This window comes from Bos indicus, chromosome 8 (genome assembly GCF_029378745.1).
Source record: "Bos indicus isolate NIAB-ARS_2022 breed Sahiwal x Tharparkar chromosome 8, NIAB-ARS_B.indTharparkar_mat_pri_1.0, whole genome shotgun sequence".
Classification (NCBI taxonomy): domain Eukaryota; kingdom Metazoa; phylum Chordata; class Mammalia; order Artiodactyla; family Bovidae; genus Bos; species Bos indicus.
Window position 1 is genome coordinate 59,208,768 of NC_091767.1, and position 482,043 is coordinate 59,690,810.

General features: G+C 42.5%; 10 protein-coding genes across 36 annotated transcripts; 4 read left to right on the forward strand and 6 right to left on the reverse strand.

The window, feature by feature from the left end:
- Positions 1 to 2,730: 2,730 nt before the first annotated feature.
- SPATA31G1 (SPATA31 subfamily G member 1) lies at positions 2,731 to 6,969 on the forward strand. Its single transcript, XM_070794714.1, has 2 exons — positions 2,731 to 2,990; positions 3,377 to 6,969. Exons 1-2 carry the CDS (start codon positions 2,760 to 2,762, stop codon positions 6,836 to 6,838), a joined length of 3,693 nt encoding a protein of 1,230 aa, XP_070650815.1. The 5' UTR covers positions 2,731 to 2,759; the 3' UTR covers positions 6,839 to 6,969.
- Positions 6,970 to 10,541: 3,572 nt separating this feature from the next.
- Positions 10,542 to 25,276, reverse strand: VCP (valosin containing protein). Its single transcript, XM_019966123.2, has 17 exons — positions 24,988 to 25,276; positions 21,106 to 21,217; positions 20,748 to 20,920; positions 19,524 to 19,666; positions 18,822 to 18,952; positions 18,013 to 18,144; positions 16,603 to 16,705; positions 15,848 to 15,981; positions 15,634 to 15,769; positions 15,139 to 15,251; positions 14,555 to 14,719; positions 14,342 to 14,464; positions 13,882 to 14,094; positions 13,377 to 13,685; positions 12,947 to 13,102; positions 11,360 to 11,514; positions 10,542 to 11,208 (listed from the first exon to the last, which is right to left on the reverse strand). The coding sequence occupies exons 1-17, from the start codon at positions 25,002 to 25,004 to the stop codon at positions 11,103 to 11,105; spliced, it is 2,421 nt and encodes an 806-aa protein (XP_019821682.1). The 5' UTR covers positions 25,005 to 25,276; the 3' UTR covers positions 10,542 to 11,102.
- Positions 25,277 to 26,498: 1,222 nt separating this feature from the next.
- On the reverse strand, positions 26,499 to 33,783 carry FANCG (FA complementation group G). 9 transcript variants are annotated; one of them, XR_002181277.2, is made up of 14 exons: positions 31,866 to 33,783; positions 31,586 to 31,676; positions 30,984 to 31,115; positions 30,560 to 30,762; positions 29,925 to 30,060; positions 29,616 to 29,746; positions 29,373 to 29,519; positions 29,095 to 29,246; positions 28,657 to 28,723; positions 28,095 to 28,384; positions 27,896 to 27,942; positions 27,573 to 27,728; positions 26,993 to 27,084; positions 26,499 to 26,864 (listed from the first exon to the last, which is right to left on the reverse strand). XR_002181277.2 is itself a non-coding variant. In XM_019966126.2 (14 exons), the coding sequence occupies exons 1-14, from the start codon at positions 31,959 to 31,961 to the stop codon at positions 26,768 to 26,770; spliced, it is 1,833 nt and encodes a 610-aa protein (XP_019821685.2). In that variant the 5' UTR covers positions 31,962 to 33,783; the 3' UTR covers positions 26,499 to 26,767. The 9 variants fall into 9 exon arrangements, 6 of the variants coding, with proteins under 6 accessions (XP_019821685.2, XP_019821683.2, XP_019821684.2 ...); XR_002181276.2 differs by having other exon boundaries at positions 26,993 to 27,116; positions 27,573 to 27,736; XM_019966126.2 differs by having other exon boundaries at positions 26,993 to 27,116; positions 29,652 to 29,746.
- A 153-nt stretch (positions 33,784 to 33,936) lies between these two features.
- Positions 33,937 to 41,636, reverse strand: PIGO (phosphatidylinositol glycan anchor biosynthesis class O). Of its 3 annotated transcripts, none has more exons than XM_070794716.1 (11): positions 41,591 to 41,636; positions 40,059 to 40,599; positions 39,344 to 39,487; positions 39,032 to 39,155; positions 38,562 to 38,721; positions 38,054 to 38,233; positions 36,281 to 37,805; positions 35,539 to 35,742; positions 35,114 to 35,328; positions 34,438 to 34,508; positions 33,937 to 34,285 (listed from the first exon to the last, which is right to left on the reverse strand). In XM_070794716.1, the coding sequence occupies exons 2-11, from the start codon at positions 40,567 to 40,569 to the stop codon at positions 34,024 to 34,026; spliced, it is 3,396 nt and encodes a 1,131-aa protein (XP_070650817.1). In that variant the 5' UTR covers positions 40,570 to 40,599; positions 41,591 to 41,636; the 3' UTR covers positions 33,937 to 34,023. The 3 variants fall into 3 exon arrangements, with proteins under 3 accessions (XP_070650817.1, XP_070650816.1, XP_070650818.1); XM_070794715.1 differs by having other exon boundaries at positions 41,082 to 41,616; XM_070794717.1 differs by having other exon boundaries at positions 40,534 to 40,599; positions 41,082 to 41,615.
- A 5,203-nt stretch (positions 41,637 to 46,839) lies between these two features.
- On the reverse strand, positions 46,840 to 50,110 carry STOML2 (stomatin like 2). The gene is made up of 10 exons (XM_019966128.2): positions 49,957 to 50,110; positions 49,580 to 49,717; positions 49,012 to 49,111; positions 48,836 to 48,894; positions 48,652 to 48,753; positions 48,375 to 48,509; positions 48,081 to 48,225; positions 47,881 to 47,960; positions 47,523 to 47,651; positions 46,840 to 47,120 (listed from the first exon to the last, which is right to left on the reverse strand). Exons 1-10 carry the CDS (start codon positions 49,999 to 50,001, stop codon positions 46,983 to 46,985), a joined length of 1,071 nt encoding a protein of 356 aa, XP_019821687.1. The 5' UTR covers positions 50,002 to 50,110; the 3' UTR covers positions 46,840 to 46,982.
- A 934-nt stretch (positions 50,111 to 51,044) lies between these two features.
- On the reverse strand, positions 51,045 to 62,986 carry ATOSB (atos homolog B). 5 transcript variants are annotated; one of them, XR_011568095.1, is made up of 10 exons: positions 62,404 to 62,530; positions 54,973 to 55,116; positions 53,757 to 54,726; positions 53,558 to 53,616; positions 53,282 to 53,387; positions 53,003 to 53,161; positions 52,638 to 52,706; positions 52,379 to 52,554; positions 51,803 to 52,239; positions 51,045 to 51,652 (listed from the first exon to the last, which is right to left on the reverse strand). XR_011568095.1 is itself a non-coding variant. In XM_019966133.2 (9 exons), exons 3-9 carry the CDS (start codon positions 54,648 to 54,650, stop codon positions 52,086 to 52,088), a joined length of 1,617 nt encoding a protein of 538 aa, XP_019821692.2. In that variant the 5' UTR covers positions 54,651 to 54,726; positions 54,973 to 55,116; positions 62,878 to 62,986; the 3' UTR covers positions 51,045 to 52,085. The 5 variants fall into 5 exon arrangements, 4 of the variants coding, with proteins under 4 accessions (XP_019821692.2, XP_019821689.2, XP_019821690.2 ...); XM_019966133.2 differs by lacking the exon at positions 62,404 to 62,530 and adding an exon at positions 62,878 to 62,986 and having other exon boundaries at positions 51,045 to 52,239; XM_019966130.2 differs by having other exon boundaries at positions 51,045 to 52,239.
- A 12,792-nt stretch (positions 62,987 to 75,778) lies between these two features.
- Positions 75,779 to 288,439, forward strand: UNC13B (unc-13 homolog B). Of its 5 annotated transcripts, XM_019966134.2 has the most exons (41): positions 75,779 to 76,113; positions 118,756 to 118,785; positions 121,612 to 121,711; positions 129,156 to 129,273; positions 130,342 to 130,465; positions 136,061 to 136,134; positions 150,833 to 150,890; positions 185,895 to 186,129; positions 201,262 to 201,576; positions 203,816 to 203,906; positions 247,543 to 247,629; positions 249,917 to 249,963; positions 252,576 to 252,654; positions 254,345 to 254,419; positions 254,902 to 255,121; positions 257,539 to 257,766; positions 258,376 to 258,517; positions 260,439 to 260,608; positions 261,055 to 261,170; positions 261,514 to 261,677; positions 264,112 to 264,262; positions 265,644 to 265,712; positions 267,096 to 267,185; positions 267,530 to 267,658; positions 273,911 to 274,038; positions 274,677 to 274,762; positions 279,813 to 279,939; positions 280,073 to 280,169; positions 280,403 to 280,546; positions 280,854 to 280,931; positions 281,395 to 281,472; positions 281,714 to 281,802; positions 282,037 to 282,189; positions 282,311 to 282,434; positions 282,543 to 282,599; positions 282,792 to 282,872; positions 283,806 to 283,953; positions 285,410 to 285,466; positions 286,272 to 286,364; positions 286,545 to 286,704; positions 286,870 to 288,439. In XM_019966134.2, exons 1-41 carry the CDS (start codon positions 76,092 to 76,094, stop codon positions 287,153 to 287,155), a joined length of 4,920 nt encoding a protein of 1,639 aa, XP_019821693.1. In that variant the 5' UTR covers positions 75,779 to 76,091; the 3' UTR covers positions 287,156 to 288,439. The 5 variants fall into 5 exon arrangements, with proteins under 5 accessions (XP_019821693.1, XP_019821694.1, XP_019821695.1 ...); XM_019966135.2 differs by lacking the exon at positions 285,410 to 285,466 and having other exon boundaries at positions 75,780 to 76,113; XM_019966136.2 differs by lacking the exon at positions 247,543 to 247,629 and having other exon boundaries at positions 75,780 to 76,113.
- Positions 288,440 to 288,651: 212 nt separating this feature from the next.
- LOC109563001 (phospholipid-transporting ATPase FetA-like) lies at positions 288,652 to 400,477 on the forward strand. Its single transcript, XM_070794723.1, has 29 exons — positions 288,652 to 288,739; positions 297,525 to 297,568; positions 325,979 to 326,056; positions 334,344 to 334,402; positions 340,119 to 340,232; positions 341,064 to 341,162; positions 342,759 to 342,820; positions 345,772 to 345,844; positions 346,185 to 346,255; positions 347,481 to 347,563; positions 348,500 to 348,658; positions 349,891 to 349,979; positions 364,035 to 364,231; positions 367,370 to 367,578; positions 372,004 to 372,047; positions 381,085 to 381,250; positions 382,986 to 383,174; positions 383,878 to 383,993; positions 389,042 to 389,206; positions 391,624 to 391,735; positions 392,129 to 392,234; positions 392,608 to 392,755; positions 393,275 to 393,458; positions 395,065 to 395,288; positions 396,519 to 396,602; positions 397,912 to 398,157; positions 398,328 to 398,466; positions 399,263 to 399,393; positions 399,489 to 400,477. Exons 3-29 carry the CDS (start codon positions 326,014 to 326,016, stop codon positions 399,678 to 399,680), a joined length of 3,504 nt encoding a protein of 1,167 aa, XP_070650824.1. The 5' UTR covers positions 288,652 to 288,739; positions 297,525 to 297,568; positions 325,979 to 326,013; the 3' UTR covers positions 399,681 to 400,477.
- Positions 400,478 to 413,552: 13,075 nt separating this feature from the next.
- Positions 413,553 to 475,435, forward strand: RUSC2 (RUN and SH3 domain containing 2). Of its 8 annotated transcripts, XM_070794724.1 has the most exons (13): positions 413,553 to 413,848; positions 439,704 to 439,853; positions 462,363 to 464,459; positions 469,323 to 469,985; positions 470,200 to 470,385; positions 470,547 to 470,687; positions 471,806 to 471,882; positions 472,091 to 472,265; positions 472,350 to 472,455; positions 473,128 to 473,174; positions 473,620 to 474,421; positions 474,515 to 474,652; positions 474,736 to 475,435. In XM_070794724.1, the coding sequence occupies exons 3-13, from the start codon at positions 462,431 to 462,433 to the stop codon at positions 474,935 to 474,937; spliced, it is 4,566 nt and encodes a 1,521-aa protein (XP_070650825.1). In that variant the 5' UTR covers positions 413,553 to 413,848; positions 439,704 to 439,853; positions 462,363 to 462,430; the 3' UTR covers positions 474,938 to 475,435. The 8 variants fall into 8 exon arrangements, with proteins under 8 accessions (XP_070650825.1, XP_019821699.2, XP_019821705.2 ...); XM_019966140.2 differs by lacking the exon at positions 439,704 to 439,853; XM_019966146.2 differs by lacking the exon at positions 439,704 to 439,853 and having other exon boundaries at positions 413,557 to 413,848; positions 463,136 to 464,459.
- On the reverse strand, positions 475,370 to 477,512 carry CIMIP2B (ciliary microtubule inner protein 2B). 2 transcript variants are annotated; one of them, XM_019966149.2, is made up of 6 exons: positions 477,356 to 477,512; positions 476,736 to 476,971; positions 476,455 to 476,660; positions 476,202 to 476,253; positions 475,928 to 476,125; positions 475,370 to 475,631 (listed from the first exon to the last, which is right to left on the reverse strand). In XM_019966149.2, exons 1-6 carry the CDS (start codon positions 477,409 to 477,411, stop codon positions 475,543 to 475,545), a joined length of 837 nt encoding a protein of 278 aa, XP_019821708.2. In that variant the 5' UTR covers positions 477,412 to 477,512; the 3' UTR covers positions 475,370 to 475,542. The 2 variants fall into 2 exon arrangements, with proteins under 2 accessions (XP_019821708.2, XP_019821709.2); XM_019966150.2 differs by having other exon boundaries at positions 476,748 to 476,971; positions 477,356 to 477,509.
- Positions 477,513 to 482,043: the final 4,531 nt, after the last annotated feature.

A 482,043-nucleotide genomic window follows, 5' to 3' on the forward strand; every position in this document is an offset into this window, starting at 1 on the left:
ACTATATTCCAAGTTTTACACAACAAAACAAACAGCATTAATATGAAACCAGAACTGTGATTTGGTCACAGATTGTCCTGGGATTATAAGCAGGAACTCGAACTGAAATCTTTGAAGTCTCACCCACTGAGTGGATGTGCCGCCTGGGACCCTTTCCCATTTGGGAATCCAGATGTACTGTGATATAGGAGTTTCCAATGCTGATTAAGTCTGGATGTTGGTCAAAACCCAATTTGGTGATGTATTCTCTGCTCTTTCTATTTCTCTTTTCTTTTAATGTTAGTATGTTGAAAGCTAGATAATTCTCTAATAAATATCTGTATTATTTATTAGTATATAACAAGTGACTTATTTTGTTAACAAATCCTTTGAACCTGAGATGAAAGTGAAAACTTTCTGCAAAACAACTCCTCATTCCACTCCATCCCACTGGTAACCAAGTCTAATCAATTATAACTTTGGAATTTTACTTGACTGTCATTTTCCACTCCCACCATCACTGCCTTGGTTCAGGCCTCATCTTTTGCCCAAACTAAAGCAAAGTTTCCCTAGCCAATCTCTTGCTTTCAATCTCTTTGCCCTCACTATAGCCAGAGTATTCTTTCCAAGACACAGACTTGATCTTGTCTCTTCCCTGCTCAAAATTTCTCAGTTATTTCCCATCACCTTCAGGATAAAGCTCCAACTTCTTAGTCTGGTATTCAGGGCCCTTTGTGATCTCGTCTGTCCTACTGCTTCCCTTATCCCCACCTAATACAACACATGCACTGAAACACCTTGTTTCCCTAATGGGACATGCTTTCTCTGCCCCACCACTTTTACACAGGCTGTTTCCACTGCTTGAATTGTCCTCTTGCTTCCTACACTCTCCTTTTCTTGACTCTTCAAACCAAGCACTGATCTCTTCTGGGAAGCACCCTCTGACAAGCCATCCCCTTCCCCAAGCTGGTTAGATGTCCTCCACCTCCTTAGTACCCTGTGCATATCTCTATTTAACTTCTATTATTTGACTATTTCCCTCACTGAAATGGGAACTACTTTAGCACAGAGACCCTATCATCTGCCTCCTCAAGACTGAGCACAATACCTGATCCACAGGGAGCACTTAATAAATATATGTGGATTGAGCAAATGAATAAATCTAGGCCAAATCATGGTACCAGTGGAGAACGTTTTCTTGCCCAAGATCACATGGCCAAACAGTGACAGAGCTAGAAAATCCATCTCCTCAACTTCAACTCACGGTCTTTCTACCAGACTAAGCTGGCAGCTGATGGGGCAGGGTGAGAAGAGAGGCACGGAAATGTATTGCAAAGGCAGATATTGAAGCTTGATCCAAAAAAGAGGAGTTGAAATGGAACAGAGTGGTGATTTTAGGGGAAAGAGGAACAAAAGAAAAAAAAAAAAAAAAGATCAAGCACATTTGATTTACTGTCATCCTTAACATGAATGCTTGCAAAAAAGATCTCAGGCAACCTAAAGACATGAGATATAAAAGAGGAAACAGACTCTACCTATTAAAGATGGAATGAGGCTTATATTAATAATTAGGAACTTTAAAAGTGATGAAAGATGACTTCTCTTGTTCCCAGTGGTTAAGAATCTACTTGCCAATGTAGGGGACACAGCTTTGATCCCTGGTCTGGGAAAATTCCACATGCTGCAGGGCAACTAAGCCCGTGTGCCACAACTACTGACACCTGTGCACCCTAGAGCCTGTGCTCCTCAACAAGAAAAGCCACAGCAATGAGAAGCCCACTCACCGCAACTAGAGAAAGCCTGCAGACAGCCAAAAATAAATACAAATTTTTAAAAATAAAAGTGATGGAAGACATTTTCACATATTGAGGTATGGGGAAGTCATTCTGGCTTATAAATGATTTGACTTGAACTTTATACTAGCTACAAGCCTGTCTTGTAGTCTATCAAACATACATTGTACATCTGATTTAATCATTGAAGAAAAGGGTGCATTGTCCAGAAGTAAAGAATATCTGTTTTGAAGTTAGAGATAAACGCCTCCCTTCGTGGGAGGCCAATGCCAGTACTCCTTTGACGATAAGGTTCCCTTCCCAGGTACCAAGGCCATACTGACTTGCTGTGTACCAAGTAATCTTTTTTGAAACATGGAAGAAATGTACCCCTGTTATGTTTGATGTCTTTTATTCTGACAAGATATAAAGCTGTGCTGGAAACCAGGCTTCTTGGGAGCAGTTCCTCAAAGCTATGAGAGGCTGTCTCCCGGGTTACAGTCTTTAGCTTGACTCAAATAAAACTGTTCTCTATTCTAATCTTACTTTAGATTGGTTATTGATCATTTATGGCAACAAAAGAAAATTTTAACACAGCATATACTATGTACTACTCTAAGCATATAAATGTTTTCTTCATTTAATCTTCAAAACAACTCTATGTGCTAAGTAATAATATTATCCCCATTTTACAGGTGAGAGAATTTAGGCACTGAGTCTTTTGAGACTTCACAGGTAAGAAGTGGCAGAGCTAGGATTTAAATAAGGCAGCTTGATGCTAGAATCCATGTCCTCATCCACAATGCCTGAAGGTAATTCTGATCTTAGGAATCAAGACAAAAGGGGATCACTCAGGTTTCACTGAATGAAGTTTGAGTTGTCTAGTGGGGGCAATGTTTTGGCCCTAAATTCAGACAGACTGTTGTTAGGTATGTGGGGGATGGGAGTTCTTTGTTCTGTGATGCAGTGATGACCTCAGGAGGGTAAACTGCCACTAGGCTGAGGAAAATGGAATGGCTGCCAGAGGACCTGCGTGGGTCTGAGGGGGTCGCGGGGCTTCTCTGGAACCAGCTGACCTATGCCCTAGCCTGCAGACACTGTGGCAGCAGCTGCCTCCAGAGTCCAGGGAATCTGATAACACTGTTTTTGTTCATGGTTTGGCAGATCCAGAGGTGGTGGCAGCTTGGGACATGGCAGCAGCTTCAGCCCTGGTACTCTGGGGACAAGATGCGAGGCAAGGTGAATGACACAGCAGTGCAGCTGGGTTAAACGATTCACCACATGAGTTCAGGGGAGGAGTCATAGACATCAATGTGGGCCCAAAGAAGTGACCACATAAGCCTTAAGTGTGAGGCCGGGTGAGTTTTACCATTAACACAACATTTGAAGCCAGGTAAGTGCTCACTGACCCTAGATGTTGAGTTATGTAAGGAAATGCTGGTCTTCAAATGTGGCTGGGTAATGGCCATTAACACCAGATGGGTAAGGGACTGTTGTCCCCAGACGTGGGCCCCAGTGAGTGACTGTCCACTCTGGGTGTAGACCAGAGACTGAGGCCTTCATGATACACACTCTGTGTCTCTGGAAAGCCTTCACACCTGACTGTATCTTTCTCCCCTCCCCAGGGCCTACCACTTCTGTATCGTGTGGCTTTCCTTGATCACCTGTGGAAGCAGAAGTCAGAGGAGGAAGAGGAGGCATTTCTGGATCCACTGAAGACATGTTCTCTTCCTAAAGAAGCTCCTATTGGAGAGCAAGTCACTACAGCCCCATCTCAGCCATCTTGTAATTCTGAAGGCCTCCATAAGGCCCCAGGGACACTAGAGCAAGGACTCACACAGGCCCCAAACCCTCCCCGATCCTTTCCCACCTTTCAGATCTTGACCAACCTGCCTGTGAGGCACACGACAACATCAGGGAGCCGCCCACAGGAGAGAAAAAGCCAGTTCTTCTGGGGTCTGCCCTCTCTGCATAGTGAGTCCTTGGAGGCCATCTTCCTGAGCTCAGGTGGCCTTTCTCCCTTGAAGCTATCTGTTAGTCCTTCTGTCTTCTTTAACAAGCTTGCCTTCCTGCCTAGATCCCCAGTATTGCTGCTTCCCTGGTATGGCTTCCCAACCCCACTTCCCACTCAGGAAGCCCATACTACAGAGGATCTGGAAAGGATGGCCTCTGATCCTCAACAACTTCCCTCTCCATCTTCCCCTCCTGTCCCATCACTTCCCCTTCATCTTAACCCCTTTCCCATGGACCGTAAGACAGTCCTATCTGGCACTGAAGCAAATACACAGTGGCTTACGCGGCAGAGAGAGATCCCTTGGGTCTCCGGGGATCAAGCTCTGCACCAACAGCCTAACTTTCAAAGAACCAGACCCTCCAAGCTCTTCTATTCATCTGAGGTCTGGTGGAAGGTGCCATGTGATCCTAGTCTCCAACAACACTTTCCAGACTCACTCTCTGCCTCCCTAGCAGAGAATCCCTCTAGTCTCCTGGGAGCCCTAACTAGGTCTGAGGCCCCATGGCAGACCATGGGGCAAAAGGAGGACCCCAAAATCCCTGAGCCAGCAATGCCAGCTACCAGCCTAACCCAAGCTTCTCTGCCAGAATGCCAGGGAGTCAGCCCTCTTGGAGGCCCTTCTGGATCTGAGGCCCTCTGGGAAACCATGAGGCAAAGAGAGAAGCCTCAGATCCCTGAGCCTGCCATCTTGGTCCCTTGCCAATCCGTAGCCCCCTTGATAGAGCCTCAAGGAACTAACACCCTGGGAGTTCCACCTGCAGATAAGACTCAATGGGGAACCACAGGACATAAAGAGAGTACTCAAGCCTTTCAGCCCCCAATGCCAGCCCCCTGCCAGCCTCTAGACCCTCTGTCAGAAGCCCAGGAAATCAGCCCTGAAGGAGGACCTTCTGCAACCAAGGATTTCTGGGGATCCTTGGGACACAGAGCTAACCCTATGGCCTCTGGGTCTCTAGTGTCAGCCCTCTGCCCTTCCCCACATCCCCTGCCAGAACTCCTGGGAGGCAGACTCTTGGGAGAGTCATCTGGATATGAGCCCCAGTGGAGATACAGAGAAAATTCAACAAAATCTTGGGCCTCGGAGCCTCCAGCCTTTGACCTTGACCCAGGGCTCCATGGAACCAGATCTACTTGTGTTCCTTCAGAATCTGAGACTCCAAGGAAGGGCATGGAGAGTAAAGAAAATCTCTGTGTCTCTGCAGACCCAGTTTCACCTCCCAGCTTCCCCTCAGCTTCTCTGGAGTCCATAGGCACAGGTGTCCAGGCAGTCTTGTCTGACTCCAACACTTTGAGGGGGGCCATAAGGCAGAGAGAGAACCTCTGGACTTCAGAGTCCCCAGCCCCTGGCCACAGCCTCTCTCTTGCTCCTGTTCTAGAACACCACAGAATCAGTCCTGTGGGAGGCCTCACTGGGTCAGAAACTGCATGGAAGGACACTGATCACTCCAGGAATTCCTGGGCTTCTGAATCCCCATCTCTGGCCTTCAGCACACCCCCAGTTCTTGTACTGGATTCCCTCAGAGCTAGCCCTATGGGAGTCCCATTTGAATCTGAAGCTAGATGTGGGGACCTAGGAGGGAGAAAGGACTCCCGGACCTCAGAGCTCCCGGACTGCAGCTTACCCCAAGACCCACATGGAGCCAACTCCTTGGGAGTCCAGCCTGACTCTAAGCCTATTTGGGGGGATGTGGAGCAGAAAGAAATCTGTTGGGTTCCTGCGTCCCCAGTGTGGAGCCCCAGCCCACTCCCAAACTCTGTGTCCAAGTGTCACACGAGTGAGCCTATTGGAGACAAACCTGACTATAAGCCTGAGGAGGAAACAGTGAAACATACAGAGAACTGCAGGACCACTGAACTCCCAGCTGCAACTCCCAGGTTCTCTGCTCTTCTACCAGATCCACACATTGACCTTGAGTTTGTGAGAAGGAATATGCAACATCTCAGAGGGATCATCCAGGACCCCAACCCTCCAGCAGTGGATCACCTACAGCCAATACCCTGGCCTCCTGCCCAAGCTCAAGCTCTGAAGATTGAGTCCAACCAACCTGGCCTACCCAAGGGAGGGCTGTTAACAGGGGCTAACACAAAGACTCCATCCTCCCAGGGTGAGGCTATCCCAAAGGTACCCACCTACTCTGGGATCCGGCCCTGGCACTGGAGTAAGGAGCTGGAACTCAGGCTGGAGAAACTACAGCAGAGCCCTGCTTCCAGATCTCCAAGTCAGTCATTCAGCAGCTCCCTTATCCTGAGCTCCACAACTCAAGCCACCCGGAAACTCTCTTCTTGCCCACCACAGCAGACTCATCCCCCAAGTCTGTGGCCGCACTCTTCAAGCTGTCATCCCCCTAAAGCTCAGAGCACAGTGACTCAGCCTGTCCAGGTCCCCTACTGTTATCACTCCCACTTCTCTTTCCAACCTCAGACACAAAAGTCTGGCAGGGCAGAACAAGGGTCTCGGAAAGAGCAAAGAAAGCAAGCAAAGACAGTGTACCAGATCTCACCCCAAGAGTCATGTGTTCACATGGAGGCTGGTGAGAACTGCCTGGGCCAGGAAGAGCCCTCAAACCCTGTGGTTCTAGCCTCAGGCAGGAGACAAGACAAAGCTTCAGCCCTATCTTCAGCCAAAAAGAGAGCCAGCCCCAGGAAACCCAAAGGAGGAGACTATGGAGAAGCAGATGCAAGTTTGGGGTCATTCACAGTTACAGAGGAAAGCCACCCAGCTCAGGCCAGATTAGCAGAGAACCTTGTCAGTAGACTTTCACGAGGATCTCAGCAGAGCAACCAGTGCTCTCCACACACTGCTTTCTACCCCCAGCCTCACTCCAAGTATTTAAGTTCCCAAGGTCAGAGAGGGGCAAGGCTGGGAACTCCTGACATTCTGTCCCCTAGGCACTGTAAGCCCTGCCCTTGGGCATGGAAGCATCTTTCCTCCTCACCTCCCGCTCCCCTTACCAGCAGTCTCCAAAGGATATTAGCCAAGTTTCTGGGTACCCATGGATCCATGCCCACCAAATCCATCAGCAGAGGAAAGCCTGGTAGTACTGGCACCCAATATAAGTATCCCAAGAAATGAAGCCCAACCAGTTGGGAGGCGGGGAGACAAAGGAAATGCTAATAAACTAGCTGAACTAGAAAAGTCCCACTCACGTCTTTTTTTGGAGTCTTGGGTACTGGGAATGTCAATTCCCTATGCTGCTGCAGCTGTTACATCCTCAGGATCAGGGTCCCACATGTAGAGAGCTTGGGATTCTATAGGCTTAACTTTCTTTTCTAGCTATTCACATATGATCAACCTGGAGTCCTCTACAGGGTGAGACTGTTAAGGCCAGGAAAGCACAGCCCAGTGTTGCCCTTGAGAAAAACTCTCCATGAAGTCAACAGAAGAAAAATAAACACAGGAGCACAACTGATCTGAGGCTAGGCAGCTGTTATTGGTCCTAGGCATGATCGCCTTCTTTACTTGATCCACAAATCTATCTATCTTTCTAGCCAGTTCTTGTCAGCCCTCTGCTCTCTTTCTCAGGTTTAGCTCATGCATCCCAAGGTCACAAAAGTTTATCCCTTTTCTATCATATCGTATACCCATTTTTTGATTGCAGTTTGTAATACTGTTATTACTTTTCTACTGCTGCCATAACAAATTACCACAACACAAAGTTCGTTAAGTCTGATATATGTCTCACAGGGCTAAAATCAAGAGGTTGGTAGGGCCATATTTCTTTGTGGGCACTGGGTAGGGTTCATTCCTTGTCTTTCCCAGCTTCTAGAGGCTGCCCTCATTTCTCAGCTATTGGCCCTCCTCCTCCATCTTCAAAGCTAGCAAAAGAAAGTTAACTTTTCCTATTATGTCACTTTTTCTTCCCTCTCCCACTTTTAAGGATACTTTTAATTAAATTGGGCCCATCCTGACAATCCAAGATACTTTTCCCATCTTAGAGTCAGTTGCTTAGCAACCTTAATGCCATTTGCAACTTTCTTTGGCCATATAGCATAACATTCATAGGTGCCAAGGATTAGGATGTGGACATTGGGGGTGGGGGGCACGCCGGGTCCAGAATGGCATTATCCTGCCTATCACAGATATTCATTCAACCTGTTACATTTGCTGCAAATATTTTCTCCCAATTTATGTAGCTTATTTTCTAATTTTAAGGTGATTTTTACCATGCCAGAGTTTAAATCTACCATTTTTCTTTATGGCTTCTAAAACACTTTATTCTAGCACTTTCATGGACGTATACTTGTTTACTTGTTTACTTATGGCTGTGCCTTGCATGTGCAATTTTAGTTCCCCAACTAGAGATCAAACCTGTGCCCTCCTCAGGGGAAAGGGTGCAATCCTAATCACTGGACCACCAAGGAATTTCCACAGATGTACATTTAGATTATTAATGTAACTTTTGAGTAGGGAATGGAGGGAATCTGATTCCCCCAGCCCTGCAAAAAGATGTCCAATTTTATCAACAGCATTAAAAAATTTTCTTCACCCCATCCCATTAGGTGCTGTATTTCAAAACACGGGTCATTTTTAAACCATCTCTAGGCTTCAGGTCTGCATATCTAACCACTTACTGGTATTGTTGCATATTCAACTTGTCTAAAACCTACTCTTTTTCCCTTTAATCTTTTCTTTCAATGCGTGCGTTCCTATTGAAGGGTGTACGTCCACCCCAATACAAAGCCAGACGCCTGCCATCCTTGATTCCTCCTTTATCCTCAAAAAAAAAGATGACTATCTTGCAATTTTTTGGGGGTGGGGGGGGTGGGGCATGTTGCAGATCTTAGTTCCTCAATCAGGGATCAAACCCAGGCCCACAGCAGTAAACGCACCAAAGCCTAACCACTGGGCCACCAGGAAATTCCCCAAGTTTTTTTTTTTTAAGTGATTTATCAGGAAATCCCTGGTGGTCCCGTGGATAGGCCTCAGTGCTTTCACTGTGGGAGCCCAGGTTTGATCCCTGGTCATGGAACTGAGTGGAGAAGGCAATGGCACCCCACTCCAGTACTCTTGCTTGGAAAATCCCATGGATAGAGGAGCCTGGTAGGCTGCAGTCCATGGGGTCACTTAGAGTCGGACACAACTGAGTAGCTTCACTTCCACGCGTTGGAGAAGGAAATGGCAACCCACGCCAGTGTTCTTGCCTGGAGAATCCCAGGGACGGGGGAGCCTGGTGGGCTGCTGTCCATGGGGTCGCAGAGAAGTTCCATCTTTGCTTTTGCCTCTGTGGTAAACTGTTGGTCCTCTATGATCTAATTTGATGCCATATTCTTGATTAGAAACCCATCTTCTAATCATAGAACTTGATCTGCTATAAGACTCATTCCAATTTCTTCCTGAGAAACTTGTGGGGAAAAAGAGGGACTTGCTTTACAGTTCACCTACTGGTTTATACAGAATTCTGCAGGTGCATGTTGACAATAAACCATCCCTCACACTGCCTTCTACAGTTTACGAAGCACCATCAATCATTTTATCAGACTTGATAAAGAAATCTTGAGACCCCAGAAGAGCTAAGTGCCTGTTTGATGCTACACTGCTATGAGCACACATGTCAGAAGCAAAACCAGGCCTCTCACAAGTCTGCTCTTGTTTTTTCCTAAAGAGTCTATAGAGTTCCAACCACCTTCCCTATAGGTATACTGTGTGTTATAAGTGAGTACAAAACAATCATTCTAACATAAATTTCTGTAACGTATTATTAGTACCCTTCACGTATTTTGTGGGATCTTGCCATCCGCGCTCTTCCCACAGCTTGATGCAGAGGTATCAAATGTCTTTTCTCCAGAAGACCCTGCCTTTGGTCTCACTGAGGTTAGGCTGCCACAGGGATGAGATGGTGCAACAATGTAAGAGTAAGAAGACTGAAAGCTGAGCCATCAGGATACCTAAATGGTGTGAAAACCAAAGGAGGAGCGAAGACAACATCTGGTAGAGAAAAGTGTTACGGTTAACAGGGAGAGTCAATGCAAATCACAAAAGTGTAAGAATATCTATTTCATAGCACATGAGTTCAAGATGCCCCAATTTAATCAGTCTACGTAACTATCTTGAGTCCTTGCAGATTACCTACCTATAAACGTCAAACTGGAGGCTGGTGTAAATACTAGAATGACTAGCTTGATTCAGCAGGTTATTTTCTCTGCATCATACTCCTCTTCAGTAAGGCATCATGATACCGATCCCAGAAATACTAAGTGATTACGCTGGTACATGTTGAACAAAGAAGACACACTATACCTAGACAAAACTATGCAAGCAATCATCTGAAAAACTAGGAGCAGGGGAGGATGTTTAGTTTAGAAAGAAACACATCCAAAACTAGAATTTTATATTAGAAAAAAAGCTATGTTTTTATAATACAAATTACATAAAGGTGGACATAATTGTAAGTGATCCTCAACCAGAACATGAATATATGAAAATTTCTAGATGCATCAAGAGAACATCCATCTCCAGAGACTATACCCCAACCCAGCCTTGGTCAGGAAAAGGGGACTCTACAGGCCTAGTCTCACCATCCCCATCAAATATAGGTAGAGGATGCCACATTCACCACTTCTGAAGTTCCATCAGGCTGCACCCTGCCCTCCACTGCAGTCCTATCCAGTGAAACCACAGACACTGGGCAAGGTAGCAGTACACCAATGTTAATCAGGAGGGGAAGAGGGTGCAACCTCACTTCTAGTATTTCACATTTGGAAGAGTGCCTTGGCAGTGAGGAGCAGCCCAAGGCCCTTCCCAGGAAAGAAGCAGGCACAGGGGCCAGGACTCAGGCTCCATTTTGACCCAACGTTTATTGTCCTTTTACAATATGTCGTTTTTGGTTTAGAAACTGCTTGTGATTAGTTTTCCAACATTAACTCAAAAGCATGTAAAATAAAAATCAACCTACTCTCTATATAAACACCCAGCAACTGCAGCCCTTCACCCTCCTGCCCAGGTTGGGTAGGGGAAAGGGAGGGCTTGGGCAGCATTGAGTGAAGTGCAGATGCTTTGCTGTGGGGACTGGTGATAATGCCTTTGTTCACACCCACAGAGGTTCCTCCTGCACTGCTCTAAACTACAGCAGAAATGGTATAGGCCCCAGGCCCAATTCCTTGTTGGTAATTCACTCTCTGCCTCCCAAATGAAAATCGCTTTTATTTTATCGCTTTTGTATTAAATTTTTTTTTTTGCAACAGTAACCCCCTGTCCAGAGTCTGACTGTAGCTGAACTGTTCAGACTGAGGAATGGAGCAGGCTGTGGGCGCACGCCTGGTCCCTCCTGGGCGAGCGCCCCCACCCTCAGGGAACAAGGTCCAGCCAGGCCAGCTCACTGCTTTCTGGCCACCACCACTTAGCCATACAGGTCATCATCATTATCTTCTGTGTACACACTGCCACCTGTGCCACCGCCACTGCCCTGACTGGGGCCAGCTCCACCCTGGTTTCCTGAAGGGAATCTGTATTAAGAGCAGAGGCAAAAAAGAGGGTTAGGATAGGGCTTGTGTATGATTTTCACAATTACCCCTTCTAGCATCCTTAGGGCTCCCACTACCTTGGTTGTATAGTTCCCCAAGATGACTTAAAAATAGCCCACTGAAACCTAGTTACCTGAAGCTGCCAAAGCCTCGACTCTGCTGAAGGGTCTGAGCAAACATTTCATACTTCCGGATGTCATTATCACTGACAGAACGGCGGGCAAAGCGCATAGCTTCCTCAAAGTGATCTCGGCGGATCTCAGGCACTGGATCATCCTCTTCTACTTCCTGTAGGATGGGTAAACACAGACCACCAGGGCTGGTTAAGGCTCTGCCTGGATTCCTTCCTTAGCCTTCCTGACCCCATTATTGCAGCAGCAGATTGGGCCTCTGCTATCCAACTTGAATATGCTGCCAGGCCAATATTCCTAAAACTGAGTCACTGCCTTGCTTAAAAACCTGCCAATGTATTCTGGAAATGGTAAAACTGTAGGGACAGATTTCACTACCAAGAGCTTATGATGGGAATAAAAAGCTGATTAAAGTGACATGAGAGGGATTTCCCTGGCAGTCCAGGAGTTGACACTCTGAGCATCCAGTGCAGGGGGCATGGGTTTGATCTCTGATCGGGAAACTAAGAATCCACACGTTGCAGCCAAAGAAAGGGGAAAAGGTGGCATAAGGGAACTTTTTGGGATGACAGAAATTTGTCCATCTCAACTGTGGTAGCAGTTACAGAACTTAAAACATACTTGTTAAAAAGCATGGAAACAGTATACTAAAAATAGTGAATTTTACAAAATGTAAATTATACCCCATAAGCCTTTATTTTCAAAAAGAAAATGTCAATGGCTCTCAGTGCTTATCACAACTGAATTACACCTTACCAACAGGCCTCACTTCCAGTAACACACAACCTCTTTAATGTATCCAGGTTCTCCCAATTCCTGCAGTTCTATTCCTCAACCAATCTACTTGGGTGACTTACTTCTTCTACCCAACCTCGATTCTCTTTATAGCCCAGGCTCACACCCTATCTCTTCTACTAAGAAGCCACTCAACTGTTGTGACTTTGGATCACTGTAGTTTATAAGCTTTTATAAGAGGGAAAGAAACATCACCAATGGTAAAGAAAGCCAATTACTTATTTGCTCATTAAGTCAGTTTCCAACACTGTGCCCTGATACAGAAGGAAACAAGTGAGAGAACAAGAGTCCCCATCTTTATTGAGCTTATAACACATACATATCAAATTCTCCATTTGAATTACACTTACACTTTTCTTACACTTTTGTGATTTGCATTGACTCTCCCTGTTAACCGTGACACTCTTCTCTACCAGATGTTGTCTTCGCTCCTCCTTTGGTTTTCACACCATTTAGGTATCCTGATGGCTCAGCTTTCAGTCTTCTTCCTCTTACATTGTTGCACCATCTCATCCCTGTGGCAGCCTAACCCCCTGAATTAGGGGGTCCATGAAACACCAGGAATAGGTCCATAGATCCTAGCTTCTCAGCCCTGCTCTATTTGTTTCTATGCTCATTTCTTCTCAGCCTTTGTAATTCCTGATTGACATGGTTATCTACTTAGCATTTTCTCTTCCATGGCATGCTAAACATCTGATAGATGAACTTTCCAAAACCTTACACTCTAGGGCACTGTGGAGACTGTCCCCTGGCTCCCTACGATGGGCACATCTGGGTTAAGGATGCAGACTCACCATTGCTGACGGGTTGGTTTGCCGCTCCCGTTCTCGCCTAATTTCACTCTCGATCGATTCACGAATGGCCAACTTGCAAGCACGTTGGCAAATCTCGGTCAAGTCAGCTCCAGAGAAGCCATTAGTCATTTTAGCCAGGAACTCTAAATCCACATCCTAAAAGAAGCAACAGAGCTACCTTAGCTTTTAGCCTCTTTTCCCCTGAGATACACTGATCTTTGAGCCACCAAAGCACTTCCAATTCCACTTTGTTCCATCTCTGCCACCAGTTTTATTCCTTATTCTAGATCATCTTAATACCCTCAAATTTTCCATCCTTCCTTTTCAACCATAACCCCAGGAATCCCCAATGGAACCTTGTCCAGGAACCAAGGAGCATTCCGCACAGCCTGCAGATTCATGACCCTGTGACCCAAGACCTTGCACCTGCCTTGGCAACTGGGGACTTGCGCAGGTTGGCCTTGAGAATGGCAACACGGGACTTCTCATCGGGAAGCGGGATATAGATGAGCTGATCAAGGCGGCCAGGTCGCAGGATGGCAGGATCAATGATGTCAGGTCGGTTGGTAGCGCCAATGATAAATACATTTTTCTTTGTGGACATGCCATCCATTTCTGTCAGGATCTGGTTGATGACTCGGTCGGCAGCCCCACCACCATCTCCAATGTTGCCACCACGGGCCTTGGCAATCGAATCCAGCTCATCAAAGAACAGTACACAGGGGGCAGCTTGGCGTGCCTGTGAGAGGGACAGATGGACTTGAGCATTAGCACAACTGGGTCCCTCAGACCTGAGAAAAAATGGAAAATAAAGTGACCTTCACTGCCCTAACTGAGCTGCCAGAATGGGATGGTCTTAATCTCCCAAAGAACAGCCTCTACCCCTAACTTGTTCTCAAGCAAGTGAATTGATAGCCCAGGCACTTGTAGCTCACCTTGTCGAAGATTTCCCTCACGTTGGCCTCAGACTCTCCAAACCACATGGTGAGCAGCTCAGGACCCTTGATGGAGATGAAGTTGGCCTGGCACTCATTAGCAATGGCTTTGGCCAGCAAGGTTTTCCCACAGCCAGGAGGTCCATAGAACAGTACTCCCTTGGAGGGTGTCATGCCAAACTTGAGGAATTTGTCTGGGTGCTCCACAGGATACTAGGAGGAAAAAGAAAGACGATTTGGGGATATCTCCCCCAGTTTGAGAGAAACTCAACCTAACAGAAGCATCCTCCCACACCATCTCATGGTGTAAGGCGACAGGCTTCTTGGTGCTTCCAACCTCAGAACAGCAGGTTCCTGAATCATGCTCATAATTTCTGCAATCAATATGCCAACACCCCAATACCACCAGCTCAATGACAATGTGCTGAGACAGTGACCCACCCTGGACCAAGCATCCTACCTGGACCAGCTCCTGAAGCTCACGTTTGACATCCTCCAAGCCCCCAATGTCCTCCCAGGTCACTTGTGGCACCTCTACCACAGTTTCCCGCAGTGCTGATGGGTTGCTCTGGCTCAGGGCCCACTAAAAAGGGAAGAAAAATTGGGGATGAGAATTGCCAGGAAAGAGTTCAAAGTGCATGTGCATGTACCTGAAAGGGAGAGCGGCCCTTACTCGGAAGTCATCCATAGTAACTGCCAGGGAGTTCATGACCTCAGCATCAATGGTCTCGTCTTCTAGGTCAATGAGGTCCATCTTCTTACGGATGGCTTGCAGAGCAGCCTCAGAGCACAGGGCTGCTAAGTCAGCTCCCACATGCCCATGAGTCTCATTGGCTACCTGCAGAGAGAAGATCTACTTACTCTCCTGTCTCTGAGAATGAGACCTAGCTTAGATGTCTCTATTCTGCCTTAGATAACAGAACCCTGCCCTCTTCCTCTGACTCCTATCTCTGGGTCCTCCATTTCCCTAAACACATACCAGCAGCCCTTTCATTAGCTGGACTTTAAGTATTCAAGCCTGCACTTGGGGCCTAGAAATAAAGCTGCCCCCAATATTCTGGTTCACCCTAATTCACTGTAAACCAAGAAAAATGCCAACCCTAGTTTCCTGGATTCAATCTCAGATCACTTCCCTTTCCCTGCCCAGGAATTAAAATCAATCGCCTCCCATCTGAAGCTTCTGTCCCTAGTCAGTTCCCTTCAACTGTATGGAAACAAGACATCTGAACTTTTGGCCAGCCCTCATCAACATGCCACCTGTTCAAGGTCCACATCATCTGCCAGCTTCATGTTCTTGGTGTGGATCTGAAGAATTTCCAAGCGTCCTGTAGCGTCAGGGATTCCAATATCCACCTCTCTGTCAAAGCGACCTGTGATATGATGCATAGACAGGGATCATTTCTGGTGCATAGGGAAGAAGGGCCCAGGCCTAAGGCGTCCAACCATTACACTGTGACCAGGAAATGTCTGGTGTTAGCACTGAAAGCCCCATATCTTGGGAAATCCCTCAGTCTCAGGCAAACCAGGATGGGTGGTTACCCTGGACATGACAAGGAATAAGGGAAAGAAAGGACCTTACTCTTTACCTAACTGCAAAGGGCTTCATGAAATCCTCAAAAAAAAAAAAAAAGAAATCCTCAGGATTAGGTGACTTAGATGAAGGACAGATATGGGATCAACAGGATTAAGCCCACTGGAGACATAATCTCCACGTGAGCAAAGACAGCAAAAAGAGTTATTTGGGGTCCTTACCAAATCGCCGTAGGGCTGGGTCAATGCTGTTGGGTCTGTTGGTTGCTGCCATAACAATGACATGTGCTCTCTGCTTTAGGCCATCCATGAGGGTCAACAACTGTGATACAATACGCCGCTCCACCTCCCCATGGGTCTGTCAGGACAAAATGTCCGGTCAGAAGTGAAGTCAGGACCTTTTAAAACCCTACTATCCCCTTGGTTAAGTTCCTACTTTCTCTCTTTTGGGAGCAATGGCATCCAATTCATCAATGAAAATAATAGCAGGAGCATTCTTCTCAGCCTCTTCAAAGGCTTTACGAAGGTTGCTCTCAGACTCACCGGCCAACTTGCTCATGATCTCAGGACCTGAAAGCAAGTAGAATGCATGAAGTGACAAAAATACATCCTTCCTCAATCTCAAAAAGTATTCAGATATCTTGTCTGTCTAGCTCAGAGACAGGTCCTGGGTGAGAATGTGGTAACATCTGCCTACTTTCTCACAGCCCCTACCAACAATTATCCCAGGGTGGCCACCAAGCCAGGATAAAAGGAAGTCAAGGGGCTCAATACACTTATCTCAGTTGAGCTGAAAGGTATGAAGATGGTGACAGCAGATGCTGTGGGACCTCTGACCAGAGCAGAAGGAGCACCGGTTGGACCTCTACCAGTGAAATATCATTCTCAAAGAGATAGTTGATCTCAGCCAGTCTTTCCCCAAACCCTCTCAAATAAGTAAGCACTCCTCTTTAATGTCTTCAGCCTGTTAACGCTCTTTCTCAAGGTAGGATAAATCAAGGGACACCAGAATAGCATACCCTCCTGTTGCTCTTTATCTGTCTGCAATGGACTTTAGAATACAAACACTGAAGTATACATGAGGCTATGTATACAAATAAGCATGTCCATGATTTCTCCTGCTCATGAGACTGGGTCATGCTTAGCTCAGAGTGGAGTCCAACCAAACACAAAGTGAACCAAGTCTCCTACCATTGATCAAAAAGAAGAAGGCGCCAGTCTCATTTGCCACAGCTCGAGCAATCAAGGTCTTCCCAGTCCCAGGAGGTCCATAGAGCAGGATTCCCCGAGGAGGCTGAGGACCAGTAGAGGGTTGATTAGGTTCAGACTCTCATCTTCTCCAAACCCCAGGTACCCTAAAATGGCCTAAGAAGGACTCTATTTAAACAGGATGAGAATTAGAGCTCAACTCGGAATGAGCCCTCAAACAGCAGTTGCTAGGAAGACACTTTACTTCAGACCATACTCACTCCTCTTTGCAGCAGAGATAATAATGCCAGAAAGCTGACAATACTTATGAAAAAATAGGAGACAGAGAGCAGAGAAACCACACTAAGAAACTCTTAGTGTGAGTGAGTCTGAAGATCTTGGATCTAGGAAAAGTAAGAGGGCATTAGGCCAAGGGCATGACTTTAGACAGGTAAGAGCCAAGGACTAGCTCAACCATTGAAGACTGTTGGCCAGAGGCTCACTCACTGCTATAATCACAACCCTCCAGGATTTATTATCATGTGGGAATGCCTTCCCCTACCAACAGCCACAAGTTTTCCTCTTTGAAGTTGTCTTTTCTCTGGCTTCATCCACTGGAAGGATATGGAAAAGTACCCCCAGAAAAGATAAATTTATTTACACAACGTATATTAGGGAAAGGGATAGATAGAAACTTCATCTTCAGGGTGTCCTATGATACAGGAACAATTGAGATGTTACATTTTAGACCAGCAGTTCTCAAATATTCTGGACTCAGGATCCTTAACACTGCAAATTTCCTTTACTGCTATTGGGCAACACTTGGCTTCCCTGGTGGCTCAGAGGATAAAGCGTCTGCCTGCAATGCAGGAGACCAGGGTTCGATCCCTGGGTTGGGAAGATCCCCTGGAAAAGGAAATGGCAACCCACTGCAGTACTCTTGCCTAGAGAATCCCATGGACAGAGGAGCCTGGCAGGCTACAGTTCACGGGGTCGCAAAGAGTTGGACATGACTGAGCGACTTCACACACACACATTCTAGACAAGCTGGCAACTATGGTGAGACTTTAAATAATAAATATTTAAAACAGACTATTTATGTATTTATTGGGTTCATTAGATCCATTTATAGGGCCCATTAGATAAGAATGGTCTTTACATTTTGAAGGCTGTAATTAAGAAAAAAAAATTCAACAGAGAACTTAAATGGCCTACTCTGTTCTAGACCATTAGTAGCTTTAACGAATTTAGAGTGTTTTATAAACCTGAATATAGTACTTCCTCTCGAATCCAAGGCAATGATGAAACACAGATATGAAAACATATCTGAAAACAGATATGAAACACAGATAGACAGTGAGTTGTTGTTAATCACCACAAGTATTCTGGGCTAACAGAGCCCAAAATACTCACCTTCACACCAATGGCCTTAAAGAGGGCAGGATGTCTCAAGGGCAACTCCACCATCTCCTTTATCTGAGCTAATTGTTTCCTGCAGCCACCAATGTCATCGTAGCCCACTTCATTCAAGGACTCTTCCTCATCCTGAAGATGGAAGAGAAAAAGAAAAGAAGGTAAGAATGCTGCGATCAGCAGAAGGTGAGTTTCTCTGAAGGTGGTATAGAGAATCTGCTGTATGAGAAGATTCTCCTCTAAGGGGATCATGCCTCAAAGAACAATTCAAAAAACCCCAGGGCAAGAATTTCTTTATTTATATGGCCATGCTGCGCAGCTTGTGGGATCTTAGTTCCCCAAAAGGGATCAAACCTGCACCCTAAGCAGTAAGAGTGCAGAGTCCTAATGACTGGACTGCCAGGGAATTTCCAATCTTTGCTTTTACTTTATATTTGTTTATTTATTCCATGGCAAAGATTTCTAGCATAGCCTTTCCTCATTACATTGTCCTTAGTCTTATTGCAGTGGGTTCCCCTAAGACCTGAAGCTAGAAAGTGTGGGAAATGGGCAGGGGTCTGGATGTCATCATTAGCATCACTTCTTCAAAAATCATTTCAACCACTTGACTCATTAGGCTCAATCTAGATTTTAAAGATTATTGATATCAGATACTTCTAAAAAATACCTAGGTCCAGAAATGAATAGCCATGCTTTCCACCTCTGGGAAGTAGCTTAACCATCAAGCCTGAGGATTCTTTGGAACTACCACACTACTGCCCTGCTGAGCACTCACAAAGTGGGATACTGGGATCAGGAAGAGAACTCACCTCTCGTTTGATTGGCTCCCCTTCACAGTGGATCACTGTGTCTGGTGCAACAATGCAATAAGGACTGGGATCTGTCTCCACTACTTTGAACTCTACAGCACGCATCCCACCCCGGACAAGGAAAATGTCTCCTGTGAGAGCAATCAGCACAAGAGCAGTCAGAGGTTATCTATCACCAGACCAAGCTAAGAATTCCCCATCAGAACCTGGGATCTAGAATGCCAAGTTCACTAGATACTGTCCTTTCTCCTTCCCATCCAGCATCATTAAGCATCAGGCAAAAAGAGAAAACGAAATTGTGAAAAGTCTCTCTGCCCCTCAAAAGACAGTGAATAAAACCTGATGTGCCAGGAAGAAGCCCATAAGATTTTTGACTTCTGAGGTATAGATAACCCAAGCTTGCACAACCACCACCACCAGCAGAACTGTGCTAAGTATTAAATACACTGTGGACTGTGATACACCCCAAATTGCCCACCTCTTCCTTCAGAGATACAAGAGAAGATAGCTTACTGTACTAGAACAAGCAGTGGGAATGGGAAAAAGGGGAAGTGCAAGGAAGCAGGGAAGGAGAGAGTACACATGTGCGGAATGTGTATGTATGCATACATGTATGAGAATAGACAAAGATGGACCAAGGTTTACTTTTGGGTATCCCTACAACAATAGCCCTTGAGTTCAGTCCTTAGAATTATTTCTCACCTTTCCGGATGGGTCGATAAGCTTCCAGGAAGTATGGCTTAAGGTAAACCTCAAAGAGATTGCCAGTGATGCCTTCCACTGTGTCATCGATGGGTAGTACATGGATGCGTTTGCCGTACTTCACATCAGGGCATGGCTGGATACTGAGAATGACAAGCAGACTCCACATTACCAACCACACTGCAGCCCCAGGCTCTGGGTATCCAAAAGGGCCTGGCACAGAGAGCTGATGGCGAGCCAAAGAGAAAAGGCAGGGATGGCTTTAGGTGAAGAGAGGCAAGAGGGTAGGGTGGGAGTGAAGGCAAAGCAACAGCCAAGCAGAACAGGTCATACGCAGGGTAGAGTGACAGAAGGGGGAGCCTCTAGAAGAAGCTGCTGGGATTGCCCACTCCCAATCAATGAGGCAAAAGAAAGACCCACACATCTGGAATCCCCACGAAGACACAAGAGGGAAGGTCTTCAATGAGACATATCCAAGGATAACCCATTCTGGTTACTACTGGTAACCCAACATTACAAAAGGGGACCTTAGTCTGACAAGTGTCAGGGTCAGAGAAATACAAGTGAAAAAATCATCTTGGTCAGATGGTCAGAGCACCTTGAGAAAGTGACTAAGCACTTTCAGGAAGAAGGCTCCATAAAACCTAGAATCCCCCCAAAAGAATCAGAAACCTGAGATGTTCCTGGCCAGGTGACAAGATGGTTGGGTAGCAGTGGCCAGTGATGACTTCAAGATGGAGAAACCTCTTGCCTAAAGTCTAATCACTCAGACTGGAACTATCCAAGGCCTGGCTCAAACTATGCCTCTCACCTCGATTAGCTTGGATCTTTATACAAACCTGCTACGAGTCCACCTTCCATGCCCATACTCCCATCTCATTCTAGCCCCGACAAAAGCCATCAATGCAAGGCTATAAGCTTATTTGGCAGATACAGCCCTCAAATGGCATCCTAAACCAAGGTCTATGGTGTGACCCCTGGTAGAAAAAAATAAAGGTACCAAGAAAGTCAAGAAATGCCAACCTGTCCCAAGGGTCATGAAGAGGCAGATTTTGAAGTCCCAGAGGCAGACCCAAAACCTAAAGACAACCTAGAAACCTAAGTCTTCCCATGGCCTGCAAGCTCCCAGTATCTGCAGTTGCCAAGGCCTTTATGGGGGTACTGCCTGTAAAGCAGGCAGTCTCTGGCCTCCCATCCCTGAGGGGCCAAGAACTCCACACACACCTGATAACATCCCCCAGGTGTACGCGAAGGTTATTCCGAACAACTCTATTCATTCGAATCTTCTCATCAGAACATGTGTCATCAGAAAGCACAATGCACACAGCTTCCCGCCTCTTCTTTCCTTTCAGCAACACTGTGTCACCTCGGAACAACTGCAGTTCATCCATCTTGGGCTGAGGAAAGAAGGTTAAGGCCTTTGGGTCACTGGGCCAGGGGATAAGCAGCAGCCCTGGAGGTTGGGATTCCCAGTAAACCCCATTCTATCTGTGGTCACTGCAAGAAAAATGAGAAAAGAAACCTGGGAAAAGCCCTCAGGTTAAGTGCAATAAGCAAAGATTGGACTGTGGACCCAACTTACCTGGGACAAGGATACCACACTGTTGTCCTCATTGATGGCTTCATCAACAATTAACCGATTGGGACGGTTTTTCTGTTTAAGAATGGCTGTTGATAAATCATCGCCTTTTGAACTAGAAAGAGAAAAAGAAGTCAGTTCCAAAACAAATTCCAGGAACGTCCCCACCAGTCTCTAAAACTCATACTTGGGAAAGAAATAGTACATTGATGAAGTTGTCCCCACACAGAGCTCAAATAAAGAGAAAGTAAGCCAAGATCAAGAATGCTTATCAAGTACATATTACAATTCCTGTTTCAGCAACTCTTGGTATTCCGAGTACTGGTATCCCAGCTGTAAGACCCCAGGTGATCTTGCCTAGGGTCAGGAAACTAAGAAAACAAAATAAAAGTGGAGGCTGAGCAGTAATTAGAGAAATGGAAATAGTCTTAGACAGTACAGAATAGTGATTAAGAGAAGGGGCTCTGCAGTCAGACCTGTTGGGTCTGAATTCCAACCCTGCCACTTAGCTGTGATCTTGGGCAAGTGATTTGACCTCTCTGGAGGCTGATATAAAATGGGGACTACAGTAGCACTCATCACAGAGGATTACTATCTTAAAATAGTGAGATGTTGAATGCAAAATGGACTGTCTTAAGTGATATATGAATGTCTGGCATATGGTATCTGACGTTTAGTATGATTAGCATTGCAGAACACAGCGCAAGCTCTTTCTTTGCTGACCTTCCTACAGTAAGTAAGACAACCTCCCATGGGGCTTGGAGAGGCCCCAAGCCCCACAAAGTAAGCCTGGAAACTATGAAGAAGAATCATTAGAATTACCCTTTCTACTGGCTAAACCTGCTGAACGCCAGAGCATTCTGTACACCACAGGAATGCAAAGCATAAAGACCATTATATTTGAAAAAAGCGAACACAAAACACTATCAGATCTGGAATCTTCACCAGAGAGAAGCTCAAGCTCAAATGGAGTTTCAAGGTTATCTCTGCAAAGACACACAACTCCATGGAGTTGGTTCAAAGTTAAAACCAAGAAATGCTGAGACATGGGACAAATCCAAATCCCTCTTGTCTAAATCAAGGTTGCCTGAGTCTGAACTCAGTTTAAACTACCTAAATAAACTATCTAAATAAACTACCTAAACCACTTCCCAACACCAATTTCTCTGCGGGCTCTCCCTTTAAAGAGAAGGTCTTACCTTCTCTTAGTAAGGCTCAGGAAAACATGGGCATTAACCCAAATAAGGAGGCCAGACAATGGAAAACACCAGGGAATAAATAAAAAGAAACATTTCCCATGGATTATTTCTTCACTCAACAAATTAACAAGGGGTGTGTCTGTGTGTGTGTGTGAGCTTCCTGGCACTAGGGGTCAGAATCTGTCTGCTGATGCAGGAGACTCGGGTTTGATCTCTGGGTCAGGAAGATCCCCTGGAGGAGGACATGGCCACGTACTCTTCAGTATTCTTGCCTGAAGAATTCCATGGACAGAGGAGTTTGGCAGACTATGGTCCATAGGGTTGCACAGAGTTGGACATGATTGAAACAATTTAGCATGCACGCATATATTATGTTTTTCCCTGGTGGCTCAGATGATAAAGAACCTACCTGCAATGTGGGAGACCTGGGTTTGATCCCTGGGTTGGGAAGATCCCCTGGAGAAGGGACTGGCTACCCACTCCAGTATTCTTGCCTGGAGAATTCCATAAATACACCAGGCACTGTTCTAGGATCTGGGAATTATCAGCCAACAAAAGACAAAATAGTATTCCTACTGGAAATATCTTCACAATTTGCAAGAAAAAAAGATGTCTGTATTCTAGAATAACAGCTAGGAAGTTAACAGGATTTTTTTTACATCTTTTGGTCCTAATACATTCAAAAGTAATATTACACAAATCCCACTCATCTAAAAATGTTGTAAGTTTTCTGCTGACCCTCTCACATAGCCTGGATCTTTATTCATTCCCTTTAATTTCCAAGAGTGGAGTTTTCTTAGCTTAAATTTGCCTCCCCCAACCCAAAAATCCCCTGGAGAAGGAAATGGCAACCCAATCCAGTATTCTTGCCTGGAGAATTCTACGGACAGAGGAGCCTGGTGGGCTACAGTCCATGGGGTCACAAACAGTCGGACACAACTGAGTGACTAACTTTTTAACCCAAAGGTGGTGATCACAATGCTGCAGAGGCATACTCTTCCAATGCTGATAAACATCCTGGAAAGCAACCATGGTCAATATGAGAGGGCAATTTAAATCCATCAATTCTCCCTCTCTCCTATGCATCAAAGTATCCTTCAAGGGCTGCCCATCTTCCTGTCTGATGTATAGGACTAGGGCTAGACAAAAATAAAGTATCAGGAGCCTCTAGCCATCACTTTGTATTTTAACCCCAAAGCTGCATTCTAGGAAAATCTCCATTCGGCCTACATTCCTGACCCTGGCACTGGAGAAGAGTGGGATGCTCTTAAAAGACCTTTAATTCCACATCTATCTACTGAGATCAAAGGAAGTAATCTCTACATGATGGAATTCAGTTTGATCCCCGGCCAACAGTCCTGAAGAACTGTTTTGGGGGACATCCTCCTGGTCTTCGGCATGATTCAGGCCCTTTTCAGAACCCCAACGGGCCACAGGAGACTTGGACAGAGTTCAGGTTAAGAGTCATCAAAATGACATAGAGATCAGAAACTCTTATGATGCCAGGTTTCAAGAATTCTGGATTTTTACTTTCAGTCTTGGCAACTAAAGACTAAGAGACTACTTTAATTATTAAGTAGTTCTTTTAAATAGGCACCTGAGTAATACTTCATCTCAATTCAGAAACTTGAAAAAAGGGAACACGTCTCAAAAAAAAAAAAAAACCCCACCTAAACTCTCAAGTCAGTAAAGTGATTTGCATAGAAGGGTTTCCACAGGATGGCAGTGTCTCCCCTTATACTCCTAGTATCTAAAGCCCTTGATTCTAAAATGGGCAGAGGTGGTCAGGTTTTATCTGATGCTTTCCTGAGCAGAGGGCCCAGGATTTCTCAACACTGCTGCTTAGGGAAAGGAATGTGTGAGTTTAAGGGAACTCTAACCTTCACACCACAAAGACTGAAATCTAGAAAGGCCGACAAAAAACGACCTGAGATTTGAATTTTATCAAGAACCTAAAGAATCCCATTTCACAACATCAAGGAAAACTGACGAAAGCCTTCTCGTATGAATAACAGGCCTCAAGTATTATTAATATGAAGGCGGCCAGAACCGAACGGCTGGGCCCGCCCTCTCCTCAACAGCCTCTCACCACTCAGGTCTTTAACTACTGGCCACGCCAACTCAGCTCTAAAAGGGCTTTCGTGAGCTTCCCTGAGCTCCCAGGCCTTTCCCAGCTCCGGCCTCCGCCTCGGTCTCCGGGCTAAGGCCTTCACGTGGCTCAAAGTCCACGCCCACCGGGCCCAGTTAGGGCGTTGGGCCCGCCGCGGGGCCTGCGCTCTCCTGGGACCAAAGGCCCAAAGCGGGTGGCAGATCAGATCGCAGGTGGGCGCCGCAAGGCCCCGGGGCTCTGCGCCGTCAGTGTGAGCCCGCAGAACTCACTAGGTCGGGACGGCCCTTCCAAAGGAGCCAATCAGGCCGGCCCGGGCCTGCATGACACAGCACGATCTGGCCCAGGCCCCGACCCAGGCCCAACGCAAGCCCCGCCTAGGGGGCGCGCGGGTGCGCAGCTGGGCCCGGTGGGGTCCGCGGCTCCTCATTCGCCCCCTTCCTCTTCTTCCCTCTCCCTCGTTCCCTGTCTCCACCTCCAAGACGCGCCCACAGCCAGGCCCGGCTGGGCCTACCCAGGGCGGTGGGTCTCCCGGTGCGCGCACCCACAAGGGGCGGACGGGCGCGCGCACACACTCACTCAGCTCCGGAGGCCATGGCGCGCGCTTCTCCCAGCCGGCGGCTGTGGCGGACCGCGGGTAACGGCTCTGAGGGGTGGCAGGCGACCGACTGGGCCGGGACTCGGCTCTCCCGGAGGGGGGGCGAGTGGCGGCGACAAACCCGCAGGCCTCCCTCTCGTTTCCTCCCAGCGGCACTAGGGCGGTGGACGAGCGGGCGGGCGACGCTAGCGCCTGATCCGCGAGGGGGGTAGCGGCGGCGACGACTCAAACGACGGCTGCAGACGCTTCGCTAAGACTGAGCGGAGAAGAGCCGAATCATCGGAAGGAGAGGTGCTCTCACCCCAGCCAATCAGCGTCTGCCCTGGCGACTCCCGCCCGCCTCTCCGTGCCTCTCCCCAGCAACCCGCGGACCGGAGCCAATCAGGAAATTCGTTTGTGGCCTGGCTCCCGCCTCAGGGGCGCAACACGCCTAGTAACGCCACGTCAATTGGCCGCAACGCTTCGCTTCCTCGACGGATTGGGATTTCCGACCAATCAACGAAAAGAACAGGGCCAGATCGACTGGCGAAAGGAGAGCCTTTATCCCTGGGAGGCAGACTCTCCCACTTGGCTCCAGTTCATTGGCTCCTGAGTTTACCCTACTAGAAAAACCTGGCACAATGGATTGAACCCTTATATTAGCCTAGTCCAGTTGTATTGATAAACTACACACCCGTCTTCTACCAAAACCTGAGTATTCACTCTAACCCCTCTCCTTGCTCCTTCAGGACGCCGGCTCCAGCCACCTTTATTCTAGACTCTAACACCCTCTTAATCCACTCTACCCTATCGTCATTACACTCTTTGGTAATCGTAATCCCATAGGCTTTACAGTTTCTCGGGACTTGGAGATACATGCTTCCTTTCCACTGGCTATTAATATTCATGGCTAAAGGAGGGAGTAGACTCAAGTCCAGAAAGGAGTCAAAAGGCAGCTACAGAACACACAGCAGATTCAACAGAGCTCAAGGCAGCAAGAAAATTGTACACTGAGTACAATTTTGAGTCTTGGAAGTCCTTGGGCCCAAAATGCCAGGTTGTTGCTGTTAAACTGCTAAGTAGTGTCCGACTCTGCAACCCCACAGACTGCAGTGCGCCAGTCTTTCCTGTCTTTTACTATCTCCCAGAGTTTGCTCAAGTTCATGTCCAGATCACCAGGTAGCCCTAACTATTCAGTCTGCAGCTTTGGGGGTCCGTTGACTGCATTCACCCTTCACCCCCTATTGACACAGACATATTTGACTCAAACAGTGGAAATCCAAATTTGGGATTAGGGTGGGGGTGGGAAATTCTTTCCTCTAAGAATTTTTGCTTTCAGGTAACAAGGATTAAAGGTACTGCTTCTTGAGTAAGGATTCCCTTAGCCCTTTCTCGAGGCTCATAAGGTAGATGATGTTGGGAGAGGGTATCATGGACATCCAGCACTCAATTGAATCAGAAAGCTAAGCTGTGAGCCTTCCCACCCAAGTATATGTAGTAGGCAGACAACAGATAGATACGAAATTTTACTCAACACATGAAAAGGGAAACAGGATATGAGCAAGTCAATGCCTTGTTGGTGGAAGCAGGACTTCTCTGGAATCAGAATAGCAGTAACCAGACCAAATTTTACAGGACTACCATCAACCTCTCCAATGCCAGACATATACTGGAATGATCAGCTCCAGCCACATTTCCCAAGGATGGGATGGCAGAAAGCCCTTCCCACAGATGGCCCACTGAGGCCCCAGTTCTGGTTCTTTGAAACATGGCAGCTACAGGTCACGAGTCTCCAGATGTCTGAAATTCCTCACAAAGGGTTTCACGGTCAGGGGGACGGATCCAGCCCAAACAGGTTTCTAAGTACAGGGGGAGGGACCTGAAAGCAAAAAGGGTGATGTTTAAGGGAGGATAGGCAGAAGACTGAATAGCCATTCACTCCCTTGATTCACCACCACCCCCAATAGGCCTAAGGACTCTAGAAGCCAGCTGCCCCCTTAACCTCACCATGCAGTATTCTCCTGTGGCAACTCAGTTTGGGCCTCCAGCCTCCGCCAGAGAGCAGTGGCCTCATCCCTCCGATCCAGCCTCCTCAGAGTCTGAAGCAGGTGATAGGAAGCATCTTGATTACCTGTAGCCCCAGCCCAGAGCACAGGGCCTTAGAACTTGACACAGACTTAACATCATTTTATAAAAGGGGAAACTAAGGCCTAGAGCAGTGATGTGTTTTGCCTACATGGAGTCAGGGATACATCATTGCCAATAATGCCTAATCCTGGGTACTTCCTGCCCAGGACAAAGGGCTCAGCTGACCCTGCTCCTGCCCAACATACTCTCAGCACAGGTACGGTCTTTGTGTCTAAAGACATTAGGAAGCCTAGAGAACTCCCGGGAGGCCTTCACACATGCCTGTATGTCTTGCATATGTCTGCACAACTGTTATGTATCCCTACATATATACAGGCACAACCCCATTCACCCCTCCAATCAAAGAACATCACTCTTACACTAATCCCCAAGTACCTCCCCCATGGCCCTCTCTGTCCTTACACATCTGTGCATAGCTCATGCCTGCATATGTACATACCTGGGCACATCTGCACACTGAGAAGGAAGTCCTGTAGGGCTTTGGTATCCTGGCCAAGGGCCACCCATTCCAGTCCACGACTAATGAGGGCAGCTGTCTGAAGCTGTTGTAGTGCCATATCTGACGTACACCCCTGCTCACAGCTGGAAGCAGGCCCTGGGGACCTCTCCAAAAATCAAGACATTTGTTTCCAGCCAGACCGTCCCCAAAACCTCAATGCCGTATCTCTTGTGTTTGGAGTCCCTTTCTCTTAAATCTCTTGGTGGGCTAGGACACATGGAAATGAAACCACCACCACCACAGAAAAACTAAGTCTAGCTCACCTTGTTCTTTATCCTTAGGTGTGGCCCGGAAGAGCAGCTCAAGACACCTGAAGTGGGATAGAGAGCAGGGGTAAAGAAGAGTTAACCTCAGAAACTCTGGGGTGAGTAGATTAAGAATAGAGCTTACCAACTCAGGTCCCAGTTACAAAATTATCCCTCCACATTTACCCTAGGGTCCTGGTTGGCTTCCTGAACTCACCGGCTATATTCACTAATTGCCTCCTTTTGGGCCCCCAGTTGCACCCAAGCTTGGCCCTGAAGCAGATGGGTAGCAGAGACCCAGTGTGAGCAGTGTGGTGACTCTTTGGTTCTTCTTCTGGCATCTTCCCACAGCCGAGGCCTCTTGGGAAGCAGAAATGATGTACGGCTAAGCAGCTCCTCACATACGGTCAAAGCATCCTGGGCTCGGCCTGCCTGGATCAACGCTGCTGCTGCCTCCAAAAACAACTCAGGTACACAGGGCCCTGGAGGGCAAGGTGGTGGGGAGAACTGCGGTGGGAAGAGAATGCAATGCAGTGTCTTGAGGAGACGTGAACCACTACCTCCAAGGCTCTAGTATCATCACCAGGCTCTAGTACCATGCAGGGACCATCCACTGCTTGCTGCCCTGGATCTCCCTTGCTCTGGGAACCTTCCCAGTCTGGTCTCCCAGAATGGACAAAAAAAAGAGCAGAGGAAAGGTCAGAAAAAAGCACTCCTGCTCTACTCCAAAGGAAACTCCAACTCTCCCACCCCACTACATAGAAACGTGGCATACCCACCTTTGGCTCTGAGCCATCCAGCAACAGGGCGAGCAGGTCCAGGTAATGTTCTGCAGCGTCTGCTGCCCTGAAGAGTCATAACCCACGAGCCTCACTTTAGGCCATAGCAGGGCCCTCCAAAAGCTCTTAGCTAAGGGCCCTGGGGTGAGGGAAGGGTGAGGTGTGGGACTCCAACATTGGCTCAGTATGGATCTACACTATTTACAGACTGGATCTGGGAGAAGACTTTATAGAGTTTTCAAGATACAGGAGGTTAGTGACGGGGAAAAGAGTCCTCAGCTCAGGTCCAGCAGCAAGGCAGGAAGCTGATAGTGGGGACCCGTGTCCCACTCCTGATTTATTTATCCTCTCAACTTGCAAGAACAGAAGCAGAGTCACACCACAGGGGTGCCATCAGAAGTGGGAAGGGGAGTTCAGGTGAGCAAGATGGAACCTCACCTTCCTGTCTGTAGGCATCGGCTTGCTAGCAGGTACTTGGCCTGGCTCTGTGTGCCACAGTGAAGGGGTGAGGCTGGGTCAGGTTGTGGGAGTAATAACTCTACCTCAATGAGAAGCTGACGGGCTTCAGGGATACGAGTGATACTCAAAGCCTAACAAAAAGAAGAAAGTTTCTATAATCTCCGGGAACTATATATCCTTCTACTTAAACCTTGACTAGTCACACAAGCACAAGCATCTCAGCATTACCTGCATCTTCGCCTGGCATAGTTCCTTACCTCAACCAGCAGCTCCAGACTCTCAATCTCCGCTGCTATGTTCCCCAGTTGCTGATATAGCCTGGAGGCCTCCAGAAGCGGGGGACCCCAGGTCGATCCCTCTTTCAGGGCTGCAACCAAGTAGAGCAGAGCTCTCTGTGGACTGCCCTAGGGGGCAGAAAGGACACAAAGGACACAAGCCTCAGCTACCCTCACAAAGTAGAAAACTGTGGTTTCTCCAACTCATGCTAGGACGGTCTTTACCATCTTACGAAGACAGGTCCCCAGGGCTGTGTATACCTGGACCAACAGAGACCGTGGGCACAGACCTGAGGCCGCTTCATGCAGGCTGCTCAGTGCCTTGGGCAAGCTCCCTGTGATCAGCTCCTGGAGGCCTGTGGGCAAGCAGGCTGTGAGCTTAGAGAGGCCAACAGGGCAAGTGGGCCTGATGGGGAAGAAGAGCACAGAGAAGTTCCACCAAGCTGAATGGTACAGGACAGAAAAGACATGAGCCCAGAGGACTTCTTAAGACAGGAAGTGGAGAGGAAGGGACAAGTCAGATTGTTAACTGGCCTTGACGATAGGCAAATGCTGTCAGAAGGACATCCCTCAAGCCTCGGGCATCCTGCAGGGTCAGCGGAGCATCTGACTCCTCAGCTGGGGGTCTCCAAGTTTTCAGAAGCAGCAGCATATCTTCAGAGGCTCTGCTCTGGGGAAGAAGGATGATGAGAGGTTCCAGGCTTTTAACTACCCCCTCTCTATCTCAGTCTGCCCCGAATGGACTTTAAACTCAAGGATCCTCTTGATTCTTGTTCCCTCATTTCTAAGAGATTAATAGCTGAGGGGAAAGGATACAGGTAGGAATAAAAACCTGGGGCAGTGATAATCTTAATGAGCCTTCTCACTCAGGATAAGTCCACAAGAACACAGAGCAGGGACCATGTTTGGGTTACTGACACAAAGACTGAAGCAGGGAAGTGACTTCAGCAAGGTCACAAGAGCCCTAATTCTACCCAAGATAATCAAGCTCCCAAGAAAATGCCTCCAATGAGGAACAAATCAGAGCAAGGTCACTTAAGAGTCCTGAGAGAACCGGGGTCTTCTGAACACCAACCCAGCAGCCTTTCCAGCACATAATAATGATACTGCAGCTAGGAAGGGTGGGAGGAGGAAAGAGACCCTTAGATCCAGATCACTATCTGAATTACCTGGCTAACAGTCAGGGTCTGCAGCAGCAAGGTCAGGTCCCCAAGACGGTTAGTGGTCAGCCAGAGGGCAGCCTGCAGGCCGGCAAGGTGGTGAAGGGCAGGGAGCAGCTCCGGCAGAAGGGAGGAAACACGGAGGGTGGAGTCCCACAGCCCCCAGAGCCCATGTTCCAGCCTGGCTTCCAGCTGCCCCTGCGTCTCCAGCACTGTAGAGTATACACACACATAGAGCTGAGGTGCAACCTCATCTCTAGCTTTCCTTCTCTGCAGGAGCCCAAAGGTCACAAAGGAGCTCCTGGTCTGAGGAATACATGGAGGATCAGGGCATCTCTGGGAGGTGACAGATTATGTTGTTCCTATCCCCCTGCAAGAACTTAAGCCCAGAATGAGGCTGGCAGGGGCACGGAAGGCAATCTCTGGCCCTTACCTCTCTCTAGGCCCTGCTGGATATCCTGTGCCAGGTCCTCAGTGAAACCCTGTGCCAGGTTTGCCCTCAGGGTGATAAAGTTGCAGATGACAGTCAGTTCCAAAGGCAGAACAGAAACAGTCGCAGGTAGCCCTGGAGCCACAAATGCTGATCTCACAGACCACTCTCAGGTGAAAGAGATCACTCCACCCCAACCAAAATGTCCTCAATAAAGAACCCATTCTGGTACTCTGGTAGATTATAGAACGGCCACAATGTTTTCCAAATAGGCCATCTTGGAAACTGTTTCCTCAAATGCTTCCGTGTGTGTGTGTGTGTGTGTGTGTGTGTAATGGAACAGCCAGAATGTTTTCCAAATAGACCGTCTTGGAAATCACTTCTTCACACGCTTCTGTGTGCCGATGTATGTATGTGTGTGTGTGCCTAAGGAAGAGAGAGATTCACCTGTACAATTGTACAATGATGATTCCATTCCAGTCCTGTCTGTGTCTTAAACAGGACTTACCCCCTGAGTAATCGCTTCAATTCTAGACATGCAGAACAGGAACTGGTCTCTGGATGTGGAGGGCAGGAGTGACTATCCTGGGGAGGGCCCTACTTACCCCGCAGACTACAGAGGAGTCCCCTGAGCCCTTCCAGTGCATCCTGAGCCAACTGCTGTCGCCTCATAGGCAGACTTGAGTCCTGAGCAACCTGTCAAATTTAGGATGGGGTAATAGTACTTTCCTTGCAGCTGTGGCAAGGGGTTTCATTCTCCAGCCATTTCTGGTTCTTTAGGGGAGGTCAAGCTCAGCCCCTACCCACTGGCCAGAGTAAATCCACTGCATACCCTTTTCCTGGTATCTGGGGGTTGCAAAGCAAGGGTCCCAGCAACAGCGTTACCTTGGCCTGTCGAACTAGCTGGTCATTCTTTTCCCTCCACAGGTCCAGGCAGCTGACGTGTGAGGCTGAAGAGCCCAGAGGAGTCTGGTGAGCCATGATAGCCAAGGCTGGGGCCAGACACCTGAAGGGGGCTGCTGAAGGGTAAGCCTTAAGCCCCCACTGAGCAAGGAAGAAAGGGTTCGTGCACTTCTGCCCCCGGCCAAGAATCCTTTGCTGTTCGCGGGGTTCCAATCAGGACGGCCTACCGTTTCCGGGAGAAACGAACTCTCCCCTGCTTGGCGGGGATTCCACCTCCGCCTTTTCTACCCGCGCTTCTGGTTGGCCCAGTTGGCAAAATGCTAGGCGGCGGTTGGTCGTCTTCCAGGGTTACTTACTCTTCGCGGGAAATTGGAAGAAGAAACAAGAGGCCAGACCAGAAAGGGAGGCAGAGACGGGCCAGAGATCGGAGGCGTGTCTGGCTGGGGAGGCCGTAGGGCTCGCCGTCCCGCTGTTCAGCCATCGAGGTTGCCAAAGCCTTGGGAAGTTGACCTCAACACCCGGAACCCGCGGCGAAGTCCTTCCCTCTCAGCTAAAGGCCCCCATCGGCCGGGAACTTCCCCCGCCGCGGCAGGCTGACCCGCCCTATGCATGCTGGGAGTTGTAGTACCAGTGGGAGCCGCCAGGAAAACTCCAGCTCCAGAAGTCTCTTCAAAAAGAACTGACCAGGACTTCCTGGTGGTCCAGTGGTTGAGATCCCCATTGCAGGGATCACGGTTCGATTCCTGACGTTGGAGGACCCCACATGCCTCGGGGCAACTAAGCCCAGGAGCCACAACTACTGATTCTGCCAGCTGCAACAAGAGAAGTCACCCAAGGAGAAGCCAGCCCACCACAAGGAAGAGTAGTAGCCCCTGCTCCTGTCAACTAGAGAAATTTTAGGTGCAGCACCAAAGACCTAGCATAGCCATAAGTTAAATAAATAAATAAATAAATAAGAACTGACTGGAGACGGAGACCCTTGGTAATCAGCACATCCTATCACCATGAAGCACCAACGTGCTCACCAGTCTGTTCAACCGCATGCAGTCCGACTAGCTGGCAGTGCAGCCCCATGCTTGTGCACCCTGCACTGCTCAAATGTACCTGCCCAATCCTTTCAACAAATGGAGGGAACAGAACTGGAGCTCCATATGCAAAGAAGAAACAAACTGCAACCCTTGCCATCTACAAAGTCAACTCAAAATGGATAAACTGGACTCGATTAAAATTAAAACCTCTCTGCCACAAAGACACCATCAAAGATGTAAGTCAAACCATTATGCTGTACACCTTAAACAGTGATGTCAATTATATCTCAATAAAACTGGGGGGAAAAATTCAGAGATGATTTCTCAATAGAAAATAAATACAAGAAAATTCAAAGAAAAGTCACAAAGTGGGAGAAATTATTTGCAAATCATATACCTCATCTCTTCAAGTGGTCACATCTCTTCCTGTTCTGGGCACCCTCAAACTTCAAACCCCAGTCCTGACCCTTCTCCTCAGAAACTGCTTCCCATTACTTTGGTGGACATTTCCATGAGGATTTCATGCCAGCACTTCAACACAACATAGAGGGGCACTGGAGACATCTTAGGATCTTCAGATTCATACGGTTTTGGCCCCAAGTCAGGAATAATCAACAGGACAAGGTGTGTTAGATGGGCAAGTAGGTCTGATCCAGGGAGGCCTCCACAGGAGAGAAGGGCAGAGTGTTCTGAAGTAAGAATACACGTCGAGGAGGAGACACAGCACTACTGGGGCTTCAGATAGTGAGTCGGTGCCCCATGATGCGGCTCTGTTATCAGCCAAAGCAAAAGAATTTAGTAAAATACGTCCCATGGCAAAGGGAAATGGCAGGTGGAATAACAGTAGGGATTTGCAAAGAGTTGGGAGAAGTGAATTCAGACAACTCCAACCACTTCTCAAAGGGTCTTAAATGCAGCCAGGTCTGCGTAAGACAGCTGATCCCATCTGTGCCTGAATAAGGGAGACAGAACTTCTTCATATCCCCTACAGGACAGTCAGGGCTTCCCCATACCTCAGACACATATATTTACATTATTATTTTATTCCACTTTGGAGACAGCCCCTCAGTCGCTCAGATGTATCCAATGCAGGAGTTAGGAATTAGGCTCTACTATGATCTTGAATTATAAAATAATGAAGTCCCAGATGCCAGTAGGTCCTGGCTGCATGGTGGTAAGAGGTGTGGCTGAGCCTTTCTTGCAGATAATCCAGCACCCGTACAGACCAGGCTAGATTGTTCTCCAGCTTTCTGTTGGGTCAGAACTAACTGCCTGAACCAGGAGCTCACAGCACCATCTACTCGCATCACCAAAGCTATGCCTAGACAAAGTCCCACGCTGCTCACAATGAAGCCCATGGCCTCAAAAATGAACCTGCAAAGAAAAGTAGAGAATCTCAAAGGACACAAACAGTAGATCTAGAGTCTTTTCCCCACTGAGGCAAAACCTTGTCCATTCTGGATGTTCACTGTTTAATCCAAAGTTCACCCTCCCCACAACAACATTTCTCAAGCAAATCCACTCACTTGGGGGCAAACACCTTCCAGACCAAGAGATGCCTGCGGAGGATGGAGGCTGCCAAGACACAGGCCAGAATCTGAGGGAAGAGAGGAGGGGTCAAGTTATTTGGGAAGGGGAGAAGGAAGTGGGTCAAGTAGAGAGTTGCTGTAGACCCCTGTGAAGAATGGAAGGGGAAGGAAAGCAGTACCTGTCAGTGGAAAGAACTCTGGGCTAAGAGTTAGGAAACCTAATTCTTTTCTTGGCCCTACTACGACTTGCAGTGTGACCGTGGACAAGCACTATTCATCTGTGTCTCTTAACACTCAGGCTCGGCTTCTCAGGGTGGAGGGAATGTCAGAGCCATACACTCTGCCTCTGAAGGAAAGGAAGATTAATTATCACAGCTTGGGAAAGAATCCTGACCATCACCTCAGCTTTTCCAGTCTGTCCAATGGAGTAATCCCCATATGCAACCATCAAGTCCAGATCTAGCCTGTAGAGAGGAAACAATCCAAGACTAGGATGGAGACCCAGGTTCAAGTCTCAGTATTGCCATTTGAGGTCACTGGCCTTTGGGAAATTACTTCACTTATCTAAGCTTCAATCAAGGCTCTCTCCTAGGGTTTTGGCAAAGTGTGAAAGAAGGTGATGTCCACGCATGTGAAAAGATCACTAACTCCATGATCTGTCCCTTGCACCCACCTGAATACCAAGGACAAAGAGGTACTTGAGGCCCAGCTGCAGCAGTGCTGCACTGAAGTGGTGAGGTGCATCCCGGAGCCGCATTTCCATCCGTGGCTCCTGCTCCTCCTCAGGCCTGACTCTGGCCTCAGCTTCATTTCCTGGGGGCTGCCGCCTCTTCTGGGATCCTTGATTCTCACACAGAAAGGGCCAGAGCAGGAGCAACGGGCAACCTACTGCCTCAGAGAAAGGCAGGGCTAGAATCAAGGGAAGACCCATGGACCAGGTCACCCTGTCCCCCAAGTACTCTAGCTGGCTCAGCCTCCAATCAGCACAGGCCAAGGGGTGCCAAAGATCTAACAAAATGATCTTTCCCTACTCAAATGCAGGGGCTTCCTTTCCTTCCACAAAGCCACAGTGGAAGCAAAGGAGGAATGAGGAAGTACCTGCAAAGAGAATATGGGAGGCAAAGGTGTTGGCTCCCACCAGGAAAGCAGACAGCCAGGTAAAGTCACGACTCTCTGAGACTCCCACGAAGGCTGCATGCCATTGGATAGCTGAAAAGACAGGCTGGTGGCCGGTGGTATAGAAGGTCTGTGTGGCCATGAGGGCCCATGCAAAAACTGCATGCCATGGCACAGTAAAAGGACCTGGGGGAACAGATATGCCTCTTTACAGTCATGTCCCACTCCCTACCCCACAGCCCACTGCCCCGAGGTCACACACAACTACAACCTCAGTGCTAAGTCTCCTACATACACACATCCCCAACACCCCAACCTTCTAATAATCAACACTCTGTTATTCTAATTCCCTCCCTGGCACAAAGCCCCCTGCTCTAATCTGTGGTCAACTTCCTTCTCTCATATACACACAGTTCACTATCTCTTATCACTGGAAAATCCGGAAATGCACTCATGAGGGTGCAGCATTTCCATAAAAACTGAGTCTTAGAGTACTGTGTGTCTATCTCCTCCATGAATTCTGCTGGCCCTGAAAGTCAATGTGAGGGTTCAGTTGGCTACAGTAGATAAGGGAGAAGACATCAGGAAGACCCTCTTGACTGGGAGGTGTGAGACCCTGTATCAAGGTGAAGATCCTGAGGAGCAACACCTCCCTAAAGATAAGAGGGGCCGAACTTACATCCCTACTGTCCGTGGATGAATCAGGACTGAGACATGTATTTACCAGGGGTGGTGATGGGTATCCCGGCAGCAAGCAGATGCAGGAGAAGGAAGCTCTGCAGAAACAGAAGCAGGAACACAAGGCTAATGCGCTCTGCATGCAATAGCAGAAGTGGGAAGGCCAAGAGGGTAAGGGCCATAACCACAGCAGCTGAGTAGACGCTCCCCAACTGATAGGCAGCCACCGTCAGCAGACCCTGAGATTTGGTCCTCTCTAGCCGGCCCCGGAACTCCTCTTGTATGTGTCGGTAGATTTGAGGAACCACATAATCCAAGTCAGCCTGAGAAGTGGGGGGACCTGAGAAGGGAGTGAGGACAGTCCTGGTCCTTGGAGCACCTGTTGTGGCCTTCACCAGCACTGTCACAGGCCTCCAGAGCAGCAGCATGAGCCCTGAAGCGGCCAACCCTGCCACAGCCCGAGGCAACATAACTGATGCCCCAGAGACCAGGGCCCGGAGACGCGGGGGTGCTTCATCTGCCCCTGATGCCAATGCCCAGTAGGCAGCAGTGCCCAGTCCCATTAGGGGCAGACCCCAGCGCACAAAGAGCACAGGGGGCTCAGGGCTCTTGAGATTACCATAGCAGTGAAGCCACAGCCGCACAGAGGCTAACAGGGCCACCAGTGCCCCGACACAAGCTCCATACCACAAATTCTTGGTTCGACCATCCACTGTGGATCGCAAGGGACTCAGCAAGGGAGAGGAGCTACAAACAGGTGTCTCTTCATGGCAGCGATAAAAAAGTCCAGCTAGCCTTATACATAAAAGCAACCCAACTCCAAGTCCCACGGCATGCATGGCACTGTATTGCGGGGGACCTGCTGGAGTCAAAAAGCCAAGGCGAGGTATCGAGAGTAGCTTAGGTGGCAGCAGCTTGCCCTCCCAGTGAAGTCGGGCAACCAGGAGCAAGATGAGTGAGATCAAAAGGAAGGGGGCAACCCTGGCTTCGGTTATAATATAGCTATCAGAGAAGAAACCAGCAAAGCGAATGAGCAGGAGTAATAGGACTGGCCCGGGCATGGGAAGGAGAGAGGCCAGGGGCCTTTTCGATCCCCAGCTTGCCCAAGCTTTCCACAGAAAAGGCAGGAGTGAGCCCACTGCAGCCATGGCCCCTAGAACCATGGAATCCAGCTTCAGCCCAGTAGATGCCAGGAGTCCAGCACACACCATGGCGCCACTCAGACCCGAGGCTGTGGGTTTTAGGAGAGGGCCGAAATAGAAGGCTGGGGATGTTGCCCACTGGGATACCAGTAGGCAAAGAAAGCAGGTAGCAGCCAGAAGAGCAGCACCCCCTGCCATGCGGACCAGAGAAAAACGAGCCCAAGACTCAATGCACATGGCCCGAACTCCCCGCAGGAACTGCTGCAGCTCAGGAATCACAGTTTGGAGCACTGCCTCAGCCCCCTGGGGGCTCTGCAGAAGTCGCTGGTAGTCAGCAGAAGCCTTGGAGAAGAGCTTCTGCAATCGATGCAGCTCCTGAACTTGAAGGTCCTGAGCAGTGGCTGAGTAGGTGTGAAGAAATCGGGACACCTGGCAAAAAAGATCAGAGGCCAAGGGGAGAAGCTCAGAGACATAAATTGGGACGCGGGCAAAGATAGGTACTACCAAAGAGGGTACCTGGAAATCAGGATCCCAAAATCTCTCTAGGACAGAGGGAGAGGGAGGATATGGCTATGGAATGTGTGATTAAGACTGAACAAGGGATAATCAAGTGGGTCATTATGATTCTCCCATGCCCAACTTAACTCTGTCACCTGGAAGCCCAGCCCATTACTTACCTGCTGGGCATTGAGATGCAGAGCTGAGGCTTGGGCCAGAGCGGAGAAGCGAGGCTGGGAGTCTTCGATCTCTGAGAACACCTCAGCTATCACCTCCCCGATGTTTCCAAATGGGATGGGCAGGCCCAGCAGCAGGGCCAGCGTAGGTACAAGGCTGATTTGAGGAATTATCTCTGGCTCCTAGAGAACAGGGACGGGGTCAACGGGTTCACCAAAGAGGACTTCCTGGCCCAGTGGTTAAGACTCTGTGATTCTACTGCAGGGAGAATAGGTTCAATCCTTGGTCAATAAACTAAGATTCCTCATGCCATGTAGAGCAGCCGAAAAAAAAAAGAGGTAAGATCAGTGTTTGGAGTGGAAGACATAGGGGACTTAGGCAGGAAACAAGAGTGAAGGATACCCAAGGTCATGAATTTGGGGGATTAAAATGGAGAGATCCACAAGAATGCTATGATCATGATGCAAGTTGAATAGCAGGAAACCACACAAAACCACACAGAGGCCTTACCTCTGCAGGAGCGCTGGGGAAGAGAGCTCTGGGACTATATAGAAAAAGTGCAGCTGAGGTTTCCAGCTCACTCTCTCCTCCATGGTTCCCACTGATGGTCATCCCATGGTCCCCAGTCACCACCAGCAGTGTGTCGTTCTTCAGACGTTTCACAAGTCCCCTGGGGGGATCAAGAAATGTGTCAGGAGGTAGGGAGAGATAAATATTTTTTTCAGGGGCCCATTTACCCCCAGCCATAACTCCATTAGTGGGGCCTAGACATCTGGCAAAAAGACACTTCTTTAGCACCAACCCTACTGCCCGAAACCACACACTGAGTTACTCAAAATGGATGAGACCACTAGTGTCAGAGAAAAGCCTAAAGACAGAATTCAACCAAGAAAGGGACCCCAAATAAGGATTTTTTTCTTTTGGGACCACATATCATCTCAGACACAAACCCATTCCCCCAGCCAAAATCCCACACTCACTGGATCATTTTATCCATTTGAGTAAGTTTCTTAGCCATTTCAGGATGGTAAGGGTCATGCTTGTGGCCACAGTGATCCACACCCAGGAAGTGAGTAATCAGCACGTCCCATTCGTCACTGTCCACTGTGAAGGAGAGAACCTGAGCACATGGGATTGAGGCTCACTCTTCAACCCCAGCCAGGCTCTGATGTTCCTACGTCCAAGGACACAGGCCCAGGCCACTGCATCCATGGTAGGTTCAGAATATGTAACTGACACAGCCCTCCCCACCGCCCAGTCTTGGTCAGGCCTGCCTTGGACCCCATGCTCACTGGTTGGATAGAGGTGTTTCATGATGCCATTGTCCACTGTCTCTAGGTCTCTGACATTGAAGGATGGGAAGAATAAAGCTTGGGAGAAAACTCCAGGGAAAAGATCATTCCAGGTTTCATCTCCCATGAAGACCACACGTCTTCCTGCAGGGACATAGGAGTCAGGGGAGGAGGAAGAGGAGAGGCCTTTTAAAGATCTATCAGAATTCCCAACCGTGCACTCTAAGGCACAGCTGTTCATTCAACAACTCTATCCTTTGAGGCCTACCACTTTCTACCAGGAAGCTTTCCCTAACAACAATACTCCACCCAGATCTCTTACTACTTGTTCCTATAAAAGGCTCTGCTAGTCCTCAGACCCTGGCTCTATCTTGGCTGCTCTGTTTTTCCTGGGTGCATCTTGCTTTTTCCCAGTCAATGAGTGGACAGAGCCTGGATTCTCTTTCTCCTCCACACTTTGTGAGGATACCAGACCCACAACTCTTCATCTCTCCCATGCCCCTTGACCAAGAGCTCCCCAAAAGTAAAATCAATACCCCGTGCAGATTAGAAACTCCAGGACACAGCCTGCACCCGTGCTCCCTGCAGGCAGGGCTGTGGTCTCTTTCTCCTTCCTGTACTAGCTAGTCAAACATGCAGCTAGGCACCCAAAGTTCTGATTCTCTGACTTCTAAAGAAATTTGCCAAGGTACTCCTGGACTCCAAGAGGACTAACCTGTACTGGAAAGCTGCTTAATGAGATTATCTTCCACTATGGCGCTGCTGGCAAAATTACTGCCAGCATCAACAAAGGTAGGCAGTGAGCCGGTGGTTAAGGCCTTGAGGCGCTGCATGGTGGTGGTCGGGGGGTCAGCCTTGGCTTGGTAGAGCCTGGCATGGTGGGGCTGACTTTCCAGGAGTCTCTGCAAGAAGCCCATTTTACCCAGGAAAGGCAGGGAGACAGGAGGCTCCCCAGAAACAGGTGAGCGCTGGGGCTGGGCAAAGTCAAATCGCAGAGCATCTATCACCACCAACACGAGCCGAGAGAATCGGGAAGCCATCCAGCAGGCCCCGGGTTCCCCTCGGCCCCCCCATGGCAGGGCTCCAGGGCCTGGGGGCTCTTGACAGCTGCTATGGTTGGTGAGCTCCCAACGGGTGAGCAGGAAGCCACTGGTGAAGAGAGCAATGCCGGCGTAGAAGAGGAAGCTCACCCAGGCCAGGAAAAGCAGCACTGAGATCTTCTGCATCTTGGTAGTGGCAGGAGAGGGAATTCATAACTGTGAGGCAAAGAACCAGTAGATATTCTAGTCTCTCAGTACAAAGACCTGTTAGAATCACTTCCTCTTGGAAGCTCTCCTGAAGATAAAGAGTCCCATAGCCAACCCAATGTAGTGTTCCTCTCCATCAGTTATATGAGAGTTTCTGAAAGTGAGGTGTGCAGACTACCAGCATCAACCTGGAGTGGGTGTTTTAAAAGTGCTGACTTTCAGACTTCCTTGATGGTCCAGTGCTTAAGAATCCACGTGTCAACACAGGGGCCACGGGTGGTATCCCTGGTCGGGGGAGATTCCACATACCCGTGCACCACAACTCCTGAGCCTGAACTCTAGAGCCCAGTGCTCCCTAACGAGAGAAGCCACCACAATGAGAGCAGGCACTGCAAGGAAGAGCAGCCCCTACTCACTCCAAGGAAAGAAAGCCCACGCAAAGCAAGGAAGACCCAGGGCAGCCAAAAGTAAAATTAAGTAAAAAACGTCACCCGAGATCCCCGGAATCAGGATCTTTGAGGGTGGAGCATAAGAATTTGTATATGTACTTCAGGAGATCTTAATGACGGAAAACACAATCCAGGGGAAAACTTATTCCAAGTGGTAGACTGCTTTCCGACAGCCCGCTTCTCCTCTCTGCTCGCCAATTTCAACACCCCTGGGGTGGCCAAGGCTCACAGCCACAGGGGAATCCAGGCCAGGCTGACGGCGCCGCCTGGCGGGGAATTAGGAGTCGTACTCCGCTTCCGGACACCCAGGATAGCCAGACGAAAAGCGCGACCCGGCTCAGCAGGGCAGAAGCGCGAGGTCTTAAGGCGGTTGGGCCTCGCTGGGACCCAGACGTCCAGATGACTTTGCCTCCTCCGATGGCTGTCCGGCCTCCAGCTGGACACCTTGACCGGGTATGGGCCCGCCAGACTTCGAGCTCTGAGTGGGGTAGACGGGTCCCTAATTTTTGGGAAAAGCAAGAGTAAGGGTGTTTGGGGAGCCCCTGCCTCACCTTGAATGGCGCCCGGAAGTGCAGCGACGGCGCCTGCGGCCCGGCACCACAGAGGTGCATGCGACGGATAGAGCGACCCGCAGGGGTCTTCGTCGCCATCTGCTGGCGCCTCCGAGGAAGTTCGGCAAGGAACGCCGGGCTGGCCTGAGGAGTTTAATGGGAGATTATAGTAATTTAGAATCCGGGGCAAGGCATTAAGCTACAAGAGTTGAGGGAACCACTGTCCATTCTTGGTTAAGACTAAGATCTAGGCTTCTGAAGCCAAACTTAGCTTGAAACCTAGCTCTGCCACTGATTATCATTATTGGACATTATCTCGTCTGTAAAATAGGGATAATATTTATTTCTCCTTTTTTGCCAAGCTGACTCCAAACGATAGCTTTTATTATTCATCCTTCCCAAGTTTTTCACTGAATCTTACAACTCATTAATAAAAAGACAATCAATTCAAAATTGAGCAAAGGATATGAATAGACATTTCTCCAAAGAAGATACATGAATGACCAATTAACACATTAGAAGATGCTCAATATTATTAGCCATCAGCAAAATGTTGGACATATAACTTCAAACCCAGGAGGATAGCTATAACCAGTATTGGTATGGATGTGAAGAAAGTTCAATTCAGTTCAATTCAGTTCAGTTGCTCAGTCGTATCCAACTCTTTGCAACCCCGTGAACCGCAGCACGCCAGGCCTCCCTGTCCATCACCAACTCCTGGAGTTTACCCGAACTCATGTCCATTGAGTTGGTGATGCCATCTAACCATCTCATCCTCTGTTGTCCCCTTCTCTTCCTGCCTTCAATCTTTGCCAGCATCAGGGTCTTTTCAAATGAGTCAGCTCTTCGCATCAGGTGGCCAAAATATTGGAGTTTCAGCTTCAACATCAGTCCTTCCAATGAACACCCAGGACTGATTTCCTTTAGGATGAACTGGTTGGATCTCCTTGCAGTCCAAGAGACTCTTGGGAGTCTTCTCCAACACCACAGTTCAAAAGCATCAATTCTTCGGGGCTCAGTTTTCTTTATAGTCCAACTCTCACATCCATATGACTACTGGAAAAACCATAGCCTTGGCTAGATGGATCTTTGTTGACAAAGTAATATCTCTGCTTTTTAATATGCTGTCTAGGTTGGTCATAACTTTCCTTCCAAGGAGTAAGCGTCTTTTAATTTCATGGCTGCAGTCACCATCTGGAGTGATTTTGGAGCCCCCCAAAATAAAATCAGCCACTGTTCTCACTGTTTCCCCATCTATTTGCCATGAAGTGATGGGACCACATGCCATGATCTTCGTTTTCTGAATGTTGAGCTTTAAGCCAACTTTTTCACTCTCCACTTTCACTTTCATCAAGAGGCGCTTTAGTTCCTCTTCACTTTCTGCCATAAGGGTGGTGTCATCTGTATATCTGAGGTTATTGATATTTCTCCGAGCAATCTTGATTCCAGCTTGTGCTTCTTCCACCCCAGTGTTTCTCATGATGTACTCTGCATAGAAGTTAAATAAGCAGGGTGACAATATACAGCCTTGACGTACTCCTTTTCCTACTTGGAAGCAGTCTGTTATTTCATGTCCAGTTCTAACTGTTGCTTCCTGACCTCCATACAGGTTCCTCAAGAGGGAGGTCAGGTGGTCTGGTATGCCCATCTCTTTCAGAATTTTCCACAGTTTATTGTGATCCACATAGTCAAAGGCTTTTGCATAGTCAATAAAGCAGAAACAGATGTTTTCTGGAACTCTGTTGTTTTTTCGATGATCCAGCGGATGTTGGCAATTTGATCTCTGGTTCCTCTGCCTTTTCTAAATCCAGGTTGAACATCTGGAAGTTCACAGTTCATGTATTGCTGAAGCCTGCCTTGGAGAATTTTGAGCATTACTTTACTAGCATGTGAGATGAGTGCAATTGTGCGGTAGTTTGAGCATTCTTTGGCACTGCCTTTCTTTGGGATTGGAATGAAAACTGACCTTTTCCAGTCCTGTGGCCACTGCTGAGTTTTCCAAATTTGCTGGCATATTGAGTGCAGCACTTTCACAGCATCATCTTTTAGGATTTGAAATAATTCAACTGGAATTCCATCACCTCTACTAGCTTTGTTCATAGTGATACTTCCTAAGGCCCACTTGACTTCACATTCCAGGATGTCTGGTTCTAGGTGAGTGATCACACCGTTGTGATTATCTGGGTCGTGAAGATCTTTTTTGTACAGTTTTTCTGTGTTTTCTTGCCACTTCTTCTTAATATCTTCTGCTTCTGTTAGGTCCATACCATTTCTGTCCTTTATTGAGCCCATCTTTGCATGAAATGTTCCCTTGGTATCTCTAATTTTCTTGAAGAGATTTCTAGTCTTTCCTATTCTATTATTTTTCTCTATTTCTTTGCATTGATTGCTGAGGAAGGCTTTCTTATCTCTTGTTGTTATTCTTTGGAACTCTGCATTCAAATGGGTATATCTTTTCTTTCTCCTTTACTTTTCACAGCTATTTGTAAGGCCTCCTCAGACAGTCATTTTGCTTTTTTGCATTTCTTTTTCTTGGGGATGGTCTTGATCCCTGTCTCCTGTACAATGTCACAAACCTCCGTCCATAGTTCATCAGGCACTCTATCAACAGATCTAGTCCCTTAAATCTATTTCTCACTTCCACTGTATAATCATAAGGGATTTGATTTAGGTCATACTGTCATGTATGGATGTGAGAGTTGGACTGTGAAGAAAGCTGAGTGCCAAAGAATTGATGCTTTTGAACTGTGGTGTTGGAGAAGACTCTTGAGAGTCCCTTGGACTGCAAGGAGATCCAACCAGTCCATTTTGAAGGAGATCAGCCCTAGGATTTCTTTGGAAGGAATGATGCTAAAGCTGAAACTCCAGTACTTTGGCCACCTCATGTGAAGAGTTGACTCATTGGAAAAGACTCTGATGCTGGGAGGGATTGGGGGCAAGAGGAGAAGGGGACGACAGAGGATGAGATGGCTGGATGGCATCACTGACTCGATGGACGTGAGTCTGAGTTAACTCCGGGAGTTGGTGATGGACAGGGAGGCCTGGCGTGCTGCGATTCATGGGGTCGCAAAGAGTCGGACACGACTGAGCAACTGAACTGAACTGAACTGAACTGAATGGTCCAACTGCAGCTGGAATTGTAAAATGGTACATCAGCTTTTGAAAAGTTTGGCAGTTCTTCAGAAGGTTAAACAGACTTACCATATAACCCAACAATTCCACTTGTAGGTATATACCCAAGGGAAAGGAAAAACATGTGGCCACACAAAAATGTGCACATGAAGGTTCACAGTAGCCTTATCATAATAAGCCAAAAGGTGAAAACATCCCAAATGGCCTTCACTGATGAATGGATGAACAAAATATGTTATATCTATACAACAGAATATTGTTTGCCAATTAAAAAAGAAAGATAAAGTATTACAAGTGGTTACATGCTGCTACATGAACGAACCTTAAAAACATGCTAAGTAGGAAAAAACCTATCACAAACTAGCACGTACTTTTCCCATTTATAAGAATACATAAAGCTACAGACACAGAAAGTAAATTAGTGGTTGTCTAGGGCCCAGGGGAGAGAGGAATGACTGCTGATGGGCACCGGGTTTTGTGGCAGGGTGGGAATGGGAGAGCAGTGATGAAAATGTTCGACTGTGACAGTTGCACGACATATGAACATATTACACATTATTGAATTCACACTTGAAGCAGGTGAATTGCAGTGTATGTGAATTATCTCAGAAAAACTACCATTTAAAACAAAACAGAAAACCTCTCCAGTGGTTTCTCATCTCAGAGTTGAGCCCAAATGATTTTAGTGGCCCTAGCAATCTACACACCCTCTCCCCACCTCCTTATCTGATTCATCTAGCTGCCCTTTATTTCCCGAACTGTGTCCCATCCACTGCAGCTCCTAGCTCTTCCCAGTAAGGCAGCCACTCTCTGCCTTAGGTGTGTCTGCAATCTCCTGTTAGCTTTACTCCCAGATGGCCAGGTGTCTCTTCCCCTCATCTCCATGTCTAAGCTTAAATGCACCATCAGTGAGGCTTCCTGCAACACGCTACTTAATGTTACAGCCCCATCAAGCTCACCATCTCCCTTCCTTTAATTTCCTCTGTAGCACAACTCATCAGCATCTTATTAACGATTTGTCCCCTCCAAATAGAATGTAAGTTCATTGAGAGTAGGAAATTTTATTACTGTATCCTCTATTCCTGGCGTATAGTTGGGATTCAATAAGCAGTTATTAAATGGATAAATAAATTCTAATTCAGAAATATTTTGAAATATCCCTCTGCCTTCATCCCCAAAGCCCCTTCTCTGTTAACCCTCTAGGACCACTGAGGCAGCCCTCTTACTGTCCTTCCAGCCTCCCATCTCTTTCAGATCCCCTGACCACATAGCAGCAGGGCGGCTCTATCTAAACACTGATTACCTTAATCGTCTTAAAATTCTTCATGGGAAGGGGAAAAAACCCTTCACGCCTATGCATCAGCCTCCCCTCGATAAAGTCCAAGCTTTCAGGACCCTATCTCCCTGAGATTTGGCCTTTGCCACACAGTCACATCCCTTAATACCCCACCCTTCAGCCAGAAGTTCTAACTTCTTTGGAGCCATGGATCTTTGCATATCTTAGTCCCAAACCATCATCTGATGAGTCCATCAGTTTTTCCAGCCTGAGCCCAGTGGCAGGGTTAGTAACCTTGCTGCCCAGAGTGACATGCTCCTCCCCACAGGATCCCTCAGCCAGAACTTTCCTCCACCTCAGCACGCATCACTTTGTACCTCAGTCTGCTTCCTGTGAAAACAGGGATGACTGGGTTTGGGTTCTTTTGTAACCTATGTCTAACATTGAGCTTGGCACATGGTAGACATGATTCAATGTCTTTGAATGAATGAATGAGTGTCCTCAGTCCCCGAGGACCCGATGAGCATTAGGCAGCACTACTCTACAAGGGCAGTCCTCTTTCCCTTTAATAAAACCCCAATACTTGCTCAAATTCACAGCCCCACACTTAGCAAGAGGGGGGACTACTCTCCCCAGCTGGCAGTTTGGTAGACATATGGCTTAATCCTTCCACTATATCCCACAGCTTCTCCTGAAGACAGGCAGGATGACTGACACGAGGTTCATTCTTATTCACGGAGGAATCGGTTCCCAAGACCTGACAGGACTGGAGGTTGGCAGAAGTCATCCAAGGAAAACACTGGTGACTTTCCCAACTTCATTCCCCAAGCAAAGAGGACAGTTTCAGTTTGCCATTGGCCAGTTTATTACATGATTAAAGTTCAAATAAAAAAATAATAACCAAAATCTTGGCAGGGAGGCTAGAACCAGAGTCTGGCAGTGCTGCTTCCCTGTCCCCCACCTCCCTGCCCAAGCCCAGCTCCATTAACTCAGCTTGACTCGATCAAGTTCCTCATCCAGACTCGCATCTGTGCTCCGGACATCTCTGCTGCTCCTGCTGGAGACTGAGTCCTGGGCTTCCGGTATCGGGGCTTTGGTGAGGGCCCCATACACACCCATGGCCTAAGGAGAGGGTCAGAGAGACAGCCATCAGGACACATGGCAGGAGGCACAGCCCAACACACCAATGGCTCAAAGGAAGAAGGGAGAGCTGGGGCCAGTAAACTTGTTTTCCCTTTCTCTCTCTTAAGCCTCAGTCTTAAAAGTTTTGGAGTCTATTCTAGGAATGTTACACACTCCCAGCGCGGGGTCACCCTCAAAATGCTAATACAGGTATCTGCAAAAAAAAGGATGTCTCAAGGGGTTTCCTTCCATCAGGGATGAGTGGAGTGTTTCATTCAGGGGACGAAGAGAGGTGTAGGTCTCAGGGCACTCTAAAAGTCTCTATGGTGGAAGTGACGATGGTGGCGGGACAGTCTTGGTCTCTGGCACTGGTGCTGTGCTGGGTCCTCAGGGCACTCTAACCTGAGCCACCATACTGGTAACGTCGCCGGGGTTGGAGGGCAGCAGGATGGTGTTGGAGTCCTTGGCCAGTTTAGAGAACGCGCTGACGTACTGCTCGGCCACAGTCAGTGAAGCTGCTGCATCTCCATTCTGTGGCCACAAGGAGATTAAAAATCAGAGATCACAGACTTGGAGGGGAAGGAAGGAAGAAAGTAGAGAGAAATCAGGTTCCTAGAAAGAGGACATGCAAATCACAATACAAGAGATCACAGAATGCGGCTCAATGGAACCGAAAAAAGCAAGAATTTCCCCCAGGGTAGAAGAGAGAACCCCTTCTATTGCCAAATCCCATCCCTACTCCCACCCAGGAGCCTCTCACATGTTGTGTCAGAGCTGCAGCCAAGATTCGAATAGCTTCAGCTTTAGCCTTGGCCTTGGCCAGAACTGCACTGGCCTCTCCTGAAAGAAAAGAAGAGACAGACCTTGATCTATGAGGTCAGGGTACCCCAAAGCTTCTGTCCTTACCAACCTTCAAAGACCCACACCCTGTTCATCCCTCAGCCTCTACCCTCTGCTGACCTGCTGCCTGATTTATTTGTTCAGCCTTCTCTGCCTCGGAGGCCAGGATCTGTGCCTGCTTCTTTCCCTCTGCCACATTGATGGCTGACTCTCGAGTCCCCTCAGACTCTAGAACTGTGGCCCGTTTCCGCCGCTCTGCCTCCACCTAGAAGCCCCAAGCAACGAGAAACCAGAGTAAAAGAAAGACCTGACACCGATCTGCAGTTGGACCCATTTCAGTAAGGAAGAGGGTCCAGGTTTCCCATGCAACTGGAGTCTCCTGAAGTAGTCTTCCCCACTCCCCCCGTTCTCCACCTGCATCTGCATGGACTCCTTCACCCGGGGTGGTACATGGATATCCTTGATCTCATAACGGAGGCAGCGGATGCCCCAGCAGTCGGCAGCCTGGTTGATGGCATCCACGATGCTAGCATTGAGGGACTCCCGCTCCTGGAGGACGAGAGGTGGAAGTTCCATGGCCTCAACTCACCTATCAGGAGGCTAGGTGAAGAAGGTCCAGAGACTGATCCCAGAAAGGACTGAGTGCCAGGTATGAGTCCTCAAACCCTAACTCTGGCTCAGATCCCCTTACCCGGAAGACTTTGTCCAGAGAGAGTTTGCCGAGCTCTGATCTCATGGTTGTCTGAGCTAGCTGGGTGACAGCATACTCAGGGTCTTCCACACCATAGCTTGCCTGAAAGGGGCATGGAGACTGTAAGTGGCTTGGGGCAGGATTTTAGGAAGGAGAGCAACTCAGGAGCTGCAAAGGTAGATACCTTGTAGGGGTCCATGATTCGGAGGTAAAGGACTCCATCAATTTGCAGCGTTACATTGTCTGTAGGTGCGGGAGCAGGAGAGAAAGAAGGTCAGGCCCCTGGGTTCCAATGAGCTCTTTCTCCTGCCACCATGGCCTAACGGCCTCAGAGAACCCGTGTCACCCCGCACCCCTCACCAAGTGTCACAGCAGACTGCTCAGGCACGTTGATGACAATTTCCTTGAGACTCTGCACATATCGGATCCGGTCTAACACAGGGATGAGGATATTCAAGCCCTGGGAAGAAGAGTCATAGGTCTTCAGAAGGACGTGGGACTGTAGGGTTGGAATCTAAGCTAGGCCTGGAGTGGGTAGGCAATCAATATAGATTCTGCCCAGAAAACAGAAGACTTGGGATGACACTGATAGATAGGAAGGTAAGGGTAGAAATGCCAGGCTGGATCTTCGAATGGAAGGGAAAATTAAGGGAACAGGAGCCAGCAGAGTAGCCTTCTCCATGCAGACAGGTGGAACTGAGAGGGTAAACAGAAGAGATTCCCAACATGGGGCCTGTGGGATGCTAGGGCAATAGGAAAAGGTGGTAAGATGGGTATGACGGTCAACAGTCTGGGCCCTGCCGGGTTTGGTCTAGGGTGTTAGAAGCCAAAGGCGAAGGCAGGCCCCACCAAGGTCTCACCCCATCCCCCCATGTCGTGAGGGAATTGGGATTCAGGCTGGCCCGTGGTGGGCAGAAGAGGTTCTCACAGGCTCCAGGATCCGGTGGAATCGGCCCATTCGCTCCACCACCCAGGCCTCCTGCTGTGGCACAAACAGGACCACGGTGTTTCGGGGCAATCCAGAGGAGGCGCGGCGCGGAGCGCGGGCAGAAGCCTGGACGGAGCCCTGAAAGGAAGAAGGGGATTTGCAGAGGCCCAGCCAGCCAGGCAGCCCGCCCCTTTCGGCGCCCGTCCGGGAGTCAAGTTCCTAAACCACAACCCTAAAGGGTTCTCGGAGAGGGACTCATGTGAGTACCATAACCTCCGACCTCAGTTCTCTCCCCAAACTTAGAATCTGGCCCATTCCCAGTTGAAGACCCAGGTGATTTCTGGCCTGATCCTTAGAAAAGGATGCCTCGCACTCACCTTCAGCAAAAGGGCCCCAGTCCCCCGCGCCGCGCGCGCCAGCATTTCCCACGGCCACAGGGACCTCCGGAACCAACGAGACGCGTAGCAGAGCGGTCGCTCTAGATGTCCGGACCTGAGCCTTTCCTCCCGTATTTCCACTCCCCCGGATGTACTTCCGGTCTTCCTCTTTCCCCTCCCCCTCCCATACTCAGCCAATCAGCATTACTTGGCAGAAGCGTGAGTCAAGTTGCTCCCGGTGAGACCCAGATCTTCCAGAGAGCGCCCAAGGCCGAAGGTTCTTGTTCTCTCTGAACAAGCCCAAGCTTCCCAACACAGTGACTAACTGGAGGCTATTTCCCACGTGTAGGTGGCCCAGATAAGCCTCCCAGAGTTCTTTACCCCCACTGGAGACTCAGTTTACCCTTCTGAGCGTATAATCGCCCCATCTGTCACCATAGCGACCAGGCGACTGGCGCTGCCTCAGAGCCAAGGTTGCCATGGTGACATTCTCTGGTAGTCCTGCTGTGTCGTACCCAGCCCTCCCACTGGGGACTGACCCCATTCCAGTTGCCATGGTGATTGGGCCTAACAGTGATTGGACTGAGATTTCTCTCCCATCTTTTCCCAAGGCACCATAGCTTTTCTACCTCTACCCCGTCAGGGTCTATTAGGCCAGGTTCCTTTACACACCATGGTGCAGCACACAGCCCCAAAATTCAGCATTCACCCTGCACACATTTCTGATGCTCTGGCACATAGGACTTGCCTAGTCATCCTCATTTTACATATCAGAGTGCTGAAACTCAGAGGAGCTAAAATCATCAATAGAACCTGTATAAGAATCCAGATCTACATTTGAAGTTCAGCTTTCATGGCAGAACCTTCCCCATCACGCCACCCCATTATATTAAAAGAGCTAGACCAGACCCTAAGAATCATGGGGGTCTCCCCTAAACCTCCTGGCCTCACACCTTTTCCCTGGGAAAGGGCAGAGTCCCAGCTCCAGTTAGGTCCTCCCATCCCCATTCCCATGCTGTCCCCAACAGAATAAGTAAGGCTTAGTTCAAGTTTCCAAACAAGAGTTTATTCTTTTTTTTTTCTTAAAAAAAAAAAAAAAAAAAAGTACCAGGTGCGATTTTTTTCCTGGGTTGTTTTTTTTTTCAAGTTTCAGCAAATGTTTGTTCCCCTCAGCCCAGCCCCAGGCATCAGAGCTAAGGCTGGGTCAGAGTCTAGACTGGGGAATAGGGTAGTTGGTAACTACATGACTGAGTTTGAGGGGTGCCCCTCACCCCAACTGAGGTAGGTGGGTCAGAATCTGGCCAGGAAGGAGGAGGCACCCTAGTCCTTGGCCCTGACTCTGTACCCTGAACACCTTCCTCAGTCAGGACCCCAAAGCAAAGAGACACAGGCAGAAGAAGGAGAGGGACAACCGGAGTCTGGAGTCCTAGATGTGTGCACAACTGCATGCACACACTCTCTCTCACATACATACCACACACACAACACACACACACACAAACATACACACACACAAGTTGGCTTTCAGGAGGGGTGAGGTCAGGGAAGTGAAAGGCATTGGGATGGACAGGGGAAGCTGAGCCTTTGGCTGGTGACTCAGTTCTTCTGGGATAACTTCTCTGCTCTCAGCTGAGGGAGAATACTTCTCCCACAGCCCCCACATCAGCCTCTTCAACTCCTGAGGTTGGAGCAATATCTGAGAGTGGGAAAGGAGGGGGGGCAATGCCAATTATCAGGTTTGGGAGGTTACCAAGGCAATCCAATTTGAATAAATTATAAATTAAAAATAAATAAAATAATAAATGGCCCCTGCCCAGGACAGGGAGGCAATGCTGGCATGACTTGCCTGGGAACTTAGGACAACCTTGGGGTAGCTCCAGTTCCTCCCCACCGTCGCAGCCAGCCTGGGAAATCCCAAGGGTGGGGCCGACACGTGGAGGACCCAGAACAGGGCAGAGTGTGGTAAGGTCAGAAGCTTTAAACACCCAAACGGTCAATTTGGGCATGAGCATGTCGAGGGCTTTAATTCAAGCCTGAAGGTCTCTCGCCACCTCTCCAGGTATTCACTCTGTCCAAGATGGAGCAGGATGGGCAGGTCCTTGGCCCAGAGGGGTTCAGGGCATTGACAGTCAGGGCAAAGGTGAGTAACGTGGATTGTGAGGGGCCTCGGTCACAGCCTGCAGTTCGTAGGGGAGCCCTGTGTCCAGTTCCAGGCTCCGGCGGGAAAAAAGCAGGCGGATGTCGCCATGCAGGCTTAAGCGGCCTGAGCGGGAGCTCCGGAACCTGGGGGAGGACAGGGTGATCAAAGTAAGACTCCAGACTGATAAGAAGCGAGGGGAGATCCTATTCAGGAAGGACATACCTGGGTTGTGGAAAAGATACCTAGGCCTCCTGCCCAGTGGCCCCGGGGCCCTGTCCTCACCTGAGGTGCAATAAGTAGCAGAGGAGGCGGCGGGTGGGGCCAGCATTCCCCTCCTCACCCACAGGCACCAAAAAGAGGCGGTGGCGCAGGAAGGTCATATGGGCAGCAGGCATGTCCGAAAAGTCAAAGGTCACGAGGAACATCTTCACCACAGTCTGGTTGGGGTTAAATAAGGTCTGGGGACAGCACAGGCAAGGTTGGTAGGGTCGAGGGGATGATTTCCACTCCCCACTCCCAGTCCCCCTCGGGGAAAACTCACCACTTGGATGGTGCCCACCTTGGGCACGCTGTAACCCTTCCTCCCCAGGGGACTCAGGTCCACGACGCCCTGGGAAGGCCAAGGAGTTATCAGTCAAGTAGGGTGTGGGAGATCCCAGACCACTCATCCATCTCCACCATCTCTCATTCTGGGACTTGGCCCCTGCCCCATACAAGAGCTCTCTCCCACTAGGCCCTGACTCTTAGGTAAAAACATCTCAAGAATCCCTCCAGAGGAGTTCAACCACTGCTCTCCACCTGAGTGCCTTTTCCCAATAAAGTCTTTTGCATTGTTAATTGAAAAAAAAAAAAGAATACCTCCTGCTTCTAACCCCTCATGCCCTTTGGGTTGAGGTCAGGTCATACCAGGAAGGGAGCCGGGGCATTTTGTTCAGAAACATCAAAGAAGGTGACAGTGACGGGCAGCGTGACATGCTGAGGGCAGTAGGATCCACTAGCTCCAATCTCTGCTGTGAAGCCCTCAATGCGGCCGGACGGTGCGAAGCGTCCTCGCAGCAATGATTCCTGGGGTTAGGGTAGGGAAACATGTGAGAAAGATGCTATCTGTTTTCCTTATCTATCCAAGCCACATGCTACCATCCCTTCCTGCAAGACCCACCAATCAAGGAATCCAAAGGGAACTACCTCAAAGTTGCCCAACAGGGTACGGCTGACAGCAGGGGTAGGAACAGGGGAGGCACTGGGAGGGCTCAGCAGGCCTGGTCCCTTCCGGAGGCTTCGAAGGGAGCTCCTGGTAGGGGAGAGGACGCACGAGTGGGCTGGTTGACTTGAGATGTTCTGGGATGTTTGCTATTGTCCTTTGGCCCCACCTAAGGCCCCTTCCCTGAGGTCCCCTTGCCTGGGGTTGGAAAGAGAATTACAGACTTCTGCCCCATTTTCAGGGAGAAGCAGGGCACTTACAGCTTCAGGCGACGGGCACCTTTCAGCCTCCGCCCCATGGGATTACAGTCTGTTGGGTCCTGTGGAGAGGAAAGATTAGGTAAGGACACTAGATAGAAGCCAGGCTCATCACAAGCTCTCATAGGAACATACCTCAAGCCATCACCTTTCCTCACACAGATATCCACGTAAGAGCAGACTACTTCCTCTCCTGGCTTACCAGCACAGGCTCCTTGGGCCCAGGCAGCAGGTGGCTCCAGAAGGGTGTGGCTTTGGCATCAGAACTGTTGGCAGCAGGAGGGTGGCCCAGGGTTCCCCGGCGCCTCCGAGGGGCTGGCCCCTCATCCTCAGAGCTGACATCCAGGGCTTCTCCAGCAGGAAGCAGCCTTCGCTTGGTGGGGCAGGGGCCTGGAGGTCCGGGGCCAGGGGGTGTGTGCTCGGGGCTGCACCCATTGGCAGTGCCAGGGGACTCCCTAGGCCAGGGGCTGCCCCCATTGCCCACCCCAGACACTAGGCTCTTACCCCCTATTTGTGCAAGACTGTGCAAATCAGTGTCAAGTGTGTGCAGCTGGCCTGGAGGGGCTGGCCCCAGGGACGACCCCAGGGACCCCTGTCCCCTTGGATCTGGGGAAGCCCAGTCTCTGGTGTGCAAAGTACTGCAGGAAGCATTTGATGGGGGCAAGGGGGAACTTCGGGCCCCCGAAGTCCAAGGTGAGGTGGAGCTACCTCCTTGTTCCACAACACAGAGGCCGTGATGGCAGAAATGTTGGCTGGCCACGCCCAGTTTCAGCCCCAGTCCCTCTGGGCCCAAGAGCCCCACAGTAGGTGGCTCTTCAGGGGACAGTCCCTCTCTGGCCCCTAGTCCGGGGCCTCTCTTCAGCTCCCTGGGACCCTCGGTAGGTGGGGCTGGCCATTTCAGGGCCCTAGGAGGCTCAGAGGCACCAGCTGGAGGGGAAAAGATGGATACCTGGTAGACCCCGGGGGATGTCGCCCCCCCCGCTGGGCTGTAGCCCATGAGCAGGCCACCCTGGCGGGCCCCCTGCCTGACTGCAGGCTGCGAAGGGCCAGCCTCTGGCTCTGAGGATGGAGACGTCTCCGCCTGCACGTGGCGCATGAAGCCCCGCCTTCGGTCAGGGGGGACCCCCCCCACAGCCTTTATGCTGGGCTTGGGCTGGGGGGCCTGGGGACATCTGTGCAAGAGAAGAGAAGAAAAGATGGTGAGAGGAATCCATGAATCGTCTCCCTCCCAGATGAAATTCAGATCCTCCCCTGGACTGGAGAGGTGACCTTGTGAGGTTCCAGGGGGGTGAAGATAACTAAATGCCCCAGATGGATTGATGGAATACAGAGGACACGCTCAAGGCTGCTGAACAGGTGACCCATTTCGCTCAGGTTTCTAACTGAATCTGTTCCCCCTCCCTCTCTCTGGCACTCACCCCGATGAAGAGGCCTTAAGCCTAGCTGTGTGTTCTCTCTTCCTGGCTGATGTCTTGCTCTCCTAGCTTGCAGTCTGGTCCATGCCTGCTGCACTGGCAAGGTGACTGCCACCATTCCGTGCAGCTCCTAGGCTCAGCTGGACCCTGAGGAAAGAAAAATGGGATAAGCCTGGCATAAGCCAGGATCTCTGGAGCCAGTGGGAGGGCTGCGCTCACAGAGTATACCCCAGGACATCCTCCTCCAGTTTATAGAGGACATACTCCTTCACAGTACCCCTGCAGAGACGGAAGCAGTAGTCTTGGGATCCAGGGCCCAGAGGGCAGAACTGGGTTGTACAAAGAGTCACAGAGTGGCAGGTCTTAGCTCATTGTAATAGGATGTGACAAGTAAGTTGAGGGAGGAAAACTACTTGTCAGGGCCACCAGCTGGGGGACTCCTGCCCTAAATGAGATGGGGGATGAGAAACCCCAAGATCCAAAAGACCATGACAACTGAAAGGTGGCCAAGGCAAGAATTCAACTCTCCTAGTCAAGGCCACTGAGTTACCCAACTCCTTCCCATCTACCTATCTCTAAAGGAACAAATGCCACTCCATAATTCTCAGGGCAGAGGTCTTATAAAAATATCCCCCCCCAATCAGGGCTCCTTGGAAGTACAAACCTCAGGCTAGCTCAAAGTGGGTCTTTCAGAGTTAAACTCCCAATTGTCCCCAGCAGTCTGTCCCTTTAACAGGAAGCAACAAATCTAACCAAAAACAAGTCTAGAGGGGGCAGGGTGTGGAGGAAGCACTGCTAGAAGACACTCTCCAGGGCCTGCCCCTCCCCCAGGCTCTGCAAACTAGAGATAAGGCAGTGACAGCCAGACAGCTGGAGTGCCTCGCTACTCCTCCCCAACACATCCAACACCCCAAAACTCAAACCACTGCTTTTCTGCCTGGGTACAAGATGGTCTTCACTAACTCGTCCACCCTCAGGAGCCCATATTGGGTGAGGGGATGTCAAATCAAAGGCTCTCTTCCTTCACGGGAGAAAACACTGCACGCAGGATCAAACTTATGCTTTGGTCAGTCGCCTTTGCTGACTGCTATCCACAAAACACTTTCCTTTTCAGGGGGGAATGTCCCCCTATGCCTATCCAAGTCTTACCCTTCCTCCTTGGCTAGGCCAAATGCCATCCTCTCCATAAAACTTCCTCTGGCTGTCCTGGACCATAAATATTTGTCTCTTCTGAGACTTCACTTACGGCAGTGTCACTGTCTCCTGTAATCCTGCGACAGTTTTGCTTGCTCTTGTAGGTAAGACTGACTATGGGGTTCTTGAAGATAGGTTTTACTTGAATCCTCTGCCTGACTCCAGGCATGGGGTAGGCACATAGCAGGGCTCAGAAAAGTAGAATACAAGCCCCAGAGATCTGGGCAGCGGAGAGTGCAGAGAAGAACTCCCAACATGAGAGAAGCAGGGAGATTAATTGTATGAGGAGAATCAGTGACAACAGAAACGGGGGCGGGAGGCAGGGAAAAAGGGAAGCTTTGCATCTAGGGACTGAAAAGCTTTCCTACACCAAGTTCCCATCACTGCACCCTACACTATCCTGTTTCACCAAGTTCTCATTAGAACTAGAAGCCCTAAGAAAATTCTGGTTCCCTGTGGTGGGTGGGGTGTCTGGAAAGGGCAGGATGCCAATGGCAGCATTGTCAGAGGGTACAACCTGTACTCAACTCTTCCCTCCTTGCCTCTACCCACCCTGTACAGATTCAGGAAAGGCCTTTTCCTTAGCACTCCCACCCCTAGGTCATCCCAGTTGACCTCTTCAGCCCTTGCCCTGGGGAAGCATCATGATGACAAGATGCCCTACTTGACCCCAGCATGACTGGCATCTGCTCATTACCCCAGAGCCCTCTCAGTTCCTGCCCTGTCAATGAAAAGCTCTAAGACTCACTTCTCTGCCACCCAGCCAGTCTGGCTCTAGTCCATGGCTTCAAGCTGACTCATGGGGCAGGACATGGGGAGGGGGAGGGGCAGGATAGGCCAAATCTCACTCTGGGAAGGGGTGGGCAGCAGCTGGCATCAAACAGCTGTGCCAAGCTGTGGCTGGCAAGGACTACAGCTCCCAACATGCCAAGGGAGCAAGGCCAGAAAAAACAACAAGTCCCATAATACCATGGGGTCTGTACCTTCAGACACCTGCTAGGCCTGAGAGGTGGGATAGGTGGGTGTTGAGCTCCCAGACTTACCTTCCCTTTCCCTTCAGTATTAAAGATATCCATTTCTACCCTGATCAAGGAAGGTGGCAAGAAGAATTCTTCATGTGCTTTCCACATTCACCCAGTTCAGAAAGAACTGCTACCAGCTGCTCTACATTTTGTCCCCCAGGCGTCTGCACAAACTAGGGAGGCCATTCCCAAGGACCACTACTGTGGGTAGGTAGGTTACCCTGTGCTATTTCACCAAACACCTTGCCTCTGGCCTAGAGCCCTCCACCCTTCCTGGAGAGGAAGCAAATCTTAGCACCTCCTCCAAAATGAGCCCAGGAGACTCACCCCAGCACCCGGGCTCTAGGACTCCTTGTTCTGACCGATCCCCCACCTCCTATTTAGCCTCCCAGGTCCTGCCTCACCTTTCTCCTCCTCACAACCTGGGACAGGCCCCATTCCCTACTGGAGCTTCGGAGATTTGCTATTTCCCCCTACCACAAACTCACCCCGTTCCCAAATTGGCTCCGCCGCGGCGCCGCTGCTCCGGGCCCTTCCGTCCAGTCCCAGTCCCTCCCCTCGAATGCCCGGTCCTCCCCGCCTCGGGCCCCCAACCCAGACAAAGGGTGGCTCAGGCTGAGTCCCGCTCTGCTAGGTTCTTCTCTGTCAGTTTCGTGTGCAACACTAGCGGGCCCTGGCGCCCGCAGCCCCCAAGCCGCTGCCGCGCCCCTCCCCGCGACTGTCCCTCCCCGTGGCCGCCCCGGCTCCGCGAAGCCGACTCCGCTGCCCCTCTGACTCACAGGCCATTTCCTACCAGCTGATGGGGCAGCCCGCCCCGCCCAGCTCCCCTCACACCCCCGCTGCCGCCTTAGAGGCCGCCACGCCCCCCTCAAGCTACGCCCCCATCTCAGCGACCATACTCATTGGCCTAAAGGAGGCCAGCCTCCACACGACCTCACGTGTGAGGCACGCCCCCTTCAAAAGATGCCTGTCCATTGGCCCATAAGGGGGCAGGCCTACCTAGGGTTGCCCCGCCCTTTTTAACCCCACAACTGCCTCTCAGCCTCTCTCAGCCCTGCCTTTTAACCCTTTCAAAGACGTCGGCCTCCCACTTCTCACCGCGCCCTTCCTCTTCAGAGGAAGGTTAATAGGACGGCCTAGGGCGTTCATAGACAAAGTTCGACAATCCCCAAAGTCAGCTTGCTCTTCCAACACTAGATTCCAAATATACCCACTCCCATCATCTCTCTGTGCCTTGCAAACCAGAGACCACAGGGCTGTTGAAGCTCAGGAAGCTTCCTTCGTGCCAGGATAAAAGGGTCTTGAAGTGGGATCTCATCTCCTTCCATTGAGAAATGGCATTCTTCCTTCTTTTTCTCTATATTGATGTTGTTTTGCCTACATTAGAGGGCTTCAAGGGCTCCTGAGATAGGGATACATTTTAATTCAGGAACCTAGACATCATTATGTCTTTAAACTTTCATTTTGAGATCAAACTGCTTCAGTCTTTCTGCCAGCACTCTTTCTATTCATAAGCCCTTGTTCAAGGAGGCAGAGCACCCAGGAAAGTGGGATCAGAAGGCTTCTGCCCAGAGTAGGGGGAAATATGCCCAACTCTTGTGACAGAGCTCACCCCCATGACTCACAACTCCCTCGAAACTCCCCACCCTCCTCCTGAGTCACTGGGCCCCAAGCCCAGCTTAGACCCAACCAAATTAAGTGGCAGCAGAACCAGCATTCCTAATTCTTATTCTCTTATTACTGTAGCTCGCTAGGCTCCTCTGTCCATTGGATTCTCCAGGCAAGAATACTGGCGTGGATTGCCATGCTCTCCTCCAGGGTATCTTCCTGACCCAGGGATCGAACCTGCATCTCTTACGTCTTTCCTGCATCAGCAGGCAGGTTCTTTACCACTAGCGCCACCTGGCAAGCCCTATTCTTTAAATGACCAGGATGGAAACCTTTGCAAGGATTAGACATTAAGACACTTTTTAGAGGGGCTGATCTATGGGCAAGCTAAGAAAAGAAACAGTCTTGTCTACTTTTCCCTCTGCACTTGTGAAGTCAGACAATTTGGAACTTAAGAGGTTGCTAAGACTGGGGTCTTCCATAGAAAAAAGAGGCAAACACCAGAGCCAAAAAAGGGAAGACCCAAACTGAGGCCCTGGAGAACTGGCATCAGGCAGGGCATGCTCCCTGGCCGTACCTTTGGAAGAGCGAAGTGAATTCTTTTGTAGTTCAGAAGGCACCAAAGCCCCAAGGTCCTTGTTTCTACCTTGCCTGTAGTGCAGGCCCTAAGGGCCCTGAAGTTGTCACTGGACAGTAGAATGAGGCTCTCCTCCCCTACTTCCTCCCTGTGCCCTAGACTTAGGAAGGACAAACCTGTAACAATTCCTCTAGCTTCCTTTCTCTTCACCTCAGACCAGGGGGGAAACCATGAAAAAGAAGTTGCCATGGACTGACTTCCTTGCTGGTTCCCTAATGCTAAGGAACAGGATTTAGGGAATTTTCAACACCCTGAACAAAGCTGCAGAGTACCAATCTAAGAGCCTACCTTAGTAAAAGCTTACTGGGAAGACAGGTAGACATACAACACTGTAGGAAAGAAATAATCCCTTGGTGACCCCACCTTGTTTTAACTAACTGCCAAGACCATAGGCCCAGACCTTAGTCATCTGCAGAAGCCTAGGGACAGTAGTTCAGGGGGAAGGATCAAAGACATTCTAGGCCTCATTGTGCTCTGGGAGAGCAAGCAGCGTTGTACAATCAAGAGGCTTTACCTAGCTGCCCTAAATTCTTACTCTGCTTTATTATTTTCATAGCAGTTATCACCAGCTGGCACTTCTCTTCAGCTCTTTCCCCCTCCCTCTCTTTTCTCTCCCCCTGCAGCCACACACACATTTCTTTCTCCCTGGGTTAGGATACAAGCTCCATGAGAGCTGCAACTCTGTTGTATTCATGCTAGTCCTCCCAGAATCAGTATCAGCGCCTGGCACATAATAGGTGCTCAATAAATGTTGGCTCAAAGAAACATTGACCCCTGGGCTGAGTGAAGAGTATTCAGAAGCTGCTACTGCTGCTAAGTCGCTTCAGTCGTGTCCAACTCTGTGCGACCCCATAGAGGGCAGCCCACCAGGCTCCGCCGTCCCTGGGATTCTCCAGGCAAGAACACTGGAGTGGGTTGCCATTTTCTTCTCCAATGCATGGAAGTGAAAAGTGAAAGTGAAGTCGCTCAGTCGTGTCCGACTCTTAGCGACCCCATGGACTGCAGCCTACCAGGCTCCTCCGTCTATGGGATTTTCCAGGCAAGAGTACTGGAGTGGGGTGCCATCAGAAGACCTGGGTCCTAATGCCTGGTCTTTCACTATGAGACCTGGAGAAAATATCAGTCTCTTCTTTCTTAATTTCCAAATCTGTAAAATGAGTTTGTATAAACAATTACCACTGAGGCCTCTAGAACTCTGACCTTATACTGCTATCATCCTAATGGCTATTGTTCACTCTTAACCATTTTCTGAGGATGGGTCCAAGCATCTGGATGCTCTGCTGCTTGTATGGAAGCAGAAAGTCTATATACTCCAGCCCCTGCATAGCAAACCAATGCCCTTTCTCTTCAAGCCCCACCCACTCAAACAAATGCCTCAATCTTGAGGAAACTGGAGTGAGTCCACCCTAAGCCCGCCTCTCTGAGAGACAATCTGGGAAGCTGTGTTGCCATAGTAATCAGCTCCTCCTCAAAAGGCTTCAGCCTGCCCTTCTTTACCCCACCCTACCCCTCGGCTTTGTCTGGCTTAGGCACCCCCTCCCTCCCCAGCCAGTCTCTCAGCCAGAGGAGACTGGCTTGGGGCCCCTTTCAGCAACACTGTCACTCTCATTCAGCCACTGTGTGGAAAGCAGGCTTTCTCACCCTCTTGCAGCCTGCCCAGGGGCAAAAAGAACTCTGGCACTACATCAAGTCGCCTCAGGGAATCAGAGACTAGGCCCTAGTCTGGTTCAGATAGTCAGATTCCAAGCCAGGAGGGTGGGGAGCCATTCCCTGTCCCTCCCCCAGTGGAGACTGGAACCTCCCTTCCCAGTTCAGCCAACAATACTGGCTCACCTCTCAAAGCATGCTTCGCAGACCCTCAGCATTTCTCACCATTCCCCTCTCCCACAGAAGCCCAGAATTTTTGAGGGAATTAGGGTTCCCTACCCAGGAAAAGGAAAAGTGTGCAGAAATCAGTTTGTGGCAAGTGGTAAAAATGTATCTACCACTCACTTGGGGAGCTGCAGGGAGAGACCTTGGTAGTAGTGAGGGTGAGGTCTGGGCCTTGCTGCTGGTTACCTAGGTCTCTGGCCAATGAGTACAAAGTCTGGGGCAGGGCACAGCTCCTAGACAGGCAAGGACCAGGCCAGGCCCCAGGCGAGGAAGGAAGTGGGAAATGAGCACACCCAGAGCTTAAGGGCAGGGCAAAGTGGGGGAGGAGGGGAAAGGCAGGGACTAAGGCAAGCTTCTAAGAGGAACAGGAACTACAGAACCTAAGGGGGGAAGGGTCTCCAGGGACACCAGCTAAGGGAAAAATATCCCAGTCTCATCCAGACAGATACAGTCACACAAGCTCTAGTAGCAAGTGGGGCCTGCATACTCTCTGAGTGCTCAGGCCTGAAGGTGGAGTTAGGAGCTGAGGAGCCAGGAACACTGCAGACTGGCTTCTTCATCCCAGTAATCCCATCACCCTCATCCCTGAGACACAGTACAAAAACCTTTTCCTGGAATCTCTACAAAGCCTCCAGACTTTGTCAAGGCACTAAGGGTTCTTCCCTCCTCAGCTGGGGCCTGCAACCCCTTCCCCTCACATAGTGCCCACAGCCCCCATACCTTCTTCCTCCACACAGTCCCTCCCACACTCTGGACCACTAGCCCGTCTCCATCACACAGCGCCCCCTCCACTTTCCCCTAAAGCGCTTTCATATCCCCTCCCCCTCAAGTATCATCTCCAACCCTTCACTTCACCTCACCCCTTCACATTGTACTTCCCAGCCTCACAAAGCACTCCCGCCCTTCCCCCACAAGGGGTACCGGAGAATGCACCTCTTAGCCCAAACATTGAGCCCCTCCCTCCTCCCCCAGCTGTTTTACTCCATCCCCACCCCAGCATTTCTCCAGATCTTTTCCTTCCCTGACGTGATCCTCCCGCCTCATGTTTACCCAAGCGCACCCCCGTACTAGTCCATTCTTCCACGCTCACCCGCCCCACACCTGTAGTTCCGTGAGTCCCGTTGCAACTGGGGAGGTAGTGGATTGGAGCAGTTACATAGCTGCCCTAGCTGCAGCCTCGGCCTGCAAACCTCGCCCCTTTGGTCCGAGCCCCGCCCCCGCAACGACACGACCCACCCTCTCCGTTGTCCCACCTCCCACCTTCCCCTGGCTCGTCCCCTTTCCTAGTTTCTTTAATTCCTGGGGCTCCTCCCCTGTAATTCAGATCCTGCCCCTTTCTGGCTCCGCCCCTTCTCGTCTTCTTGGCGTCTCCACATTGAACCTCTGCTGGTCTTTCGTCCCACCCCGGTCCCCGCTCCACCCTTGATCCCCGCCCCCTTCTGGTCTTTGCCTTTCACTAGGATCCGCCCCCTCGGATTCCAGGCTGGCAGAACCTGTGCCAGGCTCGCTTCCACTGCTAGCCCCCTCCCATCTCGGAGCCTCTCCTCCCCCCACCCCTTCTCTGGCTGGCCTCACCCCGGCGCTCGCGCTGCAGCCCGGAACCGCTGGTTTTGATTGGCGGCGGTGGCCCCAGTGGATGGCGGAGGAGTCAAAGTGATGGCTGCAGGTCGCCTGAGGGCCCACCCCGGACACGTGCGGCTTCTGTGATGACAGGTCTAAAGGGGCGGGGCCTCATCCCGCAGTGTGCAGCCTGGGCTGACCAGATCCGGCCGGAGATGGGGAGCCAGAACCTGCGCCAAAGCGCTAGCTTGTGGGCGCCCGAACCTGGTTGGAGCCCTCCCAGGCTTTCGAGCTGGTGTGAGCTGCCTGCGGAACTTGAGCCTCTTAGTGAAGGCGTCTGGGTTAGCGCGCGTATTTGCCCTAATAGGGGAGGTCTGTAGGGTTTGCAAAGTAGTGCAAAGAACTTCAGAATTCTGTGAAAATGCGGGAATCTGGTTGGCGGGGGTCTCAAGTCTGTGAGGAGGAGCAGTTTCTGTAGCCTACGGTGTGCAGGAGACAGGCAGTAAGAGTTAGGTCTGTAGCTGTGGAGGTAGGTCAGCGAGAAGTTTGTGAATTTTATGAGCCAAAGTAGAGCCTTTGCTTTGTATAAGTGTCGACTGAACTATGTGACTGTTACACACGTTCTGTAATTTCATTAGCGCCTGAGTGTTCAACTTCCCGGGAGCCCCACGAGTTCCCAAGATATGTCCAGGGGAGGGCGATGCTTACGAGCTACCGGTAGATGGCAGCCCAGGTCCCTTGCAGAGCTGAGTGGCTCTGAGCTCAGAGCCTAGTAAGCTTCTCGATGGAGCCGGAGGTATTGATGGCTGTGTGATGGACTGGACCTGGTAAAGTTATCTCGAAGTCTCAGATTCTTTAGATCTCTGTGACCTCTTTCTGTGAGTAGTTAACAAGCGGCTTTACTAAACACCAATGGTGCGCTAGGCAAAATGAAAAAAGAAAAAGAAAAAAATGTTCTGCTCTTACGGAACTACTCAGATTGTCTAATACTTCTATAATGCTCAGTTCAGTCTCTCAGTCGTGTCCAACTCTTTGCGACCGCATGAATCGCAGCACTCCAGGCCTCCCTGTCCATCACCAACTCCTGGAGTTCACCCAAACTCATGTGCATGAGTCGATGATGCCATCCAGCCATCTCATCCTCTGTCGTCCCCTTATAGAGGGTAAAATTGGAAGGGTTTGTGTAGTGGAAAAAGCTCAAATTTGAAGTTATTTGGTTTGGTAAGGACTCTAGACTAGCTGTATTGGGCAAATTACTTGATTACTAGCTAAATTTGGGTAAATTACTAGATTTAAAAAAACTTTTAAAAAAGGTTTTTATTATCAGGATCATTTTAAAAGTCTTTATTGAATTTGTTATAATATTATTTTTGTTTTATGTTTTTGATGTTTTGGTGGGAGGCATTGGAATCTTAGCTCCCCACCAGGGATCCAACCCACACCCCTTGCATTCAAAGGCTAACGGCAACCACTGGACCACCAGGAAAATCCCTAAAAATAAACTTTTAATTTTAGAATAATTTTAGATTTACAGAAAGTTTGTGAAGATAGTATAGAAAGTTTCTGTGTACCCCACACTCAATTCTCCACTTTGTTCTCCACAATTGTTTAATAACATCTTACATTAGTATGGTACGTATGCTATAATTAATTAACCAATATTGATATATTATATATATCAATACATGTAAATAAGTATTTAAGATACATCCTAAAGGAGATCAGTCCTGTGTGTTCATTGGAAGGACTGATGTTGAAGCTGAAACTCCAATACTTTGGGCACCTGATGTGAAGAGCTGACTCATTTGAAAAGACCCTGATGCTGGGAAAGATTGAGGGCAGGAGGAGAAGGGGACGACAGAGGATGAGGTGGTTGGATGGCATCACCGACTCAATGGACATGCTGCTGCTACTGCTGCTGCTAAGTCACTTCAGTCGTGTCCGACTCTGTGTGACCCCATAGACGGCAGCCCACCAAGCTCCCCCGTCCCTGGGATTCTCCAGGCAAGAACACTGGAGTGGGTTGCCATTTCCTTCTCCAATGCATGAAAGTGAAAAGTGAAAGTGAAGTCGCTCAGTTGTGTCCGACTCCCAGCGACCCCATGGACTGCAGCCCACCAGGCCCCTCCATCCATGGGATCTTCCAGGCAAGAGCACTGGAGTGGGTTGCCATTGCCTTCTCCGCAGTGGACATGAGTTTGGGTAAACTCCGGGAGTTGGTGATGGACAGGGATGCCTGGCATGCTGCAGTCCATGGGGTTACAAAGAGTCTGACACAACTGAGTGACTGAACTGAACTGATACACTATCATTAAAGTCCATACTTTATTCTGATTCCCTTAGTTTCTACCTAATGTCCCATCCAGGATAACACATTAGGTTTAGTTTTCATGTCTCCTTAAACTCCTCTTGGCGTTGATATTTTCTCAGACTTCCTTGTTCTTGATGATCTGAACAATTTTATAGACAATTTTATTGATCAGATATTTCAGATGTTTTGTAGAATGTCTTTCATCTGCAATTTGTTTGATGTTTTTCTGATGAGGAATCTCTTGCAAATCCATTTTCCCATTCTGTAGCTTGCCTGTTTATTCTCTTAGTGGAGTCTTTCAATGTGCAGAGGTTCTTTAACCTGTCCAGTTTACATCTTTTTGTTTATATTCAATGGTTTTTATGCTCTATTTAAAAAGTCTTTGTCTACTTGGAAATGAATATATTATCTTAGGTTATTGTCTAGAAACTTTATTATTTTACCTCTTATTTAATCATCTGGAATAGATTTTGTGTGTAGTGTGAAGCAGATGTCAAGATTCATTTTTCCCTCAGTTATTCAGTTGAACCAGAAACTTTTACAAAAACTATTATAGTACAATTTCCAAAAAGTTAAGAGCAAGATTCTTACAAGAAGATAGAATGAACATATGTCAAAGATAAGCAGGTAAAGCATGTGTAATGAGCAATTGAGGAAATTAGGGGTTATATTAGTCAGAGTTCTGGGTGTGTATATATGTAGAGATACAAATGGAGAGGTTTTATTATAAGGAGTTGGCTCACAGTACTGCGGAGGCTGACAAGTCCCAAGCTGTCAAGCTAGAGACCTAGGATAGCTGATGGTGTAGTTCCAGTTCCAGTCCAAAGGCCTGAGAACCAAGAAAGCTGCCAATATAGTTACAGTCTGAAAGCTGGCAGCCTGAAGACCCAGGCAAAACTGATTTTTCAGTTTGAGTCCACTGGTAGGAAAAAAGACTAATGTCTCAGCTCAGAGGAAATCAGTCAGAGAGAAATTCTCTTCTTCAGTCCTTTTGTCTATTCAGGTCTTCCACTGATTAGGTGAGGACCCTCCCCTGCCCCACCACATTAGGGAGAGCAATCTGCTTTACTCAGTTAAAGTGGAAGTTGCTTAGTCCTGTCTGACTCTTTGGGACCCCATGGACTATACAGTCCATGGAATTCTCCAGGCCAAAATACTGGAGTGGGTAGTCTTTTCCCTTCTCCAGGGGACTTCCCAACCCAGGTATCCAACCCAGGTCTCCGGCATTGCAGGCAGATTCTTTACCAGCTCAGCCACAAGGGAAGCCCTTCCCGAGTAAAGGAAGCTTTACTCAGTGTACCTATTCATATGTTAATTTCATTCAGAACCATCCTTATAGACATATCCAGAATAATGTTTGACCAAATATTTGGTACCCTGTGGCCCAGTTAAGCTGACACATAAAATTAACCATCCTGGGTATTCACAGGCATTTGAAAAAAGAATGCTAAAATGAGATTTTAGGTTAGATATAAAAGTAGTTAATGTCTACAGAATAGTAACACCATAACGTTTTCTAATAATCAAATCCTTTGCATCATCACCAGACAAAAATCTATTCGTTAACATACGACTTCACAGAGTTAGCCTTTATTTTTGTTTGTTTATTTATTTGGGGGGTGATTTCTTTTTTAAAAATTTATTATTGGAGCTTTACAATGTTGTGCTTCTGCTGTACAACAAAGTGAATCAGCTGTATCTATACTTATGTCTCCTTCCTTTTGAGCCTCCCTCCCACCCCGCCTCCCCTCCCGCCCCTCTTGGGCATCACAGAGCACCAAACTCAGCTCCCTGTGCTATATAACAGCTTCCCACTAGCTACCTATTTTATACATGGTGGTACACAGAGTTCAGAGAAGGCAATGGCACCCCACTCCAGTACTCTTGCCTGGAAAATCCCATGGACGGAGGAGCCTGGTGGGCTGCAGTCCATGGGGTCGCTAGGAGTCGGACATGACCGAGCGACTTCACTTTCACTTTTCACTTTCATGCACTGGAGAAGGAAATGGCAACCCACTCCAATGTTCTTGCCTGGAGAATCCCAGGGACGGGGAGCCTGGTGGGCTGCCGTTTATGGGGCCGCACAGAGTCGGACATGACTGAAGTGACTTAGCATAGCATAGCATACACAGAGTTAGCCTTTAATTAATAATAGATAATGAGTAAAGCAAAAGTTTGTTGCCTGGGTAATCTTTGGCTGCCCCTGCTGTCTTTTCTTTGCAGCATTTCCAAGTTTTGGATGATTTTTATTAACAAAACAACCCTTTCCCCCTTTTCTATGCAATGTCTGTTTTTCATAAAACACATGTTCATAATATATGATGTGTTCCTGTCCCTCCTTGCACCATTGTCGCGCTGTCTTAATTACTGTGTTGATATGTGGTGGTGCATATCCTCCAACTTTAAGATCATAAGATTATATTGACTATTCTCAGCCCATTCCATTTCTATATAAATTTTAGGATCAGCTGACCAGTTTTCATAGACACACATACACATGCCTATCTTCTAGGATTTTTACTAGGATTGCATTAAATGTACAGATAAAACAGGTTTTTTGTAATTCTTTGTTGTTCCAAATAATATCAACATTCCCTTATTTAGTAAGAGTTGCATCCGGTCCCATCACTTCATGGGAAATAGATGGGGACACAGTGGAAGCAGTGTCAGACTTTATTTTTGGGGGCTCCAAAATCACTGCAGATGGTGACTGCAGCCCTGAAATTAAAAGACGCTTACTCCTTGGAAGGAAAGTTATGACCAACCTAGATAGCATATTCAAAAGCAGAGACATTACTTTGCCAACAAAGGTTCGTCTAGTCAAGGCTATGGTTTTTCCTGTGGTCATGTATGGATGTGAGAGTTGGACTGTGAAGAAGGCTGAGCGCCGAAGAATTGATGCTTTTGAACTGTGGTGTTGGAGAAGACTCTTGAGAGTCCCTTGGACTGCAAGGAGATCCAACCAGTCCATTCTGAAGGAGATCAGCCCTGGGATTTCTTTGGAAGGAATGATGCTAAAGCTGAAACTCCAGTACTTTGGCCACCTCATGCGAAGAGTTGACTCATTGGAAAAGACTCTGATGCTGGAAGGGATTGGGGGCAGGAGGAGAAGGGGACGACAGAGGATGAGATGGCTGGATGGCATCACTGACTCGATGGATGTGAGTCTGAGTGAACTCCGGGAGTTGGTGATGGACAGGGAGGCCTGGCGTGCTGCGATTCATGGGGTCGCAAAGAGTTGGACACGACTGAGTGACTGAACTGAACTGAACTGTGAAACTTTACAAGAATCTTCTCACTTTAGGACCAACGGAAAAATAATAATTTGGTGACTCTAAGCACACTGATCTTTTAAAACAGAAGAAGGAGATTTTATTTTGCCAAGTAGACTTTCTGGGTCAAGAAGTAGAATATATATTTTAAGGCATTCCAGTGGTTTTAAATTTTCACATACTGAGTTTGAGTAACAGAGTGATATTCAAGTAGAGAAACCTCGTGGGTTATTAGACATATAGAGGAGAGCAGTCTGAACCAAAGATAAAGATTTGGAACCTACTGACATATATAGATAGCTGTGGGCAAGGTTTAGAGTTTGAGGAGGAGGAAAAACAAAGGAGACTTGAAAAACATGGAGACTTGAGGTTCTACTTCACATCTGTATTACATAGTTTGAAGAAGAAAATGAGTCAGAAATAGTAAATTAAGGAGGAAGAGGGCTCTAGATCTTATGTATGCGTGTGTGGTGGACATGCCAGCAGGTCTTGGTTTGTGCCAGAGAGCTCCTCATGGTGCTTATGACCACTGGGCAGGTCTTAGTCAGTCCTGAGTTCCTTCTCCCCACCACCTGCCCCTTCCAACTCCACTCGCCCCCATGCACTTACTCCCTCTCTCCCCAGCATTACTAAAATCTTTGTGTGTTTTGGCTCTTGGAATTGGTAACTGTTCTCTTTTTGACAGATGGGGTTGATTATCTCCAGAGGATGAGTTTGCCCATCTGTTCAGGTTCATAAAGATGTGAATTGAATTTCGACTTTCTTTTAGGATTTTTTCCTACCATACCCTGTGTGCTTGGCAGCATTATGCCGTGTGGATCAGCCTTCAGCCCCTGACAGCCATTCCTTCTCCTTCTGTCCACACAGCTAGGCCCTGGGAGCCCTTGGCTCAAAAGACAGATGCTTTGGGAATTCTCTGGCAGTCCAGTGGTTAGGACTGTGTCGTTCCACTGCAGGAAGCCTGGTCTGGGACCTAAGATCCCTGCAGCTGCACATGTGGGAAAAAAAAAAAAAGATGTTTTGTATAGTGTATTTGCAGCTTGTTCCTTTAGCAACAAATTGTATAAACTTTTGTCTATGCACAGGGCCTATTCAAATAGCCTTTCTGCTTTTATAGATAAAATCTCAGTGATGAAACAAACTTTCCTTATTTCAGTTGAAACTGAGATGGTAGTTGGAATTACCCTTCCCTTTGAGATTAAATAAAATTGCATCTAGCCCTTTACTCCATATTCAGTGGGAAGTCTAGTGCCATCCTGGAGCCTTCTGTGAATTCCAGGAGTGGGGAGGACGTTGACTTCTCATGACCATTCTGGGCCTAGGGTCCCTGGCCCTTGCTGAATTTGTAATTCACTAGGTGTTTCACCTCCCTCGGCTGGTCTTTCTTTTATTTTTTTCTAACCTAGACAGAATTCTTTTTCTCCCCCAAACCCCTTATGGGAAGCATTTGTGAATGGCAGGCTTTACTGAAGCTTTGGGGGTGATGTAAGGAATAGAAAGATATCTACCTAAATAATTTAAAATTGAATATTTGAACCTCCCAGTTCCTTAAATATTCTTAAAAGACCTTCAGCCATCTAAGGATTTTTTTTTTTACCCTCTCTCATATTCCCCTGCACATCTCTCTATTCACAATGCTTTATTAAGCCAAACCATTTTTCTATATCCATCTCTTCTGGGAGTTTATATTTGCATATCAAAAGTCTTATTGTTATAGAAGACAAAATCCTTAAAGAAAACCTTAGGCCCTCTGACCCTAATCCTGAAGGAATGTGTTCTTTTTTGGTAATGAAAATACATTAATAGATCATTGGAGCATTATTCTTTGTTTTAAAGCAAGTTACTTTAAGTTCTGTGTTCCTCCTTTCTCAGAAATAGGTCATATATTCTAATAACAAAAAAGAACATTTAATATTTACAAATTGTTGGAAGTCCTCTGTTTTGAGATAATGCTGATTTGATTTTTATCTTTCTGTTAAAGAATAGTTTCCCAAATGAAGTATGAGAATTGTTAAGTGTATGTTACTAAGGAGACCCCGGTTTTGCCTCAGGAGAGACTGTAAAAGGCCTGACAACAGTTGACATCTGCCTTGCTGTCCTATGCCCCCGAGTTGTAGTAGAGACCGCTAGTCTGCAGGGCCCAGGCTACGAGCATACTCTTCTAGAGGTCATTTGCCTCCAAACTGCAGAAAACATCAATTTAGGATTCAAAATGGTTTGGACAATTAATGAATCCTTTAGTGTTCCCTGGAACTTCCACTGCTCCCTGGTATTTCCACTGCAAAGAAATGTTTGATTGTAGTAGCTTAAGAAATAAGTCCAAGAAAAGAAAATTGCATCTCTTCACTTTTTAAAATTTATTTGGCTGCATTGGGTCTTAGTTGTGGCAAATGGACTCTCTAGTTGTGGTGCATGGGCTTAGTTGCCCTGTGGCATGTGGAATCTTAGTTCCCTGACCAGGGATCAAATCTGCGTCCCCGAATTGCAAGGTGAATTCTTAACCACTGGACCCTCAGGGAAGTCCCTCTGGTTCTCTCTAATCACCTTTTGGTGAGAACATTTGCTTGGAGAGTTGAGAACTTTGAAAGTATTAAGGATAAATCAAAATTATTTTCTCCATTTATTAAGGGCAAAGGGACTGTTTACCCTCCCCCCAGTTCTTAAAGTGTTTTATTGGAGACGTGGTAAATCTGAGTCCTTATTCAAACCTTGGGAATAAAGATAAGTCTCTCTAGGGATAAAGTCTAGTCCCCAGTCTTTACAATATAGAGGTATCTCCTATGTTGTGAACTAAATGAACTTTAGATATTCAAACAAGGGTCTCTTTGGAGATGCACAGGAGATTAGGATGTGCAGCCTTTTGTCTCTTGAGATATTGTTCTTTCTTCTGCTTTGCTGTATAAATTAATGAGATTTTATCCTAATTTTGCAGTCATTTTCAGGTTATCTTTTATTGAAGGAAAATGGAGAACAAGAGAATGGTCATGTTCCAGGTCTTGGGCGAGTTCTTGGGATTGGCCACCAAGTGAGGGTCCTTGATGTTGCTCAGGAAAGAATTTAGGAGTGAGCCTAAATGGTAAAGTGAAAGTGGATTTATTTAGAGAGATATACATTCCGTAGGCAGAATGTAGTCCTTCTCAGAAGGTGACAGGGCCCAGGGCTGTGGGAGTGGTTAATTTTTATGGGCCAGGTAATTTCATGAGCTAATGAGTGGGAGGATTATGCCAACTATTATTGCCTCATTTTCTTTATCAACAAAATAGGGATTAAAATAGTTATATTTTTATTGACTGAAATCTGTATATCTAGCCTGGATTGCTTTCTCAGGGTCAATTACATATTACATGCTGTCTAATGTGACTATCTGAAGGTTATCCCAGCACATCTCAAACTTAATATACATGTCCAAGGGACACATCTTTGTCCTAAAAACTACATTAACCATAGCATCATCTTTTTAGCCAGTCTGACTTTATTTATTTATTTTTTAATTTATTTGGCTGCACCATTCAGTTTGTGGAATCTTAGTTCCCCAACCAGGGATTGAACCTGGGACCTTGCAGTGAAAGCACAGAGTCCTAACTACTGGACTGCCAGGGAATTCCCTAATCTGAATTTAAAACTCTCTCCTTTGCCCTCTCACCCAGTTGTTGGCTATGAAAGAAAGGATCTTCTCTACTACATTCGTAGTCATTGTGTGCCTAGTTCCATCACTTTTGGCTCCTTAACACTGATGGAAGGGTTAGGGGGATTGTCTCTTTCCTTCCCCCTAGTTTACTGCCCTAGTTTAGTTCCCCCTCATCTCCCATAGATCTTTCCTATCACTTATAAACTATTTAAGGATAAGAACTGTGATTACTATGTTACTTTTGTATTGTCTCTCTATGCCTGACTTAAAAAGTATTTAATGAATATTTCTCAAATTAAGTTATTTATCTATTAATTATTTGATTTATTCATGGTTGCACCATGTGGCATGTGGGATTTTTCGTTGCAGCGCATCAACTAGTTGTAGCACATGGGCTCAGTAGTTGCAGCATGAAAGCTTCCAGAATGTGCAGGCTTCAACAGTTGTGGCACACGGGCTTAGCTGCTCTGCACCATGTGGGATCTTAGTTCCCGGACCAGAGAATGAACCCCTGTATCCCGCATTTCAAGGTGAATTCTTTTTTTTAATTTTAATTGGAAGAAAACTGCACAGTGTGCAGGGTGCGTTCTTAACCACTGGACCACAAGGGAAGTCTCAGGAAGGGTAAACTTTTAATAGTCTTGGAGGATGGATGACTTAAGGATGATCATAAAGTTGGTAGAGGGCTCCCCTGGAACAGGGTTTGTACTCTGCTCCTTCTGCCTGAGAGTTTCCAAAAAGACAGCAGCAATGCCAGCCCTTGGTATTTGGCTTTACTGTCTTGAGATTTTTGGGTTTCCATTATTACCTATTTTCTTTGATCCTTCCCTCCTTCCTCCTCATTTCCTGGATCTCAAAAAGTCTTAGTGCTGAGCTACCTGCCAGCTAAATCTAAGTGTCAAATCCATGCAAACGCTGAAGAACTTTCAAGTACTGTGTTGGAAAAATTAATGTAAACAGTGGGACAAGAAGGTTCTGGCTTTTTATCCCTGTTTGAGTTGCTTCTGAAGATACCCTAAGCTTTCTTATGAGCATAATTGTTCCTAGTCAAGTGCCTAGAGAGCAGAGGACCTTAGTGCTTTCTTCCTCTGAACTTTTAACTGGGAAACTGGGATCCCTCAGCATCTGCAACACAACCTTCAGACACTGACTGTTGCTCTGCTTAGTGTCTTTTCACCTCCCAGCTGCATTCCCCCATCATGTTCACAACCTAAATAGTAACAAACATGTATTGGGCATGTAGTATGCACCAAGTATTTATTTATTTATTTATTTTTGCCCATGCTGCGAGCGGGCTTTCTTTAGTTGGGATGTGTGGGCTTCTCATTGTGGCGGCTTCTCTTGTTGTGGAGCACGTGCTCTAATGTGCATGGGCTTCAGTAGTTGCAGTGTGTGGGTTCAGTATTTGCAGCTCGTGGGCTCTAGAGCACAGGCTCAGTAGTTGTGGAGTATGGGCTTAATTCTTCAGAGGCACATGAGGTCTTCCTGGATCCGGGATTGAACCCGTGTCTCCTGCTTTGGCAGGCGAATTCCTTACCATCGAGCCACCAGGGAAGCCCTAATTTAAAAGCATTTTGTCATTTAAACCTCAAAACCCTCTTATGAAGTAGATACTATCATTATTTCCTGGGAAACTGAAGTCATGTAGCTTGCCCTAGGTCACAAGTACCAGAGCTAGGATTCAAATCAAGTTATGGTAGGCAGATTTCTAAGATGGCCCCCAAATGATCCTACCTCCTGGTGGTATTTATGTCCTTGTGGAATTCCGTTTTCCTGAGTGTGACTGCTTCTGATGAAAAAAATAAGGAGATATCACTCTATTCTTAGATTAGAAAAGATTGTGACTTCCATCTTGCTATTAGACTTTATTGCCTTCTTGGTTTGCATGCTTTGAGGAAGCTACCTGCCATTTTGGAGAGGTCCACATGACAAGGAACTGAGACCAGCCAATGCCAATAAGGAGCTGAGGCTCTCTGTTCAAGTGCTCAGGAGAAATTGAGACCTGCCAACAATTATATGAGTGAGCTTGGAAGTGAATCCTTTTGCAGTCCAGCTGGAACTTTGCTTGCAGTCTGTAAGAAACCTTGAACCAGAGGATCTGATTAAGCCATACCCAGATTTCTGACCCACAGAAATTGTGAGATAATATTGAATTTTTTTAATTGATAAAAGATTTTTTAAATGTTATTGTTCAGTGTTACAGAGTACATATTAGTATATCACTCCCAGTTTGCTGATGGGAAATATGCTTGTGTAGACTTTTGAAGTCAACTTGGTGTATATACTGATAGCACTAAAATATTTTTGTTTTTTTAAATAAAAAAATTTTAATTGAAATATAGTTGATTTACATTGTGTTAATGATTTGTACAGCAAAGTGAGTCAGTTATACATACTGTATCTTCTTTTTTAATATTCTTTTCCATTATGGTTTATCATAGGATATTGATAGTACAGTAATTATTATAGTAATAATATTGTTCTCTGTGCTGTACAGTAACTGTGAGATAATAAATGCAGTTTTAAGCTACTAAGTTTTGGGGTAATTTGTTACATGATAATAGGTACTATACCAGGTGAATATGATTGGCTTCAAATTTTCATGCTCTTCATGATTTTATTAGGTTGTTTCCCACTACTCTATACTGTTTCCAAGTGCAGAGTGACTTTCCATCCTTTGTTAGATGGCCTCTGCATCCCCTAGGAGAATCTCTGGTTCCATAAGAGTTTTTTTGTGTGTGTTTTGTTTTGTGTTTTGTTTTGTTTTATTTGTTTTTATTTGGTCTCTATTCTTAGTTCCAGAGTCCAGAAGTTCAACACCTTTTTAGTCCCTTGCTCTTGAGGTTAGGACAGCTGGACTAAAGAGCTAGATATTTCAACATCCAGAAGTCCAGAGAATGCCCGTCAGGCATCTTTGTTGACTAGGCTTGTGGAGTTGCTTTGCTCAAAATCTTTCTTTGGATATTTCTCTAAATTTGGACAAACCCTGGATAAATCAAGTCTTCCCCTTTCCTTCTCCAGGCTCCTACTTACAGCTAGCTAGGTTTGCTTTTGGAGGGCAAAGACCCTGTTAGATTAATATAGACCCTCTCTGGGTCTGACAGGCAGAATCCAGCTGTGCCAACGGCTTGCAAACACAGAAACTTGAGCAGGGCTAATGAAGAATTGGAGCTTCCCAGGTGACGCATTGTAGAGAATCCGCCTGCCAGTACAGGCGATGAGGGTTCAATCCCTGGATGGAGAAGATTCCCTGGAAGAGGAAATGGCAACCCACTCCGGTATTCTTACCTAGGAAATCTCATGGACAGAGGAGCCTGGTAAGCTACAGTCCTTGGGGTCGCAAAAGAGTCGGACACGACTTAGCGACTAACCAGCAAATTAGTTTCAGTGTGGTACTTTCTTGTTAATATTACAGAGGGATAGATTCTTTAAGGAAGTCGGACAGAAATTCTCAATGAAAAGAATCTGTTCCTGCGTAGAAGCCCCGCCCACATGAAAGGGGCACAAAGCTGCAATTCCCGCCTCACACAGGTGCCGGGGAAGCCCGCCCCTCTCGGCCGTAAGCCTCGTTAGTGGGCGGAGCAGCCTTCATTCTTTTACTGAGGAAAGCGGAAAAGGACCCCGCCTCCTACGTGCCCTTCGGGGGCGGGGCGGCGGACTGGGCGTGAGTTGATTGGCTGGGAGGCGGGGCGCCACGGCTTGGCTCTATCCCGGCGCTCGCTCGGATCCCGGGTGGAGTGAGGGAGGGAGTCCCGATCGCCCTTACCTCCCAGCGATGGCGCCGTGGTGCCGCGCCCAGTCCCCCGCCTGCCGGCCGGTAGTCCCCACTATCGGGAGCCCGCTCAGACGGTGAAAATTGGAGCGGGTCAGACGGAGCGGCGGGACGCTGCCTGCTACGGGGACCATGAGGAGCGGGGAGACCCGTGGGGTCGATAGCGGGAACTGCCGCGGCACCTGCTAAGAGGAGAGAGGGAGCGGCGGCGGGGCGGGGGCGCGGCGGATCGCCGGCGGCTCGGCCATGTCGCTGCTCTGCGTGCGCGGTGAGTGCGCGGACTGAGGTGGAGGGACCGAGGTCGCTCAGGGATCTCCACGAGCTTCCAGTGGGCGTCGGGTTACCACCTTTTTCAAACTTCACGCCCCGCCCGTGTCTCGGGAAACCATTATGTTAACTCCTTTATGAACATCTTGAAGAGTTCTTTCCACTCTCTCTTGTTTTTCTTCACGCTCCTGTGAGGGACTGTTACCTCTCCGTTCCGGTGGCCATGTGACAGTGTTGTTGGCTGGCAGGCCCAGATCCTATTAAATAACATCCAGAGCTGTCCTCTAGTGAGAGTGGACGAGCTAGGGACCACGGATAGCGGGCGTCAGTTCAGAGCGGGCAGCCTCTATTCTTTTCCTTCTCGCCGCACCGTAAAACCTCAGTCGGCTTAGTAGCAGGTTCTTTCTAATCGTGCTTTGAAGGAGTACAGCTGTCGTATCCCTTCTTCCAATGTATTTATTGGCGTTCCACCCCCCTGTTGCTTGTCTTTGTCCCCTGCTCCTCCTGTGTAGTCCGGGCTAACTGTATGCTCATTCGACTTGAAAAGGTTGTGTCGGCTTCTCTTCTTTCAGAGCAGAGCATAAGAAGTATGATTTACTTACTTATATTTACTTCTCTCACACTAACTAAAGGTGAAGTCCTTTATTGCTTTTCCACTGAGGACGCTTGACCCACCTGAGAAGATATTTTAATTCAAGAGCTTTGGGGTTTATGAGGAGGCAAGGTGTGTCGACTAAGCTTCATGAGGGTAGAGGCTGTTAATGGTTTTTGTGTTCTAGGTGCCTGATATAGTAGAAGCTCAGGGCTGGTTTTGAATGAGTGCAGGGACTGTGATTTTAGAGATTACCAGATCAGAAAAAGCAGGGTTTGGATTACGTATTGAATTTGATCTTGGGAAATTCAAGTTACAGCCTATCATATCCGTGTTGAACAAGGTGGGATAAGGTGGCTCGGTTGTGAGTGAGGGAATTTATCTATGAGAACCTTTTCCCAGCACCTTTCATTGGATCGAGTTCATGTTTCTTTTGATTCTGTGGATTAGAAGCATTGTTGGTTGTGATCTCTGTTAAGTGTTTCCCCCAGCTTTTGGCAAATGAAACTGCTTTCCTCTGTTCTCTCTCACTGTTTTGTTAAATCTGTATTAACCCAAAATGGATTTGATTATTTCCAGGGATTATGAGACACACAGAAATTTTCTTCTTTCATGGTTGATTTTTCATTAATGAGAATTTTGCTTTGCTTTTAGTAAGACATTTTCTCTCAGCAGCTGGGAATCTATTTATTCCTTTAGATCCCTGCTGTTGAGTAGCAGGATTTGGGAGAGGTTGGGGTTTGCAGTGTCCCTTGGACAGTTTTAATTCTCTACTGCCACACTGTATTACAGAACTATCCCTTATGAAAGATTCTTCAGCCAGGAGCACTATTAAACCAGAAATTCCTCTTTAATTGAATTGATGCTTCAGAGAAGGAGCTGTTGCTTTCAATTTGTTCTAATATCAGGTGACTTTCATTTTCAAGGAATTCTGTTTAGCTAACTATGCTCTTTCTCTCTATAATCGAAAAGAACCTGAAAAATAATGCACAATATACGTTAAAACTGAATCACTTTGCTGTATACATGTAACTAATACAACACTGTGAATTAACCATACCTCAATTTAGAAAAAAAAATTCAAACAGTATTTAATCTGATGTTGAATTTGACAAACTGATATTGATTTAGTCATTCCAAATATCTCAATCAAGAAATCAATTTTTTGGTTTAACCCTTTAATCATGCCTTATCCCCTGCAGGTTAGGGGCTCTCAGTAGTATGACTCTAGCCCTCCTTTTGGCCCTATGTTCTTGCCTGTCCTTATGCAGATACTTTGCTCTAGCACTAGCTTTGTTCATTCGCACCATGGCAGTGTTCTGTGTTTTCTGCTTATCGAAAATGTATTCTTCCTTTCCCAGCTTATAGTCTACTTTTGTTGTTGAAAATGTCCTCAGTTCATCAGTCCACAGTGATCTTTCTCTTTTAATGCGTTAAATTCCTTAAAACATAAATTACTCAGGATCTGAACAGTGCCGCTGATTTGGCGATGAATTGTATACCGCCTAGCAACTAGTCTTGCTCTGTGTTCATGGTGACCCAGACTAAGGAGATAAAAGCACTGGTCAGATCAGTTCTGGAATTCTGTGTTCAATTAGGGTAGTTGATTCTAAGAGGCAAACTGAGAAACTAGTTTGTTCAAAGGGGAATAATTAGAATATCGAAGGGTGTAGAAACCATTTGAGGAATTTGATCCTTCTTGCAGAAGGATCATAATAGTAAATGAAAATTGTCTAAACTGTTGCTCAGACAGAACTAGGACAAGTCAGCCAGTGTTGAAAATGATAGGAGACATTTTAGCTTTTAACATAAGAAAGAACTTAAACAGAGTTGTTAACAAATGGAATGGACTATTTATGAGAATTTTTTGACATAGGATACTTAAGCAGAGATTGAATGAGTGGTAAAAGGAATTTCAACATCGAGTGGGATATTAGACTTGAATTTTGAAAAAAAAATTCTTTTATATAATTCACTTAGTCTTTCTTCAAGTATCTGGCACAGCTTTCCTCACAATACTGGTATCTTTTGCTTCCGTAGGAGCCAGTACCACCTAAGCAACTCCAGTAAACTAAATCAAGGATTTTCTTTAACTTTTGATGTCTTGGTGTTCATGACTGTTTTCTCCAAATAAATAAGCACTTTGAGAACTGAGTCTTTCCATATTTCTTTGTAATTGCTATAGTGCTTATAACTGAGCTCTGGATTTTTCTCCCTAATTTGAACTAAAAGTGACCACACTTGTTAAAAAATCTAAAACAAAAAAGTTTTGGGGGTATAAGAAGCAATATATGCTGCTGCTGCTGCTGCTGCTGCTGCTAAGTCACTTCAGTCGTGTCCGACTCTGTGCCACCCCATAGATGGCAACCCACCAGGCTCCCCCGTTCCTGGGATTCTCCAGGCAAAAACACCGGAGTGGGTTGCCATTTTCTTCTCCAGTGCAAGAAAGTGAAAAGTGAAAGTGAAGTCGCTCAATTGTGTCCAACTCTTAGCGACCCCGTGGACTAACATACTGTTAATCACAGAAAATTGAGAAAATACAGAAAAGTGTAAAAAGGAAAATAAAAATCATCATGGTCCTATCACCTGCTCAGCATCGTTAAGGTTTTTGTTCTTTGCTTTCATTGTTTTGTCTTTATTATAGAGGTGATATATATGTATGATAAGAAATTCAGTTTTAGGATGTGACGTGAAAGGACAAAGTTCTCCTGTCTTTATTCCCTATTCTTACTCCCCAGAGGTAACTACTGTGTACTCTTTCTTGTCCATCTTGGAAATTTTCATTACATTTAAGTATATAGATTCTACAATTAGAGGTATATTTAACTTTTTAAAAAGCTTAATGATTTATTTTCCTATCAGCTTTCGTGAGTTTAAATTGTTCCTTTTAATGGCTGTGGAGTACTGTTTCATTTTATGAGCATATGTAATTTAACCAGTTTCATATTGATGAACAATCAGAATTTTTTTTACTATTATAAATTTTGCCTTTATAAACAATATAATTTATAATTTTGCTGTAATAAACAATGCCACAATGAACATTGCTATAGATAGTTTTGTTATGTTTGGAGATCACCAGTCAGCTTTCCATCTGTCTTTTCTGTGTGATTTGCTCATTGCTGTTTTCTTGGCATAATAATTACACTCACCTGGAGGGATCTCTCATATCAGCAGTCCTCTGTGAGAAGCAGATCCTTTACCAGTGGGTAAAACTTTATGTTTACCAAAATCCTGAAGACCTCAGCTCTCTTAAGTTTGACCTGTGATTTTCACGTACTTGTTTATCTTCTTTGATTATTTAAAAATTTATTTTCTATGTGTTAGTCGCTCAGTTGTGTCCCAACTCTTTGGGACCCTATGGTCTGAAGCCCACCAGGCTCCTTTGTCCATGGAATTCTCCAGGCAAGAATACTGGAGTGGGTTGTCATTACCTTCTCCAGGGTATGTTCCCAACCCAGGGATCGAACCTGAGTCTCCTGCACTGCAGGCAGATTCTTTACTGTCTGAGCCACCAGGGATGCTGAATATTTATTACTTGTGTTTTTAAGACAGAACAAATCAATATCTCTAGTAATGAGAACTATATCAAATCGATGTATGTTGTGATTTGCCCTTAGAAAAACTTATATTTTATAAGCACATACAGTCATCTAACTAACTGAACAGATACTACTGGGAAACTCTTAGAAGGTAGACTCTGATGGACACTCAGGACACCTGTTGATTGTGGGTTAATTCTAGCCTGGGAAGACTCCAGTGATATATTTTGATTTATTATCACTCTGAAAAGTAGGAATAATAATGATTTTAGAGTTTTCAGGAATAAGAACAGGTTGATCAAGGGTTTCTTCTCATCTCATTTCTGCAACATTGTCATCTGCCTCAGCTAACTCCTTGCTGCTGGGTTTTCATCGCATCAGGTAGTTTAAGTAGTTTCTGCCCTCATGAGCAGAGTTGCTGCTGGGTTCCTTTTTGCTTAGCTATGACATCAGGAAGTTGATTATGCCTTATTTGAGCCAGGCAGCAGGGAAGGGGAAAAGGACCAATTTCCTCTGCCAAAGAGAGTTATCACAATTGTGTTCTTCCTTATAATCAGTACATTCTGTAATTTTTTTAGTTTTTAGAGGTTAGGTTTCTAGAAGTTGCACTCTTTAGACCAGCAGGCTGAGTGTTGATCCTGTTTTACCAGTGCAAGGTATTTCAGACTTTGCTATGTGACTTTGTTTAAAGTTTGGGATGTGTATCATTGGTAAATATTTGTAGAGTACCTTCTCTATGCCTGTTTATGATACATATACATAGATAAGAGTCCAAGCAATCTACATAGGTCTTAAAATGTTAATATCTCCTTTATTAGATAAACTCAGAATCCATTAGGATTAATAAGTCTGAGTTGGGATAAGTAGAATAAGTTAAGTTCCTGCTAGAGTAGGGAAATACTGCACTATTTTTTCTAACTTTTAAATAAAGCACTATTCTTTAAGTTGGGGTATTTTATACATACATTATAGTGGACTGTCTTTAATAAAGTTCAGAAAAGAGTCAATATTTATATATTAAAAATTTTTTGATTTATATGTATATTAAAGTAAACAAGTCTTTAAGTGTATGACTCACTGAATTATCACAAAGTGAACACACTCAAATGATCACCACCTTGTTCAAGATATAGAATACTACTAACACCCCAGAAGCCCACGTACTCTTCCTTTCAGTCAGTGCTTCCTCCCATTTTCCCCAAAGATAATGTTATACTATTCCAATGCTACAGAATAGTTTAGTATTTTTTTTTTAATTATTAAACTTCATTTATTTATTTTTAAAATAAACTTTATTTTTTAAGAGCAGTTTTAGGCTCACAGCAAAATATATAGTTTGCCTGTTTTTGAGCTTTTAAGAATTGATATATTATTGACATATTGGACTTCTTATAAATGGGATTATACAATATTTTTGGGGGGGATGCTTCTGCTTAATCTTACGCTTGTCAGATGCTTCCACTTGATGCATTTTGCAGTAGTTTATTTGTATTGCTGTATAGTAGCTCAGTGTATGAATATGCCACAGTTTATTTACCTTTGCTGGACATCTTTTTTTCCATCTTGGACTGTGATTTTATAATGCCACTCCAAATGTTTTTGTATTTTGTGTCTTTTGGTCTACCTTCGTATGTATTTCTGATGGGTGTGTGTATATATATGTGGGATCAAAACACTGGTTATGTTCAACTGTAGTTGATAATGTAAAACAGTCTTCTAAGATCTACCAATTTACCTTCCTAGTAACTGTATTTCTGATATTCATCAAAACATAAAAAAAAAAGGAATTTGGCCAGGTTATCAAACCACTTCATAGGAATTAATACATACTTATTGCATGTTAATCCTATAGGCTTGGTAATGTTTTGTGTGTTTTTTTTTTTTTAATGACCTGACCATTATGCTCAAATTGATGCCTCACATTTAAGACTGAAATCTGTGGCTTTCATTTTTTGAAAGAAATATTGAATTCTTGTTTATCATGCTGAACAAAGATAATAGCTTAGCCCTGAACTTAGGGGCATTACATACTTTTAAAAAGGAATATCATTTTTCTAAAGACAGAAGTTACCTATTTTTATTTTTGCAACTTTTTTGTAAGTCTGAAATTATTTTTAGATGAAAAGTTTTAAAAGAAATTACTGACATGAGAAAATGCATGTGAACATGGAGCTCAATGAAAAATGAAAAAGGGGATGAGGAGAAAGGTCAAACGGTAGGTAACTCTTGGGGGGAAAAGGCTGAAAAGATACATATCAAAATATTAACAGTGAGAAGCTCGTAATGGCCAGAGATGGGGACTTTGCAACATCAATAACGATAAAACCCACAACGTTGAAGTACATCAGCTATGTTTATATCTATGACTTCGTCATACTGAAAATAACAGCAACTAATTGGTCACTGTTGGGGGACCACATATTTTGATAAGATTTGAACTGTTAGAAAAGGGTGGTGAGATCCATAGCTTATTTACTGTTGTATAGAATACTTAGGTGTAGCTGCTCCTGATGAGGAAGATCAGGCAACCAGCTTTGTATTTCCTGCTTTGTTGTGATCTTTCTGTGATTACTGAGAAAGAAAAGAAAAATGTAGGCATTGGTAGAATTTTGTGTTCAGCCTTATAAAGGAAATTGTCTCATTCTTCTATTTGTCTTCTTCAGTAAAAATGAATTCTCAGGTGTAATCTCCAAAAGCAACTATTTGAGAGAGGCCCTGACATCAAAGGAAAAAGTCATCAGGGCTTCTTTTTTTGTGTGTGCCAGTGAACCTCATAGTGATAAAATATGTGGTCAAAATATGACACGAGAAATTTCGTGCTAGGGTGTATGTATACAAATTGTTTCCTCCTAAGCAATTATATAAAATAGGAAAAATAAATTATTAATTACTAGAAAGCACATATTTCCCAAAAGAAAAATCTTCTTTTTTTCTTTCTATTACTTCTTTCTATGCATTTAGTTCTTAGTACTTTTTTGGGACTGGAGAACAGATAGGCCTGTGGACTGTGTTAAGCTATTAATTTTCTCTTGCAGCTGTTTGCCTTAATAATTTTCATAGTGTTTTACAATGAGTGATATTGAGAAGAGGCTAGAGGGCTGTGAATGAGGAAGATTCTCCTAGCAACTAAGGGACTGGACAGTGGGGAGGTAATTGCTTTTATGTGTGATTCAGAGTGGGACAGAGATGATTCAAAGGGCTAGCTCACTGATGTTTCTGTTAGTTATGAGCCGAATTTGTAGAGCCTTTATCTGCAAATGGATACAGAAAATCTGCTTGCCAAGGAGAGGGTGGTGAATGATACAGATATAAATCTCTGTCTACCTCATTTCAGCCATCCACACCCATGATCACATCCTACAGTATATCACTCCTTGGAATGGTGCTCTGCTTTTATAATTTTAAACTTCATCATCTGACTATCTGATGATGCTCTCCAGTCTATCTTTCTTACTTTTACTCTTACTATGCTTTACTAGTGTGATATGGGGTAGATATGAAAAGTTTGGGTTTTAGGCAGATCTGAGTCAGACTTAATTTTTCTGGGCTCCAAAATCACTACAGATGGTGACTGCAGCCATGAAATTAAAAGACGTTTACTCCTTGGAAGGAAAGTTATGACCAACCTAGATAGCATATTCAAAAGCAGAGACATTACTTTGCCAACAAAGGTCCGTCTAGTCAGGGCTATGGTTTTTCCAGTGGTCATATATGGATGTGAGAGTTGGACTGTGAAGAAGGCTGAGCACCGAAGAATTGATGCTTTGGAACTGTGGTGTTGGAGAAGACTCTTGAGAGTCCCTTGGACTGCAAGGAGATCCAACCAGTCCATTCTGAAGGAGATCAGCCCTGGGATTTCTTTGGAAGGAATGATGCTAAAGCTGAAACTCCAGTACTTTGGCCACCTCATGTGAAAAGTTGACTCATTGGAAAAGACTCTGATGCTGGGAGGGATTGGGGGCAGGAGGAGAAGGGAACGACAGAGGATGAGATGGCTGGATGGCATCACTGACTCGATGGACGTGAGTCTGGGTGAACTCCAGGAGTTGGTGATGGACAGGGAGGCCTGGTGTACTGCAATTCATGGGGTCGCAAAGAGTCGGACACGACTGAGCGACTGATCTGAGTTAGTGAATATATCAGCTCCACCACTTATATGTTGTATGTCCTTACATGTTACTTAACCTTAATTTCTACATCTTTAAAGTTTATACATCTATTCAAACTATTTATGAAGCCCCTATTAAAGGTAGATACACAAGTAAAGAATATGATTTCAGGAACTTCCCCATCCATCAGCAGATTAAAGTTTTACTGAGCATAGCCCTGCCCACCAGAGCAAGACCCAGTTTTTCCACCACCAGTCTCTCCCATCAGGAAGCTTATACAAGCCTCTTAGCCTTCTCCATCAGAGGGAAGAAATAAGAAGCAAGAAGAACCACAGTCCCACAATGGCTAGAACCAAAAATCACACCACAGAAAGTTAACCAGGATGAAAAAGTAGAGGGTTTTTGTTCCAGATGAAGGGACAAGATAAAACCCCAGGGAAACAACCAAATGAAGTGGAGATAGACAACCTTCCAAAAAAATTCATAATGCTAGTGAAGATGATTCAGAATCTTGGATAAAGAATGAAGGCAAAGATTGAGAAGATGCAATAAATGTTTACCAAAGACCTAGAAGGATTAAAGAACAAACAAACAGAGATGAACAATACATTAGAAGGAATCAATAGCAGAATAACTGATGCAGAAGAACAGATAAGTCACCTGGAGGACAGAATGGTGGAAATAACTGCTGCATAGCAGACTATATAAAAAAAGAATGAAAAAAAAATGAAGACAACCTAAGAGACCTCTGGGACAACATTAAATACACCTACATTCACATTATAGGAGTCCCAGAAGGAAGAGAGAGAGAGAGGATCCAAGAAAATATTTGAAGAAATAATAGCTGAAAACTTACCATGAAAACATGGCAAAGAATCTGCCTGCAACGCAGAGACCTGTGTTCAATCCCTGGGTTGGGAAGATCCCCTGGAGAAGGAAATGGCCACCCACTCCAGTATTCTTGCCTGGAGAATTCCATGGACAGAGGAGCTTGGCAGACTACAGTTCATGGGGTTGCAATGAGTTGGACATGACTGAGCAACAAACATGTATGTATACCTAACATGGGAAGGGAAATAGTCAACCAAGTCCAGGAAGCATGGAGCCCCAGGCAGGATAAACCAAAGGAGGAACACTGATACACATAGTAATCAAAATGACGAAAATTAAAGATAAAATATTAAAAGCAACAAGGGAAAAACGACAAATAACACCCAAGGGAACTACTATAAGGTTATCAGCTGATTTGTCAACAGAAACTACAAGCCAGAAGGGAATGGCATGATATATTTAAAGTGATGAAAGGGAATAACCTACAGCAAAGAATAGTCTACCCAGCAAGACTCTCATTCAGATTTGATGGAGAAATCAAAAGCTTTCCAGACAAGCAAAAGCTGAGAGAGTTCACCACCACCAAACCAGCTTTACAACAAATTTTAAAGGAACTTTTTTAGGCAGGAGACACAAGAGAGGGGAAAAACCTACACAAAAATAAACCAAAAACAATTAAGAAAATAGTAATAGGATCATACATATTGATAATTACCTTAACTGTAAATGGATTAAATGCACCAAACAAAAGACATAGACTGCCTGGGCAGATTGAGAACATGTGCATGTATGCACTTCCACTTATCACATCACTCTGCTTGACCCCTCAAATTGTATGTAATTATTTTATATTGTTAGGTTAATCATGTTTCCATTATGGTTTGCAACTATAATTGTCTTCTATTTTTTGTCTGGCTATTGATTGTGAAAACATAAGCATCTTTTACTATTGTGATTATGTTTTTAATACTGATTATTTAATAAATAATTACTTTTTAATAAATATTTTAAATTTAATAATTTCATAGCAATTATTTAATACCATTACATCATGATTGGTCAACAGAAAATCATAGAATTCTATATTACTAAGACTACCATTTAATAGAAAAGCAGTTTTTAAAATCCAGATGCATAATAGAATTATTGTGTAATTTTTTGAAAAATGCAAATCCCCAGGTATTGCTCTTCTTCTCCAAAGCTCCAGATGTATTTCTAATGAGCACCCATGTTTAAAAACAACTGGACTGTATGATAATCTTTTATCTACTTTGTTTCATTTTTTTATTTCATATTTAGTGCTCCCCATATCATTTAGTTTATGTTTTCCAATTTCTCTGCCTCTTTTTTTTTGTTGTTGTACTTTCTCAAGCCTTTAACAAGCATTGTAGAAAAGCTTATGTATACATATATATAGTATGTATAATATAATACATATATTTTAGAAAATTTATGAATTTTTGCCTAGCTAAAAAAATTTATGACATCTTGATTCCACTTGTTTGACTTACTATAATAGAATGCTAAATTTCAAATTTATATTCACTCAAGACTTTGATATCAGATCAGAACAGTCTCTCAGTCATGTCCAACTCTTTGCAACCCCATGAATCGTAGCACACCAGGCCTCCCTGTCCATCACCAACTCCTGGAGTTCACCCAGACTCACGTCCATCGAGTCAGTGATGCCATCCAGCCATCTCATCCTCTGTCGTCCCCTTCTCCTCCTGCCCCCAATCCCTCCCAGCATCAGAGTCTTTTCCAATGAGTCAACTCTTCGCATGAGGTGGCCAAAGTACTGGAGTTTCAGCTTCAGCATCATTCCTTCCAAAGAAATCCCAGGGCTGATCTCCTTCAGAATGGACTGGTTGGATCTCCTTGCAGTCCAAGGGACTCTCAAGAGTCTTCTCCAACACCACTGTTCAAAAGCATCAATTCTTCGGTGCTCAGCCTTCTTCAAAGTCCAACTCTCACATCCATATATGACCACTGGAAAAACCATAGCCCTGACTAGACGGACCTTTGTTGGCAAAGTAATGTCTCTGCTTTTGAATATGCTATCTAGGTTGGTCATAACTTTCCTTCCAAGGAGTAAGCGTCTTTTAATTTCATGGCTGCAGTCACCATCTGCAGTGATTTTGGAGCCCCAAAAATAAAGTCTGACACTGTTTCCACTGTTTCCCCATCTATTTCCCATGAAGTGATGGGACCACATGCCATGATCTTCGTTTTCTGAATGTTGAGCTTTAAGCCAACTTTTTCACTCTCCACTTTCACTTTCATCAAGAGGCTTTTGAGTTCCTCTTCACTTTCTGCCATAAGGGTGGTGTCATCTGCATCTCTGAGGTTATTGATATTTCTCCTGGCAATCTTGATTCCAGCTTGTGTTTCTTCCAGTCCAGCGTTTCTCATGATGTACTCTGCATAGAAGTTAAATAAGCAGGGTGACAATATACAGCCTTGACGAACTCCTTTTCCTATTTGGAACCAGTCTGTTGTTCCGTGTCCAGTTCTAACTGTTGCTTCCTGACCTGCATACAAATTCTCAAGAGGCAGATCAGGTGTTCTGGTATTCCCATCTCTTTCAGAATTTTCCACAGTTTATTGTGATCCACACAGTCAAAGGCTTTGGCATAGTCAATAAAGCAGAAACAGATGTTTTTCTGGAACTCTCTTGCTTTTTCGATGATCCAGTGGATGTTGGCAATTTGATCTCTGGTTCCTCTGCCTTTTCTAAAACCAGCTTGAACATCAGGAAGTTCATGGTTCACATATTGCTGAAGCCTGGCTTGGAGAATTTTGATCATTACTTTACTAGCGTGTGAGATGAGTGCAATTGTGCGGTAGTTTGAGCATTCTTTGGCATTGCCTTTCTTTGGGATTGGAATGAAAACTGACCTTTTCCAGTCCTGTGGCCACTGCTGAGTTTTCCAAATTTGCTGGCATATTGAGTGCAGCACTTTCACAGCATCATCTTTCAGGATTTGGAATAGCTCAACTGGAATTCCATCACCTCCAACTAGCTTTGTTCGTAGTGATGCTTTCTAAGGCCCACTTGACTTCACATTCCAGGATGTCTGGCTCTAGGTCAGTGGTCAACACCATCGTGATTATCTAGAGAAGTAGGATATAGTAGACCTGAAAAGCACTCTGAACCAATTCAACATAATTAAAATTTATACAATTTTCACACAACAGTAGGATACAAATTCTATTCAAGTTCCCACAGACTATAAACTAGGAGACACTGGAACATATCCAGGGACATAAAAAAAGGTGCAAAAATGTCATGGTCTAAACATATTGAAATCATACAGAGTCTGTTCTCTTGTCACTGTGGAATTACAGTAGAATCAATATCAAAAGATATTTGAAAATAATCCACATATTTTTAAGTGCAATGTGACATTTACCAAGAGATATCTTCAACTTAGCCATTGAAAGCCTAAGTAAAATTAGACTGAAAAAAAAACCACAGGAGTGACTGCAGAGAAGAAAGCATTTAAATGAGAAGTTAATATCATAATGAGAAATTAATATTAAAGATACTTTAAACAAAATCCCACAGATTTGGAAATTAAATGTCCACTTTTACATGAGGGGTATATCTAAGAAGCCATAACAAGGAAAATTAGAAAATATTTGTAATAGAACAAAAATGAAAACAGAATTTACCAGAATTTGTTGCAGCTGCTCAATGCAGTGAAATACAATGTGGAGACTTAAATAAGGTACGAAAACAAATAATAGACACTAGCATAAAGTTTTGTGAAATTTGAACAAAATCTGACTTTAGTTAATAATACTGTATCACTTGTTAATTTCTTGGTTTTGTTTTTTTTTTTTTTTTTAACAACATAGTATTTCTTTATATTCTCAGAATTGGATTAGAAGTTTCATACCTCATTCAATTTTCTTTTTTTAAAATCGCTAAGATAATAAATTTTCTAGACTTTTAGCAGTAATATTAAATGCCAAAATACATGGAACTATATCAAAGTCTTCTGTGTATTTCTGCCATCTCTTCTTAATATCTTCTGCTTCTGTTAGGTCCATACCATTTCTGTCCTTTATCAAGCTCATCTTTGCATGAAATGTTCTTTTGGTATCTCTGATTTTCTTGAAGAGATCCCAAAATTTTATGCTAGCAATTAGCTCAATTTTATTGAGCAATTAGCTACAGGTGAGGCATTGAACTAGTCATCCTGGGTATATAAAAATGAGTAAGAAATGGGCCTTGCCCTCAAGAAACTGAGAGCCAAGATGGGGAAACAGCTATATGTACAACTAAATATGTTTCTGGGTACAGTTTGGTAATTTCTAGAATAGAAGTAGAAAATAAAATGGGTGCAGAAATGGGGTGTTTGATTCTCACTAAGAGACAGGAAAGGCCTCAACTAGGAGAGCGAGAGGAAGAAGGTAAAGGTGGAGTCAGGTTTTTCTTCTTTTTTTTTTAATTTGTAGAAACATTTTAAATATTTGAACTTGTTGGTTTGTAACAGTATTTGTAGGACAGTCCACTAGTTGATTGATTGAAGTGTAGGTGACTTACAAAGTTTCAGGTGCAAGTTTTTCTTTAAGGTGTTATTAATGTGGATCAGAAACAAAGAATAATAGCTTCTGAGGAGTTGATTCTGATTTTGAACCCGTTAAATCTGAGGTGCTGCCAATCTGTCCACATGTCACAGATGGAAACATGTCTTGGGAGAGCAGGGTTAGAGATGTAGATTTGGTGCATTGCTTGTGAATCTTTTGAATAGAAGAGTGGTGGCAGGGTAAATGTTTGCTCAGCAGCATCTTATATTTCATATAATATTATATTTCATCAACTATAAAATCTTTTGCCAGAGATTGCAAGAAGCATCATTTTATGTATCATTAAGAAAAAATACTATTGATTGAGCTATGATGCATCATTGATTATAAAATGGATTTTTTCTGAGTTGTTAAAATATAAGAAAATGTCCCACCATCTTAGAATCAGTGAAATATTAAAACTAACATTTAATGAGCCCTTACTTTTGGCCAAACTCTCTTACTAATAAGCATATAAGGATTAATAATTTAATTCTCATGATAACCTTGTTAGTTTATTATTCTCATTTTACAGACGAGGGCAGTGCGCCCACAGAAATTAGTACTTTTATGTACTGTGTAGCTGAATTTAGATTTTTCTGCCTAACTGTAAACTACAAGGAGATCAAACCAGGCAATCCTAAAGGAAATCAACCCTGAATATTCATTGGAAGGACTGATGCTGATGATGAAGCTCCAGTACTCTGGCCACCTGAAGTAAAGAGCTGACTCACAGGAAAAGACCCTGATGCTGGGAAAGACTGAGGGCAGGAGGAGAAGGGGGCACCATAGGATGAGATGGTTGGATAGCATCACTGACTTGATGGACATGAGTTTGAGCAAACTGCAGGAGATAGTGAAGGACAGGGAAGCCTGGTGTGCTGCAGTCCATGGGATCACAAGAGTCGGGCACAAATGAGCAACTGAACAACAAGAACTATAAACTATAAAATACAAAATTAATATATAGGATAGTGCTTTGGAACAAAAAAGTCTTATTTTATAGATGTTTAGGGGAAAATGGTTTTGTGCATTGTTGCCTGTGAATCAGTCTCACTATAGCAGTGGTTTGTTTCCTTAGGATGTATTCAGGGGCAACATTATAGCAGGTGTTTGTTGACTGCTATAAAACACCTGCTGTAATATATATATAGACACTCTGTATGTAGAGAGTTCATTATGGCTCTCATTTAATAGAGTTTACAACTTAAATTCCCGTTTCCCCCTTGGGAGGAAATGTGGTATAATGGAAAATCCAGGATTTTGGATTCAGGAGAACTGTTTTGAGTCTCACTGCATGCGTGCTAAGTCGCTTCAGTTGTGTCCGACTCTTTGCGACCCCATGGACTGTAGCCTGCCAGGCTCCTCTGTCCATGGGATTCTCCAGGCAAGAGTACTGGAGTGGGTTGCCATTTCCTTCTTTATTGAGTCTCACTAGATAGTGACTAAAGTTTCATCTCTCAGTTTCTTCACTCAGTCATCTTTTGTCAAATGGGAAAGATAATACCTGTGCCAGTCTCAGCTGGAGTGAGGGTCAAATTGACAGTAAATATGAAAGTACTCTGCAGTTAAAAAAGAAACAGATAATGCAGAGTGGTACATATAACTGTTTTGAAAATTTAGGAGCTGGAAGCTATTCATAAAGTCTGACCTAAGATATATCTGGGAATTCATTGGTCTTCCACTGAAATACAGCCACTTTTCATGTAAAATGAGATAGATAATTACTATCTTGGGATATTGTATGCCAAGTCAACTTAAGACATAAAATTGTAGACTTTCTTTCCTGGCTAGGTCAGGCAAAGTGCTGAGCTGCTGTTCTTAGGCAGTTGATACTTGAAAGTTTTAACATCTACTAGTCTTGAATATAGGAGAAGGAAATGGCAACCCACTCCAGTACTCTTGCCTGGAAAATCCCATGGACGGAGGAGCCTGGTAGGCTACAGTCCATGGGGTCGTGAAGAGTCGGACACGACTGAGTGACTTCACTTTCACTTTTATGCATTGGAGAAGGAAATGGCAACCCACTCCAGCGTTCTTGCCTGGAGAATCCCAGGAACAGGGGAGCCTGGTGGGCTTCCGTCTATGGGGTCGCACAGAGTCAAACATGACTGAAGTGACTTAGCAGCAGCAGCAGCAGTCTTGAATATATCTGATTAAGAAAACTATCATGTTGGTATATGCATGCATTTAGTATATGTATTTTTGTCGTGGATTCAACAGGAGTTTATTCAAGAGACTAAAGTTCACTGTTTGTCTTGTGCTGTCTATGAAGTTAACCTAATATGCCTTACTGTTTTCATCTAAAGCACAATACAGCCTTAACCCATATAAGGCATTATTGTATACACTATATTATGTTGCTTACAAAGATAAACAGATGTGGTCTATTCTTCAACTAGTTTGCAATCTAACAGAGAAGACATATATGAGAGAATATAACTGTGTTACAGAACAGAGTATGATAAGTGACATTATAGATTTCATCTGGGTGATAGTAGGGAAAGCTTTGACAATTACTTTTCCTCAGTTTAAGAGCAATATATGCTCACTTTAAAAATTTGGGGAAGTACATCAAGAGAAAAATTAAAATTATAATTCTACTGTCTCTGTAGTGTGTGTGTATGTGTATATAAACTTTTTTCTTTTACATAAAATTGCATCATACTTTATATACAACTTATCCTGATTTTTTTGCTAGTGGAATATTACCATTTAGAATAGAATTTGACAAAACCTTTCTGGGTTTATATCTTTAATTTTTGGAAACTGGAAAGGATCTTGTAGAATGTTTAAGAGGTGCCAATGTAATGATCCATTTGAAATTATGATGGCAGCTTATAAGCTATTTGAAAGTATATATGAAAAAACAAGCAAAATAGACAAGGAAGGGAATATATTACTGTGTTAATAATGCTGATCTGCTTACAGTTAAGAGATCACTGTGTGTGCTGAATGCTCATTTGTCTCTGACTCTGTGACCCTATGGACTACTCCTCTGCCCATGGGATTATCCAGGCAAGAATACTGGAGTGCGATGTTGTTTCCTACTCCAAGGGATCTTCCTGACTCGGGGATCGAACTTGTGTCTCTTGTGTCGCCTGCATTGCCAGGCAGGTTCTTTACCATTGAGGAAGCCCAAGCGATCACTGTAATGAAATCATAATAAATCACTGACATGAAATTATACCAATATTTGATAATTGAGGATTGGTTGCCAAACATGTCTTTGTGATGTCAGTAGCTATTGCTTTCCTTGGAATGGTCTGACCATTTCTAGCAGAAGTCTGATCTAACGTCACTTACAGCCTCTATTTTCCTTTCAGGATGTTAACTGCTGTTTAATGATCTGTAAATGCTATTTACGTAATGTCTAGAAAACTTGCTGTCTACCTTTCTTGAGATCTAGGTTTGTACTTTTTGTTGCAACTGGTGAAGGGACTTAAGTTACTAAAAACTACACCACACACGTGCAGACATGCCCGTGCACACACATATATTAATGATAAATTCTAGCTTGTAGCTACTTTGAGATATCTTCAACAGGACCACAGACTCTTTCATATAATAAGTAATGCTCAGTAAACATTTGCTTTGATTTAATGTGTTTATGTATCAGTTGCATATCAGCAATTAATAACCTATGGGCTTCCCTGTGGGATATTTAATGTATTTTTAATAAAGACTAAGCAGTAGTTGTGATTTACATGCAAGATAAGAGATTTATTACAGTAGTTTTAGGTATTGAAGTTAAAAACATTAAACTGAATGAAGCAAATAATGTTCTTATTTTTCTTTCCATTCTACTGTAGTCTGAATGAGCTGCCTAATGAAGGAATTAGGTGGATAGATGGCCAGACTGACCTTGTGCTATGTGTGTATAACTAAGCTGGAATTGTTTCTGATAAATAGTAACCATAGAAATCTGGTTGTATATTAATGTAAACTATTCCAACTGAGGTTTGTTTATTTAGAAAACATTGAAAAAGATACACTTGAGCACTTGCACATGCTCAGTTATAACCTGGACTGTATTTACTTTAGAATTAGTCATCAGCTTTGTTAAAGTTTGACGTAAGTAAGTTGTTTGTCTTTTGGTTTGAGAAGGAGCTCATAGGTAGTATATTTTTGATTCCTTGAAAAATTAAGTCTTTTTTTTTCCAAGGACAGGGTAGCATATTTATACTTCATCGGTACTTAAGTTATGATAAATAGCATAGTAAAGTGGAGGATTAGCACTGATATTTGACTATTTCAGAAATGTAATCCTTGAATGAAATCATATGTATATGACTGTTTTGCAACTTTTTTAGTCACATCACCATATTTTTACAGAATTTATTTTTTTGTGCTTTTGTTCATGTGAGCATAAACTGAAGCATTAGCTATTTCAGTTGGTGTGGATTTAGTACAAATAGTGTATTGCAAGGAGAAAGCTGTGGATTGCAAGAAGTGTGGCTTTTGAAACTGGGTTTGAATTTCAGATTTCACTGTTTATTTAAATGTGAGACCTTGGATAAGTTACTTAAACTCTCTGTTTTATTAATATGTAAAGTAGAAAGTTGTACACCCTACTGTAGTGTTTTTTCCAAACTGTAGGCACAATTAGTCTTGAAACCAGCTAGAAAAGTATTATTTCGTGAGACTTTTGTTTCATAGCTTCAATTCTTTGGCCACCTGATGTGAAGAGCCAACTCATTGGAAAAGACCCTGATGCTGGAAAAGATTGAGGGTAGGAGGAGAAGGGGACAACAAGGGATGAGATGATTGAATGGACATGAGTTTAAGCCAACTCCAGGAGATCATGAAGTACAAGGAACCCTGGCATGCTGCAGTTCATGGGATTGCAGAGTCGGTCAGAATTTAGCAACTGCTACTGCTAAGTCACTTCAGTCGTGTCCGACTCTGTGCAATCCCATAGACAGCAGCCCACCAGGCTCCCCCGTCTCTGGGATTCTCCAGGCAAGAACACTGGAGTGGGTTGCCATTTCTTCTCCAATGCATGACAGTGAAAAGTGTAAGTGAAGTCACTCAGTTGTGTCCGACTCTTAATGACCCCATGGACTGCAGCCTAACAGGCTCCTCCATCCATGGGATTTTCCAGGCAAGAATACTGGAGTGGGGTGCCATTGCCTTCTGAACATACATATATACAAATGGATGTAAGCAGATGGGAACTTTGTTGCAATGTAAGACATGTTTCTTATTATAGGCTGGGTTAAAAAAATTTTGAAAAACATTTTTCTATAATGTTGTTAGGATTAAGTGCCTACCATAGCTCCTGTTTTACAGACAGGCATTGAAAGAAAGATGGCATTGGAGAAATTAATATGGAATATTTTGGCTTCGTTGGATTTTGTTGTATTTATTCAAATTTGGTCTTTATTCCAAGAGCTATGAAATTGAAAGCTAGTTTGTTACTTCAAAATTGTTATTGAGTATGGACAATTATTTCTTATTTAGTAAATTATTTGACACATGAAGTTTTTTGATAAGTATTGTTTTGGGAACTTACGTGAACTGTGATGCTGGAGAAGACTCTTGAGAGTCCCTCAGACAGCAAGAAGATCAAACCAGTCAATCCTAAAGGAAATCAACCCTGAATATTCATTGAAAAGACTGATGCTGACAATGAAGCTCCAATACTTTGGCCACCTGATGCAAAGAGCTTACTTGTTGGAAAAGATCTTGATACTGGGAGATGGGGGCGACATAGGATGAGATGGTTGGATAGTGTCATTGACTCAATGGACATGAGTTTGAGCAAACTCTGGGAAATACTGAAGGACAGGGAAGCCTGGCGTGCTACAATCCGTGGGGTCGAAAAGAGTCAGACGCAACTTAGCGACTGAGTAATAACAATGCAGTAGGTGAAAGTGTACATTTCTATGACCACTTAGAGTGCAATCTGGCAATACCTAGCAAAGTTGAGACACATATACTTTATAATCTGGTGAATTCCAGTCCATGCACTTGGTCAAAGGAGACATGCAGGAGAATGTTCATTGCGGCATTATTTGCAATGGCAAGAATTTGGAAAGAACCTGGAAGTCTCACAGTAGAAGTCTGGATAAATAAATTGTGATATGTTCATGAAATAGAATGCTAAACTAAGTTACATGAATAAATTAAGCTTCACTTATCAATAATGATAAATCTCAAACCAAAAAGTGTAGGAAAGCAAGTTTACAGATTCATTCAATATAATGCCATATATTTAACATTTAGAAACATCCAAACAGCACTGTGTATTATTTATGGACACAAATACAAGTAGTAAAAAGTTTTTTGGACTGGAATGACACATTATTACTGTCAGGATAATGGATACTTAAAGGAAGGGAAGGAATAGGATTAAGTAGGTATTTTAATGTTATCTGTAATGTTTTATTAAATCTTGAAAAAAAAGATCTGAAGCAAATATAGCAAAATGTTGAGGTCTAGTCAGTCTAGCTGTTATGTATAGGTGTGGTCATAATTTGTTTCTGTATGAGTTCGTCAAGGCTGTATATTGTCACCCTGTTTATTTAACTTCTATGCAGAGTACATCATGAGAAACGCTGGACTGGAAGAAACACAAGCTGGAATCAAGATTGCCGGGAGAAATATCAATAACCTCAGATATGCAGATGACACCACCCTTATGGCAGAAAGTGAAGAGGAACTCAAAAGCCTCTTGATGAAAGTGAAAGTGGAGAGTGAAAAAGTTGGCTTAAAGCTCAACATTCAGAAAACAAAGATCATGGCATCCAGTCCCACCACTTCATGGGAAATAGATGGGGAAACAGTGGAAACAGTGTCAAACTTTATTTTTCTGGGCTCCAAAATCACTACAGATGGTGACTGCAGCCATGAAATTAAAAGACGCTTACTCCTTGGAAGGAAAGTTATGACCAACCTAGATAGCATATTTAAAAGCAGAGACATTACTTTGCCAACAAAGGTCCATCTAGTCAAGGCTATGGTTTTTCCAGTGGTCATATATGGATGTGAGAGTTGGACTGTGACGAAGGCTGAGTGCTGAAGAATTGATGCTTTGGAACTGTGGTGTTGGAGAAGACTCTTGAGAGTCCCTTGGACTGCAAGGAGATCCAACCAGTCCATTCTGAAGGAGATCAGCCCTGGGATTTCTTTGGAAGGAATGATGCTAAAGCTGAAACTCCAGTACTTTGGCCACCTCATGCGAAGAGTTGACTCATTGGAAAAGACTCTGATGCTGGGAGGGATTGGGGGCAGGAGGAGAAGGGGACGACAGAGGATGAGATGGCTGGATGGCATCACTGACTCGATGGATGTGAGTCTGAGTGAACTCCGGGAGTTGGTGATGGACAGGGAGGCCTGGTGTGCTGCGATTCATGGGGTCGCAAAAAGTTGAAGACGACTGAGCGACTGATCTGATCTGATCTGATGTTTAAAATATTTAAATAATAACATATGTTTCTTTATAAAATTTAATATATAATTCATGGTATATATTAAATACTCAATGGTATCTATTAAAAAAATAGCACATTGTTTTGAGGTCCAGAGAACAATAAATCTTTTAGAAATTAGGGCCTAACCTACTTAGATGATTTTCCAGGATTTCTAGTAAAATGAAAATTTAGTTAGGTGTAGACATAGGTTTAAAAAAGCATAAGGTAGAATTATTGAGTGTTTCTATAATGCCGAGCTAGACATTTTTCTTTGTAAGCATGAATCTGTGCATAACCTTACTATGCATGTTATTTGCCCATTGTAATCTAGGATGAATCACAGTATTTGTGAGTACCCTTGAGAGGCTCCTGTGGTCTCTCAGATGGACTTTGTTGTAATTATGCTTCAGTGTGTCTTAGCTTGGTTCCTGCCCTTATTGTGTTACACATGTCCTCTGCTGAATCATCATGAGCAATTTCTTGAGGAAATTGCTTGAGGATCCTGGTTAACCAGTTTTAGAACTTATTCAAAGATCTGTCGTGCCAAGCATTGTGAGCCTGCTTCCTGGTCCTCAGCATGTGCTAATGCAGTGATATTAGCTAGAACTTTTTGTGATGAAGAAGATGTTCCATGTTGGTGCTCTTCAGCATGGTGACCACCAGTCACCACGTAGCTACTGAGGTTTTGATTGTGGCTGGTGCAACCTAGGACTGACTCTTTAAGTTTATTTAATTTTGATTACTTTAAATGATCACGTATAGCTGCAGGCTATCATATTGGACAGTTCATCTCTAGTCTTTTGAAAAAATGCTAGGTTTGATTACTAGCACTGAATTTCCTGAGCCAGTTTTCCTGGATGTAAAAGGGGACTAATATTTCTTGTCCTAACCATCTCTGGGGATCCTAGAGAGAAGTTAAAGAATATATGAGACCATGTAGAGGAAAGATCAGTCATATGGGATGTTATGTGCAGTTGACCCTTGAACAACACAGGTTTGAACTGCTGGGGTTCACTATTTGTGGACTTTTTTTCAGTAGTGAATACAGTTGTACTACATGATTCACAGTTTTTTTTTATTTTTTGTCACACAGCATGCAGGATCTTAGTTCCCTGACCAGAAATGGAACCCATGCCCCCTGCAGTGGAAGCACAGAGTCTTAAGTGCTGGACTGCCAGGGAAGTCCCCACAGTTTAAATCCTTGGATACCAAAGCACTTGTAGAGACTGCAGACAGAACAATTGCGTATAGGGAGCGATCTTGATTGTGCAGAGGGTCAGGGCCACTAACCCTGGTGTTGTTCAATGGTCAGCTATATTAGGAGCCATAAAACTGCTGCTTATTTGACTGCGGTTCCACTTCTAGGGCTTTATCGTAGGAAAATACATTAAAAAAAAATTTATTTAGCCATGCCAGGTCTTAGTTGCAGCATGCAGGATCTTTAGTTGCAGCTTGTGAACTCTGTTGCAACATGTGGGATCTAGTTCCCTAACCAGGGATTGAACCCAGGCCCCCTGCACTGGGAGCCTGGAGTCTTAGCCACTGGACCACAAGGGAAGTCCCCAGGAAAATACATTTTTTATACATTCCTGATTATCTTTAAGGATAGTCATCAGAGATTTTTACAGTTTTATTAGTTTGCTAGGGCTGCTGTAAAAACGTACTACAAACAAGGTGGCCTAAACACCTTGTGAGTAGTAGATATCAACATGGTTCCTGCTTTCATGGAAGGCATAGACTAAATGGGTGGGGAGATGACAGGTGATCAGAAATAAATATGTAAATGCAAATCATCATAAATACTATAAAGAAAAAGAATTGGGAGTAAATAAGAGTTTTATTTTTGCAATGAATGGTTGAAGAAGGCCTCTCTGAAGTGTGGACATTTCAACTAAAACCTGAAAGATGAGAAGGAGCTATCTATAATCAGTAGACTGTTGGGGTAGGTGGAAGAAGAGCCTTTCCAATAGAGGAAATGGTCCTATTGGAAGGTCCTGTGGGTGAAAAGAGATTATAATATTCGAGGAACTGAAAGAAGGCCCAATGATAGGGTACAACAGAAGAGAATAAAGCTGCATAAGTTGAAAAGTAAGCAGGGCCAGATCAGGCAAAAGTTTGATTGCCAATGGGCAGCCATTGAAGGATCTAATTTACATTAAAAAAAATTGTAAGGTAGAGAGTACTCTAGTAGTATAGTGGTTAGGATTCTGGGCTTCACTGCTGTGGATGAAGTTCAATCCCTGGTCTGGGTCAAGAGGCGTGGCCCCCCAAAAAAATCATGGGCTAGAGTGGGTGTAGAATACTTTAAAGAGGACAGGATTAAAAACTGGAAGCTAATTAGTAGTCTACTGCAATAGACCAGGTGATACGAGGATGGCTTAGGCTAATGGAAATGGAGATCCGGAATAGTGGATTGATTTGAGCACTGTTAAGTAGGTAAGATTGACAGGACTTGATTGGAAATGGAGGGTGACAGAGAAGGGATCCTTGAGGGTTGGTTCACAAATTTCTGTCTTGAGCAAGTGGATGATGGCAGTACTGTTTACTGAGGTACCAAAGATTTGGTGAAAGAACAGCCTTGGTGGGAGGATTAGTCAAGAGTTCACTTGCAGAAATATTAGGTTTGAGAAACCTGGAAGACTGGTCTGCAGGTGGGCATTGGGAAATTGTAACCACAAAGATGGTACTTTTAAACCATGGGAGTAGATGATAATCATTTAGTGAGTGAATGTAAAAGCAAAACAGGGTATGAGAGCAAGCTCAAGGGAACTCCAACAATCTGAGGTTTTGGTAGAAATGATGACAAAGGAGACTGAAAAGGGGCCACCTCATATGCAGACACAAATCCACAGATGCCATGAAAGTCAAGATGAATCTGTTTCAAAGAGTGAGGAGTTAATGTACAGTAGAGTCAGATGAGAATTGGAAAGTGTCCATTGGGTTTGGTGGCATGGAGGTGACAGGCCTTGTCGAGAGCAGTTTCAGTGGAGTGGTAAGAGTAGAAGCCAGATTAGAATAGTTAAGAAGCAATGGGAGGTGGGGAAGCAGAGATAAATGTGTGTTAACAATTCTCTTATAGCACTTGTTCCCTGTTTGGATAATATGGCTGCTTCCCTGCTAGACTCAGTTCTTTAAGGGCAGTGGTGATGTTATAGTTACTTTTCTGACCTCTCTTAAGACCTCCTCTTATACATAATTGACCCTCAATAAAATGTTGAGTGAATAAAAACCTTGTAGTTTCCACAACATACTATCCATTTTACTTTATAGTTTTAATCTTACACTTTTGAATCTATGTATTATAAACATTTCTTTTGTAATGTATAAATAAATATTTATAATATATGGATCAATATGATTTTGATCCTTCATGGCCTCTTCTAGTGTACATTTTTGGTTATTAAGAAAAATTTTTCATGTCCTATAGATTTTTTTTGGAGCATGCTCTTTTTCTTTTTTCATGAAACAGTTAATGGTTTTAAAAAAAGTGTATACTTGCTATGTTCAGTTTATTCTACATTATTGTACATTTGTGTAAAGCTGCTTCTTAGCCATCATTTCTAAAACTTGAAAGGGTAGGAAATGAAGGTGTTTTTATATTGTCATACCTATAAATGTTCTATATCTTTCTAAGAATCTTGTCTAATTTTTTTTCTTGTATAGCCTCCATGATAACACTTAGCAGGCATCTTTATCAACACAGTTATTCCTTTTCCACAGTCACTATTTTCTCTAAGCTGAATTTAAATTTTGAGCTTATGCTAGTTATTCCTCCATTGTACGTATATTCTTCTAAGTTTTCCCCACTTTACTCTTTTCCTTTCAGTATTCCTTTGCTTTGAACATTTCTGTGCTCTCCCTTTATATACTTTTCACTGTATTTAGGGATGTTAAGAGAGCCACATCCAGCAGATTATTCAGGTTAATTATTGTTGTTCAGTTCATGTCCAACTCTGTGACCCCAGGGACTGCAGCACACCAGGCTCCTCTGTCCTCCACTGTCTCCTGGAGTTTGCTTAAGTTCATGTCCATTGAGTCGGTGATGCTATTTAACCATCTCATCCCAGTAGCATGTTGAACACCTACCGACCTGAGGCTTCATCTTCCGGTGTCATATCTTTTTGCCTTTTCATACAGTTCATGGAGTTCTCTCGACAAGAATACTGGAGTGAGTTGCCATTGTCTCCTCCAGGGGACCACAGTTTGTCGGAATTCTTCACTGTAACCTGTGTGTCTTGGGTGGCTTTGCACAGCAAGGCTCATAGCTTCATTGAGTTCTGCAAGCCCCTTTGCAACGGCAAGGCTGTGATTCATGATGGGGATTCAGGTTAATACACGCTCTTTGTTCTTAGCCAGGGCTTCTGTCCTGATTCTGTATCTACTTTCTGCTTTCCTTCTTCAGGGAGCAAAGTAGGGAACTGAGGAAGTCTCAGCAGCTGGTTTTTATTTTGCACCTTTAAATCCTAGAGCAGATCCAGGTGTAATAAGCTACCTTGATTCCTTTTTTCTGGCGTTAGCAATGCTTATTTCCCTGGGACCACAGGGACTTCCTAAGAAAGAGGCATTATCAGTGCTATCTTGAAAGAGTACAGAGAGAATTACTATTTTCCAGTCTCATAATTTTGAAGTTCCTTCAGTCTGCCTTCTTAGAAAAGCAGCACCAACCGTCAAGTTGTGGGGATGAGTTAGATCCATGAAAATAAGAAGTGAAAGCTAAGGAGCTCAATTATAGTTTGGGAAATTGTGTTTAAGATGAGCCGAGGCAAACATTTGGGGGCTGAGCTGAGAATATCAGGTCTTTTGCTGGTTTTGATTTTTTTTTTTTTGGATGTTGACTACTGTAACCCTTCAAGGTCCTGGATGCAAATTACACTGTTAATTTGATCTTAAAATTGGAGATGTCATTCAGCTTTGATAAAGTCAAACAGAACCTGAGGCATTGACAGCACATTGGCTGGTGCAGCCATTCCAATACTAGATTGAGATTGAGACCCTTGAGGGTAGAGAGGATATCTATCTCTGTGTTACTTGGCAAAGTGCCTGACAGTAGTCCCTCAATAAATATGGAAGGAATGAACCTGAAATGTAAAAACATCTGTGTACCAGAGACTACTGATATTCACCTACTCTGCCTTGGCTTTGGAAACTAATTCTTAATCCTTCACATACTTTATTTTCTCAGATCTTTTTCACCATCTCTGCGTTGTAGTCCATGGGGTCACAAAAAGTCGGACACGATTTAGTGACTAAACAGCAACAGCAACCTGCACTACTTGGTGCAAACACCATCGTCTCTCGTCTGTATATTTTTGAGATTAGTTGTTTGTTGGTTGCTTCATTTGCTATTATTTTCTCCCATTCTGAAGGCTGTCTTTTCACCTTGCTAATAGTTTCCTTTGATGTGCAGAAGCTTTTAAGGTTAATTAGGTCCCATTTGTTTATTTTTGCTTTTATTTCCAATATTCTGGGAGGTGGGTCATAGAGGATCCTGCTGTGAATAATGTCAGAGAGTGTTTTGCCTATGTTCTCCTCTAGGAGTTTTATAGTTTCTGGTCTTACGTTGAGATCTTTAATCCATTTTGAGTTTATTTTTGTGTATGGCATTAGAAAGTGTTCTAGTTTCATTCTTTTACAAGTGGTTGACCAGATTTCCCAGCACCACTTGTTAAAGAGATTGTCTTTAATCCATTGTATATTCTTGCCTCCTTTGTCAAAGATAAGGTGTCCATATGTGTGTGGATTTATCTCTGGGCTTTCTATTTTGTTCCATTGATCTATAGTTCTGTCTTTGTGCCAGTACCATACTGTCTTGATAACTGTGGCTTTGTAGTAGAGCCTGAAGTCAAGTAGGTTGATTCCTCCAGTTCCATTCTTCTTTCTCTCTCTCGTCTGGACCATTGCAGTAGCTATCCAATACACGCGTTTTCTCAGCCGTTTGTGCTCCCCTGAGGTACATTCTCCAAACAGTAATCAGAGTTGTCTTCTAAAAATGTAAATCAGATCATGTCACCCTCTACCCTGATCTTCCAATGGCTTTCCATTGTATATCTGTTGCTTTTTAAGTTTGTTTCATTCCTGAGTTAGGAGAGCTGACATTCTGATAACAAGAAATTCTTTTATACAATATTTCTATTCCCCCCTTCCCAATACACACACACACACACACACACATATACACAGAGGACATCATTAGCAGCAGTCAGAAAAGCTTCAAAAGAGAGGTACAAATACATTTTAAAAACCCAGATCCAATTAAAACATCCATGTAAAGTCAGTAAACCTTTCCAACCCTCTCATCCTCAGTAAAGCCCTCTAGTATATACCTGTCGCATAATGGTGCCACCTACTGAACCGTTCCTAAGCTTCTTCCATTCAAAATGGAGGAAGCTAACAAGGATACCTTCTGGAAAAACACCTGTACTCTCCAGACCAGGAGAATGGCAACCTACCATGGTGATAAAGAATATAGATAGGTCTTTAAGTTGAACTGACTGAGTTTGAGCCCCTGCGCTTTTACTTACTGGCTATGTAACCTGAGCAAATTGGTTAAACCTCTCCAAAACACAGTTTCCTTATGTGTAACATGAAAATAATACCACTGCTTATCTCACAGAGTTTCTGTGGGGATGAAGCCAGCATTTAAGGGATTAAGTGGCACTGTATTTTCAAAAAATGTTAGTTGTACTTATTGTTTTCACTGATCTCACTGTCATCACTATAATCCTATTCTATTCCAATGTCTTGTATTTATCTCCATTGTAGCATTTGTGTTGTAACTTTCTATTTCTACATCTACTTTCCCATAGACTTTAAGAGACCCATTTTTATTATTTATTTATTAAAAAAAGTTATTTTTAGTTGGCTGTGTCAGGTCTTTGTTGTGGCTTGCAGGAGCTTCGATTTTCATTGTGGCATGTGGGATCTTTAGTTGCAGCATGCAGACTCTTAGTTGTGGCATGTGGGATCTAGTTCCCTGACCAGGGATCAAACCCAGACCCCCTGCATTGGTAGCGTGGAGTCCTAGCCACTGGACCACCAGGAAAGTCCCAACAGACCCGTTTTTAAATTTATATTCCACTTATATATAAAGGAGATCAGCCCTGGGGTTTCTTTGGAAGGAATATGCTAAAGCTGAAACTCCAGTACTTTGGCCTCCTCATGCGAACAGTTGACTCATTGGAAAAGACTCTGATGCTGGGAGGGATTGGGGGAAGGAGGAGAAGGGGACGACAGAGGATGAGATGGCTGGATGGCATCATCGACTCGGTGGATGTGAGTTTGAGTGCACTCCGGGAGATGGTGATGGACAGGGAGGCCTGGCGTGCTGCGATTCATGGGGTTGCAAAGAGTCGGACACGACTGAGTGACTGAACTGAACTGAACTATGTATACTAGTGGCAGATGTACTTGATGCACAATGTACATTTGGGTTAATCTGAATAAAGACTAATGTTTGAGAGCCTCTAAATTAGTGGGCCTTTGTACAGAAAACACAGGCTTACAAAGTCTGGGTAAAACATAAGCAACTTTTAATATTGCCTCCTAAGATCTAGTGGAGTAAAAGGGGATGATTCCTTTGCCATCTATGAAAATGGAGGGTTTTGTTTTGTTCTGTTATATATGTCAACCTCAAAGAAGGATGGGTAGAAGTCTTCTGACAGCTTTTGGGTCCCCAAAGAACCTCAGTGCTTCAACCATTAGTTCTATTGTCTCTAACTGTCCCAGAGAAATGGCCATTGATCCTTCTGTTTTATGGGGCCAAGTAGATGTGGCCTTTACCCTTCTTTTTTTTTTTTTTGGACCATGCTGTGTGGCATGTGGAGTTTCCCAACCAGGGATTGAATTCATGCACCCTGCATTCGAAGTGAGGAGTCTTAACCACTGGACCACCAGTGGAAGTCCCTGGAGTTTACTCTTTAATATGTTTATGCATCCAAGGATTGGGCACAGATAACCCATTACTCCTAAAAATATGTAAGTAAAAGCCAATACCATGTTTATATTTTAGGTGTAGCACTGGCATCTAAACTCAAAACTGCCTTATTACAATTACATTGCATCAATCAATTTTATATTATAAGGCTCATATTTTCTAATTATGTGAAAGAATTGGTAGTTACCAAACTGGTTACCAAAGAAAGTCTTATTGCAAAGAAGTACTTATGGTATTTGTTTGGCGGAGGGGAGTGTATGTTTCAAAAAAGGAATTGTCTTATGAGCTAAAAAAGAATTTTGGCCTTAAAGAGTTTTTGCCCATTATAGGAGTTAAGATTTTGGTGTGAATAATTCCCAAGGGGAGATAGAAAGCAAGAGGTGCATATAAACTGCCGTAAAAATTTGGAGCAAGGATGCTATTTTAGACTAACAGTATGTTGGAAAAAACTTGGGAAATTTAGTAAGAGATAATATTAGTGTTTGGTGTTGAAGAATGACTATTTAAACATGTGAAAATGAAATGTATTGTGAATATCCTTATTAAGGACAAGAGTCATATGTTTATTAACATATTTTCTTTTTTGCACAATTTACTTTCTTCCATTTTTTGATAACTGTATTAACAGTCATCATCATAGCTAACATTTATTGACTGCCTACTATGTGCCAGAATCTGTTCTAAGTGTTTTACTTTTATTAACTTAATCCTCATATATGTGTTATCTGTATTTTAACTTTTTTTTGCTTTGCTCTTTCCTGCCAGACATTGCTTCTTTTTAAAAAAAAATTTTGATCAAAATTCTATGCATGTATAGTTTAAAGGGTCAGGCAGTAAAGTACTATACATTTTGTTAGGACAAACAGCAGTCTCCCTTCCTTCCCACTAGAAGTTTCTTTAAGAAGACCTTATTTTTTAAGGTTTTTAAAATTAAAAAAAAATTTTTTTGGCCATGTTTTGCAGCATGCAGGATTTTAGTTTTCCGACCAAGGTTTGAACCCAGGCCTTCACTCTTGCCATTTTCTGTCCCCACTCTTTAGCTTCCAACCATAATCAAACTACCAGAGATCCCTCAAATGCACTATTTTTTCCCTCACTTCTGAAGATGCATACAGAATATGAAGATAAGTCAAATTTTAGCTTAGCCTTGTGAAAACCAGCCAAGCCACACAACTAGGTTTCCTGGGAAGAACAGGAATCAGTTCCTCAAGAGAATAGAGTTCACTTGGGAAACTAAAAGATTCAGGATGCATGCAGTCATAATAAACAGGCCATCTTGTTACCACTCGAACCTCAGAAATTTCTCAGTGTGGAATGGAGACATAATAATTGTTTGGTTTTTCTCTTTACTTTTTTTTTTTTTTCTACTTTTGTTCTCACTTTTCTCAGATTTGTCTGTGTGATTCACATTTCTCTCCCCTAAGTGAGATGCTGATTGATTTGGTCAGTCACTATCCCTTATGCTTACTTCTAGCATAGTTTTTCTTTCACAACATCTCTTGAACAGCTGTGTAGTCTACCGATTGACTGCCTTTGGAACTGATGGTCACTCTTGGTTTAATTAAAGAGGGACAGGTTGATGAAGTCATGTTGTAGATGTAGGTAATTAAATACATGAAGAACTGCACTGAGTTGCTTTCCTTTGCTCAGGGTCAGTGATACAGTGTTTGTTTTAGCAAGGCACCTAGAGCAGGATGGACTCCTTTTCATAGGTGAATGCCACATAGCTAGGTATAGAATCCTTGGATTGCCATTTTTTGGGTCATTTTGTCTTGAGAAGAATGTCAATAGATGGTGCTTTTCACTAAAATATTTTTAAGTACTGATCCCTTCTTTTTTTTGTTTATTAATCTTATCTGATACCCTTGATCTCTTTCTTCATCTGAAGAAAACTTTCTTCTGTATTTGAATATTACTTCTGTTCCATTTGTTCCTATATCATTTTTTAGGAACTCGAGTTATTCATGTGTTAGAGCTCTGCTACTGTCTGTCCCTCCTTTCCCCTCACCTCTTAAAATTTTATTAATCTTTCGTTTTTTTTTCTTTTTCATTCTTAGAGAATTTCTTAAATTTCTTCTTTAAATCCTCATTTCAGTTTCTTCAATGTCGAAAGGCCTTTTCTCTTTATATGTCTAATGAATTTTTCGTAATTTCCCTCTTTCTTTTCTTTCAGTTTTAATTTTTATTATTACTTTATTCTTTTTCTTTTTCTGGCTACAGCACGGCTTATAGGATTTCAGTTCCTCAACTAGGCATCAAACATAAGCCATGGCAGTGAAAGCCTGGAACCCTAACCACTAGGCAACCAGGGAATTCCCGATAATTTTTCTTATGTTTGCCTTAATATTCTTATCTCACTGAGCTTCTTCTTTTTTTTTTTTTTAATCTGCCTTTAGGAGACTTCCTTATTATTTTAGTCTTTCATTTTGCTTTTGTGACTCTATGTTTTAAATACTTAGAAGCTGTGAAATACTGCCTAATTTTTTTTTTGCAATACGTAATTTTAAGTGTTACTTTTGAGTGCTGTTTTCTTATTTTTCTTGTTTTAGAGTCATTTCATGGTCTTCTTAAAAACAGTTAAAAATTTGTCTCCACCCAAGAATAATAAGATATTCATTCATATGTAGCTTTTTTACCCTCCAGAAACAGGGTATTTCCTAAATGACCTCATTCTCCATTTCCTGTTAGAAGCCTCCACTTAGATTTTCACATAGGGCCCTGATTGCCAGTTAAGTGAGCCAGCAACCTCAGGAAATGAGGAGTAGCCTTGGCTGGAAATCATCCTATTAGGGGACATTTCTCATTGTGTAGAGTTTTTATTTGTATTTGGCAAAGCTTTTATGTTAGGTTCAGATCTGGTATGGCCACGCTGCTGCTTTGTATCAGAATAGTCCTGTCTTCTCCTAAAGAATGGGTCTGCTTGTTCGCTACCTTTGTTGCACTGGAAAATGGTCTGCCACTTGATAGTTGATCATAAAGGAGAGGGAAGGAAAAGGACATCTTGCTAACCAGTCAGAATGCCTGAGTCAACTCCTGTGTTCAGTTGTTTGACAGCTGTCACAGTTGGTGCATCTTTATATCCAGTTCAGTTCAGTTCAGTCACTCAGTCGTGTCCGACTCTTTGCGACCCCATGAACCACAGCACGCCAGGCCTCCCTGTCCATCACCAACTCTCGGAGTCTACCTGAACCCATGTCCGTTGAGTCAGTGATGCCATCCAACCATCTGATCCTCTGTTGTCCCCTTCTCCTCCTGCCCTCAATCTTTTCCAGCATCAGGGTCTTTTCTAATGAGTCAGTTCTTCACATCAGGTGGCCAAAGTATTGGAGTTTCAGCTTCAACATCAATCCTTCTGATCAACACCCAGGACTGATCTCCTTTAGGATGGACTGGTTGGATGTCCTTGCAGTCCAAGGGACTCTCAAGAGTCTTCTCCAACACCACAGTTCAAAAGCATCAATTCTTCGGCACTCAGCTTTCTTTATAGTCCAAATCTTACATCCATACATGACTACTGGAAAAACCATAGCCTTGACTGGACGGACCTTTGTTGACAAAGTAATATCTCTGCTTTTTAATATGCTGTCTAGGTTGGTCATAACTTTCCTTCCAAGGAGTAAGTGTCTTTTAATTTCATGGCTGCAGTCACCATCTGCAGTGATTTTGGAGCCCAGAAAAATAAAGTCAGCCACTGTTTCCACTGTTTCCCCATCTATTTGCCATGAAATGATGGGACCAGATGCCATGATCTTAGTTTTCTGAATGTTGAGCTTTAAGCCAACTTTTTCACTCTCTTCTTTTTCTTTCATCAAGAGGCTCTTTAGTTCTTCACTTTCTGCCATAAGGATGGTTTCATCTGCATATCTGAGGTTACTGATATTTCTCCCAGCAGTCTTGATTCTAGCTTGTGTTTCTTCCAGTCCACCGTTTCTCATGATGTACTCTGCATATAAGTTAAATAAGCAGGGTGACAATACACAGCCTTGACATACTGCTTTTCCTATTTGGAACCAGTCTGTTGTTCCATGTCCAGCTGTAAACATATACACCATAATAATTGCAACTATATTAAAAATACGTATTATACCAGATTGAAAACAGAACAGTAGGATTATATGATTCCTGTCTTTTAAAATGTTAAAGAAAGAAAGAAAGTGAAGTTGCTCAGTCATGTCCGACTCTTTGTGACCTCATGGACTGTAGCCTACCAGGCTCCTCTGTCCATGGGATTTTCCAGGCAATAGTACTGGAGTGGATTGCCATTTCCTTCTCCAGGGGATCTTCCCGACCCAGGGATCGAACCCGAGTCTCCCTCATTGTAGACAGGCACTTTACCATCTGAGCCACCAGGGATGTTTAAAATGTTAACTTTTTAGCAAAAAGGAAATGGTGGTTATCATATTTGACAAGTGACACTTCTTTAATGCTAGATTCTAAAACAGAAGGTTGCAAACAGGGGAACTAGTGCCACAAGGCTTTGGGAATTATTTCATCAGAAGGACAAAGTAGAACAAGGCAGGTTAGCCATTCCCAGTGCCTGAGGAACCAGGTCACTGGGTGTAGAGTCAGTGTGAATAGGATTATTTCCTATAATCTCAAAGGTGCCAGTTGTAGATTTGATTCTTCAGTAAGGTCAGAGAAACTCAGGAACTGAAGTTCTAGTGTTTTTAAGCATTAGGCATAGTGCAAATAAAAAGAGAAATAATCTCTTGTTTTTACTTTTAATTGTAAGCATCCTGGAGCCAAATGCTCTGCCTGTGCATTCTCTCTGTCTTTTTTTAAAAAAAATTATTATTTATTTATTTGGCTCTACCAGGTCTTAGTTGCAGCATTTGAACTCTTGGTTTCGGCATGTGGGATCCAATTCCCTGACCAGGGATCGAACCCAGACCCCTGCATTGGGAGCACAGAGTCCTAGCCACTGGACCACAAGGAAAGCCACTGAGTTTTCTGTTTAACTCTGACTTCCAGAGTTTTCATATTGGCGGAGTCTTAAAGAGCTTGTGTTCAATTATGATTATCTCTTTTTTGCACGTTTTCTTTTTTGCTTTTCATACCTGTTAGTGTTGCGGTATTAGATGATAAGGAGGGATTGTGCACTGTAGTTGGAGCTCCTCTCAGCTTTGACTCTGAAAAAACTACCTTGAAATTAACTTCATATGTAGACAGATGACAAGTTTGTTGATCAGTCTGTTATGTTTTAACATCACTTTCAAATGATGTGACCAACAAGGCCTTAATTTCCAAAATATAAAATGGGTAATACAACTTAGTTTAAAAAAAACAACAAAAGCAATCAACCAACAACACAATAAAAACAGGCAGAAGACCTAAAGAGGCATTTCTCCAAAGAAAACAGGCACATGAAAAGATGCTCAACATCACTAATTATTAAAGAAATGCAAATTAAAACTACAATGAGGTATCACCTCACACTGGTCAGAATGGCCATCATTAAAAAGTCTACAAATAGCAAATGCTGGAGAGGGTGTGTAGAGAAGGAAACCTTCCTGCACTGTTGGTGGCAATGTAAATTGGTGCAGTCGCTATGGAAAACAGTATGGAAATGGCAGCCCCCTCTAGTATTCTTGCTTGGGAAATCCCATGAACAGAGGAGCCTGGCTAGTTACAGTCCATGGGATCTCAAAGAGTTGGACATGACTGAGCTCACACACACACACACAATAGCCTGTCATGAAAAAGAATATGAAAATATATATAACCTAATTACTTCACTGTACGCCAGAAACTAACACAACATTGTAAATCAACTATACTTCAATCAAAAAAAAAAAGAGTACCTGGGGTAGGAGTTAACTTTACTACTTTTAAAGTCATCCACTGAGTTTTTAAATTTTGGTTACTATAGTTTTTAGTTCTAAAACTGACACTTGTTTCTTCTTTATATCTTTCATTTCCTTGCCAAGTTCAATTCAGTCGCTCATTTGTGTCTGACTCTCTGCCACCCCATGGACTATAGCACACCAGGCCTCCCTGTCCATTGCCAACTCCCAGAGTTTACTCAAACTCATGTCCATTGAGTTGGTGATGCCATCCAACCATCTGATCCTCTGTTGTTCCCTTCTCCTTCCACCTTCAATCTTTCCCAGCATCAGGGTCTTTTTAAATGAGTCAGTTCTTCACATCAGGTGGCCAAAGTATTGGAGTCTCAGCTTCAGCATCAGTCCTTCCAATGAATATTCAGGACTGATTTCCTTTAGGATGGACTGGTTGGATCTCCTTGCTGTCCAAGGGACTCTCAAGAGTCTTCTGCAACACCAGAATTCAAAAGCATCAAATCTTTGGCGCTTAGTTTTCTTTATAGTCCAGCTCTCACATCCATACATGACTATTGGAAAAACCATAGCTTTGACTAGATGGACCTTTGCTGGCAAAGTAATGTCTCTGCTTTTTAATATGCTGTCTAGGTTGGTCATAACTTTTCTTCCAAGGAGCAAGCATCTTTTAATTTCATGGCTGCAGTCACCATCTGCAGTGATTTTGGAGCCCAAGAAAATAAAGTCTGTCACTTTATTTTATAAACTCTTTGCCAGGAGTTTCCAGCTTTTCATTTATTTAGTTCAATTACAAATATGTTCGTAATTATTCATTGAAGTATCTTTATGATGGCTGTTTTAAAATCCTCATCAGATAATTTCAACCCTCGTGTCATCTCAGTTTTAGCACCTGATTTTATTTATTAATGTATTTTTAAAAAATTGGTTTGCTTAAAACTGCAGGTACATTTTGGAGAAAAGAATTGGTCAGAACAGCTAAAGAAGCCTGGAAAGCAGAGAACTCATTTTGTTTCATTTAGTATGTTGGCTCCTAATCTTTTCTTGTTTGCAGTGAAGTCAACCCCCACCCCAGGTGCTCTTTTTTTTTTTAACTGAAGTATCAGGAACATTATAACATTATAGAGTATTTGATATTTAAGTGTGCACATATATTTTTATTACAAATAAAAAATAAAATGGATATCAAATTTAGTATAGTATTCTAAGGTTAAAGTAGTGACAGCTGAAACAGTCTTTGTTACTCTCTAGGCATTAATATAAAAATTCAGAATAAATTAGTAAAACTAGGCCTTCAGAATTCTGAGGATTTTATTTTTCAAGTAACACCAAGCACAATTTGATGTTTCTTTAAAAGTGAATTTCCATGCTGTTGTTTTTGCCGAAATCTAGTGCATGTAACTTGATCATCAGAACATTGTAATTTATGAAAATAGTTAATTTTTAAATGGTAATTGGAATATTTTATGTCTCAGTGTCCTTCCACATCATTTCTTTTATCTCCTCTTAACCTCATTTTGCAGAAACTAGATTGACAAAAATCTTCATTTTCTAGAACAAATGTAGCTTTCATTTCTATCTGAAAACCTTGAGGCCTAAGATAGTTATGCTTTTTGTCTAAGGGTCTATATAATGAACCGGAGAAGGCAATGGCACCCCACTCCAGTACTCTTGCCTGGAAAATCTCATGGACGGAGGAGCCTGGTAGGCTGCAGTCCATGGGGTCGCTATGAGCCGGACACGACTAAGTGACTTCACTTTCACTTTTCACTTTCACGCATTGGAGAAGTAAATGGCAACCCATTCTAGTGTTCTTGCCTGGAGAATCCCAGGGACGGGGGAGCCTGGTGGGCTGCTGTCTGTGGGGTCGCACAGAGTCGGACACGACTGAAGCAACTTAGCAGCAGCAGCTGCAGCTCTTCTACTGGAATCCTAACTTTTCTGCAACTTTCTCTAACCAGCCATGCATCTCTGTTTCAGCCCCTCAAGATTCAGGTTGGGAACGTGATTGCTATACCTTGATCTGTTGTCTTTGACTTCTTTTTTCCCTGCCCCGCTTCTTTTTAATTTTTTTTATTTATTTATTCCCTCCCTCCGCCCCCCACCTTTGACTTTTGCCGTGAGTTGTAAAGTTCTGCTTCCCTCCTCTTTCAGGATTTCTTCAGAAGAGGGAGAGTATTTTGATACTAGGGAGCCCAGAGGACAAATAGCCACCTCGTACATTTAATGCAGTATTTGTTTTTTGTTTAACACCATTTTGTGCATAGTTGTTTCAATCTATAATTCCCTGATGACATATGATGTTGAACATCTTTTCATAGGATTACTTGCCATGGGTGTATCTTTTTTGGTGAGGTATCTGTTAAGGTCTTTTGCCCATTTTAAAATGAGATTGTGTGTTTTCTTACTTAGTTTTGAGTTTTTTTATATATTTTGAATAACAGTCCTTTATCATATGTGTCTTTTGCAAAATACACGTCTATAGCTTGTTTTCTCATTCTCTTGACACATTGTCTTTCACAGAGCAGTTTTTGATTTTAGTGAAGTCCAGCTTATCAGTTATTTCTTTCATAAATTATTCCTCTTATAACTAAAAAATCCATCACATGCCCTAGATTTATCTAGATTTTTTTCTCCTATGTTATTTTCTAGGAGTTTTATGTTTTACTTTGTGTCTGTGATCTGTTTTGAATTAACTCTCGTGAAGGTCTTTGTCTAGATTCATTTTTTATATGTTAATATCCATTTGTCCTAGCCCCATTTATTGAAAAAACTATCATTGCTCTGTTTTATTGCCTTTGCTCCTTTGTTTAAAGATTGGTTGATTACATTTTCATGAGCTTATTTCTAGCTCTCTATTCTGTTCCATTGATTTGTCTCTTCTTTTCTTAATACTATATTGTCTTGAATACTATTAACTTTATAAAAAGTCAGTGTTGGGTAGTGTCAGTCCTCCAAATTTGTTCTTTTGCTTTGATATTAAGTTGGCTATTCTGAGTCTTTTTCCTCTCCATATAAACTTTAGAATCAGTTTATCTGTATCCACAAAGTAACTTGCTGGAATTTTGATTAGGATTCATTTCAAGTTAAGTTTTACATATGGCATGAAGTAAGGATAATATGTGTTATTTATATCACGTATATTATATTTATATTATATTATTTATAATATTTATATTATTTATAAATATATGTGATATATGATATATGTTATATATCATGTGATATATAACATATATCATATATCACACATATATTATATATGTGATATATATTTATATTATATAAATATATGTGATATAAATATTATATTATTTATATAATATATAAATATAATATATTTATATTACATTTATAATATGTGTTATTTATAAATTATTTACTGTAATTTATATCATTACACACTATATTTTATGCTATTCTTGGATATATTTCTATTTTATTCCATTGGTCTGTGTCTATTTTCCTTGTACTGCCACACTGTCTTGATTACTGTAGCTTTTACAGTAAGTTGTGAATTAAATGAAATTGAAGAATAAGAGAAATTGACACAAGACTAAAAGGGAGAGTCCAGTGGGAGACATACTTTGAATGAAAAGGAATAGATTTTGGCACTAATAAAATAGAGAAGGCCTCGTAAAAGGTGCTGGATTACCCATCTGTTGGAAAAAGCAAGGCTTGCATGTCAGCTAAGGTGAAGCTTTTAGTTGTAATGCAGAACAAGGATAATGGCAGATCTGTACTCTGAGTTTCCTAAGTAGCATTGTGTCTTAAGATTTCCTTATCTTTTTTCCCCCCTGTGGCATTTAGGCTTAATCTTCTTTGACAGAAAGATAGTTGATGCTTTCTGGAGTTTAGCAGTTTTCCTGCTTGTGTGGTCTTTGATCTTTCCTAAGAGCTGGTAGGCTACAGTCCCAGCATGGGATTCTGTCTTAGGCAGTTCTCCACTGATGTTTTGGAAACCAAGCTCTGTGTGATCATTTAGACTGGAACACTCCCTCTCTCTCTCTTTTTTAAAAGACAGTTTATTTTATTGAAGTATAGTTGACTTAACAATGCTGTGTTAATTTCTGAAGTACAGTAAAGTGATTCAGTTATACATACATATACAATCTTTTTCATACTCTTTTCCCTTATGGTTTATCACAGGATATTGAATATAGTTTCCTGTGCTCTACAATAAGACATTGTTGTTTATCCATTCTCTATATATAATTGTTTGCTTCTGCTAATCCCAAACTTCTAATTCATCCCATCACCACCACCTCCCCCCTTGGCACCCACAGATCTGATCTCTATGTCTGTAAGTCTCTGTTTCATAGGTAAGTTCATTAGTGTCATATTTTGCTGCTGCTGCTAAGTCACTTCAGTCGTGTCTGACCCTGGGTGACCCCGTAGATGGCAGCCCACCAGGCTTCCCCATCCCTGGGATTCTCCAGGCAAGAACACTGGAGTGGGCTGCCACTTCCTTCTCTAATGCATGAAAGTGAAAAGTGAAAGTGAAGTTGCTCAGTCGTGTCTGACTCTTAGCGACCCCATGGACTGCAGCCTTCCAGGCTTCTCCGTCCATGAGATTTTCCAGGTAAGAGTACTGGAGTGGGGTGCCATTGCCTTCTCCAAGTGTCATATTTTAGATTCCATGTATAAGTGGTATCATATGGTATTTGTCTTTCTCTTTCTGACTTCACTTAGTGTGACAATCTCAAACTCCATCCTTGTTGCTGCATATGGCATTATTTCATTCTTTTTATGGCTGAGTAATATTTCACTGTATGTATTGAACCACATCTTTACCCATCATCTGTTGATGGACATTTAGGGTATTTCCCTGTCTTTGGTATTGTAAATAGTGCTGCTATGAGGATATGAGTGCATGTATCTTTTTTAAAAATTAATTTTTATTGGAGTATAGTCGCCTTACAATGTTGTGTTAATTTCTGTTGTATAGCAAAATAAACCAGCTCTTGCATGTATCTTTTGAATTATAGTTCTTCAAATATATGCCGAGGAGTAGAATTGCAGGATCATATGGCAACTCTGTTTTTAGATTTTTAAGGAACCCCCACACTGTTCTCCATAGTGACTACACCTGTTTACACTCCCACCAACAACGTAGAAGAGTTCCTGTTTCTCTGCACTTCTCCAGCATTTGTTGTTTGTAGACTTTTTAGTGAGGGCCATTCTGATACTTTATTTTAGTTCTGATTTACATTCCTCTCTAATAATTAGTGATGTTGAGCATCTTTTCATGTGCTTGTTGGCCATCTCATTGTCTCCTTTGGAGAAATCTCTCTTTAGAAAGTCTTCTGCCCATTTTTTGATTGTGGTGTTTGTTTTTTGTTATTGAGTTGTATGAACTCTGTATATTTTGGTAATTAAACCCTTGTTGGTCATAAAATTGCAAGTATTTTCTCGCATTCTGTAGGGTGTCTTTTTGTTTATGATTTCTTTTGCTGTACAAAAGCTAATAAGTTTGATTGCATCCCATTTGTTTATTTTTTGCTTTTACTTCTGTTGCCTTAGGAGACTGACCTAAGAAAACATTGGTATGATTCATGTCAGAGAATGTTTTGCCTGTGTTCTCTTCTAGGAGTTTTATGGTATCAAACTTATATTTAAGTCTTTAAACTACTTTGAGTTTATTTTTGTGTAGAGTGAGGCAGTGTTCTAATGTCATTGATTTACATGCAGCTGTCCAACTTTCCCAACACCAGTTGCCAAAGAAACTCTTTTCTCCATTGTATATTCTTGTCTCCTTTGCCTGTAGGTATGTGGGTTTATTTTCTGGGCTCTCTATTCCACTTATCCACACGTCTGTTTTTGTGGCAATACCACACCGTTTTGATTGTAGCTTTGTAGTATTGTCTGAAGTCTGGGAGGATTATGCCTCCTACATTGTTCTTTTTCTCAGAATTGCTTTGGCAATTCTTCGTCTTTTATAATTCCATATAAATTTTAGGATTATTTGTTCTAGTTCTGTGGAAAAAGCCATGGGTAATTTGATAGGGATTCCATTAAACCTGAAGATTGCTTTAAGGTAGTATGGCCATATTAACAATATTGATTCTTCCAATCCAAGAGCATAAGGTATCTTTCCATTTCTGTAAATCATCTTCAGTTTCCTTTGTAAGTGTTTTATACTTCTCTACCTATAAGCCTTTCCTCTCCTTGGTGAAGTTTACTCTTTTTTTTTTTTTTTTTTACTTTTTACCTATACAATATTGTATTGGTTTTGCCATATATCAACATGAATCCGCCACAGGTATACACGTGTTCCCCATCCTGAACCCTCCTCCCTCCTCCGTCCCCGTACCATCCCTCTGGGTCATCCCAGTGCACCAGCCCTAAGCATCCAGTATCTTAAGTTTTGTTTTTAAAAAATATTTATTTATTTGGCTGCACTGGGTCTTAGTTTTGGCATATGAACTCTTAATTGCAGCGTATGGGATCTAGTTCATTGACCAGGGATCAAAGCTGGCCCCCTGGCCCCCCTGCATTGGGAGCATGGAGTCTTTAGCCACTGGACCACCAGGGAAGTACCTTAAGTATTTTTTTTTTTTTTGGATGTGATTTTAAAAGGGATTGTGTTTTTACTTTCCCTGTCTGATATTTCATTGTTAGTGAAAAGAAATGCAGCCAGTTTCTGTATGTTAATCTTCTATCCTGGGTTTTTGTGTTGAGCCTTAAGGGTTTTTGATATATAGTATCATGTTATCTGCATATAATGACAGTTTTACCTCTTCTCTTCTAGTTTGGATAGCTTTTATTTGAACAGGAATTCTTTTGATATCTGCTTATTCCCAGAAAAAAGTTACTTTTCACTCTTGTTTAAAACTTGTCCCAGATTTAGCCTATTAGCTCTTATTTTGGCATGAATGGAATGGAGGAGTTCCTATGATGGGTTTTAAATAAAGAATATGAATAATTTAAATCTTAGAAAGTTCATCTGACATGAATTTGGGTGCCTGCCGTAGGAATAATTTAGTTCTCTTGACCTCTTTGTCAGAGGCTGTAAGAGATGTCTTCTTGGCCTTGCCCCGTCCCCACTGGCTGGGGTGCTCTAGGTGCTGCGAGGAGACACTCTGCACCCCTGCGAACATGGCACTCCGAGGGGTGCCTGAGCGTGCGGGCCACAGTCGGCACCGAACGCGCCCTGCTCGCCGTGGCCCTGGGGACTTCGAGCAGGCGCTGCGCACCGGTCCCACTCAGCTGTTGGGTCTGGAAATTCACAGAATAATAACACGAATGGGTAACAACAGAAAACGGTGTTGTAACAGTGGGAATCAGCAATTTTGCACAGGAGGCTTTGGGAGATGTTTACTGTAGTCTGCCTGAAGTTGGGACAAAATTGACAAACAAGAAGAGTTTGGTGCTTTGGAAAGTGTGAAAGCTGCTAGTGAACTCTATTCTCCTCTATCAGGAGAAGTAACTGAAGTTAATAAAGCTCTAGCAGAAAATCCAGGACTTGTCAACAAATCTTGTTATCAAGATAGTTGGCTGATGAAGATGACATTCAGTAACCCATCAGAACTAGATGAACTAATGAGTGAAGAAGCATATAAGAAATACATAAAATCTATTGAGGAGTGAAAATGGAACCCCTAAATAAACTAGTTTGAAACAAAACAAAAAGATGTTTTCTTGGAGTATAAATTAGATTGGATGACTTTTAAGGACCCTTCTGGCATTCAAGTTTTGATTAGAAGTCTCAGCTTTTTTTCTCTAATGACTTAGACTTAAAAATCTAGTCCTAACTCTAATCTTGGCACATACTAATTTACTAAAGAAATGCTGGTTAAATAAATTAATTTGCAGGAATTCTTCATGGTGTCCTCTTTTTTTCTCTTGCAGTTAAAAGAGCCAAATTCCAGGGTTCACCAGGTAAGGCCAGCCTTTAATTCTTTTTTTTTTTTTTTTTCAGCCTTTAATTCTTACGTACTTCTCCCCATACTTGCTATGATTTAAAAACATTCTTTCAAAAAAACGTAAATGTCATTTGATTCATTGGTTAAATTAGTTAAACGCACTAAGTTCATTAAATTAATTAAAAAGTCAGTATGGAAAGATGTTGGTCAAGGGGGTGCAAAGTTATACCAAATGAATAATTTCTGAAAATCTGATGTACAATAATGTGTCTGTGTTTAACAAATATTATATACTTCAAATTGCTAAGAGGGTAGATCTCAAGTGTTCTCAACTCTCACACAAACAGAGGAAATGGTAATTATAAGGTGGTGAGGAATGTGAATATTCTTGATTATGGTGATTATTTCACTTTGTATACATATACAAAATCATTAGATTGTACACCTTAAATATATACAATTTTAAATTGCCAGTTATACCTCAAAAAGTTGAAGAAAAAAAACTATGCTTTTATAAAACATCAAAGAAATCTCTGTCAATCTAGTGAAAAGTTAGTCTCCTTACATATTGGCCAACTTAGTTCTACTTCTCAGAAGTAACTGTTTTGAGGTTTTTATACACCTTTTCAGACTTTTTCTGTGTATGTGCATGTATACACTAATGAATCAGCTACACATGTGGCTTTTTTTCCAACAACACATCATAAAAGTTTTTTCTTGTGTACATGTGTGTATATATACATCTGCTTTTTTTTCCAACAACACATCATAAAAGTTTTTTCTTGTGTATGTGTGTGTATACATATATCTGGTTCTTTCTTTCAAAATGTTGTACACAGACTGTTATATTTAAAACAGATAACCAACAAGAAACTATTGTAAAAAAAAAGTATACAGAATGTTGTTGTACCCTAGGTCCCTGATTGAATATTCAGGTCATTTCAATTTTTTTGCCATAAGCAATACATCTTCTTAATGCATTTATTATTGCCTGCTTTTGAAAATGTATCTGTATGCTGGAATCCAAAAGTAGAGAATTGCTGGGCCAAAAGTATGTATTTTAAACAAATTTAGTAGCTGCTGCCAAAGTGTGCCTCTGAAAGGTTTGCTAGCTTTTAATCAGGCCAAAAGTATATGAGTGTTTATTTTCCCAAATCCTTACCAACATTAAATAGCATGAAATTTTTTAATCTTTTCTCATGTGAAGGTGAAAAGGGTATCTCCTTATTTTAATACACATTTTCTTAACTGAATATCAAGTTAGTTACAAAGACTTACTCTGATTACTGCTGGGGCCAGAAGGAGAGTACTGTGGATTATGGGGGGAAAGAACATACTGGGAACCCAAGAAAAATCTGAAAGACCAAACCTGGATGCAACAGAAACTAAAGGAGTTTCTGAGCCTACTGCTCTCTCCAGTGGCTGCAGGTTAGGACTTCTCTTTCTGAAAAGCTTTTTTGCTCTCCTTTCTCTTCAAGCAGGTTTTTTATGCTTACCTGCCTTGCATATACCCCATAATAGCTACTCCAATGGAATTTATGTGCCTCTCCTTTGAGCTTCTTCAATCATTTGTCACTATTTCTCTGTTTTCTCTATTGAAAATATTTTGCGAGGGAATCATATTGGTCTCAGCTTCTGGTTAGCTCATTAATTGACTGGCTGCTTTTGGGTGGCATCTCCTTTTGGTCTGGCCAGCTATATGGTTGAATATGGGGAATGGAGTACAAAATCCTATGCTAGAAAACAGCTCATTGGTATACTGCATTGCTACTACCAAATATGGATGGGAATTCCCTCACGTGGGTGGGCTTGTATCCTCATATACCTTTGATATAACTGTAGTTATAATTATGGGTATAAAACGCCATAGTTTTTTATGATGCTTAAGAGAAAGATTTGCCTTCTAATAGAAGTACATGACAGTGCCCATTTTCTTACACCTCCAACATTGATAGTTGCTTTAAGTGATCTTTGACAATTTGGTGAGTCAAAAATGATAGTCTTTTTTTTTTTTCATTTTATAAAGTTATTATTAACTTATTACATAGAAAAGTGAACTCTCAATTCGGTGTCTCTAATCATGGCTGATACAAAGGAAGTAACAAAATGTGCTGTGTTAGGTCAGATTTCTGAGTTTTGAGATCCAGGCCACCTACCTTTGTTTGGTACTCAATTTATACTCTCAGGTTAGAGAATTTCATTTTCTCTAATCTGTAATAATATTTCTTTTTATGTAAGTTGTGCTCTAGGCCAAGGTGAATAGATTGAGCTTGAAATCCATTTCCTTTATGAGGGTTTTTCCTCTGTGTTTGTCACTGTAAACAACTAGAGGTAACTGTTTCCTCTTCTGTCTTCTTTTAGCACTTTTTCTCTGTGGTACTTACAATCTTTATATGTTAATTTGCATAATGTCTTTTCTGTAAGATCAATTAGATTATTATTTTTTCAAACTTCAAGTGGGCTATAAAGTCAACCTATGTGGTTATGATTAATATTTTAATTTAATTAGAATAGAAAATACCAAGGTATCACATCTTGCATTTCATAAAGCTTTCGTTTTTGTTTATATGTGTGTGCATGTGTGTCTGTTGGAAAAGGATAAAGTAGAGTCCTTAAATTTGAAAAACACTATTATAGCTTATGCTTTTGAGAATAGTATGTGTTTTATAATTTTTTTGTACCTCTGTGTTTAAAATGATACTATATTGTAGAATATATAATTTCAGTTTTTCCTTACATGTAATACTATAATTTGGACATTATTTAATTCCAAGGACTTTGTGAGATTGGATAACCATCTGAGCACTAAGTATTATATCTTTGTTTTGCCTTTTTTTCAAAGACAAATTTAACACATATGTGACCCTGAAAGTGCAAAATGTGAAGAGTACAACTGTAGCAGTTCGTGGCGATCAACCTTCCTGGGAACAAGATTTTATGTTGTAAGTACTTTGCAGTAGCAGCATGCCTACAATATTTGATAATATTTCCAAGTTAATCACATTGGATTAAACAAGTAGAGGCTAAAGATTTTGTGTATATATAAGATTTATAAAACATATTAAATATTCAAAAACATTTTAATAGCATGTTAAGTATTCTTTTTTTTATTTATTTATTTTTCATTTAATTTTAGATTTTTTTTTTCTAATTTTATTTTATTTTTAAACTTTACATAATTGTATTAGTTTTGCCAAATATCAAAATGAATCCGCCACAGGTATACATGTGTTCCCTATCCTGAACCAGTGAGGTATGTAGTAGGTACACACACCTACTACAGTAAAGTGATCTGCAGTTTTGTTCCCTCCCAGATTTATAATATATTTTCAGAAATGAATTATGAATTCGAGTAAACTCTCAGTTTATGTGGGTGAAAATATACCTAGTCAGATCTACCTACTAGTCAGAATTAGCTGCAGTACAACATACTTAGTGTGATATTAAACCTAACTTAATGTTTTTTCAGTTCTCAGAAGACTCCTTGAAGGAATGTGGTTATGCATGTGAGGCCTGTGTTTGCATTTCTAAGTCACCTGCTTTTTTAAAATACTCTATTTAAACTGCTGTCTTTATTTTTTTTTAATTTATTTTTTAATTGGAGGAAAATTGCTTTACAATCTTTTGTTGGTTCTGGCTGTACAATAACACAAATCAGCCATAATACACACATATCTCCTCCATTTGGAGCCTCCCCGCTTAAGTCACCTGCTTTTGAAGATAAGGACATGTGCTTTTAATCCTTTTTGTTTTATGGAGTAAAATATTTTACCTTCATCTAATTAATAATAAAAATGAGTAAATGTTAGTTGAATTGCTTGCATATGACACAGAATTTAGTATATTATGATTGTGACTTTAAAAACTTGCTATTTCCTTTTTTCCTCTTAAATTTAAGCAATTTTTTTTTCTGATCTAGGAAAGGAAAGTAAAATATAGGCTATCATTTCTGAAAGACTGAGCCAATCACTTAGCTTCTCTGAGTGTCAATTTCCTTATCTATAAAGGTCTACTCTCTCACAAGGTTATACTTATTTTGGGGGAAGGTGGGCACAAGTTGGTCAAAAAGAAAATGTATTAAAATTTCTGTGAAATTTGTGATTGAAGTGAAATTGTGAGTTTTATAGTGCATCTGAGACATAGGATGACTCTCTTTATGGGGGAATATTCTAATCCTCTAGGCTTTTAATATGTTGCTGCTTATAGTACCACTTAGGAAACTTTATTATAGTACTTAAAGGTTAAGATTATGAGGGTTTGGGCTAAGACAGTAACAGAAGGATAGATGGAAGATATTAAGGAGGTAGAACCAAGACTTGTCGTGGATGACTGGATAAGTGGCGTGATACTCAATAGGACAGGACATACTGTATCAGTTACTAACAAGCTTATATTTGAAGTTCTTACAGGACAGGTAGGAAGAACATTACAAAAGATAGAAACTTGAACCTGCTACTCATGGAGGAAGCCTAGGTTGGAGAAATATTTTGGTTAGTTGAAGCCATAGGCGTAGATGAGAAAGCTTAGGGAGAATGTGTAGGGTGAGAAAAGGGCCTAGGGTAGGGCCTGGAGAGCACCAGTATTTAAAGAGGGGACAAAGGGGACTAAGGAGAGAACAGAGAAGAGGAAGGAGAAACAAGATAGTGGTGTCCTGGAAGCTGAAGAACTGGGGCTTCCAGAAAAGCTAGTAGTGTCAGATTTCTTACTGGTTGCCTCTCTCTCAAGATTATAAATCTCATTTATTCCCTCTCTGTTGTATTGACATCAGAGTGAGATCATGTGTTTCTTTCTTCACTCATGCAAAGTCAGCTATAAACAGTGTTTTCAAGTCTCTTCCTTGTTTGCCATACCACAGTTCTGGCTGTGGTATATAAACCTAGCGATCCTTCTTTCTTTTGACTTCCCTATGGCTGTCGTAATCACTAAAATTATAACTGTTCCCAGCATGTGAAACATAACAATCATCTGCAGTCTCTCATCAGCATAGTAGCATTATTCTTGTTTATTTTCCGATTTCCCATAGCACTTCCTCTTTCAGCCCTACTGTGATATGTGTGACTTTTTCTTCTGTCTCCCACCTTGAGATACTGTGTGAATTTTCTCCCCTCTCCTTTACATGGGTTTTATTAGCTATGTTACCCACCTTTCTGCGCCTATTCCTTACTCCTCCTATCCTGCTCTTCTGTCACTGGCAACTCCATTGCTGGTCACTTGTCTCCCTTTCTCCTTTTCTTTTTTTCTCCCTGATATATTATATGATAGTATCTAATGTTCATTTTGGTGTTTTTCATTTATCTTTAGTATTTATCTTATTTCCAGGAGTAGACTGTTCATTCCTTAAGGGCAAGGAGGGCATCTTCACTTATTATGAATTTGCCTAGCCCAGGATCCTGTATACATATATGTACATACACTGTCAATTGAGTATTGTAGAGAGAAGAAGCTTCCCCACAGCACTGGGGATGAGGCAAAACAGAGCTCTCAGACTTCTCTTAGTTGAGCCATCTGAGCAGATGTAGATAAGAGGCTTCTTATAGAAGATATCTTTGTTTGGGCCTTATTCCCCAGAGTTCCCTGAAGAATAGATTTTCTTTTTCATCTGCTCCAAGTCAAGCTGTAAAGACCTCTGGCTATTTTTTTTTTTAGCTGTTGGCTTGAGATGGGGTTTCCCTGGTGGCTCAGATGGTAAAGAATCTGCCTGCAATGCAGGAGACACGGGTTCGATCCCTGGATCAGGAAGATCCCCTGGAGAAGGGAATGGCTAACCACTCCAATATTCTTGCCTGGGAAATCCCATGGACAGGAGAGCCTGGTGGGCTATAGTCCATGGGGTAGCAAAAAGTCAGACACAACTGAGTGACTGACACCAACTTTTCACACACTTGAGATGCTATTTAGGACTTTCTTTGAGGATATTATATATATCCCTAAGTAATTTTTCTTTTTTATATTCAAAAGATTTGGGATTGTTACATTTATTTTCCAAGGCTGATCAGTTAATTAGGCTGAATGAAATGGTGTGCAAAAGCTACCTTTCCCCAGGGTGAATGCCCTAACATAGTAACTGGGTATAGTCACCTACTTTATGGTTTTGAATAGCTCTCCAGATAGCTTGGAAGTTTCTCAAGAGAGGAACTGGGTCCTGTATTGTGTGTCTTTCCCAAAGTACCAATCCATATGTATTGTATATGCTCAGGGAAATTACATTAAATGAAAAAATTGAACTCAGTTCTTTTCTATTCTGTTGTATTTACATAAAAGGGGCAAATTTTCTCTGCTTTACTTGTCTTCAACATGCTTGATATGAATTTTACAGCTATAATGCCACATCCCAAACTAGTGAATCTAAGAATATGTATCTTAATACTACAACAGGGAAGCCAAGCTCTCTCTCAAGCACAGACTCAAAACTTCATGTGATTAATAGCTGTTGTTTTTCTAAGAATTCCATTGTGCTTTTCCTGCTGGAATTGGCCTTTTCTCATCTTTCTTACATTTCCCCGCAAGTAAATTTGTGCTTCCATAGGAGCTTTCTAGAGAATGTTTTTTAGCGTTAACATAAGGGTTTGCTTGTTTCATCCTAAGTCCATAATTATTTTTGAGTTAGCCCTTCCTAACTGATATTCTTCCATATATGACTCTTGCTTCTGCTTAGTTGTTGTCTGGCTCTTTCTAGTTTCTTTTCAAATATTTTTTCCTAGTTATTATTATAGGAAAATCATTGTGTTTATTATTATCTTGTGATCATTTCATTTATAAGTAACAGTGCCTGCTTTAACTGATAATGACTACTGAGTTCTGCAGGGACTGAGTGGTGTGAACTAGCACACTATAGCGTCCCTCACTTGCCTCACCCCATGTTCCCAACAAGATTAGATGTTCTCAGGGGCCCTTTTACTTTTTCTTCGACTCCCGTTCATATATCTGGTAAAGAAGCCTCGCTTTTTCCTCAAAGATTCCTGTCAGTTCAGTTCAGTTCAGTCACTCAGTCGTATCCGACTCTTTGCGACCCCATGGACTGCAGCAAGCCAGGCCTCCCTGTCCATCACCAACTCCCGGAGTTTACTCAAATTCATATCCATTGAGTCGGTGATGCAATCCAACCATCTCATCCTCTGTCGTCCCCTTCTCCCACCTTCAGTCTTTCTCAGCATCAGGGTCTTTTCCAATGAGTCATTTCTTCATATCAGGTGGCCAAAGTATTGGAGTTTCAGCTTCAGCATCAGTCCTTCCAATGAATATTCAGGACTGATTTCCTTTAGGAGGGACTGGTTGGATCTCCTTGCAGCCCAAAGAACTCTCAAGAGTCTTTTCCATCGTTACAGTTCAAAAGGATCAATTCTTCAGCGCTCAGCTTTCTTTATAGTCCAACTCTCACATCCATACATGACTACTGGAAAAACCATAGCTTTGCCTAGACGGACCTTTTTTGGCAAAGTAATGTCTCTGCTTTTTAATATGCTGTCAAGGTTGGTCATAAATTTTCTACCAAGGAGTAAGCGTCTTTTAATTTCATGGCCGCAGTCACCATCTGCAGTGATTTTGGAGCCCCCCAAAATAAAGTCTGTCACTGTTTCCATTGTTTCCCCATCTATGTGCCATGAAGTGATGGGACCAGAGGCCATGATCTTAGTTTTCTGAATGTTGAGTTTTAAGCAAACTTTTCCACTCTGCTCTTTCACTTTCATCAAGAGGCTCTTTAGTTTTTCTTCTCTTTCAGCCATAAGAATGGTGTCATCTGCATATCTGAGGTTATTGATATTTCCCCCAGCAATCTTGATTCCAGTTTATGCTTCATCCAGCCCAGCATTTCTCATGATGTACTCTGCATATAAGTTAAATAAGCAGGGTGACAATATGCCACCTTGATGTACTCCTTTCCCTATTTGGAAGCAGTCTGTTGTTCCATGTCCAGTTCTAACTGTTGCTTCCTGACTGTCATACAAATTTCTCAAGAGGCAGGTCAAGTGGTCTGGTATTCCCATCTCTTGAAGAATTTCCCTCAGTTTGTTGTGATCCACACAGTCAAAGGCTTTGGCATAGTCAATAAAGCAGAAACAGATGTTTTTCTGGAACTCTCTAGCTTTTTCGATGATCCAGCGGATGTTGGCAATTTGATCTCTGGTTCCTCTGCCTTTTCTAAATCCAGCTTGGACATCTGGAAGTTCATGGTTCACATGCTGTTGAAGCCTGGCTTGGAGAATTTTGAGTATTACTTTACTAGCATGTGAGATGAGTGCAATTGTGCGGTAGTTTGAGCATTCTTTGGCATTGCCTTTCTTTGGGATTGGAATGAAAACTGACCTTTTCCAGTCCTGTGGCCACTGCTGAGTTTTTCAAATTTGCTGACATATTGAGTGCAGCACTTTCACAGCATTATCTTTTAGGATTTGAAATAGCTCAACTGGAATGCCATCATGTCCACTAGCTTTGTTTGTAGTGATGCTTCCTCAGGCCCACTTGACTTTGCATTCCAGGATGTCTGGCCCTAGGTGAGTGATCACACCATCGTGATTATCTGGGTCATGAAGATCTATTTTGTATTTTTTGTTCTTCTGTGTATTCTTGACCCCTCTTCTTAATATCTTCTGCTTCTGTTAGGTCCCTACCATTTCTGTCCTTTATTGTGCCCATCTTTGCATGAAATGTTCTGTTGGTATCTCTGATTTTCTTGAAGAGATCTCTGGTCTTTCCCATTCTATTGTTTTCCTCTATTTCTTTGCACTGATTGCTGAGGAAAGGCTTTCTTATCTCTCCTTGCTATTCTTTGGAACTCTGTGTTCAAATGGGTATTTGCTTTTTGCTTCTCTTCTTTTCACGGCTATTTGTAGGGCCTCCTCAGACAGCCATTTTGCTTTTTTGCATTTCTTTTTCTTGGGGATGGTCTTGATCCCTGTCTCTTGTACAATGTCACGAACCTCCATCCGTAGTTCATCAGGCACTCTGTCTATCAGATCTAATCCCTTGAATCTATTTCTCACTTCTACTGTATAATCGTAAGGGATTTGATTTAGGTCATACCTGAATGGTCTAGTGGTTTTCCCTACTTTCTTCAATTTAAGTCTGAGTTTGGCAATAAAAAGTTCATGATCTGAGCCACAGTCAGCTCCCGGTCTTGTTTTTGCTGACTTTATAGAGCTTCTCCATCTTTGGTTGCAAAGAATATAATCAATCTGATTTCGATATTGACCATCTGGTGATCTCCATGTGTAGAGTCTTCTCTTGTGTTGTTGAAAGAGGGTGTTTGCTGTGACCAGTGTGTACTCTTGGCAAAACTCTGTTAGCTTTTGCCCTGCTTCATTCTGTACTCCAAGGCCAAATTTGCCTGTTACTCCAGCTGTTTCTTGACTTCTTACTTTTGCATTCCAGTCCCCTATAATGAAAAGGACATCTTTTTTGGGTGTTAGTTCTAGAAGGTCTTGTAGGTCTTCATAGAACTATTCAACTTCAGCTTCTTCAGAATTACTGGTCAGGTCACAGACTTGGATTACTGTGATATTGAATGGTTTTCCTTGGAAACAAACAGAGATCATTCTGTTATTTTTGAGATTACATCCAAGTCCTGCATTTCAGACTTTTTTGTTGACTATGATGGCCACTCCATTTCTTCTAAGGGATTCTTGCCCACAGTAGTAGATATAATGGTCATGAGTTAAATTCACCTATTCCAGTCCATTTTAGTTTGCTGATTCCTAAAGTGTTGATGTTCATTCTTGACACTTCCTGTTTGACCACTTCCAGTTTGCCTTGTTCATGGACCTAACATTCTAGGTTCCTTATTATAAAGAGCAATATCCAGGTTCATCGGGCTTTGCTTCTATCACCAGTCACATCCACAACTGGGTGTGGTTTTTGGTTTGGATCCATCTCTTCATTCTTTCTGGAGTTATTTCTTTACTGATCTCCAGTAGCATATTGGGCACCTACCAACTGGGCAAGTCCATCTTTCAGTGTCCAGTCTTTTTGCCTTTTCATACTGTTCATGAGGTTCTCAAGGCAAGAATACTGAAGTGGTTTGCCATTCCCTTCTCCAGTGGACCACATTTTGTCCACAGGTATAACTTGGGGGCAGTGCTAGTATTATAGTAAAACATATGAAATTATTGCTTAAGTTCAGAGACTGTATGCAGACACTGCTGGCAGTAATGCTCTCATTCTTCTTGTGAAACTGTGTTAGTCTACCCATGATTGTAGCTCCAAGGGAGAAGAGACAGATTGACAGAGGAAACTTTCTGTGCATACCTACGTATGTGTCCAGGGACATAGAGAGTGGTTGAAACATCTGGGACATTTTGATTTTTTCCTGATGAGGTTTAGCAAAACAGATATCGCTATTTCTTTTATATTACCTGGTTTTCTAAAAAAGGGCTTTCTCCTTTCCTTTAGTGAGATTAGTCGCCTGGACCTGGGTCTCAGTGTGGAAGTATGGAACAAAGGACTGATCTGGGACACCATGGTGGGGACTGTGTGGATTGCACTGAAGACGATTCGTCAGTCGGATGAGGTCAGTCAGTGCATTGCCCCTTTGGAGGTATGGCTCTAGCCCTTGCTTCTCCTCACCCTAGCTCCATTCAGCTAATGTTCATCCATATATTTCAGATTTTTCTGTCCCGTTTCTAACCAGAGGACATAATACCTGCTAATTCCTAATGTCACCCAGAGGTACAGGAGATTTTATTTAAGTCTGGCCTTCCCTCTGCCCTGTGACTGAACTCAGGGATGCCAGAGTACCTTTTTAGCCTTGTCAGGTAGTTCGCCCCTCTGTGTACTCTGTGCATGGTGGTGGGGATGTGTGTGGGATCGGCAGGGTGAAGGAGGGGAGTGCAAGGGAAGGGGAAAAGGAGAGAGAGAGTGTGTGTGTGTTTATGTGAGAGTGAGAGAGCGAGAGATTGGTCAAATCTAGGAAAACTGTGGCTTCTGAATTTCCTCGAAGACACTGTTCTGAGAAGAGTCCCATCAAACTTTGTTAGCCAGCTCTTTGAGTCACCAATCCTAGGGACCTGATTTCAGTCTTCCTTCTTCTACTTATAGCCCTAATAGAGTTAAAGGAACTACAAGTTTGGCAATTGGTATTCACACTTGACTTCATACAGTGTTTTCAACACTGAATTTCTGCCGTACTTTACCAGATGAGAATGTAACTCAGTATCATTTCCTACGTCACTGACTTTGAATATTTTCACTGTGGCCCCAGTTCAGGTCAACTTAACTAGTGATGTTACTGGCTCTTTAGCGATTAGAAGTAGTAATGCATTAAGTGATATAGTCATTAAGAATAGTACACATTAAATATTGATCCATGGGGATGCCTTGTTTTTGAGTTTAGTGCTCTGGAAATTCTATCCTTGGTGGGCTGGCAGAAAGCTGAGTACAGTGAAAACTGCCTTCCCACCAGAGAGAGGGGACAGAAGCAGAGGCAGGGTGGTGAGACTCTGGTGTGTTTGCCTCATTAGGATATGTGAGTGGCTCTCAGAAGCTCTCTGACAGGGAAAATGAGAGAAAAACACTTGGGCCTTTAAATGAGAGGGAGTTCTGAAAGAGTGAAGTTTAATCTTAGATCTCTGTTTTCTAGGAAGGGCCTGGGGAATGGTCCACGTTGGAGGCAGAGACATTAATGAAAGATGATGAAATCTGTGGAACTAAAAACCCAACTCCCCATAAAATTTTGCTTGATACAAGATTTGAGTTGCCTTTTGGTGAGTCTGATTTTAAAAACCATTTAATGCTTTTTACATTTAATGCTGTTTGAAGTTGTTTCTAGTTGTTTTATTGCTGTGTCTTTTGTCAGCCCTTCTCCCTTCAGGGCATTCTGTTTTCCGTTCTCTTCCCTCTAACACCGAGCTTGGGTATGTGCAAAGTAAAGTCTAGAATGGTGCTCATTAAAGAGTCCACTCTAAAAGCATTCTTTTCAAGTCATTTAGTTTCTTATTAACCATTTCTTATGATGACTTATGAAATACTTGTCAGATAATGTCAGTGACTTATTCTTTTGATAATATTTTCACATTTATTGTCTTGAAGTTAATATATACCCTATGATTTGTCAATTTAAACATTTAAGTAGTACTAATAGAATAGTAATTTAAAAAAATCACACAAAAATACATATTCATTGTAAAAATTTAGATAGTATGGGAATGTATATGGATAGAAAGTTAAGTCTCTCTTCCTGCTTCCTTTGATCTCTTTTGCATTCCCCAGAAATAAATTTCTTGTGTCTTGGTCTAGGCACAAGAAATTTCTTCTCTAGAAATTTCTTTTTACAAATTTCAGTCATACTTTATGTACTATTTATGGTGATAGTGTTGTATAAAGCATATTATCTTGGACATCATTTCATGTTCTACTTATCTATCTTGCTGATCTCAATAGTTTCTTTATATCATAAATTAAGCAGTCCTTTTTCTTTTGCAATCATTTACTGATTGACATGTAGGTTGTTTCCAGTTTTTTTTTTTTTTAATATATATGCTGCTATAATGAACAGCTTTATCTGTACCCATTTATGAGTCTAAGAGAAATTCCTTAGAGTAGAATTTAAGGAATAGATAAAAAGATATGTTCATTGTTACTTTTCATAGTACTGCCAAGTTGCTTGTGTTAAAAAAAAAAAAGGATTGTGCCAGTTTATATTCCTACCAACTATGTCTCAAGTGTCTTTTTTCTGCACATCTTTGCCAACATTTTGTAACTTCCCAATTTTTAAACATTGGTATCTTGTTTAATTTAATTTTAACTTTTTTCAGTTTTAATTTTGACTGTTTACTTATATTCATGTATACTCTTGTTGTTGCAGATATCAATCTGTTTTTATCTTGTACCTTCTGATGATTTGAGCAAAAATGGCATGATTTTCCAGTAAGCTCAGAAATAATAAACTCAGAACAACTATTACTTTACAAAAAACAGAAAGGAAGACTTTCTTGCGTATCTGTAGGCCTAGTTTCAGGTGAAGAGAAAAATAGTTGGAGTTCTTGCTTATAGCTTAGTTGCTTGTATTCTTAGTGATGTGTTCTTAGCTGTACCTAGTCTGGAATGAAGTTTGTCTTGTTGAATTTGGAGCAGGGTGGGTGGGGAAGGATCTTGGTTCAACTACACCACTTAAAGTTGTAGTTGATTTTCTTGAATATATGTTTCTTCTTCTGTTTGCTCTTAGGACCATTTCTAGAGACTTTCAGTTCAGTTCAGTTGCTCAGTCGTGTCTGACTTTTTGTGACCCCATGGACTGCAGCATGCCAGGCCTCCCTGTCCTCCAACTTTTTCACTCTCCTCTTTAACTTTCATCAAGAGGCTCTTTAGTTCCTCTTCACTTTCTGCCATAAGGGTGGTATCATCTGCATATCTGAGGTTATTGATATTTCTCCCTGCACTTGATTGCAGCTTGTGCTTTATCCAGTCCACATTTCGCATGATGTACTCTGCATATAAGTTAAATAAGCAGGGTGACAATGACATACTCCTTTCCCAATTTGGAACCAGTCCATTATTCCATGTCCAGTTCTAACTGTTGCTTCTTGACCTACATACAGATTTCTCAGGAAGCAAGTAAAGTATTCCCATCTCTTGAAGAATTTTCCACAGTTTGTTGTGATCCACACAGTCAAAGGCTTTAGTGTCGTCAATGAAGCAGATGTGTTTCTGGAATTCTCTTGCTTTTTCTATGATTCACCAGATGTTCTCAATTTGATTCCTAGTTCCTCTGCCTTTTCTAAATCCAGCTTGAAGATATGAAAGTTCTCAGTTCACATACTGTGAAGCCTATCTTCAAGAATTTTGAGCATTACTTTGCTAGCATGTACTGCTGCTGCTGCTAAGTTGCTCAGTCGTATCCGACTCTGTGCGATCGCCATAGATGGCAGCCCACGAGGCTCCCCCATCCCTGGAATTCTCCAGGCAAGAACACTGGAGTGGGTTGCCACTTCCTTCTCCAATGCATGAAAGTGAAAAGTGAAAGTGAAGTCGCTCAGTCGTGTCCGACTCTTAGTGACCCCATGGACTGCAGCCCACCAGGCTCCTCTGTCCATGGGATTTTCCAGGCAAGAGTGCTGGAGTGGGGTGCCATGCTAGCATGTGAGATGAGTGCAATTGTGTGGTAGTTTGAACATTCTTTGGCATTGCCTTTCTTTGGGATTGGAATGAAAACTGACCTTTTCCAGTCCTGTGGCCACTCTTATGTTTTCCAAATATGCTGGCATATTGAGTGTAGCACTTTCACAGCATCGTCTTTTAGGACTTGAAATAGCTCAGCTGGAATTCCATCGCCTCCAGTAGCTTTGTTTCTAATAATGCTATCTAAGGCCCACTTGACTTCACACTTCAGGATGTCTGTTCTAGGTGAGTGATCACACCATCGTGGTTATCTGGGTCGTTAAGATCTTTTTTTTGTATAGTTCTTTTGTGTATTCCTGACTTCCCTGGTGGCTCAGATGGTAAAGCATCTGCCTACAGTGCGGGAGGCCCGGGTTCAATCCTTGGGTCGGGAAGATCCCCTGGAGAAGGAAATGGCAACCCACTCCAGTATTCTTGCCTGGAAAATCCCATGGACGGAAGAGCCTGGTAGGCTACAGTCCACGGGGTCGCAAAGAGTCAGACACGACTGAGCGACTTTCTTTCTGTGTATTCTTGCCACCTCTTCTTAATATCTTCTACTTCTAGAGACTTTAAATGGTATTTTTAAAAAGTATGTTCAGTTCCTCTAGGAAATAGATCTGTGGAGCTCCTCACACTGTCATGCTAGAAATCGGTCAGTCCACTTCTCATTGCATTTTAAGCAAGCATTCCTCTTTCAAAACTGCATCATTATATTGTGTCATAGGGAGAAATATACATTTCTTTCTAGATTTTGTTTCATGAGAGCACTTGGATAGTTTATTTTGGTATCTATAGTATTTGCTTGGCACATAATAGGTGCCTAATAAATTGTTTTGAATAAACATTAAGGTAGAATCTCAGATAAGTGTCTTTGTGAGTTAATGTAAGTGTGCTAATAAGGATTTGTCTCTATGATAACCATGTTTGGGATATAATTTTTAAAAACTTTAAGGGTCCTTCTTAAGGAAGAATTTGGCTTGTAGCATGCCATATTTCAGCAAAGGAATTTTCCTTTGGATAATTCAGAAACCTATGAAATATTCTATTAAATTTTATACCATCATCTTTTAAACATGCTTTTAATTTTTAAAATCATGTTGTAAGTTCAGAAAATACAGGTGTACAAAAAGACAAAGATTTCTTACAATCTCATTTACTAGATATTTTTTTTACATATTATGTTTTTTCAATATACATATACAGTTTTTCCTATAAAATGGCATTGTATATTATTTTGAGCTGTTTTATATACTAATTACATAATTATAATATTAATGTTATATAAAATGTGTTTCAGTGGTTCATTTGCTTTTAGTGTATGAATGCACAATAATAGTAAAAATAGCATTTGTTGATCAGTAACTGTGTGCCTGTGGGTGTATCCTAAGCATTTACATATGTTATCTCATTTAATCTTCACTTTAGTCTTTTGAGGTAGACGCAACTATTAGTTCCATTTTAGAGATGAGGAAACAGAGGCACAAAGTATTTAAATCTTTTGCCCGAGATCATTTGGGTAGTTAAGTGGTAAAGTTAATTTTGAGATGATTTGGCTCCAGAGCCTGGGCTTTTAATTTAAACTAATATATATTTAACCACTCCTCTTGTTGGGTACTTTGATTGTTCTAAGTTTGTACTGTTAAATAGTACTTCAATAACCATCCTTGTAGCTCTGTATTTTTTCTTCTTAAAACTATTTTGAGCAGTGAGGCAGTAATACATGCACCATGGTTTAAAAACTACCCAGTAAAAATTAGATCTCCCTCACAAATCAGTTACCTTTCTTCGTTATAGGCTACCACAGTTAATACTTGTGGATCTTTCCAGGCTCAGTCTTTGAATCTATAAGCATATATTTAAATCCCATCTCCTTTTGAAAACACACATAGTACATATTCTAACACATCCGCTGTCCTTTGCTGTTTTCTACTTAACAGTGTATGTATCTTGGTGAATTGTTCTACATCAGAACATTGTTCTACATTGTTCTACATCAGAACCTGCAGCACAGCAGCTCTGCCTCCCCTCTCACTTCCTTTTAACACATGCAGAGTACACTATTTTATGGATGGGGAGTGCTGAACAAATTAGGTAGTAAATTACTCGAAGGTTTTATTGTAAGACTTTGAAATAGTGTCACCAATTGCTGAAGAGTAAGTAGTTTGAGGGGAAGGAGGTGAAATTTTGCCTAGGAAGGACAAAGGAGAAAGGGCTGTATTTGATTCCTTCTTGTGGACTGCTAGAAAGTGTACCTGTTTAAATGTCACCAAAGCTGACCTGATCCATATTTTGTCTCAGACTGGTTTCTCTTTTGTGCTGAATATATGGATATTTGATGTTTTTTAAAAGATGTTTCATTTTTTGGAAGTTGTTATATTCAATCTTAAATATATAGAAAAAGGCTATGTATTTCATTTTTATTTGCTCTTCTTTTGTTGTGGTAGAATACACATAACATAAAATTAAGTACCTCAGCCATTTAAAATATACAGTTCAGCCGTGTGAATACATTCATAACGTTGTGCAGCTGTCACCACTATTCATAGCCATAGCTCTTTTCATCTTGCAAAACTAGAGCCTCTCTACCCATTAAACAATACCTCCCCATTCTCCTCTGCCCCTAGCTCCTGGCAACTGCCATTCTTCTTTCTGTCTCTGATTTTGACTACTCTAAGTACCTTGTATAAGTGGACTCATACAGCATTTGGCTTTTTTGTGTATAACTGGTTTATTTCACTTAGCCTAGTATCCTCAAGGTTTACCTATGTTGTAGCATATATCAGAATTTCCTTCCTTTTTAAGACTGAATAATATTTCCTAGTCTGTGTATATCACATTTTGCTTATCCTTTCATTGATGGATACTTGGGTTGCTTCCACATTTTAACTATTGTGAATAATGTTGCTATGAACATTTATATTTCTGCCAAAAAACTGGGATTTTTAGTAGCGACTATGTTGAATCTATAATTGCTCTGGGACTTATTGACATCTGAATGATTTTAAGTCTTCTGATCCGATGGGAATAATGATATATTATTTTAGTTTTTGTAAAGATTCAAGATAATGTTCATGGCAAGAACATGTAAAATTAGTCCATCACTACCACCCTTCTAACTTAGATCATTTAATTAAGTATTATCTTAATTATGTGATTAAATTATTAACCTAGTAATGTGGCTTCTTCTTTTTTTGTGATAGATATCCCAGAAGAGGAAGCTAGATATTGGACCTACAGATTGGAGCAAATGAATGCCTTGGGACCTGACAATGAGGTAGGACCTGTTTTTACAATGTGAAAGTGGAAGTCGCTCAGTCGTGTCCGACTCTTTGTGACCCCATGGACTCTACAGTCCACAGAATTCTCCAGGCCAGAATACCAGAGTGGGTAGCCTATCCCTTCTCCAGCGTATCTTCCTGACCCAGCAATCGAACCAGGGTCTCCTGCATTGCAGGCAGATTCTTTACCAGCTGAGCCACCAGGGAAGCCCAAGAATACTGGAGTGGGTAGCCTTTCCCTTCTCTAGGGCATCTTCCCGACCTAGCAATCAAACCAGAGTCTCCTGCATTACAGATGGATTCTTTACCAGCTGAGCCACCAGGGAAACTTACAACGTGAAGAGTGTCTGTATAGGACACTTTAAGGGAGTGATTCAGGAACATGCTAAAGAATGAAAGAATTTAAACTGTATTAAAGAAAAAAAGGTAGCTAGAAGATTGCCTGTTATTGGAAAGATCTATCCATTTTTTCTTTTCTTCCTACTGCCCCCCAGAAGTGGCTGAATTGGCACTAGTCTGACTTTAGACTGTTGGGGAGCAACTTTATACTAGGGAATCTGTCTTCTTGCAACAGAGATGGGCAGAAGGCTTTTTTCCACCTCATTCCTAGATTTTTGGATATGTATCCTTATTTATGTGCTGTTGTTTAGACTACTGCATTGCTTAGTTCCTAACTTATTTCCAGAGATGAGGTTGGTGCACAGAATAGAACACAGTCAGCTCAGTCTGGGCCATTAGGAATGGGGAATGTTTTTGTTGGTGGTAGTAGAGGGAAAAGGTAAGTTTTTTACTTAGGACATGCTGGGCTATTAGAGCATTTGTCTGATTAGACAGAGGTAGAATTTGGAGTTGTTGTTGTTGAGTCTCTAAGTCAATTCCAACTCTGAGACCCCATGCATTGTAGTATGCCAGGCTTCCCTGTCCTTCACCATCTCCCGGAGCCTGCTCAAACTCATGTCCATTGAGTCAGTGATGCCATGCAACTATCTCATCCTCTGTTGCCCCCTTCTCCTCCTGCCTTCAATCTTTACCAGCATCAGGGTCTTTTCCAATGAGTCAGTTCTTCACATCAGGTGGCCAAAGTATTGGCACTTCAGCTTCAGCACCAGTCCTTCCAATGAATATTCAGGGTTGATTTCCTTTAGAATTTGGAGTGCGAGGGTATATTTTTGTGGAAATGACTGGTAAGCAACCTCCTGACAGAATCTGAAGCTCAAGGTTGGATGAGGTCAGGCATAGAATTTGGATTTATTAACATATTTGTAGCAGTTGAAGTCATAAGAATAGAAGCACAGACTCAGGTAAAGTAGGTAGAAAGAGTATTGAAGAATAGAGACAAAACTTTGGGAAACATCAAAGATAGAATCTTGAGAAACAAAGAAGTCTGAGGAAGAGCTGCCTAAAAGAGAGTGCGTGCTAAGTCACTTCAGTAGTCTGACACTTTGCGACTCTATGGACCACGGCCCACCAGGCTCCTCTGTCCAAGGGATTTTCCAGGCAAGAGTACTGGAGTGAGATGCCATGCCTCCTCTGGAGAACCAGAAAAGGTTTTCAGAACAAAGAAAAAGAGTTTTAAGGCAGAAATTCTTGACAGTGTGAAGTGATTTGATGAGTATGTTGGTTTCCCAGGGCTGCCAAAACAAAGTAACACATACTGGGTGACTTACAATGACAGAAATATATTCTCTCATGCAGTTCTGGAGGCTGAAATTCTGACATCAGTTTTGGTGGGATCAATTTCTTCTGGAGGCTTTGGGAAGAAGCTGTTCCATGCTTCTCTTCTAGTTTCTGGTGCTTCCCAGCAGCCTTTGCTGTTCCTTTGCTTGTCAGACACATTATTTCAGTCTCTGTCTCCATTTTTACATGCCTTCCTGTGTTGTCTGCCTGGCCTCACAAAATGTTCTCTCTTTTTGTGTCTATATTCAAATTTCCTTTCATTTTTGGGGGATACCAGTCATTGGATTAACTCGATTACATCTGCAGGGAATCTATTTCCAAATAAGGTTGCATTTGTAAGTACTGAGGCTTAGGAGTTCACAACGTATCTTTCTTTCTTTTTTAAAAATATTTATTTGATTGTGCCAAGTCTTAGTTGCTACATGTGGGATCTAGTTCCCTGACCAGGGATCGAACTCAGGGCCCTGCTGGGAGTGTGGAGTCTTAGCCACTGGACCACCAGGGACGTCCCCACAACATACCTTTTTGAAGGACACAATTCAACTCACAATGAGTTAACTCAAAGATGAAGAAGTGGGACAAGTATGAACTACTCTTTTCAGGGTTTTTCCTTACCTTATCTAAATCCTTAGTAGGCTTTCTGTTATTAAAGCTGCATAACTTTTCTCATATCCAAGCCAGCACCCTAACTTTTCTTCATTGAAAGCTTCAGTCTGCCTTCTCCCCTTGTAAATGCCAAAATCCACTCTATCCTTGTATTCACCTTACCCTTTGTATTTCTCTTTTCCCAAACCCTGCCTGTGGAGTGCTATACAGTTTTTCAAACTTTGATCTTTGTTTCCCTAGTAAAGACATGCATTGCATTTTTTATTTTACAGGCTTTACTTTATGTAGAATCAGATGAAGGGGTTAAAACAAAACAAAACAAAGAAACCCCAAAATGTAGCATATACAATTGTAGAATTTTCCAAGTTCTAGAAATGATGGTTCTTGGTCTATAGTTTCAACTCTTGAGTTTTTTGCTTTCTGTTTCTATTCTAACATATGGCACTCACTGAGTTTATTTTCTTCATCTGTTCCTAGGCCTCCCTGTTTTTTTTTCCAGTTTTTATTGAGATACAGTTCACATAGCATATAGCTCCCACATTTAATAGCTTTTAGTATATTCGGAGTTGTACATTTATCACAATTTTAGAGCATTTTCATTGCCCTGTAAGAAGCCCTGTGCCCTTAGCTATTATACTCTAATCCTGGGAGTATCCTTCTCAGACCTGGGTAACCGCTAATCTACTTTCTGTCTGTGTACATTGGCTTATAATAGATATTCATATAAATGGAATTATACGATATATGGTCCTTTGTGCCTGTCTTCCTTTACTTGACATATTTTCAAAGTTTCTTCTATCTTGTGGCATTTAACAGTACTCTGTTCTCTTCCATTGCCAAATAGTGTTCCCCTCTATGGCTATGCACTACTATGTTTTATTTATCCATTTGTCAGTTCCATCTTTCTATTAATATGGATAATGCTTCTGTGAACATTCAGGTGTAAGTTTTTGTTTGGACATACCTGGGAAAAGAATTTCTGGAAAAGATGGTAACTTATAGTTAACAGTTTTAGAAACATCCAGATTGTTTTACAAAGTAGCTATACCAGTTTACATTCCCACCAGGGCTTTATAAGGGGACTAATTTCTTCATATCTTTGCCAACATTTATCTGTCTTTTTGAACAGCCCTTCTAGTGATTAAAAGTGGTGTCTCATTGTGATTGTTAGTTTGTTTAAAGGCTGTTTTTATTATCAAAAGTTTTGAACATGCAAAATATATAGAAATAACTCTTCCCTCTTTTGATGGAGTATTTTAAAATAGATCCCAGACATCATCTTCTCTCACCCACAAATACCTAAGTGTGGCAGTATACATCTTTAACTTAAAAAATAATTGCAGTGCTTTTAACACATTGAATTTAACCATAATTTCTTACTAGTCTGAGTTCAGTTTTCCATTAGATATATTCACAGTAGATATATTCAGTTCAGGATCCAGGCAAATTGTATGTATTTGGTTATTATGTTTCTTAAACCATTTTTATTCTAGAATTGGTTTCCTCTTCTCTCATTTGTTTTATAGAATTCCACACATTCTGGATTTGACTGATTATGTCCCCGAGATCTTATTTACCATGTTTCTCTATCCCTCTTATTTTTTTAAACTGAAAAACTGTATCTGGTAGTTTGAGGATTAGATGGAGATTTAGACTGACGTTGTTTTTGGTTTGTTTTGAAGGCAGATTGTGTCTTGCCTCAGTGGATTCCACTTGGTGTCAGTCTATTTCATCTGTTATAAAGTGATCCCACCAGCCTTTTACCTAATGGTTTTAGCAACAAATAATAATGATTATTTTATTAGGGTTGCACAGTGATGTTTTTCTAATTATATCACCTCTTCAACATTTACTAGCTATGATTTGTCTATATAACAGAACTTTCTCTCACCTGCTACTTGGTTCACTTGAAATAAAGTCTGTGTAAGAAAAACATTCCCTTTAGCAGTTTTCAAATTAATGAGCTGTTGCATAAGCAGCTTCTCAAGATGACCTGTGCATTGTTTTCCTTTTTCTAATGGCATATCATTATCAATTTATGAATTTTTATATTTTGTGTTTCAACCCATTTCAGTCTTTGATCTTTTTGATACTAAACTTGTCTCATCTTTGATTAGTGGAAGCTTCTTCTTTTCTTTTTTGTATATTTATCATGAAAAAGTTTTAAACAAAAATATAAAAGTTAAAGGACTAGTAAAATGAAACCTGTACACTTATCTCCAAGATTCAGTGATTATCAAAATTTGGTCAAACTCACTGAAAAATCACTTTAAAAACACAATGTTGAATCTTATATTTTTCCCCCTGTGGTGTGCAACAGTTCCCATACACAGCAGCCTCTTGGGTCAAGACTGGCCTTGGCATCTACTACTTGAGCTTAAATGTGTCACTGTTTATTACTTTTTCTACTCATGGAAAATTAGGTTTTCAATATTATAAATGCATGCTTCAGTAAACATCTCTGAGCCTGTTTCTCTATGCTTATGTGAGGGACAGTCTCTGGGTATACACCTGGAAATAGAATAGCTCTGTTGTGGCATGTGCTCTATGCAACATTATTAGATGTTGCTAAATTGTTTGCTAAAGTAATTGTGCCAATTTATATTCTAGTTTTCCCGCTTCTCTATATTTTTTACTAACACTTGTTATTGTCAGATTTAAAATTTTTGCTAATCTAATGGGTTTAGAGCTTTATCATTTAAATTTGCATTTCTCTGTCTTAACTTTTAAAAAATATATATTTATCTATTTTAAGTAGAACAAAGGTGAATATTTTTAATGATAAAAGGCACAATTCACAAAGAAGATAGACATCATAAACCATTAGACACCTTAACAACAAAGAAACATACATAAAGCAAAAATCAGAAGAAATAGAAAAGAAAAAATATATAATCATAGTAAGACATATTTACATTTCTCTGAGAATATTTTATCAAGTGCAGAAAAAATAAGAATAGGAGCATCTTGAATGATGCCATTAATAATTTAAATATAATAGATTTATATTTAATTAATTTATATTAACCATATCCTACAAAAATACATTTAAAATTTTGTATCTCATAGGTTGTTATTAGATGTCCATAGGACATTTAGAAAAACTGTCAAAAAGATAAACATTACAAAATTTCAAAAAGTAGAATTCTTTCTGTGTGTGTGTGATTCAGTTATACATACACACATATTTTTGAAATTGTTTTCCATTATAAGTTATTATAAGATACTGATTATAGTTCCTGTGCTATACAGTAAACTTTTGTTGCTTGTTGCATGTTTATTTTTTTTAATTAGAAATCTAGCATTCTATTCCTACAAGTGGAATCAAAATGTCATACATTTTTTACTTAGGCAAAAATTCATGTTTTCTAAAATATATATATTATACATATTACATATATGTATACAAAAGCTTTTCTACTATGCTTGATAAAGGCTTGAGAAAGAACATCAAAAAAAAAGTGAAGAGATGGAGAAATTGGAGAAAATAAACTAAATGAAATGGAAGCACTGAATATAAAATAGAAAATGTGAAACAAACTAGGTAAAAGTAAAAGATCCTCATTAAGTCCATTGTTTTTAAACATGGCTGCTCATTAGAAACATATCTGGAGCTCTGGCCAAAAAAAAAAAAAAAAAAAGCAGTACCTAGACATTTGTATTTTTCATAAAATTCTAAGATAATGCTGATATGCATATGAAATTTAAGAAGTGATTACAGATTTTTGTGTTAAGCAGTTATTTTAGTGATATAGAATTCTATAATTTTTCTGTTGACCAATCATGGTACAATGGTATTAAGTGGGTACACCAGCTACAGAAGTACAGATAACCAAGAATGTACTTCGGAACAAGGATCTCAGAGCAACTTACGGTGTTGCCTGCTCTGCACCTCCACAAAAACCCAACTCTGACACACGCAGGACAGACAATATAACAATTTCACTTTGAAATGGTTCTTTAGAAAATGACAAGAATTGGCAGTTCAAACCCTTTAGAGTGAGATGTGGCAGGTCTTTCAAGTGCCATGGCACTGCTTTAGAAGGCCAGCGTGGGCATCTGAAGGTCAGACAGAGTAAGAACCGACTAGGGCGAGGGGAAGAGGTTTGATTTTCAGTGTACAGAGAGAACAGATGGTCCAAGTGGATACTTTCAGTTCAGGCTCAGTATGGGTCCCGCAGGAATCCATCAGATAAATAGTTTATCAACTGGAAGGCTGAAAAACGCCAGCCTGTCACCTGTGTCACTGATTCCAACCGGGAGACCCTGTTGCAACAGGAGTCAGGCATGACGCAGTAAGCGTAAGAGGGAGACGCCTGAAAGAAGACTGGAGTCCACTGTCGGATCAGTTCTGACCCTTCCACATCACTGGATGTTCTGGGTCCCTCTGCTTTCACGTGTGAACTAAGGAACGCTTTCCTTCATCTCAATGTTCCACTTTGAAAATAACCAACCCTTCCCCCACCCCCAACATCATTCTCCATAAATTCTTTTTCCAAAGTTACATAGTTACATAATCCCATTGGTATTAAGTTACATAATCACAATAGTAAAAGATATTTTCAGTTTTAACAATCAATAGCCAGAAAAAAAAGATAATTACAGTTGCAAGCCATAATGGAAACATGATTAACCTAACAATGTAAGATAATTACATACAATTTGGGGGGTCAAGCAGAGTGATGTGGTAAGTGGAAGTGCAAACATGTGCATGTTTTCTTCTGCTCAGCCTGTCTGTGTCTTTTGGTTAGTGCATTTAATCCATTTACATTTAAGGTAATTATTGATGTGTATGATCCTATTACAGTTTTCTTAGTTTTTTAAAAAATGTTTTGAGGTTTGTTTTCTGTAGGTAAGGCTTTTCCTTCTCTTGTTTTCTGACTAGAGAAAACATTTGTTGTAAAGCTGGTTTGGTGGTGCTGAATTTTATTAACTTGCTTGTCTGGAAAGCTTTTGATTTCTCTGTCAAATCTGAACGAGAGTCTTGCTGGCTCGAGTATTCTTGGTTGTAGTTTCTTCCTTTTCATCACTTTAAATATATCATGCCATTCCCTTCTGGCTTGTAGAATTTCTGTTGAGAGATCAGCTGATAGCCTGATGAGAATTCCCTTGTTTGTTATTTGTTGTTTTTCCCTTGTTGTTTTTAGTATTTTATCTCTGTCTTTAATTGTTGTCAGTTTGATTACTATGTGTCTTGGTGTGCTCCTCGTTGGGTTTATCCTGACTGGGACTCTCTATATTTCCTGGACTTTGTTGATTATTTCCTTTCCCATGTTAGGGAAGTTTTCAACTATTATCTCTCTCCAAATATTTTCTCGGGTCCTTTCTCTCTCTCTTCTCCTTCTGGGACATCTATAATGTGAATGCTGGTGCATTAAATGTTGTCCCAGAGGTCTCCTAGTCTGTCTTCATTTCTTTTCATTCTTTTTTTCTATATTCTGTTCTGTGGCAGTGATTTCCACCATTTTGTCCTCCAGATCATTTGTCCGTGCTTCTGCCTCAGTTATTCTGCTATGGATTCCTTCTAATGTATTGTTTTGTTTTTTTTTTAATGTATTGTTTATCTCTGCTTGTTTATTCTTTAGTTCTTCTAGGTCTTTGGTAAACATTTCTTGCATCTTCTCAATCTTTGCCTCAATTCTTTTTCCAAGATCTTGAATCATACTCACTATCATTATTCTGAATTCTTTTTTTGGAAGGTTGCCAATCTCCACTTCATTTAGTTGTTTTCTGGTGTTTTATCTTGTCCTTTCATCTGGGACGTAACTTTCTGCTTTTTCATGCTGATTAACTTTCTGTGGTATGGTTTGATTGTGGTTCTTCTTCCTTCTGCCTACCCTCTGATGGAGGAAGCTAATCTATAAGCTTCCTGATGGGAGAGACTGGTGGTGGGAAAAACTAGTTCTTGCTCTGGTGGGCAGGTCCTTACTCCATAAAGCTTTAATCTAATTATCTGCTGATGGGTGGGGTTGCTCTTTTTCCCTATTAATTTTTTGGCCTCAGCCCTCATGTCTATGGGTTTCCCTCATAGCTCAGATGGTAACGAATCTGCCTGCAGTGCAGGAGACCCAGGTTCAATCCCTGGGTCAGGAAGATCCCCTGGAGAAGGAAATGGCAACCCACTCCAGTATCCTTGCCTGGAAAATCCCATGGACAGAGGAACCTGGTGGGCTTCAGTCCATGGGGTCACAAAGAGTCGGGCACGACTGAGCAACTAACACACAAACACACTCATGTTTATGGACTCTGTGGTTGGGTTAATGGTGACCTTCAAGAGGGTTTATACCAAAGGGGACCTTCCCAAACAGCTGCTGCCAGTTACCCAATCCCTTGGTGAGCCCCTGGCAACCCACTCCTCCACAGGAGACCCTCCAGCACTAGCAGGTAGTTTTGGTTCAGTTTCCTATGGAGTCACTGCTCCTTTCCCCTGAGTCTTGGTGTGTTCAAGGTTTTGTTTGTGCCCTTTAAGATTGGAGCTTCTGTTTTCCCGGTCCTGTGGAAGTCTTATGATCAAATCCCACTGGCCTTCAAGGTCAGATTCCCTGGGGATTCCCAGTCCCTTTGTTGGGTCCCCAGGCTGGGGAGCCTGATATGGGGTTCCAAACCTTTACAACAGTGGGAGAACTTCTTTGGTGTTATTGTTCTCCAGCTTGTGGATCACTCACCAAATGGGTATGGGATTTGATTTTATCATGATTGTGCCCCTTCTTCTGTCTTGCTGCAGCTTCTTCTTTGTCTTTGAATGTGGGCTATCTTTTTCTGGTAGGTTCCAGTGGCCTCCTTTCCGTGGTTATTCAACAACTAGTTGGATTTTGGTGCTTTTGCAGGAGGAGACGAGCACAAGTCTTTTCTATTCTGCCATCTTGAACCAGAAGTCACATTTGTCTGTTTATTGGTGACATTTGTCACCAATTTAGTCATTTGTTCACCAAATAACTTTTTGAGCACTGTGTACCAGGCACTATTGTACATGCTTCATATACATCAGAAGTTAAAACAAAGACCAGTGTCCTCTTCGATCAACTAGGAGGAGACGGACAATAAGCAGGAAGTGTAATAAATATAGTTAAGCTTCAGAAGATCAGAAATGCTGTAGGAGAAAAACCCATTTTCTCCATACAGGGTTCTTTTCTTTTAAATTATTTATTTATTTATTTTTGTCTGTTCTGGGTCTTCATTGCTTAGAAGCGGCTACTCTCTAGTTGTGGCGTGTGGGCTTCTTATTGCAGTGGCTTCTCTTGCAGAGCACAGGCTGTAGGTGAATGGGCTCAAAAGTTGCAGCTCCTGGGCTCTTGAGCACAGGCTCACTAGTTGGGATGCTAGGGCTTAGTTCCTCTATGGCTTGTGGGATCTTCCCAGATCAGTGTCTCCTGCATTGTCAGGCAGATTCTTTACCACAGAGCCACCAGGGAAGCCCCTCAATGAAGTTTTATGCTTCTTTTGCTAGGTTTATTCCTAGTAATTGTGAATGATATATTTAAAAATTACAGTTTCTAGTAGTTTATCGCTATCTATATAAGGCACTGCTGTTCAATTTTATTTTTAGCATTCATCTTATTTACCAACTCGTTATTCTACTAGTTTAGAAATTCCTTTGGGTGTTTTAGTTTTTGTATTTTTGAATAGTAAGTTTTTTTCTTTCTCATCCTTATGTCTTATTTTTTAAGTGAAATTTTTTGCACATTTATTTTTATTAGCAGAATTTATTTTTTACAGCACTTGTACATTTACAAAAATATTAAGCAGTTGGTACAGAAGGTTTCCATATCACCTTTTATCTTCCCTCTCCCTCTAGTTTTCCTTATTAGTAACATCTTACATTAGTATGGTACATTTATTACAATTCAATTCAGTTCAGTTCAGTCACTCAGTCATGTCAAACTTTTTGCGACCCAATGGGCCACAGCATGCCAGGCCTCCCTGTCCATCACCAACTCCCGCAGTTTACCCAAACTCATGTCCACTAAGTCGGTGATGCCATCCAACCATCTCATCGTCTGTTGTCCCCTTCTCCTCCCGCCTTCAATCTTTCTCAGCATCAGGGTCTTTTCAAATGAGTCAGCTCTTTGCATCAGGTGGCCAAAGTTTTGGAGTTTCAGCTTCAACATCAGCCCTTCCAATGACCACTCAGGACTGATCTCCTTTAGGATGGACTGGTTAGATCTCTTTGCAGTCCAAGGGACTTTCTAGAGTCTTCTCCAACACCACAGTTCAAAAGCATCAATTCTTAAGCACTCAGCTTTCTTTATAGTCCAACTCTCACATCCATACATGACTACTGGAAAAACCATAGCCTTGACTAGACGGACCTTTGTTGGCAAAGTAATGTCTCTGCTTTTGAATATGCTATCTAGGTTGGTCATAACTTTCCTTCCAAGGAGTAAGTGTCTTTTAATTTCATGGCTGCAATCACCATCTGTAGTGATTTCAGAGCCCAAAAAAGTAAAGTCAGCCACTGTTTCCATGATTTCCCCATCTGTTTGCCATGAAGTAATGGGACTGGATGCCATGATCTTAGTTTTCTGAATGTTGAGCTTTAAGCCTACTTTTTCACTTTCCTCTTTCACTTTCATCAAGAGGCTCTTTAGATCTTCTTTGCTTTCTGCCATAAGGGTGGTGTCATCTACATATCAGAGGTTATTGATATTTCTCCCGGCAATCTTGATTCCAGCTTGTGCTTCCTCCAGCTCAGCATTTCTCATGATGTACTCTGCATATAAGTTAAATAAGCAGGGTGACAATATACAGCCTTGACGTACTTCTTTTCCTATTTGGAACCAGTCTGTTGTTCCATGTCCAGTTCTAACTGTTGCTTCCTGACCTGCATACAGGTTTCTCAAGAGGCAGGTCAGGTGGTCTGGTATTCCCATCTCTTTCAGAATTTCCCGCAGTTTATTGTGATCCACACAGTCAAAGGCTTTGGCATAGTTAATAAAGCAGAAATAGATGTTTTTCTGGAACTCTCTAGCTTTTTCGATGATCCAGCGGATGTTGGCAATTTGATACCTGGTTCATCTGCCTTTTCTAAAACCAGCTTGAACATCTGAAAGTTCACGGTTCATGTATTGCTGAAGCCTGGCTTGGAGAATTTTGAGCGTTACTTTACTAGCATGTGAGATGAGTGCAATTGTGTGGTAGTTTGAGCATTCTTTGGCATTGCCTTTCTTTGGGATTGGAATGAAAACTGACCTTTTCCAGTCCTGTGGCCACTCCTGAGTTTTCCAAATTTGCTGGCATACTGAGTGCAGCATTTTCACAGCATCATCTTTTAGGATTTGAAATAGCTCAACTGGAATTCCATCACCTCCACTAGCTTTGTTAGTGGGCCCTTATTGGTATGTTATTATTAACTAAAAGTTAATATTTTATATTTTATTAACTAAAAATCCTTAGTTTTTGAAAAAAATTTTAAGATTTTTCTCTCATGTTGTTTTTCAGTACCATTATTCCATTCAGAACACTGTATTACATTTAAGTGTCATGTCTCCTTAGCCTACTCTTGACTGTGATATTTTTTCAGACATTTCTTGTTTTTGATGACCTCTTATTTTAAAAATGTCATTGTGTAAAACATCTTGTGTAATTTTTAATAGAGAAAGTGGGGAAGCCTTGTCTTTTTCCTGACTGTGAAGAGAATGCTTCATGAGTCTTGAAGTATGATATTTGCTATAGATTTTGATGGATACCCTTTATCAGATTAAAGAAAATCTTATTTTCCTTCTGATTTTCCGAGGTATTTTATCATGAAAAAGTAAGGGATTTAATCAAGATTTTTTTCTGCATTGGTAGATCATATAGTTTTTCTCCTTTAATCTCTTCATGTGGTGATATTGAACTATCCTTTAAAGTCCTTTTGGTCATGATACATTATTTATATGTCAACATTCTTACATATACATACATATTCACATGGAAATGTGAATATATGATGAATAACCAACATATGATTTGGTTTGGTAATCTAGGATTTTTGCATCCATTTTCATAAATGAGATTGGCCTTTAATTTTCCTTACTTATAATACTTACATTTTCTATAAGATAAATACTATAGTTTTTTTTTTCCTCAGATCTCTTAATATCATTAATTAGATTGTAGGTGTTCTTTGCCAACAAAGGTCCGTCTAGTCAAGGCTATGGTTTTTCCAGTGGTCAGGTATGGATGCGAGAGTTGGACTGTGATGAAAGCTGAGCGCTGAAGAATTGATGCTTTTTAACTGTAGTGTTGGAGAAGACTCTTGAGAGTCCCTTGGACTGCAAGGAGATCCAACCAGTCCATCCTAAAGGAGATCAGTCCTGGGTGTTCTTTGGAAGGAATGATGCTAAAGCTGAAACTCCAGTACTTTGGCCACCTCGTGTGAAGAGTTGACTCATTGGAAAAGACTCTGATGCTGGGAGGGATTGGGGGCAGGAGGAAAAGGGGACGACAGAGGATGAGATGGGTGGATGGCATCACTGACTCGATGGACGTGAGTTTGAGTGAACTCCGGGAGATGGTGATGGACAGGGAGGCCTGGCGTGCTGTGATTCATGGGGTCGCAAAGAGTCGGACATGACTGAGCGACTGAACTGAACTAACTGAGGTCGTCTTTAGTTTTCTGCTGGACCATAAAGAGATTCATTAAACATGTCTTCTGGAAATATCTGCTTCATCTATTTAGTCTGAATTCTTCTTCTAGTTTAATGCTTAAAGTTTTATGATTTCCTCACTGTTATGCCTGTGTACTATCTGTAAAAATCATTATTATTTATACTAGTGGGCTTCCCTGGTGGCTCAGTTGGTAAAGCGTCTGCCTGCAATTCAGGAGACCCGGGCTCGATTCCTGGGTCAGGAAGATCCCCTGGAGAAGGAAATGGCAATCCACTCCAGCACTCTTGCCTGGAAAATCCCATGGACGGAGGAGCCTGATAGGCTACAGTCCATGGGGTTGCAAAGAGTCGGACACGACTGACTTATACTAGTTTATATAATTTATATAAACTAGTTATTTATACTAGTTATTATAATCAAGTCCCTTTATTACTTTGGAGTGGGTTGCTTGGCCTTTAGGAAGTTTTGAACTTTTTTATGATTGACAGTTTTACTAATACTATATATATTGTTTGAACTGTGCTTGACTTCTGCTCCTTACTGTAATGGAGGTAGTAATAGCATTGTCTGCCTCTGGTATTCATATTGTAGTTTGTTGCTTGTAAAGTACTTTTTATAGAAGAGTATGTTTATATACGAAAAGTGTTTTGTATTTTGTATCCAATCACTTTACATGCCCTTCACCACTAACATTCATGTGTAAGCCACTAATCAACTTTCATCTGAATAATTACAATAACTAGTCTTATTTCCCTACAGTTCTTCTCTCACAGCAGCCAAAATGATTTTAAAGCGTAATCAAGTCATATCCCTCTGGTGTTTAAAACTTCACACAGCTTCTCAACAGACTAGAGTAACATCTAAACTCCTTACTGTGATTTCTATTCCCCCAGTGCCTGGAACAAGGCCTTAGACGTAATAGGCACTCAAGAAATATCTGTTGAATGGATGACGCCTTCAGTGTTCGAGAAGCTCTGTCTTGCTCAGAATCTACAGTTTATTAATAAATGGCAGAGTCAGGATGAAAACTCACATTTCCAACTTACCTTTATAAATTGCTGAACCAAATTGCTATATTTTTCCAGTCCTCCAATGGGCTTTGAACCAAACCCATTTTGCCTTCCAGACTCTCTGTATCTGTGTTAATTTGTTTATGCTTTTTTGTTTTGCCTTTCTAAATCTTGCCCATCTTCAATACATGAACTTAATTTGGCTTCCTTTTACAGAACTTTCTTTGTATGGCTTCAGTGGTCTGTTTTTTTGGTGGTGATAGTGGTGAGTTGTGTTGGGGAGGTTAGAGTATAACTGGGAAGGAGACTCTAGTAAATACCAGATGTTGTATTGCATACTTACGTAAGTGATTTCACTTCCCACAGGATCTTGTGAGGGAAGAACCACTTTTTTTTTTCTTTTTAAAGATGGAGAAAACTCAAGTCTCAGAGAGGTTTTCAGTTCCATCACCCAGATGGGAAATCTATACTTTATCTGAGTTTTCTAAGTCCTCTAAATCTTCTAAGACTAAAGCCTTCCACCACTGCCTGGCAGAGCTAGAATGGTGCCCAGCTGACCTTGATCAGAGCCGACTTTCTGCTCTCCTGGTTTAGCTTGTCACACTGGGCCAATGCCATATCTGATAGTCTGGCCTGTATGTCAGGATCACACAGGAAAATCAACAGCAGGATGATCTGTTTCTGTTTGATAAGAAATCTGACTCCAGTCAAATGCTAAACCTTTTTATAGGTAGCTATGTTTTTTTCCCCCGCTTCCTCTTTACTTGGGCCTCTTACTGTGTTTTGTTTTTTTTCTCCTTTCTTCCTCTAGTATTCTAGTCAAGAAGAAAGCCAGAGGAAGCAATTGCCTACTGCTGCCGCCCAGTGTTGTAAGTGAGAAACTTGTCTCTGAATCTCTTCTTAATCACAGCTTTCTGTCAGTTCTCCAAATGTGGCTTATTTTGAGTTGGGGAGGTTGGAGAGAGATGGTGTGTATAAACAGAAGATATTCCAGAAATACACCTTATTCAGGCTCATCCTCCCAATGGCTATCTCCCCGTTAGCTTTAAGAAGAGATCTTTTGGTTTTGTGTGGCTGTAGGTAGGGCAGTGAGGCTTTTTTTTCCTCTGTTTACCAGCTTTTACCCCTAGAGGAATGATTTTTACTGTTCTGTCTCCATTTATCTGTTATTGTCCTTTAAGAGTTTCCACCTCTGGAAACTCTAGTTTAGGTCTTTCCTCTGCTCCCATTGTATCCTATATATATATAGCCATCATATGTTATAATCTATATATATTTATTTGATAAGAATGCAAAATTCTTAAAGGCCAAAATTTGTATTCCTAGCATCTGGCTCAACACCTGGTAACATAATATATGTGTGTGGGCTAAGTTGCTTCATTTGTGTATGACTCTCTGTGACCCCATGGACTGTAGCCCACCAGACTCCTCTGTCCATGGAATTCTCCAGGCAAGAATACTGGAGTGGGTTGCCATTTCCTCCTCTGGGGGATCTTGCCTACCCAGGGATCAAACCCATGTCTCTTGTATTTCCTACATTGCTGGGCGGGTTCTTTACCCACTAGTGCCACCTGGGAGGAACTCAGGTAAGCCTCAGTAAAGGAGATCAGTAAGCCTCAGTAAAGTTTGATAAATGATTAACTGAGTGAGAGAACTTGTTATTTCCTTTGAGGTTAACTTATCCAGACCACACAAATTCCTTTTTGAAATGAGCTGTACATTGTTGGTATATTGGTATCTTTTCAGTTTCTCTCAGAATAGCTTGAGCAGACACCAAAGGACTGACTCGAAATTAGTTCCCTTTCACTTTTTCAACTCTGGGGGTTGGCTGTGCCTATGTTTTGTTTCGTTTGTGTTGCTGTAGTGTTTGTGAATCACTGCCAAAATCTTTTCAATGGCAGGTTGATAGTCCTGGTAATAGTGGTAGTAGTTATTGTAGTAATGCTACTAATAATAATAACCATAGCAGCTAACATATTTTGAGGTTTGATAGTATGCCAGATGCTGCTGTAAGAGCTGAAATGTAGTAACTTATTTAATCTTCACAGTAACCCTAAGACATAGATTTTACTGTTTTCCTCGTTTTTAAGATGAGGAAACTGAGATTGAGTTATTTGCCACAGATCACATAGTAAGTGGTGAAGTAAATACTCAGATACAAACAGTCTGACTCTATAGCCCATGCATTAAACCACCATGTTATACCACTTCATACTGTTTCTGAGAAGAAGAACCTCTATCCATGGTTTATAAATCCATTGGTTGTCTTCTATTGGCTACTTACTTTCCTGATAAAAGAGAGACCACTGGCAGAGGTCAGTACTTTTTCTTTATTTAAATAACACCTATTTTACATATGATTTGTTACTTTCATTTTTCCCATTTGGGAACTAGTATTTATCAAGCATTTAGAGTCATGGGAGACAAGAATCTGAATTGAACACCAAGTTGTGAATTAAAGTCTCTAAGTCATTTCCAAAACTCATTGTAATGAGATAATTTTGAGTTTTTAATCTTTTAAGTCTTTTTCCAAGATGGCTAATGCAAGTGAAATGGAATAATTGAGCTTTCTCTTCCATTCCTTCTTGGTTCCATTTGATGAAATGCAGTTCAAGTGATTAAAGAGCAAATGCTTAGAGGGCAGGAGGAAATAAGAGAATGTAAATAATCAGCATTTATGAATTCTCTTACTTTTTAAATATGTTTACCAGCTAATTTGTTTTATGTGAAGTGAAGTGAAAAGTCGCTCAGTGGTGTCCAACTCTTTGCAACCCCGTGGACTGTAGCCTGCCAGGCTCCTCTGTCCATGGAATTCTTCAGGCCAGAATACCGGAGTGGGTATCTGTTCCCTTCTCCAGGGGATCTTTCCAATCCAGGGATTGATCCTAGGTCTCCTGCATTGCAGGTGGATTCTTTACTGTCTGAGCCACCAGGGAAGCCCAATTTGTTTTATACGCATAGCCTATCCCTGTCTTTTGACTACTCTCTAATATATTTTTATTTGGAAAAACTTTAAACTTATAGGAAAGTTGAGAAAACAGTACATTGAATACCGAGTTACCTTTTACTAGATTCAGTGATTAACATTTTGCCAAATTTGCTTCTCTTTCTCCCTACTGATGTTTCCCATTTCTGTCTGTATATGCACATACATAAAAATATACATGTGTGTTTTCTGGAATCATTTGAATATAAGCATCAGACTTTATGACACATCAGCATGTGTCTCCTAAGAGAACACTTTGCATAACCAAAATACCATTATTAGAATCAAGAGATTTAACATTGATTATATATATTAATAATATATGATATATAGTTAATATTAAGAATTCCCCAGTTGTCCCCCAAGTGTTTTCATAGACCTGCCTTGCACCAGCATGTAATTTAATCAAGAATTGCACATTTTTACTCAGTTGTCCTGAATCTTTAATCTCCTTTAATAAAAAACTTGCCTTTTTAGTCATTTATGACACTGGCTTTTTTTCAGTTAGAAAAATATTTTTATTCTAATTATAATATCTACTGCAAATGGCAGTATATACTAGTATAGGTTTGTGGGAAGCCATTTGATAATATGTACCAAGAGGCTTTAAAAATCCATAACCTTTGACTCAGCAGCTGAATTTCTTGAAATTTGTCCTAAATAATCAAGAAACTGATGAGGATTTGTATAGAAAGATATTCATTTCAAAATATTTAAATAGCAAAATTTGAAAATGACTTAATAAGCAACAGTAAATATAATAGTCATAAGATTTGAATATTATGCTTTGAATAATAGGGAAATTTTCATGAAACTAAATTAAAATATACAAAACTCTTACTCTCTGTATGTGCATATGCATATACATCAGTTCAGTTCAGTTCAGTCGCTCAGTCGTGTCCGACTCTTTGCAACCCCATGAATCACAGCACGCCAGGCTTCCCTGTCCATCACCAACTCCTGGAGTTTACTCAAACACATGTCCATCGAGTTGGTGATGCCATCCAGCCATCTCATCCTCTGTCGTCCCCTTCTCCTCCTGCCCCCAATCCCTCCCAGCATCAGGGTCTTTTCCAGTGACTCAACTCTTCGCATGAGGTGGCCAAAGTACTGGAGTTTCAGCTTCAACATCAGTCCTTCCAATGAACACCCAGGACTGATCTCCTTTAGGATGGACTGGTTGGATCTCCTTGCAGTCCAAGGGACTCTCAAGAGTCTTCTCCAACACCACAGTTCAAAAGCATCAATTCTTCGGTGCTCAGCCTTCTTCACAGTCCAACTCTCACATCCATACATGACCACTGGACTGGAAAAACCATAGCCTTGACTAGACGTACCTTTGTTGGCAAAGTAATATCTCTGCTTTTGAATATGCTATCTAGGTTGGTCATAACTTTCCTTCCAAGGAGTAAGCGTCTTTTAATTTCATGGCTGCAGTCACCATCTGCAGTGATTTTGGAGCCAGAAAAATAAAGTCTGATGCTGTTTCCACGGTTTCCCCATCTATTTCCCATGAAGTGATGGGACCGGATGCCATGATCTTAGTTTTCTGAATGTTGAGCTTTAAGCCAACTTTTTCACTCATAGGTATATGTGTGTGTGTGTATGTATAATTTAAGAGTTTTTCCTATATACCCCAAATTGCATACCCCTAAAATTCATATGTTGAAGCCCTGGCCCCTTATGTGACTGTATTTGGAGATAGAGCCTGTGAGCAGATGAGAAAGATTAATTGAAAATGTAAGAATGAGGCTCTAATTTGTTAGGGCTGATAACCTTAGAGATTTCTAAGGGGAATGGAGCAAGAAGGTGGCCATCTACAGGCCAGGAAGAGAACTTTCATCAGGAACCAAATCAGCTGGCACCTTGAGCTTGGGCTTCCTAGACTTTAAACCTGTGGGATACAAATTTCTGTTGTTTAGACCACCTAGACTGTGGTATTTTGTTACGGCAGCTGAGCAGACTAGTATAGGTTTTGGTGCTGAGAGTCGGGGTGCTGCAGTAACAAATACCTAAAAATGTGACAGCAGCTTTGGAAGTTTGGGTAATGGATATAAAGACTGGAAGAATTTTGAGGTGCAAACAAGGTTGTTGTGCAGGGACTGTTGGGAGAAATGGATATTAAAGGATGTTCTGGAGAAGTGTCAGATAGAAATGAGGGATGGTTTATTGGAAACTGGAGGAAAGGTGATCCTTGTGGCAATGAACTTAGCTGAATTGTTTGAGGGTTTTGTGAAAGGTACAATTTATAAGTGATCAAATTGGGTGTTTAGCAGAGGTGATTTCTAAACTAAATAATGAAGATATGCCTTGGGTCTTCCTTATTGCTAATAGTAAAATGCCAGAAGAGAGGGTTGAATTGAAGATGAAATTGTTAAATAAAAAGGAACTTGAATTTGGAGATTTGGCAATTCTTAGCCTATCCTTAGCCTATATTTTGTGAAAAATGAAAAATCTTGTTCTGAAGAAAATACTAAAGAGATCATGGTATGACTCATGGACTTAACCAGCCATCAGCAGAAGCCAGGAATAGAGATGGAATTATACCAGCAGAGACATTGCCAATTTCAACGAAAGGGGACAGAGAAAGAGGGATGGAATGAAGGAAGGCTGTTGGATTTCTTGAATTCTTCAAGACTCAATCATAGAGTATTTGACTGTAAACATGTGCTGTTCTTGAGGAAAGGCAAAAGTGACCCGGAAGGTGATTTGGAGAATATCAGGGCTGCCACTCTCAGCACAGGCCCAGGGGACAGAGATGTTTCCTTCTGTTTCAGAGGGTGATCACCACTGAGAGCTATGGGGCCAGGGCCCTTCTGCAGAGCTGTGGGAGTGACAGTGTCACTCCAGTGGAGGACGGGTCATGGAACCAAAGAGAATTATTCTCTAGCCTCATGATCTAATGGAATTTGCCTTGCTAGGTTTTGGACTAGCTTGAGACCTGTCACTTCTTTCCTATCTCTTCCTGGTGGAGTGAGGTTATCCTTCTGTCTCATCATTGTAATTTGGAAGCACATACTTGGTTTCACAGGTTCACAGCTAGAGAGGAATTTTGCCTCAGGATGAATCATAACTGAATTCTCACTCATATCTAATTTAGTTGGTATTTAAATGAGTTTTTGGACTTTAGAATTGATGCTGGAATGAATGAATGCATTTTGCATGTTTTAAGGATGTGAATTTTGGGGGACCAGAGGCAGAATGCTAGAGCTGAATTTTGTCCCCCTGAAATTCATATATTGAGGCCCCAACTCCCAATGTGTTTGTATTGAGAGAGTCATTTATGACTTTAAATGAAGTCATAAAGATGGAGCCCTGATCTGATAAGTCTGTTACCTATTTAAAAAGAAGAGACAACTGTGCTCTCTGCCATCTGAGAATACATGGCAAGAAGGTGGCCATTTATAAGCTGGGAAGAGAGTTCTCACTGAACTCTGCCAGAATGCTGATCTCTAACTTTTCAGCCTCCAGAGACTGAGAAAATACATTTCTTTTGTTAAGCTACCTAGTCTATAGTATTTTGTTATGGCAGTCTGAGCAGACTAATATACTTATTATAAATGTATCTGTACAGTTAGGGGGAGAATACCTAGAGAAACACTAAAATACTAACCAAACTTTTCTTTGATACATGGGGACTTTTTAAATCCCTTTTCGCATTTCTTTCATTTTCTAAATATTTAACAATGTACTAATTTTAATAGTTAAAAGTTATTAACAAGAGGAATGGAATAACTGGATCCTTGTTCTAGAGGTTGGTTTACTGCTGTCTCTCTGAGTGATTTTGAAAGTCTTTCCATTGTCTATTTCAATTTCTTGATGTATAAAATGGGAGTGTTGGTCTAAATAACCTCTAGAACTCTTAGCTGTAATATCGTGTGACTGTACCTTCCTAGTCCTGAGAGTTCTTCATGTGGATGGTCCCTCTTCTGTTTTTTTTGCTAGGGTCAGTTCTCTGCAGTCACTGTGACATGTCCACAAAATATTTTCAGAAATCACTGGGCTACTACTCTAAAGAAACCCTTTTTCTTATCTTTGATATGAAAGTTCCTCTGGCCCCAATTATGTCTTTAAAAATTGAGATTCTTTAAAAATTTTGGGGTGAACTATATTCTTTTTCCAATGTTTTCTTTCCAGACTTTTCTGATGGTGAGTTTAACATTCAGTAATAACACTTTGCATTCACTTTTATCTTAGGATATGTCATTCTCCTTTGGTAACTGTGATATATGTAGATATGTCATAGGGCGATTATTACATTATGTCCACATATCTTTTATCCCTTGTGTTATTGTCAGTTCTTGTTCCCATTACTTCAGGGAAAGATATGGAAGGCAAGAACTGAAGAAATGGTGTTCCTGACTTTAGTAACTGAAAGCCTAGGATTTGAGGGCAATGTTCAAAATGTTTTGAATAAATACTATGGGAGGAAGTAGAGATTCACCTTAATCTCCCTTTTCCTGAATAAGAGAAGCCTTGCTTGACTTGAGTGAGAGAGAAAGAAGGTGACCAGAGTAGACATCTTGGGACCTTATGTCTACTTTCTGGGTGGTACTAGTGAACAGTAGGTCCCTGGAAAGGGAATGGCTGGGTGCTGTGTCTAGGCCAGTGGATGCTCACTGAGACTGCTATGTTCCAACAAGTTGTGCATGCTGCAGAAGGAATCCTGGGCTCTCTGAAAGTAGCAGGTGAGACTCTGGTTCCAATGAAGCCACTTGAGCAGGATTAAAAGAAATCTCAAATGTTTTCTGTGTGCTGGAGGTGACCTGGGATATTTCAGTGAATGCTGTTACACAAAGACATACCTATGCATGAACAGTCATGTCACTCCAGTGTCTTATTCTCATACTGTCAGTATTTGGAGCAGTCTTCCCGGACAGGTAAGACTTACACTGAGATTCTCAAGATATTTGAGTTTTCTAAGAACAATAACATCTGTCCTCCTCGAAGAGGTCTTGAGCCTCTTTTTGTTGGTGGTTGTTGCCTGTCGGATTGCTACTGCTTGATTCTTTCTGCTCTCTTGGGTAGGTGAATGCCTGCTCTCTCATTGGGGTCCATTTGTGACCCTCCAGAAGTTACCTCATTGTACCCTTCAGGGTCCAGTTCCTGGATGTGAGAGATTGCTTTGGTTCAGCCTCTTTCTTACACTACTGACTTCTTCCAACAGTAGATGTACTTAGTTTGCTGCTGCTGGGATCCTACCAAATAGAGACTTTTTGAATGGGGAGAGTAACAGGACAGCTCAGGCCCAGGCACCACTAGCAGTAAAGAATCTGCCTGCCAATGCAGGAGACATAAGAGATGTGGGTTTGATCCCTGCGTTGAGAAGATCCCTTGGAGGAGGGCATGGCAACCCACTCCAGTATTCTTACCTGGAGAATTGCATGCTTAGAGGAGTCTGGTGGGCTACAGTCCATGTGGTTGCAAAGAGTTGGACATGACTAAGCAACTTAGCATGCACGCAGGCCCAACCATATTCCACAAAATTCATTTGACTCTTGGGGAGCTCACTTGTTCTTGATCTGAGAAACCAAGGCAATTTCCTTCTATTCTCTGTCTCCCAGCTCTGCTTCCTCTTTTCAGTCCTCTTGTCTACAGGGTTCAGATCAGCAGTTCTTCTACCCACGTAGACCTGTCTGGCTTCCCTTCTGCAAGCACCCCCAGTCTTTGTGAATCTTAGAACTTCTCCTCACTTGAATTCAGAGAGGAGAAACAGGAGAAGGGACAGTGTAGCCTCTCTTCACCAACAATTGCTCTCTCCAAAAGTTGTTTATTTCCATATCAACATAGCCATTCTGCTGGACAGCTGACAAGGATCCAGTTAAAGTTTCTTTCAGAATTCCCTAAAATTTGGATTGATCTGATTGTTTCTTCATAATCACTTCTGGTTACTACAGAGCTGATGTGAGTTTGTCCCTTTATTTGTGATGCTTATGTTAATTATTAGGTCAGTTAAGTTCAGTTCAGTCGCTCAGTCGTGTCCAGTTCTTTGTGACACCGTGGACCACAGCACGCCAGGCCTCCCTCTCCATCACCAGCTCCTGCAGTTTACCCAAACTCATGTCCACTGAGTCAGTGATGCCATCTAATCATCTCATCCTCTGTTGTCCCCTTCTCTCCCGCCCTCAATCTTTCCCAGCATCCGGGTCTTTTCAAATGAGTCAGCTCTTCGCATCAGGTGGCCAAAGTATTGGAGTTTCAGCTTTAGCATCAGTCCTACCATTGAACACCTAGGACTGATCTCCTTTAGGATGGATCTCCTTGCAGTCCAAGGGACTCTCAAGAGCCTTCTCCAACACCACAGTTCAAAAGCATCAATTTTTCAGTGCTCAGCTTTCTTTATAGTCCACCTCTCACATCCATACATGACTACTGGAAAAAACAGAATTACTAGTTCAAATGATGTTCTCTAGATTTCTCCACTGCTAAGGTATTTTTTTCCCTTTTGTAATTAATAAGTAAAATATTGGGGGTAGGTAGGTAGTACTTTGAGACTGTGTGTATTTAACCTATTTCTTGTAACCTTTCATCCATTAATTTTAGAATCCATTATGATTATGGCCTAAATTTATTATTACATTGGTGTTGCAAAATGTTGGTTTCCTAATTCTATCATTCCTTTACATTGAGTAACTGCCAGTGTTCTGTAAAGCTTTCCCTCCTCGCTTACCCTCCTTTTTTATGACTATCACTATGGACTTACGAATTCACTTCTGTCATTCTCTTTGCTCAAATTCTCCCAAATTTGGCCCGTCCCAGTCCCCTTAACTCAGATCTTGTGTCCTTTTGATGTGACCCCATTATTTATTTATTTATTTATTTAACCATTTCCTTCCTTTCCTGATATAAGCTGTTCCAGGCTCTTCTTGTCCTTTTCTGCTTCTGTAATAGAATAAGTCATTTCTTCAGTGAGCCCTGGCTTCTTTTAGTGGGGGATCGTATTTAGAAATCAAGGTATTCAAACTTCAGTCTTCAGTAAAGATGTTTATACCTATGTCTTGTCAAGGAGTGCAGTAGCACACTGTGTTGCCACACCAAGTGACAGTACTAAGTTCTGCAGCTTTCTGCTGTATTCAGTTTTTACATGTCTGCTTTGCCCACCCACTGTGTTATCAATGACAGTATCACTGGCTGCAACTGAGAAATGAATCAAAAGTGAATCAGCATCTGGCAAGGACTTGGTGAGATGAGTACTCACATATTCTGTCAGGGTGTGTAAATTAGTACAACCTTTCTAACTCAGTAATTTCACTTCTAGGAACCATTCAGGGAAAATAACTTGAGATGCAAAGAAACACTTATGAATAGATTTTAGTTACAATGGGGAAACATTTCAAAATTACTGGAAGAACGGGTAATTGTGGCAAGTTCCATATAATGGAATAATATGTTTGTAAGTAATTTTTTAAAATGCAGGGAACATTTATGTGAATAAGTTTTTAGAAAAGCAGGATCCTAAACTGACGAAGTAGTAGGATCCCAGCTATCTGAAATACAAATTACTCATAAGCATAGGGACAAAACCTAGGAAATAGTTTTAATAGTGTCTCTCAGTGGTAGAATTGTGGGTAATTTTTTTCTTTATCCTTCTTTATACTTTCTAAATTTTCTCCAAATGCATTTATTTCATGATAATTTAAAAGCTAATAAATATTTATTAGAAAATGATCCCAGGCCTTACACTATAGAGGTAGGCCATTGTAGATTTATTTTTTTACTTTGTATTTGAGACTTAATTGAATGATGGTTGTTGGTTGATGGTTGAATGATGATGGTTGTTGGAATTGGCAATGTTTAGCTAAACAATACTAGTGGTTCCTTGATTGAGAATTTTAAGTAGCTCTTAAAGTTGTCTCTTCTGTTGGTTACATCCCTGAGGTCTCTTGTAATAAATTACTATGGTTGAAATAAATTTGGGGATCTGTTTTTTTATATGTAATATGACCTCTAAGCAAGCTTGAAACTTTGAGATACAGCCCACCATTGATGTTTCAAAGAGATTTTCTCTGATTGTCTATGAAAGGTTTGTTTCACTGCTTTTGTTACAGTGTTACGTATAAATAGTACCTTATCAGATCCTATACTGAAATCTCCTGAGTATGAATCAGTCTTTTAAATTAGCAAAATAGGGCATAACTCAACATATTGTTTAAAATTTTTCTTAAAGAATGAGTCAGTTCAGAGCAGTTGGGTGTTAGTCACATGCATGAAAAACAGTGACCAACATTCAGAGGCATCATCAGGAATACAATTTGCCTACCAACTTATGATATCTTATTTGATCACACTGACTTCAAAAGGGTTTCTTTTACCAACATGCCCAGAAGTGACGTGTTTACATAAAAATGTCTTTCCTTTTTTTCCCTTTTCAACCATTAGTGTTATATTTCCTGGTGACCCATCATGCTGATGTTACTGATCCTTAAGAAGCATGAGGTATTAGTGCTTCCCACTACGCTTAAACCATCAGGCTTGATGTACTATATCCCTTGTCTGCAGCACACTCAAATATTCCTCTTATATTGTATGATTCTTGGTCTTCATCTAAAACTGTCCAGTGCCATGCTGTGATTTGTCTTATTTTTAATATTCTACCTGTTTGGGGAGGCAGGGAAATAGGCTATTATATATGTGTAACCAGATATTCCTCACCTGGAAGATTAGATTACTGCCTATTACTGTATAGATGATGGTATAATTCCCCTGCAAGATTCAGCCAAACACAGAAGTCTGGGCAGATACTGCCAATTCTGTTATTAGTTCCATTTCTCTAGCTACCACAAGCAAGACTAGATTTACACTTGTACTAATGAACTTACTTACAAAATAGAACTATTAATACAGTCGTGGATGTAGAAAACAAGCTTATGGTTACCAGGGGATATGAGGGGCAGGGACAAATTTGGAATTGACACGTACACACTACTATATAAAAAGTAGACAGCTGATAAGAACCGGCTGTGTAGTACAGGGAACTCTACTCAGTACTTTATAATGACCTATATCAGCAATATGTGAACCATGAACTTCCTGATGTTCAAGCTGGTTTTAGAAAAGGCAGAGGAACCAGAGATCAAATTGCCAATATCTGTTGGATCATAGAAAAAGCAAGAGAGTTCCAGAAAAACATCTATTTCTGCTTTATTGACTATGCCAAAGCCTTTGACTGTGTGGATCACAATACACTGGAAAATTCTGAAAGAGATGGGAATACCAGACCACCTGACCTGCCTCTTGAGAAACCTGTATGTAGGTCAGGAAACCACAGTTAGAACTGGACATGGAACAACAGACTGGTTCCAAATAGGAAGAGGAGTACGTCAAGGCTGTATATTGTCACCCTGCTTATTTTAACTTCTATGCAGAGTACATCATGAGAAACGCTGGACTGGAAGAAACACAAGCTGGAATCAAGATTGCCGGGAGAAATATCAATAACCTCAGATGTGCAGATGACACCACCCTTATGGCAGAAAGTGAAGAGGAACTCAAAAGCCTCTTGATGAAAGTGAAAGTGGAGAGTGAAAAAGTTGGCTTAAAGCTCAACATTCAGAAAACGAAGATCATGGCATCTGGTCCCATCAGGTCATGGGAAATAGATGGGGAAACAGTGGAAACAGTGTCAGACTTTATTTTTCTGGGCTCCAAAATCACTGCAGATTGTGACTGCAGCCATGAAATTAAAAGACGCTTACTCCTTGGCCTTTCATAAAAGGAGGCTGCCAGAGATCCTGTCCGCCTAGGTTTAAGGAAGCCCTCAAGACCTGTGCGTCAGGCGCGCTAAAGCGCAGGCGGCTGCGACGGGCGCGCTAAGTGCGGCCAAGAGGAGCCACCCCACGTCCGAGGTCAGGGGCAGAAGCTGGGAGGACCCCATGCCCGAAGGACTGCGGCCAAGAGGAGTTACCCCACGTCCAAGGTCAGGGGCAGCGGCCGAGAGTACCAGGTTGCGACGGCGCAGGAACCGCGGAGAGGAGCTACCCCGAGTCCGAGGTCAAGGGGGGCGGCCGAGAGGAGATACCCAGCGTCCGAGGTCAGGGGTGGCGAGGAGAGGAGTTACCAGCGTCCGAAGTCAGACGCGGCGGGCGGGAGGAGCTACCCCACGCCCCCACGCCCGAGGCCAAGGGCGGCGGCCGGGAGGACCAACCCCACATCCAAGGAGCTGTGGCTGCACGGGCGCAGGAGGGCCTAGAGGAGCTATCCCACGTTGAAGGTCAGGAAGGGCGGCGGCGGTGAGGAGATACCCCTCGTCCAAGGTAAGGAGCAATGGCTGCGCTTTGCTGGAGCAGTCGTGAAGAGATACCCCACGCCCAAGGTAAGAGAAACCCAAGTAAGACGGTAGGTGTTGCAGGAGGGCATCAGAGGGCAAACACACTGAAACCATACTCACAGAAAACTAGTCAATCTAATCACACTAGGACCACAGCCTTGTCTAACTCAATGAAACTAAGCCATGCTCGTGGGGCCACCCAAGACGGGTGGGTCATGGTGGAGAGATCTGACAGAATGTGGTCCACTGGAGAAGGGAATGGCAAACCACTCCAGTATTCTTGCCTTGAGAACCCCATGAACAGTATGAAAAGGCAAAATGATAGGATACTGAAAGAGAAACTCCCCAGGTCAGTAGGTGCCCAATATGCTACCGGAGATCAGTGGAGAAATAACTCCAGAAAGAATGAAGGGATGGAGCCAAAGCAAGAAGAATACCCAGCTGTGGATGTGACTGATGATAGAAGCAAGGTCTGATGCTGTAAAGAGCAATATTGAATAGGAACCTGGAATGTCAGGTCCATGAATCAAGGCAAATTGGAAGTGGTCAAACAAGAGATGGCAAGAGTGAATGTCGACATTCTAGGAATCAGCGAACTGAAATGGACTGGAACGGGTGAATTTAACTCAGATGACCATTATATCTACTACTGCGGGCAGGAATCCCTCAGAAGAAATTGAGTGGCCATCATGGTCAACAAAAGAGTCCGAAATGCAGTACTTGGATGCAGTCTCAAAAACGACAGAATATAGATCAATGGAACAAAATAGAAAGCCCAGAGATAAATCCACGCACATATGGACACCTTATCTTTGACAAAGGAGGCAAGAATATACAATGGATTAAAGACAATCTCTTTAACAAGTGGTGCTGGGAAATCTGGTCAACCACTTGTAAAAGAATGAAACTAGAACACTTTCTAACACCACACACAAAAATAAACTCAAAATGGATTAAAGATCTCAACGTAAGACCAGAAACTATAAAACTCCTAGAGGAGAACATAGGCAAAACACTCTCCAACATACATCACAGCAGGATCCTCTATGACCCACCTCCCAGAATATTGGAAATAAAAGCAAAAATAAACAAATGGGACCTAATTACCCTTAAAAGCTTCTGCACATCAAAGGAAACTATTAGCAAGGTGAAAAGACAGCCTTCAGAATGGGAGAAAATAATAGCAAATGAAGCAACTGACAAACAACTAATCTCAAAAATATACAAGCAACTCCTACAGCTCAACTCCAGAAAAATAAATGACCCAATCAAAAAATGGGCCAAAGAACTAAATAGACATTTCTCCAAAGAAGACATACAGATGGCTAACAAGCACATGAAAAGATGCTCAACATCACTCATTATCAGAGAAATGCAAATCAAAACCACTATGAGGTGCCATTTCACACCAGTCAGAATGGCTGTGATCCAAAAATCTACAAATAATAAATGCTGGAGAGGGTGTGGAGAAAAGGGAACCCTCTTACACTGTTGGTGGGAATGCAAACTAGTATAGCCACTATGGAGAACAGTGTGGAGATTGCTTAAAAAACTGGAAATAGAACTGCCTTATGATCCAGCAATCCCACTGCTGGGCATACACACTGAGGAAACCAGAAGGGAAAGAGACACGTGTACCCCAATGTTCATCGCAGCACTGTTTATAATAGCCAGGACATGGAAGCAACCTAGATGTCCATCAGCGGATGAATGGATAAGAAAGCTGTGGTACATATACACAATGGAGTATTACTCAGCCATTAAAAAGAATACATTTGAATCAGTTCTAATGAGGTGGATGAAACTGGAGCCTATTATACAGAGTGAAGTAAGCCAGAAGGAAAAACACGAATGCAATATACTAACGCATATATATGGAATTTAGAAAGATGGTAACAATAACCCTGTGTACGAGACAGCAAAAGAGACACTGATGTATAGAACAGTCTTATGGACTCTGTGGGAGAGGGAGAGGGTGGGAAGATTTGGGAGAATGGCATTGAAACATGTAAAATATCATGTATGAAACGAGATGCTAGTCCAGGTTTGATATACGATACTGGATGCTTGGGGCTAGTGCACTGGGACGACCCAGAGGGATGGTATGGGGAGGGAGGAGGGAGGAGGGTTCAGGATGGGGAACACATGTATACCTGTGGTGGATTCATTTTGATATATGGCAAAACTAATACAATTATGTAAAGTTTAAAAATAAAATAAAACTAAAAAAAAAAAAAAAAGACAGAATGATCTCTGTTCGTTTCCAAGGACAACCATTCAATATCACAGTAATCCAAGTCTATGCCCCAACCAGTAACGCTGAAGAAGCTGAAGTTGAACGGTTCTATGAAGACTTACAAGACCTTTTAGAACTAACACCCAAAAAAGATGTCCTTTTCATTATAGGGGACTGGAATGCAAAAGTAGGAAGTCAAGAAACACCTGGGGTAACAGGCAAATTTGGCCTTGGAATACAGAATGAAGCAGGGCAAAGACTAATAGAGTTTTGCCAAGAAAATGCACTGGTCATAGCAAACACCCTCTTCCAACAACACAAGAGAAGACTGTACACATGGACATCACCAGATGGTCAACACCGAAATCAGATTGATTATATTTTTTGCAGCCAAAGATGGAGAAGCTCTATACAGTCAGCAAAAACAAGACCAGGAGCTGACTGTGGCTCAGACCATGAACTCCTTATTGCCAAATTCAGACTTAAATTGAAGAAAGTAGGGAAAACCACTAGACCATTCAGGTATGACCTAAATCAAATCCCTTATGATTATACAGTGGAAGTGAGAAATAGATTTAAGGGACTAGATCTGATAGATAGAGTGCCTGATGAACTATGGAATGAGGTTCGTGACATTGTACAGGAGACAGGGATCAAGACCATCCCCATGGAAAAGAAATGCAAAAAAGCAAATTGGCTGTTTGGGGAGGCCTTACAAATAGCTGTGAAAAGAAGAGAAGCGGAAAGCAAAGGAGAAAATGAAAGATACAAACATCTGAATGCAGAGTTCCAAAGAATAGCAAGAAGAGATAAGAAGGCCTTCCTCAGCAACCAATGCAAAAAAATAGAGGAAAACAACAGAATGGGAAAGACTAGGGATCTCTTCAAGAAAATCAGAGATACCAAGGGAACATTTCATGCAAAGATGGGCTCGATAAAGGACAGAAATGGTATGGACTTAACAGAAGCAGAAGATATTAAGAAGAGGTGGCAAGAATACACAGAAGAACTGTACAAAAAAGATCTTCACGACTCAGATAATCACGATGGTGTGATCACTGACCTAGAGCCAGACATCCTGGAATGTGAAGTCAAGTGGGCCTTAGAAAGCATCACTACGAACAAAGCTAGTGGAGGTGATGGAATTCCAGTTGAGCTATTCCAAATCCTGAAAGATGATGCTGTGAAAGTGCTGCACTCAATATGCCAGCAAATTTGGAAAACTCAGCAGTGGCCACAGGACTGGAAAAGGTCAGTTTTCATTCCAATCCCAAAGGCAATGCCAAAGAACGCTCAAACTACCGCACAATTGCACTCATCTCACACACTAGTAAAGTAACGCTCAAAATTCTCCAAGCCAGGCTTCAGCAATATGTGAACTGTGAACTTCCTGATGTTCAAGCTGGCTTTAGAAAAGGCAGAAGAACCAGAGATCAAATTGCCAACATCCATTGGATCATGGAAAAAGCGAGAGAGTTCCAGAAAAGCATCAATTTCTGCTTTATTGACTATGCCAAAGCCTTTGACTGTGTGGATCACAATAAACTGTGGAAAATTCTGAAAGAGATGGGAATACCAGACCACCTGACCTGCCTCTTGAGAAACCTGTATGCAGGTCAGGAAGCAACAGTTAGAACTGGACATGGAACAACAGACTGGTTCCAAATAGGAAAAAGAGTTCGTCAAGGCTGTATACTGTCACCCTGTTTATTTAACTTCTATGCAGAGTACATCATGAGAAACGCTGGGCTGGAAGAAACACAAGCTGGAATCAAGATTGCCGGGAGAAATATCAATAACCTCAGATGTGCAGATGACACCACCCTTATGGCAGAAAGTGAAGAGGAACTCAAAAGCCTCTTGATGAAAGTGAAAGTGGAGAGTGAAAAAGTTGGCTTAAATCTCAACATTCAGAAAACGAAGATCATGGCATCCAGTCCCATCAGGTCATGGGAAATAGATGGGGAAACAGTGGAAACAGTGTCAGACTTTATTTTTCTGGGCTCCAAAATCACTGCAGATTGTGACTGCAGCCATGAAATTAAAAGACGCTTACTCCTTGGAAGGAAAGTTATGACCAACCTAGATAGCATATTCAAAAGCAGAGACATTACTTTGCCAACAAAGGTTCATCTAGAAAAGGCTATGGTTTTTCCTGTGGTCATGTATGGATGTGAGAGTTGGACTGTGAAGAAGGCTGAGTGTCAAAGAATTGATGCCTTTGAACTGTGATGTTGGAGAAGACTCTTGAGAGTCCCTTGGACTGCAAGGAGATCCAACCAGTCCATTCTGAAGGAAATCAGCCCTGGGATTTCTTTGGAAGGAATGATGCTGAAGCTGAAACTCCAGTACTTTGGCCACCTCATGCGAAGAGTTGACTCATTGGAAAAGACCCTGATGCTGGGAGGGATTGGGGGCAGGAGGAGAAGGGGACGACAGAGGATGAGATGGCTGGATGACATCTCTGACTCGATGGACGTGAGTCTGAGTGAACTCCGGGAGTTGGTGATGGACAGCGAGGCCTGGCGTGCTGCGATTCATGGAGTTGCAAAGAGTCGGACACAACTGAGCAACTGAACTGAACTGAACTGATATGGGAAAAGAGTCTGAAAAAAAAAGAGTGGATATATGTATATGTATAACTGATTCACTTTGCTGTACAGCTCAAACTAATATTTCATTGTAAATCAACTTATACTAAAAAAAAATTGGTGGCTATAACTAAAGATGTATTTCTGTGAACAATGGAAGCAGAAAAGTGAAAGTGTTAGTGTGCAGTGGTGTCCGATTCCTTGGGACCCCATGGTCTGTAGCCTGCCAGGCTCCTCTGTCCATGGGATTTTCCAGGCAAGAATACTGGAGTGTGTAGCAGTTCCCTTCTTCAGGGGATCTTCCCAATCTAGGGATCGAACCCTGGTCTCCTGCTTTGCAGGCAGTTTCTTTTCTGTCTGAACCACCAGGGAAGCCTGAGAGGAAGCTTATGTCGCTGATTAGAGGCCATTAGCATGTGTGCTCAGTCGTGTCTAACTCTTTGCAACCCTTTGCACTGTAGCCTGCCAGGCTCCTCTGTCCATGGGGTTTTCCAGGCAAGAATACTGGAGTGGGTTGCCATTTCCTCCACCAGGGGTCTTCCTGACCCAGGGATCTTCTGTGTCTCCTGCATTGCAGGTGGATTCTTTACCCTCTGAGCCATCACTTACTCTCACTTATTTATCAAGGACTACATGCCCTGCAGGAAAGCAGGACTGCATTCGCACCTGGCCTCTATTCTGCAGATTCTCCCACCTCATCAGTTTCCCCTTACCCCCTTCTTATTTCTCAGATCCCAGGAAACAGAAGTCTAGCTCATATCCATTCTTTGCCATTTTTCTTCCACTATCTACCACTTTATCTGAGGAATAGTGATACCTTGGAAATAGAGAGGGAAATATTAAGGAGGCAAAGAAGCAAATGGTTAAGAATGACATGTAGTTTGTTCAGGAAGACTTTCCAGAAGAGATGAATTTAGAGATGACTTTTGAAGAAGCTAATTGGAATGTAGTGATGTATCCTACTAAGATATTCATAGTAGGATAAACGAAAATTATGAAGGGGGAATTCAAAACATAGCCCACTGTATTCCCTCAGTCGTAGCTAAGGAACCTCTTACTGGCTGGCATATCATCTGTTCTCGGTAGTGGGAGTAGAGGATCAGTCCATAGCTGCTGGTACGTCTAGTTCAGGACTAGGACTCTCAGACAGGAAAATATGCTAGTTACAGACTCCTAGAGTGTAGGGAGTCTTATTTTAGTAGTAGGGCAGCACAGTGGGCCTAGGACTTCTTTCAGTAAGAGTGGGTGATGAGTTTTACATTGTACATGTGATATTGGTGGAAGCAGTTGATACTGATGCTAATTACAGGTGTTGGCAAACTAACAAAGAAAAGAGAGAGACTATAACAATATGATTTGGCTGATAGAAATAATGTTAATTGCAGCCTTCTGACTCGCTTATTTATTTCTAAACTGCCATCTTCCAGAAAAAATTTGATGTGGCTAATTGCAGTCATTACATTAACTTATTATCATTTCTGTTCAATTGCTATGTTAGACAATTATGCAGGTTAAAAATTTCAGGTTAGTGTATCAAAGTTTTATTTGATTAAAACATTTAAGTGCCTAATCTGGGCATAAATTAGCTGTTACATATTAATTGCATAACTGTTATTCCCATAAAAGCATGGTCATCTTATGGCTTTTTATTATAGATTTTATTGGTAAAAGTGGTAAGCAATGAATTTGATTGATAAAACATGATTGACAGAATTATGGTAGATATCAACAATTGATAGAATTGTTCATTACACTAACAGTTATTGGGCACCTCTTCCTCATGGGAAGAATCATGCTAGGCACCAGAGGGTATAGAAATGGAAAGTCCTTGATCTTAGTGAACTCAAGTCCAGAGAGGAGGAAACAGGTAACTAGTACCATGTGATATGTAAATGATAGGGGAGTATAGAGAAAGAAAACTTAATCCAAATTTGGGATGGTTAGGAATATCTTCCTAGAGGAAATATCTAAATTGAAAAAAAAAGTTTAAGATCAACCAAAGTCCATATGTTTCATTATGGTTCACTCTTTGGGTTGTATATTCGATGGGATTATTCCTTTTTTTCCTTCCAGTTTTATTAAGATATAATTGACATACAGTACTGTGTAAGTTTAAGGTGTACAGTGTAATGATTTGATTTACATACATCATGATATGATCACAATAAGTTTGGTGAATATCATTTTGTATAAATACAAAATTAAAAAAAAGTTTTTTGTGAGGAGAACTCAGGATTTACTGTTAACCACTTTCATATATGACATACAGTAGTGTTGCTCTTGCCTGGAAAATCCCATGGGCGGAGGAGCCTGGTGGGCTGCAGTCCATGGGGTCGCTAAGAGTTGGACACAATTGAGCGACTTCACTTTCACTTTTCACTTTCATGCATTTGAGAAGGACATGGCAACCCACTCCAGTGTTCTTGCCTGGAGAATCCCAGGGACAGTGGAGCCTGGTGGGCTGCTGTCTGTGGGGTCGTACAGAGTTGGACACGACTGAAGCGACTTAGTAGTAGTAGTAGTAGTAGTAGCGGTGGTGTTAATTACGGAGAAGGCAATGGCAGTCCATTCCAATACTCTTGCCTGGAAACTCCCATGGATGGAGGAGCCTGGTAGGCTTCAGTCCATGGGGTCGTGAAGAGTCAGACACGACTGAGGGACTTCCTTTTCACTTTTCACTTTCATGCATTGGAGAAGGAAATGGAAACCCACTTCAGCATTCTTGCCTGGAGAACCCAAGGACGGAGGAGCCTGGTAGGCTGCCGTCTATGGGGTCGTACAGAGTTGGACACGACTGAAGCGACTTAGCTGCAGCAGCAGCAGTGTTAATTATATTTTTCATGTTGTGCATTACATTGCTGCATATTGTATGGGTTTTGACAAATATGTAATGACACATATACCCTCATAGTATCATGCAGAATAATTTCACTTCCCTACTATTCTCCTGTGTTGTAGCTATCCATTCCCCACACCCCACAAAACTCCAAAATAAACTGAGTTTTGGAAGATGAGTAGGAGTCAGTCAAGGAAAGGAGGAAAGAGTTTATGGTATTAGGATACCAAGATGAAAAAGCATCACTTAAAATCCACTTGCCAATGCAGGGGACACAGGTTCGATCCCTAGTCCAGGAAGATCCCACATGCCATGGTGTAGATGAGCGCCTGTGCCACAACTACTGAGCCCACACTCTGCAACCAGAGAAGCCTTCACAGTTGAGAAGCCCTCACACTGCTCTGAAGACCCAGCACAGCCTAAATAAATAAATAAAACATACTCACAGTTAAGAAAAAGCATCCCTTAAGTATACTATATTCTGAATGGCTTGAAGGCAGGAGATAGAGTAAGGAAGGGGTCAGAGAAGAGGCCAGAGAGGCACAGAATGCTCATGTCAGGAAGAGTTTGAATGCCACAGCAAGCTGTTTATATTTTTATCTTGAAGACAATGGGGAGCTTTTAAAGACTTAATTCAGGAGAATGAAACAATCAGATGGTGGTGGTGGTTGTGGTGTGAGCATTTTGTTTGATGCAGTAAAAAAAGAACCTAATTGTGAAATATAAATAAAATAAGGTTTTGTTTTATGAGGTTATATATATATATATGTTATATATATAAATAAATGTATTTTTATGTTATATTCTACAATTACAATTTTTATATGTTATAATTTAATTGTAGAATATAACATATAAAACATACATTTATTTAGATATATGCTGTGCTTAGTCACTCAGTCATGTCACACTCTTTGTGACCCATGGACTGTAGCCTGCCAGGCTCCTCTGTCCATTGGGATTCTCCAGGCAAGAATACTGGAGTGGGTTGCCATACCCTCCTCCAGGGGATCTTCCCAACCCAGGGATCGAACCCAAGTCTCCCACATTGCAGGTGGATTCTTTACCATCAGAGCCACCAGGGAAGTCCATGAATACTGGATTGGGTAGCCTATCCCTTCTCCAGGCAAACTTCCCAACCCAGGGATCAAACCGGGGTCTCCTACATTGTAGGTGGATTCTTTACCATCTGAGCTACCAGGGAAGCCCCTTACAGTCCATGGAATTCTCCAGGCCAGAATACTGGAGTGGGTAGCCTTTCTCTTCTCCAGGGGATCTTCCCAACCCAGGGATTGAACCCAGGTCTCCTGCATTGCAGGTGGATTCTTTACCAGCTGAGCCACCAGGAAACCCCATTTACATATATAACATATAACATATATAACACATACTTCATAAAACAAAAAGTTTATTTTATTATTTTGACTTTATGATCGTAACTTCCTCAATTCTGTGAATGTGCACATGGATCTCCCCTCCCCTATTATATATTCTTTTATGGACCTCTGTGTATTTACCTTGCCTTCATAACTTACTCGGAACTGTGATTATTTGCTTAATATTTATTTTTATCTCTAGGTCATAAATTTCATGAGTAGGGAAAATGCTTATCTGTGTATCCCCAGTACCTTTGCTCAATATATATTAGTTGAATTAATGTATTTCTATTAAGTGGAATTACTGAGTTAAGGAATATGCACATTCGAAATTTTGTTAGATACTGCCAGATTATATGCTGGAAAGATTGTACCTGTTTATAAACCCTGTTGTTTATACTCCTTTTCTCACATCCAGCCATACTGCCCTTTCACCCTCCCCTCTCCTGTCTGCTTGTATCCCTCAATCCTTTTTTTCTACAGACATTTTTCGGCACGTTCTAGGTTCTCTTCTAGGTGCTTAGGACATATCAGGAAGCAAAACAAAGATCCTGGGTGGCAGGAGATAGACAATAAACATACTCAATAAGGAAAAAAGAGTAGTTGGTGAAAAGCAATTGGGAATGCTAGAACTGAAATGGAATTATAATTTTAAATAAGGTGGTTAAGTATATAAGCCACAGTGAAATGACTTTTGAGTAAAGACTTGGAGGAAGTGAGAGAAGTAGCAGTTGGCTCTCTGGGAAAAGTGTGATGGGCAACAGCTGGTTCAAAGGCTAGTTGAGTGCTGGAAAGAGGTAGGAAGAGATCTGCTGGTGCTGCTAATACTGTTTCTTGATCTGTGTGGTGGTTACTTGAGTGTGTTCACATGTTCACTGAGCACTACACTTGACATTTGTGTACTTTTGTGCATTTTATTCCCCAGTAGTTTTCATATTAACCATGAATGAATGGATGTTGAATGTTTCAAAATGCGTTAATTGGGACTCCCTGGTAGTCCAGTCATTACCTTCCAATGCAGGGGCAGTGGATTTGATCCCTGGTTGGGGAGCTAAAGCCCGATATGCCCTGGGGCCAAAAAACCAAAACATAAAACAGAAGCAGTATTGTAACAAATTCAGTACAAACTTAAAAAATGGTCCACATCAAAATAACCTTTAAAAAAAAAAAAACTTAAACAAACCAAAAATACCTTAGTAGTTGTTGTTTAATCAGTAAGTCACATCTGACTCTTGTTGACCCCGTGAACTATAGCCCGCCAAACTCCTCTGTCATTTCCCAGGCAAGAATACTGGAGTGGGTTACCATTTCCTTTTACAGGGAATCTTCCTGACCCAGGAAATGAACCTATGTCTCGTTGTCTCCTGCATTGCCGGAGGATTCTTTACCATTGAGCCACCTGGGAAGCCCTTAATAATACCTATCCAGTTATTCAGGGGTATTTTCCTTTGACTTACAAACAGCAATGAATGTCCTCATCAATTTCTATTAATCATCTTGCCTTTCTTTAACATTCTCTACTTGATTATGGTAAAAAACATTCTTTTTTTTAAAAAAAGTATTCTTTTAATATAATGCTATGTTTGATTTGCTTATATTTTATTTTGGATTTTTATATCTATATTCACAAGGAAGTTTGGTCAATAGTTTCCTTTTGTTATTCCCCTATGTTAGGTTCAAAGTATTCAATACATTTCTTAATTATAGGTTCTTTACTGTTTTTTCATGAAAAGAGAAGCTCTATAGTATTCATCTAGTCTACTGTCTCAAGAGAGGAATTTCTCATGTTTGACTTCATTGTTCTTTGTGAGCTACCTAGTAATTACTACAATTTAGTAATTGATAGGTGAGTCCTGTCTTTGCTGTTCTAGACAGATGGCTGTTCACTTGAAGCCTAGGGCTCAAATCTCTTGTCATTTCATTGTCATGGAAAAATTGACCAGCACTGGACTATTCATTGGTGATGTAGTAGTTGTCTGGAGGTGTTTTGTTGGATAATTATAGACCTTATTTTCTTTCATGTATTTCTGATTCCTTATGCTTTCCACTAGAAACAGGATGAAGTAGGCAGAAGAAGAAGCTTGTGAGTATGTTGTTGTAGCATAGTCAACAGAAATAAGTGCAGAAGCTTTGCCTTCTGGAAAGAGGGTTCATTTTTAATTATTAACGGGACCAGTTATTTGGTCCTGGACTTGGTAGAATTTTTTCAGTTACCTGTATGATCACAGTGGTCTTCAAGCCCAAGGGAGAGCTTATCTGGCTGCTTCCTCCATCCTTCAGCACAGGAGCAGTGTGCTGGAGTTCTCAGTCTGGAGACTGGTGTTTTTCATATAGGAGATTCTGTAGCTGTTTTTCAAATTGTAATTCAAGAATCACTTGGCATTAGAGTCCAAGTTGCTTATTGAAAAGGCAGTTACAACAGCCAATGCAGGTTCCCATGCTACTCCAGGCATTTTAAATCAGAATTTAAGGGAATATGGTCTAGGAATCTGCATTTTAAACAAGAGTCTCAAGTAATTCTTAAAATTTAAAGACACTGCTTTCTAAGATTAAGAAGAACTTGCTTTTATTCACTTGTTATCTCCTTCAGTACAGGATTTCTGTGCTGAGCATTGGGAGGAATATAAGGGAATATAAGATTGGATCTTGCTTTCAAGAACTTAAACCTAGGCTAGAGATGGGATTCATTGGACTAAGGCAAGCAGTAAAATACATCACATTCTAAAGCAAGTGTTTTTTAAAAAATCAACTTTGTTGAGATATAATGTACATGCAAAAGAGTCACCCATTTGAAGTGTAGAGTTTGATTGCTTTTGACAGATGTATATACCAGTGAAACTACCACCACAATCAAAATACAGAACATTTCCATATCTTTAAACATTTCCTTATGCTCTTTGCAGTTCATCCTTCTCCCCACCCCTGGCTCCAGGCAACCACTGATAGGCTTTTTTATCACTATAGATTAAATTTTATTTCCTAGAGTTTTATGTGAAATGGAAACATATAACACGTAGTCTGTTGTGTCTAGCTTCCTTCACTCAGCCGAAGAATTTGAGATTGTTCCATTTTGTCCAGTGTATCAGTAATTTGTTTCTTTTTATTGAGTAGTCTTCTATTACATGAGTATACACATTTTATTTATCCATTCAGTTGTTGATAGACATTTGGATTGTTTCCAGTTATTATGATTAATATGAACATCCGCATGATCATGTGTTTTCGTTTCTCTTGTTAAATACCTAGGAGTGGAACGGCTGGATCATATGGGTTGGTGTATGTTTAACTTTTTAAGAGATAAACAGATGGCTTTTATTTTGATTGTCAACAGAGACACTGTACTGAAGTCATTGAGCATTGTTCAAAGAGAGTTGTTTAAGTGGAACTTAAGGATGGGTTCCAACTATATACGGGAGGATAGGGAATATTTACTGAATAATTACCATTTGTCTAGCTCATGGTAGTTAAATGCTACATATGTGACTTTCAATATTTATGCAAATCTGAGAAGTAGTATTACTCTTCACTCTTTATGAATGACAAATAGAAGTATAGAGAAGTTAACCAGCCTAAGATTACACAGCTAGTAAGCAATGGCTTTGAACGTAGGTTTATTTGATTCCAAAGCTCAAACCATTTCCATTATACCAACAAGGAGTAGAAGTGAAGGATATTCCAGATTCAGAAGTCAGGGGATGGGTCAGGGAAATTGGACTCATTACTTTTTCTATCTCCTGAGTACAGCAAGCATAGGAGCTGCGACAATCTGTTTGCCAGTAACAAAAACTTTTGTTTGAGGGGGGACTGGTTAGCAATGGGGTTTCATGTTTATTTGATACCAGAGCCAGGACGATAAATATGCTTATTTATAAAGACTTGTGTATTTTTGAAAGGATAATGAAGTGATTAGAAGCTAGATTTAGGAAAATTAGTCTAGTTTCAGTCTGCTGAATAGATTGAATGGAACAGAGATTAGAAGGTCTTGCTGCCGTGCTGTGCTTAGTCGCTCAGTCCTGCCTGACTCTTTGTGACCCCATGGACTATAGCCCGCCAGGCTCCTCTGTCCATGGGGATTCTCCAGGCAAGAATACTGGAATGGATGGTCATGCCCTTCCCCAAGGGATCTTCTCAACCCAGGGATTGAACCCAGGTCTCCCGCATTGCAGGCAGATTCTTTACCATCTGAGACACCAGGAAAGCCCTTAGAAGGTCTTCAGTTCAGTTCAGTCGCTCAGTTGCGTCCGACTCTTTGCGACCCCATGAACTGCAGCACTCCAGGCCTCCCTGTCCATCACCAACTGCCGCAGTTTACCCACACTCATGTCCACTGAGTCTGTGATGCCATCTAACCATCTCATTCTCTGTCGTCCCCTTCTCCTCCTGCCTTCAATCTTTCCCAACATCAGGGTCTTTTCAAATGAGTCAGCCCTTTGCATCAGGTGGCCAAAATATTGGAGTTTCAGCTTCAACCTCAGTCCTTCCAGTGAACACCCAGGACTGATTTCCTTTAGGATGGACTGGTTGGATCTCCTTGCAGTCCAAGGGACTTCTCCAACACCACAGTTCAAAAGCATCAATTCTGCGCTCAGCTTTCTTTATAGTCCAACTCTCATATCCATACATGACTATTGGAAAAACCATAGCCTTGACTAGATGGACCTTAGTTCAATCAAAATCTGTAATAATTCAAGCATGAGATAACAAGTTCTTCGCTAAGAAGAGTGAAACCTATCAGAAAGGGACAATTGGAAGGAGACTTCAATGAACTTAATTACTAAGCTTGTTGGCAGATTGGACATGGGAGATAAAAGTAGAAAGGAATTTTAGGAATAGTTTTGAAGTGTTGGCTTTGTGTAGTGTCCAGAGTTCTGTGGTTTTGGACTTGATGTATATACTTGTTTGCTAATATATCTGAAGAGAGCTCATAACATTTTAAATAAACTGTCACTGACAGTGGAGGCTCTAGTTTTATAGTCTGCCTTACTCTTACAGCATCAGGTGACACTGAGCTAGAGGGTAATTGGTTATTCATTTGTCAAGTATGTGAACTTGAAGACATTCGAAGCTCTAGGGAATAGGAAACATTAGCCTGCTCATTAAAATTGTCAGTTTGATACTCATTCGATGTGTGAATGCCCAACATGAGAATGTTACTGATTTTCTAATAAGCTCTTAGCATACTTGAAGGTTTTTCTGTAACATGTTTGGCCAGTGTCTCTTCTCGCTTTGCTTCCTCTCTAATGTCCTGTGATAAGTGGTACCCTCAACCTTGCTCATATTGCACGTTTTACGCATGAATTGTGGAATCTCTTGATGTCTCTTTATTCCACTACTTGTGCTTCCATTTGCTTCTGAACAATCTATACTGTAGCTTTCACTCATTAAAATTTCTGTCATTAAAATTAGAGTGACTTTTTTGTTTCTAAATTCAGTAGCACATTCTCAGTTTTATTTTGATCACTCTATAGCACTGCTACTTGTTAACCACTCACTCCTTTCTTGAAAACTTGTTTTCCTGACTTCAGGGACCTCATTGTCGTGGTTTTCTTCCTTTCCAGCTTCTTTGCAGGCTCCTTTGTGGACTCTTCCTTTTTTAAAAATTCAGATTTATTAATGTATAATTCACATATAATAAAATTCTCCCTTTTAGTGTACAATCTTATGAGTTTTTTCAAACACATACAGTTTTGTAACCATAACCACAGTCAAGGTATAGAGCAGTTCCATCAACCCTAAAAATTCCTGTAAACCCCTTTATAGTCAGCCTCTCCCATTCTTGGCCCGTGACAATCACTAATCTGTTTTCTGTCTCTATAGTTTTGCCTTTTCCAGAAAGTCATTTAAGTGGAATTATATAGTGTGTAGCTTTGGGTCTGGCTTGTTTCACATATTGTATGCATTTGGAATTCATTTATGCGTGTCATTAGTTTATTCCTTTTTATTCCTGAGTAGTAGTCTGCTGTATGGATGTACTGTAGTTTATTTATTCATCAGTTGAAGGACACTTGTTTCTAGTTTTTAGTGAATATGAATTAAGCAGCTGTAAACATTTGTATATAGGATTTTGTATGAACATGTTTTTATTTTTCTCAGGTAAATATGTAGAAGGAGTATTTCTGGGTTGCATGGTGTGTATGTAACTTCATAAGAAATGCCCAGATTATTTTCCAGGGTGGCCTACCACTTGACATTCTTGCCAGCCACATGTGAGAGTTCTAGTTGCTCCACAGCCTCACCAACACTGTATTGTCAGTTCTTTTTTTTTTTTTTTAATGTTTTTTTAAAAATGTGTCTATTCCATAGATTCTCTCTTCCCCTATATGCAGTTTTTTTCTCGTCCTATCCTCTCTACCTCATTGTTTTATTTACTTATATTTTATCTATTCAGTTGCAAATATTTGTGGAGCTTCTGCTTTGTGTCAGACACTGTTTAGGCACTATAGATATAGCAAGAGACAGAGAAGAAAAGTTCCTGTAACTCATGGGATCTTGTGCTCTGAAAACATCTAAGTCTTTTGTTCCATATCTCTTTTCTCACATATCCAGCTATCTTCCATTCCTACTCATTTGAGATGTCTCATAGATACTACGGAGCTGATAAATGTATCTAACACTGAATTCATCATCTTTCAACCTTCCTCTAGTTTGTATTTCCTTTAATGAATGATATCATATCCACCCAGTAACTCAAGATAAAAACCTGGGCAATATTATTTAGGCTTTATTTTCTCCACTTTCCACATTCAGTTACCTATTAAACCCTATTGACTTTACCTCCAGCATATCTTATAAATATATCTACTTCTCTCCACTCCTTCTGCTATTTCCCTATTTCAAGCTTTTGTCAGGTCAGTGCAATAGCCTGCTTACCAGCCTCCCTGTCTACCTGCTGTACCAACCTGTGGCCACACTGTACCACCATTCTCTTTCTAAAATGAGAAATCTGATCCTGTCTCTCCCCTGCTCAAAAGCTGTGATAGCTCTCTATTAACCTCCAAATAATTCCAAACTCATAACATTACTAAATTTTTAAACATACATGTATTAATACTCAAGACTCACTTTGTTCAGGTTCTTTCATAACCCTGCAGAGTCTCATTCAGACATGCTAGAACTATCCTCAGTTTACTGATGGGCCTTTGTATGTATAATTTTGGTTTCCTGGAACACTTCAGTCCTCCTTTTCTTGGTTCTTATGCCTAGTATAGCAGAGACATTGCTTTACCAGCAAAGGTCCATATAGTCAAAGACACGGTTTTTCCAGTAGTCACGTATGGGTGTGTGTGTTGGACCATAATGAAGGCTGAACACTGAAGAATCAATGCTTTTGAACTGTGATGTTGGAGAAGACTTTTGAGAGTCCCTTGGACTGAAAGATCAAATCAATCCTAAAGGAAATCAATCCTGAATATCTATTGGAAGGACTCATGAAGCTCTAATACTTTGGCCACCTGATGTGAAGAAATGACTTATTGGAAAAGACCCTGATGCTGGGAAAGATTGAAGGCAGGAGGAGAAGGGGATGACAGAGAATGAGTTAGTTGGATGGCATCACTGACTCAATGGACGTGAGTTCATGAGTTTGAGCAAGCTCTGGGAGATGGTGAAGGACAGGGAAGCCTGGCCTGCTGCAGTCCATGGGGTTGCAAAGAGTCGGACATGACTGAGAGACTGAACAACAATGCCTAGGAAGATCTAATTCTCCACAGTAATAGTTCTGTTGGCTAGTGTGATGTTTTAGTGGTTTTGAGGGGTGGGAAGGAAACTTGGCTTAATTAAACTAGTGTTGTTTCTCTTACAGTGGTACCAGGCTGAAATGAGAATAGGGAACTGGATAGTCAGAGAACATAACTGTTATTTCCACGGTTTAGAGATGGACCCAGTAGATGGGATTGGGTCATTTGTTGGATTTATTCACATAAGAAATATTTATTGAGCACTTACTATGTACTGCTGCTGACCATTTAAGAATGAGGCTGTGCAATGCAAGAGAGCCTTCTGTGAGCCCAGAGTTTCAGTGAGAAGCAGCCTGAAGCAATCTAAGTTGATAGGCATATTTGAAAGTTCCATGTGATCATTTTTCAGTTTTCTTTTGAAAAGAAACACAGTACTTATCCTGTTGCAGTTGCCTGGGAGAATTTTTACCCCCACTTCATGGTTAGAAAGTTAAATTATTAAAATTTTTTAAATCACACACTAAACTGAGAAGAGACATAGGTGGTAGGAAGAAGGTAGGTACGTAAGAAGAAAATTGACCCTCAGTGTATAAACAGCCTGTGTCACATGCATAGTCTCATTTCCTCAGGATTGGGAATTAATTCAGGTAGTGAATCCAGCCTGTGTTGGCATCATTCACTGCTTCCAGAATTTTGAGTCTTATGGCAAGCAGTTAAGGTAGCTGCACCCTCAGAACTCTGGGGACTTTTAAACCTAGACGTCATCAATCCCTTAGTGGACATTACAACTGTTGAAGTGTGCTGATCTTCCTGCTATCTATTAACATTTGTTAGGAACCTGTAAAGCAAGCAAAAACCTGGCATCATGGCAAAACAACAAGAAATGTGAATTGCTTACCATTTTCCAGGGACCTGTGCTAAGTACCCTACTTACATTTTCTCTTGTAATCCTTATAGAAACCAATGAGACTCATATTATTATTGTTCTCATATTACAGATGAGGAAGCATCTATAATAACTTTTTCAAGATATACTAGTACATGGAAGAGCCAGAAGAATTTAACTTTGATTTCAATATCCATATTCTTAACTATGAAGCCAACTTGTTCCTTGTTTCTTGGGATTGAGGCCCATTTTTAGTGATTTCTTTGTTGGATTTGAGTTGCCTCAAATTCAGCTTGGATGTGGGATAGGATTTACATTTAATTAATATTGAATTTTTTAATCTTGAAAAATGTGTAGGAAATGTTTTCAGTTTTCTTTGGTTGAAGCTTCTGTGTTTTAATGGACTCTTTTAAAAATTTATAGGAAATTCAGAAAAAAGTGGCTATATCTGAGTGCCCTGCAAGCTACAGAGTTTTGTTACATATTAGAAGACTAGAGATTAATACCATCCTTTGGGTTTTTAATTTTCAATAGAGAGCAGAAAAATTAGATGTCATTGCTTCCAAATAAGGGAATTGCTGTCTTTCCCACAGTAACCAGGTCTGAGTTTCTTGTGGATTTATTGTAGTAGGCTCAGGTTTGGTGAATATTGAGATAAGGAAGGGTTTCTTAGAAGCAGGTCAAATTTTTCTCATTTTGAATATGGAAGGATATAGTAAGTCCTCAGTGATGATGTTCTGAGAGACACCTAGGCCAGAAGGAGATTTAAAAGAGTATGTACAGAAGCAGTAGTTTTTTGTTCACTAGATAGTGAGTTACAGAGAGCAACAGTACTTTGCAGATTTGTCTTATGCTCAATAGAAGGCAAATGCTCTCTATATGTTATGAAAAATAAATGGAATACAAGTAGGGTAGACTCAAGTCAGTATATACTAATTGGTGAGATGGAAAATAATCTTTGAATTCATCCTAAAATTGTCTCTGTCACTCTTCTTTTTTGTTACCACTTGTGATTTTCTTAGGTCACTGGACCTATTTGGGCTGGGGAGACCAACAGAGTATGTAAGAATTTGAATACCTTATAATTTTCTTAATTTTACCCTTTAACATACTCCCTCTGACTGAGGCTGGATATTCATGCATATAAGCATATATAATGCCATTCCCTCCTCTTCCCCTTCTTGAAGCCCAGGAGAGAATTTGCTGCAGTGGAAAGTTGTATCCTTTCAGGCTGATTTCCTGAAGACTTTGTGTCTGTGCATGTGCATGCATGTGTGTGTATGTGTGCGTGTGAGTGTGAGAGACACAGAGAGAGATGGAGAAATTTCAGAGTTTCAATTATAATCCTGACAGAGTCTCCTGATTTATCTTCTCCAGAGACAAGTGCCATCAGCCCCTCCTTTGGCCTTTTAGCTAAGGGACACAATGACTAGCAGGAGAAATTTCATTCTAGGAGAGGTCATTGGTTTTGTGATGTGAACAAGAGGCTGGTTTGACTTTCCTTGAAGCAGTCTAGCTAGGCTAGAGGCCACCTTTGTTCTTGAGCTTAGACAGTGGGCTCTCTCTAAGAACTTAAGAGAGTTCTTTCTAGCAAGAGTCACAGCCCTAGGCTGGCATTACTGGCTGTGTTACCTGGGCTGATGGGAGGTGGACAGGTTGATTGAGTTTCAGTGATTAGGTATCCAGTAGTTGCTAAGAGGGGCCAAATTTTGTTCTGTCACTATAATTTCTCATGGAGTGTGTACTTCCTATGATTTGAATCCTGAGTATTTGCACCAGGAAACTATGCAAACACAGCCTAAGAGAGCTCGGATTATTAAGGTTTTCGAGTAGAAAGAAGTAACCTGTGAAAAAAAAGAAGTTTGAATTTTCATTCCTTCTCTGATAAAGTTTTGCCTGTATTCTGGATTTAAAGATGGAGACTCAGTCCAGGAGCACCACATACTGGAGAACCTCACTGTTCAATACATCATTCAGTTTTGTTTGAGTGCCTACTGTCTGCCTGAGGCTCATCTCTGTCCCAGCCTACTCTTCCATGTTTATTTCTGTCATTTCCCTTTCATGTCCTTTTATGTACTTGCTAAATGAGCTATAAAATGTTTCATAAAAATATATACATAGCCTTTAAAAATATATATGGCCAAAAATATATATGACCTTTTATATATATATATATATATCCTTTCCCATCATTGGACCTTTACTCATGCCATTGCTTTTCTCCAGATTCTAGAAGGCATTTCCCCTCACCCACATCTTCACCTATTAAAAACCCTCCAGTCTTTCAGAGTCATAACTTCCTTAATGATTTCCCTGTTCATTTTAACAGGAAGTGATCCAATCTGCAACTCATATAGCATTTGGTTTATACTGTTCTCATGATAGATACTTCCTTGTATCTGTATCCATATTTTCTCTCTCCTATTAGACTGACTCTGTACTCCAAATCTTCTGTGTTGTTTAGCCTTGCAGCTGGTGGACACTCAATAAATATTTGAATGAGTAAAATTTCCCAGCCTTTTAATTTCAAAGGGCTTTTCAACTTTTGCCCTCAGACTAGCTCACAAGTCCTCCATAAGCTGAATAACCAAACCTGTTCTCAGTGTCTCTTTCTCAGGGAAACCAGAAGTTTTCTGTTCTAGATGAAAAGGTTCTGTGCGGTAGCAGAAAGTACGATGCTTTCACTCAAGTCTTTTCTGTAATTTCCTTTTTCAGTTTCTAATCAGCTTTGGTGGTGCCAGGATGTTTCCTTTCTAAGGAAATTGGGGATGGTATAGGGGGAGAAAAGCTGGCTTTTGCCCTTGACCAACCTTTATTCTGCTCCTATTCTTTGTCTCACCTCACGTCCTTGTATTTCCTTTCTCCAGTCTCCTCCTATTTTTCATACCCACTTTCTCCTGCTCCCGGCTTCTTCTTTATTTGCCCTTTATTCCTTCAGCACAGAAATGTGTCAGCCTTTAGGGGTGTTTTGGAATACCCCTCCCCTTAGCTTAGCAAAATAAAGCCGATCATTATTAAGGAATCATAGGTCAGGAGTCATAGGTCAGATGCAGCGAGGAAGGGTTTCTGCATGTAGTTTCTGGCTCAGGATACTGGGCTCCTAACTCTGGCTGAGCTACCCTCTCCTGGACTCATAGTCAACAGGATTGTCTATTACTGCTGCTGCTTTGGAGACTCCCATCTTGAGTCTCTGGATGATATACTAATAGCACAGTCTCCTGCTGGAGTTTAAGTAGACTTTTGGCTCCTTGGTTGCCTCTGCCCCCTCATCTGTATGCATGAATAATCCAGCACTGACTTCTTCACATTTACTCCTTCTGTGAATTCAGAAAGAATACATCTGAATGGCATACTGGTTTTTGTCCCTTGATCCTTTCTAGTCGTCAGCACAACAGATGCATCAAGGTCTAAAACCAGTACCTCCAAAGTCTCTTTTCCCTAATGTGTAATCAGAGTGCTTTGTAAACAGAGTGTTTTCTCTCCCCGTGTTTGACTGGTATTGTTCCTGACCATTTGAAGATTATCCTTTTTCATACTGATTTTTCCCCCCTGAAGTTCTGCTCACTTCCCTGTTCCTTTCTTTTGTTCATGTGTTACCTTAAACTTAAGTGGGCAAAGCTCATAAGATCTTATTACCCCTACTCCCAGCTGTAACCCCGAGCGATGTCTGAAACCCACATGTTCATGTTCCCTTTTAGTGGGATTATCTACCAAGTTGTCTGACGTAGAAGCCAAGGGGCCATTTCCCTGTTACCTTCCATTTGTCCCCAGCTTTTATCATTTCTGTCTGTTTTTTTTTCCTCTAGTTCATTAACTCTCTTCTGTTTCCACTGTGTGGATATATGTTCTTATCTCCTACATGAGCTATTGTAAAAGCCTCATTTTATGGTCATTAGGAGGCTTCTGCTGCCCACATTACTACCAAGATTTTTTTTTAATTACTAAGATGAGTCCATCATCTGCTTAAAGTATCTACATTTTGGGATGGTGAATGTTCCTTTTCCTTATTGTGAGCCAAATAGAAACTTGGCAGGAAAGAACATATGGGACCTTATTAATTATACACATATGGGTATCATGTCAGAAATGGCTTCTGTGGAAAATAAACTACAAAACACTGTTAGGTTGAACTCCCTTTCCAAGCACAGTGTTGCATATTTTTATTTTTGCTTGGAGCAAGATTTGTAACTCTGGTCATTTTAGCTAACACCAAGAAAAAAATGGTGACCAGTCAGGTGCTAACTGGAAAAGCAGAAATAAGTCTATGAAATTGTAGTCACTGCTATTAGATAAATTAGCTGCTTTGTCAGTAAGACCCCATTGGCAGTGAATGTGTTTTCCTCTTCTTCTGAGGAAATGGGATGAAGGCTTGGGATGGGAATTCTGAGCCCAGGGTATGGGTGCTCAATAGAAATTATTAGAAAAACCCAGTGTTGCAGCGAGACAGTAAGACTGCTGCTGTTCTCGGCTGCATACAGAACTTGACTTCTAAGTCTTGACTTTGACCTTCTTGATTTCCTGTACCAGTTTTCAATGGTGGACCTGCTTATTTGACTCACTAATGTATTTTTAAAGTCTGAAAACATCATGCTAACTTTAAACAAAAATTTCGCTTTTCTAAGAGATGAAGAAACTGTTTCTTCCCCTTTTGCCCCATTTTGATAATAGTGGAGCACCAGAATCTATTTAAGACATTTAAAAGTAGGTTTTCATTAGGGTTACAATAGCTTAGAGAAACAGAATTCCAGAAAATTCTGCATTGGGAAAATGCCACTTGGAACTCCTCTGAGAATCAGCACTAAAATTAAACCAACTGTCTTATCTTGTTAGAGAAGGAGAGAGACTTGTGGGTATTGAGACAGTTTTTTGCATGACTTTAAGGTCACTACGCTCATGGGCAGCTCAGCTTGCTCTTGTTCTCAAGGCTCGGGCTTTTGGCTCCCTATGTTGGAAGCAGAAAAGAATTCTAGAGAACTGAATAAAGCTGGGGTATTTTGATTGACTGTGCTTATTCCACAGCTTTTGAAGATCCTGACAGTGCCGTGGATGACCGAGATAGTGATTATCGCAGTGAGACCAGCAATAGCATCCCGCCTCCTTACCATACAACTGCCCAGCCCAACGCTTCTGTGCACCAGTTCCCAGTGCCTGTGCGATTGCCACAGCAGCTGCTGCTTCAGGGCAGTTCCCGGGACTCTTGCAATGACTCTGTGCAAAGTTATGACCTTGAGTATCCAGAGCGGCGGGCCCTCAGGTGGGTGTTGGGAACAAAATGCTTTCTTTTCCTAGGCAGGTCCCAGGATGCAACTGACATCAAAGATTTGGGTACCTGAGGTGATAGGGGAAATATAGCAGTATGGTGGACCAACCTACAGCCATTTTATGTAGAATCTCAGTCTTTTTTTCCCCCTCTTCTTTATAAAGTTCACATTTATGCATGGGATGGTGGCTTAGTCATTAAGTTGTGTTGGACTCTTGCAACCCCATGGATTGTAGCCCACCAGCCTCCTCTGTCCATGGGATTTCCCAGGCAAGAATACTGGAGTGAGTTGCTATTTCCTTCTCTAGGGGATCTTCTGGACCCAGGAATCGAACCCAGGTCTCCCACATTGCAGGCAGGTTCTTTACCGATTGAGCCACCAAGGAAGCCCACATTTATGTATGTCCATCAGTAAGAGTTTTTCTTTATTATCAGTAGGTGGGGACAGACACACTTGGGGTAGATGGCTGAAAAAAACCTGCTCACCTCTCTGCCCAGCCCAGTGACTTTGATATACCTTTCATTAAGATTAAAAAAAAAAAAACCCCACAGATATTAAATGTTTGGGTAATTCATCCTACCTAAATATTTCCCTGGGAATGTCAGAAGAAAACCAATATAATCGCACTATAGCAGATTCGGTACTTTTGCTGGAACTTAAAAAAAAGCTTTTTATTAATTTCTTAAATACATAAAACATTTAATGTAAAAGTATGTTGCTGCTGTAAGCTGCTAAGTCTCTTCAGTCGTGTCCGACTCTGTGTGACCCCATAGACGGCAACCTAAGTATGTTAAGGTACAATATAATACACAGCAAAGAATTACCCACCCACACCTGTTTGTCTTCCTCTATTGCCTCCTCTTCCTGCCTCCTAGTTCTCTACCACCCTTGTTTCTTATGCACACTTCCACAGACCATTGTCATATGCTTAAAAGCATAAAAGCAAATACATACATATATGCTCCCTGCTGCTACTGCTAAGTCACTTCAGTTGTGTCTGACTCTGTGCGACCCCATAGACAGCAGCCTACCAGGCTTCCCCATCCCTGGGATTCTCCAGGCAAGAACACTGGAGTGGGTTGCCATTTCCTTCTCCAATGTATGAAAGTGAAAAGTGAAAGTGAAGTCGCTCAGTTGTGTCCAACTCTCAGCGACCCCATGGACTGCAGCCTTCCAGGCTCCTCCTTCCATGGGATTTTCCAGGCAAGAGTACTGGTGTGGGGTGCCATTGCCTTCTCTGTATATGCTCCCTACTCTTCCCCAAACTTAAAAAAAAAATCATACTTAAAATTTAGAGAAATAATATATACTTCTCATATATTCACATAGCCTAGATTCATTAGGTGTATTAACATTCTGTCATGTTTACTTTGTCTCATTCTCTGTAATATATATTCATATACACATACATTTTTTTGCTTTTTTGGCCATGCCTTAGAACTTATGGGATCTTAGCTCCCCAATCAGGGATTGAACCCATGTGCTTGGTAGTAAAAGCATGGAGTCCTAACCACTGGACTGCCAGGGAAGTACCACACATGCGTTTTCTTTTTTCCTGAACCATTTGAAAGTAAGTTGAAGATACCAAGTTACTTTACCAGGAGGTACTTCAGCGTATAACTCCCAAGAAAAAGGACTTTCTTTTATATAACCATAATATTATGATCACACTCAAAGAAATTTAAAGATACAATATTATTTAGCATCTAGACCATATTTAAATTTTTTCAGTTGTCCCAATAATGTTCTTTATGCTGCTGCTGCTGCTAAGTTGCTTTAGTCATGTCCGATATTGTGTGATCCCATAGACAGCAGCCCACCAGACTCCTCTGTCCCTGGGATTCTCCAGGCAAGAATACTGGAGTGGGTTGCCATTTCCTTCTCCAATGCGTGAAAGTGAAATCGCTCAGTCGTCTCTGACTCTTAGCGACCCCATGGACTGTAGCCTACCAGGCTCCTCCGTCCACGGGATTTCCCAGGCAAGAGTACCGGAGTGGGTTGCTATTTCCTTCTCCTATATATATATATATATATTTTTTTTTTTTTTTTTTCTTTTTGATGCAGGATCCAGTTAAAGAGTATGGTGCCTTACATGTGATTTCCCTGTTTCTGTAGTCTCCTATAATCTCACAAAATTCCCTTACTTTTTTATTTTTAATCTTTTGAGACACTAACATTTTTTGAAGAGTCCAAACCAATTTTGAGAATGCCTCTTAATTTAGTTTGGTCTGATTGTTTTTCCGGTTTATAATCAGGTTAAATATGTTTGACAAAAACACTGCATAGACGTTTCCTTCACAGTGCATCAGCAGTCACATTTTACATTGTCTTGTTATTGTTGACATTTAATTTGATTTCTGGGTTAATCTGGTATATATACCAGATTTCTCTAAAGTTACCTTTCTTCTTTGTAATTGTGGATCTCTGGGATGACACCTGAGGTTGTGAATATATTCTGTTTCTTAAACAACTGTTTATATATTGATTTTAGCATCCATTGATAATTGTTTCCTGAATCAATATTTCACTGGTTGGAGGTTAGTTTTTTGAAAAACCACTCCAATTTAGCTCATAATTTTGGTTGCTAAAATTGACTATATTATAGGATGATCTGAGAGTTTTCCCCACCGTATCAAACTGGTGAGTAAATATTCTGAACCTCAGATGGTTATATACCTGCTAGACAACATCCTAACTCTGTTTACTGTCATCTCTGAGAGTATTTTCAGTAAAATTTTATCATGTAGAATTCTTACTGTTCACAATTTAATTCTGAAAAGAAGTGTGGCAGGAATCCTACTGAAGTTGGTCCCTACTTCTTGCTGGTTTATTAACTGCTTATTTTATTCATTTGGTTTTGGTTATTTATATTTTCTTTAAGAAAAAAAACATAATAGCAAAAAAAAAATTGTTTTGGCTCTCTTTCCCCTCTGTATTTACAAGCGTTGAGTGTGCAGGCCAGCAATAATAATGGCACATCAACTTGAATTATGACTGCAGTTGTCAGAAGAATATGTAGTTTACCTGATCATCACCTTGTTATCACTGCTGTAGTAACACTTGGAAGAGCGTTAGTGTTGTACTTTAAGTTGTAATTTTTTTTTCCTAAAATTTTTCTTTAATTGATCACACATAAATTTGATTAGTTTTCTGTATCAGTATATGAAATGAGATTAAAGAGTAAATGTTTTAGCATCTCCAGCAAAGAAGACGTTAACATGATTTTTAAGTAAACTTGTATTACCGACATTTTTAACAAATTTTTGACTTGATTTTTCTTTAAAAATTTTTTGAAGAAATTGTATCACTAGTTTGGTTTTTAAACTTCTATTACTGTAAATACTAAGTTCTTGGAAATAGTCTAAGACCTTAAGTTAGGGCTTTTAAGGAAGAATTTAAAATCCTTGATTGAACCAACAGTTTGTAGTACCTTCCAGTAAACTAGAAATGTACAAATAAGTAGTTTCTATTACCACAGCCATGGCTATTGACTGATTTACGTTGCAATGATAAAGACTTCTTCTAGGATGGAGTGAGTTAGTTTGACTTTTTGAGAATATCTGAGAATAATGAAACTGCGTATTTTATGTGTGTTTGTATATATATATATATATACACACACACACACACATATATATGTATGTATAAATTGGTTTCCCTCACTCAAGCAAATAATGGGAATAACCAGAATAATGGGAAATGTATGTATATTATATAAAAATGCATAATTGGAGGTTTGACAATGGTGTTGGACTTTGTGAGTTATTAAGCATATCTCTAGTGTTGAGGGGTATCAAAAGAATATCCGTCTCACTCTTGATGGCTCTTTAGAGGCTAAGTGACACTTTGATGTTGTTTCTGTTTCCTAAATAAATGCTATCAGATGTTAGATCTATAGAAGAACACACTGAGCTGACAGACTCCTAGTCTGCAGGCCTTCTCTACACCCCCACCTTGGTACACAGGAAATAGGCAGTCTTTAACTTCAGTGAAAGAAAGGTCGGCTGTCTTCTGTATTCACTGACTGAAGTTGAATGTGTAGCTTCTGATTCTGTAATCAGTATGCAAAATATGTTCATTTCACTGTGATCCTCAATGCATGTAGCCTTTAGGTTTCACAAATGACAAATTATGATACTTTAAATAATTTTCTCTTTTTGGTACTATGACAAGGTTTGACTTATAGTAGTCAAAAATTTTTATTATATTTTCTACATATTTTTCTTTTTAAAAATAGTATGTTTGACCATATTCTTGGCTATACTGCCTAAAATACAACCTTCAGCAAGTTAACAGCTTGGTGGCTTCTCAGACCCAAATTCATCAGGAAATTTAGATTTCTTGATATCCCTTGATATATGTTCATGGGCTATGTAACAGTTCTAAACTTTGGCATTATAAATACATTCTAAATATTGATGGAACATATTCTTATTATTTGCTTCTTTATTTCTTAGAAAACAATAAGTAGTTAACGGTAGCAAGTGAAGTATTTTAAAGTTGTTATAGGTAGTCTTTCTCTGATGTGGAAAAAACTTTTTGACTATGTTGTTATAATGCTGAATTAAGAATGTATGGATTTCCTTATATCTTTTCAGTCTGAATGGTTTTTATCAGACAGATAATTTTACTAATTTTAGTTTTCTCATTGAATATGCACTAAATCTTACAATTTTTTTTTTCTTTTCCCTGTTTCTCCTTTTTTTTTTTCCTGCCTTACTATTCCTCCATTTTTCTCTTTACATCAGACAAGGCTTTCAGGCTCAAAATGACAAAATTAGAATTATTCCATCTTTCTCTGATGTTGACTATGAAGAGCAAGAATGTATATATGAGGAGGTAGAGGGGGAAATGTCTCAAGAGTTTCTAGAAGACAGTAACATAAACTTAAAGGAAGCAGAGGTAAAAGAAGTGAGAACTCTTTTGAAAACTGATAAATATTACAACCAACAAATACAACCAAAGTACAAGAATTCAAAAAAGGCACCATCTCAAAGCCAAGAGACAGAATTCTCTGCTGCCTTTAATTATGACCTTAAGTTTGAAACGCCTGCTTTCTCCAGATATCCTCAGAAATATGATACAATAGATAGGAGAAGGAAAAAAACACCCTTGTATAGTCATTTTGAAGACAGTGAAAGAAGACAATATGATGATAAATCAGGGACTAAGACTAACTTTAAAAGTATATATCCTAACACTGGAAATTGTGACTTTTGCCACATTGAAAAGAAGGAACAAAACTACACAGTTTTGCATCCCTACAAAAATGGATTTGTGGTTAAGAGTGGCAAGTGGGCCGCTAACTTAGAAAATCATGATTTTGATCTTCCTGGTTGTTTTAAGAACTATGAAAAGTCATCTGACTTAAACCAGCATGTTACTAATTTCACTCCATTAGATATTCTTGAAGATTCTACCAGCAGTACTTCTGATGAACTTCTGGGTTCTCCTGTTTCTGATAAGCAGGAAGGTTTACTCTCACCAACATGTCATCCATCCAATCTCCATCATATTGGAGGTTTTCCAGAAGAATATTATAGAGCAAATCCTTCATTCCCATCCCAAAGGATGAATTGTGATACAGACACACTTAGAGATCTGTCTGGGTGCCCCACGGAAGAGATGACCCTTTCCTGTGTTGAGGAACCCAAGGAGGACTATGTTGATACAATGGATGAGCTTCAGTGTTTGGTAGAAACAGTGTCAGAATATTTAGCAGAAAAGGAAGAGGAGATTAATAAATTTGGTTCCCTTTCAGAAACTAAAAAAACACTTAAACATAATAGTACTATTAATAATGCAGAAAAGAAAATGCCTGAGGATCAAATACCATCTTCAAACCTTGTCAAGAACGAGAAGGACAAGGCCATCTCTTTCCCTGAGCTGAATGGAGTTAAATGTGCTGTTGGATCTTTATTTAGTTCACTCTCAGAAAAGGTGGATTCAGGCACAAAGCATCTGACAACCTCTGTGGAAAAACTGGTTCATTTAGTTCCAGAGAAAACAGAAACTCTCAATCAAACAGGGGTGAGTAATTCGCCATCTAGACCCAGAGCCAGGTCAGTATCAGAGAAGGATCCTTCTGTACAATCTCCGTCTCCGATACCTTCTCAAACAGTTGACAATAAGGACTTTTGCAAAGTGGACAAAACTTTTGAAAGTGAGCACAAGAACAGTACAACTGGAAATCTAAACTTTCAGGATGCAACAGAAACTGGTGGAAGGGACTCGGCTCCACAGAGTCAGAGTTCTGTTATAAAGTCTGTTTTCAGCATGCTAAATCCATTAAAGCTTTTTTCGGAAAAGGATGAAACCAAAAACGATGATGACCAGAGCAAGTCAACAAGAAAGGAAAACTTTGTTGTATGTGATTTGGGGTCAAATCAAAGGGACGATACCCTTGGCAATGACAGTAGCATTGTCACTTTAAATAGGAGTGATGGAGAAACTCCCCACCACCAAATGCCCGTAAGTGAGGATTTGTTGTCTTCTAACTCAGCCTTTGAACCTTCTAACTTAGCTCTTTCTGCAAGTAAGAAAGATGATGTTGCGAATCTATTGGAAAGAGAACCCTGTACAGATCTGTCTGTGTCACCAAAGCAACCAAAAATATGTGTCAAGGATACTTTGGAACATCCTTGTGTAGCTGGGAGTAGAACTGCAAATAAAGAGGCATCTTCAGAGCCATTAGAGGGAAAGAAAATTACTGGTGATGATTTCCTGGAGCCACTCAATAAATATTTTAACCAGTTTTTGCTCACTTCCCCTGAGACCTGTTCAAAGGAGACTTTGTCAGACTCTATGAAAATTCACCAGTTGGAAGAAGATGGATGGGAAAGGGACCCTAAGAAAGATGGATGTTCCTTTTCCTTTAATGGAAAATTACATATTCCATTTCTCAAAGTTCTTAGTCATTCTGAAAAGCAGCAGGATTTAAAAGAGAAAGGAAGCATGTTCCCTTTGTTTAAATTTTCTTTCACTGACAGCCATAAAACTGTCAATGACCAGAGTTTTCATGGCTCAGCAGTAAGCACTGATGAGGAGGTCCAAAGAAACTGCCATGCAAATACCAAACTTCGTTCAATAAAATCTAATTCAGTTCCAGATATTTATAGTAATCTAAGGAAATTTGGTGATATAAAGACATCTAATGAGAGTGACCAAATAAATACTTCTGAAGATGCCACACTTACTAAAATAAAGTGTGATTTGGCTCCAAATATTAATAGTAATCTTGGGAAATTTGGGAGTATAGAGGAATTAAACTCAAGTGAGCACACAGCAGTAGAGAACTGTGAGAGAGATACCTTAAACATTCCTGGAGATGTGTCCAAAGAACATATACCTTCAGATTCTTTAGAAGAAAGTAAGGCTCTTACACAAGTGACATCCTTAACAGTGCCAGACTCTTCATTAGCATTTAGTTCTACCACTTTAAAACCCACCTCGGTTAATGAAATGAGTGATGACAAACTTGTAGACAAAGCTTCTGAGAAAAGAACCCAAGGAGGACTCTTTTCTAGCCTGTTTAACAGGTTTTCTTCTTTAGAAAACTTGTCTAATCAACAAGAATTAAATGTGAAAAAAGATGACTCTCCTCACAGGAATAATACCCCAAGCCTATTCTCTGGAATTTTTAACTTGATATCCGGTAGCAGTATGACTGATTCTAAACCAGATGCAGCAAAGTCCATGTCTTTAGGTGACCTAAAAGGTTTGAATGGAACTAAATGTTTATCCTCGGATGAGATCCCTGTTACTTCATGTGTGACTTCTGAAAACCAGAGGAATCGTGAAAAACAAGAAACTTCTGGCTTTATAAAAAGATGCTTGACTTTACCTAAAGAAGACATTCCATTATCTGATGCTGGGGTTGACAATCATTGCCCTCCTACGTGGAAAAACCAGCAAAGTGAAAAGAATTGCCCCTCTTCTGCCAACAGTGTACTTCACTGCACTCCAGTTGCACAGCAGGACCTATCAGAGAAATCTTTGCCTATGAGGCAAATACCACATCATGTTCTTGAGGCAAAACTACATGAAAATTCTAACAAGTCAACTTCACCTATACTAAATACTAATATTCTTAGTCATTCAAACCACTATCAGTCTTTTGAAGACATGGACAGTCCTTTCTCTTATGACTGGGATTCTGATATAAACGATTTCTCAAAAAATTCCAGAAAAATTCAGCCAGTATATTATGTGTTGAATCAAAATACATTTCCATCAACCGATGTTTTCTTGTGGCCTGACTCAGAAAACTCAGCAATAAATTTTTGCCAAAAAGATCAAAATGCAAATATCTCGGAGGGGAGAACAAATCCAAACAGTGTCATTTGGTGTGACTTACCATATGAATCATTCAACCAGTTAGCATTTAATGAAGATTACTTATTAAGAGGTGATATGTGGGCAGCTAACTCATTATATGGAAGTTCTTGTTATTTTCCAATTAATGAGACTAAGAATTCACTAGAAGAATTACCCATTGACTTAAGTTGTTCTTCAGGTTATGAGAAGAGTACACGCCCCATAGTTGATCTAGATTCATCAAGAATGGATGAAAACTTTATTTTTTCAAGTGTTGGTTATGAATATCAGGAGTGGTTGTCATGTCTTGAAAATGGAATGTGGTGGCCATCAGAGGATGGTGATTATGGATATTTTATGTTCCATGATGGCCAATATATCTACTTTTTCCTTACTGATTCTACTGGGCAGTATGCATATTTATTTATACCTGATTTGTCTTATGAAGAGTATTTGAATTGTGACCTACAAAATGTGACAAATGATCTGTCAAGTATTATGTTGGATGATTGTACTGTTTCTGCTTACAGTTTTAAAGTACTTGACAAGGAAGATGAATTACTGTGGTATGTTGAAGAGGAACCAAATGATGACCCACTTGATTTATCTGTAGTTTTGCCAAGAAGTGAGGGACCAGTGTATCTAAACTTAGGAACCTTTTCACAAGTACTTGAGTCAGATTATGACCAAAGGAATCAACTATTAGATTTTTCAGGCTATAATCCTCAAAAGTCTGAAGGAAATTTTGTAGCTTTTAAAGAAAGGCCATGTGGTTCTGAAGACTTTGAATGTATATTGGATCTCAGAAATCAGCCCCAAACTATTGGTAATCATGTCTTAAATAAAAATGAAATTATAAAGGGAGATAAACATCAGCCTCTCTCTAAGGATTCATCAGTTAACCTTTCCAGTTTCCACTGGATCCAGTCTTCTTCTGAAGAAGCTTCCTCTTCAGAAGATAAGACTAACACATTTCCTGAAAATAAGACTAACATCCCACAGCAAACAGAAGAGATGTCATCATTGAACAAAGTGACTTCGTTATTTTCTGCTTTGGGTGCTTCAATTGGAAATACTTTGAATTTTGATAAGAGTGAAGCCTTAAAGTCATCAGCCACAGAGAAAAGAGATCAGCAGTCAAACTTAGCAGAGGTAACAAATGACAGTCTTCAGTTATTAATCTCAAGTAAGCAACTAGAGAGTAACTCTCAAAATGAGAAAGAAAGTCTTCTCAAGAAGGATTCAGAGAGACAAATAGTATCCAGTGTTCAGCAACTAAAATTTACTAAAAATATGAAGAAAGAATCCCCTTTAAATAAAAGCATGCCTGTGAAAAAGCAAAGTTTGTTAAAACCTGTTTTTCAGGTAAGCCAAGCAACTCCTGAGGATAATTCAGATATAGAAGATGACAAGATGATTACAACTGACTCTGTTTCAGTTTCCTGTGTATCACAGTTTAGTAGGGATGAACACAAGAACTATAAGCCTCCCCAGGACCAATCTTCCAAAGAGTCTGAGAGAACTTTATTTAAAAGCGCGCTGAAACTCTTTGGCCGGGAAGAAGACCCTTCAGTAAGTGCAACAGCAAATGAGAAGCAGTCATCTGGATTTCTGAACCTGTTTAAAACCCAAGTAAATAAAGAAGGATCACCAAGTTTAGAAAAGAATAATGATAAAAATAGAAAGATATCATCTCAGGAAAAGAATGAATCTCCTGGTGTTTCAAATTTTTTTGGTACTCTAGGGGATTTCTTTAAAAGCAGTGTGTCTCCTATACAAACAATGGAAAATGTGGCTGTTTCTTCAGTGACTAATATGGAAGAGGTCAAGTCTAGTCCTAATGCCACACATCTAGCTAGACAGGATGTTGGGAACTTTCCTGTTGCACCAGTTTCCTCTAAAGGGAAAGTTCGAGTTAGAGGTCTGAACAAGCAGACTACCATTGATGACAGTGAGCTAAAGGAACCAGCAATTAAGGAGATCAAGGGTGATCATTTGACTGAAGAAGAGGTACCCTCCAGAGACCACCTAACCTACAAGTCACCAAATTCATCTTTCTCAACAGGTTTCAAAGACTGTTCCAAAGATTCTTCAGTAGAAGCCAGTGGTATGTCTATAGTGACAGAAGTCCCAAGAAGTGATAAAATATCTTTAGATATTCTGAGCAGAAGAAATTCAAATGAACAAGATCATTTTTCTGACAAAGACCACAGTTTTTCAACTGCCACATCTCCCTCCCAACCAGAATTGCCAACAAGAAAAAATATATTTTCTTTCCTGACTGGATCTGAAAAATCTGGGAACAGAGCCTCTGCTGCTCTACCCAGAACCAAATCTCAAGCAGAAGGGCTATTCACACTTCCTTCCTTTTTCCCCACTGCTAACTCAGGCAGCAAGAAGGATGCCTCTCCTAAAAGCTCTTTCAGTTTCTTCAGCTTGTCTTTTTTGGATGAAAAGCAGCAGAGTCCTGGGAAAAAACAGAGCCTTTCAACTACTGCTCCAGTGACTTCCCAGCCCTGTAAGAAGCCAAGTGTTTTTGTGGACATGAGTGGTACAATAACTAAAGAAGGTTCTAATGGCAATGGAGATAGCATGGTCCAGGAAGTAGTTCATGAACAGCAAATGGCTTCTTGTGTTTCCATTAGCAACACCACTGAGATTATCTCCCTTGCAGATGAGCTCAATGTAGAGGAGAATGATCCAGGAAAACTAGGTTCCAGTAATGGACCAAGGACATCTTCAGATTTCCAGATAAATCAGTCACAAAAAGACATTGTTCCTCATTCACCAGGATTTCAGGCACAGACTGAAACACTGCTCATTGGTCCAGAGACCCTTGAGATATCTACCCACAAAGAAGCTTTTATACAAGAAGCATCCATGAATGACTCACTGCCCGGTTCTTTTTCCCATGATAGCCATTTGGTTGAAAAGCTCAACAATTTAAACACTTGTACTAACTCCCACCAAAATGAAAGATTTACTAGTGATCCATTGAATTTGCCATTAGAAAAGGCCCCTGATGAGGTCTTAACAAAGATCCTGGAGCCAACTTCTTCCTCTGTGGATCCAGGAGATACATGGCACCTCCAGAGTCAAGGTGAGGATAAAGAGGAAGACAAATCAGTGTTGGACTCTTCAGTAGAAATGCTTTCGGGGTTTGTGACCAAAGTGAAATCTTTCTCTGGGTCCTTAATTGAACCTCCCAAAACATTCTCCGGACTTTTCTCTTCTCCTAAACCTCCAAAGAAAAATTCTTTTTTCTCTCTTTCTTCTGGTATATCATCTCAGCCTCTCAAAGGTGAGTTATTTGGAATTTTTAAAAGTCCCAAACCAGAGACATGCAAACAAGAATCATCTGTTCCAGCTACTGCATTGCTTCAAAATGGTAGTCTCAGAGATACTGTAGGGTCAGTACCTCCAGAAAATTTGTGTAAAGAAGTTACCTTGGGAGCACTCAATTCAGAATCTATGGTCAGTGACTGTGGAATGACTGTGGTTAGTGCAGAGTCAGACTTGGAGACCTTGACAGATGATCCTAAACTAACAACTGAAATGGAAAACAAGAATATTCCAGACAATATTCCAGAACCCCAACATTCTGAAATAATTGAGGGTGCATCTTCTGTCTCAGGGGATGATACTGGGCAAGGAGTATTGTCTCTGAGCGATGAAGGAGACATGGGGATGCTGCAGGCTACAGACACAGAGGCATCATTGGAAGCAGAGCATATCCCATTGCCAATACAGTTGCATCCAGATCCTACCTGGATTGCCAAAGAGCTTCCTCCTCCAGTTCAGCCACCTCTTCCTCTTGAGCCAGAGCCAGATATGCAATCCATCTCTGCAAACCAAGACTTCTTAGAGCTACAGGCAGCCAGTTCACTAGAAACAGCGCTGTTCAGTGAGGCAAGTGTCAGCCAGAGTGCCACACCGGAAACCCAAGGGTACATTTCTCACCCTCCACTGGAGGAACCTGTGCTTTGTGCCAAAGAACATTGTGAGATACTTGATGCCCAGAAAGACTCACCTGCAGTCCCCCAGGAAGCGGAGCAGCCAATCCCAAACATGACCAGTTGGCCAAAGCTCCATTTCCCATCTTCTGCTGCTGACTACGGGAAATCACTGAGCTCCTTCTTTTCCTCTCCCTCCTCCACTGGCAGTAGAGCAGCAGAGACTGGTTTAATGTCCAGTTTTAAGAAGCTGTCAACTCTCTTTGAGGGAGGTAGTGAGGGGAAGGGGAGTAGTGTAGTAGCAAGCGATTCAAAACTAAGGTTTGGAAAGAAGCTGGATCTTTCATTTCCATGGCTGAAAGAGAACAAAGGGGACTCTGAACAAATGCCTGCAGAATCCTCCTCTCCAGCTTTGGTTATAAGCAGTGATCAGGACCTTAAATCTGGTGAGACTGACAAAACTTTGGAGTCTTCTCAAAGGTCTGGGGCCTTTGCTGAGCCAGCTAAGGTCTTGACTCAGCCCTCTGGGACCTCTGAGCAGCTGGAGGCTGGGCCAAGTATATGTACTCAGGAGCTCTCAAGGCCTGGAGAAGTGAAAAACCAGCAAGAAATCCCAGCATCTGGAGAAGACAAGGATACCAAAGATATCTGTCCTTCAGAGAGTCATGAGGAAGAACACTGCACTGTCTCTGAGCTACTTCAACCAGAAACACATGAAGAGGAGGCAGAGCCTGCTAGCACTAGCTGTGTTTCAAATGTACAGCAGCCAGTTACTCTGCTGGACATCAAGGAACCAAAGACCAGCAAAAGGCCTGTTCTCAACTAAAGCATCATAAATGATTTTAAGGAATTGACCATTTATGATGCAATGACTTAGTGGTAGCTTAACCATAGCCTGCTTTTTATCCTCCTTGTGTCTTTCCCAGCACCTGAGCTTCATGTTAGGCATTAAGTAACAAGAAATAATATGTGGATATTGTCATCTCTTCTCTCTACCAAATATAATTCACTTATTGGAACAATGCGCTTCCTGGTTAAAGGAAAGGCTAAATTCTAGGATTTACTTACTCTGGCTTGCTCTGCCTTGAATAATGTAGAAGGGAGAAGGGAGGGCAAGAAGAGGCAGCAAGTCATTGAGTGGCATATATTATTAATAATTACAGCCATGTGATAGGCTTGAATGCTTCCTTGGGCTTTGAACACCTATATCTATAATAGCTGGGAGAGTTCTACTTTGCTTTGCTTTTCCAAGTCTTCTAAGATGCTTTCTCCAGTGGCAGTGAAATTACTAAGTAGAATATAAAATGCAAAGGATGGCTTGGATTAATCTATACTGTATATCCTATTCCATATGGATTTGCATAGCTTCTTCCAGTTTCTGAGTTTTATCATCCGTGAGACTGGTGTTTTTTAGGTGTTTTTGGTAGAGTCTCCCAGGAGCTCAGGGCTATCATTTGCTGTGGAGCATTGTGCTCTATGGCGGAGCATTGTACAGGGTCCACCTGCAAAGCGTACTATTATTTCCCCTAAGAAGATGTACCATACAGGACAGTTTAAGAGTGCTGCCTTGAGCACTGGCCCAAAACAGTCCAAAGAAGTTGGTCAAACACTTTGGAGATTGTGTGTTAGGAACTACTCAGCACAGTGGCCTGGTACCTCTCCTACTGCTATGGAATGAAAAATCAGAAATCAGCCTGGAAACACCAGATGATTGGGAGGAACCGGAGGGAAAATAACACTGGAGAACAATAAACATTAGCCCTTAGTTAAAGCTTGACTCTTTGGCAAGGGAATTCCTTGTCTATTGTCCCCACAGAATTAAAATGAAGGGCCCCTGACTTGGGATGGAACTATCCAAATGGGGCTAGGATAGGTCATGTAGATCATCCCCAAGTCCCTCTATTTTGAATAGGACTGAGTCTTTAAAATTTAGTATATGGCTCAAGGGAGTAACTTATGAATGCTATTCTTCCTGTATAGTCACGATTCACTGCCATTTTCTCTATGCCTCTTATACCAGGAGAAAAATTTCCTTTCCAGGTATGGGAATTCAGGTGGTTGAGAGAGGGGATTGTGCTGGTCTCTCTTCAGGAACAAAAATGCATTAATGTGGCCCTGACTCAGATCTTGGAGTTGGACTGTGTCCATTTTGTCCAAAACTGAGCCATGACCTGAGAGGAACTCAGTTATAGATGGCTCTGGGATACTTCCTATGCTGCCAGGGATACCACGGTAACATTCATGTCAATGAGACCATTCTCCCTGAGGAATTTCTTTGTCCTAGCCTCTATTTGGCTTCCATTACCTTGTGCAGGTGGTTGAGGGACAATTGAAGGAACATATTCACTTTCCTTTGCACATTCTGAGGAACAGACCTTTATATTTCCAATTGGAGAGGAAGAAAAGAGTTCTCAATTTAATAGGTAACAGAAAAAGGGAGTAGAGTTCATCTATCCGTTTTACTTTGTGAAAATTAGAAAACTTTGATTACAGCCACTGGACAGGTTGTTTTTAAGAAGTTCGAGCAGAGAATTTTAGGCATAAACAGACTATTTGAATAATTCTTAATGCTTACAAAATAGCAGATTAAGATAAAAAATTCTTCAAAGTCAGTTGCAGGGTTGGGGCTAAGTGCTATTGGAGAACCCAGCATGCTGTGTTGTTTTTCCTTGTTGTGATTTTGCTGAATAGAGCCTAGTTCTTCTAGAATGTGAACTTTGCTCCTCTCTTCCCAGGAACCTCCTGTTTGTGATCCTTGCCACTAATAGAATCATTATTTCCTGGATTCATTCATTATTTTGTTCCAGTGTTTACTTTGTATTTATTTACTAATCTGTCCTCCTCTCATTCTCACAGCCCCACCAGCAGTAGTAGGTATGGCTCCTCCTGTAACGTGAGTCAAGGAAGCTCTCAGTTAAGTGAACTGGACCAGTGTCATGAACAAGATGATGACCGTCGGGAGAGGGACTCCATTCATTCCTGCCACAGCTCCAGCAGCCTCTCCAGGGATGGCCAAGTGGGTTTTGGAGAACAAGAGAAAGCCTTGGAGGTGACAGGTGAAGAGGAGAAGAGGGGAGTGTGTGAACCCAAGGAGATGAAAGAAGATGCCATAGCCCATCCACCCCCAGATATGGTGCTACACAAAGACCTTGTCCGAAGCCCCCAGGAGAGGTAGGTCATGGCTACCTTGAGGAGCTCATATGGTTTCCTCAGTACCTGCCCTGTGGTACTGCTGACAGAATGCAATTGCTCTGTTTGTTTCCCTGCAGCTGGGTATGGTTGTGATCAGGATACTGAGGCTTATCTCTGCACTGCTTCCATTGTTTTCTGGTGTAATTACCAAAGTATTTCAAGGAACTCTGAAGAACATTGTAGCTGCAGTGTACCAGGCCTTCTGGAGTCTGTAGTTCTTGGCTTACTAGTTGACCCCATGTATGACAACCTCTGAGTCTGGAACTGACCTGAGCCCTGAAGATTATTTCATTCAGAGGAGCTGCTTCAAATAAAACAGGCTTCCTAGCCTATTAATGTTTAAATTTTTTTGGTGAACATTGTTTTTCTTTTTTTTTTTTTTCTCTTGACTAATCTGGGAGGCAGTTAAAGAACTGATCTAGAAGCCAGATCTAAATCACCTTTCTGTCTCCCTGGGGCCTAGCAGTACATCTGGCAGTTGGTACCCAGAAGAAGGAAAATTTTAAACTTGTCCTTTTAACAGTCACATAATGAAGCTTAGTACTGAGTTTGAGTATTGTTATTGTTGAGCTAAATTGGTCAGTAAGTTGCTGATAGGTTGGGACAAAGCAGGGTTTCTCAGTCTTGGCACTATTAACGTTTTTAGCCAGATAATTCTTTCTTCGTTTTTTTGTTTTGTTTTGTTTTTGATATTTTAGCTACATTGTGCAGCATGTGGTGTGGTTCCCTGACCAGGGGTTGAATTCAGGCCTCCACAGTGAAAGCACCGAGTCTTAACCACTAGGCCATCAGGGGACTCCCCGAGCCAGATTATCGTTTGTTATGGGGAGCTATTGTACGCCTTGTAGAATGTTTAGTGGCATCCCTGGCCTCTGCACACTACATGTCTGCACACTACATGTTTTCACACCAGCAGCTCTTGGTGTGAAAACCAGACATGTCTCCAGATATTATTGCCAGAGTTCTCCTGAGGGGCAAAACTGTCCTTAGTTGAAAACCACTGGAGTAGAGTGACAAGAGCTAGGTGTGACTTAAATTCTCAAATTTCAAGGTCATGGGAAGATCAGAGCACTGAACACTGATTATATGGTAAAAGTTAGAAAACAGTTGATGCCTCTACTGTACCACTCGAAGGTAGAAAATTATTTTCTGTTTGTTTTCCTGATTTTTAGTTGTCTCTGGTGGCTCATCTAGTAGACAAGACATCAGAGACTGAGTTCTGGACCAGCTTTTTTTTTTAACTTGACTGACAACTCACTGAAAGATAGCTCTTTGTAGACTTTGGACTTTAAAGATGTTATTGTCTGGGTAGAGTTCTTGGTCAAGCAGCAGAAGTGCCCGTCCTTCTCTCATGGCTTTGTCATCCCAGATCCTAGCTGTGCAAGTGACATCCAGGCTGGTTTCAGAAGTGCCCACAGATGTTTTAAAACAGCTGATGCAGTTAAGTGGCATCAGTGCCTAGCATATATTTTGTGTGTCTGTATGGTGGTTTCTTGTTTACTGCCTTGGCGATAGATGCCAGTGAGCGAGGGGAGAAGCATCATCACCAAGAATGAACCACTATTCCACAGGTAAAACCTAGATGATTATTTGTTTAATATAGGCTAGTGTTTCTGCCTCGGAGCTCCTTTGTTATGTGTGTTGTTCCTTGCACTTAGGATGTTCCTGAGGCAGCTCAAGGAACAAGATCACAGCAGGAGGAGGGCTCTGCCTTTTTTCTTAGTGCTTTGATGTAGACTAGGAATTGATAGGCCTTCCAAAACACTTAGTGGAGTAGAAAGGGTTTGCAGAAACACAGTTCTGCCCCCAGGATGCTATGTAGAGCCCCCAGGGGAGAGTGGCCATCCTGAGAGGCGGGAAAGAGGTCTACTCCACGCCCCTCTGCACCGTTTCCTTGTTAGCCACTGACTTAGGGCCCTTGTCACTGCTTTTGGTATCCTGACCCCTAACTGTTCCAGTGAGCTGCCTCATCAGGTGAGTGGAAAAAGGGAAAGAAAGAGAGGGAACAGATGAAAAGCTAAAAGCAATTGTCATTTTAGAGAAGAATTTTTTTCATGTTGGATGTTCAGGATATGCTGTTTTAGTGGCTTGAATCACTAGACAAGTATAGGCATGAATGCAAACCTTTTAATTTTAGGTATTTGGCAGTTTTGACTTGAGCACTGTCATCCTGTGACCTGGGCTTATTTTTAACGAACATTCTTTTCTCTGTTACAAGTTTTCCTGAGGAGACTGCATCTTCGCCATTTACCCAAGCCAGAGCGCACTGGATCCGAGCAGTTACCAAGGTTCGACTCCAGCTGCATGAGGTAGGAAGTCTGTTGTTCCGGTTCTAGCTGGGACAGTTTTTGCTTTGAAATTGGGAGACATATGGTGCTGAAGAAGCAGCCAGTGATTAGTCATATTATAGTGTGCCTCTGGGAATGCATGACAAGTAAGCTAGAGCCTTAAGAGATGGGGAGGTAGCTGTTGACTTCCTTCTACCCTAAATAATGGAACTCAAATAGACCTGGTGGGTCTGTTATTAAATGCTGTTTTGGTACTACTATCACCGGAGAGGCTATTTCGAGTTTAGGATAGGAGACTGTTTCAGGGCCTGTTAGGGTTAGTTGTTATTTCCTTTGGCCAGCCAGTTCAAGTGCCACTGGCTGACTTTTACCGGGTTGGAAATTTTACTCAGAAATTTCTGTGGGCTCCCCTCATTTAAGGTCTAAAACATCAACACATTAATATCTAAACTAATGTAAAAAAATAAAAATAGAAATATTTTTCATTTTCAATGTTCCAAGTTTGGAGTATCTTTATTTGTGTTTCAGTAGTCAGTCTTCAGGCAGAAAGGTGGTTTTTAAATGATGACAAGTGGCTGTCAGTACTATAATACCTGGCAGCTGTTAAAAATGAAAGCATGCTTACCTGTGTAAACACACTTTAAAAGTAATTTATTTTGAAATAACCTAAAACTTAAGAGAAAAGTTGACGAACGGTAGTGTAAAGAACTCCCATATCCTGCTCACCAAAGTGCCCCAGTTATTGACATTTTGTATTATTTTTGCTTTATCACCCTGCATCCATAATGATTAATCTTTTGCTGAACCATTTGAGAGAAAGGGAGAGGCATGATGTTTTCCTTTTTGTATTTTACAAAAAGGCAAGGCTGCTCTCCACTGTAACCAAGAAATCCACAATGACAACACTGTCATCAAAACCCCATGCAAATTTTGCTAACTGTCCCAACAATGTCTCTTCTCTGGTCCAGGATACAACTCAGGCTAACATGTTGCATTTAGTAATCTTGTCTCTTAATCTCCTTTAATCTGAAACAGTTCCTCTTGTTTTTGAAGGATACTATAGGCCTTTCACTTTGTATTCTTCACTTTGGGTCTGTCTAGTGTTTCCTCATGTCCAGACTCAGGCCATACTTCCTTGGCAGGGATTACACAAAAATGGTATATTGGACTCTTTTTAGTGAATTGCATCAGAAAGTACATGTTGTCAGCCTGTCCTACCCCTTGTAATATTGACCTTAATCACCTAGTTAAGGTTGTATCAATTAGATTTCTCCACTGTTAGGCACCATTTTTTCATGGCAATTCCTAAGTGTTTTGTGGTTCCATACTCTGAGACGATGCCAGTATCTCGTTCTCATCAAATCTCCATGTACAGGCTAAGGATCCATGTATGACTTTTGTCTGAATCTACCACCACAAACGCTGGTTGCCAAATGATAACTTTCTATTTCCATTATCCTTTCTACATTCGTTAGTTGGCATACTACTATAAGGAAGAGATTTCTCTTTTTTTTCCATCAGTTTTTTATTACTAATTTTTCAAAAGTAAGGGTCTTATAATTATAATAAAGGAAAATAAATAATCTCCATATAGAAGAAGAGTTCTGAATGAGAAAAACAAGAATGTATTGGAGCAATTTGTTAAGGCCTTTTAAGAGGCAATTCAGAGTCTCTCAAGAATAGCTAAAGCAGTTGCCAAAGCTTGGAATCATCTAGAGAAAAGCATGGTTTATTTAAGAGTAACCAAGAATGACTGCAATTTAATGAATATTGAAACAGTAGTAAATATATTCTTAACACAGGTCATGTAACTGAAAGCTGATTAGATGTGGCCAAGAGGAGGAAGGGAAGCCAAAGTTTAAAGAAGGATCTGATAACAGCTGAAGATAGAGGCAGAAGTACACCATTTATACTTAAGATGAGATTTGCTGGCAGATTGATTGAGGTTGTGAGACAGTAAGAAGTTAAGTATGGCACCAGGGACTTTCTTTCTGAGTAATTGGAAGTTCCACCTATCTGCCCTAAGATAATAATTTTTTGTTAGTTTCTTATTATTATAGAATTTCCCTATGCTGGTGTAAGTATTAATTATATTCTAATCCCCCATTTTTTCTTTACCAAAAAAAAAAAAAATGGTATATTATACACACAGGGAATATCTTGTTTTTTCACTTGGAGATTCTTCCATATTAGCTCTAGGAGAACTTTTTTCTTTTTAAGTGGTTGCATAATATTTCATTGTATGAATGAACTACAGTATTTAATTTGTCTTCTGTTGATGTTCATTTGGTTCTTTGGGGCCATTTGCTGTAACAAACCATATTGCAAATGATTACCTTTTACATACATCATTTTTTGTGTGTTCAAATATATCTGAGGGGATATGTGTTTATAATTTCAATAAATATTGCTCTCCATTTATCAGTGTCTTAAAACAACAAAGGTTTATTTTGCTCATGCTTCTTATCATCCTGTATGTTGAGAAGTTCTACTTTGTTATCTTCTGTGCAATCCAGGGTAAGTGATCAGCCAGCTTCTAGAACATTGCCGATATTGGTGGTGGAGGGAAAGAAAAGATAACAAATGAAAGAGAACATAGCAGATTACTCTTTGGCCCAGAAGATACAGCATGTCACTTTTGCTTACATTTCTATGGCTTAACCAAATTATATAATCATATATAACTTCAAGCAAATGGTATACCTTGAAATAGATAGATTGGGATATTTGTGAAAAACTTTAATAACTATCCCAAAGTATATCTGCCTTCCACCAACTTAAACTCTTACTAGTAATGTCATGACATATTGGGAATAAAAAAACCAGATCCTTTGCAGAAAGAATTTGAATAGCAATGATATAGACTACATTCCTTTCCAGTGTTGCTTCTTTCCATACTCTGTTTAGTCAACATTTCCAATATATAAAATCTTTTGTTCAAAGTACTTACTGTTTCCATGCATGGAATAAATACTCTTTCTCCTTCTCTGTGTCTCTAACTATTCATCCACATCTTTTATATCCAGTCAGGTGTCAGTTTTTGGGTAAAACTTCCAGACTCTGTGCATAGAGTAGACTCCCACCTGTATCTTTGGTTTCGCCTTTTGCAGTTTTGGTTACCTGTAGTTAACCACAGTCCAAAAATAATAAATGGAAAGTTCCAGAAATAATAATAAAGTTTTAAATTGAATGCTTTTCTGAGTAGTGTGATGAAATCTCATGCTGTCCCACTCCTTCTCATTCTGGATGTGAATCATCCCTTTGTTCAACATATCCCACCCATTAAACACTTAGTAGCTGTCTCAGCTCCAATTGACTGTCATGAGATGGCAGTCTTTGTCATCAGATAACCATTATTTTACTTAATAATGGCTCCAGAGTGTAAGAGTAGTGATGCTAGCAATTCATTATTTTTTTCACTTTTCTCTTTTATTTTTTTATTAGTTTTTTATTAGAGTACAGTTGATTTGCAGTGTTGTATTAGTTTCTGCTGTGTAGCACAGTGAATCAGCCATACATGTACAATATACCTATTCTCTAGACTTCATTCCCATATGGGTCATTACAGAGCACCAAATAGAGTTCTATTAGTTATTCTTATATAAAAGTAGTGTGTGTGCATGTGTCTGGCAATTCATATATACCACTGAAAAGCAGTAAAGTGCTTCCTTTAAGAGAAATGGTTGAAAGTTCTTGATTTTTAAAAGGCAGGAGGGATAGTTAAGAGTTTGGGATGGGCATATACACACTTTTGTATTTAAAATGGATAATCAACAAGGACCTACTGTACAGCACATGGAGCTCTGCTCAATGTTCTGTGACAGCCTGGATGGAAGGGGAGTTTGGAGGAGAATGGATACTTGTATATGTATGGCTGAGTCCCTTCACTGTTTTATCACCTGAAACTATCACAACAGTGTTAATTGGCTGTACTCTAATACAGAAGAAAAAGTTTTTTAAAAAGTAAATTTAAAATAAGGAAAGAAAAAATGATACACTGAGGTGGCTAAGATCTATAGTTAGGATGAATCTTCTAACCATGAAATTGGTAAGAAGGAAAAAGAAATTCACGCTAGTTTTGCTGTCACACCTCAAACTGCAAAAGTTGTGGTCATAGTGTGTGATAAATGCTTAGTAAAATTAGAAAAAGCACTAGGTTTTTACAGTTTTAGAGAGAGCAAGAGAGACCACATTCACATAAATTTTATTACAGTATACAGTTGACCTTTGAACAATACGGATTTGAACTGCATGGGTCCATTTATATGTGGGTTTTTAAAAATAAACACTGTAGATCTATGCAGTCTCTGATTGGTTGAATCTGCAGATGCACAACCTTGAATCCCAAAGGCCAACTATGGGACTTGAGCATCCTTGGATTTTGATATTCATGGCAGGTCCTGGAACCAATTTTCTGTGGATACTGAGAGATAACTATATTGTTATAATTGTTCTATCATTAATTATTACTGTTAATTTATATATACATACAGGCATCCACTGGGGTCTTGGAACATAGCCCCAGAATAAGGAGAGACTACCATACTTTGGCTAAATTTGCGTTTAATGGAGTTACTTGTTTACTGTTCCATCTATCCTGTGTACTTGTAAGATCTTTGAATGCCAGGGCTATGCTTTTTATTGCTGCTGTTCTAGAGCTCAATATAGAACCTGGCAGAGTGTTTAGCCAGTCTTTTATGGATGCTTAAGTCATCAGAAAAGCCCATTAGCATTTCCACAGAAATCTCCCTATACTTCTTTATCTTCTCGTAATTCTTTAAAAAGAAAGTTTCCCAAGGCCCAGCACCTAAAGCCAATAACAGCAAAATACTAACTATTGAAGTTAGCTATGTTATATAATTTATATATACATTAATATAAAGTTAACAGAGTTTATATTACTATGTGTGAATTTAGAATTTTTCTCCCTTAGGCATTGTCTTGTGAGCTTTATTCTGAGTTATTAAGTATTTTTCAAAAGCATGTTTTAATGATTATTGGTAGATTACAGTATTCCATCATGTAGATGTTCCTTAATAGTTCCTCTTATTTCTTTACTGTTATAAATAAAGCTATGATGAATATCATTATACATAAGTTTCTTTTCATTTCTGATTATTTAACTTAGCTTTCTGAAAGTAGTCAGATAAATTGCTGAGTTTAAAAGTGCATGCGTTTTAAAGGTTTATGATAAGCTTCTACCTGTGTTTTCAGAAAAGTTTTTCCAATTTATACTTTCAGTAATTGAATGTCTTGCACCAAGATTGAGTATTACTGTTTTAGAAATTTTTAGTCAATTTGGCAGAAGAAGAATGGTATCTCTTTGTTTTAATTGGCATTTTTGGATTACAATGGCACCCCACTCCACTACTCCTGCCTGGAAAATCCCATGGACGGAGGAGCCTGGTGGGCTACAGTCCACGGGGTCGCTAAGAGTCAGACACGACTGAGCGACTTCACTTTCACTTTTCATTTTCATGCATTGGAGAAGGAAATGGCAACCCACTCCAGTGTTCTTGCCTGGAGAACCCCAGGGACAGCAGAGCCTGGTGGGCTGCCGTCTGTGGGGTCGTACAGAGTTGGACACGACTGAAGCGACTTAGCAGCAGCAGCAGCAGCATAGGTTTGTAGATCTTTTACACTTCTTTAACTTATAGTGCATTCAATAGACTTTGAGAAAGTGCCATATGGACCTAGCTACCCTTATGCCATTCCTGTAAGACTGTCAGCAACTTAAGGGAAGAGGTCATATAGGTCATCTCTGTATCTGGGCTGGCTGAGTACCTGGCTATATGTGCTTAATGAGTGTTTGACATTGCTAATGCTGTTGAGGCAGTAATGTTGGTAATGTGGGTGGAATGGATGTGATTCTGTACCTTATTTGGCTTAGCTGCAGAAAAATCTGGGGGAGGAGGTGAGACTTTTTAGCTCTAGAAACAGAGACTGCGGTGGCAGCAGGTGGGTGGGTGTTCCAGGTGGAAGGGACAGTGAAGGAGATGGCATGGAGGTAGGCCATGAGGAAGACTTGACAGAAGTTCTTAGGTTGCTAAAGAAAGCTGATGGAGGAGAGTCAGTGGCAGAGATGGAACTGAGCAAATAGATTAGAAGGCTCGTGTTTAAATGGGGCCATCCCAAGAGGTCCAAGATTGTAGCTGGTTAGCTTGAGGGATGAATCAACATTTTCTCAAGAAAGATCATGAAGACAGAACAAACTGACTCTCTCCTGCAAAGTTCTCTTCTGACTGTGACTCTCCCCCCAGCAAAGAGACATGCACCTTGTGCGGCTGTTGAAGCCCCAAAAAATTAATTCCTCTTCAGAAAATAGTGAGGTTCAAGGGAGGGCCTTTGAGGACCCCATGTCTTAGGCTTAGTTGCACAAGAGAAGCACTTTTTCTGTAATTTTAAACTCCAGGAATTTTGCTCTGGTCATGTCTGCCTATCTTAACTTTTATTACCTCAGCTTTTTGCCCTCATGGAGACCACAGTGATCCTTCCTTTTCCTCAAAATCTCTCAGCCTTCTCCCTAACGATTTCTATTGTAACACTGAAAAAAAAATAAAACAAAAAACTAAAGAATGACTTGAATAAGTAATAAATATAAAAATGTAAAGTTATATGAAAAAGATATGTATAAAGTAAAGTTTGCCTCCTGCTTCAGACTTCCAGGCCATCTCCCCCATCTCTTTGTTACCTGTGTCTTTTGAATCAGTCTGGAGGTAAACTGCATTTATAAGCATGTGTCTATGTGTATTGCATACATTGTCCTTCACTTTTTATTCATTTATTGTTGCATCTTGAAGATTTTTCCCTATCATAAAGAGCTACTGCATTTCAAAAATAGCTGCATAGTATTTTTTTTCTGTGGATGTATTACAATTTGTGTACTCTCTTCTCTATTGATGGATCTCAATTAGATGGTTGTTTCTGATATTTTGCTACTTCCGCAATGTTCCAATACAAATCCTGTAGTAAACCCCAATACTTTTGGATCTCTCTTAACTATAGCTTTTAGCACCCCACTTCAGACTTTCGGTAAGCCCTACCTAAGAATAGGCCCTACTGCCGCTTCACAGATTAGAGAGACCTCTCTTAGACAAGAGCCCTCCAGGCCCTGTCTGTCCTTTGGAAAACTGTGGAGTCCTTACCTGATATCTGATATCAGTACAGATACATTCTTTACTGGCTTAAACCTATCAGTTCATTAAAGCCCTTTTATGTGGAGACTATGCCTTTTTGAAAATGACCCATGTATTACTGGATCAGGAATGAGGTTTGGTTTTCTCTGGCATTCTTTGCCACTTCAAGGCCATTACTAGATCCTTGCATAAACTGTTCTCACACCTGCCTTCCTTGTTGAAATTAGACCTCAACTTTTGCATACCTCCACATTCAGTCATTGAAAACGTTAGTGTGTACATCACAGTTTTCCTTCTAATCTCAATTACTTTCCATAGTCCTTGTCATCATCATTATCATAGTAATCATTATTGAAGACTATTATTTTAAGTGCTTTCCGAGCATTATCCAAGTGAATCCCTATAATAATTCTACAAATTAGGCTTATGTGATTAGGCCTATTTTGTAGATTAAGAAACAGGTTTAGAAAGAAACTTGTCCAGGATCACCTGTGTGGTAAGAGTTAGAACCAGATTTGAATCCAGACCTATTTAACTCCAGAGCCTTCTTAATACTAGTATCTACCACCGTCATCTTAGAACCCTGTTTTCCAAAGTGTGTTTCATAGGACTCCGTTTTCTAGAAATGTTAGTAGATTCTTTATCATTTGATAAAGAGTTTTATGGTCAAAGACATTTGGAAAACACTGAGTTCCAATAGAGTGCAACATAAACAGATGGCTTTATCACAGGACTTCTCAGAAACTTGAATATATTTAGGTTTGTTGTGATTCTTCAAGAGGGGAAAAAATACAGAGCATTAAACTTTTTAAACTATGAAACTCTGATTTGAAAAAGCATCCTGTAGGAGTTATTTTCCAAGGCATACACTTGAGGAAAGTTTTTCCCAGATTATTTCATTGTCAGCTCATTAAAACTGTGTTTGTGAAGGTCCATTGCTACCTTATCCTGTGGTTGTTTTCAAGTCTTTATCTTATTGGACTCACTGCAGTATTTGATGTGCCTGCACACTCCTTCTTGTTTTTACATCTAAGAAACCATCTCTAGTATTCATCTTCTCTGATGTCTCTTCAATCTCCCTTTTCTGAATTTCCTCTCTGCTCACTTCTTAAATGTCTGTGAGGAAATTGGCAATATCACCGGAGCCTTTGAAGCAGTAAGATGTTGTTTGCTTTTACAGGGTGTGGAAGAAACTTGCCCAGTTTGTTAGTAATAGAAGCATGCCCTTGAGGTACTAGGTCTTGCTACAGCCTGATAGTCTCAGCACCTCCTGTTCTGTTATTTTAATATACAAATCTAGCTCAGTCTTTGGAATTTAACTGTTTTGGTAAAAACTAGGCAGAGGGAAGTTCCAGAGATGAAGCTGAATGGGTAATAGTAATGATATCCTTAAGAAATTAAGCTGTTGCATATTCCTTTATACACAGAGAAAAGGCCTCTACCTCTTCTTCTCCCATCTGCACTGAACTGAGCAGAAATATCCAGAAAGGACTCAAATGGTCCTTCTGCTCATGTACTCCATGTCAGGTAGGCAGCAGGCCAGAGCAGGGATGAAAGCTGAGATTGGCTTAATTCTTTTTCTCTAAAGCCAACAACTAGAATGTTCCTTCTACTCTAGTCCAAAGACTCTTGACATGAGAAAGGAAAACAGCAGGGTGCCTGGATTTTGGTTCTAGATTGTAGCCTTTATTCCCCTGCCTTTAAATTCCTAATGAGTTTTCATTTTAAATTCCTAAAAGCTCTGATTTTACCTTTTCTACCTGTTATGGGCTGAATTGCCCTCCGCTCCCTGGTTCCTATGTTGAAGTTGTAATACCCAGCGTCTTAGAATGTGATTGTATTCAGTGATAGGGCCTTTGAAGAGGTAATTACAATAAACAGGTACTTTGGATAGGCCCTGCTGAAATCTGACTATATCCTTGTGAGGAGAGATTAGGATACACACATACATGGAAGGAAGGTCTTGTGAAGACAGAGAGAAGATGGCCGTCTACATAAGCCGAGGAGAGAGGCCTCAGAGGGAACCAGCCTAGCTGCCACATTGATCTTGGACCCCCAGCCTCCAGAACTGTAAGAATCAATTTCTGTTCCTTAAGCCACCCAGTCTGTAGTAGTATGTTATAGCAGCCCTAGCAGACAAAAACTTGGGCAGAAGGGGGAAGAAGATGGCTCAGAAGCATCAGTGTTTCTCAGCTGAGAATCTTTTATTTCCCAAGGTCTAGTTGGTGGGAAATATGCTCTCTAGGCTGCTGTATGCAGACCCATGCATGATATCCAGTGCCTTTTGTATTTGTTTACTCTTATCCCTATTACTAATAAAATTTAGGCCTCAACTAGAAATACAAAGAACTAGGTCCTTGCAGTAGCTTAGTCTCAAAATCTGAGAGAACTTGAACAAAGTAAAATTAGGAATAATAACTGTCCCCTCTCCATAGTTTTGGTGAGATCATAGAAAAATGCATTTTTGAGGGCAGAGCTTTATACACAATTGCCTAAGTCATCAGTGGGGTTCTGATTACTGAAGTGTTGACAGGGCTTTCTCATGACCTCCCTAGCCTAGGCCTTAGTGACCCGCCAAAGGTGTTGGGGAGCACAGCTGGAGGCTTTGCTGCCAAATGGGAACCCGGTGAAGCTGCTTCCGATGGTTGAAATGGCATAGAGCCAGTCCCGAGGATTTCAGGCTCTTACAGGGCTCTAGACTACAGATGGCGTGGTGTTCCTGGGATAACTTGCTATGCGGATCTCTCAGATGAGGCTGTCTATATATGGTGCTTCTCTGGGACCTGCAAGGAAAAACATCTGTGGAGTGCTTTACCCTGAGGAGCCTGGGAGAGCAGGCCAAAGGCTACCCTGGGCACTGTGGAAATACTTTGCTGTTTTTGTGTACTTGTCAGGGGAAATGCTTAACCTTTCTCTGAAATATTCTGGACCCATTTATGTCCTGAAACTGGGTGGTTATCAGTGATTGTTCTTCTGTAAACCTTAGATCTCATTCTAAACTGTGAGTGAACCTTGAGAATTATAAGACGTCACATCTGGGACTGGGATTTGGGACGCCTTGTTTCAAAAGGTGGAGTTTGGCTCTGGTTTCTGAGGAGTATGTTGGAACATTTCTGAGGAATGCTGTCATATCATTAGCCCACCTAGAGTCAGAGGAGGGTGTCAGGTTCTGGCAGCAGGCCTTCACTCCTGCTGGTGGTATTTTCTGGACATAGTGTTAGCAAAGAGAAGTACTTTGTAAATGTATATGGAAGGAATAAGAAAGCAGCCCTTTCTGCTTTCTTCTGCTTTCACTCTTGCTGCTTATGTGACTATACAGCGATTGGGAGCATTTGATCCTGTCTGGGAAGGAATTCTTGCTCTGTAAGAGAGAATTCATCTGCAAAAGTTATTTAAAAGGAAGCAGCTAATATAGTTATTCCTTTTAAAAAAATCAAGCCAGCTAATAAGTGGGTACAACTAGGTACTGTTGGGGCTATTTGTAAGATATTTTCTTTTTAAAAGAATTAAAAAAAAAATGTTTGCCTGCTCTGGGTCTTCCGTTGCAGCACACAGGCTCAGTAGTTGGGGCATGTGGGCTTAGTTGTCCCGCAGCATGTGGATTCTCAACCACTATACCGCCAGAGAAGTTCCCAGCATTTTCTTATTATTTAGGAGCTTGTAGGCCAGAGAGTAGATAGAAATATCCATCATTAACTTAAATATTAAACACTTTTTTTGGTCAGATACTTCAGTCTCTATTCTCATTTTACTCTGTGGCATTCCCTAGTAACTTTTGAAACTCCTTACTTGTAGCTTCCTATTTTCATGGGTTCTTCTGGTTCTTTGGTGCCTTGCTTGCCTCCTTTCCTGTCTGTCTCTGTCTCTTCTTTCTATACTCTCCTCCTCAGGCATCTTTTTTAATCTCAAATCTGCATCTCCTCAGCCTCTAATCCAGTCATTGATTGATATACACTAATTGAACTGCTCTATGGCCAGTACTGTGCTTGATCCTGGCTTCCATGCCGGGCAGCCAGTAGACTCCCAACAAGCCTTTCAAGCAGATGATTCCCAAATATATACTTCTCACCCTCCCTTTTTTCCTTAGGTTCTATCCTTCATATCTAGTTATCTGCTACTGTGTTACCACAATATCTCAATGTTTGAAGCTTCCGTTTTGGGCCTGTTCCTCTTCCTTTGTTCTCTGTTTGTATTAACATCACCATCATTTTGCTAGTTCACCCACTCAAAATTATGGTGTCATTCTTCCTTCTCTTTTACCTCCTACATTAGCTCATTTGCCAGATCTTGCTCTTTTTTCTCTGTAATATCTTTTATCAGTCCCCTCTCTGTTCCTCTCTGCATTCATGTTCTCTTTACTGCTTAGACTATGGTAATAGTCTTCCAGTTGTTTTCTTGCTTTTATTTATTTTTCTTGGAATCTGTTGTGTATTCCACTATCAGACTTATCTTTCTGAAAAAGAGCATTAGTCATGGCTACTGCTTGTGCTCAGGGTTCAACTTAAATGTCACATCCTTTGAAGCCTTCCTGAAAGTCCCCATTTAGAATTAGATACACATTTTTCTCTCTTTCTATAGCATTTTATATATAGTCGATTTTGGTGTTTATCATACTGTCCTGGAATTGTTTGACCTCAAGATTATATATTTCTTGAAAGAGTAGCTACTATGTGACTCCTTTTGTATTAAATTCAGAAACAGGCAAAAGTAACCTGTGGTGTCAGATTTCAGGATAGTGATTATTTTGGCGTAAGGGGGTAGGTAGTAACTAGATACAAGTGTAGTGGGGCTTCTGAAATTCTGATGATGTTCTGTCCTTGATCTGAATTCTGTTTACATTGGTGTACTTTTGATTTGTGTACTTTTTTGTATGTATGCTACAATTCAATAAAAAGTTTAAATAAAAGCTAGGTGAAAAGAGCATGGCAATACAAAATAGCGACTGTGTCTGTTAAACTTTATATCCCTGATGCCTGGCATCCAGCAAGTCTTAACAGATATATGTGACTGAGTGAATGAGTAAATGAATGAATGAAAATTTTTTTTCTTAAAAAACATTAGTTTTTCTTTCCATTGGTAGTTAAATTATAATTTCAACTTTTTAGCTTGACATCCATGACCACCATAAATTGGTCCAACCTACTTTGCTAACCTTTGTTAATCCAGAGCACATATCATACAGTTGGAAGAAATTGAGCCTTGGAATTAGCAAGAGCCTGAATTTGAGGTATGGCTCCACCACTTACCGACTATGTAACCTTAGGCAAGTCACCCCGTCTCTTATAAACTTAGTTTTCTCATTTCCGAATTGGATACTGTTTGCCTCCGTTAATAAATATGGATTAAATAAGATAATACATGTAGGGTAGGAACTGGCATGTTGTTAACATTTAGTATATGTTACTTTTCCTTCCTTTCCAACATCACACCTTTTTGATGTGATGTCCTTTTTGTCCTTTTCATATCTTTGTTTATCCTATATCCTCTGCCTTGAATGCCTTTTCTTCTCTTCAGTTTTGCCTCTTTCACAGAGCCTTCCCTGATTCTCATCCAAACCAACACCTTGAAAGGTAGAAATATTTACTCTAACAAATTCTCATACATTTCACCTGTGTCTTTTATTATACATATTAGTCCCTCACATTAACCTTTAGACATTGCCAAAGGCTGCCCTCTCATTCCAGGCCCAAAGAATAGACACTCCAGTTGTAATGCTGGAGGCAGGAGCTCTTCAGTTGGAAATAAATTGGGGCATGAGAAGGCAGGTGAAAAAAACTGATTTGGGCCTTTGATTTTTTTTTTTTTTTTTTTTTTAGTACTTCCTCCTGCACAGGGAGAAATTCAGATGTCTAGTCAAGGATATGGACCCAGGAGCAAAGAGTCAAGTTGCAGACTGCTTGACTTGTCATTGGAATTGTTCTTCTATTCAAGATGTCTTTATGGTGCAGCCTGATATAAGTTAGAAGGCCTAGCAAGAGTTTGAGTCAGAAGTCTTAGGAATTGAGTGAATTTTCATGTGGAGTGGGCTTCCCTGGTGGCTCAGATGGTAAAAATCTGCCTACAATGCAGGAGACCTGGGTTCCATCCCTGGGTTGGGAAGATCCCCTGGAGGAGGCAGTAGCTACACACTCCAGTATTCACCTGGAGTGTCTTCTCTGTTTAATATGCCTTGAGGGCCTAGTACATGTAGGTTAAAAAAAAAAAAAAAAAAAAAGAGTTCAGGGATTCAGAGATCCTATTCCTGGCCACTTATTTTCTTGTTACTTCTGCTTTCTACTGGCATTTTCCTTGTATATCTGGAAGCTTAACTCCTTTCCTAGATCGTACTTGAGGTCAGGAACGAATTATCCCTATAACTTTTGATTCCTTAGGCACTCAGCAAAGTTTTGTGGGAAGATTGCTTAAAAGTATGAAGTGGTATTGCAAGACCATAGGTAATTAGTCCAAAAGGAATGAAAAGGTTTATAACAAAATAATTGCCATAAGACTATAAAGTAAGGAGTAATCCCTTTGAGTTAAGGTGGTCAGAGAAGTCTTGTCAGAGGAATTCCTAGAGAGGGCTACATCAACAGTTGTTATTAAATATCAAGAAATAGCCAAGAAATAAAATAATGAGCTTAGAAGGATAGAAACCAAGGGATAACTTGCTTCCTTAAGCAAGTCATTAAGGAGATCCATGACTCCTTGTAAGTGGCAAGTTGTGTTCTTTCCATAAACAAGGCAGCTGAGATTTACCACCATTCCAAAGCAAGCATATCCTGAAGTACAGTCAAATATATAAAATAAGACATCTTCAAGCCAAAGGGAAGAGGTGAGTTGTAGCAAATAATCTTTGCCAATTCTGTGGGTGTCTACTTTCCTTTGCTGGTTGTCATCTTCAGGCATGCTAGGGAAATGTGTTTATTTGGTCCACACCTAAGGACATTCAGACATAAATAGCCAAAGATGACAAATTAGGAAGGGCATTCTAGATGAAAACCAACACCCTAGAGCATTTCTTATGACAGGTGAGACAAAAGCTGTTGACTGGTTTCTACCCAGAATGCTCTTCCTTCTTGGCTTTGGCCATATCTGTCCCTTGAAGTCCTTTTCTTATTTCTGACAGTTCCATCTTTGTTTCCCTTTCAGCATTTCTTTTTCTCTGCTTGCCCCTTAAAACTTGATTTCCAGGGTTCTGTTTCCCATCTCATGCTCTTCTGTCGATAATCTCACCCATACACTAATGAACCCCAGATTTCTTTATCTACTTCAGTCCTCTTTCATGAATTCCACACTCATGACATGGTGCCTGTGATATTGTCACCAGAAATTTCATAGGTACCTGATGCAGCATGTTTAAACTGTACTCATTGTTTTTTCTTTCTCCTTGACCTCCTTTCATGTATGTGCGTTATCAGCAAATGGCACTATCAGTCTTCCAAGCACAAGCGCTAACACTCCTCAGAATATGGGTATGTGTAGCAGTGCTCCATATCATAATATTTCCTCTGTTAGGTTATGAACTCCCTAAGGGCAAGGATTATATCTTTTCATCATGCCTGGTATTATACCCAGGTACCTAGTAATTATTCATTCTATTATTTATTTATTTTGGTGAAATTGTATTCAGTTCAGTTCAATTGCTCAGTTGTGTCTGACTCTTTGCGACCCCTAATGCTCAGAGATACTGTACTAGTCTGTTAGGGCTGCCATAACAAAGGATCACAGACTGGGTGGCTTACACAACAAAAATTTATTGTCTCACAGTTCTGGAGGCTAGAAGTCCAAAATCAAGGTGTAAAGCGGGGTTAGCTCCTTCTGAGTACTGTAAGGGAAGGATCTATTCCAGTCTTCTTCCTTGGTCTGTAGGTAGTCGTCTTCTCCCTGTGTCTCTTCATACTGTTTTTTCTTTATATCTTTATGTCCAGACTTCTTTTTTTATAAAGATACCAGTCATGTTGGATAGAGCTTAACTTAAGGACCTTACTTTAACTTGATTACATCTCTAAAGACGCTGTCTCCAGACAAGGTGGCACACTGAGGTACTGAGGATGAGGACTTCAACACATGGATTTTGAAAAACACAGTTCAACCCATAACAAGATACCAAAGTAGTTTTTGCTGTTTTGTCTTGTTTTCTGACAAGCACTTGTAAGGTTTTTTAGCATCCTCAGCATACTGGTTTTTACTCTCTGCTAGCACTCTAGACAGTGTCGTATGGAAAGAACAAAGGACGGGATGGCACATTCAGTGAGTGTAAGGAGTTTGGTTTGACCAAACTTAGGGAATTGGGGTACTTTAGATTCCTCTAGACATGGACAGGTCAAGAAAGAACTTTGATAATATGCCAAGGAGCGAGCATGGACTTTTTCCTGAGAGCAGTCACAGAAGGATTTTAAGAAAATGAGTGACAAAAATCTATCCATTTTAGAACTATCCCTCTAACAAATTGTCAGGAATGGATTAGGAGTAAGGAGGGGTGAAAGGGAGGTGGCTTTGGAGGAAGAGAGACTAGGGAGGATGGATATTTTAAAGCAACTTGAGTGAGAGATAATGAAGCATAGACTATGGGTTGTAGAAAAAGGGATGATTTTATAGGTAGGAAGGTAAATTGATTAGACTTTGTGACATAGGAGGGGATAAAGGATTTTGCAAGAGGATTCTGTCATTGAATAGAGAATTAGAATATAGGGATTCTAAAGATCTTGTGTCTGAGGAGAGAGGTTATTTCTGGGTGTGATGTATGGGTGAGCTGTCAGCATAGGGTTCCAATGCCTGTACCACCAACAGGGTTTCCCTTGGGCATTCCCTGCTTTCAGGCTAAATCCAGTGCTTTCTCACTTCTGCTTTACCTAGTTGAGTACTTCCCTTTCTTCTGTGTGTGTGTGTGTTAGTCGCTCAGTCATGTCCAACACTTTATGACCCCGTGGACCCACCAGGCTCCTCCATTCATGGAATTCTCCAGGCAAGAAGAGTGGGGACCCCCCCCCCACTTCTCTAGGGGGTCTTCCTGACCCAGGGACCAAACCTGGCTCTCTTAACTTGCAGGCAGATTGTTTACTGTCTGAGCCACCAGGGAAGCCCTTTCTCCCCCTAGTAATCTGTCAGAGATCCCCAGCTAATAATATAGGTATCCCTTAAGTTTTCTCTTCCTTCTTTGAACATTAGCTAGTTTTCTATAACTCAATGCCTCAAACCAAATATATTTAAATATATAGAAAATCGTACAGGGAAAACCCCTCCTTTTTGGGAGTCCCTTCATTGAGTCCCAAGACACTTGAGATTTGTTTGTTGGCTAGGCACATATTTTGAAGAGCTTATAGAAACAGGAGCCTACACTAAGAGAATTTTCCAGAATTGGGTTCACTCAGGTAGATCTCAGAACAAGCCACAAAGAATTGAAGGGGATATTTGATCAATATTAGCCAGTCAGAACATAGTGCTAGAGGTTTACTTCCCCCTGAAATTTTGAATTTTGGGTTCCCACTAGAGAATTCTCAGCATATGGACCCTTGGCTCCTTTGGGATACAGAGACTAAGGCAGGACCAGTTCACTTTGTGGACTAGACCAGGAAATATATAATCAGATATATAGGTCAGCACCAGCCTTAGTCCTAAGGAGCCCTCATCTGGGAACTGTGACTTTAACTAAGTTTATTTAAGAGGGCGGTGGACATGTACACAGCTTTGCTGTGTATATTTTGTGTATATTTTTGATCATTAGTTCCAGGAGTGAAAATAGGACCACATGCTTCAGAAGTCTAGACTGGAAACCTGTTTAGCTGGACAGTCCTGAAGAGTTTATCAGCTTTTAAAAATTTTGCTAATCAGAGCTTGACCTGATTATAGAACTGAAATTTGTCAGCAGTTTGTGACTCCTTAGGCCTGCCTTGCAGCTTGTCAAGTCTGATTTAGACTGTGCAGCAACTATGTCTTAGCACATCAGTGAAGTGAGTGTGTCCCTGCCAGGCTGCTCACTCCTTTAGCGGGCATGTTCCTGTGGGAAGAAGGAGAACCACCTCCCGTCACCCATCATTCTTTGCTGCATGTAATTTCTGAGTAGTTTATAGAGGACAGGGGAAAAAGAGACTGTGCCACCAGAACAGAGTGTTTTCCTCATGAAACAGATCCAGGTTGTCTGACCATATACCAGCCTCTTCATGTTGCTCCTGGCTTTACTTAGTTGTAGAGAAAGAAGCATCACAAGCTTATTCCTGCATAAGTCAGGCTTGGGTCAACCTATCCTTTGCGCCTTGTGGATGTGATTGTTGACACTGGAAGAAAAGGTGGGCATGTGTTGCTTCTGACCCAGCCACTCTGGTAGTGACATCTGAAAAGGCAGGCTGGGTTTGGAGCAGACACATTCTTTGCTTCCTAGCCTATTGTATTTAGCCCCAAGGAGACATAGATTGGTTTGTATGAGAGGAGAGAACTGCGATTGGTGAGCCCCTCCTCCGGTCTTTGTGTGGCAAATCTCAGATGCATTAGCTGAAGATGAGTTTTGTGCACCAGGTGGTCTTCTGACTAACCCACCCATTTGGTTCGCCTTTAGAGCTCCTGCAGCTCTGAACCTTCCCACAACTCTGCGTGAGTGTCGGTGTCTCATGTTGAATTTCCATCTTGACTCATCTGTCTCTAGGCGAAGATCCCTGCAAAGATTTAAATTGGGAACCAGACCTTGAGAATGTCTGTTCAGAGCATTTCACAGCTTCTGGATAAATGCATTTTCCTTCTTAACCCAATCTGTTTTCCTAATTCTGTCCAGCTGGTTCTTAAACAGCCCTGCTTTGAGGAAGCTGCCCAGCTAAGGTGGGTGCTTGTACTAACTCTTACCTCTACGAGGTACTCCTATCCTTTTCGGCCTGCCCAGGATTCCCAAGAAAAAGATCCACGGTGAGAAGGGAGCTGCAGTTTGCTCACATGGCTCAGGAAACAGAAATTATGTCTATCCCAAAAGGGGCTTCCCAGGTGGCTCAATGGTAAAGAATCTGCCTGCCAGTGTAGTAGACACAGGAGATGTGGATTCAATCCCTGGGTCGGGAAGATCCCCTGGAGGAGAAAATGGCAACCCACTCCAGTATTCTTGCCTGGAGAATCTCATGGACAGAGAAGCCTGGCGGGCTACAGTCCAAAGGGTTGCAAAGAGTCGGACACAGTTGAGCAACTGGGCACACAAAAGACTAGTTCATTGAGGAGGTCTGATTGTCCTTTGGTCACATAATGTCTGGCACTCTCTGGGCTCTGTTGAACAGTGACAAAAGGAGCACTGCTTTTTTACTGAGTTTACAGTGACTGCTGTTTACCACTTTCTCGCTTATGCCCCTTGTTTCTTTTGCTGAACCTTGAGAAGGAGGAAAAATACAAAAGTAGTTTCTGGACAGAGCCAGATGAGTGCTCTCCTGAAGACTAGAACTAGAGATAGCAGATTTGTTACACCTCATGTCCTAAACACATTTTCTCTTGTCTGAGCCTTTGTTTTTCTGGAAAACTCAGACTGCTTCGATGATGAGCTGAATGTGTTTGCATAGGCATATGGACAAGACAGATGCATCAGCCTCAGTTACAGCCTCTGGAGGTCCTAGCCCCTGGTGGATGCACTAGGAAGAAGTAGGTTCTATGGGTGGTGTCCTACCTCTGAGGGTCTTTCTCAGTCTTGAGAGTTTGATCTTCTCTTGAGTGTAGGAAACTCAGACCCAAACCTGGTCACGACAGCCACTGCTCTGACCTCTTTAGGAGTGGCTATGGATCTGGGGGAGGGAATTCCAATTTCATCAGTCTTCGCTATATTTCTTGTGTTAATAAACCCTTTACCTCTTTCTTCTGGCTGAAAAATGAGGAGCTCCACAGTAAATTTGCCAAGACTTCCACTGAAATTTGACAGTTTTCAAGGTTTTTTTTTTTCCTTTCTGTATTTAGATGTGGTTATGGTTGCACTGTCAGCCCTTATCTCTTCTGTCATCCAGCCAGCTCCCAACTGGGTTAGGAGGTATTTGCTTTGCTGTCAGTGTTGGCTGCATAATGAGGTGGATGGTTAAGAAATGGGTTGTGTAGTGTCTCTGTAAATCTAATTTTTTTTCCTTGGTTGAGGGGGAAGCAGTATTATTGGAAGAAGGCAGTAGGGAGGCAAATGTTGGCTCTAGCTTCAACGCTTTCTCCTCAGGATCTTGGATAAGCCGAGGAAATCATTCTTAATTTAAAAGCTTGTTTTATCTACCGTATAGGGCTGCTGTTCTGTAATGACAGATTCCAAGGTGGCCCCCATAGACTGCCTGCTTCCTGGCCAGCAGGGCCTCATTTTGTTGTGCATGGTCATGAGGAATGTTGCAGGGCAGCAGAAGTAGGAAGGTTTGAGAGCCTGGTGTGGGCATGATGGGTGAATCCAATCTGCCCACCTGCTGTTAACCTGAGGAGGAGGGGATTATTTTATTAGATTAGGCCCAGAGGAGGTAGAATAGGAATGGCTTCACTGGATTGTTACTGGCTGACTAGAGCACTATTTTGAGAAGAATTCTGAGATTCTCTGGGCTCAAACAGTGTTTTTCCTGTCCTGTGGTTGCAGAATAGAAAGAGGTATCATGTGTTTCACATTTTTGTCATTAATGCTCCAGGGCTTCAAGGGTCCCTGGATTATGCTTGGCATTGTGTTGCAGTGAACAACTTGAGTGTTCTTTGAAGATAAGGATAATTTCCTGATGAAATTTAACTGGAATTTCCTGATAATTCCACTAGAGTTGTTGAATTATTTGGAATTAGGGCCATGTGAGAACCACCTGACTAGCACGTCTCCAGGGAGGTGAGGCTGCCACTGGCAAAGGTCCAGGAAATTTGGGACTATGAGACCAGGGTCCTAAACCTTATGCACTTTAGATCAACATGATATTACTTTAGGTTTATTGTTCAGTCACTCAGTTGTGTCCAACTCTCTGCGACCCCATGGACTGCAGCACACCAAGCCTCCCTGTTCTTCACCATCTCCTGGAACTTGCTCAAACTCATGTCCATTGAGTCAGTGATGCCATCCAACCATCTCATCCTCTGTCACCCCCTTCTCCTCCTGCCTTCAGTCTTTCCCAATATCAGGGTCTTTTCCACTTTAGGTTAGTTAGTTTCTAATTTAGGTGAGTTAGTTCCTGATTCTAGATTCCAGAACAATCTGTGGTCCTGACTTCTGCAGTATAGAGGGCCTTCCTCAGCCCACCCTGTTTCTCTACTTCTGTCTAATCATTGCCTTGGCATAGCCTAAGGGAGTTCTTGTTTTCTGGTTGGTTCTTTTGCTGTGGCTGTTCAGGAAGAACTAGACTAGGTACCTACTTTGAGAACGTGGTGGTGTTTGGTGTTAACTGCCCTTGGGACTTTACTTGTTCTCCAGCTTTGCCAAATGCAGACGCAGATTATATACATAGAAAACCAAAACCAAAAGGCAACCAAACAAAAACCTAGAGCTTATCTCAGTAGAAGGGACGACTCCTTTTGTATTATGCTCTGTTTTTGCTGTGTTCTGTCTTCCCTCTGAGGCTAGGAGCTCCTCCGAGCACAGGGCTCCTCCGAGCATAGGGCTCCGTCTTCTGTCTCTCTGTATCCTCTAGCCCAGACATGAGCGAGGTGGATAGGCAGAGGAAAAGAAAGGAGGGGGAGAAGAGGTGGGAGGAAGAAATGGGGGAGGGGAGAGAGTAACATCTATATTTAGGGAGAGGGAGAGACACTCACGGAGGGTGTGTGAGTGAGCTTGCTGGTGAGGTCTGTGTGTGCGTGAGTGTGCTGGGAAAGGGGGTGTGTGCGCCGGGAATGTGTGAGGAGGGCTGGTGCCCTATGGGAGGTTGCAGGCAGGAAGCAGCTGGAGAGGAGGAGGAGCAGCAGCAGGAGCAGTAGCTGCCCTGCTTTCTGTCTCTGTCTCAGAGCCCGGAATCGATTGAGTTAGAATTCCACGTCCAGTCAAAGTTTGGCTGCTATAACCTTCAGCGGGCTGGTCATCAGTATCCCCCCTCAGCAGAGAGGTGTGGACCAGATTGGATTCCTAGATTTGCAGCCAGCAAGACTCCTGCCCAGCCCATCACTGAGGGAATTTCTCTACCGGGTATTGTTCCTATCTTCAACTTTGCACCAAGGAGCCAGCCAGCTGGGTGCAGCCGGGAATAATTGCTCCTCAGCTCTCTGTTTGTTGGGTGGGCAAGCAGCTGTACTGTGGCTTACAAAGTTCATCCTGTGGCTTCTCTGTCAAACCAAGGAGTGCTTCTGAATGGATTTCCTTTTAGAGACAGCACTTGCATTCTAAAACTTGAGAATTTGTGGTTCTTATGTGTTTTTTTGTTCCCCCCTTTTCATTTCTTTAACTCTTATTTTGATTGCAGCAGCAAGGTAAGTGGTGTTGAGTGTATGACTGACTCTGAATGAGAAGCAGGGACAAAAGCAAAGCATTTGTGGGTGGAATATGGAGCAGCTACATTAATTACATAACTGCATGAGCCAACTTGCTGGTGGGGGTCATTATAAGGAGTGAAAAACAGCATACTCAGCACTGAAGGTAGAGTCTTCACGTGCACGTGTTTATATGCTGATAACCTGACCATCCATTCCTCCTTGAAACTCTCCTGTATGTATATAAATACCATCCCCCTTTCGTATATGTACATACCTGTATACAAAGAATCTGTATCTCTCTCTTGATATGTTCATATGTTTATAAATAACCTGTCCGTTCCTCTCTTGTGTGTTACATATATATATATAGACAACTCATTCATTCATCTTACATAAATATACACAAGCTATCTTTCCTTTCATGTGCATTCGTATATATGTTCTTTTATCTCATACATGTATGCATATACCTACATAACCTTCCTATTCTTGCATATGCCTATGTATATTCAGAAACTTTTCCATTTTTCCAACGTGTGAGAGTGTGTTTAAATGTCTATACTGTGCTTCTGTCTAATGTGAGTATTAATTCATCCTCGTGTTTTTACTCTATATATACAAAAGTCATCTTGAGTTTTCTCTGATTTAAATGTGGACACACATGGGTAACAGATAATATGTCCACTTGTATCATGCTTGTAAGATGAAAAAAGCACTAACTTTTGTAGATTGAGGACCCTGTTAAATCCCAGCTGTACTCAGTGACCTTGGTCAAGTCATTTAAACCCTCTGAACTTTATTTTCCTCATTTATGAAATCAGAATAGTAATTCTTACCTCTTACCTCACAGAATTGTTGTGACGATAAAATGGGAACCTTGTAAACTGTAAAATTTTAAACAATTTTACTACTGCCGTGTTTCCCTCTAGTGTGAGTTGTGTAGGATTGCATACCTTTGACCCAGCTGCATTGAGACTATGCTCTTGTCTGTGAGAAGTCTGTAAGTCTTCCCTGCGAAGGTGTAGCTTCTGTTGAAGTTACCATATTTTTCTTGTAAGTTTGCCCATAGTGTTGGACCTAGGCTACACGGAGTTGCATGGTCTCTAGAAAGAGTCGGGTTGAGAGAGAAAAGGTCTCATTCCCTGCAGGTTTGGGCCTTTGTTCTTTGTAGCCTTGGGGAGGATCGAGCCCGTCACCAAATGAGCTAGGATCCGAGTGAGCAGGTTAAAGGGAGAGTGAAAGAACATTCTACTGCCCCTGAGATGACAGTCTCTTCTTGGCAGTGAGCATCCACTGCCAGGTTTTAAAGGTTCTCCAGAGTGTCCCTCGCCCTAACCTTCTAAAACTATGCTATTCAATGTAGTAGCCACCAGCCACATGTGGTTGCTGAGTGCTTGAAGAGTGGCTAGTTTAAACTGAGATGTGCTGTAAGTGGAAGATACATACCAGAGTTCAAGGACTCAGTATGAAAAACAGAATGCCTATATATGATGATATTTTTAGATTGATTTTGTATTGAAAGAATAATATCTTGGGTAATGGGGAAAATAAAATACATTAAAATTAATTTTACTTATTTCTTTTAATTTGTGCAGCTACTAGAAATGTTTAAAATTATATATGTGGCTCACATTCTATTTCTGTCGAACAGTGTGGTTCTAGACCCACCATCAGCACAAGGATGAAGGCAGCTCTTCCAGCTAGAGGGCAAGTGGCAGCCCTGTGACGGCATCCCTGGGGAAGATACACAGGGTCTCTTTCTGCCAGTCTTGTATTCTGGAAAGATACCAGCTAACTAACAGTCTGGCAGAGGCTGGTGCTGCCAGTACTCTGTTTATTTGTCCTGAGTGAGTCCCCCTGCCTCCAAATTGTGAGCAAGTATATTTGGGGAGAAGTTTCCAGCTTAGTTTTACCATGGAAGGGGATTGTAAGCCATCAATCTATAAGAAAATCTAGAACTCAAAGGCAGTATGTTTTTATGGGAACAGAAATGGACTAGAAAGCAGAATACTTGGATTCTAAATCATCTCTGCCATCACTTACTTATTCCTTCCGTGGCACTGAGCTCTCACTGTGTGCTGGGCTATATGCTTGGCATAGTAATGCCCTGTGCTAGGCATTAGGAATTAAAACACAAACAAGGCCCGGTTTTCTATATAATGGAGTTCACACTCACTTAAGCAAGAGCCTCCCACTTAAGTGTCTGCCAGAGTAAAATAGATGAACAACAAGGGTGTCATTCTAGGTCAAGTATTACAAACTTGGGTAATTGGGCTTCTGAGAAGCCTGTATATTCACTGTTCTGCCTAAAGACTTTGAAATTTCAAATTTAGAAAAATGTATGATAGCCAAACAAAACTAGCCTGTAGGCTAGATCACAATGTGGTCTGATTCCAGGCCTTGATAAACTCTAAAGAACTCTTCCAACTCTAGCATTTTTTGATTTTGTGTCCTGGATCCATTTATTTAATGGCAAGATTTATTTTGTTTTAGTTTGAGCATCATATATGCCAGGCACTGTGTACTAAGGCTGCAGCAATGAACAAAACAGAGTCTTTGCTCACATTCTAGGTTGGGGAGAAAGACAGATGGTAAGCAGACAAATATATGATCTATCAGGTGGTAGTATCAATAAGTTCTGTGAAGACACTAGAGCAGAGTGAAAGGATGAAGAATGTGGGGGTGCAGGGGGTGGATAGGAGAGTGTTCAGGGGCTAGATTCCTACTCACATGCCATCTTCAGTTTACTCACAAGAGTCCTAGGTAGTAAAGAAAAAGAGAACATGGAGAGTGCTTAAGAAAAAAGTTGTTCTGGTACCTGTTAGAAATGGTAAGACAGACTGTATTCAGGGGGGCTATTATTCTGCAGTATTGTAAGAGGAGAAAGATTGAGCCCAACTCTAAACACAAGTGAGAATTTTTAGCCAAGTAACAGGGTGAGGGTCAGTGGATGGAAAATGACTAAGAGGAAGCATCAGGGGAAGAGAGGCATCTGGGTAAATGGACTTGACAGGGTTTTTGCTGGAATCAGGCCAGGGTGAGGGATAAGGAATTTGGTTTGATATCAAAGGTGGGGAATTTTCACTAAACTGACCCAGTGAAATGTTTGCTAAAATTGGACTAAACAGAGTCCAAGGACAGGGGCCTAGTCACAAAGAGGACTCCAAGGAGGCTGACTCAAGTTTGGGCAAAGAGTCTTTGTCAAGAGCATCCGAGTCTAGGTACATATGTATTTGTTTTATGGTTTGTTAGACTCTTCAGTATAATAAACCCTTGTACTGCTGGCAGGGCACCCTGGGAAGGACACAGAATACCCAGCTCTCCTGGCTGCTATTCAGTCTTCATTCTGGGGTTTTGATATACCAGCCCTCAGAAGGCAGCATCCTTTTCCATGCTACTGTACACCCGCTGAGGGTCTGTCTCCCTTCTTGGATACAGCGCTTGAAGTTTTCTTTCCTTTACCATGTTCGGCTTCTGGCCAATAAATGGAGGGCCTCCTGAGGCCGGTGAGCAGGGGTGGCAACTACAGTACAGGGACCTCTGTTGTTGTTGTTCAGTTGCATTGGACTCTTTGCAGCCCTGTGGACTGCAGTGTGCCAGGTTTCCCTGTCCTTCACTATCTCCCAGAATTTGTTCAAACTCAGGGACCTTGCTACACATTTGAGGAGCATCCTTCATTCCCTTTGGCTAATCTCAGCCTTTATACCTGTGACTCTGATCATTGTGTCTGACAGGATTCTCTGTGAGCATTGATAATTTCTCAAAGATTAACATCATAAGAGTACCCCTATCTGCCTTGGTCCTAGAAATTCATTTCCCACCATATTAGCCATACAGCATTATTGGTAAATAGCTCAGGAATGATCTGACTCTGTGGGTGATATGGGGGAGGTAGGTAGGAGACGCAGAGCCCTTGGCTTTCTGCCTTCTGTGTTTGTTTCACACAGAATGAGAGGCTGCTTGATATATGTGCAAAGAGCCCTGGCCTATTCCCAGAGTTCTCCCCTTTGTTTCCTCCAAGCCAAGATTTGGGTCAGAAGCAATTTTACAAGGAATACTCACATTCCTAATGACATTTATTTGATAAGGCAGAGAGAGATGAAAGAACCAGGCATTTCAGAAAGCCGAGAGCTTTTTTCTTCTTGACTGTTTGTGGCAGGCTGGTGCTGATGCGGTGTGATATAAGGGATCTCCTCCCTGACATCGTTCTCAGCTTTCCATCACTGAAACTTTGTTCCTTTTGATTAATTCATCTTGTTTTGGTATGTTCCCTTTTCAAAAGCAGGTATTCCTTGAAAGGGCCGCCTTATTCTTCCCAGCCTTAGGCATTCCTTAGGAAAAGACTGCAGAAAGATATGGTCATTTTCAAGGGTATATGTATGAAGTTTGGAGAGTTGACTTGAGTGGATAGGCCAAGTGGATAGGGCAGCATGACAGCACTGTGTACCTTGAAGGAAACTAGAGGGCTGGCTTTCAGCTGGTTGGGCCCCAAGGCCTCCTTATGCCTTTCCAGTTCAAGTATTACTTCTTCTCGGTGGCCTTTCCTGTCCTGCTTTTGCTGGACTTCCCATCAACTTCCCATTCCCCACCCTGGAATTAGGTGCTTGGTTTTCTATTACAACTTCTGTTATACATGTATCACTATGTGATAGTTTATATGCCTAACTCTGTTTCCAAACTTTAATATATTAGAGAGCAGGAACTGTGTCTTATATTCCTAGCACGTAGCTTAGTGCCTGGCACATTGATTGAATTGATTTAGAGATCAACTGTTTTACTCACGCTTTGGCCCCGGTTATCCCATTCCTGTGGACAGAAGTAGCAAAGAAAGGCTGAAGAAGGAGGGGGCCTTGAGCTGGACATCCTGGCTCTTCTGGTTGCCCTTTCAGCCCATCCTGTCTCCTGGTATCCTATGGCATTCTGAGCAGAGTGACTGGTTAATCCTCTGGGCATCACAGTGAGCTCTGTCCCCTGTTTCCAAACCTAAATAGGTGGATGACTGAGTGGCTTTGGCGCCTTTACAGAACCCACGTCCCTAGGAGGTGATTTCTTAAGTTCAGAATTCATCTGGGAGCTGCGGCTACCAATTCAGAAGATTTAGAGGGTTTTGTTTGTTTAGTATGAACACAAGCATCTTTGTTTGAGCCCAGGAGGAGCTGTTCTGGGAGCTCTAGCTGGAAATTTCCTGTTTGTTTCTGATGTATTAAATAGGAAAGCAGGCAGCTCTGCCTTTAGACCTTCAGAATGCCGCAGGAAAAGGCTCTGGATGGCAGCGGCTGTGCCATTGGTCCCCTGTGTGGCTGGCCAGCCAGTGGTGTAGGCACTGTACTCTTGGACCTGGCGAGACTGTCCAGGAAGTTATGCCAGGCCCACCTGGAATACTGATCTGATGGGTAGAAGCAGATAGGCCCAAAGTTAACCTGGCCTGCACTGAAGCAATAGCAGGACAGTCAGCTTCCGTGTTGTTCCTGGAAAACTGCCTCCTCTAGACCAGAGTGGGGCCAGCCGTGGAGGGCCTGGCAGTGTGTTCTGAGCCTCGTCAGCATTAGAAAGGAAGGCTCGGCCCCTGCAGCTGTTCTTCCCCTTCCTGGTGCTTTCAGGTTGCCTGAGGGAGGGCGGCAAGCATCCTGTCACCTGAATGAAATGTTGGGAGTGAATATTTTGCTCTTCCCTTTCCTTACCTTAAAAAGAAAACTTCTAGAAGAAAGACTGACAAAAAGGGACACTGTAATGGTTGTCATCCAGGCCTTGCTGCAGACCGTTAGAAGACACTGAGAAGGCTAGGGGTCTGGGGCTGGGATAGAAGTCATGGTTCGCTCAAATCATACCATTTAGGCAGCTGCACACTAGGCTTAGACACTGGTCTCCCTGCTTGTTTGTCTCAGGGTCTTGCCATGTCAGTAATAATAACTGTACTCCGGTGCTGTGCAGTTTACCAGTGGTCTCTCATTTTATAACATCTCTGTGATGACCTCCCCCACTTTACAGATGAGGAAACTAAGGCACAGAGAGGAGAAGTGTTTAATCCAAGGTCACTGGTGAAGCAAGACTCAAACTTAAGGTCTAGGGATTCTCAGCCTAGTACCACTTGCTCGTGGCTTATACACAGAGCTTCCATCTTGGTTTAGTAAACGGTCTTTCTCCTTTGAGAAGAGCTTGAAAGGCAAATTGCCAGCTCTAGTCTATCAGGCTGGGGACATGGTTTAAAGCTAATACTGGGCACCAAGACCAAATCAGGGCACCCAGACCTTGCACCTTACGGAGAAAAGAGGGGTGGCTTTGGAAATGTAGATTTTCTTCTTTCGGAAGGAGAGAAGTAAGAATTTGAGTCATTCCTGGAATTGGGGGCTTTGATGTCTAGGCAACTGGATCTCCAAACCCGAGACTCAGCAGTTCAGATTGTGCATGTATTGTCTGTCTGTCTGAGTATCTGACTCTCACACACACACATACACACACACACAGACTAGGTTGAGTTGACCACATTACGGGTATGGCTGATCCTCACCCCTTGAAACATTGAAGTAAAGCAGTAATGCTTAAAAAGCAGTAATTAGGCCTCTCCGATGCCTCACAGGATGGTTAAGAGTTCTTAAATGAAGAATTCCTTGATGAAGTAAGAGTTTTTACATGAGCTAGCAAGAAGGGAAGAATGAAAAGGAAATTAATCTAGTCTCTTGATTCTTGGCCTAGTTATTTCCAGTAAAAGAGGTCAGCTTCATCTTTATTTCAAGTCTTGGGACTAGTTCTTCTGGTTCTTCTTAGCCTGGAGAAGTCCAGTGCTTTTAATTTTCAGACCCACAGACTATAGTTGGTGGTCTTCCCCACAAATGATTGCTATGGGAGCAGTCAGCTTGTGTTCTTCGCAGACAGTTTTCACTTTTTAGGGTTAACTTGAGTTAGGAGGAGGCAGGGGTGTTAGAAGATATAGAAATCTAGGTCAAATCTAGAAAATAGAGAAACCATCTCCAGTTGAAGAACAGGAAGGGTAGCGTGTCTCCCACCAACCTATTTGACCCACCCCCAGCTGACCCAGCAGAGCCAGAGAGTACTGGCAGTCCCATGCACTCCCGGCCTCTCTGCTTCACCCTTTGTCCTTTCCACTCTGCTCCTTCCCTACATTCTGCATTTTTCCAGTAAAAAGGGAATGGATTCCCACCCCACGCCCCACCCCCCAGAAGGTAACAATCATCTCTATAAGTTACAGTCACTGGTAGCTTAGTATTTAGGGGCGAGACTGGTGGCAGGTCTTTTTTCACCTTTTTGGAGAACAGCAGAGCACCCTGGAACCCTCTCCAATGTAACCAGCTCCCTGCCTGCCACATGTATTGTTTTCTCCAGGCCATTCAGAGGGTTAGAGCAGCGCTCTGTTACTCCAGCAGTAGACAGCTAGGAAATCACTTTCTTGTCATGGTCCTCTCTCCAAGTGCAGAGTTGCTATCACTAAGCAGAGGGAAAACACTTTGTGCTATAAGCACAGGCAGGAGCAAACCTTTAAGTAGCTGAGTCTTCACCAGAACAACAAACTGGAGGGAAAAAAAAGAAACATTCCATGTCTTGTCTGTTACTGTGTGTGTGATTTGAGGTTTGGTGGTTAAACATCTGTGTGTTCGTTGCTGAGCCTCATGTTGAATTTGTAAAGGTTCAGTCTCTGTCGAGTTCATCCCACCTGTTTCCCAGGTGTCTGTTTCAGTCCTGATCCCTTTGGCATCAGCCCTTGCTCACAACACAAGGGCTTGATCTGATTTTACATCAAAACTCTGATGGGAAGCCAAGGAGAGAGAAGTGACTGCCTGTAACCTTTAAGGCTAGCCTTGGGAGGCAGGTCACTGTTGACTCCTAGAGTCTTAGAAGGTAATGTTCTTATTCCTGCTTGATTCATAGTACCATGCTGCCTTCTGATCCAAGCACACTGTTTTCCTTTTTCACTAGCTGCAGGGTAAGAGTCAAACCAGGATCCAGGGACATGTGCCAGGTTTGAGACCACACATGGGACTGTTCCAGGCATCACTGTGGGCCAAGCCCCAGGCATCAGCCATCAATAATTGCTAAAAATAGACGGAAAAGAGCAGGTCAGGATATTGCCTTCTAACACAATCTCTATTAACCATTCTGACCAGAAACAAGAGGAACAAGCTTGAAAATCCCTCAGACCCTGAGGGAGAAAATGAAGCGATTGTTGCAAGAATCAGAGGAAGAAATCATGGTCACCTTGGGATCCTCCTCCAGGCTTTCCCCAGATAAAGCTAAGGCAGAGACTCTGTGTGGCATCAAGAGCAAGTCCTCAGGCCCTGCTGGAACCTTGCCAGAGGACAGCTTCCTGCCCCCTCACTGTGGGCCTGTAGCCTCCGCCATTGGTGGGGATACAGATGGGGGTCTGGCCCAGCATTGCAGCTTTGGGCAGCAGGCCAGCAGCCAGCTTCCTCTGGGCTCCACAGCCTGTGTTTCAGGGTCTGCCTCTCAGGACCTCTCATCTGCCAGCATTACCAGAAGCTGTCCAGAGCCCTCAGAGAGGGATCAAGCCAAGCCCCTTTTGTCCAGAGGCCTTGGCCAAGGCTGTCGCCATGAACAGCAAGAACCTTTGGGGGATGTAGTGGACTATATCATCAGAGAACTGCAGGGCATCAGCCGTCTCCAAACTGAGATTGCTGAGTTGCGGCAGCACTTGAGCCAAGTCCGAGGTTCGGTGGATGAGGTCTCTAGCTGTGTAGACTCAGTTCTGAGTGAAATAGAAGGCTTACATGTGGGCAGCAGTTCCCTGGCCAAAGGGTGTGTGGGGGGAAAGGCCCAGGAACCCCATGTGGACAGACCCAGCGAGGAAGCCATTCTGTATCTGTATGGACTTCCTGAGCAAGATGGGGAAAATACCATGGAGCTGGCTCACAACTTCCTGGCCAAGCACATGTGTGTTAATGGCATGCAGTGCAATAGGTTCATTAAAGAGGCTTACCGAGCTGGCAGAGCCCCAGCTCCCAGGCCTACTGTTGTGAAGCTTGCCCATCTAGAGCATAGGGACCTCATATTGCAGAAATCCATCCTCTTGCAGAGTTTAGGGGTCCGGATCACCACCAGAGAAGAGCCAAGCCAGCCACCATGCTCTAAGAATCCCCCAAAGGAGTCTCTCTCATCTTTGGAACAACAACTCCAGCATCGTAATTTGAATTCTTTACACCTGGATCAGCCAGTTTTTCAGGTGGAAACGGGGGACAGAGGACCAATAACAGGAGCACATCAAATGAGGGCTCAGAATCAACATAGAGAACCCCAGACCCCTGAACAGCAAGGCCTTTGCTTCCCACCCAAGAATGATTTGGCAAAGCCAAGTAATGAGTCTAAGCAAGGGGGTGAAGTCAGAGGAACATTAGGAAACCCCCAGGTTCTCAGGGGCTCCTGCAGTGAATTGACAGGAAGAGAGGCTTCTTTATCCACCCTCCATCAATGTGAGGAACCTTCCCTAGTGTTAATCTCGAAAGAGGAGGATTCTGGGAAATCCCAGGTTTTCAAACAGTGTAACCAAGGACTTGAAGTATATAAAACAGCAAAAACAGAAAACAACTGCAGCGACAAAAGTGAGACTGGCAGTTGCCTATCACTGTCTGGGTTGCTGAAGACAGAGGACAAACTCCTGGCCTGTGAACCTGGGTTGGATATTCTGAGCGCAAAGCAGCTAGAGGACCTCTTAACAGATAAGTCCAGAAGGTTTGCAACTCTGAGCTGTGACAGCCTGATGGAGGAAATCAGCATTGGGCCCGAGACTTTCAATGACATGGTTCATATTGACTTGAATGAGGAGGAGGAACATTCTGCTCAGGTCCTCAAAGATGTCTTGGAAAAGTCCTCTCGCCTGGGTGGCTCGCAGGAGGATGAAGATGTAGAGATCAAGTTTTACACGAGTAAACTGGGCCGAGCAATTGACCACTTTCGTTCAGCTTTGCAGGGAGTGTTTCAGAAGCTGGAGAACAGTGGGTCCATCACCCCTGAGGACCTTGAAAGCATTGAGAGTGGCTCCCAGTCCGAGAACAGTGATAGACTTCTTGGCACAGTGAGTTCAGGGGGTGCTCAGGATTTCTCACTGGGGAGCCCTGGGAGTCAGGGGAGTGAGAGCATACTCAGCGTGGTGTCTGGTGGAGTGGGCATCTCTGCCCAGGGAGACCAGACCTCTCAGGATCCCAGCAACTCCTCTCTGGCTTCCAGTAACTTGCCTCTTGCATATTCATCGCCAGGGTTTGCTCTGGCTCCGTGTCTGGGAAGTGAAACTTGTTCCAGGCCTGAATCTCCCAAACAGGGCAGACTAAGCCTAGAGCAAGTGTGCACAGAGACCATCTACCTCAACAGATGCATCAGCAATTTTAAAGATGTTCTAAGAGAGAAAAGACTGAGGCAGAAAAAACTTATACACGAGCTAGTACAGAAGACAGACCATCTCTCAGTAGAAGACACGCACCCAGGTATTTCAAGTCTCTGGTGAATGGGTTTGCAGCTGGCTGGGTGTGACATGCATCAGGCCAGCATGAGATCCAGCTTGGTGGTGAGCTTCACAAGGTGATGGGGGAGGTTCACATCTTCAATCAGTCTCAATTACTGGGGTATAGATTTGTAAGTTGATCTTGTGGGAATTAGAGTGACAATTGAAAAGCAACAGAAAAAGAGTTCTTGTCCATAGGGAGCTCCCAGTTTATTGGCAGGAGCTTTAGAAAGTACCTTTTCAAAAGAGGAAGAGCATTTGAGCAAAAATAGTTTATAGCTGCAGAACTTTAGGCTATCCTGGTGTAAAGTAGGTGTGGGGTAGGAGGCAGGAATGGGGGAAAGAGGTATGTTTCTCATAGGAGCTAAGATGCTGATGCAATCCTGTGTTGCATTTTAAAATTATTCTCCATGAGCTTCTTGCTGAGATAAGATTGCCATTTCTCCAACAGCTGATGGGGCTTTTCCACCTTGTGGGCCACTGTGGGAATTTCCCTTATCCTGACCTGTCTCCTTCCCAGTACTGGAGTTGACAGTACAGAACCTTAGTTCTAACTCGGAGCTGTCCAAAAACTTCTTGCAGCGCTGACCCTGCCCAAGAGCCCGACTCTGCTCCCCACTGGTCATATTCCCTTTCTTCCATCTCCAGTTAAAGGCTGCTTACCTAACATTTAGACAATGGAATGGGTTTTGGCTACAAGAATTGAGAAAAGTCTTTTCTGGGCAGCATGGAGATGACATGTAGCTTTAAAATTACCTCTCCCAATCAAAATTATAATAAATTTATCCAAAGAGCATATGCTTTATTCATCTAATTTTAAATGTAAATGAGGTTGTCCTCTTATGCATATAACCTGATTAATCTTTCTAAGGCAAGATTAAAATTATGAAACATATTGTGTTGGCAAAGATGTGAGAGAACAGGTACTCATCCATTGCTGGTGGCATGGGAGTGGAAATTGGTATAACCTCTGAGGAAGGCAGTTGGCAGCATTCATCAGAATTATGTATGCCCTTTGAGACCCAGCACTACTTCCAAGAATATATCCTGCAGGCACATTTTCACGTGTAGAAGGGACATATGTTCAAGGCTATTTATGAGGTATTGTTTTTAATAGTGAAGATTGAAAACAACCTAAACGTTCTTAAGAAAGCCTGGTTAAATAACTTACTGGTGCATCCAAACAATGAAATACAGTACCATGCAGCTATAAAAAGAAAGAGGTACCTCTTTGCTGAAATGGGAAGATATATTGACATATTTCAGAAAACAAGGTGCAGAGCAGTATGTGTAAGATGCTTTGTTGTTGTTTAGGTGCTAAGTCATGTCAGACTCTTTTGCAACCCCATGAACTATAGCCCATCAGGCTCCTCTGTCCATGGGATTCTCCAGGCAAGAATAATGGAGTGGATTGCCATTTCCTACTCCAGGGGAATCCCTGACTCAGGAATCAAGCCCGTGTCTTCTGCATTGGCAGGCGGATTTTTTTTTTTTTTAAACCACTGAGCCACTAGGGAAGCCCATACATTTGTATAAAAAGGAGAGATGAAGACTACATACACAAATGCATAGTTTTTGTTTGTATATATGTATAGAATATTTAACAAAGGAGTTCCCTAGTGACCTAGTGGTTAGGATTCTGGGCTTTCATTGCTGTCACCCAGGATCAGTCCCTGGCCAGGGAACTGAGATCTTGCAAGCCACGTGGCATGGCCAAACAACAACAACAACAACAACCCAGCTAACCAACCAAACAAAAAACCACTAAGATACATAAGAAACTGGTATAGGATTGCCCATGGGAAAAGGTATTAGGTAAAAAACTAGTGAAATGAGATTCTTTTTTACTGTATACACTTTAAAAAATAATTTTTAGAATTTGAATCATGAATATATCATCATAAAATTAAAATCATATTCCTTTCCAATATCCCTAGAGCTGCTCTTTATACCCTATCAAAAAGTCTCAATTCCTTCACTTGGCATTCAAGGCCACTACACCTGGTCTCTAGTTTACATTTCCAGGCTTATCTTCTGTTGTCCCACGGTCCTCCACCTGGAAGGAATCTTCAGTCTCACAAATTCACCTTGTACTTTGTTTTCAGCATATCACATATACATGCTTACTTCTAGCTTGAGGTGTTATGTTTGCCACATCAACCTAGGAAAATTTACTCAGTTCTTCAACATACAGCCGAAGTTTCACTTGCTCCAGGAAGCTTTCTATAATTCCTCAGATACAAAGGGTTTTGGTCTCTCTTTAACTTTGCAGCCCCTTTTCTTTCTTCCTGGGCACTTAGAAATTTTTATATTGGATTGGCTAAAAAGGTCATTCAGGTTTTTTCCATAAGATGTTACAGAAAAATCCAAATGAACTTTTTGGCCAACCCAATATTGTAGTAACAGTAGAAACAACTCATATCAAAGCAGTACTTCCTTACTAACTCTTTTAACTGTAGTGGGAGTCAATGTTAGCCTGAGTATCCAGAACTCTGGGGCTCAGTTCTTCAAGTTGCAATGTTTCTCTTCTGGGCTGACATCCTAGTGGACCATGCAGGAACTTGTGACAGCAGCAGAAATAATGAGAAGAAACTATTGTGAAACACCAGTAAGAGATCAAGCCAGAATTCTGGGTGCTTTCCAAGATCCACTCTGGTCTATGGGCTACAGACGGGGTGGTAAAGAGGCTATCGGGCAGTGGCAGCATCCCTTCAGTGCTAGATCCAGCCTGACTCCAGCACCATTCCTTAAAGCACAAGGAATAGAGCAAGGTAAATAAGCACGCAGGCAGGCCTCTGGCCAACACTTTCTGGCTGTAGAGTCCACAAGAGGAGTCACGCTAACCTGGTAAACTGATTCAATACAGTAGTGACTGCTACCACAAGAAAGATTTGAAAAAGCTTTCTTCACTGCTCTGCTTGAGACCTTTTCCAGTCTGAGCTTACTCAGAACAATGTTTTCAAAACTGACCAATGTTGTAGCATGTATGGGTGCTTCATTTCTTTTTGTGGCTGAATAATATTCCATTATATGGAAATAGCACATTTTTGTTCATACATTCATCAGTTGATGGACATTTTGTTGTGCGCTTTTTTTTACCACATTTTTGGCTATTATGAATAATGTTGCTGTTTTTTTGTGGACATATATTCTGATTCTCTTGTGTATATACCTAGAAATGGAACACTGGGTCATATGGTAACTGTGTTTCACATTTTTTTTGGAACTTCTAGACTATTTACCAATGTGGTTGCAGCGTTTTGCATTTCTGCCAGCAGTGTATGCAAGTTCAAATTTCTCCACATCCTAGCCATTGTATTTTTACTAGAGCCGTCCTAGTGAGTGTGACTGGTATCTTCTAGCTTTGATTTTCATTTCCCTAGTGGTTAATGAGGGAGAAGGCAATGGCACCCCACTCCAGTACTGTTGCCTGGAAAATCCCATAGATGGAGGAGCCTGGTAGGCTGCAGTCCATGGGGTTGCTAAGAGTCAGACACTACTGAGCAACTTCACTTTCACTTTCCACTTTCATGCATTGGAGAAGGAAATGGCAACCCACTCCAGTGTTCTTGCCTGGAAAATCCCATGGACGGAGAAGCCTGGTAGGCTGCAGTCCATGGGGTCGCACAGTCAGACACGACTGAAGCGACTTAGCAGCAGCAGCAGCAGTGGTTAATGATGTTAAAATATCTTTTCATATGCTTATTGGCCAGTTTTATATTTTCTTTGAAGAAATGTCTATTTAAATCCTTTATCCATTTTAAAATTGAATTGTTTGTCTTTTTCTGTTGAGTTGTAAGAGTTGTTCATATGTTCTGGACATCAGTTCAGTTCAGTCGCTCAGTCGTGTCTGACTCTTTGCGACCCCCTGGACTGCAGCATGCCAGGCTTCCCTGTCCATCACCAACTCCTGGAGCTTGCTCAAACTCATACATTAAGTCATTGATGCCATCCAACCATCTCATCCTCTGTTGTCCTTTTCTCCTCCCACCTTCAGTCTTTCCCAGCATCAGGGTCTTTTCCAGTGAGTCAGTTCCTCACATCAGGTAGCCAAAGTATTGGAGTTTCAGCGTCAGTATCAGTCCTTTCAATGAATATTCAGGACTGATTTCCTTTAGGACTGACTGGTTTGATCTCCTTGCAGTCCAAGGGATTCTCAAGAGTCTTCTCCAACACCACAGTTCAAAAGCATCAATTCTTTGGCCCTCAGCTTTCCTTATAGTCCAGCTCTAACATCCATACATGACTAGTGGAAAAACTATAGCTTTGACTAGACAGACCTTTGTTGGCAAAGTAATGCCTCTGCTTTTTAATGTGCTATGTTGGTCATAGCTTTTCTTCCAAGGAGCAAGCGTCTTTTAATTTCATGGCTGCAGTCACCATCTGCAGTGATTTTGGAGCCCAGGAAAATAAAGTCTGTCACTGTTTCCCTTGTTTCTCCATCTATTTGCCAAGGAGTGATGGGACCGGATGATCTTAGTTTTTTGAATGTTGAATTTTAGGCCAGCTTTCACTCTCCTCTTTCACTTTCATCAAGAGGCTCTTTAGTCCCTCTTCACTTTCTGCCATATGAGTGGTGTCATCTGCATACGTGATGTGTATCTGAGGTTATTGATATTTCTCCCAGCAATCTTGATTCCAGCTTGTGCTTTCTCCAGCCCAGCATTTCACATGATGTACTCTGCATATAAGTTAAATAAGCAGGGTAACAATGTACAGCCTTGACATACTCCTTTCCTGATTTGGAACCAGTCTGTTGTTCCATGTCCAGTTCTAACTGTTGCTTCTTGACCTGCATACAGTTTTCTTGGCAGGCAGGTCAGGTGGTCTGGTAGTCCCATTTCTTAAACAGTTTTCCACAGTTTGTCATGATCTATACAGTCAAAGGCTTTGGTATAGTCAATAAAGCAAAAGTAGATGTTTTTCTGGAACTCTCTTGCTTTTTTGATAATCCAACAGATGTTGGCAATTTGATCTATTTCCTCTGCCTTTTCTAAATCCAGCTTGAATATCTGGAATTTCTCGCTTCATGTACTGCTGAAGCCTGGCTTGGAGAATTTTGAGCATTACCTTGCTTGCATGTGAAATGAGTACAGTTGTGCAGTAGTTTAACATTCTTTGGCATTGCACTTCTTTGGGATTGCAATGAAAACTGATCTTTTCCAGTCCTGTGGCCACTGCTGAGTTTTCCAAATTTGCTGGCATATTGAGTGCAGCACTTTCACAGCATCATCTTTTAGGATTTGAAATAGCTCAACTGGAATGCCATCACCTCCACTAGCTTTGTTCATAGTGATGCTTCCTAAAGCCCATTTGACTTTGCATTCCAGGATGTCTGGCTCTAGGTGAGTGATCACACTGTCATGGTTATCTAGGTTGTGAAGATCTTTTTTGTATAGTTCTTTGTGTATTCTTGCCACCTGTTAATATCTTCTGCTTCTGTTAGGTCCATACCATTTCTGTCCTTTATTGAGCCCATCTTTGCATGAAATGTTCCCTCAGTATCTCAGATTTTCTTGAAAAGATCTCTAGTCTTTCCCATTCCTTTGTTTTCCTCTGTTTGTTTGCGTTGATCACTAAGGAAGGCTTACTTATCTCTCCTTGCTATTCTTTGGAACTCTGCGTTCAAATGGGTATATCTTTCCTTTTCTCCTTTGCCTTTCGCTTCTCTTCTTTGCACAGCTATTTGTAAGGCCTCTTCAGACAACCATTTTACCTTTTTGCATTTCCTTTTCTTGGGGATGGTCTTGATCCCTGCCTCCTGTACAATGTCATGAACCTCCGTCCATAGTTCTTAAGGCACTCTGTCAATCAGATCTAATCCCTTGAATCTATTTGTTACTTCCACTGTATAATCTAAGGGTCCAGATAATAATGACGTAAGGACATAGGTCCAAATAATTTGTAAATATTTTCCCCCAATTTGTTTGTTGTCTTTTTATTTTCTTTATGGTATCCTTTGAAGTGTAAATGTTTTATTTTTCAGAAAAAATTATTGTAATAAAATATAGAAAACATAAAATTTGACATTTTAGCCATTTAAAATTCATTCACATGACCATCACCATGTGGTCATCGCCACTATCTAATCCCCAGAACTTTTTCCATTTTCCCTAGCTGAAACTCTGGTACAGAGTTCTGGTACATGAAATTAACTCCCTGTTCTCTCCTCCCCTCAGCCACTGGGAATCACCATTGTACTTTCTGTCTCTCTAAATTTGACTGCTCTAGGTACCTCATATAAGTGTATTTGCACAATATTTGTTCTTTTGTGGCTGGCTCATTTCACTTGACATAATGTCTTTGAAGTTCACCATGTTGTAGCATATGTCAGAATTTCCTGCCTTTTTAAGGGTGAATGATATTCCATTGTATGTATATATACTACATTTGTTTATCCATTCATCCATCAGTGGACACTTGGGTTTCTTCTACGTTTTGGCTATTGTGAATAATGCTGCTATAAGTAGGGGTGTACAAATATCTGTTGAAGTTCTTGCTTTCATTTCTTTTGGGTATATGCACAGGAGTGGCATTCTTGGATCATATGGTAATCCTGATTTTTTTTTTTTTTTTTTTTTTTGAGGCATTGCTGTGTTGTTTTCTACAGCAGCTGTCATTGCACATTCCTAACAATAGTGCACATAGGTTCTAGTTTTTCCACATCCTTGCTAAATAACACTTGTTATTTCCTGGTTGGCTTTGTTTGGTTTGCCATCAGAATATGGGTATTAGAGTACAAAAGTTTTAAATTTTGATGAAGTTCTATTTATCTATTCTGGTGTTGATTTTGCTTTTGGTTTTATAGCTAAACCATCCTCTAATTCAAGGTCACAAAAATTTACTCATACTTTTTTTTCCTAAATGTTTCATAGTTTTATTTAGTGCTTATGTTTAGGTCTGTGATTCATTTTGAGTTAATTTTTGTGAATGGTGTGAGACAGGGGTCCAGCCTCCTTCTTGAGCATGTGTATGTCTAGTTATCTCAACACCATTTATTGAAAAATAATATTCTTTATCTGTTGAATGGTAAAAATCAACTGGCCATAAATGTAAGAGTTTACTTCTAGACTACCAGTTCTAGTCCATTAATAATCTTTAGTCTATTTTTATGCCTCAATTTCTTTCTTTCTTTTTTTTTTTTTTTGGACATGTGTGATGTGGGATTCTTAGTTCTCCGAAGTGGAGATCAAACCTGCATCCCCTACATTGAAATTGCAGTCTTAACCACTGGGCCACCAGGGTAGTCCCTAGATTCCTTCTTTTTGAAATACTTTCTTCATTTGGCTTCCAGAATACCTCTCTGTCTTGTATCTCCTCCAATATTATTGACCGTTTCTTCTGGAGTCATATTTGCTACTACCTCCTTATCTTCCCACCGTTGTAGTACCTCACAATTCAATCCTGACCACTACTTTTTATTTATACTCACTTCCTAGATAATCTCTTTCAGTCTCATGATTTTCATAAGCATTCCCAGATTGATATCTGGCCCAGATATCTTCTAGGAATACCAGATTCCACATCTACTTACACCCACATTTCCGTGTGAATAGACATCTCAGATTAGACATTTTCAAAACCAAACTCCTGATCTTTCTCCGTAAACCCTGCCAAACCTACTTTCCCTATAGTCTTCCTTACCAGTAAACGGCAACTCCATTCTTACAGCTAGCTGCTCAGACCCAAATCCATAGTCATTCTTTTTTTTTTTTTTTAAACCACATTGTTTTGTTTTTTATTTGCTTGTTTGTTTTCAGCTGTGCTGGGTCTTAGTTGCGGCATGTGGGATCTAGTTCCCTGACCAAGGATTGAACCTGGGCCCCTTGCATTGGGAGCATGGAGTCTTAAACACTGCACCACCAGGGAAGTCCCCATAGAGTCAATCTTGACTTCTCTGTTTCTTTCATAAGCCATATCCAATCAGTTATTAAATTCCATCTGCTTTGCCTTTCAAACGTATTCTAAACCTTAGCACTAACATCTCAATCTCAGTCACCATTTTCTCTCGTCTAGATGATAGTGGTAGTCTTGCTGATCTCCCGGTTTCTACCCTTGTCTGTCTGCAGTCTGTTCTCCCCAGCCATAGTAATCCACATAAAACACAAGTCAGATCATATCACTTCTCTGTTCTGAACAGAATGAAAGCCAAAGTGCTTATGAGGGCACTATTTGAAATGATCCTCTAAGGCAGACTTGTTCCTTCACACCAGCCATGCTGTCAGCTCAGACTTTACACTTGCTGTGTGTTCTGACTGGAATACTTTTCTCTTTGCATTCTGAATAGCTTTTTTACTAATTTTTCTTCATATCTCTGCTTAGATGTTCTTTTAGCAATGAGGCTTCCTGACAATCATTTATAAACTTTTCATAGCATAACATCACCACTGGGGACAATATCTTTTCCCCTTACCTGGATTTTTCAGCTAAGTCCCTATCATTTGTGATCAGTTCAGTTCACTTCAGTCACTCAGTCGTGTCCGATTCTTTGCGACCCCATGGGCTGCAGCACACCAGGCCTCCCTGTCCATCACCAACTCCTGGAGTTGGTCCATCAAGTAGGTGATGCCACCCAGCCATCTCCTCCTCTGTCGTCCCCTTCTCCTTCTGTCCCCAATCCCTCCCAGCATCAGAGTCTTTTCCAATGAGTCAGCTCTTCCCATCAGGTTACAGTATACATAGTTCCAGATTCTGGAACCAGAGTACCTGTTTCAAATTTTGGCTTTGCCACTTGCTGTGACTTCAGGCAAGTTTCTTAACATCTCTGTGATCTTCATTTTAATCAATAGGAAAATGGAGATTATAACAGTATTTACTCAGAGTTGTTGTGAGAAGTAAATGAGCTTACTCAAATAAAATGCCAGATATATATTGTGTTCACTTGGTGTTCGCAGCTGTCATCATCTTCACCATCATTACTAGTTGTCTGTTCCTCCTACTAGAATAGAAGCTTCTTAAGATCACAATTCACTGCTCTAGCAGCATGAGAACAGCACCTAATGTGAAGTAGGTTCTCAGTGAATATTTAAGGAATGGAAGTCGTGGTACATATATACAATGAAATATTACTCAGCCATAAAAGGAACACAGTTGAGTCAGTTCTGGTGAGGTGGGTGAACCTATAACAGAGCCTGTTATACAGAGTAAAGTAAGTCAGAAAGAGGAAAACAAATATCTATATATTAATGCTTATATATGGACTGTAGAAAAATGGTACTGATGAACTTATTTGCAGGGCAGGAATATAGGCTCAGACACAGAGAACAGACCTGTGGCCACAGCAGGGAAAGGAGAGGGTGGCATGGATTGAGAGAGTAGCATTGACATACGTAAATTATCATGTGTAAAACAGATAGCTAATGAGAAGTTGTTGTATAATACAGGGAGCTCAACCTGGTGCTCTGAGACAACCTAGAGGGGTGGGATGAGGTAGGAGGGAGGTCCAAGAGGGAGGGAACATATGTATACTTATGGCTGATTCATGCTGATGTATGGCAGAAACCAGTACAACATTGTAAAGCAATTATCCTCCAATTAAAAACAAATTTAAAATTTTAAAAATTTTAAAAAGAAATGAATCCTCACAATAACTCTGGGCAATCACTAGTCTTATCTTCTTTTTAAAGATAAGGAAATGCAGGCTCAGGTAAGTTGAGTGCCTCAAATCTTTGACTCCAAAGTAATGGAGTTAAGATTGTTTTAACAGTGAGGAAGTGTGTGTCTCGTCCTTATCAGATGGACTATCTGGAAGAGTAAGATTATTCTTAGGGATCAGAAATTTTCCTGCAAAGCAGGTGTTATATAGACATGTATCACTTAAATTGAAAACTAAATCTGAGTGGAAAAACCCTAAGGTATTTTAAGAAGTTAGGAGGCACAAAGTGTTTGATTCCTAACAAGAAAAGATATTTTTAAGTTATTAATAAGAAAATGTTTGGCCAGGGGTTGGGACAAACTGAAGGGACTAGTACAGCAGTTCTTTGGGGTCTGGAAAATGGTACAGGCTAAGAGGCCTATCTTTTCTCTTAGGCAAGACACATGTCTTTAGAAAGGCTGTTGTTTTCTAAGTTCTGAATTTCAAGTTCCTTTTACTACATAAAAACACTGGATGTGCTAAACCCTCAGACTACAAAGGTGAAATAAAATATATATATATAATTCTTGCTCTCAAGAAATTCACAATATGTAAAGGGAGACATTTATACAGACAATTAACAATGAAACATACTGACAACAAACTGTCATAGAAGTGTGTACACAAAAGCATGGGTACCATGGACGCATAGTAGAGAAGCACCTAATTCTGTTTTTGAGAGGAAGGCAGATAAATTTTCAGAGACATTAATATTTGATCTAAGTTTTTAAGAATAAGTCTGAGTTCACCCAATCAATGCAAGAAGCTAGGTCATGACAATATATTGACTTTTCTTCTTTAGGCATCGTGGGGAACTCTGGGAAGAATAGAAGGACACAACTGAAGCAACTTTAACATGATATGTACAATATATTTAAGATAGTGGAGGAAGAGAAAAACCTTTTCAACTCGAATCACAGGGTCAGTTCGTTGCCTAGCTTTCTTTTTCAAAGGGAACAGAGTGTTCCCAGGAAGTAGGGAGTATATGTAGTAGAAGAGACAGTTCCCTCTCCCAGAAATGTTTTTTTAATCTCACCCACTTTTCTGCACTGTTTTGGAAGATTCCTATTCCTGAATCTCTTCTGTCAAGTCAGGTGACCCATTAGGTAATCAGAAATAGCTTGAAAAATTGAGAACTTACTAGTTACCATGACTCTCCCTTCTACTTGTTTGTTATGTAATGTCAGTGAATCTTTATTCAAAGGGATGGGAAAAAAAGAAAAGAGGGGCTAATGGGTCCAGATAATGGACTTTGCTTAGAGAAGGAAGCCTCTGTCAAGCAAGTGTGGCCTAGAAGGCTGTGTAGTGTCTGGCAAATAGGAAAGGAGTAATTTCTGGACTTTATTCTTCCTCTCCTGTGGTTTGCTTGGGTCCTTCTGGAAGTGTCAGTTTCTCTTGATGTATTGTTCTAAGTTTGGTAGATAATCAAACCTGGGATTGCAGCCGTGGTTTTATCATTCAGATCATAGTGACTTAAGTCATAGTGACTTGATAAGGACTTGGTGCCTCCAAATCTATGGGCACTGAGCCTCCAGGTCCTGGCCTTACTTCTAGGCCCTAACTTGGCCTAACTTAACATAGGCTCTGGGAAAACAGGCCAAGGCTTATGGGGCAAAACACGTAGCCAGCCTGTGTTAGAAAAGGGAGAGGGCTCAGCTACCCGGCCTTTGGGGTTCTCAGACTTAGCCCAGATTCAGATGAGCTCATGTAGCTCCTGAGGAAGGAACCTGCTCTGTGTTCAGTCGGTTCAGATGGCCTGTGGGAGTGGCCCTTGGTAACACAGCTGGCCTTGTGGCCCCGGTGGCCCTGACCCTGCATGCAGACCACTTTGGAAAGAGGGGAAAGGGTGGCTGAAATTCCCAGGCCGACTTGGTCCTTTGGTTTTTGTAGCCAAACCTGTTCTAAACTAAAAAGCAGGGGCAGCGTATACAGGTGAGGATTCCGGGAGCCAGGCTCTGAGCTGCCGGGTTGTTAGAGGACTTCTCCGAGCTCTCCTCCATGTCCCACGAGGTTAGCTCTACCTGGTTTAGGATGAATCTACTAACCTCTCTGCCCTTTTTTTTCCTGCTCTTTCTCTCCTTGCAGAAGGAAAGCGAGGAGCCCTTCAGGTTGTGCTCTGGCCCTTTGGGGCCCCTTTGTTGTTGGTTCTCTCCCCTCCCTCCTGAGTACAATGTGTGTATGTGTGTGTGTGCACGCATGCGTGCTTATGAGCTGTGGCTCATGCAGCCGGTGTGTTTGTCCTGACAGCAGTTTGTGTGCATGCTCCATGCCCGTGTGTGCTCCTGCAGACACCCGTGGAGCCTTGTGAGGATGTGTGTGCCTGTATGGCACACATTCAGTGTAGCATGTGTGTGCTTACCCTTGTGCTCAGTTTGACCCCCCCAGGCACTGACTGCCTTCCTTTTTTCCTGCTTTGCACAGTGTGTGTCCATTTTCTACTTGTGGCTGCCGACTGGCATATGCTGTAAACCCTCGCTGAGCCCAGCATGCATATACACTTTGTATTTGAGAGCGGGAGTTTTTGTAGGCTTTTTGTGCCTCTTGCTTGGGGCCTAAATGTGAAAGTGCTTTGTGCTTCTGAGCAGGCTTCCTGGCCTCTCTGTGAGCACAAGGGTCTGCAGACCTGTGGTGTGGTTTCCCCACACCATGAGAATGTGTGGTGTACTAAAGCTCTGTGCCTACAAGCACTGGTTCCTCAAGATGGTAAGGGTGCGCTTGCCGGTGATTTGAGCCCTGGTGAACACCGAGTCCTCCCCCAAATGGGTGTGCATGCTCTGTATCTCTGTATGCGGGATCCGTGCTCACCTATGGTTCCTCAGGTGCAAGTTGTGTCTATGAATGTACCTCCTATAGGTACTTTGTTGAGACCTGCTCTCATTCCCCTAGCCCTCCTGTGCCCTGTGTGTGCATGCTCTGCACTGTGTCTGCAGGCTTCTGCAGACCCACTGCCCCCTCTAAGCACAGGAAATGTGTATGATCTGAGCCTGTGAACCCTGGCTGCCAAAGATGTTTTGTGATTTTGTTTCCTTACGCCCAGTGGCTTCTGGCAACCACCTAATTCTAGGTAGGAAGTAAAAATCTGCTGAGTGCAGTGACTGTTTCTAAAGGGAGGATAAGTTGGTTGGTGGGATCTGGGGATTTAGGAATGGGCTGCCCCTCACAGGAACCATAGGAGACTTGATTCAACCTTCTGACTGACTTTTGGGCCTGGCCCTCCCTCTACCATTTCATCCCACTCATAGAACCAGGGTAGGAGGCAGAAGCAGCGAAGTGTGGTCACAAAGGGCCTCAGGCAGTAGGCAGATAGGCTTGATTAGAGCACAGGCAACCTGAAAAGGATCTTAAATCCAAAGTGCATCTTGAGCTTCCTGCTGGTCCAGGGTCACTCTAACCCACTTTTACATCACCGATTAGCTTGTCCTACCTCTTTTTCACTCTCTTGCCTCATTTTGTCTATAACTCCTCCCATCTTTAGCCCTCCCAAAACTTCACCCCCTGTCCAGAGCCTAACAGCGTACCTCTGCCTCCCTTGATCTGGAGCTCCTTTGCTCAGGATGGCTAGCTGGAATCCAGATCCCAGGAGTCAGGGAAGTCATTGGGGGTGGAGGAAACAAGGAGGAACAGAAAGCCCCAGACCCGCGAGTACTGTCTGTTGAGCCTAAGTAGCAGGTGCCATTGGTCCTCTGAAAGCCCTGGCAGCTTTGGAACTCTCTGTACTCTGCCTGAAGGATTTGCTTTGGGTTTTTTTTTTTTAACAAAAAGCTTTAAAAAGTATTTTCCAACAGTTCCTTGCTTGAATTATTTGGTGCTTCAGTTTTCAGCTTCTTATTGTAGAGTTCATAAAATTTGCAAGAATGGTAATCCAAGTATCTAATCTGCCCTGTATTCTTTTGTTTTATCGAGTTTATCAAATGTAGAGCATACTCAGTGTCAATAAGTTATAGCTTCAAGGACCCTAGGCCAAGTCAAATCACAAGATGAGACAGGAATCCAGAAAGACCAGGTCTGACTCTAGGGCAGCCAACAGAACTTAAGAATATAGCTGGAAGACTGGACTCTATATGAAGTTGTCCTTTGGCTTTAGTGAGGCCTGGAAGCCTACACGGGCCCTCTCTTGGCCCATGCTTACTGTTCTATACCAGTGGATATGTGAGGGGGCTCTACATTCTGGCAGCTCTCACACTCCCAGTGGACCTTAGTCCTGGGTTCTCTGTGAGCTTATATCCTCCGTGCTCACTGGGGAGAAGGGAGATGAAGTCCTACTCACTTCAGCTGCCTGCTTGTGGCCCTGGCTGGTCAGGGAACTGGCTTCCACCTCAGGCCGGCCATGTCACCACACGGTGTATGTGACCTGTGCTGCTCTGGGCTTCCTGCTTCACTGCTCACTGCCTGACCAAAGAAATATGGCACTCTCCCATCTTTCCCAGGAGCTAACTTCTCTCTCTTTCTCTCTGTAAAGATTCCAGATGGTGGTGATCCCTGTATGCCCCAGTGGCTTCCAGAAGGGTAAGTGTGGCACTTCAAGGTTTCTGTGAATCTTACAGTCTCTTATGCTGCTTTAGCTTTTCCCTTGGGAAGCAGGAGAAACAGCTTCATCAGCTGGATTCTGGAGAAGGAAGAGGTTCCACTGTCGAGACGATTGTTTCTCCGGGGCAGAGGAGAGGACGCTGCAGACTGATTCCCCAGAGACGGAAGAGAGAGCTTTGCAGAATGGTTCCCCTGAAGCAGGGGAGGGAACTTTGGGGCTCCCCATCCTTATTTCTGGAATTTCTGCTGTATCGCATCATAGTGGTGGTATGCTCTTTATGTATAAGGATGAGAAAACTAGAAAAATATCTGCATTTAGAACTGGTTTCCTTCTATTCCACTGTTGATAGTGTAATTGCTTAGCTTGCTGCTGGCCTCAGCTGTTGTGAGTCACTTACTTACTCCATTCTACTATAGTGAAGACATAAGTAGTATCCTTGACAAGCTCTGTGGGTTCTGTTTGTGTTTCTTGTCTGGGAGTTTCAGACCCATGTGATTGCACCAGAGAATCATTTTAAATTGTTCAACTGCTATGACTTACTGTTATTAAGAGAGGAAAGTGTTTAAGTGCCTGCACCATCTCTACCCTCCACATACAGCTCTCAAGACCGTTAGGCTCTTCCTTCTGTCCTTGCCCCTCAAAGTCCTGACGTTGAAGTTCTCAGTGGCTGCCTCCTCTTCCTCATCACCAGGGAAGAAAAAAGATTAGATCAGAAAGTTATCAACTATATTTCTAAATGCTTCTTTTCCTTTTAATATGTCTTTTTTATAGCAAGAGTTAGTCATGTGAATGAACCACTCTTCTTTTGTCAAAAGCTCATTTGTGTTGCCAAAAAAAGACACTTCTTGGCTTAAGGTATACATTTTATAGTTTTCAGAATTAGCCACAAATTTGTGGCATCAGTTGCTTCTTCAGCAGCCCTTCTTCAGGGCTTTAGCATTTTTCTTCAAATAATTTTAAACTTCATACATACCAACGCAACATAACCAGGCTATTTTTAAATGGAGCCATGCAGGGATTTTCTAAATGTCTCCCTGTTGTCATCTTTCCCTGCCTTCAGCTTAGTCCTTAGAAACTGTCACAAGTTTCAAACTTTCATAGGTGTGGTGGTCTCATTGAGAACAAAGCTCACTGCCCATATTCAGGAAGCTAGATGATTAGAAATCAGCATAATGGGTTGCCTGCTCCAACTCCTAGCCTTGACCTAATTTGTGGCTCCATTTTTTGCCCATATAGCTAGCAGTATGTACTTATTCTTCTGTGATATTTCTCTTTTCACACCAGCTGTGGTGTACAACCCAGCCACCCTTCTTTCCCCGCTTCATTGCTTACATGAAAACCAAATACCTGAGTTAATTTAATTAAAGCTCAGAAGGATAGTTTCTGAAAGGTCAGAGAGGTTTTTATAGTTCCTCTCATTTTATGGAAGTGACACCAAGATCCAGAGAGAGGAAGGAATTTTGGCAGAGGATACGTAGTGAATTAGTAGAAGAGTTGGGGATAAAATCCAGATTATCTCAATGTAAGAATGATGTTCTTTTTAGGAAATTCTCTGTATTTTTATTGTGTATTGTTATATGGAATAGCAGGCAAAGAACAGAAAAGTTAATAAGTATAAAAAAAGTATAAGAGTTTTAGAAATCTCAAGTTGCTCATAGGCTTCCCCAGTGGCTCAGATGGTAAAGAATCTGCCTTCAATGCAGGAGACCTGGGTTTGATCCCTGGTTGGGGAAGATCCCCTGGAGAAGGGCATGGCAACCCACACCAGTATTCTTGCCAGGAGAATCCCATGGACAGAGGAGCCTGGTGGGCTATAGTCCATGGGGTTACAAAGAGTTGGACATGACTGGGTGACTGACAATTTCACTTCACTTTCAGTTGCTCCAGCTGTAAGTTTTTTCTTGGTTTCTGTTGATGTGACCATAGGGCTAGGCCACACTCTGAGTCACTTAGCTGTTTCCTTCTTAAATGGTCTTTTTTCCCCTCTAAATGATCTTTTGGAAGTCTCTCATCTACTTCCCCTGCCTCCATTTGATTATGCAGGCTCCTGTTTCCATAGAGACTTTTTCTTCAGGAGGCTTGGATAGACAGAACTGGGGACTCTTCCTCAGGGTGGAGAAGGTCTGTTTCTACATGTTCTTGTTTGTCAGTCTTGCTCACCTAGGCAGCACCTCTTCTGTAGAGCTATTCCTGAGCTCTATTCTAGCACAGGTCTGGAAAGACTTAACTTTAGGCATGAATGTCTCTGGCCTGAGTGTAGGGAGAAGCTATCTTAAGCATCAGTTCCCACCTTTTATGGAGCACAGGGGTCTTCAAATAAACAAAGGCACCTTGGACTGGCATAGTGTGATAAAAGAGCTTTCAGTCCTTGGCTAAAACCTTAGAAGGAGACTGAGAGCAGATTCCATTGTTTGTCATCCCATGGCTTTACTTCCCTCACTTTCTGTCCTCCTTTTTCCTCTTAAAGGCCCATGGTGAGGGTCAGTTCATCCTTCTTTGGGGAGAGGATGAGCAAGGAGAATGGAACATTGAACCTGCCAGTAACTCAAGGGGAGACTAAAGGTCCTGACATATTTTCTTCTCTCCTCAGGCCAGCTGGAGGGCTCTATGGCATTGACAGCATGCCGGATCTACGCAGAAAGAAGCCACTGCCGCTTGTCAGCGACCTGGTGAGTGAGCAATCTTAGTGAGCTGTCAGGAATGGAAGTGGGGCCTTCAGCGACAGGTATTAGTCTGATGATCAGTCATTTAAAGCCTCACTGAGACTTAGTGATGGCTTCAGTAGGACCTCGTATGATCTCACTGGGGTTAGAGTGGCACCCAGGTACCCTAGAGTCTCAGAGCCAGATGTTGAGTAAGACTTGAACCCTTTTTCTTATTACCATTTTCTATTCCTGGTTTTTTCCCCCCTATTCAATCTATTTGATATTTTTTGTCTACTCTTTTTTTTATTTTTCCTCCATATTGTGCTCTTTTTTCCCTACCAGTTTCTCCCTTCTTGACTGACTGAATACAAGTATCCTTGTATTTCTCTTCATCATTTCTTTCTTTCCTTCCCTTTCCCCCTGCTATTGATATGTCTTTCCCATCTCCTCCTTTCTAGTGCACCTCTTATCCCATCAACACTTCATCCAGCTGGCTGGTTGAAGATTATGTCAACTTTTCTTGATTACCTTCTTTCATTGTCTTTCATCTCTTCTTTTTTCTCTTCTTTCTTTCTATTTTCCCTGCTTTTTCTTACCTTCTCCCTCCTTGCTCACCATTTTTTTTTTTTGCTTAACCGAGTGGATGTCAGTATCTTACTCATTTCTTGTTTCCCGTCCTCTGTCTTTTAACCTTGTCCATATTTCACTTTATGGCATGACTCTCCTTCTAGGCCTTGGGCCCTGGGCAGCTGTCTGGGTTGGATACAGTGGATAGAGGATAGAGACAGAGGGGACTGGGACATATTTCCTGCTTTGGACTTCAGGGAAGAACCTCTCAGTTGTGTCTGAAAGCTTTCATGCCCTTGTGGGGTTTTAACATCATGTTGTTCCTTTTTCTGCTGTCCTCTGCGCAGGCTATGGTGAGTGTCTCCAGAGCCCATTTCCATCCTTTATAAAAGCCCGAATCTCGACCTCCCTGGGCACGCCCCCACTATTCTTGCTGCTCAGGCTGATGTAATGAGTTCTGTCTGCCTGGTGTCCACTGCCTTAGGGAAACCGTGTGCCGCTCTGGAGGCTGCCCCTAAAGCTCGGGCTTGGCAGACTCATGGGCCTTTCTAGCAGGGCATCCTAGACCTCATGTGTAACCCCCTGCCCTGCTTGATTTCAGTGAGGCTACATTGCCCCCTTTCACTCAGTGCCCTGCTCATTTGGGCTGTTGGCCTCCACAGCTACCTGGGATTGTGTGGGCATGGGCTAGTGCCCAGGACTGGAGATTTAGTATAGCATCATTGTTCCCAGTGATGGTTCTTGAATGCGACTCTGGCAGAGTTTTGTGTCTGTCCTGTTCTTAATGACCTGTTTCATACTGTAATTCTAGACTTTTCATTTTCCTCTGCCTTTCTTTGGGGCAGATACCTAATGGGGTCAGATACCTAAAAATGTTGGAGGAAGGAGAAACTCTTAGATGACAGGTACCCTGAGAGAAGTGCTGTTCTGTTCTATCATTGTTAGAACAGTTCCCAGAGGGCCTTGAGTTTGAATCTTAACCTCAGGTACTTGTTACCCATTACCTGTGGAGAGTCCCCTGTGAATGACAGTAAAAATAGAAAGTAGTAAGTTATCATCAAATAGCTTTGGTCACTGAAACTCCCTCCCCGGTACTTTGCCCAGCCCTTGGTAGTAGCCAGGGCTGACAGCAAGTCTTCTCTCACAGTCACTGGTCCAGTCCCGGAAAGCAGGCATTACTTCTGCAATGGCTACACGCACCTCTCTCAAAGATGAAGAGCTGGTAAGTGACCCTTGGGCTTTCATGAATCCACTCGCCTATGGCCCAGTGATCATCTCTGTAGCCATACACGGAATTCAAAAGTTTTGGGTGGAGTCTGTTAATGAAACAGATATTATAGCATCAAGTTTTCCACACTGGGAGAAGCAAAGGTCCAGACCAGGGGTAAACCTAAATCTCATGTTGGAGTACGTGACCACTCATGTCAGGGATTTATGGTGAGCCTAGTACCCTCTGTTTCCCTAAAGAGCCCGAATGCTGGGGCAAGGCTCAAATCTAGCATTCAGGTCATGGATGTGCTCCTCAGATGACCAGGAGCACATGATGTTGGGGCTTCTTTCTGCTGGGCTAGAATGTGGGCCAGGCCAGGCTGAAGCATCTCCTTGGCTGCCAGAGGTCTTGATAGCCATGCACTGGGCTTAGTAGTGGTATCTCTCAGCAGAGAACTAAAGTCACTGATGGATGATGGGATATGTGTTTTTCAGAAATCACATGTGTATAAGAAAACCCTGCAGGCCTTAATCTATCCCATCTCGTGCACCACACCCCACAACTTTGAGGTGTGGTCAGCCACCACCCCCACCTACTGCTATGAGTGTGAAGGCCTGCTCTGGGGCATTGCCCGGCAGGGCATGCGCTGCAGCGAGTGTGGAGTCAAGTGCCATGAGAAGTGCCAGGACCTACTCAATGCTGACTGCCTGCAGCGTGAGTACACCTGTGGGATGACAGGTGGGGGAGGGGGCTTGTGGGCAGCAGGGCCTCTCCAACATAGTCTGGCAACAAGGAACCAGGATGGCTGAGCCATCATCCCTCCAATTTACCTGACTCTGAAGCTCTTTCCTTTTTAGAGAAAGTAGGTTCCTAAGTCAAGAGATATTGCCTTTCCCAATAACTTGTCTTGTAACAAGGTCTTGTAACACTCGCTTAAACACCTTTAGGAAAAATTCATTGAGCTTCCTATGGCACTTGGATGGAGTTAGAATCTCTTCCAGGATTCAGGTGATCCCAGAGGCTCTACTTGGGTATTGTACACACCACGATGGCTGTATTGCCCAAAAAACTAGAGTATATTTAATCAGGGACGAGAACTAATAGGAAGAGAGAGTTCTGGGGTTCTAGGCCTCAGAGAGGAGCCTCTGAAGGTCTAGATCTCCAGACTCAGGGAAGGTGGAATTTACTCCTTGCTTCTAGGTGGAGATTTTAGACATTAGTACCAAGAACAGAATCTTCAAATGGATGAGGCAGAGGTCCAGAAGGAGAATGTGTGGCTCCCAAAGCCCTTGCTAAACATGTGACTTGTGCCACCATCTGAGTGGGAAGAACAGGAGCAGGGAAAGCAGCAAGTTGTGGCACAGGAGGTGGTAGCGCTCCAAGTTCTTATCTCCTTGCTCCACTCCTGCTCGGCTTGCACTGCTATGGTTAGACCCTGGGAAGAGCAGGGGTGGGGGTGTGGGAAAGTATTCTCTCACCCCTCCAGGTCTTCAGGTGTTCCTTATTGCCACGCCACAGCAATGAAAGCTTCAGAAATTGTGGTAGGAGAAAGGAATGTCACCTTTAGACTCACAAGCACTTCATTATCCCAAGGAAAGATATGAGACCTAAAAGGGCCTCAAGGAATTGTTGACTTAAAATGTCATTCTTTGAAGAACCCTAGATTGATGCCAGTGACATGGCTGTAGTGGACATGAAGAGACAGGCTGAACATAGCAGAAGAGTTGGGTGCTGGTGATGACTTTGCCCAAATCCATCATGAGGGGGTGACAAGGACAGGTGTCAGCAGCACCTTGCTTTAATTGGGAGAACTAGCAACTGGCTACATAGGCTGCTTGCTGGAAGCCTCTAAAGAGGTGCTCTATAATAGCCAGGGTGTCTTATCTTCTCTTTAAGAGCCTTTCCGAGGTCCCCTTCCAGGGAAATATCATTGCATGGGATATGCTAAATGCAAGAGTAGATGCAGCCCAGGTCACTTTTCATTTATCTAAGTTCTATGAAGTACAGAGTGGAATTAAATGCCCTTCCCTTTTCTGTCTAGACTTTCCTAGACAGAAAATCTGCTTTCCATCCTCCCAGGGTTAAGAGGTGAATGTTGACCTTTCTTCTTTGCTCCAAATTTTGTAGTTAAGACCTGAGCCTTTGGAGACTGGAGAGAGGTTAAGAGCCAATCTGCCAATAAAGAAAGGATGAATCCTTTGCCTGAGAAGCCTGGTTGGTGAAATACACTGGAGGAAATCTCTGTTCCTCCATAATCCTTAGGACAGCAGAGATGAGCTGGCTGGGGTCATGGCTGGTAAAAATGGCCCTTGGCCTTGCCAGGATAATACGGATGGTAACAATAGTAGAGAGTGTTTATTACTCAATAAATAAAGCACTTAGCCCAGTGTCAGATGGCAGGCACTGGGCTGGATGCTTTATGCTAATAAAATGCTTACTACAAATCTTGAGAGATAAGTGCCACTTTCTTCTGATAGAAGAAATGTATTTACCCAGCAGGGAGTAGTAGAGTCAGGATTGGAACCCAAGTCTGTCAGATAACAAAGCCATAATTTTCTCACCATACCACAATGTCTTCTGAGATTTGAGACACTGGAGCCACAGGGGAGGATGTGCCCAGCTACGAGCTATGATGAATTCTGAGATCTATATCATGACTTGGCATTTGGATGAGTTTGGTGGAGTTGTGCCTATCCACAACCATTCCCTGGTAACTGGGATACCCATTTTGATATTTTGGCCTTAGACTTGGAGGGGTATCTCTCAACAAGCATGTAGATGGAAGAAAGACAAAACCAACTGCAGACTGAGCTACATTTTTTTTTCTTTTCTCATGAAAAACGCAATATGTTTCTAAATAGAGAGAATGGACTAATTAACATATTAGTTATATTGTTAACATATAACAATGATCAACTTTTTGCTATTCTTTGAGTTGCCTTTTAAACTCCACTGGCCAGGCATTAAACTCTAGCAGGCCCCACAGATACCAACTTTTCCCAGAAAAATATGTCTTCCTAAGCTTCTCTCACTGCTCAGTGACATCTCCTAAGCCCCATTCTTCAGCCTGATCCTTGATCTGGTAGGTGACCTGTTGGTTACCCTACTTTCTGTCTCTGGCCACTCTTCAGGGGCTGCAGAAAAGAGCTCTAAACATGGAGCGGAGGACCGGACCCAGAACATCATCATGGCCATGAAGGACCGCATGAAGATCCGAGAGCGGAATAAGCCAGAGATCTTTGAAGTTATCCGGGATGTCTTCAATGTGAGCAAAGTCGCCCATGTGCAACAAATGAAAACAGTGAAGCAGAGTGTGTTGGATGGCACCTCCAAATGGTCAGCCAAAATCACCATCACTGGTGAGCAGGCCAGAGTTTGAGGGGACAGGATGGCCTTGGCCATGGGGAGGAGCCTGGGGAGGAAGCATCCTGAGCATGAGGAAGCAGGGACTGTGGGGGAAAGAACACAGAATGAAGCCCTCATTATTCATTACTCCTCCTCTTCTAGACTCCAATGCCAGTGGTGCTGGGAGAGGCAAGACTGACGATTGCAATCTGAATGATAATGCAAGAATTTAGTAACAATCTGATATTACAGACTTGGTTAGCAGTTTGATGTTATAAGAGCTGGGAGGCTGGGGGAAAGGGGACAGGCAGGAGATCAGGGAGTAGTTAACCAGTGATTTATTAGCTGGGTGCATATGACTGAAGCATGCATGTATCAGAACAGGTAAGGACCTGTCTGGGCAAGTGGTCAGTTAGGGTCCAGGGAAGAGGTAGGATTCTTGGGCTAGGCTTTGAGGGAAAGGTTTAGGGCTAAGAATAGAAGTGGAGGAGTGAGGAAATCTGCTCCTGTACAAGGAGCAGATAGAGGGTGCTCCAAGATGGGAAGTATGAGTCGTACTTTGGAGGGCTCATGACTTCCAGAGTGTACTCTGAAGCCTCCTTCTGTGTGTGTCTGGCTTGCAGTGGTGTGTGCCCAGGGCCTACAAGCCAAGGACAAGACAGGATCCAGTGACCCTTATGTGACTGTGCAAGTGGGCAAAACCAAGAAGCGTACCAAGACCATTTTTGGAAACCTGAATCCTGTTTGGGAGGAGAAGTTCCATTTGTAAGTCATACTGGGAAAGTCGTCTTTCCTGGGACTGTGTATATTTTGGGAACAGCGTTAAATCCTGTTGTTCTGGACTTGGACTCTAAGAGAGATGGGGTAGAGGCAATGGAGAAGACCCATTTCTCACTTGCTTTAATTGGCTAGCATTTATTCTTTTCCTAGGTCTCCTTCTCATAGACTGTTGTATCAGGGTTATTGCACTCAAGTCTTAACTTGGGCTATTAAAGGGGCCCCTGGGCAAACCATACTGCTTTTTCTAGTGCTAGCAAGATTTTACTACAGCTGAGTGACAGAGCCAGAGACTGCCATGCAACTGTGTGCCTTGCAGCCCTGCCATCCTGTAATGCTAGACTTTTCATTTTCCTAACCCCTAGGAAGAATTAGTCTCTTCCAGGGAGTGGGGTGGGAACAGCTTGTCCTGCAAGTGGGTAGACTTGAAGATAGAAACCTTGGATTTGGACAATTTTCCATTTCCCTTAAGTGCTCTGCTTTTCTTTCTGCCTCAGCTTCCACTCCCTTCTCCTTTATTCAGTATCTCACTTTTGTACAGACTATTTCATATGACAGCAAGGGATGACTGCTGAAAAATGGCAAGCTGTAGCCTAGAACCTGGACTGGTGTCTGGTGAATCCAGATGCTTTATCCACCCCCGTTAATGCCTAGGACCAGGACTTTGAGTCTGAATCAGCCAAACAGGCAGCTTATGTAGAGACCTTCTGCTCTTGGCTACTTGGAAGGAAATTGGGAAAAGGAATTGGGGCCTATAAAAGCCATCTCCAGTCCAGAGGCGATAGTTACTGAGGGGAGCACCTTTTTGTCAAGAAGCTGACTGGTTCCTGCTTGACTATTACTTATGGTTAATTCTACACTCAATCTTGGCAAAAGGCCGAGAAGTGATACTTACAGTTAATGCTAAATGAATTGGCTCTATAGTCAGTTTTTCCCACTTTTCATTTAGTAAGCAATTTGTATTCTTCTCAGATGGTAAAGAATCTGCCTGCAGTTTGGGAGACCCAGGTTCAATCCCTGGGTTGGGAAGATCCCCTGGAAAGGGAATGGCTACCCACTCCAGTATTCTTGCCTGGAGAATTCCATGGACAGAGGAGCCTGGTGGGCTTCAGTCCATGGGGTTGCAAAGAGCCAGACATGACTGAGCAACTAATACACACTTGTATTCTGTATAAGACACTCTACATGATATTGTCATCTAAAAATGTATAAGACAATGCCTGGCTTCAAGAGGCTTATTGATGATTTGTCTGTTATTTTTCAGTAGACCAGTAGTTATCCTATAATACTTTAACAGAATGTGCAAAGACATTATGAGAACATAGGATAAGGAGCAGCAAACTCTGCCAAGTACAACTTTTAGATAAGGCAGCAGGGATCCAAAAAGCAACTGCTGGGGATGGAGAGTGTGAGGGAGGTACCTGGCAAACTACCCCTCCAAAGCAAGCACCATAGAGAAAATGACAAGTCAAGTGGCTATTAAAGAATGATTAAAAAAAAGAAGACGAAGAAGGAGAATGAGAGAAGTTCACCAAGCGCATTCCCAGATATATGGGGATGTTAGGTAGAAAACTAAAGCAAATATGACCAGATGGGCTTACCATGAACATTTAACATCTTTATGGACTTCATACAGGACTCAGGGGAGGGAACTACCAACTGCTTCCTAGGGTTCTGTGGCATCTATCAGGCTGTTTTCTGTTGGGAGAGCTACCCAGGCTAAGGAGTGGAGAGCCATTTGCTCAGATAGCCCGACTCACTGGGGACTTGAGTACCAGTGTCCTGTGACTCCTTCTCTTCCTCTGTCAGCCTCAAGTGCAGCTGGTAGAGCTTTGGGAAGGAAGTGGAAGTCATAAGAGAGAGGGTTGCTGGGCCCGTCCATAACAGAACCTGCCTGACTCTCTTACAGTGAGTGCCACAACTCTTCTGACCGCATTAAGGTACGTGTGTGGGATGAGGATGATGACATCAAGTCACGAGTAAAGCAGCGGCTAAAGCGAGAGTCTGATGATTTCCTCGGCCAAACCATCATTGAGGTTCGAACACTGAGTGGCGAAATGGACGTCTGGTACAACTTGGGTGAGGAAGCAGGACCAGAGAAAGCTTCTGGGAAGGGAGAGCCTGACTGGAGAACCTGGGGAAAACCCTGTCTACCGAGTCCACTACTCAGTCCCCAGAGCATATACATCTCCATACAGAGCTTGCTTTCCCAACAGAGAACCCACCACAGATAGAGATGGGGACAGAGGCCTGGGGGTGTCTGGGGTGCACTCTAGATGAACATTTTTTCCATCTTTCAGAGAGTGAGATCTCACCCCTAGTGCCTTTAGCCCACCGGGCACTTCTTTTCTTCCACCCAGCCAGTTCTGGAGTATTTGTGAAGTATACGGTCACTGCAGTGAGTTCGGTTTGTTTGGTGAACACTTGTGTTGGTCCCCCTTTCCTTTGGGTTAAGCCAGGATGGGAGCTGTCTGTGCTGTCTGCATTTGCATTGTGGTCAATCTCCAGTCTTCTTTCCTTCCTAGAGAAGAGGACAGACAAGTCAGCCGTCTCGGGGGCCATCCGACTGCAAATCAGCGTGGAGATCAAGGGAGAAGAGAAGGTAGCCCCATATCATGTGCAGTACACGTGTCTCCATGAGGTGAGCCAGCTCTTGGGAGACGGGGTGCCAGAACGCTAGGTTGGGAGGTGCCTTTGACAATAAGTAGGAAGGCTTGCTACTTGAAGTTCTGGAGCCCATTTTTATTTTATTCTTGGCTCACTGTGCGTGGCAGACAAGCCCAAGAAACAGTCCCAGCCTCGGTTCTCTTTTACTAACGCGAGAACAGACAACTGGGGCCATAGGAGTTACTGAGCAGTGACTCGAAGGACAGAATTTCTGTTGAACCCTATTCACACTCTCCTGGTCTTTACCAACAGGGTTTTTTCCTAATATATAGTTTAACTCTTTAATATCAATATATATTTTACTGTGTCTCCTATAGAACCTCTTCCATTACCTCACGGACATTCAGGGCAGCGGAGGAGTCCAGATCCCTGAGGCTCGAGGAGATGATGCATGGAAGGTGTACTTTGATGAGACTGCCCAGGAAATTGTGGATGAATTTGCCATGCGCTATGGCATTGAGTCCATATATCAGGCCATGACGTAAGGCTCCCCTGGGGCCCTGGGAAATGGCTACCAACTCTTGAAATAGCTAATGGAGGTACACTGATAGAGTGGACAGGTCCCTAGTCGGGTAGTAGGCAGTGATTCATTGCTATCCCTCTCTGAGCTGGGTGAGGTGGATCTGTACCCCAAGGCAGAGAGAGTAATGTATAAAGGGAGTGTGTTTATCAGTAACTCGGGGAGAGGGGAGTTGTCTGTCTACCCCAGAATTCACAGGGCATGGGTGTGTATACAAGAACAGACTTGCCCAGTCATCACAGGCCTGAGCATACAGGGTACACGTGCTATGACAGAAAGCCCCACCATGAGAACAGGTATAGGCTGTGTGTTGGAGGGGCTGCCACTAGAGCTCTGCACAGGAAACAACACTGGGTAAGCAGAAGGTAGCTAGTGCCCTGGCTGTGCTCTTGTATTTAGTTTGACTTAGTTCTTTGTATGTGTCATATGTTGTGCCACATGTTGAGAACACGAAGATGAATAAGGGGGCCTCTGTGTTTGGGGAACTTGGTGTAGCAGGAGAGCTGCTAAGCCGCTTCAGTTGTGTCCGACTCTATGCGACCCCCATAGACGGCAGCCCACCAGCCTCCTCTGTCCCTGGGATTCTCCAGGCAAGAACACTGGAGTTGGTTCCCATTTCCTTCTCCAATGCATGAAAGTGAAAAGTGAAAGTGAAGTTGCTCAGTCGTGTCTGACTCTTAGCAACCCCATGGACTGCAGCCTACCAGGCTCCTCCATCCATGGGATTCTCAAGGCAAGAATACTGGACAGACCAGTAAACAAACAATTGCATTATAATGTGATAAGTGCCATCAAGAAGTAATCACAGTGTATTATGAGAGCATCTAAATTTGAGGAGAGGCCTGTGAGGGAAGCTGTTGAAGAGCTGACACTTGAAATACAGAAAAGAGGGAAGGGCATTTCTGGTAGGATAGGTGCAGAGATGCTAAGATGCAACAGAGCATAGACTATTCAAAGAATTACAAGAAGTTTAGTCTAGATGGAGAAACATATTGAGGAATGAGGTTGGAGAATGGCCCCTCTGCCTTTCTTGCTTTCTTCCACTCCCTGGATGACTTCATTCAAGCCTATAACCTCAACTACTACTTTTGAGCTTAGGACTCCCAGATCTCTTTCTCCAGACCAGATCTTTTCCTGAGTTTCAGATCCATTTTGATTTGCTTTCTGGGTATTTCCACAGGCATTGCAAACTCAATATGATTCAAAATCCAAATCAACATTATCTCCAGCAAATCTGTCCTGTTCTTCCTGTATTTCCTATTTTAGTAAATGGAACAGTTTATTACACAGTTATCCAAACAGAAATTCAGATGTCAGCCTAAACTTTTTTTTCTTACTACCACCATCTAATCAGTCTCTGAAACCTCTAGATTCTACCTCCTAGAAATGTTTTTAATCTATCAGTATTGCTATAGCTCAGTAATAATGATAATAATAACAACAACTTCTATATACCATTTCCTTATGTGCCAGGCACTGGTCTAAGTAATTTATGAATGTTAACTCATTTCATCCCCAGGTCATTATTATTTCCATTTTGTAGGTAAAAAACAGGCATAACGAAGTTGAAATAATTTATCTAAGGTCCCTGAGTGGTGGAGCTGTGACTCAACCCTAGAATCTGGTTATTGGGTCTATGCTCTTAACCATTTCTTTGTTCCATTTGGTGCCTTGTTGCTTCTTTTCTGAGTGATTGCAATAACTCTTCAATTGGTCTTTCTGTCTTAGTCTTACCTCTCTCCAAGTTTTCTTTTCTGATTTTTACCATCAAGGTGACCTTTTTGAAAAACTAATCTGATCACAGTAAACCTCTGTTTAAAAAGTACCATACCATCTAGGATAAACTCCTTTTACTATCTGTTCTCTGTCTGCTGCTCCTCTGTCATTTCTTAGTATTTGTCTATCAAACACTTGAACAACGGCTATAAGGAAGGTTTCCCAAATGAATGACTTTCTCCATGAAGAGATTTGTTTTTGAAATACAGTTTCCCTTTGCCCGCATACTTCTCCAATGATTAATTCTTACTATCTTTTAAGACTTGTTTCAACCATCTCTTCTTTGAGAAGCCTTTTTTCTAGTCTATTCTAGCTCCCAGCCATTCTAATTTAGATGACCTTCGTGTATGTTCCCACAGAATTTTTGCATAGCATGCCTTAAGTTACTGACTTATTTTCTGACACTTGCCAGGCTATCACCTCTTTGGATTCTGGAACTTAGCGTAGGGCCTGGCACACAGTAGGTGTTCATTGAATGTATGTTTGAATAAATAAATTATGAAAATCTTTGTCTGCCAAGGTGATCATAAGCTTCATACACAAGAGTGGGATCTTTTGATTACTTGGCTTTTGCCACAAACCCTGAAGAGTCTTTGAGGCTGAAGACACTGTTTTTCAGGCATTTTGCATGTTTGTCATCCAAGTACATGTGTCCTGGTGTGCCAGCAGTGATGAGCACCTTACTGGCCAACATCAATGCCTACTATGCCCACACAACTGCCTCCACCAATGTCTCTGCATCTGATCGTTTTGCAGCCTCCAACTTTGGGGTGAGTGTCATGTTAAGACATGTTACCTGATTGTTATCAATTAACAAGCGTTTGATTTTTCAATTGGTACTGCAGAGCTGATATGCCTAAAAATTCAAATATATAGTGTCACCTAGATAGTGAACTTGTTTCCTTATGGGTATTTATTCTACCAGTAGACTCTCCTCAGCACCATGGTGGTTTGGTAGGGGCACAACGTGGGCTGAGGGAGAAGTCTCTGGGCCAAGAGCTTGGTTGAGTCACCATGTTCCTCAGCCCTGCAGGTTCACAAAGGAACCTTCTTATTATTCAGTCTCTCTCTGACAGATTCATACCACTTAAGTTCACATGGTCTGACGTCTAAGCGAGAATACCAGTACATACCTGAACTTAACCCTTTCTTAGTGTCTGGACTGTTTTCCTGATCCAGGGTATATCCTTTCCTGTTATTAAAGTATTTGAGAAGTTGAATCATTGCTTGTAATGTCACCTGATGTAAGTTCAATATAAACTGGATGGAATATTTCTGATCCACCACAAAGACTACTCTTTAGAGATAAAATTACTGATACTCCCAAATCAGTATCTCTAATCTCTGAGTGCTTTTCCTTGGTAGTAATCACTTTTTTGATGTTGATAGTCTTTCTGTAGAGGAATTAGTGTCATTGATTAAGCCAGTCAAATATCTATTCCTTTCTGTTTCTTCACAGTATCTATTTACTTAATATCTGATGCTATATAATATTATCAATATGTGAGTTCTAGGACCACTATACAAATAGCCTACAGGAACGTGATTCCGTATTTAATTATACTTTTATAAAAATAAAGTATCAAATAGTATTTGTTATTTATTTTGACATTTAAAATGTATAAACTAAGGGAAATGATGTGGAATGTGGTTCCACCTTCCAAATGTATCACCGATCACCTTCCAAATGTATCACTATTTCTCTTTCCCCTCCTCACTGCCAGGCTGTGGCTGTTTCACTGTTAAGAGCTATCCCAAGATAAGTTAGGACACCACAAACTCAGGAATAAGTTGGAGACTGTGTCTAGAGTTTCCTGAATTAGTTAGAGTCCCAGTGGGATGGAGATGCGCTGGTCATCTCCTCTTGATTTGTATTCAGTGCTGTTTCCAGTCCCAGAAATGTGTCTCCTCTTGTCAGTGTGGGAAGAGTCCCCAGTCTGAATGCTAAGAGATGGAACAGGAATGACCTATCCCACTTCTCCTTTGCGTGGTTTGTTGTTCTCTTCTTTGGCAAATACAAGACCTGATGTGACCTGATGTGTCCCCAACTCAGAGTTTTCTCCTCACCCTGAGATGGTGCTCTTTTTGCTACAGTCTGAGGGCTCAGGAACTGATCTTTTCTCTTCTCCATTATTTGTTTACCACCCTTAGAAAGAGAGATTTGTGAAACTTCTGGACCAGCTGCACAACTCACTGAGGATTGACCTCTCTACCTACAGGGTGAGTGAAGACATGGCTGTGGGGTGGGATGAAGGATAATATCAAGGTCAGTCTAGAGAGACTATGGGCCAATCACAACTATAAAAATTGAAGGCAAGGAAAATTAGTCCTTTTCATCACATCTGAGTATGGCCAACATCACTGACACCTGTGGGTCTTCCAACTCCAGGGCCCATGCAGTGTTTAAACAGTAGCAGGTGTGGTTGCTGTTTATAGATAGTTGGCTTTCTAACCCCACACATGTCACTCTACCGAACTCTCTGATGATATTCCCATCAGGGAGTCTCCTAAGGATAATCTCTTCCAGAAATGCCCTTTAAAACATAGATAGTTACATTTTCTTGTTGTGTCTTGCCATATTCTCCTCATTTTCTAGGCAAGGTGTGCGGATCTGGCTAAGGGAAGAGAGAGTAGCTTGGCTTGGGCAAGTAATGTGTAGCAGATATGTCCATTTCTAGAATGGAGAGAGGACAGAGATATAGCAGGAAGGTGAGTGTCTAGATCAGGACAGGGAAATGGGCAGTTTTTTTGTTCTTCCTAAGTTAGGCCGCCTTAGAATGACTTCATTACTTGCTTTAAAGTGTTGTGAATTTCCAGAACAGGCAATATACCCACATTAAAAAGTAAGTATAAAACAACCTCAAAGTCAAGAAGTGCAATTTTAATTATCTGCACCTTCAGTGCCCTCCATTTGCACGAATAATGGAGAGTTGACTGTATATCTTGTGTTTGGCATATAAGTAGCCTTTTGAAGGTTTAAAAAAAGCAACCCTTAAAATGGAGAGTGGTGCAGCATCTTCCTTAAGCTCTCTTTGGCAGCTTCTCCCTAAAACTCATGCCAAAAGGAAAGAAAGATCCTAAGGTGGAAAGATCCTAAGGAACTCACTCCAAAAGCAGTTCTGCTCAGAGCTTTGCCATCTGCTGGCTCCAGAATGGTAGAGTAACCAAGACCCACTGTACAGAAAGTATACGTCCTGGATCCCAGTCTTTTCTATGGTGTGGCTCCACTTATATTCCATGATATACAGTTAGATTGTAACTTCTGAAGAATTCATTGTTTGGGTGTAAGACTCTTCACCCAAGAAAAAAGTGTGTGTGCGTGTGTGTGAATGTCTGTATGTTTATTTGTGCAAATACTCACACGTTGCATGGGAAGTAGGGTTGGGGGTAGGACATGTTGCTTTCTGGGCCTGGGGTTATTAACACCTGCTTTTGGCAAGGGCCTGAGTCCATGGAAAAGAGAGATATGTAGTCTTACAGCATTTTTGTTCTGCTTCACTAGGAAAGATCCCTATGGGTGGTCCTTAGGTGATCCCTTGCTTTTGGCAGGGAAGGCTTTCATATTCTTCTGTTCCTCTCTTACATTTTCTTGATTTGCAACAGAATAATTTCCCTGCTGGGAGCCCTGAGCGACTTCAGGACTTAAAGTCCACAGTGGATTTGCTGACCAGCATTACTTTCTTCCGAATGAAGGTAAGAGATGAATTTGGGCTGGGTGGTGCTAGGCTGGGGACCTGGCCCCAGGACATGGAAGCCAAGAATCATTGAGTATATAGTCTAAGGCTATAGGATCCATCACCTCTAAACCTATATTTCCATATATCTGTTCCTGAGTTACTTCCAAGAAGATCATGGATCAAGAAGGATGGACTAGGTAGTTCTCTCCATCAGCTGTGCTGACAATTTCATCTCAGGGCAAGGTCCAGGGACCTTGAGAAGGATGAAGGAATCTGGGATAATTTGGGGGCACTTCTAGGAAGAGATCTCACTCAGGTCAGCAGGACCCTGGACCCATATTTTTTTAAATTAATTGGCAGGTGCAAGAACTTCAGAGCCCTCCAAGAGCCAGCCAGGTAGTAAAAGATTGTGTGAAGGCCTGTTTGAACTCAACATATGAGTATATCTTCAACAACTGCCATGACTTGTACAGCCGCCAGTACCAGCTGGTAAGAGGATCGGGCTCAGGTGGGGCCAGCTGTCAGTGGTTCTTGAAGCCTCAGCTTTCTTTCGTATGATTGTGGTGGAAGGGAGCTCAGGAAAAGTCCTTGATGTTCTCAGGAGTGAGTGGGTTGTGGAGTGGGGACCATCTAGATCATGTGAGACATTTGTAGATGGATAGGAACCATTGGACAAGATGTTACATAACTGAGTTGAACAGAAACAGCAACAATAAATTTTACTTTGGTATTGAAGAAAGGGACCTAAATTTGAACTCAGTTCAGGGAGTGAGTAGGTGAATTCTTAGTCCTTCCTAGAGTCTGCTTTCCCCCTGAGGTTAATTTTATTCTGACTCATGTAAACACCTCTGTGTTCCAGGCTCCCTTCCCCTGAGATCTGAGCTACTGGAGCCTTTGTTAAGCTTGCCGCACTCAAGGCTTCGTCATCCATCAACACATTCTCTCTGTTAGGGAAAGATACCGTTTTTAGCTTTTATCTTTCAGTTATACAGGAGTCTGTCTAAATACCTGGTCTCTATTCTCTATCTCTTCCCTAGTGGCTCAGTTGGTAAAGAGTCTACCTGAAATGAGGGAGACCCACATTCAATCCCTGACTTGGGAAGATTCCCTGGAGAAGGAAATGACAACCCACTCTGCTATTCTTGGACAGAAGAGCCTTTTGGCTTCAGTCTGTGGGGTCACAAAGAGGAATCGGACCTAGTTTTAGATAAATCTAGACTTTGAAAGAGGCCTTATAAACCATTCAAGGACTTTCTTTAGCCTTTTTATTTTGCTGTTTTTTGTGTTTTTTTTTTAACTTTCTCTCATTCTTATTTTCTCATTATTTGTACTGAAGTAAACCCTCAGTGAAAGTGAAAATCACTCAGTCGTATCCAACTCTTTGTGACCCCATATATAGAGTCCATGGAATTCTCCAGGCCAGAAGGTAGCCTTTTTCTTCTCCAGGGGATCTTCCCAACCCAGAGATCGAGCCCAGGTCTCTCATGTTGCAGGCAGATTCTTTACCAGCTGAGCCACAAGGGAAGCCCAAGAACTCTGGAGTGGGTAGGCAATCCCTTCTCCAGCAGATCTTCCTGACCCAGGAGTCAAACTGGGGTCTCCTGTATTGTAGGTGGATTTTCTACCAACTGAGCTCTCAGGGATGCCCCAAGTAAACCCTTGGTGTCTTTCATTTCCCTCTACTGACCTTCAGTCCTTGATTCATTCATCTATCTGTTCTTTGAACAAGGTCAAGCCCTAGGGATATAATCTGCATCTCACTTGCATTTATCTCTTCTCTTTTTGATAAAAGCCATTCTAACAAATAGGAGGTGATATCTCATTGATTTGCATTTCCCTAATGATTCAGTTCAGTTCAATTCAGTTGCTCAGTCCTGTCCGACTCTTTGCAACACCATGGACTGCGGCACGCCAGGCTTCCCTGTCCATCACCAACTCCCAGAGCTTCCTCAAACTTGTGTCCATTGAGTGGGTGATGCCATCCAACCATCTCATCCTCTGTCATCCTTTCCTCCTCCCTCCCTCAATCATTCCCAGCTTCAGGGTCTTTACCAATGAGTCAGTTCTTCACATCAGGTAGCCAAAGTATTGGAGTTTCAGCTTCAGAATCAGTCCTTCTAATGAACATTCAGGACTGATTTCCTTTAGGATGCACTGGTTGGATGTCCTTGTAGTCCAAGCGACTCTCAAGAGTTTTCTCCAACAACACAGTTCAAAAGCATCAATCCTTCAGTGCTCAGCTTTCTTTATAGTCCAACTCTCACAACCATATATGACTACTGGAAAAACCATAGCTTTGACTAGACAGACCTTTGTTGGCAAAGTAATGTCTCTGCTTTTTAATATGCTGCCTAGGTTGGTCATAACTTTTCTTAAAAGGAGCAAGCGTCTTTTAATTTCATGGCTGCAGTCACAATCTGCAGTGATTTTGGAGCCCAAAAAAATAAAATCTGTCACCATTTCCATTGTTTCCCCATCTATTTGCCATGAAGTGATGGGACCAGATGCCATGATCTTAGTTTTCTGAATGTTGAGTTTTAAGCCAACTTTTTCACTCTCCCCTTTCACTTTCATCAAGAGGCTCTTTAGTTCTTCTTCACTTTCTGCCATAAGAGTGGTGTCATCTGCATATCTGAGGTTATTGATATTTCTCCCAGCAATCTTGATTCCAGCTTGTGCTTCTTCCAGCCCAGCATTTCTCATGATGTACTCTGGATATAAGTTAAATAAGCAGGGTGACAATATACAATTACAGCCTTGACGTACTCCTTTCCCGATTTGGACCCAGTGTGTTGTTCCATGTTCAGTTCTAACTGTTGCTTCTTGACCTGCATACAGATTTCTCAGGAGGCAGGTCAGGTAGTCTGGTATTCCCATCTCTTGAAGAATTTTCCTCAGTTTGTTGTGATCTACACAGTCAAAAGCTTTGGCATAGTCAATAAAACAGAAGTAGATGTTTTTCTGGAACTCTCTTGCTTTTTCGATGATCCAGTGGATTATAGCAATTTGATCTCTGGTTCCTCTGCCTTTTCTAAATCCAGCAGGAACATCTGGAAGTACTCAGTTCACGTATTGTTGAACCTGGAGTGGAGAATTTTAAGCATTACTTTGTTAGCATGTGAGATGAGTGCCATTGTGCAGAGGTTTGAGCACTCTTTGGCATTGTCTTTCTTGGAGATTGGAATAAAAACTGACTTTTTCCAATCCTGTGGCCACTGCTGAGTTTTCTAAATTTACTGGCATATTGAGTGCAGCACTTTCACAGCATCATCTTTTAAGATGTGAAATAGTTCAACTGGAATGCTGTCACCTCCACTAGCTTTGTTCATAATGATTCTTCCTAAGGCCCACTTGACTTCACATTCCAGGATGTCTGGCTCTAGGTGAGTGATCACACCATTGTGATTATCTGGGTCATGAAGATCTTTTTTGTATAGTTTTTCTGTGAAGAGGAACTAAAAAGCCTCTTGATGAAAGTGAAAGTGGAGAGTGAAAAAGTTGGCTTAAAGCTCAACATTCAGAAAACAAAGATCATGGCACCTGGTCCCATCACTTCATGGCACATAGATGGGGAAACAGTGGAAACAGTGTCAGACCTTATTTTTGGGGGCTCCAAAATCACTGCAGATGGTGACTGCAGCCATGAAATTAAAAGACGCTTACTCCTTGGAAGGAAAGTTATGACCAACCTAGACAGCATATTCAAAAGCAGAGACATTATTTTGCCAACAAAGGTCCATCTAGCCAAGGCTGTAATTTTTCCAGTGGTCATATATGGATGTGAGAGTTGGACTGTGAAGAGAGCTGAATGCCAAAGAACTGATGCTTTTGAACTGTGGTGTTGGAGAAGACTCTTGAGAGTCCCTTGGACTGCAAGGAGATCCAACCAGTCCATTCTAAAGGAGATCAGCCCTGCGATTTCTTTGGAAGGAATGATGCTAAAGCTGAAACTCCAGTACTTTGGCCACTTCATGCGAAGAGTTGACTCATTGGAAAAGACTCGGATGCTGGGAGGGATTGGGGGCAGGAGGAAAAGGGGATGACAGAGAATGAGATGGCTGGATGGCATCACTGACTCGATGGACATGAGTCTGAGTGAAATCTGAGAGTTGGTGATGGACAGTGAGGCCTGGTGTGCTGCGATTCATGGGGTCACAAAGAGTCGGACATGACTGAACGACTGAACTGAACTGAACTCTGTATTCTTGCCACCTCTTCTTAATATCTTCTGCTTCTGTTAGGTCCATACCATTTCTGTCCTTTATCGAGCCCATCTTTGCATGAAATGTTCCCTTGGTATCTTGAATTTTCTTGAAGAGATCTCTAATCTTTCTCATTCTATTGTTTTTCTCTATTTGTTTGCGTTTATCACTGAGGAAGGCTTTCTTATCTCTCCTTGCTATTCTTTGGAACTCTGCATTCAATGGGTATATCTTTCCTTTTCTCCTTTGCCTTTTGCTTCTCTTCTTTTCACAGCTTTTTGTAAGGCCTCTTCAGACAACCATTTTGCCTTTTTTGCATTTCTTTTTCCTGGGGATGGTCTTGATCACTGCCTCCTATACAATGTCATGAACCTCCATCCATAGTTCTTCAAGCAGTCTATCAGATCTAATCCCTTGAATCTATTTATCACTTCCACTGTATAATCATAAGTTATTTGATTTAGGTCATACCTGAATGGTCTAGTGGTTTTCCCTACTTTCTTCAATTTCAGTCTGAATTTGGCAATGAGGAGTTCATCATTTGAGCCACAGGCTGTTCCCGGTCTTGTTTTTGCTGACTGTATAGAGCTTCTCCATCTTTGGCTGCAAAGAATATAATCAGTCTGATTTCCGTATTGACCATCTGATGATATCCATGTGTAGAGTCTTCTCTTGTGTTGTTAGAAGAGGGTGTTTGCTATGACCAGTGCGTTCTCTTGGCAAAACTCTATTAGCCTTTGCCCTGCTTCATTCTGTACTCCAAGGCCAAATTTGCCTGTTATTCCAGGTATTTCTTGACTTCCTACTTTTGCATTCCAGTCCCCTATAATGAAAAGGACATCTTTTTTGGGTGTTAGTTCTAGAAGGTCTTGTAGGTATTCACAGAACCGTTCAACTATAGCTTCTTCAGCATTACTGGTTGGGGCATCGACTTGGATTACTGTGATACTGAATGGTTTGCCTTGGAAACGAACAGAGGTCATTCTGTCATTTTTGAGATTGCATCCAAGTACTGCATTTCAGACTCTTGTTGACTATGATGGCTACTCCATTTCTTCTAAGGGATTCTTGCCCACAGAAGTAGATATAATGGTCATGAGTTAAATTCACCCATTCCAGTCCATTTTAGTTCACTGATTCCTAAATTGTTGATGTTCACTCTTGCCGTCTTCTGTTTGACCACTTCCAATTTGCCTTCATTCATGGACCTAACATTCCACGTTCCTATGCAATATTGCTCTTTACAGAATCGGACTTTACTTCCATTACCAGTCACATCCACATCCCTAATGATTGGTGATATTGAAAACCTCTCCTTGTACTTGTTGGGCATTGGTGTATTTCCTTTGGAGAGATGTCTGTTTAAGTCTTCTTCCCATTTTTTTGTCAGATTGGGGTTTTTTTGTTTGTTTTGTTTTTTGCTATTGAGTTGTTTGAGTTCCTTATCTATTTTGGGAATTAACCCCTTATCAGATAGGTGGTTTACAAATACTTTCCACCCTCTGTAGGTTGTCTTTTTATTTTGTTGATTGTTTCTTCTGCTGTGTAGAAACCTTTTAGTTTGATATAGTCTTACTTTTTGATTTTTGATTTTGTTTTCATATCCAAAGTGACCATCAGGGAGCTTTTCCCATGTTTTTTTCCCTAGGAGTTTTATGGTTTCAGGTCTTACATTTAAGTCCTTAATCCATTTTGAGTTAGAGTACTGGAGTGGGTTGCCATTTCCTTCTCCAGGGGATCTTCCTGACCCAGGGATCAAACCCGGGTCTCCTGCATTGTAGACAGATGCTTTACCCTCTGAGCTACATGCCCTCTGCATAAGATATGGGTCCAATTTCATTCTTTTGCTTGTGGATATCCAGTTTTCCCAACATCATTTATTGAAGAGACTATCCTTTCCACATTGAATATTCTTGGCTTCCCAAGGCTTTTTCTTATCCAGCTGGGCAAATAACTTCCAAATGCAGTTCTTCCCCCTAATGACTTTCAGGGGGCTAAGGGAAGTTTTGCTTCCCTGAGGGCTGGGCCAGCCTGCATGCTGGATCTGTTCTGTAGCTCCTGTAGAACTTGAAGGAACTTCTCAGAGCTGAGATGTACTTGTGTGTGGTGGGGCAGTGGGTGATGTTAGAGGAGGGCCACCACTAGAATAAAAGAACTGCCAATGGGGATCACATGGAACTAGACCCATTTAGACTGAAGGGGCTGTTTACTTCAACCAGGAATTCACTATGCTCTTAGCTACTGGGAGAAGAAGGAAGGGGGACAGGCATCTTTATGTCTCCTGGACTGATCAAGCTTATTAGAGCAATGCTCTGGAGCTTGGGAGAGAAGTTCTCAGAGACAGATTCTTTCTGTCCAAGGACCTCCCAGTGGTCACCGCTCTGTAGAATGGGTGGTGGTGTCTTGTGGAAGACAGGGTATAAGAAAGGAAGGGTGCCTGATTCTAAAGGAAGGGGCATGGTGTGGGGAAGGGGGAGAGGAAGACTCTCCATATTCTCCTCTGACTCTCACTATCTATCACCATCTTCTCGGGAATAAGAATCAGGAGCTGCCTCCAGAAGAACAGGGGCCCAGCATTAGGAACCTGGATTTCTGGCCCAAACTCATCACACTCATTGTGTCAATCATAGAGGAAGATAAGAATTCCTACACCCTCGTTCTGAACCAGTAAGTATCACCTCACTTGGCCTTTCTGTTTGGTGGTTGGTTTGTCCACCTGTCTAACAGCCTCTTTCTTTCCTGTCTCTGTGTGTTCACAGTGCCACCTCTTCCTCCTGTTCGTCCATCTGTCCCTCTGTCCCTTGTATCTGTCTGGGTGACTGTTTCTGGAGACAGTTGTGGAAACATAATGAGGGGCCCCGCCCCGACTGAACCAGCCTCCCTGGAGAGAGAGACCTCTGGGAGTGGCTGCCCTAGGAGTCCCTGGGGATCCAGAGACCAGGCGTGTATGTGTCCGTCCACTGTGAATAAAGAGGGCCTTCTGATGCCCAACTTCTTGCTTCTTCTGCCCTAGCTTATTTAGCCTGGGCTTGTCTTTCAGCCTCAACCCTTCTCCTCCTGGCCAGAGTTCCCTGCCTTCTAGGCATCATCTCCCCTAGGGCCACCTTGCCTGAGGGGATCTTCTGCTCCAATGTGTCCCTCTGCCTACCACTGGCCCTGGGTCCTTATTCTACAGTTGGAGCCTAGCCCTATTTCCTAGGCTTCTCCTCTCTTCAATCTGACCTCCAAGAACTAGTCCTATTGGCCTTAGAATTAATCAAATGCCTCTGCCTTGTTCTCTGACTATGTCTTCTTCCATCATCCAGGTTTCCCCAGGAGTTGAATGTGGGAAAAGTCAGCGCAGAAGTGATGTGGCAACTCTTTGCCCAAGACATGAAATATGCACTGGAGGGTAAGGCATGGCAGTGGGCTGCAAACCCCTAGCCAAAGCACCTGTTTTCCATCCCTTTCTTCTCCCAGACAACTACACTTTCCAAGTGAATAGTGCGGTGAGAAACTAGAAGGATTCTAGGCATAGTGGGTGATAGGCCTCAGGAGACCTTGGGTAGGCAAAGCTTCAGCCAAAGGAGTAATGGAAGTTGCTGTGTGGATGTAGGTTCCTCCTTCCAGCTCCAGAGCAAGCGCCTATTTCACACTTTTCCAGCCCAGAGATCAACTCTTCCCATGCTGGGTGTTCTCGAGTGGCCCACTCCCTAGAGAATGGTCTTACGACACTTGCCTTTACAGTTTTACAGCATCATGGAGCTTTAAATACATAGATAAGATTATTTTCTCACACCATAGACTGCTTGGCCTGACTTTCTTTGAAAGTTGTTCTAGACTGGCATGACAAACCCAGAAAGATACTTCTTTCCTCACTTCTTCCATGGAACCAGTTATTACTCATCTTGTTCATTCTGCTTATTCTGTTCATCTCCCACTTTGGCCCACAAAGATATCACTCCCTATCAGACCTTCCTGTGTCAGACCTTCCTGTTTCTACCCATCTGTGCTCACTTATAAATAAGTGCATTTCCTGTTGCTGTATGTTATGTCAGTCGTCTCCTCAGTCTGTGAAAGTGGACCTAGATAGAGGGGGAGCAGTCTGGAGCAAGGACAAACCAGAGTCTGCATGTGTTATTTGGGTAGGGTGGTAGGACATGGGTAACCCTCTCAGACTTTTAAACTTTTGAGGTTTAGGAGCAGTAAGTTTTGAGGTTGAAAGAAACCCTGCAGATCTGTGCTTAGTTTGAGACAGTCACGTACTGTCCATGCACGTTCTGTAATTCTTCCCCAGAACAGGCTGCCTCCTGTCCACACTAGGTCATGCCTGGGGCTGTAGGCCATGCCTTAGCTGGTCCGGCCTCTGACTTGGTCACCTGTCCCTTTCCCCCAGGTATCACATGGTGAGTGCGACGAGGAGTATTGCCCCAGTTCTTAAAGAACTCCAGCTCTAGTGAATTTAGGGGGCAGGGGCAGGGGCGGGAAGACAAGTACGTGTGAAAAGTATATTGATTCCACAAGAGGAATAGTGTAAGGCTGGGCAGAGGTTTTTCAAACAGAGGAAACAGGTAAAAAGGGGAAACAGCAAGAGGAGGGTGGAGGTGGGGGCAGGAGAGGGGCGTGCAGGGCTGGGCCCCAGGACTTCTACCTGCCACCTGCCAAGTCAGCTCTGCTTTTATCAATTTTATATGAGGCTTTAAATGAAATTTCTTTCAAAAGGGGAATTCTGCTGATGTTTAAAACATAAAAGAGTTGAAAACTGATTTAAAGAAAGAACTCATGTTGACCTGGTTTCAAATCTCAGTTTTACCACTTACTCCTCAGTGTGTTCTTAGACTGAGCTACTTAGACTGAGCTACTTAATTCTTGTGAGCTCCCATTTTTATTAATCTATAAAATGGGAGTGATGATAGCATCTATTTCGTTGAGCTAACGAAGTGGCTGAGATGTATGTGACATACTTAGAATACTGCCTGACATTTATTAAAGGCTCATGAGCAGAGATGCAGTGTTAACACAATAGTATTTTTATAAGATTTTACCTCAGTGGGAAATGGGGGCAGGCAGAACAGGGAGAGACTGGAAGCTGGGTACAGATGGTCTGATAGTTTATGGCAGGGGGATGGGCTGGAATTATAGCAGAGAACTTAGAGGAAGAATGGGCTTGGCTAGATATTGGAAGGAAGCTGTGACAGGACTTGGTGATTGTCAGGATGGCGAAGGGCAAGAGAAGGGGAGGGGTTTGGAGACCTGGCTGATAAAAGGATAGTGTTGACCGCTGCTGTTATAATGCTACCATTCACTCAGCCTTTCTAAAGTCAACTTTGTTGAGGTATAATATGCATAAAATAAGATAACACTCTAAGAGTACAATTTGATGAGTTTTGACCAATAAGTACACCTGTGTAACTACTGTCCCAGTTATGATACAGAACAGAAAGTTTCTTCAGTAAATCCCCACCCTGTTCACCAAGCATATTGAGTACATTCTTTGTGCCACATACTATGCTAGTTGTTGGAACCCCAGTGAGATAAATGAGGCATAGTCCTAGCTGGTGAGAAGCTCAGATCAGTCTAGATAGCAAACCTATAATTTGGCAGTTACAATTCAAACTTAAGTGCTACCAAGGGAATAAGCATTGGGTGCTGAGAATCGCATAACCCAGACCTGGAAAGAGCACCTGGGAGGGCTTTCTGTAGGAGGTGATATACTGACTGACACCTGAAGGATGATAGAACTTATCTGTGGGGAGGGAAGGCATTCGTGACAGGGAAGGGAGCGACAGACATTTTAGGCAGAGGTTACAGTATGTTCAGAGACTTGGGTTCTAGAGAGAGCTGGCATGCTTCAGGAACTGGATACGGTAATTCAGTGTGATTAACACTTTAGAGTGTAGGGGAAGAGATGAGTGAGAGGTGAAGACAGAGAAGCAGGATAGAGCTAGATCATACAGGAGGTTTTAAGCCATATTTAGGATTTTGGACTCTATCCTGAGGCCGTTGAGAACCATTGAACAGCAACCCAGGTTAAACAAGGGATTAACATGACCACATTTTTAATATAGAAAAACCACTTACTCTGGCTACCATATAGAGAATAGGTTGGAGGAAGACCAGATTGGAGACTATTATAGTAATCCAAGTTGGAGATGGTGGTAATGAGACCTAGACAGGTACAAGTGTGACTATAAAGAAATGGATAAATTCCAGAGAAGTTTTAGAGATGAAATTAACAGGGATTAGTGGGTTAAATGGATATGAATAGATAGGAAGAAGGAAGACTTGAAGATGATGCTCAGTATTGAACAAGAGGGTAAGATTAGTGTGTATTCTATGTTCAACTTCAGCTGAAGATGTTAAGATAGCAAAAGATGGTGACTGGAGTTAAACCCAGGCAAAGTGAGATGTTCCATCAAAGACTTGTACAGACATTACCAGAACCAGAGAGAGATCTGGGGGAGATGTCAGCAGTCTGGTAGTTGAAATCATGAGGTTGAAAGAACTCTCCAAGGAGAAAGATGAATGGAGGGAGGAACATGGAAGTCAGGGGCAGGAGAAGGTTTAGATACTCAATTGCCCCTTTTTAACAGATCAACCATCCTCTAACACCCCTGCCCCCCAACAACAGCCTCAAGTAACTACTGGAGCATGACTCCATGAGACTTGTTAGAATAAAGTGTGGCCAGTATTTCATCCGGAGAAGGCAGTGGCAACCCACTCCAGTACTCTCGCCTGGAAAATCCCATGGGTGGAGGAGCCTGGTAGGCTGCAGTCTGTGGGGTTGCACAGAGTCGGACACAACTGAAGCGACTTAGCAGCAGCAGCAGCAGCAGTGTTTCATCATTCATCCTGTTAGGTTTTGTACCATAGAAGTTAATTAGAAATTAGGGATTGAGGCCGGACTACAGATTATGGATTGACAGAGAAAGTGAGAATTCTCTGCAAACGCAGTAGCTTGAAGGTCCCTAGAAGAAGAGAATCAGGGAGCTCTGAAGGGATGGAGCAGCACTGCCCCTTCTCCCAGTGGGTTGTTGACCAGAAAGGAGAGAGGGCCCTCCTGGTGGTTCCTTCTTATGTTTCTAGGTTCTTGGCCTGGTTTAAGGACAGCAGGGTGGTGGAAGACAAGGGGGAGGCCCTGGGAGGGTGTCTTTGGTGTCCGTGACTTTTTCCCTTTCTGTACTGCTCATTGGCGTCTCTGCTCTGTCACAAGCCTCCACTGTCATTCGTATACGAAAAGTCCTCTTTCTGAGTGGTAAGCACTTTCGGTTGTTGTCCCTTTACCTCTAGTCTTACTCCTTTTTCCTCTTCTCTGGCTCACTGCTTCATAGAAGAGTCTGCAAATGCAACCTTGGGTTGAGGCGGTGCTGCCTGCAATACCGGGAGATGACATTCCTGGGACAAAGGAGCCTTTTGAGGCTGAATCCCAGCCTCCCGTTTCCTCCTTGGGTGTCTGCTGTACTGATTGACAAGGGCAGACTGGCTGTTCTATCTTGACATGGAGGAGCATCACCTGTGGCAACTCGGAGTTGAGCAGTAGTGTTCCCAAGGACAACGACCTTCCCTTCCCTGTCACTCAGTACTCTCCCCATTTTGCTTGCTTTCACCATTATGTTACATGTAAGCACACAGTTGGCTTTTATTATGCAAACAAAATTAATGCTTCATCTCTAAAGGGGGTAGATGAAGGAAACCTGTGGGTGTGGCCAGTGCTCTAGACTCTCTGGGCAAGCTGTTGGTGATCTTTATCCTAGATTTTCCAGAAGCCTCTGCTGACTTGGCTGTATAACCTTTCACATAAGCATCCCATTTCCTGTAGCCGGATGGCTCTTTCATCTGGTTGTGTTTCCATGGTTTCCACACTGACTTATTTCATACTTCTCCGAGAGTTCATTTTCCAGTGTTTCAGCTCTGCTCTGGCGCTGTTCAGTTTACCTCAGGATTCTGTTACACTGTGGCTGCTCAACTGCTCTTTCTGTTAGCTTGGGCCCACTTTGATTTTCCCTGTCTCTGTGTGGCTGTCAGTAACCCATGTATGTCATGTATGACTGCTCATCTCTGCATTTAAGTCCATCTGAGGAAATGGCTCAGCTACTAGGATTAGTAAAGCCCTGGAAGATAAAGCGTAAAGTAAAGCATCATCCCTCTCGTGTCCTGGGCCGTTTCCCCACTAGTCAGCCTTAGCGCCCATATCCTTTTCTCCTCTTCTTCACCAGTAGCCCGTATCTCACTTGCACTTCCAAAAGTCAGCACAGGAAGACTGTGGGCCTTATCTGGGTGTCTGACTTAGCCTCTAAAGGAAGATTTGGGTCAGGCTTTTAGCAGAATACTCACTGCTAGGGAGAGATGACTGTGGGGAGGTGCTGGGAAATCACTCCTCTTCTAAGACACCTGATAGCACCATCCAACTGGATCCGCCTGAGCTCAGGAAGCTCAGACCCCGCCTCTCTCCCCGCAACCAGAGCATGAGAAAGACAGACTGTGTAAGAGTGCTGACTACATGAACCTGCACTTCAAGGTGAAGTGGCTCCACAATGAATACGTGCAGGATCTGCCTGCCCTCCAGGGCCAGGTGCCCGAATACCCAGCGTGAGTCATCATGTGGGGGGCTGCAGAGGGAAGGGGGGCTCAGGGGCTGGGCACTGCCAGTATCCTTGCTGTCAGGCACGTGGCAGCTGCCAACCACTAGCTCCAACCCCTCCATCTTCCTGCCTGGCTGCAGGTGGTTTGAGCAGTTTGTCCTGCAGTGGCTGGACGAGAATGAGGATGTGTCCTTGGAATTCCTGCGTGGGGCCTTGGAACGAGATAAGAAGGATGGGGTAAGTCAGGGGCTTGAACTTCACAGGTGTCTAGCCAGGTCTCCCAGCAATTAGCTGTCAGCAGGAGTTCCTGGGCGCTAGCCGGGATGGCCATCCCTGCCTGATAGAGTCCATATGGAGGGCTGTCCAGAGCCATGGAGCCACCCCTGCTGTGCAGAGAGCCCCTCAGAGCCTTACAGACTTGGGATGAGGTAGCAGCTGCAGATGATGACCCTGTGTGTGGCCTTCCTTAGTTCCAGCAGACATCAGAGCACGCGCTCTTCTCTTGCTCTGTGGTGGACGTCTTCACACAGCTCAATCAGAGCTTTGAGATCATCCGGAAATTGGAATGCCCAGACCCCAACATCCTTGCCCACTACATGAGGAGATTTTCTAAGGTACCATGACCCTCCTACCCTTTTCCCCTTACTCCATTACACTCATGGCCTATCTACAGACCTGAGATCAACCCCTCTTTGTGATGGCTTTTGGGTATAGCCTGGCGTCACCCCATGCTCCTTTACTTGAATCTGGGGCAGACAGGTGGGTTTGTTTCAGTGGGGTAGAGAGGGAGATTGGTCCCCTACTTTGAGATTCCTCTTTATGTACATGTTGTTACTGTTCTGGGAGAAGTGTGACCCCAGGTACTATCCTCATGGGGAAAGCTAAGGGTCCCTTCTCCTTCCTCTTCCTCTTTCTTCTCAGACCATCGGGAAGGTGCTCATGGAATATGCAGACATCTTATCAAAGAACTTCCCAGCTTACTGCACAAAGGAGAAAATGGTGAGGGCCAGGCTCTTTGCTTTTGAAACTATCCTCAGAGCTGAGGATGGGGTGATGCTCCTGACTTGTGATTCCCAGCAGGGCTGTGCTTGAGATTATGCCACAAAATAACAAGAACCTGATAAGGAGTTACTTTGAGCCTCCATTTGGTAATTTATCCTCTACTGAGCTAGACCTTTGCTTAGGCTTTCTTTTTTTAAAAAATACATTCAGGGAGTTATAAAGGGTAATCCCATGAATACCTGGGGCCCCCTATTCAGAGTTAAAGCAGAAACATTTGCTTCTAGTCTTCATTTAATGAGAGCCATCAGCATTGCTTCCAGATCTCAGTGCTTAGGGAGAGACAGGTGTAACACATGCTGTAAATTCCCTGTGGTTTTTAGAGTCATGTGAGAGGCAGGGGCCCTAGACTGAGTTCTGTGCTGAATGGAGCCAAGACTTAACACTTCATCCTTCCCCACAGCCTTGCATCCTGATGAACAACATGCAGCAGCTGAGGGTGCAGCTGGAGAAGATGTTTGAGGCCATGGGAGGCAAGGAGGTAGGTCTGAGGTTCAGGGTTGCTGCATTCTCTCTTTGTTCCCAAGCTCCTCAGCCGTAGAACTCTGCCCTGTCCTGACTGGGTCTAGACCTGAAGTTTAGCTTGGGGTTTAGAACTGGTTTTAGCTGAGAGATTTGAGTAGGCACTGGGGTAGAGGCCCTAGGAGGGAGGGGTTGGGGCACAGGAGGGGAGAAAAGCCTAAGAGAACCAGCTTAGCCAAGCCTGCCTCCTATGGATACAGCTGGACCCTGAAACTGCAGACAGTCTGAAGGAGCTTCAGGTGAAACTGAATACAGTTTTGGATGAGCTCAGCATGGTGTTTGGAAACAGGTCAGTGGCCCCAGAATGCACGGCCCTCAGAGCCAGTTGTGGTGCCTGGCCAGTCCCGGAGCCCCTGCCCCACTGGCCTCCGCCCAGCGCACCTTTGTGCATCTTCCCCGCTTCCTGCTGGCCTGCCCTGTCAGCTGCACCACGTGTGTGCTCGGGTGGGACCGAGCAGCTGGAGCCGCTTAGGGCCCGTGTGTGTGGGGGTTGAGGAGGGCCACACTGGGGGCACATGTGTAGTTTCCAGGTGCGGATTGATGAGTGCGTGCGACAAATGGCCGACATCCTGAGCCAGGTGCGGGGCCCAGGGAACGCATCCCCCAACGCACGGGCCTCGGTGACTCAGGATGCAGACAGTGTGCTCCGGCCTCTCATGGACTTCCTGGACGGCAAGTGAGTACAGCACCCAGTACTGTCCTGTAGGGACGAAGCAGGTAGAGGCAATCAGAAGAGCTGCTCAGGGAGGGGGCCTCTCAGCACTCACCCCATCCTGACCTGTGGCCTGGCCCTGCAGCCTCACACTTTTTGCCACTGTGTGTGAGAAGACGGTCCTGAAGCGGGTACTGAAGGAACTCTGGCGGGTGGTAATGAACACAATGGAAAGGATGATTGTTCTGCCTCCACTTACTGACCAGACGGTAAGGACAGCTCCTTTCCAGTTCCTCCTGCTGTATCTCCCTTACCCAGCTCCCTGCTTCCTGATGGAGTTTGCAATTCTCTGGTTGAATGATTCTCTCCCTGCCCAGGGCACCCAGCTGATCTTCACTGCTGCCAAGGAGCTGAGCCAACTTTCCAAACTCAAGGTACTCTGGATACATGGGGTCCTTCTGCAGCCAGATGGGAAGGGCAGGGGTTGCCTGGGAGGGGGGAAATCTGAGCTCTGAAGACTGAAGAGGAGGAGAAGGAGAGAGGCATGCAGCTGTGGGCTGACAAGTGGGGGACCTTCATGACAGCCACAAGCTGTCCTGATGTTGTTGCTTTCTCTGGGGCTCCAGGACCACATGGTGCGAGAGGAAACACGGAATCTGACTCCAAAGCAGTGTGCCGTCCTTGACCTCGCCCTGGACACCATCAAGGTGGAAGACCCCCTCCTTCAGACTGCCTTCCTACCCTACCCTCTTGGTCCTGGCATTCCACTCGGCCAGATTAGGGGTCCCTCGGGCCCCCTCACATCCAGGAGAGAGTGGGTTTTGTATCTGTATCTTTCTCTGTTGCATCCACATTCCTCTTGGGAGCAACCAAAATGGTACCTCCTGTGTGGCCTCACGTGAATCACCAAAGAGCTAGAACATTTATTCTTGGCTTCTGAGGACACTTTAGTTCACTTAGTAACCTCATTGTCATTCTGGAATATTTCCCAATGGGAATTAATCTTCCAGATCCAATATCCCAGATCGGGCTAAGCTCTTCATTTATGTTTAAAATCATTTGGGTTTCAAAGGGTATTTTTTTCCCCTACAATGCATTCATTTATTCAACCAGACAACATGTGTCCAGGCACTAATACACTAGGAAGGATGCAGAGAGAATCAGATATGGTTCCTGCATCAGGATACTTATAATCTGGTATAATTTGGTAATAACCAGAGTATCATCCGGTATAAGGTGGTAATAAGGCAGGTACACATGGGCTGTGATTCAGGGCACTGGGGAGAGAGGTAGGTCATAGGTATAAAGTGCTCTAAGGGTTCCCAAGGGTAAAGCACCACTTCTGACTAAAAAGCTTCTATCCTGTATCTGTGCCTGTCCATATAGATTCATCCATCAGACATCACGTCCAGAAGTGTGGCCATCCCTTACCACTCCTGCCAGATACTCACATAAGTCTCTGCACCTGAGAGACTGTGACCCTGGCTCTGTGTGGCATTCCTGATCTTGTTTATTGAACGACTCCCTGTCCTCTTCTGGCATCTTTGCTGGCCTCTGCTTGGATGTCCTTTCTCAGGATTTGTTGGGGAGCTGCCTCTCTGAAGGGAGATGATGCAGTAGCAGTTATTCTTGTCTTTCAGCAATACTTTCACGCCGGAGGCAACGGGCTGAAGAAAACCTTCCTGGAGAAGAGCCCAGATCTGCAGTCCCTGCGCTATGCCCTATCTCTGTACACACAGACCACAGACACCCTCATCAAGACCTTTGTGCGCTCACAGACTGCCCAGGGTAAGGCCCAAGGGTTTCAGGTCCCCACTCTCCTCCCTGCTATGTCTCTGCCCCTAGGGAGTCAGTCTCCTGTAGCCCTCAGGGAGGCTCCAGGGACTTCTTCAGAAAGCCCTTCACATATAGACATCAGGATTTTCTTGATGGACCCCAATACTTACCCCTACCTACCCCAGACTCATACCAGATAGGAATCCCAGAGATCTGGGAGATGTGCCTGAGCTTTCATTTCCCAACATCATCTGGCCAGTGCATGTGTCTTGAGCTCAAGGAGTATACCCTGTTTGATAGGAAAAATGTGTGAGGAAGCCTTGAGAATGAGTGGTTAAGATACTCGTGAAGTCTTACAGCTTTGGGAGCCAAAGATTTCCCAGATTCTCCAGTGTGGATGAGAAGAAGACTAAGAGGGGTGATCTGTGGGAGCAATTGAAAGCAGGGTATGGATCACGGGGCTGTACAGACCTGAGGCTCCAGCTTCGTGGGTGATGCTGGTGCACGGGGCACCCAGGTAGCTGGTTCTCGCCCAATGATTTCCAGTTCTCAGAACCCCTCCCAGTCTCCAGGCAGGCCCATTCATAGCCAAACACATCTGTACAAACACGGCTCAGACTGCAATTCAGACCCTGACCCTGAGGAGGAAGTCCTCTTGGGAAGGACCTTCAAGATGCAATCATTAATTGCTCCTTCCAGGGAAACCTAGGCCTGCTGCCCAGAGGAGTGAACTTGGCAGGGGCCTGGGGGTGGGAAGGCTTAAGCCTTACTGAGCTGTGAACTGACCCAGATTGGAAGAAGGAGGGGATCTAAGCAGTTAGGATGGGGTTGATGGAAGATTAAGAAATGCAGGGGGACCTGCAATACTGTTTCATTTTCCACATGTGTTCTTATTTCAAGCCCAGAGTGAGAAGAAAGAGCAAAAGGAGTTATGAGCCTTGCTCAACAAGATAGGGGGACCTTTCACAGAGATGAGTATGTGTAAAGGCCCATAACATCAGAGAGGCTAGGAGTTAATCTAAAAGGCTTTTCAGAGACACTGAGCTTTGAGCTAGATATAAAGATGAGGTGAGGCTGGACTGGGCACATAGGAAGTAAGACCAGGCAGGGGTGGTGACCATGGGGAGTCTGCAGTTGTGTGTATGTGTTCTACCCACTGCTTTGTCATTTGGAGCCTAGGAAATTAGAGCCTACAGCTTTCTTTATTGTGTCATGCTGGTCTCAGAAACTTGCTGTATGTTCTACTGCCTCTGTCTGTGATTTGGTTGATGTGCAAACTGTTAAGTATAATTTGGAGCATTCACTGGCCCCAGTTCTTAGACTTCTCTCTGCACCCTGCTCCATCTCTGTGCTCCCTCAGACTATGTGTTAGAGCTGCTCTGAATGCCTGTGAACTTCTTAGACTCTAACTGATTCTTCTTTCTCTGTCCTACTGCTGCTACCTCTTGACTTGCCTGTCCTCACTCAGTGCATGATGGGAAAGGTATTAGGTTTACTGCTAATGAGGACATTCAGCCGGAAAAGGGTACGTTATACACCATGCAGATGTGAATCTAATACGGGCTAATACTGTCCCCTGTGAACTAGAATGAGCTGCTTAAGGTGGGGCTGAGGGAACCAGATGTCAAAGGTCAGAGGTTCTATCCCAAGTCTCAGAGTTGGGCAGTGTATTTGTATAGTCCAAGATGGGGTTAACAATAGTTGTCTTCAGAATTCCCCCACCACTCCATCTGAGGACAAAAAAAATTTTATCTGGAGTGCAGGGTACTGGGGTTTTCCCAAAATAGAGTGAGGCCTCTACTGAGGGGAGCCTGCAGACTGGCCAGGGGGCATTGGGGAGCTGTGTGTGGAGAGGTCCAGGTTTGAGTAGGAAGAAGTCACTGTGTGCAGGGCAGCCCATAGGTGGGAAGGAGCTGCTTTGGGCTGGATGGGACCCACATTGTTCTGCTGAGAAACCATGGGGTGGACACAATTCTCAGACAAAAATATAGGATGGCGGCACTGTCCTTTCCCATCATCTTTCAATGAAAAATTCTTCAGCCCAGGAGATAAGAGAAGTTTGGAGAACCTGAGAGATTTCAGTTGTAGTTTTGGAAGAAGTTTCACCTAAAATGTTGTCACCCTGACTTGTATTTTTATACACAGCCTCATTCTTCATCCCCTTTCTTTTCCTTTCCCCGTGGCTCACATCCCCATAGCTTCTGTGGGTGACTGCTTCTTGCTTTAGGGTGTAGGATAGTAGCCTCCCAGCTCTTGGTTTTACCTGGAGTAACTGGGCCTAAGGTCTTCAAGTTCTCCGGTAGGGAACCATCTGTCCCTCTGCCCACCAGGGTCCGGTGTGGATGATCCTGTGGGAGAAGTCTCTATTCAGGTGGACTTGTTTACACATCCTGGAACTGGGGAGCACAAGGTCACAGTGAAAGGTGAGTGGCATGGATGCACAGGCTTGAGACCTTTTCTTGCCCAGTGGCCCCATCAGTCAAAGGCAGGGACTGCTTATCCCAGTCCTTCAGCTTAGCCCTCCTCCAAGGGGAATCCCACCTGGGGGCTTAAGAACTGGGAATGCGTGATGGGTTACCTCACAGGTTTCCATATTTGTGTAGTGGTGGCTGCCAATGACCTCAAGTGGCAGACAGCAGGTATGTTCCGGCCCTTTGTCGAAGTCACCATGGTTGGCCCTCACCAAAGTGATAAAAAGAGGAAGTTCACAACCAAGTCAAAAAGTAACAACTGGGCTCCCAAGTACAACGAGACGTTTCACTTGTAAGTTATGGTTGGGGGATCTAAAGGACTTTGGGATGGGGGTGATCTGTAGAATAAGAATTAAAGAGAGGAGAGAAGGGATGGGCTGGATGGTGGCTGGGGTGAATTCATTTGAGGACGCCCTCATCTCTGGTCTCCTATCTTCCATTTACCCTGTGCTCACAGCCTCCTGGGAAATGAAGAGGGGCCAGAAGCCTATGAGTTGCAGATATGCGTGAAGGATTACTGCTTTGCCCGGGAGGACCGTGTGCTGGGGCTGGCTGTAATGCCTCTGAGGGATGTGGCAGCCAAGGGCAGCTGTGCTTGCTGGTGCCCCTTGGGCCGTAAGATCCACATGGATGAGACAGGCGTGACCATTCTCCGGATTCTGTCTCAGAGGAGCAATGACGAAGTGGCCCGGGAGTTTGTGAAGCTCAAATCAGAGTCTCGTTCTATGGAGGAGGGGAGCTGAGCACCCAGACTCCTGTGCCAACCAGAGGGCACCAGTTCCACCAGTCAGGGATAATAAGAGTTACTACATAGTCATCTTAGATCCTCACAGTCAAGAGGCTGATTCATTCAGTTAGGAAAGTTTAAGGGAAAATCTAGGGTGGTGTGAGTGTGGCTTTTCACAGAAAGGGTCTGAATCCCTGACCAGCAGGTCTGTGGTGCTAGGAGCTGGGCTGTGGGGCTTACCACACAGGGAGATTTTTCATGGAGGGGCAGACATTTCTGAGAGTGTCAGCCATTCTTGGTAGAGATCCTTCCACTCCTACACCCCTTTTTTCCCCCCCTCCATACCACACCTAATCCAGTTAGATCCATATATACCAATCATTAGAGGAACATGTTTAGAGGGCCTGGAGCTTGTGCCTAATGAGGTAAGTAATCCGTTGAGTCTACAGGTATTGCTGAGCCCTGTAGTCTGAACTGGAGTATGGCCAGGGCAGGAACACACAGAATAGAATGCAGACCATCTGTTGAGCAGAACCCAGCAGTGTAGAGTAGCTCAAGTGAGTACAGGGCATTGAGACTGAACAAGATATCTTTCAGCAATGAGCTATGCTAATCCCTTCCCCCAGATTAGCTCTCATGAGTAGAACCAGGTTCACATGGTGCTTCAGAGGCCTGAGCAGAATTTCTTTGGAACCCAAGCACCAGGGGCCACCTGCCCAGGAGTCTCCCTACCTCACTCCTTTAGGAAGGGGAGTGATGCTTTAGGACATGAAAGGCTCTTAAGTATACATATCTGAGAGCTAGTTGAAGAATCCAGGAGAGAGGGCTTCTTCATAGATAAGCCCTGAACAAAGCCAAAAATTGTGGAAATCAGTCTAGAAGGAGTCCTGTTCACCTATGGCCACTGCCTTTTGGTGGTCCTTCCCCTTGCAGACAGAATCTAGCCTTTGTCCTCACTCCCTTTCATTTAGGTCAGCTGCTGTCCCCCTCATAAACCGTTCAACTCTACAGAAGGAACTTAGACTGTGATCCCTCTGTACAGGCTAGATTGGGGGTGGATGGGGAGCAGAGGGGGAGGGGGGCTCAACACTCCCAGGGAGTCATGTGGACTTCCCAGGCCCTTGCCCAGAGATGTGACATGATCCTTCAGTATCCTCATAGCAGCCTCTTGGACTTCTTGAGGACTCTGCATTAGCCATTACATGAAACAAGAAACGAAGCATCTTTGCTGTTTTAAATTGTATGTGCCATTGTTATAAGAAATTATTGACTAGTCTGTAATAAATTATCTTGTAGCAGCCTTTGGGATCTGGTAATTCCAGTAAAGTGTGGAAAGCTGTAGAAATGACTTTCTAATATGACAGATTTAGACCAGCGGCTCTTTCCTCCTCTCTGCAGTCACAAGCGGAGGAGCCTAACACAGCTAGGGGAAAGGGCAGATTTCTGAGAAAGGGTGCGTGGTGGGCGGGGGCTTGGGGAGGAGGGGTGTGGCGGGAGGCGGGGCTCTCTCTGGGCTGGTTAGTGGGGCTCCCGGGCACCTGCGCAGAAAGGTGCGTTAAGATGGCGGCAGTTCCCTGGAGTCGACGGCTGCGGAGCGATGGTGAGAAAGAGGCGCCCGAAGGTGGCGCCCGAGGAGAGGTTATAACCTTCTCCCTCCCAAGACTGAAGAGATTGTACCCCTCTTATCGCACTCTGTGTATTTCCCAGTAGCTGTCTGTCTTTATGCTTTCTTGTAAACTGTTCTCCCAATCCTCCGCATCCCCATACTGGAGTATATGCGTTTCCTAGAGGCTTCAGAGACTTATCTGCCCAGATACCTAGCAGAGGGGATCTTCCCCCACAAATTCCTTCCCGAGGGTATCTGTCTAGTTAATAAAGCAGATATCCCCTAGACCCCCAGTCAAGGTACATTCCTACTAACTCAGGAAGTTTTCTGTCCACTTTTCCAACACTGTCCACAGAGTCTCTCAGAAGGAAACCGTGAATCCTATACCATATTTGACTTGAAAGTGGCACGTTTGCTATCATTCTTCTCTCATATGGAGCAGGAAACCTACCCCATAAGGAAAAGTCAGACTCTGGCTGATAGCCTACAAAAGACTTGCATATTTGAATTAGTAACTAACTTTTAAAAAACATTTAACATTTAAAAAATGCATATTTCCTGCTTTGGGGGAAAAACTGGAAAAACTTAATGTACCCAAAAAATGACAGGTGGTTGGAGCTCAGAGCAACTAGCAAATTAGTTTTCTACAGTTTATATAGACTCCAAGGACTTCTCTGGTGATGCAGTGGTTAAGACTTTGCTTCCAATGTAGGGGGAATGGGCCCAGGAACTAAGATCCTGCATGCCACAAGTAATGGCCCCCCAAAAACACTGAGGAGACTCCCATTATTCCTTATTTTGTCATACTGGATTTTACATTATTTACCTGGTGCCTGGGAGGTATTTGAGTTTGTAATCCCTGATGTAAGACTTTGGGTAATTTTCTGTACCAATACTCTGAGCTCTTAATGGAAACTAAAATCCAAAGAGTCTGGATATATGTTTAGGTTATCTTTGGTTTCTGTGATACCCTGATTAGTATCAGAGGTCATACGAGTAGTTAAAACCCAGGGTGAAATCTGTATTAAAGTGTTCTTCATAAGAGAATTCAGTCAGAAGAACTGAAGATGGCTTCTTGGTGCATTTAATCTTGAAGAAATCATGTGACATCTCTCTGGTGGGGCCAGGCTGAGAAACAAGATGCTGTTTCTCTGAACACCTGGTTTTAAAAGGGCCTGACTTTGGTCTGTACTGAAAGTGATGTCTTAAAAGTGCTGTCTCCTTCCCTCCAGACCACACAGATGGTAACTGTCCTCTCGGGGGGCGGGGGGAAATAACAAGCCTTGTTGTATCAAGAGTTGGAGGTATTCTGCAGACTGTATCTAATCAGAAGTGGAATAGAAGTACCTTTAAGTGGATTTTTTTTTTAAAGCAAAATCATTTCTATCAGCATAAGTGTATAATTCACCTAGTCATTGTGAATATTTGGGCTAGCTCCATGAATAAACCGCCCCCCCCCCTTTTCTTGAAGCAGCATGGCTAAGCTAAAGAAGCAACATGGAGTAGTGGAGGTGGTATTGAAGTGGGAGTCAGAAGACATGAACAGGAGTCTCCGCTCTGCTACATACTAGTCAGGGGACCTTGACTTTGAACCCTTCAGAGGCTGTTGTTTGCATCTGTAAAACGGACTATGCATCCCTGCTGTGTCTACCTCAGAGGGATCAAATGGGCTTTTTAAAATTGGAAAGCACTTTGAAAACTATACATTTTCTTTAGGTGTATAAGGGATTATTATCATTATTACAAATGATCCTCTGAGCTCTGATAACTTCCAAGGAATTTGTCTTTCTGTGTCCTGGATTCAAAATCAATAAATATGTGCTGTGTGTATCATATGTACCAGGTACTCACCTAGGCATGGAGCCTAGTATTGAACAAAGCAAAGCCCATATGAATTTAGGAGTGAGTAATCATATTGAGTGCCTATTAGGTACCCAGTGCAGTATCACAGCCTGGTGAAATAGTAGGCAGAGATTAGATGATGAACCTAAGTCTGCAGCTGTATAGCTGTGAGAGTCTTTCCCTGTATGAGCCTGAACCTTCCCATCTGTAAAGTAAGGTGGTTAGACAAGGTAAAGTCTTCCCTGGTGGCTCAGTCGGTACAGAATCTGCCTGCAATGCGGGAGACCCAGGTTTGATCAGTGGTTTGGGAAGATCCCCTGGAGAAGGGATTGGCAACCCACTCCAGTATTCTTGCCTGGATAGAGGAGCCTGGTGGGCTGTATAGTCCATGGGGTCACACAGAGTTGGACATGACAGTGATAACATGGCTTCTGTAGTGACCCAGACAGTAAAGAGTGCCTGCAATGCAGAAGACCTGGGTTCAATCCCTGGGTCAGGAAGATCCTTGGGGAAGGGAATGACTACCCACTCCAGTATTCTTGCCTGGAGAATTCCATGGTCAGAGGAGCCTGGCAGGCTACAGTCCATGGGGTTGCAAAGAGTCAGACATGACTGAGTGACTTTCACTTCAGACAAGTAAAGTCTAAGGTTCTCTTGAGCTAAAATTTGTTTGTTTGGAGATTAAAATTGCTCAATTTCCCTGCAATGAGTTTATTGTCCTGACAGGATGGTCAGACTAACAGAGCCAACCAGTCTTAGAACTAAAAGGACAACAGAGTGCCAATGTCACTTGAGATTCAGCAGAATAGTAACAGCAGTGTTGCTCTGTGGGTAATAGAATGCTTAGACTTCTTGGGGCACCATGTAGACATGGAAAGATGGGAAGCTTCAGATTAAAGGAGAGGAAGGAGACTTGATTGAAGACACTGGAAATTTAATGAGTGGAAGAACAAAGGAGAAGAACATGCCATTTATTGTTTAGTATATCAGTCAAGAGTCCTTGTAGGAAAATAATTGGTGGATTCAAAAGAATTTAATTGAAGAGAGTTTAACCAAAGGATAATTTACAGACGTATGATCATTGTTAACAAAAACTAAAAAGAAATGATGAAACCCAACAGTGGTGAATCAGTAGCACTCCTAGGCCTCAAGGGTAAGAAAGGAGAGTGTTGTTACTAGGGCCCAGTGAGACCTACAATTTGGTAGACTGTCTGACAGGAAGCTGTAGGCTTAAGTGTTAAGCAGCCATTATAAGGACTTAGACCAGGCAGCAGGAAAGTAGAGAAATAAATGCCCTAACCTTTCTCTTCTTGCCCTCTGGTCTCCAGCTGGTACCTGCAATTGACAACACCCAGACAGATGCCCGGGGCAAGGTAGTTTGGATAATGTAGTTTATTGAGGTCAGCTTCCCAGAGCAGGGCAGAGGGAGTTGGCTGGAAGGAGGCCCAGCAAACAGAATAACCAGCATACAAGATATCTAGGGGAGGAAAAGTCACCACTATGGACTCTTTCTTTCCAAGGAAGTTATCCCTGTGTTCAAATTCAAAATCTACTCTTAGGCTTAGTCTCTTTAGCTGTCATTGTCCAATATTTTACTCAGTCCATGGAAATGGCGGTAGTATTGCCTTTGTCCTAGAGTGATTGTGAGGATCCTGTGATGTGACACATGAAAGTGCCTAGCACATGCTGGAGGCTCAGTGTATTTTAGTTCCTTCCTTAAAGCATGTGCCTAAATGGCTCCTTGGCTGAAATGCTTTTCCAGTCAAGACTTCAGAGGGTTGCTGGAACTGGAGTGAATGAAGGGGAGAATACCAGGAGATGAAGTCAGAACTCTAGCCCATTGTAATGACTTTGGCTTTTAATCAGAGTAAGGTAGGAAGTCATTGGAAAGTTGTGTAACTTCTGATATCAGGGTTCCTATTATTCACTAGGGCATCACTTGTTCATTTAAAAATATTTATTTAGAACATACCACATGCTATGTACTGTTTTAGGCACTGGAGATGCATTAATATGTAGTCCCTACGCTCAAGGATAATGCGGTCTTTAAAGGAGACAGATGACTTCAACTTAAAGTATAATATTAAGATATGAGTAAACATAGAAGCTCATAATAAGGACATCATCCTTGGGGCATCTGAAAGACTTCCTGAGCGTGATGATGTAAATTCAATCTTTCCCGTAGAACTTGGAAGTGAAAGTGAAGTCGCTCAGTCGTGTCCGACTCTGCGACCCCATGGACTGTAGCCTACCAGGCTCCTCTGTCCATGGGATTTTCCAGGCAATAGTACTGGAGTGGATTGCCATTTCCTTCTCCAGGGGATCTTCCTGATCCAGGGATAGAACCCAGGTCTCCCGCATTGTAGACAGACACTTTACCGTCTGAGCCACCAGGGAAGCCCTCAAATTAAATCTTTCCCGTAGAACTTAGCCAAGTCTAAACAGAGGGAAATGAAATTCTAGGGATTTGGAGTAATATGTGCACTTGAGTTTAAAAAAAAAAAGTAGTTGGTGATGAGCTGGAAATTGCAGGTAGCTTATATCACTGCATTTTGGCTTTGTGTAGGACAATGGTTAGAGACAAAACAGAGACGTAAACAGAGGCCAGATCATGAAGAATTTATCCTAAAGGCAATGGTGGGTTTTTAAGCAAAATGATAAGTCACTCTGGCAAGATGAAGAAGAGTCAGTTGAAGTGGGGTTTAGGTGGAAGGTGGGAAGGTACAAATCTGCTGGAGACTATGAGGCTAATAATGGTGGCCTGAACTTAAGTAGAAGCTTTGGGGATAGTGATAGAGGACTATTCCAAGTTAACTTTTTATTAATGAGGGAGAAAGTACAGAACTTCATGATTAATTGTTAAAGTGGGAGAATGAAAGAGCATTGTTAGAGATGACTCGGGTTTCATGGCATGGACTACTAGGTAGATAATAAGACTAGTAACAGATGTCCAAAGACAGGAAATATAAGAGAAAGCACAAATTTGGGGTGTGTGGGCATTGAGAATAAAGATGATAATGTCAGTTTTGTAAATGTAGATTTTTCATTGTAAAATGCATGTTATGTTAAATATACCATTTGAAAGTGTACAATTACATGACACTAAGTATGTTCACAGTGTTTCACAACCATCATTACTGTCTGGTTCCAGAACTTTTTTATATAATTGTATTTATTTATTTTTGGCTGCACTGGGTCTTTGTTACTTTGTGTGGGCTTTCTCTAATTGCAGCAGGCAGGGGCTACTCTTCGTTGTGGTGCGTGGGCTTCTCATTCCCATGGCTTCTCTTGTTGTGGAGCATGGAATCTAGGCACACGGGCTTCACTGGTTGCGGCACACGGACTCAGTAGTTGGCGGCTTGTGAGCTCAGTAAGCGCAGACTCAGTTGTTATGTTGCAGGGGCTTAGTTGCTCCATGCTGTGTGGAATCTTCCTGAACCAGTGATTGAACTTGTGACCCCTGCATTGGCAGGCAAATTCTTATCCACTCCATCACCAAGGAAGTCCCAGAACTTCTTCATGTGCCAAGAAGGAACGCCATCCCTATTAAACAGTCACTCCTCAGTACATGTAGATTTTGAGGCAATTGTGTGACATCCACATACAGATGTTAAATAGATATTTGAATATGTACTACTGAAGCTCAGGATAAAAATTCAGGCTGAAGATACATATTTTTGAAGCATTAGCATACAAGTAAGGGGTTCTCAACCTGGGGCCTATTGTCTTGAGTGAGAATCTCTGAAATGTCCAAATGCATAGATTTCTGCTCTAGAACAGATTGTCTTGTTAGGTGACTAGCCAAAACTTCTTTCTGAGTGATCTTTTTTGGCTGTTAGGTGGGTATAGAGAGTATCATTTACAAAGTCAACAATAGGGAGTTAACTAAATTGCCATAATTTACAAGTGTGTGTGTATCCAGTATAATATAGAAAGTGTGAAAATGAAAGTCACTCAGTCATGTTCAACTCTTTGCAACCCCATGGACTTCTCCAGGTCAAAATACTGGAGTGGATAGCCATTCCATTCTCCAGGGGATCTTCCCAACCCAGGGATCAAACCCAGGTCTCCCACACTGCAGGCAGATTCTTTACCAGCTGAGCCACCAGGGAAGCCTGGGATGGGTAGCTGAGCCACCAGGGAGTACTGGGATGGGTAGCCTATCCCTTCTGCAGCAGATCTTCCAGACCCAGAAGTCAAATCAGGGTCTTTTGCATTACAGGAGGATTCTTTACCAGCTGAGCTATCAGGGAAGCCCAGTATAGTGTAGACTTTCTGGTACACAAGCAGTTCTCAAAATATTAGATCTGAACAGCATCAGCATCACCTATATTTGTAAGAGAGATAAATTCTTGGGCAGCACCACAGACCTGCTGAATTAGAATCTCTGGTCAAGGGCCAGAGGAGGGGGGAAAGGAGGGCACAGCTACCAGGTGATTCTGATTCATATTAAAGTTTGAGAAAAACTGTGGTGGACTATTCCTGGCCAACTCTTTCAGCCCAGTAATAAAACATGAGTTCCTGGTTTTCTCATTATCTTATATGTAACAAAATCTTCACGGCAACATTTTGCAATGGCTAATGAATTCCTCATGAAAAAGTTTTCTTTGAGTACTCTTGTCCATCTGTGACCTTCTCTGTCATCCCGAATCATAGATACAAATATTAGTATCTACATGCTCTTTCCCCCTTTAGTGTGCAGGAGTTATCTTCAACAACTGTAAAGATTGTTTAATTATAGATAACTGTGTCTATCTATAAATTGTAGACTGTGAACAGTCTAACTGTTACCTAACTGCTGGGGAAAAGCAAATATTTATGTGAATACCCTTTATTTTCTACCTAGTCCTTTGTCTTGGAATCTCCCAGTCTTCTGCTGAGTCATATCCTTGGCTTTGGAGAATATGAAATGAATCTCACTGAAATTGCACCATTCTTTCTTCTCTACCCCTGTCAAGGAATATACAGCTGCATGGCCGTGTCTAGAGATGCAGTATATACAGCTGCATGGCCGTGTCAAATCTTTGTGTCCCCTGGAATAAATAGCCATAGTCAGGAAGAAATTAGAAGCCACAGACTGATTCTGAAGAGAATTGGACTTTGTCATCAAGGCCAGTCAAGGAAAATTTTCAATTTCTGCCAATCCAAGGGTTAAGTGAGGCAGTGCAGTATTTTAGTTGTCTCTGTCTTTCTAAGAAGACTGTATACTAATTGAGGGCATGGATGATATTTTTTTGCATTTTTGACCATGTCTTAACTAACATGTACTAGGCACTCAATAATCACTTGCCAAATTTAATTTACTTAATCCAGAAGTTAGAATATAAAGATTTAAATTCTGGCCCTACCTTTAAGCCACTGAAAGTTAACTTAATTGACCTTTGATTTCCTCATCTCTAAAATATAAGTTTTGCCCTGCCTACTTCCCCTGTATAAAAATCTAAAGGGAAAATGTATATGAAGTACTCTTTAAAAAAATAGATCTGAAAATGTGAACTTACATAATAATTTTATTTGTGTGCTCTCTACCTTAGAGGAACAGTTGGTTCATTCTGATTGAGGAGAGAGAATAATATAGAACGGTGAGCTAGCAGTCGAGAGATACTGGTTTGAATCCTGATCGCCTTTAAATTCTTTGGGTCTTAGTCTCCTTTCATCTCGAATGACAGAGCACAGATCAGGTTCCCAGCTTTGGATATATATAGGAATCCCTTGATACTGAAGAATACAACTTGCATTGACTTGATTTAGTTGGTCTAGGATGCATGTTGGGTCTTGAGATTTTTTTTTTTTTTTTTTTGGTAACTCCCTTTTATTTTAAATCAGCAGAGCTGTTTATTCAGATTAAATTTTATATGGGAATCCAGGTTACAAAACATCTGTCAGTAGGGCTTCTGCAGTCACTTTTTTAGGACTTTAAACTCTGACTACTGGTTCCTTTTTCTGATATCCCATTTTATAACTCCTAAGGCTACATGGAACACTGATAGAAAACCATTGAAATAGACAATTTCCAAGATCTTTTCCAGTTCCCAAATTAGGTTTTGGCTCTATGTCTGCTCACAAGATGTCTGTCCTTTTTCTTAACACCGGCCTGACTTGGAGGTTGGCTTTCCATTTACTTCCTTTTCATTACCCTGGCTTTTTTGCTTCGAGGCGATGAATAGTCTAAAATTCAGTAGGCAAAAGCACCTCTAGGGTATCTTGTCATACCTCCCCCTGAAGCAGTACATCCAGGGTGGGGGCCAGATATCTGTATTTTCTACAAAGGTTTTTCAGTTGTCTTTGAAACAACTGATCCATGAATGATACTTTTGGGAAAGATTGTCTTAAGAGATTTTGGGTCAAATGTAAAGCAGCAATGAATGATGAAATGTGGGGTCATAGTAGAACACTGGATTTCATCCTGAACTCAGTGCCAGATCTATCAAAGAGGAGCATCTGGGCATTTAAGGCTCTAATTTATACTTCAGAAGCAGGCATGTGACCAGAATTCTCAGTAACCGCCACAGATCCCTACTTGACAATCACCTCTTTTTTAAAATCACTCATTAAGTTTTATAGAAAGAACACAGCTGAGCATCATTCTGTTGGACAATCACCTCTTCATTTGGGGCCATGTGTATAAGAAGGGTGATATAGAATCATGGTCACCAGGGGTCAGGCAAGCAGGATTCAAATCTCTATCACTGTGACTCTACCACTCTCTGATTGTATGTCCCTGAGCACGTCTTAACCTTAAACCTTGTATTTTTCCTCTTTCAAAAAGAATAATACCCTCTTCTTAGGCCCGGATTTTAGTAAAAATTAAACAAGATGGTCTACGTAAAGCATATAGGAAAGTATCCAGCACACAGTAAATTTTGTCAAATTGTAGGTATTATTCTGTCAGCAGGGCCTGAGCTAACTGACAAGAAGTTTTTTGTTTTATTCTTAGGTGGTGTTTCTCTGAGATTAAATATATAAAACCTTTTAATTCAGGTAAGTGCTTAGCTCATATCTGCTGAGATACCCAAAGTTCAGTAGTCAACAATAGTATTTACTTAGTACTGCACTGTACCACATTCTACTCAGAAAGCCAGGAAATTGGCAGCTTGTGCTCTCAGAGCACTCATAGAATTGAACTGAAGCCCACCAGGAAGGTTCTTACAATTTTATATTTCCAAGAAACTTCTTGGGGCAAAACTCAGACTTGACTTCGCTCTGACCTGGCTTGAGACTACTTTTGGCTACAAAGGTGGGAGGAAAAAAAAATTATAGAGTTGAAATTATTATAGAAAGTTTTTGGTTTTAACCACTGATGATATTAATTCACATTTGAGAGGAATGTTTCAGTGTTCTTTTCAGAGGGCAATGAGAGGGATGTTCTACCTATAGACTTGAGGCACAGGTAAGTACTTTAATTTTGAAGGTATTTAAGAGAGAAAGCCAAAGATCTGCTGTGATAACCATGGTGGAAGTGTCTTTAGCAAAAGCTAAAGATGAGAAAGTGTTCTTCATATGTGAACTTGCAAGGGGAAATAGAAATAGACCAACAAGAACTTTCACTGGGCTAATTGAATTAATTGGGATTATTAACATTCTATAAAATGAATCATGATTTGAATACTCCTCCTGTCATTAGTCCTTTTTCCATGTGAGTTTAAGGTAAGATGACCGAAGGGTTTTGTTGAACTTGTTTCTCTTTTTATAGAGGCCTAACTTAATAACTAATTTCTTCAATACCGGACCATGTACTTTGCATTCTTAGTGTGATAATTTGTCATATTAATATCATTTTCTGATATGGCTATTTTGGAGAAAGCTTAGATTTTCTACCAAGGTTTGGAACTAAACTCTTGACATAATTCCAACAACTATTGATTGCTGTTTGGGAGGATTTTCTCTAACGGAAAATCTTCTCTTGTAGTTTTTTGTGGACATACTTGCTTTTAAAGAATTTGAAAAACAATAAAAGAGCTATGGGATTTCCAAAGAGTGTGTGTGTGTTTGAAGAAGAGAGGAAGTTGTTTTGGGTTTGGTAAAACAAAATCAGTTCCATTTGAATTACGCTTGTTGTTATAATTTTAAAAGCTGAGCTTTGAAGGATGGGTGGATGGATTTTAGCTAAATAGAGGAATATGAGGGTTGTATAAAAGAGAATTATCCTGAGATTGAGAAGGGAGAGTTGTTTAATATTTCACATGAAACCTTATGTAGTTTGAATTTTTTTTAAGCTTATGTATACTCCATGTATATGCAAGAGGTTATATACATTTACCCAAATACTGCCGTTAATGTCTGCATTTGTGGCTTTCCAAATCCTACGGTGTTTGATTTGACTCTAATTTTCTTCCGTAGGAAATTTCACTCTTCTTGGCCTGTTCATAATCTGTTTTTGTCTAATGATGGCATCAGCACATTTGTGCCTTTACAGACATACTATCTGGTTAAGATCTGTGCCCATCTTTGTCTTGCTCTGTCTTTATGGGAGCCTGTAGTATTTACCGAAACACATTTTTAGGCCTGAAGCTGTTTTCACTTAATATCCTTTAATATAGGCTATTGGCATAGTGCCAAAGCATTGTTCCGTAAAAGCCAGTCTGAGTTTGGGGCAGAACAATGAGATTGAGGTAAAGCTTTGATTGTCTGTCTCAGTCCAAGGACGAACAAATTTTACGGTCTGTAAAGAGTCTTAGCTCTTTAAAAAAAAAAAAAAAAAGCATATTAAGAAAGTTTTAAAAGCTTAGGACCTTTCCCCAGAAAAAATACACAGGTATAGACAATTTTAGAAGGTTCACAAAGTTTCTAGAGTTCATCTGTCAAGCCTTGGCATTAAAAAAAAACCAAAAACTAATACTAAGAAGTGAACAAGGTGTATATCCTTAAAGTAATTCTGCATAAATATTATATCTCAAGCTTTTAATATATATTGAACATCATTAAGTTTAGAGTTATACCTGAAGTAAAGATAGTCTATATTCTAGAATTGTGTGCCTTACCTGTCAGATCTTTCTTAGAAGGGACCACTGGCCCAAACTGAGGGTTTTAGAAACAGGACTGAATTTAAAAAAAAAAATGCACGTCCTCTACATTTCAAGGACTCCTAATCATAGGACCACCAGGGAAGTCCATCTTTTCATCTTTAAATCTGAAACTCTGTACCAATTGAACAATAACTCCCCTTTCTCCCAATTGCCAGCCCCTGGGATGGCAACCACCACTCTTCTTTCTGTCTCTATGAATGGGACTACTCTAGGTGCCTCATAAAAGTATAATCATACAGTACTTATCTTTCTACGACTGGCTTATTTCACTTAACATAATGTTCCTAAGGTTCCTTTACATTGTAGCATGTCATAATTTCCTTCCTTTTTAAGGCTGAATAATATTTTGTTATATACATATGTGTGTGTGTGTTGTTTAACATGTCACATGTTGTTTAACTATTTGTCAATGGATATTTGGGTTGCTTCTGCTCCTTAGCTATTGTGAATAATACTGCCAAAAGCATAAGTATACAAATCTCTCCTAAGTCCCTGCTTTCAGTTCTTTTGGATATATACCCCAAAGTAGAACTGCTGCATTGTATGCTAATTCTGTTTTTAACTCTTTTAAGAGCCACCATATTCTTCTCCATATCAGCTGCACCATTTTACATTTCCACCAACAATGCACAAGGATCTAATTTCTAATTGCATTCTAATTTCTCCACATCTTTGCCAATAGTGTTTTTTTTTTTTCTTTTTTAAAAAGTAGTAGCCATCCTAATGAATGTGTTGGAGTAGGTTTTGCACACAAAAACCTAGGAAGACATCCTGAGACTATGGAACATTTTAAGAGCCTTTGAAGGCACCAGTGTATGAGGAGGGAGCTGTTAAGGACACAGGGCAGATTCAGATACCAAAACCACCTAAGCTGGGGATAAAGTTGATAGCCTCCTCATGAAAATTAAGGGACCTCTAGGTATATAATCACTACACAAAAATCAAAAGCTTTCTTACTCAATAGCATTATCAATTAGGAAATATAAGAGAAAGATTCCATTCACATTAGGAACAAAATCTTAAACTGTCTAAGAATAAACATAAAAAGAAATGCAGAAAACTTAACTATAAGACTTTATTGATAGACAAAAAGATGGCCTGAATAAATGATGAAATATAGGCATGTTTGTAAATGGAAAAAAATCCTGAAACTATGTACTTTATTTGTATAAATGTGTGTAAATGCAAAGTAAAAGTTACGGAAAGAGGAATAGCAAACCATTAACAGTGATTCTAGAAAGGGGAGTGGGATATAGTGGTGGATATTATGAAAAGGGACTTTAATGTTTTACTTTGTATACCTCTGTCTTGTGTGAGTTTTTAAAATAAGAATGTACTAATGTATGATTTGTAGGAAAAAAAACTTTCTTAAAGAAATGAAAATAACTTGAAATATTTCATGGCATTTTATTTCTGCATAAAGATGGGGTAATTTAATTCTCACTGTGTGTAGAGCCCCAGTCCCTAGGCTTTTTGGAAGGTATTCAAAGGGAAAGAAAATACAATTCCCATACTTCAAGATTATGGATTAACAAGGAGTTAAGACTCCCAAGCATCACCTACTCAATGGACATGAGTTTGAGTAAACTCTGGGAGTTGGTAATGGACAGGGAGGCCTGGCGTGCTACAGTCCATGGGGTTGCAAAGAGGTGGACATGACTGAGCGACTGAACTGAAGACTCCCAAAGAGTGGAGTGGCAGAAGTAAGTACATAAACATCAGTAAATAAACATCATTGGAAAATAAATGATTTTTTCAGATAACAATTTATTTTCTGTTCAGCAGTGTTTCTGTTCTAACCATTTTAGACGAAACACTTTCTAAAATTTGTTAGATGTTTTCTCACTTTCTTAAATACAATATATGAAACAAATTTTAACCTTTATTTTGATGATTCAGTGTTACATGTTATGATACTGTATTATTTCTAGTGCCTTCTGGAGCTATTGAACTGTATGTGGCTTTTATTACTATCGTTTTAAAAATATTTATTTATTTATGACTGCTGTGTCTTCGTTGCTTGGTGGGCTTTTCTCTAGTTGCAGTGAGCAGGGGCTCCTCTTCATGGCAGGGTGCGGGCTTCTCATTGCAGTGGCTTCTCATGTTGAGCACAGGCTTTCGGGTGCGAGGGTTTCAGTAGCTGCAGCTCCTGGGCTCTAGAGCACAAGCTCAGTAGTTGTGGTGCATGGGCTTAGTTGCTCCACAGCATGTGGGATCTTCCCCGACCAGGGATCGAACCCACGTCTCCTGCTTTGGCAGGAAGATTCTTTACCACTGAGCCACCAGGAAAGCCCCTTTTATTACTATTTTAAATAGCCTCTCCTTGCTTGAATTAAAATACTTTAGTGCATAAATTTCATGTTGTCTGCATTGGCTGTTCAATGGTTAGTTGTTGCTTACCACCAGCTCGCTGCCAAATATGAATGTTATGGATAAGGGGCTGCTATAATACAAAGTGACTGCACTTCAGGGAAGACAATAGAAGAGGGCTTCTTCTCTATTCATATTTACTTCTCACAGTTTTTCTCCTCACATTTTCCCTGCCATTCCTGATTATCACCTAGTTGTTGGTATACATTTTTATATTAATCATAATAATTTTATGATTATATGTGGTGGTTAAAAGCACAGGCTTTGAAGTTAGACTGTCTGTGTTCCTTACTGGCTTTGCCATGTATTAGCTAAGTGATATTGCTCTTTACAACATCGGACCTTGCTTCTAACACCAGTCACATCCACAACTGGGTGTTGTTTTTGCTTTGGCTACATCCCTTCATTCTTTCTGGAGTTATTTCTCCATTGATCTCCAGTAGCATATTGGGCACCTACCGACCTGGGGAGTTCATCTTTCAGTGTCCTATCTTTTTGCCCTTTTATACTGTTCATGGAGTTCTCAAGGCAAGAATACTGAAGTGGTTTGCAATTCCCTTCTCCAGTGGACCACACTCTGTCAGACCTCTTCACCATGACCCATCCATCTTGGGTGGCCCCACACGGCATGGCTTAATTTCATTGAGTTAGAGACGCTGTGATGCGTGTGATCAGATTGGATAGTTGTCTGTGATTCTGTTTTCAGTCTGTCTGCCCTCTGATGCCCTCTCTCAGTGCCTGCCATCTTACTTAAGTTTCTCTTACCTTGGACATGGTGTATCTCTTCACGGCTGCTCCAGCAAAGCACTGCCGCTGCTCCTTAACTTGGACATGGGGTAGCTCCTCTCAGCCGCTGCTGCAATATTGCACAGGAACCTGGAATGTTAGGTCCGTGAATCAAGGCAGACTGGAAGTGGTCAAACAGGAGATGGCAAGAGTGAACGTCAACATTCTAGGAATCAGTGAACTAAGATGGACTGGAATGGGTGAATTTAACTCATGACCATTATATCTACTGTCGGCAAGAATCCTTTAGAAGAAATGGAATAGCCATCATGGTCAACAAAAGAGTCCAAAATGCAGTACTTGGATGCAATCTCAAAAACAACAGAATGATCTCTGTTCGTTTCCAAGGCAAACCATTCAGTATCACAGTAATCCAAGTCTATGCCCTGACCAATAATGCTGAAGAAGCTGAAGTTGAACAGTTCTATGAACACCTACAAGACCTTTTAGAACTAACACCCAAAAAAGATGTCCTTTTCATTATAGGGGACTGGAATGCAAAAGTAAGAAGTCACGAAACACCTGGAGTAACAGGCAAATTTGGTCTTGGAGTACTGAATGAAGCAGGGCAAAGGCTAATAGGGTTTTGCTAAGAGAACACACTGGTCACAGCAAACACCCTCTTCCAAGAACACAAGAGAAGACTCTACACATGGACATCACTAGATGGTCAACACCAAAATCAGATTAATTATATTCTTTGCAGCCAAAGATGGAGAAGCTCTATACAGTCAGCAAAAACAAGACCGGGAGCTGACTGTGGCTCAGATCATGAACTCCATATTGCCAAATTAAGACTAAAATTGAAGAAAGTGGGGAAATCACTAAATCATTCAGCTGTGACCTAAATCAAATCCCTTATGATTGATCATACAGTGGAAGTGAGAAAGAGATTTAAGGGACTAGATCTGATAGACAGAGTACCTGATGAACTATGGACAGAGGTTCGTGACATTGTACAGGAGACAGGGATCAAGACCATCCCCATGGAAAAGAAATGCAAAAAAGCAAAGTGGCTATCTGAGGAGGCTTTACAAATAGCTGTGAAAAGAAAAGAAGCAAAAAGCAAACAAGAAAAGGAAAGATATACCCATTTGAATGCAGGGTTCCAAAGAATAGCAAGGAGAGATAAGAAAGCCTTCCTCAGTGATCAATGCAAAGAAATAGAGGAAAACAATAGAACGGGAAAGACTAGAGATCTCTTCAAGAAAATTCAAGATACCAAGGGAACATTTCATGCAAAGATGGGCTCAATAAAGGACAGAAATGGTATGGACCTAACAGAAGCAGAAGTTATTAAGAAGAGGTGGCAAGAATACACAGAAGAACTGTACAAAAAAAGATCTTCATGACCCAGATAATCACAATGGTGTGATCACTCACCTAGAGCCAGACACCCTGGAATGTGAAGTCAGTTGGGCCTTAGGAAGTATCACTACGAACAAAGCTAGTAGAGGTGATGGAATTCCAATTGAGCTATTTCAAATCCTGAAAGATGATGCTGTGAAAGTGCTGCACTCAATATATCAGCAAATTTGGAAAACTCAGCAGTGGCCACAGGACTGGAAAAGGTCAGTTTTCATTCCAATCCCAAAGAAAGGCAATGCCAAAGAATGCTCAAACTACCGCACAATTGCACTCATCTCACATGCTAGTAAAGTAATGCTCAAAATTCTCCAAGTCAGGCTTCAGCAGTACGTGAACCATGAAATTCCATATGTTCAAGCTGGTTTTAGATAAGGCAGAGGAACCAGAGATCAAATTGCCAACATCTGCTGGATCATCAAAAAAGCAAGAGAGTTCCAGAAAAACATCTATTTCTGCTTTATTGACTATGCCAAAGCCTTTGACTGTGTGGATCACAATAAACTGTGGGAAATTCTTCAAGAAATGGGAATACCAGACCACCTGACCTGCCTCTTGAGAAACCTATATGCAGGTCAGGAAGAAACAGTTAGAACTAGACATGGAACAAACAACATACTGGTTCCAAATAGGAAAAGGAGTACGTCAAGGCTGTATATTGTCACCCTGCTTATTTAACTTCTATGCAGAGTACATCATGAGAAACGCTGGGCTGGAGGAAGCACAAGCTGGAATTAAGATTGCTGGGAGAAATATCAGTAACCTCAGATATGCAGATGACACCGCCCTTATGGTAGAAAGTGAAGAACTAAAGAGCCTCTTGATGAAAGTGAAAGAGGAAAGTGAAAAATTTGATTTAAAGCTCAACATTCAGAAAACTAAGATCATGGTATCTGGTCCCATCACTTCATGGGAAATAGATGGGGAAACAGTGGAAACAGTGACTGACTTTATTTTGGGGGGCTCCAAAATCACTGCAGATTGTGACTGCAGCCATGAAATTAAAAGACGCTTGCTCCTTGGAAGAAAAGCTATGACCAACCTAGACAGCATATTAAAAAGCAGAGACATTACTTTGTCCACAAAGGTCCATCTAGTCAAGGGTATGGTTTTTCCAGTAGTCATGTACGGATGTGAGAGTTGGACTATAAAGAAAGCTGAGGGTCAAAGAATTGATGCTTTTGAACTGTGGTGTTGGAGAAGACTCTTGAGAGTCCCTTGGGCTGCAAGGGGATCCAATTAGTCCATCCTAAAGGAAATCAGTCTTGGGTGTTCACTGGAAAGACTGATGTTGATGCTGAAACTCCAATATTTTGACCACTTGATGTAAAGAGTTGACTCATTTGAAAAGACTCTGATGTTGGGAAAGATTGAAGGCAGGAGTAGAAGGGGACGACAGAGGATGAGATGGTTAGATGGCATCACCGACTCAATGGTATGAGTTTGGGTGAACTCTGGGAGTTGGTGATGGATAGGGAGGCCTGGTGTTCTGCGATTCATGCGGTTGCAGAGTTGGACATGACTGAGCGACTGAACTGAACTGATACTGAGCTGAGTTATGTTGGGCAAGTTACTTAGCCTCTCCTTTGCCTTAGTTCATTATCTGTAATGTTGAAAGAGTAATAATACAATGGTATTAATTATACAGTGGTATTCATCTTTGTAATACTAATCATAATATTATTTTAAGGATTAAGTGAAAAAAGATATGTAAGTGCTGACAACATAGTGAGCTCTGAATTAATGTTACCTCATTATTTATTTGGAGAAGGCAATGGCAACCCACTCCGGTGCTCTTACCTGGATAATCCCATGGATGGAGGAGCCCGGTAGGCTGCAGTCCATGGGGTTGCTAAGAGTCGAACATGACTGAGCGACTTCACTTTCACTTTTCACTTTCATGCATTGAGGAAGAAAATGGCAACCCACTCCAGTGTTCTTGCCTGGAGAATCCCAGGGACGGGGGAGCCTGGTGGGCTGCCATCTATGGGGTCGCACAGAGTCGGACACGACTGAAGTGACTTAGCCGCAGCAGCAGCAGCACTTATTATTGGGCTTCCTGGTAGGTCAGATTGTAAAAATCTGCTTTCAATGCAGGAGCCCTAGGTTCAGTCCCTGGGTCAGGAAAATCCCTTGGAGAAGAAAATACATTTCCTTCCTTCCTTCCACTCCAGTATTCTTGCCTGGAGAACCCCATGGACAGAGGAGCCTAGTAGGCTACAGTCCATAGGGTCACAAAAAGTTGGACATGATCAAGCGACTTAGCACTTTTATTACTAAGTTTAATAATAGAGTTCACCTCTTGCCTATTTATGTAAAATGCCTGAGCTTTTAGCTCGTAGACACTTTGTCATTAGTTTCGGCTGCCCAGTGGTCAACATGCCTTTAATATGTTAGCTTTCATTCTCAAGTAAGTCCTTAACGAATTTCAAATTCAAATACTTTTGGCATGAGCTAAGCCCAGCATAATTAGGAAACTGAATCTGCTACTAAAAAAAAATCACAGATCCAAAGCTACTTATGTATAATCTTTCATTCTGCATGCCACTGTCTTCTCTCCAAGCCTGACTTCTTCTTAAGAGTTTGCCACACTGTCACTCAGTGACCAAGTACAAGATAGAAAGTCAAGTACAGGCCTTGTTAGCAGGTATTAGAAACGTCAATACCAGTATCATGACATTATACAACTCCAGGGACACAGTTCTCATTGTGGTCTGTGAATGGTAACCACTAAAGATATGCAGTGTACACCTGGGTGGCCACATATGTTGCCTCAGGCAAGGTAGCCAAGGAGATTAGACCTTCATTTTCTTGAACAAATGGGAGATGTTCTACAAAACAAAAAAGAATCCCTGTGGTTTAAAATGGAGAAATATTCACCCAAAGGATGGGAATGGGCCTTAAATTCAGGACTTAGAATCAAAAAGCACGACTCCCAGGTCTGTTTTTTTTCCACTTTATATTTCTCAGAGCCTAAGTTTTCTCAACTGTAAATGGATTATTACCTTTCCCTGTATCTCAAGCTTAATGAGATAATTTTATAAGTCATGAAACCTAAACAAATGCAAATGATGAGTTTCCCTTATTCCTTGTTATAGTTTTTGTGCTAAGGAAAAACAGTCTTCAAAAGGTTTGTGATCTCTGGTTTATTCATGGTTCAGAGACTTAAAGGAGTTTTTTTTTTTAAGCAATGATTGATCTAGCTCTGATGATCAGATGCAAAGAGCATTGCATAATGTTCTGTATAATGAGGAGTGTTTCTGAGGGTATAAAATGAAGAGAGATGGAACTGATGGGGGAGAAAAGTATAATAGTTAATGGATATTTTACTCCTTTAGTTGCTGTTGTAGTGAATTGTATATTTTCCTACTAAAATAAAAGATCCAGTAGGTTTAAATCAATAAAATGAAGTTAAATGAAAAGTATAATTATAAAATTCTAAAATCCATGGGTTAATAAGACCAAGTATACCATTTTTCTTTTTAAATTTATTTTTTTAATTGGAAGAAAATTGCTTTACAGTGTTGGGTTGGTTTCTGCCATACAACAACATGAATCAGCCATAATTATACATATATCCTCTCCCTCTTGAGTGTCCCTCCCCTCCCCCCATCCCTTCCCTTTAGGTCCCAAATATACCTTTTAAGAAAAAAAAAATTATTTTTTCATTTCTTGGTCATCCCTTTGAGAGAGCCAACTAGTAAGAAAACTGCTTGACCTCCAAAAGAGCCAAACAGGAAATTTTTTTTTAATTAATTTTATTGAAATATAGTTGATTTATAAAGTTGTGTTAGTTTCTAGTATACAGCGAAGTGATTCAGTTGTACATATATATAGTAGTTTGCATCTGCTAATCCCAAGCTACCAATCCATCCCTCCCCCACCCCTCCCCCCTGTTAGAAACCACAAAGTCTGTTCTCTCTGTGAGTCTGTTCTGGTTCACAGATTAGTTCACTTGTGTCATATTTTAGATTCCACATGTAAGTGATATCGTATGATATTTGTCTTTCTGACTTACTTCATTTAAAAAAGTATGATAATCTCTAGGTCCATCCATACTGCTGTAAATGGCATTATTTCATTCTTTTTTATGGCTGAGTAGTATTCCATATCAGTTCTGTTCAGTTGCTCAGTTGTGTCTGACTCCTTGCAACCCCATGGACTGCAGCACGCCAGGCTTCCCCGTCCTTCACCTACTCCCAGAGTTTGCTCAAACTCATGCCCATTTTTGATTGGGTTGTTTTGTTACTGAGTTGTATGAGCTGTTCAAACAAGGAAATATTGAGTAACAATGAAACCCTGGGGCCACAGAGGCCTATGCACAATTACTAAGCTTTGACACCTTATTTACTTTTCTGTTTAGCTTTTCCATTTTAAAAATGTATATCTAATTATATCCATAAAGTTTTTCATAACTGGATATAAGTATTAATAAATAATGATAAAATTTTAATTAATATGGCATATCTTTGATTTTAAAGGTTATTTGATTATCAATGGAAAAAATTATTTGAATCTGTTTTTACCAAGACTTTCACTGCTACTGTAAGACAAATGCCACTTTTTCTTGACTTCTCCACCTGGAATAATTCCTCCTTCAGAACTATTTTGGCATTTTGTTTACTATCCTCTCCAAATCCCCTTAAAGCATTTATCATTTTTGCATTATATCTATTTGTACTTTTAGATCTCATTATCTTCCTCATTCACAATCTTATTCGTTTCTGTATTTCACTGTAACGTACACGATTGCTTCTTTTTTTGTCCCCAACTTTATTGAGATATAATTGACATTTAACACATTGTACAATGTAATTATTCGATATACATATGTGTGTATGTTAGTATGACTCTTTGTAACCCCATGGACTGTAGCCGCCAGGCTCCTCAGTCCACAGGATTCTCCAAGCAAGAATACTGGAGTGGGTGCCATTTCCTACTCTAGGGGATCTTCCCAACGCAGGGATTGAATCTGGGTCTCCTGCATTGCAGGCAGATTCTTTACTGTCTGAGCCACCAGGGAAGCCCATATATAAATTGCATATGTATTTAATTTGTTTGAGTTGTAAAGTTTTATATATCCAGCCTATGGTTAATTGCCTTAAGAACATCTCTTTGTAAACTATATTTTGTTTGGATCCTACTCATTTCCCTCCTACTCCATTGTCTTTTTCATCTTTTGCTTGGATTGTAGGACGTAAATGGTAACTAAGAAGTCAGTTGTTCTTCCACTTTCATTTCTAAGATCTTGGAAATAAGGGAAATTAGATTTACAACTGAAAATTAAATTGTAAATTCAGCACAAATCAAGGCAAAGCTACCCAAAAATCACCCTTAAAAGACAGCCTGGGCAGATTAAGAGTTGACTAAATATATTTGTCTGAAGAATATTCATAAACTGCTGTTAGTTAACAAAGATGACATAGGAACACAAGAGTGAGAAGCATACTTTGGTTGTGCCTGTGCAAGTACTGTCCAGGAGAGAGAAGGTAGGTCACAAACTTGAACATTTCTCTTGCTGCATTGTGGCCTGATGTTATTAAATGTTTAAAGCACACAATTTAATTTCCCTGTCCTCTAATTCCATGTTGATCAAGCAATCTTCTGATAATGATTGAATTTTCATATATATCTTTTTCCAAGGAGAAAATATCTGAATGTGCCAAAGTAAAAGTTATAGTCACTGGGACAATTAATCTGTTTCATTACAAATAATCATCTGCCATTCTGGTCTTAATTAGCCTCTAAAACCTTATCAGTATTAATGTGAATTGTAGATTCAGTCTCAATGAACAGCCAAAACCAAGTTTCTGAGTCTAGAAACTGAAGTTCACATCCTGGACTTTACAGTGAATCACAAGGTAAATTCCACTTCATGGATATTTTACCTCATACAGAAAAACTGTCAAATGTCACCCCTTCTCCCATCCTCATTACAAATGCCTTAACTCATATATTCATTATTTTTTTCCTCTCAATTACAAATAGCAGCATCTTAACTCATTTCTGGGCCATCAGTCAAGCTAGACTCCATTCTGATGCTGTATCTTTCTGAATCACAAGTCTGATGATGTTAACTAACCTTTTAAAGTTTTCAGTGGCATTCTGCAATGTACTTCATGCCATTTCATATGTTGTGCCTCACTCCTGCCTGGAAAACTCCCATCTCCCATGTTCACTAAGCTAACATATTTATTCTTGAAGACTCAGCTCAAGATCTGCTCGAGAAACATTACCAGATCCCTGCAATCTGGTTTAGATGCTTTGCATTTGCACTTCTGCAGCACCCTGACCTTACCTCTCTCCTACTATCCACCACACTGTAGAGCAATTTTTCCTTGTATGTCTCATCTACTATCACTTCAAGGCAGTGATAGGGGTAGTGTGTGATCCTTTTCTGCAACTCTTAGCCCTAGTGTAATACTTGACACATTTGTTAAATGAAATTAGAACCTTTCTATAGCCTTACTCATTTCATTTAAACTTCAGAAAGTTTCTTCAGTCTCCTTTCATTTCCCCAATCTGTATTTTCTTCTTGATCTTTAACCATTCATCCCTAGCCACTTTTGTTCCCACTTTGAACTTGTCATGTTCTTCCTCTGCATCTTCAGAGCCCTGTGGCCAACCACCCATCGTGTGTGTGTGTGTGTGTGTGTGTGTGTGTGTGTGTGCGCGCGCGCGCGCGCATGTATCCATTCACGAATAGATTGTCAGGTGTCCTAAATTTGTGAATTGCATTGTAATGTATAATTCTTCCTGTTGTTGTGTTAGTTGCTCAGTTGTATCCGACTCTTTAGAATGTATAATTCTTCCTGTAGAATAAAATGTAATTGAATAAAAATAAATTAATATTAAATAAAATATAATTGAAAAGTTAAATAGCTTCTTCTGCTTTATTGACTATGCCAAACCCTTTGACTGTGTGGATCACAATAAACTGTGGAAAATTCTGAAAGAGATGGGAATACCAGACCACCTGACCTGCCTCTTGAGAAACCTGTATGCAGGTCAGGAAGCAACAGTTAGAACTAGACATGGAACAACAGACTGGTTCCAAGTAGGAAAAGGAGTACGTCAAGGCTGTATATTGTCACCCTGCTTATTTAACTTCTATGCAGAGTACATCATGAGAAACGCTGGGCTGGAGGAAGCACAAGCTGAAATCAAGATTGCTGGGAGAAATATCAGTAACCTCAGATATGCAGATGACACCACCTTTATGGCAGAAAGTGAAGAAGAACTAAAGAGCCTCTTGATGAAAGTGAAAGAGGAAAGTGAAAATGTTGGTTTAAAGTTCAACATTCAGAAAACTTAAGATCATAGCATCCGGTCCCATCATTTCATGGAAAATAGATGGGGAAACAGTGGAAACAGTGACTGACTTTATTTTGGGGGGCTCCAAAATCACTCCAGATGGTGACTGCAGCCGTGAAATTAAAAGGCGCTTGCTCCTTAGAAGAAAAGCTATGACCAACCTAGACAGCATATTAAAAAGCAGAGACATTACTTTGTCCACAAAGGTCCATCTAGTCAAGGGTATGGTTTTTCCAGTAGTCATGTACGGATGTGAGAGTTGGACTATAAAGAAAGCTGAGGGTCAAAGAATTGATGCTTTTGAACTGTGGTGTTGGAGAAGACTCTTGAGAGTCCCTTGGACAGCAAGGAGATCCAACCAATCCATCCTAAAGGAGATCAGTCCTGGGTGTTCATTGGAAGGACTGATGTTGAAGCTGAAACTCCAGTACTTTGGCCACCTGATGCGAAGAGCTGACTCATTTGAAAAGACCCTGATTCTGGGAAAGATTGAGGGCAGGAGGAGAAGGGGACGACAGAGGATGAGGTGGTTGTATGGTGTCACCGACTCAATGGACATGGGTTTGGGTAGAGTCTGGCAATTGGTGATGGATAGGGAGGCCTGGCATGCTGTGGTTCATGGGGTCACAAAGAGTTGGACACGACTCAGCGACTAAACTGAATTGAACTGAAGTAGCTTCTGGGTCTTAAATGAAAATTACTACATAAATGATAGCTCATAGAATACACACAAAAATCAACCTCTTTGAGATGCAAATTCTAGGCAGTCAGCTAGGCTCACTCACTGTTTTACTGACTACCGCACACTGACTTCACAGAGCGCCCAATTCAGATTTATGCTTCAGTAAAATCAGTCTATAGTATGAGCTTTCAAGGTTGCTTATGAAAGCTGGCTTTATACAGCTATTAAATCTGAGAATGCCAGGTTCACAGTACTACATGTATGTTCTAGGCTTGATGATGTATTAAAGCAATGAAAAGTGGGGTTTTTTGCCTTCAAAAAGTATACAAGACTTTCTTTTATACAAAAAACTTAGAAAATTGTGCCTCCTCTAGGAAACCCCAACTGGAAAGATACTAAATAAGTGCTCTCTTTACATATACATTTTTAAATGTATTTGATTTCAAAAAAGTTCCATTGGTTGTGATTGTATTGAAATTGTGGCTTAAACTGGGGGATAGTGTATATTTCTGCAATATTGAGTCTCCCTATCAGGAACATGTTATTTCTATGTTAATTCAGGTCTTCTTCTACAGACCTCAGTAAAATTTTGTAACTTTTTATATTGATCTGTACATTTATTGTCAGGCATATTCCTAGTTTTAAATCTTCTTGCCCTATGAAAGAGTTGGACATGACTGAAGTGACTTAGCATGTGTGCACACACACACATACACACACACACGCCCTATGTAAATGGCACTTTTCCCATTTTTTCCCCAGCTGCTTATTATAAGTATCTAGAAAGGCCGTTTAGTTGTAAATTTTGTTTGTAACTAGGCACCTTACTGAAATCTTGTTATTTCTAATAGCAAGAATAATTCTAAGACTGGAAAGGGCAGTGGAAATTATCTTGTCCAACCTTATGTATAGATGAAAAGACTCAGCTGCTGCTGCTGCTGCTAAGTCACTTCAGTCGTGTCTGACTCTGTGTAACCCCATAGACAGCAGCCCACCAGGCTCCCCTGTCCCTGGGATTCTCCAGGCAAGAACACTGGAGTGAGTTGCCATTTCCTTCTCCAATGCATGAAAGTGAAAAGTGAAAGGGAAGACTCAGGGTTGAGTTAAAATGTTAGAGCTCATGAATCTCTAATCATTGCATTTTATAAATACCATATTGTTGTGGAAAAATGAGGTAGTGAGGCTGAGACAACAAACTACTAAGGTCGGGCCTCTCAAATCTATACCCTGCTGTAGTCATCACCAATCCAGGGCTTACAAATTTGGTTCAATTTATGGCTTATCCTAAGAGTAATCAGGTCCTAGGGAATCAATTCACTCTTTTCTTCCTGGAAAGAATAATTTATCAACAAAATACCTAATTTAGAAGTTTTACCATGGGAAATCTTATAATGTTCAGGTCATTGCTTTCTAGTGGCCAGCTCTACCCAGGAAACCAAATTCAAGGTCCCAGAATTACAACAAAGAGAACTGGATGTTTCTATGTGGTATTTACATTAAGATATGGTATTCTGATAGTCTGATAAACTGTTCTGTTCTAGTGATACTTCTTTCCAAATAATTCTGATTGGCATTATTATCAGAAAAACTTCTCCCCAGGCAGTGGTTGAAATAGTGGTTGAATAATTTTTATTCTAAAAACAGTCACTCCTTCACTTTCTCATGACCAATATGTTGGTGTTAATGAGTAGTTTCTCTTAGATTAGTTCTATTTTAATTTCATGCCTCCCTTTTTAGAGAGGGACCTAAGCCCCATGCTGAGATTTATTTAGGCTGTATTTTAATCTTATCAGCACATTTGTAAATCATCTCTTAAGAAGATTACTTCAGAAAATATTTCCATAGATGGTTAAACATTCACGAATATTGAGTTCTTGTTAACTTTCAAGGGCGTGGGTGAGCATGTTTAAAATCTGGTTCCCAAATTTTTACCATATTTGTCCTTTTGGATCCTGTAGCTTCCTTATCAAGCACTCCACAGTTTCCTGAGATCAGCCATACAACTGACCACTCAGCATAACCCAGAAGAAGTCCATCAGAAGTTACTGAAATTAAGGGAGTGTAGGGATTCTCCATTAATTGGAGTTGCTGAGGAAGCCTGTAAAATAAATAATTGTGCCCACCTGCTCAGTCTGTTGTCAGGACTGCAATGAGCAGAACTATTACTCTTGCTTTACATAGCATTTGTCTGAGTAGGCCCAACCAGTTGAGCTAGCACATGATTTGAATTTGTTGGATTGGAATTGAAATATGTAGAGTTAGGTTATTGGAAATCTCTGGGAGCTAACAGAGAATTGAAATCTCTAAAAGGATTTGAGGTTGAATAAGATTGGAGTTGAGTGCATTTAAGAATTAGGGCAAGCAGCAAAGCTAAGGTGTCCTAGATCTGTGCGGAAAACAGATAAGGTGCTCATAGTTCATTTTATTGACTGCTGCTTTTGTAGTAGGTGGATCAGCCAGATTTCAGGGCTCACAGGTGACCACATTGCCACATGATGGAAGGTGATGGTGGGTGAAGGGTAATATATAAAGTAGCACCCTCAAGGTGTGCATGCTTGTTCATCTCAGTGCTCACGAGCTAGGATAAGATAGAATTCAGGCAGGCCCTATTGTTGGCGCTTGCTTGCCTCCAGGGCTTATAAAGGTCAGGAGAAATCTAATGAATAAAGGAATTTATAAATAGACTTGTCTGAAAATGCAGAGGCTATCTTAAGAGATAGTGATTTCTTCGTCACTGGAAGTATTTAAGCAAGGTGGCCAGGATTGCTGGGGAATGATTGCTCTGAGTGGGAGAATGAACCATTTATCTCCCGGTGCTTTTCCAATTGTGGAATTCTGTAATTTTCAGAACCAAAGTGACCCTGAGAGGCCACGCAAGATCCAGGATGGCTCCCAGCTCAGACATGCCTGGTGGGAGTGGAAGGCAATGTTATTCTTCTCATTTGGGTTTAGTTTGATTGAGTCTGATCCCTCTGTGACTCACTCTCCTTAGACCCAATAAAACCCCATTTGATATGAGAAAACCACTTGACAACTTTAGTTGTCAACTCCCAGTTTAGTCTCAAAGCCAGTGCTTCCTGGGGATATGTGGGCACCAGGAGCCTCATATGGGAGTTACTTGAACTCCCACAGCTTGTTGACCTGGTAGCATTAGAAATGTTCTGCCTTCGGTTATGAAATAATGGAGCATAGACCACCAACAGAGAAGTGGCACGTGGGGCCAGAAAATCCCTTAGAGTTTAGGATTTGAGGTTATGTAAGTCACAGATTGTCCCCACTTTCGGGCCGCCACATGTGTATCTAATGAAGTAGTTCAGCTAAGGACACTATCTCTTTGGGTTGGTTTTAACTGAGAGATGTACAGATCCCAGGTAAATCATCAGATAAAGTGTGTTCTTGATGGGAGTTGTCTTGATGAAATTATTAGAAGGAGACATCTTATAACATGTATTATTCAGAAAGGATTTCCTTGGTCTGATTTTCTTAATGAACTCACCAATTGCTTGTCTTTATTCCTTTTTCAAGTTCACAAATTTTTTTTTTACATCTGATCTCCTATTTAGAAGCCAGGCCCTGTGCTAGGGCTTTAGAGGATACAGAAATTACGTAGGCATTTTCACACTTGCCAAGAGGGATGAAGTTGAGAAAAATAATTATAGCACAAGAACAACTATTAGTTTTAGGGAAATAACGTCAACCAAGTGGTATGGGAGTTAGGATGGGAGAAATATTATTTTTGGATCAGGAAAGCAGAGAAATGTCATTGAGAAGTTCATGGGATTTGAACAGGCCTTTGTAAGTTAACCTTTGAAAGATTTTGACTGATAACAGACTAGGGCATTAGCCTTGGAAGGAACAGTGTGAGCAATGGCATAGGTGCAGGAAAGCACGGGCCATACAGAGGGAAAAGTACATAGGCCATTTTGAATAAAGGTAAATAGTGGCAAAGAAAGATGAAAGAACAGTTTGTGTTCAAACTATAGCATCTTGTATGTGTGGCTGAACTTAATTCAGTAACCCATGGGAAGCCACTGAAGGTTTCTGAGCTGGTAAGAAGTCATGACCATTGTCTGCTCTAGGGCAGCAGTGGACAGTTTATAAAATTGGAAGCAAATCACAGGAACTTGAATACAGGAGTAAGTATAAAGAATCTGATATGTTAGAGGGATTAGAAAGGAGATAGTAGCTTCAGGAGACTCTCAGATGGAATTTATAGAATCTGACAGGTGATCAGAGGAGGAACAGATGGTAACTCTTAAATTTTACAAACAAGTTACAGAATAACTTCTGTATTCTGCTAGTTAGCATAGAACAGATATGCTAACTAGCAGAGAAGGTAAGCAATGTCATTTTGGAATATGTTTATCTTGAGATGCAAGTGACCACCTAAGAGGAAATGTCTAACTGTTTAAGTTTGGAACTAGATATAGCTTTAGGAGCCAGGGCTAGAGATGCCATGAGGGGACATGATATCATACATAACTCAGGGAAGAACCCACACAAAAAACAGGGATAAGAACAGTGCCTTGGAAGAAGCTCACCTAAATATGTGCAGTTCAGTTCAGTTCAGTCAGTCATGTCCGACTCTTTGCAACCCCATGAATCGCAGCACGCCAGGCCTCCCTGTCCATCACAAACTCCCGGAGTTCACTCAGACTTGCATCTATCGAGTCAGTGATGCCATCAAGCCATCTCATCCTCTGTCATCCCTTTCTCCTCCTGCCCCCAATCCCCTCCAGCATCAGAGTCTTTTCCAATGAGTCAACTCTTCGCATGAGGTGGCCAAAGTACTGGAGTTTCAGCTTCAGCATCATTTCCTCCAAAGAAATCCCAGGGCCGATCTCCTTCAGAATGGACTGGTTGGATCTCCTTGCAGTCCAAGGGACTCTCAAGAGTCTTCTCCAACACCACAGTTCAAAAGCCTCAATTCTTCGGTGCTCAGCCTTCTTCACAGTCCAGCTCTCACATCCATACATGACCACAGGAAAAACCATAGCCTTGACTAGACGGACCTTTGTTGGCAAAGTAATGTCTCTGCTTTTCAATATGCTATCTAGGTTGGTCATAACTTTCCTTCCAAGGAGTAAGCATCTTTTAATTTCATGGCTGCAGTCACCATCTACAGTGATTTTGGAGCCCCAAAAAATAAAGTCTGACACTGTTTCCACTGTTTCCCCATCTATTTGCCATGAAGTGATGGGACTGGATGCCATGATCTTCGTTTTCTGAATGTGAGCTTTAAGCCAACATTTTCACTCTCCACTTTCACTTTCATCAAGAGGCTTTTGAGTTCCTCTTCACTTTCTGCCATAAGGGTGGTGTCATCTGCATATTTGAGGTTATTGATATTTCTCCTGGCAATCTTGATTCCAGCTTGTGTTTCTTCCAGTCCAGCATTTCTCATGATGTACTCTGCATATAAGATAAATAAACAGGGTGACAATATACCACCTTGTACTCCTTTTCCTATTTGGAACCAGTCTGTTGTTCCATGTCCAGTTCTAACTGTTGCTTCCTGACCTGCATACAGGTTTCTCAAGAGGCAGATCAGGTGGTCTGGTATTCCCATCTCTTGAAGAATTTTTCACAGTTTATTGTGATCCACACAGTCAAAGGCTTTGGCATAGTCAATAAAGCAGAAATAGATGTTTTTCTGGAACTCTCTTGCTTTTTCCATGATCCAGCGGATGTTGGCAATTTGATCTCTGGTTCCTCTGCCTTTTCTAAAACCAGCTTGAACATCAGGAAGTTCACGGTTCACGTATTGCTGAAGCCTGGCTTGGAGAATTTTGAGCATTACTTTACTAGCATGTGAGATGAGTGCAATTGTGCAGTAGTTTGAGCATTCTTTGGCATTGCCTTTCTTTGAGATTGGAATGAAACCTGACCTTTTCCAGTCCTGTGGCCACTGCTGAGTTTTCCAAATTTGCTGGCAGATTGAGTGTAGCACGTTCACAGCATCATCTTTCAGAATTTGAAATAGCTTGACTGGAATTCCATCACCTCCACTAGCTTTGTTCTTAGTGACCTTTCTAAGGCCCACTTGACTTCACATTCCAGGATGTCTGGCTCTAGGTCAGTTATCACACCATCGTGATTATCTGGGTCGTGAAGATCTTTTTTGTACAGTTCTTCTGTGTATTCTTGCCGTCTCTTCTTAATATCTTCTGCTTCTGTTAGGTCCGTACCATTTCTGTCCTTTATTGAGCCCATCTTTGCATGAAATGTTCCCTTGGTATCTCTCATTTTCTTGAAGAGATCCCTAGTCTTTCCCATTCTGTTGTTTTCCTCTGTTTCTTTGCATTGATCGCTGAGGAAGGCTTTCTTATCTCTTCTTGCTATTCTTTGGAACTCTGCATTCAGATGCTTATATCTTTCCTTTTCTCCTTTGCTTTTCACTTCTCTTCTTTTCACAGCTATTTGTAAGGCCTCCCCAGACAGCTATTTTGCTTTTTTGCATTTCTTTTTCTTGGGGATGGTCTTGATCCCTGTCTCCTGTACAATGTCATGAACCTCATTCCATAGTTCATCAGGCACTCTATCTATTAGATCTAGGCCCTTAAATCTATTTCTCACTTCCACTGTATAATCATAAGGGATTTGATTTAGGTCATACCTGAATGGTCTAGTGGTTTTCCCTACTTTCTTCAATTTAAGTCTGAATTTGGCAATAAGGAGTTCATGGTCTGAGCCACAGTCAGCTCCTGGTCTTGACTGTATAGAGGTTCTCCATCTTTGGCTGCAAAGAATATAATCAATCTGATTTCAGTGTTGACCATCTGGTGATGTCCATGTGTAGAGTTTTCTCTTGTGTTGTTGGAAGAGGGTGTTTGCTATGACCAGTGCATTTTCTTGGCAAAACTCTGTTAGTCTTTGCCCTGCTTCAAGGCACTGTAAAAAAAATACTTGATATACTTTTATCTTATATAGGGGGCTTCCCAGCTGGCTCTAGTGGTAAAGAATCTACCTGCCAGTGCAGGAGATGTAAGAGACATGGGTTTGAGCCATGGGTCAGGAAGATCCCTCAGAGGAAGAAATGGCAACCCACTCCAGTATTCTTGCCTGGAAAATTCCATGGACAGAGGAACCTGTCAGGCTCCTCTGTGTTGCAAAGAGTCCTTGCAACCAAGGTGAAGTGATTATGCTCATGTGAGAGATAAGGAGTAGTTCAGAGTGATTATTTCACTAGACCAAGGTCATACATTTGATAGTGCTGCCTCCAGGGTTTAGCGTTAGGTCAGCCTAATTCCACTACATCACACTGTTGTTCAGTCCCTAGTTCAGTTCAGTCCCTCAGTCATGTCCGACTCTTTGCGACCCCATGAACCGCAGCACGCCAGGCCTCCCTGTCCATCACCAACTACCGGAGTCTACCCAAACCCATGTCCATTGAATTGGTGATGCCATCCAACCATCTCATCCTCTGTCGTCCCCTTCTCCTCTTGCCCTCAATCTTTCCCAGCATCAGGGTCTTTTCAAATGAGTCAGCTCTTCACATCAAGTGGCCGAAGTATTGGAGTTTCAGCTTTCAGTCGCTAAGTCATGTACGACTCTTTATGACCCCATGGGCTGCAGCATGCCAGGCCTCCCTATCCCCCACTGTCTCCCAGAATTTGTCCAGTCTGTCATCTTCATCTTCTGCCTTCAACCTTTCCCAGCATCAAGGTCTTTTCCAGTGAGTTGGCTCTTTGCATCGGGTGGCCACAGTATTGGAGCTTCAGCTTCAGCTTCAGTCCTTCCAGTGAGTATTCAGGGTTGATTTCCTTGCTGTCCAAGAGACTCTCAAGAGTCTTCTCCAGCATCACAGTTCGAAAGCATCAATTCTTCAGTGCTATGCCTTCTTTATGGTCCAGCTCTCACATCTGTACATGACTACCACATCACACTGCAGAGCTGTCAAAGAGGTGTGGAGGAAAACCATAATTAATTGCCATGAAAACAAGGGAAGAGAAGACTAAATGTCTTAATGAACTGTGGTGTCACCGTGGGAATAGAAAAGATGGGGGTGAGGAGGTGAAATATTTTCCGAGGTTCCCAGTAGTTCCAACTTTTTTTGGTAATTTGTGTTAAGACCACATAGTTGCCAGTGTTAGGTACACTGAGAGAGGCTGTTAAGGACTAGCTAGAGGTTAAGTTCCATCTACAAACATACATTTTCACTTGCTCAAGTAAGCACTTACCCCAGAAGCACCAGCTGATCTTCCAACATTTTTTTTAGCAGGAGAAACTATTTTTTCCATTTAAAATATAGAAAAATCCCAGATAAAGTCAGAGTTATTCAAGTTGAAGGAGAGGAAGTCCCTTTTCCTCCTCTCTCCTCCTCTCTCCCCTCTACCCTTAATCCAGTTCAGAATAGGGTTCTGAAACCTCCTTGCTCTACATAATAGCTTTTGGGAAAAAAACCTGCTTTACATTAAATTTTGGCGGGGCAGGGAGTGATAAAGGGAAATGACAGGTATTGCCTTTTATTATAGATGAGAAAAGCTAGAAAACTGAGGGGAAGTGTCATTTGTGCTGTGCTGTGCTTAGTTGCTTCAGTCATGACCGACTCTGCGACGCCATGGACCGTAGCCTGCCAGGCTCCTCTGGCCATGGGATTCTCCAGGCAAGAGTACTGGAGTGGGTTGCCATTTCCTCCTTCAGGGGATCTTCCCAACCCAGGGATTGAACCCGAGTCTCTATGCCTCCTGCACTGGCAGGTGGGTTCTTTACTACTAGCACCACCTGGGAAGCCCAAGTACAGATAATTTAGGAATCCAGCTTAGAATAGTGTAGGGGTGTCCAGGCTCCCCAGCAGTCAGCACTCTTTCATTATCTCACTCTTGCTCCCAAAAAACATAAAATTTGTTTAAAAAAGAACATAGCACTTAGTTTCTAAGATTCCATTGAACAGATACTTGTTAACTACATGTATGTGTAAAATAGTCAAGACCAGCTTAGTAAAACACTGACTCACTTTTATAGACTGAAAGAAAGGGAAAATAAATTATCCCAAAGCGTCAGTGTTACACTACCTAATAAGGAACTTTCTCTGCAAGACAGCAAAATTACAAGTGCCAGGAGATTATGTGGACTCCAACATTTGTTCAGACCCAAATTAAAACTCTAGGCAGAAAAGAGGGGGTTCTGTAGTACACAGTTGCTTTACAAAGCCTGTCTTATAGGCTGAGCAGATAACTCCTGGGGAAGACCATGAGTTTGAAAATAAAAGCAGTGGCTAAGAAACTGTTCTGTTTTGCAGGATTTTTTCTGTTCCATTGTGTTTGAAGTTTTGTTTTATATTCATCCTATATTCTTTTTGCTTTAAACCACTTGAAACCAAATCCAAGTTAATTGGAAGGTTATGAGAGATCCATGAACCACCTTTGGAAGAAGCAGGTTGCAGATGAGGGTTTTGAAGCTCTCTTCATTTTCTGTATTTAAAGGAAACAATTTTAAAATACACACACAAACACGTACACAGAATTTGACAAGTTCCCGGAAGCCAGGAATCAGACATAGGAAACTGAAGGAGATCTAGCCATCTAAGTAAGTGGTCTCATAGACTAGTAGGTATTTCAACCTCTTCCTTTCCCAACCACAGGTTTAAAGTTACTAAGTTTAGAAGATCTTTGTTTTCCTAGAGTGTTTTCCTGTCAGAAAGAATTTATGGTTGAAATAAGGGAGGGGTAAGGCAAGGACTGCCACTAAGAAGAGAGGTGTAGTGTGGAGTTCCGGCAGTTTTCAGGCTGTGCCTTTTAAAGCCTTTCAGGGTAAGACTTGCTTTTTATTTTTTTTTTAGTATAGGTGAAGTTGCTCAGTCGTGTCCAGTTCTTTGCGACCCCATGGACTATAGCTTACCAGGCTTCTCCGTCCATGGGATTTTCCAGGGAAGAATACCAGAGTGGGTTGCCATTTCTTTCTCTAGGGGATCTTCCCAACCCAGGGATCAAACCTGGGTATCCCGCATTGCAGGCAGACGCTTTACCCTTTGAGCCACCAGGGCAGCCCTTAATATAGGTGTTTCTGTTGAATTTTTTAAAAAGAGAAGAAAGAATTAAGCAGAAAACTTCTATTACCTTTGCTGAGATTCATGGGGGTGGGGATTGAGACAGAGGAACACTGATTTCTGGGGTAACTCTGGGGATTTGTGCATCGGCTATAATAGCTAACACAGAGACACCTTAATGGAGTAGACTAGAAGCATCCATAGTTTTACACAACTGTTTTGGGGAAAAATGTAGCTCTTCTTTTAGTCCAGGGATGATGGGTACATCTCTTCTATGTGAGAGTCCTTCCCTCAGATTCTCATAAGCATTCAAGTCAACCAGGGTTTGTTCCTTCGTTGGTAAAGAGCTCTCTTCTCTGGAAGACAGATTTGCTTTTTGAAAGTCAGCAGTGACTGTGTACATGCCGTCTGTGATATTCTAGTACTGAGTCATTGGCTATGTTTGTATCACAAATATGCCCTTGCTAGACTATACTGTGTTTTAGTTTATGTAGTTTTCAGACTATGCTAATTATAAAGACTTTCTCTAATACTTTGCAGTTTGTAAATTCACTAGTTTTTATATATAAGTGTGGGGAGGGTGCAGGATGCTGGCAGTACAGAATCACAGCTGTGGCTTGGGGGAACTTGAAGTTGGTTTGCAGTGTGATGCCAGTTGGAACTCTGTAGATTGGTAGATCAGTACTCCACCCTCCACCCCATTTCTATGTTAGGCAGTTCATTTCAAAGTCTAGGCAGCTTGGAGGTTATCAGTTCAAGGTGGGACCTTTCACTTCTACCATTAGATTCTCATGTCTAAATAAAAGAGCTTTTGTTTCTATAACTGTCTTATAAAGGCTGGCATTATTATTTCTTGACTTTTCCTTAATGACTTATGTATGACTCTGTTTTTCAATCTTCTTTTTAAAATGTTTTGATTTCCCCCTCCCAAATTTTTAGTAATTGTAAAGGGAAAAATAGTAAGTTTACAGTGGGAAGTTCTGGCAGACACCGGCTTAGCTAAGCAGTCCAGGTTCACATCACTAGGAGTGCATGTGACAGAATGTACCCCCTGATATGACACCATGAGAAGGGCACAAATGCAAGTTGGGGCACGTTCTATAAGAGAGCTGGCCAGTACCCTTCAACACTGTCAAGATTATGAAAAACAAGGAAAAAATGAGGAACACTCACAGGTTGAATGAGGCATACAAGTAAATGTAACATGGGATCCTGGGTTAGGTCCTGGAACAACAACATGACAACTTTAGTGGGAAGAATTGGAAATAAATATTTTCTATACTTCAGTTAGTAGTATTATACCAAGGTTAATTTCTTAGTTTGTTCATTGTTTTAAGGTTATATATTAACATAAGAAGGTGGGTGAAGAGTGTATGGAAACCCTCTATATACTATTTTTGCAGCTCTTTTGTAAGTTTAAAATTATCTCAAAATAAAAATTTTAATGTAATAATCTGAATTGGGCCTACTCTTTTAATAAGTGTTATTTAAAAAATGACTTTCCTGAGTAAGAGGGGAAGAGTATTTCCTATCTGATATGTTCACTTTCCTGGAGAGGGAAATGGCAGCCCACTGCAATGTTCTTGCCTGGAGAATCCCATGGACAGAGGAGCCTGGCAGCTGCAGTCCATGGGGTCACAGGAGTCAGACACAACTTAGTGACTCAGCCACCACCACCGCCATATTCACTTTAATTTTTTAGTTCTTTTGTTATTATCATATATTGAATAGATATAAAGTTTATAACAAATTGTAAGTTGTAAAGAATAACACCATGAGCACGAGTGTAGCTTGAAGTTCTCAGTATGCTTTTTCCATCCCACTTCCCCTCCCTTTCCCTACCTCTGTCCTGAATTTTGTATTTTTCATTCCCTTGTTTTTCTTTATAGATTTATCTTGAATGTATTTATCCCTGATGATATAGTTTTGCATGATCTTTATGTAAGTGGAATAATACTTCATGTATTCTTTTGCAGTTTGTTCTTTCCCTAAATATTATATTCCTGAAATTTAACAATGTTAATATGTATAACTTAGCTCACTCGTTTTCACTACTATGTAGCTTTCCATTTTATGAACATACCGCAAGTTACTTCTCTCTTCTACCGTTATAGCCATTTGGTTGGTTTCCAGCTTTGCCACTGAGAGCAGTGCTAGCGGCACACATCCTTGCGTGTGATGTATTGTGACAGTTTCCCTTGGGTGTATTCATAAGATGGACTAGCTGGGTTATAGGGTAAATGCTCCATCAGCTTTATTGGATAAGGCCAAATTGTTTTCCAAAGTAGCTGTCCAATTTTTAATATCAGCAACAGTGTGTAAGTGTTCCAGTAGTTCTACTTTCTCTCAGACACAGTATTATTAGACTTAATTTTTTTTTCACCAACCTGGTAGGCATGTATATTAAAATGTTAAAATATTGACATTTCTTGATTGACTACTTTTTTACTTTAGGAGATGTTGTCATATATTATTTAATCCTCTCACAGCTCTTCTTCTTAGCTCTCTAATGGAAACTAATGTTGTATTTAGTTTGTCATGCATAATTACCCCTAAACCTCTCTCTGGCAAATTTATTCCTTATCAAGTTTTTCCTCCATCTTGTATCTGCTTAATTTATTTTCTTTTTTAATAGTCTCATTGTAGGAGAAATTTGAGACATGAAGTGGTTAATAACTTGTCTCAAGTCTCATTGTTATTTTTTATTTTTCAATAAAATGTTCTTTATTACTAATGCAGTAAAGACCTCAAACATGTTGTTGATTAGTAGCAGATTTTGATATGAAACCCAGTTCTCTGGGTCCTAATCCTTTTTTTTTTTTTTTGCTCCATCTCTTCCCTTTTTCCTCCCACATTGCATTTCTTCTTCCCTTCCCTCACATTTTTCCACTCCTCCTCTGAGTTTAACAGCTTAAATGTACTTTCCAGTTGGCTGCTATGTAATGTGATGTGCATGCAGAGAGCGTCAGAGGATTGGGTGAATGCCTGGTTCTAGCTAAATACTCATTAGTCAGGTCCCTGGCTGGCTGTTAAGTGTCATAACCATTTCACATTCCAAGCTGTACTGCTTGTGTGCATTTAGCCAAGCTACCCTCTCAAAGCTGCTGATGGCCCTGTGGGATTTGAACCTACTGTGGGGGTTCCTGAGATGTCTCAGGGTGCCTCAAGAGTGGGGATGCTAGAATAGCTAATGTTGGTTAGGAGCACACAGATTCTGCTGGCAGAAGAAACAGACCTCAGGTTGGGGTACAAAACTTGCAGCACATGTGAATTTTTTTGGCATACACAGTATTTCATTTTACTTTTTAAAAATGTTGGATACTTTTATAGAAAGCATGCACTGATCAATTTGTCACAATAACCAGCACTTCATTTCTCCAACTATTATTAACTCACTGGTGCCTAAAGTTAGTCCTAAATTTTGGAGTTATCTTTTCCACTAGAATAAAATATTTGTATCTATATTAGATGAAAATCCATAAGTTAACTGCTGCCCGCTGGAGTTATAGAACACTCCAGTCAATAAAAAGCTAATCAAAGGTACAGGCCCAGAACTTCACTGAAAGATCACCCAATAATTTCTTTTTCCTGTTTCCAAGTTTCAGCTAATTTTTCTGACAGATTATAGTTATCAGCTTAGATTTGGTTGCTAGAAAATGGAATTTATTTCCCAAGTTTTAAAACTATAACTTTATGATAAGGATGTTTGAAATGAATTCTAAAATTTAACATATGTATTTTTAGAGGTAGATTTATTTTGGATTTTAGAGGTCAAGTTCCAAGTTTCTTAAGTATATGTTTAAGTCAAATGGTATCGGCAATGAGAACTTCTCATTCTAAATGTTTTTATTTCCTTACAGAAGTTCCGGGGAATAATAACTGAAACTGCCCTGCGATGTCTGTATCTGAAAAGGAAAGTGAGGACAAACAAAATAGAGGTAGGGGAAACTCTTAAGTCTATACATCATTATTGCCTCTAAAAAGTGCATACATGCTTGCACGTGTGTGTGCACTCTCATATAGGACGAATAAATAGACTGCCAACCTACCAAACTACCAGTTGAGCTAACTGACCAGGAAAGGAAATATACTTTGCAGAAGTAAATCCTTTGTACTTAAAATGAGAGGCTCCATCATTTTGCCTTTTGAAAATTTTAAGTAGTTACAATTGCTCATCTTTTGTACTTTTATTGGAAGTTGAACAGGAAAACGTGTGTTCCTTTTCCTCTCCCCATTGTTCACAACTGCCTCTTGCTAAAAGAGAAGCGGTCATTGTGGAAAATCAGTTGCTGAAGCAGATAAGGTCAGCTTTTGTAGACTTTTTACAGACAGGGCTATCGAATCTGGCTATGGTGTGAGAGAGGATTTCTGTACCACTTCATGCTTTCTTGTGGTGAATATAAGTACTAAAAGGAGCTGGGGTTATCACAGCCAAGGCATCTTTAAGGATAAACCAGCCTGAGATGAAAAAAAAAAAACAAACATCTTTTTCTGACATAAAATTTTGAGAAAGCAAACCAGCCTGTAGCTCTATGTTTAGGCTTCCTATTGAAGAATGGAGAAGGTACAGAGAAGGAATCTAGGTCACTGATTTAAGGCCACACTACACCTTCTTTTGGAGAAGGCAGTGGCACCCCACTCCAGTACTCTTGCCTGGAGAATCCCATGGATGGAGGAGCCTGGTAGGCTGCAGTCCATGGAGTCGCTAGGAGTTGGACGTGACTGAGTGACTTCACTTTCACTTTTCACTTTCATGCATTGGAGAAGGCAATGGCAACCCACTCCAGTGTTCTTGCCCGGAGAATCCCAGGGACGGGGGAGCCTGGTGGGCTGCCGTCTATGGGGTCGCACAGAGTCGGACACGACTGAAGTGACTTAGCAGCTTAGCAGCACACCTTCTTTTCTTTCTGTTATTACGCAGTTGTCTGATTCCTGGAAGTAGCCCATGACAAGGACAGAGGCCCTAGTTCTAGGAAGAGGAAGTCAGGCAACTCCCAACAGAGGGAAAAAGCAGCAAGACTGCTTGTACTCTCAGAACTGCTGAAAGAGAGAGGGCTGAGGAAAACAGGCTAACTGACCAATTTCTCCTGCATCTTCTTATGAACAGAAAACATGGAGGATAGTGTAAATCAATGAAATCGGAACATACTCTCACACCAGTACACAACAATAAACTTGAAATGGCTTGAAGACTTAAAAATATAACACCATAAAACTCCCAGAAGAGAACATATTAAAAACATTCTGATATAAACCGTAACAATGTTACAACAATGCCTTTGGTCAGTCTCCCAAGACAATAGAAATTAAAGCAAAAATAAATTGTACCTTATCAAACCTACAAGCTTTTGTGCAGCAAAGGAAACCATAGGCAAAATGAAAAGACAACTTATGGATTGGGAGAAAATATTTGCAAACGATGTGACCAACAAGGACTTAATTTCTAAACAGCTCATACAATTTAATAACAGCAACAGAAAAGCCAAACAACCCAATAAAAAAATGAACAGAATACCTAGACATTTCTCCAAAAAAGAAGTGCAAATAGCCAGTAGGCACATGAAAAAATGTGCTCAACATTGCTAATTATTAAAATGCAAATCAAGTTACAATGAAATACCCGCCTGACACTTGTCAGAATGGCCATCACCAGAACATGCACCCCTTATGTTTTCAGCAGCACTGTTTGCGATAGCCAAGACATGGAAACAACCTAAGTGTTCACAGGCAGATGAATGGATTCCAGCTGCTACACACACACACACACACACACACACACACACACACACACACACCCCAAATGGAATATTATTCAGCCATAAAAAGAGTTAATGTTTGTCCCCTTGAATTCCATAGCCATGACTACTTCAACTAGACCATCTCCTAGACTCTCCTTGTCTAAGCTAATTTGCAATCTTCTATAGTTCTAACTTCTCATCTGTAATTCACATTTTCTCACTCTTGCTTCAGCCAAACACAAATAAACTTTGAATTAACATGCAATGGGGAAAACACTTGGTCATCCTAGTCTTTTCTCAACAGTATTCACAAGCCCTAGGGAATCTTGAATTAATCCTTTATTGTCTCATCTAAAACTTTTTTTTTCTGTCTTTAGTATCTCAAACATGACTGGCTACTCTCTTTCCTTAAGTTTGTCTTCTTTTTCTCTCAGACTTTTAGTTTCTTCTAGATGATTGTGCTAACTGAAGTTTTAACCACTTTTCTCATTGTTCCAGCTTTTCCTTTTTTCAGAGGCATCTTAAGAAATTCAACTTTCTAGGCCTCAATTTTTTCTTTCCTTCATGGTGAAAATCCTACTCTTCTTTTTCATAGCAGGTCTGGGATCAAAGAGCCAGAACTAGGTTTTGGTTAATCCCATTACCCACTTTGAAGTCTCAGTCTGTCTCCACCAACTCAGGCTCTGAACTTTGGGATCTGCCTGCTTTATTTTACTCCTAAACTCAAAGAGGGAGGTATGTATTCAGTTGTTGTGCAGAGCCTCAACTCCATGTATCCCTTGGGGCTGCTACGCTTAGATGGGATAGCTTGCTACACCTAGATAAGTTGCTGGGAAAACCTGTTAGACCTTTATTAAGTTAAAAACATAGTTAGTATGGGGGCAGGGGAACACATGTATACCTGTGGCCGATTCATGTTGATGCATGGCAAAAACCATCACAATACCGTAAAAGTAGTTATCCTCCAATTTAAATTAATTATAAAAACATAGTTATATCTAGGGTTAAATTTAATAAGAATGTGAAGTTCAATAAGAAAATATTAGAAACTTATCAAGCAGCATAAAATAATATTTTTGAAAAAATTTAGAGGCTGTGCTGGTGTGTCGGGTTTGGTTGGAAAGGCAAACACCAGGGGAGAGACTGATTTTATTAACCAATGCCTGAGCAAATTGAGAATGAACATAGTAGAAAAGCAACCTGCTCATGTACTGGATCACCTTAATACCATAGAAACACCAGTTCTACCCTGGTACTCTGCTTTAATCAGGCAGCCATCTGGGTCCCTGAGAAAGTTCCTGTACAAAGAGCATAGGCCATGCAGCACCTCTAAATCCTAGATGCATCTAAGTTATCTGAGCCATACATGTTCCATTGCTTTGCACAACCTAAATTATAATGGTTAGCAGAAGCTCTCATATCATCAGGTTGTAAATAAGCCACGAACTAGTCAAAATAAAGTACAACCAAACTTTCTGTCAGTCCCATCTCAAATTCCCCCACCTTTATTCAGCTAATCCTAGTAATTGCGAGAATGAAACAAGAAAGAAACATACTAGTCCAGAAGAACAAATTATAAGCTGCATAGCTGGGTGGTAAACTAGTCCAGCGAAGACTTATAGCCACTTGTTTATGTTGTTCAGATCAGTTCTGTCGCTCAGTTGTGTCTAACTCTTTGCAGCCCCATGGACTGCAGCACGCCAGGCTTCCCTGTCCATTACCAGTTCCTGGAGCTTACTCAAACTCATGTCTATTGAGTCAGTGATGCCATCCAACCATCTCATCCTCTGTTGTCCCTTTCTCCTCCCTCCTTCAATCTTTCCCAGCATCAGGGTCTTTTCAAATGAGTCAGTTCTTTGCATCAAGTGGCCAAAGTATTGGAGCTTCAGCTTCAGCATTAGTCCTTCGAATGAACATTCAGGACTGATTTTCTTTAGGATGCACTGGTTGGATCTCCTTGCAGTCCAAGGGACTCTCAAGAGTCTTCTCCAACACCACAGTTCAAAAGCATCAATTCTTCGGCCCTCAGCTTTCTTTCTAGTCCAACTCTCACATCCATACATGACCACTGGAAAAACCATAGCTTTGACTAGATGGGCCTTTGTAGACAAAGTAATGGCTCTGCTTTTTAGTATGCTGCCTAGGTTGGTCATAACTTTTCTTCCAAGGAGCAAGCGTCTTTTGATTTCATGGCTGCAGTCACAATCTGCAGTGATTTTGGAGCTCCTCAAAATAAAGTCTGTCACTGTTTCCATTGTTTCCCCATCTATTTGCCATAAAGTGATGGGACTGGATGCCATGATCTTAGTTTTCTGAATGTTGAGCTTTAAACCAACTTTTTCACTCTCATCTTTCACTTTCATCAGAAGGCTCTTTAGTTCTTCTTCACTTTCTGCCATAAGGGTGGTATCATCTGCATATCTGAGGTTATTGATATTTCTCCCAGCATCTTGAGTCCAGCTTGTGCTTCCTCCAGCCCAGCATTTCTCATGATGTACTCTGCATATAAGTTAATAAGCAGGGTGACAGTATACAGCCTTGACGTACTCCTTTTCCTATTTGGAACCAGTCTGTTGTTCCATGTCCAGTTATAACTGTTGCTTCTTGACCTGCACACACATTTCTTAGGAGGTAGGTCAGGTGGTCTGGTATTCCCATCTCTTGAAGAATTTTCCTCAGTTTGTTGTGATCCACACAGTTAAAGACTTTGGCATAGTCAATAAAGCAGAAGTAGATATTTTTCTGGAACTCTCTTGCTTTTCCCATGATCCAACAGATGTTGACAATTTGATCTCTGGTTCCTCTACCTTTTCTAAATCCAACTGGAACATCTGGAAGTTCTCAGTTCACATACTATTAAAGCCTGGCTTAGAGAATTTTGAGCATTACTTTGCTAGTGTGTGAGATGAGTGCAATTGTGCAATAGTTTGAGCATTCTTTGGCATTGCCTTTCTCTGGGATAGGAATGAAAACTGGTCTTTTCCAGTCCTGTGGCCACTGCTGAGTTTTCCAAATTTAATGGCATATTGAGTGCAGCACTTTCACTGCATCATCTTTTAGGATTTGAAATAGCTCAACTAGAATGCCATCACCTCCACCAGCTTTGTTCATAGTGATGCTTCCTAAGGCCCACTTGACTTCGCATTCCAGGATGTCTGGCTCTAGTCCAGTGGTCACACCATTGTGATTATCTGGGTCATGAAGATCTTTTTTGTATAGTTCTTCTGTGTATTCTTGCCACCTCTTCTTAACATCTTCTGCTTCTGTTAGGTCCATACCATTTCTGTCCTTTATTGTGCCCATGTTTGCAGGAAATGTTCCCTTGGTATCTCGAATTTTCTTGAAGAGATCTCTAGTCTTTCCAATTCTATTGTTTTCCTCTATTTGTTTGCATGGATTACTGAGGAAGACTTTCTTATCTCTCCTTGCTATTTTTTAGAACTCTGCATTCAAATGGGTATATCTTTCCTTTTCTCCTTTGCCTTTTGCTTCTCTTCTTTTCACAGCTATTTGTAAGGCTTCCTCAGACAACCATTTTGCCTTTTACATTTCTTTTTCTTGGTGATGGTCCTTATCCCTGCCTCCTGTACAGTGTCACGTACCTCCGTCCATAGTTCTTCAGGCACTCTGCCTATCAGATCCAATCCCTTGAATCTGTGTATTGTTAGCAAAGTGATTGTACAGATGTGATCACCATGTACAAAGAAGTGGTTTCCTGGGGGCATACCAGTCTCCCTCCGGGGATATAGTATGCTACTGAATGGGGGACTGACTAATAGTGCAAAAATGTCATCTGTCTCCAAATTCATCTGTGTAGTTTCGAAATATATATATTTAAATCCTTGGGTAAAAGGAACTAAGCATCCCAGTTTCACCTTTCCTGCAATTTGTGCAAATTCTGAACTTCAAGCATTGCCCAATGTGCAGACTTTGGCCCCTTAGATATTTTCTATAAGAAATTTAGTCTTGTTCTGATTTCATGATCTTTAGTAATTTTTGCTGACAACCAGAGGATAAATAAAGGAAATTACATGAAGAACCAAAAAGTCCCTGTCTTATCACTGGCTCTCTCCTCAGCTTTCAGAAGCATATTATCTTAGCCCCCTGAGAAATGCAGTGTGATTTTCCAGACCTGACTGTGCTTCCCATGGGAGGGAGCTCTGCATTTTCTAATAACCCACTTTCACTCCATCCCCAGGATCTAGTGAATAAAATTTTCTTTGTCTTCACCTCTAATTAAAACTCCAGTCTTAAGCAAATTGGCCAAAATGATTCTGAAGTTTACCTAGAAGAGAAAATAGACAAGAATAGCCAAGAAGAAACATCTCTGGGGGTCCAGTGGCTAAGACTCTGCGCTCCCCATGCACCAGGCTCAGATTAGATCCCTGGTCAGGGAACTAGATCCCACATGCTACAATTAAGAGTTCACATGCCACAATTAAAGATCTGCGTGCCGCAACTAAGACCCGGCACAGCCAAATTAATTACTTTTTAGAAAAAGAATAGCCAAGAAGATGTTAAAATAGAAGACTCTCTATCCTGTATTACAAGTTACATAATTTAAGAGATGAATGGAGGGAGGGATAAATCAGGAGTATGGGATTAACAAATAAAAACTACTATACATAATATAGATAAGCAGCAAGGATTTACTATATAGCACAGGGAACTATATTCAATATCTCATAATAATGTATAATGGAAAATTATCTGAAAAAATCATATATATATATATATAAACAACTGAATCACTTTTCTGTACACCTGAAACTAACACAATATTGTAAACCAACTGTACTTTAATTAAACATTTTTTTCTTAAGATGGATAGACTAGAACTTAATAGAAAACCCATAATTAGGGGCTTCCCAGGTGGTGCTAATGGTAAAGAACCTGTCTGCCAATGCAGGAGGCTTAAGAAAACCCATAATTATATTCAATATGTTAGAATTTGGTACATTATAAAGTGACATTTAAAATAAGAGACAAAATATTTGCAAGTCACTTATAACTGATTTCTATTCAGAACATATTAAGAACTCATAGTTCAGTGATAAAAAGATAATTAACCTGGTTTAAAAATGAGCAAAGGATCTGAATAGACATTTCTCCAAAGAAGATATATAAATGTTCAATAAAATACATGAAAAGATACTCAATATCATCTTTAGTCAGTGGACTAATTAATTAGTCCATGGAATTCTCCAGGCCAGAATACTGCTGTGGGCAGTCATTCCCTTCTCCAGGGGATCTTCCCAACCCAGGGATTGAATCCCAGTCTCCCGCATTGCAAGCAGATTCTTTACCAGCTGAGCCACCAGGGAAGCCCAAGGATACTGGAGTGAGTAGCCTATCCCTTCTCCAGGGGATCTTCCTGACCCATGGGTTGAACCCAGGTCTCCTGCATTGCAGGCAGATTCTTTACCAGCTGAGCTACCAGGGAATCCCTCATTAGTCAATATGGACATGCAAAGCAAAATCACAATGAGACATTACTTCATATCCACTAAGATAGTTAAAATAAAAAAGCACAGTCTTTTACAAGTGTTGGCAAGGATATGAAGAAATTGGAATTCTCATACATTGTCAGAAAGAATGTAAAATCATGCAACTGCTGTGAAGACTTGTTTGGTAGTTTCTCAAAATGTTAAAACCAGAGTTACCATATGACTGAGTAATTCTATTCCTATGTATATACCCAAGAGAAATAAAAACATGTCCATACAAAAACTCGTACATGAATGTTCCTAACACAGGGCTTAACACCTGCCAAGAACTCAGTAAATGCTTGTTGAACCAATGAAGAATTCAAGAGGCTATAGGAATGTTTTATTCAGGACAGAAAGATCTGTTGATAATTTATACTTTTGAGATGTTTTATAACACATTAATGAGCTATCTGTAATAGTTTGTGACATCTGTATATTTTGATGTGATGATTTTGTCACGTGTTGTTGTTATCATGCTGACTCCACTAAATCACAAGTCCCTTGAAGTAAGGACTCTGCCTTACTTATCTTTTTATCTCCTCACAGCATCCAGCACGCTGGTTTCTGTGCAAAAGATACTGGTAATGATTTATTAATTCAGAGCAAATTTAAGAAAGGCTGGCCTTAGAAAGAACCTCAGATATCTAAAACTATTGCTGTAATTAACTTATGAAGGAGGTTTGGGTTTCTGTGTTTGGCAATAATGTTGATGCAGGCCAGCCTGTTGTCTGTGGAAACATTGTCTAGGGTTACTAGAAGCATTAATGGTAGAGAGCTCCTCAGAAGTTACTTGTCCTCTTGCCTCCAGAAAGCTTGAACACTTGAGGGTTTCCATTTTTTACCGTATTGCTTGATTCTTTAAACAAAGAGACAACACCTGTTTGTGGACAGATATTCTTGGTGAGAACGTGTGAGATGCTAGTGAAGTCACTGGCAACCAGCATCCCAGGCTCATCTCAGAGGGGCATCCTGCTCATCATTTCTCTCATCTTTTTCAGAACACAAGAGATATCTGCAAGCCAACAACAGAGAATTTAACAGTCTGTTTGGATACCCAGTGAGTATATGGTCTTTAGCTATTTCAAGAGGGGGCTGATATTTTCCTCTAATATTCCCCATTGTCTGTGAGGCAGGAAACTCCTTGTAGATGTAAATCCTACAACATAGGTTCTACTTTCTTTCAAGCTCCCGTACAATGAGGGCTGGTGCAGTGAGGGCTCAGAAACCAAATTAATCCAGTGACCTAGGCTCAGGGGAGGATGTGTCTCAAATTTTGGTTTTTATATATTGCTCCTCGAAAAGAAATACCGTAGCTTGAACAAATGAAAGCATAGCTTCATAGTTTTCTTTTTTCACTTAGACATCTCTCTGTGATAGTACATGTAGACCTTCCTAATTTGTTTAATCAGTTCAATTCAATCGCTCTGCCATATCTGACTCTTTGCGACCCTTTGGACTATAGCCTGCCAGCCTCCTCTGTCCATGGGTTCTCCAGGCAAAAATACTGGAATGGGTTGCCATGCCCACTGAATCTACTTTTTTACTAAACTAGGATATTTGAAGTTCTGAATGGGAAAGAAATTATACTTCTGTTAGGAAACTACTAAATAAATATATACTTGAATGAGTTCCGTTAATATATTCAACTGAATTACCTTTTGCAGCTGAGTAATATGAAAACTTTTACTTCATTTTATACTTAGAGCTTCCAAGCTCTCTTTTTTCATATTCAGTGAATCTAGATGTTGCTTAAGTGTATCTAATTCCTAAGAAGAAGGGGAAAAAGCAATTATATATGCAAATACATTAAGAATAATCTATTTATCATTTCAAATACACATATGTCAAAGTAAACATTTTCAACCCATATCTTACAATTTGACTAGAATTTATTAACATTCATTATTTCTGTTTTCCAATTTATTTCATCATTATTAAAAACCTTGCATGATCTACCTTTTAAATACTTTATGAGTTTTTAAAAGGGAGTCAGAACTTTTTACAGTGAATCATCGTGTTCTGAGAATATCAAATATCAGAAGACTTTAAATTAATGACATTACTGTTTAAAGTTATAATTTTTATTTGATTTTTTAACCATATTTCTATATTTTTTGACTATTTTCTCTTAAGGCCAAGACCTATAACAATTTACATGGTACACTCTTAGGGATAAGACTCTTCAACTGTTTACCTTTGATCTTTGAATATAACAGGTTTGAACTGCATGAGTCCACTGACATACAGATTTTTTTTCAAGAAATATGTACTGTGGTACTACTCAGTCCAAGGATGGCTAAATCGGTGGATGTGAAACCTCAGATACTGAGAGCCAACTATAAATTATACACAGATTTTAAACTGCACAGGTGCTGCTGTGCTTAATACTCGAGTGTTTCAAGGGCCAACCAGAACCATTCAAAAACCCCTGTGCAATATTAGCTATCAGTTCAGTTCAGTTGCTCAGTGGTGTCTGACTCTTTGTGACCCCGTGGACTACAGCAAGCCAGGCTTCCCTGTCCATCACCAATTCCCAGAGCTTGCTCAAATTCATGTCCATCAAGTTGGTGATGTCATCCAACCATCTCATCCTCTGTCATCCCCTTCTCCTCCTGATATTAATTCATTTAATACAACATAGTTTTCCATTGTATCAATATACCTTAATTGATTTAACCAGTTTCTTACTGATTAACATTTTAAGTGTCTCCATTTATATCCAGGTGCCCCCTCCGAAAAATATTTCTACAATGTTTTGCTGCGATAAATGGTCCTAAATGAACACCATTTTATACGCCATATACTTTGGCACATTTGTGTGAATATACTTCAGGAGAGTTTCCTAGAAGTGAATTGGCCAGATCAAAAATGAAACACATTAAATATTTGATACGTATTGCCAGATTGCCCTCTAAAAAGGTTATATCTATTTATATTTCTATCTATAACAAAGACTTCTCACTTCTCCATATTCCTGCCAAATTGGTATTGTCAGTCTTTTTTATCTTTACCAGACTCTTTTGTGGAAAATGACATTTCATTATCTATCTTTCCTTAATTTTGAGTGACAGCAATAATTTTTATGTTAATTAGCCTTTGTACATCTTTTTATGGAAACGACTGTTAATGGTTTTTGCCCATTTTCTATTAGATTGTTCATTTTCACTTATTTATTTATGAATAAGTAACTCATAAAAAGATACATGTTTAAAAGTCATGCTCCAATACCCCATCCTTGTCCATATCTCTGCTCCCTAGAAGGAATCACTTTTATTAGTTTATCATATATTCAGCAGTGCTTCTTTGTGCAAATAAAGCAAATACACACACACACACACACACATGCACACACACACACACACATATATATATATTATTATTTCCCCACTTTCTTAAACTATTCTGAACCCTAACATTATGTCCTGGAGATGTTTTCATAATTATAATTTCATAATAGCATTTTCCTTCTTTTTTCAACTGCTTCCCTGGCAGATAGCATAATTTATGTAACCACTTTCTTACAAATTGACATTTGGATTGTTTCTAATCTTTTATAATTATAAGCAATTTTTACTTATATGTTACTTTATGCATATGTAGATATTTTAATATATAATGCTGTAAGTATATAATATACATGTGTATATATATACAATATATATGTGTGTGTGTATATATATATACTATGTATATAGTGTATGTCTATGTGCATGTATATATATATTTATACACATACAGTAGTCTCTATAGGATACTAGTTTATGATTGCTGAGTTAGAGAGGCTCTGGATAATAACAATATTTAGGATATGGCTGTGGGAACAGGTTTCCCCTTCTCTACCTTTTCCACTCTCTAAGCTTTTTCTAAGTAACTCTAAGGTGCAGGTTTTGGCATCACTCTGAGTTTGAACAAGTTCTACTCCTTACTAACGTTGTATCCTTAGGCACATTATTTATTTTAATTTCTTTGATCTTCAGTTCCCTCATCTATAAAAAGAACATAATAATGTTCACTGTACGTGGTGGTTGTTAGAGTTAAATATGGTTGTGAAAATGTTAGTTCTCTTTCACCAAAAAACTGTTACCCCTTAAAAGACGGGTACAAATTTCATTCATCTTTGTAACTACTGTTCCCATCACAAAATCTGGCCCATAAATGAAATTCAATAAATGTATGCAAATAATTGATGAACAAGTAAACAGATTTGACTGATTCTTATGTACTTAACAACCATTGCATTTCCCTGGCCCCGTTTCTCATTTTTCCCCTATTTCTCTAATTTCTTCCATTCCTACTCCTTTTAGCCTTCCCTGGTGGCTCAGTGGTAGAAAATCCATTTGTGATGCAGGAGACTGCCTGCAATGTAGGAGACATGGGTTTGATCCCTGGGTCAGAAAGATTCCCTGCAAAACGAAATGGCAACCCACTCCAGTATTCTTGCCTGGGAAATTCCAGAGACATCGCAAGAGTCAGACATGACTGAGTGACTAAACCACCACCACCACTGCTCCTTTTCCTCTTTTCAGCCCCCTAACTACTGATTCTCATTATATCCTTGGCCTTCTGTTTTCTATTTTCCACTTTAGCAGTCAGTCGGGAGCTGTGCTTAGTCACTCAGTCATGTCCGACTCTTTGTGACCCCATGGACTGTAGCCCACCAGGCTCCTTTTTCTGTGGGGATTCTCCAGGCAAGAATACTGGAGTAGGTTGCCATACCCTCCTCCAGGGGATCTTCTCAACCTAGGGATCAAACTCTGGTCTCCAGCATTGCATGCGGATTCTTTACTGTCTGAACCACCAGGGAATATCCCTGCCCAAATAAATAAATACCCCAAATCCAAATCTACCATCACTGTCATGTCAAATGAATTAAACACAAGAATTCTATAGTTAAGCAAATGTTCTATATCCTTAAGATCTTGCTTCTGGTTTGACATTTAAGAGTAGGACAAAACACTAGTTGCCAAGTTAGTAAAGAACTACTGATTTGTCTATCTTGGGACAGAATCAGCATAGCTTTTGTCTTTGTTTTCTAAAAAAAATGCTACCCAAATGAGTAGAAACCAAAATACATTAACTGTAAAGTCAAATGGAAAATTTACTAAAGCCAGACTTTAGTAAGGTAAAAGATCAAAAGATCTTTGGGTCCAAGTGTTGTCATCTGGATTTAGACACTCAGAAATTCAGAGTATCTTAAAATCAAAGAAAACCATTTCTATGTTAGAATAACCTACCCTCAGGGTTGGGAGGGGCCTTAGAGGTCATTTAGTTAGAACTCCATTCAAGACATAGCTGTGAACTTTCCAGGACAGATTTTGTTTAACTCTTTTTCAGTCCCTACTACTAGAGTAGCCCAGCATAGAGCTGTGAACAGAACAAACCTTGAGAAATGTATAGTGTTTGATCATTAATTGAAAAGTCATGGAGAAACACCAAGGAAATCTTAGGTTTAACTTGGATCTCTAAACTCCTAAGTGCTAAGCTATTTGACCAGCTTCTCTTCCCTAGGGAAATAGACCTTAAGCAAGACGTGACTGGGTTGCCTGTCTAGTCTTCCAAGGCCAGTTTTAGCCTTAAGACAAAAAAAGTGTTGGTTCTCCAAGAGTATTCAGATGTCTTCCCAAGTTAGGACCCAGAAAGAGATTCTTCATGCTTAAGCAGTGTCTGTTTTCCAGGACTGCAGGTAGGTTTGTTCTTTTGTTTGACCCTATAGGTGGAGGAGGTGGGAGAGAAGCCCTGTCCTTGGATTATTTGGTCTCATTCTCCTACTTTTCTTAAGCTCTTAGATTCAAACCCTTACATCTTAGGTCAAACAACTGAAGATCCAAAAGTAGAAAGTAAGATGGTCTTGTCAACATCTTGAGATTAGCATTGAAGAGGTAGCAAGTTCCCACTGTTCAGACCTCTCCCAGGACAATTAAGGGGCAAGTGATTCTCCAGTGCTGAAAGCAACCATTGTAAGAACCTTCAGTGGGCTAAGGTTAAAAGACAGTCATTTGCTTTTGGCATCTGACACCTTTCAGCACTGAAAGCAACATGTAAAGACACAGCAAAATGGCTTTGCCAGACTTAAGAAAAGCTTCAGTAGAGAGCTCTGAGTAGAGTGAACACAAATGGCAAACTTGCCTACTGTTTGGCACTGAGAAGGAACTTGAGTCAGAAGATAAGATGAAACAGAAAGATTTCTGATTCTAAGGAATGAAAGCATTTGGATGGCTGCACAAGTGAACTGGGGCTCAGGGAACAGTACAATCTCAACTCCACAAGTAAATAGATGGTCTTCGGCAAATAAATTAACCTCAGGGCCTCAGTTGCCGCATCCTGAAAAGGTGATATTACTCCCTTCTTACAGTTGTTTTGAGAATTAAATAAGTTGCTTTTTCTAAAATATTTAAAATAGTACTAAAGTACTTAGAATAGTACTTTACATATAATAAATATTTAATAAGTTTTGATTGTTATTGATTTTATTATCATAATTATTATCAATAGCATCAGTAAACAAAGAATTCGACTCAGGGCGTAAATACATTCTGCCCCTCCTAAGAATGTCCCATATTGATCAACCTTGCCATCTTTGGCATACATACATAGGCCTCTCTAGGCCTCAAAGAAAAGAGTCTGGAGACAAACACTTCTTCCTTCCTTCCCTCACTATGTTGGGAAGCTATTAGCTTTTTCCTATTTTATGAAGTGGTCTTGGTCCTTTTTGTTAAGACTTGGAGGTGCAGTCTTTTGTTACTCTAATTGTGCTTGTGTTCTTTTACTAACAGGATAATAGCGTCAAAACCTCAAAATATAATGCCTTAAACTTCTTGCCTATGAACCTGTTTGAACAGTTCCAGAGACTTGCAAATGCATATTTCCTCTTTTTGCTTTTTCTACAGGTATTACCTTTTAGGGTCTTTTCCACAGAATATTTTATCAACTTCCCTGGGGTCAGGTTATGTAATCAGTCCTTCTCCTCCTTAAACTGAGAGATGTCTTCTCTCTTTAGACAATGGGCGAATGGATGGCTGGAGTCTCGGGCCAGTCTCCTAGAATAGCTGTGGTCAGGATTAGCCAGGGTGAAACAACCCTCTATAAGAGGAAGGAGACACGGTCGCCGAGTCCCATGCTAAGGGGTGCTCCCTCACCATGACTGCATCACCACAGTTCAGCTTAACCGTGAAAGGCCACAGACTTGATTCTACACCCCCGCCTCAGCTGCAGCCCCATTCCTCCTTCTTGTCCCAGCCTCCCCGACAGAAAGTTAACACATGGGAGCACCAAGGGAGGAGAATGGTTTAGAACATCAGCACAGGGCACGGAAGCCTAGCAGGGTAGGCACAAGTTGGGAGAGAGAGACGGGTCATCTCATTTCCCCTTGTGCTGAAGGGGTATAGGCGGTTATGTGGTTCTCCCATGCCCACACTTAATGCCCTACCCCCCAGCACCTTCATTATCAGAAGAGAGGAATGGCTCTTTGCCATCAAGACAAAGATATTAGAGTTCAGGACATTACCTGGCAATTTATCATCTCCTCTTCTTTCATCTTTAGGAGGTGTTTGCTTATACTGGGGTGGCTAGTTGGAGGTTATAACAGTGGAAAGCAACTAGGATTGTTGAACTTATTATGAATCTAGGGAGACGGAAATGGTGGTGCAGTGGGGGTTGGGAGGAAATACATTGTCCTTTAAGCTTTCTGACCTATGTTTCTCTCCCCTTCCCTCTCCCAGTTGATTCCTCAGATCTCCTCCTTGGCATGGTACACGACTGTGATACCGCTGATGGTGGTGCTGTCCATAACAGCAGTGAAAGATGCCATCGATGATGTGGTGAAGTGGCTTCCAGGGCCTCTCTTCCCTCACTGTACCTAGTCAGGCAGGGGAGGAAGGGAGCAGGAAGGACTCCCCAGAACTGCCTAATACTAGAAGGAAGAAGGAAAGAGGTGTTTCCTTTCCCTATGTCCTTACTTGTGCCAGAGGAATATGAGATTCCCTTAAGCCCAAGATTGGTGAGCCATCCATGGCCAGAAAGGGGTCACTCACGCAAGGCCTTTCTCTGTCTTCTTACTGCCGCCATTTCCAGGTTTCCTTCCATCTCCTTCATAACCCACCTCTGCCTTTACTTAGCTCTCTCTGGGTTTGCTCTCACCTTTCTTTCTCCATTCACCCTTCTCCCATTTCTATATTCCTCTTCCCTTCTTCCTGTCCCCCTTGCTTTCTCTGGTCTTATCTCCCCTTTCTGCATTCCTGTTCTCCTCTCTGACTCTCCGTATTTCCCTCTCCAGCTTTCGGTTCTATCAGGTGCACACAGCTAGGAACCCTCTGAGTTTAGAGAGCATCATGACTCAACAGAGGCTGGCTCCTCCCCTGGCCTTGGCGGGAGAAGCTGGCTCTCAGCGAGTGCAGCGTGGCTTCCTGCATGCTCCTTTACAGCAGGGCCAGGTGGGAGGGCCAGGTGGGAGGGCAAACGTGGGGAACCGGTGCTGTGCCTACCAGTGGGATTTGGGAAGCCCATCGTGTTGACCTGTTTGGAGCTTCCCTAAGAGAGTCCTTCTGATTTTTATATCAAAGTTTAAGAGCAGAGTGTTTCTCCAGCTCTTTAACTCTGTGGCTCTTTAAACCCAGAATTAACATATATAGTGGTTTAAATTTCAGGCACAACTAAGATGTGCAAAAATATAACTTAACTTTCCATAACTAAACTCAGTGTAACTCATAACCACCACCTCACCATCTCAGCCCTTTTTTAATGAGAGCCAAAAGCTAAACTTACCAATTCAGGATAACCCAGGCAGTTCCTTCTGGTTTAGAACTCAGTCTCTTTAGGAGAAATATTCTGACCAATTCAGGATTCTTTCTACCCTCTTCCCAGGGAGTAATCTCAACTGAAAGGAAAGGGACTCATGTGAATCTTAGCATCAGGACTTATTTGTTACTCTCTTATTTGGTCTTTGAATAGACCTCTATTCCCCTTTCCTCATTGTATCCATGGTAGAAGCTTCTTATGCTGACTGTGGTTGAGGGTAGGGGTATTGGTATGCTTGTGAATACATAACTTCCCTCTACCTACCAAGGTGTAGCCCCATCATTTTGCATTCTCTCTTCTGTGGCTTTCAACATAAGTTATTTATTCTCATTACCCCAGGTTTTGGCTCTTGATATTAAAACAAAGAGTTTGTCTCTTTCTTCTCGCTTGATTCTTTTTCTGACCTCCTTTCCCAGCTTCTCAGAGACAGTCAGCTTCTTGGTCTGGTTTTAATGGTGGAAGAACTTGGAATTGGCCAGGGGCTGGAGGGTAAGGTGGTGAAGAAACGGGGGTAAGGGAGAATTACAAAGAAGAGGAACTACATTGAACAATACTTCAAAATATTAATCTTCTAAATACAGTTTGCTCTATTTCCTGAACATTTTCTTGTATGATTTTAGAAAAGGCACCAAAATGATAATCAAGTCAACAATCGTTCTGTTCTGGTGCTGATGAATGGCAGGTAAGTGCTTCTTGGGAAGCCAGTTTAGGTTGAATCAGCTCTGGGAGAGCACTGACCTTGCTAAAACTTGATGTGTTTGGAAAGGTGATTTAAGACAGTGAAAAGAGCCTTGGGCTGGACATAGGAAGAGTTTGTTTCTAGTATGCCCTGAACTTGCTTCTCTGGGCCTCATATTTCTTATCTATAAAATGAAAATAATATTCTTTACCTTAAAGGATGCTTACAAAAATGAAAACAAAATAATATATATTAAAGAAATTAACAAATTATGACATGATATTAGTATGCAAGTGGTCATTACCAGTACGATGGTCAGCATGGAGATGTCTGTCTTTAGTGCATCAGTGGATTCTACATGACTTATTGACCATTCTACTGTAGACTTTGGTTAGGACATCTTTTTGTTAACAATCTAAAGAAAATATTGGTGTTGACCTCATTGCTGTAGTGTTTGGTCTTATCTATCTAAAGTATGGGTAAATGCTTATTTTTTTGTGGGGTTCTGCAAAATTGGAGCAGTTTACCTTTGGCAGGGATAGAGGGAGACTGGCATAATTTTATATAAAGCAAAATATGAAGATTATTGTAAGAGGTACAAAAATTATCATAAGAATTAATTAAAAAAATAGGCCATCATAGCTGGCTAAAGAAATTAAGGAAGACTTTCTAGAAAAGATGATGTTTGTGCTTAAAAGATGGGGAAGAATTCAACAGAGATTATATGAAAGGAGAAGTGACCAGTGTTTGCAGAAGCATGATCACAAACAAATACAGATCTGAGGGAATTCAAGATGAGGTCCAATCCTTTCTCATGGTGACCTTACACAACACCCAGTAGCTGCAGTTTTATATATATATTTATATTTAAAAAAAAATTTTTTTTAATTGAAGTACAGTTGATGTTCAACATTATATGTTATAGGTATACAATATAGTGAGTCACAGTTTTTAAAGGTTATACTTCCTTTATAGTTATTATAAAATGTTGTCTGTATTACTTGTGTTGTACAATATATCCTTGTAGCTTATTTTATATGTAATGCTTTGTACCTCTTCATCCCCTCCCCATATATTGCCCCTCCCCCTTCTCTGACTCCATTGGTAACCACTAGTTTGTTCTCTGTATGTGTGAGTCTGTTTCTTTTTGTTATATTCACTAGTTTGCTGTATTTTTTAGATTCCACATATAAGTGATATCATACAGTATTTGTCTTTATATGTCTGACTAATTTCACTTAGCATAATATCCTCCAAGTCCATCCATGTTGTTGCAAAGGCAATGGCACCCCACTCCAGTACTCTTGCTTAGAAAATCCCATGGACGGAGGAGCCTGTTAGGCTGCAATCCATGGAGTCGCTAAGAGTCGGAGACGACTGAGCGACTTCACTTTCACTCTTCACTTTCATGCATTGGAGAATGAAATGGCAGCCCACTCCAGTGTTCTTGCCTGGAGAATCCCAGGGACGGGGGAGCCTGGTGGGCTGCTGTCTATGGGGTCACACAGAGTCGGACACGACTGAAGCGACTTAGCATTAGCATAGGATTTCAAGAGACCCTGGTTCAATTCCTGGGTCGGGAAGATCCCCTGGAGAAGTGATAGGCTACCCACTCCAATATTCTTGTCCTTCCCTGGTAGCTCAGTCGGTAAAGATTCCGCTTGCAATGCGGGAGACCTGGGTTCAATCCTTGGGTTTGAAAGATCCCCTGGAGGAGGGTATGGCAACCCACTCCAGTATTCTTGCCTGGAGAATCCCCATGGACAGAGGAGCCTGGCAGGCTGTAGTCCATGGGGTCAACAAAGAGTTGGACTCATCCTGAGTGACTAAGTACACACATATCAAGAACTATAGTTTTAATCATAGAATTCTATTATGGGAAGTTCTTGGGCATCTGATTCTGTTATTTATTGTGTTTGCTGATTCTTACTCATGATGGATTATTTCCTCAAGTGTTTTGATCTGTTGAAGCCTCTCATCACTAAAAAAGTTAGTTGTGATTAAAAACAAAATTTAAAAAAAGAAAGCTATAGAAATAAGGAGAAAAGATAAAACTGAGTGTATAAGAAATTTGTAAAGCTAGGAATTACTGAATGAATTTAGTCAAATGAACTTCCCAAGGAGCTTGAGCACTTGGGTTTTATAAAACTATTACAGAAAAATTTGTCATAGAGTGGTTTTAGAGTAGGAATTCACAAGCAGGGCCCTAATGGTTAAACTTTGTAAGCCAATGAATGTCTGATTTATTTAACACTTGAGATGAATTGTCTATATTCCAGAAAGTGGTGTCCTTTTTGTACAGCACATATGTTTGAACAGAGATATTAACACCTTTGAAAAATTTTGTTTTTTGAGTTGTGATTTCTGTCATTGTAGTCAGTAATTCTGGCTACAAGCACATCTTTAGTTAAAAGCCACATTTTTTTAGCTATCAAGAGGAATGAGCCACACCTCTGTAAGTGTTCTCTCAGATATATTATTAAATGAAAAATGCAAAGTACAGAAAATTATGTATCTAGTATGTCATTTTAAAATGTATATCTATTATGTGATTATATGGATTGACATTTTCTCAAAAGAAATGCAAAAAATTGTTATAAGTGACAAAACTATAATCTGGGGAGAGAGGAGACTTTACTTTTTCTTTTTCTATATTTTTAATTATTTGAACTGTATTTTTACCATATGCATATATTGCTTTTACTTAAAGAAAAATTATGTGCCTGTATATCTACATATACCATTATAGAGTTTTAGAAAACTCTTATAGCCTGATCAAGAGAAATGGGCCCCATTCTTGATACTGCTTGGGCAAGGAGTATCCCAAAGCAGTTTGGTCCTCCTCTGAGCTTTGAGTTCATCTCAGCTTTTTTTCCCCCCTTGATTGTCAAAACAGGACTGTAGGAATATTCTCAGAGCTGGCATGCAGGCATTCAAGGTTCACTTTCTTGCAGGATAGTGACAGAAAAATGGATGAATGTCCAAGTGGGAGATATAATTAAACTAGAAAACAATCAGATTGTTACGGTGAGTACCTCTTTGGGCTGTGGCTTTTTCTCTTTGGGCTTGAGTAGAAACCTTTTTAGCACTTCTGTGACCACTCCTTTTGGTGATATTCACCTGCTTCACTGTGCATCTAGAGATCACCAGCTCCTGTGGTAAGAAGTTTGTTCTTGTCCACTTCTCACCACAATTCCAGGTAAAGTATGACTGGCTTTAATAAAGGAGGTGTGTGGTACCAGTGATGGGTCTCGAGACAAAGAAAGTAAACCAAATGTCTATAAAATTCTTAGGATGAATAGCTGTTCCTGAGTTTGTAATTTTAAAAGTCTGCCTTCCTTATCTTCTCTGCCTTTCCTGACCACAGGCTGATATACTATTACTCTCGAGCAGTGAGCCCTACAGTCTGGCATATATAGAAACTGCAGAACTGGATGGGTGAGTGTTCCTTCCTCATAGTCCAATAAGACGGTTGAGCCAGCTTAGAATGATTTCTCATTGAGGGACAGCATGATGCAGAGAATGAAGTGCTAAAAGCTAGAAATATCCAGATAAGATAGGAGGCCTCAAGTCTAAGGCTGAGCTCTTGACAGATAATTGAGCATCCAACTGGGTGCAGAATCTGGGCAATTATTCTCCATCTTCAAATTGGAAACATTCAGTCTGACTATATTCAATAATGCTGAGTGATAGGAAAGGTTAACCGGACTATGAAATTTCAGAATATAGTTCCAAAGTTTCTTGGGGTGGGGGAATGAATACTGAGATAATTATGTACTGATAAACCATGTTCTGGAAAGGATTTAAGGTAGAAATTCATTAATGTGCAAAAGCTAAGATCTTTGGAAGATAGAGGCCATCTTCAGAGAGCTTGTCCTGTGGAGTTTTATGTTAATCTGCATCCTTACAACTCTTCCTCTTAGTGCCCACAAACTTTTTGAAATGTGGCTTTGTTTTTACTTCTATCTCTGTGCATTTCTGTATCAAATAATGGTTAAGTGAGATCCCTTCATGGGTCCTATAAACATTTGTGAGACGAGGAGTATGTTTACTTGCAAGTGTTCACAGGTTCTTACCAGGACCTTACTTTTGAAGGGAGTAGGTACCACCTCCAGGTTATTTTGTGATGTTTCTTCAGCGTTTCTAGAGCAGCTCCACCAGCAAGATCTCATAGGTTGGTTAAAGTAGTTGATATGTGTTTCAGGGAGAGAGGGGAGCAAGTGGGCTAATATTTAGCTTCCTGGAGAAGGCAATGGCACCCCACTCCAGTACTCTTGCCTGGAAAATCCCATGGACGGAGGAGCCTGGGAGGCTGCAGTCCATGGGGTCGCTAAGAGTCGGACACTACTGAACGACTTCACTTTCACTTTTCACTTTCATGCATTGGAGAAGGAAATGGCAAGAACCAGTGTTCTTGCCTGGAGAATCCCAGGGATGGGGCAGCCTGGTGGGCTGCCGTCTGTGGGGTTACAGAGTCGGCCACGACTGAATGGACTTAGCAGCACCACCATTCTACCTCAGTACTGCCCTTGAGAGAGGATGACAATAGGAGTGACTCTGACAACTCAAGTCTGAAAGCCAAGCAATATTGGCAACAACTATTTTCTAAAGTAGGAGAAACCGGACCTGTACTGCTGTTATATATGTGCATTCCTTACTCTAGTGAAACCAACTTGAAAGTGAAGCAGGCCATCACCGTTACCAGTGAGATGGAAGATAACCTGAAGCTTCTGTCTGCTTTTGATGGTGAGTTTTGAAATAGATTTGCCAACCCAAATTTTTATCAGAAGAGGTGTGGTTAAAGTTTGATATAGCCATATAGTGAATTATATATAACTCATAAAAAACAGTATGCAAGTTGATATTTACTTATATGGAAAAATATTCACAACATATAAGTTTAAAAAGATTACAATACACTATGCACAGTATAATGTAACATAAATTTGTCTTTGGAAATATATATATGTTTATGAGTATATGTATAGAAAAAATCTTGGAAGGATATACTATAAAAGGTTAATAGCACTTATTTCTAGGCAGTGAGTGAATTTTACTTTCTCCTTTTTAATGTTGTATATAATTTACAAAAGGACATATTTTACTTTACTAATCATGAAAAAATTAACTTATTTCCATTTTGAAAAAAATACTACGTTTGCTTTAAGTAGTTTCTGAATCTATTCAGATTTAGCTCATTTGATCTGGAAGTACTAATGGTAATAAGTTATCATGTGGGTTGTTCTCTTTCTGGATAACCCATGTCACAGAATTACTCTTCTCTGATGCCCAGAACCCTCTGTCTGCCTTTCTAAAGGGAGCTGCTGAGAAATGGGCAGTGGCTGAGAAAGGATAGGAAAAAAAGGTGTGTGTATATTTTGAAAGAGGCTTGTTCTTTCCTCTTTTCTATTAAGCCTCCTCTTTGCTGGGAAAGATTGAGGGCAGGAGGAGAAGGGGACGACAGAGGATGAGATGGTTGGATGGCATCACTGACACAGTGGACATGGGTTTGGGTGGACTCCAGGAGTTGGTGATGGACAGGGAGGCCTGGTGTGCTGCTGTTCATGGGGTCGCAAAGAGTCGGACACGACTGAGTGACTAAACTGAACTGAACTTCCTGTTAGGAAAGAATTAAGATTACAGAGTTAGGACTCTTATTCCTTTTTTTTTTTTTTTTTTCAGGAGAAGTGAGGTGTGAGTCTCCCAATAACAAGTTGGACAGATTCACAGGAATACTCATGTATAAGGGAAAAAACTACATCCTGAATCATGACAGACTGATTCTCCGAGGCTGTGTCATCAGAAATACAGATTGGTGCTATGGCTTGGTTATTTTTACTGGTACGTCTTTCTGGAGTCACAAACCCCCAGCCTGCTGGATTCCATTCATAGCCACATTGTGGGCACTTAGTTTTCATGATGTAGATATGATGCTCAGGTATATACCAGAACACTATGGCTTTGAAGAAGGGAGGCAGGGAGATGGATAGATGGATGGAGGAATTAAGAAAAAACTTTTTTTTTTAGGAAAAAAAAAAATGACTTTTTTTCCAAACACTGAGCTGCCAGCATATCAGCCCTGCCTTTGATAGTGGAAGGCTTTGTGTTCCAAGGCCACAGAACATTCATGAGTCTTTCTAACCACATCTGGACACTAGACAAGGTATACACATAGAAGTATACATAGAATTAGCATTTGAAAGGAGAACAGTGTGAAAGGGGAGGGTATACATGTGGATTATTCGCATGTGGAGAGAATAAACATGGTGCTCATTATGGGGAAGATAAAATACAGTGTGAAGTGTTCATGCCAGAGAAAGGGCACATGTGGCTCCTGAGCAGTGGCCCATCCTGAGATGGCATTTAGAACCATAATCCTTCATACTTAGTGAGGGATTTTCTGGAGTTATAATGTAGTGCCGGAAAATGAAGGAAGCTTTTGTGCTCCCTATGCCCTCGGTGACGGTGAGTATTCGTGACAACAACCACAGTAAGATCATAATTTCCAGCTCTAGTCTCAGTGTGTCATTAAAAGTCCTTTATTTCTACTTATTGTCTGTCCTATCATGAAGTTCAAAGTCTCTATCGCTCAGCTTCAGAGAAATCTCAGCTCCTACCTCAGAAGAAATCACTTGCCATTGCCTTTTACTTTCTCCATTTCCTAGTTAGAAACTTTAAATAGAGCCTGGTCCAGCTATGGGTTTCCTCAAAAGAAGGTGAATATCTCCTTGTCAGAAGACCCTTTTTCTAAGCTAAATAAACCAGATGGTGATGAGAGAGAAGCTTGAGGCCCCTATTCTGACTTACCAACGAAAAACTAGACAGTCTAAGATGCTGCAGAGAGGGAGGTTTCAGCACTGATGCAGTTTGCAGAAGTAATTGGGATTATCCTAAGAAATAAATTTTCCATTCTTTGAGTTTGGGGCACCAACCATGAGCCTTCCTCCAAGGCTTTATCCTTTAGCATTGGAAAGAAGTTTGATAAAGTGATCATAAAGGTGTGTTTCAACCCAATTTCAGTCCTCTTGAGAATATTTAGAGATTCTGAGATGATGTCTCCCTGTTTAACTTAGGACCAGACACCAAAGTAATGCAGAACAGTGGGAAGTCCACCTTTAAACGGACACACATAGACCACCTCATGAATGTCCTCGTGCTCTGGGTAAGTTAAAGACCTCTTTTCTGTATTTTTATAAATAGGCCTTCTTTGCTTCCTTCTACAGCAGTAGCTGGTATTTTCAAGTCAGAATTTACTTGTCTGAAAGTCTCAAGCAGTTTTAGGACCCCACAAACTTATATCTGGACCAGATAAGAAGAAAACTCATTGACACTTTTTTTCTTTTTCTTCTTAGCCAGTTTAACTCATGACCACTTCAATAAGCTCTTACTTAGATTAATAAGATCACCTTACTTAAACCAATGATTTTCAAACTCTATTTCCTTAGAGAAGGCTAAGGTCTGCTGCAGGGGGAATAGAGAAGATCAAGAGTTTTGTTCTGGCCTCTTCATTCTGAAGTTCCTGCTTCAAAAAGAGCAGCCTCACATTTATCTGTTCTGTAAAATTTCAGTTAGAGAATAGAGGATTCTACTGCTAAGAAATGAAATTTGAAAAGCACTCAGTACATACTGATTATATGTGAAATCATAAAAAAAAGAGTACAAATGAACTTATTTAAAAAACAGAAATAGTCACAGATGTAGAAAACAAATTTATGATTATTAGGCAGTAAGGGGGGAGAGATAAATTAGGAGATTGGGATTGATATATACACACTACTATATATAAGATAGTTAACAAACAAGGACCTACTGTATAGCATAGGGAAGTCTACTGAATACTCTGTAATGGCCTATATGAGAAAAGAATCTCTAAGAGTGGGTATATGTATAAATGATTCACTTTGCTGTATACCTGAAACAACACAACATTGTAAATCAGCTATACACCAATAAAAAATTTTTTAAAAAGCACTCAGTAGATGATAATCAGCTTTAAGAATAAAATTTTAAATTGAAGATTAATTAGTTAATTTCCATGCTTATCATATGTGTGTGTGCATGTTCAGTCATGTCCAACTCTTTGCGACCCCACGGACTATAGCCCACCAAGCTCATCTGTGCGTGGGATTTCCCAAGCAAGAATATTGGAGTGGATTCCCATGCCCTCCTTCAGGGGATCTTCCCAACCGAGGGATAGAACTGGTGTCTCTTGCATCTCCTGCGTTGGCAGGCAGATTCTTTACCTCTTGCACCACTGGGATTTTAGAAAATTAGGAAGTTCATTCAGCTTTGAGACCAGATATTAGTATTCACTATCTTTTTCTTTCCACTACTGTCTGCATAGCTTTCAGCAGTTGAAACAAAGTGACATTTCCTGGTTTATTAATGAAGAAGATAATCATAGTTGAGAATTCAGAAAGGCAGCAGAGGTAAATATGCCTTTGACAATATCAGAGAGTGTATCATTAGGGAATAAGTAGGTAATTTAGCCTAGGGTTGTCTTTAAAACAAGATATCTCCCATATGCCTAAGAAAGCTCAACTACCTGGTTACCTATCTGAAAGGTAGTGATAATACTTGACACCTGTAGAGGAATTTTAACTTTTTAGAATATTTTCACATTCACTTACAGCAGCTTCACAACATCTATGAACAATAAGTCAAGAAATATTTTTCCCACTGACAAATATGCAAGTTAAGTCATAGTAAAGATAAATAACATAAAGTCCCACAGAAAAATAATGTCAAAGACTCATTGTCAAGTCATATTTTTTTATTAAAGTGTAGTTGATTTAGAGTTATGTTCATTACTGCTATACAGCAAAGTAATTCAGCTATGCATATATATACTTCTTTATTTAATATTCTTTCCCATTATGGTTTATCATAGGATATTGACTATAATTTTTTATGCTGTTCAGTAGGACCTTGTTGTTTTTCCATTCTATATATAAAAGCTTACATCTGCTAACCCCAACCTCCCATTCCATCCTTCCCCCTTGGCAACCACCAGTCTGTTCTGTATGTCCGTGATTCTATTTTGTTTCATAAATGGGTTCATTTGTGCCATATTTTAGATTCCACATATAAGTGAAATCATATGATATTTGTCTTTCTCTTTTTAACTTACTTCACTTAGTATTAATATGACAATCTCTAGCTGCAGCCATGTTGCTGGAAATGGCATTATTTCATTCTTTTTTATGGCTGAGTAGTATTCTATTATATATGTGTACCACATCTTTATCCATTCATCTGTCAGTGGACATTTACTTTGTTTTCATGTCGTGGCTATTATGAATAGAGCTGCTATGAACCAAGGAGTGCATGTATCTTTTTGAATTATAGTGTTGTCTGAGTGTATGACCAGAAGTGGGATTGCTAGATCATATGGTAATTCTACTTTTAGTTTTCTGAGGAATCTTTATGCTATTTTCCACAGTGGCTGTACCAATATACATTCCCACCAACAGTGTAAGAGGATTCCCTTTTCTGCACACCCTTTCCAGCATTTGTTATTTGTAGACTTTTTGATGATGACCATTCTGACCAGTTAAAATGGTACTTCATTATAGTTTTGCTTTGTATTTCTCTAATAATTCTTGATGTTGAACGTTTTTTCTTGTGTCTATTAATCACTTGTGTATCTTCTTTGGAGAAATGTTTATTTAGGTCTGCTGCCCATTTTTGGATAAGGTTGTTTGTTTTTTTGTTGTTCATTTGTTTATGCTGTTTGTATGTTTTGGAAATTAAGCCTTTTTCACTTGCATCATTTGCAAATATTTTCTCCCATTCTGTAGGTTGTCTTTTCATTTTGTTTATGGTTTCCTTGCCTGTGCAAAAGCTTGTAAGTTTGATTAGGTCCCATTTTTTTTCATTTTGTTTATATTTCTATTGCCTTGGGAGACTGACCTAAGAAAACATCAGTACAATTTACGTCACACAGAATGTTTTGCCTATGCTCTCTTCTAGGGGTTTTATGATGATGTCTTTTGTTTAAGTCTTTAAGCCATCTTGAGTTTATTTTTGTGTATGGTGAGGTGAAGTCATTTTTATTGAGAATCTAATATGTGCCAGGTATTATGAGGACCATAAGGATTTATAAGTCCTGGGTCCAGCTGTCAAGTATATAAATTCACTTTGGGAAGATAGAGCATCAATATGTGCCAGATGCTTTACATACATAATTTTATTCAATGATCACACCTATCCATCTAGGCATAACTTTTCAGAGTCAATTCTCTTTCTGCTATGCTTGCTATCACCCTGTGGAGATAAAATTAAAACACGTGACAAGTCTATTTAACATGAAAATCTGACCACATGTGAAGAAATTATAAAATTTTTTAAAAGATCCTAAGAGCTTTCAGTGGAGAAGGCGATGGCACCCCACTCCAGTACTCTTGCCTGGAGAATCCCAGGGGCAGGGGAGCCTGATGGGCTGCTGTCTATGGGGTCGCACAGAGTGGGACACGACTGAAGTGACTTAGCAGCAGCAAGAGCTTTCAGAGAGAAATAAAAGGTCATAAACAAGAATCAGAATGGCATTGACCTTCTCAACAGCAACAGCAGAAGGTAAATGTTGTTGCCTTCGAAAGTCTGCCAGAAAAATATTTGCATCTTCTAATTCTAAATCCATTGAAGCTGTCAATAAAATGCGAGTATAAAGAAATTTCGGTATGTGCAAAGACTCAAAAAAAATTTACTCCTTACGTATCCTCTCTTAGGATGTTTCTAAAGTATACTCAAGCAAAAGAAGAGAATAAACCAAGAAAGATTTGGAAGCCAGGAAACATGCAAACACTGAAAGGAAGTCCTAGGATAATAGCTGAATAGCAGGCCTAGAGCAGATTAAAGCAGAGGTATCTGGGTTTCTGAGGTGGTACTAGTGGTAAAGAACCTGCCTGCCAATGCAGGAGACTTAAGAGATGAGGGTTCCATCCCTGGAGGAGGGCATGGCAACCCTTTCCAGTATTCTTGCCTGGAGAGTCCCCATGGACAGAGGACCCTGGCAGGCTACAGTCCATAGGGTTGCAAAGAGTTGGACATGACTGAAGCGACTTAGCATGCACACCTGCATGGAGAGATCTGCAGTGGGAGTCTTCAAAGAGAGAATGTAGTTCCCTATTCAAATCCCTACAAGGTGGATTCAGCAGAGAAGTGGTGTAGATGCCCAGAGCAGCTACACTAGCCAACTAGCTGCTATGAATTCCTGCATTTGTGAGCTCTTTCATGCAATCTTTCCTTCAGAAAATAGGGAGTATCATCTTGGGTCCCATGCTTCCTCTTGGGCATCTAGTTTAAGAAGGATGTTGCTGTTCGAGCCCGGTACGACTGTGAGAAAGTACAAATAGAAAATAAATTCTCTGACAAAGGATGAAGAACCATCAGCAGACCCAAGAAGTTGATGGGCTTTGGGAACGCATAAAGTTGCTAGATTGTACTGATAGGTAAGCCAGAATAGTGGAAGCTTTGGTGGCAATGCGTTCCTCTTCAGCAGCAATGCATTCCTCAAGAGTAGTTCCAAGCTTGAGAGAGCAGGAATGGAGAGCAGGAGTAAGATATGTGGATATAATAATCAGGACAACTAATTTTAAAACTGCCCATAAAACAGCTTGGACAACCACTGGCCCTCTGTACCATCCTAACACCCCTATAGGCATCCATATAGCAAAAACAAATGTATTTGACTTCCAGTCTCAAACAAGAGAACTGCTTTCTGAAGAAATTTAACAACCTCTGCAGAGGGCTAGGGCTTCTAATGTGGGTGTCATCACTTCTGAGTAAACCCACTTTATTTTAAATTTGGGGGACTCAAGTTTGCCTGCAAGTTCCTTTTATATCCTAGGGTAAAACCAGTGAACTAACACATTTTGCCTACCTACACAGAGCTCGTGGTTCCATCTTCCCATTCAGGGGAGTGGCCTACTAGGGAAATGAACCTATCCAAAGGAAATAAAGCCAACCTATAATGGTCAAACTACTCTTTTACTTCTGTTTTTAAGTGATCTGGAAAAAAAACCAGGAGCACAAAAGAAGAGGATGAGGACAAATAAAATAACTGACTCTGGAAAAAACATTATAATTCAAAAGAGAAAAGAACTTTCAAAAGAATTTCACTATTCTTAGAAGAAACAATTGCACAAATAAGAATAGACTGATTCTTTTTTTTTTTTTTTGGCCATGCTGTGGCTTGGGCATCAACCCTAGGCCAACAGCAAAAGTGTGGAAACTTAACCACTGGACTGCTAGGGAATTCCCTACAATTTTTTTTAATCAAAGAATAAAATAAGCAATCTAAGAACAACAAAAAAGAATTTTGGAAAGTAAAAACTACTGAAATTAAAAAGTCAATAGAAGGGCTGAAATAAAGAGTCAAAGAATACTAGACCTTAAAACCAAAAATCTAAGAGATAAATACTTTTTTTAATTGGAGGACCAAACCAAGAACCCCCACAGGATCTCCCAGGAGTATCAGAATGCAAAAATGGAGGGAACAATATTGTCAAAGAAATAATAGAAGAATATTTCCTATAATCGAAGAAGGATATGAATTTCAGATTTAAAACATCCATTAAACATCATTAAATTCTAGAGCTCCAGTGGTGTTTAGAAGTACCTCAAAGTTTTCATAGAGATAAGAGTAAGATATGAACAAACAATGAGAATTAGATTGGCATCAGATTTCTCACCAGCACTACTGAGTCCTGGAAACCAGAGGTTCATACCTTCAAAGTTCTCAGTTTGACCTAGAAATCTATACCCAGGCAAACTACAAATCAAGTGAGAGAGCAGACTTCTTCCTCTCATGGGAACTTCATTCTGGCTGGCCAATGGCTGCATAGGCCTTTGCATGGCTTGCTTCTTTTTCAGGGTTTTAACGTCTCCTTTTCAGAGAAGCCTTCTCTGCCACCCATCTAAAGTGGGCATCACCTCCACCAAGACCTTTTTTATTCTGTTAACTTGTTTTATTTTCCTCACAGCATTTGCTATTGCTAAGTCGCTTCAGTCGTGTCCAACTCTGCGACCCCATAGACGGCAGCCCACCAGGCCCCGCCGTCCCTGGGATTCTCCAGGCAAGAACACTGGAGTGGGTTGCCGTTTCCTCCTCCAATGCATGAAAGTGAAAAGTGAAAGTGAAGGCTCTCAGTCGTGTCCCACTCTTAGCGACCCCACGGACTGCAGCCTACCAGGCTCCTCCGTCCATGGGATTTTCCAGGCAAGAGTACTGGAGTGGGATGCCATTGCCTTCTCCCTCACAGCATTTAGCACTAGTTAACTTGTATTTTTCATTTCTTAACTTGCTTGTTTTCCACCTATATCCACAAGATTACAAACCCTCTGAGAGTTAAGACGTTGTCTTTTATCACCATTGTATCCCAGTCCCTAGAACTGTGTTTAGCATATAATCAGTTCAGTTCAGTCACTCAGTCGTGTCCGACTCTTTGTGACTCCATGAACCGCAGCATGCCAGGCCTCTCTGTCCATCACCAACTCCCGGAGTTTACTCAAACTCATGTCCACTGAGTCGGTGATGCCATCCAACCATCTCATCCTCTGTCGTCCCCTTCTCCTCCTGCCCTCAATCTTTCCCAGCATTAGGGTCTTTTCAAATGAGTCAGCTCTTCGCATCAGGGTACCAAAGTACTGCAGTTTCAGCTTCAGCATCAGTCTTTCCAATGAATATTCAGGACTGATTTCCTTTAGGATTGACCAGTTGGATCTCCTCGCAGTCCAAAGGACTCTTAAGAATCTTCTCCAACACCACAGTTTAAAAGCATTAATTCTTCGGCCCTCAGCTTTCTTTATAGTCCAACTCTCACATCCATACATGACTACTGGAAAATAACACATAATAGAAGCATCATTATTCTGTGCTAAGTTAGAAAGACAAATGAGTGCCTGAGCTACCAAATTATGAGCCTCTAAGGTAGAAATTATATCCATCTCTACATCCTTGGGAGTGTCTTGTACAAAGCTGTTCTCAGGAAGTATCTTTTGAATGGTTACTAAATGAAGAAATGTTCTCGAATTAGCTAGGTTCTTATCAGCTCAGCAGTTTTGTTCATGTGGTATTTTTGCCAAGACATTGTCAGTGTAGTTAGATATAACGCACTCCATTTCTCAAGCTGAAGCAGAAATTCTTCCTCATTTGAACATTTCATTTCTTCCCCATTTTTAGAAATGATTCTTAGGGGAAATTCTGACAGAGACAGGAAGCAAGATGAGTAAAGACGCTTCTTGATAAACCCATAGCTGACCTGGAGTCTGGTCCTTTCCCTGTGCCCAGAGCTCCCCAGAGCTCACAGTGACAATGCTTTGTGAACCCTAGTCTCTTTAAGTAGGACTGTATTTGTGGGGCAAAGAAAAAAAAAAATCAGTGCTTGAAATTTAAATGATGCCAGAAATCTAGGCTATACTTCTGGAGTGAAAAGGTACAGTGAAAAGCACAGAAGTGAAAGGCCCAAGGACCGAGGAATATTCTTTTTACAGGCTGCCTAGGACTGTGATCAGCAATGGCCTTAGTTCTTGACAGACTTGAGAATCTCTTTCAGCCTTTACTGGACACACAGTACAAAATGGGAGGTAATCTGCTCTTCTTGGGTCTGACTGGCTCTCATAATAAACAAAGTAAAGTTTGGGGTTTGTAGCAACAACCAATTTCTTATTTCTTTCTTCCTATACAGAGGAAGCACTGTGAAGCTTTAGAGACTAAGTACCAATAAACCCCATCACAGCATAAATGTTTCTTAAGAAAGAGACCATCTGCAAGATTTTAGAAAGTCTCAGGATGGCAGAAAAAGCTCTAGGAATGAGGAAACAGCAGATTGTGTACTGCCCCTGCAGGCCTCTCTGAGTGGGAGAAGTCCTGCGCTCAGGGGCTTGGTCTGATAGAACTGATTTCCTTTCTGGTTGAGGGGAGGGCACAGCCCTAGAAATGACTGATGGGTCATTAACAGGGATGGAGCAGAAGCAGTGTTGAAAGTCACTCTGTAATTTTCTCCCACAACTTTAGAGGGTGTCAAGTTTATTTATTCTAATAATTTAAAATAATTAAAAATAAATTTATATTTATAAGTAAGTAATAATAATTTATTATCATCATTTTACCTTCCTTCCTTTTTAACAACTGGATAGAATTGGGGCTGGAGAAGTGGCAGGTAGAGGAATATGGTTTCAAATTTAATATTGGCCACATGGAAGACGACTCTACACATGGACATCATCAGATGGTCAATACCGAAATCAGATTAATTATATTGTTTGCAGCCAAAGATGGAGACGCTCTATACAGTCAGCAAAAACAAGACTGGGAGCTGACTGTGTCTCAGATCATGAACTCCTTATTGCCAAATTCAGACTGAAATTGAAGAAAATAGGGAAAAGCACTAGACCATTCAGGTATGACCTAAATCAAATCCCTTATGATTATACAGTGGAAGTGAGAAATAGATTCAAGTGATTAGATCTGATAGGCAGAGTACCTGAAGAACTATGGATGGAGGTTCGGAGGTTCATGGCATTGTAGAGGAGGCAGGGATCAAGACCATCCCCAAGAAAAAGAAATGCTAAAGGACAAAATGGTTGTCTGAGGAGCCTTACAAATAACTGAGAAAATAAGAGAAGCTGAAGGCAAAGGAGAAAAGGAAGGATATATGCATCTAAATGCAGAGTTCCAAAGAATAGCAAGGAGAGATAAGAAAGCCTTCCTCAGTGATCCATGCAAACAAGTAGAGGAAAACAATAGAATAGGAAAGTCTAGAGATCTCTTCAAGAAAATTCAAGATACCAAGGGAACATTTCATGTAAAGACGGGCACAATAAAGGACAGAAATGGTATGGACCTAACAGAAGCAGAAGATATTAAGAAGAGGGGTCAAGAATACACAGAAGATGTATAGATCAGTCTTATGGACTCTGTGGGAGAGGGAGAGGGTGGGGAGATTTGGGAGAATAGCATTGAAACATGTATAATATCATGTATGAAACGAGTCGCCAGTCCAGGTTCGATGCATGGTACTGGATGCTTGGGGCTGGTGCATTGGGACGACCCAGAGGGAGGGTAGGGGAGGGAGGAGGGAGGAGGGTTCAGGATGGGGAACGCGGGTATACCTGTGGCGGATTCATTTCAATATTTGGCAAAACTAATACAATATTGTAAAGTTTTAAAATAAAATTTAAAAAAAAAAAACTTCAAAAAAAAAAAAATGAATGTGGTTCAAGAGAGAGGGGACATATGTATACCTATGGCTGATTCATGTTGATGTATGGCAGAAACCAATACAATATTGTGAAGCAATTTGCTTTCAATTAAAAATAAATAAGTTTGGGGGGAAAAAAAAAGAATACACAGAAGAACTGTACAAAAAAGATCTTCATGACCCAGATAACCATGATTTGTGATCACTCACCTAGAGCCAGACATCCTGGAATGTGAAGTCAAGTGGACCATAGAAAGCATCACTATGAACAAAGCTAGTGGAGGTGATGGAATTTCAGTTGAGCTATTTCAAACCCTAAAAGATGATTCTGTGGAAGTGCTGCACTCAATATACCAGTAAATTTGGAAAACTCAGAAGTGGCCACAGGACTGGAAAAGGTCAGTTTTCATTCCTATCCCAAAGAAAGGCAATGCCAAAGAATGTTCAAACTACCATATAATTGCACTCATTTCACACGCTAGTAAAGTAATGCTCAAAATTCTCCAAGCCAGGCTTCAACAGCATGTGAACCAAGAACTTCCAGATGTTCAAGCTGGATTTAGAAAAGGCAGAGGAACCAGAGATCAAATTGCCAACATCTGCTGGATCACTGAAAAAACAATAGAGTTCCAGAAAAACATCTACTTCTGCTTTATTGACTATGCCAAAGCCTTTAACTGTGTGGATCACAACAAACTGAGGAAAATTCTGTAAGAGATGGGAATACCAGACTACCTGACCTACCTCCTAAGAAATGTGTATGCAGGATAAGAAGCAACAGTTAGAACTGGACATGAAACAACAGACTGGTTCCAAATTGGGAAAGGAGTACCTTAAGGCTGTATATTATCACCCTGGTTATTTAACTTATATGCAGAACACATCATGAGAAATGCCGGGCTGGATGAAGCACAAGCTGGAATCAAGATTGCTGGGAGAAGTATCAATAACCTCAGATATGCAGATGATACCATCCTTATGGCCAAAAGTGAAGAAGAACAAAAGAACCTCTTATTGAAAGTGAAAGAGAGTGAAAAAGTTGGCTTAAAACTCAACATTCAGAAAATGAAGATCATGGCATCTGGTCCCATCACTTCATAGCAAATAGATGGGGAAACAATGGAAACGGTGACAGACTTTATTTTGGGGGGCTCCAAAATCACTGCAGATGGTGACTGCAGCCATGAAATTAAAAGACACTTGCTCCTTGGAAGAAAAGCTATGACCAATCTAGAAAGCATATTCAAAAGCAGAGATATTACTTTGCCAACAAAGGTCCGTCTAGTCAAGGCTATGGTTTTTCCAGTAGTCATGTATGGATGTGAGAGTTAGACTATAAAGAAAGCTGAGCACTGAAGAAATGATGCTTTTAAATTGTGGTGTTGGAGAAGACTCTTGAGAGTCCCTTGGACAGCAAGGAGATCCAACCAGTCCATCCTAAAGGAAATCAGTCCTGAATGTTCATTGGAAGGACTGATGCTAAAGCTATAACTCCAATAATTTGGGCCACCTGATGGGAAGAACTGACTCATTTGCAAAGACCCTAATGCTGGGGAAGATTGAAGGCAAGAGGAGAAGGAGACGACAGAGGATGAGATGGTTGAATGGCATCATCGATTTGATGGACATGAGTTCAAGCAGGCTCTGGAAGTTGGTGAGGGACAGGGAATCCTGGTATGCTGCAGTCCATGGGATTGCAAAGAGTCAGACACGACTGAGTGACTGAACTTAACTGACATGGATAAAGCACAGCCATTAGAACTCATCATTAAAGTTTAATCTGAACCATGAGGAGAAGCCATTCTGTCACATAACTCAGTGAAGAGAAGCAGAACAAAGGGGGAGTAAGATTATGAAGAGTTTTATGGCCCCAGAGAAACCTGCATCACAAAGAATGGAACTACTCAATATGAATCTGCATTAGGCTAGGAATAAAAGCAGATTTTGTTCTTTTTTTTTTTTTTTTTCCTCCAATTTTATTTTATTTTTAAACTTTACATAATTGTATTAGTTTTGCCAAATATCAAAATGAATCCGCCACAGGTATACATGTGTTCCCCATCCCGAACCCTCCTCCCTCCTCCCTCCCCATACCATCCCTCTGGGCCGTCCCAGTGCACCAGCCCCAAGCATCCAGCATCATGCATCGAACCTGGACTGGCAACTCGTTTCCCACATGATACTTTACATGTTTCATTGCCATTCTCCCAAATCTTCCCACCCTCTCCCTCTCCCACAGAATCCATAAGACCGTTCTATACATCAGTGTCTCTTTTGCTGTCTCGTACACCGGGTTATTGTTACCATCTTTCTAAATTCCATATATATGCGTTAGTATACTGTATTTATGTTTTTCCTTCTGGCTTACTTCACTCTGTATAATAGGCTCCAGTTTCATCCACCTCATTAGAACTGATTCAAATGTATTCTTTTTAATGGCTGAGTAATACTCCATTGTGTATATGTACCACAGCTTTCTTATCCATTCTTCTGCTGATGGACATCTAGGTTGCTTCCATGTCTTGGCTATTATAAACAGTGCTGCGATGAACATTGGGGTACACGTGTCTCTTTCCCTTCTGGTTTTCTCAGTGTGTATGCCCAGCAGTGGGGTTGCTGGATCATAAGGCAGTTCTATTTCCAGTTTTTTAAGGAATCTCCACACTGTTCTCCATAGTGGCTGTACTAGTTTGCATTCCCACCAACAGTGTAAGAGGGTTCCCTTTTCTCCACATCCTCTCCAGCATTTATTATTTGTAGACTTTTGGATCGCAGCCATTCTGACTGGTGTGAAATGGTACCTCTTAGTGGTTTTGATTTGCATTTCTCTGATAATGAGTGATGTTGAGCATCTTTTCATGTGTTTGTTAGCCATCTGTATGTCTTCTTTGGAGAAATGTCTATTTAGTTCTTTGGCCCATTTTTTGATTGGGTCGTTTATTTTTCTGGAGTTGAGCTGTAGGAGTTGCTTGTATATTTTTGAGATTAGTTGTTTGTCGGTTGCTTCATTTGCTATTATTTTCTCCCATTCTGAAGGCTGTCTTTTCACCTTGCTAATAGTTTCCTTTGATGTGCAGAAGCTTTTAAGGTTAATTAGGTCCCATTTGTTTATTTTTGCTTTTATTTCCAATATTCTGGGAGGTGTTCTTTTTTATCTTAATGCTCCTGCTTTATTCTCTTTCATCCCTCATTCAACTCTCAAGTCTCAAATATTGAATGATATTGAGGGTTTATTACTAACTTTTTAAGTGATAAAGGTATCGTGATTATGTGTTTAAGTAAGATCCTTTAAAGATATATATTAAGTAAGATCCTTTAAAGATATATATTAAACAGTTTCCAAATAAAATTATATAATGTGAGAAATTTGCTTAAAATAAAAGAGAGGACAGAGGAAGAGGAGATTTGGAATAAAATAAAACCAGCCATGAATTGATCATTGATGAAGCTGGGTGATGGGTACATAGAAGTTCATTATAATATTTAATATCTTAATATGTGTTTGAAGTTTTTTATAATAAAAAAGATTTTTAAATCTCATTTTTTGAGAGTGGTCCTAGTTAGATCTGCTTCTTCTGCCTTAATACTCTTGTCTTCAAAGACTTTTTATCAGTAACTCAAAGTTGAGACCTACAGTTTTCTACCAGTGGGGATGGGTTACTTTGAACAGTTCACACCTTGTGACAAAGGGCATAGGTTTGAAGACCTCTGAGTAGACTTAGAAGTTCACAGTAACAATACATGTCTTCTTTGTAGATATGTGGGCATGTGATGCTGATGGAATGTAAAATTGTATAACCACTTTGGAAAGCATTTGGCAGTTTCTTAAAGAGTTGGGCATTTATCACAAATTATAGAATTCCCTTTTTTCATGGCTGAATAATGTTCCATTGTAGTGTGTGTGTGTCTGTGTGTGTCTGTGTCTGTGTCTGTGTCTGTGTGTGAGTGTGTGTGTATCACATTTTCTTTATCCATTCATCTGTCGATAGACACTTAGATTGTTTCCATGTCTTGGCCATTGCAAATAACGCTTCATTGAACATGGGAGTGGAGATATCTCTTCAAGATAGTGATTTAATTTGATGACCCAAGTGAAAGTGAAAGTGAAGTTGCTCAGTCATGTCTGGCTCTTTGCGACCCCATGGACTGTAGCTCACCAGGCTCCTCAGTCCATGGAATTCTCCAGGCAAGAGTACTGGAGTGGGTTGCCATTTCCTTCTCCAGGGGATCTTCCTGACCCAGAGATTGAACCTGGGTCTCCCGCATTGCAGGCAGATGCTTTACTGTCTGAGCCACAGGGAAGCCCCAAATTTCACTCTATTCCTCTTGCAATTATTCACCTACTTCAAATCTTTCCTTTGTCAAAGTCAGTCCACACACACTAATATTCTAATTCTTTCCAACCACTTCCCTTAGAGTTCTAGGCTCAGTAGGCACATGGTCTGCCTTCCTATTTTACCATCTTCTTTCTGTAAACATGATTGCTATATTGTCAGCCTTTTACATCCATTTCCTTCTCACCTCCCCACCTGCAACTGCTAAGCCAGTGTCACACTTTTTATACTTTTGTTAAAGTAGAACCTCACTTCAATAATGGAGTAATTAAGAGCTTGGGTTCTGGAACTGGTCCAAAACCTGTCTCTCCTGGATAGTAGCCAGATAACTTCAGGCAAAATACTTTTCCATTCTTAATATCAAGTTTATTATCTATTATTAAAAGACGAGAATAATATTAAATAATACACATAGAGTACTTAGCACTGTTATTGGCACTTAATACTTAATGCATTTTAGTTACTGTTTTGTCCTATCAAAATCCCAAGGATGACTCCTGCTGGGCTTTCTTTTCTGTCTTGTGGACTACTGCCTAGAGACTGTGAGCTTCAGGGGGGAACCCCCCCACCCTGCCCTCAAAGAAAAGAGAGAAGCTTTGTTGAGGGAGAGACTCCAGATGGTAGAACTAAAGCAGTACATCTTGGATGAAATGTTAATTTAATTCTTTTTTTGATTTCTAGATTTTCCTGTTTTTAGGCTGCATGTGTTTTCTCCTAGCAGTTGGTCATTATATTTGGGAAAACAACAAAGGTTACTACTTCCAGGATTATCTGCCGTGGGAAGACTATGTCTCTTCATCAGTTTTCTCTGCCACCCTTATGTTCTGGTCCTACTTCATTATCCTCAACACCATGGTGCCTATTTCCCTCTACGTCAGGTAGGCTTCTTTGACAGCTGAGGGAGGAGCTGACTTCTTCTGGGGGAGGATACTTCCTTCTTATTCCCCAACTAGACTGTGAACTTTCAGGAAACACAGATGCTGTGCTCTTTAACCTTTTACTTTCCAGAGTGCCTGGTGCACAAAACACTCTGAGAAATATTTAGAGTTTGCATAAATGCTTTCTATGTCCAGAATACTGTGCTAGATACTTTGTGGGTTATATAATAAAAAATTATTCCTACACTCAAATAATTTATAATGTACATGACTAAATAAGACATACAAACACATGAAATAATTAGAAAACAATGCACACAAATTTTGTGTTAAAGTAAAAGCTAGGCAGCCCCTAGTTTATCAATGACCCAGATTCTAAACAGTCATTTGTAAATGACTCAGAACTCAGAATGCTTTTTCCCCCAGAAACAATGTGGCAAACTGCAGGTAGGTGTGATTGTGACTTAAATTCTGGTTCCTAAAAGATGGAGAAGATGAAGGATGTTTCCTTCCCCTTTTCATGAGCACATTGGAAAAAAAATTGAAATATAGGTAAAATAAGTTTTTACTGTATTCCAATCTCCTTTTTTGAGTTCCAGCATTCCCTTTCACATAAATGCACCCAAACACATTTTCTGCATCCTTTTCGGGTTTTCTAAACCCTACATTGTGGCATCCGAACCCTAAAATCACCCTATATGCATGTGTGCTAAGTTAGCTAAATTATCTTACTAATTAAATATTTACTGAACACCTACTATGTTACCAACAAAGGTACCAACAAAGGTCCGTCTAGTGAAAGCTATGGTTTTTCCAGTAGTCATGTATGGATGTGAGAGTTGGACTATAAAGAAAGCTGAGCACAGAAGAATTGATGCTTTTGAACTGTGGTGTTGGAGAAGACTTTTGAGAGTCCCTTGGACTGCAAGGAGATCCAACCAGTCCATCCTAAAGGGAGTCAATCTTGAATATTAATTGGAAGGACTAACTGATGCTGAAGCTGAAACTGCAATACTTTGGCTACCTGATGCAAAGAACTGACCCATTGGAAAAGACCCTGATGCTGGGAAAGATTGAAGGTGGGAGGAGAAGGGGACAACAGAGGATGAGATGGTTGGATGCCATCACCGATGCAATGGACATGAGTTTGAGTAAGCTTCGGGAATTGGTGATGGATGGAGAAGCCTGGCATGCTGCAGTCCATGGGGTCATAAAGAGTCTGAACAACTGAGTGACTGAACTGACTATGTGCCAAGCACTATATTAGGTTACAGAGAAAGATACATGAATAATAATACAGCCCTTCCTCCAGATAAGCTTACAACATAGCCATGGAAACAGATACTTAAGTAAATAATTAAGATACAATATGAAGAATTATGTAATAGAAATTAATATGTGAATGCTATGGGAGCCTAGAAAAGGAATAGGTTGGTTCCACCTACAGAGTCTTAGGGATTTACAGAAAAAAGTAATCATCAAACTGATACATGAGAAAAGAGGAGAATTTACCAATAAGAAAATACGAAAATAATATTACAAGCAGAAAGATCAGTATGTACAAAGGTTAGAGGTTTTTAAAAGCTTGATCTGGTCATAGAACAGTGAGTGAGCCTAGACTGAGGTGTTGGATGGTAATTTAGGATTAGATTCAGGAGAGCCTTCAATGCTAGGTCAAGGAGTTTGGGCTTTATCCTAAGACCAACAGAAATCTTTCTAAGGAAAGAAATAATATCATTAAGTGTCTTGAGTTTAGAGAGGTTGCTATGGTGACTGGTCTGGTGAAGGAAGAGAGGGGTCAAAACTCAACACATGAGGACTAATAAAGTCAATAATGAGGGCCTGAGCACCACCTCCCTCACCTCAAACAAAAGATTCATGTTTCTTAATGCAGTTGTCTCAGACAGGGGTTACTAATGAAGCAATGAGATAACACACACTCCAGCCAGTCCATTCTGAAGGAGATCAGCCCTGGGATTTCTTTGGAAGGAGTGATGCTAAAGCTGAAACTCCAATACTTCGGCCACCTCATGCGAAGAGTTGACTCATTGGAAAAGACTCTGATGCTGGGAGGGATTGGGGGCAGGAGGAGAAGGGGACGACAGAGGATGAGATGGCTGGATGGCATCACTGACTCTATGGACGTGAGTCTGAGTGAACTCCGGGAGTTGGTGATGGACAGGGAGGCCTGGCGTGCTGTGATTCATGGGGTAGCAAAGAGTCGGACATGACTGAGCGACTGAACTGACTCAACTGAAGTATGAATGATGATAGGAAGGAAGGCACTTAAAAAGTCTGCACTGTTTTAAAATGAAGATGCTTGTTAACCATGTTGTTATTTAGTGGCTAAGTCATGTCCAACTCTTTTGTGACCCCATGGACCGTGGCTTGCCAGGCTCCTCTGTCCATGGGATTCTCCAAGCAAGAATACTGGAGTGGGTTGCCATTTCCTTCTCCAGGGGATCTTCCCAACCCAGGAATCAAATCCACATCTCCTGCATTGGCTGAGCCACGAGGGAAGCCATGGAGAATCCATAAGGCGTGTCATTTAGAATAAAAGTGGAATGTGACTAACACAACTGGGAAAATTCAGATAAAATGGAGAGGAAGCTGTTTTAGGAAAAAGCTACCCTACAGGCAAGCTGGGTCTGCTGAGAACTTTATCAGAGGATCAGCTCCAGTAAGCTGTTTCTGAGTCTCACAGATCTTCCCCTTCCTCTTCTGAAACGAAGAAGCACAGTCTCCAGTCTCAAGTATCTCTCTTTCCCATTAATGAGTTTACGTGACAGCAGCAATACCCCTCTAATTAAGCTTTGGCTGCCTTTTATAAACTAGCTTAACTCTGTCAGGCCTTGCATTGTTACAGAATTTTTAAAAATTTGAACGAAGTAGTGTAAAGGGAATATGCCTCAGCAAAGTTAATCAGTTTTCTGGTAATAAGTAAAGACTTGAGTGATAATGATCAAAGTAGAATTACAGTGGGTTGGCTAGTATGAAGGGTCCTTCAAGACTGTAGGTTCTGAGAGAAGGTATTCTGATTTTCATTTCTACCACAGGACTGGGAAGAAGGAAACCAGGGGGATGAATTTACTTGCCCTGTGTTGACCCAGGACCCTTCTTTTCTTGCTTTCTCCTTAGTGTTGAGATAATAAGATTGGGCAACAGTTTCTATATCAACTGGGATCAGAAGATGTTTTATGAACCAAAGAACACACCAGCACAGGCTCGTACCACCACCCTTAATGAGGAGCTCGGCCAGGTCAAATATGTGTTCTCTGACAAAACAGGGACCCTGACTCAGAACATCATGATTTTCAACAAGTGTTCAATTAACGGGACATTATATGGTATGCATGTCTTTCTGCTTTCCCTTGGGGAAATTTTACTTTGCGGGTTGTTCTCAGGAATAATCTATCTCTAAATCTGTATGTCTCTAAATTCACATTTACTTACTCTTACAACTTGCTGTCCCCTAAGCAAAGATCACCTAGTCCATTCAGTTCTAACCAAAAAACACTTACCTAGCACATTATAGATGCCATCCATTGTGTGGGACATTGCAAATATGTATAAGACTTAATCTCTGTCTTCAGAGAATTGCCAATGTCTTGGGAATGTTAGTTAATCTCACATTAAATCAGATGGTGCAACCAGGGTGTTACTGAAGCTGCTATTCTCCTGATTCCACCTCAGATCAATAAACAGTCTAGAAAGAAGTCATCAAAGGGTGCTCAGAATTTGATTAGTGTCTCCCATACCCGGTTGTTCATTTATTTCCTGTGTTAGATGAGCTTGTTTTTGTGATAGTGTTAAGTCTTCATATGTGTGAACATTATGGCAGTAACTAGCGAAGGAAAGCAATCACATCAAAAAAGCTAGAGCACATGGGGTATTCTTCTGGGATGATGGAAAAGCTTTGAAGCTAGAAAGATGTGGTGGTTGTAAAACATTGTGAATGCACTAAGTGCCCCTGAATTGTACTCTTTAAAATGTACAACTTTTTAAAAATTTAATAATTAAATTTAAAAATTACAGTTAAAGGATTTTTAAAAGCTAGAGCATTCTAATATTTTCTATTACTCCTGCCAAATAAGTTTTCACATGTATAAACTCTGAAAGATTATTTTGGGGTGGTTGATTTGGGTGAGGATCTTAATTTTCTAACTCATTGTGAGACCTGATCATATGCTAGGTAGGGTTGCAAAGGGTCCTGGGTGTTTCTGCACTTGGCATCAGACTGTCTTCCACCCCCAATCTGTCTGTGCTATCTACTGGCCAAGAACCCTAAGCATTCCAGCACTACTTTAACCTCTCTTCTAGGGGACTTTTCTGATGAAGAGCTTCCTGAGGTTCAAGGTCTCATAGATGCCAAGCCTCCAGGCTCACCTTACTCACACTTAAGGAGAAGAGTTGCACCCCAAGCAGCAGAATTCTTACCATTTGCTTGGAGAAAGGAGCTTATAGGGCACTGAGAGCTACATGGCCTGAGGAGATTTGAGGAGCTTAATTCCAAGTCTAGGATGATAGAATCAGAAGAAATAAGCTTTTAAAATCCTCCTTAGAACTTCCCCTGCAGTCCAGTGGTTAAGAATCTGCCTGCCCAATGCAGGGGATGAGGATTCAATCCCTGGTCAGGGAACTGGGTATATCCCACATACGTCAACTAAGAGTTCAAATACTGCAACTCAAAGATTCCGCTTGTGGCAATTAAGAACTGGCGCAACCACATAAAAGAATTAAATTTTTAAAAATCCTCCTTTATTTTGGGGACTTCCTTGGTGATCCAGTGGTTAAGAATCTACCTTCCAATTCTGGAGACTTGAGTTTGATCCCTGTTAGAGGAACTAAGATTCCACGTATGGTGAAGCAACTAAGCCCTTACACCACAACTACTGAGCCCACATGCTCTGGAACCCACAAGCCACAACTTGAGAAGCTGGCATGCTGCAACTAAAACCCAATGCAGCCAAATAAAATAAATAAATATTTTTAAAATCCTACTTTAAATTACTATGAAAGAAAAGTAAAAGTATTGATCTCTCAGTCATGTCCAACTCTTTGTGATCCCGTGGACTATAGCCCAACAGGCTCTTCTGTACATGGAATTCTCCAGACAAGAATACTGAAGTGGATAGCTATTCCTTCTCCAAGGGGATCTTCCCAACCCAGAGATTGAACCCAGATCTCCTGCACTGCAGGCAGATCGTATGACCCAGTAATTCCATTCCTAGGTATATACCAAAAAGAGGAAAAAGAAAAACAGGATTCAAACAGAGAGACGTATCCATGTTCATTGCAGCAGTATCCGCAATAGCCAAAGGTGGAAACAACCCATGTTTCCATCAGCAATTGAATAGGTAAACAAACTGTGATATATCCATTTAATGGAATGTTGTTGTTAATCAGTCACCAAGTCATGTATGCTTCTTCGTGATCCCATGGACTACAGCACGCCAGGTTTCCCTGTCCCTCACCATCTCCTAGGGTTTGCCCAAGTTCATGTCCATTGAATCAGTGATCATTAAATCAGCCATCCAACCATCTCATCCTTTTGCCCTCTTCTCCTTCTGCCTTCAATCTTTCCCAGCATCAGGGTCTTTTCTAATGGAGTCAGTGGTTTGAATCAGGTAGCCAAAGTATTGGAGCTTCAGCTTCAGCATCAGTCTTTCTAAAGAGTATTCGGGATTGATTTCCTTTTAGATTGACTGTTTTGATCTCCTTGCTTTCCAGGGGACTCTCAAGAGTCTTCTTCAACACTACAGTTTGAAAGCATCAATTCTTCGGCACTCTGCCTTCTTTACTGCCCAGTTCTCACATTTGTACATGACTACTGGAAAGACCATAGCCTTGACTATACGGACCTTTGTCAGCAAAGTGATGTCGTTGCTTTTTAACACACCGTAGGTTTGTCATAGCTTTCCTGCCATGGAAAGTATTCCTGTAATGGAATACTCAGACAGTTCAGTTCAGTCACTCAGTCGTGTCCGACTCTTTACAACCCCATGAACCACAGCACGCCAGGCCGCCCTGTCCATCACCAACGCCCAGAGTCTACCCAAGCCCATGTCCATTGAGTCGTGATGCCATCAAACCATCTCATCCTCTGTCATCCCTTCCCCTCCTGTCCTCAATCTTTCCCAGCATCAGGGTCTTTTAAAATGAGTCAGCTCTTCACATCAGGTGGCCAAAGTATTGGAGTTTCAGCTTCAACATCAGTCCTTCTAATGAACACTCAGGACTGATCTCCTTTAGGATGGACTGGTTGGATCTCCTTGCAGTCCAAGGGACGCTTAAAGTCTTCTCCAACACCACAGTTCAAAAGCATCAATTCTTCGGACCTCAGCTTTCTTTCTAGCCCAACTCACATCAGTACATGACCACTGAAAAAACCATAGCCTTGACTAGATGGACCTTTGTTGACAAAGTAATGTCTTTGTTTTTTAATATGCTGTATAGGTTGATCATAACTTTCCTTCCAAGGAGTTCAGTTCAGTTCAGTCACTCAGTCATGTCCTGACTCTTTGCAACCCCATGAATCACAGCACGCCAGGCCTCCCTGTCCATCACCAACTCCTGGAGTTCACCCAAACCCATGTCCATTGAGTCAGTGGAAGTTCACGTATTGCTGAAGCCTGGCTTGGAAAATTTTGAGCATTACTTTAATAGCGTGTGAGATGAGTGCAATTGTGCAGTAGTTTGAGCATTCTTTGGCATTGCCTTTCTTTGGGATTGGAATGAAAACTGACCTTTTCCAACCCTGTGGCCACTGCTGAGTTTTCCAAATCTGCTGGCATATTGAGTGCAGCACTTTCACAGCATCATCTTTCAGGATTTGAAATAGCTCAACTGAAATTCCATCACCTCCACTAGCTTTGTTTGTAGTGATGCTTCCTAAGGCCCACTTGACTTCACACTCCAGGATGTCTGGCTCTAGATGAGTGATCACACCATCATGATTATCTGGGTCATGAAGTTCTTTTTTGAACAGTTCTTCTGCGTATTCTTGCCACCTCTTCTTAATATCTTCTGCTTCTATTAGGTCCCTACCATTTCTGTCCTTTATTGAGCCCATCTTTGCATTAAATGTTCCCTTGGTATCTCTAATTTTCTTGAAGAGATCTCTAGTCTTTCCTATTCTATTGTTTTCCTCTATTTCTTTGCATTGATCGCTAAGGAAGGCTTTCTTATCTCTCCTTGCTATTCTTTGGAACTCTGTATTCAAATGGGTATGTCTTTCCTTTTCTCCTTTGCTTTTTGCTTCCCTTCTTTTCACAGCTATTTGTAAGGCCTCCTCAGACAGCCATTTTGCTTTTTTGTATTTCTTTTTCTTGGGGATGGTCTTGATTCCTGTGTCCTGTACAATGTCACGACCTCCAACATAAAAAGTAAAAAAGTTCTGACACATGCTACAACATGAATGATTCTTGAAAACTTTATGCTATGTGAAATGAGCCAGACAAAATAGGAAATAGTGTATCATTCTACTTGTATGAAACATCTAGAATAGGCAAATTTATAGAGGCAGAAAGCAGATTAGAGGTTACCAGGGGCTGGGAATAAGGGAAAGTAAGGAGTTTCTGTTTAGGATGCTGAAAAAGTTTAGGAAATATATAATGGTGAGTGTTGCACAATATTGTGAATGATACTGATTTTTTAACTAAAAAATGGTTAAAATGAAAATTTATGTTATATATCTTTTACCACAATAAAAAGAAATGTAAATCCTTCTTTAAAACCTTTGCCAAGTGTGTACTCTGTTTACTTACCAACAGGTGATGTTTGTGACAAAAACGGACCTAGGGCAGAAGTCTCCAAGGTGAGTGTTTACAGGTCCCTGTGAGGTGCATGCAGGAGCTGAGCGAGGCTATGCTTTACAGCAGCATCTTCAGTACAGACTGGGACTCCCTGAGCCCCTGAAATACCCCAGCTGTTATTGACCCTGTAATATCAGAAAGTATTATGGAAATAACCTGTTTATTTGAGCAGATTTGGGTTTGTGTTTTTAAATGAAAATACCTTTTTATAAGAAGGTTATTATGTATATAATTACATACAAATGATATATAAATATTTTTAAAGTCAAGAATGTCTATAGAAGCCAGCAAAGGGATAAATCCTTGAGCTCATAAAAATGATCTAGGACAGCAAATAAATAGTCGTTTAAGATACTTTTTTGGAAGACATTACATTACTCGAGAATAAATTCTAGTTCTGCATATAAATATTACTTGTTTTCTCAATAGTGCTATTAAAATTTCTTTAAAACATTTATTTACTTATTAATAAATAAATAAATTGAAAATAGCTTTATTGGGTTTTTTCTGTTTAAAAAAATTATCTGTGCTTATAATAAGAAATTCAAACAATATAGAAATGTATGAAGAAGAAAGTTAAAAATGATTTAGTCTCATTTAGATAACCAGTGTCAAATTTGGGAGTATTTTACTGTGAAGAAGGCTGAGCGCCGAAGAATTGATGCTTTTGAACTGTGGTGTTGGAGAAGACTCTTGAGAGTGCCTTGGACTGCAAGGAGATCCAACCAGTCCATTCTAAAGGAGATCAGCCCTGGGATTTCTTTGGAAGGAATGATGCTAAAGCTGAAACTCCAGTACTTTGGCCACCTCATGCGAAGAGTTGACTCATTGGAAAGGACTCTGATGCTGGGAGGAATTGGGGGCAGGAGGAGAAGGGGATGACAGAGGATGAGATGGCTGGATGGCATCACTGACTCGATGGATGTGAGTCTGAGTGAACTCCAGGAGTTGGTGATGGACAGGGAGGCCTGGCGTGCTGCGATTCATGGGGTCGCAAAGAGTCAGACACGACGGAGCGACTGATCTGATCTTTTCAGATACTTTTCATGTGTATATATACACACATATACATCTAGGTCTGATAGGTAGGTAAGTAGGAAGGAAGGATGGATGGATCACAACATCCATGCTATTTTCAGCCTCTTTTTATTCATCAGACACAGTATATATTGTGGCCCTCCTTCCATGTCTGTATATTTAGGTATATTTATGTCTACATCTATATCATTTTGAATGACTGTTGTATCCAGCTATATCGATACATCTTTTTTTTTTAATTGGAGGCTAATTACTTTACAATATTGTATTGGTTTTTGCCATACATTGACATGAATCCGCTACGGGTGTACATGTGTTCCCCATCCTGAACCCCCTCCCACCTCCCTGCCCATCACATCCCTCTGGGTCATCCCAGTGCACCAGCCCCAAGCATCCTGTATCATGCATTGAACCTGGACTGGCGATTCATTTCACATATGATAATATACATGTTTCAATGCCATTCCCCCAAACCATCCCACCCCCACCTTCTCCCACAGAGTCCAAAAGACTGTTCTATACATCTGTGTCTCCTTTTCTGTCTCACATACAGGGTTTTCATTACCATCTTTCTAAATTCCATATATGTGCATTAGTATACTGTATTGGTGTTTTTCTTTCTGGCTTACTTCACTCTGTATAATAGGCTTCAGTTTCATCCACCTCATTAGAACTGATTCAAATGTATTCTTTTTAATGGCTGAGTAATACTCCATTGTGTATATGTACCACAGCTTTCTTATCCATTCGTCTATTGATGGACATCTAGGTTGCTTCCATGTCCTGGCTATTATAAACAGTGCTGCGATGAACATTGGGGTACACGTGTCTCTTTCAATTCTTGTTTCCTTGGTGTGTATGCCCAGCAGTGGGACTGCTGGGTCATATGGCAGTTCTATTTCCAGTGTTTTAAGGCATCTCCACACTGTTCTCCATAGTGGCTGTACTAGTTTGCATTCCCACCAACAGTGTAAGAGGGTTCCTTTTCTCCACACCCTCTCCAGCACTTTATTGCTTATAGACTTTTGGATTGCAGCCATTCTGACTGGTGTGAAATGGTACCTCATTGTGGTTTTGATTTGCATTTCTCTAATAATGAGTGACGTTGAGCATCTCTTCATGTGTTTGTTAGCCATCTGTATGTCTTCTTTGGAGAAATGTCTGTTTAGTTCTTTGGCCCATTTTTTGATCAGGTTGTTTATTTTTCTGGAATTGAGCTGTAGGAGTTGCTTGTATATTTTTGAGATTAGTTGTTTGTCAGTTGCTTCGTTTGCTATTATTTTCTCCCATTCTGAAGGTTGTCTTTTCACCTTGCTTATAGTTTCCTTTGTTGTGCAAAAGCTTTTAATTTTAATTAGGTCCCATTTGTTTATTTTTGCTTTTTTTTTCCAATATTCTGGGAGGTGGGTCATAGAGAATCCTGCTGTGATTTATGTCGGAGAGTGTTTTGCCTATGTTCTCCTCTAGGAGTTTTACAGTTTCTGGTCTTACGTTTAGATCTTTAATCCATTTTGAGTTTATTTTTGTGTATGGTGTTAGAAAGTCTTCTAGTTTTTCTATTACAAGTGGTTGACCAGTTTTCCCAGCACCACTTGTTAAAGACATTATCTTTTCTCCACTGTATATTCTTGCCTCCTTTGTTGAAGATAAGGTGTCCATAGGTGCGTGGATTTATCTCTGGGCTTTCTATTTTGTTCCATTGATCTATATTTCTGTCTTTGTGCCAGTACCATACTGTCTTGATGACTGTGGCTTTGTAGTAGAGCCTGAAGTCAGGCAGGTTGATTCCTCCAGTTCCATTCTTCTTTCTCAAGATCGCTTTGGCTATTCGAGGTGTTTTGTATTTCCACACAAATTGTGAAATTATTTGTTCTAGTTCTGTGAAAAATACTGTTGGTAGCTTGATAGGGATTGTATTGAATCTATAGATTGCTTTGGGTAGTGTACTTATTTTTACTATATTGATTCTTCTGATCCAAGAACATGGTATATTTCTCCATCTATTTGTGTCCTCTCTGATTTCTTTCACCAGTGCTTTATAGTTTTCTATATATAGGCCTTTTGTTTCTTTAGGTAGATATATTCCTAAGTATTTTATTCTTTTCATTGCAATGGTGAATGGAATTGTTTCCTTAATTTCTCTTTCTGTTTTCTCATTGTTAGTGTATAGGAATGCAAGGGATTTCTGTGTGTTGATTTTATATCCTGCAACTTTACTATATTCATTGATTAGCTCTAGTAATTTTCTGGTGGAGTCTTTAGGGTTTTCTATGTAGAGGATCATGTGATCTGCAAACAGTGAGAGTTTTACTTCTTTTCCAATCTGGATTCCTATTATTTCTTTTTCTGCTCTGATTGCTGTGGCCAAAAGTTCCAAAACTATGTTAAATAGTAGTGGTGAGAGTGGGCACCCTTGTCTTGTTCCTGACTTTAGGGGAAATGCTTTCAATTTTTCACCATTGAGGTATATCGATGCATCTTAATTGATGTAGCCAATCTCCTGTTTTTATTCTGCTGTCTTTTGCTATTATAAATAGCATTATGATAAGCACCCAGGTACATACATTTTTGTCTCCTCTTCTGATAATTATTTCCTTAGAATAAAGTCCTGTAAGTAAAATTAGTTGCTGAAAGGGTGGCTAGATTTTTAATGCATTTAGTAGTGCCATATTGCTCTCTGGATCAGATCAGATCAGTCAGATCAGTCGCTCCGTCGTGTCTGACTCTTTGCGACCCCATGAATCGCAGCACACCAGGCCTCCCTGTCCATCACCAACTCCTGGAGTTCACTCAGACTCATATCCGTCGAGTCAGTGATGCCATCCAGCCATCTCATCCTCTGTCGTCCCCTTCTCCTCCTGCCCCCAATTCCTCCCAGCATCAGAATCTTTTCCAATGAGTCAACTCTTCGCATGAGGTGGCCAAAGTACTGGAGTTTCAGCTTTAGCATCATTCCTTCCAAAGAAATCCCAGGGCTGATCTCCTTCAGAATGGACTGGTTGGATCTCCTTGCAGTCCAAGGCACTCTCAAGAGTCTTCTCCAACACCACAGTTCAAAAGCATCAATTCTTCGGCGCTCAGCCTTCTTCACAGTCCAACTTTCACATCCATACATGACCATAGGAAAAACCATAGCCTTGACTAGACGAACCTTTGTTGGCAAAGTAATGTCTCTGCTTTTGAGTATGCTATCTAGGTTGGTAAGCGTCTTAATTTCATGGCTGCAGTCACCATCTGCAGTGATTTTGGAGCCCAGAAAAATAAAGTCTGACACTGTTTCCACTGTTTCCCCATCTATTTCCCATGAAGTGATGGGACCCGATGCCATGATCTTTGTTTTCTGAATGTTGAGCTTTAAGCCAACTTTTTCACTCTCCACTTTCACTTTCATCAAGAGGCTTTTGAGTTCCTCTTCACTTTCTGCCATAAGGGTGATGTCATTTGAATATCTGAGGTTATCGATATTTCTCCCGGCAATCTTTATTCCAGCTTGTGTTTCTTCCAGGCCAGCGTTTCTCATGATGTACTCTGCATATAAGTTAAATAAGCAGGGTGACAATATACAGCCTTGACGTACTCCTTTTCCTATTTGGAACCATTCTGTTGTTCCATGTCCAGTTCTAACTGTTGCTTCCTGACCTGCATATAGATTTCTCAAAAGGCAGATCAGGTGGTCTGGTATTCCCATCTCTTTCAGAATTTTCCACAGTTTATTGTGATCCGCACAGTCAAAGGCTTTGGCATAGTCAATAAAGCAGAAATAGATGTTTTTCTGGAACTCTCTTGCTTTTTCCATGATCCAATGGATGTTGGCAATTTGATCTCTGGTTCCTCTGCCTTTTCTAAAACCAGCTTGAACATCAGGAAGTTCACGGTTCACATATTAATCCCACCAAAAATATAGGAAAATTCCTCTTTTATCATGTCCTTGTCAGTACTAGGTATTAATATTTCAATCTTTAGAAATTTAATTGGTGAAAATTATATCTCATTTAATTTACCTTTATTTGATTACTAATCAGATTGAATTATTTTTATATACTTAGTTTCTTTCCTCTTCCCAATCACTTTATTGCCTATATATTATTATTTTGTGAATTGCATGTTCATATTCTTTGGGGTTTTTTTTTTCTTATTTCCAAGGAGTCTTTATATAGTAAAAATATCAACTTTTCCTTTGGTATATATATTATAATTATTTTTTCCATTTTTGTATTTTGTTTATAAATTTGTGTTTAGAAGTATTTAATTTATGTAACCAGTTCTATCAATCTTTTTCTTTTATAACTTCAGGATCTGTGACATATTCAAAAGTCCTAACCCACACAATTGTAAAAATATTTTCCTTTTCATTCTTCCTGTCTCAGGCTGGTTCATTTTTACTGTTTTTTTCCATTATTGGATCTTGGCTTTTGTTTATGAATTTGAGTCAAACCTTCTTTCATAAGGCTTCTTTCATTACATTCGGGGTACTCTTCACCTATCCTTTTCCTGTCAGAACCAATTCCAAACCCTTAGCCACTTCATTTACATACTGAGCAGCTAACTCCAGCTCCCAACTAATGCCTCACTCTATCCATCCAGAGAGATTGGAAATGGGAAATAAAATTAGTATTTGCCTTCAATCCTCTGGCAGGAACTCTGCTAATGACCTTGGCAAAATCAACAAAGATTGCTTCTAGGGAGTAAACTGTTACCCTGGAGCATCCTTTCTCTTCCTCTTCCTTTCACTACTGTGTGACCATAACGCATTTTCCTCTGGTTCAATGGAATCTTTTCCTAAAAATGCTTTCTTCTTCCTACCTTGAATGAAACATAACTTTCCCTGAGAATATTCCTTTTCCTCCATCTCTCACACTCAGCATACCAAAATCCCAAAGATATTTTCCTCATTATCCTGTGCCACTTTTCTTTCTTTTGGCTGCACTGGGTCTTCATTGTAGTGCATGAACTTATTTTCTTGCAGTGCACAGGCTCTAAATGTGTGGGCTCAGTAGTTGTGGTGTACAGGCTTCTCTAGTTGCAACATACAGGCTGTTGCCTGGCAGCATATCTTAGTTCCCCAACCAGGCCTCAAACCTGGGTCCCCTGAATTAGAAAGTGGATTCTTACCCACTGGACCACCAGGGACATTCTTTCCTGTGCCACTTTTAAACTATTACTTTTTTCCCTCATATAATCTTTCTTCCTGTGATGCAGTGTGTTTTGATGCCTTCTAGCTATTCTCCTTTCTCTTCCTTTCATTGACATTTACACATCTCCTGGCTTCTCCACTTCATCCTGAGGACTTTGAAACTTTTTCATGTTTTCCCTCTCTGCCCAATCCCTGCTGTCATCTTGGTGGTATTGGTTTCTTTATGGGTGATCTAGCACCATAGATGCTTTCAGGTGTCTGAAAGAATTTATCTTTCAGATTACTTCTTGGACTCAAAAAAAATCTGTATCATCCATTTCTGGGTCATCATGTCATCATCCAGAATTGTACTATGAAATTGTAAACTCCCTTGTCATGATCTCTGGTCACAAACCTTATTCCTCCAGTTTTCTTCGTACTTGACTCCTAGTATACCTGCTTTCTTATCCTAGGAAGATTTACGAACTCTCTGTTCTCCTTTTTCTCCAGTATGTCAATCCCTTGTGACTTTACTTCCTTTCCTCCGATCTGTACCCAAGATCATGAGCATCTTCAACACCTCCCTTTTTTTCCTCTCTTTGATCTCCCAATAAATCTCAATCTTGAATTAATCAAGCCATCTACCCTTCTCTGTTTCTAATCTCAGAATGCCAAGTACTTTTTGGAGATCACAAAACCTTTACAAATTCAGAGACTCCAACTTCTTTTGGGTTTCCAGTGCCTCTTGGATAATTTTTTAATTTATTTATGGTCAGTTTAATTCTTAATTCTTTTTATTAGCTATTCCCAAATTCACCACCCTCAGGCCTTCTACCACATCTCACTCCCTTCTCCCCCAGGGCTCTATTATTGCACATCTTTTCCCATCTTTATAGTATCATGTTTTTACTGACCTTACTGCCTACTTACTAATGAACTCCAAATCCACATATCCAGGAACCCTTTTTATCTCCCTCCCCTTTCATGACCAAGGCTAAAGATATCCTATAAAAACTATCTATAGCTGTGTCACAGCATCTCAAAGAGCTTCCTCAATTCATTACTGCATCATCTACCCTCCATTCTAAGTTCATTTCCTCTTATCTGATATCCCCAGTTTCCATCCTTTTGTCTGGGACTTGGATTCGCCATTCAGTCTTATTCAGCTGGACGTTTGACTTCCAATTTCGGAGTAATTCATGAATAATACCTCTCAGATCATGCTGTACTGCGGCTCCAAACCAGCCCTGCCCCAGTCCCATACCCAGCTAGGTCCAGTGTTCTCAAACATTACTTGTTTGGAACAGGAGATTAGAAACTAGCTCAGATCTCTTACCTGAGCTTCAAAACTATACAAACCTGCTTTTGTTACTACCTGTATGCCCTTCAGGTATCCCCAGGTCAGTTTGTCAAAAACATTTTCAAACCATGCCCTGAATTTAATATTTATTTTGTCACTACTTCATGACTTCTCTTGTGAATTACTGAGTGGCCTACTAACTGGTCTCCCAGCCTCCTGTCTTGCTACTTTCAATATATTCTTCATGGTGCTACCAGAGGACTATCTGATCATATGACTCTTGGCAGAAAATTGCTGTGGTTCCCTATAATATGATATAATATGATAATGCAGGATCTGCCTCATATCTACCTCTCCAACTTCTCTCTCATCACTCACCAGCTTCTAGTCTCAAACAATGTACTAGTACAAGAGCCCAGTTCTAGAAAAGCCTCAGAGGATGCTATATAATGAGTTATCTTAAATTACTGAACCCACAAACTTATCAGAACTCGCAATTCTGTGGTTGGCCAGGTCTAGAACTTGGCTCTGGATCTGACCATACTCTCTCACTGTCATGACAAAAAACTCTCTAGATGGGACATAGAAAAGAGCCAGTATAGCCCACTGCAGACTACTGTTTCCCCAACTTAGCACCAAGCAGGACAATTGTGTCTGTAGTTGACACATTGGAGCCCAGCCCAGTTCTGGTGTAATAGCACCACAACTACGAAAAACTGGTTATATATCCTTGAGAGTTCTGGTATGGCCTGGTGAAGTCTGTTAACAACACTGCACTCCAGGGTAGGCATAAGAGAGTCTTGGGACCAAACTGAGCCAGAAAAGAATGTTTACCCAAGGTGGCTACCAGCAGCCTACCTGAAATGAATGACAGTCAACATTTAAAGGAGCCAAGCCCATAGCCAGGAAAATGGTAGTGAATATTAGGTCTAAAGATTGAGGCAAGATCAATAACCTTGAGGACTAGAGGCAGGAAGGAATCAGGGGTGCTGATGGGTCAAATAAAATGGTTCAAAATTAAGTCTGTGAATAAGAAGTCTATACTGAAGCCTCCTTGCTATACATCCTTGGCCCTATCTTGTAATATTCCTCTCTAGCCCTCTTGTGGGCTAAAATAGGAATAGTGCAACACAAGGATATCATTTGTACCTTACTCCTTCCCTCCCCAGCTCCCCAAATCAGGTAGAGGACAGCTAGAGACAGGACTTAACCATTTACTCATAGGGAACAGTTACCCTCTTGTATCCTCAGGTTTGATTTGTCATGGATTTGGGACTTGGAAGAATAGAGCCTGAAGATGCCCATTGATCATTTAGGACAGCTGGAGTTGAAAGGGGGCAAGAAGGGTCTGCCAGGAAGTGCTCAGCTTCTCTCCTGTGTGATGGATCTTTTCTGAGTGAATGGATGGTCCAGGTCAGAGTACAAAGGCCTCAGAAACCAGCATGGGATCTCTCTCACTTATCTTGCTTTTCTTTTCCCATCCTCCTGAGAGTTCTCATCACATTCCAGAAATTGCCCCTAAATCAGTTGACCTTCTATAAAGTATCAAGCTGCTGTTGAGAAGTTCATTCTGACTTATGTGTTCCAGAAAAGAGAAAAGGTTGACTTCTCCTACAACAAACTGGCCGATCCTAAGTTTTCATTTTATGACAAGACTTTGGTCGAAGCGGTGAAAAGGGGAGATCGCTGGGTACATTTGTTTTTCCTGTCACTCTCATTGTGTCATACCGTGATATCAGAAGAGAAAGTAGAAGGTGAGTAATCATGAGGCCTCATTGAGAATATGTCGAGTCTAGGCTGATTTGGGGGTGGGGGTTGATATCGTTTTAATGGCTTAATCTAAGAAAGAACTTTTTAATAGGGAGAGTTGTCCAGCAATGGGATGGATAATCAAGATAAGTAGTGAGCTCCTAGTCCCTGGATATATTCAAGTAGAAAACAACCTCTTGATCTTAAAGAAGATTCAGTCATTGGATAGGGGTCAAACTTGGTGCTATCTAGGGAACTTGAGATTCTCTAATGTTCTGTCACAGAGTTTGTCTAATTTATTGCCAAGATCAACCCCACTACCTCTGACAAGACTTCCTAAAGGATGAGTTGTCATCCTCTTGTTGCTTCACAATTTAAAGGTATCCCCGTATGCCCTAATTTCTTCAGTCACCAAAGACAACAATGTCATCCATGAATTTATTGAAATCTTTTTTAGAAATAATGAGAAATTACTGATTTTAAATTAAAAAGACTTTTTTCCTTAACAAACAAGAATTTAGGCAGCCAATAAATCACATCTTTTAAAGTCAATATAATTGACTTAATAGAATACTACCATGGGTAATACCTTATATTTTTACATCACTTTATAATTTTACAAGTTGCTTTCATTTATTTTACCTCCCACAGTCTTCATGACAGCCCTCTGCAAAATAAGAAGAATGATCCTTGTTTTATAGTGAAGTAAGCTGAAGCTAAAAGAAATTAAGTGACTTGACTAAAGTCCTATAGCTAAGAAAGGCAAAAATGGGATAAGAACCCAAATCTCGTGTCATCTGGTCCCATAAGCTCCCACCCCACCAAGGCCTCTCCAGGTCTGACATTCCAGTTAATCGCTATGACTTGAAGCATATTTGGACTTACCTTTGTTTACTTCCTTGAGTGACAAGGTAAAACACACAAGAAAATAGTCTTACTATCCAATGGACACATGGTATGTCTGACCTAAAATTATACTGTTTCATCTACATCATTCCCAAGTATAATATTCTTGTGCCTAATTGCTTTTCAAAATTAAATTGGCCTTCAAAAGAGAAATAACCCAAAATATAGCTCAGGTTATGGGGGTATCCTAAAAGAAGAGTTCCAGAAATGCCTTGAGTAATAACAGGTTGAAAGATTGATTCAACAGAGTAAGTCATTTAGCTTCCCAGGATGAGAGTTTCAAAGGCAACAGTACGCATTAATATATATATTTTAATTGTTTACTAAACCATCAATCTTGTTACCCTGTAGCAGTGTTCATCAAAGTGCAGCCAGTCTTATGCAGGAGCCTTTACGTAGACCTATCTGCATGAGACTCACTCAGGAGATTTGTTAAAATTCAATTTCCTGGGCTATCCTCCCAGGTTTTGTGATTCTGGATTCTGTAGTTTGGCTCGGACCCAGGAACCTTCATTTTTAACAACCTCCTGAGCCACCTTTACCCTCTAAAGTTGGAAAGCAGCTAGCTATGTTTTGTTTGTGTACATGTACTGTGTACCTCTGTAATACTAACTCAGGTCTGTGAAGTGAGGTGAAAATATTAGAAAGAAAAAAGAAACTGACCTGTTCTGTGCAACCTGGCCTTTTAGGGCCAGACGTATGAGGAAATTTTGAAGAAAGATGCCCCTCCTGGGCTCCATCTTTATGTCAGCCACTTGGATGACAGTCTAACTTCTGGGTGGACTTCATCCGCACATCTCTATGGGCTCTGGCTGCCCTCTTCTCTCCTGCCAGGTGAGCTGGTTTACCAGGCTCAGTCCCCAGATGAAGGTGCCCTGGTCACTGCTGCCAGGAACTTTGGCTTTGTGTTCCGTTCCCGCACGTCTGAGACAATCATGGTAGTCGAAATGGGGAAAGCGAGAATCTACCAACTGCTGGCTATCTTGGACTTCAGCAATGTGCGCAAGAGGATGTCAGTTATTGGTGGGTGCCGCTCCTTGTCAGTCCTCTCCCCTTCTTTGTATTTCATATACATTCATACATTCATTTTTCTCTTCTGTCTGCACACAAATATTTTCTCTCACCCACATGCCATTTCCAAGGCACTCTTGCCACAAATACAGACACAGCCATTCCCACTTTCTCTCTCATAATTCTTTATATTTCCTTCTATACACATATATAACTTAACAACCACATGCTAAGCCCCTTATTTAGTGATCCTGGATAGTGACTTGTCAGAACTTTCAAAGCCAAGATAAGAATGGAGAATAAACTCTTAAAGCCTGAACTTGGAATGAGAAATGGGGGCAGGCATTATGGGGGAAATTCATACTATCTTGCTCTTAGTTTGGGCCTCAGACTGAAGAGGAAGGTCATTTTTATTCCTTGGTCTTCACTAGGTATGGGCCTTGGTCTGGAACTTGGACTTGAGAAGCTAAATGTGATTCTGTATCAGTCTTCCATAGGTGATGTTGAACCCATGGAAAAACTGGTTCCAAAAGATCTCTCACATTTCACCAGCCCTCATCATTCACCCTGTGTGACCACTCATTGAGTGCTTAGCCTCACGTGGTATCAGAAACAAACCTCATGGGAACAGCCTTCAGCCATCCCTCAGTGGCTTCGACATGTTCTTGTGACAATGGACCCATGTGGTTACTTTGCTTACTTTGCTTATTTTCAGTGAGGACACCTGAAAATCGCATACTGCTATTCTGCAAGGGTGCAGACACGATCATCTGTGAGCTCCTTCACCCATCCTGTAGATCCCTCAAAGACATAACCATGGACCATTTAGATGTAAGTGTTCAGGTTGCGGGGCAGGAGAGCAGCAGGTGGCTCTGTGTATCTGGATGTGTATCCGCGTACGTGTCCCCATGTCAGTGTGTTTCAGTATGAGGTAGATTGGTATCTGTGTCTCTCTAATTGATAGAAGAGTAAAAACTACATCCTTCTGTGGGATTCTCATTGACCATGTGGCCAGCTTCTGCAGTGAGGAGTTGAATGGGCCAGGATCCCAGGGGGCATGATGAGAATATGTTGTAGGAACATTTAGTACAATCAGGACAGTTCACTCTGTGATTCCTGGCCCAGTCATGACAGGAACAGACTGCTTTTAGGTATGGAGCAGAAATCACCAGGCCTGGACTGTTTAGGTGACTGTGTGACACCATCCTCTGTTATTTATAGGGTTAGAATCCCCACAGGTGCCTACCTGCCGCACTCCACTTCCACCTTCTGGGATTTGAGATGTAACGGAGAGAATGGCTCCAGTATGCTAACATTAGAAAGGAAAACCATATTCATGCTCTCTGAGGTTTCTACCCCTAAACCTGGATATATCAAGGGTTGGAGAGATGGGACAGGGGATGTGATGGGGGAAAAGGCAGATCAGAGAAGTATTTTAAGGAAGAAATAGTTTGGAGGAAATGCTATTTTATTAGGACATTTTGGCGTGGCCCTACATTAACACATAGTCGAAAATCAGAGAACAAATGGTCAATAGGCACATGAAAAGATGTTCAATGTCATAGCCATCAGGGGAAAGCAAATCAAATCACAAGATGCTACTTCACATCACTAAAGTAACTAAAATCAAACAGATGATCAGACAATAATGAGTACTGCCAAGGATATAGAAAAATTGTACCCTGCACACATTGCTGACGAGAATGTAAAATGGTACAGCCATTTTGGAAAACAGTCTGGCAATGGCAGTTCCTGAAAAAGTTAAGCACAGAGTTGTCATATGACCCAGCAGTTCCACGCCTAGGTGTATTCCCAAGGGAAATGAAAACTTACCTTCACACAAAAATGTGTACACTAATGCTTATATCAGCATTATTCATACAGAAACCACCCAGATCCCCATCAGTGGATGAATGAGTAAATAAAATGTGATAAATCTCTACAGTGAATGCTAGCCAGTCACAGAAGGGAATGACATACTTAATACATGCTACAATGTGTAGCATGATAAACCTTGAAGACATTATGCTAAGTGAAAGAAGCCAGGCACAAAGGGCCAGTATTGTATGATTTCATTTATATGAAATGTACAGAACAGGCAAATCTGCAGAAGAGAAAGTAGATTAGTGGTTACCAGGGGCTCTAGAAAAAGGGAATGGGAATGACTGCTAATAGGTAATGGGGTTTCATCATCTCAGAGATGATGAAAATGTTTGGGATTAAGATAGTAGTGATGGTTGCACAACTTTATCAGTATATAGACATATAGATACATAGAAAGTGAAAGTTGCTGAGTTGTGTTCGATTCTTTGTAACCCCATGGACTATACAGTCCATGGAATTCTCCAGGCCAGAATACTGGAGTAGGTAGCCGTTCTCTTCTCCAGGGGATTTTCCCTACTCAGGGATCGAACCCAGGTCTCCCACATTGCAGGTGTATACGTATATATACATATACATTATATTATACATAATTGTGTACTTAATTGTATACCTATATATTACACTTAATTGTGTACTTTAATAGGGTGATTTTTATGGTACATAGCATTGTATCTCTAGTTTTTGAAAAAAACCACTGATGTGTCCCTCATAGGACAACTCTCAAACTGGTTTCCTGAGGTCACAGTTTTGTTTCTTCAGTGTGTGTGTGTGTGTGTGTTATAGGCTGTGTGTGTGTGTGTGATAGGCTACTCTGAAAACCTCCCTTATCTTTTAACCGTCCAGAACACATGAATTTGGGTATCTTCTCAGCATTTCCACAGACTAGATTCAAAGGGGAATCATAAAACCATTTCAAATCTTTTGACCTGCAACCAACCTTAACAGACGCCCATAGTGGAGCCTGACTACATTAGTCTATTAACCATTGAGAATATTCTGTAAGAGTCAAGTTCCAGAAACCCATTTATGCAGAAGCACAGCTCCAAGCCCTCTAAGACAGGAATCCAGCAAACAGATCACACAAAAACAAGCAGCAGTCAGGACCCCAGGACCCCAATTTGCCCCCCACAAGGGAAAAGAAAAACATACAAGTAAGAGATATGTAGGAAATAATGTTAAGGACAGTCTGCTAAAGTATTTGTTGAATGGATTAAGAATCTGTCAATGTATTGTTAAGCTTGCCAAGTCCTCGTATCAGTATGCCATGCAAGATCAATTTCTGCCATATCTCTTCCTTTTTTTAAATGGCTGATGTATATTTTTAATTCCTGAATATATATGTGCATATATGTATGTATATTATTGAGGTAAAATTGGTATGTAATATTAAATAAGTTTTAGGTGTACGCCATTATAATGTGATACTTGCATATACTTCAAAGTGATCACCACTTTGTCTTGTTATCACCCATCCCCATCAGTTGACCCCCTTTCACCCCCCAACCCCTTTCCCCTCTGCTGCTGCTGCTGCTAAGTCGCTTCAGTCGTGTCCAACTCTGTGTGACCCCATAGACGGCAGCCCACCAGGCTCCCCCGTCCCTGGGACTCTCTAGGCAAGAACACTGGAGTGGGTTGCCATTTCCTTCTCCAATGCAGGAAAGTGAAAAGTGAAAGGGAAGTCTCTCAGTTGTGTCTGACTTTTAGCGACCTCATGTACTACAGCCTATCAGGCTACTCCGTCCATGGGATTTTCCAGGCAAAAGTACTGGAGTGGGGTGCCATTGCCTTCTCCGTCTCCCCTCTAGTAACCCCCAATCTGTTCTCTTTATCTATGAGTTTGTTTTTGTTTTGTTTGTTCATTTGTTTGTTTTTTAGATTCCACATATGAGTGAAATCATATGGTGTCTGGTCTTTCTTTATCTGATTTATTTCAAACAACATAATACTGTGAAGGTCCATCTATTTGTCACAGATAGCAAGATTTCTACTTTTTATGAGTGTGAAGTGTTCCATTCATCAGTGGACACTTAGGCTGTTTCCATGTCTTGACTGTTGTAAATATTGCTGCAGTGAACATAAGGGTGCATGTATCTTTCTGAATTAGTGATTTCATTTTATTTGGATAAATATAAATACCCAGAATTGGAATAGCTGGATCTGGATCATATGGTAATTCTATTTTAAATAATCAAGAAGACAAGAAATAACAAGGGTTGGTGAGGATGTGGAGAAAAGGGAACCTTCATATACTGTTGGTGGGAATATAAACTGGTGCAACCATTAGGGAAACCAGTATGAAGATTTTTCCTTTGTAAGAAGTCTCTTGAGAGCATCTCTCAGCCTTCTTTTTTATAGCTTCACCTGTCAACAGTAAAGAGATTTAAGAGAGAGGATTCATGGACTTCCCTGGTGGTCCAGTGGTTAAGACTCTGCAGTCTCAGTGCAGGGGACCAGGTCAGGGAACTAGATCTCACATGCTGCAACTAAGACTAGGCACAGCCAAATAAGTTAATTAATTTTTTAAAAAGAGATAGGATTCTCTACAGATATTCCTGAATGTTATTTTTACCTGACAGCTAACGTGAAGTACTCAGGAGTTATACAGAGAACTAATAACAAAATATCAAGGTGATAAATTCTGTTTCTCTTTGGTCTTGTGATGCCACAGTGAATTATTTTAAAGCTCACTATTACCAGTGATTGTGTAGAATTGTTATTCATTTGCAGTTCTCAATACACAAAGTCTGCTTCTAACCCATTTTCAGTTAGATATGGATTGTGTCCTAAACTACCCACACTGTCACCCTGCTTTCCTTGTAACCAAGAGTATACTTCTGCAAGATAATTAGTTGTGGTTAGTTAGGATACATTAGGAAAAGGCAATGGCAACCCACTCCAGTACTCTTGCCTGGAAAATTCCATAGACGGAGGTGCCTGGTAGGCTACAGTCCACGGGGTCGCGAAGAGTGGGACACAACTGAGTGACTTCACTTTCACTTTTCACTTTCGTGCATTGGAGAAGGAAATGGCAACCCATTCCAGTGTTCTTGCCTGGAGAATCCCAGGGACAGAGGAGCCTGGTGGGCTGCCGTCTTATGGGATCGCACAGAGTCGGACACGACTGACGTGACTTAGCAGCAGCAGCAGGATACATTGGTGGCCAAAGAGCAAAAGGTACTAACTTACCCAGAGAGCATTTCAGCAGTGACCTCATTAGCACTCTTGGCTGTGACTAAATCAGCTGAGCCAACCAGCTGTAGGTGGTGGTGATGGTTTAGTTGCTAAGTCATGTCTGACTCTTTGCAACCCCATGGACTGTAGCCTACCAGGCTCCTCAGAGGTCCATGGGATTTCCCAGGCAAGAAAGGGAGTGGGTTGCCATTTCCTTCTCCAGGGCATCTTCCCAAACCAGGGGATGAACTCGCATCTCCTGTTTGGGCAGGTGGATTTTTTACCACTGAGCCACCTGGGAAACCAACCAGCTGTAGACAAACACACAAATTTGCTGTTTAAGATGCCCACGAATACTTGATGAAGGAAGGCAGGGAGAAACGAAAATAAATGAATGTATGCTTGTAAAAAAAACCAGTAACACCCTTATTTTTTATAAAAATTCCTTTTTGCTTTATCACTCCCTTCTTTCTCATATTATAAACATCATTATCTTCTGTGTGGAGGGTGAATTACTATCCCAATTTTAGAAGAAGTCTGAAGGCTTCATTCTTTACCACGGTCACAGCAAACTGCCTAACCATAGGTAGAAGTTAGAATCTTCTGTCTCTCGGAAGTATTCTCAGACTTTATACACAGCTATACTGGCCTTATCTTTAGGACATCTGACTGAGAAAACAGGTGTTTTCTGGTTAGGTAGTAGCCCTGTGATACTAGGCAATAAACCCTCTCTCATGGGCAGAGGGAGCCTGTGGGGCTAGTCTGTCATTCCTGACTCAGCCCTAACTCAGCCCAAGTCCACTCAGTGCACACATGTCTTCCAGGATTTTGCCAGTGATGGCCTTCGCACCCTCATGGTGGCCTACCGAGAACTGGACAGTGCATTCTTCCAGGACTGGAGCAAGAAGCACAGTGAAGCCTGCTTGTCTTTGGAGGATCGGGAAAATAAAATATCAATTATCTACGAAGAGATTGAAAGAGACCTGATGGTTAGTGTGCGAAAATCAGGGACAGATTAGGGGCAGGGGAGCAGTTGGGAGACTGAACAAGGACTCTGAGAATGGCTTCCAGCAAGTCATAGGTTCAGGCTGTCTCTGGATATAGAATCCAAGCTGACTCAGGATATTGTGCATCTTTGAAATCCATAAATAATGAAAAATGCATTGGTTGTAAATTTCATCTTTCTGGCAGTGTTTCTTATCCCAAAGATGTCCACAGAAGCTAAGTAATCTGGAAGAAATCAAGGTCTGAATGATGTACAAAAAGTATTTGCTATTTACGATGCCCACTGAATACTTGATGAAGGAAGGCAGGGAGAAATGAAAATAAATGATGGAATTAATTGATGGAATAATCAAGACAATAGTATTCACTCTTTCATTCAACAATATTTTATTAAGTGCTTTGCCAGGTACTGTTTTAAGCCCTGAGCATGTAGTAGTAGACAAAACAGACCAAAAAGTAATATATATACATAGTATGTTAGGTGTGACAGTTCTGTGGAAGAAAATAAAGCCAGGAAGAAGGGTTGGGAGTATTAGCACATTGCATGTGTGTGTGTGTTATAGAAGAGAGAGCATAACTGCTATTTTAAATAAGGCACTTCGTCCTCACTATGAAAAAGACATCTGAGCAGAGATCTGAAGAAGGTACAAGCCAAGCAGATCTCTGGGGAGTCAGTTTTCCAGAAAGAAGGAATAGTAAAAGCGAGGACCATGAAACAGGAGCAGACCTAATTTGTTAGTTGAAGAGCAAGGCAGCTGATGTGACTGATACAGTGTAAGCAAGGAGAGAATAAAAGGACATGAAACAGAGAAGCAGTAGCAGGTCTTGACAGGCTGGTATAAAGACTTATAGTGAGACATGAAAAACCACTGAACAGCTCAACCAGAGGAGGCATGTGATAGCTTTTACAATGATTAGTCTGACTGCCATGTGGGGATTATGCTGTAAAGGAGCAAGTGCAGACACAGGGAGACCAAGTAGAAAGTAACTGCAGTAGTACCAGAGAGAAATGATAATGGCTTGGATCAGATAGAAGTAGCGGAAGTGGTGAGAAATGATCAAATTATGTACACTTTTAAACAGTAGAGCCAACAGAATTTGCTGGTGGATTATAGAATATGATAAAAGAAGTTAAGGATGACCCCAACATTTTTGACCAGATTGATACAGGCTCTGCTATAAAAAGAGAAATTGCTGTGGTCTAGTGCTTAAGAATTCACCCGCCAATGTAGGAGACATGGGTTCAATCCCTGATCTGGGAAGATCCCGCACTCCATGGAGCAACTAAGCTCCTGTGCCACAACTACTGAGCCTGTGCTCTAGAGCCTGGGAGCCACAATTATTGAGCCTATGTGTTACAGCTACTGAAGCCCGCCTGCCCTAGAGGCCATACTCCTCAACAAGAGAAGCTACCACAGTGAGAAGCCTGCACACCACAACTAGAAAAAAGCCCAGACAGCAATGAAGACCCAGCACAGCCAAAAATAAATAAATAAAATTATTTTAGTAAAAATAAGAGAAATTGCTGATACCAAATGGGAGAATTTAGAGGTGCCAAAGGTCACAAATCTCCTTCCATGGTTAGCTCTGTGGTGTTTCTAGTCTGTCCTTTTAGAGGCCCAGCAGCAATCAGTCAGTCGTTTGTCCATCTGTCAGTTCCTCAGACTCAGTGTTGGTGCCCATCCCTGTGATCAGTAGGATATCATTGAGAAGAAGGCATGGTGTGGACCAACATGCTTTTGATCTAGTGTGGGAAAGGCCTTGAAAACCTCAGAAGCCCTCAGTAGATGCAAACAAATGAAGTTCATCCAAACTCTTTTAGAGCTGAAAAACGAGTTGGATTTGGGAGTCCCTTGTCTGAGACATACCACTTTTGGAGACCAAGGCCAGGAAACGTGCTCTGAGAGCAAGAGAGAAGGAAAAGTGTGCTGAGAAACAGAGGGTTTAGAAGTGGCACAAAGCTTCATGTACGACTTAGTCAGTCTTTTCCCTCTTTGATTCCTTATATTCTGTTTCTAAATTTGATGTCAGTGTGTAATTGAAGAAGTGTATCTGTTGAAGGGCAGAAGGCCGTGAGTTTTATGCCATTGAGGCCCTTGTGCCAGGACAGAGCCAGCTTACTAAAGAGGATACTAAGGTGCCAGTCAAGTTGTTGGATACCACTAAATGCTGGGAAAGATTAAAGGCAGGAGGAGAAGAGGGTGACAGAGGATGATGGTTGGATGGCATCGACTCAATGGATATGAGTTGAGCAAACTGTGGGAGATAGTGAGGGACAGGGAAGCCTGGCATGCTGCAGTCCATGGGGTCACAAAGAGTCAGATATGACTGAGCAACTGATCAACAACAAAATGCCATGAGTCTCTTCCTTTTCCTCTCTCACTGATATCTCTGTTCCAAGCTGTTAGGGGCCACAGCCATAGAAGACAAGCTGCAGGATGGAGTACCTGAGACGATCCTCACCCTGAACAAAGCCAAAATTAAAATTTGGGTTTTAACTGGAGATAAGCAAGGTAAGGGGAGCTCCTTGCCTGACCAATGCTACAGCCTAAATATATCTCAGTCCCCCATAAAATCTAGCATAGAAACGGGCACAGTACTGATCAAGGAAGTATATCCAGATTGCCTGGAGAAGTGAGTACAGACTGGAATTGCTTTACGTAATAAGGAAAGCTTCCTAGAGGAAGCTAAGTCAGAATGATACTAGTTATTGATCAATAACTTACAAGTCTGTCCTGTGGATGTTTGAAGATAGTCTCTACTGACTCATGAAAAACACATTCAAATGCATCCATGGCAGCTGTGGACACATGGGGTCTGCAGCCCACGTGTCTGCACCTTATGCCTGTGCACTGTAAAGACCCTGTCCCAGCCAAATGCGACCTGTGTTCCCCCTTGCCCTGCAGAGACCGCTGTGAACATTGCCTATGCCTGTAACATATTCGAGGATGAGATGGATGAGATATTTATCGTGGAAGGCAACAATGATGAGACTGTTGGAGGAGAACTCAGGTATGAGGGAAGAACTGCCACAGCCTGTCACTGGAACCAAGATTTCCTACCCATCTCTTCCCCCAGTATGGCTCCCACATTACCAGAAGGGACAGAGAAGAAGTGGGGGAGGGCAAAACAAAAGTCCTAAAATATCTGAGAGAATTTTGTGAAGAGGCATTAGAGCTCAAGGAGTGTGTGGAAGTGGAGAAGTGTCACGTGTAGATCACACGCAAGGCGGGGGCAGGTCTCAGGAGGTGGTTGTGTCTGAGGCCCTGGAAGGTACTCTGCAGAGGCTCTGCATCCATCTGGCCCATTTTCACTTTAGGACACCTTTTCCTTCCTAAGCTCTAAGGCTTCCGGTCAGACATTAATCATCACTCTTGGCTTACAGGTCAGCAAGGGAAAAGATGAAACCCGACTCTCTACTGGAATCAGACCCCGTAAACAGTTACCTCGCCACAAAGCCCCAACCACCCTTCAAAATACCTGAGGAGGTGCCCAATGGCAGCTATGGCTTAATCATCAATGGCTACAGTCTGGTGGGCAACACAGATCTACAACTCTGTTCTCTTCTTCCAAGGAAATCTTTTCTTAGGTCCAACCCACTTCAGGGAAATTTCAAGATCCTTTTGCTATTCCTTGAGTTACCCTAGTCCCCCTCCCTGTCAGACACCTTTCCCCCGGCCTTCTCTAGGCAGGAGTAATGAGGAAAGAGAAGCCAAGGGCTTATTCCTTCCTTCTCCAAATTCTTCACTGCTGATGTTGCCCATTACTTGAGGAAGGAGGGAAGTGAGCAGAACCAGGTCCTCCAAAAGGTCTCTGGGCCTTTTAACCCAGTCAACCAATTTGACGTAGTGAGAGACTCTCATGGTTTCCTACTGGAAGCTGGGTCAGGATACCTAGAACTGACCTGGGGGCTTGGCTTCACTGGGAATGGAGCATCTTGGGAGCAGCTCTGCCTGAGAGGGGAGAACGGAGGGGAAAGAGAGGGCCAAGGAAGGTTCTGTCCCAAGAGCTTTTGGGGCAGCCTGGAATGTAGATGTGTCCTGGTGCTGCAGGCCCACGCTCTAGAAGGAAACCTGGAGTTGGAACTGGTGCGGACGGCATGCATGTGCAAGGGGGTGATCTGCTGCCGGATGACACCCCTCCAGAAAGCCCAGGTGGTAGAACTGGTGAAGAAGTACAAGAAGGCGGTGACACTGGCCATCGGGGACGGGGCCAATGACGTCAGCATGATCAAAGGCATGTGAGGGGTCGGGGGCAGTAGTGCCTAGCCGTGGGCTCGCCCTTTCCTTCTTCCATGGGCAAAACTGATGTGTGTGGCTCTGTGCTGCTGGTTCATTCTCCTGCATATGTCCTGTATGTATTGTGCATTTATACTGTTGCAACTTCATCCATGTTCCTCGGCACCTGAGTACCCACTTATTTATACATCATTACATACAGTCATGCACACACATTCAGATTCATGCATGTAACACTCATGTACTCAGATACCCATGGCTCCAACAAGAACACAAGCACATGCTCAGAGAACAAGCTGTGCAACCACAACACCCATCTTGTTGAGATGGCATCAAAGCCCACAGAAAGGACCCTGGGGCCGGAGTCATGGTTGGTTCCTTTCTTGAAGGCTGTAGAGTTGAACAATGTTAGGCAGACAACAGGGCTGCCCAACCAGGGAATTAGCTATGCAGCCTGATGCAGGGATCTTTTCCTCTCTGAGGCGTTATTCCCAAGAGCTTTCCCTGACTCCCCTGGCTGGAGAAGAATAGCAAACTTACTGATGCTTCAGAGTAATAGAAGCAAATGGCTGAAACTGGTGTTAATTTCAGCTGAACGCTGTTAGTCTCCAGCAGCTTATAGTTCTGTGAGCTATGATCACATCTAGGGGTCCTCTAGCCCAACCTCTCTCCCATACTGAAGACACTAGCATATATGCCAGCCTCAGTTTCAACACTAGGAAGCGTTCTTGCTCTCTTTCTCCAGTTTCTGGAACTTATTTGACTTTTAGGGCCTCAGAGGTTTTAGTTATTCTGTTAAGCAGTGTAATCGGTATGTACCAGAAGATCAAAGAATTTAATCTATACTACCACAGGCCAATTAAAACTTTTAGAAATTTAAGTCTTATCTTCCATCAAGCATAAAAGTGAAAGTGTTAGTTGCTCGACATGTCTGACTCTATGCGACCCCATGACCTGTAGTCCGCTAGGCTCCTCTGTCCATGGAATTCTCCAAGCAAGACTACTGGAGTGCATAGCCATTCCCTTCTCCAGGGAATCTTCCTGACCCAGGGATTGAACCCGAGTCTCCCTTGCTTTATCCAGAAAAAGACACCTTAAGCTTCCTGAAGAACTCATTTCTTACTAACAAAGTATGTACATCACTGTTCTCCCAACAGTTGGAGTTAGCTCCTTAGATAAACTTAGATAAATAAATAATGTGTTAGGTTGATATCCATCCTGAATCTGTTATCAAGAGATAACAAGAAATTTTTTTACCTGAGCACCTGGGCAGTAGGGGAGAGCCCAGATGGCTATAGTAAGTACAAAGACCATCAAGGACAGACTTCTACAATAATGCTAGCCATACCCGGTAATCTCGGGGGGCAGCATCCAAAACAAAGCGTGAATGAAGGGGCTGTTTTCTGACTTGTGGGGGAAGGGAAATCCACTGAGGAGAAAAGACTCCATTAAGTAAATGGCACTTCAGCTGGGCCTACCAGTGTTTTTCAGGTGTAAAATAAGAGGTACATGAAACGCGATCTCAGCCTTAATCGTACACTTCCCAGGCTGGGAGCCCAGAGAGAAAGCTCTTTGGCTGAAAATTTCCTGGGGTTCCTTTGCAGCTGCCCACATTGGAGTCGGCATCAGTGGCCAGGAGGGGATGCAGGCCATGCTCAGCAGCGACTACGCCTTCTCCCAGTTCCGCTATCTTCAGCGTCTGCTCTTGGTTCATGGCCGCTGGTCCTATAATCGCATGTGCAAGTTTCTAAGCTACTTCTTTTACAAAAACTTTTCCTTCACCCTGGTGCATGTCTGGTATGCCTTCTACAGTGGGTTCTCTGCACAGGTAAGTGCTCAAGTGGCATTCTCCACTCTGGTCAAGTGGGTCTTCTCTAATCTTCCTCCACTTCAGCCAGTTCAGACCCTTTTTCACCTCTAGAGACCTGTGTATGATGTGGCACCATCCATCCTTTATACTCCTCACCCATGATGATCCCATCTCCTAACCCTGCACTTAACCTTAGAGTTCTAAACTCTGTCCTGGCTCTGACTCAGCCTTGACTTCTACCCACAGAACTCTCCCAGAAGATACTTTCATCTTTCCCATGACATAGAGACCTAGAATTTCCAAACATATGTAATGGAGGTGGGGAGTGGTGGGGATGAGATTCCTGGATCTGAGAGTTTTTTAGGATCCAGAGTAATCTTTATGGAACAGGCTGAACTGAACTAACACTTGGAAACACAGCTTCTCTTTACTTCTCCTTCCTCACCCAGACATACCACCCTGCCAAAAACTGTTGTTGCTCTAATGAGTATGAAATCTCCACAGAAGTGGGGAGAAGTGATCCTTGGATGTTGATGTTCTATGAGAATTCCCTTTTTCCTATAAGAAGTTTCTCAGGATTCCCAAAGAGAAACAACCTCCGGAACGATCATCTTGGGAGATCCCTACTACCTTTGTGACCTTGCTATGCTATGACCTTAAGGCTCCAGGAAAACAGACCAGTCAGCAGACAGTAGTGGGTTTGTCTGCCCCTAGTGTCTAGTAACACCAGCCTAGCTTGTGGGAGGCGTATGTATATGTACATGTTACTGCTGACCTCTTGTGGCTAGGAAAGAAAGTAGCCTACTATAGGCTCATGGGTCTGTTCTGCTTGCCAGTGTTAGAAGGTGTCCAGGGTTATAGAACTACTGAATGCCGTAAAGCAGATAAAGAACACAGAGGCTTACATGCCTGGGAGTGCAGGGGTACACTCAGCATTCCCTAGCAGCCACTCTGGGTCCTTTCCATGCAGAGAGGAGCAGTACAGGTCATGGTAGAGTTGGTCTAAATCATCCTCATCAGATTGGCCACAAACAAGTGTAATGTGGCCTTGCCCCAGCCTAGGACCCAGGGACCAAACAGAGTCTGCAGTCAGCTTTCTTGGTCAAATTTCAGAAATCCAAACCATGTTCTAGGTTATCACGGTGATGGGTAGGTGGAGGGCAGAAGGGGTCCTCTTAAAGCTGGGAGGTAGAGCTGAGACTTTGGAAAAGAGAAATCTCCTAAGAAATCTCCTTGGTGTTCTTCCAGACAGTTTATGATACCTGGTTTATCACTTTCTACAACCTGGTCTACACCTCCCTCCCTGTCCTGGGCTTGAGTCTGTTTGATCAGGTAAGACCAGCAACAAACCTCTTAGTCAAGGCTGAAGCCCCTGGCCCCTTGAAGAGTATTCCCAGGAATGAAAAGGACAGCAGCAGCCAAGAGATAGGCTCCAAAGTCAAATGTAAATAGAATCATTTCTAGAGGAAGGGAGGGAGCTCACCACCTGGAGAGGTATCATTGGATAAAGTAAAGTATACTCTGCCACAGAATAATCATCGGCTGCAGAAACCCAAACTTTCCTGTGTCAAGTTTTTCTTCATAGAGAGAAACACAGACATTGTGCTGTGCAATAAATGGAGTGTGTACAAAAGTGGAAGGAAATAGTTGTTGGGGCAGGACTAGATAAATCAAGGGGCTCCAGAAAGGAGAGACCCATAAAGAGATAATGGGATAAGCGAGGCCTAGGCGAGAATCCTGAAGGCCAAGCTTGGAAGTATGGGTCTGATTCCTCAAATTGTAGGGAGTCAGCCTGGGGGGTACTGCCTAATCCTCTTGGAAATTTCCCTGGGCAACGAGGGTCCTGGTGCCCTACCTCTCCCTCTTCTACCCAACCTCCAGTCCTGGGTACGTAGAATAAAAAGGGAGCCTCCAAAGAGAAATAAAGTAGCTGAAAGAGGACATCACGGGATCGTGGTTCCTGGTCTCCATCAGGGTAGGAAGGAAACTCTCCGTGAAGTAGCTGCCAGCCTCAGAGCAGCAAGAGGATGAGTTCTGTCATTCAGCAGCTATACAGCTTCAGTGATCTAAATCTAGGGATCCACAACCTCTCAAAACAAGCCTCAATCCTTGTTACCCAGAGTTTTAGATTTAGGAGATGAAGATGGTCCCATGTCATCCTCACAGAGAATTACCTCAGCTGAGTTTCCCAGTGGCTACGGGAATGGGAGGAGCATCACAGAACAGAAATACCTCTAACGGACTAACTGGATGCCACCGGCCGCCTCTTGCCTCCCACTGGCTTTTGACAGAATACTCAGCCAAAGGAACACTTAGAACTAGGGACTCATGTCCCAGTTGCCTCCCCACCCAAGCTCCAGTCCTTCCTTCCCTCTACTCCCAATCCTAACTTCCCCCTTTCTTAACTCCCCATCATGAACTTTTAGCTTTCTTCCACCACGTATATCCCTGCCTAGAGAGTAGGGCTTTAGAAAGGTTCTGGTCACTGCTCTGTTCTCTGGTTCCACATCTCAAGTAATCCATGAGGAATCTCCTAGGCAGCCTAACAGCAAACTCAGTGAGGGGAGAAGCCTCTACTCTGCTGGAGATGGGACCTTTGGAGAGACCCTGAGCCTTCCTCCTTACCCTCTGATGCTTCCAGGATGTGAATGAAACATGGAGCCTACGCTTCCCAGAGCTGTATGAGCCAGGCCAGCACAACCTGTATTTCAACAAGAAGGAATTTGTGAAGTGTTTGTTGCATGGGATCTACAGTTCCTTTGTGCTGTTCTTTATCCCTATGGGGACTGTTTACAATTCAGTGCGCAAAGATGGGAAGGAGATCTCCGACTACCAGTCCTTCTCCCTGATAGTGCAAACCTCCTTGCTCTGTGTGGTCACAATGCAGGTGTGGCCGGTGGTGGGGTAAGGGGATTGCATGGGGAGCCTGTCTGGAAGAGAGGAAGGGAAGGAGGGAGGGGAGGCAGAAAGGGAGTGTCCCCTTTTATGAAATGGGAGAAGGGAGGTAACTGAAGATCCTGGGTTGTAGGCTAATGTACATAAGAGGGTGCTTTTCAGATTACACTGGAGACAACCTACTGGACGATGATAAGCCATGTCTTCACCTGGGGTAGCCTGGGTTTCTACTTTTGCGTCTTATTCTTCCTGTACAGTGATGGCTTATGCTTATTGTTCCCCGACATCTTCCAGTTCCTAGGTAATATTCTGCCCAGTGTGGCAAGGGGCTGGGGCTGGGGCTGGGGGTGGGAGTGTGAACCAAGTCTATTTGTTTATTAAATGTTTACTGAGCAGCTATTGCTATGTATTAGACTCCATGGATATAGATATGATTGAGACATGATCTTAGCCCTAAAAGGACTCAAAATCTAGCTAGCGAAAATACTTTACCTTATTAGAGTCTCTAAGATATTTTTAAGTTTCTTACCTAATTTGAGCGTTACAAGCAGACCGAAAGATAGACAGGGCAAGAATTATTGCACCACTTTAGAGACTGGAAGTTTTTTTTAATGACTCAAATCTAGGCCTCCTGACTCCCAGTCAGATGTCCTTCCTACTATGACATAATGCCTTCTTAGCTCCTGTATTAATTTTCCCCTCTCTCATCTCCACTCTGATGAGGACAAAATAACAGACAGATGTTACTGTATATAACTGGTTCCTATTTTTTGTCAAGCCACTCATTTTTCCCCTCCAAAACCCCCCATCCCATTTTTGTGTCTCGGTCAGTGCTCTAGGACTCCTAGAACCTACCCTCACCGCTGCTGCCTTGCCTGGCCTTTAGGGGGAGACAAAGGCATGTGAATTCACAGTGACTTTGGCTACACCAAGGACCCCAGTACAGTCCTTTAGCGTTTATATTTTTCTCAGGAGACTAAACTGTTTCCAAATCAGTAACTTCTTTCTTTGGGCTGAAGAAGTACCTAAGTTCAGGCTGACAGCCCCCTCCTTCCAGGCGTTGGTCCCGCCTTCCCTTTCTGGCTCTTTGTTTACAGGTGTGGCCAGGAACACTCTGAACCTGCCACAGATGTGGCTGAGTGTTATCCTCAGCATAATCCTCTGCATGTTGCCTGTGATTGGGTACCAGTTTCTCAAACCACTGTTCTGGCCCGTCAGCGTGGACCAGGTGAGTGCAACAGGAATCTATCCAAATAGAATTCATGACCCTCTTAGCCTTTGCCTCTATGGATAAAAATCCTGTCCCCCATGCTCTGACTATAGATTATTGACAGAATTCATCACTGCATGAGACATCCACTGCCATACCCAATCCGGACCAAACTGAAACACACAGCCTCTCGACGCTCTGCCTACGCGTTTTCCCACAAACAGGGCTTTGGGGCCCTCATCACTTCCGGCAAGACCGTGAAGGCCAAATTGCCCAAGAGAAACAGCTTTCATTATAAAAAGTAGAGGTCTTTGGGGAAGCCCCAAAGGAGGCAGTCATTGCTCTTCCTCTCTTGGATTCACGAAACTTAATAAGGAGAGACTAGAGCCCCTGGAAACTAGCATAAACTCGCTCTTCCACTCTCACTGCAGGGGCTCAGCCTCTCCATTCCCTAGAAGGCTGTGCCCAAGTAAGGCAAGGCAAAGTAAAGAAAGAGCCCCAGACATCTGTCAGAGTTACAGCATTTCAAGAAAAAGTCATGTCAGGCCTCCCCTTACCTTCCAAGTTCTAATCTGGACAAGCACATGTGGAGATACTGAGTGAAGAGGGGCAATGTGAGGAAGGGAAAAGAAAAGTAAGATCTAACAATCTTTCCCATACCCAGAGCAACCATAAAATTTGCCAGGGCCCCGCACAAGCAATTCACCCAGGCACCTTTCCTGGCTTCATCTGAGGTAATCAGAGTAAATCTTTTGCTGGCCTGGATACTAAAAGGAGGAGACAGCTGTGAACAGTTGGTCATAAGAAGCCAAAGGAGAGTTTCTAGACCAAAAAACGAATGGAGATTGTTCCTGCATTGGTAGGACAGCTCAAGATTTTGCCACCCTCTCTTCTCTTTGACCCAAGAACTGACACCTTTTCAGGCCTCAGAACTGGGATGGGAAATGCAGGGGATTTAAAAAAATCTTTTCTTGAGGGACATAAGCCATAACTGGTGAACATTTGTTTTCATTCCATAAAATTATTTTGAGAAGAAATTGTATGTACTTGAGAAACTGTTTCTAATAAGTTTATAGACAAGTAATAAACTGCTTATTTTGGAGTGGAGAGATTTGTATGGTCTGTTGGGGCCCCAGTGATAGTAACTCAGGCCAAGCAATAACATCAGTCTATAGATTCCTGACACCTGCCCCCTTTCAAATGAGACCAGTGTTTCCCTTCCCCAACTCTTTCTCTACTTCTTTACTTCTATTCCACTTTTCTTCCCAGTTACTAAACTCTGTCTTGGCCTCAGTATCTTTTAACTGTATATTTATATACTATTTGCACACCTTAAATATTCGTTCCCAAAGCTCAACCCTAGGTTCTCTGCTCATTTTTCTCTGTACACTTTTCCTGAGTGACTTCTTATAACGTCATGGTTTTATTTACCAAAAAAAAGAAGATTCTCAACTCTCTTTCTATCCTAGATCTCTCTTCTGAGGTCCAGATTCATTTATCAAACTGACTCTAAGACACTTCACTTAGTTGAATCTCAGGAAACTCACCAACTGTATTAAATATATTCCTCCCAAATTTCACCCCAGGAATGTCATTACTGTCATCTGAGTCACCCAAGGCAGAATACTATACTCTTCCTGTATAGTCTGATGTCTAATAAGTCATCAAGTAATATAAATTCAGCATCTCCATTGCCTTGCTTTCAGTTTCCTCCTTTATTACCACTGCCCTTGTTCATATTTGGATCGTCTCTCACCTGGATTACTGCAGAAAATCTCCCCACTCATCTTTCTGGCTTTCCCCTGTCTAAAGTATCACCAGTACCATTTCCAGAGTCATCTTTCTGAACTGCAAACTTGACTGTGTCAAGCCCCAGCTTAGCATCCTCTAAGAGTCTTGCACACCTCAGGATCTAGTTAAAATCTGCATGTTTTATTGTTGGGCCCTCTCTAGCGTTGTCTTCTACTTCTCCCCCATCTGCATTCACTCCAGTCATGCTATTTCTGGTCTTCTTGTCGTCAGCATACTGTTGTCATATCCTAACATGCTTTGCCTACTCCCTTCTTCATCTAGCAAACTTCTAGTCACCCTCCAGAAACTCAGAATAGTTGGAACTAAATAGAAGTAATGGTTGAACAACATTGTGAATGTACCAAGTGCCACTGCATTGTATACTTAAAAAGGGTTATGAGAATGTTTTGTGTTGGGAGAATTTTACCTCGATTTTAAAAAAATAAATAAACACTCAGATTAGGCACTGTCTCCTGTAAGAGCTTACCCTAATTCCTCAGTGTGACTTTTATATGTCTGTCCAATGTATTCGGTTACTCCCCTGTATATAAATGTCACCATCAGTGATATTTATCACAAGGAATTATAATCACTAATTTACCTATCTGTGTACAATATATAATGGGTCTTTAATAAATATCTGTTGAATAAATTTAAATTAGCTTCTCTATTTTTGTTTCCCTGATAGCACTACCACCCAGTTGCTCAAACCAAAAAACTAGAAGTCTTTCTAGACAGCTCCCTTCCGTTCCTCTAATCCAATCTATCCTGTCACTTTGTCTTAGAAATATCTTTAAGTCTTTCTCCTCATATTTGTTCCCAATCCCATAGATTTCATTGTTCCTTGCCTAGACTGTGCCAACATCCTCCTCTCAGATCTCCCTGCCTCTGATTCTGCTTATTCCCAACCCATTATCCACACCACAGAGAATGATCTTTCAAAAATCCAAATCAGATCATGTCATTTGCAGTTTAAAGTCCATTAGTGAATTATCAGAGCTTTCCTGCCTTTGGCAGTGCCTACCTCTCCAGCTTCATTGTCACTTTCTGCTGCATGTACAAAATTATTTGCAATTCCCCCAAAGGTCCCACTGTCTTCAGCAGCCACTGTGCCTTGGCCCTTTCTGTTCTCTCCTCTTAGAATACATTCTTTCCTTTGTCTAGCTAAGGTCTATCTGATCTTCAACCTCAGTAGCTTTAGTTGCTTCCTCTGGGAGCCTTCACTGACACCCAATTCCCTACTCTGAGTTGTTTGCCTCTTCCTTGCACAAGACCACCTTATACATTTTTCTTATTTTTGGTTCCCATGATTTGACTGTGTATCATTTACATGCCTATTTTACTGTTTTCTCCTCTGCTAGGCCATGATGATCGCCTTGAGAATAACAATTGTTTCATTTTTTAATTTGAATAACTAAACAAAATGCTAACGCTTGGATTATTAATGTTTTTCAATTAGTAAGTAAATGAATGAAATCTGCTACCTTTTATTTTTCCTAAAACTGTCTTTTACCTGTCCTTTCGATGTGAATTTTATCCTTCAGGATCTAGTTTCCAGTTATACTTAGCAGGCATCTTTTCACTCATGGCCTCCTGACTAGAGCCATTGCTCTTCCTCCCTTAGATTTACACAACTTAAGAAGAAATAAGAGCCCCTGGAAACCAGTGTAATACCACACTTCCACTCTCACTCCAGGGGCTCAACCTTTTCATTCCCTAAAAGGCTGTGCCCGGTAAGGCAAAGTAAGGTAAAAAATAAGCCCCAGACATCTGTCACAATTACAGCATTTCAAAAAAAAGTCATGTCAGGCCTCCTCTACCAACCCTTCCAAGTTCTAATCTGGACAAGCACATGTGGAAGTGAAACTGTTTACCACAGATTGCTACTCAAACCCATGTGCTGGGACTCGAACCATCCAAAACCCAGTCTGGGAGTTGAACCCACATGGCTGGGACTCAAACCCAGCCAAAACACTGCTTGGGACTTGACCCACGTGGCAGGGACTCAAACCCAGCCAAAACCCACAGTACCTGGTTTCTGGACCTAATGAAGCTCAGGTTCTTGATATCTCAACACAGAAAGAATTTGGTGAGAGACAAAGTGATAGGTAAGAAGTGGATTTATTCACATACAGAGAGAAGCAAACTCCACAGACAGTGTGGGCCACTACAGAAGATGAGTGCGGCCTTTAAATGTGGCATGGTTAGTTTTTATAGGCCGGGCAATTTAATATGCTAATGAGTGGTAGGATTCCAACTATTTGGGGGAAGGGGTGGAGATTTCCAGGATTTGGGCCACTGCCCTTTCCTTGATCTCTCAACAGTGCCTTGGAACTGTCATGGCACTTCTGGCTGTGCCATTTCACTTGCTGATCTAGTTTTGTCGCTATCATGATCCCATTTGATTCTGGTTGGTATATGTTGTGTGAATTCTTTCAAAAGTTGTGCCCTGCCCCTTTCCCTCCTGTTAAAGAAGTAATGGGTGAAAAGGGGGAATGTGAGGAAGGGAAAAGAAGGATCTAATAATCGTCCCCATACCCAGAGCAACCATAAAATTTGCCAGGGCCCGGCACAAGCATATTCACCCTGGCAGCCTTACCAGGTTTATCTGAGGGATTCAGGAAGAGTCTTTTGCTGGCCTGGATACCAAAAGGAGGAGGCAGCTGTGAACAGTTGGTCATAAGAAGCCAAAGGAGAGTTTCTGGACCAGAAAAAGAATGGAGATTGTTCTTGCCTTGGTAGGACAGCTCAAGATTTTGCCTCCTTCTCTTCTCTTTGAAGAGTGACTGAGGAGATACCCCATGTCCAAGGGCAGAGGAGAAGCCACAGCAAGATGGTAGGAGGGGTGAAACTGCATTTTGAATCAAACCCCATACCCACCAGAGATGCTCAGAGGGCTCAAACATACCTTGTATGCATCAGGACCCAGAGACCCCACAGAAACTGAGACAGAACTGTGTTTGAGTATCTCCTGAGGAGGTATAGCATGGCCATTGATGACATGCCCCAGGCTGAGCACTTCCCTGGTGGCCCAGATGGTAAAACATCTGTCTACAATGCAGGAGACCCGGGGTCGATCCCTGGGTCAGGAAGATCCCCTGGAGAAGGAAATGGCAATCCACTCCAGTACTATTGCCTGGAAAATCCCATGGACAGAGGAGCCTGGTAGGCTACAGTCCATGGGGTCACAAAGAGTCAGAGACAACTGAGCCTCAAACCAGTAATTCCTTAACCCCCAAAGCTTCTAGTCAAGTTGAAGTCCTCAGTATTCTTGTCTTGAGAACCCCATAAACAGTATGAAAAGACAAAATGATAGGATACTGAAAGAGGAACTCCCCAGGTCAGTAGGTGCCCAATATGCTACTGGAGATCAGTGGAGAAATAATTCCAGAAAGAATGAAGGGATGGAGCCAAAGCAAAAACAATACCCAGTTGTGGGTGTGACTGGTGATAGAAGCAAGGTCTGATGTTGTAAAGAGCAATACTGCATAGGAACCTGGAATGTTAGTTCCATGAATCGAGGCAAATTGGAAGTAGTCAAACAGGAGATGGCAAGAGTGAACGTCGACATCCTAGGAATCAGCGAGCTAAAATGGACTGGAATGGGTGAATTTAACTCAGATGACCATTATATCTACTACTGTGGGCAGGAATCCCTTAGAAGAAATGGAGTAGCCATCATGGTCAACAAAAGAGTCCAAAATGCAGTACTTGGATGCAATCTCAAAAACGACAGAATCATCTCTGTTCGTTTCCAAGGCAAACCATTCAATATCACAGTAATCCAAGTCTATGCCCCAACCAGTAATGCTGAAGAAGCTGAAGTTGAATGGTTCTATGAGGACCTACAAGACCTTTTAGAACTAACACCCAAAAAAGATGTCCTTTTCATTATAGGGGACTGGAATGCAAAAGTAGGAAGTCAAGAAACACCTAGGGTAACAGGCAAATTTGGCCTTGGAATTGGAACGAAGCAGGAAAAAGGCTAAGAGTTTTGCCAAGAGAATGCATTGGTCATAGCAAACACCCTCTTCCAACAACACAAGAGAAAACTCTACACATGGACATCACCAGATGGTCAACACCGAAATCAGATTGATTATATTCTTTGCAGCCAAAGATGGAGAAGCTCAATACAGTCAGCAAAAACAAGACCAGGAGCTGACTGTGGCTCAGATAATGAACTCTCCTTATTGCCAAATTCAGACTTAAATTGAAGAAAGTAGGGAAAACCACTAGACCATTCAGCTATGACCCAAATCAAATCCCTTATGGATTATACAGTGGAAGTGAGAAATAGATTTAAGGGACTAGATCTGATAGGTAGAGTGCCTGATGAACTATGGAATGAGGTTCGTGACATTGTACAGGAGACAGGGATCAAGACAATCCCCATGGGAAAAAATGCAAAAAAGCAAAATGGCTGTCTGGGGAGGCCTTAGAAATAGCTGTGAAAAGAAGAGAAGCAAAAGGCAAAAGACAAAAGGAAAGATATTCCCATTTCAATGCAGAGTTCCAAAGAATAGCAAGGAGAGATAAGAAAGCCTTCCTTAGCGATCAATGCAAAGAAATAGAGGAAAACAGAATGGGAAAGACTAGAGATCTCTTCAAGAAAATTAGAGATACCAAGGGAACATTTCATGAAAAGATGGGCTCGATAAAGGACAGAAATGGTATGGACCTAACAGAAGCAGAAGATATTAAGAAGAGGTGGGAAGAATACACAGAAAAACTGTACAAAAAAGATCTTCATGACCCAGATAATCACGATGGTGTGATCACTGACCTAGAGCCAGACATCCTGGAATGTGAAGTCAAGTGGGCCTTAGGAAGCATCACTATGAACAAAGCTAGTGGAGGTGATGGAATTCCAGTTGAGCTATTTCAAATCCTGAAAGATGATGCTGTGAAAGTGCTGCACTCAATATGCCAGTAAATTTGGAAAACTCAGCAGTGGCCACAGGACTGGAAAAGGTCAGTTTTCATTCCAATCCCAAAGAAAGGCAATGCCACGGAATGCTCAAACTACCGCACAATTGCACTCATCTCACATGCTAGTAAAGTAATGCTCAAAATTCTCCAAGCCAGGCTTCAGCAATACATGAACCGTGAACTTCCAGATGTTCAAGCTGGATTTAGAAAAGGCAGAGGAACCAGAGATTAAATTGCCAGCATCTGCTGGATCATGGAAAAAGCAAGAGAGTTCCAGAAAAACATCTTCTGCTTTATTGACTTTGCCGAAGCCTTTGACTTTGTGGATCACAACAAACTGAGGAAAATTCTTCAAGAAATGGGAATACCAGACCACCTGACCTGCCTCCTGAGAAACTTATATGCAGGTCAAGAAGCAACAGTTAGAACTGCACATGGAACAACAGACTGGTTCCAAACCAGGAAAGAAGTACATCAAAGCTGTATATTGTTACCCTACTTATTTATCTTATATGCAGAGTACATCATGAAAAATACAGGACTGGATGAAGCACAAACTGGAATCAAGATTGCTGAGAGAAATATCAATAATCTCAGATATGCAGATGACATCACTGATATGGCAGAAAGTAAAGAGGGACTAAAGAGCTTCTTGATGAAAGTGAAAGAGAGTGGAAAACCTGGCTTAAAGCTCAATATTCAGAAAACTAAGATTATGGCATCTGGTCCCATCACTTCATGGCAAATAGATGGGGAAACAGTGGCAGACTTTATTTTGGGGGGCTCCAAAATCACTGCAGATGGTGACTGCAGCCATGAAATTAAAAGACACTTGCTCCTTGGAAAAAAAGTTATGATCAACCTAGACAGCATATTAAAAAGCAGAGACATTACTTTGCTGACAGAGGTCCATCTAGTCAAAGCTATGGTTTTTCCCATAGTCATATATGGATGTGAGAGTTGGACTATAAAGAAAACTGAGTGCTGAAGATGCTTTTGAACTGTGGTGTTGGAGAAGACTCTTGAGAGTCCCTTGGACAGCAAGGAGATCCAACCAGTTCAACCTAAAAGAAATCAGTCCTGAATGTTCATTGGAAGGACTGATGCTGAAGCTGAAACTGCAATACTTTGGCCACCTGATGTGAAGATCTGACTCATTTGAAAAGACTCTGATGCTAGGAAAGACTGAAGGCAGGAGGAGGGGAGAACAGAGGATGAGATGGCTGGATGGCATCACCAACTCGATGGACATGAGTTTGAGTAAACTCCAGGATTTGGTGATGGACAGGGAGGCTTGATGTGCTGCAGTCCATGGTGTCACAAAGAGTCGGACACAACTGGTGGACTAAACTGGACTGAACTTCTCTTTGACCCAAGAACTGACACCTCTTCAGGTCAATAATATCCCCCCAAACTCCTGAACATTTGGCACCCTCCCTGATGGCTCATATGCATCTTGGGAGAGTTGAGTCTTGGTCTCTACTAAGGAGCCAATGGCAATCCACTCCAGTATTCTTGCTGGGAAAATTCCATAAAGGAATTCCTATTCCACAGGGTAAAGGAGCCTGGCGAGGTATAGTCCATTCAGTCACAAAGAATTGGACATGACTTTTTTTTCAAGGATCCAAAACAGCAGATGCTTCTTTCCAAGGTGAAGTTTTAGATAACCATGTAAGACTTGCCAAAAAATCGGATATGAAAAGTCTCAAAGTCTTAATTCCTTACCCACCTTGAGAAAGGGGCCAGAAATTCAGACATTGGAAGAGTATCCTTGGAGAGAATTACTGGTGGGCTTTGAGTCCCACCCTCAGTTCAGTTTTGAAAGGGTATAAGGAAATTACTTGCCAAGATTGATACAGTTAATGGGTGGAGGGATACAGAGAACTCATGCCTGACTCATACCTGGAAAATCTCAAAAGTGAGAGAAGAGCTAGCTATTTGTTCTACGGCAGAGCAAGAGGAGATATTAATAGTGGTGGTGAGATTGGCATTGTTTTTCAGGACAAGTGGTTCATGAGTGCTCCCCATAGATCAGACATGAGCCATAAAAGAAACCTAGTTAGGGTTTCTTTATCTGGTCGCAGAGACCATCTGAAAGGTTGAGGAGACTTCCCCAGAAGGAAGCAAGAGATATGGTGTCAAATGCCTGGATATTTCTAAATAGATAGAAGGTTGCCTGAGGGTGGGATTGATTGCCTGTCTAAGAGCATGAGGTAAATTTTCTATATCTTGATTTCAGAGGTGGTTACATGGATGTATGTATACATTTGTCAAAACTCATCAAACTGTACACTTAAAATCTGTGCATTTTATTGTGCATAATTATACTTCAGTAAAGTTGATTTTTTAACTGCCTACTGCTACTGCTACTGCTGCTGCTAAGTCGCTTCAGTTGTGTCTGACTGTGCGACCCCATAGACGGCAGCCCACCAGGCTCCCCCGTCCCTGGGATTCTCCAGGCAAGAACACTGGAGTGGGTTGCCATTTCCTTCTCCAATGCATGAAATTGAAAAGTGAGAGTGAAGTTGCTCAGTCGTGTCCGACTCTAGCGACCCCATGGACTGCAGCCTACCAGGCTCCTCCATCCATGGGATTTTCCAGGCAAGAGTACTGGAGTGGGGTGCCACTGCCTTCTCCATTTTAACTGCCTAGAGATTTCTAAAGGAGCTATAAGTGATCAGCTAGAGGAGCTGAATTCACTCACCTTAAAGTAAATTGGTATAGGAGAAATATCTACACCAACAAAGAAAGAATCTGTCAAAAAAATGGATTTTAGATACCTGCCAAACACTAAAACTAGTCTGTGACAGTATTAGTCAAGTAAGAACCTTCTTCTCCCTCCACCCTGCTCAAACACCTGAGAAAGAAGATTAGCAAACTGGGGCATGGAAAAGAGATAAGTGAGGAACGATAGACATCTACTAAGCCTCACTGAACGTGACCATCTGCAATAGGGCCAAGCTGAGAGATAAGAAAAACTCTCATTTTAAAGTATGAAATTTAAAAAATACTTTCATTACCTTAGGCATCTTAAATATTCAAAGTAACAAGTACTGATTGCTACCTTAAAATGACCAGAAAATTCATAAAGTCTCACGCAATAGGTTAAGAGTAGGAGACAATATAAAATGGTTTCATGGTTATAGGCTTCCTTGGTCATTCAGACAGTAAAGAATCTGATACTGACCCCACAAATTGCCATTCTTTCAAAGTTCCAATTACACACACACACACACACACACACACACACACTGCCTTCTATCACATTCATCCATATACAATTATTTATTGAGTGTCTGCCATGTCTGGGCACTGTTCTATATGCTGCCCATACAGTGAAAGACAACAAAAAAGATTTCTACTCTCACAGAGCTTACCTTCTAGAAGAAGAGACAGTATCAAAGTAAACAAGATCATTCAGATAGTAAGTGCTATGAAGATACTACAGTAGCTGCTTTAACAGTGAGAGACTGTGAGTGGGGAGGTGTAGCTAACTTTCTGACCACCTTTTTTGGTGGTCAGAAAAGGACTTTCTGAGGAAGTAACATGTGACATGAGACTTGAATGACTAAAAGGATTTAGCTTTGCAAAAATCTAATGGAAGGACATTCAAGTCCCTAAGATAGGAGCAAGCTTTGTATGTAAGAAACCTAAGTCTAATGTGGATAAAACATTGTGAGCAAAGAGGAGAGTGGTTGGAGAGGTATGATAAGATGCAGTGGAAGACTTTAAAGCCAGTTTGAAAAAATTGTTTAAGCCATTCTATGGGCAATAGGACTGTAAAAGTGACATCAGAGAGATTAGGAGGAAGTTACAATTGTCTAAGCATGGAATGGTGGTGGCTTAGACTATGGAAGCAGTGAAGAAATAAGTGGATGAGTAGAGGATGCATTTTGAAGATAAAACCAAAGGACTCTGTGGGTTAGCTGCAGAAGATGCAGGCACTGGTTTATCAAATAAGCCCCTTGATTTACTCAACGGTGCTAAATCCATAGATTACTAGATCTTCCCACTCAGCTCTTGGTGACGGGATGAGTCGTGTTCATGCCAGTTGACTCCACTAGTCCTAGCCACAGTTGGCCAAGAGTGGATATGTGACCCCAATCTATGTTATCTTTCTTGTAATTAGAATTCTGAGAAGTTAAGTCAGTGATGAGAATAGTTGCTAAAAGGTCATATAGTTTCAGAAAGAGAGGTGGTCATGACTTGCTCTAAGTATGAAGATGAGTGGGCAATGTGTCTGGTTTTTAGAGATAAGAATAAAACAAAAAGAGAAACAGATGAGACATTATTTCATTTCAGGAGAGTACCCCTTGAGGGGTTTTCTGAAGTTGGATGGGTTATGAGATCTTTTCACTTGAGCTAGATGGAATAACTGCCAAAAGCAAAAAGAGAGAGGTGATTCTAGCATACATAAGCCAGGTTTATACTTGTTCCTCATCTACAGTGTCTCAGGAATAGGGAGAGATCGTGGGACGAGTTGGCTTATCCTGCAATTTTAAGAACTTTTTGGGAAAGACCATATTTACCACTGCCAGAAACAGAGAAACAAGGGAGCATTGTCCTAGATCCAACATTTCCCTGTAATCCTAGCTCCAAATCTTCTAAGAGGTGTACAAAGGGTTTTGGAGAAAACTCAGCATTTGGAGGATCCTGGGAGTCATCTGAGGCTATTTGCTCTTCTTTACCTCCAACCCCCAGTGACACATTAAATTAATCGTTAAGTCCTCTAGAGTCTATACCCTTAATATCTCTTGAATCTATATCCTCATATCTAACCCCTTAGCCACTGCCCTAATTCACACCCTCCCATTTCTCATCACAATTACCACAGTCTCCTAACTGGTCTCTTTCCTCTAAGTCAGTATCCACACTGTGACTGAAGTGAGGTTTCTAAAGTTCGTATCTGTTCAAATACTGATAATATTGCAGAATATTTCTGCCTTTAACAATGCAAATAATTCCTTCTCTCGGTGATGCAAATTAATTTTGTCTGGAAGAGAATTTACATTTATAAAAGTCAAATACCCTTGTGAATCAGTCTTAGTGTCTTATTGGTTCTTTCATTAATTAGTGAAATATGGCTTTATTTTATATTTGTATAAGGCTCATGATTTTAACTTTTTGAAAATTATCCCATAACACAAATAACAGGAAGTAACCCACATTTGCTGAGGTCAAAAATAAAACCATATGAATGGATAGAAGGATGCATCATCAACCCAGGATAAGAGTTAAACGGCCTCAGTGAGAAGTAGAATCAGCTACTGGAGGCCCCAAGAATCTGGGGAGTAGTCTGTGTCTTCACTTGACTCCTCTCTAGGCAACAGACTGATACTTCTCAGCAAATTGGTTTTTTCTGCAACTCAGGCCATTTGACAAGTAAAATTTGACACCACTCTCAAATTTTCATGGTAAGTCTGCTGCTGCTAAGTCACTTCAGTCATGTCCGACTCTGTGCGACCCCATAGACGGCAACCATGAGTAAAAGTGTAATTCTCTCTCCCCCAAGTCCAAATTCTCAGGGAAAGGGTTCCAATTGGCATAGCTTAGGCTAAGGCCCCACCCTGGACCCTTTATCTGTACAAACATGCAGTTTTTCACTGGTCTCCCTGACTAAAGCCCTCTCCACTTTGCCCCCAGAATTGTAGTTCTAAAATTCATATTTGATTTACCATCCTGCCTCAAGATAAAATATTTCTCCACTGCTTACTGGATGAGTCCCAGCTCCTTTGTTTGTCATGGAAGGCTCTTCATTATCACATCCCTGACCATCTTTGCTATACTCTCTGCATCGGTCCCACATCTCGATCATATCAGTTGCTTTGCCCCATTGTTCTTATATGCATGCTTCCCCCACACCTTTTATCTCCCACTCATTATTCAAAGCTCAGCTCACATGACTTTTGTGAGGCCTGAGGATGTATTACACAATATGACGTTTATCTGCTTCCTTGACTGTGACCTAACAAGCCTGGGAGTGCCTAGAGCACAGGATCTCAGACTCTCTTTCACAAAGGATGGAACCTAGTGAGGTTCTAATAACTATTCATTGAAAGCCCACCTGCCCCCACCCCACTTTGGATACAAGAAGACAACAGTCTTCAGTGTCTCACATACACATACACCCTGCCTAGGAGCAGGAAGCACATGAGTTCTGATAAAGAAAAAAATATTCATTACACTTGTTAAAGATGGTAAGGCAAACTTTATTTGCAGGGGCGGGGCAGAGGGGAGGGTAGGGAGGGGCCGGGGATCATGGAATAGCTATAGGAACCACTGCAATGAGGTGCTGCAGTAGGGGAGAGATTGAGCTCAACTCAGACCCCAACAAAGACAAGTGATAATTTATTAGCAGGGTAGCAGCAGGGTAGAGATCAGTGGCTGGAAAATTACAGCCTTCATCTATTCTGGCTGCTATAATAAAACACCAGGGACTCCCCTGGTGGTCCAGTGGTTAGCCTTTGTGCTCCCAATGCATGGGGCAGGGGTTTGGTCCTTGGTTGGGACCGAAGGTCCTGCATGCTGCATGCCGTGGCTAAAAAACACACCACACTACAGACTGGGTAGCTTATAAGCAAATTTCTTAGAGTTCTAGAAGCTATAAGTCTGAGACCAAGGTGCCAGCATGGCCACTAGGTGCTCTCTGGTCAGCTACTTCCCCATCTGAAGGACTGGGCTAGGGAGCTCCATGAGATATCTTCTGTGACGCTACTAATCCTAATCATGCAAGATCCTCACGACCTAATCACCTCTCAAAGGCCCCACCTACTAATGTTTGGGGGTTAGGATTTCAACATATGAATTTTGGAAGGACATGAACATAGCATTTACTAAGAAAAAACATCAGAGGAAAGGGGGATTCTTGGTAGATCAACTCAACAGAATTCTTGCTGAAAGCAGGCCAAGGTGATAAATACCAAGGACGGTCAGATATCAAGAGCGGAGAATTTCCAATAAACCGATTTAAAGGGATTCTTGCTTAAACTGGATTCTACAAGGACAAAGAGGGAAGCCCAAAGTCAAGCCTGGTCCAGGGCCGACTCAGAAGAACCTGACTAAATTTTTGGCCAGAGGAGACAGTCTTTGTTCCGTTCTAGACTTTACCAGGCTTCTTCATCCTGGCTATGCTGGGGTGCTTTTAAAAATATCAAGGCTGGGCACCACCCAACCCCTACTCCACCCTACCCGTGCTTCTGGATCAATTGGTCTCTGCTGAGGTCAGGCTTTAGTTTTGTCTTTCTATTTTTCCCAAGAGGTTGTACTGCGGTGTCAGACAGAGAATCGCTCCATTAGGCGACGGCGGATGCGCAGATGCACCTGCCTTCCACACGCCAGTTAAGCCGCGCGCGAGGGTATTCTAGGTTCCAGCACACCCCAGCCACTTAGCCGGCACCACCCCGAAGGGGCGGGGCCCAGGCCGCAGAAGGCGGGGCCACGGCTGAAGCTCAGCCGCTCCCCTCTCGGGAAAGCACTGCGCGTGACTCGCGGCGCTCAATGCAGAGGGAGCCAGGAGGTGGGCGATCACCCCCACTGGCCCAGAGGGCCGAACTACTGGCCATCCCAAGGGGCGGCAGGAGGGCAATTCAGATCGGACCATCGGCGCCACAGCTGCAGGGGAGGACCGGGCGTTACCAAGCTGTCTGAGAGAAGGGGGACGACTGCTTGTCACGGCTGCTACGCGACCCCTGCAGGGCGCGAGACGCTTCCGCTGCCTGCGCGATAGGACCACGCCGAGGCGAGAAACCAGGTAGGACGCGTCTTTGGGGCAGGCGAGATCCCGGAGATCCGCTGTCCTCGCGTTCCAAATGATCCCTTGGGAGAAAGGCCCTCAGTTTGCTCACCTATCCAGTCCTTAGCGCGCCCTCCCTTCCCTTCAGCCCTTCGCCCTCGTCCCGTCAGCCCCACCCTTCGGTCTTGCTTGACCCTCTGGACCAACCTCATCTTCAGTCCTATCCCTTCAGTTCCGCCATCCACTAAATCCTCAGTCACCCAGGACAAGCCATCCTTTGGGGCGTCACCTCAGGTCCACCCTAACCGTCTCCTCAAACTGTCCCTTCGAGACACCCCCTCAGCTTACTCGCGCCCAGGGGTCATCGTTGTCCCCACATCTCCTGTGACGGCCCTGGAGGAGCGCGCGTGGCCGCTCAGCACCCAACCCGGCGACTGCGGCGAGAGTCCTCTGCACGCCGGGTCCTTTGCACCCTCCGCCCCTTTGGCCCCTGGTTCCCACTTTGATGCCTGTTTGAGCCGGGCTGGGATCGCTCTCTCACATACAGTTTTACCTTGGGAAAACCTGTGGCCTGGCATTTTGCCAGCCCACTGCTACCGCTCTTACCTGCTGCAAAGGGTATCGTGATCCCGTTGCCCAGGGCTGCCTTGGGATGCCAGGCTGGCCCTGAGGACACCAGGGGGCTGCCCTGGAGGCAAGGACCGTACACGATTCATGTGTATCTCCAGTGCCCAGCACAGTGCCTGGCACATGGTAGACTCGGTAAATATTTGATGGGTGAGTGAATGAATGAAACCAATGCAGAGGCTGTGAGGCAGTGTTTCATGGGAAGACGTGTCACTAGTTACATGAATTGGGGGGAAAAACGAAGGGCGTCAGGGGATTACTTGCGGTGCTCATGGTGGGAGCATAAAACTGAACATACTCAGTCTCTCAGTTCATGCATCTAATTTCATTTACATAGAAGCTTCTTTTTATTAGCTGTTTTACCTTTATGTTTACCAAAAAGAAAAAATTAAGGTCCAAGCCTGCAGAAATTTTTATTGGTCAGTCCTTCAGTGGCTGCCCAGATAATCTTTAAAGAGCTTTACCCAGGTGACCCCCCTCCTCTTGCCCTAGAGACTAACTGCTCCCTCTAGGGAAGAATTGTGGAGGCTAGCCACATCCTTCAAACCTGATTCAGTGTACCTGATCAGCTGGTGCTTCAGGACAGGTTGGAAGAATGACCTCAGTTACTTTACCCTTTTAATTCTTGGATACCTCCCCTTCCCCTGCCTCCAATGGAGAGGGGAGACATCCCAGCCTGGCCTAGTGTGAGACTTATCAAAGATTCCTAAATACTACTATAGTATGATCAGGCCATATGAGCCATTTATATCTCAGTAGACCAGCATCAGGCAGGGATTACCACTATCTGAACAGTGTCAGTAATAAACAAGAACACAGGCCTTTTAAAGATGGGATTCTCAAAGAACAGAGAGCCTGAAATCTGTTTTTGTTGGTTCCTAAGAGGATGACATGAACAGATTCAATTTCCTGAAGCTAAGACAGGGTTCGGCGATCTCAATTTTGGCCCAGGGTCCATGGGGAAATAGATGATACTGCTGACTGATGAAACAATGGCTGGAAAGCTGCAGGAGTTTATAAGAAGTAGTTGCCTGACGACTAGAGGCATTATTGTCACTGGGGCTCAGAGTACTGTTGTTCAGTCACTGAGTCGTGTCTGACTCTGTGACCCCATGTACTGTAGCACACCAGTCTTCTCGGTCCTTCACTATCTCCCTGGGCTTGCTCAAACTCTTATCTTTTGAGTCAGTGATGCCATCCAACCACCTCATCCTCCGTGACCGCCTTCTCCTCTTGCCCTCAATCTTTCCCAGCATCAGGGTCTTTTCCAATGAGTCAGCTCTTCACATCAAGTGGCCAAAGTATTGGAGCTTCAGCATCAGTCCTTCCAATGAATATTCTGGGTTGATTTCCTTTAGGATTGACTGGTTTGATCTCATTGCTGTCCAAGGGACACTCAAGAGTCTACTCCAGCACCACAGTACGAAAGTGTCAATTCAGAGTATTGGTAGGTAAAAACTGTGACTGGAGTTTCTTGGGGGGCTCCGTGGAAATTAGTAATGGTAATGGTGTCAGGGAGTTGGGAGATCCCACCGCTGTCTCTGGTGTTCTGCTATGCCAGTCCCTCCTCACTCACATATGTGCTCATTTGTATTCGACTCTGCGTGTCCCTCCTACTGTATGGCTGTAGAGCATTCTCCGTCATTGTTTCTCTTCTGCTTTGAGCCAGGTCAAAATCTGATTTCCTCTGATTTTTATGTTAAGTGCCTAAGGTCCCTTTTTGAGGCCAGTCCTTCCTGACTGGAAGCTGGGTATGCTCTCACTCATTTCTAGCTTTGGTTTATCCTTCTCTACTTTTTCTTTCTCCCATTCTCTGACTTTGTAACTTTAGAAAGTAAGTCTTGGATCACAGATACTCAAAGCAGGAAGGGGCTCCTGAGCAGAATTAAGCATGGAGTTTAGAGACCAGTACTTTTAATTTTTTTTTTTTTTTTTTTTTTTGGTTAACCAATATGTTTTTTTTTGTTGGTTTTTTTTAGAAGCGGAGCTAAGAGAGTCTTCTTCCACTCCGCGCTAAGGATTCTGGGAACAAGGAAATAACGTGAGAGACCTGGTTAACCAATATGTTTTTAATCAGCTTTTCTACACTAGTCTGTCTAGGTCCCTGTTAAGACCTCAGTATCCCCAAAACACTCTGGATTATTTATTTTCTCTTCACTTCCAATATGGCAGAGCATTGCCAGATAAAATACAGGATGCCAAGTTAAATTTGAATTTCAGATAAATAACAGAGTATCCCGTGTTTTTATTTGCTTCCTGTATTTTTATTTGCTTCCCTAGTTCATGGGAAGGTTTATGTGTTCTATTTTTCTCTGTGCAACTTTAGGACAATAACTCATCGTTTTTTTCTGTTACTCATACACAATGACTGAGCACTTAGTAAAAGTCAGTTGACTGAGATGGCTCACTGACTGCATGTTAGGGTAAGGGCAGGCTCTGTAGAGATAGTCCGTTGATCAGTGTTGAGGTTACCCAGAAAACACTCACTCAAACATTGACATATGATATTATAGTTCCTGTCAAATGAGTCTGTCATGCAAAATGAGTGTATTGTTTTGAATGACCACATATAAACATTGCTCTGAGATTGACTTCAGGGGGTGAGGGTGGAGAATGGGATGCATTCTAATGAAAAGTTATAACTCATAGCAGAATCTCTCTGGTATTACATTTATTCTTTTTTACTTAAGTTGTGGTAAAATTTATATAACATGAAATTTACTATTTAAACAGTTCTTAAACATACAATTCAGTGTCATTAAGTACATTCACATTGTTGTTCAGTCATCACCACCATCTATCTCCAGAACTTTTATCTTCTCAGACTGAAACTGCATACTCGTTAACAATAACTCATTTCCTGTTCTCCCAGCCCCTGACAACCACCATTCTACTTTCTTTCTCTATGATTTGACTACTCTCGGTACTACGTGTAAATTAATCATACAATATTTGTCTCTTTGTGACTGGTTTATTTCACTTAACAAAATGTCTTCAAGGTTCATCCATGTGGTAGCTTGCATCCCAATTTCCTTCCTTTTTAGGGCTGAATAATATCCGTTGCAAGTATATATCACATTATTTTTATCCACATAAAAGCTTGGGTTGCTTCCACTTTTTAGCTATTGTGAATAAAACTGCTTTGAACATTGGTGTACAGATATGAGTCCCTGTTTTCAATTCCATTGGATATATATCCAGAAATGGAACTGCTGAATCATATGGTAATTTTACATTTAATTTTTTGAGGAACTGCCTTACCATTTTTCACAGTGGCTGTACCATTTTACTTTCCCACCAGCAATGTCAAGCATTCCAGTTTTTCCACAGATTTGCCAACACTTATTTTGTGTTTTGTTTTTTTAAATAATAGTCATCCTAATGGGTCTGAGGGCTTCCCTGGTGGCTCAGACGGTGAAGCGTCTGTCTGCAATGCTGGAGTCCCAGGTTCGATCCCTGGGTTCGGGAAGATCCCCTGGAGAAGGAAATGGCAACCCACTCCAGTACTCTTGCCTGGAAAATCTCATGGACAGAGGAGCCTGGTAGGCTACAGTCCATGGGGTCACAAAGAGTTGGACACTACTGAGCGACTTTACTTATTTTAATGGGTCTGAAGTGGTATCTCATTGTGGTTTTGATTTGCATTTTTCTAATGGCTTGTGATGTTTAGTATCTTTTCTTGTGCTTATTGGCTGTTTTTATATTTTCTTTGAAGAAAAGTCCATTAGAAATCCTTTGCCTGTTTTTAATTGGGTTATATCTTTCTATTGTTGAATTGTAAGAGTTCTTTATATATTTAGGATAGAAGTCCCTTATTATGATATTATGATTTGAAAATATGTTCTCCCATTTCATGGGGTTGCCTTTTCACTCTTTTGTGATTCTTTGATACACAAAAGTTTTTAAATTTTGATGAGGTCCTATTTACCTATTTTTTCTCTGTTTGTCTGTGCTCTTGGTGTAGCCAATAAATCATTGCCAAATTCAATTCTTCTTTATCCATTCATCTGTCATGAAGCTTTTTCCCTATGTTTTCTTCCAAGTTTTCTTGAATAGATTTATCTCTTATGGTTAGGTCTTGATCTATTTTGAGTTAAATTTTGTATGGAGTGTAAGATAAGGGCCCATTCTTTTGCATGTGGATATCCAATTTTCCTAACACCGTTTGTTGAAGACTGTCCTTTCCCCTTTGAATAGTGTTGCCATTCTTGTTGAGTATCAATTGACCAGAAATGCCAGGTTTATTTCTAGGCTCTCTATTTTTTTTTTTTTATTGAGGTATAGTTGAATTACAGTGTTCAGCAAAGTGACTTGGTTATACATATATATACTTTCTTTTTCATATTCTTTTCCATTGAATATAGTTCCGTGTGCTATACAGTAGGACCTTGTTGTTTATCCATTCTGTACATACCAGTTAGCATCTGCTAATCCCAAACTCCCAATCCACTCCTCCAACCCCCCACACCTTGGCAACCACCAGTCTATGCTCTATGCCCCTGATTTTGCTTCTGTTTCTTAGATTCATTTGTGTCATATTTTCAATTCCACATACAAGTGATATCATATGGTATTTGTCTTTGTCTTTCTGACTACTTCATTTAGTATGATAATCTCTAGTTGCATCCATGTTGTTGCAAATGGCATTATTGTGTTCTTTTTTATGACTGAGTAGTACTTCATGGCATCACTTGGATGGCATCACCAACTCAGTGGACGTGAGTTTGAGAAAACTCCAGGAGATAGTGAAGGACAGGGAAGACTGGTGTGCTGCAGTCCATGGGTCACAAAAAGCCAGACACAACTTAGCGACAGTGCTTCACAGTATATACACACCACATCTTCTTTACCCACTCATCCGTCAGTGGACATTTAGGCTGTTTCCGTGTCTTGGCTACTGTGAATGGTGCTGCTGTGAACATAGGAATGCATGTATCTTTTTGTGTTATAGTTTTGTCTGGGTATATGCCCAGGAGTGGGATTGCTAGATCGTTTCATGGGCTTCCCTGGTGGCTCAGACAGTAAAGAACCTGCCTGCAATGCAAAAGACCCAGGTTCGATCCTGGGTCAGAAAGATCCCCTGGAGAAGGAAATGGCAACCCACTCCAGTATTTTTGCCTGGGAAATCCCATGGACAGAGGAGCCTGGTGGGCTACGGTCCATGGGGTCGCAAACAGTCAGACACGACTGAGCGACTAACACTTTCAACTTTTGTGGTAATTCTATTTTTAGTTTTCTGAGGAACCTCCATACAGTTTTCCACCGTGACTGCACAGCTTACATTCCCATTAATGGTGTAGGAGGGTTCCTTTCACCATTTGTTAGCATTTGTTACTTGTAGACTAAAAAAAAAAAAATTTCAATGGTTGGTTTGTTTGGCTGCACCAGGTCTGTTACAGAATGTGATTTCATAGTTATGGCATGTGGGACCTAGTGCCTCAACCAGGGATTGAACCCTGGCACCCAGCATTGGGAGCATAGAATCTCGCCACTGGATCACCAGGGAAGTCCCCACCTTTAATGATGGCCATTCTGACCCTCATGAGGCAGTACCCTGCTCTTTTGATGACTGTAAGCTGTGTGGTAAGGAAGTATGACTCCTACAACTTTGTTCTGTTTTTCAACCTTTTTTTTAACTATTAAGGATCCCTTGTGATTTCATACAAATTTTAGAATGAATTTTTCTATTTCTGTAAAAATTACCATTAGGATTTTGAAAGGGATCTCACTGAATCTGTGGATTGCTTTGGGCAGTTGACATCTTTTCATTATTACAGAAAGAACACAGTATTAGTTGCTTAGTCATGTCCAACTCTTTGTGACCACATGGACTGTAGCCCACCAGGCTTCTCTGTCCATGGGGTTCTCCAGGCAGGAATACTGGAGTGGGTAGCCATTCCCTTCTCCAGGGGATCTTCCCAACCTAGGGATTGAACCTGAGTTTCCCTCATTGCAGGCAGATTGTTTACAATCTGAGTCACCAGGGAAGCCTCACATAAGATCTACCCTCTTAACAAATTTTAAGTTTACAATATATTGTTTATTGTAGGTATATTGTTTTACAGCATATCTTTAGAGCTTATTCATCTTGCTTGACTGAAACTTTATACGCAATGAACAACAACTCCCCATTTCCCTCCCCCCAATCAGCTGTCATTCTACTCTCTGATTCATGAATTTAACTATTTTAGATTCCTGATATAAGTGGAATTGGGCAGTATTTGTCATTCTGTGTCATTCTGTGATTTAGCCTATTTCACTTAGCATAATTTCCATCCGTATTGCAGGTGTTGCATATTGCAGGTGTTGACATCTTAACAATATTAAGTCTTACGATCCATGAACACATGATATCTTCCCACTTACTTCTTTAATTTCTTCCAGTAGCATTTTATAGTTTTCAGTGTACAAGCCTTTACCTTCTTGGTTAAGTTTATTCCTAAGTATTTTACTCTTTCTGATGCTGTTGTAAATGGAATTATTTTCTTAATTTCCTTTTCAGATTGTTCATTATTTTGTCTAGAAACACTAAACTGATTTTTAAAATTTCTTTCTCTCATCCTTATTTATTTTTAAAATATTTATTTATTTGGCTGCTCCAGGTCTCAGTTGCAACATGTGGCATCCTTAAGTTGCAGCTCTCAGACTCCTAGTTGTGGTATGTGGGATCCAGTTCCCTGGCTAGAGTTTGAACCCAGGTCCGCTGCATTGGTAGCACAGAGTCACCAAAGAAAAGTTAAGTTATAGTCTATATACTGTGTATAAAACAAAAGTGTGTAAGTAAAAGTATACATTTTAAAAGTTTTACCAAAATACCTAAATTAAAAAAAAATTATTCTTGATACTTAAAGCAGAAAATTGCTGTTCTCTGGAATTCTTGGAAGATGAGACTTTGAGCTCTGAAATGTATGCTGTTTTTGGCTTCTTGTGTGAGATCCTGTGGTCAAGGATGACAAGTTGATAACTGGGTGGAGAGGGAAAAAGAGTCAGCCAACTTCTGGCTAGATTTAGTTATTTTAGGATCCAAAGTTTATACTTAAGTTTATCTTAGGATCCTAAAATCTATATTTAACTTGTTTATCTGTTTTTATACTTTTGTACTTCCTTTCTTCTCTTATATAATTATTTTAAGAACGAAAATAGAACCTTATATATAGTGTCCTTAGGGAAAAAATAGAAAATCGGTTTTTACCCATGTTCAGGTAAAAGAAAGATCAGAATATTCCTAAAGTCAGTATAGATAGGATTCAGAAGACCCCAAGGGAAAAAGCAAAAACTCAGATGGGAGAGTTGGGAACCCACTCCTGATCCCATTCATCTGAGAGTTGTTTCACTTCCAAATGTTATTTTCTTGTTATCTTAAGGATAACAAGGATCTGTTTATTTAAAGATACAGCCAGGGACTTCCCTGGTGGTCCAGTGTTTAAGAATCCATCTTACAATGCAGGGGATGTGGGTTTGATCCCTGGTTGGGGAACTAAGCCCACACCCCACAGCTACTGAAGCGTCACACTCTGGAGCCCTAGAGCCACAACTAAAAAGAAGCCTGAGCACTGCAAAAAAAGATCCTGCATGTACCACAACTAAACGTGAAGCAGCCAAATAAATAAATTTTTTTTAAAAAGATACAGCCAAACTGTTATCAGACCAACCTAATCTCTGAAGGTTCTAGATAGCTAGAGTTTTTCTGCGAGGCTAATCATTTCCTTTTAAATATCCTCCAAATTAGGGTCCCCAACCTCCAGGATCTAATGTCTGATCTGAGGTGGAGCTGATGTAATAACAATAGAAATAAAATGCACAATAAATATAATGCTCTGGAATCACCCTGAAACCACAGCCACCACCCCATCCCCCGGGTCCATGGAAAGACTGTCTTCCATGAAACTGGTCTCTGGTGCCAGAAAGGTTGGGAACCACCTTTTGATCTCCTGCTCCAAAAGGATAGTAATTTAAACATTTCTGTCTCACTTATATATTACTGTTTAACAAACATTCCACAACTTAGTGGCTTACAACAATGACTGATTGTATCCAGTTTTGTGAATTGGCTAAGGGGTTTTTCACAGTTCCAAAAGATGAGTTCTTGAAATGTTTTGAATAGGAGCATTGCTGGGTGAATTGTCTCCCAAGGAGATTACTTTGAAGGACTTCTCTTATTTGGTGGGAGAGGGCCATTCTGCTTCTATTCAAAACATTTCCAGAACCCATCTTTTGGAACTGCAAAAAAACCCTTAGCCAGCTCACAAAACTGTGAGATATAATCAGTCATTGTTGTAAGCCACTAAGTTGTGGAATGTTTGTTATACAGTAATATATACATGAGACAGCAATGTTTAAATTACTGTTTTTTGGAACAGCAGTCCCCAATCTTTTACTCCTTAGATAGTGTAATGTCAGGTTCAGTTTATAGGCTGGTTTATGTGATATGCTTAGCCTCACATCCAACACAGCAACTTGCAACATTATTAGTTTATTCATCCCTAATGATAGTGGTTGGAGAAGGGAGTCCTGGAAGCAGGACCACCTGCCCATTATGCATCGTGAGTCCTTTTGACAGCCAGGTGGTGGTGATAGACAGTTAACAAGGAGCAGTAACAGCTCCTTAAGCTATGGCTTTTTATTGGGTTGTTGAGAACATGTAGTAGAGAATAGAAATTTTCAAAATGTTTTTTAGAGGGGAGATCTTTGTTCAAGTATATTCCACAGATAAGTGGACACAAAAAGGTAAAGGCTGAGCTGTTTTGGTTGAAGGCAAGGGGTTGGGAGAAGTAGAGTCTAACCTGTTCATCTCTCCTTCCTTCCCTCTCTACCCCATTCACTTCCCTTTCATTGTCAATGGAAGGGCTCTGTAAAGCACACTTTAAGCCAGTCACGGTGACTACTGAGTTTTGCCTACTGAGTCATGACTCCAAAGTGGAAAGAGGTTGAAAGAAGTGAAGATCCCATCATCTTCAGCTGATCACCTGCCAGTAACCAATCATGGTTTGACAGAAATATAGCCAAAATATTTACTGCATACATACCTAAATTCCTATGTGAAACACTTAGCCTTAATTTAATGAGCTGTCTGGAACCAGGAATGAATTATAGATTCCTTTTACCCTTTGATCCAAGACCTATGCTAATTTGTCAACCTTTTTTAGTCCAAATCCAAGAAAATATTTTCTAGCCATAACTTCTAGTTTGTAGTATGGAAAAAGTTTGTTTTTAGAATATTTTATAATAATGTATATGCTTTAAATATATATATATATACACATTGAACATTGGATGGGCTCTGTACCTCCCTCCCTTTGCATACTATTAGCCTCTTTGCTTAATTTCCTCTAGATATGTGTTAATTCTTAAACTTGAGGCTGCATAAAAATCACCTGTCACTCCTGAAGTTCTGATTCAGTAAGTCCAACCCTTTACCAGTCTAATAAATTCCAAGGAGAGGCTGATTCTACTGGTCCATAGACTACACTTTGAGTAGAACTACTGTTAGACCCAAACTCTAGTCTCAGCTTCTTGATAAGTGGTTCTCAGATTTAATCAACATAAAGGTTTTGGTTTTGATTTTGAAAGAAATGAAAAGACTCTAATGCATAAGCCCTGGGAATCAAAGGCCAAATAGTGCCACTAAGAGTGTGATTTATGGCATATCATCTCCACAGTGTTTTCTTCCTTTAGAGATTAGGTTTATAAACCTATTACTCATTTAAGATTAAGAGATTGTGGAGAATACAGTCCAAAGAAATGCTATTCACTGCTCAGATTTTAACCTAGAAAATGTTTAAACTTAACTGTGTTTTTATGGAGACAAACGAAATGAAGGATACTATGATATTTTCCTTTGAAACAAATAAATCTTGTCTATTTTGTTTAAAAATATTTTCTGAGAAAGTGTTTGTCTCTTTCTGTAATTAAAGGTGAAATATATTTTCACTGTTGAAAATCTAGAAAAATACAGACAAGTATAAAATGACAACATATAATCCAACAGTTTTTGGAAACCAAATTTTTAATAGTTGGGTAACAAATCCATTGTTTGAATTTACCATAATTTACTTAACACAAATGTTAGACATTTGAGGTTTCTAAAAATAGCTTTCTCTTTTCTGAAAAATGTTCAGATTAATAACCTTATAAAAAAATCTTTGATAATTTCTTTAGTATAGAATTCTGGAGGTGGAGTTAGAGGATTTGAATATTTTTAAGACTGGATATATATATACATTTTCCCCCAACCTCAATATGAGGGTACCCAAATATGCTCATGGAAGACTTGACTCATTAGAAAAGACTCTGATGCTAGGAGGGATTGGGGGCAGGAGGAAAAGGGGACGACAGAGGATGAGATGGCTGGATGGCATCACTGACTCGATGGACCTGAGTCTGAGTAAACTCCGGGAGTTGGTGATGGACAGGGAGGCCTGACGTGCTGCGATTCATGGGGTCGCAAAGAGTTGGACACGACTGAGCGACTGAACTGAACTGAACTGAAATATGCTTTTATTGACAAAATGTGAAAACGCCTGTTTTAGTTGTCTTCACCAGGATTAACTATTACTGTTTTGTTTGATAATTGATGAATTTAAAGCAATATTTTAATAGTGTTTTAAATCTTATTGTATGCTTATTAGCTATATTCTGTTCCCTCTTCTATGGAATGTTTGCTCATATCCTGCCCATTTTCCTATTATGATCTTAGTTTTAAGGGAATAAGTCAGTCACAGAAGGACAAATACTGCATGATTCCATTTGTATGAGGAATCTAAAATAGTCAAAGTCATAGATATAGGAAAAAGAATAGAGGTTGCCAGGAGCTGGGGGTGGGGGAAATGAGATGCTGTTCAACTGGTATAGTTTGAGTTATGCAAGATGAATAAGTTCTAGAGATCTGCTGTACGTTATGCTTATGGTTAGCAATATTGCCTGTATACTTTAAAATTTTTTAAGTGAATAGAAATATAGAAAATTTGAGCACCTAACTACTCCTCAAGGATATTGCTTCATCGTTTAATTCCTCTCTTTCTAAATCTTCAATGTCAGTGGAGACAAAGTTACAAAAAAGAAAAGAAAGAGTAAATGTGTATTTCCCAGAACTAAAGAAGAGTCTCCAAATCAAAAGGGCCCACTGAGTGCCCAGCACAACCAATAGAAATACCATACCCTAGGGCAACTCGTCATGAAAATTTAGAACATTAGGGATATAGAGAAATTTTAAACCAGTGTTCTTTTTTAAAAGTTTACATACAAGCATCAGAAATCAGAATGGCACTGTACTCAACAAGAATGAAATCTAATTAGTAAGCAGTGAGCAGTGTTTTCAGATTCATGAGAGGAATTGATTTCTAACCTAGGGTTTTATGCTCAGCCAAATTATCAACAGTAAGAGTTTAAAATATATACTTTCAGATACTCATTACAAAAATATTCCTACTATGTATCCTTTCTTAGAAAGCTATTACAGAATATGCTTCAGCAAAATGAGAATATAAACAAGAAAGAAGAAATCATGAGATCTAGGGCATGGGATCACAGGGCAACTAAGAGAAGAGAGGCAAAGAAAATTCCTAGGATGAGGATAAAGAGATGTCCAGCATGATAGTGGTGTTGTAAACCATAGAGGAGAGTCAGTTCAAATGTATCAGGAGAACAGAAAGTTCCAGAAGGATTATGGTCCAGGAAAAAAAAAAAAAAGGAACTATGTTTGACTGTTTGGAAAATTAGATTGAGAGCAATTTTTACAGTTCTGCTAGAGAATTTGGGAAGAATTAGGGATAAATATATAGAAAACTAAACTAAAGAGAATCATGTATTAAAGTTACAACCCATCATTTCATGGCAAATAGATGGGGAAACAATGGAAACCGTGACAGACTTTATTTTCTTGGGCTCCAAAATCACTGCAGATGGTGACTGCAGCCATGAAATTAAAAGACGCCTGCTCCTTGGAAGAAAAGCTATGACCAATCTAGACAGCATATTATAAAGGAGAGACATTATTTTACCTACAAAGGTCCATATAGTCAAAGCTATGATTTTTCCAGTAGTTATGTATGGATGTGAGAGCTGGACAGGAGAAAAGTGAGTGAGTGAGTGAGTGAGTGAAAGATGTTCAGTTCAGTCGCTCAGTCGTGTCCGACTCTTTGCGAGCCCATGAATCGCAGCACACCAGGCCTCCTTGTCCATCACCAACTCCTGGAGTTCACTCAGATTCACGTCTATTGAGTCAGTAATGCCATCCAGCCATCTCATCCTCTGTCATCCCCTTCTCCTCCTGCCCCTAATCCCTCCTAGCATCAGAGTCTTTTCCAATGAGTCAACTCTTCTCATGAGGTGGCCAAAGTATTGGAGTTTCATATTTAGCATCATTCCTTCCAAAGAACACCCAGGGCTGATCTCCTTTAGGATGGACTAGTTGGATCTCCTTGCAGTCCAAGGGACTCTCAAGAGTCTTCTCCAACACCACAGTTCAAAACCATCAATTCTTCAGTGCTCAGCTTTCTTCATAGTCCAACTCTCACATCCATATATGACCACTGGAAAAACCATAGCCTTGACTAGACGGACCTTTGTTGGCAAAGTAATGTCTCTGCTTTTCAATATGCTATCTAGGTTGGTTATAACTTTCCTTCCAAGGAGTAAGCGTCTTTTAATTTCATGGCTGCAATCACCATCTGAAGTGATTTTGGAGCCCAAAAAAATAGTCTGACACTGTTTCCACTGTTTCCCCATCTATTTGCCATGAAGTGATGGGACCAAATGCCATGATCTCCATTTTCTGAATGTTGAGCTTTAAGCCAACTTTTTCACTCTCCTCTTTCACTTTCATCAAGAGGCTTTTTAGTTCCTCTTCACTTTCTGCCATAAGGATGGTGTCATCTGCATATCTGAGGTTATTGATATTTCTCCCGGCAATCTTGATTCCAGCTTGTGTTTCTTCCAGCCCAGCGTTTCTCATGATGTACTCTGCATATAAGTTAAATAAGCAGGGTGACAATATACAGCCTTGACGTACTCCTTTTCCTACTTGGAACCAGTCTGTTGTTCCATGTCCAGTTCTAACTGTTGCTTCCTGACCTGCATATAGGTTTCTCAAGAGGCAGGTCAGGTGGTCTGGTATTCCCATCTCTTGAAGAATTTTCCACAGTTTATTGTCATCCACACAGTCAAAGACTTTGGCGTAGTCAATAAAGCAGAAATAGATGCTTTTCTGGAACTCTCTTGCTTTTTCGATGATCCAGCGGATGTTGGCAATTTGATCTCTGGTTCCTCTGCCTTTTCTAAATCCAGCTTGAACATCTGGAATTTCACGGTTCATGTACTGCTGAAGCCTGGCTTGGAGAATTTTGAGCATTACTTTACTAGTGTGTGAGATGAGTGCAATTGTGTGCTAGTTTGAGCATTCTTTGGCATTGCCTTTCTTTGGAATTGGAATGAAAACTGACCTTTTCCAGTCCTGTGGCCACTGCTGAGTTTTCCAAATTTGCTGGCATATTGAGTGCAGCACTTTCACAGCATCATCTTTCGGGATTTGGAATAGCTCAACTGGAATCCCATCACCTCCACTAGCTTTGTTCGGTGATGCTTTCTAAGGCCCACTTGACTTCACATTCCAGGATGTCTGGCTCTAGGTCAGTGATCACACCATCATGATTATCTGGGTCGTGAAGATCTTTTTTGTACAGTTCTTCTGTGTATTCTTGTCACCTCTTCTTAATATCTTCTGCTTCTGTTAGGTCCGTACCATTTCTGTCCTTTATCGAGCCCATCTTTTCATGAAAAGTTCCCTTGGTATCTCTAATTTTCTTGAAGAGATCTCTAGTCTTTCCCATTCTGTTGCGAAAGATGCTCAGTTGTGTTCAACTCCTTGTGACTCCATGGACAGCAAAAAAGGCTGAGCACCGAAGAATTGATGCCTTCAAACTGTGGTGCTGGAGAAGACTCTTGAGAGTCCCTTGGACAGCAAGGAGGTCAAAGCAGTCAATCCTAAAGAAAATCAACCCTGAATATTCCTTAGAAGGACTGATGCTGAAGCTGAACTGCAAATACTTTGGTCACCTGATGCAAAGAGCTGACTTATGAGAAATGACCCTGATGCTGGGAAGATTGAAGGCAAGAGAAGAAGGGAACGGAGGATGAGATGGTCGAATGGCATCACTGACTCAGTAGACATGAGTTTGAGCAAACTCCAGGAGATCAAGGACACGGAAGCCTGGCAGGCTGCAGTCCACGGGGTTGCAAAGAGTCGGACATGACTAAGCAACTGAGCAACAACAAATAGACTCTTATTTGCTATACCAAGTCATAGCAAACACTGGATATTAATTAAATCAGAAAGTGTGAGAAAGGTGGATGTAGGAAGTAAAAAAAGAATGTTTAAAATTAAGAAATAATTAATATGCATGTGATTTATAAACATGAACATAAATGCCAGATGAGACTGCTAAAAGATTTGAAAGTAGTGGAAAATGACACAGAGATAGAAGGGGATTGGAGCTGTGGATTTCTATTATTGGTCAGAAGCTTTATAGGACAATGAATACTGGAGTGGGTAGCCTTTTCCTTCTCTATGGGATCTTCCCAACCCAGGGATCTAACCCAGGTGTCCTGAATTGCAGGTGGATTCTGTACCAGCTGAGCCACAAGGGAAGCCCTTTCACTTTTAACTTTGTAACCATGTGCATATATTAATTTGATAAGGTCTTTACTTTTTAAAATAAATCCCCTGACACCACATCAGCCTCTGGGTAGTGACTGTCTTTACTGTAACAGCCAACCTTTGTTGACCACCCAACCAATCTGCTTGATTTTCCATTCACTTTTGCACCCTCTGCAGTCTAATTTCATTTCCACTAACCACTCCCCTGAAATTGTTTATGTCAAGGTCATCAGTGGACTCCTGGTTGCCAAATATGATGGACACTTTCAACGACTCTGTTTTCTTTCAGTTTGTCTAAGACACCAACCACTGTCTTGCCTCAGGGCCTTTCACACATGTCATTCCCTCTGCCTGGAATGTTGTCCCCACCTTTTCACCTGTTTAACTTCCTTTCAGCTAACCTTTCAAGGCTCAACATGTAATTACAGAGAGGCCTTCACAATTTACCAGAAAGGCCTTCCCTGACCTCTTAATCACATCTGTCATCAGTCTTAATCAGACCTTCTTAATACTCTGCACTTTATTTTCAAGGCATTTATCACATTTCATAATTGTATTTTTATTTATGTGATTGTTTGCTTTCCTCCACTAGATTGTAAGCTTCCTGAGGGCAGGGATAATATCTATTTTGTTTACCACTGTATTCCTAGCAATAGTCTATTCCTAGCCAATAGGAATCTTTGCCCAAAGATTGAATAATAGTCCTCGAAAGAGGTATTTCAGGAGGACCTAGAAGTAGAGCACTGATTTTAGGAATTAAAAGAAAGGATAGATTAGAGAGGCTTTTCTACAGCAGAAGCTACGGGACTTGGATAGGGTCTCCTGGGGTACATGTTTGGAAATAATTAGACCTTTTAAGTAGAATCTTGTCAGCCCATGAATTTATGTAGAGGACTCACCTTCACTGTCTTCTGCTAATGTAATTCAGGTAGTCATGTACCTGTATTCACTGGGTAGGAAAATCTTGATTCATAGATAAATTGCATATTCACACTGACTTTCTCTGTATATTATCTTGTGATGTTTCCTGAGATTGAGTCACTTTCCAGCTTCTAGGGGACAAAGAATAGAGCCATAGGGTTAAAGATTTTGAGGTGGTATGCCTGTTGAAAGGTACTGGGTATGACAGTGACAAGATTCTCTGCTGTGAATTGGTAAATTGAATAGTAGTGCAGCCTCAGAAGTCAATGGGAAGGATTTAGATTCAAGGAAAGGAGACATTCCTGATTCACATTCATTATAATTATTTACTGAGCCTTCAGTTCAGTCAGTTCAGTCACTCAGTTGTGTCCGACTCTTTGCGACCCCATGAAGCGCAGCACCCAGGCCTCCCTATCCATCACCAACTCCCAGAGTCCACCCAAACCCGTGTCCATTGAGTCGGTGATGCCATCCAACTATCTCATCCTCTTTCATCCCCTTCTCCTCCTGCCCTCAATCCCTCCCAGCATCAAGGTCTTTTTAAATGAGTCAGCTCTTCGCATCAGGTGGCCAAAGTTTTGGAGTTTCAGCTTCAACATCAGTCCTTCCAATAAACACCCAGGACTGATCTCCTTTAGGATAGACTGATTGGATCTCCTTGCAGTCCAAGGGACTCTCAAGAGTCTTCTCCAACACCACAGTTCAAAAGCATCAATTCTTCGGCGCTCAGCTTTCTTCATAGTCCAACTCTCACATCCATACATGACCACTGGAAAAACCATAGCCTTGAATAGATGGACCTTTGTTGACAAAGTAACATCTCTGCTTTTTAATATGCTGTCTAGGTTAGACATAACTTTCCTTCCAAGGAGTAAGCATCTTTTAATTTCATGGCTGCAGTCACCATCTGCAGTGATTTTGGAGCCCAGAAAAATAAAGTCAGCCACTGTTTCCATTGTTTCCCCATCTATTTGCCATAAAGTGATAGGACTGGATGCCATGATCTTCGTTTTCTGAATGTTGAGCTTTAAGCCAACTTTTTCACTCTCCTCTTTCACTTTCATCAAGAGGCTATCACTTTCTGCCATAAGGGTGGTGTCATCTGCTGCTGCTGCTGCTAAGTCACTTCAGTCATGTCCGACTCTGTGTGACCCCATAGACGGCAGCCCACCAGGCTCCCCCATCCCTGGGATTCTCCAGGCAAGAACACTGGAGTGGGTTGCCATTTCCTTCTCCAATGCATGAAAGTGAAAAGTGAAAGGGAAGTTGCTCAGTCGTGTCTGACTCTTCGAGACCCCATGGACTGCAGCCTACCAGGCTCCTCCGTCCATAGGATTTTCCAGACAAGAGTACTGGAGTGGGGTGCCATCACCTTCTCCAGTGTCATCTGAGTCTTCACTAAATGCCAATCATTGTTCCACATGTTTTCTATATCTTTTAACTTCCACCAGCACCCTGTAAGAGGAGGTATTATTAGCCCCATGTACAGGTGAAGAAAGTGAGGGGAGTCAAATAATTTGCCTTTAAACTTTTTCATGATGGCCATTCTGACGTGCACTCATCTTCTCCTGCAAGAACACCAAAATCACAACTAGCTGCCGAACAGCCATCAACAGGAGAATGTTGGATCCCACCAGAATTAGTCCTTAGAGGCAGAGTTATATACCAGCCGTTTCTTAGCTCCCTTCCAAGTGGCACAGTGGTAAAGAATCTGCCTGCCAATTCAGGAGACACAAGATACATGGGTTCGATCCCTGGGTTGGGAAGATCCCCTGGAGGAGTAAATGGCAACCACTCCAATATTCTTGCCTGGAAAATTCCATGGACAGAAGAGCCTGGCAGGCTACAGTCCATGGGGTCACAAAGAGTCGGACGTGACTAAGCATGTGCACAAGGTCAAGGTCTCTGTTGACCAGAAAGAAAAGTGCTTGGCCTAAAGCTGGAGAGAGCAAATCAGAGTTCAGTTTCTTCATTATAAATGAACAGCAGTTTCTTAGTTGAAGTGAGTTGTTATGCCTTAAACAAGTGTTTGATGTAAATAGGGACTGAACTCCTGCAGAATGAATGGGAATAAAAATGGGGCTCAACTGAGAGCAAGTTATTGATAGATTCTAGTGACTACTTGGGAGAGGGCAATGGCAACCCACTCCAGTGTTCTTGCCTGGAGAATCCCATGGACGGAGGAGCCTGGCTGCCATCTATGGGGTCGCACAGAGTCGGACACGACTGAATCGACTTAGCAGCCGCAGTAGATGACACCACCCTTATGGCAGAAAGTGAAGAACTAAACAGCAGCAGCAGTGACTACTTGAAGGGCCAGAGTTTTCAACCAAAACACATAACTTTGGTTGACAATTCAGTATAAACTGGTCCCTGATTTAATAAATATGCTAGCCTCCTTCCATGGACAGAGATGGCTTTTATGGAATAACTGTGTATCCTTTGAATATAGCACATTCCAAAGGCCTACTTCATAGTTTGTGTGGTCATAATTATTTAGTTGTTTATTTAGTCTCCCCAGGCGAACTTATAAGCACTATATGAAGGCCAGCCCCGGATCTGCTTTGTTCACATAGTCTGGTGCCTTGAAATTCATAGATGCTCGGTTCATGTTTATTGGCTTATTCATCTTGTTCTTGGGCAAGACTGGCATCTGAGGTTCTCAGGGCCACAAACAAATTCTATACATCTGCCCAAAGCAGGGGAGGAAGGCCTCCCAGAGCCTTGTTGTGCTTCTGGGGTGAGCTATTAGACTCCCTAGGTTCTGCCTCGTTTGGGTGGAGCCTCAAAGACTTGATGCCACTGGTCTTAGCAGTGGGGCTCTGGTTTTAGTAGTGGGGCTCATCTTTGTTCTGAGATGTTAACTGTAAACAAATTGTGCTATTTCCTGTCCCCTGGGGAACTCAAAGGGGCCACAATTGAGGGGCAGTGACAGCACAAGAGTTACAGTGTTCTCTGCTGGAACCTCCCTATTGCTAGCCAGAGATGGCTCCAATATAGGCTAGCCAGTCAGGAAATTCCAAACTCTTTTCCTGAACTCTAAACAGCTAGAGGAATCTCTCCAGCTGGAGTTGGAAAAGCTCCCAGTGAGGAGAGCTGAGTCTTACGTAACTTTTATGGACTGACCATTTTTAGGAAAAAACAAACAGTTTCTCAGCTAGTGCTGGACTTTTTGAGGCACATCCTGCATTCTTTCCTGGAGGCTCAGCCTCTCACAAAACAGAGTTGAAGACTGGTGAGGTTCAACGGGGATGGATGACACGAGACAGAGAGAGTACACCTGTTGGACATTCTGGCTGGAATGTGCAATTTTGGTTCTCATGGTGCAGCTCCCACTAGCAGTGAAGGGAGTGCGGTGTTGGGGTGCAGGGAGAGGAGCCATACCTGGGGATACTCTCCCTGCACATTCCAGAGGCCAGCCACTACCAGCTCTGTCCACTCAGCACCCCACATCCCACTAGGGAGGAGTAGAACTTAGTGTGTATAAATACATCCAAAATTGTAATGAACCAAATTCTGCTCTGGAAAAAGAAATTTTCCCAATTTACTTTGGTAAAGATTCAGTTCCTCCTTAGTTCAGTTCAGTGAACATTATAAACCATGTGCCAGACTCTGCTGCTGCTGCTAAGTCGCTTCAGTCGTGTCCAACTCTGTGCGATCCCAGAGAGGGCAGCCCACCAGGCTCCCCCGTCCCTGGGATTCTCCAGGCAAGAACACTGGAGTGGGTTGCCATTTCCTTCTAGGCTAGGTTAAATGACTGCAAAGATGAGTAAGACCATTTCTGTCCTTAACATGCAATCAAGGGAGGAGAGAAAATGTATATAAACAGTTATAATATACTTCCTTGCCATATAGTCCTGTGTTTTTTATGTATTTCTTTTATTCTTAACTCTCTTATAAAGGTAACCATCAGTTTTATGTCTACTTGTGAACTTAGGGGGCTGCTTTATTGACTGTGCCAAAGCCTTTGACTGTGTGGATCACAATAAACTGTGGAAAATTCTTTAAGAGATGGGAATACCAGACCACCTGACCTGCCTCTTGAGAAACCTATATGCAGGTCAGGAAGCAACAGTTAGAACTGGACATGGAACAACAGACTGGTTCCAAGTAGGAAAAGGAGTACGTCAAGGCTGTATATTGTCACCCTGCTTATTTAACTTATATGCAGAGTACATCATGAGAAACGCTGGGCCGGAAGAAACACAAGCTGGAATCAAGATTGCCGGGAGAAATATCAATAACCTCAGATATGCAGATGACACCATCCTTATGGCAGAAAGTGAAGAGGAACTAAAAAGCCTCTTGATGAAAGTGAAAGAGGAGAGTGAAAAAGTTGGCTTAAAGCTCAACATGCAGAAAACGAAGATCATGGCATCCGGTCCCATCACTTCATGGGAAATAGATGGGGAAACAGGGGAAATAGTGTCAGACTTTATTTTTTTGGGCTCCAAAATCACTTCAGATGGTGATTGCAGCCATGAAATTAAAAGACGCTTACTCCTCGGAAGGAAAGTTATGACCAACCTTGAGAGTATATTTGAAAAGCAGAGACATTACTTTGCCAACAAAGGTTCGTCTAGTCAAGGCTATGGTTTTTCCAGTGGTTATGTATGGATGTGAGAATTGGACTATGAAGAAAGCTGAGCACTGAAGAATTAATGCTTTTGAACTGTGGTGTTGGAGAAGACTCTTGAGAGTCCCTTGGACTTCGAGGAGATCCAACCAGTCCATCCTAAAGGAGATCAGTCCTAGGTGTTCATTGGAAGGACTGATGCTGAAGCTGAAACTCCAAAACTTTGGCCACCTTATGCGAAGAGTAGACTCATTGGAAAAGACTCTGATGCTGGGAGGGATTGGGGGCAGGAGGAGAAGGGAACGACAGAGGATGAGATGGCTAGATGGCATCACCAACTCGATGGACAGGAGTTTGAGTGAACTCTGGGAGTTGGTGATGGACAGGGAGGCCTGGCGTGCTGTGATGCATGGGGTCACAAAGAGTTGGACACGACTGAGTGACTGAACTGAACTGAACTGAATTTATGATAAACAAAAATACAAGAAAATCTCCCTTTTTCAGGTGTGACCAGTTATATTTCTAAATTATACGTGAAATAGGCAGGCACAACTTTAAAGAATATTCTTATATTAATTGTTCTTATTTCCATAATTTTCTCAAGCTGAGATGAGGCATTTTAGAATTTTGAATGTAACTTGAATCTTTCAAAATAACAAATAGCTTTCTCACTGAATTAGGATTTGCCTTAGACAAGGATTTGCCTGTACCTTTTGCTTTTTCTCTCAAATGAAGTATTAGGCAGACATCTAGCACAGCAGTAGCTTGGTAGACTATTATTGTTGTTGTTTAGTCGCTAAGTTATGTCTGACTTTTGCCACCCCATGAACTGTAGCATGCCAGGCTTCCCTGTCCTTCACTATCTCCTGGAGTTTGCTCAAACTCATGTCCATAGAGTCAGTGGTGCCATCCAACCATCTCATCTTCTGTCGCCCCCTTCTCCTCCTGCCCTCAATCTTTCCCAACATCAGGGTCCTTTCCAATGAGTCAGCTCTTCACATCAGGTGAGATAATAAATATCACATAGATAGGAAATAATGGCTACTGTCATTGTAAGTATTATTCTTTAGCTACAGGTCATCCCCTTCTAGTCTATGTTGTGTGGTAAGGTAGTGAAAGGGCAAGTCACTCAGTCGTGTCCAACTCTTTGCGACCCCATGGACTATACAGTCTGTGGAATTCTCTAGGCCAGAATACTGGAGTGGGTAGCCTGTCCCTTCTCCAGGGGATCTTCTCAACCCAGGGACCAAACCCCAGTTTTCCACATTGCAGGCGGATTCTTTACCAGCTGAGCCACAAGGGAAACCCAAGAATACTGAGTGGGTAGCCTATCCCTTCTCCAGCATAACTCTGGTAATTCCTGACTCTGCACATTGTCCTTATGTTGCTTTTATAGTAGTTTAAGCCCTGTTTACAAAGCTATTTTAACTATTAGTAAAGGAGCCTAGATTTACAGCTCTATGTCTTTACTTAAAATAAGCTCACTTCTCTCCTCATGCCTTTCACCCATATTTACTATATCCAAACTCATCTGACTGTTGATAGTTCCTTTGCTATCTACAACCATGCCACATATAGAAAAGGGAGGGATAGGTAAGAGAGAAGGACTTGAGACCCAGGTCAGTTCAAGTGTGGGTTTGGAACCTGGGGAGCAGGAGAAGAAGAAAAGAAAAAGGCCTGGTAGAGGCATGGGATGGTATTATTAAATAGAAATAGAAAGATAAAGGCTGTTTATGGCTCAGTCTGCACTCCAGAATGATAATGCAATAAGCTAAATTCCACAGATGTTTTTGAAGCACTTTATATGAAGGGAATTAGCCAGTCTGTCAGCTCCAATACAAATAAACTCAGAATTCTTCCTTCACATTCCTCAGTGGCTCCTTAGAGGGGAGCTGCCTCTGAAATATATGCAACAACCATGTGGGAAGAGGAAAGAGGATCCCTAGGCAGGCCCAGCAGAGTCAGAATTTTGAGAAACAGACTTTGAATAGAGAGGCCTTTAAAGTCCAGAATAGAAATCAGCAAATTATGGTCCATGCCAGAATAACTTTATAAGGTTTTACATTTACACTGAGAATGGTTTTTACATTTTTAAAGAATTGTTTTTTAAAAAAAGGAAGAAGGGAGTATATAGCAGAACTTTATGGCCACAAAGCCTAAGTAGTAACTGTCTGGCCCTTTACAGACAGCGTTTGCTGAAAGGAGGGTTTTCTGAAAGCTCACCAGAAGCTGGAGGATGCAGGAAAATCTATTTTGAACCCTAGGGTAGGCACTTGCAGAAAAAAAAGGTACCAGCATCAATGACGAATAAATTTCTATTTCTACTTTCCAAAAGTGCTGGGGACCTAGCAAACTAATGATTGCTGGGCCAGAAAGAGAGAAGCCTTGTACTGGGTTTAGAATACACTATTGCCTTTGTTCTAACGGAGCAGCGGAATATATCCTTTCATTGACACTGCTTTATCAGGCCTTTAGATGGAGCAAGTGGGTGAGTAGAGGCATTTCTTTCTGTTTGCAATTTTCTACTTTCTCTATTACACATTAGTGGAAATTAATAGCTTGTATCTAGGGAAGCAGATTCCTGACTGTTTCAACTGTTCCTCAAGCCAGTGGTAGGGATTATATGCCTGAAAGAAAAGAACTCTACCTCCAAGTACAGGCCAGGTTCACTTCCCAACATGGCCACTGTGACCCAGAAGAATAAAAATATGCAAGACCAGGCCTCTCTACTATATGCATGAGTGACAGTCACAGTTTTAAAATACTTTGGTCCAAAGAATTTATAGCATTTAAATTTCTTGCTACTTATTTTTTATTGAAGTATAATTGATTTACAAAGTTCTAATTTCTGCTCTCCAACAAAGTGATGCAGTTTATATACATATGTGTGTATATACAGTATGCTCTGCTGTGCTGTGCTTAGTCACTCAGTCGTGTTCGACTCTTTGCAACCCCATGGGCCTGCCAGGCTCCTCTGTCCATGGGGATTCTCCAGGCAAGAATACTGGAGTGGGTTGTCATGCCCTCCTCCCGGGAATCTCCCCAACCCTGGGATCGAACTCAGGTCTCCCGCACTGGAGGTGGATTCTTTACTATCTGAACCACCAGGGAAGCCCAAGAATACTGAAATGAGTAGCCTATCCCTTCTCCAGGGGATCTTCCTGACTCAGGAATCGAAGCAGAGTCTCCTGCATTACAGGCAGATTCTTTACCAGCTGAGCTACCAGGGAAGCCCATATATATGTATATTCTTTTTTAAATATTCTTTTCCATTATGGGTTATCATAGGATATCAAGTATAGTTCTTTGTGCTATACAGGAGGACCTTGTTGTTTATCCATTCTATAAATAAAAGCTTACACCTACTAACCCGAACTTCTACTCCATTCCTCCTCCCCCCTCATCCCCTTGGCAACCACAAATCTGTTCTCTACATGTGTGATTCTGTTTCTGTTTCATAGGTAGGTTCGTGTGTCTCATATTTCAGATTCCCCATGTAAGTGATATTATATGATATTTGCCTTTCTCTTTCTGACTTACTTTACTTATATGATAATCTCAAGTTGTATTCTTACTACTTATTATTTGATTGTTCAAATATTTTCTTGCCATCTCACCAGAAGGTGGATATAATTAGCCCCTTCTCCAAATGGTAAACCTAGAACTTGGAGAGGACAGGTACCCTGCCCCAAGATGACCCAGCAAGTCAGAGAAAAAGCCAAGAATGAAAGCAGTGTTCCTATCCGGGCATCCTGCCACTATCCTAGGCATGAGTAGCTTCCAGATGGAGCTGAGATCAAACCGCATATCTTGAGTCATCAAATCTGGTTGATTCTGAGGCTGCATTGTTGTTCTGATGACCAGGTAGATAAGCCTTGAATGGCAGGAGAAAAAATGTACTGAATGGGTGGTTCCCCAGCCTACCTTCCTACTCCTCAAGACGTTGCTATGTGGTGTCTCTGACGATGGCTATGAGTCAGCCTGACGCAGGAAGATGATGGAGTCACTGTTATTGTGTGCTTGGCTGCTGCTTTTGCACTTCAGCATTCCTACCTGGTGTGGTACATTTTTGTCATTCCACAGCAGTCTGCTGTGCACATGACCCCTCAGTAGCCCAGACCCATCTATTTACATCAGCTGTCCAGCTGCCAGCCTCCTCACCTCCCTGTCTGCCAGAGGGGACTAGATGAAATCTGTGTTAGGACTGCCTTTCGGGGATGTAACTGGGATATCCACAGAGTTCTAGATTCTGTGTTCGAAGTGTAAGGTCCCTGGAACTCCACCTCTATGCCTTGGGGGAGAAGGAAGCTTTCACAAAAGATTTTTCTAGGCACTGACTCCTGGCCGGATGAGAGCTGGTTTCTTGGTATTTCTATCCTATTGTGTCATTTCTAGGAAAGAAGCTCTAGCCAAATGATTTTTCAAGGGATTTGATATACCTTCTGAAAATACCATGCAAATCAAATAACGACCAGCCTAACCATTCTTTCTTTGAAATATCCTATAAAACCTTCCCAGGTAGGTTTTTTTCTTTTTTTGCACAAGGTCAGCACTCACAGCACTAATGTGGGACTTGTGACTGATGAGGTGGAGCTTCTGCTTAGTTAAGTAACAGTCTTTCCTTAATTTTATTCAGATCATTTCAGTGCAACCAGTGTGTACGTGTGTGTGTGTGCTCGCGCACGTGCACGCATGCACATATATACCCACCCTTCCAAAACAATGTAAATAACACATCAGGTCCCTTGTCCAGGGCCTTCCTGACTCAGGAGGATGCTGTGAACAACAGCTCTCAATTGAGGTCCACCTGGTCCCAGAGATTTGGGACCAGACAGCTGGACCTATGACAGCTCTGTTTGTTCCTTTTCCCCTTCCCTGTCCTTGTTATTACTAAACTGTTTTCAACAAGGCTCATTTCCTCCAGAATGCAACTCAGCATCCTGGAGAAGACTGAGGCCACTCTTGTAGCAGGAAGCTGCCCTAGATTTGGGCAGTAACCAGTAGAACTTGATACTGACGCCAGAGTGTAAAAATAAACACCTCCTACAGTGCTGTCTTAATCCATTGGCATCAGAGTTGCTATTATTAACCCATAGGCCTCACAGGCAGCTGTGATGGGCAGACAACAGCCTGGCCGGACCTATCCTGCCAACTTGGAATCAGACTGTTTCTTTCCTACATCTACTGGAATCTGATCTGGGGCCCCTGGAGAAGCACCATCAGTCTGGGAGCATGCCCCACAACAGGTAACCCTAGAGATGGATTAGTATCTTTGGTTTGGGAGAGCCTTAGGTTCCTAGGGCCGGCCGGTGAGTCTAGAGTGTAATGGGCACAGGCTTACTGATTCAGTCCTAGTGGAAGGGAGGGGGAAAAAATGACTCTTTTCAGTTCCTTTGGCTCTTTTGAAGAGGTTTTGCCCTGCCAGTTCCCTGGATCTGGAGCCTTTAGGTTTTCTGGGAAATTGGGAAAGGAAAGAGAGAGGTAAGGTCTCCATTGGTCATCTGACAAAGCTCTAATAATAATAGTAACCATGGCTGAGCGCTTACCTTGTGTCAGGTACTTACGTGTAATATCTTATTCAATTCTCCCTCAAGCCCTTGAGGGAAAGTATCATGACAGTTTTGCAAATGAGGAAACTGAAGTTTAGTGAAGTTGAGTAACTTCCCGAAGCCCACAGCTGGCAGGAAGAGTGTCCAATTTGAATCCAAACCTGTCAACGCCAAAATCCATGCTCTGAATCATTACAGAACCTAGGCTCCTGAATATTCTGGGCCCAGGCAAGATTCTTGCCACCTGCTTTAAAAGGTTTTAAAGTAAACATCAGTTTGCTCTCACTTTAGTCTTATAACCAAAACAAATACAGTATTGGGTATGCAGGAATGGTCTTCGCTGCTGCCTGCTAATAAGGCAGTCCCAAGCATCGGGAGCCGGTCTTGGAGACTGTCATTTCAAGTCTACTGGGAAGTAAGTCACATCTGGGAAAAGGCTTTTGACTTGACGGAGGTGTCTCAGGGGCTATGATCCCTCTGCTGAGACTGGGGTGAGACTAGAGCACAGTTTCCCGGGAAGCAAGGCTTTGATGGTTTCTAGCAGTCCTGCTGAGGGTGGAGTGTGCTTGAATGAAAATATTTCCTTGAAGGGCAGCTAGGCGTCTCTCTCCTCTTTCTCCTGCCTCCCCCACCCTGGCTCCACAACTGGCTTGTGGTAATTCAATCTAGATTCTTCTCATAGCCTACTTCACTGTGCATATGTGGCCTTTTATTTACAGCTTTCGAGAGTCTGATTGGATAGCAGCTTACCCGCCCCGCACGACTCAGTCCACTGCCTTGGGGGAGGGGAAGCCGAAAACATTCTGGCTTTGCTTCCTAGAGGCTAGAAGCCAAAAGGAGCAGCCAAAGGAAGAGCAAAGGGTCGACCACACTGAACATTGGAGCAGCATAGGGACCTTTTTGTCCCAGCTAACTTGCTTCTGCAAATATATACTTGAGCGCTATCCTCCAAGTAGAGCAGCCCACGCTGGACCTTTCAACACTCACCCCTGGTTCACTGTCTCTGTCTTGGTGGCTTCCTGCTCCTTGCTGCTCCCCTGCACCTAGCGTTAGGAGGCTCTGTCTCTCTGTCTGTTTATCCACTGCTGCATCCTCCACCCCCTCCATCTGAAGAACTCAACCTGTCAAGGTAGGAATTGACTCTCCTAATTCTCTGTAGTCCTCCCCTCTCTCCCTAACTACATCCTCAAAAGAGGTAGATTTACAGCAAGTTCTCAGTCCTTTGAGACGTGTAACTGTGGCAGTTAGAAGCCAGGCACTTGGAAGTATAGGGGTGTATGTGTGTGTGTGTGTGTCTGTTTGTGTCTTTCTCTGTGTGTGTATATCCATGTATTTATGTTGAGAGGGAAGACGTTTATTAGCACACTGCATAGGGACCTTCCCTTGGGCCCAAGGTTTTAATTTAGCTTAGTTTATAATTAGAGTTGAAAGGTACCTTAAGAAGTTATCTGATTTAGCCTCCTGCCTCCAAACAGGTGCTATGAGTTGAACTAAGAAGGGAATCAAATGATTGATCTAATGGAGAAGGACATGCACTTGCTGGCTGGATTACTGGAAGAGAATATTTTTCTAGGTGTAATCCCATTTGAGCAGAAGGAGAAACTGGAACAAAGCTGAGTTGATTATCATGGTATTTCTTTGGAATAAAGGAGAGACCCTTTACAGCTCCATGAGGATCAGTGGCTTCTAGATTATTCTTTTCTTGGGTATAATTCTTAGTGCTGCACTCTCCTCACAACTGAGCCTGAGAGGTAAAAGGCTTGGAACTTGTTGGGGGTTTCACCCCAACATATTCTGTCTGTGATTTTTGGTTCCATTAAAGGTGCCTACATATTTCCAGTTCATAAGGGAGGAGATAGACTTTTGGCCACCTGATGCGAAGAGCCAACTCATTGGAGAAGACCCTAATGCTGGGAATGATTGAAGACAAAAGGAATAGAGGGCTGCAGAGGATGAGATAGTTAGATAGCAACACTGACTCAATGGACATAAACAAATTTCGGGAGATAGTGAAGGACAGGGAAGCCTGGCATTCTGAAGTCCATGAGGTCACAAAGACTTAGGTCACATGACTTAGCAACTGAACAATAATAAGACTTGGGGGAAAGGAGATAAACCCACACCAGGTAGTCCTAGGAAAGAGCCCATTCTGTTGTACTTCAGAGTCAGGCCTCTTCTAGAGTCTATTTGATTTTGGGGGGGTGGACTTTTAGCTGAACCTTTCTGTAACATATTTGAGAAGCCAAACACAAAGCAAGCTCTATGCTTCGAAAGAAGACTGTACATTAGGGAGGCCTGATAAGGAAGCAGCTGGGTGTGTCTGGGACAGCCTTTCAGGCTAGGCCTCTTCCAGCACACACCCAGCACACTGGCTGGCCTCGCTTGGAGTCCAAAATAACTTAATGCCAGTTCAGAACAGTGGCCTCCTCAGCTCGGAGCACACAACCTGGAGGAAAGACAGACGTGCTCCTGGGCATTGGCTGCTATTCCATTTGTGGAATCGGACTCCTGACGTCACAGCCTGGTGCTCTCAGGCAGCTAATAGCCTGTTTATCCTCTCCTTGCAACTCAGCCCAGGGACTACAGGCATTATTATTACCACCAATTCTTAAATCTCCAAATTCTTTCAGCATCTCTCACACATTTCAGTGAGAAGTACTTGTCGTAGAGGAAATTCAGTGTCCATCAAGTCTCATGGCCTGTAAAGACATAGAACCTTAGTAGGCACGGGGATAATTACACAAACTGATTTTTCTGAATTCACTTAGAAAGTTATTTTCTGTACTGTGAAGTGAGTCTGCTGCTGATACAGTTAATTGACATCATTTTCCAAGCATATATGATTTGAGAGTCATGAAGTAAAAAAGGTGATTTCTCTCAGTTTTTGTTTCACTCACCATTTCCCCGATCCCGACCAACCATGCTCAGTCTTGCCTTTGCCCAGAGATTTTCAGAATTTTTTCATCTGAGCCCTAGGGTCCCCTGGAAGTGCCTTTGGGGGGCCCCTCTGAAGTGGAGAGAAGGAGTTGGAGTATATGGGGCTTTAGGCCCTCCCTGCTTCAACCAGAGTTGTTCTATGTATTGGGGCTGAAAAAGCTTGAAACCACTGCTCTGACCCTTATCTTACGTCCTGAAACATCTTTCTTGCTTCCCTAGCCCTCCACAGAGGCATGTTGCCAATGATTTTAACAAAATTATGAGCCCCTCAAGTTGAGCTCTTACCCCTAAACACCCAGCGCAGTGCTTTGTACACAGCAGAAGTGTGTGCAGTGGATACGACTTATTTGATTGATTGATTGACTCTTGAGATGATATTAATTCATGGCCTTGGGATGCTTCTCCCTCAGAGAAAAGAGTATATGGTAAATTGTGGTTTATTTTTATTCAGTATGATTTGGGCACTTCTGACCTTTCCTATTGGAATCACTCATGCAGTCTGAGGCAAAAACATGGCCAAAAGGAATTACCTAACATAGATGGTTTCTGGTGTAGAGGATACCTGACTAGGTCAGCACAGGCAAGTATTTCATGCTAATGTCCAAAGAAAAGTGTCCTGAGGTGAAAGGTAAGCAGAGCGATTGGGAAAGGCTAGGGACAGAAATGTATTCGGATCACATTGTCTTATCTGTTTTTCAGTACTGCCTTCACTGAAAGTTACCTGCCTGATAGTTCCCAAAACTACTCAGTGTCTTGAATATGGGAAATACAGATCTTTTTATTTGCTAAACTATACTTAAAACACTGTCCAAACTATTTATCTATAGCCTCCAGTATATATCTACCTATCTTTTGAAGGGGAGAAGGAGGGCTTTATTTTGTTTTAAAACAATTTACATTTTATAAAAGTTATATACATATGTATATACACATATATGTGTATATATATATAGTTTTTAAAAAGCCAAATAGTAAAAAAAAAAAAAAAAAAAAGAACATTAGTGGGACAACTGGCAAAATCCTCACAATCTGCAACTTCAGATAACAATACTGTATTCAGTGTTGATTTCCTTGTTTTGGCAAATCCACCATGACTATATAAGATGGTAACATTAGGGGATGCTGGTTGAAAAGACATAGGGATACACTCCTAACTATCTTTGTTACTTTTCTAAAAATTATTCCAAAAATAAATAATTTGAGGACTTCCCTGGTGGTCCAATGGTTAAGAATCTACCTTCTAATGGAGGAGATGCAGGTGTGATTCCTGGTCAAGAAAATAAGGTTCCACATGCTGCGGGCCAGCTAAGCCCACATGCCACAGCTAAGACTTGATGCAGCCAAAAAGTTTTTTAATGATTAAGTTTAAAAAGTTTGTACACAACAATAAAAATCTTCACACAAAAAAAGCCAAATACTGCCAAATCTGAAATAATGACCATCAAAATCAATAATACCCAGCAAGAGATTATGACCCACTGAATGTTTTTTAAAAAGCCAAGGATCTATACAGATACCAAAAAAAATAAATAGGAAGGAAACAGGAAATCCTTCTCATATTGGAATGCCAGCTAATAAATGTAGGAGGAATAATAGAAAGAAAATCATCATTTTTCAACCATCACAGTAAACAACTATTAATAATTCAGGTAAATCTTCAATGGATGCTGGTATTTTTAAAGAGTAACAACAATGCATTACATTTCTATAAAATGTTTATAATTTATAGAGCATTTTCAGATAGTGTTTTGAATAGGCTACCATTCAGATCTACAGCAAGATGTTTATCTCCCCTTAGCTTCCATATCCTTTTTTTCACTTGGCAACTCCCTATAGCATAGCCTGGTCTAGGCATAAGAATGCTCAGCAGCCAATGATTATATTCAGATATGTTTTATTTTCACATCCCCTGGATCTTTCTAATAATCTCTTACTAACTGCTTATCTATGAGAATTTATCCTTTATTTAAAGCATTTTACCCATAGCTGATTTGTGTTCTGCCTCAAATGTTCTTAATATTTGAAGTTCTTGCAGTTTAAATCTATTACTTGTTGTTTTCTGTTATTCATTCATAGTATCTTGTTTCCATGTATATTTGTGATCTTTGATGAAAATTAATTTTTGCATACTCCTTAATTTTGAGAATCCTGTCGACTTAAGTTGGAGATATTTTTCTCCAAAAGTTTGGAGGAACCATCAACCCTGGATCACATGAGCTTGCTTCAAGGATCTCAGCCTAACTTGGGTTTAGCTATCCCTTGCCTTTCTAGTGGTCCAAGACTTGCCATTCTGACCACAGTAGAAACGTTTGTGCAAACCACATAAAGTCTGTCGACATACAAGATGTGACCACCAGGCTCTCACTTTGCAATCTTCACTCTAGGATCATGACTATGGAAATAAACAGTAGTGAAGTACTGACTGAAGACATGGCTGCTCAGTCATCTTTCCATCCTTAGTATGAAAATGGAAAGAAATGAGGAGTTAAGAGATATCTTGGCCTTGAAGATTTATTTACTAAGCACTTTGCTAAGGCTTAACTTTTTGGTTTTCATCTTCCTTCCTTCCTTGCCTCTTATCAATCAAATATGCTATTCTCTTACAAACAATAAATGCCAGTGAGGGTGTGGAGAAAAGGGAACCCTCTTACACTGTTGATGGGAATGTATACTGATACAGCCACTATGGAGAACAGTTTTAAAGTTCCTTAAAAAGCTAAAAATAGCACTACCATATGACCCAACAACCCCACTCCTGGGCATATACGTGGAGAAAACCGTAATTCTGAAAGATACATGCACTGCAGTGTTTATTGCAGCACTGTTTACAATAGCCAGGACCTGGAAACAGCCTAAACATCCATCAACAGAGGAATGGATAGGGGAGATGTGGTACGTTTATACAATGGAGTATTACTCTGCCATAAAAAGGAATGAAATTGTGCCATTTGCAGAGACATGGATGGACCTAGAGACTGTCATACAAAGTGAAGTTAAGTCAGAAAAACAAATACTGTAGATTAACTAATATATGTGGGATCTAGAAAAATGGTGCGGATAACCTGTTTACAAGGTAGAGATGGAGACACAGATGCAGAGAACAGACATATAGACACTAAGAGGGGGAAGGGGAGGTGGGATGAATTGGGAGATTGGGATCGACATATATACACATGTATAAAATAGATAACTAATGAAAACCTACCGTATAGCACAGGGAACTCTACTTAATGCTCTGTGGTGACCTAACTGGGAAGGAACTCTAAAAGAAAGGGGATACATATATATGTATAACTGATTCACTTTGCTGTACAGCAGAAACTAACACAACATTGTAAAGCAACTATACTCCAATGAAAATTTAAAAATAAATAAATGAATAAAAGAAACGATTTTAAAAGTTAAAAAAAAAAAAAGTTATTCTCAGGCTAAGCTAACCTGAAAGCTGACTTGAGTCCAACTAGCCCACTGGGCTTGCCATTCAATAGCTTTACCAAGCAAACATCAGTGGTGCCTTACTGAGTGCCAAGACTCTGGGCTCAGAATTACTTATCAAGATATAAGACAATCCCACTCTTCAAAAGTGAGCTGTCATCAAGAGATAAATAACAAAATAAAATGGCCAAGACTTGGTACTAAATGAGTTGTGTAGACAGTTGATATTGAAAAAGTTCAGAATAAAGACTTTCATGATAAAGAAAAGCTTCCAGACATGGTAGAATTTGAGCTAGATCCTTTAAAAAGAAACAAAGGCAAGGAAAATAGAGCATTCCAGATGTCTTCCCAGTGGACTGAGCCAAAATTCAGAATAAATTTGTCATCTGATGGAACATGGTTGAATAAGTGGGAAGGAACTTTGAATGCCGCATTAAGGGATTTGGATTATCCTGTAGGCAGTGGGGAGCCACTAACAACTTTTTAGTAGTAAGGTGAGGATACCAATATTGAGGCAGTACTTTGGGGAAATTATTCTTCTGTCAGTATATAGGATAGCTGGGAGGAGACAGCCAGAATGAAAGCAAGAAAACTGATTAGAAGACTGTATGATAATTCAGAGGAGGGGTGCCTGCAGGTCTGAACTCGGATGATAGAAGTAGTGACGGGAACTCGAAAGGCAGTGTGACAAGTAGTTAAGAACACGGACTTTGGAGTCAGATGGTTCTGTGTCTGGCCAGGTCAAACATTACTGACCGAGTTCCCTTTTGTTGTTGTTGTTCAGTTGCTAAGTCGTGCCCATGGACTACAGCACACCAGGCTTCCCTGTCCTTCAGCATCTCCAAGAGTTTGCTCAAATTGACCAGGTTACCTTAGGAAGGTCATTTAGTATTCCTGAGCCTCAGACTTCTCGTCCATAAAATGGAGATAATAATACTTATATTAGAGAGCTGTTATATGTATAAAATGAGACAATGTAAGTGCTTAGCATGTGGGCTTCCCGGGTGGCTCAGTGGTAAAGAATCTGCTTGCCAAGTAGGAGATGCAGGTTCAACCCCTAGGTGAGGAAGATCCCCTGGAGAAGGAAATGGTATTCCACCCCAGTATTCTCACCTGGGAAATCCCATGGACGGAGGAGCCTGGCAGGCTACAGTCTTGTTCAGTCGTTTAGTCGTGTTTGACTCTCGGACCCCATGGACTGCAGCATGCTTCCCTGTCCTTCACTATCTCCCAGAGTTTGCTCAAACTCATGTCCATTGAGTCAGTGATGCCATCCAACCATCTCATCCTCTGTCGCCCCCTTCTCCTCCTACCTTCAGTCTTTCCCAGCATCAGGGTCTTTTCCAAGGAGTCAGTCCTTCACAGCAGGTGTCCAAAGTATTGCAGTTTCAGCTTCAGCATCAGTCCTTCCAATAAACATTCAGGACTGATTTCCTTTAGGATGGACTGGTTGGATCTCCTTGCAGTCCAAGGGACTCTCAAGAGTCTTCTCCAACGCCACAGTTCAAAAGCATCAATTCTTCAGCCCTCGGCTTTCTTTATAGTCCAACTCTCACATCCATACATGACTACTGGAAAAACCATACCTTTGACTAGACGGACCTTTGTCGGCAAAGTAATGTCTCTGCTTCTTAATATGCTATGTTGGTCATAGCTTTTCTTCCAAGGAGCAAGCATCTTTTAACTTCATGGCTACAGTCACCATCTGCAGTGATTTTGGAGCCCCCAAAAATAAAATCTGTCACTGTTTCCATTGTTTCCCCATCTATTTGCTATGAAGTGATGGGACCGGATGCCATGATCTTAGTTTTCTGAATGTTGAGTTTTAAGTCAGCTTTTTCACTCTCTTTCACTTTAACCAAGAGGCTCTTTAGCTCTTCTTTGCTTTCTGCCATAAGGGTGGTATCATCTGCATATCTGAGGTTATAGATATTTCTCCTGGCAATCTTGATTCCAGCTTATGCTTCATCCAGTCCAGCATTTCTCATGATGTACTCTGCATATAAGTTAAATAAGCAGGGTGACAATATACAGCCTTGATGTATTCCTGTCCCAATTTGGAACCAGTCTGTTGTTCCATGTCCAGTTCTAATTGTTGCTTCTTGTCCTGCATACAGATTTCTCAGGAGGCAGGTCAGGTGGTCTGGTATTCCCATCTCTTGAAGAATTTTCCACAGTTTGTTGTGATCTACACAGTCAAAAACTTTGGCACAATCAATAAAGCAGAAGTATATGTTTTTCTGGTCTTCTCTTGCTTATTTGATGATCCAGCGGATGTTGGCAATTTGATCTCTGGTTCCTCTTCCTTTTCTAAATCCAGCTTGAATATCTGGAAGTTCACAGTTCACATACTGTTGAAGCCTGGCTTGGAGAATTTTGAGCATTACTTTGCTAGCGTGTGAGATGCGTTCCATTGTGTGATAGTTTGAACATTCTTTGACATTGCCTTTCTTTGGGACTAGAATGAAAACCGACCTTTTCCAGTCCTGTGGCCACTGCTGAGTTTTCCAAATTTGCTGGCATATTGAGTGCAGAACTTATAGCATCATCTTTTAAGATTTGAAATAGCTCAATTTTGTATAATGGTAATTTAAAGAAAGCTAATTTGAAATAGAAAAATTAAAAAAAAATTTTTTTGATTGGTTGATTGGTTTTTGTTTGGGGAGGGGCACACCACGCTAAGTGGAAGATCTAAGTTCCCCAACCAAAAATCTAACCCACACCCCTTGCCGTGGAAGCTCACAGTCTTAACCATTAGATCACTAGGGGAAGTCCCTCCATTTGGGGGAGTAAGAAGTACCTAATGGGGTATTGGAGATTTGATTCTGGAAGTTCAGGAAGAATGAAGATTTGGAAATCAATAGAATACTGGGAAGGGCTAAACACTTCTCAGGTTGAAAAGATTTCAGGTCTGAGCCCTGCTGTGAATCTATATTTAAATATAGGTCAGGTATTGTGATATTAAACAATGAAGAAAGAATGATCTAAGAAGAAAAACTAGGAAGCCAAAGGAAAAAGACGGTTTCAATAGGAGAGGGTGGATAAGTGTCAGGCAATTTAAATATTATGAGCTTAAAAGTTAGAACTGCTTTTAGAAAGCTCAAGTATTAATAAAAAGAAGACAGACTTCTGATTGTTTAAGAAATAATTAAGGAGAAAGAATTAACATAGTCCATCCTTCTAAGAATTTTGGTATTGAAAAAAAACAGACGAAAGAGGGTTTTGTCTGAGATCCTTGGGTTGACATGGCAGTGATGCCCTCTGTTTTCTAGTGCACCTGAGTTCCTGCCACCTCTGTGCCCACCCAGTTACTGAGCCTGTAAAGACTTCTGCCTCTGTGGTGTTAACAGCATTGTTCACTGCTGCAGCTTCTGTTTTTAACAGCTTTATTGAGACATAACGGATATCTGTTTCATCATTTACAGTATACTATTCAGTTGCTTCCCTGGTGGCTCGGATGGTAAAGAATCTGCCTGGGTCCAGTCCCTGGATTGGGAAGATCCCCTGGAGGAGGGCATGGCAACACACCAGCATAATCTGATTTTAGAACATTTGCATCATCCCCCCAAAAAATCGCATACTTGATAACAATCACTCGCCATTTTCCCTTTCCCCAAGTCCCTGGAAGCCACTCCAGTAATCTACTTTTCATCTCCATAGATTTGCCTAGTCTGGGCGTTTCATATGAAAAGGGCTTCCCTGGTGAAATGAAGTCAAACAATACATGGCCTTTAGTGTTTGGCATCTTCCACTTAGCATGTTTTCAAGGTTCATCCACATTGTAGCATGTTTCACTACATTACTTTTTATTACCAAATAATATTACATTTTATGAATACACCACATTTAATTTAATCTATTCATCTGTTAATGGATATTGGGTTGTTCCTACTTTTTGGCTATTATAAATAATGCTGCTATGAACATTCATATATAAGCTTTTGTGTGAAGATAGATACGTTTTCATTCCTTTAGGGTATATATCTAGGAGTGGACTTTCTGGGTCATATGGTAATTCTGTGTTTAATGTTTTGAGGAACTGCCACACTGGTTTTAAAGTGATTGAACTATCTATTGTACAGTCCTCCAAGCAGCATATGAGGGTTCTAATTTCTCCACATCATCAACATTTATTATTGTCTGTCTTTTTTATTTATCCTTTCTAATAGGGAAAAGTGGTATCTCATTTTACTTTTGATTTGCACTTCCCTAATAACTGATGATATTCGGTATCTTTTCTTGTGCTTATTGAGTATTTGTCTCCTTTAGAGAAATGTCTGCTCAGATCCTTTGCCCATTTTTAAATTGGGTTATATATCTTTTGTTGAGTTATAGAAGTACTTTATGTATTCTGGATAGAAGTCCCTTATCAGATATATGATTTGCAAATGTTTTCTTCCATTCGTTGAGTTGTCTCCTCCCCTTTTTTTTCTTTTCACTATCTTGATTGTGTTCTTTAAAGCACAAAAATTTTAAACTTTCATGAAGTCCAACTTATCTGTTTTTTCCTTTGTCACTTGTACTTGTGGTATCATGTCTAAGAATGCATTATGTAACTCAAGATTGTGAAGGGTTATTCCTTTTTTGCTAAGCTTTCTTTTAATATACCTCCCCCCCCACTTATGAACAGCAAGCGTCTTCTCTGTCAGCCTTTTGAGTCAGATCTGCCCACCACTTACTTTCCTTTACACTCTCACTCTTTTTGGACTACTCTAATTCAACAAGACTTTGACTCACCACCTTCTACAATCTAAACACTGCTAGTATTTTGGGAAACACAAAATAAAAAATGATACTATCTTAAGCTCTGGATATTGGGAATACAAAGATGAGTATAACTTGGACTTTGCTATCTAAAAGAGCCATTAAAGCGGATATGCAAAAAAAAGAGCATAATCATGTCAAGTAACAAGTGATTTACTTAATCAAAACCTCTCATGAACTGATATTAGTTTCCAATGAAGTTTGCATCAGTATACAATGAAATGAGGAAAATAATGACTATGTTTTTTTTAATGAAATGATGAAAATAATTGATATAAGGGTTTTTTTGTTGTTATTGTTTTAATGATCTTACTTGGCAGTATAAGAAATTGGCAGCCCGTATTGACCCCCTGGCTTCTGTGGGATTTTTTTCTTGTCTGTAAAATCAACAATCTGCAACCACAGTTCAGTAGACAAAGATCATTTCTGGCTTCAAGGTGATCAGTGTAGACTTGACGCAGGAGTTGATCTGGGCCTTGTAGGTTTTGGATAATTCCTTATAGGTTTAGTCAAGTGTAACAGGCAGGAGAATCTGAACAAAGACAGCTGAGTATAAAGAGCTTATGAAACAGGTTTGAAGGACTACATGAATGGAGGAAGGAAAGTAAGGCTGGATAGAAAGTCAGTAGACAGACAAGATGGAGGGAACTTGAAAGCCAAAGTGAGGAGTTTGAACTTGATTCTCTAGGAATTGGATACCACTAAAAGGGGCAGGAGGAGTGAATGTTGAATCTTATAAGACTTATCTTTATAAGACTTCAGGGTAATAAATCTGGCAGTACTAAGTACGAAGTAAATTGCAGGTGAGAAGACTAGTTAGGCATTGTGGTTCATAATGTGATGGCGTTTATAGTTTGTTTCTAGTCAGAAAAAAAATTTATCTTCTCATCAAAGCCTTATAGATCTTTGGCAGTAATTGATGGAAAGTAGGTGATGGTGTAGTCTGTGATGTGGTGAAGTAAGTTAAGCACTGAAGGTAAGTTAAGCTACCTGCTGTAGGCAACTGGAAACATTTCCAGAGTAAGTAGCTTTCCAGTGCACAGCTTAGCCTCACAGAAATTTAAGGGACAAAGACCCTGGGTCCAGAGCTCTAACTGCAGCTCTAAGCACTGGTGGAGATTGACTTTGCCCCTGTCTACAGCTGCTTATCCAGCCTCCTTTGAGGTCTGTTCCAGCTGGGGAAGAGGGAAGCAAAGTGATACCTTCCAACATCCCAGAGGGGACCACTCATGGCTAGTTTTATGAACAGCAGCCTCCCTCTCTCCTTTTTTCTGCTTTGTAGGATCATGGGGCCATGGTCCCTCAAACAGGTCAAGGTTGGAGATAGGTTTGGGGGGATCTTTAGCCACTTCTCTCTAACTCAGCTCATCTCAGCATAACATCAGTGAGCACTTGAGTCTCATAGGGAATAGAAGCAACAATAAAGGGCAAGAAAGGACATCTCTTCTGGATCCTGAGTGGTGGCTGACGTGGTCCTGGCCAGTAGACCTAAGCCTTCTTTTTAGGGCCTGAAAATCCAAGGGCTTGGCTGTGGAGTCCAGATAGTGGTCCATACTGGAAGGAACCCTGTGACGGCTAGTGCTTGAGGGCCAAGCCCAGCTTGAGACCATCCCTGTTTGGGGATGCCCGTGGGCGGCCCTGGCACGAACTGGCCAGAGACACACTGCTGCTCACGGGGCGCCTGGCTCCGGCTGTTGCTTCTCTACTGTTTCCTGATTCCCACAGAACTGGCCCAGAAGCTGACAAGGGTGGAGTAGGGAAGCGGTGGAGGGCTCTGTAGGGCTTCAGAAGGAACTGAGGTCTCTCTGTGGCCTGAGGGAAACCACTCCTTTCCCTTAGCCTTCCTTTCTCCAGGAAAATAGACTTCCTGCTCCCTGGCCTGACCAAATGGACACCACCTCCCCACAGGCCCAGCTGGTCCCTGCTCAGCACTAACCAAACACTGATGCAGGTGAGAGGGGGAAGGATTCTGCTCCAGCCACACCAACAGACCTTCTGAAGATCCAGGGAGCTGAACTGGACCCTGTGGTGGGAAGGGGCCTGCAGCCAACTTGATCCTAAGGCTCACTACCACTCGGTGTATAGCCTACCAATGGCCCAGTCTCTCTTTCTTTTTTTTCTGATTCAGATCCCATTTCTCTGAAGAGGCACACCCTAGATAGCCTAGTGTCAAGTCTAGGAACTCAAGTAACCGGTGTTACTGCTGGTGGAATGATGACTGGTCCCCACAGCCTCCCTCCGGGCCTGCAGGAACCCCCTCCCCGGCTGGCTGCTCCACCCTGAGGCTAGTCTGGAATCCCAGTGAAAGGAAACGGCTGGAAAACAAGGAGTCATTCAGAGTGGGTGAAAAGAGGAGGGAGAGGTTTTCTGGCTGAGATCTAAAAGGAGGGGCCTGAGGAAGGAAGGAAGCTCCCAGCCTCCTCCCAGACCTTTTCCCTGAGACTCCTAGGAATGAGAGTGGAGCCGGGCCCAGCTCACTAGGCTTCTCTTTGCCGCTGGGAGAGTTCTCGCCTTGCAGCACTGCCTGCCCTCTGTGGCTGACTCCCTTCTCTACCCTCCCCCTTCCCCAGGCTAAAGGGCCCGCAGGGACTGACAGGGAGGGAGGCTGAGCGGCTGCACTGTGGGCATGCCTGTTCCTTTCCCTTCCCCCTTCCCGGAGCAGCAACGTCACCGCAGCACCAGCGGCAGCGGCAAGGATACTGGGCTGGGATTGCGCAGCCTCCCTGCATTAGCAACGATGCCATTGTATTAGCAGAAATCAGATCTTAGGAAATCAGCCCACTTGCCCCTGTGCGGGCCTGTGGAACAGTGCCTCAGCTCCAACTGTCAAGATAGAGCTTGGTCGGAGTGCCGCGGAACAGAAATCTCGGGATTCAGCTAAGGCACCTTACAGAGGTATGGCTCAGCGGAGCTGGGGGGAGGGGCAGGACAGGGACGCTGGAATAACTGATCAGCACATTCGGGCCCCGGCTTCTGAGGATTGGCTTTGTCTTTCCGAGAGGGAGAGAGAGCGAGCGAGCAAGCGAGCAGGAGAGCAAACGTTAGACAAGCTCATCCATGCATACTTTTGGGCTGTGGTGCAGAGATGGGAAGAACAGGCTGGGGCTGATGCTATTTTGTCAAGAAGATCCCCTTCTCCCTTTCTGAGCATTTCTAATGAAGCTGCTATAGTGTGGGTCAGGAGAGAGGGAGTCAGAGCTAGACACAAAGGCTTAATGGGAAGAGACACCCATACAGCTCCTGTAAGTTTATGATGGAGACCTGCAGGGATCCACTCAGCCTTCAGGAGCAGGCACTGGGAAGGGGAAGCATCGAGCCCATCTTGTTCCTCCATGTACATACATACATGCACACAGACACACATACCACATCTTCTGGTGCTGCAGGAGCCGCGAGACTACAGATAAGGATGGAGTAAGAAAGAATGTTGACCAGGAGGCTCCACATTATAGGGAGAGAGAGGATGTTATGCCTAGGACACCTGACCTGTTATCATTGGCTTTCTTATACAGGCTTAGATTCCTAACAGGAACAGACCTAAGGATAAGTTGATACACCCAAATCCACCCTCCTGCTCTCCCCACTTCAGTCCTGTCCAAGAGAGAACCCGGACAGGAAAAGGCTTAGCAGTCCTACTGAGGCTCCCCATCAGACCTCAAGTCAAGGTCAGATTGCTGGAGAATAACAGCTGAGTATCACTATCTTCCCCTCCTTCTTCAGGAGGCCAAAAAAGAGGGAAGGGGTTCTATGATTGGCAGAAAGATGCTGATGACCAAAGACAAGGGAAACCTTTCTCTGGAGTTTAAAACTTCTTCCTGCCCAGAATTACCCAGAGTTCTATTGCTGAGAAGATAGAAAGAATTCTTTAAATTCCCCTCTCCATTGATCACCTTGGTGGAGGATTCAAAAACATACACTATTAGGAGTCAGTAGTTCCATGTTGCGCAAAATGTGATTGGGTAGGGTAATACATTGGGAAATTGTGGGAAGGTGTTAGTTCCCAGGAAGCATCTAGGAATGTGAACTATGGTGCAAGGGAAAAGGGTATTGAGGACTGTGAATGGGACAGGGAGATGTGAGCTGGAAACTGGAGCAGGAGGTAGGATTAAAGAGTGTTATTAGAGCCTGGGGCATTAATATGAAAGGGACTGTGGGTTCAGAGACTAGTAGAGTGGGTAAATACAAACTGTGTCAATGGAAACTGTGAGTCCCGGTGGCCCAGATGGTAAAGAGTCTACCTGCAATGCAGAAGACCCCCTGGAGAAGGAAATGGCAACCCACTCCAGTATTCTTGCCTGAAAATTCTATGGACAGAGAAGCCTGGCAGGCTACAGTCCATGTGGTCGCAGTCAGACACAACTGAGCCACTAACACACTCACTTTCAAGTAGAAACTAGAGTGTGAGCCTATCCAGGAAAAAGTAGGACGTGTCTGCGTTGGTAGCAGGGTAAATGCAGGGAGTTTGGGAAGAGGGTGTGACCCTGATCATTTTCTGAGAGGCAGTTGTAGTGGAAAGAATTAAGAATTGAGCAGACCTGGGTTTGCATCCATCTCAGCCATATAACTATGGCAAACTGTTTACACTTACTAAGCTTCAGTTTTCTCATCTGTAAAGTGGGGATGATTATGTCTACTTTAAAGGATTATAGTGGAATTAGAGATGCTGTATGTCAATCACCTTGAGTGTAAGTGCTCAGTAAACGATCACTAATAAATAGCATTATGATGATTGGCCAAGAGAGACTTGTTTGTGATGAGAACCAGGAAGAGGGCTCTTGTGGAAAGCTTTCTCTAATTTTAGGGATTCTGGACCTTGTAACTTTATTGACTGAGCCCACCACCTCTCTGTCCACCTGTTAGAGCTGAGTGCATTCTTCCACTTTCTTCTGGGTTCTCTATTCCCCGCCACCTCCATCTCCCATGTCTCTCCATTTCACCAGGTTACAGAAAGAGACTGGGATGCACTCTCCCATCTCACTGTTCTCTCTTCACCTTTCTTAGAGCTCATGGGCCACAGTATTAAACCTATCTTCTTATAGAACATGACACTCTCAGGGGAGAAGTCTAAGAGAAATGCTCTTAGTAAATGTGTTCTGTGGTAATTGAAATCAAGTCATATATACCATATATTCTCATTACATTCCTAACTGATGGAGAAAAAAGGTCAAAAGTTACGATTCCCGACTTCTGTCTTAATTCTGTCATTTATCCCCTGAGAGTTCTTGGGCAAGTCATTTCTTTTTTCTAGGTGTTGATTTCCTTATTTTTTTTTTTTTTTTAATGAAGTAATCTACCTGCTCTAGTGTGTTGTTAGGATCAATGAGATGATATATACATAAAAAGTGAAGTCACTCAGTCATGTCCGACTCTTTGCAACCCCATGGACATGAGCCTACCAGGCTCCTCAGTCCATGGAATTTTCCAGGCAAGAGTACTGGAGTGGGTTGCCATTTCCTTCTGCAGGGGATCTTCCCAACCCAGGGATCGAACCCAGGTCTCCTGCATTGCAGGCAGACACTTTACTGTGTGAACCACCAGGGAAGCTTTTGATATACATAAAAACTGCTTTGTAAAAACTGTGAAAGTATGGGGCCAAAGCATGAGTACTGAGACTTGTGAGATGCCTGTAGAACTTTACCTTAGTTGGCTGAACTAGAGTTATCTGTGGAGAAACTATTGCCAAGATTTCCCTGGTCGTGTGGCGATCAGGAAAGAATAAGACTTTCTCAGAGATACAAAAATGTAAAATAAAATGAAATCAGCCAGTGAAAGAGCTTTACATTTAAAATAGAATGCAGCACAACCTTAATATAAAAGCAAAAACTATACAACAATTATTTAAAAAAAAAAAAAACATGAAAATTTCTTGGGATAGGCAAAGATTTCTTAGAACACAGAAAGCTATAACTATAAAGAAAAAAACAAATAGAACTTCATAAAATTAAAAACCAATTAATTAAAAATACCATTAAGAAAACGAATGGGCAAGCCACATTTGAGAAGAAGCCACTTAAGAAAATATTCTCAAGATGTGTATTTGACAAAGGACTCATCTAGAATAAATTTTAAAACTCCTACAACTCAACAATAAAAAGACAAGCAAGTCAATTTTTAAAATGGGTGGAACAGGGGTCAGTAACTAACCTACCATGCCTACTGTGTTCCAAGCACTATGCATGGGTTCTAGGGACTAGGGTTTGACTATATCCCAGTTTCTGACCTCAAGGAACTGGACTCTAGTCTGGGGATAGATCTGTAAACATAACATAATAAACTGTCAGCGCCCTCCTGCCTGAGGTTCTCCATGGCCCTCCACATCCATTTGTGCCTTATCCATGATTCAGAGAGAGTCAGCTTACAAGGCTCGGTGAGTTGCTATGTTTCTTTATTTGAATATGTACATGACACCCAGTCAGTGGTTTTATGGGTCAGACACATTCTTCTGTGTATATATTTGAAAATGGTGCTTTGAAAGGGGAATGATTGGGATGGGGAATGGAATTCCCTGGTGGTTGGTTAAGACTTTATGCTTTCACTGCTGAGGGTGCGGGTTCCATCTCTGGTCAGGGAGCTAAGATCCCACCAGCCATGCTGCTACTGCTGCTAAGTCGCTTCAGTCGTGTCCGACTCTGTGCGACCCCATAGACATCTGGCAGCCCACCAGGCTCCCCCGTGCCTGGGATTCTCCAGGCAAGAACACTGGAGTGGGTTGCCATTTCCTTCTCCAGTGCATGAAAGTGAAAAGTGAAAGTGAAGTCGCTCACTCATGTCTGACTCTTCTCAACTCCATGGACTGCAGCCCACCAGGCTTCCCTGTCCATGGGATTTTCCAGGCAAGAGTACTGGAGTGGGGTGCCATTGCCTTCTCTGCCCACCAGCCATACGTGCAGCCAAAAAAATTAAAAGGGGCTGGGGGTGGTATTCATTGAAGAGCAAGTGATGGCCGTAGCCCATAGGTACTCCTAACATTTCTGCTGTGTGTACAAGAAAGTTCTCTGTGCTCCATTTAGTCCAGGCCTCAAATTATGGCCTGGACCCTGGGACAGCCTAGTACTAGATTTAGGGGGATGTCCCCTCCCCTAGCCCTGACCAACAGTATCTGTAGTGCTTAAAGGAAAAAAGTGCTTTAAAAACTGTTCAAATCGTGTACATAACAGACACTTATTTTTAGAAAATACAGATGAAACAGAATAAAATTTAAAATAATCCAGAGTCACGCAACAGCAATAAGCACTGTTAACATTTTGTTGTCAAGTCCACAGGTTGTGCATGCATAGATTCAACCAACTGGGAATCAAAAATATTCAAGAAAAAAGGATTCCAGAAAGTTCCAAAAAGCCGTACTTGAATTTGCCATGTTCTGGCGACTATTTAAGTAGCACTCGCATTAGGTATTATAAGTAATCTGAAGATGATTTAAAGTAAACTGGAGGACACTTGTAGGTTATATGCAAATATGGCACCATTTTATCTAAGGGATCTGAGCATCCTTGGCTTTTGGTACTGTGTATGCTTTCAAGTTTTCTTCCATGCATATTGCTCTGGTTTGAATATCTATGTGTCTCCTCCACCAACTCCACATTAGGTCTTGAGAGTAGAGCCCTCCTAAATGAGATTAGTACTTTTATAAAACAGAAAGATCCCTTGTCCCTTACAATCTGTGTAGAAGGTGCCAGGTATGAACCAAGAAGTGGGCTTTCACCAGAATGCAGCCGTGCTGGCACCTTGATCTTAATCTTGGACTTCCCAGCTTTCAGAGCTATGAGAAATACATTTCTGCTGTTTATAAGCCATCTGGTCTGATGTATTTTGTTATAGCAGCCTGAAGACAGATACAGACATATATTTATTTACAATAATGGTGTCATACTGTACATATTGTTTGTAATCTGCTATTTTCACTTAATCTTTTGTGAATATTTTCTCAAGTCACTAATAGGGAAATTAACACAACATTGTTTTAATGATACTGTGTTCTCTACTTTTCAAATTGATTATTATTGGAATTTTAGGGTGTTCCTATCTTTTTGTTATCCTTGTGGCATAGATTAATATATTGGGTTGGCAAAAAAGTTCATTCAGGTTTTCCCATAATATCGTATGAAAAACCCTAGCGAACTTTTTGGCCAACCCAGTATTTGAGCCCAAAGTTTTCTTGGCAAAGAAAGAGAGAGATGGGAAAGAGTGAAGAGGAAATTATCTCATGTACCTCATAGCAAAATTTCCTAAAAATCCTCTTTATCCCTCTCTACAAAAATCCCAATACTTCCTCTCTTGTTCTCATCTTATCTGTGCAAATACGCATTCTTCTCCACTGCTAATACTGGTTCCCTTCCCTCTCTCTCCTTCAATCTTCTCATAAACCTTAATCTTTTTTCCTATTTAAATTTTTTTTAAATAACAGCTTTATTAAGATATAATTCATATACCATAAAACTCACCCTTTTATAAAATTGAGATATAATTCACTTTCCATAAACTCTGGAGTTTTGGTTTTATTCACAGACTCAGGTAACCATCACCACTGACTGATCTCAGAACATTTTCCTCACTCCCAGAAGGAACTTCCACACTCATTAGCAGTCACTCCCCATTTTCCACTCTCTCAGTCCCTGGCAACCACTAATCTACTTTCTGTTTCTGTGGATTTGCCTATTCTGGACATTTCATGTGAAAGGAATCATATAACATCATGCAAAGAATCCTTTTATGACTGGCTCTTTTCACTTACCTTTTGCAGTTCAGACATACTGTATCATATATCAGTACTTCACTCCTTTCATTGCTAAATAAGATTCCATTATCTTTACCATGGTATATCTGTTCATCAGTTGATGAACATCTGGATTGTTCCCACTTCTTTGGCTACTGTGATTAGTGCTACTGTGAATATTTGTATACAGGCTTTTGCGTGAACATGTTTTCATTTCTCTTGGGTATATACCCAGGAGTAGAATTTCTAGGTCATATGATAACTCTATGCTTAACATTTTGAAGAACTGCCAGGCTATTTTTCCAAAGTGACTGTCCCATTTTACAATGTCCTCAGCGATGTTTGTGGGTTGCAATTTCTCCACATCCTCACCAGCGTTTGCTATTGTCTTTTATCTTAGTGAGAGTGAAGTAGTATCTTGTTGTGATTTTTATTTCTCTAATGACTAATGATGTTGAACCTCTTTTCATGTGCTTATTAATCATTTGTATGTATTCTTTGGAGAAATATCTGTTCAAGCTCTTTGCCCAGTTTTTAATTGGGTTACATAGTTTTTATTGTTGAGTTGTTTATTGTTTATATATTCTGATTCTAAGTCTCTTGTCAGATACACAATTTGCAAATATTTTCTCTCATTCTGTGACTTGTCTTTTCACTTTTTTGATCGTGTCCCTTGGAGACTCAAAGGTTTTTGATTTTTATTAAATCTACCTTATCTATGTTCTCTTTTATCACTTGTTCTTTTGGCATCTTATCTAAGAAGTCATCCAATAATGACCTTAACCAAAGATAATGAATTTACTCCCATATTTTCTTCTGTAACTCTTAGTCTTGTGGCTCATTTAGCCTCTCTGGTTTCTGCCCTTCTGCCTGTCTACTCCTTACCCTAGTCAACACACAAAGGCTTGGAAATCTAACAGAGGAGCCTTCCTCTCAGAAAGGAAAGGAAGAAGAAAGATGGTAAATACTTGCTTTTTAATTTTAATGTAATTTAACTTAACACAAATAACATATTTTAATAGTGTCCCTCACACACATATTTATTAGCCATTTGAATTTTTCCTTTTATGTGTTGCCTGTCTGTGTCCTTGAACACGTGTGACTTGCCTGGCTCTTTACTGTACTCCATATGAAGAGCTCTGATCTAAATGAGTTACACTTTTAAAAAATCGGTGGTATAAAGGTTCAGCTAAATGATGAAGAACTTAGGCAATGAGGGATTTGGACTCGTTGTAGGTAGAGGAAAATGACAGGAATGATAAGGGAAAGAGGAGAAATGAATGAATGAGGAGAAATTAGGTATGAGAAGTCTGAGCAAATGAAGGCTTTGAGGACCTGACCTTGACAGCACAGAAGACTAGAACTTGAGGGGGGCCATCCTGCCATGGTCCAGCCAAGAGACCAGAGAAGCTCAGAATGGGCTCCGTGTAGAGAACTTGACCTTAGCCTATCAGAGGTAAAACCAGGAAGACAAGACGTTTTAGGGGACCCTCAGAGGGAAAGTTCTAGCTAAAACTGGACAGAATTGGGGCACTTCAGAAGATCTGTTCCCTGAGCTAGCTAAATATTAAGAATATATTATGCCTCAAGCCTTACCTGATGTTGTGCTGAAGTAATACAAAAAATATAAAAACAGACCCCACGCTGGGAAGGAAGAGGATGGCATCAGCCATACTAGAAATCTGCTGCCTAACTCAGTCGCTATTCAGGAAGCTCTAACACAGTAGTAGGAAGAGTGAGGACCCTTGCCCACAGCCAGTCAGAGTGGGACAGGTATTCTGGGGCTCAGGAGGGGAAAGGGGGTCAAAGATGACACAGGCATCAAGTGATATAGTACATTAAAAATTACCTTTCTTGCAAAATTGTAGCTTATTGCTGTGCATACCTAACGTATTATTTGTGATGTCCCCTCATCTGTAAGTGTGTGTGTTGTAGCTGTGTGTAAGATAATTCCGTGGCTCCTTTGCCTAGCACCCTCTCAGGCATCTTAGGTGGTTTTTCTTTAGTTATGTCATCATTCATAGTTTTTTTTGGACTCAGGACTGGTCGTTGTTTACTGCTAAGAAAGAGGAGAAAGAGCTGTCACTGAGATTCCCCAGACCTTCAGAGGTGGCATTAACAGGGGCCTAGCTTTTTGTTCGAGTGGATACATGGCGAGCTTACAGTGAAGGGGGCACTCGAGAGCTGGCCTTGTGCGGTGAGGCCGAGTACCCCATTGGGCTGAGTCATCCAGCTCCATGTTGACTGAATCTTTCTTCCTCTTGGGCTCTTCACTATCTGCAAATGACATGGGTAGGGGCATGTCCCTGACTTCGGGGAGGTGACATTAGGTTCCCTTTCTTTCCCTCTCTTTCCAGGTACCAAGCTCTCCTGATGAAATGTGTTCTGCCCCACTGGGCTCCAGGGGCAGTGTCTGGTGCTGTTGATGCCCTTGTTCGAACTTTCCAGAATGGATAGTCCCCCAAAGCTGACTGGAGAGACCCTCATCGTCCACCACATCCCCCTGGTGCACTGCCAAGTCCCAGACAGGCAGTGCTGTGGAGGGGGAGGTGGAGGTAGCGGGAGCACAAGACCCAACCCCTTCTGCCCACCAGAGCTGGGCATCACCCAGCCTGATCAGGACCTCGGACAAGCTGACTCTCTGCTGTACAGCAGCCTGCAGTCTGCTCCAGGGGGCTCTACACGGTCTGCTGATAGTGCCAAGAGCAGGGGTCGGGATGGAAGAGGCCCCGGGGCCCCTAAACGACACAACCCCTTCTTGCTGCAGACAGGCGTGGCCGAGCCAGGACTTGGTGACCTATATGAGGATAGCATCAGTGACAGTGCCGCCCAGCAGTCCTTCCACCTGCACAGGGCTGGCCAGCCCACCTTCCATCTCTCCTCTTTCCAGCTGCCACCGCCTGGCCCCAGAGTGGGCAGGCCATGGGGGGCAGCGCGTAGTCGAGCCGGAGTGGTGGAAGGGCAAGAACAGGAGCCAGTGACCATCTTGGATGCCCCGCACTGCAGCACTGGCCGCTGCTGCCGGCCAGAGCCGGAAGCTGAGACCATGGAGCTGGATGAGTGTGGGGGGCCTGGTGGGAGTGGCAGTGGGGGTGGAGCCAGTGACACCTCTGGCTTTTCCTTTGACCAGGAATGGAAGCTCAGTTCTGATGAATCCCCAAGGAACCCCAGATGCTCAGGCTCAGGCACCCAGCACTGCCGCTGCAGTAGCACCTCCAGTCAGTCCGAGGCGGCTGACCAGTCCATGGGCTATGTGAGCGACTCCTCCTGCAACAGCTCAGACGGCGTGCTGGTCACCTTCAGCACCCTCTACAACAAAATGCACGGCAACTCCCGTGCCAACCTCAACTCTGCCCCGCAATCCTGCAGCGACTCTTCCTTCTACAGCCACTCGGACCCTGGCGCCTTCTACCTGGACCTGCAGCCCTCCCCAGCTGAGTCGAAGATGTCTTGTGAGTCCCACCACCCTGACAGCGGAGGAAGGGAAGGTGGCTATGGTTGTCCTCATGCCTCATCTCCTGAGCTTGATGCCAACTGCAACTCCTACCGCCCGCACTGTGAGCCCTGCCCAGCTGTAGCTGACCTCACAGCCTGCTTCCAGAGCCAGGCCCGTCTTGTTGTGGCCACACAGAATTACTATAAACTTGTCACCTGTGACCTGTCCTCCCAGTCCTCCCCAAGCCCAGCTGGCTCTTCTGTCACCAGCTGCTCGGAAGAACACACCAAGATCAGTCCTGCCCCTGGCCCTGGCCCAGACCCTGGCCCTAGCCAGCCCTCTGAGTATTACCTGTTCCAGAAGCCGGAAGTCCAGCCAGAGGAACAAGAAGCAGTGGGCTCTGAAGTGGAAGCGGAGGCTCCCATGGGCCGCACTGTGATCGAGGGGCAAGTGTACACCAACACTTCACCCCCCAACCTCAGCATTGGACGTCAGCGCTCTCGAAGCTACGACCGCAGCCTAGAGCGCAGCCCTCCTGTCCGCTTGGGCTCTCTGGAACGCATGTTGAGTTGCCCAGTGCGCCTCAGTGAGGGCCCTGCCGCCATTACTGGGCCTAGTTCCCCACCTCGGCGGGTCACCTCCTTTGCTGAACTTGCCAAGGGCCGGAAGAAAGCTGCAGGCTCTGGCTCCCCTCCACTGCGAGCAAGCACTGGGGACTCCTCTCAGGAGTTCTCACTCATCCAAGAAGCCCAGCAAGACAGGGTGGGACCCCTAGATGAGGGCACTCACTGTAGCCATAGCCTCCCACCCATGCCCTTGGAGCCGGGCATGGACCTGGTTGGCCCAGAGCCCTGGTCCACCCAGGTCTGTCAGGGCTCCCAGTCCAGTGAGATGCCACCCGCTGGCCTCAGAGCTGCTGGGCAGGGGCCCCTGGCCCAGCTGATGGATCCAGGGCCTGCTCTCCCAGGGAGCCCAGCCAACAGCCATACCCAGAGGGACGCAAGAGCTAAAGCTGACGGTAAGAAGCCTAGTGGCTGGAGAGTAGCAGGTTGTATGCATGGCCTTCTATCAGTAATAGGTCCTGCCAACCACCCCACCTCTACCACTAGAGGTTTCTCAGCCCAGACCCATCATCTTTCCAGTCCAGGGCATGTCCTCCAGTTATACTAGGGGGAGGCGGATAGGGAATAAAGCATACACCAAGGAGATGAAATCAGCAACTGAGAGATCGATGTATTGGGATAGCAGGTACTCAGAAGATTGTGATTCAAAGCCCGGGTGACTGGAAAGATGATGACACATGGGTAGGGACTGCAAACACAGAAGTAGACTTACTGGGAAAGGAATAAGGCCTGAGCTCCATTTTGGACATCAAGGAATTTGCCGTGTTTAAGAGAAATGTCAAACAGACAAACCACATTGGCCATCAGTAAGTTCATTCTTTGATCAGTGACTGTAGCCACTCTTCAAAGAACCTGAGACCTGACACTTAACCTTTGAGCCTCCTAGGCCAGCTCTTCCCTATTTATTTCATTTCGCTTAAGTGATTATTTTATAAAGGCTCTGTGTTGAGTGGGTGCTGGTGATAGACGAGAGGGACAATATCTGTCCTCGAGGAATTCTGATGAAGGATGGGAACAGAAAAGGAAGCACAATTAAACTGTAGAGGTGGCAGTTGTATGGCACTGGCCTATGAGAGGAGCACCCAAACAGACCAGAATGTCAGCAAAAGAGCGCTAACACAGTGTACATTTAAGCACAGTCCAGAAAAATGTTAGAGGAGTAGGCTTTGTGGACACTCATAAAAAGAACACTGTAGGCTCATACAAAAGTCGGTACAAACCACAAATGCATAGAGTATCTTGATGCTTTCCAGAAACTGCAAATAATTTAGTATAGCCATTGTAGAATGTGGATGGAACCATTAAAGGATTTTAATTAGGGAAATGGAATTTTTTGGTTTGTAATGGCATGTTTTGATTAGCATTTTAGAAAGATCACAGGTTGTTTGAATGGAAGGTAGATTCAAAAGGTTGTCTCCCTGGAGGTCAGGAGACCACCATGAGAGACCAGTCATTGGAATAAAAATAGTAGTTGAAGCTATGAGTGGGTGAGAACATCCAGGGAGAATGTGTAGAGTTATAAAGGGAACAAGGGGACAGAACCCTGGGGATACAGTGATTGAAGGGTGAGCAGAGCAGTCCTCAAAGGAAACAGAAAAATCAGCCAAGAAAATAGAGGGGAACCAAGAGAGAGTGAAGTCATAGGAACCAAAGAAGGAGAAAGTTTCAAAAAGAGATTCAACAAATGAGTTCTGAAAACAAATCACTAGGATTAAGGCTGAAAATCCCCAAAGCAGCATTTGGGAGTGATGAGGGCAGAAGGTGGATCTCAGAGGGTTTGGAAGGAAAGGGGAGATAAAGCAGAGGAAAGATCGATTATGGGGAATTTGCTGTCTGTGGCCCTAGGGCTTCCCTGGTGGCTCAGGCAATAAAGAATCCACCTGCAATACAGGAGACCTGGGTTCCATCCCTGGGTTGGGGTGATACCCTGGAGAAGGAAATGGCAACCCACTCCAGTATTCTTGCCTGGAGAATTCCATGGACAGAGGAGCCTGGCAGGCTACAGTCCATGGGGTCACAAAGAGTCCGCCACGACTGAGTGACTGACACTTTCACTTTCAGCCTTAGGTTGGTCCGTTGGCTTCTCAAAGAAAAAGGGTTAAAAACCCATAAATGGTGTTATACCTGCTGTTTGAGAGATGGCAGTATATCAGATGACTTCAGGCTCCTAAACACACATGGAGGAACTGCCCCAGAAATGCAAGAAGGTCTCTAGGGCAGAGGGGGCTCAGAAACGGCAGGGATTGGCCAGAGTCTTCTGAACCCACGCTCTTCTCAGACTGCAGTGCCTGGTGGGTATATCTGGGCATAGACAGTGCTTGGCTGGTACTCTGAGGACAAGGTCAGTCCTGATCAGATATGGGAGAAGAGGCTTTAAAAGTGTTTTTGCTATCAGATAAGATTTTTCATAATAATATAAGACTTTTGTTCCATAAATCTCCAGTGACCTATCATAGGGCTTTTCTTTTTGTTCTGTACAACTTTTTTATTTTTAATCAAAAAATGATGAATTCATGAATGACAAAAGAAGTGAGATCTCTTTGAGATTCTGAGCAACAGAATCTAGATTTTAAGAGGATTTTATCTAGTCTGGAAAAAAACATTTTGTTCTTTCAAGGACCAGTATGAACTTTGATATGTAAGTGTTCTTCTTGATTTGGGATATTTATTAATAATTGATTGCAAACTCAGAATGAGTCAGCAGTTAGGAAGGGCTTCTAAAAAGTTAAAATGGCTGGATTCATTTATAGACTCCAGAAGGGAGGAGTTGATAGTCCCCTCCACTCCTGTGAACCTTAGGGCCCACCTGGGATTCTGGGCGCTCCATTTTAAGAGGGAACTGAGGGACTGGGGCTCTGTTGCCTGCAACATGGACTTGAGTGAATGTGATCTCTATCTCCAGTGTTTCTAAGGGCTGTCTCAAAGAACAGGAGAAACCTTTTCCCCTGTATTCCCAGAGGGTAGAATTGATACCCGCTCCCCACTGTAGTCACCCCTCCCCCTTTCCCAGTCTTCCTCCTCTGCCTCAAACCTATCCTGAGAATTCAGCAGGGAGGAATTTTAAAAGAGTAGGAATAGATAGTCTAATTCAAACATACTCTATATAGCATGTACAGTAAAGCTGAGGTTGGGAGGGCCTAATCTGATAGCCAGGGTCAGCTCAGGCTTGAAATTAGATATTTAAATAAGTGGAGAGGACGAAGACACTGCCAGCGGGAAAAGCAGTGTGCTTAAAGATGGGAAAGGGGTGGGAAGAGCCGTGTCAATGCGGAGGGTAGCGCATTTGCCACAGGGGTGGCCACCAACCTGCCTGAGATGAGACTTTGTTCTGTGGGCAGCAGAGCCACAGGAAATAGAACTGGTGTTCTAAGAAGTGAGCTGGTCCGTGTAAGAAGATTTGGATGTAGCGAGACCATACTGAACCAAGGGTGCCAGTGAGGATTTGTTCGTGGCTTTTATTCAGTACCTACCATATACCAAGATCCATTCTAGGCACTGGGGATACAGCAGAGAACAATTTAAAAATCCCTGCTTTTCCAGAATCCTAATAAGGAGTAATGGACAATAAACAAATAAGATAATTTCTGACAGTGAAAAATGGCTAAAAAGGAAATACAACAGGGTGATGAGAGCATGACTTGCCCGAGGCACTGGGACAATCACAGAAGGTCTTGAGGAGGAGGTGATGCTTGAGTTGATGCCTAGCTGATTTCAGGCAGAAGGAACAGCAGTATACAAGACCCCAAGATGTTAATGAACTTGACATGTTTCAGGACCGAAGAAGGTATGACTGGAGCATAGTGAGCAAGGGAGATTGACAAGGGCTGTTTGCTAAGCCCTGACTGGGACTGGCGGGAGAGTATAGTCTGAAAATGTCCACGGACAGTGGTTCTGAAACACCTGCTTTATGGGGTTGTGGTCACCATCCCCTTAAGACTCGCCGAAGTAAATAAATGCAGAAAGATGAGGAGTAGGAAAATCCAGCCTCATACCATTTCATGTGTGGTGTGATGTGGCAGAGAGAACATTAGCCCCAAAGCCAAACTCTGACTTAGGCAGAATTCTAGCTCTGCCACTTCCTAGTTGTGTGATCTTGGGCAAATGACTTAATCTCTAAACTTCCAATGCCCAGGTCTTTTAACTATGGATACTAACTCCTGCTTCAGAGCTGTTGAACCCAGGGTGCGAGTGAGCCACACCCAGGGTTTCAGGTGATTGGGCGGTTATAGCGCCACCTTGTGTTTATTCGGGTGTTGACAGTGCGCTGTGTTTAATTAGAAGCACAACCCATAGGCAAAGACTTGGCCTCTGTGCAGTGTTGGAGCGTTGTGTTTAGTTCTGAGACACATGTTTTGTGGGACACTGACTAGAAGATTGGCTGAAAGAACAGGAGAGGACCAGCCTTGGTAAACACACCTCTGTGTGGAGGGAGCAGATGTGGACTCGGGTTCCAATGCTAGGATCAGTGAAGAGTATGACTGGGGTAGATTGGGTGACAGGAAGCTGATTCTGGCAGCAAGTAAAGAAATATTTTATTATGGTTAGATTTGATCAAGAATGAAATACGTGGGCTGTAGTTGATGAGGGGATGATGGGTGGAAGCTTGAAGTAAATTAACATCTTGACACTGAAAATATGTGACTGACTCCAGGCCTTTAGACCTTAGAAACAAAGGAGAAGGAAACGGCAGCCCACTCCAGTATTCTTGCCTGGAGAATCCCAATGGACAGAGGAGCCTAGCAGGCTACAGTCCTTGGGGGTCACAAAGAGTTGGACATGACTAAGTGACGCTTTCACTTTCACAAAGAAAATGGTGGTTCTGCCATTGGCAGAAATGGAAATCATCAGGAGAATGAATGAGGTATTTTAAATAGCAAATTTTAATTGGAAACAGAAACCTAAAGCAGAATGATCTAGAGATCAAGAGAAAGGTTGAGGCTAAAGCCTTGGGTTCAGAAGTCACCTATATGACTGTCTGAACATGAGCAATGCAGGGGAAAAAAGTGTAAAGGGAAATATAAGAATTGAGCCTTAAGATGCACCCACATTTGAAGTCAAGAAAAAGAAGGGCTGAACAGCCAAGAGACAAGTCAATATCATGAAAACACCAGGAGAAGATGGGAGAAGCAGTGGCACAATCCACAGAGTCAATTACCCCTACCCTACTCAGCTCCTCCAGCCCAGGTCCTGCCCCTCTCACTCTCCCTGGTGAGCATCATCTCCTGACTGCTTCTTTGCTTCCTCTCATGTGATCGCAGTGTTTGATTCCTTCTCCATCCCTGTTGCCACAGGGGGTGGTGCTGAGAGCCGACCGGTCCTTCGCTACAGCAAGGAGCAGAGGCCAACCACGCTGCCCATCCAGCCGTTCGTGTTCCAGCACCACTTCCCCAAGCAGCTGGCCAAGGCCCGGGCCCTGCACAGCCTTTCCCAGCTCTACAGCCTCTCAGGCTGCAGCCGTGCACCGCAGCCTGCCCCCGCAGCTGCCCCCACTGCTCAAGGCCCAGGCCCAGCTCCTTCAGGAGAGCCACAGGCGCCCACCCACAGGGGTGCCAGGAAAGCCAGGCCTGAGCCAGAGACCTCGAGGCCATCACCCCTGGGCAGCTACTCCCCCATCCGGAGTACTGGCCCCTTTGGGCCCAGCACCGACTCTTCAGCCTCCACTTCGTGCTCCCCTCTCCCAGAGCAGGCCACAGCCACAGAAAGCCCACCTCCATGGGGCCTTTCCTGTCCTCCTGCTGTCCGGCCTGCCGTCTCCCAGCAGCCGCAGAAGGAGGATCCGAAGATACTGACCTTGGCTGAGTACCGGCTCCATGGGACAGGAAGCTTGCCTCCTCTGGGCTCCTGGAGATCTAGCCTCGGCCGAGCAGAGAGCCTGGCCCGGGGAGGTGGCGAGGGCAGCATGGCTTCCAGGCCCAGTAATGGTATGAAGCTCACTGCCCACCCCTCTTTCCCACCCCAGGCAGTCTACCTCCCCTTTGAATGATTTCCTGTACTCCACATGGGGTCACAGGTTACATTGTGTGCAACTGTAGCTAATACCCCAACCCTCCAGTTTTATACAGGCCCACTGGGTGGGTATGAAATGCTGTCTCTTAACTATTTCCTGTCTCTTCTGCTAATCTCTCCTGATTTCAGCCAACCACCTATCCCCTCAAGCACTCAAGTGGCGAGAATACAGGAGGAAGAACCCTCTAGGGCCCCCTGGTTTGTCAGGGAGCCTAGACCGAAGGCCACAGGATGCTCGGCTGGCCCGAAGGAACCCCATCTTTGAGTTCCCTGGCTCCCTCGGTGCTGCTGGTCATCTGAACTGCCGGCTGAATGGTGTGTGGGCCAGGTCCCCAGCAAACCCAGGGCAGGCTTCCCTGTAGCTGGGAGGGAAGGGGTCAGTCCCAAAAGAACACATCTCAGAGGACATGAGACACAGACCTGAGCTGCCACTCAGGAAGATAATTGCTTGGGATTGATTTCTCTCTTCTTTCCAGGTCAAGTAGTGAAGCCGTTACCACTAACCTGCCCTGACTTCCAAGACCCTTTCTCCTTGACTGAGAAGCCCCCCGCTGAGTTTTGCCTGTCCCCAGATGGCAGCTCAGAGGCTGTATCCATTGACGTGCTTCAGAAAAAAGGTGAATATCATTCCTAGCTCAAGACCGGAAATCTGCTGTTACTACCTTTTTATGCCTGTGGCCCAACTCTCTAGCCCTTCAGAATATTTCCCTGTCTTAGAACTCCAAGTGCTGGGAGGGAATTAGCATAAGCTTTGGGGCAAGAGGCAGAAGTCTGTACTATGGATCATGAGTATCTGCAAGTGAGCAACAGTCATTTATCAGATGCTTTAGACTGTCTCCAGTCTCTTCCCTCAGGGAGCTATGTGTAGGGAGGGAGACACCTGTGTGCTATACCAGGGGAGCTCAAGGGCTACAGGACAAGGTGGCTTGGATAAGCATGATTTAATCAGATGAGGACTGACAAGGAACCAGTCTATTTAGCAGAGCCGTTTAAATGAGATGATAAGGAGAAGATTGAGCATAACTGTGGGCTGAAGAGAAGGAGCTTGTGAAAGGGAGAAAGATGAAGCTAAAGTCCCTTGCAGAGACAGAGCAGGGGACTCAGAGCATCGAGAGGGAAGAACCTTAGGCAAGAAGGGGAATGGCCACCTTCCTCCAAGATGGAAAGGAAGTAAGGGAGGGCAGGTGGGAAGGATAGATGTGATGTAGTCCCGTCTTTTGGATGGGAAGTTGAATTCATTACCAGTGGCCTCTGTTCTCTGAGTGAAGTAGAACCAAGGGCTTGAGAAGAGGGGTAAAGATTTGGCATGGCAACCTGAGGGCATAGCAGAGGGTGCTGCAAGGCACGCATCAAAGAAGTACCCTTCCCAGGCCCTGGATGAACAGCCTTGGACTTTCTCCAACAGCAGCCAATAGCCTGGTTTCTCAGAGTGGAGAGGATGGAGAGTTAGACTGATCCAGGTTTGAAGTAAGAGGGCAAGGAAGTGAGTACGTTGAGTGTCTTAATGGAGTCGTTGGGGTGGGTCTTGGTGGAGAGGTTAAAACAGGAAGGACTTGAGAAGTGGGTAAAACCAGGAAGAAGCCAAGGCCTGTGGTACCTATGCAGGGACAGAGAGAGAGAGAGAGAGAATATATGTGTGTGTGTAAGCCCTTCCCTCTCCCCACTGAGGGCCCACTCCCAGCCAACTTGTCTGGGGACTCATTAGGGACCTGGCGCATCAAATTCTCACTTGCAGGGCTGGTGAAAGCTGTCAACACTGCTGTGGACCTCATTGTGGCCCATTTTGGCACAAGCCGGGATCCCGGGGTCAAGGTAGGCGAGAGACTGAAGAGCTGAGCTCTGTCCTGCTGACCGTCACCTATCCTGTGCTACCCCCGTCCCTTGCTCTCCTTCCCCCAGAATTCAGAGTTGGGTCCTCAGGGACGGGGACCACGAGAGAAGTACCATAAGGACTAAGGCAGTCAGAAAGGACCAAGGTTGCAGGTAATTAATTCCCTGTACTTCCCTGCTGCATCCACAGGCGAAGCTGGGGAACAGTTCTGTGAGCCCCAATGTGGGTCACCTGGTTCTGAAGTACCTGTGCCCTGCGGTGCAGGCGGTGTTGGAGGACGGACTCAAGTCTTTTGTGCTGGACGTCATCATTGGGCAACGTAAGAACACACCATGGAGTGTGGTGGAGGCCTCCACACAGCTAGGTCAGTGCTGTGGCAAGGGAAGAAGCCCAAGCTGAATTTTCAGGGTTCCAAAGATGGTGACCTCCAACTCTGGCTTCCTCCCAGGCCCATCCACCAAGGTCTTGCACGGCCTGTACAACAAAGTCAGCCAGTTCCCAGAGCTCACCAGTCACACCATGCGCTTCAACGCCTTCATCCTTGGCCTGCTCAAGTGAGTGTGTGGAAATCTGCAGCCCACCAGCCCCCTCCCCTGGGCCCCAGCACCTCTGAAGAACCAACTCCCTAGACTGAATCAGAAAGGGTGAATCTGCAGGATCTGTGGCCAGGCCCAGGCCCACTTTCTCCCCACCTTGCTACAGCCTCTCTTAGTGGGTCACAGGTTTCCCACCAGACCCATGACTCTGACCACCAATACAGGCTTCTGCTTTTATAAATCTATAATCTGGCTAATTTGGAAATTAATCTGGTTCTGTCTCCATGGGTATTGTAACCCTGAACCTCTCAGTTCCAGCACTGCTTCCGAATCCTGCTTGACCCAGTCCACCTTGGCACGTATATCATAGTATCCTTCTTTCTCGAGTATGAGCCAGGGTCACCCCCTCTGGCCCTGAGCTGCCCTGTCCTCTCATTCAGTAGCTGCCCTGACTTCTTCCATCATGGGCAAGTCAACCCCATCCTAAGAAGTGATTGGCTCGTGAATCACCCCCACCTACATCCCCTCTGAGTTTCTAGAACCATGTAACATGAAACTACCCCTGCCATAGAAAGGAGATGTTCACCTGTACCTTTGCTGTATGTCTGACCCCCCCATATCTGTCTCCTTTGTACGTCACGATCTGGCTATAGCCACACAAGACTCAACTCTTCATCTCTCTCCCTGCAGCATCCGGTCCCTGGAGTTCTGGTTTAATCACCTCTATAACCACGAAGGTAACACTCAGAACCCTGCTCTGTCTTGCCAACTCAATACAGGCCAGTCCTGGGAGGACCAAGAGGGGGCGGCGGCACTGCTGTCTTTGCAGAGTCTAGAGGTGGGGAGGAGAACCACACAAGCTTTCATCTCGAGGCTTGGGCTTCTACCCAAGTCCTTTCCCAGCCTCTGTTATGTTAGAGCCTGGGAGCCAGGAGGATACTCAGGCAATCTGGAAGTCAGGGTGGCCAGGAGCCTCTCCTCTGAACTCAAGGTTGCTGCTTAAGCTGATGGAGCATGTTCACCGCACAACTTCCGGAGGCATTGTTGACACCACAGTGCAGCTCAGTGGCACAGCCTGCCCAGCAGCATGCGATGGTTCTGCCCAGCTTGCCTTTCCGAGGCCCACCCCAGGCCAGGCTCTGCTTCTCTATGTGGCTCAGTCCCTCTGTCTTTCTCCCCTAGATATCATCCAGACCCACTACCAGCCGTGGGGCTTCCTGAATGCAGCGCATACGGTGTGCCCTGGCCTCTTTGAGGAGCTGCTGCTGCTGCTGCAACCCTTGGCCCTCCTGCCCTTCAGCCTAGACCTGCTGTTTCAGCACCGGCTGCTGCAGAGCGGCCAGCAGCAGCGGCAGCACAAGGAATTGCTGCGAGTGTCCCAAGATCTGCTGCTGTCCGCCCACTCGACCCTGCAGTTGGCCCGCTCCCGCAGCCAGGACGGCCCTGGAGATGTGGACAGGGCAGCCCCCGGGGAGCGGGTGAAGGGTGTGGGTGCCCCAGAAGGTGGAGAAGAGGAGGAGGAAGAGGAGGAGACAGAGGCGGCCGGGAGCTCAGGGCGCGGCAGGTGGGCCCGAAGTGGGCAGGCTGGCTGGTGGTACCAGCTCATGCAGAGCTCCCAGGTCTACATCGATGGCTCCAGCGAGGGCTCTAGGTTCCCCCGAGGTAGCAGCACTGGTAACAGCAGTGAGAAAAAGAAAGGGGCAGGAGGCGTGGGGCCACCCCCCCGAGAGGGAGTCGTGGAGGGAGCGGAGGCCTGCCCTGCCCCTGAGGAGGCCCTCGGCCGGGAGAGGGGCTGGCCCTTCTGGATGGGGAGCCCCCCTGATTCTGTACTGGCGGAGCTGAGGCGGAGCCGGGAGAGGGAGGGGTCCGCTGCCCCCACAGCAGAAAATGAGGAAGGAGCATCTGAACCTTCACCAGGGGGCATCAAGTGGGGACACCTCTTTGGGTCCCGGAAGGTTCAGCGGGAGGCCCGACCCACAAATAGGTAAGAGTTGGCCCCTGGTGGAAACTAGAGGGTGGGAGAGCCTGCTCTAAGACGGGCACAGATGGAGCCAGAGCCCTGGCCACTGTCCCCTAGGCTGCCCTCGGACTGGCTCAGCCTGGACAAGTCTGTGTTCCAGCTCGTGGCACAAACAGTGGGTGCCCGCCGGGAGCCAGAGCCCAAGGACAGTCTGCAGGAGCCACCCTCTCCAGGCCTGCCTTCCAAGCCTCCATGGTGAGCAGGGGAGACTGGAGGATTGGGGGGCAGAGGCTGGCTCGGGATGGGCTTTCTCTGACCTCCATTTGTTGTCTCCCCAGTGAGGTGAAGGCGCTGTGCCACCATCTGGCCACAGGTCCTGGACAGCTGAGCTTCCGCAAGGGAGACACCCTGCGGGTGCTGGGGCCAGCCGGGGCGGACTGGCTGCGCTGCAGCCGCGGCCCTGACACCGGCCTGGTGCCCCTGGCCTACGTGACTCTGACCCCAACTCCAAGTCCAAGCCCTGGAAGCAGCCAGAACTGAGGCCCTGTGCATGCTGGCGGCCTCAGGGACCCTCACAGCCCCCAGGCTCATCGCCTAAGAGCGCTTCCCAAGCCGTCTGGCCTGGTTACAGAGAGTAGACGGAGAGCTGGGGGCCGCATATCCCTGTGCTCAGTATTAATTACTCCCCATTACCTGTCCCAGTGACCTTGTCCGGACCTCCCCCCAGGAGAGGAGGGAAGGGATGCAGCACTGGGCTGCCAGAGTCTCCCCAGCCAATCTGGCCAGTCCTCCCATGGGTGCAGACAGGTACTTCCCTGTGGAGGGAGGTGACCAGAAGGCCCACTTGCAGGGTTCCCTCGGCCAGGTGGTGAGGAGGTTGGGTGACAGTATTGGGGCCAGTTCCCTAAGCCCCCAGCTGTAAATAGGCTGTGGCCAGTGCCTGGCGGTCAAGGAGGGAGGAGGAGCCCAGGCTTCTGTTTATGTATTTATTTATTTATTTATTACACCTATTAATAAAAAAGGTGCTCGGCCTCCAAACTGTTCTCTCTTTGTGCTTCCTCCCACCGGCCAACCCGCCTTTCTTCTTTCCAAAAGGATGGCTGGGATAGGACGACAAGGGAAGAGAGAACTTAAATGCCAGGTACCTATACCAGGAGCTGCTTCTGGAGGGTGCTGAGACCCAGAGCATCCTGGGTGAGATGCCCATACGTGCGGCCGAACTGGAACTTATACCCTGTGTAGCCAAAAGAGTCTGTCATCTGTAGCCAGAGGCACAGAAAAGTTATTTCTCAGCCAGTTACCCAGAACCTCCAAGTTATCCTCCAAACTCTGGTCCCCACTCCCCACTAGGAGCTATGTCAGTTCCTTTTCTGCCCAGTGATAAAGCTGAACCTCACGATCCAAGGACCCCTCCCTGTATCTACTAGTTCCCATCCCCCAAACCACCTCCACCTATCACTCACTCACACTCACACACATACACACACAAATATCCCAGTCCCCAAAGCCTCCTTCCTGGGCCATCCTCACCTGGCACATAGCCCCCGTATTTAGGTAAAAGGCCCAGGTGCTGAGGATAGGTCCGGGACAGTGCAGGGAGATGCTTAGGATCCTTCTGGGACCTGCCCGGTGACTTCATCTCTCCAAATTCCTGCAGCGCCTGGTTGCTGAGCACAGGAAAGCTGGAGCCGAAGAGGAAGCGAGCACGGGGCACATAACCAGTGAAGCCTGGGGGGTGGGCACACTCAGTCGGTACCTTCTGGGCACACCCCCAGGCCTTTGGTCGTTACCCACATCCTCTCACCTGACATGAAGAACTTGCGAGGGTCTCTGTCATCCATGGAATAGGGGGAAGCCTTGTGAGGATAAATTGATAGAGGAGAAACGGCAAACAAATTCAGCCCCTGGGTTATAACACAAGCTCCCAGGGCAATGGAGGTGGTGGTCTGGCCCTGTGCCCACAGCCAGACTACACATGGCCACCACAGGCCTGGCCACACAGGGGTAAGGGCTCCCCGCTCCCACCACTGGGCTCTGCCTCAGCCTTCTCATCTCACTTGTTCCGCCTCCTGCCCCAGCTCCGGCTCCTTTTCCACCTCCGGCTTTGGCTCTTGGTCTTTCTCCACATCTTTTTCTCCCTTGGCCTCTTTGGGCAGCTCCTGACTCCCCTGTCCTCCGTTCCTCTGAGTAAAACCATTCAGAGCCTCAGCCCAGACCTGGCTGCAGTTCTTGGCAAAGATGAACTGTGCCTGTGGCACAAAACCTAGGTGGGCAGGGGGCAAAGAAGATGCATTAGAGTGTGGGGCCCGTGTTCTGGGATGGGGGCCCCTGTTCATACCTGTGTCCGAACCTGTGTACCCGGGGACCATGCTGGAGCTGAGCCTTTCGTGTCCAGGCCTGACAGGCAGGCTTCTCCTGCGAGGCTCGGGGGATCTTGGAGGCTGAATGGGAGGCAGAAGTGTGCGGTGGGCAGGGGGCCAGGCGAGGCCAGGAGAGCCGCGAAGTAGCTGCCCAGTCATCTGTCCGTAGGTCTGGCCCATGCTGAACCGAAGTAGTGGGCAGTGTCCAGTGTACCTGCAGCACAAGTCTCACCCGCTCACCTCGAGCCCCCCGCCTCACCATCCCCAGACAGAGGAGCAGAGACCGCAGAGGCCCTGCTCATTCTGGACTCAACTGTGTGTATATTTGGAGCAGGCATTTCTTAGTTCTCTGTCTGGGTTTTCAACCTTCCCCTCGGCTGTTACCCTGTTGCCATGGAGAGTACAACACAAAGCTTCACAGCAGGCCCGGTTCCTACTATTCCTTTGCTTTTCCTTTTCCATCCAGCATCATAGACATCATAGATAACCCATCCATAAGCCGCCCATACCACAATGTCCACTTGGCCCCCAAGGCCGAGGTGGCACAACTCTATATCCTTATTACCCCTACTCCCAGAAGCAACGGGTATGCTCTTACCCCGGGATATAATGAGGGTTCTGGGGGTTCAGTCCTGGTATGAAGGTGCTGGCCATAGCCAAGGGGACCCAGGCAGTTCCTTTTGTTTCTCTTTGAGCTCAGCCTCTGGGCTCTGTGTACTGACTGTGTCCAGGGCTGGGAGGCTGAGTCAGCGGCAGGAGGCGGGGCTCAGACAGGAGAGAGGGGAGGGGGCCCTGGTGTGATGACGGCCAGGGCCAAGGCCAGCAGACCAGGAAAGCAGAGGCTTGCTGGTCTGTCTGCTCCTGAACAAAGGCAGTCCTGCCACCTGGGGGCAGGGAGAAGGCTGAGTACAGACAGCCTCCGCGCTGCAGGACCAAGGAAGCCCTCGAGTGGGAGGCAGGGGAGCAAAACCTGATAGATCCATTGAGCCATTCCTAAGCCCCTCTCTGAGCACCTGTCTGAGGAGATGTGGGTTCTCCTCTCTCTCAGTCTTGGTTGAAGGTGATTTCCTAGGAAAGCCCAGAGGGGAGGTGGTAGGGGAAAAAGGAACCAAGAGACCTCTAAGCAGTGACATTGTTTATTTTTAATAATAGAACTTGACAAGAATTACTGCTATAATCCATATCATCATCCACTCAACAAATATGCCCTGCTCTGCCGGGCACACACTACAACAGCAGAAGGTACAGAGGAGCAGGAGTCAGAATAGCTAAGCTCTATGAGACTATGGGCAAGTCATTTAGTATCTGAAGCCTCCCATCCTCATTTATAAAATGCAGGTACTACTACTCACCCTGCCACTGTTGCAAGCCTCAGATTAATGTATACAAACATGCTTTGTAACAATAAAAACCATGAAGCCAGAGTGGTGGGGTAGGGGAAAGGGCATGGGTGTGAGGTCAGGCAGCCATGAGCTCCTAATAGTTAGCGGCCTTTAGCTGTAAGCAGGTGGCTCCCTCTGAACCTAAAATCCCTAAACTCTTAACAAGAAAGTTAAAATAGCCTAGCCTACCAAGATGCTGTTAAGAATACAGTCAGTCACCGCAGCACTGTTGATAATAGCCAGGACATGGAAGCAACCTAGATGTCCATCAGCAGATGAATGGATAAGAAAGCTGTGGTACATATACACGATGGAATATTACTCAGCCATTAAAAAGAATGCATTTGAATCAGTTCTAATGAGGTGGATGAAACTGGAGTCTATTATACAGAGTGAAGTCAGAAAGAAAAATACCAATACAGTATACTAATGCATATATATGGAATTTAGAAAGAAGACGGAGGAGCCTGGTAGGCTGCAGTCCGTGGGGTCGCTAAGAGTCAGACACGACTGAGCGACTTCACTTTCACTTTACACTTTCATGCATTGGAGAAGGAGATGGCAACCCACTCCAGTGTTCTTGCCTGGAGAATCCCAGGGACGGGGGAGCCTGGTGGGCTGCTGTCTCTGGGGTCGCACGGAGTCGGACATGACTGAAGCGACTTAGTAGCAGCAACGATGACCCTATATGAAAGACAGCAAAAGACAGAGGTAAAGAACAGTCTTTTGGACTCTGTGGGAGAAAGTGAGGGTGGGATGATTTGAGAGAATAGCACTGAAACATGTATATTATCATATGTGAAACAGATCGCCAGTCCAGGTTCGATGCATGAGACAGGGTTCTCAGGGTTGGTGCACTGGGATGACCCTGAGGGATGGGATGGGGAGGGAGGTGGGAGCAGGGGCTCAGGTTGGGGAACACATGTACACCCATGGCTGATTCATGTGAATGTATGGCAAAAACCACTACAATATTGTAAAGTAATTAGCCTCCAATTAAAATAAATTAATTTAAAAAAAAAAGAATACAGTCAGATAATGTGTGTGAAAAGACTTACCCCAGCACCTGGCACACAGCTACTAAAACTTAATTTCATTTCCAATTGTTTAGTATTATCTCTAAACTTCTAATACAAAGGGGAGATCAGTGAATGTGAGAGTTCAGGGGAAGGAGATATGAAGGTAATGTTAAAACTAGGAGGCAAATTAGAATTTGTTATGAAACCATTCAGATTCTAAGAGAAGTACAGATCAAGAAAAAGAGATCTGGGGGATGCTACCTTTCCAGGAGGCAGAGCCTCTGCCCTCCTCCCCTCCCCCTCCACTGCCAGTGCCAGGGCTAACCAAGCATGTGTCACTGACTTCTTTGGCTTGCACAAGAGCACTGGGCACCAAAGAATAAATTTCATGTTCCTCACTGTTCTGCCAAGGACAACCTTGGTATGTGTCATGAGAGCTAGAATTGTAGGGGGCGTGGCTCACAGGAACTATGCTAGAGTGACGGAGGGAGCTGAAGGCAGAGCCTAGAATAGCAGAAGTATGTCAAGGCTAACAACCTGGATTCTGTAACAGACACTGTTGGTTGCACACTTCACACCTATTCCCTACCCCCATCTCCCTTCTTCCTAATAGGACTTCAATTTTGTTCTGCCAAGCAGTCAGGAGCTTCAGGGAAGCTCGGAACCAGCCATAGGAATGAGTCTTGATTAGTCTAAGCCCATCATAGTGGTCCCGTTCCCCTTGCCAATGACTGGTTAGGTGTGGGCTTGTGGCAATCTGGATAATATGAGGGTAAGTCTGGTGGGATGAAGGAGCGTCCTAGGGAAAGTTTCTTTGCTCTTAAAAAAGATGCACAACAAATTAGGGAAAGAGAGATGGACAAAAAGGAATATCTTTTCCTGCCTCGAGAAATTCTGTGAATGTGATGTTGGAACTTTGGCAGGAATCATAAATCTTGTGGAAAGGTAAGGTAACCTCCAGACAAAGCCTTAATCCACCCAGGGTGGATGGTAGAATAGAAAGGCCTAGATCCTTGATGGTAATGTAGAATCTCAGAATTAACCAACCTTCTTATGAAGTGATTTCATTATTGTTAAGGCCACTTCTAAGTTCTCTTTTACTTAGAGTCAAAGGCATCATAATATAAAACAAAACAAAAACACTAGTTCAAATTCTAATCACTAGAGATACAGACCCTGGCTAAATTCATCTCATCAGACCCCAGTATTCTCATCTATAAAATGGTAAGCTAATGTTACTACCTCATTGAGTAGGATAAGGTAGCTAAATAATGCATAATGAAGAATCAGCAAAAGAGCCCCAGAAGGAGCCAATAAAATAGGAGAATCAAAAAACTAAAGGAAGGGGAATTCCCTGATGGTCCAGTGATTAGGATTCTGAGCTCTCACTGCTAAGGGCTTGGGTTAGATCCCTGGTTGGGGGGCTAAGATCATGCAAGCGCCCCCCCTACCCCCACAAAAAAAAAAAAAAAAGAAAAGAAAGAAACTAAATGAAGAAAGTAATTCAAGATGTGATAATGGTATTATGGTTACACAGAAAATTACCTTGGAAGATACTACTAATGAAATGTCATAATGCCTGCAATGTATTTTCAAATGGTACAATAAAAAATTATACTAAATAGTACAATATAATCATACTATATCAAATACCACACCATACAATATTATATCAGAGAGAAACAGAACAAACATAACAAAATAACAATTGTTGAATTGAACTGAGGGTATATAGTTGTTCGGACTTCCTTGGTGGCTCAGCGGTAAAGAATCCACTTGCAATGCAGAAGTTGCAGGAGATGCAGGTTTAATCCCTGGGTAGGGAAGATCCCCTGGAGGAGGGCATGGCAACCCACTCCAGTATTCTTGACTGAAGAATCCCCATGGACAGAGGAACCTGGCAGGCTACAGTCCATGGGGTTGAAAAGAGTCAGACACGACTGAAGCAACTTAGCATGCACATACAGATGTTCATTCTGTATTCCTTCAACTTTTCTGCATGTTTGGAATTTTTTCAAAATAAAGAGAGAGTGGAGGGGACTGTTTTAAAAGGAATAGGATATGCATATATCCATTTAACTGCTCTTCCTAAGGTCACACAAAAATTACCCATATTGAGGTTTCTAAATACCATTTCCAATGAAAAGGAATCATTAATCATTGGAAAAAATAACTGATAGCAGCTCCAGTCTAGCAATTCACAAAATGAGCCTAGAACATTTTATTATATCAAAGAGCAAGAAACCTTAAGAGTCATGTGAAAAGGACTCAGAAGCCAACTTGAATGTGTCCAGTGGCCAAAATAGGACAGTTTAAAAATCAAAAACTTTTTTTAATTGCCAGTGATTAAGACACATCATATATGTATTAAATTATGAGTTTATGATGATACTAAAAAAAAACACCTCATTGGTCACTGTTGGAGGATGCTAGAGAACCAACTCACTACTTTAAAAGCTGGTAAAATAAAAGGGAAACAAGCATTTTTTTTTTTTTTGCCTTTCCCATATGAATATGTCTCTGAGTAACAAGTAGTTTAATGAGGAAAAGTTCTCAATCAGGAACAATTTTGCCCCCAGGGGGACAATGTCTAAATGACATTTTAGTCATCACAACTGGAGGAACTGCTACTGACATTCAGTGGGTCGAGGCCAGGGATGCAGCTACATCCCTACAATGCACCAGGACAGCCTCCTACTATAAAGAATCTCTCCAGTCCAAAATGTCGATAACAGCAATTTTCCTCCAATTACAAAATAAACTAATTTTAAAAAATATCAATAGTGCCACGTTTGAGAAACCCTGGTCCAGATAATAAGCGTGATTGGTTATTAACATCACAAAGACTGCCACTGTATATGTGTGTCTGCTTAGTCACTCAGTCA

Coding starts and splice junctions, on each gene's coding strand:
- SPATA31G1 (XM_070794714.1), top strand. CDS start 2,760: ATGGAATGGCTGCCAGAGGACCTGCGTGGGTCTGAGGGGGTCGCGGGG. Junction 2,991..3,376: donor GGGACAAGATGCGAGGCAAG/GTGAATGACACA, acceptor TCCCCTCCCCAG/GGCCTACCACTTCTGTATCG.
- VCP (XM_019966123.2), bottom strand. Junction 15,770..15,847: donor TTGCTCCCAAAAGAGAGAAA/GTAGGAACTTAA, acceptor TTGTCCTGACAG/ACCCATGGGGAGGTGGAGCG. Junction 11,209..11,359: donor CGAGGCTTTGGCAGCTTCAG/GTAACTAGGTTT, acceptor CTCTTAATACAG/ATTCCCTTCAGGAAACCAGG.
- FANCG (XM_019966124.2), bottom strand. CDS start 31,961: ATGGCTCACCAGACTCCTCTGGGCTCTTCAGCCTCACACGTCAGCTGC. Junction 29,747..29,924: donor AGCATTTGCCTATCGTCAAG/GCCAGTTAACAA, acceptor GCTTGCCCACAG/GCCTCCAGGAGCTGATCACA. Junction 29,247..29,372: donor GTCTGGAGCTGCTGGTTGAG/GTAAGGAACTAT, acceptor TCTTTTTGTTAG/GCTTTGAGTATCACTCGTAT.
- PIGO (XM_070794716.1), bottom strand. CDS start 40,569: ATGCAGAAGATCTCAGTGCTGCTTTTCCTGGCCTGGGTGAGCTTCCTC. Junction 35,329..35,538: donor CTCCCATATTCTCTTTGCAG/GTACTTCCTCAT, acceptor TCTCTGAGGCAG/TAGGTTGCCCGTTGCTCCTG. Junction 34,509..35,113: donor TCTTTGTCCTTGGTATTCAG/GTGGGTGCAAGG, acceptor CTCTTCCCTCAG/ATTCTGGCCTGTGTCTTGGC.
- STOML2 (XM_019966128.2), bottom strand. CDS start 50,001: ATGCTGGCGCGCGCGGCGCGGGGGACTGGGGCCCTTTTGCTGAAG. Junction 49,718..49,956: donor CTGGGGCCCTTTTGCTGAAG/GTGAGTGCGAGG, acceptor TCTTCCTTTCAG/GGCTCCGTCCAGGCTTCTGC. Junction 48,226..48,374: donor AGGAGTCCATGCAGATGCAG/GTGGAGAACGGG, acceptor TGGGGCTTCTAG/GTGGAGGCAGAGCGGCGGAA.
- ATOSB (XM_019966133.2), bottom strand. CDS start 54,650: ATGCGCCACGTGCAGGCGGAGACGTCTCCATCCTCAGAGCCAGAGGCT. Junction 52,707..53,002: donor ATGCCCCGGCTCCCTTCCTG/GTATGACCTGAC, acceptor TGGCCTTCCCAG/GGCGTCGTGGACCTGAGTCC. Junction 52,555..52,637: donor AGGTGGGCACCATCCAAGTG/GTGAGTTTTCCC, acceptor TGCTGTCCCCAG/ACCTTATTTAACCCCAACCA.
- UNC13B (XM_070794722.1), top strand. CDS start 233,526: ATGAAGCGATTGTTGCAAGAATCAGAGGAAGAAATCATGGTCACCTTG. Junction 282,600..282,791: donor GCCAACTTTCCAAACTCAAG/GTACTCTGGATA, acceptor CTGGGGCTCCAG/GACCACATGGTGCGAGAGGA. Junction 282,873..283,805: donor TCGCCCTGGACACCATCAAG/GTGGAAGACCCC, acceptor CTTGTCTTTCAG/CAATACTTTCACGCCGGAGG.
- LOC109563001 (XM_070794723.1), top strand. CDS start 326,014: ATGTCTGTATCTGAAAAGGAAAGTGAGGACAAACAAAATAGAG. Junction 372,048..381,084: donor CTAGGGCAGAAGTCTCCAAG/GTGAGTGTTTAC, acceptor TATGTGTTCCAG/AAAAGAGAAAAGGTTGACTT. Junction 389,207..391,623: donor AGATTGAAAGAGACCTGATG/GTTAGTGTGCGA, acceptor CTCTGTTCCAAG/CTGTTAGGGGCCACAGCCAT.
- RUSC2 (XM_070794724.1), top strand. CDS start 462,431: ATGCCCTTGTTCGAACTTTCCAGAATGGATAGTCCCCCAAAGCTGACT. Junction 470,386..470,546: donor TCTGAACTGCCGGCTGAATG/GTGTGTGGGCCA, acceptor TCTTCTTTCCAG/GTCAAGTAGTGAAGCCGTTA. Junction 474,422..474,514: donor GAGGCCCGACCCACAAATAG/GTAAGAGTTGGC, acceptor ACTGTCCCCTAG/GCTGCCCTCGGACTGGCTCA.
- CIMIP2B (XM_019966149.2), bottom strand. CDS start 477,411: ATGGCCAGCACCTTCATACCAGGACTGAACCCCCAGAACCCTCATTAT. Junction 476,254..476,454: donor TGGGGCAGGAGGCGGAACAA/GTGAGATGAGAA, acceptor TATCCTCACAAG/GCTTCCCCCTATTCCATGGA. Junction 476,126..476,201: donor TCGCAAGTTCTTCATGTCAG/GTGAGAGGATGT, acceptor CCCACCCCCCAG/GCTTCACTGGTTATGTGCCC.